The 463,621-nt window shown below is 39.1% G+C and overlaps 4 protein-coding genes across 7 annotated transcripts; all 4 read right to left on the reverse strand.

The window, feature by feature from the left end:
* Positions 1–75,156: 75,156 nt before the first annotated feature.
* gnmt (glycine N-methyltransferase) lies at positions 75,157–122,024 on the reverse strand. 4 transcript variants are annotated; one of them, XR_013782403.1, is made up of 7 exons: positions 121,651–122,024; positions 111,696–111,823; positions 111,491–111,604; positions 111,279–111,421; positions 102,161–102,285; positions 83,784–83,933; positions 75,157–76,522 (listed from the first exon to the last, which is right to left on the reverse strand). XR_013782403.1 is itself a non-coding variant. In XM_079386071.1 (6 exons), exons 1-6 carry the CDS (start codon positions 121,854–121,856, stop codon positions 83,906–83,908), a joined length of 744 nt encoding a protein of 247 aa, XP_079242197.1. In that variant the 5' UTR covers positions 121,857–122,024; the 3' UTR covers positions 83,776–83,905. The 4 variants fall into 4 exon arrangements, 3 of the variants coding, with proteins under 3 accessions (XP_079242197.1, XP_079242195.1, XP_079242196.1); XM_079386071.1 differs by lacking the exon at positions 75,157–76,522 and having other exon boundaries at positions 83,776–83,933; XM_079386069.1 differs by lacking the exons at positions 75,157–76,522; positions 83,784–83,933 and adding an exon at positions 88,228–89,916.
* Positions 122,025–157,799: 35,775 nt separating this feature from the next.
* Positions 157,800–226,248, reverse strand: kcnk5a (potassium channel, subfamily K, member 5a). The gene is made up of 5 exons (XM_079385608.1): positions 225,743–226,248; positions 164,782–164,893; positions 163,233–163,399; positions 162,890–163,058; positions 157,800–159,007 (listed from the first exon to the last, which is right to left on the reverse strand). The coding sequence occupies exons 1-5, from the start codon at positions 225,926–225,928 to the stop codon at positions 158,085–158,087; spliced, it is 1,557 nt and encodes a 518-aa protein (XP_079241734.1). The 5' UTR covers positions 225,929–226,248; the 3' UTR covers positions 157,800–158,084.
* A 15,555-nt stretch (positions 226,249–241,803) lies between these two features.
* On the reverse strand, positions 241,804–245,761 carry LOC306850155 (potassium channel subfamily K member 17-like). Its single transcript, XM_079385618.1, has 5 exons — positions 245,453–245,761; positions 244,726–244,840; positions 244,456–244,622; positions 244,131–244,299; positions 241,804–243,268 (listed from the first exon to the last, which is right to left on the reverse strand). The coding sequence occupies exons 1-5, from the start codon at positions 245,684–245,686 to the stop codon at positions 243,054–243,056; spliced, it is 900 nt and encodes a 299-aa protein (XP_079241744.1). The 5' UTR covers positions 245,687–245,761; the 3' UTR covers positions 241,804–243,053.
* A 3,777-nt stretch (positions 245,762–249,538) lies between these two features.
* Positions 249,539–406,442, reverse strand: kif6 (kinesin family member 6). The gene is made up of 21 exons (XM_079385612.1): positions 406,275–406,442; positions 405,737–405,846; positions 398,303–398,377; positions 391,985–392,132; positions 391,704–391,813; positions 377,498–377,627; positions 364,961–365,167; positions 361,950–362,093; positions 361,756–361,842; positions 351,064–351,167; positions 347,677–347,782; positions 326,134–326,281; positions 306,582–306,779; positions 300,110–300,212; positions 296,551–296,606; positions 279,155–279,205; positions 271,619–271,700; positions 271,318–271,453; positions 269,038–269,105; positions 262,421–262,536; positions 249,539–250,720 (listed from the first exon to the last, which is right to left on the reverse strand). Exons 1-21 carry the CDS (start codon positions 406,332–406,334, stop codon positions 250,707–250,709), a joined length of 2,253 nt encoding a protein of 750 aa, XP_079241738.1. The 5' UTR covers positions 406,335–406,442; the 3' UTR covers positions 249,539–250,706.
* Between the last annotated feature and the right edge of the window lie 57,179 nt (positions 406,443–463,621).

The following is a 463,621-nucleotide window of genomic DNA, read 5'->3' on the forward strand; positions in this document are numbered from 1 at the left end:
AAGTTAGAGCTTCAATGCACAAAATTAGTAGTTTAGAGCTTCTAAGAACACTAATGCTTGTTTCGTGCAATGAAGCAAATGCAGAGAAAGCAAGGCCACCGATGATGTCAAGCTTCTTTCTCAGTGAGAGAAAGTTGGTTTATGCAATTTTAGGAGTAAAGCTCAGGTACATGAAAAATGTTTCTTTCTCATTAAATGAAATGTTATTTGCAATGCAGAAGACGGATTTGCATGTTTTGGAGCTTATTGCAGAGCAAGTCAAGTTAGAGCTTCAATGCACAAAATTAGTAGTTTAGAGCTTCTGAGAACACTAATGCTGTGTTACGTGCAATGAAGTAAATGAAGAGAATGCACGGCCCCAGATGTTGAAATGCTTCTTTCTCAGTTAGAGAAAGTTGGTTTATGCAATTTTAAGAGTAAAGCTCAAATACATGAAACATATGTCTTTCTCATAAAATTAAATGTTATTTGCAATGCAGAAGACGGATTTTAATGTGTTAGAGCTTTTCTGCAGAGCAAGTCAAGTTAGAGCTTCAATGCACAAAATTAGTAGTTTAGAGCTTCTAAGAACACTAATGCTGTGTTACGTGCAATGAAGTAAATGAAGAGAATGCAAGGCCCCAGATGTTGAAATGCTTCTTTCTCAGTGAGAGAAAGTTGGTTTATGCAATTTTAGGAGTAAAGCTCAAGTACATGAAAAATGTTTCTTTCTCATTAAATGAAATGTTATTTGCAATGCAGAAGACGGATTTTCATGTTTTGGAGCTTATTGCAGAGCAAGTCAAGTTAGAGCTTCAATGCACAAAATTAGTAGTTTAGAGCTTCTAAGAACACTAATGCTGTGTTACGTGCAATGAAGTAAATGAAGAGAATGCAAGGCCTCAGATGCTGAAATGCTTCTTTCTCAGTGAGAGAAAGTTGGTTTATGCAATTTTAAGAGTAAAGCTCAAGTACATGAAAAATGTTTCTTTCTCATTAAATGAAATGTTATTTGCAATGCAGAAGATGGATTTTCATGTTTTGGAGCTTATTGCAGAGCAAGTCAAGTTAGAGCTTCAATGCACAAAATTAGTAGTTTAGAGCTTCTAAGAACACTAATGCTGTGTTACGTGCAATGAAGTAAATGAAGAGAATGCAAGGCCTCAGATGCTGAAATGCTTCTTTCTCAGTGAGAGAAAGTTGGTTTATGCAATTTTAAGAGTAAAGCTCAAGTACATGAAAAATGTTTCTTTCTCATTAAATGAAATGTTATTTGCAATGCAGAAGACGGATTTGCATGTTTTGGAGCTTATTGCAGAGCAAGTCAAGTTAGAGCTTCAATGCACAAAATTAGTAGTTTAGAGCTTCTGAGAACACTAATGCTGTGTTACGTGCAATGAAGTAAATGAAGAGAATGCAAGGCCCCAGATGTTGAAATGCTTCTTTCTCAGTGAGAGAAAGTTGATTGATGCAATTTTAAGAGTAAAGCTCAAGTACATGAAAAATGTTTCTTTCTCATTAAATTAAATATTATTTGCACTGCAGAAGATAGATATTCATGTTTTGGAACTTATTGCAGAGCAAGTCATGTTAGAGCTTCAATGCACAAAATCAGTAGTTTAGAGCTTCTAAGAACACGAATGCTGTGTTTCGTGCAATGAAGCAAATGAAGAGAAGGCAAGGCAACAGACGCTGAAATGCTTCTATCTCAGTGAGAGAAAGTTGGTTTATGCAATTTTAAGTGTAAAGATCAAGTACATGAAACATATGTCTTTCTCATAAAATTAAATGTTACTTGCAATGCAGTAGACAGATATTCATGTGGTAGAGCTTTTCTGCAGAGCAAGTCAAGTTAGAGCTTCAATGCACAAAATCAGTAGTTTAGAGCTTTTAAGAACACTAATGCTATGTTACGTGCAATGAAGTAAATGAAGAGAAAGCAAGGCCCCAGATGATGAAATGCTTCTTTCTCAGTGAGAGAATGTTGGTTTATGCAATTTTAGGAGTAAAGCTCAAGTACATGAAAAATGTTTCTTTCTCATTAAATGAAATGTTATTTGCACTGCAGAAGACAGATTTTCATGTTTTGGAGCTTATTGCAGAGCAAGTCAAGTTAGAGCTTCAATGCACAAAATTAGTAGTTTAGAGCTTCTAAGAACACTAATGCTTGTTTCGTGTAATGAAGCAAATGCAGAGAAAGCAAGGCCACCGATGATGTCAAGCTTCTTTCTCAGTGAGAGAAAGTTGGTTTATGCAATTTTAAGTGTAAAGCTCAAGTACATGAAAAATGTTTCTTTCTCATTAAATTAAATATTATTTGCACTGCAGAAGATAGATATTCATGTGTTAGAGCTTTTCTGCAGAGCAAGTCAAGTTAGAGCTTCAATGCACAAAATCAGTAGTTTAGAGCTTTTAAGACCACTAATGCTATGTTACGTGCAATGAAGTAAATGAAGAGAAAGCAAGGCCCCAGATGATGAAATGCTTCTTTCTCAGTGAGAGAAAGTTGGTTTATGCAATTTTAAGAGTAAAGCTCAAATACATGAAACATATGTCTTTCTCATAAAATTAAATGTTATTTGCAATGCAGAAGACGGATTTTAATGTGTTAGAGCTTTTCTGCAGAGCAAGTCAAGTTAGAGCTTCAATGCACAAAATTAGTAGTTTAGAGCTTCTAAGAACACTAATGCTGTGTTACGTGCAATGAAGTAAATGAAGAGAATGCAAGGCCCCAGATGTTGAAATGCTTCTTTCTCAGTGAGAGAAAGTTGGTTTATGCAATTTTAGGAGTAAAGCTCAAGTACATGAAAAATGTTTCTTTCTCATTAAATTAAATATTATTTGCACTGCAGAAGATAGAAATTCATGTTTTGGAACTTATTGCAGAGCAAGTCATGTTAGAGCTTCAATGCACAAAATCAGTAGTTTAGAGCTTCTAAGAACACGAATGCTGTGTTTCGTGCAATGAAGCAAATGAAGAAAAGGCAAGGCCACAGACGCTGAAATGCTTCTATCTCAGTGAGAGAAAGTTGGTTTATGCAATTTTAAGTGTAAAGATCAAGTACATGAAACATATGTCTTTCTCATAAAATTAAATGTTACTTGCAATGCAGAAGACAGATATTCATGTGTTAGAGCTTTTCTGCAGAGCAAGTCAAGTTAGAGCTTCAATGCACAAAATCAGTAGTTTAGAGCTTTTAAGAACACTAATGCTATGTTACGTGCAATGAAGTAAATGAAGAGAATGCAAGGCCTCAGATGCTGAAATGCTTCTTTCTCAGTGAGAGAAAGTTGGTTTATGCAATTTTAGGAGTAAAGCTCAGGTACATGAAAAATGTTTCTTTCTCATTAAATGAAATGTTATTTGCAATGCAGAAGACGGATTGTCATGTTTTGGAGCTTTTCTGCAGAGCAAGTCAAGTTAGAGCTTCAATGCACAAAATTAGTAGTTTAGAGCTTCTAAGAACACTAATGCTGTGTTACGTGCAATGAAGTAAATGAAGAGAATGCAAGGCCCCAGATGTTGAAATGCTTCTTTCTCAGTGAGAGAAAGTTGGTTTATGCAATTTTAGGAGTAAAGCTCAAGTACATGAAAAATGTTTCTTTCTCATTAAATGAAATGTTATTTGCAATGCAGAAGACGGATTGTCATGTTTTGGAGCTTATTGCAGAGCAAGTCAAGTTAGAGCTTCAATGCACAAAATTAGTAGTTTAGAGCTTCTAAGAACACTAATGCTGTGTTACGTGCAATGAAGTAAATGAAGAGAATGCAAGGCCTCAGATGCTGAAATGCTTCTTTCTCAGTGAGAGAAAGTTGGTTTATGCAATTTTAAGAGTAAAGCTCAAGTACATGAAACATATGTCTTTCTCATAAAATTAAATGTTATTTGCAATGCAGAAGACGGATTTTAATGTGTTAGAGCTTTTCTGCAGAGCAAGTCAAGTTAGAGCTTCAATGCACAAAATTAGTAGTTTAGAGCTTCTAAGAACACTAATGCTGTGTTACGTGCAATGAAGTAAATGAAGAGAATGCAAGGCCCCAGATGTTGAAATGCTTCTTTCTCAGTGAGAGAAAGTTGGTTTATGCAATTTTAGGAGTAAAGCTCAAGTACATGAAAAATGTTTCTTTCTCATTAAATGAAATGTTATTTGCAATGCAGAAGACGGATTTTCATGTTTTGGAGCTTATTGCAGAGCAAGTCAAGTTAGAGCTTCAATGCACAAAATTAGTAGTTTAGAGCTTCTAAGAACACTAATGCTGTGTTACGTGCAATGAAGTAAATGAAGAGAATGCAAGGCCTCAGATGCTGAAATGCTTCTTTCTCAGTGAGAGAAAGTTGGTTTATGCAATTTTAAGAGTAAAGCTCAAGTACATGAAACATATGTCTTTCTCATAAAATTAAATGTTATTTGCAATGCAGAAGACGGATTTTAATGTGTTAGAGCTTTTCTGCAGAGCAAGTCAAGTTAGAGCTTCAATGCACAAAATTAGTAGTTTAGAGCTTCTAAGAACACTAATGCTGTGTTACGTGCAATGAAGTAAATGAAGAGAATGCAAGGCCCCAGATGTTGAAATGCTTCTTTCTCAGTGAGAGAAAGTTGGTTTATGCAATTTTAGGAGTAAAGCTCAAGTACATGAAAAATGTTTCTTTCTCATTAAATGAAATGTTATTTGCAATGCAGAAGACGGATTTTCATGTTTTGGAGCTTATTGCAGAGCAAGTCAAGTTAGAGCTTCAATGCACAAAATTAGTAGTTTAGAGCTTCTAAGAACACTAATGCTGTGTTACGTGCAATGAAGTAAATGAAGAGAATGCAAGGCCTCAGATGCTGAAATGCTTCTTTCTCAGTGAGAGAAAGTTGGTTTATGCAATTTTAAGAGTAAAGCTCAAATACATGAAACATATGTCTTTCTCATAAAATTAAATGTTATTTGCAATGCAGAAGACGGATTTTAATGTGTTAGAGCTTTTCTGCAGAGCAAGTCAAGTTAGAGCTTCAATGCACAAAATTAGTAATTTAGAGCTTCTAAGAACACTAATGCTGTGTTACGTACAATGAAGTAAATGAAGAGAATGCAAGGCCTCAGATGCTGAAATGCTTCTTTCTCAGTGAGAGAAAGTTGGTTTATGCAATTTTAGGAGTAAAGCTCAGGTACATGAAAAATGTTTCTTTCTCATTAAATGAAATGTTATTTGCAATGCAGAAGACGGATTGTCATGTTTTGGAGCTTATTGCAGAGCAAGTCAAGTTAGAGCTTCAATGCACAAAATTAGTAGTTTAGAGCTTCTAAGAACACTAATGCTGTGTTACGTGCAATGAAGTAAATGAAGAGAATGCAAGGCCTCAGATGCTGAAATGCTTCTTTCTCAGTGAGAGAAAGTTGGTTTATGCAATTTTAAGAGTAAAGCTCAAGTACATGAAACATATGTCTTTCTCATAAAATTAAATGTTATTTGCAATGCAGAAGACGGATTTTAATGTGTTAGAGCTTTTCTGCAAAGCAAGTCAAGTTAGAGCTTCAATGCACAAAATTAGTAGTTTAGAGCTTCTAAGAACACTAATGCTGTGTTACGTGCAATGAAGTAAATGAAGAGAATGCAAGGCCCCAGATGTTGAAATGCTTCTTTCTCAGTGAGAGAAAGTTGGTTTATGCAATTTTAGGAGTAAAGCTCAAGTACATGAAAAATGTTTCTTTCTCATTAAATGAAATGTTATTTGCAATGCAGAAGACGGATTTTCATGTTTTGGAGCTTATTGCAGAGCAAGTCAAGTTAGAGCTTCAATGCACAAAATTAGTAGTTTAGAGCTTCTAAGAACACTAATGCTGTGTTACGTGCAATGAAGTAAATGAAGAGAATGCAAGGCCTCAGATGCTGAAATGCTTCTTTCTCAGTGAGAGAAAGTTGGTTTATGCAATTTTAGGAGTAAAGCTCAGGTACATGAAAAATGTTTCTTTCTCATTAAATGAAATGTTATTTGCAATGCAGAAGACGGATTGTCATGTTTTGGAGCTTATTGCAGAGCAAGTCAAGTTAGAGCTTCAATGCACAAAATTAGTAGTTTAGAGCTTCTAAGAACACTAATGCTGTGTTACGTGCAATGAAGTAAATGAAGAGAATGCAAGGCCTCAGATGCTGAAATGCTTCTTTCTCAGTGAGAGAAAGTTGGTTTATGCAATTTTAAGAGTAAAGCTCAAGTACATGAAACATATGTCTTTCTCATAAAATTAAATGTTATTTGCAATGCAGAAGACGGATTTTAATGTGTTAGAGCTTTTCTGCAGAGCAAGTCAAGTTAGAGCTTCAATGCACAAAATTAGTAGTTTAGAGCTTCTAAGAACACTAATGCTGTGTTACGTGCAATGAAGTAAATGAAGAGAATGCAAGGCCCCAGATGTTGAAATGCTTCTTTCTCAGTGAGAGAAAGTTGGTTTATGCAATTTTAGGAGTAAAGCTCAAGTACATGAAAAATGTTTCTTTCTCATTAAATGAAATGTTATTTGCAATGCAGAAGACGGATTTTCATGTTTTGGAGCTTATTGCAGAGCAAGTCAAGTTAGAGCTTCAATGCACAAAATTAGTAGTTTAGAGCTTCTAAGAACACTAATGCTGTGTTACGTGCAATGAAGTAAATGAAGAGAATGCAAGGCCTCAGATGCTGAAATGCTTCTTTCTCAGTGAGAGAAAGTTGGTTTATGCAATTTTAAGAGTAAAGCTCAAATACATGAAACATATGTCTTTCTCATAAAATTAAATGTTATTTGCAATGCAGAAGACGGATTTTAATGTGTTAGAGCTTTTCTGCAGAGCAAGTCAAGTTAGAGCTTCAATGCACAAAATTAGTAGTTTAGAGCTTCTAAGAACACTAATGCTGTGTTACGTGCAATGAAGTAAATGAAGAGAATGCAAGGCCTGAGATGCTGAAATGCTTCTTTCTCAGTGAGAGAAAGTTGGTTTATGCAATTTTAGGAGTAAAGCTCAGGTACATGAAAAATGTTTCTTTCTCATTAAATGAAATGTTATTTGCAATGCAGAAGACGGATTGTCATGTTTTGGAGCTTATTGCAGAGCAAGTCAAGTTAGAGCTTCAATGCACAAAATTAGTAGTTTAGAGCTTCTAAGAACACTAATGCTGTGTTACGTGCAATGAAGTAAATGAAGAGAATGCAAGGCCTCAGATGCTGAAATGCTTCTTTCTCAGTGAGAGAAAGTTGGTTTATGCAATTTTAAGAGTAAAACTCAAGTACATGAAACATATGTCTTTCTCATAAAATTAAATGTTATTTGCAATGCAGAAGACGGATTTTAATGTGTTAGAGCTTTTCTGCAGAGCAAGTCAAGTTAGAGCTTCAATGCACAAAATTAGTAGTTTAGAGCTTCTAAGAACACTAATGCTGTGTTACGTGCAATGAAGTAAATGAAGAGAATGCAAGGCCCCAGATGTTGAAATGCTTCTTTCTCAGTGAGAGAAAGTTGGTTTATGCAATTTTAGGAGTAAAGCTCAAGTACATGAAAAATGTTTCTTTCTCATTAAATGAAATGTTATTTGCAATGCAGAAGACGGATTTTCATGTTTTGGAGCTTATTGCAGAGCAAGTCAAGTTAGAGCTTCAATGCACAAAATTAGTAGTTTAGAGCTTCTAAGAACACTAATGCTGTGTTACGTGCAATGAAGTAAATGAAGAGAATGCAAGGCCTCAGATGCTGAAATGCTTCTTTCTCAGTGAGAGAAAGTTGGTTTATGCAATTTTAAGAGTAAAGCTCAAGTACATGAAAAATGTTTCTTTCTCATTAAATGAAATGTTATTTGCAATGCAGAAGACGGATTTTCATGTTTTGGAGCTTATTGCAGAGCAAGTAATGTTAGAGCTTCAATGCACAAAATTAGTAGTTTAGAGCTTCTGAGAACACTAATGCTGTGTTTCGTGCAATGAAGCAAATGAAGAGAAGGCAAGGCCACAGACGCTGAAATGCTTCTATCTCAGTGAGAGAAAGTTGGTTTATGCAATTTTAAGTGTAAAGATCAAATACATGAAACATATGTCTTTCTCATAAAATTAAATGTTACTTGCAATGCAGAAGACAGATATTCATGTTTTGGAACTTATTGCAGAGCAAGTCATGTTAGAGCTTCAATGCACAAAATCAGTAGTTTAGAGCTTCTAAGAACACGAATGCTGTGTTTCGTGCAATGAAGCAAATGAAGAGAAGGCAAGGCAACAGACGCTGAAATGCTTCTATCTCAGTGAGAGAAAGTTGGTTTATGCAATTTTAAGTGTAAAGATCAAGTACATGAAACATATGTCTTTCTCATAAAATTAAATGTTACTTGCAATGCAGTAGACAGATATTCATGTGGTAGAGCTTTTCTGCAGAGCAAGTCAAGTTAGAGCTTCAATGCACAAAATCAGTAGTTTAGAGCTTTTAAGAACACTAATGCTATGTTACGTGCAATGAAGTAAATGAAGAGAAAGCAAGGCCCCAGATGATGAAATGCTTCTTTCTCAGTGAGAGAATGTTGGTTTATGCAATTTTAGGAGTAAAGCTCAAGTACATGAAAAATGTTTCTTTCTCATTAAATGAAATGTTATTTGCAATGCAGAAGACGGATTTTCATGTTTTGGAGCTTATTGCAGAGCAAGTCAAGTTAGAGCTTCAATGCACAAAATTAGTAGTTTAGAGCTTCTAAGAACACTAATGCTGTGTTACGTGCAATGAAGTAAATGAAGAGAATGCAAGGCCTCAGATGCTGAAATGCTTCTTTCTCAGTGAGAGAAAGTTGGTTTATGCAATTTTAAGAGTAAAGCTCAAGTACATGAAAAATGTTTCTTTCTCATTAAATGAAATGTTATTTGCAATGCAGAAGATGGATTTTCATGTTTTGGAGCTTATTGCAGAGCAAGTCAAGTTAGAGCTTCAATGCACAAAATTAGTAGTTTAGAGCTTCTAAGAACACTAATGCTGTGTTACGTGCAATGAAGTAAATGAAGAGAATGCAAGGCCTCAGATGCTGAAATGCTTCTTTCTCAGTGAGAGAAAGTTGGTTTATGCAATTTTAAGAGTAAAGCTCAAGTACATGAAAAATGTTTCTTTCTCATTAAATGAAATGTTATTTGCAATGCAGAAGACGGATTTGCATGTTTTGGAGCTTATTGCAGAGCAAGTCAAGTTAGAGCTTCAATGCACAAAATTAGTAGTTTAGAGCTTCTGAGAACACTAATGCTGTGTTACGTGCAATGAAGTAAATGAAGAGAATGCAAGGCCCCAGATGTTGAAATGCTTCTTTCTCAGTGAGAGAAAGTTGGTTTATGCAATTTTAGGAGTAAAGCTCAAGTACATGAAAAATGTTTCTTTCTCATTAAATGAAATGTTATTTGCAATGCAGAAGACGGATTTTCATGTTTTGGAGCTTATTGCAGAGCAAGTCAAGTTAGAGCTTCAATGCACAAAATTAGTAGTTTAGAGCTTCTAAGAACACTAATGCTGTGTTACGTGCAATGAAGTAAATGAAGAGAATGCAAGGCCTCAGATGCTGAAATGCTTCTTTCTCAGTGAGAGAAAGTTGGTTTATGCAATTTTAAGTGTAAAGATCAAGTACATGAAACAGATGTCTTTCTCATAAAATTAAATGTTACTTGCAATGCAGAAGACAGATATTCATGTGTTAGAGCTTTTCTGCAGAGCAAGTCAAGTTAGAGCTTCAATGCACAAAATCAGTAGTTTAGAGCTTTTAAGAACACTAATGCTATGTTACGTGCAATGAAGTAAATGAAGAGAATGCAAGGCCTCAGATGCTGAAATGCTTCTTTCTCAGTGAGAGAAAGTTGGTTTATGCAATTTTAGGAGTAAAGCTCAGGTACATGAAAAATGTTTCTTTCTCATTAAATGAAATGTTATTTGCAATGCAGAAGACGGAGTTTCATGTTTTGGAGCTTATTGCAGAGCAAGTCAAGTTAGAGCTTCAATGCACAAAATTAGTAGTTTAGAGCTTCTAAGAACACTAATGCTGTGTTACGTGCAATGAAGTAAATGAAGAGAATGCAAGGCCTCAGATGCTGAAATGCTTCTTTCTCAGTGAGAGAAAGTTGGTTTATGCAATTTTAAGAGTAAAGCTCAAGTACATGAAAAATGTTTCTTTCTCATTAAATGAAATGTTATTTGCAATGCAGAAGACGGATTTTCATGTTTTGGAGCTTATTGCAGAGCAAGTAATGTTAGAGCTTCAATGCACAAAATTAGTAGTTTAGAGCTTCTAAGAACACTAATGCTGTGTTACGTGCAATGAAGTAAATGAAGAGAATGCAAGGCCTCAGATGCTGAAATGCTTCTTTCTCAGTGAGAGAAAGTTGGTTTATGCAATTTTAAGAGTAAAGCTCAAGTACATGAAACATATGTCTTTCTCATAAAATTAAATGTTATTTGCAATGCAGAAGACGGATTTTAATGTGTTAGAGCTTTTCTGCAGAGCAAGTCAAGTTAGAGCTTCAATGCACAAAATTAGTAGTTTAGAGCTTCTAAGAACACTAATGCTGTGTTACGTGCAATGAAGTAAATGAAGAGAATGCAAGGCCCCAGATGTTGAAATGCTTCTTTCTCAGTGAGAGAAAGTTGGTTTATGCAATTTTAGGAGTAAAGCTCAAGTACATGAAAAATGTTTCTTTCTCATTAAATGAAATGTTATTTGCAATGCAGAAGACGGATTTTCATGTTTTGGAGCTTATTGCAGAGCAAGTCAAGTTAGAGCTTCAATGCACAAAATTAGTAGTTTAGAGCTTCTAAGAACACTAATGCTGTGTTACGTGCAATGAAGTAAATGAAGAGAATGCAAGGCCTCAGATGCTGAAATGCTTCTTTCTCAGTGAGAGAAAGTTGGTTTATGCAATTTTAAGAGTAAAGCTCAAATACATGAAACATATGTCTTTCTCATAAAATTAAATGTTATTTGCAATGCAGAAGACGGATTTTAATGTGTTAGAGCTTTTCTGCAGAGCAAGTCAAGTTAGAGCTTCAATGCACAAAATTAGTAATTTAGAGCTTCTAAGAACACTAATGCTGTGTTACGTACAATGAAGTAAATGAAGAGAATGCAAGGCCTCAGATGCTGAAATGCTTCTTTCTCAGTGAGAGAAAGTTGGTTTATGCAATTTTAGGAGTAAAGCTCAGGTACATGAAAAATGTTTCTTTCTCATTAAATGAAATGTTATTTGCAATGCAGAAGACGGATTGTCATGTTTTGGAGCTTATTGCAGAGCAAGTCAAGTTAGAGCTTCAATGCACAAAATTAGTAGTTTAGAGCTTCTAAGAACACTAATGCTGTGTTACGTGCAATGAAGTAAATGAAGAGAATGCAAGGCCTCAGATGCTGAAATGCTTCTTTCTCAGTGAGAGAAAGTTGGTTTATGCAATTTTAAGAGTAAAGCTCAAGTACATGAAACATATGTCTTTCTCATAAAATTAAATGTTATTTGCAATGCAGAAGACGGATTTTAATGTGTTAGAGCTTTTCTGCAAAGCAAGTCAAGTTAGAGCTTCAATGCACAAAATTAGTAGTTTAGAGCTTCTAAGAACACTAATGCTGTGTTACGTGCAATGAAGTAAATGAAGAGAATGCAAGGCCCCAGATGTTGAAATGCTTCTTTCTCAGTGAGAGAAAGTTGGTTTATGCAATTTTAGGAGTAAAGCTCAAGTACATGAAAAATGTTTCTTTCTCATTAAATGAAATGTTATTTGCAATGCAGAAGACGGATTTTCATGTTTTGGAGCTTATTGCAGAGCAAGTCAAGTTAGAGCTTCAATGCACAAAATTAGTAGTTTAGAGCTTCTAAGAACACTAATGCTGTGTTACGTGCAATGAAGTAAATGAAGAGAATGCAAGGCCTCAGATGCTGAAATGCTTCTTTCTCAGTGAGAGAAAGTTGGTTTATGCAATTTTAGGAGTAAAGCTCAGGTACATGAAAAATGTTTCTTTCTCATTAAATGAAATGTTATTTGCAATGCAGAAGACGGATTGTCATGTTTTGGAGCTTATTGCAGAGCAAGTCAAGTTAGAGCTTCAATGCACAAAATTAGTAGTTTAGAGCTTCTAAGAACACTAATGCTGTGTTACGTGCAATGAAGTAAATGAAGAGAATGCAAGGCCTCAGATGCTGAAATGCTTCTTTCTCAGTGAGAGAAAGTTGGTTTATGCAATTTTAAGAGTAAAGCTCAAGTACATGAAACATATGTCTTTCTCATAAAATTAAATGTTATTTGCAATGCAGAAGACGGATTTTAATGTGTTAGAGCTTTTCTGCAGAGCAAGTCAAGTTAGAGCTTCAATGCACAAAATTAGTAGTTTAGAGCTTCTAAGAACACTAATGCTGTGTTACGTGCAATGAAGTAAATGAAGAGAATGCAAGGCCCCAGATGTTGAAATGCTTCTTTCTCAGTGAGAGAAAGTTGGTTTATGCAATTTTAGGAGTAAAGCTCAAGTACATGAAAAATGTTTCTTTCTCATTAAATGAAATGTTATTTGCAATGCAGAAGACGGATTTTCATGTTTTGGAGCTTATTGCAGAGCAAGTCAAGTTAGAGCTTCAATGCACAAAATTAGTAGTTTAGAGCTTCTAAGAACACTAATGCTGTGTTACGTGCAATGAAGTAAATGAAGAGAATGCAAGGCCTCAGATGCTGAAATGCTTCTTTCTCAGTGAGAGAAAGTTGGTTTATGCAATTTTAAGAGTAAAGCTCAAATACATGAAACATATGTCTTTCTCATAAAATTAAATGTTATTTGCAATGCAGAAGACGGATTTTAATGTGTTAGAGCTTTTCTGCAGAGCAAGTCAAGTTAGAGCTTCAATGCACAAAATTAGTAGTTTAGAGCTTCTAAGAACACTAATGCTGTGTTACGTGCAATGAAGTAAATGAAGAGAATGCAAGGCCTGAGATGCTGAAATGCTTCTTTCTCAGTGAGAGAAAGTTGGTTTATGCAATTTTAGGAGTAAAGCTCAGGTACATGAAAAATGTTTCTTTCTCATTAAATGAAATGTTATTTGCAATGCAGAAGACGGATTGTCATGTTTTGGAGCTTATTGCAGAGCAAGTCAAGTTAGAGCTTCAATGCACAAAATTAGTAGTTTAGAGCTTCTAAGAACACTAATGCTGTGTTACGTGCAATGAAGTAAATGAAGAGAATGCAAGGCCTCAGATGCTGAAATGCTTCTTTCTCAGTGAGAGAAAGTTGGTTTATGCAATTTTAAGAGTAAAACTCAAGTACATGAAACATATGTCTTTCTCATAAAATTAAATGTTATTTGCAATGCAGAAGACGGATTTTAATGTGTTAGAGCTTTTCTGCAGAGCAAGTCAAGTTAGAGCTTCAATGCACAAAATTAGTAGTTTAGAGCTTCTAAGAACACTAATGCTCTGTTACGTGCAATGAAGTAAATGAAGAGAATGCAAGGCCCCAGATGTTGAAATGCTTCTTTCTCAGTGAGAGAAAGTTGGTTTATGCAATTTTAGGAGTAAAGCTCAAGTACATGAAAAATGTTTCATTCTCATTAAATGAAATGTTATTTGCAATGCAGAAGACGGATTTTCATGTTTTGGAGCTTATTGCAGAGCAAGTCAAGTTAGAGCTTCAATGCACAAAATTAGTAGTTTAGAGCTTCTAAGAACACTAATGCTGTGTTACGTGCAATGAAGTAAATGAAGAGAATGCAAGGCCTCAGATGCTGAAATGCTTCTTTCTCAGTGAGAGAAAGTTGGTTTATGCAATTTTAAGAGTAAAGCTCAAGTACATGAAAAATGTTTCTTTCTCATTAAATGAAATGTTATTTGCAATGCAGAAGACGGATTTTCATGTTTTGGAGCTTATTGCAGAGCAAGTAATGTTAGAGCTTCAATGCACAAAATTAGTAGTTTAGAGCTTCTGAGAACACTAATGCTGTGTTTCGTGCAATGAAGCAAATGAAGAGAAGGCAAGGCCACAGACGCTGAAATGCTTCTATCTCAGTGAGAGAAAGTTGGTTTATGCAATTTTAAGTGTAAAGATCAAATACATGAAACATATGTCTTTCTCATAAAATTAAATGTTACTTGCAATGCAGAAGACAGATATTCATGTTTTGGAACTTATTGCAGAGCAAGTCATGTTAGAGCTTCAATGCACAAAATCAGTAGTTTAGAGCTTCTAAGAACACGAATGCTGTGTTTCGTGCAATGAAGCAAATGAAGAGAAGGCAAGGCAACAGACGCTGAAATGCTTCTATCTCAGTGAGAGAAAGTTGGTTTATGCAATTTTAAGTGTAAAGATCAAGTACATGAAACATATGTCTTTCTCATAAAATTAAATGTTACTTGCAATGCAGTAGACAGATATTCATGTGGTAGAGCTTTTCTGCAGAGCAAGTCAAGTTAGAGCTTCAATGCACAAAATCAGTAGTTTAGAGCTTTTAAGAACACTAATGCTATGTTACGTGCAATGAAGTAAATGAAGAGAAAGCAAGGCCCCAGATGATGAAATGCTTCTTTCTCAGTGAGAGAATGTTGGTTTATGCAATTTTAGGAGTAAAGCTCAAGTACATGAAAAATGTTTCTTTCTCATTAAATGAAATGTTATTTGCAATGCAGAAGACGGATTTTCATGTTTTGGAGCTTATTGCAGAGCAAGTCAAGTTAGAGCTTCAATGCACAAAATTAGTAGTTTAGAGCTTCTAAGAACACTAATGCTGTGTTACGTGCAATGAAGTAAATGAAGAGAATGCAAGGCCTCAGATGCTGAAATGCTTCTTTCTCAGTGAGAGAAAGTTGGTTTATGCAATTTTAAGAGTAAAGCTCAAGTACATGAAAAATGTTTCTTTCTCATTAAATGAAATGTTATTTGCAATGCAGAAGATGGATTTTCATGTTTTGGAGCTTATTGCAGAGCAAGTCAAGTTAGAGCTTCAATGCACAAAATTAGTAGTTTAGAGCTTCTAAGAACACTAATGCTGTGTTACGTGCAATGAAGTAAATGAAGAGAATGCAAGGCCTCAGATGCTGAAATGCTTCTTTCTCAGTGAGAGAAAGTTGGTTTATGCAATTTTAAGAGTAAAGCTCAAGTACATGAAAAATGTTTCTTTCTCATTAAATGAAATGTTATTTGCAATGCAGAAGACGGATTTGCATGTTTTGGAGCTTATTGCAGAGCAAGTCAAGTTAGAGCTTCAATGCACAAAATTAGTAGTTTAGAGCTTCTGAGAACACTAATGCTGTGTTACGTGCAATGAAGTAAATGAAGAGAATGCAAGGCCCCAGATGTTGAAATGCTTCTTTCTCAGTGAGAGAAAGTTGGTTTATGCAATTTTAGGAGTAAAGCTCAAGTACATGAAAAATGTTTCTTTCTCATTAAATGAAATGTTATTTGCAATGCAGAAGACGGATTTTCATGTTTTGGAGCTTATTGCAGAGCAAGTCAAGTTAGAGCTTCAATGCACAAAATTAGTAGTTTAGAGCTTCTAAGAACACTAATGCTGTGTTACGTGCAATGAAGTAAATGAAGAGAATGCAAGGCCTCAGATGCTGAAATGCTTCTTTCTCAGTGAGAGAAAGTTGGTTTATGCAATTTTAAGTGTAAAGATCAAGTACATGAAACAGATGTCTTTCTCATAAAATTAAATGTTACTTGCAATGCAGAAGACAGATATTCATGTGTTAGAGCTTTTCTGCAGAGCAAGTCAAGTTAGAGCTTCAATGCACAAAATCAGTAGTTTAGAGCTTTTAAGAACACTAATGCTATGTTACGTGCAATGAAGTAAATGAAGAGAATGCAAGGCCTCAGATGCTGAAATGCTTCTTTCTCAGTGAGAGAAAGTTGGTTTATGCAATTTTAGGAGTAAATCTCAGGTACATGAAAAATGTTTCTTTCTCATAAAATTAAATGTTATTTGCAATGCAGAAGACGGATTTTAATGTGTTAGAGCTTTTCTGCAGAGCAAGTCAAGTTAGAGCTTCAATGCACAAAATTAGTAGTTTAGAGCTTCTAAGAACACTAATGCTGTGTTACGTGCAATGAAGTAAATGAAGAGAATGCAAGGCCCCAGATGTTGAAATGCTTCTTTCTCAGTGAGAGAAAGTTGGTTTATGCAATTTTAGGAGTAAAGCTCAAGTACATGAAAAATGTTTCTTTCTCATTAAATGAAATGTTATTTGCAATGCAGAAGACGGATTTTCATGTTTTGGAGCTTATTGCAGAGCAAGTCAAGTTAGAGCTTCAATGCACAAAATTAGTAGTTTAGAGCTTCTAAGAACACTAATGCTGTGTTACGTACAATGAAGTAAATGAAGAGAATGCAAGGCCTCAGATGCTGAAATGCTTCTTTCTCAGTGAGAGAAAGTTGGTTTATGCAATTTTAGGAGTAAAGCTCAGGTACATGAAAAATGTTTCTTTCTCATTAAATGAAATGTTATTTGCAATGCAGAAGACGGATTGTCATGTTTTGGAGCTTATTGCAGAGCAAGTCAAGTTAGAGCTTCAATGCACAAAATTAGTAGTTTAGAGCTTCTAAGAACACTAATGCTGTGTTACGTGCAATGAAGTAAATGAAGAGAATGCAAGGCCTCAGATGCTGAAATGCTTCTTTCTCAGTGAGAGAAAGTTGGTTTATGCAATTTTAGGAGTAAAGCTCAGGTACATGAAAAATGTTTCTTTCTCATTAAATGAAATGTTATTTGCAATGCAGAAGACGGATTGTCATGTTTTGGAGCTTATTGCAGAGCAAGTCAAATTAGAGCTTCAATGCACAAAATTAGTAGTTTAGAGCTTCTAAGAACACTAATGCTGTGTTACGTGCAATGAAGTAAATGAAGAGAATGCAAGGCCTCAGATGCTGAAATGCTTCTTTCTCAGTGAGAGAAAGTTGGTTTATGCAATTTTAAGAGTAAAGCTCAAGTACATGAAACATATGTCTTTCTCATAAAATTAAATGTTATTTGCAATGCAGAAGACGGATTTTAATGTGTTAGAGCTTTTCTGCAGAGCAAGTCAAGTTAGAGCTTCAATGCACAAAATTAGTAGTTTAGAGCTTCTAAGAACACTAATGCTGTGTTACGTGCAATGAAGTAAATGAAGAGAATGCAAGGCCCCAGATGTTGAAATGCTTCTTTCTCAGTGAGAGAAAGTTGGTTTATGCAATTTTAGGAGTAAAGCTCAAGTACATGAAAAATGTTTCTTTCTCATTAAATGAAATGTTATTTGCAATGCAGAAGACGGATTTTCATGTTTTGGAGCTTATTGCAGAGCAAGTCAAGTTAGAGCTTCAATGCACAAAATTAGTAGTTTAGAGCTTCTAAGAACACTAATGCTGTGTTACGTGCAATGAAGTAAATGAAGAGAATTCAAGGCCTCAGATGCTGAAATGCTTCTTTCTCAGTGAGAGAAAGTTGGTTTATGCAATTTTAAGAGTAAAGCTCAAGTACATGAAACATATGTCTTTCTCATAAAATTAAATGTTATTTGCAATGCAGAAGACGGATTTTAATGTGTTAGAGCTTTTCTGCAGAGCAAGTCAAGTTAGAGCTTCAATGCACAAAATTAGTAGTTTAGAGCTTCTAAGAACACTAATGCTGTGTTACGTGCAATGAAGTAAATGAAGAGAATGCAAGGCCCCAGATGTTGAAATGCTTCTTTCTCAGTGAGAGAAAGTTGGTTTATGCAATTTTAGGAGTAAAGCTCAAGTACATGAAAAATGTTTCTTTCTCATTAAATGAAATGTTATTTGCAATGCAGAAGACGGATTTTCATGTTTTGGAGCTTATTGCAGAGCAAGTCAAGTTAGAGCTTCAATGCACAAAATTAGTAGTTTAGAGCTTCTAAGAACACTAATGCTGTGTTACGTGCAATGAAGTAAATGAAGAGAATGCAAGGCCTCAGATGCTGAAATGCTTCTTTCTCAGTGAGAGAAAGTTGGTTTATGCAATTTTAAGAGTAAAGCTCAAGTACATGAAACATATGTCTTTCTCATAAAATTAAATGTTATTTGCAATGCAGAAGACGGATTTTAATGTGTTAGAGCTTTTCTGCAGAGCAAGTCAAGTTAGAGCTTCAATGCACAAAATTAGTAGTTTAGAGCTTCTAAGAACACTAATGCTGTGTTACGTGCAATGAAGTAAATGAAGAGAATGCAAGGCCCCAGATGTTGAAATGCTTCTTTCTCAGTGAGAGAAAGTTGGTTTATGCAATTTTAGGAGTAAAGCTCAAGTACATGAAAAATGTTTCTTTCTCATTAAATGAAATGTTATTTGCAATGCAGAAGACGGAGTTTCATGTTTTGGAGCTTATTGCAGAGCAAGTCAAGTTAGAGCTTCAATGCACAAAATTAGTAGTTTAGAGCTTCTAAGAACACTAATGCTGTGTTACGTGCAATGAAGTAAATGAAGAGAATGCAAGGCCTCAGATGCTGAAATGCTTCTTTCTCAGTGAGAGAAAGTTGGTTTATGCAATTTTAAGAGTAAAGCTCAAGTACATGAAAAATGTTTCTTTCTCATTAAATGAAATGTTATTTGCAATGCAGAAGACGGATTTTCATGTTTTGGAGCTTATTGCAGAGCAAGTAATGTTAGAGCTTCAATGCACAAAATTAGTAGTTTAGAGCTTCTAAGAACACTAATGCTGTGTTACGTGCAATGAAGTAAATGAAGAGAATGCAAGGCCTCAGATGCTGAAATGCTTCTTTCTCAGTGAGAGAAAGTTGGTTTATGCAATTTTAAGAGTAAAGCTCAAGTACATGAAACATATGTCTTTCTCATAAAATTAAATGTTATTTGCAATGCAGAAGACGGATTTTAATGTGTTAGAGCTTTTCTGCAGAGCAAGTCAAGTTAGAGCTTCAATGCACAAAATTAGTAGTTTAGAGCTTCTAAGAACACTAATGCTGTGTTACGTGCAATGAAGTAAATGAAGAGAATGCAAGGCCTCAGATGCTGAAATGCTTCTTTCTCAGTGAGAGAAAGTTGGTTTATGCAATTTTAAGAGTAAAGCTCAAGTACATGAAAAATGTTTCTTTCTCATTAAATGAAATGTTATTTGCAATGCAGAAGACGGATTTTCATGTTTTGGAGCTTATTGCAGAGCAAGTAATGTTAGAGCTTCAATGCACAAAATTAGTAGTTTAGAGCTTCTAAGAACACTAATGCTGTGTTACGTGCAATGAAGTAAATGAAGAGAATGCAAGGCCTCAGATGCTGAAATGCTTCTTTCTCAGTGAGAGAAAGTTGGTTTATGCAATTTTAAGAGTAAAGCTCAAGTACATGAAACATATGTCTTTCTCATAAAATTAAATGTTATTTGCAATGCAGAAGACGGATTTTAATGTGTTAGAGCTTTTCTGCAGAGCAAGTCAAGTTAGAGCTTCAATGCACAAAATTAGTAGTTTAGAGCTTCTAAGAACACTAATGCTGTGTTACGTGCAATGAAGTAAATGAAGAGAATGCAAGGCCCCAGATGTTGAAATGCTTCTTTCTCAGTGAGAGAAAGTTGGTTTATGCAATTTTAGGAGTAAAGCTCAAGTACATGAAAAATGTTTCTTTCTCATTAAATGAAATGTTATTTGCAATGCAGAAGACGGATTTTCATGTTTTGGAGCTTATTGCAGAGCAAGTCAAGTTAGAGCTTCAATGCACAAAATTAGTAGTTTAGAGCTTCTAAGAACACTAATGCTGTGTTACGTGCAATGAAGTAAATGAAGAGAATGCAAGGCCTCAGATGCTGAAATGCTTCTTTCTCAGTGAGAGAAAGTTGGTTTATGCAATTTTAAGAGTAAAGCTCAAATACATGAAACATATGTCTTTCTCATAAAATTAAATGTTATTTGCAATGCAGAAGACGGATTTTAATGTGTTAGAGCTTTTCTGCAGAGCAAGTCAAGTTAGAGCTTCAATGCACAAAATTAGTAATTTAGAGCTTCTAAGAACACTAATGCTGTGTTACGTGCAATGAAGTAAATGAAGAGAATGCAAGGCCCCAGATGTTGAAATGCTTCTTTCTCAGTGAGAGAAAGTTGGTTTATGCAATTTTAGGAGTAAAGCTCAAGTACATGAAAAATGTTTCTTTCTCATTAAATGAAATGTTATTTGCAATGCAGAAGACGGATTTTCATGTTTTGGAGCTTATTGCAGAGCAAGTCAAGTTAGAGCTTCAATGCACAAAATTAGTAGTTTAGAGCTTCTAAGAACACTAATGCTGTGTTACGTGCAATGAAGTAAATGAAGAGAATTGCAAGGCCTCAGATGCTGAAATGCTTCTTTCTCAGTGAGAGAAAGTTGGTTTATGCAATTTTAAGAGTAAAGCTCAAGTACATGAAAAATTTTTCTTTCTCATTAAATGAAATGTTATTTGCAATGCAGAAGACGGATTTTCATGTTTTGGAGCTTATTGCAGAGCAAGTAATGTTAGAGCTTCAATGCACAAAATTAGTAGTTTAGAGCTTCTGAGAACACTAATGCTGTGTTTCGTGCAATGAAGCAAATGAAGAGAAGGCAAGGCCACAGACGCTGAAATGCTTCTATCTCAGTGAGAGAAAGTTGGTTTATGCAATTTTAAGTGTAAAGATCAAATACATGAAACATATGTCTTTCTCATAAAATTAAATGTTACTTGCAATGCAGAAGACAGATATTCATGTGTTAGAGCTTTTCTGCAGAGCAAGTCAAGTTAGAGCTTCAATGCACAAAATCAGTAGTTTAGAGCTTTTAAGAACACTAATGCTATGTTACGTGCAATGAAGTAAATGAAGAGAAAGCAAGGCCCCAGATGATGAAATGCTTCTTTCTCAGTGAGAGAATGTTGGTTTATGCAATTTTAGGAGTAAAGCTCAAGTACATGAAAAATGTTTCTTTCTCATTAAATGAAATGTTATTTGCAATGCAGAAGACGGATTTTCATGTTTTGGAGCTTATTGCAGAGCAAGTCAAGTTAGAGCTTCAATGCACAAAATTAGTAGTTTAGAGCTTCTAAGAACACTAATGCTTGTTTCGTGCAATGAAGCAAATGCAGAGAAAGCAAGGCCACCGATGATGTCAAGCTTCTTTCTCAGTGAGAGAAAGTTGGTTTATGCAATTTTAGGAGTAAAGCTCAGGTACATGAAAAATGTTTCTTTCTCATTAAATGAAATGTTATTTGCAATGCAGAAGACGGATTTGCATGTTTTGGAGCTTATTGCAGAGCAAGTCAAGTTAGAGCTTCAATGCACAAAATTAGTAGTTTAGAGCTTCTGAGAACACTAATGCTGTGTTACGTGCAATGAAGTAAATGAAGAGAATGCACGGCCCCAGATGTTGAAATGCTTCTTTCTCAGTGAGAGAAAGTTGGTTTATGCAATTTTAAGAGTAAAGCTCAAATACATGAAACATATGTCTTTCTCATAAAATTAAATGTTATTTGCAATGCAGAAGACGGATTTTAATGTGTTAGAGCTTTTCTGCAGAGCAAGTCAAGTTAGAGCTTCAATGCACAAAATTAGTAGTTTAGAGCTTCTAAGAACACTAATGCTGTGTTACGTGCAATGAAGTAAATGAAGAGAATGCAAGGCCCCAGATGTTGAAATGCTTCTTTCTCAGTGAGAGAAAGTTGGTTTATGCAATTTTAGGAGTAAAGCTCAAGTACATGAAAAATGTTTCTTTCTCATTAAATGAAATGTTATTTGCAATGCAGAAGACGGATTTTCATGTTTTGGAGCTTATTGCAGAGCAAGTCAAGTTAGAGCTTCAATGCACAAAATTAGTAGTTTAGAGCTTCTAAGAACACTAATGCTGTGTTACGTGCAATGAAGTAAATGAAGAGAATGCAAGGCCTCAGATGCTGAAATGCTTCTTTCTCAGTGAGAGAAAGTTGGTTTATGCAATTTTAAGAGTAAAGCTCAAGTACATGAAAAATGTTTCTTTCTCATTAAATGAAATGTTATTTGCAATGCAGAAGATGGATTTTCATGTTTTGGAGCTTATTGCAGAGCAAGTCAAGTTAGAGCTTCAATGCAAAAAATTAGTAGTTTAGAGCTTCTAAGAACACTAATGCTGTGTTACGTGCAATGAAGTAAATGAAGAGAATGCAAGGCCTCAGATGCTGAAATGCTTCTTTCTCAGTGAGAGAAAGTTGGTTTATGCAATTTTAAGAGTAAAGCTCAAGTACATGAAAAATGTTTCTTTCTCATTAAATGAAATGTTATTTGCAATGCAGAAGACGGATTTGCATGTTTTGGAGCTTATTGCAGAGCAAGTCAAGTTAGAGCTTCAATGCACAAAATTAGTAGTTTAGAGCTTCTGAGAACACTAATGCTGTGTTACGTGCAATGAAGTAAATGAAGAGAATGCAAGGCCCCAGATGTTGAAATGCTTCTTTCTCAGTGAGAGAAAGTTGATTGATGCAATTTTAAGAGTAAAGCTCAAGTACATGAAAAATGTTTCTTTCTCATTAAATTAAATATTATTTGCACTGCAGAAGATAGATATTCATGTTTTGGAACTTATTGCAGAGCAAGTCATGTTAGAGCTTCAATGCACAAAATCAGTAGTTTAGAGCTTCTAAGAACACGAATGCTGTGTTTCGTGCAATGAAGCAAATGAAGAGAAGGCTAGGCAACAGACGCTGAAATGCTTCTATCTCAGTGAGAGAAAGTTGGTTTATGCAATTTTAAGTGTAAAGATCAAGTACATGAAACATATGTCTTTCTCATAAAATTAAATGTTACTTGCAATGCAGAAGACAGATATTCATGTGGTAGAGCTTTTCTGCAGAGCAAGTCAAGTTAGAGTTTCAATGCACAAAATCAGTAGTTTAGAGCTTTTAAGAACACTAATGCTATGTTACGTGCAATGAAGTAAATGAAGAGAAAGCAAGGCCCCAGATGATGAAATGCTTCTTTCTCAGTGAGAGAAAGTTGGTTTATGCAATTTTAGGAGTAAAGCTCAAGTACATGAAAAATGTTTCTTTCTCATTAAATTAAATATTATTTGCACTGCAGAAGATAGATATTCATGTGTTAGAGCTTTTCTGCAGAGCAAGTCAAGTTAGAGCTTCAATGCACAAAATCAGTAGTTTAGAGCTTTTAAGAACACTAATGCTATGTTACGTGCAATGAAGTAAATGAAGAGAAAGCAAGGCCCCAGATGATGAAATGCTTCTTTCTCAGTGAGAGAAAGTTGGTTTATGCAATTTTAAGAGTAAAGCTCAAATACATGAAACATATGTCTTTCTCATAAAATTAAATGTTATTTGCAATGCAGAAGACGGATTTTAATGTGTTAGAGCTTTTCTGCAGAGCAAGTCAAGTTAGAGCTTCAATGCACAAAATTAGTAGTTTAGAGCTTCTAAGAACACTAATGCTTGTTTCGTGCAATGAAGCAAATGCAGAGAAAGCAAGGCCACCGATGATGTCAAGCTTCTTTCTCAGTGAGAGAAAGTTGGTTTATGCAATTTTAAGTGTAAAGCTCAAGTACATGAAAAATGTTTCTTTCTCATTAAATTAAATATTATTTGCACTGCAGAAGATAGATATTCATGTGTTAGAGCTTTTCTGCAGAGCAAGTCAAGTTAGAGCTTCAATGCACAAAATCAGTAGTTTAGAGCTTTTAAGAACACTAATGCTATGTTACGTGCAATGAAGTAAATGAAGAGAAAGCAAGGCCCCAGATGATGAAATGCTTCTTTCTCAGTGAGAGAAAGTTGGTTTATGCAATTTTAAGAGTAAAGCTCAAATACATGAAACATATGTCTTTCTCATAAAATTAAATGTTATTTGCAATGCAGAAGACGGATTTTAATGTGTTAGAGCTTTTCTGCAGAGCAAGTCAAGTTAGAGCTTCAATGCACAAAATTAGTAGTTTAGAGCTTCTAAGAACACTAATGCTGTGTTACGTGCAATGAAGTAAATGAAGAGAATGCAAGGCCCCAGATGTTGAAATGCTTCTTTCTCAGTGAGAGAAAGTTGGTTTATGCAATTTTAGGAGTAAAGCTCAAGTACATGAAAAATGTTTCTTTCTCATTAAATGAAATGTTATTTGCAATGCAGAAGACGGATTTTCATGTTTTGGAGCTTATTGCAGAGCAAGTCAAGTTAGAGCTTCAATGCACAAAATTAGTAGTTTAGAGCTTCTAAGAACACTAATGCTGTGTTACGTGCAATGAAGTAAATGAAGAGAATGCAAGGCCTCAGATGCTGAAATGCTTCTTTCTCAGTGAGAGAAAGTTGGTTTATGCAATTTTAAGAGTAAAGCTCAAATACATGAAACATATGTCTTTCTCATAAAATTAAATGTTATTTGCAATGCAGAAGACGGATTTTAATGTGTTAGAGCTTTTCTGCAGAGCAAGTCAAGTTAGAGCTTCAATGCACAAAATTAGTAGTTTAGAGATTCTGAGAACACTAATGCTGTGTTACGTGCAATGAAGTAAATGAAGAGAATGCAAGGCCCCAGATGTTGAAATGCTTCTTTCTCAGTGAGAGAAAGTTGGTTTATGCAATTTTAGGAGTAAAGCTCAAGTACATGAAAAATGTTTCTTTCTCATTAAATGAAATGTTATTTGCAATGCAGAAGATGGATTTTCATGTTTTGGAGCTTATTGCAGAGCAAGTCAAGTTAGAGCTTCAATGCACAAAATTAGTAGTTTAGAGCTTCTAAGAACACTAATGCTGTGTTACGTGCAATGAAGTAAATGAAGAGAATGCAAGGCCTCAGATGCTGAAATGCTTCTTTCTCAGTGAGAGAAAGTTGGTTTATGCAATTTTAAGAGTAAAGCTCAAGTACATGAAAAATGTTTCTTTCTCATTAAATGAAATGTTATTTGCAATGCAGAAGACGGATTTGCATGTTTTGGAGCTTATTGCAGAGCAAGTCAAGTTAGAGCTTCAATGCACAAAATTAGTAGTTTAGAGCTTCTGAGAACACTAATGCTGTGTTACGTGCAATGAAGTAAATGAAGAGAATGCAAGGCCCCAGATGTTGAAATGCTTCTTTCTCAGTGAGAGAAAGTTGATTGATGCAATTTTAAGAGTAAAGCTCAAGTACATGAAAAATGTTTCTTTCTCATTAAATTAAATATTATTTGCACTGCAGAAGATAGATATTCATGTTTTGGAACTTATTGCAGAGCAAGTCATGTTAGAGCTTCAATGCACAAAATCAGTAGTTTAGAGCTTCTAAGAACACGAATGCTGTGTTTCGTGCAATGAAGCAAATGAAGAGAAGGCAAGGCCACAGACGCTGAAATGCTTCTATCTCAGTGAGAGAAAGTTGGTTTATGCAATTTTAAGTGTAAAGATCAAGTACATGAAACATATGTCTTTCTCATAAAATTAAATGTTACTTGCAATGCAGAAGACAGATATTCATGTGGTAGAGCTTTTCTGCAGAGCAAGTCAAGTTAGAGCTTCAATGCACAAAATCAGTAGTTTAGAGCTTTTAAGAACACTAATGCTATGTTACGTGCAATGAAGTAAATGAAGAGAAAGCAAGGCCCCAGATGATGAAATGCTTCTTTCTCAGTGAGAGAATGTTGGTTTATGCAATTTTAGGAGTAAAGCTCAAGTACATGAAAAATGTTTCTTTCTCATTAAATGAAATGTTATTTGCACTGCAGAAGACAGATTTTCATGTTTTGGAGCTTATTGCAGAGCAAGTCAAGTTAGAGCTTCAATGCACAAAATTAGTAGTTTAGAGCTTCTAAGAACACTAATGCTTGTTTCGTGCAATGAAGCAAATGCAGAGAAAGCAAGGCCACCGATGATGTCAAGCTTCTTTCTCAGTGAGAGAAAGTTGGTTTATGCAATTTTAAGTGTAAAGCTCAAGTACATGAAAAATGTTTCTTTCTCATTAAATTAAATATTATTTGCACTGCAGAAGATAGATATTCATGTGTTAGAGCTTTTCTGCAGAGCAAGTCAAGTTAGAGCTTCAATGCACAAAATCAGTAGTTTAGAGCTTTTAAGAACACTAATGCTATGTTACGTGCAATGAAGTAAATGAAGAGAAAGCAAGGCCCCAGATGATGAAATGCTTCTTTCTCAGTGAGAGAATGTTGGTTTATGCAATTTTAGGAGTAAAGCTCAAGTACATGAAAAATGTTTCTTTCTCATTAAATGAAATGTTATTTGCAATGCAGAAGACGGATTTTCATGTTTTGGAGCTTATTGCAGAGCAAGTCAAGTTAGAGCTTCAATGCACAAAATTAGTAGTTTAGAGCTTCTAAGAACACTAATGCTGTGTTACGTGCAATGAAGTAAATGAAGAGAATTCAAGGCCTCAGATGCTGAAATGCTTCTTTCTCAGTGAGAGAAAGTTGGTTTATGCAATTTTAAGAGTAAAGCTCAAGTACATGAAAAATGTTTCTTTCTCATTAAATGAAATGTTATTTGCAATGCAGAAGACGGATTTTCATGTTTTGGAGCTTATTGCAGAGCAAGTCAAGTTAGAGCTTCAATGCACAAAATTAGTAGTTTAGAGCTTCTGAGAACACTAATGCTGTGTTACGTGCAATGAAGTAAATGAAGAGAATGCAAGGCCCCAGATGTTGAAATGCTTCTTTCTCAGTGAGAGAAAGTTGGTTTATGCAATTTTAAGAGTAAAGCTCAAGTACATGAAAAATGTTTCTTTCTCTTTAAATGAAATGTTATTTGCAATGCAGAAGACGGATTTGCATGTTTTGGAGCTTATTGCAGAGCAAGTCAAGTTAGAGCTTCAATGCACAAAATTAGTAGTTTAGAGCTTCTGAGAACACTAATGCTGTGTTACGTGCAATGAAGTAAATGAAGAGAATGCAAGGCCCCAGATGTTGAAATGCTTCTTTCTCAGTGAGAGAAAGTTGATTGATGCAATTTTAAGAGTAAAGCTCAAGTACATGAAAAATGTTTCTTTCTCATTAAATTAAATATTATTTGCACTGCAGAAGATAGATATTCATGTTTTGGAACTTATTGCAGAGCAAGTCATGTTAGAGCTTCAATGCACAAAATCAGTAGTTTAGAGCTTCTAAGAACACGAATGCTGTGTTTCGTGCAATGAAGCAAATGAAGAGAAGGCAAGGCAACAGACGCTGAAATGCTTCTATCTCAGTGAGAGAAAGTTGGTTTATGCAATTTTAAGTGTAAAGATCAAGTACATGAAACATATGTCTTTCTCATAAAATTAAATGTTACTTGCAATGCAGAAGACAGATATTCATGTGGTAGAGCTTTTCTGCAGAGCAAGTCAAGTTAGAGCTTCAATGCACAAAATCAGTAGTTTAGAGCTTTTAAGAACACTAATGCTATGTTACGTGCAATGAAGTAAATGAAGAGAAAGCAAGGCCCCAGATGATGAAATGCTTCTTTCTCAGTGAGAGAATGTTGGTTTATGCAATTTTAGGAGTAAAGCTCAAGTACATGAAAAATGTTTCTTTCTCATTAAATGAAATGTTATTTGCACTGCAGAAGACAGATTTTCATGTTTTGGAGCTTATTGCAGAGCAAGTCAAGTTAGAGCTTCAATGCACAAAATTAGTAGTTTAGAGCTTCTAAGAACACTAATGCTTGTTTCGTGCAATGAAGCAAATGCAGAGAAAGCAAGGCCACCGATGATGTCAAGCTTCTTTCTCAGTGAGAGAAAGTTGGTTTATGCAATTTTAAGTTTAAAGCTCAAGTACATGAAAAATGTTTCTTTCTCATTAAATTAAATATTATTTGCACTGCAGAAGATAGATATTCATGTGTTAGAGCTTTTCTGCAGAGCAAGTCAAGTTAGAGCTTCAATGCACAAAATCAGTAGTTTAGAGCTTTTAAGAACACTAATGCTATGTTACGTGCAATGAAGTAAATGAAGAGAAAGCAAGGCCCCAGATGATGAAATGCTTCTTTCTCAGTGAGAGAAAGTTGGTTTATGCAATTTTAAGAGTAAAGCTCAAATACATGAAACATATGTCTTTCTCATAAAATTAAATGTTATTTGCAATGCAGAAGACGGATTTTAATGTGTTAGAGCTTTTCTGCAGAGCAAGTCAAGTTAGAGCTTCAATGCACAAAATTAGTAGTTTAGAGCTTCTAAGAACACTAATGCTTGTTTCGTGCAATGAAGCAAATGCAGAGAAAGCAAGGCCACCGATGATGTCAAGCTTCTTTCTCAGTGAGAGAAAGTTGGTTTATGCAATTTTAAGTGTAAAGCTCAAGTACATGAAAAATGTTTCTTTCTCATTAAATTAAATATTATTTGCACTGCAGAAGATAGATATTCATGTGTTAGAGCTTTTCTGCAGAGCAAGTCAAGTTAGAGCTTCAATGCACAAAATCAGTAGTTTAGAGCTTTTAAGAACACTAATGCTATGTTACGTGCAATGAAGTAAATGAAGAGAAAGCAAGGCCCCAGATGATGAAATGCTTCTTTCTCAGTGAGAGAATGTTGGTTTATGCAATTTTAGGAGTAAAGCTCAAGTACATGAAAAATGTTTCTTTCTCATTAAATGAAATGTTATTTGCAATGCAGAAGACGGATTTTCATGTTTTGGAGCTTATTGCAGAGCAAGTCAAGTTAGAGCTTCAATGCACAAAATTAGTAGTTTAGAGCTTCTAAGAACACTAATGCTGTGTTACGTGCAATGAAGTAAATGAAGAGAATTCAAGGCCTCAGATGCTGAAATGCTTCTTTCTCAGTGAGAGAAAGTTGGTTTATGCAATTTTAAGAGTAAAGCTCAAGTACATGAAAAATGTTTCTTTCTCATTAAATGAAATGTTATTTGCAATGCAGAAGACGGATTTTCATGTTTTGGAGCTTATTGCAGAGCAAGTCAAGTTAGAGCTTCAATGCACAAAATTAGTAGTTTAGAGCTTCTGAGAACACTAATGCTGTGTTACGTGCAATGAAGTAAATGAAGAGAATGCAAGGCCCCAGATGTTGAAATGCTTCTTTCTCAGTGAGAGAAAGTTGGTTTATGCAATTTTAAGAGTAAAGCTCAAGTACATGAATAATGTTTCTTTCTCATTAAATTAAATATTATTTGCACTGCAGAAGATAGATATTCATGTTTTGGAACTTATTGCAGAGCAAGTCATGTTAGAGCTTCAATGCACAAAATCAGTAGTTTAGAGCTTCTAAGAACACGAATGCTGTGTTTCGTGCAATGAAGCAAATGAAGAAAAGGCAAGGCCACAGACGCTGAAATGCTTCTATCTCAGTGAGAGAAAGTTGGTTTATGCAATTTTAAGTGTAAAGATCAAGTACATGAAACATATGTCTTTCTCATAAAATTAAATGTTACTTGCAATGCAGAAGACAGATATTCATGTGTTAGAGCTTTTCTGCAGAGCAAGTCAAGTTAGAGCTTCAATGCACAAAATCAGTAGTTTAGAGCTTTTAAGAACACTAATGCTATGTTACGTGCAATGAAGTAAATGAAGAGAATGCAAGGCCTCAGATGCTGAAATGCTTCTTTCTCAGTGAGAGAAAGTTGGTTTATGCAATTTTAGGAGTAAAGCTCAGGTACATGAAAAATGTTTCTTTCTCATTAAATGAAATGTTATTTGCAATGCAGAAGACGGATTGTCATGTTTTGGAGCTTATTGCAGAGCAAGTCAAGTTAGAGCTTCAATGCACAAAATTAGTAGTTTAGAGCTTCTAAGAACACTAATGCTGTGTTACGTGCAATGAAGTAAATGAAGAGAATGCAAGGCCACAGACGCTGAAATGCTTCTTTCTCAGTGAGAGAAAGTTGGTTTATGCAATTTTAAGAGTAAAGCTCAAGTACATGAAACATATGTCTTTCTCATAAAATTAAATGTTATTTGCAATGCAGAAGACGGATTTTAATGTGTTAGAGCTTTTCTGCAGAGCAAGTCAAGTTAGAGCTTCAATGCACAAAATTAGTAGTTTAGAGCTTCTAAGAACACTAATGCTGTGTTACGTGCAATGAAGTAAATGAAGAGAATGCAAGGCCCCAGATGTTGAAATGCTTCTTTCTCAGTGAGAGAAAGTTGGTTTATGCAATTTTAGGAGTAAAGCTCAGGTACATGAAAAATGTTTCTTTCTCATTAAATGAAATGTTATTTGCAATGCAGAAGACGGATTTTAATGTGTTAGAGCTTTTCTGCAGAGCAAGTCAAGTTAGAGCTTCAATGCACAAAATTAGTAGTTTAGAGGTTCTAAGAACACTAATGCTGTGTTACGTGCAATGAAGTAAATGAAGAGAATGCAAGGCCTCAGATGCTGAAATGCTTCTTTCTCAGTGAGAGAAAGTTGGTTTATGCAATTTTAAGAGTAAAACTCAAGTACATGAAACATATGTCTTTCTCATAAAATTAAATGTTATTTGCAATGCAGAAGACGGATTTTAATGTGTTAGAGCTTTTCTGCAGAGCAAGTCAAGTTAGAGCTTCAATGCACAAAATTAGTAGTTTAGAGCTTCTAAGAACACTAATGCTGTGTTACGTGCAATGAAGTAAATGAAGAGAATGCAAGGCCCCAGATGTTGAAATGCTTCTTTCTCAGTGAGAGAAAGTTGGTTTATGCAATTTTAGGAGTAAAGCTCAAGTACATGAAAAATGTTTCTTTCTCATTAAATGAAATGTTATTTGCAATGCAGAAGACGGATTTTCATGTTTTGGAGCTTATTGCAGAGCAAGTCAAGTTAGAGCTTCAATGCACAAAATTAGTAGTTTAGAGCTTCTAAGAACACTAATGCTGTGTTACGTGCAATGAAGTAAATGAAGAGAATGCAAGGCCTCAGATGCTGAAATGCTTCTTTCTCAGTGAGAGAAAGTTGGTTTATGCAATTTTAAGAGTAAAGCTCAAGTACATGAAAAATGTTTCTTTCTCATTAAATGAAATGTTATTTGCAATGCAGAAGACGGATTTTCATGTTTTGGAGCTTATTGCAGAGCAAGTAATGTTAGAGCTTCAATGCACAAAATTAGTAGTTTAGAGCTTCTGAGAACACTAATGCTGTGTTTCGTGCAATGAAGCAAATGAAGAGAAGGCAAGGCCACAGACGCTGAAATGCTTCTATCTCAGTGAGAGAAAGTTGGTTTATGCAATTTTAAGTGTAAAGATCAAATACATGAAACATATGTCTTTCTCATAAAATTAAATGTTACTTGCAATGCAGAAGACAGATATTCATGTGTTAGAGCTTTTCTGCAGAGCAAGTCAAGTTAGAGCTTCAATGCACAAAATCAGTAGTTTAGAGCTTTTAAGAACACTAATGCTATGTTACGTGCAATGAAGTAAATGAAGAGAAAGCAAGGCCCCAGATGATGAAATGCTTCTTTCTCAGTGAGAGAATGTTGGTTTATGCAATTTTAGGAGTAAAGCTCAAGTACATGAAAAATGTTTCTTTCTCATTAAATGAAATGTTATTTGCAATGCAGAAGACGGATTTTCATGTTTTGGAGCTTATTGCAGAGCAAGTCAAGTTAGAGCTTCAATGCACAAAATTAGTAGTTTAGAGCTTCTAAGAACACTAATGCTTGTTTCGTGCAATGAAGCAAATGCAGAGAAAGCAAGGCCACCGATGATGTCAAGCTTCTTTCTCAGTGAGAGAAAGTTGGTTTATGCAATTTTAGGAGTAAAGCTCAGGTACATGAAAAATGTTTCTTTCTCATTAAATGAAATGTTATTTGCAATGCAGAAGACGGATTGTCATGTTTTGGAGCTTATTGCAGAGCAAGTCAAGTTAGAGCTTCAATGCACAAAATTAGTAGTTTAGAGCTTCTAAGAACACTAATGCTGTGTTACGTGCAATGAAGTAAATGAAGAGAATGCAAGGCCACAGACGCTGAAATGCTTCTTTCTCAGTGAGAGAAAGTTGGTTTATGCAATTTTAAGAGTAAAGCTCAAGTACATGAAACATATGTCTTTCTCATAAAATTAAATGTTATTTGCAATGCAGAAGACGGATTTTAATGTGTTAGAGCTTTTCTGCAGAGCAAGTCAAGTTAGAGCTTCAATGCACAAAATTAGTAGTTTAGAGCTTCTAAGAACACTAATGCTGTGTTACGTGCAATGAAGTAAATGAAGAGAATGCAAGGCCCCAGATGTTGAAATGCTTCTTTCTCAGTGAGAGAAAGTTGGTTTATGCAATTTTAGGAGTAAAGCTCAGGTACATGAAAAATGTTTCTTTCTCATTAAATGAAATGTTATTTGCAATGCAGAAGACGGATTTTAATGTGTTAGAGCTTTTCTGCAGAGCAAGTCAAGTTAGAGCTTCAATGCACAAAATTAGTAGTTTAGAGGTTCTAAGAACACTAATGCTGTGTTACGTGCAATGAAGTAAATGAAGAGAATGCAAGGCCTCAGATGCTGAAATGCTTCTTTCTCAGTGAGAGAAAGTTGGTTTATGCAATTTTAAGAGTAAAACTCAAGTACATGAAACATATGTCTTTCTCATAAAATTAAATGTTATTTGCAATGCAGAAGACGGATTTTAATGTGTTAGAGCTTTTCTGCAGAGCAAGTCAAGTTAGAGCTTCAATGCACAAAATTAGTAGTTTAGAGCTTCTAAGAACACTAATGCTGTGTTACGTGCAATGAAGTAAATGAAGAGAATGCAAGGCCCCAGATGTTGAAATGCTTCTTTCTCAGTGAGAGAAAGTTGGTTTATGCAATTTTAGGAGTAAAGCTCAAGTACATGAAAAATGTTTCTTTCTCATTAAATGAAATGTTATTTGCAATGCAGAAGACGGATTTTCATGTTTTGGAGCTTATTGCAGAGCAAGTCAAGTTAGAGCTTCAATGCACAAAATTAGTAGTTTAGAGCTTCTAAGAACACTAATGCTGTGTTACGTGCAATGAAGTAAATGAAGAGAATGCAAGGCCTCAGATGCTGAAATGCTTCTTTCTCAGTGAGAGAAAGTTGGTTTATGCAATTTTAAGAGTAAAGCTCAAGTACATGAAAAATGTTTCTTTCTCATTAAATGAAATGTTATTTGCAATGCAGAAGACGGATTTTCATGTTTTGGAGCTTATTGCAGAGCAAGTAATGTTAGAGCTTCAATGCACAAAATTAGTAGTTTAGAGCTTCTGAGAACACTAATGCTGTGTTTCGTGCAATGAAGCAAATGAAGAGAAGGCAAGGCCACAGACGCTGAAATGCTTCTATCTCAGTGAGAGAAAGTTGGTTTATGCAATTTTAAGTGTAAAGATCAAATACATGAAACATATGTCTTTCTCATAAAATTAAATGTTACTTGCAATGCAGAAGACAGATATTCATGTGTTAGAGCTTTTCTGCAGAGCAAGTCAAGTTAGAGCTTCAATGCACAAAATCAGTAGTTTAGAGCTTTTAAGAACACTAATGCTATGTTACGTGCAATGAAGTAAATGAAGAGAAAGCAAGGCCCCAGATGATGAAATGCTTCTTTCTCAGTGAGAGAATGTTGGTTTATGCAATTTTAGGAGTAAAGCTCAAGTACATGAAAAATGTTTCTTTCTCATTAAATGAAATGTTATTTGCAATGCAGAAGACGGATTTTCATGTTTTGGAGCTTATTGCAGAGCAAGTCAAGTTAGAGCTTCAATGCACAAAATTAGTAGTTTAGAGCTTCTAAGAACACTAATGCTTGTTTCGTGCAATGAAGCAAATGCAGAGAAAGCAAGGCCACCGATGATGTCAAGCTTCTTTCTCAGTGAGAGAAAGTTGGTTTATGCAATTTTAGGAGTAAAGCTCAGGTACATGAAAAATGTTTCTTTCTCATTAAATGAAATGTTATTTGCAATGCAGAAGACGGATTTGCATGTTTTGGAGCTTATTGCAGAGCAAGTCAAGTTAGAGCTTCAATGCACAAAATTAGTAGTTTAGAGCTTCTGAGAACACTAATGCTGTGTTACGTGCAATGAAGTAAATGAAGAGAATGCACGGCCCCAGATGTTGAAATGCTTCTTTCTCAGTGAGAGAAAGTTGGTTTATGCAATTTTAAGAGTAAAGCTCAAATACATGAAACATATGTCTTTCTCATAAAATTAAATGTTATTTGCAATGCAGAAGACGGATTTTAATGTGTTAGAGCTTTTCTGCAGAGCAAGTCAAGTTAGAGCTTCAATGCACAAAATTAGTAGTTTAGAGCTTCTAAGAACACTAATGCTGTGTTACGTGCAATGAAGTAAATGAAGAGAATGCAAGGCCCCAGATGTTGAAATGCTTCTTTCTCAGTGAGAGAAAGTTGGTTTATGCAATTTTAGGAGTAAAGCTCAAGTACATGAAAAATGTTTCTTTCTCATTAAATGAAATGTTATTTGCAATGCAGAAGACGGATTTTCATGTTTTGGAGCTTATTGCAGAGCAAGTCAAGTTAGAGCTTCAATGCACAAAATTAGTAGTTTAGAGCTTCTAAGAACACTAATGCTGTGTTACGTGCAATGAAGTAAATGAAGAGAATGCAAGGCCTCAGATGCTGAAATGCTTCTTTCTCAGTGAGAGAAAGTTGGTTTATGCAATTTTAAGAGTAAAGCTCAAGTACATGAAAAATGTTTCTTTCTCATTAAATGAAATGTTATTTGCAATGCAGAAGACGGATTTGCATGTTTTGGAGCTTATTGCAGAGCAAGTCAAGTTAGAGCTTCAATGCACAAAATTAGTAGTTTAGAGCTTCTGAGAACACTAATGCTGTGTTACGTGCAATGAAGTAAATGAAGAGAATGCAAGGCCCCAGATGTTGAAATGCTTCTTTCTCAGTGAGAGAAAGTTGATTGATGCAATTTTAAGAGTAAAGCTCAAGTACATGAAAAATGTTTCTTTCTCATTAAATTAAATATTATTTGCACTGCAGAAGATAGATATTCATGTTTTGGAACTTATTGCAGAGCAAGTCATGTTAGAGCTTCAATGCACAAAATCAGTAGTTTAGAGCTTCTAAGAACACGAATGCTGTGTTTCGTGCAATGAAGCAAATGAAGAGAAGGCAAGGCAACAGACGCTGAAATGCTTCTATCTCAGTGAGAGAAAGTTGGTTTATGCAATTTTAAGTGTAAAGATCAAGTACATGAAACATATGTCTTTCTCATAAAATTAAATGTTACTTGCAATGCAGAAGACAGATATTCATGTGGTAGAGCTTTTCTGCAGAGCAAGTCAAGTTAGAGCTTCAATGCACAAAATCAGTAGTTTAGAGCTTTTAAGAACACTAATGCTATGTTACGTGCAATGAAGTAAATGAAGAGAAAGCAAGGCCCCAGATGATGAAATGCTTCTTTCTCAGTGAGAGAATGTTGGTTTATGCAATTTTAGGAGTAAAGCTCAAGTACATGAAAAATGTTTCTTTCTCATTAAATGAAATGTTATTTGCACTGAAGAAGACAGATTTTCATGTTTTGGAGCTTATTGCAGAGCAAGTCAAGTTAGAGCTTCAATGCACAAAATTAGTAGTTTAGAGCTTCTAAGAACACTAATGCTTGTTTCGTGCAATGAAGCAAATGCAGAGAAAGCAAGGCCACCGATGATGTCAAGCTTCTTTCTCAGTGAGAGAAAGTTGGTTTATGCAATTTTAAGAGTAAAGCTCAAATACATGAAACATATGTCTTTCTCATAAAATTAAATGTTATTTGCAATGCAGAAGACGGATTTTAATGTGTTAGAGCTTTTCTGCAGAGCAAGTCAAGTTAGAGCTTCAATGCACAAAATTAGTAGTTTAGAGCTTCTAAGAACACTAATGCTTGTTTCGTGCAATGAAGCAAATGCAGAGAAAGCAAGGCCACCGATGATGTCAAGCTTCTTTCTCAGTGAGAGAAAGTTGGTTTATGCAATTTTAAGTGTAAAGCTCAAGTACATGAAAAATGTTTCTTTCTCATTAAATTAAATATTATTTGCACTGCAGAAGATAGATATTCATGTGTTAGAGCTTTTCTGCAGAGCAAGTCAAGTTAGAGCTTCAATGCACAAAATCAGTAGTTTAGAGCTTTTAAGAACACTAATGCTATGTTACGTGCAATGAAGTAAATGAAGAGAAAGCAAGGCCCCAGATGATGAAATGCTTCTTTCTCAGTGAGAGAAAGTTGGTTTATGCAATTTTAAGAGTAAAGCTCAAATACATGAAACATATGTCTTTCTCATAAAATTAAATGTTATTTGCAATGCAGAAGACGGATTTTAATGTGTTAGAGCTTTTCTGCAGAGCAAGTCAAGTTAGAGCTTCAATGCACAAAATTAGTAGTTTAGAGCTTCTAAGAACACTAATGCTGTGTTACGTGCAATGAAGTAAATGAAGAGAATGCAAGGCCCCAGATGTTGAAATGCTTCTTTCTCAGTGAGAGAAAGTTGGTTTATGCAATTTTAGGAGTAAAGCTCAAGTACATGAAAAATGTTTCTTTCTCATTAAATGAAATGTTATTTGCAATGCAGAAGACGGATTTTCATGTTTTGGAGCTTATTGCAGAGCAAGTCAAGTTAGAGCTTCAATGCACAAAATTAGTAGTTTAGAGCTTCTAAGAACACTAATGCTGTGTTACGTGCAATGAAGTAAATGAAGAGAATGCAAGGCCTCAGATGCTGAAATGCTTCTTTCTCAGTGAGAGAAAGTTGGTTTATGCAATTTTAAGAGTAAAGCTCAAATACATGAAACATATGTCTTTCTCATAAAATTAAATGTTATTTGCAATGCAGAAGACGGATTTTAATGTGTTAGAGCTTTTCTGCAGAGCAAGTCAAGTTAGAGCTTCAATGCACAAAATTAGTAGTTTAGAGCTTCTGAGAACACTAATGCTGTGTTACGTGCAATGAAGTAAATGAAGAGAATGCAAGGCCCCAGATGTTGAAATGCTTCTTTCTCAGTGAGAGAAAGTTGGTTTATGCAATTTTAGGAGTAAAGCTCAGGTACATGAAAAATGTTTCTTTCTCATTAAATGAAATGTTATTTGCAATGCAGAAGACGGATTGTCATGTTTTGGAGCTTATTGCAGAGCAAGTCAAGTTAGAGCTTCAATGCACAAAATTAGTAGTTTAGAGCTTCTAAGAACACTAATGCTGTGTTACGTGCAATGAAGTAAATGAAGAGAATGCAAGGCCTCAGATGCTGAAATGCTTCTTTCTCAGTGAGAGAAAGTTGGTTTATGCAATTTTAAGAGTAAAGCTCAAGTACATGAAAAATGTTTCTTTCTCATTAAATGAAATGTTATTTGCAATGCAGAAGATGGATTTTCATGTTTTGGAGCTTATTGCAGAGCAAGTCAAGTTAGAGCTTCAATGCACAAAATTAGTAGTTTAGAGCTTCTAAGAACACTAATGCTGTGTTACGTGCAATGAAGTAAATGAAGAGAATGCAAGGCCTCAGATGCTGAAATGCTTCTTTCTCAGTGAGAGAAAGTTGGTTTATGCAATTTTAAGAGTAAAGCTCAAGTACATGAAAAATGTTTCTTTCTCATTAAATGAAATGTTATTTGCAATGCAGAAGACGGATTTGCATGTTTTGGAGCTTATTGCAGAGCAAGTCAAGTTAGAGCTTCAATGCACAAAATTAGTAGTTTAGAGCTTCTGAGAACACTAATGCTGTGTTACGTGCAATGAAGTAAATGAAGAGAATGCAAGGCCCCAGATGTTGAAATGCTTCTTTCTCAGTGAGAGAAAGTTGGTTTATGCAATTTTAGGAGTAAAGCTCAGGTACATGAAAAATGTTTCTTTCTCATTAAATGAAATGTTATTTGCAATGCAGAAGACGGATTTGCATGTTTTGGAGCTTATTGCAGAGCAAGTCAAGTTAGAGCTTCAATGCACAAAATTAGTAGTTTAGAGCTTCTGAGAACACTAATGCTGTGTTACGTGCAATGAAGTAAATGAAGAGAATGCAAGGCCCCAGATGTTGAAATGCTTCTTTCTCAGTGAGAGAAAGTTGATTGATGCAATTTTAAGAGTAAAGCTCAAGTACATGAAAAATGTTTCTTTCTCATTAAATTAAATATTATTTGCACTGCAGAAGATAGATATTCATGTTTTGGAACTTATTGCAGAGCAAGTCATGTTAGAGCTTCAATGCACAAAATCAGTAGTTTAGAGCTTCTAAGAACACGAATGCTGTGTTTCGTGCAATGAAGCAAATGAAGAGAAGGCAAGGCCACAGACGCTGAAATGCTTCTATCTCAGTGAGAGAAAGTTGGTTTATGCAATTTTAAGTGTAAAGATCAAGTACATGAAACATATGTCTTTCTCATAAAATTAAATGTTACTTGCAATGCAGAAGACAGATATTCATGTGGTAGAGCTTTTCTGCAGAGCAAGTCAAGTTAGAGCTTCAATGCACAAAATCAGTAGTTTAGAGCTTTTAAGAACACTAATGCTATGTTACGTGCAATGAAGTAAATGAAGAGAAAGCAAGGCCCCAGATGATGAAATGCTTCTTTCTCAGTGAGAGAATGTTGGTTTATGCAATTTTAGGAGTAAAGCTCAAGTACATGAAAAATGTTTCTTTCTCATTAAATGAAATGTTATTTGCACTGCAGAAGACAGATTTTCATGTTTTGGAGCTTATTGCAGAGCAAGTCAAGTTAGAGCTTCAATGCACAAAATTAGTAGTTTAGAGCTTCTAAGAACACTAATGCTTGTTTCGTGCAATGAAGCAAATGCAGAGAAAGCAAGGCCACCGATGATGTCAAGCTTCTTTCTCAGTGAGAGAAAGTTGGTTTATGCAATTTTAAGTGTAAAGCTCAAGTACATGAAAAATGTTTCTTTCTCATTAAATTAAATATTATTTGCACTGCAGAAGATAGATATTCATGTGTTAGAGCTTTTCTGCAGAGCAAGTCAAGTTAGAGCTTCAATGCACAAAATCAGTAGTTTAGAGCTTTTAAGAACACTAATGCTATGTTACGTGCAATGAAGTAAATGAAGAGAAAGCAAGGCCCCAGATGATGAAATGCTTCTTTCTCAGTGAGAGAATGTTGGTTTATGCAATTTTAGGAGTAAAGCTCAAGTACATGAAAAATGTTTCTTTCTCATTAAATGAAATGTTATTTGCAATGCAGAAGACGGATTTTCATGTTTTGGAGCTTATTGCAGAGCAAGTCAAGTTAGAGCTTCAATGCACAAAATTAGTAGTTTAGAGCTTCTAAGAACACTAATGCTGTGTTACGTGCAATGAAGTAAATGAAGAGAATTCAAGGCCTCAGATGCTGAAATGCTTCTTTCTCAGTGAGAGAAAGTTGGTTTATGCAATTTTAAGAGTAAAGCTCAAGTACATGAAAAATGTTTCTTTCTCATTAAATGAAATGTTATTTGCAATGCAGAAGACGGATTTTCATGTTTTGGAGCTTATTGCAGAGCAAGTCAAGTTAGAGCTTCAATGCACAAAATTAGTAGTTTAGAGCTTCTGAGAACACTAATGCTGTGTTACGTGCAATGAAGTAAATGAAGAGAATGCAAGGCCCCAGATGTTGAAATGCTTCTTTCTCAGTGAGAGAAAGTTGGTTTATGCAATTTTAAGAGTAAAGCTCAAGTACATGAATAATGTTTCTTTCTCATTAAATTAAATATTATTTGCACTGCAGAAGATAGATATTCATGTTTTGGAACTTATTGCAGAGCAAGTCATGTTAGAGCTTCAATGCACAAAATCAGTAGTTTAGAGCTTCTAAGAACACGAATGCTGTGTTTCGTGCAATGAAGCAAATGAAGAAAAGGCAAGGCCACAGACGCTGAAATGCTTCTATCTCAGTGAGAGAAAGTTGGTTTATGCAATTTTAAGTGTAAAGATCAAGTACATGAAACATATGTCTTTCTCATAAAATTAAATGTTACTTGCAATGCAGAAGACAGATATTCATGTGTTAGAGCTTTTCTGCAGAGCAAGTCAAGTTAGAGCTTCAATGCACAAAATCAGTAGTTTAGAGCTTTTAAGAACACTAATGCTATGTTACGTGCAATGAAGTAAATGAAGAGAATGCAAGGCCTCAGATGCTGAAATGCTTCTTTCTCAGTGAGAGAAAGTTGGTTTATGCAATTTTAGGAGTAAAGCTCAGGTACATGAAAAATGTTTCTTTCTCATTAAATGAAATGTTATTTGCAATGCAGAAGACGGATTGTCATGTTTTGGAGCTTATTGCAGAGCAAGTCAAGTTAGAGCTTCAATGCACAAAATTAGTAGTTTAGAGCTTCTAAGAACACTAATGCTGTGTTACGTGCAATGAAGTAAATGAAGAGAATGCAAGGCCTCAGATGCTGAAATGCTTCTTTCTCAGTGAGAGAAAGTTGGTTTATGCAATTTTAAGTGTAAAGATCAAGTACATGAAACATATGTCTTTCTCATAAAATTAAATGTTACTTGCAATGCAGAAGACAGATATTCATGTGTTAGAGCTTTTCTGCAGAGCAAGTCAAGTTAGAGCTTCAATGCACAAAATCAGTAGTTTAGAGCTTTTAAGAACACTAATGCTATGTTACGTGCAATGAAGTAAATGAAGAGAATGCAAGGCCTCAGATGCTGAAATGCTTCTTTCTCAGTGAGAGAAAGTTGGTTTATGCAATTTTAGGAGTAAAGCTCAGGTACATGAAAAATGTTTCTTTCTCATTAAATGAAATGTTATTTGCAATGCAGAAGACGGATTGTCATGTTTTGGAGCTTATTGCAGAGCAAGTCAAGTTAGAGCTTCAATGCACAAAATTAGTAGTTTAGAGCTTCTAAGAACACTAATGCTGTGTTACGTGCAATGAAGTAAATGAAGAGAATGCAAGGCCTCAGATGCTGAAATGCTTCTTTCTCAGTGAGAGAAAGTTGGTTTATGCAATTTTAAGAGTAAAGCTCAAGTACATGAAACATATGTCTTTCTCATAAAATTAAACGTTATTTGCAATGCAGAAGACGGATTTTAATGTGTTAGAGCTTTTCTGCAGAGCAAGTCAAGTTAGAGCTTCAATGCACAAAATTAGTAGTTTAGAGCTTCTAAGAACACTAATGCTGTGTTACGTGCAATGAAGTAAATGAAGAGAATGCAAGGCCCCAGATGTTGAAATGCTTCTTTCTCAGTGAGAGAAAGTTGGTTTATGCAATTTTAGGAGTAAAGCTCAAGTACATGAAAAATGTTTCTTTCTCATTAAATGAAATGTTATTTGCAATGCAGAAGACGGATTTTCATGTTTTGGAGCTTATTGCAGAGCAAGTCAAGTTAGAGCTTCAATGCACAAAATTAGTAGTTTAGAGCTTCTAAGAACACTAATGCTGTGTTACGTGCAATGAAGTAAATGAAGAGAATGCAAGGCCTCAGATGCTGAAATGCTTCTTTCTCAGTGAGAGAAAGTTGGTTTATGCAATTTTAAGAGTAAAGCTCAAGTACATGAAAAATGTTTCTTTCTCATTAAATGAAATGTTATTTGCAATGCAGAAGACGGATTTTCATGTTTTGGAGCTTATTGCAGAGCAAGTAATGTTAGAGCTTCAATGCACAAAATTAGTAGTTTAGAGCTTCTAAGAACACTAATGCTGTGTTACGTGCAATGAAGTAAATGAAGAGAATGCAAGGCCTCAGATGCTGAAATGCTTCTTTCTCAGTGAGAGAAAGTTGGTTTATGCAATTTTAAGAGTAAAGCTCAAATACATGAAACATATGTCTTTCTCATAAAATTAAATGTTATTTGCAATGCAGAAGACGGATTGTCATGTGTTAGAGCTTTTCTGCAGAGCAAGTCAAGTTAGAGCTTCAATGCACAAAATTAGTAATTTAGAGCTTCTAAGAACACTAATGCTGTGTTACGTACAATGAAGTAAATGAAGAGAATGCAAGGCCTCAGATGCTGAAATGCTTCTTTCTCAGTGAGAGAAAGTTGGTTTATGCAATTTTAGGAGTAAAGCTCAGGTACATGAAAAATGTTTCTTTCTCATTAAATGAAATGTTATTTGCAATGCAGAAGACGGATTGTCATGTTTTGGAGCTTATTGCAGAGCAAGTCAAGTTAGAGCTTCAATGCACAAAATTAGTAGTTTAGAGCTTCTAAGAACACTAATGCTGTGTTACGTGCAATGAAGTAAATGAAGAGAATGCAAGGCCTCAGATGCTGAAATGCTTCTCTCTCAGTGAGAGAAAGTTGGTTTATGCAATTTTAAGAGTAAAGCTCAAGTACATGAAACATATGTCTTTCTCATAAAATTAAATGTTATTTGCAATGCAGAAGATGGATTTTAATGTGTTAGAGCTTTTCTGCAGAGCAAGTCAAGTTAGAGCTTCAATGCACAAAATTAGTAGTTTAGAGCTTCTAAGAACACTAATGCTGTGTTACGTGCAATGAAGTAAATGAAGAGAATGCAAGGCCCCAGATGTTGAAATGCTTCTTTCTCAGTGAGAGAAAGTTGGTTTATGCAATTTTAGGAGTAAAGCTCAAGTACATGAAAAATGTTTCTTTCTCATTAAATGAAATGTTATTTGCAATGCAGAAGACGGATTTTCATGTTTTGGAGCTTATTGCAGAGCAAGTCAAGTTAGAGCTTCAATGCACAAAATTAGTAGTTTAGAGCTTCTAAGAACACTAATGCTGTGTTACGTGCAATGAAGTAAATGAAGAGAATGCAAGGCCTCAGATGCTGAAATGCTTCTTTCTCAGTGAGAGAAAGTTGGTTTATGCAATTTTAAGAGTAAAGCTCAAATACATGAAACATATGTCTTTCTCATAAAATTAAATGTTATTTGCAATGCAGAAGACGGATTTTAATGTGTTAGAGCTTTTCTGCAGAGCAAGTCAAGTTAGAGCTTCAATGCACAAAATTAGTAATTTAGAGCTTCTAAGAACACTAATGCTGTGTTACGTACAATGAAGTAAATGAAGAGAATGCAAGGCCTCAGATGCTGAAATGCTTCTTTCTCAGTGAGAGAAAGTTGGTTTATGCAATTTTAGGAGTAAAGCTCAGGTACATGAAAAATGTTTCTTTCTCATTAAATGAAATGTTATTTGCAATGCAGAAGACGGATTGTCATGTTTTGGAGCTTATTGCAGAGCAAGTCAAGTTAGAGCTTCAATGCACAAAATTAGTAGTTTAGAGCTTCTAAGAACACTAATGCTGTGTTACGTGGAATGAAGTAAATGAAGAGAATGCAAGGCCTCAGATGCTGAAATGCTTCTTTCTCAGTGAGAGAAAGTTGGTTTATGCAATTTTAAGAGTAAAGCTCAAGTACATGAAACATATGTCTTTCTCATAAAATTAAATGTTATTTGCAATGCAGAAGACGGATTTTAATGTGTTAGAGCTTTTCTGCAAAGCAAGTCAAGTTAGAGCTTCAATGCACAAAATTAGTAGTTTAGAGCTTCTAAGAACACTAATGCTGTGTTACGTGCAATGAAGTAAATGAAGAGAATGCAAGGCCCCAGATGTTGAAATGCTTCTTTCTCAGTGAGAGAAAGTTGGTTTATGCAATTTTAGGAGTAAAGCTCAAGTACATGAAAAATGTTTCTTTCTCATTAAATTAAATGTTATTTGCAATGCAGAAGACGGATTTTCATGTTTTGGAGCTTATTGCAGAGCAAGTCAAGTTAGAGCTTCAATGCACAAAATTAGTAGTTTAGAGCTTCTAAGAACACTAATGCTGTGTTACGTGCAATGAAGTAAATGAAGAGAATGCAAGGCCTCAGATGCTGAAATGCTTCTTTCTCAGTGAGAGAAAGTTGGTTTATGCAATTTTAAGAGTAAAGCTCAAATACATGAAACATATGTCTTTCTCATAAAATTAAATGTTATTTGCAATGCAGAAGACGGATTTTAATGTGTTAGAGCTTTTCTGCAGAGCAAGTCAAGTTAGAGCTTCAATGCACAAAATTAGTAATTTAGAGCTTCTAAGAACACTAATGCTGTGTTACGTACAATGAAGTAAATGAAGAGAATGCAAGGCCTCAGATGCTGAAATGCTTCTTTCTCAGTGAGAGAAAGTTGGTTTATGCAATTTTAGGAGTAAAGCTCAGGTACATGAAAAATGTTTCTTTCTCATTAAATGAAATGTTATTTGCAATGCAGAAGACGGATTGTCATGTTTTGGAGCTTATTGCAGAGCAAGTCAAGTTAGAGCTTCAATGCACAAAATTAGTAGTTTAGAGCTTCTAAGAACACTAATGCTGTGTTACGTGCAATGAAGTAAATGAAGAGAATGCAAGGCCTCAGATGCTGAAATGCTTCTTTCTCAGTGAGAGAAAGTTGGTTTATGCAATTTTAAGAGTAAAGCTCAAGTACATGAAACATATGTCTTTCTCATAAAATTAAATGTTATTTGCAATGCAGAAGACGGATTTTAATGTGTTAGAGCTTTTCTGCAGAGCAAGTCAAGTTAGAGCTTCAATGCACAAAATTAGTAGTTTAGAGCTTCTAAGAACACTAATGCTGTGTTACGTGCAATGAAGTAAATGAAGAGAATGCAAGGCCCCAGATGTTGAAATGCTTCTTTCTCAGTGAGAGAAAGTTGGTTTATGCAATTTTAGGAGTAAAGCTCAAGTACATGAAAAATGTTTCTTTCTCATTAAATGAAATGTTATTTGCAATGCAGAAGACGGATTTTCATGTTTTGGAGCTTATTGCAGAGCAAGTCAAGTTAGAGCTTCAATGCACAAAATTAGTAGTTTAGAGCTTCTAAGAACACTAATGCTGTGTTACGTGCAATGAAGTAAATGAAGAGAATGCAAGGCCTCAGATGCTGAAATGCTTCTTTCTCAGTGAGAGAAAGTTGGTTTATGCAATTTTAAGAGTAAAGCTCAAATACATGAAACATATGTCTTTCTCATAAAATTAAATGTTATTTGCAATGCAGAAGACGGATTTTAATGTGTTAGAGCTTTTCTGCAGAGCAAGTCAAGTTAGAGCTTCAATGCACAAAATTAGTAATTTAGAGCTTCTAAGAACACTAATGCTGTGTTACGTACAATGAAGTAAATGAAGAGAATGCAAGGCCTCAGATGCTGAAATGCTTCTTTCTCAGTGAGAGAAAGTTGGTTTATGCAATTTTAGGAGTAAAGCTCAGGTACATGAAAAATGTTTCTTTCTCATTAAATGAAATGTTATTTGCAATGCAGAAGACGGATTGTCATGTTTTGGAGCTTATTGCAGAGCAAGTCAAGTTAGAGCTTCAATGCACAAAATTAGTAGTTTAGAGCTTCTAAGAACACTAATGCTGTGTTACGTGGAATGAAGTAAATGAAGAGAATGCAAGGCCTCAGATGCTGAAATGCTTCTTTCTCAGTGAGAGAAAGTTGGTTTATGCAATTTTAAGAGTAAAGCTCAAGTACATGAAACATATGTCTTTCTCATAAAATTAAATGTTATTTGCAATGCAGAAGACGGATTTTAATGTGTTAGAGCTTTTCTGCAAAGCAAGTCAAGTTAGAGCTTCAATGCACAAAATTAGTAGTTTAGAGCTTCTAAGAACACTAATGCTGTGTTACGTGCAATGAAGTAAATGAAGAGAATGCAAGGCCCCAGATGTTGAAATGCTTCTTTCTCAGTGAGAGAAAGTTGGTTTATGCAATTTTAGGAGTAAAGCTCAAGTACATGAAAAATGTTTCTTTCTCATTAAATGAAATGTTATTTGCAATGCAGAAGACGGATTTTCATGTTTTGGAGCTTATTGCAGAGCAAGTCAAGTTAGAGCTTCAATGCACAAAATTAGTAGTTTAGAGCTTCTAAGAACACTAATGCTGTGTTACGTGCAATGAAGTAAATGAAGAGAATGCAAGGCCTCAGATGCTGAAATGCTTCTTTCTCAGTGAGAGAAAGTTGGTTTATGCAATTTTAAGAGTAAAGCTCAAGTACATGAAAAATGTTTCTTTCTCATTAAATGAAATGTTATTTGCAATGCAGAAGACGGATTTTCATGTTTTGGAGCTTATTGCAGAGCAAGTAATGTTAGAGCTTCAATGCACAAAATTAGTAGTTTAGAGCTTCTAAGAACACTAATGCTGTGTTACGTGCAATGAAGTAAATGAAGAGAATGCAAGGCCTCAGATGCTGAAATGCTTCTTTCTCAGTGAGAGAAAGTTGGTTTATGCAATTTTAAGAGTAAAACTCAAGTACATGAAACATATGTCTTTCTCATAAAATTAAATGTTATTTGCAATGCAGAAGACGGATTTTAATGTGTTAGAGCTTTTCTGCAGAGCAAGTCAAGTTAGAGTTTCAATGCACAAAATTAGTAGTTTAGAGCTTCTAAGAACACTAATGCTGTGTTACGTGCAATGAAGTAAATGAAGAGAATGCAAGGCCCCAGATGTTGAAATGCTTCTTTCTCAGTGAGAGAAAGTTGGTTTATGCAATTTTAGGAGTAAAGCTCAAGTACATGAAAAATGTTTCTTTCTCATTAAATGAAATGTTATTTGCAATGCAGAAGACGGATTTTCATGTTTTGGAGCTTATTGCAGAGCAAGTAATGTTAGAGCTTCAATGCACAAAATTAGTAGTTTAGAGCTTCTGAGAACACTAATGCTGTGTTTCGTGCAATGAAGCAAATGAAGAGAAGGCAAGGCCACAGACGCTGAAATGCTTCTATCTCAGTGAGAGAAAGTTGGTTTATGCAATTTTAAGTGTAAAGATCAAATACATGAAACATATGTCTTTCTCATAAAATTAAATGTTACTTGCAATGCAGAAGACAGATATTCATGTGTTAGAGCTTTTCTGCAGAGCAAGTCAAGTTAGAGCTTCAATGCACAAAATCAGTAGTTTAGAGCTTTTAAGAACACTAATGCTATGTTACGTGCAATGAAGTAAATGAAGAGAAAGCAAGGCCCCAGATGATGAAATGCTTCTTTCTCAGTGAGAGAATGTTGGTTTATGCAATTTTAGGAGTAAAGCTCAAGTACATGAAAAATGTTTCTTTCTCATTAAATGAAATGTTATTTGCAATGCAGAAGACGGATTTTCATGTTTTGGAGCTTATTGCAGAGCAAGTCAAGTTAGAGCTTCAATGCACAAAATTAGTAGTTTAGAGCTTCTAAGAACACTAATGCTTGTTTCGTGCAATGAAGCAAATGCAGAGAAAGCAAGGCCACCGATGATGTCAAGCTTCTTTCTCAGTGAGAGAAAGTTGGTTTATGCAATTTTAGGAGTAAAGCTCAGGTACATGAAAAATGTTTCTTTCTCATTAAATGAAATGTTATTTGCAATGCAGAAGACGGATTTGCATGTTTTGGAGCTTATTGCAGAGCAAGTCAAGTTAGAGCTTCAATGCACAAAATTAGTAGTTTAGAGCTTCTGAGAACACTAATGCTGTGTTACGTGCAATGAAGTAAATGAAGAGAATGCACGGCCCCAGATGTTGAAATGCTTCTTTCTCAGTGAGAGAAAGTTGGTTTATGCAATTTTAAGAGTAAAGCTCAAATACATGAAACATATGTCTTTCTCATAAAATTAAATGTTATTTGCAATGCAGAAGACGGATTTTAATGTGTTAGAGCTTTTCTGCAGAGCAAGTCAAGTTAGAGCTTCAATGCACAAAATTAGTAGTTTAGAGCTTCTAAGAACACTAATGCTGTGTTACGTGCAATGAAGTAAATGAAGAGAATGCAAGGCCCCAGATGTTGAAATGCTTCTTTCTCAGTGAGAGAAAGTTGGTTTATGCAATTTTAGGAGTAAAGCTCAAGTACATGAAAAATGTTTCTTTCTCATTAAATGAAATGTTATTTGCAATGCAGAAGACGGATTTTCATGTTTTGGAGCTTATTGCAGAGCAAGTCAAGTTAGAGCTTCAATGCACAAAATTAGTAGTTTAGAGCTTCTAAGAACACTAATGCTGTGTTACGTGCAATGAAGTAAATGAAGAGAATGCAAGGCCTCAGATGCTGAAATGCTTCTTTCTCAGTGAGAGAAAGTTGGTTTATGCAATTTTAAGAGTAAAGCTCAAGTACATGAAAAATGTTTCTTTCTCATTAAATGAAATGTTATTTGCAATGCAGAAGATGGATTTTCATGTTTTGGAGCTTATTGCAGAGCAAGTCAAGTTAGAGCTTCAATGCACAAAATTAGTAGTTTAGAGCTTCTAAGAACACTAATGCTGTGTTACGTGCAATGAAGTAAATGAAGAGAATGCAAGGCCTCAGATGCTGAAATGCTTCTTTCTCAGTGAGAGAAAGTTGGTTTATGCAATTTTAAGAGTAAAGCTCAAGTACATGAAAAATGTTTCTTTCTCATTAAATGAAATGTTATTTGCAATGCAGAAGACGGATTTGCATGTTTTGGAGCTTATTGCAGAGCAAGTCAAGTTAGAGCTTCAATGCACAAAATTAGTAGTTTAGAGCTTCTGAGAACACTAATGCTGTGTTACGTGCAATGAAGTAAATGAAGAGAATGCAAGGCCCCAGATGTTGAAATGCTTCTTTCTCAGTGAGAGAAAGTTGATTGATGCAATTTTAAGAGTAAAGCTCAAGTACATGAAAAATGTTTCTTTCTCATTAAATTAAATATTATTTGCACTGCAGAAGATAGATATTCATGTTTTGGAACTTATTGCAGAGCAAGTCATGTTAGAGCTTCAATGCACAAAATCAGTAGTTTAGAGCTTCTAAGAACACGAATGCTGTGTTTCGTGCAATGAAGCAAATGAAGAGAAGGCAAGGCAACAGACGCTGAAATGCTTCTATCTCAGTGAGAGAAAGTTGGTTTATGCAATTTTAAGTGTAAAGATCAAGTACATGAAACATATGTCTTTCTCATAAAATTAAATGTTACTTGCAATGCAGAAGACAGATATTCATGTGGTAGAGCTTTTCTGCAGAGCAAGTCAAGTTAGAGCTTCAATGCACAAAATCAGTAGTTTAGAGCTTTTAAGAACACTAATGCTATGTTACGTGCAATGAAGTAAATGAAGAGAAAGCAAGGCCCCAGATGATGAAATGCTTCTTTCTCAGTGAGAGAATGTTGGTTTATGCAATTTTAGGAGTAAAGCTCAAGTACATGAAAAATGTTTCTTTCTCATTAAATGAAATGTTATTTGCACTGCAGAAGACAGATTTTCATGTTTTGGAGCTTATTGCAGAGCAAGTCAAGTTAGAGCTTCAATGCACAAAATTAGTAGTTTAGAGCTTCTAAGAACACTAATGCTTGTTTCGTGCAATGAAGCAAATGCAGAGAAAGCAAGGCCACCGATGATGTCAAGCTTCTTTCTCAGTGAGAGAAAGTTGGTTTATGCAATTTTAAGTGTAAAGCTCAAGTACATGAAAAATGTTTCTTTCTCATTAAATTAAATATTATTTGCACTGCAGAAGATAGATATTCATGTGTTAGAGCTTTTCTGCAGAGCAAGTCAAGTTAGAGCTTCAATGCACAAAATCAGTAGTTTAGAGCTTTTAAGAACACTAATGCTATGTTACGTGCAATGAAGTAAATGAAGAGAAAGCAAGGCCCCAGATGATGAAATGCTTCTTTCTCAGTGAGAGAAAGTTGGTTTATGCAATTTTAAGAGTAAAGCTCAAATACATGAAACATATGTCTTTCTCATAAAATTAAATGTTATTTGCAATGCAGAAGACGGATTTTAATGTGTTAGAGCTTTTCTGCAGAGCAAGTCAAGTTAGAGCTTCAATGCACAAAATTAGTAGTTTAGAGCTTCTAAGAACACTAATGCTGTGTTACGTGCAATGAAGTAAATGAAGAGAATGCAAGGCCCCAGATGTTGAAATGCTTCTTTCTCAGTGAGAGAAAGTTGGTTTATGCAATTTTAGGAGTAAAGCTCAAGTACATGAAAAATGTTTCTTTCTCATTAAATGAAATGTTATTTGCAATGCAGAAGACGGATTTTCATGTTTTGGAGCTTATTGCAGAGCAAGTCAAGTTAGAGCTTCAATGCACAAAATTAGTAGTTTAGAGCTTCTAAGAACACTAATGCTGTGTTACGTGCAATGAAGTAAATGAAGAGAATGCAAGGCCTCAGATGCTGAAATGCTTCTTTCTCAGTGAGAGAAAGTTGGTTTATGCAATTTTAAGAGTAAAGCTCAAATACATGAAACATATGTCTTTCTCATAAAATTAAATGTTATTTGCAATGCAGAAGACGGATTTTAATGTGTTAGAGCTTTTCTGCAGAGCAAGTCAAGTTAGAGCTTCAATGCACAAAATTAGTAGTTTAGAGCTTCTAAGAACACTAATGCTGTGTTACGTGCAATGAAGTAAATGAAGAGAATGCAAGGCCTCAGATGCTGAAATGCTTCTTTCTCAGTGAGAGAAAGTTGGTTTATGCAATTTTAGGAGTAAAGCTCAGGTACATGAAAAATGTTTCTTTCTCATTAAATGAAATGTTATTTGCAATGCAGAAGACGGATTGTCATGTTTTGGAGCTTATTGCAGAGCAAGTCAAGTTAGAGCTTCAATGCACAAAATTAGTAGTTTAGAGCTTCTAAGAACACTAATGCTGTGTTACGTGCAATGAAGTAAATGAAGAGAATGCAAGGCCTCAGATGCTGAAATGCTTCTTTCTCAGTGAGAGAAAGTTGGTTTATGCAATTTTAAGAGTAAAGCTCAAGTACATGAAAAATGTTTCTTTCTCATTAAATGAAATGTTATTTGCAATGCAGAAGATGGATTTTCATGTTTTGGAGCTTATTGCAGAGCAAGTCAAGTTAGAGCTTCAATGCACAAAATTAGTAGTTTAGAGCTTCTAAGAACACTAATGCTGTGTTACGTGCAATGAAGTAAATGAAGAGAATGCAAGGCCTCAGATGCTGAAATGCTTCTTTCTCAGTGAGAGAAAGTTGGTTTATGCAATTTTAAGAGTAAAGCTCAAGTACATGAAAAATGTTTCTTTCTCATTAAATGAAATGTTATTTGCAATGCAGAAGACGGATTTGCATGTTTTGGAGCTTATTGCAGAGCAAGTCAAGTTAGAGCTTCAATGCACAAAATTAGTAGTTTAGAGCTTCTGAGAACACTAATGCTGTGTTACGTGCAATGAAGTAAATGAAGAGAATGCAAGGCCCCAGATGTTGAAATGCTTCTTTCTCAGTGAGAGAAAGTTGGTTTATGCAATTTTAGGAGTAAAGCTCAGGTACATGAAAAATGTTTCTTTCTCATTAAATGAAATGTTATTTGCAATGCAGAAGACGGATTTGCATGTTTTGGAGCTTATTGCAGAGCAAGTCAAGTTAGAGCTTCAATGCACAAAATTAGTAGTTTAGAGCTTCTGAGAACACTAATGCTGTGTTACGTGCAATGAAGTAAATGAAGAGAATGCAAGGCCCCAGATGTTGAAATGCTTCTTTCTCAGTGAGAGAAAGTTGATTGATGCAATTTTAAGAGTAAAGCTCAAGTACATGAAAAATGTTTCTTTCTCATTAAATTAAATATTATTTGCACTGCAGAAGATAGATATTCATGTTTTGGAACTTATTGCAGAGCAAGTCATGTTAGAGCTTCAATGCACAAAATCAGTAGTTTAGAGCTTCTAAGAACACGAATGCTGTGTTTCGTGCAATGAAGCAAATGAAGAGAAGGCAAGGCCACAGACGCTGAAATGCTTCTATCTCAGTGAGAGAAAGTTGGTTTATGCAATTTTAAGTGTAAAGATCAAGTACATGAAACATATGTCTTTCTCATAAAATTAAATGTTACTTGCAATGCAGAAGACAGATATTCATGTGGTAGAGCTTTTCTGCAGAGCAAGTCAAGTTAGAGCTTCAATGCACAAAATCAGTAGTTTAGAGCTTTTAAGAACACTAATGCTATGTTACGTGCAATGAAGTAAATGAAGAGAAAGCAAGGCCCCAGATGATGAAATGCTTCTTTCTCAGTGAGAGAATGTTGATTTATGCAATTTTAGGAGTAAAGCTCAAGTACATGAAAAATGTTTCTTTCTCATTAAATGAAATGTTATTTGCACTGCAGAAGACAGATTTTCATGTTTTGGAGCTTATTGCAGAGCAAGTCAAGTTAGAGCTTCAATGCACAAAATTAGTAGTTTAGAGCTTCTAAGAACACTAATGCTTGTTTCGTGCAATGAAGCAAATGCAGAGAAAGCAAGGCCACCGATGATGTCAAGCTTCTTTCTCAGTGAGAGAAAGTTGGTTTATGCAATTTTAAGTGTAAAGCTCAAGTACATGAAAAATGTTTCTTTCTCATTAAATTAAATATTATTTGCACTGCAGAAGATAGATATTCATGTGTTAGAGCTTTTCTGCAGAGCAAGTCAAGTTAGAGCTTCAATGCACAAAATCAGTAGTTTAGAGCTTTTAAGAACACTAATGCTATGTTACGTGCAATGAAGTAAATGAAGAGAAAGCAAGGCCCCAGATGATGAAATGCTTCTTTCTCAGTGAGAGAATGTTGGTTTATGCAATTTTAGGAGTAAAGCTCAAGTACATGAAAAATGTTTCTTTCTCATTAAATGAAATGTTATTTGCAATGCAGAAGACGGATTTTCATGTTTTGGAGCTTATTGCAGAGCAAGTCAAGTTAGAGCTTCAATGCACAAAATTAGTAGTTTAGAGCTTCTAAGAACACTAATGCTGTGTTACGTGCAATGAAGTAAATGAAGAGAATTCAAGGCCTCAGATGCTGAAATGCTTCTTTCTCAGTGAGAGAAAGTTGGTTTATGCAATTTTAAGAGTAAAGCTCAAGTACATGAAAAATGTTTCTTTCTCATTAAATGAAATGTTATTTGCAATGCAGAAGACGGATTTTCATGTTTTGGAGCTTATTGCAGAGCAAGTCAAGTTAGAGCTTCAATGCACAAAATTAGTAGTTTAGAGCTTCTGAGAACACTAATGCTGTGTTACGTGCAATGAAGTAAATGAAGAGAATGCAAGGCCCCAGATGTTGAAATGCTTCTTTCTCAGTGAGAGAAAGTTGGTTTATGCAATTTTAAGAGTAAAGCTCAAGTACATGAATAATGTTTCTTTCTCATTAAATTAAATATTATTTGCACTGCAGAAGATAGATATTCATGTTTTGGAACTTATTGCAGAGCAAGTCATGTTAGAGCTTCAATGCACAAAATCAGTAGTTTAGAGCTTCTAAGAACACGAATGCTGTGTTTCGTGCAATGAAGCAAATGAAGAAAAGGCAAGGCCACAGACGCTGAAATGCTTCTTTCTCAGTGAGAGAAAGTTGGTTTATGCAATTTTAGGAGTAAAGCTCAAGTACATGAAAAATGTTTCTTTCTCATTAAATTAAATGTTATTTGCAATGCAGAAGACGGATTTTCATGTTTTGGAGCTTATTGCAGAGCAAGTCAAGTTAGAGCTTCAATGCACAAAATTAGTAGTTTAGAGCTTCTAAGAACACTAATGCTGTGTTACGTGCAATGAAGTAAATGAAGAGAATGCAAGGCCTCAGATGCTGAAATGCTTCTTTCTCAGTGAGAGAAAGTTGGTTTATGCAATTTTAAGTGTAAAGATCAAGTACATGAAACATATGTCTTTCTCATAAAATTAAATGTTATTTGCAATGCAGAAGACGGATTTTAATGTGTTAGAGCTTTTCTGCAGAGCAAGTCAAGTTAGAGCTTCAATGCACAAAATTAGTAGTTTAGAGCTTCTAAGAACACTAATGCTGTGTTACGTGCAATGAAGTAAATGAAGAGAATGCAAGGCCCCAGATGTTGAAATGCTTCTTTCTCAGTGAGAGAAAGTTGGTTTATGCAATTTTAGGAGTAAAGCTCAAGTACATGAAAAATGTTTCTTTCTCATTAAATGAAATGTTATTTGCAATGCAGAAGACGGATTTTCATGTTTTGGAGCTTATTGCAGAGCAAGTCAAGTTAGAGCTTCAATGCACAAAATTAGTAGTTTAGAGCTTCTAAGAACACTAATGCTGTGTTACGTGCAATGAAGTAAATGAAGAGAATGCAAGGCCTCAGATGCTGAAATGCTTCTTTCTCAGTGAGAGAAAGTTGGTTTATGCAATTTTAAGAGTAAAGCTCAAATACATGAAACATATGTCTTTCTCATAAAATTAAATGTTATTTGCAATGCAGAAGACGGATTTTAATGTGTTAGAGCTTTTCTGCAGAGCAAGTCAAGTTAGAGCTTCAATGCACAAAATTAGTAGTTTAGAGCTTCTAAGAACACTAATGCTGTGTTACGTGCAATGAAGTAAATGAAGAGAATGCAAGGCCTCAGATGCTGAAATGCTTCTTTCTCAGTGAGAGAAAGTTGGTTTATGCAATTTTAGGAGTAAAGCTCAGGTACATGAAAAATGTTTCTTTCTCATTAAATGAAATGTTATTTGCAATGCAGAAGACGGATTGTCATGTTTTGGAGCTTATTGCAGAGCAAGTCAAGTTAGAGCTTCAATGCACAAAATTAGTAGTTTAGAGCTTCTAAGAACACTAATGCTGTGTTACGTGCAATGAAGTAAATGAAGAGAATGCAAGGCCTCAGATGCTGAAATGCTTCTTTCTCAGTGAGAGAAAGTTGGTTTATGCAATTTTAAGAGTAAAGCTCAAGTACATGAAAAATGTTTCTTTCTCATTAAATGAAATGTTATTTGCAATGCAGAAGATGGATTTTCATGTTTTGGAGCTTATTGCAGAGCAAGTCAAGTTAGAGCTTCAATGCACAAAATTAGTAGTTTAGAGCTTCTAAGAACACTAATGCTGTGTTACGTGCAATGAAGTAAATGAAGAGAATGCAAGGCCTCAGATGCTGAAATGCTTCTTTCTCAGTGAGAGAAAGTTGGTTTATGCAATTTTAAGAGTAAAGCTCAAGTACATGAAAAATGTTTCTTTCTCATTAAATGAAATGTTATTTGCAATGCAGAAGACGGATTTGCATGTTTTGGAGCTTATTGCAGAGCAAGTCAAGTTAGAGCTTCAATGCACAAAATTAGTAGTTTAGAGCTTCTGAGAACACTAATGCTGTGTTACGTGCAATGAAGTAAATGAAGAGAATGCAAGGCCCCAGATGTTGAAATGCTTCTTTCTCAGTGAGAGAAAGTTGGTTTATGCAATTTTAGGAGTAAAGCTCAGGTACATGAAAAATGTTTCTTTCTCATTAAATGAAATGTTATTTGCAATGCAGAAGACGGATTTGCATGTTTTGGAGCTTATTGCAGAGCAAGTCAAGTTAGAGCTTCAATGCACAAAATTAGTAGTTTAGAGCTTCTGAGAACACTAATGCTGTGTTACGTGCAATGAAGTAAATGAAGAGAATGCAAGGCCCCAGATGTTGAAATGCTTCTTTCTCAGTGAGAGAAAGTTGATTGATGCAATTTTAAGAGTAAAGCTCAAGTACATGAAAAATGTTTCTTTCTCATTAAATTAAATATTATTTGCACTGCAGAAGATAGATATTCATGTTTTGGAACTTATTGCAGAGCAAGTCATGTTAGAGCTTCAATGCACAAAATCAGTAGTTTAGAGCTTCTAAGAACACGAATGCTGTGTTTCGTGCAATGAAGCAAATGAAGAGAAGGCAAGGCCACAGACGCTGAAATGCTTCTATCTCAGTGAGAGAAAGTTGGTTTATGCAATTTTAAGTGTAAAGATCAAGTACATGAAACATATGTCTTTCTCATAAAATTAAATGTTACTTGCAATGCAGAAGACAGATATTCATGTGGTAGAGCTTTTCTGCAGAGCAAGTCAAGTTAGAGCTTCAATGCACAAAATCAGTAGTTTAGAGCTTTTAAGAACACTAATGCTATGTTACGTGCAATGAAGTAAATGAAGAGAAAGCAAGGCCCCAGATGATGAAATGCTTCTTTCTCAGTGAGAGAATGTTGGTTTAAGCAATTTTAGGAGTAAAGCTCAAGTACATGAAAAATGTTTCTTTCTCATTAAATGAAATGTTATTTGCACTGCAGAAGACAGATTTTCATGTTTTGGAGCTTATTGCAGAGCAAGTCAAGTTAGAGCTTCAATGCACAAAATTAGTAGTTTAGAGCTTCTAAGAACACTAATGCTTGTTTCGTGCAATGAAGCAAATGCAGAGAAAGCAAGGCCACCGATGATGTCAAGCTTCTTTCTCAGTGAGAGAAAGTTGGTTTATGCAATTTTAAGTGTAAAGCTCAAGTACATGAAAAATGTTTCTTTCTCATTAAATTAAATATTATTTGCACTGCAGAAGATAGATATTCATGTGTTAGAGCTTTTCTGCAGAGCAAGTCAAGTTAGAGCTTCAATGCACAAAATCAGTAGTTTAGAGCTTCTAAGAACACTAATGCTGTGTTACGTGCAATGAAGTAAATGAAGAGAATGCAAGGCCCCAGATGTTGAAATGCTTCTTTCTCAGTGAGAGAAAGTTGGTTTATGCAATTTTAGGAGTAAAGCTCAAGTACATGAAAAATGTTTCTTTCTCATTAAATGAAATGTTATTTGCAATGCAGAAGACGGATTTTCATGTTTTGGAGCTTATTGCAGAGCAAGTCAAGTTAGAGCTTCAATGCACAAAATTAGTAGTTTAGAGCTTCTAAGAACACTAATGCTGTGTTACGTGCAATGAAGTAAATGAAGAGAATGCAAGGCCTCAGATGCTGAAATGCTTCTTTCTCAGTGAGAGAAAGTTGGTTTATGCAATTTTAAGAGTAAAGCTCAAATACATGAAACATATGTCTTTCTCATAAAATTAAATGTTATTTGCAATGCAGAAGACGGATTTTAATGTGTTAGAGCTTTTCTGCAGAGCAAGTCAAGTTAGAGCTTCAATGCACAAAATTAGTAATTTAGAGCTTCTAAGAACACTAATGCTGTGTTACGTACAATGAAGTAAATGAAGAGAATGCAAGGCCTCAGATGCTGAAATGCTTCTTTCTCAGTGAGAGAAAGTTGGTTTATGCAATTTTAGGAGTAAAGCTCAGGTACATGAAAAATGTTTCTTTCTCATTAAATGAAATGTTATTTGCAATGCAGAAGACGGATTGTCATGTTTTGGAGCTTATTGCAGAGCAAGTCAAGTTAGAGCTTCAATGCACAAAATTAGTAGTTTAGAGCTTCTAAGAACACTAATGCTGTGTTACGTGCAATGAAGTAAATGAAGAGAATGCAAGGCCCCAGATGTTGAAATGCTTCTTTCTCAGTGAGAGAAAGTTGGTTTATGCAATTTTAGGAGTAAAGCTCAAGTACATGAAAAATGTTTCTTTCTCATTAAATGAAATGTTATTTGCAATGCAGAAGACGGATTTTCATGTTTTGGAGCTTATTGCAGAGCAAGTCAAGTTAGAGCTTCAATGCACAAAATTAGTAGTTTAGAGCTTCTAAGAACACTAATGCTGTTTTACGTGCAATGAAGTAAATGAAGAGAATGCAAGGCCTCAGATGCTGAAATGCTTCTTTCTCAGTGAGAGAAAGTTGGTTTATGCAATTTTAGGAGTAAAGCTCAGGTACATGAAAAATGTTTCTTTCTCATTAAATGAAATGTTATTTGCAATGCAGAAGACGGATTGTCATGTTTTGGAGCTTATTGCAGAGCAAGTCAAGTTAGAGCTTCAATGCACAAAATTAGTAGTTTAGAGCTTCTAAGAACACTAATGCTGTGTTACGTGCAATGAAGTAAATGAAGAGAATGCAAGGCCTCAGATGCTAAAATGCTTCTTTCTCAGTGAGAGAAAGTTGGTTTATGCAATTTTAAGAGTAAAGCTCAAGTACATGAAACATATGTCTTTCTCATAAAATTAAATGTTATTTGCAATGCAGAAGACGGATTTTAATGTGTTAGAGCTTTTCTGCAGAGCAAGTCAAGTTAGAGCTTCAATGCACAAAATTAGTAGTTTAGAGCTTCTAAGAACACTAATGCTGTGTTACGTGCAATGAAGTAAATGAAGAGAATGCAAGGCCCCAGATGTTGAAATGCTTCTTTCTCAGTGAGAGAAAGTTGGTTTATGCAATTTTAGGAGTAAAGCTCAAGTACATGAAAAATGTTTCTTTCTCATTAAATGAAATGTTATTTGCAATGCAGAAGACGGATTTTCATGTTTTGGAGCTTATTGCAGAGCAAGTCAAGTTAGAGCTTCAATGCACAAAATTAGTAGTTTAGAGCTTCTAAGAACACTAATGCTGTGTTACGTGCAATGAAGTAAATGAAGAGAATGCAAGGCCTCAGATGCTGAAATGCTTCTTTCTCAGTGAGAGAAAGTTGGTTTATGCAATTTTAAGAGTAAAGCTCAAATACATGAAACATATGTCTTTCTCATAAAATTAAATGTTATTTGCAATGCAGAAGACGGATTTTAATGTGTTAGAGCTTTTCTGCAGAGCAAGTCAAGTTAGAGCTTCAATGCACAAAATTAGTAGTTTAGAGCTTCTAAGAACACTAATGCTGTGTTACGTGCAATGAAGTAAATGAAGAGAATGCAAGGCCTGAGATGCTGAAATGCTTCTTTCTCAGTGAGAGAAAGTTGGTTTATGCAATTTTAGGAGTAAAGCTCAGGTACATGAAAAATGTTTCTTTCTCATTAAATGAAATGTTATTTGCAATGCAGAAGACGGATTGTCATGTTTTGGAGCTTATTGCAGAGCAAGTCAAGTTAGAGCTTCAATGCACAAAATTAGTAGTTTAGAGCTTCTAAGAACACTAATGCTGTGTTACGTGCAATGAAGTAAATGAAGAGAATGCAAGGCCTCAGATGCTGAAATGCTTCTTTCTCAGTGAGAGAAAGTTGGTTTATGCAATTTTAAGAGTAAAACTCAAGTACATGAAACATATGTCTTTCTCATAAAATTAAATGTTATTTGCAATGCAGAAGACGGATTTTAATGTGTTAGAGCTTTTCTGCAGAGCAAGTCAAGTTAGAGCTTCAATGCACAAAATTAGTAGTTTAGAGCTTCTAAGAACACTAATGCTGTGTTACGTGCAATGAAGTAAATGAAGAGAATGCAAGGCCCCAGATGTTGAAATGCTTCTTTCTCAGTGAGAGAAAGTTGGTTTATGCAATTTTAGGAGTAAAGCTCAGGTACATGAAAAATGTTTCTTTCTCATTAAATGAAATGTTATTTGCAATGCAGAAGACGGATTTTCATGTTTTGGAGCTTATTGCAGAGCAAGTCAAGTTAGAGCTTCAATGCACAAAATTAGTAGTTTAGAGCTTCTAAGAACACTAATGCTGTGTTACGTGCAATGAAGTAAATGAAGAGAATGCAAGGCCTCAGATGCTGAAATGCTTCTTTCTCAGTGAGAGAAAGTTGGTTTATGCAATTTTAAGAGTAAAGCTCAAGTACATGAAAAATGTTTCTTTCTCATTAAATGAAATGTTATTTGCAATGCAGAAGACGGATTTTCATGTTTTGGAGCTTATTGCAGAGCAAGTCAAGTTAGAGCTTCAATGCACAAAATTAGTAGTTTAGAGCTTCTAAGAACACTAATGCTTGTTTCGTGCAATGAAGCAAATGCAGAGAAATCAAGGCCACCGATGATGTCAAGCTTCTTTCTCAGTGAGAGAAAGTTGGTTTATGCAATTTTAAGTGTAAAGCTCAAGTACATGAAAAATGTTTCTTTCTCATTAAATTAAATATTATTTGCACTGCAGAAGATAGATATTCATGTGTTAGAGCTTTTCTGCAGAGCAAGTCAAGTTAGAGCTTCAATGCACAAAATCAGTAGTTTAGAGCTTCTAAGAACACGAATGCTGTGTTTCGTGCAATGAAGCAAATGAAGAGAAGGCAAGGCCACAGACGCTGAAATGCTTCTATCTCAGTGAGAGAAAGTTGGTTTATGCAATTTTAAGTGTAAAGATCAAGTACATGAAACATATGTCTTTCTCATAAAATTAAATGTTACTTGCAATGCAGAAGACAGATATTCATGTGTTAGAGCTTTTCTGCAGAGCAAGTCAAGTTAGAGCTTCAATGCACAAAATCAGTAGTTTAGAGCTTCTAAGAACACGAATGCTGTGTTTCGTGCAATGAAGCAAATGAAGAGAAGGCAAGGCCACAGACGCTGAAATGCTTTTATCTCAGTGAGAGAAAGTTGGTTTATGCAATTTTAAGTGTAAAGATCAAGTACATGAAACATATGTCTTTCTCATAAAATTAAATGTTACTTGCAATGCAGAAGACAGATATTCATGTGTTAGAGCTTTTCTGCAGAGCAAGTCAAGTTAGAGCTTCAATGCACAAAATCAGTAGTTTAGAGCTTTTAAGAACACTAATGCTATGTTACGTGCAATGAAGTAAATGAAGAGAAAGCAAGGCCCCAGATGATGAAATGCTTCTTTCTCAGTGAGAGAATGTTGGTTTATGCAATTTTAGGAGTAAAGCTCAAGTACATGAAAAATGTTTCTTTCTCATTAAATGAAATGTTATTTGCAATGCAGAAGACGGATTTTCATGTTTTGGAGCTTATTGCAGAGCAAGTCAAGTTAGAGCTTCAATGCACAAAATTAGTAGTTTAGAGCTTCTAAGAACACTAATGCTGTGTTACGTGCAATGAAGTAAATGAAGAGAATGCAAGGCCTCAGATGCTGAAATGCTTCTTTCTCAGTGAGAGAAAGTTGGTTTATGCAATTTTAAGAGTAAAGCTCAAGTACATGAAAAATGTTTCTTTCTCATTAAATGAAATGTTATTTGCAATGCAGAAGACGGATTTGCATGTTTTGGAGCTTATTGCAGAGCAAGTCAAGTTAGAGCTTCAATGCACAAAATTAGTAGTTTAGAGCTTCTGAGAACACTAATGCTGTGTTACGTGCAATGAAGTAAATGAAGAGAATGCAAGGCCCCAGATGTTGAAATGCTTCTTTCTCAGTGAGAGAAAGTTGGTTTATGCAATTTTAAGAGTAAAGCTCAAGTACATGAAAAATGTTTCTTTCTCATTAAATGAAATGTTATTTGCAATGCAGAAGACGGATTTTCATGTTTTGGAGCTTATTGCAGAGCAAGTCAAGTTAGAGCTTCAATGCACAAAATTAGTAGTTTAGAGCTTCTAAGAACACTAATGCTTGTTTCGTGCAATGAAGCAAATGCAGAGAAAGCAAGGCCACCGATGATGTCAAGCTTCTTTCTCAGTGAGAGAAAGTTGGTTTATGCAATTTTAAGTGTAAAGCTCAAGTACATGAAAAATGTTTCTTTCTCATTAAATTAAATATTATTTGCACTGCAGAAGATAGATATTCATGTTTTGAAACTTATTGCAGAGCAAGTCATGTTAGAGCTTCAATGCACAAAATCAGTAGTTTAGAGCTTCTAAGAACACGAATGCTGTGTTTCGTGCAATGAAGCAAATGAAGAGAAGGCAAGGCCACAGACGCTGAAATGCTTCTATCTCAGTGAGAGAAAGTTGGTTTATGCAATTTTAAGTGTAAAGATCAAGTACATGAAACATATGTCTTTCTCATAAAATTAAATGTTACTTGCAATGCAGAAGACAGATATTCATGTGTTAGAGCTTTTCTGCAGAGCAAGTCAAGTTAGAGCTTCAATGCACAAAATCAGTAGTTTAGAGCTTTTAAGAACACTAATGCTATGTTACGTGCAATGAAGTAAATGAAGAGAAAGCAAGGCCCCAGATGATGAAATGCTTCTTTCTCAGTGAGAGAATGTTGGTTTATGCAATTTTAGGAGTAAAGCTCAAGTACATGAAAAATGTTTCTTTCTCATTAAATGAAATGTTATTTGCAATGCAGAAGACGGATTTTCATGTTTTGGAGCTTATTGCAGAGCAAGTCAAGTTAGAGCTTCAATGCACAAAATTAGTAGTTTAGAGCTTCTAAGAACACTAATGCTGTGTTACGTGCAATGAAGTAAATGAAGAGAATGCAAGGCCTCAGATGCTGAAATGCTTCTTTCTCAGTGAGAGAAAGTTGGTTTATGCAATTTTAAGAGTAAAGCTCAAGTACATGAAAAATGTTTCTTTCTCATTAAATGAAATGTTATTTGCAATGCAGAAGACGGATTTTCATGTTTTGGAGCTTATTGCAGAGCAAGTCAAGTTAGAGCTTCAATGCACAAAATCAGTAGTTTAGAGCTTCGAAGAACACGAATGCTGTGTTTCGTGCAATGAAGCAAATGAAGAGAAGGCAAGAACACAGACGCTGAAATGCTTCTATCTCAGTGAGAGAAAGTTGGTTTATGCAATTTTAAGTGTAAAGATCAAGTACATGAAACATATGTCTTTCTCATAAAATTAAATGTTACTTGCAATGCAGAAGACAGATATTCATGTGTTAGAGCTTTTCTGCAGAGCAAGTCAAGTTAGAGCTTCAATGCACAAAATCAGTAGTTTAGAGCTTTTAAGAACACTAATGCTATGTTACGTGCAATGAAGTAAATGAAGAGAAAGCAAGGCCCCAGATGATGAAATGCTTCTTTCTCAGTGAGAGAATGTTGGTTTATGCAATTTTAGGAGTAAAGCTCAAGTACATGAAAAATGTTTCTTTCTCATTAAATGAAATGTTATTTGCAATGCAGAAGACGGATTTTCATGTTTTGGAGCTTATTGCAGAGCAAGTCAAGTTAGAGCTTCAATGCACAAAATTAGTAGTTTAGAGCTTCTAAGAACACTAATGCTGTGTTACGTGCAATGAAGTAAATGAAGAGAATGCAAGGCCTCAGATGCTGAAATGCTTCTTTCTCAGTGAGAGAAAGTTGGTTTATGCAATTTTAAGAGTAAAGCTCAAGTACATGAAACATATGTCTTTCTCATAAAATTAAATGTTATTTGCAATGCAGAAGACGGATTTTAATGTGTTAGAGCTTTTCTGCAGAGCAAGTCAAGTTAGAGCTTCAATGCACAAAATTAGTAGTTTAGAGCTTCTAAGAACACTAGTGCTGTGTTACGTGCAATGAAGTAAATGAAGAGAATGCAAGGCCCCAGATGTTGAAATGCTTCTTTCTCAGTGAGAGAAAGTTGGTTTATGCAATTTTAGGAGTAAAGCTCAGGTACATGAAAAATGTTTCTTTCTCATTAAATGAAATGTTATTTGCAATGCAGAAGACGGATTTTCATGTTTTGGAGCTTATTGCAGAGCAAGTCAAGTTAGAGCTTCAATGCACAAAATTAGTAGTTTAGAGCTTCTAAGAACACTAATGCTGTGTTACGTGCAATGAAGTAAATGAAGAGAATGCAAGGCCTCAGATGCTGAAATGCTTCTTTCTCAGTGAGAGAAAGTTGGTTTATGCAATTTTAAGAGTAAAGCTCAAGTACATGAAAAATGTTTCTTTCTCATTAAATGAAATGTTATTTGCAATGCAGAAGACGGATTTTCATGTTTTGGAGCTTATTGCAGAGCAAGTCAAGTTAGAGCTTCAATGCACAAAATTAGTAGTTTAGAGCTTCTAAGAACACTAATGCTTGTTTCGTGCAATGAAGCAAATGCAGAGAAAGCAAGGCCACCGATGATGTCAAGCTTCTTTCTCAGTGAGAGAAAGTTGGTTTATGCAATTTTAAGTGTAAAGCTCAAGTACATGAAAAATGTTTCTTTCTCATTAAATTAAATATTATTTGCACTGCAGAAGATAGATATTCATGTGTTAGAGCTTTTCTGCAGAGCAAGTCAAGTTAGAGCTTCAATGCACAAAATCAGTAGTTTAGAGCTTTTAAGAACACTAATGCTATGTTACGTGCAATGAAGTAAATGAAGAGAAAGCAAGGCCCCAGATGATGAAATGCTTCTTTCTCAGTGAGAGAATGTTGGTTTATGCAATTTTAGGAGTAAAGCTCAAGTACATGAAAAATGTTTCTTTCTCATTAAATGAAATGTTATTTGCAATGCAGAAGACGGATTTTCATGTTTTGGAGCTTATTTCAGAGCAAGTCAAGTTAGAGCTTCAATGCACAAAATTAGTAGTTTAGAGCTTCTAAGAACACTAATGCTGTGTTACGTGCAATGAAGTAAATGAAGAGAATGCAAGGCCTCAGATGCTGAAATGCTTCTTTCTCAGTGAGAGAAAGTTGGTTTATGCAATTTTAAGAGTAAAGCTCAAGTACATGAAAAATGTTTCTTTCTCATTAAATGAAATGTTATTTGCAATGCAGAAGACGGATTTTCATGTTTTGGAGCTTATTGCAGAGCAAGTCAAGTTAGAGCTTCAATGCACAAAATTTGTAGTTTAGAGCTTCTAAGAACACTAATGCTGTGTTACGTGCAATGAAGTAAATGAAGAGAATGCAAGGCCCTAGATGTTGAAATGCTTCTTTCTCAGTGAGAGAAAGTTGGTTTATGCAATTTTAGGAGTAAAGCTCAGGTACATGAAAAATGTTTCTTTCTCATTAAATGAAATGTTATTTGCAATGCAGAAGACGGATTTGCATGTTTTGGAGCTTATTGCAGAGCAAGTCAAGTTAGAGCTTCAATGCACAAAATTAGTAGTTTAGAGCTTCTGAGAACACTAATGCTGTGTTACGTGCAATGAAGTAAATGAAGAGAATGCAAGGCCCCAGATGTTGAAATGCTTCTTTCTCAGTGAGAGAAAGTTGGTTCATGCAATTTTAAGAGTAAAGCTCAAGTACATGAAAAATGTTTCTTTCTCATTAAATTAAATGTTATTTGCACTGCAGAAGACAGATATTCATGTTTTGAAACTTATTGCAGAGCAAGTCATGTTAGAGCTTCAATGCACAAAATCAGTAGTTTAGAGCTTCTAAGAACACGAATGCTGTGTTTCGTGCAATGAAGCAAATGAAGAGAAAGCAAGGCCACAGACGCTGAAAAGCTTCTTTCTCAGTGAGAGAATGTTGGTTTATGCAATTTTTGGAGTAAAGGTCAAGTACATGAAAAATGTTTCTTTCTAATGAAATGAAATGTTATTTGCACTGCAGAAGACAGATATTCATGTTTTGGAACTTATTGCAGAGCAAGTAATGTTAGAGCTTCAATGCACAAAATCAGTAGTTTAAAGCTTCTAAGAACACTAATGCTGTGTTTCGTGCAATGAAGCAAATGAAGAGAAAGCAAGGCCACAGACGCTGAAATGCTTCTATCTCAGTGAGAGAAAGTTGGTTTATGCAATTTTAAGTGTAAAGATCAAGTACATGAAACAAATGTCTTTCTCATGAAATTAAATGTTACTTGCAATGCAGAAGACAGATATTCATGTGTTAGAGCTTTTCTGCAGAGCAAGTCAAGTTAGAGCTTCAATGCACAAAATTAGTAGTTTAGAGCTTCTAAGAACACTAATGCTGTGTTACGTGCAATGAAGTAAATGAAGAGAATGCAAGGCCTCAGATGCTGAAATGCTTCTTTCTCAGTGAGAGAAAGTTGGTTTATGCAATTTTAAGAGTAAAGCTCAAGTACATGAAAAAGTTTTCGTTCTCATGAAATATAATATTATTTGCAATGCAGAAGACACATTTTCATGGTTTGGAGCTTTTTGCAGAGCAAGTCATGTTAGAGCTTCAATGCAGAAAATCACTATTTAGAGCATCTAAGAACACTAATGCTGTGTTTTAGTGCAACTAAGCAAATGAAGAGAAAGCAAGGCCACAGATGATAAAAAGCTTCTTTCTCAGTGAGAAAAAGTTGGTTTATGCAATTTTAAGTGTAAAGATCAAGTACATGGAACATATGTCTTTCTCATGAAATTAAATGTTATTTGCAATGCAAAAGACAGATTTTAATGTGTTAGAGCTTTTCTGCAGAGCAAGTCAAGTTAGAGCTTCAATGCACAAAATCAGTAGTTTAGAGCTTCTAAGAACACTAATGCTGTGTTTCGTGCAATGAAGCAAATGCAGAGAAAGCAAGGCCACCGATGATGTCAAGCTTCTTTCTCAGTGAGAGAAAGTTGGTTTATGCAATTTTAAGTGTAAAGGTCAAGTACATGAAAAATGTTTCTTTCTAATGAAATGAAATGTTATTTGCACTGCAGAAGACAGATATTCATGTTTTGTAACTTATTGCAGAGCAAGTAATGTTAGAGCTTCAATGCACAAAATCAGTAGTTTAGAGCTTTTAAGAACACTAATGCTGTGTTTCGTGCAATGAAGCAAATGAAGAGAAAGCAAGGCCACAGACGCTGAAATGCTTCTATCTCAGTGAGAGAAAGTTGGTTTATGCAATATTAAGTGTAAAGCTCAAGTATATGAAAAATATTTCTTTCTCATTAAATGAAATGTTATTTGCAATGCAGAAGAAGGATTTGCATGTTTTGGAGCTTATTGCAGAGCAAGTCAAGTTAGAGCTTCAATGCACAAAATTAGTAGTTTAGAGCTTCTAAGAACACTAATGCTTGTTTCGTGCAATGAAGCAAATGCAGAGAAAGCAAGGCCACCGATGATGTCAAGCTTCTTTCTCAGTGAGAGAAAGTTGGTTTATGCAATTTTAAGTGTAAAGCTCAAGTACATGAAAAATGTTTCTTTCTCATTAAATTAAATATTATTTGCACTGCAGAAGATAGATATTCATGTGTTAGAGCTTTTCTGCAGAGCAAGTCAAGTTAGAGCTTCAATGCACAAAATCAGTAGTTTAGAGCTTTTAAGAACACTAATGCTGTGTTACGTGCAATGAAGTAAATGAAGAGAATGCAAGGCCCCAGATGTTGAAATGCTTCTTTCTCAGTGAGAGAAAGTTGGTTTATGCAATTTTAAGAGTAAAGCTCAAGTACATGAAAAATGTTTCCTTCTCATTAAATTAAATATTATTTGCACTGCAGAAGATAGATATTCATGTTTTGGAGCTTATTGCAGAGCAAGTCATGTTAGAGCTTCAATGCACAAAAATCAGTAGTTTAGAGCTTCTAAGAACACGAATGCTGTGTTTCGGGCAATGAAGCAAATGAAGAGAAGGCAAGGCCACAGACGCTGAAATGCTTCTATCTCAGTGAGAGAAAGTTGGTTTATGCAATTTTAAGTGTAAAGATCAAGTACATGAAACATATGTCTTTCTCATAAAATTAAATGTTACTTGCAATGCAGAAGACAGATATTCATGTGTTAGAGCTTTTCTGCAGAGCAAGTCAAGTTAGAGCTTCAATGCACAAAATCAGTAGTTTAGAGCTTTTAAGAACACTAATGCTATGTTACGTGCAATGAAGTAAATGAAGAGAAAGCAAGGCCCCAGATGATGAAATGCTTCTTTCTCAGTGAGAGAATGTTGGTTTATGCAATTTTAGGAGTAAAGCTCAAGTACATGAAAAATGTTTCTTTCTCATTAAATGAAATGTTATTTGCAATGCAGAAGACGGATTTTCATGTTTTGGAGCTTATTGCAGAGCAAGTCAAGTTAGAGCTTCAATGCACAAAATTAGTAGTTTAGAGCTTCTAAGAACACTAATGCTGTGTTACGTGCAATGAAGTAAATGAAGAGAATGCAAGGCCTCAGATGCTGAAATGCTTCTTTCTCAGTGAGAGAAAGTTGGTTTATGCAATTTTAAGAGTAAAGCTCAAGTACATGAAAAATGTTTCTTTCTCATTAAATGAAATGTTATTTGCAATGCAGAAGACGGATTTGCATGTTTTGGAGCTTATTGCAGAGCAAGTCAAGTTAGAGCTTCAATGCACAAAATTAGTAGTTTAGAGCTTCTGAGAACACTAATGCTGTGTTACGTGCAATGAAGTAAATGAAGAGAATGCAAGGCCCCAGATGTTGAAATGCTTCTTTCTCAGTGAGAGAAAGTTGGTTTATGCAATTTTAGGAGTAAAGCTCAGGTACATGAAAAATGTTTCTTTCTCATTAAATGAAATGTTATTTGCAATGCAGCAGACGGATTTGCATGTTTTGGAGCTTATTGCAGAGCAAGTCAAGTTAGAGCTTCAATGCACAAAATTAGTAGTTTAGAGCTTCTGAGAACACTAATGCTGTGTTACGTGCAATGAAGTAAATGAAGAGAATGCAAGGCCCCAGATGTTGAAATGCTTCTTTCTCAGTGAGAGAAAGTTGGTTTATGCAATTTTAAGAGTAAAGCTCAAGTACATGAAAAATGTTTCTTTCTCATTAAATTAAATATTATTTGCACTGCAGAAGATAGATATTCATGTTTTGGAACTTATTGCAGAGCAAGTCATGTTAGAGCTTCAATGCACAAAATCAGTAGTTTAGAGCTTCTAAGAACACGAATGCTTTGTTTCGTGCAATGAAGCAAATGAAGAGAAGGCAAGGCCACAGACGCTGAAATGCTTCTATCTCAGTGAGAGAAAGTTGGTTTATGCAATTTTAAGTGTAAAGATCAAGTACATGAAACATATGTCTTTCTCATAAAATTAAATGTTACTTGCAATGCAGAAGACAGATATTCATGTGTTAGAGCTTTTCTGCAGAGCAAGTCAAGTTAGAGCTTCAATGCACAAAATCAGTAGTTTAGAGCTTTTAAGAACACTAATGCTATGTTACGTGCAATGAAGTAAATGAAGAGAAAGCAAGGCCCCAGATGATGAAATGCTTCTTTCTCAGTGAGAGAATGTTGGTTTATGCAATTTTAGGAGTAAAGCTCAAGTACATGAAAAATGTTTCTTTCTCATTAAATGAAATGTTATTTGCAATGCAGAAGACGGTTTTTTATGTTTTGGAGCTTATTGCAGAGCAAGTCAAGTTAGAGCTTCAATGCACAAAATTAGTAGTTTAGAGCTTCTAAGAACACTAATGCTGTGTTACGTGCAATGAAGTAAATGAAGAGAATGCAAGGCCTCAGATGATGAAATGCTTCTTTCTCAGTGAGAGAAAGTTGGTTTATGCAATTTTAAGAGTAAAGCTCAAGTACATGAAAAATGTTTCTTTCTCATTAAATGAAATGTTATTTGCAATGCAGAAGACGGATTTTCATGTTTTGGAGCTTATTGCAGAGCAAGTCAAGTTAGAGCTTCAATGCACAAAATTAGTAGTTTAGAGCTTCTAAGAACACTAATGCTTGTTTCGTGCAATGAAGCAAATGCAGAGAAAGCAAGGCCACCGATGATGTCAAGCTTCTATCTCAGTGAGAGAAAGTTGGTTTATGCAATTTTAAGTGTAAAGATCAAGTACATGAAACATATGTCTTTCTCATAAAATTAAATGTTACTTGCAATGCAGAAGACAGATATTCATGTGTTAGAGCTTTTCTGCAGAGCAAGTCAAGTTAGAGCTTCAATGCACAAAATCAGTAGTTTAGAGCTTTTAAGAACACTAATGCTATGTTACGTGCAATGAAGTAAATGAAGAGAAAGCAAGGCCCCAGATGATCAAATGCTTCTTTCTCAGTGAGAGAATGTTGGTTTATGCAATTTTAGGAGTAAAGCTCAAGTACATGAAAAATGTTTCTTTCTCATTAAATGAAATGTTATTTGCAATGCAGAAGACGGATTTTCATGTTTTGGAGCTTATTGCAGAGCAAGTCAAGTTAGAGCTTCAATGCACAAAATTAGTAGTTTAGAGCTTCTAAGAACACTAATGCTGTGTTACGTGCAATGAAGTAAATGAAGAGAATGCAAGGCCTCAGATGCTGAAATGCTTCTTTCTCAGTGAGAGAAAGTTGGTTTATGCAATTTTAAGAGTAAAGCTCAAGTACATGAAAAATGTTTCTTTCTCATTAAATGAAATGTTATTTGCAATGCAGAAGACGGATTTTCATGTTTTGGAGCTTATTGCAGAGCAAGTCAAGTTAGAGCTTCAATGCACAAAATTAGTAGTTTAGAGCTTCTAAGAAAACTAATGCTTGTTTCGTGCAATGAAGCAAATGCAGAGAAAGCAAGGCCACCGATGATGTCAAGCTTCTTTCTCAGTGAGAGAAAGTTGGTTTATGCAATTTTAGGAGTAAAGCTCAGGTACATGAAAAATGTTTCTTTCTCATTAAATGAAATGTTATTTGCAATGCAGAAGACGGATTTGCATGTTTTGGAGCTTATTGCAGAGCAAGTCAAGTTAGAGCTTCAATGCACAAAATTAGTAGTTTAGAGCTTCTAAGAACACTAATGCTGTGTTACGTGCAATGAAGTAAATGAAGAGAATGCAAGGCCCCAGATGTTGAAATGCTTCTTTCTCAGTGAGAGAAAGTTGGTTTATGCAATTTTAAGAGCAAAGCTCAAGTACATGAAAAATGTTTCTTTCTCATTAAATTAAATATTATTTGCACTGCAGAAGATAGATATTCATGTTTTGGAACTTATTGCAGAGCAAGTCATGTTAGAGCTTCAATGCACAAAATCAGTAGTTTAGAGCTTCTAAGAACACGAATGCTGTGTTTCGTGCAATGAAGCAAATGAAGAGAAGGCAAGGCCACAGACCCTGAAATGCTTCTTTCTCAGTGAGAGAAAGTTGGTTTATGCAATTTTAAGTGTAAAGATCAAGTACATGAAACAAATGTCTTTCTCATGAAATTAAATGTTACTTGCAATGCAGAAGACAGATATTCATGTGTTAGAGCTTTTCTGCAGAGCAAGTCAAGTTAGAGCTTCAATGCACAAAATCAGTAGTTTAAGAGCTTTTAAGAACACTAATGCTAAGTTACGTGCAATGAAGTAAATGAAGAGAAAGCAAGGCCCCAGATGCTGAAATGCTTCTTTCTCAGTGAGAGAAAGTTGGTTTATGCAATTTTAGGAGTAAAGCTCAAGTACATGAAAAATGTTTCTTTCTCATTAAATGAAATGTTATTTGCAATGCAGAAGACGGATTTTCATGTTTTGGAGCTTATTGCAGAGCAAGTCAAGTTAGAGCTTCAATGCACAAAATTAGTAGTTTAGAGCTTCTAAGAACACTAATGGTGTGTTACGTGCAATGAAGTAAATGAAGAGAATGCAAGGCCCCAGATGTTGAAATGCTTCTTTCTCAGTGAGAGAAAGTTGGTTTATGCAATTTTAGGAGTAAAGCTCAGGTACATGAAAAATGTTTCTTTCTCATTAAATGAAATGTTATTTGCAATGCAGAAGACGGATTTGCATGTTTTGGAGCTTATTGCAGAGCAAGTCAAGTTAGAGCTTCAATGCACAAAATTAGTAGTTTAGAGCTTCTGAGAACACTAATGCTGTGTTACGTGCAATGAAGTAAATGAAGAGAATGCAAGGCCCCAGATGTTGAAATGCTTCTTTCTCAGTGAGAGAAAGTTGGTTTATGCAATTTTAAGAGTAAAGCTCAAGTACATGAAAAATGTTTCTTTCTCATTAAATTAAATGTTATTTGCACTGCAGAAGACAGATATTCATGTTTTGGAACTTATTGCAGAGCAAGTCATGTTAGAGCTTCAATGCACAAAATCAGTAGTTTAGAGCTTCTAAGAACACGAATGCTGTGTTTCGTGCAATGAAGCAAATGAAGAGAAAGCAAGGCCACAGACGCTGAAAAGCTTCTTTCTCAGTGAGAAATAGTTGGTTTATGCAATTTTATGTGTAAAGATCAAGTACATGGAACATATGTCTTTCTCATGAAATTAAATGTTATTTGCAATGCAGAAGACAGATATTCATGTGTTAGAGCTTTTCTGCAGAGCAAGTCAAGTTAGAGCTTCAATGCACAAAATCAGTAGTTTAGAGCTTCTAAGAACACTAATGCTGTGTTTCGTGCAATGAAGCAAATGCAGAGAAAGCAAGGCCACCGATGATGTCAAGCTTCTTTCTCAGTGAGAGAAAGTTGGTTTATGCAATTTTAAGTGTAAAGATCAAGTACATGAAACATATCTCTTTCTCACAAAATTAAATGTTACTTGCAATGCAGAAGACAGATATTCATGTGTTAGAGCTTTTCTGCAGAGCAAGTCAAGTTAGAGCTTCAATGCACAAAATCAGTAGTTTAGAGCTTTTAAGAACACTAATGCTATGTTACGTGCAATGAAGTAAATGAAGAGAAAGCAAGGCCCCAGATGATGAAATGCTTCTTTCTCAGTGAGAGAAAGTTGTTTATGCAATTTTAGGAGTAAAGCTCAAGTACATGAAAAATGTTTCTTTCTCATTAAATGAAATGTTATTTGCAATGCAGAAGACGGATTTTCATGTTTTGGAGCTTATTGCAGAGCAAGTCAAGTTAGAGCTTCAATGCACAAAATTAGTAGTTTAGAGCTTCTAAGAACACTAATGCTGTGTTACCTGCAATGAAGTAAATGAAGAGAATGCAAGGCCTCAGATGCTGAAATGCTTCTTTCTCAGTGAGAGAAAGTTGGTTTATGCAATTTTAAGAGTAAAGCTCAAGTACATGAAAAATGTTTCTTTCTCATGAAATATAATATTATTTGCAATGCAGAAGACACATTTTCATGGTTTGGAGCTTTTTGCAGAGCAAGTCATGTTAGAGCTTCAATGCAGAAAATCACTATTTAGAGCATCTAAGAACACTAATGCTGTGTTTTAGTGCAACTAAGCAAATGAAGAGAAAGCAAGGCCACAGACGCTGAAATGCTTCTTTCTCAGTGAGAGAAAGTTGGTTTATGCAATTTTAAGTGTAAAGATCAAGTACATGGAACATATGTCTTTCTCATGAAATTAAATGTTATTTGCAATGCAAAAGACAGATTTTAATGTGTTAGAGCTTTTCTGCAGAGCAAGTCAAGTTAGAGCTTCAATGCACAAAATCAGTAGTTTAGAGCTTCTAAGAACACTAATGCTGTGTTTCGTGCAATGAAGCAAATGCAGAGAAAGCAAGGCCACCGATGATGTCAAGCTTCTTTCTCAGTGAGAGAAAGTTGGTTTATGCAATTTTAAGTGTAAAGGTCAAGTACATGAAAAATGTTTCTTTCTAATGAAATGAAATGTTATTTGCACTGCAGAAGACAGATATTCATGTTTTGGAACTTATTGCAGAGCAAGTAATGTTAGAGCTTCAATGTACAAAATCAGTAGTTTAGAGCTTCTAAGAACACTAATGCTGTGTTTCGTGCAATGAAGCAAATGAAGAGAAAGCAAGGCCACAGACGCTGAAATGCTTCTATCTCAGTGAGAGAAAGTTGGTTTATGCAATTTTAAGTGTAAAGATCAAGTACATGAAACATATCTCTTTCTCATAAAATTAAATGTTACTTGCAATGCAGAAGACAGATATTCATGTGTTAGAGCTTTTCTGCAGAGCAAGTCAAGTAAGAGCTTCAATGCACAAAATCAGTAGTTTAGAGCTTTTAAGAACACTAATGCTATGTTACGTGCAATGAAGTAAATGAAGAGAAAGCAAGGCCCCAGATGATGAAATGCTTCTTTCTCAGTGAGAGAAAGTTGGTTCACGCAATTTTAGGAGTAAAGCTCAAGTACATGAAAAATGTTTCTTTCTCATTAAATGAAATGTTATTTGCAATGCAGAAGACGGATTTTCATGTTTTGGAGCTTATTGCAGAGCAAATCAAGTTAGAAGCTCTAAACTACTAATTTTGTGCACTGAAGCTCTAAGAACACTAATGCTGTGTTACGTGCAATGAAGTAAATGAAGAGAATGCAAGGCCCCAGATGTTGAAATGCTTCTTTCTCAGTGAGAGAAAGTTGGTTTATGCAATTTTAGGAGTAAAGCTCAGGTACATGAAAAATGTTTCTTTCTCTTTAAATGAAATGTTATTTGCAATGCAGAAGACGGATTTGCATGTTTTGGAGCTTATTGCAGAGCAAGTCAAGTTAGAGCTTCAATGCACAAAATTAGAAGTTTAGAGCTTCTGAGAACACTAATGCTGTGTTACGTGCAATGAAGTAAATGAAGAGAATGCAAGGCCCCAGATGTTGAAATGCTTCTTTCTCAGTGAGAGAAAGTTGGTTTATGCAATTTTAAGAGTAAAGCTCAAGTACATTAAAAATGTTTCTTTCTCATTAAATGAAATGTTATTTGCAATGCAGAAGACGGATTTTCATGTTTTGGAGCTTATTGCAGAGCAAGTCATTTTACAGCTTCAATGCACAAAATCAGTAGTTTAGAGCTTCTAAGAACACCAATGCTGTGTTTAATGCACCTAAGCAAATGAAGAGAAATCAAGGCCACAGATGCTGAAAAGCTTCTTTCTCAGTGAGAGAAAGTTGGTTTATGCAATATTAAGTGTAAAGCTCAAGTACATGAAAAATGTTTCTTTCCCATAAAATGAAATGTTATTTGCAATGCAGAAGACAGATATTCATGTGTTAGAGCTTTTCTGCAGAGCAAGTCAAGTTAGAGCTTCAATGCAGAAAATCACTATTTTAGAGCATCTAAGAACACCAATGCTGTGTTTAATGCACCTAAGCAAACGAAGAGAAATCAGGCAGCAGATGCTGAAAAGCTTCTTTCTCAGTGAGAGAAAGTTGGTTTATGCAGTTTTAAGAGTAAAGCTTAAGTACATGAAAGGAGTTTCTTTCTTATGAAATGTAATGTTATTTGCAATGCAAAAGACAGATTTTAATATGTTAGAGCTTTTCTGCAGAGCAAGTCAAGTTAGAGCTTCAATGCAGAAAATCACTATTTTAGAGCATCTAAGAACACCAATGCTGTGTTTAATGCACCTAAGCAAACGAAGAGAAATCAGGCAGCAGATGCTGAAAAGCTTCTTTCTCAGTGAGAGAAAGTTGGTTTATGCAGTTTTAAGAGTAAAGCTTAAGTACATGAAAGGAGTTTCTTTCTTATGAAATGTAATGTTATTTGCAATGCAAAAGACAGATTTTAATATGTTAGAGCTTTTCTGCAGAGCAAGTCAAGTTAGGGCTTCAATGCACAAAATCAATAGTTTAGAGCTTCTAAGAACACTAATGCTGTGTTTTAGAGCAACTAAGCAAATGAAGAGAAAGCAAGGCCACAGATGATAAAAAGCTTCTTTCTCAGTGAGAAAAAGTTGGTTTATGCAATTTTAAGTGTAAAGATCAAGTACATGAAACATATGTCTTTCTCATGAAATTAAATGTTATTTGCAATGCAAAAGACAGATTTTAATGTGTTAGAGCTTTTCTGCAGAGCAAGTCAAGTTAGAGCTTCAATGCACAAAATCAGTAGTTTAGAGCTTCTAAGAACACTAATGCTGTGTTTCGTGCAATGAAGCAAATGCAGAGAAAGCAAGGCCACAGATGATGACTTCAGAAGACTTGGAATGCAACATGACTTGTAATGCTTTTATAGTGCTGCATGTCAAAAAGTAACGCTAAAAGGATACCCCTGAGCATCGAAAAATTACGCTAAAGGGGTACCTTGAGTGTAAAAAAGCGATGCCAAGGAGTCCTAACCAAGCATCAAAAACCAAAGAGTTGGTTTTTCAGTATTTTTGATCAAATAAATGCAGGCTTCGTGAGTAGTAAAGAGACTGTCAAAAAAAATAAAAAAATCTTAATTGCTCCAAACTTGTGACCAGTACTGTACAACACTTTACTGGTGAATACAGCAAAAAGACAAGTAGCATGAAGACAAAATATATTCAAGAGAAATAAAGATGGGTTATGTTAAAGCCATTAATCAGGTCACAACTGATGAAGCACCTAAATGCATGTATGGATAAATGCCTTGAGCACCAAAGAATCAAATCCAGTTTCCTGCTCAGCATCAGAGATGTCATGGTTTTCTTCTTCTTGCCTGCTGGTCCATATCCCTAACAATTTGCAATTGTTTTCAACAGCACCCTACAGTAAAACTGACAAACAAAAGACATGTGACCAATTCAAATCAAATCACTTTATTGTCACAATAAAATGAACACAAGTGTACAGGTGGTGAAATTATTTTGTGCAAACTCTGCAACATGACAGTATACAGTGTATATACATATACAGTATACATCCAAATGGATAGAGACTTGGACTTGTAACACGAAGGTCGTGGGTTCGAGTCTCAGGTCTGGCAGGGATTGTAGATGGGGGAGTGAATAACCAACACTCCCTCCACCATCAATACCATGACTGAGGTGAGACCCTTGAGCAAGGCACCAAACCCCCAACTGCTCCCTGGGTGCCGCAGCATTGGCTGCCCACTGCTCCGGGTGTATGTTCACTACTGCGTGGATGGGTTAAATGCATACCATACTTGGCCACACACCACTTCCCTTCTAAATATACGGATCTCTACCTGAATTGAGTATTGACCTATATACACAGAGCATAAAATGAAAACAATAATAAACACAATCACACAATCAATAGTGAGCCAGAGTCATATGTGTTAATGATAATGTGCACTGCATGAAGTTGATGGGGTAGGGTAAGCTGTGTGTGGTGTTACCGGTATGAGTTCAGCAGTTAAATGGCCTGTGGAAATAAGAACCCTGCTGGTGTGGGTTATGACACTGCGATAATGTCTGACTCATAGTAAGACATAGGGTGGCTTGAGTCCCTGATGAACCTTCCATGCTTTTCTCCAACACCACCTGGAGTAGATGTCTTGGAGGGAGGGAAGCTCACCTCCAACAATGTTCTGTGCAGTGTGTACCAATCTGTGCAGTGTTTTGCAGAACATCACCAGCGGGTGGTGATGTTCCTATACCAGAAAGCGGTGCAGCCAATCGGTATGCTCTCCACAGTGCATGCATAAAACGATTTGAGGGTTTTGGAGCTCAAACTGAACTTCCTCCACTGTCTGAGTAAGAAGAGACGTTGATGAGCCTTCTTCAGCACAGCACATCAACGTGGATGGGCCATGTGAGGTCCCCGGTGATGTGAACACAGAGGAACATGAAGCTGCTCAACTGATGCAGTGTAGCTTATTCTCAACCAGGGGATGAATTCATAACATAAGAAAAAAATTATTTAGTGTATGGTAAATAAACAAATAATATATATTATTATTTATAACTGTTGTTCTGGATTACCATAACATCTGAGTTGTCAAAGTACAGCTGTTTGGGAATGCAGTCTTTGCAGAGGATAACTGATGGTTTCAGGCTGTAGTGCTGCACTTGGTGGTCACAGAATACTCCACCATCTCTGGTATTAGGTCCATGCAAACTGACCAAGTGCATGAAGACTGACCTGAGCATTGAATGTTTTCAGTACCAGCTACCACTTCTACCCCTTGGTGTAACGTTTCCTGTACAAGTAGAAAATGAAAACATAAGCAGTCATAACAAATCAGTAATGTGTTGAAAAGTCTTCAGTACATATAAAATGTGCCTATTTCTTCATCACCTGGCTTCATCCAAACAATCAGACAAAACAATTCAACGATAACTCCAGAAAAATAGTTTTGGTAAATACAGGTTCCGGTGTCAGTACTCCCCATATTCAGTAATTTCCTGCCCATATTCAAAAGATGATTTGCTGGCACAGCTAATTTGCTGATTCTAGGAGTTATAAAAAGATTTATGTGAAAAATTATAACTGCTGACTTGAATATTCTTTTGAGAGATACACATCAAATGTTGTACTACATATATTGTTTGAATACAGACATAATAATGGAAATGTGCACTTTTTCAGCTTTCTGTCATTTCAGTTTGGGCACAAGATGGTCATGTTCATTCCTCATTCATTCCCAACATGACTGGTATGAGTACACTTGTTAAATATAATTTTAATTTGCTGACTTGGTTATATGAATTATGACACTTTTCTGTGGGAATGTAAGACAAAGTTTAAGAAAAGTCTCCGGGTTACGCACGTAACCATGGTTCCATGGAAAAAGACGCTGCATCGAAACGCTTTCGGAATACCTTCAGTGTGACCACACTCTGAATCATATGCCAATGGATGGGCGAGACATCACGGGCGGGGTGACGTAGTGACCAGGAAGCTTAAAAGCACGTGCGGTGGTGGAACCGGCCTCAACTCCTAGGAATGAAGCAAGCGCTCACAGGGATGCCGGAAGAAAGGTTTCTTAAGACCCCATTGACTCTGATATACAAAACCCAAAAGAAAAAGTTGGCCCCAGAAGGCACCCAGCATGACCACAGCACAAGACCCTTCTACAAAAAGACTCCCAGTCAGGATAAGACATAGAAAATTTAAAGTAGATGAAAACATGTGCTCAAAGAGAAGCAAGAGTCTGCATTAGCAAATTTAGGATTTTGCTGATTAAAAGGAAATCTTGAATGGAAGTGTAAGCCCCACATGTCAACAGACTATGCATGGCCCTTTTGAAACCTATTGGTTTCAAACCTAATTGGTTGCCAAGACAACGACTTGTCACAGGAAACACCAACTCCAGATAGCGAATACATCATGACACCAGACTGTAAGCAAACCACCTGAGCCAGTTAAGCTAACACAACCTAGTGGCCCTTCAGTTTAATCTAAGCAAACTAATAACTTCAGCAGTTAGCAGTTAGCATCATTCCCTTGAAGCCTTTAACTACAGCGTGTGGGTATGCAGTGTAAAGTGATCTAACCCATTTTCATTTAACCCCATTTCTGGTTCCTGATTTCCCACTTTTTCTTTCCTTACCTTTAAGTCTTCTCAGCTAATTTCACCATTAAATATCTTAGATGTATCCCCTCCTGAGTGTTGTTCAACTAGCTTTGTATTTACATAATTCAATCTAATTACATGTAAACCGTTCAGTTAGAGAATAATTTTTATAGATATTGGGAACTGTTCAATAGCACATTGACTAAACTTTATGGAAGGACACACCCATGGTGTGGTCTTGAACACGCAGCAGCTGTGACCAACTATGGAGTGATGATCAAAGCAAACCTAACGGTTAATCAAGAGTGCTATTGAGTATTCCCTTTTTCGGTCACTCCACTGTTTTAATCACTTAAGTTTTTATCCTAAAATAATAGCAGTCAGCTATTCACTTGTCTATTCTTTATGTATTTGATTTATTTACATTCACCCCTCTTGTTCTAGTGTGGTTTTGTTTCCCCGTATAGCTGGAAGGAACCAGAGACACTTTTTATTGGTGATTCTGTTTATTCTCAATAAGTGCACTAAGTTCTACGACCCTGCTACACGAGTAATCGCCATGATTACTAGGGCATAACTATAGTCATGAGCACTGGTAACAAGCATAATCTGAATAGGAAAGCTCTTCTCCTTCCTTTTCCTCTTTTTCTTCACTTCTTAAGAGATCTAGCCTGTTGCGAGCCATCAGCCCTAAAAAAAAATTAAAGTATATTGCAGTACATTGAAGTATAACTGCAGTACAAAGTAGTATAATCGCAGTACAATGAAGTACAACTGGACATTTACAGTATAATGAAGTAAATAATTCATTCAAGTTCAACAGCAGTAAAACTGAAGTACAATGAAGTGCAAACGTAGATTTGCCATATAATAAAGTACAGATACAATATAACTGCAGTTCAGTGATACGCTGAAATGCATGTGAAGATTTCAGATGCAAAAACAAATCATAATTATATTATAAAATCTTAAAATCTAATCTAATAAAACATCAACATCTCAATCCAACTAGTGACCACCCTTGTATAGATGCATTTAATTATGCTATGGCTCATCATTTATAATAATGGAATGAACAAAACTGTACTGAATACTGTGTATTTTGTTTGTTTGTTCCTAGGAGAGAATCAACCCCTAATTGACATGAGGAAAAAAATGATTGAAAAGTGTTCAGCATACAGTGTACCCTTCTTTGCAACAGAGGAAGCTTTAGGAAAGAGGAGAAGAGAGAAAGTGAAAAGGCACTCAACAGATGTTGGTGAGACTTTATTTCTGGAAATGCATTAAAGGTCACTCACATTCTGCCACAAATGTAAACCTGATTTTAGATAGTATTTAAATGAGATTAATAACTCCAGCTACTTGTAGGCCTCCTGTAATATTTCACACTAAACTGTGATGCAGCCTGAATCATAATCACACCATGTTCATTTGTTGACCAGAGGAGAACTGATCCCTAAACTAAACATAATTTCTCCCAAGGGTTTTTTCTCCATTCTGTCACCTGATGGAGTTTGGGTTCCTTGCCAATGTCAACTTTTGGCGTGCTTATTGGGGACACATAATATTCAGCAATATTATTGATCTGACTCCACTGACACTACTGGATGATGACTGAACTGAGCTAGATGATGACACCACTGTTTTCTGCACAACTGCATTGGAAGTAATATATTGAAATTAACACTGATTTCAACAGAACAATGACACTTTTTACTGTTTAGAGCTGCTTCACAGCAGAAGTGAATTCTGTTTGCATGTTTGACAATATAAAGCAATATATGTTATCAATATAAAGCAGCTTTGAAACAATCTGTATTGTATAAAGCACTATATAAACAATGGTGAATGACTTAAATTGGTTCAGATCTTCAAAAAAGTGCATGAAACGAGAAAACAAAATGATAACTGTATTTGCCTTTGTTTTATGTTAATTTTCTTAGGAATATCTGACAATATTTAGTGCTGGATATACTCAACAATAGAATAAATCAGTACACCAGCATTTATGTTCAGTAGTGTGATATTAATGTGTGGAAATTGATATTTTGTTTTAGTGTGTGATTGCTATTTTCAGGAAAATGCACTGGTAACAACTAAAAAAAGAACAAAAGAACAAAAATATAATTCAACAGAAGATAATGGCTGTGGTGAAACAAGCACTCAAATAATGGTGAGTAGTAATCTACTTTATTTTATCTTTTATAAAGTATTATCTTTATAGTTTAGAATGCATAATAACTGATATTGAATTTCAGGAACTAAGACCTGTGGGAGTACTGGGGAAATCAAGTGTACCAAGTCCTCTGTCTCCTCAGCCATGGAAGAGATCTTCAGACATGAAGAGATTGAGGAGTTAAATGAAATCAAAGAGCTAAAAGAAGATTTACAATATTAGTGCCATTTCAGTATGGAAACAGAGAGAGAGCTGAGGGAGTGGAAAGGTAATGAATTTCTAGTTATATCAGCAATTATTATAATGCTTAACATCAGCTCTCAACAGTTTTTTTTCCTGGATTTTGATTCTCTCTGATTGACTTGAAGGTGTGCATTAAAACAATGAATGCAGATAATTACAATCAGTTCAATCACCATTTTAATTCAATGCGCTGCTTTTAATGTAGCTGACACATACAGTCAGAACACCAGATCTAATGGCCTGTAACCAAACAAACTAATGAAAATTAACTTCCAGTCTAACCCTAAGTTTACGCTTCCAGTCAAACTGTACTTCACAAACATTAAAGGGATAGGTCTCCCAAAAATGAAAATTCTGTCATTAATTACTCATCCTTGTCATTCCAAACCTGTAATACCTTTGCTCATCTTCAAAACACAAATTAAGATATTTTTGATGAAATCCGAGAACTTTCTGACCACTCTATAGGCAGCAACGCAACTTACTCATTTAAGTTCAAGAACAGTAGGAAAGACATTGTGAAAGTAATCCATGTGACTCCAGTGGTTTAACCTCAGTTTTATCTTCAGTCGCATGAACAAAACACTCATGCGTTGTGATGCTCTCATTAATGCACATAATAAATCAATATTTTTGTAAATAAGTGGTAAATTAGGTTGTTGTTTTTTTGGACGCAAACACTCGCATCGCTTCATCGAATTGAGTTAAAACAACTGGAGTCACATGAATTACTTTAACAATGTCTTTCCTACCATTCTGGAAGTTGAATGTGTAAGTTGCATTTCTGTCTATGCAGGGTCAGAAAGCTCTCTGATTTCTTTAAAAATATCCTTGTTTGTGTTCGAAAAAGGAATGAAGGTGTGGTGTGAAACCACACAAGGGTGACTAATTAATGACAGAATTTAAAATTTTTGGGTTAGCTGTCTCTTTAAGGGCAGCTTTAACTTAACTTTTTAACCTAGCTTTAACAGGTGTGTATTACACAATTTTAATTGACTTCAAAGGAGGAGGCAACCCGTTTCATGTCGGGTGGTTCTTTGCCTCCACCTCATGCATTAAAATCATGTAATGGACACCTAGCCATGGATTAGCCCTTATGTGTGGAGAGGATTATAGGTTACACACAGTATTAAATGAAGAGGGCACAATAACTGTGGGAAACATATATTCTATATACTGTATTCTAATAGTATATTTATATATATGTAAATTATATATATATATTTTTTTCAATTATTATTTCATTTCAATTTAATGTTAGAATTTTGAACAAAAAAACAAAATGATAAAGAGGGCAAATAATTGTGGAGGGCTTGTGGAGGTACAGTATTTAAGGTACATGATGAGGTACATGATTGTGTCTATGCTTTTTTCCAGAAATGCATGTTATTGTACAAGGGGTAGTTGCATGGACTATCAGTGGAGGGACAGAAAGCTCTGAGATTTCATTATAAAGATCTTCATTTGTGTTCTGAAGATGAACAAAAGGCTTGCGGGTTTGGAACGATGAGGGTGAGTGATGACAGAATTTTAATTTCTGGGTGAACCAACCTTTTAACTTCTTTTTAGCTGGAGTGTTCAAAGACATTGTTAATGCTGACCAATATGCCAGAAGAAATGAACTGGGAGTAGTATGAATACTTTTCACAAACACTTGGTGACATCACAATTCAATATTTAATATGCCTGTAGTGAAAAGTGTAACTGAAACTTTAGAATTGCTGATAGTTTTTGTTTGTTTCTGATAGTTTTTGTTTGTTTTTTCCAGACATCCAGAATAGTATTTCCACATCTGAGATAAAAGGCAGTCATAAGAACCAAGCAGAATGATGAGGATAAACTCTTCAAAAAATAAAACCTGGCTGAATAACGAGGGAAGAAATGTGCATGATTGCATGACGTGTAAATAAACAAATACATTTAGTGTAACTCTCAGCCTGTTATTTTAAGTTAAAAGAAAAGTAAAATAATTTATTGTTGCATTGCTGTTTGAGACATTCACTGTTGTTTTGTACCTTAATTCATTATATTGTAGATGTGTGCAAATAAAATTTGTTATTCTGAATATTCTGGTTGCATTTCAGTGTTATTGTACAGCATTTTATTAGTATTGCACTTCGGTAGTATTGAATTGTATTTCAGTTGTATTATATATTGAGAACTACTGCAGTTTTATTGCAGTATAATTGTAGTACTACTTCAGCTGTATTGCAGTAATACTGCGGTTCTATTGTAGTTGTTTGTTTGTAATACTAGAGCTCTGCTGCAGTTGTATTTCAATAGTACTTCAGTTGTATTGGAGTAAAACGGCAATAATGCAGTTTTTTCGTGTCAAAAAAAATGCATTTTTCTACATGTAACAAAAGCTGCAGTATTTTTTGTAAGAAATAATTTGACAATAAGATCCATCTTGTCATTTATTAAACCTCAGTGTACACCCATCAAGAAATATTCTCAGTCAGAACCACACAAATCTTAGCAGCGTTTATGTAGCGTTTGGACCAATCAGACACATTTATTCATTGTATTTAATGAATAATCCAGCAAACCCAAACAAACAATCTGTGAGGGTCTATGGACCCTTCCCCCGAAAGAGCACCCTAAAGTGCTCAGTTACCAGGGAAACCATCTGATAAGACTATTTTATTGCTCAAATGTATGTGAGATGCAAAGTGCAGTAAGAACAGACCCTTCTGAAACCCATGCAATGCCTATAAAAACCTCCTTTTACTCATAGACAAACCTTTCTACGAATAAACATGCATCCCAGGACATTGTGTGTACGATTTGTGTGTACGTCTTGTATAGTCTCTTTTGCATTGTATTTTGTTGTATGCCTGCTTTATGAGTGAAGTACTAGTTAATGTAACCCCAAATTAATGCTTTTGCCTTATATATATATATATATATATATATATATAGATAGATAGATATATATATATAAATGATAAGGCAAAAGCAATCACATTCAGTTTATAAAATATGAGTGTAGTGTACTGTACTACTGTATAATAAAATATGAATGGAATGCACATGAAGCATAAAGGTCTGATTATACATTTCATAAATTTCACATGACAAGACAAGTGTAAACATCACAAGCTCCTTGAAACTTCCCAAACTCTCCCCTATCATAATGCAATTTAGTGGTCATAAAACAAGTAACGGAGTAGAGGAGAGTAGAGGAAAGCAAAAGCACTTGTCAATTTGAAGGAAAATGTGTACTACATTACTGTATAAGAAAATAAGATGTGAAACAACATTTGTTTTCATGAGAACATGCATAGTCCAGGTCATAACATGACATAAAAGAGCATTCTAAAAAGTAGTAAAGGCTCAAAAGCACCTAAAGTTCCTAAAAAAAAATCTTTATGCAAAAAGCTTGCTGTGGAGCCCATAGACATGTCACGAACATTGGTGGGAGCAGCTGTTCTTTGCAAGTTTTTGCAGAACCTCAAAGGTGTATTTCATGAGCTTGGGGTAGTGGATGTTCACCTCATACAGACCAATCAGGAATACAAATACCTTGGGGACATCGGAGACATCATTGATGACAAGATGTCCAAATGAGAGTGTTGATTATTCCTTAGGTAGCACATGATATTGCTGCTCCTCAGTTACAACCAGAATCCTCACGTCAATTTCTTTCACAACATCCTCAATTTCACTGGATGGCTGGGAAAACACAGAATATTAAATTACTTATTAACTTTATAACAACTGAACACATATATGTGCATACACTACTAAAGTTGTGTGTTTTGTTAAAAGGACAGCTACCAAAAAATGAAGATTGTCACTCACCCTCAAGTTAACATAAATTTCTGTTATGGTGAACACAAAGGAAGATATTTTGAAAAATGTTTGTAACCAAATATGAGTCAAAAGTCAGTGGTTACATACATTCTGTTTGGTTACATACATTCAAAATCAATTCCTTTGTTAAACCGTTAAAATTAGAAATGCACTAATCTACCGGCCAGGGACTGGAACTAGCCGATTTTCCTTATGATCATGACGCTCACATCCGCATGTAAACAAGTTGTTTCCCGTGAGAATGATTCTGATTTTAATTGCATTCAGTGTAAAATAAATTCAAGACTTTATAAAGACCTTTTAAATCCCAATGAAAGAAAATTCAAGGAATAAATTGAAGGGAAAATAATACATCAAATTAAGTCTAAATATTCTTAAAGGGTCCACCAAAAAAAAAAAAGAAAAAAAAAAGGAAAATTGTCATTAACTTAACCTCAAGTTGTTCTAAACCTGAATGAGTTGCTTTCTGTGACAAGTCCCAGATTAAAGTCTGTTTCACACTGGATGTGCAAGCAGTGCTGAGGCAAAAAGGTACCACGTCCAAAAGGTAAAGGGGGAGGTGTTGCTACAATTTTCTAATATTATTACAATATTCTCAGTATTTCTCAGAGGGCAGGCTTTAAGTATAACTCGTTTGAAGTTATGGTGCTGCGTATAACATTATCTAGAGAAAAACATGTTATTGATAAATCCTCTATGTTTGTACTGGCTACTGTATACAGGCCACCAGGGCACCATACAGACTTTATTAAAGAATTTGCTGATTTTCTATCTGAGTTAGTACTGGCTACAGATAAAGTCTTAATTGTTGGCGATTTTAATATCCATGTTGATAATGAAAAAGATGCATTAGGATCAGCATTTATAGACATTCTCAACTCTATTGGGGTTAGACAACACGTTTCAGGACCTACTCATTGTCGAAAACATACTCTAAATTTAATACTGTCACATGGAATTAATGTTAGTGGTGTTGAAATTCTGCAGCAAAGCGATGATATCTCAGATCATTATCTAGTCTTGTGTAAACTCCATATAGCTAAAACTGTAAATTCTACTCCTTGTTACAAGTATGGTAGAACCATCACTAAAGACTACCACAAAAGACTGCTTTGTAAGTAATCTTGCCGATTTATCTCAATTCCTCAGCATATCCAACAGCACAGAAAAACTTGATGTAACAGAAACTATGGACTCTCTCTTTTCTAGCACTTTAGATACAGTTGATCCTTTACGCTTAAGGAAGATCAAAGAAAACAGTCTGACTCCATGGTATGATGAGCACACTTGCACCCTGAAGAGAGCAGCCCGGAAAATGGAGCGCAGATGGAGGAAAACAAAACTAGAGGTGTTTCGTACAGCTTAACGGGAAAGTACCCCATCCTACAGAAAAGCATTAAAAACGGCTAGATCTGATTACTTTTCATCTCTTCTAGAAGAAAACAAACATAGCCTCCCGAACATTCAATACAGTCACTAAATTAACGAAAAATAAAGTATGAACAGGTGTTGGCATTTCCCAAGAGCACAGCAGTAATGATTTTATGAACTACTTTACTTCCAAGATCGATACTATCAGAGATAAAATTTTAACCATGCAGCCGTCAGCTATAGTATCGCATCAGATGCACTATAGATCCCCTGAGGAACAATTCCACTCATTCTCTACTATAGGAGAGGAAGAATTGTATAAACTTGTTAAATCATCTAAACCAACAACATGTATGTTAGACCCTATTTCATCTAACCTACAAAAAGAGCTACTTCCAGAAGTCATAGATCCTCTTTTGGCTATTATTAATTCATCATTGTCATTAGGATATGTCCCCAAAACCTTTAAATTGGCTGTTATTAAGCCTCTCATTGAAAAACCACAACTTGACCCCAAGGATCTAGTTAATTACAGACCGATCTCAAAACTCCCTTTTCTGTCAAAGATACTAGAAAAGGTAGTATTCTCACAATTATATTCCTTCTTAGAGAAAAATGGTATCTGTGAGGAATTCCAGTCAGGATTTAGACCGTATCATAGTACTGAGACTGTTCTCATTAGAGTTACAAATGACCTGCTTCTATCATCTGATTGTGGTTGTATCTCTTTATTAGTTCTACTGGATCTTAGCACTGCGTTCGACACTAACGACCACAACATTCTTTTAAATAGACTAGAACACTTTGTTGGCATTAGTGGAAGTGCCTTAATCCAAATCGTACTTAGCGGACCGTCATCACTTCATAGCAGTGAATGAAGAGGTATCATATCGATCACAAGTGCAGTATGGAGTACCTCAAGACTCAGTACTAGGGCCGTTACTTTTCACGCTTTACATGTTACCATTGGGAGATATTATCAGGAGACATAGTGTTAGCTTTCACTGTTATACTGATGATACTCAGCTCTATATTTCTTCACGGCCTGGTGAAACACACCAAATTGAGAAACTAATGGAATGCATAGTCGATATAAAAAACTGGATGACTAGTAACTTCTTACTATTAAATTCTGAAAAAACAGAGGTGTTAATTATCGGACCTAAAAACACCACATGTAATAACCTAGAACCTAGAACACTATCCAACACTTAACGGCTGCTCTGTCAATTCTTCATCAGTTAGGAACCTAGGTGTGCTGTTTGATAGCAATCTTTCATTTGAAAGCCACATTTCTAGCATCTGTAAAACTGCGTTTTTCCACCTCAAAAACATATCTAAATTGTGACCTATGCTCTCAACGTCAAATTCAGAAATGCTAATTCATGCATTTATGACCTCAAGCATAGACTATTGTAATGCTTTACTGGATGGTTGTTCTGCACACGTGATCAACAAACTACAGTTGGTCCAAAATGCAGCAGCTAGAGTCCTTACTAGAACCAGGAAGTATGACCATATTAGCCCGGTTCTGTCAACACTGCACTGGCTTCCTTCAAACATTGTATAGATTTAAAAAATCTTGAAAATTACTTATAAAGCCCTGAATGGCTTAGCTCCTCAGTACTTGAGCGAGCTCTTATCACATTATAGTCCTCCACGTCCGCTGCGTTCTCAAAACTCTGGCTGTTTGATAATACCTAGAATATCAAAATCGACTTCGGGCGGCAGATCCTTTTCTTATTTAGCACCCAAACTCTGGAACAATCTACCTAACACTGTTCGGGAGGCAGACACACTCTGTCAGTTTAAATCTTGATTAAAGACACATTCTTTTAACCTGTTAACCATTTTGGGCCTCACAGGTGAAAATAACCTACCTAAATTAAAACGGTAACAGTTCCTGACAAAGTGTGCTACACAAACAAATTAGGTATCTTTGGAAAGAAGACACTCTAGGCTTTACTATCCATAATCCAGAGTTGATAATGCTCAAAAAGATAAAAAGTTATAGACACTGACGTGCCTTGAAAAATATTTTTCCACACTGAATGCTTTTTATTTAGGTGCGATAGTGTGTCAATGCTTTCTCCGGTTTACATTTGCAGCAACAATACACCTTGGCGGTATAATACACCTTATGTCGATATAAAGTGGTTGCTTACTGTTAGAACTAATCGTGGTATTGATATATTTGTAGGACTGTCAACTCTATAGATCAGTGGTAAGGGAGAACAACGAAAATGCAGCGCGTTGCATTCTTTTGACCTCATTTGCTTGCCTGTATATAGTTTGTATAATCATCAGTAAAGTGTATTCTGAAATCTGAGATCTTATATGACTGTATTAGTTCACTGAGGCGTGTCACGCGTTGTTGGGGAATCCTGGAGTGTGATGTATGAGGGGAACCCCAGTATTACAGCACAGAAAGCCATGATACAAAGTAAAGGAAACTAAGCAACCGAAAGCAATATATGTCTTCCTCAGATGTAATGTTAGTTCTGTACTTCAGCGTTGGGTAAAAGCGCATTATAATCTCCTTTGTGGTAGAGAAAGTTGCTTACATGTAGGCTACGGGAAACGGCGAAGATGTTCAATTAAACATATACACAATCAGCGTTTCCACATTTATACTGGCCCCGATAATCAAAACTTATACTTAATTGAAATATTCACAGCTTAAATAAACAAATGTGTTAAATTTCAGGACCTGGAAATACAAGGCAATAAAATGCAAGCACTGTTAATTGCAATGCATCTTTTTTTTTTTTTTTTTCAGATTTGTGGAATTCAGCATGCTTTACGTTTCAAAAACTATTGTCATTATTCTGCTTCCATATGGATATGACAAGAGGACACAAAAGGGGGAGGTTATATATGGATTTTTGGAGGGCTTTTATTTTGGAATTCAACAGTCTTTAGATTGTGTGAGTGTCAAATGACTTTGATATGTGTCAACACAATGAAGGAAAATAAAATAAAGCCTTACAACCACCAATGAGCAAACCAAAAGAAACACCGGAAAAACTCCATGAGATGTTTTAAGATAATACACAATTTGAAAGGTAAAAAAAAAAGGTCCAGTAATCTTTAATATTTGCATACATATCGATCATTACACTATGTATCAGCTAGTGCATATTTAAAGCACCCTTAAAAAAAAAGCAAAGAATCAGCACTTCATTTTCAACAATTATTTTTGAAAGACATACAGCAGTGATATGTATTTGTCTGAACATTCAGTTATACACATGTATGACTACTTCATACTGTGTATTCAAGGTTCATTTTGTATGAGTAAGTGAAGTTTAATCTACATCTAATCACACTTTTACTTACACTGTTTGTAAAATCTTTTTTTTTTTTTCTGTTTGCACCATAAGCCAACAGTCTGTGCATAATTGCTAAGGATTTTTCATCAATTCTTTCTTCAGGTTACAAAGTTAACAAGAAGTTGGAAACAACTGTCTTTATAAGTGATACATTTAATTATTAACTCAATGCGATTTTTTTTAAACATTCACACTGCAAGTTTCTTGAACAGTATGAATTGCTGCTTCAGCTTTCAAACAGAGTAACTGGCTATAATGATACTGCTTGTTTTTGAAAGTAATATTACAGCACAATTAGTGCTGTTAGTCTGAATAGCATGGATGTACCTACAGACTTGTGTCACAACCATTTTTATATTACTTATTTATCTGTTTATATTGCATAGCATATTCAACAATGCTTTAACATTCAGGGGTGATAAAGGGGTTATGGTAACACTTTATTTTAATAATACAGAGTAATTAGTTAAGTAGTAGCCGTTGTACTTACATGAAATAAAATGTACTTACCATGTAACTAAGTTATGGAACAGCCTGTACTTATAGTTTGTAATTATGTAGCTGTAATAGGCAGCTATTGTTACACATATGTAACAGACCGAGTTACCGGGGTTATTTATGCATTTATTTTTTTATTTTGACAGACAAAGACATCCGTCTCGTGCATGTATACCAAAAAAAAAACAACAACAACAACAAACAATTAAGCAGCACAGTGGAACACAAAAACACATTCTGTGTGATATGCTTTTAGCAGTGTTCTGTAAAGTAAAATTTCATGCCTAAGAATATGTAATATGAAAGAGTAAATAAAAAGAGAAAAAACATCCCCCCAACAAAACAAAAGAACTAAAATCATGTCATGCAAGCCCTAGTACTTTTTTTTTTTTTTTGTTGCACATACCAATTTTCACAACCAATTTTCCATGTGAACATAAAAAAAATAAATGACAGAACACATGTGGCTTTAAGTAGTCTTTTTAACAACATGAATGAAATAACAGGGCACCTCTCCTTGCCCTGGGGTGTATTGCTTGAAGTCTCCATATACATTGTGCTTGCATTTTCCAAAAAATGATGCTCTTAAAATCTCCTTAAAACTCTCCAAACGATGGGGGTAGTATGACAGGCGGAATTTACTACAAGACAAAAAAGAAAACTTCTTAAGAACATCATACATGTAACATCAACAACAGTTCAACAAAAACCTCAAGTAGGTATAGAAAACCGTTCAGCAACTAGTTTTAGTGTCTAACATCTAAAAAGCCATGATTCGGAGTACTGGGTGGGATAACATATAAATTGCAATTCCAAAGTAATTTATATTTATCTTAATTGCAAACTACAAATTATTTCACATGTACTAGGGATGCACAAATTATTTGGCCTCTTAGCACACAAAATCTGATCAGTCATTGGACAAATTGTCCATAAATTTAAGGCTTATCTTTTTATTATTATGTATAAACAAAGCATAACAATCACTGGATTGGGTATTATTGCAGATTGTGAATACTGTATTTTAGACAATTATGGACTAATTATGTTTTAAAAGAGATAATAGTGAATATACAGATAATAATGAATTATAAAGTGCCCATTTAGCAAGTGTCACTGTGGTTATTGTTCTGGCGCAGTACAGTTAGAGATGGAGAGGAAAAATATACTGCAAATGGATGTAAAAACAGACATGGTCTTTTAATGGAGAGACAGAATTTTTTCAGATTTCATTAAAACATCTTTGTTTTGAAGGGGAATTAAAGTGGCTTATGGGTTTGGGAACAACATGAGGGTCAGTAAATGACCTAACCCTTTTATAAAACAGTTCACCTAAAAATTAAATGTTATAATTTACTCCCCTCAATAGCACTCAAAATCTGTATGAATTTCTTTCTTCCATGAAACACCAGAGAATGTAGCAGCACATGAATAACATTCAAACCTTACTGGTGCATGTGTTATGATGGCAACTGATCACCATATTTCTACTGCACTCTTTATATGTGAGGTGACCAGTGATTTGTGAATAACCACTTACATTTTGTTTCCGTTTATCATACAAAGTGATCGTATCATTTATATATAAAAAAAAAACAACAACAAAAAACACTGGTGTTGTATTGATTACTTTTATGCTATCCTTATGTCCCTATTGATTTAATGTATGGACAAAACAGATGAAACATTGTTCAGATATTTTGTTTGTGTTACGCAAAAAGGAAATCAAACTAATTTGAAAAATCAAAAGTATCTGTTGTGGCCACCAGCTGCTTTAAGTCCTACAGTGCCTCTCATCCTCATGAACTGCACCAGATTTGTTAGCTCTTGCTGTGAGATGTTATCCCATATATTTATGGGGGGATGGTGGAGACACACACACACACAGCGACATGTGATTAGCCACTGTAAGGATGATCAGCTGTCCTTCCTGTATTCCTGTAGCAGTGTCTTACATAATGAGAGAGGCAAAAAAAAAAAAAATTACACACACACACACACACACACACACATATATACACATACATATACACACTATTGCCAAAAGTATTGGGTCACCCCCTTCTAATGAACATGTTTGACTACTTTAGTAATTTTTATGAGTACAAATCTTAATGTTTAAGCATATAATGATATGAGGAATTGTGTGCTTCTAATTTTATAGCAACAGTTTGGACAGGACCCTTTTCTATTCTATTCTAGAATATCATTATATGCTTTAACATTAAGATTTGTACTCATAGAAATGACTAAAGTAGTCAAACATGTTCATTAGAAGGGGGTGACCCAATACTTTTGGCAATATAGTGTGTGTATATATATATATATATATATATATATACACACACACACACACACATACATATAAGATATATAATATTTATATATAAAAAGATATATAATATTGATATAAAATATATAAATATATATATAAAGAAGAATTATACACACACATTTATTAGTGCTGTCAAATGATTAAAAAAAATGTTTGTTTATATAATGTGTGTGTGCTGTGTATATTTATTATGCATATACAAATACAAACACATGCATGTATATATTTAAGAAAAATATAACAGAAGTTATAGACACTGACATGCCTTGAAAAATGTTTTTCCACATTGAATGTTTTTTTTTTTTATTTCATATACAAATACATGAAATAAGTCCTGGAGCAATCCAGAAAAGTAATGAAAGCCACGTGTCTCATGAGTTTATTTTTCAAATTTGAAGACGATACCGTGAAAAATTTGATTCCTGCAATATTTTTTTCTGAAAATATTTATAGTCCCCCCAGCCCCCCTGTTTGAGGAAAAATAACCACCAAATGTATTGCAGAATTATATAAACTATTTTAGTCATTATACATATTCCTGCATAGTTTTTCAATTATAGAATAATAGACAGAATTTTAGACATCATATAAGTGATTTATTTGAGCACTAAAAAAAATACAAAAATTATTGAGTAATAAAAAAAAAAAAAAAAAAAAAAAAAAAAAAAAAAAAATGCTTTGTATATAGTATGCATACTGAAGTATATATTCTGATTGCCAGACATAAACTGATATTGGCAGACATGGTCATACAGTCAGTAATCACATACAGATGATAATCAAACAGATGGGCCATATAATCAATAATAGCTGATCATTGAATCACAATGATAGCAGTCATAGAGTCGGTAATAAACACGCTGATGTCCGTCCATACATATGATAATCATGCAGATACGGCCACATTCCCCACACACACACACATAAAAAATGTTGAAGAAAACAAAAAAAAAAGTTTTTTTTTAATGGATAAAGCAGATTGCTGAGTTACGCCCCGCTCAGATGACAGCTGCGTCACAGCGTGCGTCACTCAGGAGAGAGCGCCAAATTCAAATAAACTATATTCCGCTTTTCTGAGACTTTTTTTTTTTTTCCGTGGACGGTCTCATTCTGTTTGTAAAACTGTATGCTACAGCACCATGTTGTTTTTTAACCACCAAGCACCACGCTGTTTTTGAGCGTAATTTATTACATAACAATAACTCTCCCGAAGAAATGAAATGTAAACAAAGGAATATTCGTCCTTATTACAACGTTATTGTTTCGCTGGACTAAAAGTGCTCGCTGGGATGTTGTTCTGTGGACCCTTACCTGTCTAACTAAACTGGGATTTCAGCAGTGGATGCGTTTGTGACTCGTTATTACAATGAATCTGGTACGTACTGCTTTTTTATTCTGCATGTTTTGAAGTGTACGGCTTACACAAATTTAGCAAATACATTCCTTATTAGCTTTCCATCGGAAAACAACGATCTGTTGTCGATGCTTGAGGCTTAGACCTTCAGAATGATATATAGTTTGTCAAGATTAATGATATTCTTTCACATTAAATTTATTCATAAACATTAAACTAGTGGGGAAAAAACGCTTCAGTGCGCTGTCGCTCTGGCAAACGTTAACAGGTTAAAGCATTGTTGAGAGAACAAGAACTTTTATTGTACTATTGAATAAAATATTAGTTAATTATCAAAGAGAAAAAAAAATTGATGGTATCACAGCATTTACAAAAGTCCATATTATGGCTGTGATGCACAGATACTGTGATGTACTTCTCACATTGCTGATTTCACCATTAACTCTTCACCTGAACAGTTTATGTTTTTGTATATCATTGTAATACTTGATCATCAAAACATAGGGGTAGACATCCCCTTTTCTGTGTTATGTTTGGTTCAGGAGATATGACAAAATATATAATTTGGTTATGGCAAAAAGTAAAATGGTCGCCATGGCAACCACAAAGTGTTTTTGCCATAGATCCATTTCTGAAAATGTTCAAGGCCCTAACCTGTACCAAGTTTCATGTTTATGAAAAAGTGAACATATCACCTCAAATTTTGCACACATCACCTGGACTACTAGACATTTTATTATTTATCAGTTAAGGCGAGACACTACAGGTGAATAGGGTAAAATTTTTAACTAGCAGATATCACCATGAAACTTTCCCAGTTGATTACCTACATTAAGATGAGAAAAAAAAATGTATTACAAAGTTTCTGTAATTTTATGTTTAAATATGCAAATTAGGCATTATCTAATTAAATATGCGCTAATTTGCATATCTTTTAAAAAACGAAATCTCAGAATTGGATAAAGCCAGGTTCAAAATTATTTTTTCATTGGGTTCACATATTAGATGGGAAAAAAATTACAGAGGGATTTATGGATATCTACTTTTGTTATCCTGTAAATCAGAATATACTGTCAATAGCCTTAAATTTATTTTCGCCATGTTTTTTGGAATAAAATAATATATTTACAAATCCCTCTGTAATTGTCTTCATAATATAACTAGGTACAAGACTGGAAAGTTTGGTGTATATAGGTGCTACTAAAGTGGAGATTTCGGACTTGGAGTATGAGAGAAAAGTCATTTTGAGAAAACGGGCTTTAAAGATTTATATTATAAAAATGTGTGGATTTTTACATGAAAACATTGCTAACAAGCAAAACAACTGGCCAAGTAATTGTTTATAACAATGTAGACCATGAACAATGACAACTGAATAAAACAACATTGCCAAATAAGACCTTCAACTAACCACAGAGAACCACAAATACAGACACAAACTTATCATCAGAACTGCAACTCTAGTCATCTATGTCCATCGGAACACAAAGTTCACCCATGAGGGTTGAAAGCCTAGCTCTCCATGCCTGCACCATATGTAGGCCCCTCACCCCTCTCTTGCTGATGCCTTTTCAGCTTTTTAGCTGTGCTCAGAGTCTTTCTGCAACGTTTTACACTCTCAGACTGGATGGATTCGGCTTTTGTGATCCTCAGCATGTCGGTTTCCCTGATGGTGGTGACGGTAACGACAGTGCTTTCCAGCCAAAGCTTATCCATAATGGCAAGCATGGCAGAGGCCCCCTCATTAAAAGTTGAAATGGCCATACTTGCAGCTGCCTCAACTCTACTCTTACCTACAAACACTGTTTTTGGACAGCGGGCCCAAATGACGGAGTTGAGGCACTCATTCGCATTTTGAGTGCCACCATGCTGCATGCGCTGAGACCTCCCGAGACAAAAAGTTTCCTGCATGAGTTTCTCCATTTTCCTCCGCTCTCCTATACCAACACCAGGACAGGTTGCACCTGGTGTGCAAGGGGACTTCGTCACAGGACATGCTATGGAGGAGAGCAGCCCAGATCTCATTTTTCATTTTCTCTATGGAACCCTGGTTATTTAAAATTGCCCCCCTGTAATAATTTTGTAATGTTTTACATTTTTTGGCCGTTAATTTTCCCAGACCCTTCCCCCCCAATTTGCGTTCAACACTTAATTTTCGTAGTGCTGTGCCCATACGCTTATAGGCATGGTTGATGCATTCAAATTTTACTACCTCATGCCCAGGGTATGGGTTGAGGGATACCACCTCCCTGAATGCAGCACTGTCCCCATCTGACAGCATCTGAATGTATCTCAGCTGGTGGCGACTCACAGACCTGGCCCACATCCTCTTCGCTGCCTCCTGCTCCATAGCCTTGCTTGAGCCCCTAAAATTTTGTGCACAGTCATGCATTTCTCTCCAGCTGTCAATTTCCTTATCTGTAATCTTTCCCTCATGTCTGGCAGCTTCTTTAAGGGCACAAGCATGGCAATAGGAGGATAGAACCCAGGGCCGGCGCTAGCCATTTGGGTGCCCTAAGTACAAACGCTTGGCGGTGCCCCCCCCACCACCACCAAAGAAATAACTACCATTCAGAATTTCTTAGTTAGGTTCTCTTTACTTCCAAAATAACTGCTGCAAATAAATAATTGGAACAGAACAATGTAAACACAGAAAGTTAAAAGTGCAAAAAAAGTTTAAAGTGCAAATAACAGTATAAGTGTATGAATTTTATGAAGTATGAATTTTAAAGTGCACATTTTAAACTGCAAATAACCATACATAACTGCACAGTAGAATTTACTCAACAGAGGGACTACATCTCTATAAAGAGACCATTCTGCTATTCTATAGAACTATATTAAACATTTTCACTACCATCAGTTGTCAGAGGCCCTACAGGAGGCACACGCCTACATTTCCTAGCTGCAAAATCAGCTATCAGGTCATCATATGACAGTTTCTGAGCCACGTCCCCATTGATGCTGATGACAGCCAGACCACTTAAACGTTCCTGCCCCATTGATGAACGCAGGTACGTTTTGATGAGTTTGAGCTTTGAAAAAAAAAAATTTGTATAATTATTTTGTATATATAATTTTGTATAATTATTTTGTATATATAATTTCTATATACAAAATAATTATACACAGTACACGCACATATATCATGTAGACACAAACTTTTATTTTGGATGCGATTAATCGAGATTAATCTTTTCCCAGCCCTAATAATTTGACAACTCTGTGAATATGAAAATATACAAACACTGAGATTGTGGGTTTTTTTTTTCTAATTTCAGTTTCACCAACAGATGTCGCCCTTGGCCGAACCTCTTGAAAATGACCGCATAGAACAACAACGAAAAAACTTTATCTAAGCGGTCTAATTTGGCAAAATCACATCACGTTCAGTTGCAGGGTTTTTCTAAAGTTCACCTTACCAAGAGGCAGATAGGCATTATATTGAAGCGAAGAAATTACAATAGGGAACGTTCTGCACTAATAGCTATATGCACACACATCTGTAACGTATAGCCTACCTAGGGGGAAAATTAGCTTTATTTGTCATTCAAATATGACGATGAGGACCCCAACGATTGGCCTTCCTTTCCTTCTCAAACAAACTGCATCTTTAACAGCCCAAGTTTCAAAATTTCCCGGGGGAGAAACCCCCGGACCCCGTTAAAATAAAAGACTCAACATGCAGGGCTAAAGCCCCGGATCTTTTGCACTACTAGCGACGCGGACGCGCCGACGCCCCTGGACATGCATACTACACGCACAAAACTAACATTTTTATTTAAAACATTGTCTTACCTGCAAGCGACGCGCGAGCATCATCCCGCTGTCTCTTCTTTTTTCCGCCCCCGACTCTTGGTGCCTTTTCGAGGCCATGTCTGAGGTCGGTGTCGGCCAAATTTGAAATTGATTGAAGCATAATTGAACAGACCACTGGGAGGTGGGGAAGGGGGGGCACCAGAGGGAGACTGGCACAGAGATTCACCTTTTTCTCGACTAATTTGGTCTAGGCCTATATTACTTTTGTATTGCTTTTGTATATTAACATGCTAGAAATATTTTGTTTGTTATTTATACTAGTAGCCTATATTGTGATGATATTTTCACGACCCAGATTTTTTGGTGCCCCCCCCAAGCACTTGGTGCCCTACGCGCAGTGCGTGATGTGCGTGTGCGGAGCGCCGGCCCTGATAGAACCTCAAAGTCGATCACCAGTCCCGTAAAAATATTGATGCACACCCCGATCCCATAGTGTGATGTGAACCCTCTTTTCTGCCAAGTACCATCAAAAGACACACTGATATTTATCACCGCATCTGCATCCTCTCTCAGCAAATCTGCCACATCTGCATCAATATCTGCATAGGCCTGCCTGACCTGCTCCCTGGTCCTGTGAAGTGACTCAAGACCTCTCTCAATTTCTGCCGCTAAAATGAAATGTGTATTGTATCAATAACTGTTAATTTGTTTTGTTTTTATAGATACAGCACACATAAATCTGTACTGTAAAAGTAAAACTGACCACCGCAACACAACATAATGAATGAGATGGCACTTTATTCTATTCTTATAAATCTTATAAATAAATAAATACTTCATCCATACAAAACAAATATTGTTACAGTAATGTTATAATATGTTACAAGGTGGTAACAGCCACACGTATTGGGCTATTTCTGACATTAGAAATTCTAAACCTCCCATCGACAGCTTACGTTCAGATGCGCTTCCCGAGGCGGGCATTTCACTGGGTAATCCATCACTAATTTTCATTTTCCCCCTTGCAAGTGACAACTGCTGTACTCTTTTCGATGATTGACGCGAAGTCATTTTCATTCATTCACACAAAAGATCCCGCGGAAAGCTAAACCAAACAAGGAAGCGTCAAAGCATACCATGTGACGATTCTGAACGAATCACGTTGTCAGAAATTGTCTTCAGCCAATGAGATTGCGCATTTAGAGTTAAATCCCCTCTTTTACTTTCACGATTGGTTGCTGATAAAAAGGAAATGACCATATTTGGATCCGACAGCATTGTACAGAAGAGAGAGAGCTTTCCAGCAGTGTACGTGATGACTGGGTACAGGCAGAGATCGCGGAGCAGCATGTTGATTTAGAACGCCAACTTTTGTTGAACTTATGAGAAATCTACAGACGCAAACAGACAAAGTGCAGTAAAATAAAGACCTAAATGTGTATTTAAGTCTAAAAGAAGACATGTTATTGAAGACAAATATAACCAATAAAAAAAAAAACGATGTTTTTGCCTGCCGTGTCTCGCCTTAATTTAAAAATTGCATTATGTGCAATTTACATGTTTGCATACATTTTTTTTTTAAAAGTTGTGTTGATCATTATTTAAAAAAAAAAAAAAGTAATTAATTTTAAGTTGGGGTTAAGTTGTTAGGCCTAATTATAACCTTATAATATAAAAGGGCTCCCTATAGTTAAGCATAAATTGAGGTAGATTTTTATCACTAAGGAAATTTAAACTATAGTTGAATGTATTTAAAGAAATTTAGTTATAATATATATTATAATAGTTTATAAAAAAAAAAAAAAAAAAAAAAAAAAAAGTTTAGTCCCCCCTCCCGGCTGTACTGAAATCATACCGAACCGTTAAATAAATAAAATAAATATATATATATATATAGGTGCTGTCAAATGATTAGTCGCGATTAATCGCATCTAGAATAAATGTTTTGTTTACATAATGTGTTTGTATACTGTGTATATTTATGTATAAATAAATACAAACACATGCATGTATATATTCAAGAAAAATGTTATGTTTATATATTAAATATATATTATAAAATAAGGATGTGAAAATATAAATGCATAAATGTAAATATTTTCAAAATATATACTGTGTGTGCGCGCGCGCATTTATATATACATAAATATACACAGTACATAAACAAAAACTTTTATTTTGAAAGCGATTAATCACGGTTTGACAACACACATACATATACACACATATACATATATATATATATATGCGAGATAGATAGATAGATGATAGATAGATAGATCTGCATTTGTAGATTTGAATTATGAATTAATGGTATTGCGTTATATTGTGATACTTTGTATTGAAGTACTTCATCTGGTATAGTATTGTAAAATATACAGTGGGTACGGAACGTATTCAGACCCCCTTAAATTTTTCACTCTTTGTTATATTGCAGCCATTTGCTAAAATCATTTAAGTTCATTTTTTTCCCTCATTAATGTACACACAGCACCCCATATTGACAGATAAACACAGAATTGTTGACATTTTTGCAGATTTATTAAAAAAGAAAAACTGAAATATCACATGGTCCTAAGTATTCAGACCCTTTGCTGTGACACTCATATATTTAACTCAGGTGCTGTCCATTTCTTCTGATCATCCTTGAGATGGTTCTACACCTTCATTTGAGTCCAGCTGTGTTTGATTATACTTACTGGACTTGATTAGGAAAGCCACACACCTGTCTATATAAGACCTTACAGCTCACAGTGCATGTCAGAGCAAATGAGAATCATGAGGTCAAAGGAACTGCCTGAAGAGCTCAGAGACAGAATTGTGGCAAGGCACAGATCTGGCCAAGGTTACAAAAAAAAAATTCTGCTGCACTTAAAGTTCCTAAGAGCACAGTGGCCTCCATAATCCTTAAATGGATGACGTTTGGGACGACCAGAACCCTTCTTAGAGCTGGCCGTCAGGCCAAACTGAGCTATCAGGGGAGAAGAGCCTTGGTGAGAGAGGTAAAGAAGAACCCAAAGATCACTGTGGCTGAGCTCCAGAGATGCAGTCGGGAGATGGGAGAAAGTTGTAGAAAGTCAACCATCACTGCAGCCCTCCACCAATCGGGGCTTTATGGCAGAGTGGCCCGACGGAAGCCTCTCCTCAGTGCAAGACACATGAAAGCCCGCATGGAGTTTGCTAAAAAACACCTGAAGATTCTCTGGTCTGATGAGACCAAGATAGAACTTTTTGGCCTTAATTCTAAGCGATATGTGTGGAGAAAACCAGGCACTGCTCATCACCTGTCCAATACAGTCCCAACAGTGAAGCATGGTGGTGGCCAGAGGTGGGTAGTAACGAGTTACATTTACTTGAGTACATTTTTTGGGTAACTAATACTTTTAGAGTATATTTTAAAATGGGTACTTTTACTCAAGTATATTTTTAGAGAAAAAAAAACTGTACTTTTACTTCGTTACTGTGGGCGACTCTCCTCTCGTTACTGTATCTTAATGCAATACAAGTTAAAAATGCTTTGGTTTATTCCAAACGCGCCGTCTACTTTTCTCTGGGCAATGAACGATGCCCATTCGCAAATGATTCATTCTTTTGAGTCGATTCTGTTTAAAGGCTTTATCAAACCAGTTGGCAAACCAGTGAATCGGTTCGCGAATCAGTTTGAATGATTCGTTCAGTTCCCTGACGCACGCGCTGAGTCTCTGATGCGGTTCTCACTCAGATAACAGAGAGTTAAGATCATCAAGAGTGCTGAAGACGTGGCTTTGGATCTACAGTCAGTTGAAAGCAAATCTGCAAAAGGCTTGTTTGCTAGAGCTATATAAAGATCTTTTATTAGATGAACACCGCGTGTGCTGTGTACTGTTCCACAGGTATAGGCCACGATACCACTATGACATTACCAGTTTGTTGTACATGTACCTTACATTAAATACAATGTATAATTTATACATTAAATAAGCTGTCACGGAGTATGAAATGAACACCCGCGGAACCCGTGTTAGCTCTGCGCCGCGGCGCGCGGCCTGTTCTAGACAATTAATATTCAGATTTTTACAATATTTACGCTTGCAAAAATATAGGCTACATTTGTTTACATTTTGCAGAACAGAAGATCCGTCAATATGCATTTGTTTCGTTATGTTCAGAGCAGTCATGTGAGGTGTTTTCAGAGGTTTCAGTGTCAGAGGTTATAGGATAATACATAATTCATTTACTTTAAAATATAACTTAATTCAGTGATGCAAATCAGAATTTTCATCAGCTGTTACTCCAGTTTTCGGAGTCATATGATCCTTCAGAAATCATTATAATATATCGATTTATTACCAGTGTTGGAAAAAGTTTTGCTGCTTAATATTTTTTGGAACCGGTGACATTTTGTTCAGTATTCTTTGATGAATAGAAAGCTAAAAAGAGCAGCACTGATAATAAATCAACATGATTTCTGAAGGATTATGTGACTCTGAAGACTGGGGTAAAGGCTGATGAAAATTCTGATTTGCATCACTGAAATAAATTACATAAAAAAAAAAAAAAAAAAAAAAAAAAAAATATATATATATATATTTTTTTTTTTTGAACGGCTGTGTGTGTGTGTGTGTGTGTGTGTGTGTGTGTGTGTGTGTATACACATAACATAAATGTAATCTATATATCTAAATAAAAATAGACTATATTCAGTACCTATATGATCCAAAGTAACTAGTAACTAACTACTTAAGTAGTTTTTTTATCCGATACAAGATAAAGTTTTTTATTCCAACAAGACAATGACCCTAAGCACACAGCTAAAATAACGAAGGAGTGGCTTCACAACAACTCCGTGACTGTTCTTGAAAGGCCCAGCCAGAGCCCTGACTTAAACCCAATTGAGCATTTCTGGAGAGACCTAAAAATGGCTGTCCACCAACGTTTACCATCCAACCTGACAGAACTGGAGAGGATCTGCAAGGAGAAATGGCAGAGGATCCCCAAATCCAGGTGTGAAAAGCTTGTTGCATCTTTCCCAAAAAGACTCATGGCTGTATTAGATCAAAAGGGTGCTTCTACTAAATACTGAGCAAAGGGTCTGAATACTTAGGACCATGGGATATTTCAGTTTTTCTTTTTTAATAAATTTGCAAAAATGTCAACAATTCTGTGTTTTTCTGTCAATATGGGGTGCTGTGTGTACATTAATGAGGAAAAAAAATTAACAAATGATTTTAGCAAATGGCTGCAATATAACAGAGTGAAAAATTGAAGGGGGTCTGAATACTTTCCGTACCCACTGTATTTATGGTATTGTGATAACTAACATACAGTACCGTGAAAAACTGTTTGCCCCCGGCTGATTGTTTTTTGTAATTACATCCATGTTCCAGAGTACTCTATAATTACATACAGATCACAACCACTCAGAAACTGACCCCCCTAGAAGCTTAGGTCACAGTACCTTGTATCAGGTGGAATCTCAACATCCACTGGTTGAGGCAGTTCCAGAGTGTAGTCCAGTGTGATCATGTGAGGCTTGTTATTAACCCACAGCACTGAGGTGGAGATGTCCTGTTTTAGGTCACTCTGAAAAACAAGCCCTGATTTTTTTCACATTTCATCAGAATTATTGGACTTTTACATAAGCACAAATCAAGTAAACTAAACGGCCTTTTAGTTAACAGCCTTAAAAACAAACATAATTATTTCCTCACACAGAACAGGCAGCTAGTAAACATTCACAGAATTGTTTGTGAGTTGATTTCAGTTTTCAACACTGTTTCTCAGAATCCACATTTTACTGCACCTTTAAGTAGGTAATGCTGACAAAATATCAGAATCGGTCTCTTTTTCACATTTTTGCAGCTAACCCTGATGTAAAATCCTCAATACAAAGAATCAAGTGGATGCAGGACTTCAGACAAAAGCCAAGCATAATTATAGTCTATAAGCTATTCTTAAAATACAATAGAGTGAATTGTGGTCCCACACAGTTGGATTCTTAAAGTCCCCTTGAAAACAAAACCGAAGTGTTTTTAGTATGACCTAGAGTGCTCCAAAACATTAACAAAATTCACATTTAGAAGATATAAATATTCAAAATGTTTGCCAATATGGATGACTGATGTGTTATGTTATATACAGTGCCCTCCAAAACTTTTGGAACAGTAAAGACAAAATTGCTCTGTTGGCTGTGGAGTCAAGACATTCACAAATATGATTAAAAGATGAATACGAGACAAAACTACAGAATGTCACATTTTATTATTGGGTGATTCAACACATAGATGTTTTACCAGCTAAGACGTTCAGCACTTTTAGAGTTTTATTCCCCTATCTGATGTGAGCATAAGTATTGGAACAGTTGCCTTACAGGTCTTTCTAAGTGATCAGCTGTGTCCTGTTGCATTAATTCTTCAGATATTAAAAGCAGGGAGTGTCGTATCAGTTATATCCATTACTTCTGTATTCTGAATCTTGCATTCGATGATGACACACACAAACCAGGAGGAAGATGAGGGAGCTGACTTTGAGAGAAAGCAAGCAATTTGGTGCTAAAAGAAAAGAGGAAATCAATTAGAGCTATAGCAAAAATAAAGGGCATGGAGAAATCAAGAGTTTGGAAACCACCAGCGACACCAGCAACCAACAACTACCTGATCGGCTGAGAAAACAACAGTAGTTGATGACAGACAAATCTTAAAAGCTGTGAAAATGAATCCTAAAAGATGTGTCAGTAAAATCACCAACAATTTCCAGAAAGCTGGGGTGATGCTCTGCCAATCTACTGTCCTCGGGAGACTGACACAGAATTACAGATGCTACACAGCAAGATGCAAACCTCTGACCAGCACCAAAAATAGAAAGGCAAGATTAGAGTTTGTAAAAAAGCACAAAGGTGAGCCAGAAGAGTTTTGGAACTGTGTTTATGGACCGATGAGACAAAGATGAACCTTTATCTAAGTGATGGGAAAGCAAAAATGTGGAGAAAAAAGGGGAACTGCAAATGATCCCAAGCATACAGACTCTGTAAAGCATGGTGGAGGTGGTGTCATGGCATGGGCATGCATGGCTGCCTCTGGAACAGCCCCTCTCAACTTTACTGATGACTTAATGCATGATGATAGTAGCAGAATGAATTTGGAAGGGTAAAAAAAAAAAAAAAAAAACCAACATCTTGTCTACCAATATTCAAGAAAATGCCACCAGATTCACTGGGAAGTGCTTCATATTGCATCAGGACAATGACCCAAAACACCCTGCCAGTTCAGTCAAGGAATTTATAAGGGCAACGAAATGGAAAGTCTTGTTTGCCCAAATCAATCTCCAGATTTAAATCCGACTGAACATGATTTTCACCAGCTGAAGAGGAGAGTAAAGGCAGAAACTCCCCAAAACAAACAACAATTGGAATTGGCTGCATTAAAGGCTGGGAAAAGTATTTCAAAGAATGAGACCAAGAGTCTGGTGATGTCTATGGGTCACAGACTCACTGTTGTGATTGTGCGCAAGGGATCTGCAACTAAATAATAGCTTTTAATCTTTTATATCTGCCTTATGTTCAACTGTCCCAACACCTATGCTCACATCAATGAGTGGGATGAACTCTAAAAGTGCTGTTCTTTTTATTTGGTAAAACATGTATGTGTTGAAATGCCTAATAATAAAATGTGACATTCTGTAGTTGTCTCATATTCATCTTAATCAGATTTGCAAATGTCTTGACTCCACAGCCATCAGAGCAATTTTGTCTTTACTGTTCCAATACTTATGGAGGGCACTTTATGGCAAATGACACATATTGCAGTATATAGAGGACAGGGAGCGATTCAGACAGTTTAAATATGCTTTCTTGTAGTGTGTATGAAGTCACGCAAACCTCCACAGCACGCAGTGTGCTCTGGTCCAGAGACACAATATCGCAGAATGGATCATATGCACGAGTCAGTACAGATAACAAAATGTATCCAACCCATTTGAATTCTACACAAAATGCTGTATTTTAAAGCGCAATGAAGGCACAATCAAACATTGCAAATGCTTAGAAATCCTCTGCATTATAAACAGCAACGATCAGGAAAAGAGATGCCATGCACCAGCATTTTCAAACTGTATTACTTAAAATTATCACAGGTTTTTTTTTCCTAGTAGTAATAGGCCCTGTTTGCACCTTGTATTAAGATTCGTTTTGGCCAATTGGATCACAAGTAGACAAAGGAGACTGTACACACCTGGTGTTTTAATCAGTCTCTTTTGTCCACTTCCAACAACTTTCCTGATTTCACTGAAGGGAGGGTCTATGGGCGGCTGTATTTACATTTACATTTACATTTATTCATTTAGCTGACGCTTTTTTCCAAAGCGACTTACAATTGCTATATATGTCAGAGGTCGCACGCCTCTGGAGCAACTAGGGGTTAAGTGTCTTGCTCAGGGACACATTGGTGTCTCACAGTGGATTCGAACCCGGGTCTCTCACACCAAAGGCATGTGTCTTATCCACTGCGCCATCACCACCCCTATGTATGTATTGGCTTTTTCTGATCATTCAATCTAATATTGTGAAATAAAATGTTTGATTTATGTGATATATTTACATTTGAACGTGAAAAGAGCCAACGGACTACTTTTCTGCTCTGACAGATGCAAAACTACACCAAACGCTGTGGGTTTGTGTTAGAATCAGGACTGGTAAGAAAACATTGTGCTTTTTATTTTTTTTACATTTTTCACCTACAAACCAAATTTCAGTTTCAAATTCAGTAGGCAGAGTTTAAATCCTGTCTGGCTGGCAGGCTTCATGTCCCATGATTTTTAAGAATTAGGTGAGTAGGCAAGAGAGGAGGCAGCCTTTAGTAGCTGTTCGAATGCATTCTACCACATGAGTATCTACACTACAAAAGCAATCCAGTCGAACGAGTTTTCGACTTATTTCTGGAAATGGTCAAAAGTGAACAAGCTCAAAAACTTTCAGACTCCCTTTACACCTGTCTTTAGCATTGTCTACTTGTGATAAGATTAACAAAAACGCACATACCAGGTTTAAACAGGGCCTAAAGGGGTAATCTATTATTCTATTACACTTAAAGGGGGGTGTAGAACTTTGTCGAAACAAGAACACACACACACCAATTAACAGGATAGCACATTCAGGAGAAAGTTGCTCTTTTCACTATCTGTGGCCGTAAAATTAATTAACGACCAGCACCACGCCCAAGCATCTTGCTCTGCTCTCCTTAACGTCTCACGAGATCCTTAAAACAAAGGACATATGTGTGGAAAAATCTGGAATGTATTTAAAACAGGACTTCACGGTTGATTCTTATCAAGTCAAGTCAAGTCAAGTCACCTTTATTTATATAGCGCTTTTAACAATGTAAATTGTGTCAAAGCAACTATCAAAATCAAAATCCTCTGGCCAACAAACCAGCAGTTCAATTTAACTGCAGCAGAGTCAGATTGTAAGGTCTCAACTAGTTCCAGTGGTCATTTGGTAATTCTGTATGTTGTCTGAGCGTTGGCATCCTCTTAGGTCCTCTGAGGGGTTGGCATTATCTTTTCTCAGGTGTTCGGTCATCTCAGATCATTTAGGGGTTGGATCCAGACTGAAGCTTCTGTCATTCCTAATTACCACGGGATGTTATCACTTAAGCATAATTCAACCAGAAACAGGACGAAGACCTTGGCATCTGGAAAGGCTCCAGCACAGACCCCTCCTCATATCTCCTGACTATTAACGCATAAATTCAATGATTGTATCAACCAGGAGAGACATTTTTATGATGAGACTGGGCATGTATCTGTGAGACTTCAACGCCCAGTCTCATCATAAAAACGTCTCTCCTGGTTGATACAATCATTCACATTCCCATTCAGATTCCCTAAAAGCTAAATTAAAATAAGGGCTAATCCTTTACAGGGGTCTAATGCTATCAAGATGCTATCAAGATCAAGAGCCCGCCCATCACTGCACAAGTCTTGCTCGAGAAGAATGTCTCAAAAGAAGTGCGGTTTTGGTTGTGAGGGAAAGATAACCTTGTTCAGCTTCGCAAAGAACCCAGTGTTACATGAAACAGTGTAGTTTGTTGTTAGATTTAGTTTGTTTTTCCAGGGCAGCAATGGAGTTTTGCAAGTGTGTGTTTGTTCCTTTCATTTCGGGTGACAAATGTTTTATAAATAAGGCCCATCTCAATGCTGGATTTGCACATAGTTTGATACCGAAAGATGGAGCGGTCCTTACAACACGCTTTCAGGTCAGCTGTTTTCAGAGAGAATCGTAAAGCTGTATCTTTCTTTAATAAGTATGATAAAACTAAACACTCTTTGGAGATATGAAGGATGCAATACTACTCTATAGGTACGAAGATTAACATGACATTGGGTAAAACTGTGTTATGTCCCCTATGGGGCTGTGACATAAACAAAACACTATTGGCTATTTTAAAAAAAGGGGAGGACCCACACCATATGTCTCGCCATAACTTCCTGTTTTATTGAAAATAAGGTCAGCACACCTCAGTGGGCCTTTAACTACTTTATAGTAGGGCTGCACGATTAATCAAAAAATAAATAAATAAATCACGATCTCGATTCATACATAAATGCGATCTCATTTCTAATTGATGGCGATTCACTTCCGTGTATTTCCCTGTATTAAGATCATGCTGCATTTACGCGTCAATGGTCACTCACACAATAACAAAGCATTATTAATTCACCAATCAATCATAAATCTCGATCACTTCTCTGCTCATTGGCCACGTTCCGCTGTCACTCACGTGACGTGTATCAAGGCGGCAGACCTAAACAAAGTCAGTTTACTTGGTGGATTTGTAGCGGTAAGAGGGAAAAAAAAAATAACCCTAGTGTGGAAAATCCTGGTGGCGACGGTTAGAGTGAGGATGTAACAACATTGGTACAGAAAAAAGGAGCACATTCCACCGTGTGGAACTTTTTCGGGTTTAAACCTGAAGAAGATGCGCAAAGAGTCATAATTTGTAAGCAGTGCTTTGCCATCGTCGCAGTACCGCAAGGTAATACCACTAATCGCTACAATCACCTCAAACGTAACCACAAAATGCAGTATAGCCCCTTTCACACAGAGATTCCGGAAAATACACAGGTAATGTGTTCCGGCAATTGTTCCCGGATCGTTAGATTTTGGTTCATTCACAATGCCAGTGATTTTCCGGAATCTGTGCGTGCGTTCACACACAACCCGTAAAGATCCCGTAAAGACACGTGACATTTCATGTGACGTGTATAATGCGCCGCGCACCATTTCACTAAACTGCCGAATTAATAAAAAATAAAAAAATAAACTGGCGAACGATTTCAGCTTCAGCACGGATAGTGAGGAGCTCTGATCGCTGCTTCATTCCAGTTTACACATTTTTCGTTGTGTGAACTTTGATCTGCCTTCAAAACACCCGTTAAAAGAGTCACATGATAATAGCCTTTACGGCATTGATCCGGCATCGTTCACACAGCGCTCGTTCCGGGACTGAACCCGGCAATGTTACTAGGTCCCCAACCCGGGATTGATCCCGGAATCAATCCCGGGACGTGGTTGCATTCACACAGAAGGCACTCCGGCAATTTTCCGGCAATTCTCCGGGACCAACGTGCAGTGTGAAAGGGGCTTATGAGTTAGCCATAAAAGACAAGGGAGCCACACCTCAAAATACCAGCCACCAGACCACGGAAACTTCCATAACTCAGACGTTGTACAGAGCATCGCCATACCCTCCAAGTTCCCAGCGGCACAAAGAGATAACTAACGGCATCGCTTATCATTTAGCTAAAGACGGCTCCGATTAACACCGTTGAAAATGAGGGATTTAAGGCAATGATAAAGACTTTAGACAAGCGCTACTCTTTGCCCTCTCGCAACTATTTTTCATCTGTTGCACTGCCAGGTCTATACACCCAGTGTCGAATGACAGTCGAGGAAGAACTGCAAAATATGCAGAACTTCGCGGCAACAGCAGACCTATGGTCAAGCCGAACCATGGAGCCGTATTTAAGCTTGACAGTGCATTTCATAACAAGTGATTTCAACATAAAAAGCCGCTGTCTACAGAAGGCGTTCTTCCCTGCTGATCACACTGACGAGGAACTGGCACATGGACTAAAGGAGAGTCTCAACTCCTGGAGTTTGGAGGAGGAAAAAAAATGGTGTGCATCACCACAGACAGTGGAGCAAACATTGTAAAAGCAGCCTCCCTGAACAACTGGACAAGGCTTCAATGTTTTGGCCATAGGCTACATCTGGCTATAGGTGAGCTGTGTATTAAACACCCAGTAACATTTGCATATTTTCATTTAAATAAAAAAAAAAAAAAAAAAAAAAAGACATTTCTAATTTTTTTTTTTTAACTTATGACAGAAAACAGAATAAAAAAAAGAACACAACACATAAGGTACCATTTAGGACTGCACAATTAATCTAATGCAGTGGTTCTCAAAACTGTCCTGGAGTATCCCCAGTCCTGCACATTTTGTATGTCTCCCTCAACTATCACATCTGACAACTCATCAGCTCATTAGTGGAGACCTGAAGTGCGTGTGTCAGATATAGGGAGACATACAAAATGTGCAGTGCTAGGGGTACTTCATGGAGAGGTTTGAAAACCACTGGTCTAATGCGATTGTCATGCGCATTTTCTCAGTAAAGCAGATTCTGTAATCAGCAGTAAATCTCCATCACCTGCTTTCAGATGGAGCAGCATTTACTGACAAGATGCGCATGACAATTGCAGCATTTGCCTAATCTTGATTGCATTTCGATTTATCGTGCAGTCCTAATATATACATACATTAACCAAGGCTTAAATGAACATTGAGCATTGTATGTTTCTACATTTTAATCTGTGCCTTTTTAACTAATTACTTATTTAAAATTTAGATTTTTTTTTTTTTTAAAGTATAAGCACACACAATTAAGTTTATCCTGCTTTATGTTTGTCCCATTATATTGAATTTTAATAGCTATTTTAACATTTAATGCAAGAAAATGTATGGAATGTTAAATTAATTTACTGCAGAGTTGATTATGCATATTTTTATTTGTAGAGAATGCAATGAAAGATTCACGGATTGACCGTGCTGTGGGTCTTTGCAGAAAGCTTGTGGCCTACTTCAGCCATAGTTGGAAGCGGAGGAGAGAGCTTGCTATGGCCCTAAAGGAGCTCAACCTGCCTGAACACCAGCTTAAAACGGAGTGCCCAACAAGATGGGGATCCCGACAAGCTATGGTCCAGAGGATCCTTGAACAGCAAACTGCTATTGGACATGTTCTCTCCGCTGACCGGAAGGCTACACACCTGACACCAACCTGGCAGGATATCGAAGTCCTTGAAGTGATCAACAAGACGCTCACCCCACTGGCAGACTTTACAGACGCTCTGTCAGGAAAGCAGTATGTTACTATCTCCTCAGTCAAGCCGGTCGGTCCTCCACCTTTTTGAGACAATGACGGCAGTGCAGGAAGATGATACAGATCTCGCACGATCAATTAAGTCAAAAATCCTGCATTACCTTAAAGAAAAGTATAATGATCCACACACTCAGGAGCTGCTCGACATATTGGATCCATGGATTACACTGGACTATGTCAGCGAGGACAACAAAGTCAGTGTCAAGGACAAACTGAAGAATGAGATGACTAGCATTGGTATGGTAAGTATATCTTTACATGATTCACGATATTTATTGTCTCACAGAGTAAGAAATTTACATTAGGCTACATTGTTTACAGCTGCAAATAATTGAAATTGGATTTAGCTAACCCACCATAGTTTTTAACTGCCGAGATGTTACTTTTGTTAGCAAGTGTAGAATATCAAGATTAAGTGATCTTTTCTCTTTTCCAGCAAAGTCCCCCCAGTGCCCAGCCTTCGCTGCCCCCCGTAGAAAAGAAGAGAAAGACCTTATAGGCAGTTTTTTAAGGCAGCAAAGGGCAATGTGGCAGCAGCACCATCTGATGCTTCTTCTCAAGAGAATTTTGTTGACATGGAGCTAGGCTCATATCTGCTCACAAGAAACATTGACAGCGAAGATGACCCCATAGTCTGGTGGAAGGAACACAAGCGACAATATCCAAAACTGTCTGTGCTGGCAAGGAAATACCTCTGTATCACTGCTACAAGTTCCCCATCAGAAAGGGTTTTTAGCACGGGGGGAACATTGTAACATGCCTGCGTTCCTCCCTGAAACCTCAAAATGTTGATAGGTTAGTGTTCTTGGCCAAGAACCTTTAAGGTTCTGTGCAAATTGGAGCAAGAAGCACAGGTTCTATTTAGTTATTTTTATTTATTATTGTTAATGTTCTCTTATGTTCAACAACTTAAAGCTTTAAAATTATTCACTTTAAGGGGTCTAAAATAAATAAGAGACATTTTTTATTACTCCAGCACTTTATTATACTGAATGTCTGTTTTTTTTGTTAGTTTTTTTTGTACTTGTGTGCAATAAATTTTGGTTGAAAAAAAAATTTGAATCGTGTAAGAGAATCGTGATCTCAATTCCCATGGACAGAAATCGTGATTCACATTTTAGCAAGAATCATGCAGGCCTACCTTATAGTAAATATTCTTTCCTTGGGGTGCTTGGCCAGTCTCAAGGATGTAATCATAGTTACGATGGTCAATGATTAGGATCCCTCCAGGTTTCACCATGCTGGCTATGTTTTGTAAGGCAAGCTTCTGATCACTCTGGTCCCCTGTGAGATGAGAAAGTGGTTAAATAGATCAATCCTTAAAAATTTTTTTTTTTACTTTGGTATTCTTACCTTTGAAGTCTGGTAAATGAGCAAATGAATTGCCTAGACAGATTACTGCATCAAACCCATCTCCAGGTTTTTTAACATCTTCTGGTAATGTTAGCCAGTTGGCCTCCTCAATTACTGAAATAAAAAGTCCAGAAGATGAAGAAACATTTAACTGATTCTCACAAAACAGTAAAGTCACTCACTCAAAACAGGGATCTCCACTTACCCCAGTTATCAAAGGCAGGCTCTTTTCTCCTCTCCCATCTCTCTTTAAGAGCATATTTGAGCATTTTGTCACTGGCATCCACACTAACCACCTTAAATCCCTCTTCTACCAACATGATGGAATCCACCCTTTAAAAAAAATAAAATAAATAAATAATAATATTGTTAGGGTACTCGGACTCGAGTCAGTCTCGAATACAATTTTTAAAAGGACTAGGATGCATTTTTACTCGGACTTGACTCGGACTCAAGCCTTTCGGACCCAGAAAATAGGTCCAAGTCCAGGGACAGTTGATGGACATGTCACTGACTGGGCTGGGCGACAAGCTTAAACCAGCTACGACCAGCCAACCAGCTTAAGCTGGTTTTAGCCGTTTTTTTTTCAGTATTTGCATGTGATTTTAAGTCTTGTCCAGTATTTGAAAGCCGACGGGTTTCTGTGCTCACACACCGAAAGCGCGGACACAGAACGTGCCTCTCAGTCAGTGTGCGAATGCAGAGTTCTTTCGCTTAAGTTCTCTTAAGTTGTTATTGCTACACACACAAAAAGTTATGTCAAAATGCCCATCTTGGAGACTATTCATGTAAATGTAATCAGTTTTGTCTTGAACAGTTGGGAGAAATATGGCTGTGTCAAAATATTTGATCTATGGGTCAGATCTTAAAGCAACAGTGCCTGTTTCACACTGCAAGCAGTGCAGTGGCAGCGCAGAAGCTGTGCGTATGCAGAGCAGGAGCAGCGCGAGCCCATTGTGCCAAAGAACTTATACTAACAAGAAGTGAAAGCCAATAGGATGTTCCATCACAACTAGGGGTTGACCGATTATCGGCACCGATATTAAGCATTTTTATGATTATCAGTATCGGTCATTTTCAAAAACCGATTTGCCAATAAAATAATTTAGTTTTGAAATGCGCTATTTGGCTCTGATGCAGCCTGTCGAAACTCACCACTCTGTGGCCATGAGCAATCGCCCATCTGATTTGTTGTGAGTCACGAGTCTGACCAATGAATGTGGAAGGCTAAAGGCAGAGAGTTTTGCACTCTCACACCAAAAGAGCTTGCTAACTGGAGCTGCTTCAGAGATCACGCATCAGTTGTATCTCAAAGGCAGCAGCAGACGTTGCTGAAGTTGCAACAGATCACAATCCACTACACTAAAGTTGCAAAACACCTCAATATTATCTATTTATGGTTTCCGCGATGGGGAAAACATGGACAGAATCGCGGAATCCAGTCATATAAATGGAATTTAAGGTCATTGCACACAGAGTCTGAAATTGTGTGTGTGTTTTTCTGGGTTTTTTTCGTATTCCTCATCCTTTCCTATCAAAATGCATGCTACGGATGTGAAACGCAGAAAATCGAACCTAATCCGAATTTTTTTTATGACGGATGAAAGTTTCGGAGGCAGTGTGTAAATGTGATTGACACAACGTGAGGTCATATTTATTTTCTAACGTGCAAAAATTTGACGAACATTTTGGACGCAGTGTACCTTTACTGTATAACGCGGAATGTCACGGAATTTGATAAAGTTTGGATGATTTAATCAAAAGTAGGTCAGTACACTTAAGTCGACTCGTGCTATGGACTAGTATCTGTACATATTAAGCTGCAAAAAGACAATTTAAATATGAATCATGCATGTTCTGCATGTTTCTGTATATGTGAATGGTAGGGGTGGGTGTATCGATCCCAATATCGATAGTATTGCTACCAATGTTGGTATTGGCATCGGATCGATACTAGCCTGATAAGGTTAATTATAAATAATAAATCGATACTATACTTTAGGTTAATTTTTTATCCTATACACTTAATAACATTGCTTAATACATACAACAAAGTGTAGACATGTCTGTGGGTGTACATGCCGCTCTTTTCACATCTCGTATGAAAACATTTATGCTCCTCCCCTGCTATGCTGTGTTTGGTTGTCATGCCATCACGTGACTCAGCGGATACTTTTGGCTACTGTGAGAGATGGAACGGAACTCCGAGCTACAAAAGAAATGAAAAGGGGAGGAAGGAAATCCTTCACATAGTGCATATTATATCTGTATACCGAATTTGTCCTTTTTATACAGTATCACTGTAAGGTGTGTACTGAGTTTAAAATGATTTCTTAATGCATTAAGACACTTTCAATTTTCATTATAACGGTTTTCTATGGGAGTAAAATGCTTAACATGTTGTTTAGCATGTTTGCATATATATTCTGGGCTCAGCTGCTTGCAACATATTATATTTTATTAACAAGCTGTATACCGAATTTAGTCTTTATTTATTTAATTGGTCTATCACTGTCTTCCTCCATTAATTGCACCATATTAAACATACTAAAATCCTTTCAATAATAAAGAGTTTAATAGTTCTTTTTCATATCAATGTCTTCATTCAAAAGCCACTTACAGTCAGGTCCATAAATATTGGGACATCGACACAATTCTAACATTTTTGGCGCTATACACCACCACAATGGATTTCAAATGAAACTAACAAGATGTGCTTTAACTGCAGACTGTCAGCTTTAATTTGAGGGTATTTACATCCAAATCAGGTGAACGGTGTAGGAATTACAACAGTTTGCATATGTGCCAACCACTTGTTAAAATTAAGGTCATTGCACACTTGTCTCAAAATAAAGCTGACAGTCTGCAGTTAAAGCACATCTTGTTCGTTTCATTTGAAATCCATTGTGTGGTGGTTTTCCATTTAACATTTTCCAAAAATGTTAGAATTGTGTTGATGTCCCAATATTTATGGACCTGAGTGTATGTTAAACTTTTCTTTATAACGGTTTTCTATGGGAGGGAAATGCATAATGTGAAAACTTTGAGCGTTGCTTTCATATTCTGGGCACATCTGCTTACTTGTATATCTAGTTTGAAACATTAATAAGGTGTATACTAAGGTTTGTCTTTTAATATTACGTTCTTAATTTATTAAGCCATGTTAATTATTTTTATAACTCTTTTCTATGGGAGGAAAATACTGTTTATTGCTTTCATGTTCTGGGCTCTTCTGCCTGCAAAGTCCTTTTAGAAAGGCAAATAATATCCACGTAGCTTTAAGGTGAATATAATAGTAGTCATATCAACATTAGTATTGTTATTTTTTTTTAAATTGTTGTTGGTCATTTAAATTTATGTTTTTTTTTTTTTTTTTAATGACGAGTATCGGTATCGGCGATACTGGCCCTGTATTTACTCTGTATCGGATCGATACCAAAATTTGCAGTATCGCACACCCCTAGTGAATGGCACAGATGCGCGGTTTTGTTTACTACACACATACTGAAGTGTGCGATGCTCACAGTGTTTTCAGCATCTGCTGGCTCACTAAATGAGGACATATATACATGAACAACATCCCCAGTACTGCTTTGACAGTTACTTAATGAGCATTTGACCATTTCATTTGAGTAAAACTATAGCCATATCATATATATATATGTATATGATATGGCTATAGTATATATATAGTACGGTAACTTAAAGGTCCTCATGGCAACCCGTCAAAATAAAAGTTAGGTTTAGCTACTATTACTACAACAATTATTACAACTTCTGTTTAAAAGAATAATCACGCAATACGCCATTTCTTCCATTTAATTTTAATAGTAACCCTTTGTTCGCCAAAAAATAGTTTAATTCTCATTTGATTAAAAGAAAAAATTAAACCAATGTGTTATGCCTTCATTTGCACTGCACTGTAAATTAAAACTAATGGAAATTACTGTCATATAGGCCAAGATTAGGATGACAAAAATTTAGACATTTCAATAAGCTATTGAACGAAGTGTGCCTATAATAGGCTATTAGTGTTATAGTTTCATTAAAATAGTTGCAGTCTTCTTAACAACTTCTACAATGGAGCTATGAAGACAATTAAATTGTTTACACTTATATACATTGTGCTTTTTTAAGTTAATCCATTGATGTGCATTACATGAATTGAATAGTCACCTCTTGTAGGTTATGATTTAGTATGTATAGTATGCATTTAGAAATGTAAGTATTTTATCAAATACTTACATTTCCCCAAGCTGTTTAGCTGTAGTACAGTATTCAGAGGCTTAATCATGAAGCATACAGTGACCCCACTTTTAACTCTCTCTTTATATTACACTTATTGTAGATGGATGCACGGAGGAAGACAAGAGTAAGAAGTGCAACCAACACCAGGGAAGGCAGTTTTTGTCAGAGCCCTTGTTATTGTTAATTTTAACATCAATTTTCATTTTTACATCAGACATATATAGCGGTTCAAAATATTGGTTATAGGTCTACTTGGTCTGTAATAATCGGTACTGGGTCTGAAAAACCCATATCGGTCGACCCCTAATTGCAACAGTAGCGTCCAGCAGCAGCCCTACGCTTCTGCCATTTTGGAGTGACAGCGACTCTGCAGTCCACCAGCTTCTTGCTGTCGCTATGGCAAATATCATCTGCTTTGTTAAAAAAAAAAACGGTACATACAACCTGAATGATGACAACAATAACGTACAATCACTAGACACACACACACAGCCACTTTCTCCAGAATTATTTAATTATAACAGACACAGCAATGCATCATGTTCTAGATCAGTGGTTCTCAAACCTGTCCTGGGGACCCCCATGGACGCACATCAGCGTGTGATTACTGACTATATGGCCATGTGTGCTCAAATAAATCACTTATGATGTCTAAAATTCTGTCTATTATTTTATCATTGAAAAACTATGCAGGAATATGTATAATGACTAAAATAGTTTGTATAATTCTGCAATACATTTGGTGGTTATTTTTCCTCAAACGGGGGGGGGTGGGAGGACTATAAATAGTTTCAGAAAAAATATAGCAGGAATCAAATTTTTCATGGTATCTTCTTCAAATTTGAAATATAAACTCATGAGACACGTGGCTTTCAATCCATTACTTTTCTGGATTGCTCCAGGGCTCATTTCATGTATTTTTATATGAGATAAAAAAAACATTCAGTGTGGAAAAATATTTTTCAAGGCACGTCAGTGTCTATAACTTTTTATCTTTTTGAGCATTATCAACTCTGGATGATGGATAGTAAAGCCTAGAGTGTCTTCTTTCCAAAGATACCTAATTTGTTTGTGTAGCACACTTTGTCAGGAACTGTTACCATTTTAATTTAGGTAGGTTATTTTCACCTGTGAGGCCCAAAATGGGGGGGGCGAAGGTTAACCAGAAATTAAAATGCGGTTTCTTCTTTAAATGTTCAAACACTGATGAATAGAATAAGCAGACTCAAACTAATTTTGATCATTAAAAATTCATATTTCATTCAAAATCGTAAAAATTATATAAAAGCTTGTTTTTTATTGGGATAAAGGTGAATTTTCTGCTCTTAAGCTCCCATTCTCCAAGATACCTACTCCTTTACGCCCACCCTTGAATTTATACATTTACTTTAACGATGAATAAAGTCAAGTCCCGCCCTTTCATTTTTCACATTCTAAAACTGTTTCGCACTGAAATACGTCACAATACATAAATCAATTCAGTCATAACTTGACTGACATAACATGTTCAGTCATAACATGACTAAGTTTGCTAAGCAAAACAGGAACGCTAATTAATAATCAATATCGCAAGATGCAATAGAGGTTTGCTTTTGTTACATTTAAATGGACATTGTGTTTTTCTAGTTGTAAAAGTTAAAACAATGTTAAGATTATAATAAATAAAAGTGTTTCATTGGACTCTGACTCGACTTGGTCTCAGCAGTTTGGGACTCGGACTTGAGTCTGACTCAGCCCATTTTTGATTCAGACTCGATTAGTTAACCGTCTATGGTACAGTGATGCCTCCAGGCAACAGATTTTATTTTAGGGTTTTTTTAATAAAATGAGACACCCATTTAATTGATAAATGCTATCTGAGGATAGTAGAACTCGAACACTAATCAATAGGTGTGTTCGACTTGAAGAGGCGCTGCGAAGAATGATCAGTGTATGACTTCAAAGTACCGCGAGAGCGGTTTGAAAGCAAAAGGATCCATCTGCTCTATTATCGCTCTCGCGGTACTTTGAAGTCATACACTGATCATTCTGCGTAGCGCCTCTTCAAGTCGAACACACCTAATGAAACTGCAAAAAAGTGGTCACATGACCGACAGGGGTCCATTTTGCTTCCAATTTCAGGACATGTGCACGTCACATGACTCCCTATATTTTCTCCAATGAAAAGTGTATTTATCAATTTTCATCCATATAATTGCATACAAAAAAAATCTGAGTCACCTTCATTAGAAAGTAAAGAAGTATTTTCAAAAACTTTACATTATAGATCATCAAATGTATTTTTGGAAATTACAAAATACTTCATGTTGCCTCAAGGCAACATTGTACCGTAATGGAATCACATGAGGTCATGCAGGACTGCTAGGTTATAATACAAGTATATTATATTTGTATGGAAAAGAGTTAGAATTATCTGTATTTGCATTTTTGCAAAATTTTGTAATGCATTTGTAAAAATAGTAATTCAGAGCCTATATCTGCACATATTATGATTTTTCTGTTGAGAGGAATTACTTTCTCAGCTTTCACAAGCAGTAGGTGTCATTAGTGAGGAAGGAGATTTTACAGTACATGCATGTGCTTGTGTGTATACGTGCATACTTGTAAGGATAAGGTGCATATTAGGATAAGGTTATGCAGATTTTTTTTTAATTGTTTTTTTTAAATCTTGAAACAACTGTGATTGTAATGTTTTGATATGATAACTGATATGATGGTTTGGTTATACTTGTGATCCACGATGGTACAATGTTGCCTGAGAGCAACAGCTGGATATGAAATAGCATTTTATTAAATATGAAATATGCAATACATTAAAAACTAGATAAAACTAACTGTTTAAGTATTTGGTTAAATAAAATTATGTATATTTAATAATATTTATTTTTATGCATGAAAATGTCAAATGTTTAAATTTGTCAATTGTGGTACAATGTTGCCTTGAGGCAACAAACTTTTAAAAAATAAATAAATTAATACATGAAAATGTTTATTGATATTGTTGTAGTGTCCAATTTGAAGCAGTAAAAACATCACAAATAATTTTTTACTCATTGATATATTGCATAAGACTCAGACTCGACTTGGACTCTACTTAGGTGGACTAGAACCCAATACTAAATAATATAATTTATGTACATAGAGTAGACAACAGTTTCACTATATTTGCAGCAATTTCTGGTAAATGTTACGCATAATGTGTATTGATTACAACGCTGCCTATGCTTTACAGTCGGATACCTTAAGTGTAACTTTTCTATAATTTGAATACATGTTTTGTATTTTATTTCAATATTTATTTAATATTTTGAGGACATTTTTGGTATGAAATAATATTTGTGCAATAATTAGCCAATAATCTAAAATAATATTTTTTCCCAATATGTCTATTATTTATACTACAATTAGCATAGCATTTAAGATTAAAATAGAGAAAAAAGTTTTTAAATTCCAATGCAAAGAGGAAAATTAGAGAAAAAAATAATACTCATATGAAATGCCATGGTTTAGCCACTAGATGCCTAGTTGCTCAAACGAGTATTGCCTTTTTTTAGGTTTTGGATATTAATATATATCTAGAATTTATATCATCAAACTCAAACACTAGATTTGTATAAGTTTAGATTTTTTTTTTTTTTTATTACTCACATCCTAATGTTATTTCATGATATTCACATAAGCATACACAACAAGTGAATATTAATGAATGCAAGCCGACAAGTTTAAAATAGTGCTTGAGATAGATAGACAGACAGACAGACACTACTATACCACTACTGGCCAGATTAAGAAGTCAAAAATGCATTGAGAAACACTAAAATGAATGGGATTCAATGCTGGAACTACTGGTTGTTTGGAAATATTGGCTGCTCCATGACACGTTCCTTCCACATTTCTCGATTCCTATGGAAGCCTATAAGATTGTCTTTGTTTTTCTACAGCTCTGTTATCGACAATCAAAAACAATTTTAACAGCATTAGAAGAACTATAACACTAAAACAGGGATTCTTAAACTTTTTGGGGCCAGGGACCCCTTACAAGGGATAAAATTTCCCTCATAATTACACACTCTTAACACAATATGAACTCCTGCATGCAATTGGAACGTCCATTTTAATTTTTCTGGATTTGGTTTTTTTTTTTTTTTTTTTCTGGACTCTGTTTTTAAAGTAAACAAAAAGCATGTCTAATTAAAGGTATAAAACTTATACAACTTAATTTTTTAAAAATTATATTAAACTTTTTTAGGCTGTTTTACAAGTTTTTATATTTTCATTTAAAATGTAAATGAAAATATACTATACTTTATTACCTTTGCATTAAATTACAAACAAATAGGTTACAAATAGTAACTGCTACTGTGAGGGATTTTGCAGCTGTGGGAGTGACTGTAAATTTGTTAAACCTCTCTCTATTTTTATCTCTTTCTGAAAACTGTGAGCACACACACACACATTGAATGTAGTCTCCTGTTTACCTCGATAGAAGTTTATCCAACTACTATGACTTCTGCGTCTGAGAAACATGGAAATGTCCATTATAAATATGAATATGGATAAAAGCGTCAGCTAAATGAATATAATAATAATAATAATAACAATTATTATTAGAGAAGTACATTCTGTACTATAGTAATATATCTCACATATTAAACCAAACTTTTATTTTGACAGGTTGGCATGAAGACCTTTGAGTTTCTTTGTGATATACGATTGTTTTATCAAATGAAATGGTGAAATGCTGGTGAAGTGACTCTCAGAGCAGCTCTGAAGATGAAGTTCATGCCCTTATATAGTGAATATTTAATCAATTTTAAGGAAACTCAATATCCTTGGCAGTTTTACTAAATTTTAAATATAGTTACATGCAAAAAAATGCATTTACATTTTAACATTTAGCAAAACTTGTCAATGATACAAATGCACAAAATAGTGATTCAATTTGAAACATGCATTTAAGCAGAGTGATGCATATACACATCGCGTCTTGTATTATTTTTTTTTAAAGAATGTTGCAGAATTTATCATAATTTATCCAAACATTTTTTCTTCTTTTTTCTAAATGTTCCCTTGTATCTCCCACGCAACATCTGAACATTTCTTTGAAGTGTATACTGGTGTGAAGGATGGGAAATAAGGTTGTCCAATGGCCAGCCAAGTCTCAATCCCTCCCCTTCAGCAACTTCTCACTCCACAACTGACTGCAAACTTGCTTTCAGATGTGCCTCCATTTAGTTTGCAAAACAACTTTCTTTGATTCAATCAATTCCAAACAGAGAAGATGTTTCAATACATTGCATTAGGGAAGAAAAGTTGGTTACAATTTCCATTTCATGCAGACTTTAAGCACATAATTTGCAATTGAAATTGATAAGAGGATAAATATCTACTACAGACGTCGCTGCGTGGAGACTACAAATGCCCAGTCCGGAGTTCATCTAAATGGAAAACAGGTCTTGCAGGTTACGCGAAGCTAACAGTTGTCCATAAAGGCACTCCCCAAACACAGCTACTACACAGCACTGGCCAGCAGCAGATATTATTAGACAAGTTAGTGTCCATGTTTCATTGGCAGGGAGCAGATGTTCAAGTGGTATGTTGTACAAAAATCTGAACTGAACAAAAAAAATAAAACTTTTACCAAGCATAATTTCACACAGGTTTTTGGCAGTTAGACACAAATGTCTGTGTCTTGTGTTAGAATATTTAAACAAAGCCTTTGTGTAATTCAGCCAAAATGCCTTCATCTTCAATGCCCAACCACATGACCCAGATTTCTGAGAGGTGGAGTTGGGTAAACCACAAAGCAATCCGTCTGGACTAAACTCCATAAGGCTAAATACTTTTTTTCAGCCATTTTTATTATTATTTTAGAAGCTGTTATTAAAATTATTATTTAAGTTAGGTCATACCCTGTGCCGCAGGCTACATCCAACACCTTCTGTACCCCATGATTTCTGAGCAGGGACAGCAACCAGCTCTTGTACTCCTCTGTCCTGCTCCGAGTGTCTCCGATGTACAGCTGCCACACTTTCGCTGCTTTACCGTCGGCATACTGATCAGGAAGACCGACTACACCTACACCGAGAGAGCGCGTACGGTAAACACTGTCCACCATACTGAATTATCACACCACGTGACCTGTTCGTCTTCCGGATCTGAATTAATCTCCTGTCTTGTTTTGTTTGAGTTTCTTTTTCATGTTCATGTTGTTCACACTTATATATCGCGTCTATGTTGAAACAGAAACTTTTGACCAATCTGACGCGCGAATACACTCACGCCTACATTTCCATTGGCCAAGACTTGTAATGACGTGTCCAGGCTGGAAGAGACACATCCGACCTATGTTTCGTCAGATTTTTTAAAAGTATAGAGAATCATGGGCATTACCTAAAAGATTTTATACTTTGCTTCTGAAGTTAAAGTAAAGTAAAACCTGATGCTGAGGTACAGGGATGGCTAGATTTTGCTTGCAATTTGTAGTGCGTTATTGATTCCAAATTACATGACAGAAATTGTAGTTAGTAACGTACACCTAACTTGTTTATCATATTGATTTAAATAGGATAATCTTATACCATACTGATATAAAATGTAAAGAAAAAGAAATCGTGTTATATTTGTTGTTATATACATAATGAAGGGCATTAAACATGACATTAGGTCAAGGTTTCCTTAACTGGGGTTCATATATGAACTGGTTTGTAGGTTAAATGAAAAGCTAATAGTTAATTAAATTATAAATTTTTAAAATAAAAATAAATAATTTTAAATAATAAAGTAAACTTAAATATTTAATTTGTTTATCTGCATGTCATGCAATCACTAACCAACATCAAAGAACCATGAACATGCAAATGTGTTACTTAATTATATTAATTTATTACCTTAAAATCTCGTAAAGTAAATATATTTGGTCAAAGAGATTTTCCTGAAGAAAAAAAGGGAATCCCTGCATTACACAAAAATAAGAAATAGCGTGAATTTGTCTTGTCTTGTCCATGGAGACTCGTCTGAGGCAGGTGGCTGGGAATGGCCTCCTCGGCCACAATCAGAGGAGCCGCCTGCTCCAGACGAGTCTCCATGGACAAGCCTTCTTGTCGCGGAAGTGGAAGCGGTTGCTGAGGGACCCTGTGAGGGCCCCTGTCTCGTCATGCCCAGAAGAAGCCTCAGCTTCCAAGCTAGCCCAGGACCTTCTGGCCATAAGGACCACCTGCCATGGCCTCCTGAGCCCCTTGCTCTGCCATGGCCTTCGGAGCTTGTTTGGAGTATTGTTTTGAGTATTGTCTCCGTGTTCCTCGTTGATCCTTGCTGTGTGTACCGTGACAGTAGGCCATTTTTAAAAGGAACATAAAAAAAAAAAAAAAAAAAGAGGAATTAGGGAGAATCAATAAATTATGAATAATTGATTTCTACTGTGTGAATAATATGTATTCAATGACAAAAAAAGTAACTGTAGTCAGATTACTAGTAATTACATAATTTAATCTAATTAAGTGTTTAATATCTGGAATCTGATTATGTAATCCAGTATAATAGATTCTATTTGTCAAAAGAAAAAAAGTCTCATTAGCTGCTCCCCGGCATTATTATATAAAAAAATAATAATAAATATCCACATATCTCGAACACTATAAAGCACTTATACACATACATCAGGTGTGTAATATAGAAGCTAGAATTAAACTGCTGGTTTCGTCTGGCCAGAGGAGAACGGCACACTATTTCGACACACTATTTCCCTGTTTAATAGTAAAGCTGCTTTGACTATATAAATAAAAAGGGCTATATAAATAACGGTCACTTGACTTAATATTTGCACTCACTGATTCTCAGTCACTCCACATTATTAAATTATTAACTTAATTTCGCTGTTAATGTTTTTTGTTCATGTCTTTTTTTTTTAATTATCAGTTTGTCTTATTTAATACACTGGAAAGTAAATATTGATATATTTATGTAACATTTGATATTTTTATGCAATTGTCAAATTCCAGTAATGAAAATGTATTTATTTTCCTAAAGCCTTAAATGCAGCATAGACAAAGTCTATTTGTCTATTTTGGCATTGACTTGCATTCTTGAACAGATAATCTCTTTCCACCCCCTCACCTCTCTTGTACTCAGTGACCAGTGTGAACACTGATTCAATAGAAAATAGTTGTCAAGACAAGTCACCTTTATTTATGTAGCACTTTATACAATAAAGATGGTTTAAACGAAACTTTACAGTTATAGACAAGAAAATAGTGATTCAGTGATGCAAACAAAATTAAATTCAGCTGTAAATCAGCTCTAAAAAGATTATAGTAAACAATTATTATTTAATTGAAATCAGTTCATTGTTGATTCCGTACCGTCCAACAACTTCATGAAGTCCATCAATTATGGAATGAGTAGATAAAGTAGCTCTGGAGAAAACAGTGATATCATCTTCCAGCTTTTCACTGGATGTTGGATGTAAATTAGGCTACCTGGCCAGTGGCCACACTATCCAGTGTAATACCCCATTAAGCACAACAACACTGGATGAAAGATAACAGTTATGAAAACCGAATAAAAAACTTTCTCAACAGTGGTTTTGTCCTGTCTGGTTTATGTCAACTTTTCATGTAATCAGCCAATCCAGATTAAGTGAATGTAGGTAAGCAGAAAAGTGTTTTATCTTTTGACATTAAATCTACAGAATTAAAGTTGCTTAGACAAACCAAGTAATTTATATAAAAAATTAGCAAGTGCTATGCTTTTCAAACTCCTCTTACAATCTAATACATATATTTAACAATTAGGGGCCCTTGTTAAGTATACAGTATACATTTACAATGTCAAACATTTTGTTATTCCTATAGAGAAACAATAAAAACGTTGTATGATACATGACTTGATATAACATGGTATGAACAGTTTAGAAGACATTGGACAATACATTTTCTTTGTCCTCAACATTGAACCATTGTCATAATGGACATGAGCTTGTTAGTTTTGTGTAAATAAATGACCACCTTAGGCATGGAGAAACAGTATAAACATCCTAGAACCTTTGACCTTTTGCACTAAGACAATGAGGTTAAAGAGCAGCTCAAGTTAAATATTTGTGTTCATCTAGAAAGTGAGGACTGATAAATGTTACCTGTACAACTGCACTACGTGTCAACAGAAAAACTATATATAAAATATAACTATAACTATAACTATATATATATATATTATTTTGCTGTTATTCTGTATAAATAGTAATATATATAGTTTTCTAGAGGTCTTTTTTGAGATTCTTTTTATCTTTTTAATCTCCTTCAGGATTTGCCAGAGGAAAAAAAAAAATCTTTAACATCTCAAATATTTCTCCTAGATGGAAATTAGGTTTCTTTAACATAAAATGGAAACTTTTGCTTGAGTTTCCTGCTTCTCACACTTTCCTGAGACATAAACTCTAACACTCTAATGGTCTCCTTTAAGTTTAAGACATCTTATCATCATCACACATTATGCTCTGATTAGAGACTCTGGATCTCTCTCATGTATCTCCTTTAAAGCCTTAGAAAATATCTCAACAGCATCTCACACTGTGCTCAGATTTTTCTCCTTGGCTAGACTCTGGATCTCTACATTTGTCTTCTCAAAAGTTTAAAAGAGATATCATTAACAGCTCATGCTGTGCTCAGATCTTTCTCCTAAAGTCTCCCGTGGTCTCACATTTGTCTCCTCCAAAGTTTTAAGTTCTCAATAACATTACACACTTGGTTGGCTCAAAATGTTCTCCGAAAAAAATAGTCTGGATTTCACACATTTATGTCTAGAAGAGATCTTAACAACATCACACACTGTGACTTTTCTCCTTAAACTAAAGACTCACATTTGTCTCCTCTAAATTTCAGAAGTGATCTCAACAACTTTACACAGTGTGCACCAAGTATTTGACTTTCAAGTATTTGACTTGAAAAGATGTTAAGATCTCTTCTAAACCTGCAAAGGAGACAAATGTGAGACCACTGGTAAGCTAGTGTTAAATTTGTTAAAAGGAAAATATTGATCTTATACTAGACGCCATGCACTTATATGATCCCTTTCTAGCGTGTTTGGAAAATGTGCTGCATATACAATGCTGGGCACTGAAGATAAATCTAAACTAGTAACACTTAATATTCTGAAATGTATAATGCTAAATGATAGTTTCACATAGTATTTATAATATTAGTCAAATTTTAAAATGTAATGTTTCTCATAAAATAAAATTGAAGACATCTGAAGACAAAGCTGATAATTAAATGAGACATATAAGAGAATCAGTCCTTAGCATCCTGAGGTTAGCATAACCTCTCTCAGTAGCTTTGTGATCAGCACAGTGACATCAAGGCATAACCCCATAGGAAAGAAAAATCAAAAGTGAGATCTCTCTAACATCTCAAATATTTCTCCTAGACAGAAATGAGGTTACTTTTAGATCGAATGGAGATTTTTGCTTGAGTACTCTAAAAAAAAAACTCTAACACTCTCACAATGGTCTCCTTTAAAGCTTTAGAAGAGATCTCAACACCACACACTGTGCTCAGATTTTTCTCCTTAGCTACAGACACTAGATCTCTCACATTTGTCTCTTTTAAAGCTTTAGAACAGGGGTCGGCAACCTACGGCATGCGTGCCAACAGTGACATGCAGAGGGATAATGGCTGGCACGCGAGCAATAGAGAAAACTGTATACTCAGGGCCGCTGCTGGCCAAATGGGTGGCCTAAGCAGGATTGTATTGTTGTGCCCCCTCCCTCAAATATTATGGAAGTAAAAAAAAAAACTACTATAGGGATCAAAATAGAACTTTAATAAAATATAAAAGTAATAATTTAATTAATAATTTAATAAATTGTAATTAAATTGCATTATTTAAAAATTACAATTGTATCTCTAGACAGTTACCTATGGCTATTATTTTATTAATACAGTTGTCTGATTGATTTTATGGCCTCAAGCATTCAGAAATCACGCAAAAAAAAAAATTAAGCAGTTTTACTACAATAAAACTTACTAGTTTTACTACATGGTTAATTTTTGTAAGGGTTGTGATGTCCACTTGTTTTTTTTAAGCGATTATAGAGGCTGTGTCGTCTATAGCAAAAAGGTGGCCAAAAATGAAAGATTAAGTGGATATTTGAATTAAATATTTGGTCAATAGCCTATTAAACAAAGATATGATCTTATGAGTTTAGATATGAAGATATGAGTTTAGGAGCCTGATAGCCTGGGGGAAGAAGCTCCTCCCAAGTCTCTCAGTTTTTGCCATCAGGCTACGGAAGCGCTTACCAGATGGAAGCAAAGTGAATAGATGGTTACCAGGGTGATTTGAGTCCTTGATGATTTTGACAGTTCTATTTTTGCAGCGTTTGAGGTAGATGTCCTGCAGAGAGGGGAGAGCAGACCCTGAGATGCGCTCAGCTAAGCGCACAACTCTCTGTAGTGCTTTGCAGTCCTGATTGGAGCTGTTTCCATACCACACTGAGTCAATACACTTTCTATGGTCCCTGAATAGAAAGTTTTCAGAATTGCTGGTGAGACCCTGAATTTCCTCAGCTGTCGCAGATGGTACAGTATTTGCCTGACTTTCTTAACCTGTGTTTGGATGTGTGTAGTCCAAGTCAGGTTCTCGGAGATGTTTACACCGAGGTACTTGAAGCTACTCACCCTCTCCACAGGGGTCCCTCTGATCATAAGAGGAGTGTAGGGCCGCTGCTGACTCTTCCTAAAGTCCATGATCAGCTCTTTAGTTTTGCTCACATTCAGAGAGAGACAGTTGTCCTGGCACCATGATGTGAGTCTCTCTACCTCATCCAAGTTTGCGGTCTCATCATTGTTGGATATGAGGCCCAGAACCACAGTATCATCAGCGAATTTGATGATAGATGTGGAGCTGTGAGAGGACACACAGTCATGCGTGTAGAGAGAGTAGAGCAGGGGACTCAGGACACAGCCCTGTGGGGCTCCTATGTTCAGAGTGATGGAGTTTGAGGTAAACTGGCCAACTTTCACCACTTGAGGTCTGCTGGTGAGGAAGTCTTGAATCCAGTCACAGAGTGAGGAGTTTAGGCCGAGGTCTGTGAGTTTAGAAGCCAGCTTGATGGGGACTATAGTGTTGAAAGCTGAGCTATAGTCAATGAATAGCAGCCTTATATAATTCCCATTGTTGCTGACCATGTGTGTGAGGGAAGAGTGGAGGACGTGAGAGATGGCATCGTCAGTAGATCTATTTGGGCGATAGGCAAACTGAAGAGGGTCAAAAGTATCAGGGATGGAGGAGCAAATGTGGCTCTTTACAAGTCTTTCAAAAACCTTCATGACTATAGATGTGAGGGCAACTGGGCGATAGTCATTCAGGCAAGAGGGTTTTATTGTTCTTTGGCACAGGGATAATGACAGATTTTTTTAAATGAGGTGGGAACCATGGAGGTAGCAAGGGATTCATTAAAGATAGAAGTGAACAAACCAGCGAGTTGATCAGCGCAGGACCTCAGAACACGGCCGGTTATCCCATCTGGTCCGGCTGCTTTCCTGACGTTCACTTTCTTTAGCGCCCTCCGAACCTCATCCTCCGACACGTTGATTACAGGATTATCGCTGCTCTGCCTGCTGCTTCCTGACGCGCTGGTCGGCAGAGTCGTGCCGTTGCAATCGAAGCGGCCGTAGAAGATGTTTAACTCGTCGGCCAGCAACGGGTCTGCTCTCAACTCTGCGGAGGATTTGTTTCCGAAGGCACAGATGGCCCTCAGTCCCTGCCACATCCGTCGAGAATCATTGAGCTGGAAATGAGACTCAATTCTCTCTCTGTATCGGTGTTTGGCGGCTCTTACTGCGCGTCGGAGAGCACAGCACGATGCTTTGTACTCGCTCATATTCCCGGTCAGAAGAGCCTCATTGTAAGCGGCAGTGCATGTGTTAACCGCAGCACAGATTTTTCTGTCCACCCACGGTTTCTGATTGGAGAATGTCCTTATAGTTGTTGTTTCTGTAGCTTGCTCGGTTAGCGTGTTTACAAAGCTTAATGCTACATCCGTGAACTCGCTGACGTCAGAAGAACTCTCTCGGAACATGTCCCAGTCGACGTCATCAAGAGCCGACTGTAGCATAGCCTCCGAGTGGGAGGACCAGTGTCACTACTGTGTCAGTGTACATCCAACAAAAATGGATGTTCAGCTTCAGAAACTGAACACAACTTACACAACCATTATGTGTCCAGAGTTATTAAAGAGGTATACATATATACATATATACATATATATATACATATACATATATATACAGTGGGTACGGAAAGTATTCAGACCCCCTTAAATTTTTCACTCTTTGTTATATTGCAGCCATTTGCTAAAATCATTTGTTCATTTTTTTTCCTCATTAATGTACACACAGCACCCCATATTAACAGAAAAACACAGAATTGTTGACATTTTTGCAGATTTATTAAAAAAGAAAACCTGAAATATCACATGGTCCTAAGTATTCAGACTCTTTGCTGTGACACTCATATATTTAACTCAGGTGCTGTCCATTTCTTCGGATCATCCTTGAGATGGTTCTACACCTTCATTTGAGTCCAGTTGTGTTTGATTATACTGACTGGACTTGATTAGGAAAGCCACACACCTGTCTATATAAGACCTTACAGCTCACAGTGCATGGTCAGAGCAAATGAGTTCATGAGGTCAAAAGGAACTGCCTGAAGAGCTCAGAGACAGAATTGTGGCAAGGCACAGATCTGGCCAAGGTTACAAAAAAAATTCTGCTGCACTTAAGATTCCTAAGAGCACAGTGGCATCCATAATCCTTAAATGGAAGACGTTTGGGACGACCAGAACCCTTCCTAGAGCTTGCCGTCAGGCCAAACTGAGCTATCGGGGGAGAAGAGCTTTGGTGAGAGAGGTAAAGAAGAACCCAAAGATCACTGTGGCTGACCTCCAGAGATGTAGTCGGGTGATGGGAGAAAGTTGTAGAAAGTCAACCATCACTGCAGCCCTCCACCAGTCGGGGCTTTATGGCAGAGTGGCCCGACGGAAGCCTCTCCTCAGTGCAAGACAAAAAAACACCTGAAGGACCACAAGATGGTGAGAAATAAGATTCTCTGGTCTGATGAGACCAAGATAGAACTTTTTGGCCTTAATTCTAAGCGGTATGTGTGGAGAAAACCAGGCACTGCTCATCACCTGTCCAATACAGTCCCAACAGTGAAGCATGGTGGTGGCAGCATCATGCTGTGGGGGTGTTTTTCAGCTGCAGGGACAGGACGACTGGTTGCAATCGAAGGAAAGATGAATGCGGCCAAGTACAGGGATATCCTGGACGAAAACCTTCTCCAGAGTGCTCAGGACCTCAGACTGGGCCGAAGGTTTATCTTCCAACAAGACAATGACCCTAAGCACACAGCTAAAATAACGAAGGAGTGGCTTCACAACAACTCCGTGACTGTTCTTGAATGGCCCAGCCAGAGCCCTGACTTAAACCCAATTGAGCATCTCCGGAGAGACCTAAAAATGGCTGTCCACCAACGTTTACCATCCAACCTGACAGAACTGGAGAGGATCTGCAAGGAGGAATGGCAGAGTATCCCCAAATCCAGGTGTGAAAAACTTGTTGCATCTTTCCCAAAAAGACTCATGGCTGTATTAGATCAAAAGGGTGCTTCTACTAAATACTGAGAAAAGGGTCTGAATACTTAGGACCATGTGATATTTCAGTTTTTCTTTTTTAATAAATCTGCAAAAATGTCAACAATTCTGTGTTTTTCTGTCAATATGGGGTGCTTTGTGTACATTAATGAGGAAAAAAAATGAACTTAAAGGATTTTAGCAAATGGCTGCAATATAACAAAGAGTGAAAAATTTAAGGGGGTCTGAATACTTTCCGTACCCACTGTATGTATGTATGTATGTATATATATGTATATATGTATATATATGTATATACAGGTCCTTCTCAAAAAATTAGCATATTGTGATAAAGTTCATTATTTTCTGTAATGTACTGATAAACATTAGACTTTCATATATTTTAGATTCATTACAACACAACTGAAGTAGTTCAAGCCTTTTATTGTTTTAATATTGATGATTTTGGCATACAGCTCATGAAAACCCAAAATTCCTATCTCAAAAAATTAGCATATCATGAAAAGGTTCTCTAAACAAGCTATTAACCTAATCATCTGAATCAACTAATTAACTCTAAACACCTGCAAAAGATTCCTGAGGCTTTTAAAAACTCCCAGCCTGGTTCATTACTCAAAACCGCAATCATGGGTAAGACTGCCGACCTGACTGCTGTCCAGAAGGCCATCATTGACACCCTCATGCAAGAGGGTAAGACACAGAAAGAAATTTCTGAACGAATAGGCTGTTCCCAGAGTGCTGTATCAAGGCACCTCAGTGGGAAGTCTGTGGGAAGGAAAAAGTGTGGCAGAAAACGCAGCACAACGAGAAGAGGTGACCGGACCCTGAGGAAGATTGTGGAGAAGGACCGATTCCAGACCTTGGGGGACCTGCGGAAGCAGTGGACTGAGTCTGGAGTAGAAACATCCAGAGTCACCGTGTACAGGCGTGTGCAGGAAATGGGCTACAGGTGCCGCATTCCCCAGGTCAAGCCACTTTTGAACCAGAAACAGCGGCAGAAGCGCCTGACCTGGGCTACAGAGAAGCAGCACTGGACTGTTGCTCAGTGGTCCAAAGTACTTTTTTCGGATGAAAGCAAATTTTGCATGTCATTCGGAAATCAAGGTGCCAGAGTCTGGAGGAAGACTGGGGAGAGGGAAATGCCAAAATGCCTGAAGTCCAGTGTCAAGTACCCACAGTCAGTGATGGTCTGGGGTGCCATGTCAGCTGCTGGTGTTGGTCCACTGTGTTTTATCAAGGGCAGGGTCAATGCAGCTAGCTATCAGGAGATTTTGGAGCACTTCATGCTTCCATCTGCTGAAAAGCTTTATGGAGATGAAGACCTGCTCACAGTGCCAAAACCACTGGTAAATGGTTTACTGACCATGGTATTACTGTGCTCAATTGGCCTGCCAACTCTCCTGACCTGAACCCCATAGAGAATCTGTGGGATATTGTGAAGAGAAAGTTGAGAGACGCAAGACCCAACACTCTGGATGAGCTTAAGGCCGCTATCGAAGCATCCTGGGCCTCCATAACACCTCAGCAGTGCCACAGGCTGATTGCCTCCATGCCACGCCGCATTGAAGCAGTCATTTCTGCAAAAGGATTCCCGACCAAGTATTGAGTGCATAACTGAACATAATTATTTGAAGGTTGACTTTTTTTGTATTAAAAACACTTTTCTTTTATTGGTCGGATGAAATATGCTAATTTTTTGAGATAGGAATTTTGGGTTTTCATGAGCTGTATGCCAAAATCATCAATATTAAAACAATAAAAGGCTTGAACTACTTCAGTTGTGTTGTAATGAATCTAAAATATATGAAAGTCTAATGTTTATCAGTACATTACAGAAAATAATGAACTTTATCACAATATGCTAATTTTTTGAGAAGGACCTGTATATGTATATATATATGTATATGTATATATATATATATGTATATATATATATATGTGTATATATATATGTATGTATGTATATATATATATATATATGTATGTATATATATATATATATATATATATATGTATGTATATATATATATATATATATATATATGTATATATATATATATATATGTATATATATATATATATATATATGTATATGTATATGTATATGTATATATATGTATATGTATATGTATATGTATATATATGTATATGTATATATATATGTATATATGTATATATGTATATATATATATATATATGTATATATATGTATATATGTATATATGTATATATGTATATATGTATATATGTATATATGTATATATGTATATATATATATATATATATATATATGTATATACGTATATATATATACTCTGGGAAGTCGTGGCCTAATGGTTAGAGAGTCGGACTCGTAATCGAAAGGTTGCGAGTTCGAGCCCCCGGCCGGCAGGAATTGTAGGTGGGGGGAGGGAATGTCCAGCGCTCTCTCCACCCTCAATACCACGACTGAGGTGCCCTTGAGCAAGGGACCGAGCCCCCAACTGCTCCCCGGGCGCTGCAGCATGGGTGTGTGTTCACGGTGTGTGTGTGTGTGTGTGTGTGTCTGCATTTGTTCACTACTCACTGCTGTGTGTGTGCACTTGGATGGGTTAAACGCAGAGCACCAATTTCGAGTATGGGTCACCATACTTGACAACACGTCACATATATATATGTATATATATTAGTTATATATAGTTATTAAATTATATTTAATAGATAATATTAAATTATTATTTTATTGGATGCATTAAACTGATAAAGTCACAGTTTTGACTTTTATATGACTTTTATATTGTCACAAGCACTCAAGTCAAGTCATTATTATTTGTAAAGCGCTTTTAACAAAGCAAATTGTGTCAAAGCAGCATTGCATCAGCTTGATATAAAGCCGGGTGGCTTTATATCAGCTTTACATTATCTAGACGGGGAAATAGTGTGTCGAAATAGAGTCATTCTCCTCTTGTCAAACAAAATAGCAGTTTAAATCTAGGATAAAGCAGAGTCAGATTGTACAAAGGACTCATCTGGTTCCTGTGGTCATGTCCCGATGGCCGTCTAGGAGACAGGGTCTTCACTGGGGATCAGTCTCTGGGGCTCATTTAGTTGTCCTGGTCTCCACTGACGTTCAGGGCTGTAGAGGTAATATCTAGGTGCTGATCCACCATCTGATCTGGATACGGACTGGATCCGGGTGGCTGCAGAGACCGTCTGATCCGGATACAGTCTGGATCTGGGTGGCTACGGTGACCTTGGAATAAGAAAGAAACAGACTAATATTAGCATAGATGCAATTCTTCTAACGATGTAACAAGTACATTAGGTGTTTTGGGAAGTGTTCCCGTTCCGGTTGACCTAATTAATGCAGCCTAACAATCCTTTAACAGATTTGAATTATAGAAATGCTATAGTGTATTATGTGTAAGCCAGGTTAAAGAGATGGGTCTTTAATCTAGATTTAAACTGACAGAGTGTGTCTGCTTCCCAAACAGTGTTAGGTAGATTTTTCCAGAGTTTGGGCACTAAATAGGAAAACGATCTCCCGCCCGCAGTTGATTTTGATATTCTAGGTATTATCAAATGGCCAGAGTTTTGAGATTGCAGCAGACGTGAAGGACTATAGTGTGATAAGAGCTCACTGAAATACTGAGGTGCCAAACCATTCAGTGCCTTATAGGTAATTAGCAAGATCTTAAAATGTATACAGTGTTTAATAGGGAGCCAGTGCAGTGTTGACAGAACCGGGCTAATATAGTCATACTTCCTGGTTCTAGTAAGAACTCTAGCTGCTGCATATTGAACCAGCTGGAGTTTGTTTATTAAACGTGCAGAGCAACCACCCAATAAAGCATTACAATAATCTAACCTTGAGGCCATGAATGCATGAATTAATATTTCTGCATTTGACATTGAGAGCATAGGATTTAGTTATTTTTTAAGATGGAAAAATGCCATTTTACAAATGCTAGAAACATGTTTTTTGAAGGAAAGATTGCTATCAAAAAGTACGCCTAGGTTCCTAGCTGATGACGAAGAATTTACAGAGCAGCCATCAAGTATTAGATAGTGATCTAGGTTATTACATGCAAAAGTTTTTGGTCCGATAATTAACCCCTCTGTTTTTTCAGAATTTATCAGTAAGAAATTGCTAGTGATCCAGTTTTTGATATCAACTATACATTCCGTTAGTTTTGCAAATTGGTAAGTTTCATCGGGTTCCAAATAGATATAGGGCTGAGTATCATCAGCATAACAGTGAAAGCTAACACTGTATTTCCTAATGATATCTCCCAAGGCTAACATGTAAAGCGTGAAAAGTAAGGGGCCAAGTACTGAGCCTTGAGGTACTCCATACTGCACTTGTGATTGGTATGATACCTCTTCATTTACTGCCATGAACTGATGGCGCTTCAGATAAGTACGATTTGAACCATGCCAGTGCATTTCCTCTAATGCCAACATTATTTTCTAGTCTATTTAAAAGAATGCTGTGGTCGATAATGTCAAACGTGGCGCTAAGATCCAGTAGCACTAATAGAGAGATATAACATGATCAGATGATAAAAGCAGGTCGTTTGTAACTCCAATGGGTGCAGTCTCAGTTCTATGATATGGTCTAAAACCTGACAGGAAATCCTCACATAAATAATTTTTCTCTAAGAAGGAACATAGTTGTGATGATACTACCTTTTCTAATATCTTTGACAGAAAAGGGAGATTCGAGATTGGTTCGTAATTAATTAATTCTTTGGGGTCCAGTAGTGTTTTTTTTATGAGAGGCTTAATAACAGGCTTAATGCATTTATTATACATTGACATATTGTTTGTGTACAAGGGCATGCATGGTTTGGCATCTTCTTGCTTTTTTATGACAATACTTTAAAAAGATTAATTAATTCTCTGAATGAAAATTCAACTCTGGTACTCTGTCATGTATATGTTGCTGTTCGGTTCCCGTTTTTCCTTATTTGGTTATGTTCCTGTGTTGCTTGATTAGTTCATTCTGTGCACCTGTGCCTTGTTAATTAGTAAGTCCCTTGTTTTGTTTAGTATTTATAGCTCTGCCTTTCCCTTTTATGTCTCTGTTGTATTTAGTGGTTGTTTTCTCCTGTTCACCTGTTTGTTTGGACATTCTGTCTCCTTCATGCTCCTTCGTACTTCTCACCAGAGGTGTCAAGTAACGAAGTACAAATACTTCGTTACCTTACTTAAGTAGAAATTTTGGGTATCTATACTTTACTGGAGTAATTCTTTTTCAGCCGACTTTTTACTTCTACTCCTTACATTTTCACGCAATTATCTGTACTTTCTACTCCTTACATTTTAAAAATAGCCTCGTTACTCCTATTTCATTTCGGCTCGTTTTCATTCTTGTCATCGTCATGGGCGTTGCTAGGTCATTTTTAGGGGGGCTTTAGCACCCCTAAATTTCTGCTCAGCCCCCCTAAAAATCTTGCGATTCTTCCCCTTTAAATTTCAAATGGCAGCAGACTTCGGCTCCTCCCCATCTTTCTGCGCGTTCTTCAATCCACAGACTGCGGTGGCGCAGAGGAGAGGGCAAGGTGTGTGTTTATCGATAGATTGTTATAATATCTGCATCTGTGCAGTTCTTTGTCTTAAATACAGTTTACAAAAAGTCATGGGAGAGCAATCGCTTTCCAATCTTCTGTAAAGTTTTCGCTGCATTCACCACTCATCACACCACAGCTGTTTCCTTCAGCGAAAGCCCTTAACACATTATACGCATACTTTATAAAACGATCACGTTATTGCTATTTTCATTTGAAAATTTAGCTTTCAATATAGAACTTAATATTACAGTGCATGTGGCATTAACTACCATACAGTTATGCATAGAAGTGATTAAAGACAGTGACAGACAGCACTCAGTCAGTGCACTCATTTTAATTGCATATCAGAGTGATTGACAGAGTTTAAAACATTGTGTGTCCTTCTCACAGACTGCTTCAATTTTGCTGTATTTTTTTTTTTACTTTTAAAAGTTAATCACAGCACCCACATAGTTTAATCCATTGTCCAGCCTTATAGCTGTGTTGTTTATATTGCTAATATGGATAGTCAGTGTAAGTTTAAAGTGATATGATGTTTTATGTTTACGATTTTCTGTTTGTACTTGAGCATAGAAAAAGATTTGTACTAGTAATGCAAACAGTAAAATTTTTGTTTTGTACAGTAAACAGGTGTTTGTGTGTGTGTGTGAGATCAGGTAGACTTGTATTTGGCTTGTACTCGGATGTTATACCCATCTATGCAATACAGTGGAATACTGCAATAAGTTTAGTATACCATCCTACCTAATACATTTTTTTGTAAATATTTATTTTTTATTATTATACCATCATTGGGGGCTGAGCCCCCCTAAAATGAAAATCCAAGCATCGCCCTTGCTCATCGCTCAAAAAAAAAATAAAATAAATAAAATAAAAACCTATCCAGATAAATCGCGCCATCCGGATAGAGTGAATTGTGGTTGGATGAGAATATAAACCTATACCATTCCGACACCCTATTGGTTTGTACGCGATCCATCGCACCTGCACATGACACAAATCACGTCACACTCAAAAAAGATTATTTCTTAAAAGTTATTATTTCTCCACTACTGGCTCATTTATTAAACGGGTGCTTTCTCTTCGTCCGTTGCCCTCACAGATTCCTGCAGCTAAGCTTGGATGTACATTTACATTCCAATAAAGGTTATTGATGACATGCCTCTGAAGTTTGACTTTTTGCACCCTTACAATACTTACAGGCAACTAGTCATCATATCTTCCGCTCCATGAAACACGTTAATGCGCAGTAGTACACATATGGTTTTTTAATGTATTTGCATTGTACTAAAATGCGTTCATTTTCAGTGGGCACATATCCGGCTGAAACAGGTAGCCTAGTGCATCCCACATTTTTCAACATTAACATTTTAATATAACATTATAGTCATTATGGCCTTTAGGAGGAGGTGGGGTAGTGCACAATAGGCCCCTGTGGCGCGGCCTAAGCTTTTGTCCTTAATGGCATTTTTTTTTCCTTCCATTACTTTTACTTTTATACTTTAAGTAGTTTTGAAACCAGTACTTTTACACTTTTACTTGAGTAAAAAACTTGAGTTGATACTTCAACTTCTACAGAAGTCTTTTTAAACCCTAGTATCTATACTTCTACTTGAGTAATGAATGTGAATACTTTTGACACCACTTCTTCTCACCCAAACAACCCGTGTCAGAAGACAGGACCTCACAATTATGGGCTCAAAACAAATGAAATGGGCTGAGGACTTTCTGATTAACATCCAGCAAGGGTGGACGACCTTCGGAGTAGAGGTCTTCACTGTACAAACATTCATACCCGCACTCGAAGAGACCTGTAAAAATGTGCTGCACAGAACCGACCCGGACCTGTATTTTATTTGAAAGTGGGACCCGAATCCGTGCAGACCTGAGAAATGCCTTTAATGTACTACCCGGACCCGCCACGGACCCGACCATTACTCGAAAGTTGGACCCGAACCCGGCTGGTAAGACACACACCCGACACCCGATTGCACAGCAAACTGCTATTAAGTCAATAAACAATTTGCGAAAAAATCCCTTAACCGTTAGCCTTCTCCCTGACTGCGATGGCTACAATCCTCCTTGCCAGTAAATTTCCATCCATATTAGGTTGTTCCTCTCTCTTGTCGTCGGAGAGAGCCTTCTTAATCCACTCATTATTCCAGCTTTAAAAGTCTACTTGCAGTCGGTGACGGATGACTCATGCAATGCAACTTCACAGTTTTTTAGTTTTTTTTTCATCTCGAGTCAACTTCGACTGTTGAGTTTAGCGAGGCTGTGGAGGAGCTTCGCACATGTTTGGACATGACTGACTGGGATGTGTTCAAAGCTACCACAGATAGTCTGGATGAGTATACGGACACCGTGACGTCATACATTCAATTCTGTGAGGACAGCATTATTCCATCTCGCACCAGGGTGACTTTTAATAACGATAAACCCTGGTTCACACCCAGACTGAGGCAGCTAAGGAAGGAGAAAGAAATAGCGCACAGAAGTAAAGACCCTCACTCGTACAGACAGAGTAAGTACACATTTAGCAAGGAAGTGGAGAAGGCTAAGTTGAAGTACAATACACGTCTGAAGGAACAATTTTGGTCCAATGACTCTGTCTCTGTCTGGAGAGGTTTGAGGGAGATCACAAACTACAGGCCCAAAGCCCCCCCTGCTGTGGACGACCGACAATTAGCAGAAAGGCTCAACACCTTTTATGCAAGGTTTGAGGTCTCACACCACTCCCCCACCCCACTGTTTACAATGGACATTGCAGCTAAGCTCACCCCGGACCCCTCCTCCTCCCCCACTGCCCTCACACTCTCCATGCAGGATGTGACTAAAACTTTTAAAATGCAAAACCCTCGAAAAGCCCCAGGCCCGGACGGTGTCTCTCCTTCCACCCTGGGACACTGTGCTAACGAACTGGCTCCTGTCTTCACAGACATCTTTAACACCTCCCTGGAGTTATGCCACGTCCCAGCCTGTTTCAAGCTGTCTACTATCGTTCCCGTACCCAAGAAGCCCAGGATTACTGGACTAAATGACTACAGGCCTGTGGCGCTCACGTCTGTAGTCATGAAGTCATTTGAGCGCCTGGTTTTGCCCCACCTCAAGTCTTTCACCTTCCCCTTCCTGGACCCTCTGCAGTTTGCATACAGAGCTAATCGGTCTGTAGACGACGCCATCAACCTGGCCCTCCACTTCATCCTTCAGCATCTGGACTCTCCAGGAACCTATGCCAGGATCCTGTTTGTGGACTTCAGCTCTGCATTCAATACCATCCTTCCGGTTCTGCTCCAGGACAAGCTCGCTCAGCTCAACGTGCCTGATTCCACCTGTAGGTGGATCACTGACTTCCTAACGGACCGGAGGCAGTGCGTGCGGCTGGGGAAGAATGTCTCGGACATTCAAACTATCAGCACAGGTTCTCCACAGGGCTGTGTACTTTCTCCTCTGCTCTTCTCCTTGTACACCAACTGCTGCACCTCCAGCCATGACTCCGTGAAGTTGGTTAAGTTTGCGGATGACACCACTCTTATCGGGCTCATCTCGGATGGTGATGAGTCTGCCTACAGGAGAGAGGTGGAGCGGCTGGTGTCCTGGTGTAACAGCAACAACCTGGAGCTTAATGCCCAAAAAACAGTGGAGATGATTGTGGACTTCAGGAAAGTCACAGCCCCCATGCCTCCCCTTGCCCTGACAGATACCCCCATCACCACTGTGTTCTCTTTCTGCTTCCTGGGCACCCACATCACCCACGACCTCAAGTGGGAGCTGACCATCAACTCCCTTATCAAGAAGGCCCAGCAGAGGATGTACTTCCTGCGGCAGCTGAGGAAAGCCAAGCTGCCAGTCCAGATGATGGTGCAGTTCTATACGGCCATCATTGAGTCCATCCTCACCTCTTCCATCACCGTGTGGTATGCTGGGGCCACTGCCAGGGACAAACAGAGACAGCAGCGCATTGTGCGCTCTGCTGAGAAGGTAATCGGCTGCAGCCTTCCATCTCTCAAGGACCTGTACGTCTCCAGGACTCGGGGGCGAGCAGGCCGGATAGCAGCTGACTCCTCTCACCCTGGACATGGACTATTTGAGCCACTTCCCTCTGGCAGAAGGTTACGGTCCATTCGGACCAGAACCTCTCGCCATAAGAACAGTTTTTTCCCCTCTGCCGTTGGTCTCATGAACACTTTATAACAATTGTATTGAGCTGGACACTACATGACATCTGTACTGAGCTGGACATTTTATAACATTTGCATCAGTTGGTCACTTTTATAACATTAGTCACTTTAAATAAGTCATTTTTTAAATTTTTTCATATGCTTTTTAAAATAGGAAAATTTTTACTTCGTAAATTATTATTATTATTATTATTATTATTCAGTGTTTTTATGTTGCACTCTGTCACCGAAGCAAGTTCCTAGTTTGTAAATTGTGTTTGCAGACAATGGCAATAAAGTTTCTGATTCTGATTCTGATTCTGTGATGATATTAATGATTAAACTGGCTTCAGAGTTTTATGGAAAAGCCTCATCAGCACTAGTTAACTGGGGAAAAAGTTATGCTTTATGGTGTGGTAGTATTTTTAAAGGTCCAAATCTTCCTGGTGTGTTACAGTGGGGAAGTGCAGGTTTTAAATATTTAGGAGTGTTTTTAGGGACAGAAAATGTGTGCTAAGTTGTCTCGATGGAATTGGTTGCTACCAGTTGTCCTATAGGGGGAGGGTTCTGATATGTAACAATTTGGTTGCTTCTTCACTTTGGCATAGAATGACTATATTTGAGCCTCCTGAGGATCTAGTGTGAAGAATACAACAGTGACTAGTGGATTTTTTTCTGGTCGGGACAGCACTGGTTGAAGGCGGCGGTGCTGTATCTACCTAGACAAGAAGGAGGCCAGGGGTTGATTGATATCAGAGCGAGACTCAGGACTTTCAGAATGCAGACGGCACAAAGACTGCTCTATGGAGTGGATGTGAGCTGGGCTGAAGTAGCCTGTGCCCTCCTAAGAAGAGCTGGAAACATGGGTCTTGACCATCATTTGTTCTTGATGGACATTAACAGATTTAATTTAAGTGGTCTGAGTCTCTTCTACAGATCAATTCTAAAGTCATGGACACTTTTTACTTTTTCACGGAGTGCAGATAGCACACAGAAATTATGGCTAAAGGAGGAACCACTTTTTTCGATTCTGCATTGGTCTCAGATGTTTTTAAATCAGACAATTTCAGAAAAGCCATGTGGGCTGCAAATATGAGAAAGATCGGACACTTAAAAGACAAAAAAAGCCCTGAAATTTTTTTTTTTTAGCCCTGAAAATTTAGCTTCAAAACGGGAATAAAATCAGTAAGGATGGCACAAAACATGTTGCCTCGGATTTTAGAGTCTCTGCCTCAGGACTATAGAATGGCAATGGAGACCTGACGAAGAGGCAGTTTTTCTTAGCACAGACTGGCACATGGCAAGAAAAAGAGGGCTGCTTATTGTCTCTCAAGATACCTCAGTTGGCCTTCTTTGGCGATGCTGATAAGAAAGCCATTTACATTATGTGTATGAAAGTATGTCATCTTAACATACTGGAGAGTGTCAACGAGTCAAAATGGCTGGAGGTTCTGGGCCAGGTGCCTCCCCTAAATGCTGGAGGTCCCTGTATAAACCACCCATTGAGAAAAGGTCTGGAGACCTTCAGTAGGCGCATTTCCATTACCCTTGAAATTACGCAAATTGAAATTGCGAATTGAAAATACGCCTAATGGAAACGTGTCAATTTCGCAAAAACGTCCATATATCGCAAAAACGTTTTTACGCTCGCATGAGGTGGTTTTTCAGGCAATGATTAAAAGGAATAATTCGCAAAACTGCAATGGAAACGTTGTTTTCGCAATTACAGGTCACATGGGGTAAGTAAAATGTCATATGATCAGTCTTCTATGTACTATAACCTCCAAGAAACATTTAATACGTGGCTGCTCGCAAGTATAAGGGACTTTGCCTGCCATTCATGCTTAGACAATTTACACTGCACACGTCTGCGGTGCAGTGTGGCTCTGATACGGCCACCGGAGTTGATCTCAGCCACTCTAGTCTATGCTTGTGTTTATATGAGCGGCGTCGCACACGTTTCTGAAGCAGCTCTCCGCACTGCTTTTGTAAAGATACATGCACATGCCTCCTTCGATTAAATATAGCCAAAATCTGTCAAAATCCCATCAAATTCCATTGCCATGTCTTATCGCGAGAGGAAAAAATAAAGTTTTTATCGCATAACATCTGTTAATGGAAACGCGGTCATTTCGCAATACTTTTTTATTGACATTTATAAAATATCGCCAAAGTTTTGCGCAAATCAGTAATGGAAACGCGCCTAGTGGAGAATAGTGCATGGGATTATAGCTACATACAGACACAGAGCACACCTTGATCCAGAGGTAGGGGTAGGTTATTATTTTTGTAGAGAGCAGGAAACTGTTTTTCATTTGTTTTTAAAGTGTGAAAGGCTTCAACCTGTATTCTGTATCTTAGAAGAATGGGTTCATACTTTAGGGCACTGGTCTCAAACTCCATTCCTGGAGGGCCACAGCTCTCCACAGTTTAGCTCCAACCCTAATCAAACACACTTGATCCAGCTAATCAAGCTATTCAAGATCACTAGAAACTTCCAAGCAGGTGTGATTTGGAGCTGGTTGGAGCTAAACTGTGCAGAGCTGCAGCCCTCCAGGAATAGAGTTTGAGACCAATGCTTTAGGGGAAGTTTTTACTCCAGCACTTTTCATCTATGGACCAACAGATAGTAAAAGTAGAAGGGAAGTACATGTTCTGATTTAACTTTCTTTTTGGTCAGGCAAAATCGGCGATATGGCTATTAAGAAAACATCTCTTGAATGATGCTGGGTCAACTGATGTTGTCTCTGTTGTAAAAGGGTTATTAAAATCTCATAAAAATTGAGTTTACATATAAACTACTCAATGATATGGAGATGTTTAAAAGTAAATGTATTTTTGTAAACCACTGTATTTGTGATGTTGAGTGTTTGCCGTTTTATATTTGTGTATTTTATTTTATTTTTTCCCCTCCCTTTATGTATACATGTAAAAATGTAAGTAGGCCCATATGTATATTTGAATTGTTGTTGTTATTATTGATTGGAAACAAAAAAATGTCTCTCACGTATTTATTGAATGATTAACCCCTTAACTGTCATTCACAGTTTTGAACATAGACATTATAGAGCACTATCCAAACTTAAATTTTTATAATTCATGAACGAAAACATTTTGTAACATGATTTTTATGTACCATTTCCATGGTAATGCAATGTCTGATTTTAAAATAGGTTTAAAAGGATGAGGATGGGTTTCAAAGGACTGTCCGTACTGTGGACAAACAAATAATTTTATTGTACTATTAATGCTACAGTTAATTCCTGAAGATGAATATATAATTGATAACCCGTTATGATTAATTATGTTCATCTCACTTTGAGCTAATTTACAACAATCAGCTGTGACTTGACTTGACTCAGGAAGCTTAGCTGTGACTTGACTCCGGGAAGGCAGCCATTTTTGTGAACAGTCTCTGCATTTGCAGCCATTTGTGGAGAGACTATGGCAGCCATCGAGTGCCAGATCAATATTATCTCTGGCGAAAAAATATGATCAAACATACCTCTTCCAGTGAGGTTTGAGTGAGCCAGTTCAATAAATAAATCCTCAATTGACCGCTCTCCTTGATGGAGATGTATTAACTGTGCTGCTGGGTTCATGGCTGGCATGGATCACTGAATAAAGTTTCTGGATCCAGGTGTGGCTGGTGATTCTGTAACAAAGGCGTTGTGACAATGAAGTGGGGATCCAATAGCAGACTTTATTAAAAAGAGAGCCTTTTTCTAGTCAGGACAGGCAGAGTCAGATACCAACAAACAATAACATCCAAGGCACAGACAAAAGAGTAACCCAACAAAACAGGTAATGGTCAGGGCAGGCAACAGTCAATCAAAACAAGCTAACAGTCTGTAAGGCTCCACGCATCCGGCCCAAAGAAGGTTTCCGGTGGTGGATGAAGGTTTCCTGCGTGCTCGGTCTTTCCAAATGTGCAAAGTTCTTCAATTTTAATTAAACTTTAATCTGACTCCATTTTATCATTTAATCTGACTCCATTTCTTTATGACCTCGTATTTAGCTTGAAATACAAATTGATTGCTTGTCCATTTCTAATTTATTATTCTGATATTTGATTATTCTAGTTAACTCTTAACTTTATATTTACTCGTTCATTCGGTTGCTCATGTCTTTAACAAGGATGCAACGTAATCTACTAGAGTCAATAATTACAGAGTAAAACAGAATAAGGTCAAATGTAACAATTTATTATCAGCACACCTGATAATATATGTACATATGTATGTATTATGTATATTGACATATGACATATGTATTATGTCAATTCCACAGCAATTCAAAGAGATCAAATCATATCAATACAAAACATCGAATTCTCAAAGATAAATCTATGAGTAAAGAATGCATACCTGACTTTATAGTAATACATAGTGTGAGCATTGAGACATACCACACTACGGGCGTCTGGTTACAGAATCCCGACCCTTTTGCCACATTTCTTTAAGTACTTCAGACCAGAATAAACATCCCCCAAACTCGAGACAGGAACTAACAATTTGAATTTGCTTTGATCAAGCCAAGTTGGCACCTTTTGGGACAGAAGGTAATTTGCATGAAAACCACTGGGAATTGACCCACCCTCTATAGTATGCAAAATATCTCTGAACTCTTAGGATTTGTATTACCTTTTAGTTTACTTCTTATAAGAATGAGACCATTGTAACAGTCGCCCTGACACAATTCAAATGATACCAAACATGACTGTAAATAACATTTGCATTAATGTAGAATATTACATTCTTCTATTGACCATTCTGAGTGAAGGGAAGGATGGGGGAAGGAGGGGGATGAAAAGGAACTGATGCATATGTGAGAGAGGCATTTTCTTGTATTCTCTCTCAGTGGGATGTGGAGACAGATGTCTGTATGTTAATGCACTGTGTGTGTGTGTTGTCCATCTCAGGAGTTCAAAGTGTCTGAGGTTCTGTAATCCTTACAGATTCCTCTCTCTGACCACGTGGGTCAATTCCAGATTATTCCCAAAGAGGTCACTTGTCAGACACTTGTTGTGGTCCTTGTGATGTAGTATTTGCAGCTGTGGATGCCTTTAGAAAGGCCTTTGTGTATACCAGTCTCAGCAGGTGCATGTAGCTTGAACTCAGCAGGTAGATGAACGGGTTCAGGGTTTCACCTGTCTGGTTGAGAACAACACGTGTGCATCCTTTCATTTCTTGAGTCGTTCCATCATGGAGAAACCTCTGTCTCTAGTGACACTTTCCCTAGGACTTCCTTGCCTCTTTTGTTGAATCTCGTCACCTTCAATTGTGCAGATGTCTGGGCAGACTCCAATAGGTGAAGGTTTCTCGCTGGTTACATACTGCTTTGTGTGAGACACTTAACAGCATCTTAATGGCTCAATGATTGAACAATGATGAACTCGATGTAGAAAGCTGTGAGATTTGGCACAAGAACATATAACAAAGCAAAAAACATAACATCATGTCAACAAGTGCGAATGGTACATTGGGTCTCTGGTATCTTTTGAGGTCTCATATCATAAGGTGATCTCATTTTAAAACAGCTAATTCCTCACTACCGCTCTGATGGATTTTTAATGGTAGTGGAATTACAGAATGCTTGGTCTGAGTGGCTTATATGAAAAGTAGCAAAAAGTCAGTGTACCTTACATGTTTATAAAAATGGTATGCATCATTAAAACATATGACAATAATAATAAATATTCAATCCCAATTACAAAGGTGTAGACATACATATAATTCTCCAATGCAAAGTCACCTAAGATTTCAAGGTAGTGATCTAAAGTGTGCTTAGGTATGAGAATGGAGATCCTGGATCCTTTGTAATTGTGTGTGTGTGTGTGTGGGTGTGTGTGTGTATATGTGTGTGTATGTGTATGTGTATGTGTGTGTTATACAAGCTACGTCACATTCGATGGCATAGTCAAGTTGTAAATTTTGTAGTTAATGAACAGAAGTGCCAACACTTCATATTTAATCATTTTGATAATATTTCTGTTATTAGTGATGTGTTGGGAAACCAGCGGGCCCTCTGGTTTGTCAAAACATCCCAATAACAATCAGAAAGTTTAAATCTTTTGAATTTTCATGGCAGATTTGACTCTGCATTCAGAATTATACATCATCGATTTGTGACAGTAGCCATACAGATGTATTATGTTTTCCATGGGTTGGCAGATGGTTGTAAATCATAACTATTATGTGTGTCTTTCTGAGACTGCCATCATGGGATTAACTAAGTCCTATGTGTGAGAATCTATGTGTTTCTGTCAGTGTGAAGATGGACAATAGATCTTTAGTGGGGTACCACATTTGGAATCTAAGCCATCATTGTTTTCTGTGGTGTGCAGTGTTCAGACTGGACAGTCTAGATGAGGTGATGATGCGATGGTGGAGATTTGTGTTCTGTGCTCATGTCTGGGAGATGGGTGAAGTCTAATCTATAACAATCTGTGTTGCAAAAATTTAGTTCCGGTGCTAATCCGGAAAGGCCATGTAGATATTTGTGTGGTAGTGTGCTATTGTGAGATGTGACTGGCCTCTTGAAGTGTTATTGCACCCATCTCCTGCAATTTCAGGTTATTTCTAACAATTCCGCCGTCCTGGCTTGATGCAGCTGGCATCAGGTGCCTTCCTGGTATCTCACTTTCAAGGAATTGCAGTGGTCAACCTGAAACAGAATCAAATACTGAGAGAACCACAGTTAATTTAACAATTCCGCCGTCCTGGCTTGATGCAGCTGGCATCAGGTGCCTTCCTGGTATCTCACTTTCAAGGAATTGCAGTGGTCAACCTGAAACAGAACCAAATACTGAGAGAACCACAGTTAATTTAACAATTCCGCCGGCCTGGCTTGATGCAGCTGGCATCAGGTGCCTTCCTGGTATCTCACTTTCAAGGAATTGCAGTGGTCAACCTGAAACAGAACCAAATACTGAGAGAACCACAGTTAATTTTGAGTATTTTTCACCTCCCTTTTAGCATTTTTCTAGAAAATTTAGAAGATTGGGTGGTGTTATGTGGCTATATTTAACTGTGGAATATTAATCTTAATCAGTCCTTCTGATCAGATTAAAATTTTGGTTGGTGCTACCCAGCGACGAGTGAATTGGTTTGCATTTGCTTGTGCCACACTTATTAAAATGAAAACCCAACTCCTCCCTCTTGGCACAATAGAATTCACGTGTTAATTCATTTAAATATGGAAAGGCAGGTCAGAGCTGATGCAATGCACAATCACTGTTTTTATGTTTCAAAGGCAAACGGCTAATTGTTGTGACTATTTGTTTCATTTAGTCTTGCTGATCATTTTCATTAAGACAATTGTGAAATCACTCTGTGGCCACATGGCAATTCTATGCTCCTGTATCTGGTTTAACTGCAGCTATATGGAAAATAGCACAGTGTATCACCCAAGAGACAAACAAATTCAACATAAACACACACATGTAACTTAGATTGCAATGCAATTCCAGTATTACAGTTATTCTAATTTCACACAAGAGACACGGTCTAGCATGTATGTAGCATCTACAACCTTAAACCTAAGTGTTTCGTACACTTACAGTGAAGCAGTCATGTGTTTCATAAAGAATAAACTCAACTAGCCTATGTGCACATGTAGTAGCACAAACAACTATAATGTGTGTAACATGCGCACATTGTGTTTAGCACAATTACAAATTTGAAAATTCAAACAAGATCATTGAAACTGGGATGTTTACATATTAAAGTCATCACTATTAAGCTGCTAGCCCACTAGCAAGTGAAGTCAACATCTGGAGGCCTTGCATCAGCAATGCAGTTACCTCACAAAGAGTTTTACATGAGGATGACTTGTTACATGTAAACAATTGGTCTTTACATTTAGAAAGTGAACCTGCTGTCTTCACCATACGGCTGTCTGCTGTGTTCGAATATTTGATTATTCTGTCAAACTCTGATTATATTTTACCCGCTTAGATCAGGAAACTATATCGCTTCGAGTTCCTCACCAGGTCTCCGGCACAATTTCGTCAGTTCCGATGACCCAAAACAGAGGTATTTGGCTAAATATCTGAGAATACTTAGCCCACTTGGATGGCCCTCAGGAACTTAATTCAATCGTTTACTTTAGTATAGTTTTCTTTTTGACCACCATTTAAAGACATTAGTCGATCAACTTTACCTTTATCAAAATGGCTTTGTTTTGGCCAAGCTCGTGGCTTGTTCCACGTAAACTTATCTAAAGTAACATTAAATTAGAACAGAGGTCATCGACGCATTCAGATCTAGGCTGATCAAAACAGCATCTGCTGATTCTAGACAGAAACTTACTCATCTCCTCATCCAAGCACACTTGAATCCAGGTATCGGGTATTAGTCGTCACTAATCTCTGACGCAAACTTGTGGAAATATACGAATCCGACAATCTACTTGGGAAAGACAAATCTCAGAGCCGATCAGAATACAATCAGACGTCTACAATTTATTGATCAGGTAATGAATCAATAATTATAAATTGTTACCTGTAAACAAAACTACACACAGCGTTTGTGTGGGAAGTCAACCTACAGACTTTCAGTGTATGTTTCAAACGGCTCATTGCTTCCCTGTTTAATTCCCTCTCAGGTCTAGCAGCGCCAGTTTTAATCTTTCATATATAGCCTCGTCATGGTTTTAAGCACAGCGACTTTAACTGATTTATTTGGCAAATCATTCGATTTTGTTCGACTGGGCTTCGCAGGTTTGGCGCTTCAGGTCACAGGCTCACAAGAGCTCGGCTACGAGTTTCTCTCTGTGGCCTGCATCTTAACGCGGCATCATCATCACTCTCATTTTCAACCTATAGCTCAAAGGTTTCTTCCAGTGCTGCCTGTTTAACTGCAGCCACTGGAAAACCTGATTTATCGCAGCAATGTTCGAGAGCTGATATGTAATTACTGCCGGTTTGAAGTTTTCTTTGAATTTGATCAATTGTTGTCGCCATTTCTTCGCGCTGTCTAGCCCACCTCAGTTGTTCGTAGGTAAACGCTTCGACTTGTGCTCTAAGCTTTTGCAATTCATCCGAACGCGCTTTCTCGATTTCTTTGATACTCGCTATTGTGCGCTCATTTTCGGCTAATGTTTCCTTTACCACTTAAATGAAGAAAGATATTTTTTTATATGCGCAGAAAAGCCATGTTTTCCAGCTAATTCTTTTGCCCACCGGATTTTTCGGCTCCGGTTCTAAACAGGGTATTCCGACCCGTTCTAAAAATGTGTCTATATGTGAGATGCAAAAAGCTTTCCCTCAACACAAAAGTAAAATGAAGGAACTTACCGCAGCAGTTGCAGACAGGGAAGAAGAAGCTCAAATCTCATATCCTCAGTCAGTGAGAATCAAAGCGAAATTCGCGCTGGAAAGACGTCCTCGTCTGTTGCGAGATCACGGAGGCTGGTCACCACTTTGTAAGGCTCCACGCATCCGGCCCAAAGAAGGTTTCCGGTGGTGGATGAAGGTTTCCTGCGTGCTCGGTCTTTCCAAATGTGCAAAGTTCTTCAATTTTAATTAAACTTTAATCTGACTCCATTTTATCATTTAATCTGACTCCATTTCTTTATGACCTCGTATTTAGCTTGAAATACAAATTGATTGCTTGTCCATTTCTAATTTATTATTCTGATATTTGATTATTCTAGTTAACTCTTAACTTTATATTTACTCGTTCATTCGGTTGCTCATGTCTTTAACAAGGATGCAACGTAATCTACTAGAGTCAATAATTACAGAGTAAAACAGAATAAGGTCAAATGTAACAATTTATTATCAGTCAGGTAAATACTGTATGTATTATGTCAATTCCACAGCAATTCAAAGAGATCAAATCATATCAATACAAAACATCGAATTCTCAAAGATAAATCTATGAGTAAAGAATGCATACCTGACTTTATAGTAATACATAGTGTGAGCATTGAGACATACCACACTACGGGCGTCTGGTTACAGAATCGCCCCGACCCTTTTGCCACATTTCTTTAAGTACTTCAGACCAGAATAAACATCCCCCAAACTCGAGACAGGAACTAACAATTTGAATTTGCTTTGATCAAGCCAAGTTGGCACCTTTTGGGACAGAAGGTAATTTGCATGAAAACCACTGGGAATTGACCCACCCTCTATAGTATGCAAAATATCTCTGAACTCTTAGGATTTGTATTACCTTTTAGTTTACTTCTTATAAGAATGAGACCATTGTAACAGTCGCCCTGAGACAATTCAAATGATACCAAACATGACTGTAAATAACATTTGCATTAATGTAGAATATTACATTCTTCTATTGACCATTCTGAGTGAAGGGAAGGATGGGGGAAGGAGGGGGATGAAAAGGAACTGATGCATATGTGAGAGAGGCATTTTCTTGTATTCTCTCTCAGTGGGATGTGGAGACAGATGTCTGTATGTTAATGCACTGTGTGTGTGTGTTGTCCATCTCAGGAGTTCAAAGTGTCTGAGGTTCTGTAATCCTTACAAGTCCAAGGATCAAAACAATACTTAGGAACATGGAAACATGGAAAAGCGAAACATTCAATCACCAGCAAAGACAGAGGCTGCATCCGAAACCGCATACTCAACGAGTAGGTACTTTTTTTCAAAAGAGTACGTACTTTACAGCCAAATCTCGTTGAGTATCCACCATGTTTACGTTATCATGTGATCTATGACGTTATAACAAGCGCAAAAACAAAAGATATGAGCGACAGGTTTAATTCATCGATCTGTAAATATTTTGATGCTGATGAAATGTGCTCATTTTTGGTCTTGTTGAAGAAACAGCTGCCCTTATGATTGTAGTATAACCAACAAATTTAGGGTTGATTTAAGTTTTTATATTTTTAACAACTAATATAACCCTACAGTTTAATCCTTAAAGATATTATTTTTTATTACGAAAAACCAAAATCGTTCATCCACATGCAAAACTGGCTTAAATCTTTTTTCTTGTTGAATGTCCCTCTGGTTTCATCCCTGAGGCTTATAAATAACAAAAACAAATGCAATTTTAATGCATTATGATTATATTAATTTTATGACTATTCAAAGATATTTATTATTTTTGTCCCTGTGTATATAATCTCATACTATGATGTACGCAAACCCATTCTAGTTGTTTTCTTTCTCTTTTGTGTCATTATGATTGTTCATTGTTAAAGCTACTACAATCTTTCCCTGAGCTTGTATATTCTGCAGTAATAATAATAAAAATTCAAATAAGAGTGACAGGCGCACAAACATCTCAAAGCATCAATAAATCCACAACCCTACCTAGTATGTTTTCCTCCATATTTGTAATTTCTGCACAAAGGAGGTGTCCATCAGCTGCTCAAAGATCTTACGTTGGGAGAGGATTGTTGATTTTACTCCAAAAATGTAAGTATTACTACTTAGAAATTAAGATTCCTTCAGAATGCATTGGTTGCCCAACACTTATGAATAATAATGATAAATGCTGACCAATAATTAATTATTTTTTAGTAAAACAAGCTAAATGTGATTTTCTTTTTCATATGCCATAGCTATGCATGACTAGACAAATGCAGCCAAGGTGAATACATCTCAATTTTCAGTCAAGTAATGAATTAATGCATATGTTAATGAAACAATTATATTTTATTTATTGACAACATGAATAAATGAGTAAAATGTAAATAAAAGCAACCATGACAATAAATAAAACAGTCAACACATGAAAAAGCTTTATTCAAACATAATTGTTCTAAAAATCATGTACTTACAGGCAGTGAACCCACATCCTACTGCATCTCAACACAGCTCAGCCAGTTCTGCAGCTTTATTCTGATGAAGACCACCGTGTCCACCTTCACCTGTCTCTGCTGTCCATCACTGCTGCAGTCAGACTGAATCTGATCATGGATGAGAAAGGGACATCGAGGCTATCGTTGCCTGAGTGCACAGAAAGGATGAGGAAGACCATGATGACACCCCTGTACCACACACAATCTTGAAGCAAGAGCAGGAGAACGCATGTGGGAAAATCTAGCTGCCAAATGCATAATTGTAAATTTACAAAACATGTAAAAAAAGAAAAAAAAAAAAAAAAAAAAAAAAAGTAAATGCTTTTTTTGGGCACAAACGCTCAAAGCTGCTCGTTTCTTAAAGTTTATTTCTTCAAGGAAAGTTTATTTCTTCTATAATATAAATGCTTACATATATTTCATACAATTTCTATTTGGGGCTTTAAAGGGTTAGTTCACCCAAACATATACATTCAGTCGTTATTTACACACATCCACACTGTTCAATCGTTGTGTGTGCGTGTTTGTCCTGCTGGTTTCTGTTCATACAATATCAGTCAATGGAGCCTAACTTTCAGATTCTTCGTGAAATTATTTGACTATGCTTTTGAAGCTTCTGAAACTCGTGCTCCATTGACTGATGTTGAATGAACCGAAACCAGCAGGACAAACTTGAATAAAATCACATCCTCAATTTCTTTTGGTCTTTCTCTAGATGCTCTCGCTGGTTCTGGGGTCACTGAGGATGAAGAGACCACAGCAGCATCCGGTCCAGATGAGGCAGTAAGGGCAGGTGGAGTGATGGAGCGTCTCCATTCATGGCACTGGATCATTTCCAGGATGTTGCTGTGGACTTCTCCATCCTCACTGCACACACCAGTCTGCAGACATTTCAGATCATACAAAGATGCACAAACATAATACACAAGCAGTCATTTTAACAGCACAAGGTCATTTGATTTCTGTATTATAAAAGTAAAAAATCATTTTGTTACTTCTATTTTTGTTTTCCTGTTTTCCCCACAAACACCGCTGTCACCTGCTCCAGCACAAAAGCTCTGCATCAAATGCACAGAAATCAAGAATCAGAAAAGCGCTGTAACAGCTTCGTTTTAAATTACAATAATTAAAATAAACGAAACCTTAAGATTTAAAATATTTTTTTTATTCATTTCAGTAACTGAAAGGTTTTCAGCTCACTGTGAGCCTTTGAATATCCTTTAGAATATTTTCCTGTCTCTTATTAAATAGACATTTAATTGTCTTTAAGATGTATAAGGTTTATGAAAATGCACTTTGGAGACGCGAGTGTTTACTGGAGCTGTTCACTATACAAATATACTGTAACGTTACTGTCTAGCACCTACACCTTCAGCAAGTCATCAATTTACTATACAGTAGCTCAAGAAATGCGATTTTAACACATGTAACCCTGTTTTTGATCGATAATACTCACATTTGTAAACACCTGTATCGCTGATCTCCGTCACGTGATGATTACGAGAGGTCGCGTGAGGCTTCTGAGATAGAAAAGTGTGCATCGGATGAACACTCAAGAATCTGGGCTGAAGCAGTAGGACATCCGGGAACTTCTCGACTACTCTTCTATGAATACTGAGGTTTCGGACATACTTATTCGTTCACCTACTGCTTTTCCCCTACTATATAGTAGAGAAGTAGGCATATTTGGACGCTCTTTAAGTAGACGCAGATCCGAATCTCGCGAGCATTAGTACGTCACCCAGGTAATTCCTGGCTGCCTACTCTTTTATGAATCCAATGGATTCGGACATACTTATTAGCTCGCCTACTGCATTTCCCCTACTACATAGTAGAGAAGTAGGAGGTTTCGGATGCAGCCAGAGAGTGTGTGCTACTTTTAAAGTCCTTCTAATGTGAGACAGCTGTGAATTGATGATAAGATCTGATGAGAGACAGGTGATGCAATTGATGAGTCTGTGCAAAGGATTATGGGAAATGGAGTCCTGGGTAAAGTGGCAAGAGTCTGGAGTGGAGTGCCCTCTAGCGAAGCTCACGGGAACTCCAGCCAAAGATTGTGACCTTTTCACGCCGAGGACAAGTGAGGGACTCATATGCAACTATTACAGAATGTTCAAATGCTCACTGATGCTCCAGAAATTCCAGTAAATTTAACTTGTTTTGTCTTCTTGGAAACATGTAACTATCTTCAGTAACCTCTGAAGGGCGATACTCAATGGAAAAAAATTTGATATTTAGGCTAAATAAGAAAAATGTACACATCTCCATTCTGTTCAAATGTTTTCACCCTCTGAAGTTAGAGGGTGAAAGTTTTTCCTTCTGGAGCATCAGTGAGCATTTGAACCTTCTGTAATAGTTGCATATGAGTCCCTCAGCGTGAAAAGATGGATCTCAAAATCATACAATCATTGTTGGAAAGGGTTCAAATACACAAAAATGCTGGAGAACCAAATAATTTGTGGGAACTGAAGGATTTTTCTGAAGAACAGCAGGCAGTTCAACTGGTCAGTTGTAAAACACTACTGGACATTTATGCTCTAGAAAAAAGTTACTATTTACCAAAGATCTTGCATGACAGTGCAGTTTTACACCTTTAGTTGTACTTTTATGTTTCCTTGAGGTAAAATGTATCATTCCATGTAAAATAAGTCTTTTTATAACCCTGTTTGTGAACCTTTATAACTTATTTATAGGAGTGTCTTTAGAGGAGTGTCTTTATCAAGAATGTCTGTTTTACAATTTAGCAGAAAAGTTTTATGACCTCATATTACAATGCTGGCATGTTTCTGATGGAATGTGATACAATGCAATTATTTCCAGCTTTTAAAGTTGCAAGTTGTGTTACTCAAAATAATGAACTCATAGTTTGTAGTGATAAAATAATAGTATGTTTGAAATGGTAGGCTAAAGAGGGTGGAGTCTCACTAGGACTGGATCATTTTAAGCAACACTGGCCTTTGGGCTCAAAGAAGTGCATTTATAGTAAGGTCACAAGGAGTTCATGTTATTCAGTTGGGCACATGCGAACAATATGCTAGTAGCCCCACACTGTATTGCTGGGATGCAAGCTCTAAACTTTTTTTCAGCATAGGAGTAATGAGATAAAAATTCAGGACACCGTCAGCCCAGCACTTTTTCTGCATTGACAGGCAGTGATTAAATCCTTAGGGACATGTGTTTGTTTGTGTGATACAGCATCTATTTTCATATCCTGTCCTTATGACCAAAATCAAGTCTGAATGAGTGCCCTTTGTGTTTTAGAAATAGAATTCACACAGAGAACGATTGCGAGTATGTAATGACGTGGAACGAACAAAGGTTTATAACTTCACAATGTCATAAAAAAGATATGAGACTATGAAAATATATATAAATACATAAAAGAGACTATGGCTCATCATGCAAGATAGACATGTTTTTAGTGCCATTACTGCTTAAATGATATACTGAAATGTGACCAAATTTAACTTTATATGAGACTTTAATACTTTAAAGTTAATATAGTGCAGTTTTACAAAACAAACAGATTTATATAATTTGCATAGCTTATTTTGTCAAAATGGTAGTTTTGTATTTAAGTTTAAATTATACTGTCTATTATTTTCACAATTGCTTCAGAAGAAATTTAACTTTGAACAAGGCCAAGTATCTTTCTGAAACCACTGTTCAAAGAGGAGAGAGAAAAAGACAGTGCGGTTTTGCTCTGTTCCAGTTAACATTTTCAATTTGAAAAACAGTTAGGATTCCTAACAGAAAATAATTAAAATACATATGTAATACTTGGTCAAGAGTAAACTGGAGAATGATTGAACAAAAGACAACACTAAAGCCAATTAGAAGAAAGGTAAATTGGTGGAAATGTATTCATGTGACAAACCAATTAATATTAAAAGACATTCAGTAGCAAATTAGAATGCATTTGTAAGTTAAATCAGTTTTCATAAAAAAAAAAAAAAAAAAGAAATCCAAAAAGATGAATAAAAGAGGGCACTTTTATAAAATACAATTACATCTGCAACAGGAAACTGACTCAGGACGCAACTCTCTACACCATAGGTCCTCACTATTTTTTTCATGGGAGCCGCACTAATAGGGCAAAGTCAATCGGAGAGCCACTTTTACGGCAAAGTATCAAAAGTTACATCCAGTCATAAATAGCATGTCTTTTTATCAATCTGTCATCCCTGATATGCAATGGAACACAATACAAAAGGTGCTATCATTCTTTAACATTTACCAGTCAAATTTGTAACTAGTACAAGATGATTTAAAAAAAAAAAAAAAAAAGCAGGATTACCTTAATGCTGGGAAGACCTTATTTATTTTTTCGATACTAGCCCATCATGTATCTATTATCTAACCATCCAAGTGCACATTAGCGTTAAGAGCTGGCAAAAAACTGGCAAATGCGCAGTGAGTCAGACATAGGACAGAGCAAGTGTAAATATCTCTAGTCTATATTTCCATCATGTAATGCCACTGTTTTAGGTATTATTTTAAATATAAATGATTTGTAATAGAGCACTGTCTGGACGTGTTTACACCAGACCAGACAGTTGTCGTGCCGCGCCCCGGTGCGCTAAAAGTCTGTCAACACTTGACGCGAAAAAGCAACCATTGCAAATCATTTGAACGTAGTGCCAGTACAGTTCGTCATAAATAGAACGAGGCATTAGTGTAGACAACATCAATGGGTTCCAGAGTATGTGAGCGAAGTGGAGCGCCAACAATTTTCTCTCCGTGCTCCGAGCATTTAATAATCACTCCGCTCCAGCTCCCTACCATGACAAGCTAAAATCAGCATTAAAAGGTATACCTGCTGCTTTTTGCAGTGCCAATTTTGTTTCTGATGAAAAGAACTATAATTTCCCGTTCACGTCATCATAGCCTTCACATTCTTTTTTATTTGAGTCATCTCTATCAAGCTAGCTAAATATGTTTAACGTTAATTCTTGCTAAATATGCAGTTATATTATAGGTAGTTGGCATGAATTGTGTACTCGTGCTGGAGCGGTAGTGGAGAGCTCTTGGAACGAATGAAAACCACGCGCTCCGACTTTTAAAAAATCCGTTCCTCTCTCAATTCAAAATTACACCTCTCCGCTCTCACTCCACTCCGCTCATGTACTCTGATGGACTCTGATGGGTTCTATTGTCTTTTGTTGGATCGCGCAGCTCGCGTCCGGTTTAGACATGGTGTGAGTATTTTAATGGGTTATGTTATAGCCCTGCTTGTTTTTAATGTTTTTGTGAAATATCTGTATTGACTGCATGATCATATCATCATATTATTTACTGCCATGCGAGCCACAAAGTAAAGCTTGGCATTCAGTAGCATGACGCAAGACCATGTGAGAAAGAAAACTGCTAAAGCTCAGTGAAGGGAACCACAACTTGGATTTTCATTCCTCCCCCCTTGGGGTATTATAATGGTCTTAATTATAATTATATTTTTTTATGTTGGTTTTATGTCAACATGAAACCAGCATAAAGTCAACACACGAGACACCAAAACAGTCATTACTATGTTAGTAAAACTAACACTGTAATAATTTCCTGTTATCTTGGGCCAATTCAACTTCCATTTTCTTGACTTGACAGGGACACAGAAAAGCCCATAGAGTTTATCATCCCATTGACAGATCAGAAAATCATAAATATTGAGATTATATTTGGATAGGAGTTAACAACACATTTTAGGGACATTAAAACTATGCCTGCATCAAAAAAAAAAAAAAAAAAAAAAAAAAAAAGATTAAAAAGTCAAATCATGACATAACATTTAAAATAAAAGTTAAAATCTAACATGTCAACCTGGTTGCCCAATAAAATACATTGGGCTAAAATGGAAGACAATAAGAATATGTTTAGCATACAATAAGGATTAAGCTTTGACAAGCTGACAGTTTTTTTTTTTTTTTAATTAAAATAGAAAAAAATAATAATAAAAAAATCCACCAATATGGTGGAAAAAACATGCTGTGAACATGCATTGTTAATGATCCAGTTCATTGTGAATCTTAAACCCCACAGTTTAGACATCTGTTGTATCACTTGCAAAAAAAAAAAAAAATTATGTTAAATCACATTTGAAAGAAGAGAATGGGAAATGGGCTGTGTAAAAACCTTATATTTCTATAGTTTTCACTGTCATTTTGGGTTCTTCATGAAATAAAAACTTTACTGAGGTTTAGGAAAGGAAACAATCAAATGTCAGTGTTGTCCTCTTTGGAATACTCCTCCACAAGCTGTTCATAGGAGTGGCCATGGTCCGACCCATCTGTGTTGAATATGGAGGTCTCTGATTCTGAGCCCTGTTCCTCTTTGAAATCGGTCTCACCAGCAGTTGAGAAATTAGGCATGAAGTCATTATCATCATTCTCCAGGTCGTTTAGCAAATTCTCTTCATCAATAAAGGTAATGTTGGCATTGGGAAACATGAGGGTCTGGTAACTTTTGGAGTCCCATGTGATCCGGCCATCACTGCATCCTCCATGTTCCTGACCTTTGTGTTTCTCTCCTGCCTCCTTGTCCAACTGATTCTCATACATTCTTATACAGTCTAGGTCAGTGTCTGTCTCTCCTTCCCCATGCATTTCATTCATGACAAGACATTCCTCTTGGCTAAGAAGGTAACTCTTGGATTTTGAGAGAGCTACAGTAACTCTATCACTGAAGCTATAGCGGCGCTTCTGTCGGGGTGAGCGATCTAGACTGAGAATGGAATTTCCATTAATGGAATGACCATCACTGCAGCTCTTGGAGCGGTTTGGTGCTTTATTTTTGCTTCCAGTGATAAGGCCGGCACATTGATCTTCTCCTTCCTTGTCAACACCTATCTGCTTGATTAAGTCATTGTAATCTTCTTTTTTTTTGGACAGGAAGCTAAAGATGTTGACATCATTGGGAGTTGGTGGCAGACGTAGGGTCTTCTGACTTGCCTTGATGCGCTGTAACTCATCTAGAGAAAGTTTGCGTCTTTTACGGCGTCTCTTTAGAGCTTTGTGAGCCTCCACAACCATGCGCACCTTCCAATTGAAAAACAAAGACAGCCATGCCAGACCAAGATATATCCACATCTCTACAAAGTACCGATACAGAGTAGGGTAGTCAGCATTGGGGTCAACACCTAAACAAAACAGAAAGTGAAAATAGTTAGCAAATTATATCAAAATCTGTCAAAAATGTACAATTTACATATTTATGATTAACTCTAATACGCCTATATGCATTTTTCATAAATTCTCAAACTATGCTTCACTGAAACAACTGTTACACTTGGACACTGAATTTCCCCAAAAGACCATTGTTGAATTTATTATGGCTGTTTGTGCATATCTTAAAAAGAACTAGAGAAGTAAAGCTTGACAGGACAAACTTTGATGGTGGCTTGACAAATCTTTTTGAAAAAAAGTTTAAAGTTTGACGGTTATATAAATGCAGTAAGAAAATCAGGCAGCTAGCTAGGTAGGCATTGATTATAATTTAACATTGTTGCTAACATGTTTAGCACATTATGTTAATGACCTAACATAGTCCTGTAACATCAAATCCCTTGTGAAGAAGGCCCGAGAAGAAGGCCTGTTTAACCTCAGGCGCTAAAAGGATTTTTAAACTGCTCACTAAGGTGCTCAGGAGCTTTTAAACCTGCACCACTAAGAGCATCCTGATGAGAAACATTATAGCCTGGTTTGGAACAGCACAAAGCAAGACAGACAAACTCTGCAGAGACTGATGCAATCAGCGGAGCTAGGGCTGGGAGGTATATTGAGTTTGGACAAATATATATTGTCTTTACTATTCCAATACTTATGGAGGGCACTGTATATTTATTATTAATTTATTTTTTACAAACTGGACCATGGGCAGGAAGATAATGAAGGACCCTAGCCATCCCTATATATACACGTGTGTGCGCGTGTGTGTGTGTGCGCATGTATGTATGTATTTATGCATGTATGTATGCATGCATGCATGTATATATACACACATATACATATATAGACACATACATGCATACATATACATCTATCTATCTTATAAATTCTTTGAACTGGCAGGGTGTTTTGGGTCATTGTCCTGATGCAATATGAAGCACTTTCCAATGAATCTGGTGGCATTTTCTTGAATATTGGTAGGCAAGATGGTTTTGTACCCTTCCAAATTCATTCTGCTACTGTCATCATACATTAAGTCATCAGTAAAGTTGAGAGGGCCTCATCTAGAGGCAGCCGTGCATGCCCATGCCATGACACCACTTACAGATGAGGCTGTATGCTTGGGATCATTTGCAGTTCAGAAGAATCAGAATCAGAAAGAGCTTTATTGCCAAGTGTGTTTGCACACACAAGGAATTTGTCTTGGTGTTATGAGCTTCCAGTACAGAAAGTACAAACATAGGGCAGACAACATATAATTAAGGTGATAAAGAACATTAATGAAGAGAATATACAATAATTAAGAATAACAATAGTAATAAAAATATACAGAAAAGAGACATGACCATAGACAGAACTGTGAATGTGCATGTGTCCTATGTACAGATGAAGGTTTGATGAGTTATTTACAGATGTACAGTACCGGGGTGTGTTATGTGTTGTTCAGGTGGGATACGGCCTGGGGGAAAAAAACTGTTCTTGTGTCTGGCTGTTCTGGTGCTCAGTGATCTGTAGCGCCGGCCAGAGGGCAACAGTACAAAGAGAGAGTGAGCTGGGTGTGAGGGGTCCAGAGTGACTTTCTTAGCCCTTTTCCTCACTCTGGAGGTGTAAAGTTCTTGGAGGCTGGGCAGAGGGGCACCGATAATTCTCTCAGCAGTCCTAACTGTCCGTTGTAGTCTTCTGATGTCTGTTTTGGTAGCTGAACCAAACCAAACAGTTATAGAAGAACATAGGACAGACTCGATGATTGCAGAGTAGAACTGTTTCAGCAGCTCCTGAGGCAGGTTGAACTTCCTTAGCTGGCGGAGGAAATACAGCCTCTGCTGGGCCTTTTTCGCAATAGAGTCAATGTGATTGTCCCACTTCAGGTCCTGGGAGATGGTGGTGCCTAGGAATCTGAATGACTCTACTGAAGTCACAGTGCTGTTCATGATGGTGAGTGGGGGGAGAGCAGGGGGGTTTCTCCTGAAGTCCACTATCATCTCCACAGTTTTGAGCGTGTTCAGCTCCAGGTTGTTAAGACTGCACCAGACAGCCAGCTGCTCAACTTCCTGTCTGTAAGCAGACTCGTCACCGTCCTTGATGAGGCCTATGACTGTAGTGTCGTCCGCAAACTTCAGGAGCTTGACAGAGGGGTCCTTTGATGTGCAGTCATTCGTGTAGAGGGAGAAGAGCAGTGGGGAGAGAACGCAACCCTGAGGGGCGCCAGTGCTGATGGTGAGAGTCCTGGATGTGAGTTTGCCCAGCCTCACTAGCTGCTGCCTGTCTGTCAGGAAGCTGGTGATCCACTGACAGATGGAGGAGGGCACAGAGAGCTGTCTCAGTTTGTCTGAGAGAAGCTCAGGTATGATGGTATTGAAGGCCGAGCTGAAGTCCACAAATAAGATCCTTGCATAATTCCCAGGTTTGTCGAGGTATTGCAGGATGTAATGCAGGATGTTCCTTTTTTTCTCCACATTCGTGCTTTCCCATCTCTTAGATAAAGGTTCATCTTTGTCTCATTGGTCCATAAACACAGTTCCAAAACTCTTCTGGCTCACCTTTGTGCTTTTTTGCAAACTCTAATCTTGCCTTTCTATTTTTGGTGCTGGTCAGAGGTTTGCATCTGTCTGTGTAGCATCTGTAATTCTGTGTCTCCTGAGGACAGTAGATTGTCAGAGAATCACCCCAGCTTTCTGGAAGTTATTGGTGATTTTACAGACACGTCTTTTAGGATTCATTTTCACAGCTTTTATGATTTGTCTCAAATACTGTTATTTTCTCAGCCAATCAGGTCGTTGTTGGTTGCTGGTGGTTTCCAAATTCTTGATTTCTCCATGCCCTTTGTTTTTGCTATAGCTATAATTGACTTCCTCTTTTCTTTTAGCATACAAATTGCCTTCTTTCCTCTCAAAGTCAGCTCCTTCATCTTCATCCTGGTTTGTGTGTCATCATTGAATGCAAGATTCAGAATACAGAAGTAATGGATATAACTGATACGACATTCCCTGCTTTTAATATCTGAAGAATTAATGCAACAGGACACAGCTGATCACTTAGAAAGACCTGAGAGGCAACTGTTCCAATACTTATGCTCACATCAGATACAGGGATGAAACTCTGAAAGTGCTGAACTTCTTAGCTGGTAAAACATCTGTGTGTTGAATCTTCCAATGATAAAATGTGACATTCTGTAGTTGTGTCTCATATTCATCTTTTAATCATATTTGTAAATGTCTCTACTCCACAGCCAACAGAGCAATTTTGTCTTTACTGTTCCAATACTTTTGGAGGGCACTGTAATTAATATACATACATATACACACGGACTGTTTTCTCTGTTGTGGTCAGGGAACATTTATGCTTCGATTTGATTTGAAAGAATGTTGTTACTAGAGGGAGGGGAAATTATTTTGCTTAAGGGAAATAACAAAAAACGTCACAAATAAATATTTTATTAAATAAACGAGTGTAATATACCATAAAAAAAAAGTCAATTTTGATTTCATGGTGACTTAAACATTGTAGCCCATTGCTTGCATGTTTTAACATGTTGCTACTATGATTCACACATTTACACATTAAATGTAATATTGATACATATGTTGCATGTTGTTAATAATAATAATAATAATATAAATTGTTTTAAGTAAAATGTATCATGTAATTATTATTATTATTATTGTATTAGATAATAGATGTTTCGCAAAATAAAATAAATAAGCATGTGAGATAACAATAGTGATGCCTTGCCCGCCACAATAAGCTTAAATAGTAGATGAGTATTTTGGCTTTGTCAAGTGAAAATAAGCGACTACAAACATTTTCTCAGGGGATCTATCATAACAAGCAGTTTTAACATCTCAGTCACCCACCTGCTACAAGATCACCAAATCCAATAGTTGTCAAAGTGACAAAAGAAAAATACAAGCCCTCAATATAGGTCCAGCCCTCTTGAGACATGAATACAAATGGAGGAATCACTAAATGCACTAACACACCCCATAACAGAAAGACAGCTGTGCAGGTGAACTGTGTTTTCCGCTTTAAGAAGAAACACACACACACACACACACACACACACACACACACACACACACACACACAATTAACAACCTTATAACAGAAAAATTGAAAAATGCAGATAGAAATTTCATAGCTGTTATTGTAGTGATATTCAGATTTCAAATATAATGGTTGTTTGTTAATATTCCTCACCAATGTTACCCCTTTCTTAGTAAGATATTGACCAAGGTGTTTAGCTCTTCCACCAAAAAACTTTCCAAGTTCACTGATCCATGTGAAACACAGCGGCACTCCAAAAAGACCATAAAAGATACAGAAAGCCCTCCCTGAAGGTGTTTTGGGAGCAATATTTCCATAACCTGCAGATATAAACCATTTTTGGTAAAACAATTTCTCTCATTACAGTCTGAACACAACATGTTCTATCTTGAGACATGGCATCCATATATTTGTTAAACCGAATTTAAGAATATATAGAGGAAAACAATGCTTAAAAGTCTCCCAATTCTGTGGGGAAAAAAATGACTGTAGCACAATTATTCACCTGGGGCTACATGATTAAATCAAAATTCAATTGCAGTTACGATTAGGCAAAAGCTGTGATTGTCATTCGTGTCTTTCAGTGAAGCACAGTTCTGTGATCAGCAGTAAAAGGCCAGAGGGCGCTCTAGTGCGGAAACTCCAAATATGTCCCACGGAAGAAAGGTAATGCATGTCATTCCAAGAAACAGAAGATCGAACTGTTTTCCTTGATTCATAGTGAATAATAAACACAGGACTATGACAATATATGGTTTATCTGAGTTCTTATTATAATTTTTATTATAATAAAGCACATTTATAATGCAATGCCAAGGGAGTTTGGAATAATAACATGTTAATAAATGTGATATTTTGTGGGACAAGAGGTTCATATAAATGCTTCTCATGTTTGTGGAAAGATGTTTGACGCATGTTGCTTTTTCAAATGCACGTTATAAATGAATCAAACTTGCCGGGTAAAGGCTCGATAGTATACAGATGCGAGAAGCATTTACTACACAGAGCCGTGGTTAATTGACAAGCTACACAAACTGCTTTCATAAATCGCAGAACGATTTCATTGATTTCATAATCACACGATTAAATTGGTCTGCGATTATGAAAGCGGTTTTGCATAGCTTGTCAGTGAACTACAACTTCATTGTTAGGTTCCGGTCGGAGCGGGATCCCTTCTAGCCACAACCAGAAATCGTCTTACTATTGGGAGATGAGAGGGTCTGTATTACTTACTATTGGAGAAAGTGTAACGGTCAACTTGGATCATGTGTGCCTGAATAACCAATCACATTACAACCTTGATGTCACTGAATTTCAGTCAGAGTTGTGCGACACTCAATTGCCATTTTCGAATACCATAAGAATGAATGAGAAGTGCAGTAAACTGAATCCCACCTTTCACACATAGTCAGTGACTTCTCCTATAAAGCATTTTTTCAGTGTAAACAATACTTTTGGATTGAACTATTTTTTTAAATGTAAAACATGTTGAAGATTAGTTGATAGGCTGTAGATTCATTAAATGATAAGCTGCTTCACTGAAAGATATGCATGACAAAAATCGCATTCAATTAATCGTGTAGCCCTTTATTCACAATTTACTTATTTTTTAGTTAAGTAAATCAATGTTTCCTTTGATTATTTCTCCAAGTGAAACAGATTCGCTTGATTTTCATTCTGCATAAATAGACTAGATCCATACCTATAGTTGTAATAACTGTGGCTGCAAAGATGACAGCATTGGGCCAATTCCAGTTGTTGAAGGTTTTGTCTCCTGTGATGGTGATGCCTTGTCCTGCAGCATCAGACACCACCTATTTCAAAATAAAAAAAAAGCTAAATTGTCAGAAAAGCCACACATTTGATTTAAAATGTAGAAATCAAGAGTTTTCTTCAGAAGCATTCTAGATTTGTTATGTGCCCGAGACCAGGGGCCTGTACCATGAAGCTGGTTTAGCTGGCTAGCCAGGTAAGTTTCAGTTTAGTTTGAGCCAACACTGGGTTTTAGGTACCATGAAAGTGGTTTGGCTTTTAGCAGTGTTCATGGCCATAGTAACTTACGCTCCACAGCTAACCTTCAGGTTATGTTCTGGTTTAGAGATCTCAAACCGAAAGCAACGTGACACATCTCTGACACAAAGCCACTCCTCCAGTTTCTCTTACTCCAAATTAAAGGATGCTACATAGTAAACTATTTTTAAAGATAAAGTCATCTTAACTTTAGAGATGATTTTTTAAATAATTTTATTTTAATTATTATACCCTTAAACCATTACACAAGCCAGCTTAGTTTAATAGTAACTATTAAGCTATTTTTTTTAAAATATAAACATAATATGAAACAAATAAGTTTTAGAATCAATAGCTGTAAACATGACTATACGAGTTTAGATTTGTGTGTTTTTCTACCTATAAATATTATAAACTCTATAAACCAACTTTACAACTTTTACTTGCACTTATATGGTAAGATGTTTTCTTTAAGTTTTTCTCTTCCATGGATAGATCGTTTCATCTTGCTGTGTAAATGCGTTTAAATTCTTCAATCGCGCACTGACTCTCTCACAAAAATTGAAAATCACAGTTTCAAGGTATGTGATTGGCTGCTCATTATTGATGTCACACATTCATGTGCATGCACTCCATTAACTCAGGATCAAGCCAGAGTTGACAAAGCTGATGATTAGCTGCATGGTACCAACAAAGCTGGATTGGACTGGTTTGGTTTTGTCAACTCAAAACTAATCCTATAACCCTGAGTTTGTTCAGCCACCATCATGGTACAGGCCCCATAACTTCTATCCTCTCATGCCAGTGATGTTATCAACTGCTCCTTGAGTATGCTTAGCCTGTCATAGTCAGTCATCTCTAGGACATCATAATCAGTCATTTCTGGGACATCCCTCACTTAGAAGGATTTTGGCAATGGATCTGAAGGGAATGCGCTGTGCAAGTGTTTTGACAGAAATTATGAAAGAGAAACGGATTGCATTTTTTCAGCTTGTTGAACAGATTTTGACATGCTGTGTAATGGCTGAAGCAGGAGCAAGTGCCTAACGTGTGACAGTTTTCATGGTAACCAGATTCATTGTGAATGGAATTCTGCAAAACTGCAGTGAAATTCTTACGCAATACAGTAGCTTCCCCTCCCTGCAAATGATACTATGAAAAATTAGTGATCTGACCTCAGCAAGAAAGGGGCTTTTGAGATGGAAGATGGAAGGTTTGCTTAAGATAAAGTGTTAATGACAACTAAGTTAGAAAATATAGATTCAGAGACCTTTATTATTTCATTTGCAGGAAAACGAAGACCGTGTTTCCTCAAGTGTACACAGGCTGACTAGTCTGTTTTTGGGAAGTGGAACTTAGAATATCACATCACTACACATTGTGAAATAGCACTTACAAACCTGTTAGTAAAGTATTTTTATTTAATGCTGATTTTTTTAGACCTCAAATATGGTGACTCTCAGAAAGCAGACAGTCTAGACTAGAAGGCAGAACATCTGCCCTTTGTTTGTCTGCGACATACTATATCCTTCAGCATACCTTCCTGATGCTTATTCATGTTTATAGCTAGTAGTAATAAATTAGAATGAGCCTTTTTTCCTGCAATGTGAACTAATATTAAAGAGGTAGAGATAATGAGGTGGCAACAATATTTAATGCTACATTAAGGCCAAATTATCAAATGTCAAATTGACATTTGTGATAAGTATGCACCAATCTAAATAAATTAAGTAAGTAAATAAGCAAGTAAGGAAGGCCACCTAGCTGCAATGCAACAACTACTTCAATTGTATACAGGGGAAAACAATCTGTATTCAAAAAAAATCATACAGCTAAAAATGTCAACTTGCAACTTGGTGCACAGCATTTCTGAGTTCACCTAACTCAATTTCCTCAATTCACCCAACTCAATTTACATTTCTCATAACTTACACTTGAGTTTTAGTAGTTTAAAACACTTAAATTAATAACCTGACATGTTTCCTTGATGTGCCTCAAAGTATGTTCTGAAGATGTGGGTTTACTGAAATAGTTTTGTTTAGTTATTTATTAAAGCTATAACTAAGTTTGAAGTTTTTAATAGAACTTTGGTTTACACTATACTGACGAAGTCGTGGCTTAATGGTTAGAGAGTCAGACTCGTAATCCAAAAAGTTGCGAGTTCGAGTCTCAGGTCCGGCAGGGATTGTAGGTGGGGGGAGTGAATGTACAGCGCTCTCTCCACCCTCAATACTACGACTGAGGTGCCCTTGAGCAAGGCACCGAACCCCCAACTGCTCCCCGGGCGCCGCAGCATAAATGGCTGCCCACTGCTCCGGGTGTGTATTCACGGTGTGTGTGTGTGTTCACTGCTGTGTGTGTGCACTTTGGATGGGTTAAATGCAGAGCACAAATTCCAAGTATGGGTCACTTAATAAATAAGTGCTAATAAACATGCTAGTAATATGCATGCTAATAAACTAGTTACAGTTTATCTCTGTTAATTTGATACTTCTCTAAAGTAATATATAATTGCTCTCAAAACAATTAACAGCTAAACACAAACTTATCTTAACCAAACAGTTAAACATTTCTGCAAAACGAAGCACTGCAATTTTTTCTAGTAATGCATTTATTAAAAGTACATGTTAACATCAAATCTATAGGCGTGTTCTCTGTTGATAAAACATTCAGCTGTAGATGCACAAATACACTAATGAAAATACATGTGTATTGCAAAGTTCTTCAACAGGAAGTTTTTTTCTATATATATTGTGTATATCTAAAAATAAATACATCTGGAAGAGAATTTCATCTGCGATGCATCTTATCTAGACTACATTCTTGCTAGTTGCTACACTATCCGTCAAAAGTTTTTGAAAAGCAAGATTTTTAATGTTTGTTTTTTTGTTTAAGAATTCTCTTCTGCTCACCAAGCCTGCATTTATTTGATCTAAAATACAGCAAAAGCAGTAATATTGTGAAATATTTTTACTATTTAAAATAACTGCTTTCTATAAGAATAATTTATTCCTGTGATTTCAAAGCTGAATTTAGCATCATTACTCCTCCAGAAATCATTCTAATATTCTAATTTGATGCTCAAAAAGCATTTATTATTATTATTAAAACAGCTCAGTAGTTTTTTTCAGGTTTCTTTGATGAATAAAAAGTTCAAAAGGACAACATTTATATGAAATAGAAATATTTTGTAGCATTATAAATGTCTTCACTTTTGATCAAATTTTACGCCCCCCCCCCCTCAGGGAACACGCTCGTCTGCGTGTTCCTGGTTCCTCCCTCGTGTGTGCACCGTGACACCCCCCCCCCCCACCACAAAAAAAGCTTTTGAATGGTATATATAGTGTATAATGTTACACAAGTTTTTATTTCAGATAAATGTTGATCATTAGATCTTTTTATTCAAAGAATCCAGAAAAATGCATTCAACAGTTTTAAATAATAATAGTTTCTTGAACAGCAAATCAGCATATTAGAATGATTTCTGAAGGATCACGTGACAGTGAACTCTGGAGTAATGATTACATTTACATTTATTCATTTAGCTGACGCTTTTATCCAAAGCGACTTACAATTGCTATATATGTCAGAGGTCGCACACCTCTGGAGCAACTAGGCGGTTAAGTGTCTTGCTCAGGGACACATTGGTGTCTCACAGTGGATTCGAACCCGGGTCTCTCACACCAAAGGCATGTGTCTTATCCACTGCGCCATCACCACCCCAAGTATGTAATGATGCTGAAAATTGAGCTATGATCACAGGAATACATGACATTCAAATAGAAATCAGTTATTTTAAATAGTAAAAATGTTTTACAATACTGCTTTTGCTGTATTTTAGATCCAAAAATGCAGGTTTGGTGAGCAGAAGAGTATTCTTAAAAACAAAACAAAAAAAACATCAGTCAAAAGTTTTTGAACGGTAAGATTTAGTGCATGTTAGCATAGAGGGAAAAAAAATTGTGAGTTTGGAAAACTCTCATCTCTACCTCTCCACAGGCCTCTTCCTTTGTGGCTGGTGATGATGTTCTGGACCACCATGTCAGCAATGCTCTTGTTCAATTCAAGATAAATGTCTACTAAACTCTGTAAACTTGACTGTCTACCTCAGGGCTGTCCAAACTCAGTCCTGGAGGGCCGGTGTCCAGCAGAGTTTAGCTCCAACCCTAATTAAACACCTGAAGCAGCTAAACAAGCTGCATGGCATGTTAGAAACTTCCACGCAGGTGTGTGGGGGCAAGTTGGAGCTAAACTCTGCAGGACACCGGCCCTCCAGGACAGAGTTTGGACAGCCCTGGTCTACCTGAATGTTCTCAAACTTCAGTTATGAAAAATGTTTGCACATTTACATGTAAAGAACAGAAATTGTCGAGGAGGACTACAAATCTATGAACAATCACAGCACAATATTTACAGTGGGGGAAAAAAAATATTTGATCCCCTGCTGATTTTGCACATTTGCCCACTGACAAAGGAACGATCAGTCTGTAATTTTAATGGTAGGTTTATTTTAACAGTGAGAGAATAACAAAAAAAATCCAGAAAACCACATTTAAAAAAAAGTTATAAATTGATTTGCATTTTAATGAGTCAAATAAGTATTTGACCGCTTCACAAAACATGACTTAGTACTTGGTGGCAAAACCAAGTACAAGTAGTTTCTTGTAGTTGGCCACCAGGTTTGCACACATCTCAGGAGGGATTTTGTCCCACTCCTCTTTGCAGATCCTCTCCAAGTCATTAAGGTTTTGAGGCTGACATTTGGCAACTCGAACCTTCAGCTTCCGCCACAGATTTTCTATGGGATTAAAGTCTGGAGACTGGCTAGGCCACTCCAGGACCTTAATGTGCTTCTTTTTAAGCCACTCCTTTGTTGCCTTGGCCGTGTGTTTTGGGTCAATGTCATGCTGGAACACCCATCCACGACCCTTTGATGCGGTACAGTTGTCCTGTCCCCTTAGCAGAAAAACACCCCAAAGCATAATGTTTCCACCTCCATGTTTGACGGTGGGGATGGTGTTCTTGGGGTCATAGGCAGTATTCCTCCTCCTCCAAACATGGCGAGTTGAGTTGATGCCAAAGAGCTGGATTTTGGTCTCATCTGACCACAACACTTTCACCCAGTTCTCCTCTGAATCATTGGAAAACTTTAGACGGGCCTGTACATGTGCTTCCTTGAGCAGGGGGACCTTGCAGGCGCTGCAGGATTTCAGTCCTTCACGGCGTAGTGTGTTACCAATTGTTTTCTTGGTGACTATGGTCCCAGCTGCCTTGAGATCAAGGCATTGAGGACAGGTTGTATTTTATACAGGTAACAAAATAAGATTAGGAGCACTCCCCTTAAGAAAGTGCTCCTAATCTCAGCTCCTTACCGTATAAAAGAAACCTGGGAACCATAAATCTTGCTGAGTTATAGGGTTTCAAATATTTGACTCAAAACGCAAAATCAATTTATAACTTTGAAATGCGTTTTTTGTTGTTGTTGTTATTCTGTCTCTCACTCAAATAAACCTACCATTAAAATTATAGACTGATCATTTCTTTGTCAGTGGGCAAACGTATAAAATCAGCAGGGGATAAAATACCCCCCCCCCCGATGTATAAATATAGCAGTTAGGGATGGAACGATTACGAGTTTGGCAATAAGCCACTATAAAATTCTAAAACTCTATATTATTACAATACCTTTCTCCCCAGCCTGGCACAAACGGCTCGATTAGTTCTGGGTTTGATGAAGGCCTGCCTTCCGAAAAACTAAATGTGTTGTGATTGGTTAGCTGTCCCAGTGCGTTGTGATTGGCGAACAGCTAAGACAGTGTTTCAGTACTGCCCCGCCCCTTGCCAAAGCAGGATGGCGTCAATATTGCCATATCAATTCAGACCCCGAGAATATTGAACAAGAGGATCGAGCAGAACCTTTGCACGCACGAATATTGCAAGACATATTAAAGTGGTAACATTGTTTTTTTGGCTAAATCACGTTTTAGATAGGATGTCAACAGCTTAAAAACCACCGCAATTCGAATTTCCATAGGCAGGATTTTTGTTGTTATTCCGTCTCACTGTTCAAATAAACCTACCATTCAAAGTATAGACTGATCATTTCTGTCAGTGGGCAAACGTATAAAATCAGCAGGGGATCAAATAATTTTTCCCCACTGTATGTTCTCGGCAATGACCAAAGGAATATTTTGAGACCAGCTCCATTACAAAAGGTTAATGCAATCAAAAGTTATTAACATTTGTGAAAATTTCAATAATGGTTAATGAATGATTTATTACTCTTGGCCAATAGGTGGCGCAGTTACCAAGTTGATGTGGCATGGTCAGTGTGAGGTGACATTCACTGCAAAGTTTGTCGTCAATATATCATAGATTTGCAGAGTAAATTCTTTGTTGCGTTAATATACAGTGGGTACGGAAAGTATTCAGACCCCCTTCAATTTTTCACTGTTTGTTATATTGCAGCCATGTGCTAAAATCATTTAAGTTCATTTTTTTCCTCAATGTACACACAGCACCCCATATTGACAGAAAAACACAATTGTTGACATTTTTGCAAATTTATTAAAAAAGAAAAACTGAAATATCACATGGTCCTAAGTATTCAGACCCTTTGCTCAGTATTTAGTAGAAGCACCCTTTTGATCTAATACAGCCATGAGTCTTTTTGGGAAAGATGCAACAAGTTTTTCACACCTGGATTTGGGGATCCTCTGCCATTTCTCCTTGCAGATCCTCTCCAGTTCTGTCAGGTTGGATGGTAAACGTTGGTGGACAGCCATTTTTAGGTCTCTCCAGAGATGCTCAATTGGGTCAGGGCTCTGGCTGGGCCATTCAAGAACAGTCACGGAGTTGTTGTGAAGCCACTCCTTCGTTATTTTAGCTGTGTGCTTAGGGTCATTGTCTTGTTGGAAGATAAACCTTTGGCCTAGTCTGAGGTCCTGAGCACTCTGGAGAAGGTTTTCGTCCAGGATATCCCTGTACTTGGCCGCATTCATCTTTCCTTCGATTGCAACCAGTAGTCCTGTCCCTGCAGCTGAAAAACACCCCCACAGCATGATGCTGCCACCACCATGCTTCACTGTTGGGACTGTATTGGACAGGTGATGAGCAGTGCCTGGTTTTCGCCACACATACTGCTTAGAATTAAGGCCAACAAGTTCTATCTTGGTCTCATCAGACCAGAGAATCTGATTTCTCACCATCTTGGAGTCCTTCAGGTGTTTTTTTGTGTCTTGCACTGAGGAGAGGCTTCCGTCGGGCCACTCTGCCATAAAGCCCCGACTGGTGGAGGGCTGTGATGGTTGACTTTCTACAACTTTCTCCCATCTCCCGACTGCATCTCTGGAGCTCAGCCACAGTGATCTTTGGGTTCTTCCTTACCTCTCTCACCAAGGCTCTTCTCCCCCGATAGCTCAGTTTGGCCGGACGGCCAGCTCTAAGAAGGGTTCTGGTCGTCCCAAACGTCATCCATTTAAGGATTATGGAGGCCACTGTGCTCTTAGGAACCTTAAGTGCAGCATAATTTTTTTTGTAACCTTGGCCAGATCTGTGCCTTGCCACAATTCTGTCTCTGAGCTCTTCAGGCAGTTCCTTTGACCTCATGATTCTCATTTGCTCTGACATGCACTGTGAGCTGTAAGGTCTTATATAGACAGGTGTGTGGCTTTCCTAATCAAGTCCAGTCAGTATAACCAAACAGCTGGACTCAAATGAAGGTGTAGAACCATCTCAAGGATGATCAGAAGAAATGGACAGCACCTGAGTTAAATATATGAGTGTCACAGCAGAGGGTCTGAATACTTAGGACCATGTGATATTTCAGTTTTTCTTTAATAAATATACAAAAATGTCAACAATTCTGTGTTTTTCTGTCAATATGGGGTGCTGTGTGTACATTAATGAGGGAAAAAAAAATTAACAAATGGCTGCAATATAACAAAGAGTGAAATTTAAGGGGGTCTGACTACTTTCCGTACCCACTGTGTGCGCATATGCATATATATATAAAAATGAATTCTATATATTATATATCGGCCACGAAATGACTTATGACTTCTCGATATCGGTTCAAATCTTTCATATCGTGCATCCCTTTTATTTATATAAAAAAGGGATGCACGATATGAAAGATTTTAACCGATATCGCTGCTCGACGGTGTTTAGTGTCCCGCAGCAGCAGCGAGCCGTCAGCACAGATGGAGTTCTGCTTCAAATACACCTATAAAGAAAAAGCCCCAGCAAAAGTAATTACATTTACATTTAGTCATTTGGCAGACGCTTTTATCCAGAGCGACTTACAATTGGGGAATACAAAAAGCGATTAATCTTGAAGAGGCAATCAGACAGAGGAAGTGCTCGTAACACCAAGTCTCAGTCATTGTTCAAATAAGTACAAGCTAGTAAGCGGAGAGAATGATAGAGGGAAAGGTTTTTTTTTTTTTTGAGTTTAGGATGAAGTCAAGTACTGCCGAAAGAGATGAGTTTTCAGTTGTTGCTTGAAGATTGCCAGGGATCCAGCGTTCCGGATAGGGGTGGGAAGATTATTCCACCAGCCAGGAATGGTGAACGAGAATGTTCTGGAGAGTGATTTTGAGCCTCTCTGTGATGGTACCACAAGGCGTCGCTCACTAGCAGATCTCAAACTTCTGGAGGGGATGTAGGTTCGTAATAGTGAGTGGAAGTAGGAGGGTGCTGAGCCTGTGGTAGTTCTGTACGCAAGCATCAGTGTCTTGAACTGGATGCGAGCTGCCACTGGTAGCCAGTGCAAGGAGATGAAGAGAGGTGTAACATGCGCTCTTTTGGGCTCGTTGAAGATCAGTCGTGCCGCTGCATTCTGAATCATTTGTAGAGGTTTGATTGTGTTTGATGGCAGACCAGCCAGAAGAGCATTGCAGTAGTCCAGTCTAGAAACAACAAGGGCCTGGACAAGAAGTTGCGCAGCATGCTCTGTCAGAAAGGGCCTGATCTTTCTGATGTTGTGTAGTGCAAACCTGCAGGATCGAGCAGTCTTTGCAATGTGCTCTTTGAAGGTCAGCTGGTCATCAAAGATTACACCAAGATTTCTGACCGAAGTTGATGGGGTAATCATTGATGAGCCTAACTGAATCGTGAAGTCATGCCGTAGAGTCGGAGTGGCACGGAAGACCAGAAGTTCCGTCTTTGCCAGGTTGAGCTGTAGGTGATGTTCTTTCATCCACGCCGAGATGTCCGCCAGGCAGCCTGAGATCCGTGCAGCTACCGTTGGGTCATCTGGTTGAAAAGAGAGATAGAGCTGCGTGTCATCGGCATAGCAGTGATAGGAGAAGCCATGTGCATGTATGATGGGACCCAGCGATGTAGTGTATGTGGAGAAGAAGAGGGGTCCAAGAACCGATCCCTGAGGAACTCCAGTGACCAGTTGATGTGGTTTGGATACCTCCCCTCCCCAGGCCACCCTGAAGGATCTACCGGTGAGATAGGAATTTAATTCCTATCTAGGAATTAAATCTAGGAATTAATTACCATGAATGTGTCCACGGGAAATAGTAAGGATTCGCCATCTCCTCGTTAGCCGCGCCTTCAGAGAGTGAATCTTCACGGATAACGATTGTATTAAATAGTTTGTTTTAGTTTATATTTATTTCATTAAGTAGCAATATAAAGCTTTCTTTAGATATATTTATCATGTCTGTAAGGCATGTGTATTTCGGTTCATTTTTGTGAACGAACTACAGTCGCGCATCACAGATCAGATTTCATTTATCACCTGAGGAGAGAGTCGAGCTGACTGACAAAAGTGAGGTGAAAAAGACAAGACGATGGCAGAAGAGTTTCAAAATGAAATGCAAAAGCGCCCGTTTTAAAAATATTTGTGGATTTTGAAAAGCTTGTTGACCTGCCATTTATCTAAGGTGATATTGGAAGGTCTATTTATTTATTTATTTTTTAAACATTTGTTTCTCATTTAGCCTATTTGGTTCCACAGTATTTGCTGATTTTTATTTTATTTAAACTGATATTTTTCCCATTATTTTTACATCAAGGTGTATGCAGTTCATGCCTCCATCTCACTAATAAACGTTCTACGTTTTATAATTATTTGTTCCTCAGTCTTTACTGATTTTCAGTTTTGTATAGGCCTACCATGCATATTTAAAATTCGTAAGTTATGTTATTTTATATTAGGCATATGGCATGGTGCATTTTTATTCGTTTTGTTAATAAAAGTTAGCTACATGTTGTATGTTGTATGTTGTAATTGATGCCGAATTGCCGTTAATTTAAAAGTGAAAATAAAATACGCACGGTGCTTTTACAAGCTATTTAAGCAAAGGAAAGTGAGAAAACTCAAGCGAACTAAAAACAAACAACTGCTTGATGCCAAATTGCCACTAATTTGAAAGTGAAAATAAAACGCGAACAGAGCTTACAAGCTATTTAAAACCGAAGGAAAACGAGGAAAAGAGAGAAGACTCAAACGACGTCCACCCCCCATCCACCGAGGTGATACCGGTAAGGTGTTGACACACATCGATTAACCAGTGTGAAAATTTCCTCACTGTCACAACCCTACTTGATGCCTTTTTTCCTCCTTAAGGAATCCTTGCTGAACACACGCTGGAAATAGCAATAGCATTGTCCTCCTCTGCCACCGAGAAAAACTTCCAGACCGGCAAAGACTTGTTCGCAAATGATGTAATGAGCACAACACATGCTGAGAGTCACTGCAGTTTAAAGCTGCAATCACTTGCACTCGGAAAGATGAATAAATAAATCAGACTGATTGATTGATTTACCAGCAAGCATACTTTATCGGATCTATTTATCAGATTTAATTTATTTATCGGAGCAATAAAAATGACACCATTTTCTCTCAAATTGGTCGATAATTTATCGGTCCGATAAATATAGTGCATCCCTAAAAAAAAAAAATTTTTTTTCATTCATTCATTCATTCATTCATTCATTCATTTATATATATATATTTATTTATATATATATATATATATATATATATATGCGCAAGTTCTCCCACTTAAAAAGATGAGATAGGCCTGTAATTTTCATCATAGGTACACTTCAACTATGAGAGACAGAATGGGGGGAAAGAATCCAGGAAATTACATTGTAGGATTTTTTTATGAATTAATTGGTAAATTCCTCTGTAAAATAAGTATTTGGTCACCTACAAAGAAGCAAGATTTCTGACTCTCACAGACCTGTAACTTTAAGAGGCGCCTCTGTCCTCCACTCGTTACCTGTATTAATGGCACCTGTTTGAACTCGTTATCAGTATAAAAGACACCTGTCCACAACCTCAAACAGTCACACTCCAAACTTCACTATGGCCAAGACCAAAGAGCTGTCGAAGGACACCAGAAATAAAATTGTAGACCTGCACCAGGCTGGGAAGACTGAATCTGTAATAGGCAAGTAGCTTGGTGTGAAGAAATCAACTGTGGGAGCAATTATTAGAAAATGGAAGACATGCAAGACCACTGATAATCTCCCTCAATCTGGGGCTCCACGCAAGATCTCACCCCGTGGGGTCAAAATGATCACAAGAACGGTGAGCAAAAATCCCAGAACCACGCGGGGGGACCTAGTGAATGACCTGCAGAGAGCTGGGACCAAAGTAACAAAGGCTACCATCAGTAACACACTACGCCGCCAGGGACTCAAATCCTGCAGTGCCAGACGTGTCCCCCTGCTTAAGCCAGTACATGTCCGGGCCCGTCTGAAGTTTGCTAGAGAGCATTTGGATGATCCAGAAGAGGATTGGGAGAATGTCATATGGTCGGATGAAACCAAAATAGAACTTTGGTAAAAACTCAACTCGTCGTGTTTGGAGGAGAAAGAATGCTGAGTTGCATCCAAAGACACCATACCTACTGTGAAGCATGGGGGTGGAAACATCATGCTTTGTGGCTGTTTTTCTGCAAAGAGACCAGGACGACTGATCCGTGTAAAGGAAAGAATGAATGGGGCCATGTATCGTGAGATTGAGTGAAAACCTCCTTCCATCAGCAAGGGCACTGAAGATGAAACGTGGCTGGGTCTTTCAGCATGGCAATGATCCCAAACACACCGCCCGGGCAACGAAGGAGTGACTTCGTAAGAAGCATTTCAAGGTCCTGGAGTGGCCTAGCCAGTATCCAGATCTCAACCCCATAGAAAATCTTTGGAGGGAGTTGAAAGTCCGTGTTGCCCAGCGACAGCCCCAAAACGTCACTGCTCTAGAGGAGATCTGCATGGAGCAATGGGCCAAAATACCAGCAACAGTGTGTGAAAACCTTGTGAAGACTTACAGAAAACATTTGACCTCTGTCATTGCCAACAAAGGGTATATAACAAAGTATTGAGATGAACTTTTGTTATTGACCAAATACTTATTTTCCACCATAATTTGCAATAAATTCTTTAAAAATCATACAATGTGATTTCCTGGATTCTTTCCCCCATTCTGTCTCTCATAGTTTAAGTGTACCTATGATGAAAATTACAGGCCTCTCTCATATTTTTAAGTGGGAGAACTTGCACAATTGGTGGCTGACTAAATACTTTTTTGCCCAACTGTATGCATGCATGTATATATATTCTCCAAGGTTAGTCTGAATCAGGGGCGTAGCCATCATTTCAAAAGTGGGGGGGACGGAATGTCTAGTGTTATACCTGTTTTTTTGTTGTTGCTTTTTTCAGTTAACCCTTGTCTAATTGACAGGTTTTATTTTTAATCATACCTTTTTGCTTAATATGCTTTATGATTATTATATATGATTATAAAACAGAATGAAAGAAAGAAAAAAGAAAAAGAAAGAAAGAAATACAACAGCTTGTCAATGGGACAGTACCATTAAAAGGACATCTTTGTACCTTATTTACCCCAAAAAGTTTCATAGTTGTACATTACGGTACATATTGGTACTCTATATGTGCACCTTTTTGAGTATAAGTTACAAAGATGTTCTTATAAGGGTACTATTGTTTACATATTTCAAATTGTATTTTGTGTGTGTTGTATGTAGAGTACATGGCACACAGCAATGGATACTTGCACATTCACATACTCCTTTATTCTGTTCTGTTCTATTATACATTAGTCTGATTAATCTATGTTAAAAGAAATATCTTATCATAGACAATGCTATAAATAATCTTTACCTCTGAAGCCTCACTGAAACTTTCTGCCTCATTCACTCTCAGCTGTGAATTCACGTCTGCCTCTGTCTATAGCAAATAAAGTAGTGATTGAAACATGTACATGTCACGAGTCCGGGTCCTGCACTCCTCCCTGGCGCCACAGGAGGCCGCCATCTCCCGTTCTCTCGGACTCATCTCCCATATCACTTACACCTGCCACATAACACACACCTGCCGCATCATCATGACACTCAGGACACCCACAGCTGTTTCCCATTTGTCTCTGACTATTTAGTATCCCCTCTCCCACTACTCTGCCTGGGTTCATTATTTGTCTTGCCATGTCGTCTACCATTGTTTTGAAGTGTTTGTTGTGCCGTGTTGGCCTTTATTTATATTAATAAATACCTTACCTGCATTTGGACCCTGTCTACGTCTGTTCACGCCTTTACCCGGGGCGTACCGTGACAGAATGAACCCAGCCGTCATGGGTCCAGCAGGAAGGTTGCTTGGCATCCGCCAGGGAGACCGGAGCATTGAGGATTACGTCAGGGACTTCAGAGGATTGGCTCGGCAGACGGCGTTGGAGAAGACCTGCCTCATGGTCTTCTTTCACGGAGGCCTGGCCGAGCCCTTCAAGACCCTGATGCCCTACTGGGACCCCGAGGAGTCGCTGGAGAGTTACATTAACTTGGCTCTGTGGATGAGCGGCTCGGGCCTCAGGGTAGAGTTAGCGGCGGCGCCCGCGGATGTTGTCCCCGAGGCAGCGGAGCTCACTTCAGGCCTCTTCAAAGCGGCGACGCCCGCTGATGTTGTCCCCGAGGCAGCGGAGCTCACTTCAGGCTTCTTCAAAGCGGCGACGCCCGCTGATGTTGTCCCCGAGGCAGCGGAGCTCACTTCAGGCTTCTTCAAAGCGGCGGCGCCCGCTGATGTTGTCTCCGAGGCAGCGGAGCTCACTTCAGGCTTCTTCAAAGCGGCGGCGCCCGCTGATGTTGTCCCCGAGGCAGCGGAGCTCACTTCAGACCCTCCCGAGAGCGCGGCGTTCGCTCACGAAGCTCCCGAGACAGCTGTGCTCGCTCCCGTTCCTCCCGAGAGCGCGGCGTTCGCTTACGAAGCTCCCGAGACAGCTGTGCTCGCTCACGTTCCTCCCGAGACAGCTGTGCTCGCTCACGTTCCTCCCGAGACAGCTGTGCTCGCTTCCGTACCTCCCGAGAGTGCGGCGTTCGCTCACGAAACTCCCGAGACCGCTGTGATCGCTCCCGTTCCTCCCGAGAGCGTGGCGTTCGCTCACGAAGCTCCCGAGACAGCTGGTCTCGCTCTCAGCGCTCCCGAGGCGGCGGTGCCTGCCTGGTTTGTTCCTCCGGTCCTACCCTGGCCGTTCGCTGGAGTTCCTGTCTGGCTGGAGTCTCCCTGGTCCAACCCTCCGAATCCGCCCCGGTCTCCTGCTCGGCCTCTGTCTCCAGGCCCTCTACCTCTACACGGACCTGGCCCGCCATCCCTCCCCCTGTTTCACCATCCCCCTGTTCCACCTCCCTCCAGACTTTTGCGGTTGATGGAACGTCTGGAAGCCGTTCCTTTAGGGAGGGGTAGTGTCACGAGTCCGGGTCCTGCACTCCTCCCTGGCGCCACAGGAGGCCGCCATCTCCCGTTCTCTCGGACTCATCTCCCATATCACTTACACCTGCCACATAACACACACCTGCCGCATCATCATGACACTCAGGACACCCACAGCTGTTTCCCATTTGTCTCTGACTATTTAGTATCCCCTCTCCCACTACTCTGCCTGGGTTCATTATTTGTCTTGCCATGTCGTCTACCATTGTTTTGAAGTGTTTGTTGTGCCGTGTTGGCCTTTATTTATATTAATAAATACCTTACCTGCATTTGGACCCTGTCTACGTCTGTTCACGCCTTTACCCGGGGCGTACCGTGACAGTACATACAGGGAATAGTGACATACAGAAGAAAATAACACATTAAATACACTGCTGGACAATAACCAATCATTTGTATCCTAAATTATTTTTTAACACTTTAGAATGATAAACACATATTCACTATTAACTATGACTTTTGCCTCAAACTCTTCATTTACTGCTTATTAATAGCTTGTAAGGTAGTCGCTGTAGTTGTTAAGTTTAGGATTATGGGATGCAGAATATGGTCATGAATACAGAATTAATATGTGCTTAAGTGCTAATAACCAATATGCAAGCTAATAATTAACTACTGTAGTTAAAAATGATAGCTGAGAAGTTGTTCATCATACTAATGTTATTTTTTATTTTTCTATAATTGACTAATTATGTGTTTTCTATGATTGGTCCATATATAATCCTACAAACGCTTGTGTATTAATAGATTTTATACAATATAAAAACAGCCAGGTGTTAAAAGACACTCTATCAGTTCTTCTCACCTGTGAAGTTTGTTTTTCTTGTTTGTCGTCCTGATTCTGTCCTAACAAACCTAGGCTGACTGTTTCTTGTTCATTCTTGACAACACATAAAAACGTCAAATGAGTGCAATAATGATAGAGCACCCCTAAATGAAGATCGGTCCTGTATCAGTCAGAGCTTGCATACTTGATTGAAATACATCATGTAGATTTGGCAGAGTGTCACAATGCTGCAAACGCTGTAAAATCTCAGTTCAACATTATCTTTATTCTTATTTGAAGGGTTCTAATAACATACATACATGTTAAAATAAAAGACGTTACAAAAGAGTTATGGAAAAATACACTGAAAATAAATAAGTGCATGTTTGTCCAGGCAGCTTTTCTATTTCTCCATATAATGAACATCAAAACTTGCTAATTATTCAACAAGAGCAATAGGCAGAGTCACTCAACATTGTGCAACACTAATCGGATCCCACATGACAACTTACGCTGCTTGACTTCTTTGTAAAAGAGGAGTGAAGAATTGAACTCATCTCGACCTCTAATGAATGATGGATACAGCGCGGGACCACGGGCGCGAGCCTGGACATGTCGTGACGCCACAAACTGAGTGACAGATTGCCATGGAAACGTAAACGTCATGTATAAATGATCTTGTCTCTTTGAATTTTAAATCATTCTGCATTTATATACATTGCTCCATTAAAACCTCAACATGTCGAGAACACAACTGTCCAATGAAAAAGTGCGGGGGACGAATTTACTTTTTATAAAAAGTGGGGGGGGCACGTCCCCCGCGTAATCTACGCCCCTGGTCTGAATACTGGATTCTGACTGGCTGGCAGGTATGCAGTAAAACCGTTTAATGCACAAGTAGTTCCAAGTCAGTTTAATCAAGTGGAAACTCAGCCATTGTATAAGCACACGTCGCCCGGCATTCTCGGAAAAGTGTTGGTCTACTGTGACTGAAACGGGCTCCCTAGTCTTTTGACGAGTGAAGATGGCACGGTTTTGAGGTTGTATATCTGTTCTAATACTTGGCTTTGGAGTTTAGTTTTAGTGTATGCTCAAATTTGTGTATTATTCATTCATTATTCTCTTTTATCCATTTATTCATGATCATTCATATATTATGCACTGGCTTATGATTATCCTTCTTTAATGTGTTCATTTTTGATCATCACTATTCTTTTATGCATTTACCTATGATCATTATGATTATTGATATCAGCTGTCTATCAACAATAAACCGTTGTATTTGCTTGATTAATATGGTATACGGACCTTTTATTGGCCCCTCCTCTTGCTGATTAGCACCACACTTGTCTCACATCAGTTTTGAAAAAAGAAACCATACTAAAACAATTCAAAGAAATCTCAATTTCCAGGGTAAGGGAAATACCCTTTTTAAAGTACAGTACTAAGAGCATGTAACAAGATCAAAATTGTTAAATTGACTGTTGCAAGCAAGGAATCAGAAACAAATGCTCATATATATTGTGCACAAAGTTTTAACACACACACACACACACACACACACGGTACATGGGAAGGGTAAGTGAGATTGGATGAATGAAACCAGACAGAAACAGGGGGAATGAGGCAGTGTTGACCATCTGAAAGAACCATCAGTCTCTAATTCAAACCACAGTATACGATAGCTTATAAACCTCTGTGTGGTGAAAGGAGCGATACTTGCATTTGACTTGGCTGTGGAACGGGAGTCTTGTGAAGCCTCTGAAGAAAGTCTAGATGGTTCCATTCGATGGTCGAAGTTGCAATTTCTTGAAACTCTGAAGTTGTTCTTGACTCTGTTGTGGTTGAGAGAGTCCTCTCTCCTTTATAAGCACATGGCTGGGTGTAAAATGGGGCCTGCTGGCCCTGTGGGCCGCAGTGAGCGGGGAGGGAGAAATGTCTGATCGAGGGCATTTTCATCATGGTTAATTCCAGGGTTGAGTGAGGACGAACTCCAAAGGTATTAGTCTGACACTTTATGCTCAAGAGCCATGTCCCCAGGCTAGGGAGATCGCACACAGCCCTAGATGTTGGGGCCTGCTGGGCGCGCCTGCACCGGCTCAGGGGAAGGATCCATAGACCCTCACAGATTGTTTGTTGTATGAGAGGGTTTGCTGGATTATTCATTAAACAATGAATAAATGCGTGTCTGATTGGTCCAAACGCTACACCTTGTTCAAGCTCTTGTTCTGTCCAGGCTGGACTATTGCAATGCTCTCTTGGCAGGTCTTCCAGCCAGTTCCATCAAACCTTTACAACTGCTCCAGAATACGGCAGCAAAATTTATTTTTAATGAGCCAAAAAAAGAATGCATGTCACACCTCTGTTTATCAATTTGCACTGCTATCAATAGCTGTTCGCATAAAATTCAAGGCATTGATGTTTGCCTACAAAACCACCACTGGCTCTGCACCCTTTTACCTAAATTCATTACTACAGACATAAGTGCCCTCTAGAAGCTTGCGTTCTGTAAGTGAACACTTTCACAAAATCACTTTTCATGGACTTTTAAATTGTTAAATGTTTCCTCCTGGTGGAATGACCTGCCCAACTCAATCCGAGCAGCTGAATCTTAGGGTGCTCTCACATCTGTAGATCGGTTCATTTGGTCTGGACCAAAGGCAAAAAATTATACATTGTAGCTATTTTTAGTCGTTTTGGTTCCTTTTCACACCACACTGTTTGCTCTGGTCCGAACCAGCTGAAACGAACCAAAATGCAGTCACGTGACAACATCTGCTTCACTTGTTGGCTAGATGAGTTTTCGAACGCATTCACAAAACTGCTTTTCGATTGGTCAGAAAGAGCGTGCGGGAAAATTCCAACGGTGCTCCCGGAAGTAAACAAAGACAGGAGTAAAATGCAACAGACAGCACACTGCTATTAAATTATTATTACAAATTTCTATGAGGCTCCGCACCTCACAACCCCAAGTTTGTCCGCAACCTGCCACGCTAAACTGCAAACTGTCAACAAGCACTTTCCTCATCCCATAATGCACAGCGCAGCTGACTACGGCAGCTGCTTTAGTCCAAAAATGCGCAGTTCTTTTTGCAGTTGGGTCTGTTTGAGGTCGGATCGCGTTCTCACCACAAACTAACCGGCTCCAGGGTTCGTTTTGAAAGCATGCCGAGACCACCTCTTCAAGGAGGTCCTCGGTACACTTGTTTGGTCCGCTTTGGAAAACGAACTTGTGCGATTCAACCGAACTAAATGAGGCAGGTGTGAAAGCACCCTTAGCCATCTTCAAGAATTGGCTAAAAACCATCTCTTCCTTCTTTATTAGACCCTCTAACTCTAGCACTCTCGATTCTAATCCTATTATTAGAAAAAAAACTTGCCTCTTTTAGACTTGCACTCCATTCATTTACTAACTGCTTGTTTTCTTAACAAAAAACTAACACTAGCTTCTCTATTCTTTTTGTATTCCATTCCATTTTTGTTTTTATTTGTTATACAATTAATAAAAGCAAAAAAAGGCCTCTAACACTAGCTTGCTCTATTCTTTTTCTATTCTGTTTCCTTTTTATTATATAATAAAAAAAAAAAACACCTTGCTAAGTGTACTACGTTAAGCTAACTGAGACTTGTTATAGCACTTGCGTATATTGCTCTTTTGTTGATTGATTGCTTCCATTGTCCTCATTTGTAAATCGCTTTTGGATAAAAGAGTCTGCTAAATGACTAAATGTAAAATATGGAATCATCCCGTATTTAAAAGGTAAAATGATGTGTCCCGCATCAAATCAATACGGGACGCAATTAGTAAAATTTGTACATTTTACAATTTAAAAAAAAAAAGAAAGTTGAATCAACAAGTAATTTGTTTGGTCTCGTACTGTATCGCGTATCTTGTCAGTGTGTGCACTTGCTTGGCCATTTTTAGTTGATAAACAGGAAAGTGGGTCCAGCTGAATTGAAATGGTGATTTGTTGGATTGGTATAAAAAAAAGGTTATTATACCGTGGCAGCGGTCGTGGCAGTCGTCGTGTGAAGCCCTCTTAGTTTGAAGACCGAAGAGTGTAAAGACCATCAACTCTATCGTGCGACTCCACCGGGCAAGGGATAGAAGTATCGCTTTTTAATTTTAGTTTTTTCATTTATATGTTTATTATTGAAATGTTATATGCATGTCAATTTTATTTAATTAAAAAATTTTAAATTTAACACTTTAACCTTCAACCCCATTTAGGGCCTCGCAGGTGAAAATAACCTACCTGAATTAAAATGGTAACAGTTTGTGACAAAGTGTGCTTACACAAACAAATTAGGTATCTTTGGAAAGAAGAGACTCTGGGCTTTACTATCTATCATCCAGAGTTGATAATGCTCAAAAAGATAAAAAGTTATAGACACTGACTGTAATATATCTGTTTCTGTTTAGTTTCCTTTCTGCCCATATTTGGTTCTTCCTGTTTTAGTTTCTGACCTAGTTTTGTTAATTAGTTATATTCGTCACCTGTGTTTGATTAATTATCTAGTTTGCTCCTTTGTTTCCTGTTTCTTTATAAGCATTCAGTTTTGTCCCTATCCTTGTCGGTTCTTAAGTTGTAAATGGTCTTACGTGCGTTGATGCTATTAAATTTACCTTTTTGTTATCCTTGTGTGTGGGCGCCGATTACTACAACCACCAACCGTAACAGAAGAACCGACCTCTTACAGAAGACAAGATTACTGCTCAGGAAGCTGGAGCTTGTGCCCGTTATTTGCGGGGGTTCACGCCGCCGTTCGCGGCTCGCCCCTGCCCGTGCTGCGTGGGATGTCGGGCTGCCTGTAGCGGCTTACCCTGGCCACCCGTTTTGGGGAAAACGGGTCGCCATTCGCCGCACACCCTTACCCACGTCTCCAATGAAATTCGTTCCGCCTGAGACGGCGAGGAATGTTCCGCCCGCGGCGAGGAGGATTCCGCCGCAAGGGGCGATGAACGTTGCGCCGTCGGCAACGAAGAGGATCCCGCCGTACACGGCGATGAATGTTCCGCCCACGGCGAGGAGGATTCCGCCGCGAGGGGCGATGAACGTTGCGCCGTCCGCGGAGAAGAGGGATTCCGCCGCCAATAACGGTTTCCCCAAACCACCGAGGGGGGAAAAACAGGTGCCGGTCGGGATTTTAGTGGAGTTTGAGGGCATGTCATTCCCTCCAGTGCCTGCTCCTCGTCAGTGCCATCCAGTACCTGCTCCTCGCAAGCGCCCTCCAGTGCCAGCTCCTCGCCAGTGCCTTCCTGTGCCTGCTCCTCGTCTGAGCCCCCCAATGCCTGCACCTCGCAAGTGCCCACCTGAGTTCCCGCTGGTCCCGTCCAGCCCACCTGAGTTCCCGCTGGTCCCGTCCAGCCCACCTGAGTTCCCGCTGGTCCCGTCCAGCCCACCTGAGTTCCCGCTGGTCCCGTCCAGCCCACCTGAGTTCCCGCTGGTCCCGTCCAGCCCACCTGAGTTCCCGCTGGTCCCGTCCAGCCCACCTGAGTTCCCGCTGGTCCCGTCCAGCCCCGCGCCTCCCGTGCGCCCTCTAATGTCCGCGCTACAAGAGCGCCCCTTTGAATCCGCGCTGCAAGAGCGCCCTCAAGTGTCCGCGCTGCAAGAGCGCCCTCAAGTGTCCGCGCTACAAGAGCGCCCTCCTGCGTCTCCGCTGGTCCCGTCCAGCTCTCCTTCGTCTCCGCTGGTTCTATCCAGCTTCGTGCCTCCCGTGCGCCCTCAAGTGTCTGCGCTGCAAGAGCGCCCTCAAGTGTCGGCGCTGCAAGAACGCCCTCAGGAGTCCGCGCTGCAAGAGCGCCCTCCTGCATCTACGCTGGTCCCGTCCAGCTCTCCTTCGTCTCCGCTGGTTCCGTCCAGCTCCGCGCCTCCCGTGCGCCCCCCAGTGCCCGCTCCTCCAGAGCGCCCCCCAGTGCCCGCTCCTCCAGAGCGCCCCCCAGTGCCCGCTCCTCCAGAGCGCCCTCCAGTGCCCGCTCCTCCAGAGCGCCCTCTAGTGCCCGCTCCTCCAGAGCGCCCTCTAGTGCCCGCTCCTCCAGAGCGCCCTCTAGTGCCCGCTCCTCCAGAGCGCCCTCTAGAGCCCTCTCCTCCAATGTGGCCCCCAGAGGGGAACTTTCCCAAAGAAATTTTGGGGGGGGGCCATATAGTCCCAGTCTGTGTGGCCAGGCCAAACGCCAAGGCCACAAATGACCCAGATCCGCCATGGCCGCCCGAGGACCCAGATCCGCCATGGCCGTCCAAGGACCCAGATCCATCAGGGCCTCCCGAGGACCCAGATCCGCCATGGCCGTCCAAGGACCCAGATCCATCAGGGCCGCCCGAGGACCCCGATCCGCCATGGCCGCCCGAGGACCCAGATCCGCCATGGCCGTCCAAGGACCCAGATCCATCAGGGCCGCCCGAGGACCCCGATCCGCCATGGCCGCCCGAGGACCCCGATCCACCATGGCCGCCCGAGGACCCAGATCCGCCATGGCCGTCCGAGGACCCAGATCCGCCATGGCCTCCCGAATCTCCAGTCCTGCCATGGCCTCCTGTGTCTCCTGATCCGCCATGGCCTCCCAAGGCTCCAGATCCGCCATGGCCTCCCGGGTTTCCAGTCCTGCCATGGCCTCCCAAGGCTCCTGATCCGTCCTGGAGGCTTCCCTATCCTATCCTGGTCCTGCTCCAGCCTCCAGGACACCCGCCCCCCCCTCCCCGATGTTACTGTTACGGTGCGGGACGCACCTTCCGGGAGGGGGAGATACTGTAATATATCTGTTTCTGTTTAGTTTCCTTTCTGCCCATATTTGGTTCTTCCTGTTTTAGTTTCTGACCTAGTTTTGTTAATTAGTTATATTCGTCACCTGTGTTTGATTAATTATCTAGTTTGCTCCTTTGTTTCCTGTTTCTTTATAAGCATTCAGTTTTGTCCCTATCCTTGTCGGTTCTTAAGTTGTAAATGGTCTTACGTGCGTTGATGCTATTAAATTTACCTTTTTGTTATCCTTGTGTGTGGGCGCCGATTACTACAACCACCAACCGTAACACTGACGTGCCTTGAAAAATATTTTTCCACACTGAATGTTTTTTTATTTCATATACAAATACATGAAATAAGTCCTGGAGCAATCCAGAAAAGTAATGGATCGAAAGCCATGTGTCTCATCAGTTCATATTTCAAATTTGAAGAAGATACCATGAAAAATGAGATTCCTGCAATATTTTTTCTGAAACTATTTATAGTCCCCCCACCCCCCTGTTTGAGGAAAAATAACCACCAAATGGATTACAGAATTATACAAGCTATTTTAGTCATTATACATGTTCCTGCATAGTTTTTCAATTATAAAATAATAGACAGATTTATTTGAGCACTAAAAAATACAAAAATAATTATTTGAGTAATAAAAAAGGAAAAAAAATAGAAAAAAATGCTTTGTATATAGTATGTATACTGAAGTATTCTTCGTTATTCGTTATTACAATGATAAATATCACTGCCAGACGTGAAGTGATATTGCCAGACATGGTCATAGAGTCAGTAAACACACGCTGATGTGCTTCCATTCAGATTATAATCAAACAGATGGGCCATATAATCAATAATAGCTGATCAATGAATCACAATGATAGCCGTCATAGAGTCGCTAATAAACACGCTGATGTGCGTCCATACAGATTATAATCATGCAGACACGGCCACATTCCCCACACAATACACACACACACATATAAAAAATGTAGAAGAAAAAAAAAACAGTTTTTTATGGATAAAGCAGATCGCTAAGTTATGCCCCGCTCAGATGACAGCGTGCGTCACAGAAGCGTCACTGCCGGCAGGAGGGAGCGCCAAATTCAAATAATCTATATTCCGCTTTTCTGAGACTTTTTTTTCCGTAGACGGTCTCATTATGTTTGTAAGACCGTATTCTACAAAATCGTTTTGTTTTTTTACCACCAAGACGCTGTTTTTGAGCGTAATTTATTCCATAACGGACGCGAACAATAACTCTCTGAAGAAATGAAACGTAAACAAAGGAATATTCATCCTTATTACAACGTTATTGTTTCGCTGGACTAAAAGTGCTCGCTGGGATGTTTTTCTGTGGACCCTTACCTCTCTAACTAAACTGGGATTTCAGCAGTGGACGCGTTTGTGGCTCGTTATTACAATGATAAAGGTACGTACGGCTTTTTTACTCTGCGTGTTTGGATGTGTACTGCTTACACAAATGTAGCAAATTTGTGCCACTCATTCCTTATAAGCTTTCCATCGAAAAACAGCGATCTGTCGTCGATGCTTGAGGCTTAGACCCTCAGAATGATATAGAGTTTGACAAGATTAACTTTGTCCCGTTTCATTTATTCTATTAGAAAACAATGACACATGCAAACAAAGAGCGTTCAGTGCGAGGTCGCTCTGGTGCAGGCTAACAGGTTTAAAGTTCTCCGGCGTGCGGCTGTGGAAAAAAAAAAAAAAAAAAAGTGCTACATTTAAAAACAAAAACTAAACTTGATATCACGTTCGAGTTCACAAGTTTGCCTACCAATGGTATGAGAGGAACACCGCTTTCACTCTCAAACTAACATTACTAGCCAATCAGAAGTTTTTGCTCTTAGACATGAGACGCGCATAATAGTATCCAGAACCGCAGCTCTGATGAATGGAAAAGAAGCCTGGGTCTCGAGCGCGACACATTGAAAAAGCTCTGAGGTGCAATGGTCAAAGATGTCACTAGCATATAATTTACATTTACAAGTTGCTAAACAGCTCATAGTAAATCACGTCATCTCCATAAAAACTATGATTGTCAGAACGAATTTGAAAAAAGGTCCCGTTTACACGTGATCTCTTAATGGTAACTTACCGGTAATTTTCCAGTAAAGACTGTGTAAAAGGCGCTAAACTCTTCCTCTGTATATGCTGGGAGTTTGGGTTACTTAACGGTCATCTGGAAAAATTGTGCATTCTCTCAGTAGATTTGTAACGCAAATCATTTATAAACCTATGCCAACACAGGATAACATCAGCATATTTCTATATGCGATTTGTTAAACCTAGGTGTACTATTTGATAATCTTTTTTCACAGCCACATTTCTAGCATTTGTAAAACTGCATTTTTTCATCTTAAAAATATATAAATTGAAACATATGCTCTCAGAGTCAAATGCAGAAATGTTAATTCATGCATTTATGTCCTCGAGGTTAGATTATTGTAATGCTTCATTGGCTATATGCAGTAGCTAGAGTCCTTACTAGAACCAGGAAGTATGACCACATTAGCCTGGTTCGGTCAACACTGCACTGGCTCCCTATTAAACATCGTATAGATTTTAAAATCTTGTTAATTACTTATCAAGCCCTGAATGGTTTTGCTCCTCAGTACTTGAACGAGGCCTTATCGCATTATAGTCCTCCGTGTCCACTGCGTTCTCAAAACTCTGGCCATTTGATAATACCTAGAATATCAAAATCAACTGCGGGTGGAAGATCCTTTTCCTATTTAGCACCCAAACTCTGGAATAATCTACCTAAAACTGTTCGGGAGGCTGACACACTCTGTCAGTTTAAATCTAGATTAAAGACCAATCTCTTTAACCTGGCTCACACATAATACGCTTCTAATATTCAAATCCGTTAAAGGATTGTTAGGCTGCATTAATTAGGTCAACCGGAAACCCGGGAACACTTCCCATATTCTTTATTTTTTATTTACCATGCTGTCATACTTACCGTGTTTTATAGGAAATGAACAGAGACATAGCCTAATAAGTGCTGTAACAGACCCAAATCATCACTGCTGCATAGTTGCATTTTTTCAGTTGCCAAATATGTTAATGTAGTGATTATGCCCATTTCTGGCGCTATGGCATTTCTGCGCGGTGTCGGAGAGGTTAACGTGTCTCTAATAAGAGCGGTCACAAACATGATCCCTGCACGAGCTAATGTGTAGCGTCTTATTAACTCACTGTCATGCATTGTGTGCAACACATTTCTTCTCCCTCTTCATGTTGTGTCAATTTTCTCCACTGCTAAAGAAACTCTTAAGCCCCTTAAAAGTTCTTGTCCATACTCCTAACAATTTTGGACCTTAAGACATCTTTTAAGGGTTAAGATGCTTTCTGAATTACTTTTTTCTTTACTAGGCTCTCTTTAATTCTAAGAGGAAACACCCACATTTCTAAGAATTTTCTTAGAATTTTGTTACTAGGAGCAACTCTTAGCACTAAAATTTCTCATGAATACGGGCCTAGGACACCTTGATGAGCCCCGGAGACAGATCCCCAGTGAAGACCCCGCCACCAAGACAGCCATTGGGAAAAGACCACTGGAACCAGTTGAGACCTTACAATCTGACTTTGCTGCAGTTGGAACAAACTGCTGCTTCGTTTGGCCAGAGGAGAACTGGCCCCCCCGACTGAGCCTGGTTTCTCCCAAGGTTTTCTCCATTCGGTCACCGAATTTTTGTTCCTTGCCGCTGTCGCCTCTGGCTTGCTTAGTTGGTAACGTACACAAGATTTGCATTTTAAAAGGCAACCAGTTCGAAGAGAGCATAGTTTGCTTTTTAGGGTTAAAAGAATTTCTTAATATGAAATTCGAATGGCATGACAATTAGATTAGACTGTTCAGAAATTGAAGTCTACATGCTAATACACACTATACTCATTGTCACAATGCTGATGTTGTTAACATTAGTAATTTGAGAAGTATAATAATAATTTGCACGGTTAGATGTGATATGAGCTAACTGATCGTTAGATTTAATTACCATTGGTAGTGTGATTTATTGTAATGCTTTTTTCCTCAGTTGGTCAGAACAAACGTGGCAGACTTGTTACTTATTCAGATGGCAATATACGGTGAAAATTCTTATTTGGGTCATATATTCCAAGACGGAAGCTAGAATCTGTGATTCCCAAGTACAGTATCCACACCGGTGCAGTGACCAACAGACTGACACACATACTCCGCAAAACATTCGATTCATCTGCGCTGGAGCCGTGCCAGAGCACAACCCCACGCACGGAAGATAATTCCACACAGAGCTGTAATTCCAGGTTTTCAAACAGAGATGGCGACAAGAATTTACGGACTGCAGCTTTAAATTGGTTATGTTCAAATTACAGGCATATTGGTGTGTGGTTCAATAAAACCATGCAATTACTTGGTTTTGATACTTTAAGCCAATTATTATTGCCTATTTGTTAGTTTATATGTAAATATAGTCACATTAAAGCCTCGTTTTCACTTAGGTTTATTGTATTACTCTGTCAAAATAATCAGTGGATTACTGGATTACCAGAGTAATCAGTTACAGCCCTTGATTAGTATTTCAAAATACAACTGCATTGTTTTACTTTATGATTAAAAGACATATTCTGTCATTGAAATTTTATTTAAAATATTATTAAAATATTGTGAACCAAGTATCAACTTTGTCTCATCTCATGAGCCAAGTACATTGTCACACCCCTAGTGTCGATAAGCGGTGATATAGCTCATAATTTTCCAAGTGTATGATATAGCTTTCATTCCTCAGGTCAATCATAAGGAATAAGGAAAATGATACCTTTGCCATGGTATCCTTTCAAATGTTAAAGTTGACAGTCTTTGCATTCTTTGCATGTGCTGCACTTTATTTGTACCATTTTGTTGTATTAGTTTATTAATTAGGATTTGAAAGATAATGATGTTGTTTGATAAGTGGGGCCCCTGATTTTAGTCCTCGAAAACCAAAAAGTAGTGCTTGAAAAGTCCTTGAAAGTCCTGGAATTTCAATATCTGTATGAACCCTGTTTAAGTTTCCAGTTCTTGGAGCAACATCCATAAATTACACACATGCACACAAACAAGCATATCAATACACAACTAGTCAAAACATCTACAGCCCAATGTTTCTGTCTCCAAGTTATTTAAAAACCCTTTAAAAATATCTAGTGACACCAGCTCCTTAAACTGTAATTTAATTAGCAAATTATTCCAAGCAAAGGGAGCAACAAATTTAAGACTTTTTTCCCCAGTTCAGTACGTACCACTGGAACAGACAATAAGAAAAATTCCTGGGACCGAAGGCTATAATTGCGAACAGATTTTTTACAGATATAAGTATTAAGATATGAGGGAAGTAAACCCAGGATAGATTTGTAAATAAAAACATGCCAGTGTTTTAACCTACGGATGGACAAAGCAGACCATCCAACCCGGGCATACAATTCACAATGACGAGTAAAGGTCTTAAGATTTGTTATAAACCTCAGTGCACCATGATAAACAGTGTCAATAGTATGTAAATTCTGAGAAGATGCATGCATATATAACATCATTATAGTCCAATACAGAAATAAAAGTGGTAGCAACAAGCTTTTTTGCCTCAAAGGAAAGGCAGGATTTAATTCTGAAATAGAAGCTCAAGGTCACTTTCAATTTTCTCACCAATTGCTGGACATGGGGGCCAAAGGAAAGAGCATCATCAATTAAAAACCCAAGATACTTATACTGAGACACAAATTCAATCTCCAAACCTTGAGAAGTTATAATAGGAGGATTATGAGGAATTGATTTAGATTTAGAAAACAAATTGTGTTTGATCTGCATTTAAAACTAGTTTTAGATTGAATAAGTTTCGCTGAACAATATTAAAAGCAAGCTGTAACTTTGAAAGAGCCAGATTAGGTGTGGACGCTGAACTATAAATTACTGTGTCATCAGCATAATAATGAAATGTGTATTATTAACATTTTGATCAATATTATTAATATATATAGTAAATAGGAGCGGCCCTAGGACCGACCCCTGTGGCACACCTTTAGTTACATTAAATTAACTAGAAATAAAACCATCTGCCTGTATGCACAGTTCTATTAGAGAAATAATTATTAAACCAACCAATAGCATCTTCAGATAATCCGATACTGACAAGACGTTGTATCAACAAAGTATGATCAACAGTATCAAATGCTTTGGACAGATCAATGAATAAAGCTGCACAGTGTTTCTTGTTGTCAACTGATTCAAAATCATTTAGTACTTTTAAGGCTGCTGTAGTAGTACTATGTTGTTTTCTAAAACCAGATTGAAAATCAGACAGGATATATTAACAGAAAGAAAATCCTTTAGTTGATTATTAACAAATGATTCAAGGATTTTGGCAAGGACAGACAACTTTGAAATGGGCCGATAGTTATTTAGCTGTGCAGGATCTCCACCTTTAAACAGGGGAAGAACAAAAGCTGATTTCCATATAGATGGAATTTCATTTAAAACAAGAGAAACATTAAAAATATAAGTCAAAAGGAGGGGCAATAAAATCAGCGGCTAACTTAAAAAAATAAGGTTCCAATTTATCAACAGATCGGGTAAAAAACACTGGGTTTGGTAATTCAAGACAAGAGGTTTGACTACAAGATGCATTTACGTGCTCATTGTTCCTCAGATGAAAATCAAATACATCTGTGTTTGTGGAAACAGTCGGTCTGGTGCAGTCTTAATCTGGAGCATAACACGCTAAAAACTGTGGAGATGATCGTGGACTTCAGAAGAAACCCCCCTACACTCCCCCCACTCACCATCATGAACAGCACTGTGACTGCAGTTTAGTCATTCAGATTTCTGTGCACCACAATTTCTCAGGACCTGAAGTGGGACAATCACATTGAGTCCATTGTGAGAAAGGCCCAGCAGAGGCCGTTCTTCCTTCACCAGCTGAGGAAGTTCAACCTGCCACAGGAACCTGCCACAGAGAAATTCACTCTGCCATCATTGAACCAGTCAATAATGGTCTGGTTCAGCTCAGCTACCAAATCTGACCTCAGAAGACTACGGAGGGTAGTCCGAACTGCTGAGCGAATCATTGATACAACCCTCCCCACTCTCAAAGAACTGTACTTATCCATAGTGAGCAAAAGGGCTGGCAAAATCACTCTGGACCCCTCACATCCAGCACACTCCCACAGGAACAGTTTCGTCCCTCAGGCAATCCATCTCATGAACACTTGACATTAAACGCGGAACACATAACACTATTATACATTTATTCACCACATACTTATTTTTCTTCATTTTAAATCTGCACATATAACTGTACATATAATTTTCTATATTATATATTGTGTTTTTGCTTTTTGTACATTGCCTATTTGTATATTTTTCTTTTATCATCTCTGTCATGTCGCTATCTTTCTATTGCACTGTGGAGCTGTCACTAACAAATTCCTTGTATGTGTAAACATACCTGGCCAATAAAGCTCATTCTGATTCTCATTCTAAAAGGTGTGAATCACAAGGCATAAGCAATGACAAGTACAAAATGACTGAAAGGTATCTTTTGTTTGATGTTTGTAAATCTTCTGTGTATTGTCTATTGTGTCTGTGGCACAGTTGTCCTTAGCTATAAAGCCCAGAGGCAACAATGCTTTTCTACTACCTTCAATAAATACTTTTCTCTTCTTTACAATGAAATTGTTATAGATTTATTGCAACATGTCCAACTCGGGTTGAGATTTTGACATCAAAAAACACCACAGTAAAAAGGAATTTAAGTGCAATCAGTAGGCCTACACAGAATAAACCCCCACAGAATTCCACAGAAAGCTCAGCAGATTTCAGATTTTTACCGCCCTTTATTCACAAAGCTGTACCCGCTGCATATATTTAAATCAATTCAGCAGAATTTTTCCCCACAATCAGCAAAAAACAATGCATAGATTCCATGTGGGCCTATCACAGTTATGCTGTCCTTCCTTTCAAAATGATGTTGTAAGATGTTATGAGTATAAGGCAAGATATGCTATTCTAATGATAATTCATGGCTAGATATCTGCATTAATTATATATATATATATATATATATATATATATAAGGCAAAGAACAAGATGGATCTCATGTCATATACAGTGCCCTCCAAAAGTATTGGAACAGTAAAGACAAAATTGCTCTGTTGGCTGTGGAGTAAAGACATTTACACATGATTAAAAGATGAATGAGACAAAACTACAGAATGTCACATTTTATTATTGGGTGATTCAACACAGATGTTTTACCAGCTAAGAAGTTCAGCACTTTTAGAGTTTCATCCCCCTATCTGATGTGAGCATAAGTATTGGAACAGTTGCCTCACAGGTCTAAGTGATCAGCTGTGTCCTGTTGCATTAATTCTTCAGGTATTTAAAACAGGGAATGTGTTGTATCAGTTATATACATTACTTCTGCATTCTGAATCTTGCATTCGATGAGGACACACACAAACCAGGATGAAGACGAGGGAGCTGACTTTGAAAGAAAAGCAAGCAATTTGGATGCTAAAACAAAAGAGGAAGTCAATTAGAGCTATAGCAAAAACAAAGGGCATGGAGAAATCAAGAGTTTGGAAACCACCAGCAACTACCTGATCGGTTGAGGAAACAACAGTAGTTGATGACAGACAAATCAAAAGCTGTGAAAATGAACCCTAAAAGACATGTCTATAAAAATCACCAACAACTTCCAGAAAGCTGGGGTGACGCTCTGACAATCTACTGTCCTCAGGAGACGTTGACACAGAATTACAGATGCTACACAGCAAGATGCAAACCTCTGACCAGCACCAAAAATAGAAAGGCAAGATTAGAGTTTGCAAAAAAGCACAAAGTTGAGCCAGAAGAGTTTTGGAACTGTGTTTATGGACTGATGAGACAAACCTGAGATGAACCTTTAAGTGATGGGAAAGCAAAAACGTGGAGGAGAAAAAAAAAGGGAACTGCAAATGATCCCAAGCATACAGCCTCATCTGTAAAAGCATAGTGGAGGTGGTGTCGTGACATGGGCATGCATGGCTGCCTCTGGAACAGGCCCTCTCAACTTTACTGATGATTTAATTTATAATGACATTTAGCAGAATGAATTTGGAAGGGTAAAAAAAAAAAAAACAAACAAAAAAACATCTTGTCTACCAATATTCAAGAAAATGCTACCAGATTCATTGGGAAGTGCTTCATATTGCATCAGGACAATGACCCAAAACACCCTGCCAGTTCAGTCAAGGAATTTATAAGGGCAAAGAAATGGAAAGTCTTAGATTGTCCAAGTCAATCTCCAGATTTAAATCCGATTGAACATGAATTTCACCAGCTGGAGAGGAGAGTAAAAGGCATGTATGTGTTGAAACGGCTAATAATAAAATGTGACATTCTGTAGTTGTAGTCTCATATTTATCTTTTAATCATATTTGCAAATGTCTTGACTCCACAGCCAACAGAGCAATTTTGTCTTTACTGTTCCAATACTTATGGAGGGCACTGTATTTAAAAATAAATGATGTACACCAAGCCATAGATTATCCCATTTTATATCATGGTCACTTGCCAGCATGGACAAAATAAAGCGGTCATTTATATTTGCCATGTAATAAAATATACTGCATATAGGCTAAGTGCATATCAGCAAGGAGAGGATGACCTAATGCTGCCTTTAACTTAATTTAGTCAAAACAAAGGAAATCCACAGGAGAATAGAGAATGGGTTTGCAAAACACAGCAAATAATTAAGAAATTGTGAAGCAATGACCAAAAGGTGTGTATACATGCATTTAAAAAATTAAAAATAATTGCTGACTGAATGCAAGAATACTTTCCCTTCAAATGCCCCTTTAAAGGGATAGTTCACCCAAAAATGAAAATTATCATTATTTACTCACACTAAAGTAGTTCCAAACCTGTATGAATTTCTTTTTCTGAACACAAAGGAAGATATTTTGAAGAAAGTTTGTAACCAGTCTGTTTTGGGGGAACATTGACTTCCATAGTAGGAAAAAAACAAATACAAATGGAAGTCAATGGTGCCCCAGAACTGCTCTGTTTCCCACATTCTTCAGAATATCTTCCATTGTGTTCAGCAGAACAAAATACATTCATACAGGTTACACCTTGAGGGTGAGTAAATTCATTTTGGGGTGAACTCATTTTGAGCTTTAATCTTCTCTTTTCAGTTAAAAGAAGTTATATTACTCCGGTATGTCTGTCTCTCTATTACAGTTTATTTTTTCAACTCCTTACATACAAAATCTTTACTTGTCTCAATTTCTGAAACCTGACACTCAAACACCAGAACCACACACCAAATCTGCAAAACAATACACCAATTCTCAGCCTTTACTTCATTTTCAATTTCATAAAACACTTTTTGCAAAACACAACGCACAATTGTAACACAAAAATCTAACAGTGAGTATCTTGATTTCCTTTTTCAAACACAACCAGTCAAAATGCCACACAAATTCAGTGGCTCACACTAACTCCACATGTGCACTCATTGCTTTACTTAACACCAACCAATCATGGCTTTAGGATAGGCCTATCAATCCACAACTACACATGATGCATTTCTTTTGTCATACTGTGTAATATTCACAAGCACAAATGCTTACAATAAAGAAAGTTTGGTTTCAATCTTGCTTTCGTGTTTAAAAAGAATTTTTCAACATCTCTGACAGTTACTTTCATGTACATACGAGCTCATGAAAGAAGAGCTTTGGGTTTTGAATCTCTAAATTTGAATATCGTGAAAAAAATTTTACTTTTCAAAAAGTGAAACTTTCAAATATTCTAGATTCATTACAAGTTTTTTTTTTTTTTGGTTTAATTTTGATGAGTAGAGCTTACAGCTAATGAAAGTCATAAATCCAGTATCTCAAAATATTTACATTTGAGTTTCATTAAATGACCATCCCTACATTATAAATTCCAGGGTGCCGTGACATGTGCTGCTGTTGGTCCATTGCGCTTTATCAAGTCCAAAGTCAATGCAGCCGTCTACCAGGAGATTACCAGAAGACTTTATGCTTCCATATGCTGACAAGCTTTATGGTGATGCTGATTTCCTTTACCAGCAGGACTTTAGCACAGAAAGTCCAAATGCCTCTCAGAGGTACAGTCATTTATGACATTCCAGGAAATCCCTAATATGGACAAAATTTTTTTTCTGTCATCAGGTTGATATCCTTTTTGCATTACTGATTCATTCCTCTGCTGAAAGTTTAAAAAAAAAAATAAAAAAAAAAAAGCTTTTGTAGTAAAGACTGACTTGTTTATGAATTTATGCATCTGGCCTGCGATGTTCTGATAAATAAATAAATACATTATTTACTTATTTATCAGAACAATCACAGGCCAGATTGTTTAAATCAATACATTTTATTTTTCTGAAACATGTTTGTGGATTTAATCCGATTTAAATCAATTTATTAATTTTCTTTTAATTAAAAGGCTCTTCATGAAGTTGGCATGATTGTGCCCTTTGTCAGAGCAATACAAATGGAGCTAATTTAAATCAGTGTTGCTCTAGTTTGTATAGTTTGACAAGAGGAATGTTGCATTACACACCGGGTGGCTTCCTATGACCTTTTCACCTTTTTGTGCCTACAGGCTCTCTAAACATGTAAACACTCCTTGGTGCTCACTATAAAACTCACTGACTAGATTTGAGGTTTCAAAACAACTTGGCACAGATACTGCAGGTCAGGACTTTTAGCCAATTTAGACCCTAACTCAAATTAGAAGACCCCTTTTGGCATCTCATTTGTAAGGCTATTAATAAGAATGATAAAGATTTTGTAGATTATATTAATGTACTTGGAAATAAAACAAATGGCCTTTGTTTGCATAAACAGTGTACTGTAAATCTGTCTCTTTATTTCGTTTAATGTTTTTGGGGGAAATCAGATTGAGAATGTAAATCGACGAGGTGAGCAATTACAGAGAGAAAAAGAAAAGTTTAACCTTAGATACCATCTCCATTTGCCTCAATTCTTCTAGAAAGTTTGCAGGGACTTGACAACCCTATTTCATTTCCCTGATCATCTAAAGGACTGCTCCAATATTTACTCAGTGTGTAGGGTTTGCACAGTATTTGCTCCAGCAGCCACGCAATGTCAGCAACCTCTCCACTGACCAGGTTCACTCAGAGTTCAGGCCTAAATTAATTCACAAAAGTCATGGGCCTGTCCAGCAGGGGATGAGAAGGGTGTCTTCCCAAAAGTGAAGCAGAGTGTTATCTCTCTCCAAAATTAATTATCTGCTATAAATTGAAAATCAAATCTATAATCCTAATATAAATAAAATTCATGAATAAATAAAATTCATTTCAAGTAAATTAATAAAATGCTGCTATAAAAAGGTAACTGATATTGAGATTTAGATATTAGTTAAATTGAAAATTTTCACTAAGTAATTTCCCATAAATAGAAAGGTGAAATCATGACAAAAAAGTAATGTAAGCTACATTGTGGTATGCCCAGTTTGAATTAAATCCATCCCAAAACAGTGCAACAACTTGGCAGTAAATACATGCTGATTAGTTCCATTTATGAAATTCATAAATAACGGCACAAGCATCAATGTTGAAATGACCACGCAAATGAAAATTTGTTTGTTGTCCATAATTTTCGGCATGCTATGGGCTCTGTATACTGGAATAAATGTGTTACAAAAGGCCAGATAACGAATAAGTATGTGTGACCTGCTGAAATACATAAAAGAATTATTAAATGCAAGTTTCAAGTCTTTCAAACTGTGTAAATTGGTTTTCATAATTACTCTTTAATAACCATAAAGTGCAAAGAGGCTTTCATTTGATGCACAGGCTGTAGTCTACACTGATCCCACGTTTTGAAATTAACCCTCACTGTAAATTTGAGGACGTTATAATGTTACTGTTGTTTTATTTCGTTATTTTAACATTGTTACAAAACAAAATAATTAGGGTTTTATTTTTCAGATTTCGTAATTAGTTAGTTTGCAATCTCTCTCTTTGCGCCACCTGGCGGTACTTTCCAACTTTTTTTCCCGACTTTAACATGTGACTGACTTGCAGTTAATGCCATGGACCTGCAGCGGTGGTACAAGCGACGGTAATAGGCATTTTGGTTGTCTACTGTAAACTAAGGCCGTTTGGCTGCTTGTTGAACCGGATCTCCGTCTCCTGCCTATTTATTCTAGTAGTTGCACAACGCTATATTGGTGTCAGAAGTGGGATTAACCACAGCTTTCCAGTCGTTACTCAGAAAACGTTCCAGTAAGATCGCTCCATTTATTAAATGAGAAGGCAGAGCAAAGCAGGGAAGTGCCCCAGTATGGGCGGGATGACAAGGGAGAGCGAACGTTAATCCAGTGCTAAGGAGAGAGTTGGGTGGTAACACTTTAGAATACTGTTTCTTACTTACTGCATAACTAATAAGGAATTATTGAAGAACTAACAGGTAATGATTTATTAACACTTAGCGCACTACTGTTAACTACTAAGGAAGATGTGTTAACTAATCAGTATGTAATACAATTTTATGATTGTGTTAAGTAACAGTTAGCTAAACAATAACTAATGTTTTCTGTCACACCTCCTGAAGAACTACTATTAATTATCTACTAGTTAAGGTTCAATAAAAATAATTATGAAGTAACTACTACTGAACAATTATACGCAAATAGTCACTATAATAATCAGGTTGTGGCCCACAAATCAAGTACTTGAGCAAAAGTACAGATACCCAATAAAATAAATATGCATTTTGTTTGCTGCACACCTAAAAGGACTCATTACTATAATTGTACATAACGAGGGGTGAGAACCAGAAGGACGTAAGTGACATTTTGGGTGAAATGGATATATATATATATATATATATATATATATATATATATATATATATATATATATATATATATATATATATAAAATATTTTTTGTTTTGGCCCTCCTGTAAAGTTAGTGAAGTGTCACTTAAGCCTTTCTGGTTCTCACCCCTTATGTTTTTGCCTGTATGGTAAATAATTTCCTTGTTCTGTAGGAAATCTGCTTCGGAAAGGAACCGCAACTCAACTGTCTTGCCATAACTATCCAACTTACTACAGATACAGTACACTCTGTAAAATGGTGGTTTGTTAATTAATTTATTTTCTGAAACACTGGGATGAAGCTGTTGGGTCATATTTGTTTTTTAGTCTTAGGTAGTTTTTGTATTGTGTTAATGCCTAGTTAACGGCAGTTTCCCTGAGCTCAGCTCCTGTATAAGTAATTAATTCCTTATTAATTACTAAAGGTTTCGCTATATTTTCACTTTAGAATAGGCCTACTCTTGCAGGTTCAAAATAAGTCCTGCATAATTATTTGATAATTATTTATTAATTACTAATGGGCTCCCTATGTTTTCACTTTAGAATACTGTTTCAGGTTCTAAGTAATTCTTGAAGAATTATCTAATAATTATTTATTAATTACTAAAGGTTTCACTATATTTTCACTTTAGAATAGGCCTACTCTTGCAGGTTCCAAATAAGTCCTGCATAATTATTAGATAATTATTTATTAATTACTAATGGGCTCCCTATATTTTCACTTTAGAATACCGTTTCAGGTTCTAAGTAATTCTTGCGGAATTATCTAATAATCCTTTATTAATTACTAATGGGTTACCTGTATTTTCACTCTCGCTAAGTCCTTGCCTTACATACAGAAATTGAATTAATAGTAATATGGTATATGCTGAGGAGGCACACATACAGTACTTTATATAAAATATAAAAACTAAGGCAAGTTATCGCATGGCACTGGAGAGGTGGTGGGGTTCCTATCGGATGCTGATTTCTTACAAAACAAACTCAAAACAATTCACTATACAGGCAAAACCTCTTAAAATTTATTGCATTTATTAATATTGCATTTTCATACTGCTAATAACATTTATATGAAAGGGTCACAACTCAATGTAATTGTGTATGACTGTTCATTAGTAGTTACTTCATAATTATTTTTATTGAACCTTAACTAGTAGATAATTAATAGTAGTTCTTCAGGAGGTGTGACAGAATACATTAGTTATTGTTTAGCTAACTGTTACTTAACACAATCATAAAATTGTATTACATACGGATTAGTTAACACATCTTCCTTAGTAGTTAACAGTAGTGCGCTAAATGTTAATGAATCATTACCTGTTAGTTCTTCAGTAATTCCTTATTAGTTATGCAGTAAGTAAGAAACAGTATTCTAAAGTGTTACCAGTTGGGTTAATACACACATTACTAACCAGTTTCTGGGCTATGTGGGTCATGACAAGATCGAGGGCACTCAAGGCTGATTCAATGTACTTCCTGTGCACGAAGATGTCATCCAAATAGACCAGGCATGAATCCCCTGGAGCACCTGCTCCATCAATCGCTTGAAGGTCACTGGAGCGTTACAACGACCAAAGGGCATAGTTCTAAATTGCCAAAGGCCCATTCCTGTCGTAACTGCGGTCTTGAAGAGTTGTTGGATGCTGGCGGATGGGATGGACATTGCCCGTGTTTATGCAATGCTGTACCAGTTGCTTCTGGCTGACATCACTGGCTGAGGTGGCAAAAATAGCATGATGGCGTTCCAGCACTCTCCACAGTTTCTGCATCTGAGGTCCCTCTAGATCTTGACTACTACTCTCACAGACCGCTTGTGCTGTCTACATGGAGGCTGGGCTCACAATATCCTGACTATGGGCCCCTCCATCACTGACGGGGGGGCGCGGTTGAAAGACCTGCAGCTGAACCCGAAGGCGGTGTCTCCCCAGGCTGTAGCGTATTAAATAATTAAAACCCTAATTATTTTGTATTTGGTCTGAAGCTACATCCGGCGAAGAGCCAGCTGACGCAGAAAGCAGTAACCTTTCTTGGCCATTATGTGAGTGCAGCAGGAATGGTCACTGATGATCAGAAGACTGCAGTTGTCTGCGATTGGCCGGTCCCATGCAGCCTTAAGCAGTTGAGGGATTTCCTGGGACTAGCGTCATATCGGAAATTTGTACCTGGGATCGCCACGGTTGCCGCCCATCTCCATCAGCTAACAAAGAAATCTCAGCGGTTTCAGTGGGGACAAGAACAGCAGCAGGCTTTTGATCACCTGAAGGAGGCTTTGTGTCATGCCCCAGTTTTGGTCACACCAGATCCTAGATTACCGTTCATCCTGGACACAAATGTCAGTAATGTAGGCATGGGCGCCATTCTCTCCCAGGAGGGGGAAAAAGGGGAGAAGGTCATAACCTATTACAGTCGGGCCTTCAACAGAGCAGAGCGTAATTACTGCATAACCAGTCAAGAACTTTTAGCAGTTGTGGAGGCAGTTAGCTATTTCAGGCATCACCTCTGTGGTCTCCCTTTTGTGATTCAAACAGATCACGCGTCACTGCATTGGCTTTTGTCTTTCTGGGAGCCAGAGGGCCAGGTGGCTCAGTGGATAGAACGCCTGCAGGAGTTTCAATTCACCATCCAGCATTGGAAGGGGTAAAGTCATCAGAATGCAGACAGGTTGTCAAGAAGCATCTATAGGGCCACTTGCCCACAGTGTGAGCGCCTATCTGGATACACTGGGCAGGAACCAGCTGACAAGACCCTGGAAATGCAGATGGAGGCCTCTTGTTGTGCAGTGCTGCCTGATTCAAATGTAGTGTGGGCCGTTGAACAGCATCAGGAACCCGAGCTCCAAGTAGTCATTAACTGTTTGGAAACAGGGCAGAGCATGGCGTGGGAAGAGGTTGCAGCTTTCGGACATGTGGTGAGGGGGCTGTGGTCCATGCGAGATGGCCTGGCATTGAATATAGGAGTGTTGCAGAGGGGATTTGTGGAACCTGCAACTGGCGTAATCAAGTGGGAGACCGTAGTGCCCAAGTCCTGTCATCACTTGGTTTTGGAGGCAATGCATGGACAGCCGAGGGTAGGACATTTTGGGGTGAACAAAAATTTGAAAAGGGTGCGGCAAGAGTTCTACTGGAACACTTGTCATATGGATGTAGAGTCCTACTGTCGCCAATGTGATGCCTGCACTGCCAAAAAGGGACCAACGGGCCAGTCTCATGCCCAACTGCAACAACGTCTGGTCGGCTGTCCCATGGATCGTGTGGCTGTGGAGGGACTGTTTCCCCAGACCCCCTAGAGGAAATCAGTTTGTGGTAGCTGCCATGGACTATTTTACAAAATGGCCGGAGGCCTATGCTGTTCCCGATCAGGAGGCCGAAACAGTGGCAGAGGTCTTGCTGGAAGGCATGTTTGCTTGCTTTGGGGTCCCCGCCACAGTGTATAGAGGTCAAGGAAGGAATTGTGTGTCCCAACTGTTCTCTGACTTCAGTCGACAGATGGGCACCCGGAAGACGATGACAACTCCCTTGTGCCAACAGAGTGATGGGTTGGTGGAGTGGTATAGTCGGACGCTGGCCAACCAAATGGCCCTGTGTGTGAGCCGGGATCAAAAGGACTGGGATATGCAGTTGCCACTGGTTCTGCTTGCTACTCTGAGTGCAGCGCAGGAGACAACAGGGTGCACACCAGTGTTTCTCATGCTGGGCAAAGAACTGAGAACCCCATCTTCCTTGCTAATTGGTTTACCCAGCAGATGCACCATCCGGGTTGGAGAGTCCATTTATCATTTAAGGAAGAAGTCTGGAGGTCATACCATGATTTTGCATCAGGACTGGCTGGCCCCGTACCAAGGAGAACAGTGACCCTTCGGTAACAGAAGCAGACATTGTATTGGGGACGGATTAACGCACGGGCCTACCGGGCATGTGCACACAGGGCACTGTTGGGGCAACCCATCCTGCCTATGGAGGAGCTGAACACGCAGCGTCGGGTGGGGGGGGGGGGGTCTGGCAGTGTGGTGCTGAGGCCATTTGCTCCCCATTATAAATGTGTTTCACTTTTATTATCTGCTATGGGGGAGGCATCTGAGGGAATTAGTTGAGGGAAGGGGACAGGTGTGCACGGGGAAAGAGAGCTCATGGTCAGTGCAAACTGGAGGGGGGAAAGAAAAGTTGAAAAATCCCTCAGAGAAAGAGAAAGATTAAAAAGCCTCCGTGTTTTCTTGTTTTTGGGGGAGTTAGGACTCCTCCTGATATCCTTGCTCTAGGTCTCCTGCCTATTTATTCTAGGAAATTACACAATGCTACAATATTATTCGGCTATTTTTTGGCTCAAAGATCTGAGGGAGCATTTTGGCTGGGCCCCCCCTCTGGTCTAGTGCCCTGTGTGCACATGCCCAGTAGGCCCGTGCGTTAATCCGTCCCCAATACAATGTAAAGCGTATGGTATCTTGATATGATCGACCCAAGTTCGAATCCGCCTTCTGCCGTACTCACTCGTCTCTCCTTTTCCATCACATATCAGATCGGAGAGACATTTATTTTCAATAAAAATGAAGAGAATATTGAAAAAATGGAAATAAAGTGCCTCACAAATATTTAATAAAGTGTTTATAGGGTAGGTGGTTAGGGCTTTATTTTCCAAATATAAGGCAGCAACCATTTAGTAATTTTAAGAAATATGGTAATTTACAATCAATACGCATAGGCTACTGTTTTATACGGATTCTTTCAAACAGCTGATTCATTTAGGAAGAAAATGCACGTTCTTTTTAATAAACAAAACACTGCCGTTTTTGCATGGAGATGCGCAGCGCTCCGCTGTGACTTTCTTTGGAACTATTTTTACTGGCGAAATTGAGCAACCTCAGACAGTGTTCTTAAAATTTCACTTAATATTAACAGTTTATTGAACGTGTGTACAATCAATATCACATTTGCAAACCTCCCTTTATAATTATTAAAATGCTGTCACTCATTCTCAGTTCATTGCAAGGTATTATGGCCCACAACAAAAGCCAACATTGCACAGCTAACCATAGACAAACAGATGTTTTTATTATTATAGTGGATGTGTGCGAAGTTGGATCGCTTCCGTAGGCTGCTGAATTAATAAAATAAATCATGAATTAGAACGACGTTACAACTAAACCCACTCACCCCTACTGTGAGAGAGCATGTATGTCTATGAAATAGGCTTATTTGTTCATTTTGTTAAGTTTGTAAAGTGAGAGAGAGAGAGAGAGAGAGAGAGAGAGAGAGAGAGAGAGACACCATGTGCACTTATACACATCTTCAAATGAAGGGGTGAAGTGACAACTACAAATAAAGTTTGTATTGTATTAATCAGACATTGTATTTTGCAAATCAAGCAAGTGGCTATAGCACATTTAAAACAACTGCCGTTGATCAAAGTGCTTTCCAGCATCATTACAGTCACACAAACAGAATTAAACATTAAAATGTAAAACCTGATCCCTCTAATCAATTCTAAATGCTTTATTAAAAAGGTACGATTTCAATCTAGACTTAAAATCATCCACAGACAGGGAAGCAATATATTTTGGGGCAATGCCATGCAACGCTTTAAAAACCATCAACAAAACCTTAAATTCAATTGTAAAGAAACCAAGACTGGGGTAATTCTCTCTCTCTTCTTTGTGCAAGTCAAAAGTCTGGCAGCAGCATTTTGTAATAAGTGAAGACAAGATAATGGACCCTGTAAAATACCTATATATACAGAATTACTGTAATCGATGCATGATACAAAAGGCATGCCTAATAGTCTCCAGGTCGCTAAAAGAATGAATTTATTTAACTTTAGAGTTGATAAAAGGCAGCCTTCACAATACCTAGTAACCTGTCAATCTAAAACTAAAGCTGAATCCATTATAACACCCAAATTCTTGACATGATCTGAAACACTTATCTTCATAGAAGCCAACCTACTTATTTCCTTGGATGCAGAAGAGGGTCCAAAGACAACACACACAATCTTATTAGTCTTAAGATGAAGGAAATTGCTTGCCAACCAGGCTCTTATCTCACCTAAACACTGAGCAAGTCCATTAAGAGATTGAAAGCCATTTGGATCTATTGGAATATATAACTGGGTGTCGTCTGCATATACATGATACATAATGTTATATTTACGTAAAACTGAGCCCAAAGGGACCATACATAATGAAAATAAAATGGTCCCAAGTATAGACCCCTGTGGCACACCACTATGTAACTTAGATGTAGAACACCAATCTTCAAGGCAAACAGAGAAAGATCGCTTTTAAATATGATTTAAACCACTCTAGGGCATTTTCCCTTAACACCATCTTCCAAACGCTGCAATAAAATACCATGATCAACAGCATCAAAATCAGCTGTGAGATCAAGTAAAATAAGGATAACTACCTTTCCAGAATCAACTGCCAATAAAATATCATTAAAAACCTTAAGAAGGGCAGATTCTATGGAGAGACCTAAAACCTGATTGGAACATATCTATGACAGCATTCATATCTAAATATGAAGCAAGCTGAGAGAACAACCTTCTCTAAAATATTCGATAAAAAAGGTCATTTTGATAAAAGGTCGGTAATTACTTACAGTATAATCTAAAAGTGGCTGCACTACTGCATGTTTAAAACAAGCAGGTACATTTCCATTAATTAAACTACTATTAAAAAAGAGATTGAATACTTTCACCTAAAAGATCAAACAAAATTTAACAGCAGAGGAGGAAGAGGATCAGACGGACGTGCAGCCAGCCTAGAATATAATGAGTTTACTTGTTAAATGATTCTCTCTTGTCATTTGTAATTAAATTAAGAAATAATCAAATGAATTAGAACAGCATTTGTTGATTCAATGAGACTGAGGCACTTCATATCAATCTCTCTCTCGGGTGAGTCACTACGCATGCTTAGCACTGTGGCAGGAAATTCGGGAACAACACATGGGTCTAGACGGCTGGAAGTGGAGTTTTGTGAGCGGTTTGAACTGCTGCATCTAATCGTTCTGCATTCTTGATATTGAGGGTAAGTACTTGTAACTGTTTGTAATTAGTACCGTAGGATTATAGATTAAAAATAAGTTAGTTATTAGACACTGTGGCGATATTTCTAAGCAGGCTATAACGGTTGTTATCAGCTAAATTAACGTTGGCCTAGCCCTGTGTGTGTGTATATATATCAGCAAAATATTACTTTGTTTGAAAAGACTCAAGTAAAACCTATGATGCAGTCCACCATATATTTATAAATGTCCTAACAAATTTCAGTTAAAGTTATAATTGAATAGGTATGCAAGATTTTATTCAGGGGATATGGCTTAATTTATAGGATATAATTTTCTTTGGCCCAGTTTTTAAAAAGTCAGTCTTTTGAAATTAGGATAATTGTACTTGTTGTGTGTTTTGTGTTTTCCAGCCTTAGCATACACATTAGGGTTAACTTTTTCACAGCGGAAAGATTCCTTTTTTTCCCATACCAAAAAAATAAAAAATAAAATAAAAAATAAAGCTGTCCCCATGCTCTTCTGGTGTGAACCTCACCTTTATTATAAAGAAATGAGGGTTTAAAACAGTGTAAATAGAAAGGTGGGGTATTAAAAAATTATGTGGGGTATGGGTAATGTTGGGCATCGTTTAAATTTTAAATGATCCAGATTCTTATGAATTCCTAATTTCGATTCCAATAAGGTAATAAATAGAATTAATGTGAATGAAACCCAAGTTATTTTAACTCTTAAATCGCAAAATATTTCATTGTTAGCTGAATATTATGTGTAAGTTCTTTAACCTGTTGATTTTCATTCAATGTATGTGCAGCAGAGAAAACACGCAAGTAAGTGGATTCCATTTACACCAAGTGAAAACAGCAGTATTTTTACCCTATACTTTTATTTTTAACTTTTTGATCATTTCCTTCATTTTTATTGAAAATAAATGCCTTTCTAATGCAATATGAGATTTGAAAAGGGAGGAAAAAAAAAGTTTGGCAAAAGGCTGCCTCAAACTGATGCTGAACAAGCTTCTTTTTTCAGTGCTGCCTAACCCAATCACACATTAGCTGGTGGTGTTACTGTAAATAGCCTTTGACAACAAGGCAGGCTATTTGCACTTAGCGTAAATAGACACTGCGTATAAATAAAAGTGACTTGACTTAATAGAAAGCCATAATTTCAGAAGTGAGGGTGACAAATGAAAAAAATATATAATTTCTATTCTGCATTGTTTCTGTATTTTCCTAATGACAACTTTATGATTGGTTTATACAAACAATCAGAATTGTTTTTATACTCGTATATACGTATGTTTTATTTATTTATTACCTGGAAGTGACTTGAAATGACCTTTTTTTTGGCTACAGCAATAGCAGGATGCCTTTGTCCATATTAGGGATTTCCTGCATGTCACAGGTTATTACTACTAGGCTGTTTTGGACATTATGCACGAGAGCGCCCTCTGGCTTCGAGTATGAATTAAACACTGCATGAGAGTGTTCAGTGCTCTGTGAAGTTTCAAATCGACTCATTTTGGATATGAATAAATATGCGTTACTTTAGCTTTAGTTTCACTTCACTGAACTTTGTGCATGCATTTTAGACACTTACATTGTTCTTGCTCCAGCCATGCAATAACTGCATCCTATCGACCAAGTTTCTACTTATACTCCGGTAATGTCAATGGTATGACATTTCAGGAGCTGTCAAAATTAAGATTTAAAATCGGAGCATAGCTCACATTCACTAAAATACTGAAATGCTAATAATGGTGATTCATAACACCAATGTTGCTGATTGACAGTCAAAGCAAGTCGCAGATTGAACGCCCCCGCCCCCCCAGCTGAACTGGAAGTTTTGATTGGTTTTGAGTCAGACCGGTCTGTTATTGGCTGAAGCACAGGGCAAAGTTTTGAAAAGGAGTTTAAAAAGTGCCCGTTAAACACCAGAGGGCTGTTTCATAAAACTAGTTTACCAAATAAGCCAGGCTTATTTCAGTAATTCTGACTTATTTTCACTTGATTTGGTTTCTGAAAGCAAAATTACCATCGCTCAAGCTCAATCTCTGTGGCAACTTATGCTGGGAAACTAACCTTGGCAGGAGCAGACTAACGGTCAGGCTAAACTGAGCTCCTCTAAAACTGACCAATAAACACGTCAACATTACAACTGACTCTCACAAACAATCAGTTGACTATTATCAGTCCAAAATAAAAGTATACAGAAAATACACCTTAAATAATCAACTAAAAAACAGGCTACAACCAACTATATTTAATGTATTGTGCCCAAAATATAGGCTAATGACCTTTAAGATATGTGAAAACATTTTAACAGTTGCTACTTGTGCATTCAGTTGATCAGAAGTTTCTAGCCATGCAGCCTTTCTCTCTGATTTTATGACAGCTGTAGCTTTTATGGTTATTAGAACATTAAAACATTACAATCTATAATTTCCCGTTAAAATATTAGAGCATTAAAAACAATAAAAAGTTAAAATCACTGAATTAGTGAAGTGAAGTGTGGCCAAGTATGGTGACCCATACTCGGAATTTGTACTCTGCATTTAACCCATCCAAGTGCACACACACAGCAGTGAACACCCACACCGTGAACACACACCCAGAGCAGTGGGCAGCCAGTGCTGTGGCGCCGGGGGAGCAGTTGGGGGTTCGGTGCCTTGCTCAAGGGCACCTTGGTCTTGGTTCTGAAGGTGGAGAGAGCGCTGGTTATTCACTCCCCCCACGACAATTCCTACCGGACCTGAGACTCGAAAGCACGACCTTCGGGTTACAAGTCCGACTCTCTATCCATTAAGGCACAACTGCCCCGAATTAAAAATAAAAAATAAATAAATAGAAATCAGACTACATTTTAACTGATAAGAGGAACACACATTTAACCCATTTGAGCTGGTATGGCTGTATTAGCCAGCTTACATTTGATTTACAGTTACTGTAAAGTTGCAAGTCACCATGCAAAGTTGGTTGAGTGCATAACTGCAATAAAATACGCTAGTTAACAATTACTTGTTTACATAGGATATATAATGTATTTTATATTATTTAGACACTTAGGCTATAGTTTGACAATGTTCTAATTCAACACGCCACGGGAAGTCAATCTAACTCAACATTTTCTTATACTGATATTGTTTATTTCTTACTCCTTAACAGTTCATCAGGCTCTTAATGATTTAATCTATGCCATCATTGGAATATCTGAAGACCAGGTTTTTCCATCACTCATCATTAGAAGCCATTGGCTCTCGATTCTGACTTGTACTTGTTCTTATGAAAAAGTACCATAGTTCTTAACTGTAGCATGTTATAATAAGGCTAGCCTATTAATCATTACCAGGCCAATAATGACTTTATTAATCTATATTGCATTTGATATGAGAAACAACAGCCTTTAGAATCAATAGCTACAACATGCCACAGTTGTAATAAATCTTTAGGGAAAAAATCTATTCCCTTAACAGATTATCTATTATAAATTCTACAAGTTATACAAAATTTAAGTGAAAGTGACATACGGCCAAGTATGGTGACCCATACTCTGCATTTAACCCATCCAAAGTGCACACACAGTAGTGAACACATACACACCTTGCTCAAGAGCATCTCAATCGTGGTATTGAGGGTGGAGAGAGCGCTGTACATTCACTCCCCCCACCTACAATTCCTGCCAGACCTGAGACTAACTCGCAACCTTTGGATTATGAGTCCGACTCTCTAACCATTAGGCCACGACTTCCCCTAAATTTACCACAATAAATAAGCCTACAATAAAACGTGATAAATTATAGTACAGGCGGTCATGAGTGGTTTAAAAATATTTTAATATTATGTTAGTGCTGGTGCAAGATTCCGTTTTCTCTTTTCATTAGTCTTTAGTTTGTGCCTTTTTTTTGTAGTTAATGTTCGACTTTCTCCATAGCATTTTAAAGTGGCAGTTTCTCAATAGAATTCAAATAGATCGCATATAGATAGTCTTCGGTTCACTTAGTTTTGTAGCGGCCACGAGATAGGAACGTCATAGGAACGTGATATGTCGTGGCCATTAGATCGTTTTGTCGAGGTTACGACATCCTTATATTGTGGCCTCGAGATGCTTTGTTGAGGGAATGACATCCATTTCTCGTGGCCACGAGTTTAATGTGTAAACAACGTGTAAATAACGTGACCATAGCAACCCGGGATTATCAGTGATTCATTAATATTTTATGTTGAATTAAGAAACTATTATATTATACAAATTACTACGTAAATTATTATATTGACCATAGCCTACCGGACTGTAGGCAATTGCATGCGATGTAACCGGCATTCAAATTCACAAATAAATAAACATACATTACATAAAGTACATAAAATAAAATAGACCTACAAGAAAACATTTTTATCCATCCCAGTCTTTCTAGCTGTGTGTGTCCATTAACTGATCGTCTTTTTCCGAAATATTTGTATATTATTATTATGCCTATTGTTATATTTTTATATTTGTTTTTTCCCTTAATTTCGATCTCTTTACATAACGTTCTGACCAGTTTTGTAAATAAGCCTACTGTAAATTCTCGACAAAGCTTTGATTATGCTGACTGAAATTTATAGCCTATTGGAAATGCAGTTTAAAAGTTGAATTTAACTTTTCTGTGAATTAATTAATATTATAGCCTACTGCCTGGTGTTTTTTTGAGGAATGAATCATTCACGTAGTTTCATTTGTAAATGAAAACACTCATTTACATCACGCACTGGCATAAATAGCCTACAATCATAAAGGATTGGCATAATTGTCAGGCGTTTGCAGTATTTGCTAAATATATGGTAGCAAGTAGCATAATTATACAGAACGTTAATTAGCTAAAGCCATACACAAATTGAAGGGGAAACTAAATTATATATGAAATGTAAAAATATAGCCCTAACAAGTTAATATAACCTAATAATAATAATAAACAAATATTAAATGAAATGTTTAAATGCTAATAAAATAAATTTATCCATATCTGATTGATATGGTCACGTAGGTTTGTTTACTTGCGCATTAAACTCGTGGCCACGAGAAAAATGTCATTCCCTCAACATAAGTCGTGGCCATAAGAAATGGATGTTGTTCCCTCAACATAGTATCTCGAGGCCACGACATGTTACCTCGACAAAACGATCTCGTGGCCACGACATATTAATTTGTGGGAACGTGATATGTCGTGGCCACGACAAAACTAAGTGAACCGAAGACGTATGGAATTATTTTTGTGTCTTTATTATTCAAACAAAAATTCTGTATTTGAGAGCAAAACTAATTTTTGTAATTAAAAAGTAAAAGTTTGCAAAAAACGTCTGAAGTTTCAAAATTAAAGCAATTGAAAACAAAATAATTTGCAGGGCGTGTAGATCTTTAAAAAATATGTATTTTTCTTTGTGCACTTCAAAAACTTTTCATCACTAATCCACAAATGTTGCTCTCTTTCCTGCCTTTTTTTGCGGGTCTAAAACTTGTTTGCGAGTTGAAAAGTTTTGCTTGCGAGTGAAGCTGTGTGTGAGTGGGCGGTCTCTACGCACCAGGATGAAAGGCCCTTTTCTATTGGCCACTCTTGATTGAAGTTACAGGTTGACCAGGCCCACTACGCTTTCCCGCCACTGACGCCAGTCTGACAGAAGAGCGAGCTTCTAGCAGCAATGGTCAGCAACCGCTCCTTTACTGGGCAAGTTAACTAATTTAACATCTTAAATTCAGTGACTAGTGAACTGAATTATTCTCTCTTCTCATGCTCCCCCTCCTAAATACACTCACACACACACACACACAAAACAGCTAGCTAAGCAAAGACTATAGAAACTTGTAGCTAAGGTACTGTTGTCTAATCAAATCTATTCAGCGGTATCACCAACTACAGACAGGCTTAGCTAACGTTATGCATTTAGGTGGGGGGAGCATGAGAAGAGAGAATAATTCAGTTCACTAGTCACTGAATTTAAGATGTTAAATTAGTTAACCTACCCAGTAAAGGAGCGGTTGCTGGCCATTGCTGCTAGAAGCTTGCTCTTCTGTCAGACTGGCGTCAGTGGCGGGAAAGCGTAGTGGGCGTGGTCAACCCATCACTTCAATCGAGAGTGGCCAATAGAAAAGGGCCTTTCATCCTGGTGCGTAGAGACTGCCCACTGACACACAGCTTCACTCGCAAACAAAAGTTTTAGACCCGCAAAAAAGGCAGGAAAGAGAGCAACATTTGTGGATTAGTGATGAAAAGTTTTTGAAGTGCACAAATAAAAATATTTTTTGAAAGATTTACACGCACTGCAAATTTTGTTTTCAATTGCTTTAATTTTGAACCTTAAGACTTTTACAAACTTTTATTTTTGAGTTACAAAATAATTAGTTTTGCTCTCAAATACAGAATTTTTGTTTGAATAAAGACAAAAATAATTCCATAAAGACGGCCCCTCCCGGGCATCGTAGTAGCTTCGCGATAGGAATGGCTCACACAAATCTTCTCACATGCGCTGATGAACGCGCACAGAGTATAGGGTGATTCACGTGCAGCTTGTGCACAATTAAAAGAACTGTGCTTCAGTCATGTTGTGCTGATAAGCGCTCCGTTCGGTTCGTACGTGAAGTTAGCGCTTATAAAAGCGCTGAAGGCACGATTCAAATAATTAATAAATAGCCTGATTCTAAGTTTCCATTTAAAAAAAAAAAAAAAAAAAAGTGCAAATCAAATTATCCTGACTCATTGAACCTGGATCGAATTAGTGAGATATAATAAATGTAGCGAAGTTGAATACCTTATTTTTATTCAACTCAAGTTAAAGTACCACAATTTAACTGAATGATACAGGTGCATCTCAAAAATTCTCAATATCGTGAAAGTTCCTTTTTTCTTGTATCACTCATTCCACTTTTTTCAAAAAGTGAAACTTTCATACATTCTAGATTTCATGAAGTAAAACATTTCAAAAGTTTGTGTTTTAACTTTGATTAGAGTTTACAGCTCATGAAAGTCAAAAATCCAGTATCTCACAATATTAGAATATTTCCTAAGATCAATCAAAAAAGGATTTGCAAAACAGAAAATTTCAAGTTCTTTAAAGTATGTTAATTTATGTACTCAATACTTGGTCAGGGCTCCTTTAGCACAAATTCTAGCATCAGTGAGGTGTGGCATTGAAGCGATCAGCTTGTGGCTCTGCTGAGGCACTATTGAGCCTTCAGCTCGTCTGTATTTTTGGATCGACTGTTTCTCATCCTTCTCTTGAAAATATCCCATAGATTCCATATGGGGTTCAGGTCAGGCATGTTGGCCGGCCAATCAAGCACAGTAATATCATGGTCAACAAAGCACTTGGAAGTTGTTTTGGCACTGTGGGCAGGTGATAAAGTCCTGCTGGAAAATGAAATCAGCATCTCCATAAAGCTTGTCAGCAGATGGAAGCATAAAATGCTTCAAAATGTCATGGTAGACGGGTGCATTGACTTTGGACTTGATAAAACACAATGGACCAACACCAGCAGATGTCACGGCACCCCAATCGTCACTGACTTCGGAAACTTCACACTGGTCTTCAAGCAGCTTGGATTCTGTGCCTCTCCAGTCTTCGTCCAGACCTTGATTTCCAAATGAAAAGCAAAATTTACTTTTTATCTGAAAAGAGGACTTTTTTCAGCAACAGTCCAGTTATTTTTTCTCCTTAGCCCAGGTAAGATGCTTCTGACGAGGTTTCTGTTTCAGAAGTGACTTGGTAGCCCTTTTCCTGAAGATGTCCGAGCCTGGTGACTCTTGATGCACTGACTCCAGCTTCAGTTCACTCCTTGTGAAGCTCTCCCAAGTGTTTGAATATGGTTTGCTTGACAGCATTCTCAAGCTTGCGGTCATCCCTGTTGCTTGTGCACATTTTCCTACCCAGTTTCTTCCTTCCAGTCAACTTTGCATTTAATATGCTTTGATACAGCACTCCTTGAACAGCCACCCCCTTTCAATAATGACCCTCTGTGACTTACCCTCTTTGTGGAGGGTGTCAATGATAGTCTTCTGGACCATTTCCAAGTCAGCAGTGTTCCCCATTATTGTGGTTTCATAGAACAAGAGATACCCAGAATTGATACTGTATGGATGGTCATTTATTGAAACTCAAATGTAAATATTCTAATATTTTGAGATACTGATTTTGACTTTCATTAGATGTAAGCTCTAATCATCAAAAATAAAAAAGTTTCACTTTACATGTAATAAATCTAATTATGACAGGCATTGCATTTCAACAATCTATGTCTAAACAGAACATTTGTCTGTCTGTAGGATCTTAATCTAGAATATAATTGTTTTTGATGGATTTACTGTCATCTCTTTGTCATACCTTTACGAAGCTGCTACAGCAGTTTGATAGCAGTTTGCTGTTTGAAAGTCACATTCGTATTATTTGTAAAACATGTTTCCATATCAGAAATGGTATGTTTTAGCATAGGCTCTCAATGTCAAATTCCAAAAAGAAAATTCACAGATTTGTGACCTCAGGACTAGATTACTGTACAAAAAGGTACGGTACTGGTACTGTTCCTATGTAGATATTCATATGCAACATTTACAAGTACAAAAACATGTTATACATTTAGGGAGATGTTGAAATATACACTCTAGACACATTCACATCTAAAACAAAAGCAGTTTACAAATTTACAGCTAAAGAACATTAAAACATTTACAAATCTTTCTATCAGTGGTTGCTGATCATATTTGAAATGGCACAAAAGATGCAGACAAGCTCACACCATCAGAAAGTGACGTGAGGCCAAGTATGGTTACCCATACTCGGAATTTGTGCTCTGCATTTAACCCATCCAAAGTGCACACACACAGCAGTGAACACACACAGTGAACACAGTGGGCAGCCATTTATGCGGTGGCGCCCGGGGAGCAGGTGGGGGTTCGGTGCCTTGCTCAAGGGCACCTCAGTCATGGTATTGAAGGTGGAAGAGAGCGTAATGGAAAATAAAACACTCGAAGGCAGTGTTTACATTTACATTTATGCATTTAGCAGACGCTTTTATCCAAAGCGACTTACATTGAATTCAAGTTACAGTTTTTACATTTTATCAGCTCTTGCTTTCCCTGGGAATCAAACCCATGACCTTGGCATTGCTAGCGCCATGCTCTACTATTTGAGCTACAGGAAAGCCATGCTCTACTATTTGAGCTACAGTGTCTCAGTCTTCACTGACTAGTGTAAAATAATACGAAAGTTTGTGTAAATCAAACTACTATCAAAATTCCAACCAATCAGCATTAACAGTAGCTGCTGTTGATTTGGCAGATATGTCCTACTCTATTTCTGTTCTCTTCTGAACTCTTTCTTCACAGGACAGCATGTTCTCATAAAGCCCTCTCTTTAATTGTAAAGTTTGTTTAGATTTAAAATCACATCTATGAGTTATCAAATCTGACACATGGAGGTGTTTCTCATAAAACCGGTTGCTCAGGTTGTGTTATATGAAAGGAGGGTGGGCGACAAGGACAAAACCATTACTTTGTCACAAATATATTTTTGTTTTTCAATTTTATAGCTGCAGTAGATCCTACTGAGGATGGAGAATAAAGTCTTTCAATAAGCACTTGAGTCTTTCATTCTGTTCCTCACTCAGAGAAATATGGATTATGAAGATTGGCCTCAATTACAGAATTTACCAAGAGCTGGGTTAGTTTGGTCTGGAGGAGTGTTGGAATGACGGCCTTCAACACCATCATTCCAACACTCCTCCAGACCAAACTAACCCAGCTCTTGGTCCCTAGCTCTGTCTGTCAATGGATCACCAGCTTTCTGACAGATAAGCAACAGCTAGTGAGACTGGGGAAATTCATGTCAGACAGCCGCATCATCAGCACTGGCACCCCCTCAGGGCTGCGTTCTCTCCCCACTGCTCTTCTCCCTGTACACCAACGACTGCACCTCTAAGGACCCCTCTGTCAAGCTCCTGAAGTTTGCAGACGACACACTCATCAGCTTCATTCAGGACGGTGACGAGTCTGCCTACAGACAGGAGGTTAAAGAGCTGGCTGTCTGGTGCAGTCTAAACAACCTGGAGCTTAATATGCTCAAAACTGTGGAGATGATCGTGGACTTCAGGAGAAACCTCGCTGCACTTCCCCAACCCACAACCATGAACAACGCTGTAACTGCAGTGGAGACATTCAAGTTCCTGGGATCCATCATCTCCCAGGACCTGAATTGGGACACTCACATCGACTGCTGAAACAGAACAGACTCGATGACTGTGGAGTACAACTGTGCACTTCAGTAACTATGGTTTGGTTTAGCTACAAAATCAGGCATCAGAAGACTACAGAGAACGTTTCGGTCTGTTGAACGTGCCCCCCCTGCCCACCCTTCGAGAACTGTTTACATCCAGAGTGAGGAAGAGAGCTCAGAAAATTACTCTGGATCCCTCACATCCAAGTCATCCCCTTTTTGAACTTTTGCCATCTGGCCAGTACTACAGAGCCCCAAATACCAGGACAGCCAGGCACAAGAACAGGGGGAAGTCGTGGCCTAATGGTCAGACTTGTAATCCGAAGGTTGCGGGTTCGAGTCTCCGGCCGGCAGGAATTGTAGGTGGGGGGAGTGAATGTCCAGCGCTCTCTCCACCCTCAATACCACGACTGAGGTGCCCTTGAGCAAGGCACCGAACCCCCAACTGCTCCCCGGGCGCTGCAGCATAAAATGGCTGCCCACTGCTCCGGGTGTATGTTCACAGTGTGTGTGTGTGTGTTCACTGCTGTGTGTGTGCACGTTGGATGGGTTAAATGCAGAGCACGAATTCCGAGTATGGGTCACCATACTTGGCTGAATGTCACTTCACTTCACTCACTTTTCACTTCACTTTCTTCCCCCAGGCAATCCACCTTGTGAACAGTTCAATCCCATTAATATTCTCATCTTATTTTTATTGTCTGTGTGTCGTTGTCCCTGTGAACTGGAAGCTTATGACACTAAAACAAATTCCTTGTATGCGCAAGCATACTTGGCAATAAAAGCTCTTTCTGATTCTGAATTGCATTCACTTCAGAATTCTAGTTTGGTCTTGTTTCAAATTATTTAATACTTTAAAGGTCTGGCACCAGAAGTCACCCAGAATGCCACTGAAAACAATCTCAATGATCATAAATATAATAGAATTAACTGATTAATGCACAAACTAAATATTCATATAAGCTAAATAATTTTAGTATACATTTGTACACCTGTATAGTTACATGTAAATAATGTACGTTTTAGATGCTGTCAATATGTCAGTCTTGTTAATTTTAGCGTCAAATTTAAGTAAATGGACAGTATGTGGGATAGGACCATAATTTATGTAAATAAGCAAAAGCAGCACATTTATGTTGCTCTAAATAACTTTAAACAGGTTATCAAGCCCAGTTTCTTCCCTTTCTGATGAAATACTAGGTCTATGGAACAAATAAATAAAAATACAAAATAAAAGACAACAGGCTAGACCTAACCTACAGTGCGTTTCCCAAAAGCATTGTTAGCCATCTATGGTCGTAAGTTCCATTGAACTCTATTGGTAACAATGGAAGTTGCGATCTAGTTGCTTTTAGGAAATGCACCCCTGTACAGCAATGTGTATTACATCTATAAAATGACTGTAAATGCATTCATGCCAACACCTTCATAAACCTGAAAGTCTTGTAACGCTTGAGTTGACGACCACAGTTTCAAACGGATCTTTCCTCATTAATGGAAAACTTTCAGAGGTGACTTTATCAAATATAACATCTCATTTCTGTAGTGCTGCCTGTTCATTGCATACTTGTCACTTATTGTTTTAAAATTCATCCAAGTTCACTGCCTTACATAGAATCATAAAAGGATGACAAGAATGCTGTTAACCCTAAGGGCAGATGAAAGTTAATTATTTAACAAACTGGTATTTCACAGATGAACAATTTTAGTGTTATACAGTCCTATCATTATGGATAAAACAACGCATTTTATAGAAACTATGAATTTAAAAGCCTAACTCCGTAACAACGAAACAAACAAAAGCACAATGTTCCAACACAACCTTAGCTTTTTCTACAGCAAGGTTGACATTTGATTGAAACTGCACAGATTTCATATTAGTACCCACCCATACAGAAAGGTAATATATATTCACATGTGAAACACTTAACTTGTAACTGTTTTGCTGACAATTTGTTAATGGATGAATTGAAATAAGCCAATTAATTTAGGCTAAAATTTGCACTGTACTGTTAATCCACTTACATGAACTAAAATGGGCTGAAACTATTCCAAACACGTTTTTAATCTTTCATTGTAAACAAATTGTTAAAAATTGTACTGTGATTTCAGGAGCATCAGGAAAAAAAAACCAAAAAAAAAAACCTCGGGACTAATGGGAGCTGCGGACAGAGAGATAGGAAACAATATGCATTTTTCACAATATATTTCACCTATATCATGCATCTTTAAAACCTAAAAACGTAAATTCTAATTTCTTAAGATTTTTTTTTTGTATGTTCTGTACATCATTCTCTCTCTTTTCTGCATTTCACCTCTGCTGTAGTTTATGTAGCATACAATGTCAGGTTTATTAGAAATATTGTTGGCTCTGTGACAGATTGTTTGTTCCTATATTCTTCCATGCTGACGGCCATACAGCAGAGTTCGAGGGGGACTTCTTTTCGAAGAACATCTCCAAGGCACCATCTGATTAGCAAGTAAAACCTCAAACATTCAAAACTTTCAGATATTCAAAAAATACATCAAATAAATATCAAATATCTAATATAGTCCTGTATGTCTTATTAGGCCATCTCCTTTAACACTGCATTGAGGACACTGCAGAGGGGTACAACAATTCAAAGCGAGACACAGATGATAATAAAAAGTGCTTTGAAATGAAAATTAATAATGGTAAGACAGAACAGAGTACTGTGACTGTGCCTCACTTCAAAGTCTAACAGTCTGTAATGGTCATCATCTGCCATGCCAGATGGATGGTGAATGTGGGAATTATAAGTAAGATTTTCTAAACTTTAAATGTAGTAAAGTGTTTGTTCAAGTAGACTTTGTTGCTTGTGGAAACCTCACACCGGTACCTGAACCTCACTGAAAGGTGCTTAAAACTTAAGACTAAAATTTCAGTGTGGCAGAATTTTTTGCGCACTTCTCCACCAAGATCAAAATGAGCATTGTGAATGTAAATGCTTCACATGACATTTATAACAATCATTGTTAATGTTTGAATTGCATTTCAGGCTGTTCGTGAAGACAGATAATCAAGAGCTGTTGTGACCCTGGACAGAATTCAGCTCCAGATCCACCTTCCACACCAACCTTCTCACTCACAAGGATTGCCGTCTACTAGCATATTATGCATTCTCTTCAGAGTTAGGTGGATGCAGATATTACTTTATATTCAGTAGCAGGCTGTGCATTTCACACCAAAGTTAGGCCTTCAGTGGCGTCCTAATCCACCTCTTAATACCATCATAATGATGCCACAACTATAGAAACCATAATTAGTACACGGAAATGCAGTGTAACAGGGCATTGCATCACATACAGGTATCTTATGCAGCGACAATGAATGATATTACTTAAGCTAGAAACCCAATTAACAATTCATCAAGTTTCCACACCTGCGCAACGCATCATCTCTAGCGGAGGCATTAACCTGACAAAATGACAAACATAATCAACCCGATGTTCTTACAGACATTTATTAACTCAAACGTATTTATACCTTACAGAGAACATTGGTATAAAACAAATAAGGCGATTTCATGCGTTTTAAAGTGGACCTAACAATTTAATTAACTCTTAATTCTTTTTGTCTTCACGAGTCTCCCCGCTGGTCTGTCCGCGCGCTGCGGGAGGAAATACTAGTTGGCACAGCCTTACCGGGAAAGCGAGCAAGTAACAATAAAATTATAAAACTTATACAAGACGATGAAGAAAAGCGTATACATGTAGGCTATTTTAACGTACCCCTATGACTCATCTTCACGCCGAGTCTCCCCACCGATCCGCCTCTGCCAGCGGCCGGAGGAAAAAAAAAAAAAGACCGGTTCATACAGCTCGACTCGGAAACGGAGATATTCTTACGGAAACTTAAACATGGCTTTATATCTTGCAAACAACATCGGAATACAAAGCAGAAAGCAATAAGTCAAAAATGAAACTTAACCTACCATACTAGTTTCATCTTCACGAGTAGCCGTTGCAGAGTAAGTTAGGTGTCTGGTTGTTTTTCGCCGCGGTCATTTAGTAGGCTACTTTCGTATTTAGATTTATAGAGGGCGAATATTTTTAGACTGTTTCTCACCGTATATGCTGTGTACAGTGCAGTAATAACACTGAAAACAAAAGTATTTAAAGTGATGCTGTTTGTTTGCTAGCTTTGACTAGTGCGCTCCGAGCATCCAATCAAAGGAGGAGAAAAGCAAGTTCAAGTTGAGCTGTCATTCCGCTACATGTGGGGACATACAGTGGAACGAAATGTCGTGCCTCGCAGGACCACGGTGCTACATAAATACAGACATACAACAATGAAGTAAAAAACACTATAAACCTGTACACAACTAACCTACTGACAGATTTTAACTATAAGTATATTTTATATATATATATATATATATATATATATATATATATATATATATATATATATAATACAAACTAAAAAATAAAAAAAAATACAAACTATACGAATGCTTCACAAATACTCTACATGTGCAAGGCGAAACATTTTGAGTCAAGCAGCTGGTTGGGGAACAGTGCAGGATGATTTGTAGTGCATGAGCATGTAAACATACATATATTGCTGAGTCTTTTGTGGGACGTTATCATAAGCCTGCTAGATGGCCCTGGAGCTGCCAACTCAAAATCTGATTGGTTAAAGCAACGATTTCATTGCCGTTGATGTTAAACTACAGATGCCTGCACTGCTGATTCTGAAGGCCTTAGGCCGATTTATTTGACCCTGCGGCAACAGGATTGCTGAAATATGATTGGTGTATATTAATATTAGAGCTCTTATCCACTGGAAGCAGCGCAACCAAGAGAAAAGCTATGAAGAGAATAGACTTATATAATTTAATACACATTCAAGGAAAAATATATTAAAACCAAGTCAGTGATTCTGATAGCGTTTAGGCCAGCAGAGAAGGCTTTGCTGGCCCTGACGGCCCACCACTGTTGATATTAGATAATGAATACTTGAATATTGCAAGAATAGTGAATGTATCTTATTCAAGTAAATTAAGTAATTTTAATGCATCTTTATATATATTTTTTTTTAAGTCTACAATTCTTTCCCCCCAAAGCGCCTAAAAGCCAGTTCACACCTTCACACTAAAACAGGGTGAAAGCACCGACCAAACAAAAAAGCATTTATATAATAACAAATATATATTAAAGTTTATTAGCAGCAAACACTCAAGATGGGTTTGGCGAACACAGGGACAAAAAGTACCCCATGTGTACAATGAAATATACTGCTGTATTTTTTATGTTGTGGGCCTATATTTCTGCTGGAAGTCCTGGACATCTTGTTTAGACACATAGCATCATGGATTCTATCAAATACCAACAGATGAAAAAAGAAAGAAAAAAAAAAAAATCAATAAGTGACTGACTCTGTTAGAAATCTTATAATAGGCCATGTTTGGATCTTCCAACCGTACAATAATCCAAACACAAACCTCAAAAACACAAAAATGGATCCCCGAGCACAAAACCAAGTTTCTAGGTAGTAAATCTTAATTTTTTCATCTTTCATTGATTCAACTTGACTTATAAACACATGACTACGGCAATCTATGGTTTATCTGAGTTCTTATAATTTTCATTATAATAAAGTATAATAATGCAATGCCTTTATCACCGCTTAGAATACTATGAAATATGTTGCGTGCCTTATTCTGTGTAAGAAGCCACATCATGTCACAGAATGATGCATTTCAAACATGACATTATGAAGTGCATTTGGAGTAAAAACAATGTTATTAAATGTGGTATTTTCATGTGCTTTCAGATGGAGCAGCATTTACTATACAGAGCCGTGGTTCATTGAGAAGCTACGCAAAAATGCCATTATGGCGAATGATTTCATAATCGTACGATTACTTCGTTTGCGATTTTTGTTAGAGAACTACAGCTCTGTGTAGTAAATGTTGCTCCATCTGAAAGCAGGTGATGGAGACTTAATAATCACAGATCCGGCTTTACTGACAAGATGGGAATGACAAGATGGGAATGACAATTGCATTCGATTAATCGTGCAGCCCCATTTCAAATTCTTTAAAACAGTGCAACTTGCATATACCAAGAAGCAATTATATTCAACATCTCAAATACAGCAATTTTTTTTTTTTATTTTTTGGTCTTTGTCCGTTTCTTTAAAAAAATAATAAATGGTTCAAACCCTAGGCTTGTTGCTTCATAAATCATAAAACCACAACCGTGAAAAAAAACACTGGAATACAAAGTTACAGAAATGTGAAAAGCTGGAACTGTGCTGATGTAAGGAACCAGTAAGCCACAACCCTATAACTCATTCATGGTACTTTGTGATAATTATGTGGCTTATTTAATATTCATTGTTGTAAGTTAGACATTCAGAAGGTGCTGCTGCTGTAACAATCTTGTCCTGGGGTTGCAAGTGCTGCAGTGGTTGTTTTTAAGAATCATTTGGCAGACAGCTTCCTCAGCTGACAAAGTTCCCCCTCACACCACAAAGTTGTCTTTACCCCACTCTGTCCCTCACGCTTCATAACAAAAGAGAACAATAGAAGTGAAAATGAATGCGACCACAGTTTGAAAAGGGTCATTTGACTGGGGGCAACGCATACCCAATCCACTCAAATGTCAGTTACATTAGGGGGATGGGACAGGAGAACATGCTTGTTTCTACATGCATTAGTTTCCTGGTTTCAGGCAAATAAATGACCCAAAGAGACGTGTGCCATCCTTACATTCCTGCACATTTTATCCAGTTCTAAAATACTCAAATTCAAGCTGACATAATATTACCATCATATAAGCAATTATCATCAAACATTAACAGGGGTCTGTTCCTTAAACAGTACTGCATGCACATTAATGTGCCAAAAATGTATCAGAGGCCCATGAGTGCTGCCTCAAAGAGTTTAAAAAAGGGTTAGGGTTATTAAATGCAAAAACACTGTGGATAAAATATTTGTAAGAGACATGGATAGCATATCTAAAAATTAAAATATTAAATAAATCTAATTGGTTAACAGAGCAGGTGCAATAAACAGAAGAGCAAAAACCTAACACCAAGAAGAATGTGTACACATTTTAAATTTCCTCCCCATTACAACAATTACTATACTTCAACCTAACGCAATGCACAAGTTTCTCACAGATGGCTACAACTTAAATGCATTAAAACAACAGGAATGCTTTTGGTTTACACTCCAGCTTGAAGACAAGTTGCAACAAGTAATTTCGCACATTTGTTAGAACTAACGTCACTCAAACAGTGGTAATCCTACCTCTAGAATGTGGTCCAGGTCAGCCTTTTCAAGACATGGATATTTTTTCAATATTTTCTCCTTTTCTTCTTTATAATTCTTTACTGCGGCCTCCCAGTTCGGTTCCTCGATGACTTGGAAAATTGCTGCCCCAATTGACAGATAGAAAATGATAGCCGATGTCAGAAGGGGACCTTTGTCCACCATAATGAGCTCAAATGATTTGGAGTGACTCTTTAAAAAAAATTACTCTGACAGTGCCCACATTCTCACTACAAATTAATTTAGCACGAGTTCAAAATTACAGATATCTTAATGAAAATACGACAGAGTTTCTTGATCGGAATAGACAAGACTAACGAAACATAACTTTAAACTGTGTGAAACTGTATATCCAGCAAATGCCTTTTAACAATTTTTTTTTTTTTTTTTTTTTTTTTTTTTTTAAAGTCGCCGGGAGAGTTTGCGGTCCACGTGCGCCACTCGCATTGCCAGCGTAGTGCTCCGATGAAATACTTGACTGATCTGGTAGTTGAACACGCTGTGGAAGAAGAAGGAAGTTGGCCAAGATCCACCCACTCCCCGCTCTCTCACGGTCTCTTTCATAACAACAGTTTTGTTTCAATTCCACATTTTCTTCACACATTTTTTCCCCCACATTTTTCAACGAACTAAACTAGTTACGTTTTTTTCAACGACCTAAACTAACAAGCTAATTTACAAACTAAATGAGACAACTGTATAATTCAGTGATACTCAAATCTGGCTCGTGAGATCCACTTTCCTGCAGAGTTTAGCTCCAACCCTGATCAAACTCACCTACCTGTGATTTTCTAATGATCCTGAGGACATTGATAGCATGCTCATGTGTGTTTGATTAGGGTTAGAGCTCAACTCTGCAGGAAAGTGGATCTCGCGAGCCAGATTTACATATCCCTGGTATATTTATTAAAACCACAAGCATATATGCATGCCTTTTTCCATGAACAGCTTGACATTGCCTTCATCACCTTGCTCTAAAATAAGGATAAAAATGCATTTTTTTTTTTTTAGGAACATTTGTCATGAAGCACATTTTTTATGTGAAAAGCTTAAGTAAGTTTTCTGTGGACTAAAACTGATTTGGAATGAAATAATATTTCTTTCTCACCCATTTCTCTCCATCATCAAATAACAGAAACCAAGTTCTCCTTCTTGGCTCACCCCTAATGTTCTCCTTTTTTGTGAAGTCTGTTTAATATATGAGAGTTAAAAAAATAAATAAAAAATAATTAAACATGTAAAACTGATACAGGATCCAGTAGACACATTATTTAATCATTCCTATATAACTTAAGCTACAGATAACAACTAATTCATGTGCGATTTATATCTCTTGACTCTTTTACACTTTCAAATTAAAGTGGTTTCAATTTAACAGCTTCTCATCTACATTTATGAACAAACTTATGGCAGTTTATAGCTTAAGCATAGTAACTTGAAGATTTTGCATAGCAACAATATAACTGACTCCGATAATGACCAAAGATGAGACCTGAGAAGAAAATAAAAGAAAATCTGTTGCTGTAACAAATTTAAATGACTGCTCTAAGGTTAATACAGTGTCCCTATCATGCCATAGTTTGTGTCTGTTCTCTTCAGGATACGAATTCCCCCAGGTTCCCTGACTCATTATAGGCTTATATCAGATGACCACCATGGTTGACTTTTGAAGAACACAAAAGATTTTCTTCCAGTCTCCCAGAAGTCATAATCAACCTCTGCAAGGTCAGCCAGGGCAGTTATTTAAGATGGGAAGATTCTACCAGAATTTGTAGATTTCAGACTTCTTCTATGCATGGCAATGATGCACTCTTTTATTGTTTTTATCATTTTTTTTTATTTCTTAATTTTAAAAATGCTAATGAAGACTGAGTCAGACAGCTGTGTTTTCTTGTATGATATGTTTACATTTTAAATTTAGTCTTATTTGTTTGAATAATTTTTTTTTATTTTTTAAACTAATTTGGGTAGGCCTACATTAGAACTTTTGGAGGAAAACCAACAACAGCAACAAATAACTGAAATATATAGTTGCTCACCAGTGTTTGCTAACATTCCATGCATGTAATTTTGACATCCTGTAAGTCATATATGCAGATTATGTATTGTGTTACCTTTTGAACTCATTTCATATCTTTCATACTGACAGTTTAAAACTGGCTCTGTGAGCACAAAAAATGTTTGGATCATGGGAGATTTATGATTAGTTTTATATATACTATGAATATATACTTCTTTAAGACAACACGACACGTCACGCATTTGTATGTTTTATATTACATGCACCTATTGGTGTATGTACAGTAGCTGGTCTCTTGTAGTTAGGCTTATGGTCATGCAAGTTACGTTGTTTCATTCTTCAGAAACAAAACCTATTTCAGATTATGTTTACAAAAGGTGTGTGGATGAGTCACCGTTCTTCAAAAATACTTGTTCTTGTCAGAAGGAACTGCTGACTAAACATGTAGAAACTGTAGGTATACAAATTATTAAGACTGTAGACATTTCACATTTTAGTGGTACTTTCATAATATCGTAAGGATTATTTTATGTAAAAATGTAATTTCACATACAGTTACTGAATATAAGTGAAGTATATTATATAGTATATATAGTATATTATACGGAGATAATGACCAACGTGACAGTACTTACAGGACAGTCACAGTACCATTTTGTTAGGCTACATACCAAATATATAAATAAATGAACATGAAACATTTGAGTTTTAATCATTTTATGTGAGAACAGAGAACAAGTTATACACAAAACTATTAAAGAAAATGGTTACTTGGCACAACAGTCAATTACAGAATTTAGCTGTCATCATACCAAAAAACAAACAAACAAAAAATTCACTTCAGAATGCTTGGTTTGACCAATCTGTGAAAAAATTCAGACGAAAAGCTTGAATCTACAGTAAGTGCTCTGTTCAAAGGCTAAACTCAAAGTCTCCATATCTCCAGCCGAGGATGCCAGACCATTCATTGAGCCTGAAAGAGCAGGTCCTTCCTGATCAGAACCTCCCAAGGAGGTTTCTCCAGACACAAGATCTTAGAAACTATCTTAAAACAACCAAAAAAGAGCAACCAGCAGAAGGCGCACTCTGTCCTGATGAACTCTCAATAGAACTTCAGGAAGCAGGCAAATATAAACATTCTTTGTTAATTCAGGGTTTGATCAAGAGTTTATGATAAACTCTTGTTGAGTTTATGGAGCACATGCACAGTGCAACATCTGCATTGCTGCTAATCATATAAAACATACAGGTCCTTCTCAAAAAATTAGCATATTGTGATAAAGTTCATTATTTTCTGTAATGTACTGATAAACATTAGACTTTCATATATTTTAGATTCATTACAACACAACTGAAGTAGTTCAAGCCTTTTATTGTTTTAATATTGATGATTTTGGCATACAGCTCATGAAAACCCAAAATTCCTATCTCAAAAAATTAGCATATCATGAAAAGGTTCTCTAAACGAGCTATTAACTTAATCATCTGAATCAACTAATTAAATCTAAACACCTGCAAAAGATTCCTGAGGCTTTTAAAAACTCCCAGCCTGGTTCATTACTCAAAACCACAATCATGGGTAAGACTGCCGACCTGACTGCTGTCCAGAAGGCCATCATTGACACCCTCAAGCAAGAGGGTAAGACACAGAAAGAAATTTCTGAACGAATAGGCTGTTCCCAGAGTGCTGTATCAAGGCACCTCAGTGGGAAGTCTGTGGGAAGGAAAAAGTGTGGCAGAAAACGCAGCACAACGAGAAGAGGTGACCGGACCCTGAGGAAGATTGTGGAGAAGGACCGATTCCAGACCTTGGGGGACTTGCGGAAGCAGTGGACTGAGTCTGGAGTAGAAACATCCAGAGCCACCGTGTACAGGCGTGTGCAGGAAATGGGCTACAGGTGCCGCATTCCCCAGGTCAAGCCACTTTTGAACCAGAAACAGCGGCAGAATTGCCTGACCTGGGCTACAGAGAAGCAGCACTGGACTGTTGCTCAGTGGTCCAAAGTACTTTTTTCGGATGAAAGCAAATTTTGCATGTCATTCGGAAATCAAAGTGCCAGAGTCTGGAGGAAGACTGGGGAGAGGGAAATGCCAAAATGCCTGAAGTCCAGTGTCAAGTACCCACAGTCAGTGATGCTGGTGTTGGTCCACTGTGTTTTATCAAGGGCAGGGTCAATGCAGCTAGCTATCAGGAGATTTTGGAGCACTTCATGCTTCCATCTGCTGAAAAGCTTTATGGAGATGAAGATTTCATTTTTCAGCACGACCTGGCACCTGCTCACAGTGCCAAAACCACTGGTAAATGGTTTACTGACCATGGTATTACTGTGCTCAATTGGCCTGCCAACTCTCCTGACCTGAACCCCATAGAGAATCTGTGGGATATTGTGAAGAGAAAGTTGAGAGACGCAAGACCCAACACTCTGGATGAGCTTAAGGCCGCTATCGAAGCATCCTGGGCCTCCATAACACCTCAGCAGTGCCACAGGCTGATTGCCTCCATGCCACGCCGCATTGAAGCAGTCATTTCTGCAAAAGGATTCCCGACCAAGTATTGAGTGCATAACTGAACATAATTATTTGAAGGTTGACTTTTTTTTTTGTATTAAAAACACTTTTCTTTTATTGGTCGGATGAAATATGCTAATTTTTTGAGATAGGAATTTTGGGTTTTCATGAGCTGTATGCCAAAATCATCAATATTAAAACAATAAAAGGCTTGAACTACTTCAGTTGTGTTGTAATGAATCTAAAATATATGAAAGTCTAATGTTTATCAGTACATTACAGAAAATAATGAACTTTATCACAATATGCAAATTTTTTGAGAAGGACCTGTATTGAGCCTCAGTTTGATTCACTTCCTGCAATTCAGGAAAAAAGTTGGTACAATTCACTTCTCTACTGAACCGTAAAAGATAAAATGAATTTCGGTCAGCTTTCCTGTAGCTCAAATAGTAGAGCATGGTGCTAGCAACACCAAGGGAAATTCGATTACCAGGGAAAGCAAGAGCTGATAAAAAAAGGAAACACTGTAACTTGAATGCAACTTAAGTCGCTTTTAAGCGTCTGCTAAATGCATAAATGTAAATGTAAATTTAAATGCATTTAAAAGGAAGGAAGAAACACTGCCAGAAAAATCTGAGAAGGCAGCTAAAAGAAAATATCTGATTTTATCAATGCAAGTAAATCAACTGAATTTGTTTCTTCAATAATGTTCAACTAAGAGCTTAAAAGAAAACACAAGCTTAGTCATTTTAAAAGCTTTATATACAGTATATTCTAAAGCTTTTATTTATACATATAAATTAATATATGTTTAAATTAAAAGGGCGGTTCTTTGCCTCCATGTCGTGCATTAAAATCCTTTAATGAGATGAGTGAATTGGAGATAAAAAGGATTACAAAGAGGTACAAGGAGAGTGGCTTTTATTTATTTTTGCATCAGATATGTCACTTACAGCTGATTGGTCCAGTTTTGGTTCGCAATCTCTTACCCAGAAAGCTGTTCCAGGGCAGGTTCGCCATGCAGCTCAAGTCGGCGGCAGTTTGCCCGATTCAACATATTGAATCGGTGTCGGGTATAGACGTTGGGGCCGTCGGCGAGAGAGAGAACTCTGATTGGAAGTTCAGTTTAGCGACCGAGTCAGTGCCCTGAGAATTAAAGCAAAAGTGATGAAAACAAGCATGTAAATGAAAGCGGTACAGACAGAAGGCTGTTTAAATGTTACATGATCTTTCCCAATCCTTCTAATAAACGAATGTTTTCATAACAACATGAGCCACTTAAAATGATTAAAGTTATCAACGTAACTGATATTCAAAATGGTAAGGGAGCGCTGCTTTTTTTACGTTTCGTATATCTGCGTATATGTCGTACATCTATGTTTCGGTTACTCCTTTTGAATGACAAATACTATTGATAGCTGCTGAAATAGACAGTTAATTCCTCTCACGCATGCGCAGAACGCACGTGTTAGTTTGCCGCCACCTGTAGTCTGTGCAGTGTCTTCGAGCGCAGCTTTTTGGTCTGATGCTGCCGACGCGATGAAGATGGTCCTCGCTGCAGAACACAAGATCCAGGGGGTGTGGTTGGATCTAGATCCAACTCCTCCCACCTTACATTTACCTAAACCTACCCGTCTCCACCCCCTGAACCGTAAACCCACCCATCCCCACCCCTAAACCTACCAATCTCCACCCCCTAAATGTAGATCCAACCCCGCCCCCTGGATCTTTGTTCTGCAGTGAGGGGCTACTGACGCGATGCGACAACACCCTCGGCTTTCATCGCCGCTAGTTCTTCAAGTCGGCTTGCTGTGTCCCAGCCTATAGTTTTTCTCCCCTCCTTTAAAAGCAACAGTTTTCCCAGAACATTCTAACTTTAAAATATTAACTTGAAGAGAGAAAGAGAAAAAAGCATTTATATCAAATTAACAAACTGACATTTAAAATACTTCCCCCTTTTGGCCAGTATGATTATCAGCTGATAACTAACTAAATTAACAACATTTCCTTTTAATTACAAAAACTTAAACAAGTCAGAAGGTTAGACGAGAACCTATTAAAATCGCTGAGGTATACAATGCAAACCTGTGCTGCAAGAATGACATGCTTTGGTCTAAAGTTCTTTCTAATCCAGAGTAACCCTGTTACCATTGTTGGAGCCGACATGTCCTCTGTAGTACACATTCTGTCCTGCCAACCTGGCTTGCTCCATCTTCGGCCATGCAGCTGCGCCAGCCTCTGTCAGGTTTTCAGAAGTCTTGCTTGAAGTGAATCCCCAAGTCTTTGCAGAACTTAAGAGATTTTGGACAGTTTCCAGATGGAGTCCCGGTGAAATCGCATGGTGAACTGGATGATATCTGGCTCTTCTTTCCTTCCAATGCGGTGAGCGGTATCCACTACCGATTCCATCGAAGTGTTCCACTGCAGCGCTAATTTGGACAGGATGCTCATGACGATGTCTCGGGTGTTTTTGTCAACATTTTCTTCTCTTGTAGCGTTCCAACTCTGTGACCTTTTCTTTCAGCTCGTTTTCTTTTACTAGACAGGGCATTTCTTTTTCTATGGCTTGTATCTTGACTTTGCACTCTTTAATCCACTTGTTTGGTGATGTTAGCCAGTTTTCTGAGTTTTCGCTCGGCTGGTCACCGAAGCTGTCAATTTTGGAGGTTAGCTTTTCAATAGCTTCAACAAGAGATGCGTTTAAAACTTCTGACGAATCCTGTGTGGTTTTTACCTTCGAAGGTGGCGTTGTACTTTTCGTTGGAGTGACAGGGGAACTTTTTCTCTTCGTCCCACCACTTGTTGTATCTATCTGTGAGTAGTCATGGTCAGCAATTGCTTTGCCTGAGGCAGCGGCTAATCTTGGTTCAGTCTTTCCACTCGGCATGTTCACATTAAAACTATGATTAGACTTTAAATTTCAGCTATAAAATGCTTCAGTCCCTTTTTAAAATGTTCACTTCACTGTGGGTAATCTTGATTAATTAAAACATTGAATTTTCAAGTAAATTTAGGGGCAAATTAATGAGAGCTTAGAAAGTGCTACTTGCCTGGTCCACCATTATGCTGAACTCCTAAAAGTCCTAACTTGCACGACGCTAATAGTGTGATTAAGGTGTTTACATGTCTATACTGCACTTTGATAATGCGACAGGAGTATTCCACGTCTTAATTCAATTTGTGTTTACTTCGAGTATGACTTTAGGTGGATTAAGGTAATCAAAAATCTCTGTTTACATGGTAGATACTTAATCAGAGTATTGTCTTAATCGTGTTAAAATCGGAATATTGTTGTCCATGTAATTGTCTGGTCTTGCAGTTGCTTTGCACGACTTACCCGACTTACCTGACTCGCCTCTCTGTTTACACACCTCCAAGTACTCCAGCGATCTGCTCCTGCTTCTCCAGTGCTCACCATGCGATTTCCTCTGCTCCTGGCAATCCTCCTGAAAGAAAGGAAAGGACACATTACCTCACCCAGTTAAGCTCCCTATCCATTTCAATTACCTGAATACTTACCTGCACGCCTATGTCTTATCTGCACCTGCCTCAGTCTTCAATAAACCTGCTGTTAAATTGACTTACCCTTGTGTCCCGTCATGTTTGCTGACAATAATGTTCTATTTTTGATGATTTATGAGGTTTGACTGAGGGGGGAGTCATCATGCAATGTCAATAATGTTACCATTTTTAAAATGTAAATTTAAACAATTATTTCTTACATTTAATATAATAAATTGAAATCCTTTAAAATCCTTTAAAATGTACAATATGTGCTTTTGTGAACTTGACTATTAGCTAGCAATTAGCTAATTTGTTTGAAATTGTCAAACATGTTACTGTCAACCTGTTACTTTTTAGAGTAACAGGTTTTGACATGTGGGTAACAGGTATGACATTGATTAGATTTGACCCTGTTTTTAAAGATTGTCTGTGTAAAGTGTAAACATTTTAAATCAAATACCTGTATAGTTTGCAGAGTTGTACAGAGTTACAAAGTAATGGTTTTGCAATTTGTCTATATTAGTTCCTCTTCAGGAACTCGAGCTGCGTCTGGAGACGCTTTGGGGGACGCCTTCAGAGTAACCGGCTCTGAATACAAGTGAAATCTGTCCAAAGGATGGGCGAGACGCCACAGGCGAGGTGACGTAATGACCAGCTGGTACAAAAGCATGTGCCGTGAAACCAGCGTGCGGTGAAACCTTTTGTCATTCAGCAACCGCTACTCTGTGTGTGTCTGTCGATCAATGAGGTAAGTCTTATTTAGTGTTGTTTGTTTTATAGTCACTTGAAATAAGCTCCACAATGTCTTTAAGTGCAGGGAACTAGCACTTGGGCAAGAGCAGATCGCATTATAAGCTGTGTGTTCTTCACTGCTGGGGATGCACACAGTCCGTGTGTGGTCTGCTTGAGAGCAGAGCACGCAGATTCAGCTCTTGAGGGAGCTGACTGCCCGCTTTGTGAGCGTTTGTCACTGCGTATGCTTGCTCTCAGAGGGCTCTCTTTGAGGAGGGAGCTTTCACCAGCGTTCCTCGTGGTACCGGCCCCGCTTTTGCTGAAAAGGGCAGGGCAGCGACTGCACTCGTGGGGATCGCAGATGGATCAGGTGGAGGGAATGAAGACGGGCGATCCCCTATCTTCTTCCTTTCCATCAGATCCAGCGCCCGCTCTCTGGGTTCGGAAGCCCGCACCGCGGTTTCTTCCCCCAAGAGAGAGAGGGCTTATTGTGAACGTGCAGCATGCGTTGCCGAGGCGATGCATGCATTACGTCATTCTCGTATGCTGGAGCAGCCCCAACCGATGTTCCAGCTCCTCATTTAGGGGGTGTCACTTCTCGTACTCCCCAGATTGTTGGAGTCAGAGTGGCGCTCCCGGGCCATAGCTTTCTAGCAGAAGGCGGATCTGCGGACTGTCATTCTTGCTGGATAGTCTTCGGCTAAAACATCCTGCCGCCTATGGCCCAGGACTTCTGAGGGCCGGCCCCTCTGGGGAAGAACGGTGTACACCGCGGTACTTGGTGCCCATCTCTCCTCAGTGCCCTCAGGAGATCGGTCTGCCAAACCCTGCCAATCTCCAGCAAGCACACATCTCTGTTTTTTCTGCCCAGAAATGTAGCGGAGCTGAGATGCTCGCCACCCCTTCCGGGGTCTCTAGAGCAGCTAGTTCAGCTTTATCCTGCCGGTGTGCCATTCCAGGATATCAAACTAGTCACTCTGATTACACCAGAGGCCAGTCTCCAGAGACTGGGTCCCTTAGTGGACACCTGGCGGTGTGGGAGCCCCTGCCAAGCGTGTCTCATTGGGTACTGCGTTGCAGGCTCTGGTTCTACCAGTCTAGTATTCCTAGTAGATGACGGGTCTGAGGACAGTCGCTTAGATAGGAGACTTCGGCTGAGGCAGTCCTGGTGCCCATGGCCCAGGACTCATGAGGGCAGGTCCCGCTGGGGAAGAGCGGCATACACCGCTGTATTCGGTGCCCGTCTCTCCTCAGTGCCCTCAGGAGATCGGTCTACCAACCCTGCCACGTTCGGTGTACCAGGGTGCAGCGATCTCCAGCGAGCATATATCCCAGTTTCTTCCGCCCTGAAACGTAGCGGAGCTGGGATGCTCACCACCCCTTTGGGGATCTCTGGAGCAGCTAACTAGCCACTCTGATTACACCACTCTCGAGAGACTGGTTCCCTTAGTAGACTATTTCGCAGCGTGGAAACTACTGCCAAATGTGTCTCAGTGGGTCCTGCGCACTGTAGAGAGAGGCTACAGAATCCAGTTCGGTTCTCATCCACCTCAATTCAACGGGGTGAATTCCACTCTGGTGGGCCCCGAGTAGGCTCTGGTAATGGGACAAGAGGTAGATACTCTCTTAAGGAAGGAGACCATCGAGGTGGTTCCTCCTCACGAAAGAGAATCCGGGTTCTACAGCCGGTACTTCATAGTTCCAAAGACGGATGGAGGGTTGCGTCCCAATTTAGATCTGCGTCAGTGGAACCGCTCAGTCAGCAGATGGTTTGTCACTGGTTTGTCGCGATTAGTCTAAAAGATGCATATTTCCATTCCTGAGGTTTGCTTTCGGGGGCAAAGTTTAGCAGTATCGGGTTCTTCCCTTCAGCCTAGCACTCTCACCCCGCACTTTCACGAAATGTGTGGATGCCGCGTCAGCTCCGCTGCGGCTTCAGGGCGTCCGCATACTCAATTACATCGACGGTTGATTCTCGCTCAATCAGAGCGGATGGTGGCTCAACATCGAGATGTTGCTCTCGCTCACATGAAAGTGTTGGGGTTAAGACTGAATGCCAAGAAGAGTGTTCTTTCTCCATTACAGAGAACCACTTATCTTGGTGAGGGATTCGACCACGATGCAGGCATGTATGTCCCCTGCTCGGATCGAGTCGATCCTCACGAAGGTCAGGACAGTGAAAGAAGGCCAGTCACTCACTGTCAAGCAGTTTCAGAGACTGCTGGGTCTGATGGCAGCTGCGTCCAATGTGATACCTATTGGCCTGCTGTACATGAGACCCCTACAGACCAAGGGATTCTCCCCGAGGTGAAACCCGCTTCGCATGATCATGGTCACGCGGCAGTGTCTATGTGCCTTAGACATGTGGAGACAACCTTGGTTCTTGTCTCAGGTGCTGGGAGCTCGGTGTCGCCATGTAACGCTAGCGACGGACGCGTCCCTCACTGGTTGGGGAGCGGTCATGTGTGGCCACCCTGCCTGTGGAGGGGTCACCATCTCGCTTGGCACATCAACCGGCTGGAGATGCTGGCCGTGTTTCAGGCTCTGAAACACTTTCTCAAGAGATCACCATGTGTTGGTGCGCACCGACAACACAGCGGTGGTCTCTTATATCAATCACCAAGGAGGTCTGCGGTCGCACCCCCTTTACAGGCTGGCGCACCAGATCCTTGTGTGGTCCCAGGGCAAACTTCTCTCATTAAGAGCAGTTTACATCCCTGGGCATCTCAATGTGGGAGCAGACATCCTGTCGAGACAGGGGCCGTGGCCCGGGGAATGGATGCTTCACACCGAGGTGCTGAAGCAGATCTGGAGAGTGTTTGGCCAGGCTCAGGTGGACCTCTTCACCACTCAGGAGACAGCGCAATGTCCCCTCTGGTACTCTCTAGTTCATCCAGCTCCACTGAGATACAGAACGACACACCTGCACAGAAACTACTCACATCTCCAAACGACCAGGTACTCTGTCTCTCTCCAGCCAACGTAAGGAAGACCCTGTCCCGGATTAACCCACGAAAGGCTGTGGGCCCTGACAACATACCTGGACGTGTACTGAGAGACTGTGCTGCACAGCTGACGGATGTCCTAACAGGCAGTCGTCCCCACGTGTCTCAAATCCACCTCCATAATTCCAGTACCAAAGAAGTCACCTGTGTCCTGTCTGAATGACTATCGTCCCATAGCACTGACCCCAATCATGATGAAGTGCTTTGAGAGGTTAGTCATGTATCACATCAAGTCCAGTCTCCCAAACACACTGGACCCATTCCAGTTTGCATACCGTCCAAACTGTTCCACGGACGATGCAATATCCACCACTCTCCACCTAGCTCTTACTCACCTGGAACAGAAAGACTCTTATGTAAGAATGCTGTTCATCGACTTCAGCTCAGCATTCAACACTATAATCCCACAACAGCTCATCCACAAACTAAACTTGCTGGGCCTTAACACCCCCCTCTGTAATTGGATCCTGGACTTTTTAACTGCAAGACCTCAGTCAGTCCGTGTCGGCCGCAACTCCTCCAGCACTATCACACTGAGCACAGGTGCCCCACAAGGCTGTGTGCTCAGCCCGCTGCTCTTCACGCTGCTGACCCACGACTGCGAACGGCGAAATGGTGTGATGCTAACAACCTGTCCCTCAATGTGAGTAAGACAATAGAGGTTGTGATGGACTTTTTTTTTTTTTTTTTTTTTCTCTTGTACTTGCATTGTTGTATGTTTATCTTATGTTTAACCAGTATGTAGCACCGTGGTCCTGCGAGACACGATATTTCGTTCCACTATATGTTCACACATGATCAGTGTGTATAGATCATCAGTAAATGAGTGTGGCATTAAAATGGCAGTCCCAAATTAAACAAAAGAGCTGTTAGTTTTGAATGAAGTGTGTAATGTAGAGAACAGTGTAGATATATGTATATATACAGTGCCTATGATTGCAGCCTTATGTAAAACTGCTTTGAATTACTTTTTTTTCCCACATTAATCAACACTCCATACACCATAATGACAAAGCAAAAACAGAATAGTCAAAAATTATTAATTAATTAAAAATAAAAAAACGTCTTAGGTTACATATGTAACCCCAGTTCCTCGAAGGAACGAGACGCTTTAGGGACCGGCTCTGAATACCAATGAAATCTGTCCAATGGATGGGAGGGACGTCACGGGCAAGGTGACGTAATGACCAGCTGGTATAAAAGCATGTGCGGTGAAACCAGCGTCAACTTCTAGAATGAAGCAAGCACAGGCAGGGATGCCGGAAGTGTGGCCTCGCGACGCAGCATCTCGTTCCTTCAAGGAACTGGGGTTACATATGTAACCTAAGACGTTCCTCTTCAAGAACTCGAGCTGCGTCAGGAGACGCTTTGGGGAACGAGATACCCACGGCACCAGACTTCCAAGTCCCTGCCCTGAGTGTATCCATACGGAGCACAGCTAGGGCGAGAGAACGGAAGAGCCTGGAGTGGCTCGCATGTCTAGGCCGTAAAACCTGACAAAGGTCAGGGGCGTAGACCATCCCGCAGCATTGCAGATGTCCTGGATTGGGAGACCTGCGAGAAAGGCCTTGTAGGCCTCCACACTCCTCGTGGAATGAGCCTTGACTCCCATCGGCGAGGGGAGGTCAGAAGACTCATAGGCCATCTGAATGGCATCCACAATCCACAGACTGAGGGTCTGCTTGGAAGCAGGAAGACCTCTCTTAGGGGGACCGTAGCAGACAAGCAACTGGTCCGCCCTTCTCCACACGGCAGCTCTGTGGACATATGCGTCCAGTGCTACATAGTTATTTTAATACATAGGGGGATGATTACCAGAACAGAAACAGGTGCATGGAACTAATTAGAAACCAAGGAGACCAAATAGAGAAAAACAGAACATAACCCAAACAAATAATGTATTAATTTATTTCTTTAATACAACAACTTTTGCACATACTGTCAAACCTGTGTTCCTGCCGTGTGTTGTGTTGTGTTTTGCTCCCCATGTGCACCCCGTGACCCAGTTTCTCCCTCCATGTCCTTATTTGGTCCTTCCTTTTTCCTGTTCCCATTTAGTTCCATTTGTTTTAGCTGTGTTTGATTAATTATCTAGTTTACTCCCCAGTACTTAAGCCCCGTGTTTCCTTGTTTCCAGTGTCTGGTGTGAAACATCATATTGTGTCTCCTGCGTTCTCCATGTTCCCTGGTTTTGAGTTCCATTAAAGACTGTGTGAATTGTATCTCCTGAGTTTTCCTCTTTCCTGTGCTCCTTGTGAAAGTCATGACACATACGATTTAAGGAGTTTACTTTAAATATTTTTATTATTAGAGGGTCTTCTTTCTGGACCTAGAAGAGAAGAATAGTCAACTAATAATCAGATAACAAGAAGGACAAGGTCAAAACATTACACAGGGAAGCACATGGAACTTAGAAACAAAATTAATAGAAGCCATGTGCTGATACCTAACAAGAGCACATGACCAATGAAACAAGATCATCAGTCATATGCTCACAACAAAAGACTCGCAACATGGGTCCTGACTCCTGGCACTTAACCAAAACCAAGAACGGCTTAGTGTCAGGATCCAGACACCATAGGCACGGCAAACCATGCAAATGCAGTTTTAAATATTCACAAAAAATTAAATAGTACTAGTTTAAATTAAATTAAATTAAATTTGTGACCTCTAGCAATCATGAAATCAGCATTTTTGTGTCAAAGTAATAGTTTTCAGTGGAAAATTCCTCTGCACACTGCCACGAGGACCAGCAGACTGAAAGACAGCTTCATACATCAGGCTGTCAGGAAGCTGAACTCCCTCCCGTCCCGTCCCTGCCCCCCCTCCCCTCTTTTTACCCCATACAACTCTGAACTCTGACACTATGAGACCCCTCCCCCCCCACACCCCCAGGACCAGCCACCCACACCTACTTACAAACTGTGACCAGCACCTCTCACTTGTGCAGCATTGGACTGATCACTACCTCATCCAGCATTGACTGCAAACTACCTCCTCGGATAGTCTCATAAAAAGACTGTTCTCCTGTCAATTTAACAGACTGACAAGCTCTTTTTGCACTACACACATATCTGCACAGTTTTTGTTTTATTTAACTGGTTTGCATTCTATCTATTCTGCCATGTGCCTTATGTCACTTTATCTATCTTTTTTATTTTTCTACAATGTCCTCAGATTGATAAGCTCTTTTTGCACTACAAATATATCTGCACAGTTTTGTTTTTATTTAACTGGTTTGCACTATCTGCCATGCGCCTTATGCCACTTTATCTATTTCTTTATTTTTTTTTCTACAATGTCCTTACTTGTATAGCTATAGAGTTGTATGTACATATGTTTAAACCGTATTATCTGTATTTGAACGTGTTTAATGTTAACTGTTTACACCAAGGGTCTGAGGGTAACGCAATTTCAATTCTCTGTATTTATGTGCTGTACATGTGGAACAATTGACAATAAAGCAGACTTGACTTGACTTGACTTGACTGTGTGACTGTAAATGGAAATCCTAGTCAGTGGGTTTGCATGAATGAAATCTTCCAGCCACAAATCTGACAAAGCTTGAGCTATTGACACAGCAATCAATCTTTGAATCTTAACACCTGCTTTTGACCCATTCCAACTGAAAGCTGGTTTAAAGTTGTCAAATTGTAAATTATAAATTAAAAAAAATAAAATATATATATATATTACAGTGCAGGGAATTCATGATCACATGTATACCTTGAATACAATATAAGTTGCTTTGGATAAAAGTTTCTGCAAAATGCACTAATTTAAATGATAGAACATGTTGTGTTGATATTAAATTTGCAGAAACAGAATCTTGATGAAGTCTAATTCAATAAAATATGAATGAAAATGAAAATTAAATATATTAAAAAAATGTGACTACAACACATGTACAACAACAAATTGGCTAACAGAAAACACTGAATAAGTGGATCAATTGAACTTGAAATGTAATCACCCCCCCCCCCCCCCCCCCCCACACACACAAAAAAATTATAATAAATAAAAATGCATTGTCTTCAGTGAACCGAGTCATCATCTCTGACTGTAAATTCATGAATGCACACTCATTGGTCAGTTGTCAGTTGTACATGTCAGTTATAAAATAATCATTCAATGTCAATGCATTCAATGAATTTAAGCAGAATTATAGAAGGTTAAAGGTGGTACACTTTTCTTGTAACCCACCAGCACATTTTGTCTAGTACATTCAGCCAAAGTAACGTCTATACATATTACAAGAAAATGTTATTCTTAGCATTTTAATCTGTTACCTGCATTATCAAATAAAACAGGTCCTGTCACAACAATTTTGTTTACATTTATTAAACAACCTTTGTAGAAAACCTTTCTTGATGAGGGAGTTCTCCTTTGAGGTTTGGCCACAATCACCAGTGTCAAACTGCATCAGCAGAACTTATTTCATAATTTGAAGAAACAGCGTTCCTTTTATTCAAGACCATTTATTGTATATGACAATGTACAGTGCAATCAAGCCTTATTGGCCCAATTTACCTGGATTCACACTACATACTTGGAACTCCTGGGATCCGTAATATATCCTTGTCTGTTACACAGCAGAAATTCTTTCAGTGTGATGCTCAACACACAACTGCAGTTGCTGTAGACATAGGATCTATGAACAGTACTTGGTTAGAGTGTGTATTGTCAGTTGGCCCTAAATAGAGTCTTGCACGCAGAAGTCATGTTAGCATTTGGGGGTAACCATATCAATAGGTTGCTTGATTAATTTCTTTCAGGAATTGGGATCTATATTATGTGGTATAATTATGTAACGTTATCAATATTTATCAGTTTATTTTAGATTTACATACAAGTATATTAAGTATCAAAACTTAAATGTTTTGTTTGAAAAGTATTTGCCAGCTAATGCGTGCCTATGTTGGGGCAGCAAAAACTGTTGTGGCATTTGTACAGACCTTAACATACCACAAAACAAAAAATAACTATAGAAAATCCCTTTAAAAAGATAGATCTCCCCTTAAAGTCACTGTATAACTCACACACGATCAAAAATACCATCAAAATTATTATGAACTGGTGTTTTAGTTTGATATCACTGGTAATATTAAATATTTTTTAGATCTCTCTGAATCAATTTATTTCAATATATGAAATAATGGTGTTATATAATAAATAAACTCATTCTTTCATGGTTGTGAGTTTAACAGGCCTGGTGGTTTGTGCTGTGACAGCAATTCATTTTAAGTGAACCAAGCGAGATTTTCAAGCCAAACACTGCCAGTCAGACATGTGATGCTCAAATGTCATTATTGTCAAATCAAAACATAATCAAAACATTTAGCTCAGTTTTTAGAAGAAACTATTATTTGAATTGTATCTGTAAATTTGAAGGATACTTTAAACATTGAGTATTTAACTTAATAATTAACCATATATTGTTTAATGATGAGTAGATACAACATTATTAATACACCAGACACCCTCCTGTTTTTCGTATCACTGTTAAATTCTTTTTCATGTTTTATGTTTCTTCCCCTTTCAGTCCTTTTTCTGGCTGTTCTGTGGACTCCTCCACCTGTGTTTGTGCATTCTGCCTTCCTCTCATGTAAGCATTCAGACTCTCCAGTAAATCAATGGAGTGATTGATCAGAAGAGCGAGCCAAGCCAGGCCAAAGAATATCCAGGCTGCCATCAGACAACTGTACCACTCTGGGTAGTTTATTGCTGGGTTGTGATCTGGCAGGAAAAACAGTGATGTAAAGATATTGTTATCAGGGTTGGGATGATATAATTTGAATCAATTTGGATTTGAAAATTAATGTAATGCAATGTCAAGATGATACATTTACTGAATTCCAGTTTATAAAACTGCAACACAGTCACAACAGAGCAATTTGATTGATCCAACATACGTTTTGCATGAAAACATATCATGACTACAACAATTTTGACTCAGTATGCCTATTTACTGTATGCCTATAACAATATGCTTATTTGCATTCTCATTATGCCCTTATATGTAAGTAAATAATAATTATTATTATTTATTTAAAAACTTTTTGTTAACAATCAAATTTTCCTATTAACCTCATAATTTAAATTAATTATATATTTAACTCTGTTTAACTCTGTTTTGAAGATTTTCTGGGTGTTTCATCATATCTAGTAAAAAAAAAGATTATTTGCTATGCCTGCAACATTAATATGAATTTCTTTGAGTTTCTTTCTACCGGCTTAAAAATATTTAAAATTTTAATGACAATTCTGCATCTTATTTGCTACCTCAATTCAGTATTCAAATTCAGGAAAATTTTGAATAATACACAACCCAAGCTGTGATGTCACTTCCTGACTAGAATAATTACATATAAGAATGATTACAAAATGTGAAGAACTTTCAGAGGATTAACAGTGAAACAAAGAAGGCTTTATATAGTAATTAACACACACACACACTAAGCTAAATAGTCCTTATCTAATAACCAGGGTGTGAACACATAAGCATCATAATAAAGGTACATGCTGACAATTAAAAATACTGAAGTATAAAAGTTGAAGTATATATAGTTTGTTCATTTTTGAATGTGTAGCCTCCTACCTGCAACATAATCTCCGAATCCAATAGTGCTGAGTGTTATGAAGCAGTAATAAATTGCTTCAGCGTAACTCCATCCCTCATACTCTTTAAAAAGCAGCATAGGAACCACAAAGTACAGAAATGCTGAGCTCACAAAAGATATACTGTGAACGGATATTCGTACACATTTCTGTGGGAAGGAACAGAATCATGGGTACAGTGTGTTTGCACATAAAGGTCAAGCATATTAATTTCTAGTTTTATTGCTTATCACATTCATTCATTTATTCATTCATTCATTCATCATCTTTATTGCTGACTGTAAAAAAAAAAGTTAAATTCTCACCCCTCTATCAATTTTTTTCTCCAGAAAATTGCAAAAATTCCTTTCAATGGCCAGCATGTATTTTCCAACTCTATTTAAGATCACTACATTCAGGGGAATGCCAAAAAGGGCAAACAACACACAGAAGATTTGACCAGCTGTCGTCAGTGGAATTATATTCCCATAGCCTGTAAAAAGATGAAAACTCTATATAATCTCTACCCATCTGTATAGATGCCACACAGTAAACTGGACTGTCAAATACAGTGTGTTAAGTGTTCCATCCCTCACCAATAGTTGTGACCACTGTTGCTGCAAACACAGATGAGCTGGTAAATTTCCAGAAGCCATCTGCGGTGTCATTGCTGTCTGGACTCAAGCCACTCAGGGAAGCATCTTTTATCATCTTTAAAACAGTAATGGCAAGCAATAAGTACTTATTTGTAATACATGAAATGACAATAAAAACAGTGAGCACATGTTAATGACATTTAGCAGTTGTGTTCTGTTAACAAAATTCTGTTAAAAATGATAATAAAACTGTCACATTGTCAAGTTTTATTATTATTATTATCTACTTAAGCAGAAAACATTATTTTTCACAAATAGGCCGTTTCATTTAAAAAATAGCTAAATAATTGTGTAAGCAATTTCAACAATAGACCAACAAAGAGAATTCTATGTAAACGAGATTTCCAAATTTCCAATAAAGGAAATTCAATTATAAACTGTCAATCATATTTAACAACCACAAACTGGTCTAGGTTTCTTGATTGGTGGTCTTGATTATTTCTTAATTTCTTTTAATGTCAAATACTTTTTTTTAAACCAAAAGTAGTTAATTTGAATGAAAATGGCTTCATAAATTTGCACTGAAACAGTTAAATAGATAGATAGATAGATAAATAAATAAATAAATGTACAAATATGAAGAAAAAAAAATCAAAACATTCCCTCACTGATCCTACTGTTGTTGAGGAATAAATACATTTGTGCAACATCTACTCTACAGTCATACCTGTGCTAGTTCTCGGAGCCCATTCTGACCCACACATGGGTACTTCTCAAGTAGTTTTATTCTTTTCTCTTTCAGAAGATCAATCTGTTGCAACACATACCATCCTTCTAGTTTCCAGAAGATCAGCCCTCCAACAAGGACATAGGCTACATAAAAAATTCCAAGGAACAGGATAGAAGGGAACCGAGCTACGCTGAGAAACTGGCATAACTTTCCCGAAAACAAGGGAAGCATGGTTCCTTTGGTCGCCTGGCTCACCTGTCTGCCGATGCAGCTGCAGGATGGTGCTACTGGGTGTGCATTTACTGTTTATGTGACAGGCAAATCACTCCCTTGTGTAATGAATGCCAGAATGAGATCTTATGACTTGGCATGCAAATGTTGTTTGAAGGAGAGCAGAAGGCACAGTGAGTGAAGAGTTAAAAAGGGGGGTTGAAGTGGTTAGAAGCTACAGTCAGTACTCTCTGCCAATGGTTTCATGTTCTTGTACCAAAATTGATCTTTTCCTTTTAAAGTTTTTATTTGTATTTATTATTTTTACACATAAATCAATTAGTTTAAAGATTACCTAAGCACACAACAAAAAGAGGAAAGCCATCTGTACCTCTTGCCATCGGTTCATCACAGTAATGACCTTGAGTCTCAGGTCTGGCAGGGATTGTAGGTGGGGGGAGTGAATAACCCTCCACGACTGAGATGAGACCCTTGAGCAAGGCACCGAACCCCCAACTGCTCCCGGGGCGCCATTGGCTGCCCACTGCTGCGGGTGTATGTGTACTTGGATGGGTTAAATGCAGAGCACAAATTCAGAGTATGGGTCACCATACTTGGCCACACAACACTTCCCCATTCAATATATGAAACCTCAAAATGTACTATTTTCAAATCTCTGAACCACTGCACTTGAGTTCAGTTATGTAGGTATGAATAAATAAAGAAATAGATATTAGTTTGAGTTATGGTCATTTGAATGTGTATTTGAATATGGTTTAGGTAAAAAAAAAAACCAAAAAAACAACAACATACAAGTTAGAATAAACGTATAAAGATATGTGCACAAAATAGATGTATGTTAGGATAAACATTTGTGATTTGTGTTTTAATATTAGATCACAATCAATCAATAAAATATACCATTAACAATAAAAAAAACTCTCAAAAACCATAATAATAAATAATCCCAATCAATAAATAATAAAATAATGGGATAGTTTTATAGTTATTTTGACTCTCCAAATAATGGAGAGTCAAGAGATGGCTGGCTTCTCACTGTTCATCTCCAATAATATTGCTGCTAATATCAATGCAATTAATATATTACAAGATATTTGAGATGTGTGACTTATTGCTTGTATATACTGAAATATTTTATTTATTATCAATTAACAATATGTTTAATATGAAGCTTGTTAATAAAATTGTTTTATTCATTTGTCTAAAACTAGGAAATGACTGGTCATGATTTTACATTATAATGTCTTAAAATGCTAATGATAATGCTTAAAACTTTAAATGATAATGTCTAAAACATTAGATTAAAGCAACGTTATAAATTACCATGTTATTGTACATAATACATACGGTCTTATAATAATTATACATGTGATCTGCGCTGTACTGATTGCAGGAAGCAAAGAAAGGCCACTTTATGCCTGTTCAGTCTGATGAAAGAAAGTGCTGCTCCCTTATGCAAATTACTGTTCAGAACCTCATTGCTCAAACAAATCTATTCATAGTCATGCAAAATAGTGCATTATAAAACAAAAATGACCAGATCTCAGTCTTAAGATTTTTGAGCAGAGAAATGTCAACTTATAGAATACGTCTTAACATTTATTCACTGCTAAATAAGTTATTATAAAAAAAAAAAAAACCTGGTAAACCTAAAAGCTAGGTAAACCTGGGTATCATCTGCATAGACATCTGTTATAGGCAATTTGATTCTTTCTTATTATTTGACTTAGTGAGAACATATACAGGCTGAACAAGAGTGTGTTAGTCTCTCAACAGTAGCAAAAAGAGTGCGAGAGTTAAGTTACTGTTTATAAGGTTTGAGAAGAAGGTCTGTCTAGCTGTGGCTAGTTCCACATTGAAAGCATGAAGGCTGTCTTTATAGATGCTATAGTGAATTTCAAGTTTCATATTCCGCCACATCTGCTCAGCTTTTCTGCATTGTCTTTCATACTCTGTACTCCTCTTGATTTTCTCCAAGGTGTTTTTTTGTCTTCCAGTCTTCTTACTGACTTTCAGTCATAATTTCTTTTGTAGGATTTCTGCATTATACAGTTGTGGTCAGAATTATTGGAACCCTTGGTAAATATGATCAAAGAAGACTGTGAAAATTAACCTGCTTTGTTAATCCTTTTGATCTTTTATTTAAAAAAATCACAAAAAGCTAACCTTTCATTGGATAATAAGAATTTAAAATGGGGGGAAATATCATTATGAAATAAATGTTTTTCTCTGATACACATTGGTCACAATTAACGGCGCCTTTTTATTCAATACTTTTTGAAACCTCCATTTGTCAGTTTAACAGCTCTAAATCTTCTCCTATAATGCCTGATGAGGTTAGAGAACATCTGACAAGAGATCAGAGACCATTCCTTCATCCAGAATCACTCCAGATCCTTTAGATTCACAGCTCCATGACGGTGCTTCTTCTCTTCAGTTCACCTCACTCATTTTCTACAGGGTTCAGGTCAGAGGACTGGAATGGCCAGCAGAAGCTTGGTTTTGTGCTCAGTGACCCATTTTTGTGTTGTTTTTGAGGTTTGTGTTTGGATTATTGTACGGTTGGAAGATCCAAACATGGCCCATTATAAGATTTCTAATAGAATCAGTCACTTATTGATTTTTTATCTGTTGGTATTTGATAGAATCCATGATGCCATGTGTCTGAACAAGATGTCCAGGACCTCCAGCAGAAATATAGGCCCACAACATCACAAATACAGCAGTATATTTCATTGTACACATGGGGTACTTTTTATCCCTGTGTTCACCAAACCCATCTTGAGTGTTTGCTGCTAAAAAGCTAATTTTTTAGTTTCATCTGCCCATAGAAGCCAGTCTCATTTGAAGTGCCAGTCCTGTCTGATAACTGAATATGCTGGAGTTTGTTTTTGGATGAGCTAGGAGAATTTGTCTTGAAATCCTCCCAAACAACATGTGGTGATGTAGGGGCTGTTTGACAATTTTTTTAAGGTTTTCTGACCCCGAGACTCAACTATTTTCTGCAATTCTCCAGCTGTGATCCTTGAAGAGTCTTTAGCCACTCAAACTCTCCTTCTCACCGTGCATTAGGACGATATAGACACACGTCCTCTTCCAGGCAGTTTCATTACATTTTCTGTTGATTGGAAATTCTTAATTATTGCCCTGATGGTGGAAATGGGGATTTTCACTGTTCTAGCTCTTTTCTTAAAGCCACTTCACTAATTTGTGAAGCTCAATTATCTTTTGCTGCACATCAGAAATATATTCTTTGTTTTTTCTCATTGTGATGGATGATTAAGGGAATTTGGGCTTTGTTTTCCCTCCTATTTATATTTCTGTGAAACAGGAAGCCATGGCTGGATAATTTCATGTTCATAATCACCCTAGAGTGCTCAAAATTGTGAATATGAATGGGAGTATACTTCAGAGATATTTTACTCTTAAGAATTTCTAGGGGTGCCAATAATTGTGTCCAACGTGTGTTTGAGAAAAACATTTATTTCATAATGATATTTCCCCCCATTTTAAATTCTTATTATCCAATGAAAGGTTAGCTTTTTGTGATTTTTTTAAATAAAAGATCAAAATGATTAACAAAGCCAGTTAATTTTCAGTTTTAATTTTCAGTCTTCTTTGATCATATTTACCAAGGGTTCCAATAATTCTGACCACAACTGTATATGTGAATATTAAAATCCCCTGCAATAGCAAAACAGTCAAACTCTGAGGAAATAATTGATAACAGTTCTGTGAACTCTTCAGCAAAGGCCTGTAAATAATGATAAATAGAATGCGTGGAGCACCTTTCAGCACAATACCTAGATATTCAAAAGACACATACTGACCAAAAGACACTTGCAAGTTGTTGATGAAGTTCACTCCTTTTATTGTTTAAATGTAAGCTGCTGGAAGAGGGAGGCAAAGAGTCTTCTTTTTTGTAGCATTATTCCAGTACCGAAAAGGTTTTACTTTTAGTGTTTCTGCCAAAAATGTTTTGTTTGAGCACTGTGCTGATTTGCTGAAGTTGAAATCTTAGAAAAATCTGAGAAAAGTACATAATCAGGGAGCAAAGCGTGGAGCAGTAAGCAAGAGCGTCCGAACAGTAGTGAAGCCAGAAGCAATTGATCATTGATTGAAAAGAGAATCTTTTTACACCTCACAAATCTACAGGCATTTAATGTGAATGATTCAAAGACTTGTGTAGATCAACAGGTAATAAAGGAAAAGGGAAAGGGAAGTGGTGTGTGGCCAATGCTGCGGCACCCGGGGAGCAGTTGGGGGTTCGGTGCCTTATTGAAGGGTCTCACCTCAGTCATGGTATTGAGGGTGGAGAGAGTGTTGGTTATTCACTCCTCCCACCTACAATCCCTGCCGGACCTGAGACTCGAACCCACGCCCTTCAGGTTACAAATCCAACTCTCTATCCATTAGGCCACGACTGCCCCTGATAAAACATGTGTAAACAGCGAAATGGCCAAAACGATTTGACAGACAGTTTTATAAGCGACCATAGAACATAAAACAATAAGAATTATATACACATATATACATACATACATGCATACATACATATACACACACACACACACGACAATGAATTATAGTGTCTGAAAAACATTCAAACAAACAAAGGATATGATTTCACCACTCTGTAAATAAGATTATATTGGGTTTGGCAGGGAGACAGAGCTCTGATCAGGTTAACACTTTACAATAACTTTAATTTTACAATAACCAATTATTTATATGGTTGCTGTGCAACTACATCATCCTTAAATCGATTTCCTCATTCCAGCAAGTTCTCCACTAAAAGGTAACAGATTAATAACCAGCCAGGTTGCAAATTGTGATATGTAATATAAAATGATGCTGTTATATTTGTCAGTGTGCCCAGCTCCTTCTGAACCAGAGACATGAGGGTTTTGACAAATTCAGGATTCATTAAGGAGGCCTTTAGGGATCGACCTGGTCCAGAGTTTTGCAGAAATGTGTGACTTCATTTTTTGTCCTCCTTTGTTCTTAATTATATCTGTTGTTATTTTGTCGCTCCTGAAACAAAGAAACACAAAGAAACATAATTATCCAGTCGGGTTCAAAACATTAAAGTCATCCATATGCCTCAAAGTGTACTGTAGAAAAGGCAAACATAATCAACTTTAAAAGTATGATAAAAACAGAATTTCTCTTGATAAAAAATGACTGTTGATTATTAGTGTCTGTTGTGTTTGACTTATTGAACAACTGTAATTAGTTCAGCAGAAGTTCACTTATTTGCTAGGTTTGTTTATCCGAGAAGCCATATGAAGGCCTTTTAGACATGGTAGGAAGTTATATAATTTAAGAATAATACTGTTTTTGTGTTACAGAATGTAGTTTTAAGAGATTTTTAGGTGAGAATGTACTTGTTTGAACTTCAAATATGTGGTTTGGTAATAAAGATAACGTTTATTTGAAAATTTGTTTAAACGTTTTTGGAGATGTGAGCACCAAGGATGTCAGCACTCAAACAGCGCTCATAAAGCTGACGAGAACACCTCACCTCGGCCAGATGTTCTGAAATTTATGAGATATATTTGGTTTTGGGTAAAATTAATGGACAGTCTTTGGTCTCATTAATCTATTATTTGTTCCAGAGCAAATCGTTTTGGCAAAATCTCACCATGTTTATGTAACTTCAATGCTGTATGTCAGAGCGCTGCCTTTGTACTTTTGACTGAATTGCCTAGCAACTTTTATGATGGTTGTTGTTGTAGTTTATTAAATATTATTATTAAATAAATAATATTTTATATAACTAATAGTAGTATTTAGTATAAGGAAACAGCATGTGTGTGTGTGTGTTCGTGACGGTGATTTTAGTTACATCGCTATGCGGTTAGATGGCGACAAGAGACTGTTTTATGAGTCAGCAGTAAAGACTTTTAAATTGAAAAATACTAAAGCACATTTTTGAACAAGGAAGTTAAAGTGCAGTTTTGAACAAGGAAGTTATTTTTTCTTTCAAAAAGCTTGTACGCAGGCAACAAATGCACCGAGCAGCGCTGTCATCAGGAATCTCCCTTAACTGTTCAAAAGGATAGTACAAGGCTTTCGGTCATTCAAAATCAAACGTAGCATTAGTTCTGGCAGGTCTCGTTAGTCAAGCTCGCAATCAGCTGACTCTAAGATGATCCCCATCTACCTATAGGAACACAACACCTATCTAAGCATCCATAAGGTCGTCAGTATTATCAGCAGTTTTCACATTGCTCAATAGCTAATTACCCTTCTCCATCCCCAACTCCTCCTCTGTCAGTCAAGATCCAGCCTTCCGATTCTTTTAAATCAGACAAATTCAAAAATGTGTACATAAAATGACTGAACATTAACAATCTGCTACTTTTGTTGGTTCTGTTCTGTTTACCCTGGGGGGGTTATCGCTGCTCTCATCCATGCTAGGCTGCATGGATGCGCAGGGAGTTCTTGCCCAGAACAGAACCATACCGCCAATCCTAATTATATGCTACTTGTCAATCATCTTTGACGATAGTGGTCTTGACAGAACTAATATTTTATTGAGAATATGAGATTGACCTGAAGAATGAATGCTGGATCAGATGCAGATAATCACACTCACTGAGTCATCGCTCTCTCATAATACTCTACTATACATAATACACTGCTTTTACTACAGTAATAAAATAAGCTTTTAAAGGTTGACTGTTTTTTTTTCTAGGCTTGACTCTGTTTATGGGGTGCAGTCTAACGTGCTAATGCTTTAAAATGAAAATAAATTAGTCTTCTTTGTTTGTGCTGGATTCTGCCGTAAAAATTTTTGTTTATGCTGTTTCGGTTTTTTAGATATTAAAATAATATTTAGTGATCATTCTGAGGTCACTCAGCACCCCCTCCAAATGCTCCAAATTTACCCCAAATACACTTATTTGTTTGTGCTTAATTTGTTCTGGTAATATTTTTTATTTGTCTTTTTAAAATATTTTCTTTTCCTAGTCAACTACTCACACGTTTATATTAAATTGATAAATATAATAACCTATTAAACCATCCTTTAATATATAGGCATTTTGGCATAGCCTATTCCACACTCAAGCACACGCATAAAGCTTGTCGCAAAGCACCGGCATATTTGTCACACTTGAAAGATTCAGATCAAACAAATTTTAATGTTACACAAAGATAATGCAAGTAAATACAAAATGCAGTTTTGAAATTATGATTTCATTTAAGGAAAAAAGCTGTCCAAACCTACCTGGCCCTACGTGAAAAATTAATTGCCCCCTCCTGTTAAATCATGAAAGAACTGTGATTAACTACATTATTTTAGAAAGCAGAGTTAAATTTCACTAGCCAAACCCAAGCCTGATTACTGCCAGACCTGTTAAATCAAGAAATCACTTAAATAGAACCTGTCTGACAAAGTAAAGTATGCTTAAAGAGCTACACATCATGCTACAATATAAAGAAATTCAAGAACAAATGAGAAACAAAATAGTTGACATGTATCAGTCTGGCAAGGGATATAAAGCCATTTCTAAGGCTTTGGGACTCCAAAAGCCATTATCTACAAATGGTGAAAACTTGTAACAGTGGTGAACCTTCCCAGGAATGGCCGGCCTACCAAAATTACTCCAAGTGCGCAACGACGACTCATCCAGGAGTTCATAAAAGAACCCAGAACAACATCTAAAGAACTGCAGGCCTTACTTGCCTCAATTAAGGTCAGTGTTCATGATTGAACAATAAGAAAGAGACTGGGCAAAAATGGCATCCATAGTTCCAAGGCAAAAGCCACTGCTGACCAAAAAGAATTTCAAATTAACGACGGTTGTTTATGACGACGCAAAAAATTGTGGGTTATCTGTAGCAGCGAAGGATACACCTGATGCATCCTTCGAATTCCTGTGAAAGAAGGACGCATTCAAAGGTCGCATTCGGAGTGTCCTACTTGCTTTTCTGAAATGAGACAGCCTCGATGACGCATGCACCCTTCAAATGAGACCTTCAGAGGACGCATCCTTCTAAATGAGACACAGCTATTGATTTTTTACAACAGCTCAATAAACAAGAAGTTCATTAAGAGACTTACGTTTTACACAGCATATTGCCTGTTTTTGCTCTATTTTGCCAACAAAAATCATTCCAAACACAGCCACAGCACAGTTTTGCGTCTCTGAGCAACATAATGGCGTTTCATTCCTGAATGAATAAACTGTTTTTGATTCGGTTCAATCGTAATGACTCGCTTATTAACAATGCCACCTATTGGCAGTTTTAATTTCACATTTCGACTATTTTTTTTTCCCGATTTTTTCACGTTTTAAATCACTTCAAATATCAGTATTCAATGTTTTATGTTTAATATCTCAAAACATTATTTATGTATTTGTAATTGCAGGTTAAATGCATTCATGTCTTGCATTAAACATTGTGTAAATACATCTAAATCCCACTTCAGATGCAGATTCTGTGTTGATTTTATTTGCTTGGTAAAAGCCCAAATGTCTTATCATTCTAATTCACTAAAGGTAAAAATGCCCATAAAATATAAAACTCACTTTAAACTTATATAAATAATATTCATGTTTAATCGTTTTAGACACATGCTTTTACTGAAGGCTACCAGGATAATTACAACTGAGTTTATTAAATTCATAAACAAACTATAACTTCTCTGTTTCCAGTTTGTAGCTTGGATCATTCATTGCAACATTTAATATGATTCTCATGTTTAAGAATCTGTTATCTTGAAAAATAAGTTATGCTACTACTGCCCACTGACTTGGTTTTAAACCTATATTATTATCCAATTTATTAGATTTAAAACATCTTAAAATGCACACATGTAGATCAGGAAAATCAAAAATGTATAGGGGCAGCATGCCCCTGAACCCCCCTACCAATCTCCGTTTTGGGACCTCGGTATTTATAAAAACCTGCCTACGGCCCTGTTAGAATTACCAATATTTTGTTCCCTTTAACATTCTTCTTTAAACACTATTTCTGTAAAATGGTGCTTTACAATAATCATGGCAGAAATAATTATTAAATCATGATTTACGTTGATTAGCCCCATAAAACCTACTATGTTTTTATTTTGGGGGTCATTTGTTTTGTGACGATACATTCACACATTAATTATATTCATTAAAATAATTAATTTTACCATGGTGAAAATGCTGAGGTAACGGTTGCTGCACGACCAGTTTGAAGGTTCTGTGCGATTGCCACTAGGGGGAGAAATGCGACAGTCGTGTCCGAATGTCGTGTGCAGTGGAAAGGCGGCTTTACCATCCAATCACTGCGCTGTATTATAGCATGAGGTCGTCTTACAGTGGAGAATTCAAATCTCATGAAAGAGCTTTGCGCTGTAGTGAAATAGAAAATAAATGGGACAAATACACAATGCAATTTAGTGATAGTGTTGATTAGATAAATATGTTTTAAGCTTTGATTTAAATTCACTGAGAGGTGACTGTTCTGAGTGCCAGGGGAAGCGAATTCCAAAGTTTGGGTGTCGCGACAAAACAGGATCTGCAGCCAATTGAAAATAGGCGGAACCTAGGCACACAAAGAACTTCTGAACTAGAAGACCGGAGTGAGCGAGAAGGAATATAAGAAGAGAGTAACTCGGAAAGATAGGAAGGAGCAAGACCTTTGAGTGCCTTGAGAGAAGAATTTTGTATTGCACACAAATAGAGGCAACCAGTGAAGATTAACTCTTTCCCCGCCAGCGTTTTTTTTTTAAAGTTGCCAGCCACTGCCAGCATTTTTGATGATTTTTGCCTAATTTTGATGGCCCTCAGAATATTTTCTTCTATGAATATATGAACATATTATATATTTTATTATATATTTATGTGTTCATGTTTTATCACCACTTGAATGCAGATAGGTTTCATCAGAAATACAACATTTTGGACAAAAAACTGAGAAAAATGCATTTTATCAAAGTAGTGCATTTTCAAGCAAAATACATTCAGATGTCATTATTTCATAAATAAAACCTTCAAAAATAAACACTGAAAATAAATAAAATTGTAAATTGGTAAATAAAATTTAGGCACTGTATTTTATCTTCGAGTGGTAAACTGTGTAACAATTCACAGAATGTAAGGGGATGCCACAACTTTTGCAGTAGAACGAGGTTTCACTTCGCAAACCGTTACGTGCACAAACCCTGCACCTTCCCGCCGGGTGTTGCTTTTTGGAAGTGGACGCAATCGGAACAAGTGCATGAGCTGCAAAAAGGTCATTCACCCTATTTCTGGGGTCAGTGTTGTATGGTGCTCTAGGAGTACTTTCAGTTGGAGGGTCAACTCTTTCTTCCCCATCACTTCCTGGCTAGTCCATGATTTTATAACACTCTGGATGAAAGAGAGGAGAGTTTTACAATTACATTATGGGTTTTTTTGCTTTGTAAATGACAAAAGCATTGAACAAACTGATCTGCAACAAACATGTGACAAATTTCTTTCTCCACTTGTGTGACTTCCTGACAAAAGGGTAGTACCCAATGTTTTGATCCAATTTGTCAACTCCATTCATTGCATTATTGTATTCCACAATGCATGCTGGTTTTTGCTTTGCGATTTTTTTCTTTTTTTCTTGGTGGCCTCTCTGCCATACCTCAACTTCTTCCATGTTGTTCTCATGGCATATTGTGACCATTTTCACTGTTTATCTCGCCATGCCAAGACCATCACATTTTCAGTGTGACACATGATTGTTTCCCCAATCCTAAGGATATCATTTCTGGGATCTCGAATGACTGGTGGTTCACCTCTGTTTTCCTAATTGTACCACAGACATGGGTTTTCAAATCAAGTAGGTGCGTACACAGTGGTACAGAGTTGTAAAAATTATCCATAAATAATCTGTAACCATGACCTGCTAGGCGATCAAGAAGAGAGACAACCGTGTCTTTCAGAGCAGAACTTTCTCCACAATAGGGCTTCATGTTAAAACAGTACCCTGTTTCAGAATCGCACAAGATGTAGGATTTTATTTAATATTTGATAGGTTTTTGAGGATTGTACACTCTGAAAGCTAGGTGCCCACGCCACAGAAGCATACCCTCATCAATGCAAATGTTTGTGTTAGGCTGATACATTTCACAGAATTTGGACACGAGGTGATTTAAAACAGGGCGTACTTTGTACAGCCTGTTAGTGTCATTGGCTGGCCTTGCTGTATTATCATTCAAGTGACTAAATCTCCATGTGATTTCAAACCTGTTGCGAGACATGACCTTGCTGAAGTACGGGGTAGCTAACATTTCATCTGTAGACCAGTACATATCAAGTTAAGGCTTATGAATTACACCAGTGGGAAAAAAACAGCCCCAGGAAGACTTTCATTTCTGAAACTGTGACAGGCTTCCATGCATGAATTCTAGCATGCTGTGAAGTACCACCCATATCCTGAATACACTGATCTGCATACAGGTTGGTCTGATCAACAATGTTCTGAATCAGTTCATTAGAAATGAACAGCTGAAAAATATTGAATCAAGAGCAGCAGCATCACTGACAGGCCCAGGATTTTCAGAGAAGGGAAGGTTTTTTTGGCTGACAATTTATTTCATGCCACTCATGAAAAGGTTCAGGATCTTCAGCTGGATGGTTCACAGTGGCTCGTGTCTGGTCACCAGCAGGACCATGGCGATGTCCTTCACGTGTCTGACCTCTGCCTCGTTGCTGTGCTCTAACTGTAAATAGTTATATGAAGAATTGAAGTTGCATTCAATAAACAGAACAGACACACCTATACATACATACATATGTTTATACACACACACACACACACACACTTATAGATCATGCACACACATACATATTTATGCATGCACAGTGCACACATATATGCACACTATATTACACCAAATGTGCACAAAAAAGAGACACTTTTTTTGGCCATTTCCTTATCTGTCTTACCTCTATTGACTCTGGCACATCGGAACGAAGATTGAGACATCCTTGAATCTCTCCATGAAGTGTCCGAAGTATCGCCGTCTGAACTATCAGTGTCCACACATAAACAGGCCGGTGCACTTCATCCAGATCAACGGGTTATCGGTCTATACATGACACTAGAAGTTTCTGTGTCTGTAAAGGCATCTACTTTGTCCCATATTCAAAATTATCAAAGCACGAGTGATCGGAGTCCAAGTCTATCAAAACCGCCAGTGCCTGTTAAGCTGTATACCTCTTCATTTTAATATGATCTACAATTTTACGTGATGCTGATCATCTTTGAATTGCGCACCCGGAAGACCTGGAAGTCCCGTAACTCATTCAGGACATGCGCTATGGCTTTCCTTACCGTAAAATACCTAGAACACGGATTGCCGTAAAAACTTGTCAATGGCGTTGTCTCTTAATTGATGAGATATCTCGTCAATGGCGGGGAAAGAGTTAAATAGAGGAGTAATGTGAGCAGATTTTTTTTTGTGGAAGTTAACAGTCTGGCAGCAGAATTTAGAATGTACTGCAGACAAAATATGGAGTGAGCTGGTAGGCCAGAGAAAAGAGCGTTACAATAGTCAAGGCAAGTGGTAATAAATGCATGCACTAATGTTTCTGCATCTTTTCTACCAAGGAAAGGATTAAGTTGCGCAATTCGACATAGCTGTCACACTTCACCAGGGAGCAAGGAACGAAGGAGCGAGGAGTAATTCAAAACACGGTCTTTAATAGTCCACACGCGTAGGAGACACAGGAACACAAGGAATGACTTTCGAGAACCGACAAACACTAACTGAAAGGACTGGGGCTTATAAACACAGGGTAACTGGGGAAGACGACGAGACACACCTGGAGCAAATTAACACAATCAGACCGGGGAGAAACTGGGTCACCGTGAACACATGAGGAGCAAAAACACAACAAAATAGTCCAGGATCCTGACAGTAGCTGAAAAAAAAGCAGCTTTGGAGAGTTTGCTGATGTAGTCATCCAAGGTCAGTGATGGGTCTAGAATGATACCTAAATTTCTAACAGTAGCCGATGGAAATATAGAAGTAGCGTCAAGGTCAAAGCTAGAAACATCAGTTTTATCTTTTATTTGAGATGGGGGACCAGTTATTAAAATTTGTTTTACTCAAGTTTAAACTAAGAAAATTAGAGTGTAGCCAGTCCTTTAACTCACTGACACATGAAGATAAGGAGGCCATCGAATGGGTAGAATCTGGTTGACAAGCAGTATATATCTGGATGTCATCAGCATAACAGTGGTTAAAACCATGGCGATGAATTATTTGTGAGGCTGAATGTAGAGAATGAATAGTAATGGTTCGAGAACTGAGCCATGAGAGAACTGAGCCCATTGTTTGATACACAGCAAACAATGATATAGACAGAAAATCCAAAGAAGTGTAAACAAAAAGTAAGTATGCCTTTATTCTTTCTGTTTTAAATATATTTTAACATTCATCTATCTGTATAATGAGTGTGTTGTTAGTCTGTTTTATTGGTTGTTTTCTCCACTCTTTCCACCCTCTACACTCTACACCATTTCTCCAGTTTTACACGCCCATTTCTTGAGTCTTTTCAGATCTAAAGCCCTAAACACACTGCACGATTTCCGGCTGTCCCAGACGAAAGATTGGCATCGTGAAACAATCGTGGCCAATCAGAAATCGCCGTGATTGCTTCATGATGCCAGTCTTTCGTCTGGGACAGCCAAAAATCGTGCAGTGTGTTTCGGCCTTAAGGTGTGAAAGACCAGTGCTGAAACAGGGGGGTTTGACCCTTTAACCATAACAACGTAATGAGCAACAGAAAATAAAGGTGCGTTCATGCCATATCGGAATTCCCATAATTACGAGATTCCAACTTGTAAAAAGCGTGAACTTGTGAACTGGGAGTTTTCTGAGAGCTACCACTTGTACCTCGTGACCGCTCTACCACCTGACCACCGCAGCCTCTGTTTAGGTGTTGATAGTGTTGCCATAGAAAAGCATAATTCCGAGTCCGTGGACAGCTCAGAGTAGAGCGTCACGTGTTGTCATCTCAAAATTACGGTAATTATGTTATGGCATGAACGCAGCATAAAGGTTCGTTCACGCCATATCATAGTAACTGTAATTAAGAGATACCAACTTGTAAAAAGCGTTCATGTCCTCGTAGAACTCATAATTACAATTTGTGAACTGGGAGTTTTCTGAGAGCTACGGCTTGTACCACGTAACTGCTGCACCTCACGTGGAATGTGATGGCGGAGCTTTCAAAGAAAGCTATTACTGCTCTAAAAAGGGGGAAATAAATACATATATAGATACTATAAAGTACTATAATATAAAAACATTATGTAAGGGCTCATACTGTTATTATTTTGTTGTTGTTTATTTAGATTAGCAATATTTGCCGCCATTAATAACAACAAGCAAACAAACAGACTGTTTGTAATTCTTTTTTACCTGACACAGTTTCTGTTCTGCAACATTTAGCAGTAGCATACAAATTTAATGTAATGTGTTTTACAGGTGGCAGTAACATTTTTTACGCAGTCGTGGGTTCATTTTGTTGACTGTCGCTATAGAAACGGATAATCCCCAGGCCGAGGATGTGAACAGTACTGAGTTGAACGTCACGTGTTGTCATCTCGAAATTACTAAATGGTGTGAGTGCAGCATAATATACCTACTCATACGTGTACTCATGCCGCATTGAGAGAGGGCCACATCTCTATTTCACTCATTACCTTGGTTCAGCGATAGTAAAGAGTTTATTATGAAAGTCATGTTTAGTGATAGTTTAAAGATAATTAATCATAATTTGTTTAAAATATAAAATTACTACTAGTAATAAATAATTTCCAATCAGTAGCCCATGTACAACGTAGCTAAGAGTAGGAATTTAAAATACTCTAATACTCTAAACTGGAATTTACTATTTGTGTATTCAGTTGGGCTTATAGCAATCATAGTACTCTCATGGAGTGTAGCAGCAGTAAAGCATGTATAGCAAATTCAGATGCAAGGTTAGAAATAATATTAGCAGCAGCGTGCATAGCAAGTCACATGATTATTGTTGTTAATATAGCAGCGGCAGCAGAAAGCGCTTTAGTTTTAGTACATTTTAGTGATAACTCATGGAGGGTAAATTAACTCTTTAAAGTGCAATAGGCATTTTTATTACTTTGCTTATTCAACAGGTTTTACAGCAGGTTTCGTGGAGCAGCAGTATATTATGCTTAGCAAATTCAGATTAAATAATACAACCGCAACAGCTCGCACAGTAAATTCCTACTACAACATTGTGAATATCATTAACAGCAACAGTGTGTACTTCAACTCAGTATTTAAATGTTAGTGAATATTATCAATAGCAGCAGTAGCAGAAGTTTTGTTGTGTTGGCCGTATCACACTGCATACATTGGGGATAGCTTTTCCTATCGTAACGGGCAGGGCCTGAAGTTAACTTTTTTGACCACCAGTCACTGTGGCAGGTGGATTTAAAAATCCACCTGCCACAGTAACTTTTTACCAGCCAGTTTTTTTTTTTGCCTCATAAAGGTGAAAAATAGAAATCACACAAACATTATTCTTTAACTTGTAAGAATACACATTTAAGTGCTCATTATCAGTAATAATAATAAGTAATAATAACTCTTAGACTATATATTTTTTAATCTTTTTATTCATTGATTTGCTGTGTCACAGACATAGTCATATGTCATAGTCACACCAGGATAGAAAAACAGGTATACACACACACACACACACACACACCGTACTAACTCAACAGATATAAGTTAGACCTTGTTGATGGCTGATTTAGTCAGTAGACAGTTCCTGGCAACTGTTAATTACAGCCTTCAGGAACGTTAAGCAGAAATAAATGAATATTACTGGTAAAGTTACCGGGTACCGGACATTTTCTCACTGGTTCCCAACTCCCAACATACACACGCACACACATCTGTGACACACAAACGTAGTCAGAGAAGGGCCTCGTCTTCTTGCCGATCGCGTGATCGTTCCGAAACAGAAGTCGCATCTTCTCAAACTGCGCTGCTTTCATGGACGTCAGTGCCTTGACCGCTGCGGTCTCCTCCGGAAGCGCAGTCTTTGATATTTTGCAACTTATTGTGTGTAGGTGGCTTTTTGATGACCCGTGGTCCTTAATTGCTTCTAATTTTAAGTTTTTAGTCCCGATTACAAAAGGATTTGACTTCGCTTTCTCTGAGCCATACACTCGGCAGTCACTGCAGTACATTTCATCTGTACTGCGGTGATAAATCAGCCACTCACGAACCTTGCCCTTGTCGCCAATTGTCCACTTTGTACTAAAACGTCGTCTTTTACTTTTCTTTGACTCATCCTCATCTTTTTGTTGGTTGTTCGTTTCAGCTGGCCTCTTTACCCCAGTAATGTGCCGCCACATTTTGAGCTAAAATCCAACGAAATGGCAGACTTAAAAAAAAACAAAAAAAAAACAACAGACGCAAAAAACAACAACTAATGAATCACTCAATTCTCATTGGCTACCCGCCAATGTGGCAGGTAGATTGACAGTTTTACCAGCCAATTGCAAAATTCACCCGCATTTGGCTTGTGGTCGGGTGTTAATTTCAGCCCCTGGTAACGGGTCTATTGACTTTGTCATGTTGTGCTGCTCACGTCTGGCGTAGACACCGTGTTAGAGTAAAATAGGAATTTGCCTATTTGCCTGCTTTTGTTGTTTAAATCAAGTCTTTTTCCATTTGTGACAGCCGTGTGTGTGTTAGGGTATGTGTGTAAATAATACCTGTGCTGTTGAGCAGGTTGTGTCTGGCTCTGATGAAGGCCTGTATATCAGCATCAGTCTGTTTATCTCCAGTTAAAGGAATAGAGGTAGATGAGTATTCAGCTGGGGGCAAGGCTCTATAACACAATGAACAAACCAAAACATGATGCTTCAGGTATAGTTAGGATAGGGTACATGATTGCTCCACTATCAGTATTATCAGCCAGGGCACCTTGCTTTTGATGATGGCTGCTGGGGTTAATTAATTTAAAATACTGCAAGTGATGGACTCATGCATGTTTTTTCTCAAAAAGTAAACGCATAAGGCCCTCTAAAAATATAATCAAAAGACCCATGGCCCCCTACTGGTGTTTTGTCTTGCGTGTATAATAAACAAGCAGATGTGTCTATTGACACAAAGTTACACAATTTATTAAAAGTTGGAAGAGTTGCATTACCATTATATGCACTACCATAAACTGTACAAAATATTTCCTAGGGAAAATGATATATTACATTCAAATAAACTGCATATAAAACCAAACACTCTCCACTATTTACAGTTATATTAAATCAAAATATGCAACACTGCATATGTATTATTTATGAATTAAAAATTTGACACAAAGTGTAGCTACAAGTGTATCTACAAGTAATATTAATGCCCCTGAGCTCAATTTCAAGTGTCCCAGAAAAAAAGCTTATCCAAAGAACTAGGGCTGCAGCCTAAAACAATCATGAATTACAATAATTTAAGTTAGTTCACACAAAAATGAAAATTAGCCTGTGTTTTACCCACCCTCACAGAATCCTAGGTTTATATGACTTTCTTCTTTCAGACGTATCCCATCAGAGTTATATTAAACATGATTATATAGGACATAGGTGTTGTGCGCGCACCTCTGAGATATGCAGGAGCAAAGGAAACAAAGTTTCTTTACTTTAGCAAAGGAAAACCAGTTCCTCTTGGCTTATATTGAAATCCTCTGACATTTTTCTTTACAAATCCTCGTTTTGTGCTTCTAATTCGTGACCGGCGTTTTGTTTTGTTCTCTCTCCATGTTCTTCCACGTATGACAGTCAGCGGAAGTGAGAAAAAAGTGTTTATTACATTTGAAATATGGATATTTATCTTACAAAAACGCATGGATTCACTACAGGAAGCCTTTATTCACCCCCTGGAGCTGTGTGAGGCATGTTTTATTACAGATGCGCACACTTTATTTCACGTCTTCTGAACTGTTCAAAACAAGCATCCGCTTACCCCATTGTAAGGTTTGGAGGGGCCAGGACAATTTTTAATACAACTCCGATTGGATTCGTCTGAAAGAAGAAAGTCATATACACCTAGGATGCTTTTGAGGGTGAGTAAAACACAGGCTAATTTTCATTTTTAGGTGAACTAACCCTTTAAGCATGTCATTTTCCAGGCAAGAGGCTAATTAAGGTTAACTAGTTAGCTTGCTGGCTAACATCTATAAGTACAAATTATGTATCCTTTCAGGTATAATTTGGGCATATTTCATAAGAGTTTGGAAATGAAACCATTCTCTAAAATAGTTTATCAATTTTTTGCACAAAATGAGAATAACCTTATAAACAGTAAGGAGATGAAATGTATCATGAATTTGTCACAAAACTGTTGCAAATAAGGATGAGGTGAGGATCTAAGTGCAGCAATTTAGATTTATTTACACAAACTCAAAACTGGAAACAGGAACTGAACAGAACAACTGGGTTAAACGCAAAGTCCGGATTAGACTGTGAGCACTGCAATGGTTGGCATGACAACGTGAAACCAGACCTCATTTGCCCCAATCGAAAGGATATTTACACTGTCTGAATCGTTCCCTATGACCTACATTGTGCACTATGTGCCATTCACTGTTCAGGAAATACTGTGAACAAGTGACCGAACTCAGCCACAGCTTCAGTGCCTATTTATAGTGTAGGGGGCGGGCGCTTTGCGTTGTAGAGAGCATTTGATTGGACAGAAAGTTTGACGAGAAGATGAAGTACGTTGTGACGTCAAAAAAAAGTTGTTTTGGGAGTGACGAATTTGCTAACTTTGAATGTTTATATCTTCCAAATCCGAATTTTGTCACTGTTTTGGAGCACACTGGCTTATAGATAACCTTAAGAATAACATATTGTGCAAGTAAATTTATGTAAACTGGTTGTTGAAAGTTCAAATAATTTGTGTTATGTTCTGTAATTACTGTTAATAAATCTGACAGAAAAAAAATGTTCACCTTTAAGGGTACAACAGCCTGACAGCCTTTTACAAAAATTAACCATGGTTTTATTACAGTAACCACAGTTTACCACAGTATTTGTAGTAAAACTGCAGTAACCACAAATTTACCATGCTAATAATAATAATAATAATAAATTTTAGTACTTATGTAACACAGTGTTTATTTTTCTTGAGATACCCTCAAAGGTACACCTTATCTAACCTTAAAACATGCATACTTGTATGGTACTAATATGCTTCCTTTTAGGGGTATAGGTGCACCTTTGAGATTACTGCCCAGTAATTTTATTTCTGACAGTGTAAGCAAAAAAAGGCCTATGTAAAAAAAAAAAAAAAGAAATCATGACTTTAAGATCTAATATTAAGTGAGTATAATTACTGATTATATTCTTTTAATAATTTAAAAGATCAGTTTAGTTTAGTTTAGTGGTATCGGTATCAATATCGACGATACTGGGCTTGAAAATATCGGTATTGGATCGAATATAAAATAAGAGGTATCGCCCATCCCTACTGTGTGTGTGTGCACTTTAGATGGGTTAAATGCAGAGCACAAATTCCTAGTATGGGTCACCATACTTGGCCATATGTCACGTCACTTAAAGGACAAAGACCCAAAAATCACTGCCAATTCAGTCAAGTTCATCAGGGCAAAGAAATGCAAGGTCTTAAATTTGGCCAATCAGTCTCAAGATTTAAAGTGGAAATGAAGCAGTCAGTCATGTTTACATTATTTAGGGAAAAAAAATTGTATGTAACCATTTTAACGTAAAAAGGTTGTTTTGTTATAGCTTTTGGAGCAAGGGCGCCGCCATCTTGCAGTACCACGGCGTGCGACGTCATGGGGTTGGTTCGCTCTGATGGCTAGTATAGTAATATAAGCATTTCTTTACATTTCGAACACACACTTGTTTTGAAATGGAGGAAGATGACCTTGAAAGCACTGTTGAGTCTATAATAAGTGCAATTGCCTATGCATTTGAGTCGATACGGCGATGAGGCAGAGCAGTATTAGAGGTTGGAGAAGTCGTGAACCTGCTGGTTTGGGGTAAAGTGGTAAAAGGGTAAAGCGGAAACAATACTCGTTTCCGTGGATACTCCTCAAGACTGTCATTCCGATGTGCTTTTGTGTGCATTTGCTGATGAAGGCATGAAAGAAAGCTCCGACTGACTGGAATTTTTACTGGAAGTGCAGTTTAAAGTTTGAATTTAACATATATTTAATTTTATTTTGGCTAATTAATAGACTATAATTATAAATATTATAGTGTTTAGTTGAGGAATGAATCATTCACATAGTTTCATTTGTAAATGAAAATGCTAATTTATCGTCACACATGGGCATAAATACAATTATAATATAATAATATATAACAATAAAATATAAAAATATAGCCCTAACCAGTTAAAAAAAGTTTGAAAATTATTCAGATTTAAATGACAATTACAAAATATAATCATATTTCCATAAGGATTTATTTATATATTAATTTTTTCACTAAATTAAATTTAGCCATCTTTAAAGACCTAGGAGAGGGTGTGGTCATGGTCAAACTTCCAAACATTTAATATCTCTATAAAGCCCTGAATGTGCTCTGTACAGGACATACAGACTTACAACTGTGACATGTGAGGTCTCAGAGAAATTCACTAAAATTGAATGTCCACTAAAGAGGCAAAAACGCCATAGCTGGGAGGATATGGCACTGTATTAAGCAGTATAAAAGAGTGTTTCTGTTGCTCTTGAAAACCTTTCAAATATGTCTGTGCATTTGGCAAATATTGCATTTTATTCACTTCATCTGTGATAGAATATGCAAGCACTGCAAGAGCCTCACTACCGGGAGCAGAAAGTGTCCAACTTGACGTCTCCGCTTTCAATTCTGCCCCCGACTGCAAGCGGATACTCTCCCCAATCGGTCTGCACAGTGCTGCTTCAAGTCAAACACACCTATTCTTTTGGTGTGGCCATGAGATGTGAAGGCGTGGCCTCGAGATGTTGAGGGAATTACATATTTTTCTTGTGGCCATGAATTTAATGCGTAAACACGCATGACCACAGCAACCCGGGATTATTAGAAATAGACATATTAATATTTTATTTTGAATATTTTGTTTCATTTGCATTATAAAAGTATGCAAATGAAATTAAACAGCTAGCATTTATAATTATGGCGTATTAATTACTAGCCGAAATACAATTAAATATTATAGGCTATGTTAAATTCCCTTTAAAGTGAACTTCCAGTAAAATTCCTGTAAATGCACTAGAAATAGAGCCTAAAGCTTTATTGGCATGTTGGGCATTTACAGTAGCCTATTTACAAAACATATTATGTAATATATGTAACGCTAAAGCTGCAGTCCGTAACTTTTGCCTTTTTGTCGCCATCTATGTTTGAAAACCTGGAATTGCAGTTTCTTGCAGAATTTTCTTCCGTGCGTGGGGTTGTGATCTGGTGTTCCGGCATGGCTCCAGCGTGGATGAATCTAATGTTTTGAGGTGAATCTGTAGCTGTCAGTCACTGCACCTGTGTGGATATTTACTGTACTTCGCAATCACAGATTCTAGCCTACGTCTTGGAATATATGACCCAAATAATAATTTTCACCATATATTGCCATCTGAACAAGTAACAAGTCTGCCACGTTTGTTCTGCCCAACTGAGGAAAAAAAGCATTACCATAAATCGCGCTACCAATGGTAATTAAATCTAAAGATCAGTTAGCTCATATCACATTTATTATCGTTGTTATACTTTGTTCTCAAATTATTAATGTGAACATCAGCATTGCGTGATTGTTGAGTATAGTGTGTAGATTTCAATTTCTGTACAGTTTAATCTAATTGTCATGCCATTCAAATTTCATATTAAGAAATTCTTTTAACCCAAAAAGCAAACTATGCTCCCTTCCAAATGGTTTTCTTTAAAATACAAATCTTGTGTAATCCCAGGCTATCTGTAATCAGAAACACATTTAAAACTTGAATATAATTTAATTTCATTCACAAGCGTTTCATAAACACAGTCCTTTCTGGATTAAAATCCGCCAATTATTCCAGCTGCTGTGAGAAAAGGCTATAAACGATATGCTATAATACCTGTTGCAGGATCCTCACATGCGATAGCCTACTAGCCGGGAAAACTTCTTTATGTTTACAGACGTGACGCAATGACACAGTGCCATGCTTGAATCTCCTGTGAAAACCTACCCGTACCAGTCAAATTAGAAAAGATTATTATAAGGTAACGTTGTGAATCGGGCTAAAGGAAGGTGATAGTTTTGAACACTGGTTGGTTATTTACTTTCTCAAATACTGATTTTGGATCATTTTTAACCAAAAAAAGTTACGGACTGCAGCTTTAAGCAAAGACATCAAAATGTATGGAAAATAAAAACCAAATACACAGGCTAACAACAAATATAAAAATATAACCAATAATAATAATGAAATATTATGGAAAAATATGATCAGTTAATGGATTTACAAGACTGTGGGATGGATAAAAATGTTTTCTATAGGTCTACTTTATTTCATGTTTTTACATATTCTTTTAACATTTATTCATGATAAACTTAATTTCAATGCTGTCTATGTGACGTTGCGCATAAATTATGATTTTTTTTTAAATAAAAAAATTTAATAATTTATAAATTTCTGGTAATCCCAGATTGCTATGGTCACGCAGGTTTGTTTAAGCATTAAACTTGTGGCCATGAGAAAAATATGTTGTTTCCTCAACACAAAAAGTCATGGCCATGAGAAAAGGATGTTGTTACATCGACAAAATGATCTTGTGACCACAACATTTTATCACAATCCCAAGAGTTAATATGACGTTCCCACAAATTAATATCTCGTGGCCACAACATATAATCACGACAATACTAAGTGAACCAAACAGGTCCCTTCCCAGTCACCATATTATAGAGATTTTATTCTTGCCTTAATATAGCAGTGACAACAAATATGGTGGTCAGTCATGTTGGAAAACACAGTAGGATAACTTTATGAGGCAAAGTCTGCTATCACCAAATACTTAGTGTGTGCATGTTACAATGCTATTTCTATTTGATTACTTAACTGACTTCTGTCATAAGCAATGATTGTTTGCTGTCAATATTTCTGATAAATATTGATGGTAAAAACTGTACAGCAACACAGTAAAATAAAAAACGTTAAACATTATATATTTTTTTGTTTCTATAACTAATTCTTGTTTTATTTCTCACCTTCAGCAGCTTGGGCCCCATGGAATCATCTACATAATTCACAAGCAAACAACTGTAAACACGTAAAATATTTAACTAACACACACACACACACACACACACACACACACACACACACACAGAGAGACATATAAAACATTGTCACCTGGTTAACATGCGGCTGAGAGGGCTGACGTGACTTTGACTGCTTTCAGTGTTCTCTGCACTGTGACCCTGATGAATAATGATACAGATATATACTTTAGGCCAATGTAACAATTCTAGCTTCTCATAAGTTTTATTTTTTATTTTAATTTTTTATATTTATTTATTTGAAGTAAATCAATATATGGAACAAAACAATGCATTCAATTTATAGTTTTTAATATTATAGCACAACCTAGTGGCAACTAGTTTTTGGCAGACAAACAGTCTTGAATCTTGATTGTTTATATTTGTTGTCAAAAGTAAAGCCTACTAACGCCCAGCTCTAAACTGCTAAATATGGACAATTGTGCATTAACATCATGAAAATTTGTTTTAGAGCAGAAAAATAAGAAAGGAAGACTAGGACAAGCAGCGGTTGTTGGGCCAAGCACAAATGGCTGGCCTGTTGTTAAGCTGAGCAGATTTGTTTGGTCATAGTATCCAGCAGAGTGATCAGTTAAGAAAAGAACTATGAGAAGATGTACTAATATTTATAACTCTGTAACAAAATTGCCATGATATCATCAGCTCGATGTAGCAGTGATACTAGTATTTTGTGACATTAAAGCTTCTCCAAAATAAAGACAGACTTCCTATTTTGCGTCTTCACAATTAAATTTGTCTATGAAACAAAAAAAAAAAAAAAAAATCCAATAAGTGCCTCCTCATTGTCTTGAGGAGCTCATTTTGAACACACTGTGTAGGAAGAGTAAAAAAGGTGAGTATCAAATATACCACAAACTTTCTGAATATTTCTTTCGGATTTTACAGTTCGGTTGTACAGTTTTTTTTTTTTTTTTCAATCGCTAAGACTCATTTCTCAAATAATTTGTTCACTTTTTTGTCGTTAGTTTTTTTAGGTCATTGTTTTATGAGTGACACAAAGTGCTTGTTGAGTGGCAAGCTTTGCTAGTGTTATCGATCAATGACTTGATTTTAGACCAAACTGTTGTATCAGTAGACATATATCTCCACACAGGGGCTGACAGTAAACAGGTCAATATAGTCCCTCAAAAACAGCAGATGCAAAGAGCCATGAGAATCATGTGCTTTACTATTTATGATTGCCTGGTCCTGCTTTGCCGAATGGCTAAACACTAATAGAGTATGCTGTGTGTACCTGTGTATATCTTAACATCTAGTGTCTTAACCTATGTGTATCTGCACATCTGGGCTAACAAAGTCCATAGATTTTAACTAGTGGCTTAGCAAGGTGCACCCGAGTGCCACAGCCTTAGTTTACTTAATGATAATGATAAAGCATAGCTTATGCTAAATGGTGTGAACATCTCTGAGGACCTGACTTGGTCTGCACACATTCAAGCTCAGGCAAATAAAGCCAGGCAAAGACTGTACCATCTGGCACAGCTGAGGAAATTCAGGGTTTCACCAGCAATCCTGAAAACTTTCAATTCAGGGGCCATAAAAAGCGTTTAAATCAGTGTATCTCAGAATGGTATGGGAAAATCTCCAATCAAGACTGAAAATCCCTGCAGACAGTTGTGTGTTTAGCTGAGCGCATCTCAGAGACTGCTTTCCCCTCTCTGCAGGACATCTACCTCAGAAACTGAAAAAGGCTCTAAAATCATCAAGGATTCCTGTCACCCTGGTAACGGTTTATTCATTCTACTGCCTTCTGATAAATGCTTTCATAGTCTGATGGCCAAAACTGAGAGACTTAGGAAGAGCTTCTTCCCTCAGGCCATCAGGCTCCTAAACTCAAACTCAGTCTCTTAACATCAACATGACTTCACTTCCCAACAGTCCACACACAATATCCAATATACTTGACATCCAATATACTTGACACACCTCCTGTTTTGTTGCTGCTATGTAACAAACTGTATTATTGTTCTTACCTTCGCATATTCTTCTTCTTGTACATACATGGTCATCTGAATATTTATTGTGTTTCAGTCTATTACACTGTCCTGTACTTCCTAGAATTATTTCTCTGTTACTATCTTATCTCTTTCTTTTTTATTTGTCATATACTTTATAAACATTTGCACAGTCTGTGGAGCGGACCTGATTTACATATTAATGCTGGTTATATATTCTCTATATAACCGTGTACGTGACAAATAAAACCTTGAATCCTTGAAAACTACAACAACATGTCACGTTTAATAGCAATTGCAATTGAGCAATTGTTAATCATCACATCAGATAAATCTGGACTGTACTGCAAAGTTACTAACTAGCAAATTATCAAGAAGTAACAACAAAAAAAAAAAACCTGTAGCCTAGCACCCTCCTGGGTCCACCAATTCTCAAAGTCCTTTTGAAGTTTCACTTTCAACTTTTCATGCAACAGCTGTAGATGTTCAATCTCTGTCTTCAACCCTTTTAAACATCCAGATTTGAACTTGTAACTATAAAGAAAAAAAAACAAAATTAGTAATGTACTATATACAAGGCATATTCCATAAATTGATAATAAAACTCCATAAAGTATTATCCTGTAAATTGTACATTATAAGATCAAAGAAGGTTAGAGTAGTGAATTACAGATATTTAAATAATAAAATTTGACACACTTTTTCTTTTCCTCCTCCATTTGCTTGAGAATTCTCTCCTCGACATAGTCTGACTCTGATGCTGTTTGGTTTCCTGTTAAGCCTAAACAGAACAGAACAAAGAGGTACAATAAGAAACTGGTGCAATGTAATATGACTTATTCTGAACTGTTATCAACTGTAATTAACAAAAAGCTGGACAAATTTTCCAAAAGTCAAAACAATGAGAAATTTGGAATGGAAAACATGATCCTCCAAAAAAATAAAATAATCCTGTTGTGCTATATATCCACAGTAACTGTATTATAGGTTTTTACAATCACTAGGGCACATTTCTCATATATAGTTACATATATTTAGTTTAGATATTTAGTTTGTCTCAACTTTTCACACTGTTACCACACTTTTAACAACTCTCAATGTAAAGACTATCAGTTTGATGGCGCTGTGCTTATTGGATGAGAACAAAACTTGAACTGAATTTAGATTAATGATGACACTATTGTCCTCTGGGAAGTCGTGTGGGAAGTCGTGGCCTAATGGTTAGAGAGTCGGACTTGTAATCCAAAGGTTGCGGGTTCGAGTCTCCGGCCGGCAGGAATTGTAGGTGGGGGGAGTGAATGTCCAGCGCTCTCTCCACCCTCAATACCACGACTGAGGTGCCCTTGAGCAAGGCACCGAACCCCCAACTGCTCCCCGGGCGCCGCAGCATAAAATGGCTGCCCACTGCTCCGGGTGTATGTTCACGGTGTGTGTGTGTGTGTTCACTGCTGTGTGTGTGCACGTTGGATGGGTTAAATGCAGAGCACGAATTCCGAGTATGGGTCACCATACTTGGCTGAATGTCACTTCACTTCACTTCTGCAGAGCTGCTTTATAGCTCAATTAAAATGTGTTCATAATTGATGAATTCAGCAACATCAACACTGTTTTAAACTCAATTCATTGAAGTGAATTGAAACAACACTGAACTGACTCAAGTCAACATTCAATATCAACATTACTGTTTGCAGTAGAAATGCTTAATGCTGAATTGAGCTTGTATCATAATCGATGAAGCTCACACAGGACTTAAAACTGAATGACTGTAGCTGAATAATAACACTAAACTAACAGAAAACAAATAAACAAGCAAACAAACAAATAATTCTATTTACAGTCATATGACATGTAGCCCAAGACTGGTTGCACACTGTAGTTAAGCAGGGTTGAGCCTGGTCAGTACCTGGATGGGAGACCTCCTGGGAAAACTAGTTTGCTGCTGGAAGAGGTTTTAGTGAGGCCAGCAGTGGGTGCTCACCCTATGGTCTAATGCCCCAGTATAGTGACAGGGACACTATACTGTAAAAAGCACTGCTCTTTGGATGAAACGGTAAACCGAGGTCTTGACTCTCTGTAGTCATTAAAAATCCCATGGCACTTCTCGTAAAGAGTAGGGGTATAACCCTGGTCTCCTGGCCAAACTGCACTGGCCCTTGTCAATCATGGCCTCCCAATAATCCCCATCCACTGAATTGGCCCTATCATTCTCTCTCCTCTCCACCTATAGCTGGTGTGTGGTGAGCATACTGGCGCCATTGTACTGTGGTTGCCGTCGCATCATCCACGTGGAAGCTGCACACTGTGGTGGATGAGGAGAGATCCCCTCACATGACAGTAAAGCGCTTTGGGTGTACAGCAATACACAATAAAGCGCTATATACTGTAAATCCCTCCATTCATTCATTTATTTAGTAATTTTCGTTTTATTTATTTTAATACATCATATATCATATTTGAAACTGCTTTGAAAAAAATCTGCTTTGTATAAAGCATTGCAAAAATAAAGGTGACTTGACATCACATTCAAAATTCACTACAATGACTAAAACACCTTACATACATGTCTCAAATCAAATCATTCTTCCATAGTACTAGCAAAGTTTATCGCTCAAAAATCAATAGGTGTGTCCCAAATCACATTTTGTAGTATATATAGTGTGAGTTGTGCGTTCACACTGAAAATTCCAAAAAGGAGAGCAACAGAGCTGAGGATCACCCCGGAGCCAGAGCCTCAGTCGATGTCAGTCCAGGTGTGCGTACCGGCTGCTAGACATGCGATGGTGGAGCGACGCTGTGCTCAGAGGATGTTAATATATATGCGGATATGCCTTGTCTTCTCTCGCCATCATCTGTCTGTCCCGTCACAACCATGGAGGTCATGTTTGAACTGTCTATCTGTCTTGAACTGTCCGTCTACCTGGAATTATCTGTCTGCCCTGAACTATATACCTGTATTATAACGATCACGAAGGTTGTTCCCCTGTTGCTGGCGCTTACGGTGCTGGAAGTAACCTTATGGTGTATGTGGGCAGCACACACCATTCCTAAGCCCCCTGAGCATCCTGAACTCCCACCTATCCTCCCTGCATTGCCTGTCTGCCTGCCTTCCTGTCAGCCCTTTTGCCGTCTCCTGTCACCATCCCATATCCACTCCTTTGTCCTCCTCCTAAGTCTCCTTCCGACCCTCACTTTATCTCTGTGGCGTGAGTTTGCGCCACAAACCCCCGCGTGAGTTCGCGGGGGTTTGGGGTTGGGCAACTGTCACACCCATGGACTTTTTGTTGTGTTTTCATTCCCCATGTGCTCTGTGACCTAGTTTCCCGTCTTTGTCTGATTGTCATTTGGTTCAGGTGTGTCTAGTTAATTATGTTCATTTGCCAATGTATTTAAGTTGCGTTCAGTTCACTGTTCTCTGAACAAAAAAACAAAAAAAAAGTGTGGTAAAGTGTGGAATGTTGGACACTTCATGCACTCAACACAGCTTTAATTATGTTGTGATGGAGGAGGGGGTATCAGACTCCGATTATAAATGACAAAACCTTATAAAATTCACTACATGGTTAAGTGCATAAATACATAGTATATAAGTGCATAGCGTATAGTCCCAAGTGAAAAAATAGTATACTTAGGTACAATTTATTCATATGTACTTTACTATAACTAAATATATTTGTGGCACACTATAAATTGGTATACTTGAGGTCTGCTAAATTGGAACAACTAATTTTGTACTAAATGCATTTTAGTTGTGCAAAAGCAATGCTGAAGTTAAACTAAAGTTGTATTAATATATTTGTTTGTGCTAAAGTGGAACTATTCCAAGTATACTTAATTACACTTTAAATATCCACTCGTTTATTAAATTTTTGAAATGCAGAATTCATTCAGCATAAACTTCATATGTATGTTGGTGGCATTACAATTCAATTACACTGTAAGAGTGTTGAACATACATTAAAAGCAGACATAAACTGCGGTTACTTTGTAGTCTTTCTATACTGCTACAAATACTAAGTAAGCTGTTTTTTTCTTCATCAATGACAGCACAAATTATATGGACTTGAACACTGCAAATCGCCTTCAAAGCGCTTCCAGCCGGTTCGCTACTGTTCAGACGCTCCTGCTTATTGCTCTGTGCTTTGCTCCCTATTTATGTACTTTTCTCAGATTTCTCTAAGATTTTAACTTCAGCAGATCGGCACAGTGCTCAAACAACAGTTTTTGGAAAAATAAGACTCTTTACCTCCCACTGCCAGCAGCTTACATTCCAGAGATGGGAAAACACAGCTGTCTACATTCAAACAGACGAGAAAAAATGCCTCTCGTGGAATATACTTGCTGCATGAACTGCCACAGACTTCTACAAAGGATTACGGTTCTTGAAACAAAGTTACTTGCTGGACTTCCTAAACAGGCGGAAAACACACAGCAGGCGATCATCACGGACCCCCTCAGCATACAGCCGGTGAGTCTTGTGAATCTCAACAGTTTATGCAAAGTGTAGAGAAACAAGCTGAAACTGATCGACAGACTAATTGATGGCACAAACAGGGAGCGAGACCCAGAGACACTCGAGACATCATATACGGCTATTGACAAGACTTGCAAACACTGGCATTCTACAACCCCCTATACATCTTGAGAACAGATTTGAAGCATTAATGAATGTGGATGAGGAATCCCCAAATGTGACAAAAAATGGATCGAATCAGCCAGCAGCTAACATTGCTACTAACAGGTGCTCAAGGGTCAGGCAGACAGCGGCATTCAGCTCAGAGCGCAGCTGAGCCCAGGACTCTGATAGTGGGTGACTCTATTACCTGAAACATCAGTGGCAGGGCTACAACAACATGCTGCTTTCTTCAAGCAACCATCTCTGATATGAACAGGGAACTTTGGAACATTCTGATGAAGCACAAGACTGTAAATCGAGTCATCATCCATGTGGGGAAGAATGATATTCGGAAAGAGCAGTGAGAACTCCTTAAGAAGGATTTCAGTGAACTCTTTGAAACACTTCAAAGACTTGAAGTTCAGTCATTCATCAGTGGACCACTCCCAGCAAGGGGAACTAACATGTTTTCACGGCTGCTTGGGCTGAATACATGGCTACAAAGAACCTGCAGTACAAAAGGGGTCAACTTCATCGACAACTTCAATATTTTCTGGGCCCATAGACAACTGTTTAAACTGGATGGCCTCCACGCAAACAAACTTGGTGCAAGAGTGCTAAAGGACAATATCTATTTCTCCCTCCTTCATCCTTCAGTGGTGTGGTGTGGGCCAATCCACTCGGCCTCAATGGCACACACACACCTGGACAGAGTATGAGTGACCACAGGACTTCATAACAGCTTCAGAGTCATCATGTGGTTGACACATCCCACAAGGACATTGATAATGCCACGCAGGCAAAACAAGCTTTCCTCATGGAAACTATCCCGGCTGAGCCCTGCCAACAGAGCTCATCACAAACAGATTGTGACATACTACAACAGCTCCAAGACTCAGCACCCAAGGACAACTTTCTGGAAAACAGCCAGGGAAGCCAAGACAACATATCACAGCCACCAGAAACACCAGAGCCTCACCTGATATTATCCCTCTCTCCAGCATCTCCACTTCTAAGCTTCTCACAGAAAATGGAGGAACTGGCATATGCTGGGACCAAACTCCCCCACTCTTTCACTGCAAGCCCCCAGATATCAACTAAAAAAACGGCGGTCCCCACAACCACCAAAGCCTGAGGGCCCAGCTCGCCCTCCTCCTCCTGTGAGAGCTCTCCGACCGCTGCCACAACGCCAGAGGCCAAACCCTCCTCCATCGGCTGTAGGTGAACCAAAAACAACTGATAACAGCTCTGTGATATGTGTCGGGTCCCCGCTATATTAGCAGCAACATTCAAATTTTTTTACAGAACAAGCGGGAACCCAGTGTGCCTGTAGCCTTCTCTTTTTCTGTTTTATCACGTGATAGAAAATCGAAGGCCTTCTCAAGCCGTACGGCTGGCCCATCTAATCTGAGGCCTATTGTGCATCAAACTAAGATTGCTGTAGAGACAAAATGTAATTCCATCAAGTTAGCATTTTTAAACATTCGCTCACTAAAAAATGAATAATTTCTGATCAATGATTTAATAACCACAAACAACCTGGATTTTATGTTTCTAAATGAAACAAGGCTTGAAGACAGCTGCAGTGCAACAGTCCTCAATGAACCAGCCCCTCCTAACTTTAATTTTATAAGTGTCTGCAGGACTGTTAGGAGAGGTGGAGGTGTAGCTGCTCTATTTAAAGATGTTTATCAATGCAAGCAAGTGTCATTTGGTCAGTATTTGTCTTTTGAATACCTAGGTATTGTGCTGAAAGGTGCTCCATGCATTCTGTTTATCATTCTTTAAAGGCCTCCAAAATACTCTCCAGCCTTTGTTGGAGAGTTCACAGAACTGTTATCAATGATTTCCTCTGAGTTTGACTGTTTAATTATTGCAGGGGATTTTAATATTATATTTAATATTTAATAAATATTTAATAAATTGATCGCAACGGCCATTAATCGGCTGTTGGTGAACATGTCAAACCAGCGATCTAGACAACCGATTTTAGCCTAGGATTATAGGAATCTTTTAGGATTTTAGGATTTTCAAAATTTGTCTCAGACGACCAAATCGTGGCCAAAATCGCACAGTGTGAGCCGGGCTTTAGCTGTGCATTTGTTGAATGAGCACTGTGCTATGTCCGAACTGATTGCACTGTATTTTATGTATAATCATTTTTCCATTCCAACTGTTTTAAATTCATTTTAAATACATTTTTGTCATTTCATTTTTATTGTTGTGATTATTATTATTTTTAATGACTATTTAATTTCCTTGAAGGTAAAGCACTTTGAATTACCACGGTGTATGAAATGTGCTATATAAATAAACTTGCCTTGCCTTGCCTTAATCCATATATATATCATCTTTCCCCTAATACATTTGTAAAAAGTATAGTATTTTACAAATGCATTTGTGTAGCACACTAAGTTTGTGCTTGATGAAAGCATGAAATAACTACATTTAGATATTTTCAGTTAGTATAGACATGTCAATCTATTTTTAGTATACTTATCATGAAATAAATATATTTGAAATACAATTAAGTATATTTATTTTTCACTAGGGGTGTGTCTTTTGGGATGCAGTTAAAGACCTAAAAACACTAATACAGTAACAACAGGTAGATTTTTTTTTTACATGTACACCTCTCTACTGTTTAGAATTCACTGCAGTGAGTTACATGGTCCATGTTCACATTACAGTTCTCTTTCAACATAACAAAAAGGCAGTTGCTGCCAGACCCATGACACACAGGCCACGAACACACTGCAGATAAATTTGGGTGTCAGTTAACCTTTTACTCCTTAATCGCATTCTGTACACACATAATTCACTAAAATACGTGAGTGACAACAATATTCGACAACCGCATTAAGTTAGGTAGTGACAACTGCATTTATAAAAATGTTACACAGTGTATTTGGAACTGAACTGAACAACTAGTTGCTAATGACCTATTTGAATGTGCATCATAAATGTGTCTGTCTGTATGTGAGATGCAAGAAAATAACAGTGAAAGAAGTCTTAACCTTAGCACATTTTGACATGGGACTAGTTGCACTGCGGTAGTGTCAGTGTTGCCAGATCTTCATAGAAAAAAAACAACAAACAAGGACAAGCACAAAAAAACACTAAAACACCCAAATGCTTTGTTTTATAACACCAAAACAAGCATACACCTCATATCCGCAACAGTCCACTTTATTAACTTCATAAAGTGCCTATCTTTATGAGCTAAGACCAAACAACATCCCTAAAAGCGCTTGTAAATATGAGGACATGGCAACACTGCAAGACAGCGCTCTCTAAAGCAGCCTCCCGAGCATAAACAACACACAGCACGTCTATCAGAACAAAAACATAAATTCTTCTTCACTCTCACAAAACACCAAAATGTTGCTATGGTTACAAATAAGGTAGTGAATGCTGTTCCATACATGCATGGAACGATAATTTACAGGACTACAGGATAATTTAAATCCATTTGTCACTCCTGAAACTTGCAGTGTGTACGTGGCCACATTAACCTACTGTATCTTTAAATGAGTAGGATTAGAATGTGGTAAGAAAAAGGAATGCAAAAATGAATGGTTAATGGTTAAATGAATGTCTTAAGTATTTTGAAAGTTACTAACCTTGGGCTGCCATTTGCTTTCGTCTAATTTTCAGCTGGGACTTCAGCTCATCTAGAAGCGAGGGTAAAGGTGAGATGTGAAAGGGAAGAAAGGGAGATGCATGAAAATATTTATGTATTGTTGATCCCTTTCATTAAAAATCCTTATACTGTAAAATATGTGATGAACATTCTTTGACAGTTCAAGGGTTACATTCTGTAACAGACTTTAATAAGAGTTATCTTTAATTTCTCTATTTGGTTTGTGTTGCCTTTGAAATATTTTGTATGTTAAACATTGTTTAAGGATCGTATTATGTCCGTTGTATACGGGAACTTTTATTTTGAAACGGAATCTGCTTTTCTCAACAAAGAGAGAGTAAAGAGAAATGGTATGGAGAGCGAATGCTTCATGGCGGTTTAGGATTAGGATTAGGATTCTAACAGAACTCGTGCACGAAAGGACTGTTTATAAATTTATTCCGCACCCCCTGAAAAGGCATAAGTTTTGTGCATTTGTATACTGTTAGTTAAAAGCAAGTGTTTTGTGAAAATCGCCGAACATGTCTAGTAATGTTAATGTACATTTTTATATCGTTTCATTCAGCTCTTACGGTGATTTCTGGAGTAAAAAAGAAACGCTAATAAAACTTCAAGAAACATCAGTAAAGTTTTGGCCATCATTCAGATGGGGTACACTACACATTGGTTGCAGCAGGAATAAAAGAGCTGCAGCAGTCTCAATTTATTCAAACACTCAGTCAAAAAGTCAGTCCAACCCAAACTCAGACCAATGCATGATCTACCATTACACGGCTTGCCAATCCATTGGCATCATGCTTTAGCGCAATTTAAAACAGTTGACTAATGTGCTATGCAATGAACTTTTTAACCATTTGTAATTGAGACAAAGAGGAATGGCTGATTCCCAAATACAGGGAATTGCAGTAAGCAAGGCCCAATCCCATTTCTACCCCTTACTTGTCTCAATTCTCTTTTGGATGGAGTGGTAGGGGTAGGGGCTAGATAGCCCTTCAAATTAAGATTTTTCGGGACCACACTTCAAACAAAGGGGTATGAGAATAACCACATAAATGTAGGCATTTTTGGCATTAATAAAGATAATAAAAATAATAATAAAAAGTAATAAATTTTGATAAAAAGTAATCATTTGTTTGATTACATTACATTCAATGTATTTAAATTCAATCGTGTGTTCATATTTACGGTCATGTTATTCAAAGAAATGTTTAAAAAAAAAATTGCTAAAGTTTGCTAACGTTAAAATAATTACTGACAGCACGATAGTGCTACAACATATTTTCATGTCTGATCATGGCGATAACCACCATAGACATTGAAGGGGGCAAGTCCCTGAAATAATTAGATATCGCTAAACCTTTTTCTCAAATATGGACAATTTGAGAGAGACAGAGATGAAAGTTGCATGCACACGTCTGTCTCTCTTTACAATGAGCGAGTTTCAAAAACAGCAATTTTATCATCTCGTGGCTGGAAAATATAATGTAGCGATTTAGTATTTAAACTACGTTATTAATAAAAGTCACGGGGCAGCGTTGACAAGTTTCTTTTAGGGATGTGTGGGTCTAGTCGACTAAACGGTACAGCTCCTACTAGTTGACACTGAAAACAATAGTCGATTACACGAAAGAAAAAAACCCCCAAAAAACTATGATTTTATCATTCAAATTACCATCATTTTAACGTTACATTTAAAACAAGTTAAAATAAAACTTTTGAAAAAGAATACATATCAAAATATATAAATATTTTTAAAAGCGTATCTGGGCAGAAACTAAATTTTTACCTCAGACCTCTCATGCGTTTTCTTCATGTCAGTTGCGGCGAGCTCAAAATGACAACGCGAAAGACCAGCAAGGTGTGGGATTTTTTTTTATTAGAAGGAGATGGAAAAGTTGTGTAAACTGTCAAACTGTCAAATTGGCTTACAATAACTCTACTGGAGCGATGCGTAATCTTATTCAATACAGGCACGATTGCGTTAGCTTGGAGGCTAGCCAAAGCCAGCAATGTCAATCTTTCATACGTCGCTGCGGTCCGTGATCCCATCTGATCTATTCTTCTAAACGAAGACCCACTTCGGTGGAGCTGTGGGATTTCCAGGATCTTTTCGAAACTGCCTGCTTGCTTGTAGTTATCTCTCTGCGTGCCTGTGACTTCAGTTCCTGCCGAGCGATTATAATTTTTTTTTAAGTGCGGAATCGCCTCTAGTCCCGTCTTTCGCCAGACCACGTTAACATGTTAAATTCACTGAACAAATACGCATGCTCCGAGTAAGTAAAACTAGCATTCTTTTGTTTTTAGACAATATAGCCAACATGAAATACATTTTTAAAAACCATTTTAATGCTATTCCTTGATAAACGCTCCTATTTTTTTTTACTTTTGTTTTAATATGTTGGCTAACTTTATATGAAAATGAAGAATTCTGTCAGTCTATTGATTAATTTTCAATTTCTGCATTGCTCCAGCCGATCTGAATAAATAAGCTATGCACTGGTTTATGTTGAGTGTATGCTCTTTCTTTTTTTCTGTTTAACGACCGCCTAAAATTAAATGATAATAACGCGAGGCAAGCATATGGCATAATCGTGACCTATTTTTAGCAGAATTCATTGAGGGATTTGACAGTGTGATTCAAAGATTTAAGTATTTCAAGTGTAGGCTGTTATATAGACACACGCACATTTTTTTTCTTTTGCCATTTTTTGGGGGTTTCTAGCTTTTAGACTAGTCGACTAGTCGGATACAAAACTTCCGTTTAAACGACAGTCAGCGCACATCCCTAGTTTCTTTGCTCCTGGATGTGTGAGTTGTGCGATCTCTGATATGCCACATCTTGCTTTATGCCAGCCCCGTATGCCACTTGTTTTAGTGTCTCATCAGTGTCTCTCGTACTGTGGTGTCCAGCACATTGTGCATTGTGGGCATACATTAACCTGACCCCCCTTTGTCACTGTGGCACCACAAGCTTTGGCGCAGTGTGGTCATCAGGGACATATCAAAGAATGTTGTTCATCACACGCAGCATGTGTTTGACGTCATGCAGCAGTTTGAGGGCTGGAGCAGCAGCAAGTTGAACCGATGTGATAGGATGGTTGGAGGGTTCAGGGAGGTGGCAAAGAATAAGCTTTATTGATCAGTCAGAGGATTTAGGCAATGCCATCCATGGATAGTTATTAGGTTAGTGCCAGGGCTGCAAGGTGGGTACCATGGAGGTGAAAGTAGGTCTCCTGCTGGTTACGGCTGCCGTGTCATGGGTGGGTCGGTGGCTCTTGGTTGAGACCATAGCTCACCATGCAATGCACTTGTGATGTTGTTGCACGCCTGGGACAGGTGTTGGTGCTTGACTGGCTTCTTGTCCATTGTGGCAAACTTGGCATAATTTGAGTCTGTGTAACTGAGGAGTTATCTGATGAAGTTCTTGTGAGCCAGTGTTATTTAAAAGGTGATCAGGATAGCTGTCACTTGTACTGTGATGACTGGGAGTCCAGCTTTAAGTGTTGCTGTGGGAGAAGTATGCCGCTAACCCACAAAACACCTGCTCTGGGCACACCGTGCCTCAACATTGCATCCTTAAAAGGCCACTGACTATGTGGCTTTGGGTGCGTTGGTCCTCTGTACGGATGCTTTGGCTGTTGAGGGCCATTACAGGTTGGCGGCACGTCTCTGCGATCACTTTCCATGTTCCATTGTAACTGGAGAATCGCTGAATGGTTCGTGAAGTGCAGAGCAGGGCTCTTTTGTCATCTGAGTAGTTAGTGCTCCGGTGGGAGCAGTGTTCTGCTGAAGTGGGCAAGCCCCCTTTATTTCTGGCCATGTTGTTGGTGTAGAATGGGAACAATTTTAACATCTTCACTATACTGTATACCAAACCTAGATAGAAATACACTTCTCCATGCAAAGAGCTATCATCTGGTGGCCTTGAAAAAAGGTTTACCTATTAGCCAGTTAACAAGAATTAAAAGGATTTGTGAAGGTGATGATGAATTTAAGAAAGAGAGAAACATAATGTTGTCAAAATTCAAAGAACGTCAGTATAAGGAGGACTGGCTATTTAAGGCAGTTACGAAAGTAGATCTTAAAAGTCAAGATATGCTTGTGAACTCTAAAAAACTCCTAAGACTACTCCAGACCGTATTTTCTGTACTACATATTCCCCAAAGACAACTAACATAAAGATATTTTATTGAAGTATTGGTACGTTTTGAAAGATGACCCAAAACTTAATGGGACATTTAATAAAGAACCATTAGTTACATACAAAAGGGCTAGTAATATAAGGAATAGAGTTGTAAAAACATGTTCCACTAAAATACTTTCACAAAGTACCCTTACAGGTCAGGTTTTATTGGGTCATTTTAAATGTGGCAATTGTGTTAATTGTGAATTTACAAACATTTTTAAGTTTTTCAATCATCCTGATAATAAAAGTCCAATTTTAATTAAGAGTTTTATAACATGTAAGACAAATAATGCGATTTATATAATCCAATGTCCATGTAATAAAATTTGTTGGGGAAACATCCCGCTCATTAAAGGAAAGGATCACAGAACATAGAAGCGCAATAAATAGAAAGGATCTAAAGAGTCCTATTGCAAGACATCTTTGTGAATGTAACCATAATATGTAATCTTTCTTGTTTCTTGGAATTGAAAATATTAATCAGAATTCAAGAGGTGGTAACATTGATTGCATAAGAAAGAAGTGGATACAAATGGATTTTTTATTTGAAAAGTTTCCAAAAGGTATGAATGAGGATTTTTCCCTTAAAGAGTTTCTATGATGGTGGTTTTATGTGTGTTTCTGCAGTGTATGTTTTCTGACATGTGTTGATCTGATGTGAATTACTTTCTGTCGATAGTTAATTCCTTTTAATTAGTGTGATGACTTGAGTTAAGCTTGTCAGCTGTTGCTAATTTGTAAATGTGCAATCCTATATGGAGATGTGCCTTTTAAATGTTTATATAGAATGTGTGTATAATACCCTGAGGAAGGCTCTTAGGCCAAAACGCGTTGGTACTGTTATAATAAATATCTCCTTATCACAAGTAGTACTGGAATTTTTCCTCACATTCCTGTATTTAGTTGTTCTCATGCACCTTGTGATTGGTAAAGTTGCTCCAGACTCTACCCCATGTTGTTGGTGTAGACCAGGACTAAGGCAGTAGTTGGTGAATCCAGCTGTCAGATGAAACTCCTTGGGATGAGAGTAAATTAGGCATGGTGTAGAGTGCAGATGCCATTTGAGTTTGATGATGTAATGTGGTCTTGAGTGAGTCCACATAGTTGACATTAGCTCTGCATCATTGCCTCTTGTGAAGAGCAGCTTTGGCACTTGCAGTTGTCGGCAGGTGCAGGATGTCTCTTAGAAAAGGGGGTGTGGCTCAGAGTGGGGCCAGGTCCCCTCCATTCCCTTGAAGGTGTGTGGTTGAGGGTTTGGCCACGCTGTCTGTGTGTCAACACTGTCACTGTCCGTTCCCCTTTTGTGTATGCTGGTACTGCAGTCTCATATTTTTACCCGAGTAAACATCTGCTATGGTCTGGCCGGAAGTTCTTGCAATTTACAGGGCTTCCCCAGGGGGTTGCAAGGTCTGCAAGAACCAAGAAGTAGCAGGTTGAGCATTCGTTATTTTACTTCAAGTTAAGATGCAGGTGTCCTTGGCAGTCACCATGGTTGACAACAGGACCTCATAGGGAAACTTGTGCACTTGCTTGCGAAGGCAGGTCTGGTGTGTGCCCAGTGAGTGCTTTGAAGCGTGTGAGGCTTCAGGCCGTGTCCTCATGGCTGGCTGTGAGATTTTCCTGTGACCTCGGTAACCTGATAGTCTGTCTGGGTGACCTGTCTGGCTGAAGTGGCAGGGGTTCTCGCACATCAGCCCGGAGTTTCGGCTGTCTCAATTTCAGCAAAGTGTCAATGTGACCCAGCAGCTATTTATCACTGAGAAGGTGGTATGCATGTATAACTGCATGTTCAGTGCACACCTTCGGGCCTTAAGAGTTCAGTTCTGTTTCTGAGCTTCAGCTTGGGGTCTGCCAAAGAGTTGGAAGTGACAGTTGGATTTTCTCCAGTGTCACCAGAACTCCAAGTCTCGCCTTGTTTTCCAACATGCTGTTTCCTGGTTGCCCCCCTTTTCAATTGGGTTGCTCAGGAGTCCTGGTACCGGGTTTGTGTGGTGACCGGTATGCTGAAAGGTGTTGGATCATCCTGGATGTGCAGCCATCAGCTGAAGCGGCTGGGTGATGCCATTACTTGCCGATGGAATGGCCACTTCCAACTCAGTGGCTGGTTAGCAGAGATCTTGGTGAGTGTTCATCTATTCCTGTTCTCACACTTATAAGGAGTCTGTACTTTCCATTTTGCCTCCTTTGCGGGGCTCCTGAATGAGTTCCTGTAGAATACTCAAGATCTCTACTGTCTCAGATGTAGCCCCACTGTTCAGCTCTGAGAAGGGTTTCTGCTGGTGAGATTTCAGGTTTGTTGCCCAGTGCTCTGTCTGGTGTTTGGGACAGGCACCATCACGGCTATGCTGTTCCTGCTGGTGAGGAACTGTGTTTACTTTCTGATAAAGCATCTATCACAGTGATGTGCCTTTCAAGATGTAAGGCAGTGTTTCCTCTAGGATTTTTTCCAGCTGTGGTGGCAGGCTGTATTTTCACCGGGGGGGGGGGGGGGGGTTGTCACAATGACGCAATGATTTTCCCGTGGACCGGGATATAACAACATATATAACAACATGTGTTTATAGGCAGCTGTCCCTTTAAGACCGAATGCACGGATCCAATATAATGATACACATGCTATTTCTTTCTAACTTGTTTTCCTTCACTGAAGATGAGTGATTGCGTTATCGAGAATGATTGCTGAGACGTCCATTTTCACATAATTCTGTATGTATGCGTCTGTTCAAACACAAGGAAATGCGAATGAAGAATGAACTCGGTGTTCGCGCGCGCTTAAACATCTGTGCGCGGGCGCCATGTCTGTGTGTCTGCAGTGATACTCTGGAAGGGTCCATGCCCCACCCCCCCATGGTTGCTGGCTGGTGAAGTGTGAACAGCGGGCTCTCGCCCCCCCTTCACAGGTTTGGACTCTTGGCTGGGGGGCCTGGGCCTGCTTGTCAGGGGAAATTCTGTGTTGTGTTCTCTCTTTCTGTTCACCTTGTGGTCTGCAAGCCTACAGTTCATTTGTGACATTGAGTTCACCTTGGCTTTGTTGGTTGGCGTTTGAATTTGCCTCGTTGCTCAGCAGAGACTTGGATTTCAGCTCGAGCTGCTTGTAGGTGGCATTCACAGGCGTCTGTGCGGGTTTTGTAGAGGCATCCTGAAACTTTCTACTTCCTCCTGTAGCTCCTTGTCCTCTTTATCTGCTGTCACTTGCTGGTCCAGCTGGTCTGGCGGTTCTGCACATGCTCCCAGTCCTCCGGGCCTCCTTGTGGTTGAAGCATCTTTTGCTCGTCTTTAACTGGATGATGCAGTTGAAAGCAAGAGCTCCGATGATCCTGGTTGGCTCTCTGTGGCTGTAGCCTTGGTTTGATCATGGTCTGTCTGCCAGTTCAGGTTGTCATCCAGCTGTTTCGCTCAGGAGCTGTAGATCAGGAGTGGTCCCGGACCGGAGGGCGTCTGTTGCAGAGCTTAGCCAAACCATTGGCTGATCAGGTGGGTGGCAGGGCTGGATGATCTGGACACAGGTGGAACACAGGTGGAGAGGGAAAAGCACAAAAAGCCAATGCAAGTCCGTACAGATTTAGTGAGCTAAAATATTTGAGCTATGTGTTGCGTGGTTAACTGGTGTGATCAGTTAGTGACGCAAACTAAACGCTTAAATATCGTGGCTGATAAGGCAGGAGTGGATAATTGGTGTGAGTGGGCACCCGAAAACTATGAGTAACACTGTTGATGGATGATAACCTAGGGGGTCATTTACTGACTTAGGCTATTCGGTTCATCAACGTTATTACCAAGTATTCGGTCTCCAGGCACACCAAAACAAACAGAACCAAAATTAAAAAAACAAATCAAAGTACAAACATAGAAAGGAATAGTGGGCAATCAAGGGCTTATTACCACCTCTAGGGACTGTGACAAGGACTGCAGAGCGGGGGCTCTCCGGGGTTGTACTGCCTAAGGAGATGATGATGAGAGAGATAGCTGGACAGACCAAGCACGTTAAAGAGGCTCTCTAGTCCTCTTCAAGGTGCATATTGAGTGAATGGCTATACCTTAGGTGTTGTTGGGCTTGGTGGTGAGCTGAGGTCACCCAGGTGAACTCCAATGGTTGGGCCATCTCCCTTGACTCTCCCGAGCACGCAACTGCAGGGGCTCCTGCTCCATGCAACTCGCACCTGTGGCACCCGGTGGCAACCACTCAAACAGCAATGACTTTTGGCACAATGTTGCATCACTCAAGTGAGGAAGGGTCAACAACTAGCTGGCACAGCCAAATTGGGTTTTGCCTGTGGGTCCCAAGTTACACGGACCCCTCCTGGGCCTCGAGCTCTGGATGAGTTCGCTCCTCTTAAAAGGGTGGACCACCGTGTAACTTCACAGGGTAATTAACCAAAATTGACCTTATGTGTCAGCCAGTATGGTCGATACAACACTTGAGGTACCCCCATTGCTGATGTCATGCTGCGTGTTGCCTCCTGGAGTACAGGGTCAGAGGTAGGGGTGTGCTCAAAATATCGATTCTTAGATACATACAGATATAATAAAAAAAGATACAGTATCGATATTCTAGCCCTTAGTATCGATACTCCGTTTCAAAAAAAGTTTCAAAAAACTCATGGAAAATGTTAAAGCAAGATGTAGCATTTAAGTGATTTCATAGTGAAATATGTTATGGCAGTACATGGTGTCACAAAAAAGAATTATAAGAAGATTTAATAAGAAGTTAAGAATAATAAGAAGAAGATTTTGTGCTTGTGTGAGCTCAGACTGTACCCTTGGAAAGTTAAATGTTGACTTGTGGTAATTTCCAGATTAATACAATTTGTGTACAATTAATCAGAGCACTTAAAGTTGCAAATATTTAAGCAAAATGCACTTTGTTATAATGTACTTTTGTCTTCAATAAATTGAAGAAAAATGCAGAGTTCTGTTTGAGTAAATGTGTTCAGCATTTACTAATTGGCTCTGGCCCATGTATTTTTATTGAATCGTATCGAATCGTGTCACATTGTATCAAATCGTATTGAGACAGCTCTGTATCGAGGTACGTATCGAATCGTGACCTGTGTATCGAGGTATGTATCGTATCGCCAGGTTCTCCAAGGTATACAGCCCTAGTCAGAGGTATCCAAGGCGCACCCCCAGTACATGTCAGGTAGGTCAGGCAGACGAGTCCAGTCACCGAGAATTCCCCATGGATGACTCATCAACTCATTGCCCAAGCACCAGGGGGCATGCTACCTAACAGGGAACACTGAGAGGGGACAACAAAAGATTAAGCATCTAGGATACATGAAGCAGCTTGATGCCAATGAGTAAGGGAATCAGACGTGTGACGGTGGGCCACTAATAGATTTGAAGGCTCATTGTACAGTGGCTAGCATTACCTATGCCTATAGGGGAAGGAGAGGAAAAGGGTAAACAAATTTAATTTAAATTTAGAAATAAAGTTAAAATGTCCTAATTGCTTAGGAAAGTAAATGGAAAATAAATAGATTTAAAATCTAAGTAAATTAAATTTTGATCAATAGGTGTAGCTAGACTTAATGACAGACTGGAGTAGATGAAATAAAGTAAGCCCAAATAAAAAAAATAATAATTGCTGCAAATAATACAGTAAAATAAAATACACAAATAAACCAAAGCATGTGGGGGAGACCAAAGTAATTGATAGCCCAACAGAAGCTGGAACAGAAAGAAACTGTAGAGGGAGGAAGGGAACTGTTACACTTTACACACACTGGGCCTCATTTACGAAACGAACGTACAACCGAAATTTGGGCGTACGGTCGTTTCTACGCAAAACTTGGAATTTATCAATATGAACGTGAGCGGTGGCTACGATGAAATCTCACATCAGGTCTAAGCTCGTGTACGCAAGTTTTTGAGTTAGCCTGAACTTGCGTGCAGCATAGAGAATTTCGGAGAATTGTATAATGACAGCATTTTGTTCATTTAGATTATTTTCCCAAATCGACAAACAAAGCTTTTTTTTTTTTTTTTTCCTTTCAGGGCTTTAGCTTTATGTGCAAATACCAGCATAAATAACAGACCGTGAGGAATCACACATCGTCATATCACGCACCTGCAGTGCTTCTTTGAACAGAGAAAAACATAAATTATAAAATGAATAAATTAATATGGCTAAACAAAATATATTTATCTTAATTAACAGATTAACAAAACAAAACAAAAAAACGACAAGTGCACTTTCGTTTTTGTGACACTCTTCATGCATTTTATTTGTTTTCTATAACTTAATTTTTTTATTTTATTTAACTGATTGGTGATCACGCAGGTGCCCCACATGCACATATAGAAAATTTCAGCATTACTAACTTGACATTTCAGCCATTAATCAAACTAAAATGCAGTCAACCAAACATAAATGTTACATTGCACAATTTACAAGGTCCACTGTAAAATCAGCGTTCAGCGCTGAAACAAACATTTATTGCGCATTTGAAGGGTGATATTTTACGTGGATATGGGAACTCAAGTGAAGTACAAAGCCTTGTTTACATCATAGATAATAGTTTAGCAAACAAATGTTACATGGCAAAAATGGAAACATTTCAATGTCGATTGAGAGAGGCTTGTGAGCCCAGTGCCGTTTAGTTCTGCTTTAATTAATTAAATTTAGCTTGACGTTGTATTCTGTTTATCATGAATGCCACTATAGTTGTCACGGTGTACACACGAGGGAGGAACAAGGAACACGCATACGAGGATGAAACTCAAATAACATACTTTACTGGACATCAGGCAGGGCAAGACACGGACAGGAACACCGGGGAGTAACGAGTAGACCAGACAAAATGGCACTACACAGCCAGGACTATAAATACACAGGTAAATTAACGAATACGGCTAGACACGAATAAACTACTAATGACATGACAAGGACAGGAAACAAACCAAATATGGGCACAAGAGGCAGGAACACATGACACGCACGACAGTTCCCTGACAATAGCCTAATTTGTGTTTTACTTCATAGTTTAATATAAAATTTTATAGCTACTAATTTTTTCATTCTTGTTTTGTAATACCATTAAATTTAAAGGGTTTGTTGTGGATTAAGGAGAACTAAATAAGCTATATAGTGTTTATAATGTTTATAAGCTTTTCATTATATTTACTGGTATTTAATATACATATAAATGAATGTCATTGTTTGCAATTATAAGGTTAACGGGTGTTTTTGGAGTAAGATCAATTTCTCTTTCATTAGATTACTTCCTCTTTTTGGCCGGGTTATGTTTCTCCGTGTCATAAACTCGAGGGGCGAGGCTTCTAAAGCGGGGTGTTTTTAGGGGCGTAATATTCAAATGACGATTGTTTTCAGCCACCATATTTATCAACGTACGATCTTTCGCACGATGGGATTGGCGACATACGAATGTTTCATAAATCACACGTGAGATCTGTCTTAAGTTGATTTGTGCGCACGGATCTGCGCTCGTTTCTACGTTAGATTGATAAATGAGGCCCAATGTCTCTAAGTGTTAGTCAGATGCTCACAGCTAACAGCTGAGGTAAGGGGCTTTAGCTTCTATCCAGATAAAAGGTTTAGTCATTTTATAGGGTCAAATTTATAAACTGCAGTTAACTTAAGTAATTAACAGTGGCTGGTTTCTCAGTGAGAAACTCGAGAACTGTTAAGGCACGGAAAGTGTATAGCCTACACATTCATTCACAAAAAGACACGGTTGGACAGTAGTCTTGGTTTTAATTAACACATAAGAAACACACCATTGTTACTGCGTCTGCTCACAGAACTAGGTTTAAATCGTTGCCCTAAATTCTCCACCAACTGTAGCAAATTAGCTCAAAGTGAGATGAACGTAGTTAATCATAACTGGTTGTTATAAAATATTTTCATCTTCAGGAATTAACTGTAGCATTAATAGTACAATAGAATGATTTGTTCGTCCGCAGTACGGACAGTTTTAATCGTCTATTGACCCTAAGGAAAATTATTTCTCTGGCCACAAAAAATTATTTCTTTACTAATATATTGCTCACAGAGCATGTAACAAAACCAGAACGTTAAAGTGACCTCTTTCTGTGAGCAGCAGACACAGACAACCAAGCGTGAATAAATATGGATGTTTATAAACTACACTAGAGGGGAAAATGCAACATCGAACTAAACACAAACATACACACATTAAGCATAGATGACAATGCAAGGAAGGCATGGAGAGAGAGAGAGAGAGAAAGCACTTGCGCGCAAGAGAGTAGCAATGGCAGGATTTACACATCAGCTAACCATAACCTGCTAAGAACCATCAGAGAATCACATCACCTTAATTAAAAGGGGTCAAAGCCTAGAAGCGCATCTAAATATAAAAATTGAATAATATTTTGTTGGAGTTGAGTAAAGTGTCCTGGTGCATGTATAATGCGTAGATTCTTGATAAATTCCTTTAGGAGTGAAAGCTTCATCATTCCAGCCATTGGTTTATTGGTCCAAAGTGAATCGACAAAGTTACTGGACTTAAAACTGCCCGAAGCTCGGACTCCCCTGGAAGGGGAGTCGTGAGATTTCAAAGGTGAAAAGTGTGTCTCCAGGGCACCGAAAATAAAGAGAAGACCTTGTCTTTTGGGTGTGTGAGAAGTTTTATCTGGTTTCCCTGTAACACCCATTTTGGTTGGTTTGACCAATAACAAGGCGTATAGTTTCAGCGGGAAAGTATTTCTTTGTCCCACTTGACACCTCATTTGCATATTTTATGACTGGTCTGAATCTGTGTAGTTTTCCCCACAGTACAGTAAAAATAGTATGATGCACTTCACGATCACATAGTGTACATCATTGTTTGAGGAATAAAGAGCAGATCATTTTGATACCGAGAAAGAAACACCTAGAAGATATTAAACCAGAGATACATTCATACACATGAATACGAGTGTTTAGAGCTTGCTAATATGAATAACGAGTGGTAACTAGGCTAATATAATAAGGAAACATACAAACAACACATGTATATACCAGATACATTTGTAACTGATTAATTATGGTCTAAATAAAGAAAATGTCTCTATGTGTGTGTGTTATGAGTATTGTAATCATGGAGGTAGTCAACTGGTCAGTCAGGCCATTGGTGCCTGGTACCGAGGGTCATTTAGTTCTCTTTGGAATGTGTTTGAAGTCCAATGGAGAGAACAGAGAGTCGATCTGTTTAGCATCTTTTTGACAGTAGGGGGACAACCATTGGCAATTTAGCATCCATATAAAGATAGAATGTGGGGCCAGGTCTGTGAATTATATGCAAATGTAAAAAGGCTAAAAGGGTCTCTTAAGACATAAAGTCCCAACGACTATCAATGATCATAAGCAGATGTTACAGCAAACAGTAACAGCTCACTACCAGTTACAAAAGACAATGTAACAGTCTGTCACAGGCAATTCTAGTTACACTTTTCACAATTGCTTTCTTAAATTATCCTTAAATTAAATTATTACGTTCTGGCCCGCCATCTAGTGGCAATTTTTTTTTGGCCCGATGCCAAACTTACTTGCAGACCCCTGTCATAGAGGAAGGCTAGCACAGAGGCCACTGTTCAAAAGACTGCTTCATCAATGAATCTCTCGTGAGAAATATAAGTTGAAATATAAAATCTCAAAGTGTCTGTCATGTATTTTATTTGAATAGGTCAAACCATAATGGATATTGTTGACCCCTACATACCCAGGCATGTCAAATTTCCATGATTTATGGGAGGCTTTCCATAAACATAATTCATTTTATACTAAATTTTCAATCCCCTGTCCCTACACAATCCTCATAGAAAACTTTCTTATATTTCTTACATCTTACTAATATATATATATATATATATATATATATATATATATATTATTATTATTTTTTTTTTTTTTCAATATACAGGTGGTGTTTTCTGCTTGACATTTCTGCTTGCCGCACCTCCTCCAGTACACCTTTGGGTCAGCTGCAGGGTCATCAGCTGGTGCCACCGTTCACGGACGTTTAGCCCCCTATCCAGTATGTCTCCCAGTGGGGAGGGGCAGTGGCTTGTGGGAACGTTTCGCCGCCACCCCCTGCAGCTGCCCTCACTGGGGTACCGAGCCCCAATTCCTGCCCCCCCTAAAAAAAATCCAGAAAAATGCATTTCAAAAAAGTTATAAATTGATTTGCATTTTAATGAGTCAAATAAGTATTTAACCCCTTCGCAAAACATGACTTGTGTAGTACTTGGTGGCAAAACCCTTGTTGGCAATCACAGAGGTCAGACTTTTCTTGTAGTTGGCCACCAGGTTTGCACACATCTCAGGAGGGAATTTCTCCCACTCCTCTTCGCAGATCCTCTCCAAGTCATTAAGTGAAGTGAAGTGACATTCAGCCAAGTATGGTGACCCATACTCGGAATTCGTGCTCTGCATTTAACCCATCCAACGTGCACACACACAGCAGTGAACACACACACACCGTGAACACACACCCGGAGCAGTGGGCAGCCATTTTATGCTGCAGCGCCCGGGGAGCAGTTGGGGGTTCGGTGCCTTGCTCAAGGGCACCTCAGTCGTGGTATTGAGGGTGGAGAGAGCGCTGGACATTCACTCCCCCCACCTACAATTCCTGCCGGCCGGAGACTCGAACCTTCGGATTACAAGTCCGACTCTCTAACCATTAGGCCACGACTTCCATTAAGGTTTCGAGACTGATGTTTGGCAACTCAAACCTTCAGCCCCCTCCACAGATTTTCTATGGGATTAAGATCTGGAGACTGCTAGGCCACTCCAGGACCTTAATGTACATCTTCTTGAGCCACTCCTTTGTTGCCTTGGCCGTGTATTTTGGGACATTATCATGCTGGAATACTCATCCACAACCCATTTTCAATGCCCTGGCCGGCTTCAATGCCCTGGCCCTGATGGTACATGGCCCCGTCCCCTTAGCAGAAAAACACCCCAAAGCATAATGTTTCCACCTCCATGTATGACAGTGGGGATGGTGTTTTTGGGGTCATAGGCAGCATTCCTCCTCCTCCAAACACGGCGAGTTGAGTTGATGCCAAAGAGCTGGATTTTGGTCTCATCTGACCATAACACTTTCACCCAGTCCTCCTCTGAATCATTAGCAAACTTCAGACGGACCTGTACATGTGCTTTCTTGAGTAGGGGGACCTTGCGGGCACTGCAGGATTTCAGTCCTTCACGGCGTAGAGTTACCAATTGTTTTCTTGGTGACTATGGTCCCAGCTGCCTTGAGATCATCGACGAGATCCTCCCGTGTAGTTCCAGGCTGATTCCTCACCGTTCTCATGATCATTGAAATTGCACGAGGTGAGATCTTGCATGGAGCCCCAGTCCGAGGGAGATTGACAGTTATTTTGTATTTTTTCCATTTGTGAATAATCGCACCAACTGTTGTCACCTTCTCACAAAGCTGCTTGGCGATGGTCTTGTAGCCCATTCCAGCCTTGTGTAGGTCTACAATCTTGTCCCTGACATCCTTGGACAGCTCTTTGATCTTGGCCTGGTGGAGAGTTTGGAATCTGATTGATTGATTGCTTCTATGGACAGGTTGTGCTACTAATCTCAGCTCCTTACCTGTATAAAAGACACCTGGGAGCCAGAAATCTTGCTGATTGATGGGGATCAAATACTTATTTGACTCATTAAAATGCCAATCAATTTCTAACTTTTTTGAAATGCGTTTTTCTGGATTTAGTCTGTCTCAGTTTGTTCTGTTTCTTCATGTCACCCCCCCCCCCTCCATATATATATAATACTTTTTTACTTTATCACTTACTTTATCACTTCAGCAATAATCTGTCAAGTGTCTTCTTTAAAAACAAAATCTTTTTCAAATCTTTTACTTATCTTCTACTGCATTAACATATTTTATGATAATAAAATCCCCTATGAATACAAAATATAAAAAAAAAAAACCATTACTGAACTAAAATATAGTGCATTAATTTCATTGGAAAAAAAAACTCATTTTTGACTACCATGTGAGGAGCACTAGAGGTTTAAATCTGAACATTTTTTTTTTCTCAATTTTCTGTTTTCCAGAGAACTCCCTCTAAATTGACCTCAAACTGGTCACCTTGAAATCTTTGTGTGGCTTATCACTGCTGAATTTTAAGATGTACTATTTGCCTTTTCAGTTAAAGTCATTAAATGCATGGCTAGATGTACAACCTTCCATGGTTCCAGTGGAAACCAACTGAAGAATCACTTGTTGCCCCTCATAGATTGGAGGTTTTCCTTGTTACAGATATGTTCAGTTAGTTTCTGTTTTGTGGACTTTTAGTTTTCATTAGTTCCAGTGTTTGATCTTCCCATTTGTCTTGTGTTGTCATAGTTACTGATATGATTAGTTCTTTAATTTACTTTGTTTGTATCAGTACTTATGTTCTTCCTTTTCCTGTGTTCTTCATCCGGTCTTGTTTTAAGTTACTGTTGGTTTATGCCTCCTGTCTTTTTTGCCAGTGCGGTTTGGATTAAAAACTTTGTGTTTAGGATTAAATCTGTTCTCTGCCTGACTGTCTACAACACAATGTGACAGTGCTATTTTCAATAATCAAACTTTTAAAAGCTTCTAAATAATTTGGCTCAATTATTGATAACTCGATATTTATGTTATCTCAATATCTTGGTCGGTGGATGCAATATGGCAAACTATTTCAGCTTTCTGCACCAGAACCAAATTCATGACAACTTGATTTTCATTCTCAAAAGTTAACTGATGTAATAGTATAGGATAGGAGAATGTACTAAGATGTAGGACAAATAAGACTGTGGATTCCATTGGGGTTTTCTCTGAATTTTGTCTATCTGGGCCTCTCATGTTTTTAAAGTACATATAATTTTTCTCTTTATTTCTGTTATTTATATCCTATATATTATGTCTTGTGTCGAATTTAGGGCTATCCAAGTTAAAGCCTTAGTTGCAAGATATTTTTGTTAACAGGAAACTATGACACAAAGGGGGAACCAACAGGGGTACACCCCTACTCTTTTCAAAGGACATCCTAGAAGTAAGGACCTCAGTTTAATGTATAAACTTAAGGATAGTGCTTTTTAGTGTCCCCATCACTATACTGGGGCATCAGGACCCACGCAGACCACACTACCAGTAACTACAAGTTGAACTTGAACTTGAAAATGTATATGCTTAATGACAAGAGTCCAAATTTGGCTACTAAAATGTGAAGAGATTACTTACTGACTCTGATCCTGATCTGGTTAACTTGCTCACCAAGTGTTTTGGCTTCAACAAACCTGCAAAATGAAATGGCCAATGTAAAAATACTTGTACATTAATGGTCAAATGGTTTAAATACACCTTGCTGAATCTGAAAAAAAAATTTTTATTAGTTGTAACAAAATAAGAGGGATCTTAAAAATTGCGTACTGATTTTTATTTAATACTGTCCCGATGAAGCTATTTCACACAACAGATGTTTATATAAAGTCTTCAAGACCAAACAAATGGATGACAAAACAGAGCTGTTTTACACCGGGGCTTCATTAATTTGAGCTGATTTTTGTAAGTATTTGTGGATCAGCTGAAACCAAAAAATTGTATTTCAGTTAAACATCGGACAACAGTGGCAGATTTGGCCATGGCGACATTGACAGCCAGCACTGCTTCTTGCAGGGGACAGCACTGGGTGCCTGCTTAACTCCATTCATGAGAGTGGTATATTTGATGTAAATGTGACAATGGAAAGTATAAAACCCTTATTTTACAGATTTGTCCTAGAGTACTACAAAGCACTAAATGTTCTACAGAGAAACACTGTTATTTTACAAATTATTACAATCAAAAACCTTCAATAAAGTGTCAAAGCATGCTCAAGATCAGGGGTGGGCAAACTCGGCCTTTCCAGGCCACTTTCCTTCAGAGTTTCGCTCCAACCCTAATCAAGCACACCTGAACCAGCTAATCATTGTCTTCAAGATTACTAGAAGGCTACAGGCAGGTGAGTTTCATCAGGGTTGGATCAAATCTCTGCAGGAAAGTGCACTCTGCACTGCTCAAGATGGTAAATTACCAGTTTTATTTGGAAGACAAAATATAAAGTCTGTACAAATGTCATATAAAATTAAAATGTTACATTCCAGTTTTTGAAGGAATACAGCACAAATACGTTTAAAACACTGTACTGATGAAGAACATAGAACGGTTTCATCAAAATTTTGAATTAAATATTTTCAATTTAAATTTACATTATCAATGAGTACTTCATAAACAGTTCTTCAGAGCCCCCAGGAGGAATTGAAAAACTAATAATTGCATTTCTATCTTATCAGTTAGGGTTACTCTCATGATGAGGTCATAATTTTACCTTTGAGTTGGGTGGAGAAAGAAACAAATTGTGTTGTTTGCTGATAGCTCTGTATCTTGTATTTCCCACATCAGTTTTATATTGTAATCCACAATATTGTTCTGACTCCTGTGGGCTCAATATACAGTGGTGGCCAAAATTATTAGAATATTAGTATTTTCAACAGGTATAAAATGGTTTTAAGTCAGTCATTTCTATCTTTTGCTGTAGTGTGTCAGTAGGAAATATCAGTTTACATTTCCAAACATTCATTTTGCCATTAATTGTAATACTCCTTTTGCCATTAATTGTAATACTCCTTTTGCCATTAATTGTAATAATCTAGTGAGATTTTTGTTTGCACAAAGGAGTCTGACAACAGCTAGTGCTCCAAACAGAGATCTGATCTCATCATCATCCAGTCTGTCTGGAATGACATGAAGAAAAAGAACAAACTTGAGAGAGACTAAATCCAGAAGAACTGTGGCAACGTCTCCAAGATGCTTCAAGAAACCTACCTGCAAAGCTACCTGAAAAACTATGTGCAAGTGCACCTAGGGCAAAAGCTGCTTTAAATGCAAAGGATGGTCACACCAAATGTTGATTTAATTTAGTTAATAGAAGTTAATTGATAAAGAAAATTTATGTATGACTAGGGTTGCGCGATAATGCCCATTGTCATATCGTCCTATCGTCAGCCTGTAAGATCGCCGATACACGATAGTATCGGGGGGAGGGGCAATTTTTTGATTATTTATGTATTTGTTTGCTTGTTTATAAGATCATTTATTTAGCTACTTATTAGTCTACTTTTTTTTTTAATTTACACTTTTATTTAAATATTAACGTAATTATTAATTATCACGCGGAATGACACATGGGAAATGAGGACAGTCTATCATTCTGACAAGGAGGATGGAGTTGGTGGGAAAGAAAAATGCCACATCGCCTATTTGGCAATATTTCGGGTTTACACCAGATGAAAAAGGTGAGACCGCTGATGTCACGCAGGCAGTTTGCAGACTTTGCTCGAAGGTTGTGCCGGTAAAAGAATCACAAACCACAAACATGTATGTACATTTGCGTGGCCACCACCCTGCTGAGGCTGCTAAACTAGCGCCAAGAGAAGGCGCGATTAGCAAAGATCGAAGTCAGCCATCAATCATCAGAGCTTTTGCAAAAAGCACAAAGTACAAAAGAAACAGTGAAAGGTGGGCTCAGTGCACTGCAGCTGTATCGATTGCACTGTCCTTGGAGCAGACCTGACCTACATTTCACTGCTGGTTATACCCTGTATAATTGTGTATGTGACAAATAAAAATCTTGAATCTTAAATGTCAAAATTAGTACAATAATAATTACATCATGACAATATATTTAAAGAAAAATCCTAATACTGTACATGTTATTGCATTATCATGAGTCATATTTACTGTAAAATGGTTTATTACAGTAGAAGTTTTTTTTTATTTTTTAGATTGATTACAATCAGTTTTAATTTACAACCATAGTTTCACTACACATTTCATGGTTAGACATAGTTAGTGTAGCAAAACCATGCTTAATTTGTGGTTACCATGGTTTAACTAGTAACTGTGGTTTTTGGTTTGAATTTTTTTAAGGGTTGAGTCGTTATCTGCTCGAGCTCCCTCTAAACGTATTATAAAATACGCTGCACACACTGTAATATTTGTGTTGAACTGTTCTGGAACAGTATTGTTAATAAAACTTAACCATTGATTTCTGTGTCCTCTTTTGGAAGCCCAAACAAAGTACTTTCGCTTTCACAACGAAACACAGTGTCTCCAGGACATGGTGGCGGCAGAAACAATACTACAGCGAGAATAAAAGTTACACCCTCTTTCTTTGCATTTACATTTGGGAGGTGTTTTGCAAACCTTCCCACACCATGACGTAGACATGTGAGGGCGTGTTTGAATGAGCCATTTTAGGTGGGCGTGGTCGAGTCTTAACTTTTATAAAGAATATCTCTTTGGTTTTGAGACTTTAGTCTTTGCAATTTCAGGGATCTTATCTATGCACGAACAGCCTGTGACACTCCAAAGAGAAAGGAAAACTTGAAATCGATCATATGACCCGTTTAAAGTGGTTACATTAATTGTGTTTGTTATATATTTTAAAAGTGGGTGGAGGGATTGAATTGCTTTGCACACCGAGGAAGGCTTTGAGACGAAATGAGTCTTTTCCCATCAGTAATGAATGTAAAATAAAAAACAAAAAGAAGACGGTTCTCGTGAGTGCGGATCATGATCTCCTAAACTAAGTAACTTAACAGATTGACGCACCAAAATAAAAAAGATCAAGTGACGAAAAAGCGCGGTGCAAACAACGTTATAGAGACAAAATACATCTACCCATGTGTCCTATATTGTACAACTAAACATCTCAATAAATAATAAGGAGAAGAAGAAGAACACTGTAGCACACACTGACCTTTGTTGCAACACAGCTCTGTTATTTTCAATTGATAAACGGTCTTCATGGTCTCTCAGAAAGACTTCAAATGCCTCCTGCTGACCCACAGATAATTCCAGTACTGAAAGAGAAAAGTGCATAGTAGTTAAGAGACTGCGATCTACTAAGATAAGTCAAACTTGGTATCTAATAAGATTGTGTGAACATACATGCCATTATAATAAAATTGTTACAAACTCTAGGACCAAAACTCACAAAAACTGGGATTAAACTCAGTAATAAGGTTTTGTTTTCGTTTTTGTTTAGCAAATGCATACAGTATGTAATTGCAGTGTTTAGTATGCGGCCTACAATACAATATTCTTTCTGCTAATTACTTGTCAAAGAAACTGTCTGAGGTCTCAATTTTTATATTGTTATTTTCTTTATATTATCCTTTATATTATTCTTTGCTACTTCACTTCACTCTGCTAAAGACATATGTAAGACAATAAAGGTGGTTACAAAAGAGCTTTGTCTACATAATAATAAAAAAAAAAATCACTTTTATCCTGTTAACCTTCGCCCCCCATTTTGGGCCTCACAGGTGAAAATAACCTACCTAAATTAAAACGGTAACAGTTCCTGACAAAGTGTGCTTCACAAACAAATTATGTATCTTTGGAAAGAAGACACTCTAGGCTTTACTATCCATCATCCAGAGTTGATAATGCTCAAAAAGATAAAAGGTTATAGACACTGACGTGCCTTGAAAAATATCACAAACACACTGAATGTTTTTTTATTTCATATACAAAATACATGAAATAAGTCCTGGAGCAATCCAGAAAGTAATGGATTGAAAGCCACGGTTCTCATGAGTTTATATTTCAAATTTAAAGAAGATACCATGACAAATGAGATTCCTGCAATATTTTTTGTGAAACTATCTATAGTCCTCCCCCCCCCCCCCCCCCCCCCCCACCCCCCGTTTGAGGAAAAATAACCACCAAATGTATTGCAGAATTATACTAACTATTTTAGTCATTATACATATTCCTGCATAGTTTTTCAATTATAAAATAATAGACAGAATTTTAGACATCATATAAGTGATTTATTTGAGCACTAAAAAATACAAAAATTATTATTTGAGTAATAAAAAAGGAAAAAAATGCTTTGTACATAGTATGTATGTATATATTCTGATTGCCAGACATGAAGTGATATTGGCAGACATGGTCATATAGTCAGTAATCACACGCTGATGTGCGTCCATACAGATGATAATCATACATATGGGCCATATAATCAATAATAGCTGATCATTGAATCACAATGATAGCCGTCATAGAGTCGGTAATAAACACGCTGATGTGCGTCCATACATATGATAATCATGCAGATACGGCCACATTCCCCACACAATACACACACACACATATAAAAACTGTTGAAGAAAAAAAAAATAAAGTTTTTTTATGGAAAAGCAGATCGCTAAGTTACGCCCCGCTCAGATGACAGCTGCGTCACAGCGTGCATCACTCAGGAGAGAGTGCCAAATTCAAATAAACTATATTCCGCTTTTCTGAGACTTTTTTTTCCGTGGACGGCCTCATTCTGTTTGTAAAACTGTATGCTACAACACCATGTTGTTTTTTTACCACCAAGACGCTGTTTTTGAGCGTAATTTATTCCATAACAGACGCGAACAATAACTCTCCCGAAGAAATGAAATGTAAACAAAGGAATATTCATCCTTATTACAACGTTATTGTTTCGCTGGACTAAAAGTGCTCGCTGGGATGTTGTTCTGTGGACCCTTACCTCTCTAACTAAACTAGGATTTCAGCAGTGGACGCGTTTGTGGCTCGTTATTACAATGATGATGGTACGTACTGCTTTTTTATTCTGCATGTTTTGATGTTTACTGCTTACACAAATGTAGCAAATACATTCCTTATAAGCTTTCCATCGAAAAACAGAGATCTGTCGTCGATGCTTGAGGCTTAGACCTTCAGAATGATATATAGTTTGTCAAGATTAACGTTGTCCCGTTTCATTTATTCTATTAGAAAACAATGACACATGCAAACAAAGAGCGTTCAGTGCGCCGTCGCTCTGGCAAAGGTTAACAGGTTATCATTTACTCACAACTCAAAACCAATCAAATCAAGGGACAAATATAACAATAAGAAGAATAATAATTATTATTATAATAAAATCCTCAAGTCAATACTACACTCAATGTTGGACATGTAGCCTAGAGGACAATGCACATGCATGACATTTGAATGGTCTCAGCTGTACTTTGATGTAGTCAAAAAATGGCATATTTTGCATGTCTCCATAATTAAACACACCTGATCCAGTTCATCAGCTTATTGGTAGTGACTCCAGAACTGAAATGAGTGTGTCAGACAAAAGAGACACTAAAAATTTGCAGTGTCTTGCAGACATGCCGAGTTTGTATCACCCACTTTCTATTTTTCTCTTGTATAGTTTCAGTGACAATTCAATTATGATATTGTAATCAATCACAATTCCACAATTTGTAATGGTGTAACGTGTTAGCACAACGAAGGAGTAGAAATCAAAAAGTCTTTTAATAAAAAACCCACACAGAAAAAAACACAGTAGATCGCTGGAGAAAACTTGCATAACACCTAACATCAACAATAACTGACAAGGAACAGAGGGAAACTGAGGGCTTAAATACGAAAAAGGGAATGAAACTGGTGTATGGCTATTAGTAACTATAGGAACAAACTAGGAAACTAACTTGTGGAGGGCAAGCTAGAACAAAGGAAACAACTAAATATACACGTGACATTACTTCCCCTCCCAAAAGGCGCGTCTTCGCCCCGTGGAGCGGTCCTTCTGAAGAGGGAGGTTGGGGGTTCAGGAGGAGTATTGGGGCAGGCAAAAGGGAGAGGACAAAGCTCATAGAGCCAGTGCAACTGGAAGAAAACAAAACTAGAGGTGTTTTGTATTTCATGAAGGGAAAGTACTTCCTCCTACAGAAAAGCCTTAAAGGGGTCATGAACTGCCTTTGTTTTTTTATTTTATACTGCTCTCTGAGGTCCACTTATGTAATCAAGATTTTCACATAAAAAACAACAACAACATAATTTAGAGTTTATAGGCTATTTTCTATCCCGTTTTTAACCCCATCATCAGAACGCTCCATTTAAATAGGCACGGCGGATTGCAGACTCGGAAGTAAATGCCCACTGCTATGGTTGGATAATAGTTGTGTATGTTTGACAGCCTACATCCTGCATAGATGGACGCTGCAGTAATTTAGGTTAAAAACGTATACATACTCATATCAAAGGATCTGTTTAACAGACAAAGCAATAGTGACCAAATAATAAAAACAGTTATTTACACTACGCAAATGAGTGGACGGGGTTAAACAGGCAGCGATGTAGAAGTAGGCATGAATCTTCCTCTGCAGAGGCAGTGTTTAGCCATATTATTACATCAAAGAGTTGGACATTCCACAAGCTGCTGTTTTAGCAGAGGGGTTTCAATATAAACTGTTTTTAGACTAACAAGAATGTAACTTACAGTATGTTTTTATAGTACATATTGTGCTACAATAATATGCGAGTAAGATGGATGTACATGTTTGCATTTAAAAAAAATAAATAAATATGCGTGGTTAGTAAGTTTTGGGGGAAAATGTAGCTGAAATAATGCCATAAAACCCATACTGAATAGTTCTGAATAAGACTTTTGAGTAATCCGTCTTTTAGGCTATAATATTTACTTCAAAATTATGTGAAAATAATCCTGCTTACTCAGAAGAAAACAATATAACACAGCTATCCTACAGTACCCACCACACAAGAGCAATTTATGTCTGGAGTTGTTCATGTCATGTCTGCCAAGCCAGAGCCTGCTCATGTTATGTCTACTACTCCAGGGCCTGCTCACATCATGTCTGCTACTCCAGGGCCAGCTAATGTCATGTCTGCCAAGCCAGGGCCTGCGCACATCATGACTGCTACTCCAGTCACATCACGTCACGTCACGTCCTGTCAGAGCCTCATCATGTCATGGCGCCACTCCAGAGTCTCAACTCATGATGAGTACCATGCCAGTGCCTACCGTCAAGATGCCTGTCATGCCAGAGCCTTGTAATGCCATGGTCACCTTGCCAGAGTCTCGTCATGCCACGATACCATGCAAGTTTCGCCTAAGGAATTTTTTTTTCATCTAAGGAATTCAATCAAGTTCACCGGCTGTTCTTCAGTCAAGTTCACCGGCCGTTCATCTGTCCAGCCCGCCGGCTGCGGCTAACCCAAGCCCACCCATCAGTCAAGTTCGCCAGCCATTCATCAGTCAAGTTTGACGGCCGCTACAAAGTTAAGCCCGCCGGCCGTGGCTCACTCAAGCCTGCCGGTCGATCATCAAGTCTGTCAGCCGATCATCTGTCCAACCTGCCGGCTGCGGCTAACCTGAGCCCGCCGGCCGCTCCAAAGTCAAGTTTGCGTGCTGCCGCTCGCTCAAATCCAATGGCTGTGGCTCCCTCAAGCCCGCCGGCCATTCCGAAGTCAAGTCTGCCGGGTGTGGCTATCTCATGCCCGCCGGTTGTGGCTACCTCAAGCCCCCCGGCCGTTCTGAAGGGAGGGCTCGTAAACCCTTATAGAACCCTGTTGTTTTCCCCAAGGATTTTTTTTTGCTGTAGTGGCCGGGCCGAGGGACGAGGTCACAGCCACGAAGACCGCCTTTATATTATTATTACAATTGCACCACCCTATGTAGGTGTTCCTGTTGGCTCTGCTGTGCCGTGGGAGCTCCAATCCTACCACTGTCGCCCTGAATTGTATTTTGCCAGTGGCAGTGAATCTGCACATTTTGTCTGAGTGGTTAGGCAATTAAAAGCATGCATAATATGTAGTTAACCTGTTAACGTTCACCAGAGCGGCGTCGCACTGAACGCTCTTTGTTTGCATGTGTCATTGTTTTCTAATAGAATAAATGAAACGGGACAAAGTTAATCTTGACAAACTATATATCATTCTGAGGGTCTAAGCCTCAAGCATCGACGACAGATCGCTGTTTTCCGATGGAAAGCTTATAAGGAATGTATTTGCTACATTTGTGTAAGCAGTAAACATCAAAATATGCAGAATAAAAAAGCAGTACGTACCATCATCATTGTAATAACGAGCCACAAACGCGTCCACTGCTGAAATCCCAGTTTAGTTAGAGAGGTAAGGGTCCACAGAACAACATCCAGCGAGCACTTTTAGTCCGGCGAAACAATAACGTTGTAATAAGGATGAATATTCCTTTGTTTACGTTTCATTTCTTCAGAGAGTTATTGTTCGCGTCCGTTATGGAATAAATTACGCTCAAAAACTGCGTCTTGGTAGTAAAAAAACAACACTGTGTTGTAGCATACAGTTTTACAAACAGAATGAGACCGTCCACGGAAAAAAAAGTCTCAGAAAAGCGGAATATAGATTATTTGAATTTGGCGCTCCCTCCTGCCAGCTCTGACGCAGGCTATGACGCAACTGTTATCTGAGCGGGGCGTAACTTAGCGATCTGCTTTTTACATAAAAAACAGTTTTTTTTTTTCTTCTACATTTTTTATATGTGTGTGTGTGTATTGTGTGGGGAATGTGGCCGTGTCTGCATGATTATAATATGTATGGACGGACATCAGCGTGTTTATTACCGACTCTATGACGGCTATCATTGTGATTCATTATTGATTATTGATTATATGGCCCATCTGTATGATTATCATCTGAATGGAAGCACATCAGCGTGTGATTACTGACTCTATGACCATGTCTGGCAATATCACTTCATGTCTGGCAATCAGAATACTTCAGTATACATACTATATACAAAGCATTTTTTTTCTATTTTTTTTTCCTTTTTTATTACTCAAATAATTATTTTTGTATTTTTTAGTGCTCAAATAAATCTGTCTATTATTTTATAATTGAAAAACTATGCAGGAATATGTATAATGACTAAAATAGTTTGTATAATTCTGAAATCCATTTGGTGGTTATTTTTCCTCAAACGGGGGTGGGGGGACTATAAATAGTTTCAGAAAAAATATTGCAGGAATCTCATTTTTCATGGTATCTTCTTCAAATTGGAAATATGAACTCATGAGACACATGGCTTTCGATCCATTACTTTTCTGGATTGCTCCAGGACTTATTTCATGTATTTGTATATGAAATAAAAAAACATTCAGTGTGGAAAAATATTTTTCAAGGCACGTCAGTGCCTATAACTTTTTATCTTTTTGAGCATTATCAACTCTGGATGATAGATAGTAAAGCCCAGAGTCTCTTCTTTCCAAAGATACCTAATTTGTTTGTGTAAGCACACTTTGTCACAAACTGTTACCATTTTAATTTAGGTAGGTTATTTTCACCTGCGAGGCCCCAAATGGGGGTGAAGGTTAACCGGTTAATACTGGTTAGTGAATGGTATATAATATAGGGCTGAGATCTTATTTGTGATCACTCACCTCTTTTTCTGGTAATCAAATGCTGAACATGTGTGTCATCATTAGAGGGGTCATATTTTGCATTCTCTTCCACTTGTATAGTTGTGGGTGACCAGGATGAATTGTAGGTTGAAGGGTTTTGATTGTGTATCTGGGCCAGTTGTGAACTGACATCTTGAACTTTCTTCTTTTCTTTCTTAAGCATGTTCACTAATATACCTGAGAAATTTAAATTAAGGATAACGATCATTTTATGACAATGATAATTGTTTCATCTTGGAGACCTGTGTGATACAAGGAAAAACAAATGCAAAACAGTCATTCTTTTCATTGTTATTCTGCTCCAGTGGGCAGTTAACCATTGTGATTGAATCATTAGTGAGTTGAATCTGAGAACCACATTTGTGTTCAAATCATTTGGATGGTTTAAACCTATTTATTGCAAAGGTCTGACTCAAAGGAACTGGGAAACTCATACAGGCTTGGAATGACATAAATAAATATTGACCTTTATCATATTTGTGTGAACTAGTCATATCTCAGCATACAATAAGTACATGTACATATACTGAGATGTCAGTATATCTCAAGGTTCTGCCACACTCCACATTTTGGTTGACAACAGTTCAACTGTGATGCCAATATTTTTTTGCTCTATGCAATAACGCCCTCGAAGCATGGGAGTAGTGCTCACAAGCACGACATAGTGATTACAACACAGTACCCTGATAGCATGTGGATGTGGGCCACTTATGGCAATTATGCGGCACTACTGGCCTTCTTATGGCCCAGACAAAATGGATGTAAGCCTTAAGTGGCCCATATGTAAAACAGTAAAAATGGCCCATATGTATCAAATCACACGTGGGCCTCTGTAGGCAAAGATATGATGTTGACGGCAATGTGCAAAAATGTGCAATTATCGACAAAAGTGGCCTGTATATGATGCCACAAATGTGGCCCAGTTATCCTAAAATGTATCTGGGCCAGTTTTGGCAAAAATATGGCACAGTAAGCACTGGCTAATGTGGCTGTGAGCCTAAAGTGTCCCACATATGATGCCACAAATGTGGCCCAGGTATATTAAAGCGTATCTGGGCCAGTTTGGGCAAAGAGATGGCACAGTGAGCACTGGCTAATGTGGCTGTGAGCCTAAAGTGTCCCACATATGATGCCACAAATGTGGTCCAGGTATATTAAAGCATATCTGGGCCAGTTTTGACAAAGATATGGCACAATGAGCACTGGCTTATGTGGCTGTGAGCCTAAAGTGTCCCACATACGATGACACAAATGTGGCCCAGGTATATTAAAAAATATCTGGGCCAGTTTTGGCGAAAATATGGCACAGTCAGCATTGGCTGCATCTGGCGTAAACACGTGCCAAATCGGTTGTGCGGATCACTCGGCTGTGGCGACCCCTGATAAAGGGAACAAGCCGAAGGAAGAGAGAGAGAAAGTCAGTATTGTCTAATCAGTGTGTAAGTCTAACTTGTCCCACATTTGACATGGCAAATATGCCCCATTTATTATAAAACAGATAAGGGCCACTTCTGGTTTGGATGAAACTATGGACTCTCTCTTTTCTAGCACTTTAGATACAGTTGCTCCTTTACGCTTAAGGAAGATCAAAGAAAACAGTCTGACTCCGTGGTATAATGAGCACACTCGCACCCTAAAGTGAGCAGCCCGGAAAATGGAGCGCAGCTGGAGGAAAACAAAACTAGAGGTATTTCGTATAGCTTGGCAGGAAAGTACCCTATCCCACAGAAAAGCATTAAAAACTGCTAGATCTGATTACTTTTTATCTCTTCTAGAAGAAAACAAACATAACCCCCGGTATTTATTCAATACAGTCTTTAAATTAACGAAAAACATACACTCACGCGTACATACAAAGGAGAGCTAAAGTGGATGAATGGAGCCATTAGAGAAACCAGAGAATGCAGATATGGAAAGAGTAATTTAACCACCTGAGTAAAACCATCAGTGCTGTTTATAACGGGGTCTATAACTTATAGTAAACCTCTGTTTCGTTTAGTTAAATGTACGGTACTTGCATTGCCTTGGTTGTAACGAGTGTCCGGAATGCAGTCTCGGATGAAGGTCTTAATTGTTTCAAGGTTTTGGACTCCCTATTCCAAAGATGTTCTGAGGTAGAAATGTTCTTCCCAGGTAGAAAGTGAAAAAAAAAAAAACGTACCAGGTTACGTATGTAACCCAGGTTCCCTGAAGGGAACGAGAGCTGCGTCCGGAGACGCTATGGGAACACCATCAGCGTAACCGGCGCTCTGAATATTTTATACAACCAGTCTAATGGATGGGCGAGGGGTCAGGGGCGGGGTGACGTCACGACCAGGAAGTATATAAGCACGTGCGGCGGAGCCCGCGTCAGCTTCAAGTCATGAAGCAAGCGCTGGCAGGGATGCCGGAAGTGTGGCCCGAGACGCAGCTCTCGTTCCCTTCAGGGAACCTGGGTTACATACGTAACCTGGTACGTTCCCTTCCAGGAACTTCGAGCTGCGTCCGGAGACGCTATGGGAACGCTATACCAACGCCGCCAGACTGACAAGTCCCTGCCTGGTGTCAGGCTGAAAGGACGGAGGAGCCTGAAGTGGCTCTGATGTCAAGGTTGTAGAACCTGGCGAATGTCAGGGGCGTGGACCACCCAGCAGCGTTGCAGATGTCTTGCATAGAGACACCTGCCCAGAAGGCCTTGGAGGCCGCCACACCTCGGGTCGAGTGCGCTCTGACTCCCAGCGGCGGAGGAAGGTCAGAGGTCTCGTACGCCAGATTGATGGCATCCACTATCCACCTGCTAAGAGTGGGCTTCGAAGCTGGAAGACCCCTCTTAGGCGGACCAAAGCACACGAGCAGTTGGTCCGTCTTTCTCCACGGGGCAGCTCTGTGGATGTATGCGTCCAGTGCTCGCACTGGACACATACAGTTGTGCCTTTCCTGGTCGGGCTCCCTGAAGGGAGGAGGACAGAAGGCCTGGAGTACGACCGGCTGTGGTACGACCGTCAGAACCTTCGGTACGTACCCCGCACGGGGGTAGAGGAAGACTTTCGCCGAACCGGGCACAAAGTCGATATGCGAAGGGGCCGCAGATAGGGCCTGAAGGTCACTCACCTTCCTCAGAGAGGTGATAGCCAGTAGAAAGACGGTCTTGATCGTGAGGAGTCCAGGAAGTCCAGGAAACGACTGCGGCACAGTTGTTTTCTCGGGGGGCCAACTGATGTCAAGCTTGGCCACTGCCCGAGTTACCACCTCTAATAGCTCCTCGTATTGGGGCGAGAGAGGCGGCGCAACCTCTTCAACGCTTGTCACATCAACCTCCTCGAAGGAAGATAGACGAAGCGCTGAGTCCTCATCTCGGGGGGAAGCAACCGCTTCCCCGAGAGATGGGACACCAGATCTGGCGGATACGGGAGGAGATAGAGACATACCCGTCTCACTCCCGCCAGCCAGATCAGCCTGCGAGCCCCACGAGTGTAGCAGCTGCTCTGCCTCGGCAGCAGCGGGGCCAGCACCGCGTGGGAGGTTGTGTGTGTCCCTGCTCGTGATGTAACGAGGGCAGGGACTAACACACAACCTGAAACGCGATCTGGGATCGCCCCTCGCCTTTGCCTTTGCTTTAGGCATCTTCTCCTAGTTTCTGAGACAGACAACACCAAATAAGACTCACAAGACAAAGAATCAGACTGACAACACACAGAGCGCTTGCTGAATGACAGAAAGCTGACGCGGGCTCCGCCGCACATGCTTATATACTTCCTGGTCGTGACGTCACCCCGCCCGTGACGCCTCGCCCATCCATTAGACTGGTTGTATAAAATATTCAGAGCGCCGGTTACGCTGATGGCGTTCCCATAGCGTCTCCGGACGCAGCTCGAAGTTCCTGGAAGGGAACTAAGAAAGAGATCTGCTGAGGTCCGAAGAGCTTTGGTTGAATGGAAAGTCAAGGCCGTAAGGCCTGGCTCAAAACTTAAGGGTCCAGAAGAGTTCTAGCTCACATCCTTCTCATCCTCTTAGGATCTAACAGAACCACAGACTAGGGGCGTCACTGATGTGAGAGCTTTATCTGCTATAGAGGCCACACCTCTGGGGTGTCAAAAAGCCAATGGAGTCCAGAACTTTTGGAGGGAAAGTTTACGACTCTCCATGCAAGGTAATTTGCATATGACCTCGATTGGAAGTTGATATAAGTGTTCTAAGAATCTTTAATAGTTTGTATATGTTGCATAGGTATCAACATATAGTATACACTCTCAATTAGATCATCCGAAGATGAATTGATAGAGGCCAAACATGGTATAAGTGGGGTAATATTAGCTAGTGATCTATCATAAGCATGCATAAAACAGGATACAATACACAAATAACATATACAAGAACAGTAATAATATACACAATGACCTGAAGATACATGTGTTCATTCAAAGATAGGTTTTTCTATTAATTAATTAGAGAAGAGTCCATTTTTATGGCATAATGCCTCTTTCCTAAGGGGATACGAAGTGAGTGTTGCTCTGTTTCTTTGAGCAATACAACTAGTGTTATCAGATCGGTTGTCATGGAACCGTGGGCCTGAAGTCATTGACAGATATAGTGGCACCCAGTATGTGTATTGGGTGAGGGGTCTGTTACTATTTGTTAATCTAAGAACTAATTGATTTGTTAAATCAAATGCAAAATCGTGTGTCTAATTGGTCCAAATGCTACATCACAGTTATGACAAGATGTGCCCCCATGGTTATCATGAATCCTGTCCATGGCCTTTCGTCTGCTCGCCACCAGAGGTCGCCCTCTCATTATATTGACTCCCACACCAGACAGACTGTTACGTGTCACTCCGGACTACATTCTCCATGTTCTATTGTACTGATTATGGACTTACCTGCCGCCAATCACACACACTATATAACACCCACTCAGACCTTTCTCAGTTCGCAGAGTAGTGTTATTATCCCTCAAGCAGGGCACACTATAACTTGAGGACTACATAGTGGAGTATTTAGCTTTGGCAAATTGCTCTGATTTGCCGGACTGTAGAGAATTTTTTGCGAAGGCATTAACCACCACTAAAGTCAAGACTCGTTCACGAGGGACCGCGTTCATCCTTTAGTCAGTTTTTGGATTTTGGCTTGTTGTCTGTCAGTTCCTCATTCACTGTGGGTATTGAGGAGGAATGCGACACCGCGTCTGTGCCTGTAATGGTGGCCGGGGTGTTTAGTCAACCACAAGCTCTGGGACATTCAAGCATGCCGATTGCTTCTCCGGTGATCAAACCCGCCTCTGAAATGGTGGCCGCACCAGTCCACGCTCACATAATGACAGCGACGACTACGCTCCGTCATGTCAAGTCACGTCACAGCTGAGCATCCAGAGTCTAGTCACTTCCTGTCTGTTGCACCAAGGCCGTAACCATGTCTTGAACATTGGGGGGGGGACAATTATATATATATATATAGGCTATACATATATATCACAGTGGTGGGCCGTAAGGGACAGCAAAGCCTTCTCTGCTGGCCTAAACACTATCTGAATCACTGACTTACATTTTAATATATTTTTCCATGAATGTGTATTAAATTAATCCCAATAGTCTATTATCTTAATTTGATCGCTTTTCTCTTGGTTGCACTGCTTCCAGTAGTGTGTATATATATACAGTGCCCTCCAAAAGTATTGGAACAGTAAAGACAAAATTGCTCTGTTGGCTGTGAAGTCTAGACATTTACAAATATGATTAAAAGATGAATATGAGACAAAACTACAGAATGTCACATTTTATTATTGGGTGATTCAACACACAGATGTTTTACCAGCTAAGAAGTTCAGTACTTTTAGAGTTTCATCCCCTATATGATGTGAGCATAAGTATTGGAACAGTTGCCTCACATGTCTTTCTAAGTGATCAGCTGTGTCCTGTTGCATTAATTCTTCAGATATTAAAAGTAGGGAATGTGTTCTATCAGTTATATCCATTACTTCTGTATTCTGAATCTTGCATTCAATGATGACACACCAGGATGAAGATAAGGGAGCTGACTTTGAGAGAAAAGCAAGCAATTTGGATGCTAAAAGAAAAGAGTAAGTCAGTTAGAGCTGTAGCAAAACAAAGGGCATGGAGAAATCAAGAGTTTGGAAACCACCAGCGTGTCCAGCAACCAACAACGACCTGATTGGCTGAGAAAACAACAATAGTTGATGACAGATAAAACATAAAAGCTGTGAAAATGAACATGTCTGTAAAATCACCAACACCTTCCAGAAAGCTGGGTTGATGCTCTGACAAGCTACTGTCCACAGGAGACTTTGACACAGAATTACAGATGCTACACAGCAAGATGCAAACCTCTGACCAGCACCAAAAATAGAAAGGCAAGATTAGAGTTTGCAAAAAAGCACAAAGGTGAGCCAGAACAGTTTTGGAACTGTGTTTATGGACCGATGAGACAAACCTTTATTGATGTGATGGGAAAGCAAAAATGTGGAGAAAAAAAGGGAACTGCAAATGATGCCAGGTAAACAGCCTCATCTGTAAAGCATGGTGGAGGTGGTGTCAAGAGCTAGAGCTAGCGAACTGCGTGAACTAAATTTTTTATACATATACATACACATATATATATATATATTTACTCATAATGGCTGAAAGAAGAGAATAAGTTGATGTGGTCACAGACATCCTTTCAAAACAATTTCAAGGCGGACCTTTCAAGAAAAGCTGGACATCGTGAAGAAAGATCGGCTGATCCCGAAGCTAGCAGGCCTATCCCAGCCGGGGAAAGGGTTTGTCCGGCATTTTCAAATCAGTAACTCCGAGCAGTATCCTTGGCTCACAGCCTCAGAGGAGCACTGCAAATTGTATTGCTGGGAATGCCTGTTATTTGCAGTTGATCGACATGGTGTTTGGAGCCACACTGGGTTTGCAAATTTGAGTTGTCTAACCAAGGCAGCAGTGAGACACCAAAGCACGGAAAGGACACTTACAAGCAACCGTGCATTTGGAAACTTTTGGGAAAACCCTGGTGGATCTACAGCTCAATGAACAAGTGCACAGGGAAACGGAGCTACACAACGAAAAGGTGAAGAAAAATAGGTAAATACTGAAAAGACTAATAGACTGTGTTATGTTTTTGGATAAATAGGAACTTTCATTTAGAGGGCACGATGAAAGCGCTGGAACCACAAATAGAGGCAATTGTTTGGAGTTTTTTTTATTTTATTGCTGAAAACAACACAGACTTACATTACCACCTGTCCACTAACAAATTGTTTTGTGGGATGACAGGCAAAATACAAAACGACTTGATTAATGCTATTGATGAAGTGATGGGAGAAGAGATAAAAGGGGAGGTCAGCAAAGCACCTTTTGTCGCTGTCATGGTAGATGAGACCACAGACATGAGTAATGCAGCGCAGCTCACACTGGTCCTGTGTTATGTGACGGACACAGGTGTCAAGGAGCAGTTTGTCAGATTTGAAGATGTTACTAGTGGCAAGCGAGGAGAAGACATTGCTGCCCTTATTGCCCATTTCTTGGAGAAATATGAATGTCTAGATAAAGTTGTGGCACTGTGTTTCGATGGCGCAGCCGTCATGTCATCTGGACTAAATGGGGCGCAGGCTAAAGTTAAGGAGAGGGCACCTATGGCCTTATTCATACACTACTATGCACATCGGCTGGTTTTAGTACTGACTCAAGGTTAGATTTTTGTAATGCTTTATTGGGTGGTTGTTCTGCATGCTTAATAAAAAAACTACAGATGGTCCAAAATGCAGCAGCTAGAGTTCTTACTAGAACCAGGAAGTATGACCACATTAGCCTGGTTCTGTCAACACTGCACTGGCTCCCTATTAAACATTGTATAGATTTTAAAATCTTGTTAATTACTTATAAAGCCCTGAATGGTTTAGCTCCTCAGTAATTGAGCGAGCTCTTATTGCATTATAATCCTCCACGTCTCAAAACTCTGGTCATTAGATAATACCTAGAATATCAAAAATCAACTGCGGGCGACAGAATATTTTCCTATTTAGCACCAAAACTCTGGAACAATCTACCTAATTGTTCAGGAGGCAGACACACTCTGTGAGTTTAAATCTAGATTAAAGACCCATCTCTTTAACCTGGCTTACACATAACACAGTAATACGCTTCTAATATTCTAATAATATCTGTTTCTTTCTTATTCTAGATCACCGTAGCCACCCGATCCAGTGTGTATCCAGATCAGATGGTCCTGCAGTCACCAGATCTAGTCCGTATCCAGATCAGATGGTGGATCAGCACCTAGAGATGACCTCTACTGCCCTGAATGTCAGCGGAGATCAGGACACCTAGATGAGCCCCAGAGACAGATCCCCAGTGAGGACCTTGTCACCTAGACAGCCATCGGGACAAGACCACTGGAACGAAATGAGTCCTTTACACAATCTGACTTTGCTGCAGTTGGCCCCACGACTGAGCCTGGTTTATCCCAAGGTTTTTTTTTTTTTTCTGTCACCGATGGAGTTTTGGTTCCTTGCCGCTGTCGCCTCTGGCTTGCTTAGTTGGGGACACTAATGTCTAGCGATATCGTAAACTTGATTGCACAGATACTATTTAAACTGAAATGAGCTGGACGATGACATCATTGAATTCAATAATGTAATGCCTTTAACTGAAAATTGAGTGTTTAATCTTGTCATTTTACATTATTGACACACTATTTTCCTATTTTGATATTGGAAAATTGCTTTGACACAATCTGTATTGTTAAAAGCGCTATATAAATAAAGGTGACTTGACCAGAGGTGGGTAGTAACGAGTTACATTTACTTCGTTACACTTACTTGAGTACATTTTTTGGGTAACTAATACTTTTAGAGTATATTTTAAAATGGGTAATTTTACACTTACTCAAGTATATTTTTAGAGAAAAAACGGTACTTTTACTTCGTTACTGTGGGCGACTCTCCTCTCGTTACTGTATCTTAATGCAATGCAAGTTAAAAATGCTTTGGTTTATTCCAAACGCGCCGTCTACTTTTCTCTGGGCAATGAACGATGCCCATTCGCGAATGATTCATTCTTTTGAGTTGATTCTGTTTAAAGGCTTTATCAAACCAGTTGGCAAACCAGTGAATCGGTTCGCGAATCAGTTTGAATGATTCGTTCAGTTCCCTGCCGCACGCGCTGAGTCTCTGAAGCGGTTCTCACTCAGATAACAGAGAGTTTAAGAACATCAAGAGCACTGAAGACGTGGCTTTGGATCCACAGTCAGTTGAAAGCAAATCTGCAAAGGCTTGTTTGCTAGAGCTATATGAAGATCTTTTATTAGATGAACACCGCGTGTGCTGTCTACTGTTCCACAGGTATAGGCCACGATACCACTATGACATTACCAGTTTGTACCTTACATTAAATACAATGTATAATTTATACATTAAATAAGCTGTCACAGAGTATGAAATGAAAACCAGACACAATTAATATTCATATTTTTACAATATTTACGCTTGCAAAAATATAGGCTACATTTGTTTACATTTTGCAGAACAGAAGATCCGTCAATATGCATTTGTTTCGTTATGTTCAGAGCAGTCATGTGAGGCGTTTTCAGAGGTTTCAGTGTCAAAGGTTATAGGATAATACATAATTAATTTACTTTAAAATATAATTTAATTCAGTGATGCAAATCAGAATTTTCATCAGCTGTTACTCCAGTTTTCGGAGTCATATGATCCTTCAGAAATCATTATAATATATCGATTTATTACCAGTGTTGGAAACAGTTTTGCTGCTTAATATTTTTTGGAACCTGTGACATTTTGTTCAGTATTCTTTGATGAATAGAAAGCTAAAAAGAACAGCATTGATAATAAATCAACATGATTTCTGAAGGATTATGTGACTCTGAAGACTGGTAAAGGCTGATGAAAATTCTGATTTGCATCACTGAAATAAATTACATATATATATATATATATATATATATACAGTGAGGTCAATAAGTATTTGATCACCCTGTGATTTTGCAAGTTATCTTACTTAGAAATCATGGAGGGGTCTACAATTTTCAGCATAGGTGCATTTCCACTGTGAGAGACAGAATCTAAAAATAAAAATCCGGAAATCACATTGTATGATTTTTTAACAATTTATTTGTGAATTACTGTGTCAAATAAGTATTTGATCACTTGCTTATCCGCCAGATTTCTGGCCCTCAAAGACCTGTTATTTTGCTTTTAAATAGTCCAGCTACACTCTGCTCATGATTCTAAATTAGTAGCAACTGTTTGAGGTCGCTAGCTGTCATAAAGACACCTGTGCACCCCAACAATCAGCCAAAGTCTAAGAAGCAACATGGGCAAAACCAAAGAGCTGTCAAAAGACACAAGAGACAAAATTTTAGACCTTCACAAAGCTGGAAAGGGCTACGGGGCAATTGCCAAGCAGCTTGGTGAAAAAAGAACAACTGTTGGAGCAATTGTCAGAAAATGGAAGAGGCTAATGATGACTGTCAATGTCCCTCGGACTGGGGCCCCACGGAAGATCTCTCCTCGTGGGGTATCAATGATGCTAAGAATGATGAAGAATCAGCCCAGAACTACACGGGAGGAGCTGGTCAATGCCGTGAAGAGAGCTGGGACCATCGTTTCCAAGGCTACTATAAGTAATACACTAAGACGTCATGGTTTAAAATCTTGCATCGCACGGAAGGTTCCCCTGCTTAAGTCAGCCCATGTCCAGGCCCGTCTGAAGTTTGCCAGGGACCATCTGGATGATCCAGAGGAGTCATGGGAGAAAGTCCTGTGGTCAGATGAGACCAAAGTAGAACTTTTTGATCTTAACTCCATTCGCCGTGTTTGGAGGAAGAAGAATGATGAGTATCATCCCAATAATACCATACCTACAGTGAAGCATGGGGCTGGAAGCATCATGCTCTGGGGGTGTTTTTCTGCACAGGGGACAGGACGACTGCACTGTATTAAGGAGAGGATGAATGGGGCCATGTATTGTGACATATTGGGCAAAAACCTCCTTCCCTCAGTCAGAGCATTAAAGATGGGTCATGGCTGGGTCTTCCAACATGACAATGACCCAAAGCACACAGCCAGGAAAACCAAGGAGTGGCTCCATAAAAAGCATATCAAGGTTCTGGAGTGGCCTAGCCAGTCTCCAGACCTAAATCCAATAGAAAATCTTTGGAGGGAGCTGAAACTCCGTGTTGCTCAGCGACAGCCCCGAAACCTGACAGATCTAGAGAAGATCTGTATGGAGGAGTGGGCCAAAATCCCTCCTGCAGTGTGTGCAAACCTGGTGAAGAACTACAGGAACCGTTTGACCTCTGTAATTGTTAACAAAGGCTTCTGTACCAAATATTAATTTTTTTTGACTCAAGTGATCAAATACTTATTTGACACAGTAATTCACAAATAAATTGTTAAAAAATCATACAATGCGATTTCCGGATTTTTATTTTTAGATTCTGTCTCTCACAGTGGAAATGCACCTATGCTGAAAATTGTAGACCCCTCCATGATTTCTAAGTAAGAGAACTTGCAAAATCACAGGGTGATCAAATACTTATTGGCTTCACTGTATATATATATATATATATATATATTTTTTTTTTTTTTTTTTTGAAGGCAGTGTGTGTGTGTGTGTGTATACACATACACATTACATAAATGTAATCTATATATCTAAATAAAAATAGACTATATTCAGTACATTTACATTTATTCATTTAGCTGACGCTTTTATCCAAAGCGACTTACAATTGCTATATATGTCAGAGGTCGCACGCCTCTGGAGCAACTAGGGGGTTAAGTGTCTTGCTCAGGGACACATTGGGGTCTCACAGTGGATTCGAACCCGGGTCTCTCACACCAAAGGCATGTGTCTTATCCACTGCGCCATCACCACCCCAGTACCTATATGATCCAAAGTAACTAGTAACTAACTACTTGAGTAGTTTTTTTATCCGATACTTTTTTACTCTTACTCAAGTAACTATTCAGACGATTACTTTTACTTTTACTTGAGTAAATATTTCTAGAAGTACTTTTACTTTTACTTGAGTACAGTTTTTGGGTACTCTACCCACCTCTGGACTTGACTTGACTCAAAGGGCATCAAAGCTCAAAGAATGCAAGATCTTTTTTGCTCACCTAAATGGCCTAGCTGCATTTTTCTCCAGATCCCCTAGGCGCATGCAACTACTGGATGATATTTGTCGGTGGCGTCTTCCTCGTGTGGCACCAACGCGGTGGCGATACACATCGAGATTGGTCAGTTACAGTCTTTCAGAACAGAGTTGCCCTAAAGGAGCTGTTTCACCACATCCTGGAACATCAGGAGTATGACGAGGACGCTGTGCGTTGTGCTGATGGATTTAATGCACGTCACGTTTTTGCTTCACACATTTAATGGGATTTTTGAGCATTCAGATTTTGAGCATTCAGTGCTTTTTGCTATACTACAAAACAAAACATTGGATGTACAATTCTGTATGGCAAGGGTGAAGGAGTTTTGTGACAGCACTGAGAGAGAGAGGGGCCGATTTGATGAGATCTATGAAGCCACTGCGCGCATCTCATGCGCTCCGAGGGCACGGAGAGGCCCAGCACAAGGCGACCTTCGTGGATACTACCACCAACTCCACAGAAATGTTCTGGACAACATTCTCTGTCATATATGGAACAGATTTCAAGACCACAAAAAATGAATGTTTTCAAACATACCGGAAAAAATTCCCGCATACAGCGTTCTCCAGCTTTACGCAGAGTCACAGAACACTATTCGATTTGTCACAGCTAAAAACAGAACTGATTGTAATGTATGCCATGACCGATTTTGAAGGCAAAAGTCCCATTGAAATCCTTGATTTCCTTCAGCAGAAAAATCTGTGTGAGAGCATGAGCCAGCTGTACGCATTGACATGTTTGGTGGCGACTATCTCTGTGTTCACTGCTTCTGTCGAACGGACATTCTCAGCCCTAAAGCAAATTAAAACTTATGCCAGAAATATGACTGGACAGTCCCGACTTTCAGCATTAGCATCCATGTCGATAGAAAAGGACTTATTGTTGGAACTGAAAAGCACAGATAACCTGTACAGCAGAGTGATCGAACTCTTCTTGAGGAAAGAAAGGAGGATGGATTTTGTGTACAAATAATCAGTAGGCTAATAATAATATTTGTAAATGTTTGTAAAATGTAAATAACGTGGATAATAGCCTATTACTTTTTTAATACAGTCAACCTTTGAATAACACTTTGCATTATCTTTGAACCATAGACTGTTAACTGAAAGTAATTTGTTATACTTTTGATTCTTCAAAACAGTTCGCCAGCTTTTTCAAGAACATTTATGCCTTTTCTTTTGAAAAAAACAACAATTTGCCTTCATTTCAAATCCCTTTCAAACGCGTTTCTGTATACTATTCGCTGCGTCTCATTTTGTAGTCTGCACACATCAAGAATGTCTTTTTTTTTTTTTTTAAATAAAGTAAAATTTGACATTCCTTGAGGTGTAAAAAACTGTAATTTCTATTTTACGTTGCAATTTAATGGTTGATGTGTTTCTATTGCCGTGACGTCATAATGATGGTATTGCGAGATGGATTAATTCAGGTAGGACACCACCGAAGGCCTAGGTTTGAAATTCACGGCCCGCCACTGATATATCATAAATCTCGCACACAGAAACTTGTCAACACCCCACGACTTTTATTGTAATAAAATAGTTTCCATACTGAATCGCTACATTATATTTTGTTTTTGAAGTAGAACTATATATATAATATTCTGTACCATGTCCATCTATTGAAACCAACAGATTTGTGCATTATAAAGTACAAAAGACATTGTAAAGGTAATTCGTATGAATTGAGCAGTTTAATCCAAGTATTTGGTAGAGATTCGATTGCATGCTTGATGCACGAGAACCAAGATTTATTCTTGCTTATCATACGATGACCGATGTGTGTTGTCAATTTTTATATAGTAATTAAAATCCTAAATTAAATATGTTCATCATATACAGTCAGGTCCATAAATATTGGGACATCGACACAATTCTAAATTTTTTGGCTCTATACACCACCACAATGGATTTCAAATGAAATGAACAAGATGTGCTTTAACTGCAGACTGTCAGCTTTAATTTGAGGGTATTTACATCCAAATCAGGTGAACGGTGTAGGAAATACAACAGTTTGCATATGTGCCTCCCACTTGTTAAGGGACCAAAAGTAATGGGACAATTGGCTTCTTAGCTGTTCCATGGCCAGGTGTGTGTTATTCCCTCATTATCCCAATTGCAATCAGCCGATAAAAGGTCCAGAGTTCATTTCAAGTGTGTTATTTGCATTTGGAATCTGTTGCTGTCGAGATGAGATCCAAAGAGCTGTCACTATTAGTGAAGCAAGCCATCATTAGGCTGAAAAAACAAAACAAACCCATCAGAGAGATAGCAAAAACATTAGGCGTGGCCAAAACAACTGTTTGGAACATTCTTAAAAAGAAGGAACGCACCGTTGAGCTCAGCAACACCAAAAGACCTGGAAGACCACGGAAAACAACTGTGGTGGATGACCGAAGAATTCTTTCCCTGGTGAAGAAAACACCCTTCACAACAGTTGGCCAGATCAAGAACACTCTCCAGGAGGAAAGTGTATGTGTGTCAAAGTCAACAATCAAGAGAAGACTTCACCAGAGTGAATAAAGAGGGTTCACCACAAGATGTAAACCATTGGTGAGCCTCAAAAACAGGAAGGCCAGATTAGAGTTTGCCAAACGATATCTAAAAAAGCCTTCACAGTTCTGGAACAACATCCTATGGACAGATGAGACCAAGATCAACTTGTACCAGAGTGATGGGAAGAGAAGAGTATGGAGAAGGAAAGGAACTGCTCATGATCCTAAGCATACCACCTCATCAGTGAAGCATGGTGGTGGTAGTGTCATGGCGTGGGCATGTATGGCTGCCAGTGGAACCGGTTCTCTTGTATTTATTGATGATGTGACTGCTGACAAAAGCAGCAGGATGAATTCTGAAGTGTTTCGGGCAATATTATCTGCTCATATTCAGCCAAATGCTTCAGAACTCACTGGACGGCGCTTCACAGTGCAGATGGACAATGACCCAAAGCATACTGCAAAAGCAACCAAAGAGTTTTTGAAGGGAAAGAAGTGGACTGTTATGCAATGGCCAAGTCAATCACCTGACCTGAATCCGATTGAGCATGCATTTCACTTGCTGAAGACAAAACTGAAGGGAAAATGCCCCAAGAACAAGCAGGAACTGAAGACGGTTGTAGTAGAGGCCTGGCAAAGCATCACCAGGGATGAAACCCAGCGTCTGGTGATGTCTATGCGTTCCAGACTTCAGGCTGTAATTGACTGCAAAGGATTTGCAACCAAGTATTAAAAGGTGAAAGTTTGATTTATGATTATTATTCTGTCCCATTACTTTTGGTCCCTTAACAAGTGGGAGGCACATATGCAAACTGTTGTAATTCCTACACTGTTCACCTGATTTGGATGTAAATACCCTCAAATTAAAGCTGACAGTCTGCAGTTAAAGCACATCTTATTCGTTTCATTTGAAATCCATTGTGGTGGTGTATAGAGCCAAAAATTTTAGAATTGTGTCGATGTCCCAATATTTATGGACCTGACTGTAAATCAATCATGTTTCTTCAAGAAAACTGGGATTTAACCACTCCATTACTTTGAATTACATTTACAATGTTTTTATGAACAAATGTAAAGGTTTTGGTTGTGTGGACCTTCAATGGAAACAAATCTCTCAGTTTTCAATAAAAGGGTGGTTGATTGTGATTTCACTTTTTTACCTTTAGTTAGTGTGTATTGTTGCTGTTTGAGCATAAACAATATCTGCAAAGTTACGACGCTAAAGGTTCAATGCATATGGTAGTTTAATGCCTACAGTTACGGCTGTTAGGGACTACAAAAAGCTTTTCCTGGGTTGGTGACATCACAAACCCTGAAATTTACATAAACCCGCCCCCAGGAACATACAACAAAGGGGGCGAGGCGATTTTGTGCTGCTTTAGAGAAGAGGAAGAGTTGTTGCCATGCTGTCAAAACTAGGGGTGCACGAAAAAATCTATTCATATAAGAATCACGATTCTGTCTTTTAATGATTCTACTGGATTCACAAGTTTCAAAATCAATGTTCTAAGGCAGCATTAAACATGGACGTGCACGTGGTTACCGTGTTAGTGAGCAATATTTGCTGGCAAACACTTCGTACTGTTACAAACTGAACGATTTCTTTACAAAAATGCTACAATGCAATCATGTATTCTGCTGTATTAAAGGTTTAATCAGGATAAATCTCTATGTTAAAAGCTAATGTAACCCCCCTGGGTCCTTACTGCCACACCTTGTACTTGTTCCGAGTGGGTCTCAAACCCAGGTCTCCAGCATGGGAGGCAGGCACATTAACAAGGAGGCTAAAGACTGCAGCCACTAGCATCAGTCGCTAGTGCGCCTCTTGAGATCAGGGGAGTGAGTTTTACCTGCACAGACCCTACCCGCTGGCCTCCGTTACACTCACCCCCCTAAATCTCACTCCCATCCAGGTCACGGCACCAATGTAACCCCCCTGAGTCCTTATAGTGACAGTGACAGTGAAGTGACAGTGAAGTGACATACGGCCAAGTATGGTGACCCATACTCAGAATTCGTGCTCTGCATTTATCCCATCCAAAGTGCACACACACAGCAGTGAACACACACACACCGTGAACACACACCCGGAGCAGTGGGCAGCCATTTATGCTGCGGCGCCCGGGGAGCAATTGGGGGTTCGGTGCCTTGCTCAAGGGCACCTCAGTCGTGGTATTGAGGGTGGAGAGAGCGCTGGACATTCACTCCCCCACCTACAATCCCTGCCGGCCCGAGACTCGAACCCGCAACCTTTGGATTACGAGTCCGAATCTCTAACCATTAGGCCACGACTTTACCGGCACACGGTCTCCGGCATCGGCGGTAGGCGCACTATCAAGGAGGCTAAAGACTGCAGCCATTAGCGTCAGTCACTAGTGCGCCTCTTGAGACCAGGGGAGTGAGGTTTACCTGCATAGCACCTACCCTCTGGCCTCCGTTACACTAACATAAGCAGTAGCATATACAAATAACAGCGTATCTAAAAGTATGAGACAACAACAAACAAAAAACATACCATTCTGAAACATCTTGTAAGAGTCATGCTTGCACAGGTTCTTTGCGATCCTCTTCACTAGTATTCTCTGGGTCTCATTCGGGCTCAAACTGATAAGTAATATTGACGATGCCATTATTTACAATAAAACACTGGAGCACATGCCACTGAGGTGAGGGGCGTGACGTTTCTGGGCGTGCACTAGGCAGTTTAGTGAAACACAACACACTGGGCCAGCTAACCAATCTGAAACCACTGCATATTTCTGAGAGAGGGGCTTCATAAAACCAGGAAATCATCAGAGTGTTCATAGGAGAAGGGACAGAGAGGTGTAGAACAATGGTAAATTATGTGAAATACATAAATATATATATACAATGGGTATGGAAAGTATTCAGACCCCCTTAAATTTTTCACTCTTTGTTATATTGCAGCCATTTGCTAAAATCATTTAAGTTCATTTTTTTCCTCATTAATGTACACACAGCATCCCATATTGACAGAAAAACACAGAATTGTTGACATTTTTGAATATTTATTAAAAAAGAAAAACTGAAATATCACATGGTCCTAAGTATTCAGACCTTTTGCTGTGACACTCATATATTTAACTCAGATGCTGTCCATTTCTTCGAATCATCCTTGAGATGGTTCTACACCTTCATTTGAGTCCAGTTGTGTTTGACTATACTGACTGGACTTGATTAGGAAAGCCACACACCTGTCTATATAAGACCTTACAGCTCACAGTGCATGTCAGAGCAAATGAGAATCATGAGGTCAAAGGAGCTGCCTGAAGAGCTCAGAGACAGAATTGTGGCAAGGCACAGATCTGGCCATGGTTACAAAAAAAATTCTGCTGTACTTAAGGTTCCTAAGAGCACAGTGGCATCCATAATCCTTAAATGGATGAAGTTTGGGACGACCAGAACCCTTCTTAGAGTCCGGCCAAACTGAGCTATCGGGGGAGAAGAGCCTTGGTGAGAGAGGTAAAGAAGAACCCAAAGATCACTGTGGCTGACCTCCAGAGATGCAGTCGGGAGATGGGAGAAAGTTGTAGAAAGTCAACCATCAATCACTGCAGCCCTCCACCAGTCGGGGCTTTATGGCAGAGTGGCCCGACGGAAGCCTCTCCTCAGTGCAAGACACAAAAAAACACCTGAAGGACCACAAGATGGTGAGAAATAAGATTCTCTGGTCTGATGAGACCAAGATAGAACTTTTTGGCCTTAATTCTAATATGTGTGGAGAAAACCAGGCACTGCTCATCACCTGTCCAATACAGTCCCAACAGTGAAGCATGGTGGTGGCAGCATCATGCTGTTGGGGTGTTTTTCAGCTGCAGGGACAGGACGACTGGTTGCAATCGAAGGAAAGATGAATGCGGCCAAGTACAGGGATATCCTGGACGAAAATCTTCTCCAGAGTGCTCAGGACCTCAGACTGGGCCGAAGGTTTACCTTCCAACAAGACAATGACCCTAAGCACACAGCTAAAATAACGAAGGGGTGGCTTCACAACAACTCTGTGACTGTTCTTGAATGGCCCAGCCAGAGCCCTGACTTAAACCCAATTGAGCATCTCCGGAGAGACCTAAAAATGGCTGTCCACCAACGTTTACCATCCAACCTGACAGAACTGGAGAGGATCTGCAAGGAGGAATGGCAGAGGATCCCCAAATCCAGGTGTGAAAAACTTGTTGCATCTTTCCCAAAAAGACTCATGGCTGTATTAGATCAAAAGGGTGCTTCTACTAAATACTGAGCAAAGTGTCTGAATACTTAGGACCATGTGATATTTCAGTTTTTCTTTTTTAATAAATCTCCAAAAATGTCAACCATTCAAAAAACATGTTTTTCTGTCAATATGGGGTGCTGTGTGTACATTAATGAGGGAAAAAAAAAGAACTTAAATGATTTTAGCAAATGGCTGCAATATAACAAAGAGTGAAAAATTTAAGGGGGTCTGTATACTTTCCGTACCCACTGTATATATATATATATATATATATATATATATATATATATATATATATAGAGAGAGATTTTTTTTTTTAAAACTAAGTTTTTAACACATGTTAGAATGCACCCCATAAACACAATAAAAAAACAATTGACCACCCCTTTATAAATATTTTCATTACTGTTGAGAAGATACACTGGTTAAGAACACTCATTTTCCCCCAAAATGTGAAACTTAAACAAATACTTAATCACAATTATGGCTAAGTATTATTACAACGAGGAGGAACATATTTAAAACTATATAAAACATCAGGTTGTTTGACTGGGAAAAAGGTTTTAGTGGTTATGTTTATTTGAACCAACTAATTGCCATTCATTTGAATAATATTTTTAATTATTCATAATTTGAGTAAAGGATACTGATTTCATTATCACGGTGGGTCAACTTATCCTGCAGCTTTTGGACTTCAGCGTATGATTTTTTTTGCTCTTCATCAGACATGCCCATTAAAGGAGTACTGTCATTACTCACCCCATTTTGAGCACAGGATCCCTCTCGTACCCTCACCTGAAAAGAAAGGAAATCTGTTTGCTTGTATGATATGAAATACATTCAAATGTTGGAAAAATTACTTCCACGTAGCTAGAATGTAGTCATGTTTTATTTGAGACAAGAAGATTGTAAGCATTTTTTAAAGAAAAAAAGTATTGTTTAGGGCACAAAACATGACATTGGCATTCCACAATGTTTCTGTTGAAGAAAAAAAAAAAACTATTTTTTTACATTAACTGAATAAGTCTAACATAAATCGTAAATAAAAATTGCCATACCCTAGAAGACCCTTTTAATAAGAAAAAGTATCAGCTGTTGTCAATTTTATCAAGAAATAAACTATAAATGTGGTATTTGACAGCTGTTGTGCCTCATTTCAAGTGGCACATGAAGTCCTCTCTTGTAATGTGAACAGATCGACTTCCTCACGGCTGACCTTCCAAATTAACTTCGCCTTGGGATGGAGTCTCCATTCCCCGGGCCACAGACACGGCCTCGACAAAATATCTGCTTCCACATTGAGGTGACTTAAAATGCTTTAAGAGAAAGCAGTTTGCACTGGGACCACAGGATGATCTGGTGCACCAGTCTGCATAAGGGGCATGACTTCAGACCCCCAAGTAATTTATGTACAAGACTACATAATGTGTGTCTGTGCGGACAAGGATGTAGTAGCTTCTGAGTTCTGGGAGGAAGTACCTCAAGAGTTAGAAATACAGCCATCATTTCCAGGCAGTTTATGTGCCAACAAATATGATGCTCTCTCTTCACAGACCTTAAAGGGGTCATATGATGCGATTTCATGTTTTCCTTTGTCTTTGGAGTATTACAAGTTGTGTGTGCATCTATAAGGTCTGTAAAGTTGCAAAGATTAAAGTCTCAAACCCAAAGAGATATTCTTTATAAAAGTTAAGACTCTTTTACGGCTCACGCCTCCACATGTCTACGTCACGGTGTGGGAAGATTTGCATAACACCGCCCAAACGTATACGCAATGAAAGAAGGCGTAACTTTTATTTGGCCTGTAGTATTGTTGTTGCCGCCGCCATGTTGTGGAGATGCTGTGTGTTTCGTTGTGAAAGCGAAAGCACTTTGTTTGGCCTTCCAAATGAGTACACAACTAGAAAATCAGTGGTTACGTTATATTTACAACACTGTACAGAACAGTACACCGCAAATATTTGAGTGTGTGCAGTGCATTTTATGGAGGGCTGTTTCCTGAACCCAGGAAAGAGTAGCCTACTTAAGATTAACTTAAAATAATCCAGAACATGGCATGAAGATTGATTTTTAATGAACCGAAAAGAATGCACATCACACCTCTGATTATCAATTTGCACTGGCTACCAATAGCTGCTCACATAAAATTCAAGGCATTGATGTTTGCCAACAAAACCACCACTGGCTCTGCACCCCTTTACCTAAATTCATTACTTTAGACTTATGTGCCCTCTAGAAGCTTGCATTCTGCAAGTGAACATCACTTTATTGTGCCATCCAAAAGAGGCACAAAATCACTTTCACAGACTTATAAATTGAATGTTCCCTCCTGGTGGAATGACCTGCCCAACTCAATACGAGCAGCTGAATCCTTAGCCATCTTCAAGAATAGACTAAAAACACATTTCTTCCATCTTTATTTGACCCTCTAACTCTAGCACTCTCTATTCTAATTCTATTGTTTAGAAGAAGAAAAAAAACAAAAACTTGCACTCTATTTATTTACTAACTGCTTGTTTTCTTAAAACAAACAAACAAACAAAAAACTAACACTAGCTTCTCTATTCTTTTTGTATTCTATTTATTTTCTTTGTATTTATTTGTATTTGTATTTATAACATAGACTTTATAGACAATTGGACGAGTTTCTGGGGCAGACCTGACCTTTTGAAAAGAGATGGTGTTCATCCCTCCTGGGGTGGTGCCACTCTTCTCTCTAGAAATATGGCACATAGTCTTAGAGTTTGTACTTGACTAACTGGGGCCCAGGTCAGGAAGCAGACATACTGGCTAAACCGACTGTGTCTGTTCCCCGAACGAGAAAATACAGAAAACGTCCAAACCAAATTAAGAGTAACAATTTAATTGATGTTCAACAAATAAAAAATGTTTACAATACAGAGAAACAATTGATAAAGCTTGGCTTACTGAATATCAGGTCCCTTTCTACAAAAGCACTTTTTGTAAATTATTTGATCAATGATAATAATCTAGATTTGCTCTGTTTGACAGAAACATGGCTAAAACCAGATGAATACATTACTTTAAATGAGTCCACCCCCCAAGATTACTGCTATAAAAATGAGCCACGTCCAAAAGGTAAAGGGGGAGGTGTTGCTACAATTTATAGCAATGTTCTCAGTATTTCTCGGAGGGCAGGCTTTAAGTATAACTCATTTGAAGTTATGGTGCTGCGTATAACATTATCTAGAGAAACACGTGTTAGTGATAAATCCCCTGTGATGTTTGTACTGGGTACTGTATACAGGTCACCAGGCACTTTACGAAGTGCATGGATGCGGCTCTTTCCCCGCTGAAAGAGATGGGAATCTGCATTCTAATTACCTCAACGACTGGCTCATTTTAGACCAGTCGAAGGACGAGCTACTATCTCACAGATCCTTCCGCCTCAGCCACTTAGAATGCCTGGGACTCAGGGTCAATTTTGCCAAGAGCTCTCTGTCCCCCAGCCAACGAACTTCGCTCCTGGGAGCAGTTTTCGACTCAGTACACATGAGGGCTGTAGTTGCGCCAGATCATGTGCTGGCTATACAACAGCTTGTGGCTTCCTTCAGAATTGAAGCTTCTTACCCTCTCAAAACGTTTCAAAAGATGCTAGGCCTCATGGCCTCAGCATCACCAGTACTACAGTTGGGCCTGCTCCAAGTGAGACCCCTTCAGTGCTGGTTGAAACCTCTAAATCCGCCCTATGCGTGGCGCCTGCGTGACAGCCCTGGCCCCCTGGAAGGACCTACAGTGGTTCGAGCTGGGTGTGACTATGGGATTGGCTTTACAGAAGGAAGGTTGTCTCGATAGACGCATCCAACACAGGTTAGGAAGCTCTGTGCGAGGGCAGACCGGCCTTCGGCTCCTGGACGAACGCGGAAGGCCAGCTACACATCAACTGCCTCAAAATGATGGCAGCATGTCGAGCTCTTCAGACCTTCTTGCCAGTCCTGAGGGGACACCACGTACTAGTCCGCTCAGACAACGTGACGGTGGTGTCGCATATAAATCGCCAAGATAGGCTCAGCTCAAAATGCCTTTTCAAGACAGTAAATCGCCTCTTGGAATGGGTACATCTCAACCTGTGTTCATTGATGGCAGCACGCGTGCATGCTATCTCGGAGCAATGTCCCCTCAGAGGAGTGGATGCTCCACCCACAAACGGTTCAGAAACTCTGGGAGATCTTTGGCAAGGCAGAGGTCGACCTCTTCACCTCAAAAGACAACTCTCACTGCCGAACTTATTTTTCGAAGAGCAAGGATGCGTTGGCCCATGAATGGCCCAACCTCCTATTATATGCTTTCCGCCTGATCGCTCTGATCCCCAAGGTAATCAGGCGAGTCAGGGAACACAGACATAGAGTGCTACTAGTGGCTCCGCTCTGGAGAAACCATCACTTCATCTCGGAGCTGTCTCAGCTGCTTATAGCAGCCCTGTGGCCCGTTCCCCTGAGGCGGGATCTCCTCTCTCAAGCGAACAAAATGATTTGGCACGCCCAGCCCGAGCTGTGGGCTCTACACGTGTGGGCTCTCGAAGGGAGTCGGTAGATCCCCCGAGAATGTCCTAAATACGATCTCACAGGCTAGCGCTTCGCCCACGAGACGCCTCTACGCCCTTAAGTGGTCAGTCTTTTCCGCCAGGTGTGCAACCTGTGGCGAGGACCCTGTATCATGTGACATATCGGTGATATTTTCCTACTTGCAAGAGCTGTTGGATAAGAGCCGCTCCCCGTCCACACTCAAGGTGTATGTGGCAGTTATAGCAGCTTCTCACACTCCTATAGCTGGACAGTCGGTGGGCCAGAACAATCTAGTTGTTCGTATCCTGAGAGGATCCAGGAGGCTACATCCGCCCCGGCCCCTCACGGTCCCTACATGGGATCTGCCCACGGTCCTGAGAGCCCTTAACCCCCAGGTGTCGAAGCCCGCAATAAAATAAACAGGGTGCGTTCTCTGCCGGCTCTGTCTCTGTCACCTATCTTCACAGACATGTAAATAAAACAACTTGAATCTCCGCGAATACTCGCCTCAAATACATGAGAAATATATGTATAGAAAGCTTGAAATGTCTACTTTTAAATTAACTAACACATCCAAAACAAATATCCAATGTTAAAGTAATCCGTATGAAACCAACACGATGTCCAGTTTTCCCGTCTCAACTCATTATATCTAATGCGGTCACGCCCATGCGCCGATTGCGCCTTTCACATTCAAACATCCACGTGAGGCGCGCGCGAATGTAAACGCCCACAAGTGCCTTTGCGGTCCGGTCTGTGTGATATGAACGATATCGTGGACAATAAAAATCACTACCGCCGCTACCTATATGCAGAGTACGCAGTTTGCGTATGGAGCGGGGAGTTGTTAAAAAATTTTTAGAAAACACAATATATATATATATATTGTGGTTATAAACACATACCTAAGCCAACAACAGCCTTAAAATTCATTATATAAAAACAATGAGGCAACCCTGCTAAAAAAAAAAACAAAAAACAATAGAACCATCACAGAAAATTCTAATACCATCACAAATAAATCACAAATGCCATTACAAGACATCAACTTTTAACCATTAAAACCATTAAAAAATGCTTTTCTGTAGTGTGTTTTGGGACATATTCCATTAGGATTTATTGGTTTTTACAAGCCACCAATAGAAGGTGACCAATTATCAGTAGAGACTAACAGGAACCATTACAGTTTCCATTAATACCAATACAAGTCCCATCATAACCAGTAAAACCATTACTAATTTTGTGATGGTGTCTATTGTCTTTTCCAACATTACATGTTATAAATGCCTGCAAAGGGAGCCAAAGGCCTGATAATTGCTACTCCTACACTTACAGGACGATCAAATTCTTGTTTAATAGCCTATTGACCAAACATTTAATTCAAATATCCACTTAATCTTTATTTTCTGGCCACCTTTTTGCTATAGATGGCACAGCCTCTATAATTTCTTCAACAAAAAAACATGTGGACATCACAACCCTTACAAAAATTAACCATGGTTTTCGTAGTAAAACTATTTAACCCCCCCCCCCCCATCCCCCGATTTCTGAATGCTTGAGAGCATAAAATCAAACAGACAACTGTATTACTGCCATATGTAACTGTCTAGAGCTACAATTGTAATTTGTAAATAATAGAATTTACTTTTATATTTCATTAAAGTTCTATTTTGACCCCTATGGTAGGTGTTTTTTTGTTTTTTTACTTCCATAATATTTGAGGGAGGGGGCACAATAATAAAATCCTGCTTAGGGCACCCTGCGAACTGCCGACGCCCAAAAAGAAGAGTAAGGAGGAAACACAGGAATTGAGGTGGAGTTTGACGCAGACTAAAGAGGGGTCAAAGATTTACTGAGTTGCCTGGAATACTTTTAGGCAATGTGCACTCGCTTCGACATAAACTGCAAGAATTACAAGCCAATGTGAGTTTAATGCACAAATACAGAAACACGCATATGATGGCATTCACTGAAACTTGGTTGAATGACTCAGTTGATGATAACACCTTACGGATTGAGGGATTTGGAACACTTATCCGGCTGGACAGCAACAAAGATACAACAAAGAAAACACGGAGGAGGTGTTGTGTGTGTGTTTATATCAAGGAAAGCTGTTATAATACAGCAATAGTATAACACAAGATTTGTCATTCAGATATTAAAATTATTGCAGTTTCTGTACGTCATTTTTATCTTCCTCGTGAGTTCAATCAGCTGTTTTTTTTGTTGTAGTATATATACATCCACGTGCCAAAACTGACAAGGCATTTGAAACTGTCAAAAACGCCCTGGATAAACTGGATAATATATCCCCAGATGCAAAATCCCCTAAATTTATTTTAGGTGATTTTAATCATTGTATCATGGATAAATATTTATAGGGCTGCTATCAATATGTTACATGTGCTACCCATGGTAATAAAGTTTTGGATAGATGTTACGGCCCGGTTCCGGGAGCTTATACACTGAACAAAATTCTAAACGCAACACTTTTGTTTTTGTCCCCATTTTTCATTAGCTGAACTCAAAGATCTAAGACTTTTTCTATGTACACAAAAGGCCTATTTCTCTCAAATGTTGTTCACAAATCTGTCTAAATCTGTGTTAGTGAGCACTTCTCCTTTGCCGAGATAATCCATCCACCTCACAGGTGTGGCATATCAAGATGCTGATTAGACAGCATGATTATTGCACAGTTGTGCTTTAGGCTGGCCACAATAAAAGGCCACTCTAAAATGTGCAGTTTTATCACACAGCACAATGCCACAGATGTCGCAAGTTTTGAGGGAGCATGCAATTGGCATGCTGACTGCAGGAATGTCTACCAGAGCTGTTGCCCGTGAATTGAATGTTCGTTTCTCTACAATAAGCCATCTCCAAAGGCGTTTCAGAGAATTTGGCAGTACATCCAACCGGCCTCACAACCGCAGACCACGTGTAACCACACTAGCCCAGGACCTCCACATCCAGTATCTTCACCTCCAAGAGACCAGCCACCTCGTCTGAGACCAGCCACCCGGACAGCTGCTCCAACAATCGGTTTGCATAACCAAAGAATTTCTGCACAAACTATCAGAAACCATCTCAGGGAAGCTCATCTGCATGCTCGTCGTCCTCATCGTGGTCTCTATCTGACTGTAGTTCGTCGTCGTAACCGACTTATGTGGGCAAATGCTCACATTCGATGGCGTCTGGCACTTTGGAGAGGTGTTCTCTTCACGGATGAATCCCAGTTTTCACTGTACAGGGCAGATGGCAGACAGCGTGTATGGTTTCGTGTGGGTGAGCGGTTTGCTGATGTCATCGTTGTGGATCGAGTGGCCCATGGTGGCGGTGGGGTTATGGTATGGGCAGGCATATGTTATGGACAACGAAACAGGTGCATTTTATTTATGGCATTTTGAATGCACAGAGATACCGTGACGAGATCCTGAGGCCCATTGTTGTGCCATTCATCCACGACCATCACCTCATGTGGCAGCATGATAATTGCAAGGATCTGTACACAATTCCTGGAAGCTGAAAACATCCCAGTTCTTGCATGGCCAGCATACTCACTTGACATGCCACCCATTGAGCATGTTTGGGATGCTCTGGATCGGCGTATATGACAGCGTGTTCCAGTTCCTGCCAATATCCAGCAACTTCGCACAGCCATTGAAGAGGAGTGGACCGATATTCCACAGGCTACAATCAACAACCTGATCAACTCTATGCGAAGGAGATGTGTTGCACTGCGTGAGGCAAATGGTGGTCACACCAGATACTGACTGGTTTTCATCATTCTTTGTTCAAGAATGGACACCACCTAATATTGAAGTTTTAAAGGGTTGTTTCGATTGCAAAGATTGGAATATGTTTTTGAACACATGTTCTGATCTCAATGAACAGGTGCTTACCATTTCTAATTATATTACTTTGTGTTGATTCTGTCATACCTACTAAAAAGATCACGTTGTATCCCAATAATAAACCTTGGGTTATGAAGGATTTAAAAAGTATACTGAATATGAAGAAGAGTATTTGGTTTCACTTTATTTTGATGGTCCATTTAATACATTCTGTTGACTATAAGTAACATTGCACCTACATTTCTACTAACTCATTAGAGTGTTAGTAGTGTGTTAGTAGACTAGTAGGGTTAGGGTTAGAATAAGCTGACATGTACTTGCAAGGTTACTTACAGTCAGTAGAGTGTCTGTTGGGACACCATCACAATAAAGAGTTAGCATGGTGCAGTGGATAAGACACATGCCTTTGGTGTGAGAGACCTGGGTTCGAATCCAATGTGTCCCTGAGCAAGACACGGAAGTCGTGGCCTAATGGTTAGAGAGTCGGACTCGTAATCGAAAGGTTGCGGGTTCGAGTCCCCGGCCGGCAGGGATTGTAGGTGGGGGGAGTGAATGTACAGCGCTCTCTCCACCCTCAATACCACGACTGAGGTGCCCTTGAGCAAGGCACCGAACCCCCAATTGCTCCCCGGGCGCCGCAGCATGGCTGCCCACTGCTCCGGGTGTGTGTTCACGGTGTGTGTGTGTGTGTGTGTGTGTGTGTGCATTTGTTCACTACTCACTGCTGTGTGTGTGCACTTGGATGGGTTAAACGCAGAGCACCAATTTCGAGTATGGGTCACCATACTTGACAATACGTCACGACTTTTTTTACGACTTTACACTTAACCCCTAGTTGCTCCAGAGGCGTGCGACCTCTGACATATATAGCAATTGTAAGTCGCTTTGGATAAAAGCGTCAGCTAAATGAATAAATGTAAATGTAATGAAGAAGACTGTCTACTAATACTCTAATTAGAGTTTGTTGACATGTAGTTGCAACATTACTTAGTGTCAAAATAATGTTCAAAAGGGGCCATCAAACTAAAGTGTTACCGAGTATTTCTCTCGGGAACTAATGAGGAGAAAAACATGAACAGGGACGTTAAAAGGGCAATTAAAAATAGCTAAAAGCAATTATAAAAAGTGTTCGTGGGAATATTAGTAAGGTAATATTAAAGGCACCTGGAAAGGAATTATGAGTAGTGGAACAATCAAAGTCATGCAAATACGAACATTCGTTCATTCGACTCGAAGCATCGCTGCGCACCGATCATTGTATGACAAATTACTGCGAGAGCAATTTGAAAGCATAAGGAGCCTTTTGCTCTGCTCTCCATACTGCCGTGCAAAGGTAAAAGACCGTAACTGCGATTTTTGTCTAAAATGAGTTATTGATATTTTTGGGACATTCAAGACATCCTTTATCATGTACATAAGTATCTTGAGTCAATTTTGTTGTTTTTCTGAGAAAATAATGGGTCGTCTCAACCATAACTTCAAAAAAACCCAGAGAAACCAAGGCAGAACACCGTATAACACCAGTTACCGCTCTTTCACTTTGTTTGGAACGCTCAAATTGAGTTACGGCGTTCTGCCTTTGTTTAACTGCACGTCAAAATGAAGGTACGGTGCTGGCTTGGAGTTATACGGTGTTCTGGCTTTTTTTTACTGTCCATTAAAGTCTTCCAAATTTTAATTATGGTGTAGACCAACAAATTAAATCGCGATCTACCAAACAGCTCCACATAACAAAGCACTGTAAAGACTAGAAACCTTGGCAGCAATACATAATCGTGAATATTTTTTTTTTCCTTTTTGTAATGCAGATTATTCACCAGGCTGTCACTTCTAGTTGGATGCGTGTGTACTTGAATGCCATAGCATCTAGCATGATCAATCATAAAATCAGTAGCCTAACAGTTTGTAATTAAATCCATATCCTACCTTTTCTTGTAACCCGATAAAATCAATCCATGTAGATGAACGTCGTCGGAGATGTTTAATCCACACGCATTTCTGAGCATGCCTGCTTGCTGGTGTTTACATAAATCCACAAGTCGTTCTTTTAGGTTAGGCTATTTCATTCAAGTCAATATAAACAATTATGCTATGTCTAGCATTCTTTTCCGTTACTGAGCATAGCAAATAAATGGGTTCCAAAATGGTATCCACTCACGTTTTACTTTTAGTCTCCTTGTTACGGTCAAAAAAAAAAAAAAAAATTAATACAGTCACATTACTATATGCAATAGCCTATATGAGATAGCCCAGGGTCACTAGATTTGATACAGGTGTCACTATAACAATTTTGTAAGTGCTGATCAGCAACCAAATATTGATAATGTGGAAGTTACTGTCTTTTACCTTGGTGCGACTTCTCACTTTTTGCAGACAATGCAAAGGCAGAGTACATTAATTTCAAAATAGGGGTAAAAATAGGGACACGTTTGAGCTCACAATTTTTTAATGTAGATAATTTTCATTACTAAAACATCTAATTGCCAAATTTCCAGTGTCCTACCTATAATCAATTTGGCTGGAAAATAAAAAAAGTTTTAAGTTATTTTTCTCAGTTTCAGTTAAGGTCTTTTGCCTTTGTAGAGCAGTATAGCTCTCATGAAAAGATCAATCTGCACAGTGCAAACAGCCAAAACCTGGATATTTTAGGCAAAATAGAAATCCTGGCATAAAAATGGACCGTATAGTCACCCTAGTATGTGGTCAGGAGAGTATGCAATGCATGACCCCTTTTTTCTTGTCTGAAATAGTCAAATAGCTTATTTCTGCGATGCAAAATAAAGTGGATACTGTTGACGTGTCTCCAGTAACAGGGTTGGGAAACACTGGTCTACAGAGATGGCAAGCAACATTTAAATCAAACAATCGCACAATAACCAATCACTAGTACACACACTCTTCATGGCATCTGCCCGGCCTTTGTTCAGACAGACATGTTGATCTGCAGCATACTGTAGATCAGGGGTCTCCAAGCCTGGTCCTGGAGAGCTACATGTCCAGCAGAGTTTAGCTCCAACCCTATTCAAACACACCAGAACCATCTAACCAAGGCCTTCAGGGTTAAGCCGGGCGCACACTGTGCGATTTTTAATAATGCTTTTACGATTGTTGCTTGTAAGACTGTACGAACATGATGATCATGTCACACTGTGGGATCTCAGCTGTCATTAACGTCAGACTGTACGACAGTCAAGACACGTTAAAAATGGGTGTGCACAAGAAAATTTGTCCGGAGTTTTAAATTATCAACACGTACACATTCAGTGAATATGAGCTACATTACACACGGGGCTGAAATGTTGGCTATCATGAACAGTATATATGAATGGTGGCAATAGCGGCGTATTTAAGAAGAAAAGTGTAAGCGTCGTCCTCCTTCCTTCCCAAACCCACTCTTATTTTTCCCCTTCTTTTTCCTCTTTTACCACTCCTTAAGTACAATTACCTGCAATAACATTATATCATTCAGAACCGTTTGCCACTGAACCTGCTTTAACGACAACAGTGGGGCTTTGACAGCCTTAGTCAAACGGGTTGGCGCGTATGGTCGGGTTGTTAGTTAGTACGCTATACGGAACCGTTTGCCACTGAACCTGCTTTAACGACGACAGTGGGGCTTCGACTGCCTTATTCAAACGGCTTTTCTATAACGTGTGAATATATCCACTATAGCGTTCTATAACAAATCCAATCAGAGCGCCTGTTTATCACTAGTTTTATTCTGATAATCGAGTCTGCTATTAGCTTATAGCCCGTTAGCAATGGCAGCGTGGCTGCCGCTAATCTCGCTTACATTGCAAATCCTCTATTCACACACATTACTATCGTTTCACTGTTACTTGCTTAAATGGCGGACTTGTGTCTACCTTTGAGTGCAGGTGAGGACAAGTTCGAGCTGCATTCGGTGCAGCTGGAGCTGGAAGCCGTGGAGAAGCAGATCCGCGACCTGGTGGTGAAGCAGGCCCAGCTGAGACAGCGGAAAGCCGCGCTGGAAACATCCCGGGCTGACGCTCACAAATCCGGGGTAGGTATACAGCATGCTGCTAACACTCCCATCACCTCTACCCCGTGTGTTTCTCTGCACAGAGCCTGTTGCACCCAGGACTCGATCTTCCCAGATGTCCTTCACTCCGGCGCCGGGACACCACGGACCCTGGGTGCTGCAGCAGCAGAGGACGCGAGCCAGGCCTCGGGTGACGACTTCTCCCCCCCCCCGTCTTCGAGATCTCCACAAGGAACCAATTCGCCCCCCTCCGCGAGACAGAACGCGACGTTGTGATTGTCGGAGACTCCATTGTCCGGCACGTCCGTGCTACGCTAGCTGAAGGTAAAGTACACGCTTCTAACATCCCCACCACCTCTACTCCGTGTGTTTCTCTGCACAGACCCTGTGCACCCAGAACGCGATCTTCCCAGATGTCCTTCATCTCCACCCGGAACCGCTTCGCCCCCCTCCGCAAGACGGAACGCGATGCTGTGGTCGTGGGAAGCTCCATCGTCCGGCACATCCGTGCTACGTCAGCTGAAGGTAAAGTGCACACTCACTGTTTCCCCGGTGCACGTGTTCTCAATGTTTCTGCGCAGATACCCGCGATCCTGAAGGGCAACGAGAACATCGGTGCTGTCGTGCTGCACGCGGGGGCCAACGACATCAAGCTGCGGCAGACGGAGACACTGAAAAGGGACTACAGGAGCCTGATCGAGACGGTACGCAGCACATCGCCCGCGGCGACGATCATCGTGTCAGGACCGCTTCCCACGTATCGACAAGGAAACGAAAGGCTCAGTAGACTGTTGGCTTTAAACGAATGGTTATCGTCATGGTGTAAAGAACAGAAACTGCTCTTTGTTAATAATTGGAATCTTTTCTGGGAGCGTCCTAGGCTTTTCCGTGCTGATGGCCTGCACCCCAGCAGAGTCGGAGCGGAACTCCTGTCGGACAACATCTCCAGGACGCTACGCTCCATCTGACTAGTAAGCCAATTCTCAAATAACTGCTATGATGACTTTTGTTCTACCAACTTAAAAGATAGAAGTACTTGCGTTGTCCAATCTATACAGGCTGTGTCTGTTCCCCGAATAGCGAGGTCAAAATATAAATTTAATGCAGGATCTAGAAAAAATCTGACCGTGATTAAACCAGAAAAACGCAAAATAAATTAACAAAAACAATTTTTAAAACTTGGGCTCCTAAATATTAGATCACTCGCACCCAAAGCAGTTATTGTAAATGAAATGATCACAGATAATCATTTTGATGTACTCTGCCTGACTGAAACCTGGCTTAAACCAAATGAATATTTTGGTCTAAATGAGTCTACTCCACCAAGCTACTGTTATAAACATGAGCCCCGTCAGACTGGTCGTGGCGGCGGTGTGGCAACAATATATAGTGATATTCTCAATGTTACTCAGAAAACAGGATACAGGAGGTTTAACTCATTCGAACTACTTCTGCTTAATGTTACACTGTTAGATATGCAAAATAAATCTCTCTTATCTTTTGCTCTGGCTACTGTGTATAGACCGCCAGGGCCATATACAGATTTCCTAAAAGAATTTGCAGATTTCCTCTCAGATCTGCTAGTTAATGTCGATAAACTGCTAATTGTCGGCGATTTTAACATTCACGTTGATAATACAAATGATGCGTTAGGACTTGCGTTTACTGACCTAATAAACTCTTTTGGAGTCAAGCAAAACGTCACCGGGCCCACTCATCGTTTTAATCATACGCTAGATTTAATTATATCGCATGGACTTGATCTTACCGATATAGATATCGTACCTCAAAGTGACGATGTTACTGATCATTTCCTTGTATCGTGCATGCTGCCTATTACTGATATTAGTTATATGGCTCCGTGTTATCGTCCGGGCAGAACTATTGTTCCAGCCCCCAAAGACAGATTCACAAATAACCTGCCAAATTTATCTCAACTGCTCTGTGTACCCATAAATACACATGAACTAGACAAAATGACTAGCAACATGGGCACTATCTTCTCTAATACATTAGAAGCTGTTGCCCCCCTCAAATTGAAAAAGGTTAGAGAAAAATGTACTGCGCCATGGTACAACAGTTATACCCGTTCTCTCAAGAAAGAAACTCGTATTCTTGAGCGCAAATGGAGAAAAACTAAATTAGAAGTTTTTAGAATTGTGTGGAAAAACAGTATGTCCAGCTATAGACAGGCTCTAAAAGCTGCCAGGGTAGAGCATATCCGCAAACTCATAGATAATAACCAAAACAATCCAAGGTTCTTATTTAGCACAGTGGCTAGACTAACTAATAAACAGACACCACCGATCTAAATATTCCCCCACAGTTTAATAGTAATGATTTTATGAATTTCTTTACTGATAAAATAGATAACATCAGAAATACAATATCAAATGTAGATTCTACTGCGTCTAGTATTTCAGCTTCACTCATCGCACCCAAAGAAAAACGGCAGTGCTTTATAACTATAGGATAGGAAGAGCTAAATAAACTTATCAGTGCATCTAAACCAACAACGTGTTTATTAGATCCTGTACCTACTAAATTACTGAAAGAGTTGTTACCCGTAGCAGAAAAAACGCTTCTCAATATTATTAACTCATCGTTATATTTAGGTCACGTCCCAAAACCATTCAAGGTGGCGGTTATTAAGCCTCTTATTAAGAAACCACAACTAGATTCAAATGAACTGGCAAATTACAGACCCATTTCAAATTTTCCGTTTATGTCAAAAATTTTAGAAAAAGTTGTGTCTACTCAATTATGCTCCTTTTTGCAAAAAAATGATCTCTATGAAGAATTTCAATCAGGTTTCAGACCCAATCATAGTACAGAAACTGCACTTGTTAAAATTACAAACGACTTACTACTTGCTTCAGATCAAGGCTGCACCTCATTGCTAGTATTACTTGATCTTAGTGCTGCGTTTGACACTATAGACCATAATATACTCATAGATCGATTACAAAACTATATTGGTATTCAAGGACAGGCTTTAAGATGGTTTAGATCCTACCTGTCCGATCGCTACCACTTTGTTCATTTAAATGGGGAGTCATCTCAATTATCACCAGTAAAGTATGACGTACCACAAGGATCTGTCCTAGGTCCTCTGCTATTTTCAATTTACATGTTGCCCCTTGGAAATATTATTAGAAAACACGGGATAAGTTTTCATTGCTATGCTGATGATACTCAATTATATATCTCAACAAGACCAGATGAAACATCTCAACTATCTAAGCTAATAGATTGTGTAAAAAGTGTAAAAGATTGGATGACCAATAATTTCCTCCTACTAAATTCAGATAAGATAGAGATATTACTTATTGGACCAAAAAACAGTACACAGAATCTCGTGGATTATAATTTGCAACTAGACGGATGCACTGTTACGTCCTCTAAAGTCAAAAATCTGGGTGTTATTTTAGACAGCAACTTGTCCTTTGAAAATCATATTTTCCATGTTACAAAAACAGCATTCTTCCATCTTAGAAACATTGCCAAGCTTCGAAACATGCTACCTGTTTCTGATGCAGAAAAGCTAGTTCATGCATTCATGACCTCTAGACTGGACTATTGTAATGCACTGCTAGGTGGTTGTCCTGCATCTTCAATAAACAAGCTACAGATAGTCCAAAATGCAGCGGCTAGAGTTCTTACCAGATCAAGAAAATATGATCATATTACTCCAATTTTACAGTCTCTGCATTGGCTACCTATTAAGTTCCGTATCATTTACAAATTATTATTACTTGCCTATAAGGCCCTAAATGGTTTAGCACCTGCGTACCTAACTTGTCTTCTACCACGCTATAATCCAACCCGCTCTCTAAGGTCGCAAAACTCTGGACTTTTGGTAGTACCTAGGATAGTAAAGTCCACTAAAGTAGGTAGAGCCTTTTCACATTTGGCTCCCAAACTCTGGAATAGCCTTCCTGATAACATTCGGGGTTCAGATACACTCTCTCTGTTTAAATCTAGATTAAAGACACATCTCTTTAGCCAAGCATTCACATAATGCATCTTATAATCTTGTACTGCAGTTATATCTGATCAGACGTACATTATTATTATTCTTTAGCTTGGGTTGAACAATTTATTTTTGCTTAGATGGAACAGCAGCTACGCTAATCATGTCTCTGCTTGTCTCTCCGTTTCTGCCATCCCGTGGTAGCTAGGAATTACAGAACTTCAGTCTGGATCCAACCATTACATGATCTGAGATGACCGAACACCTGAGATGGAGGATCAGCGCCGGGAGATGACGTATGTGTCCCTGATCATAGGCAGAGGCCAGACACCTGGATGAACGCCAGAGACAGATCCCCATTGAGGACCCTGCCACTTAGACAGCCATCGGAAAAGACCACTGGAACCAGCTGAGCCCATTCAATCTGACTTGCTGCAGTTTGGAACTGAACTGCTGGTTTGTTTGGCCAGAGGCGAATTGGCCCCCCGACTGAGCCTGGTTTCTCCCAAGGTTTTTTCTCCATTCTGTCACCGATTAATTTTTGGTTCCTTGCCGCTGTCGCCTCTGGCTTGCTTAGCTGGGGACGCTTCATTTCCAGCGATATCGTCGACCTGATTGCAAAGACACTATTTAAACTTATTGACACATTATTTTCCTTTTTTGATATTGTGCAGTGCTTTGTCACAATTTGCATTGTAAAAAGCGCTATATAAATAAAGGTGACTTGACTTGACTTGACCTCACTTCCTTTCAAATTACATCATGGGTTTTGACTTTCTAGCTCCGCCACACAATGTCTGGAGCCTCAGTATTCAGCACACTAGATCTAAGAAATGGATACTGGCAAGTTATGATGAATGACTGCAACATCCAAAAGACTCAAGAGGAACTCCCGAATCCAATTGCAATATTAATGAATGAATGAATGATGCATTTATATAGCGCCTTATTGTGTATTGCTGTACACCCAAAGCGCTTTACAATCATGTGGGGGGTCTCTCCTCAACCACCACCAGTGTGCAGCATCCACTTGGATGATGCGACGGCAGCCACAGCACAACGGGCGCCAGTGCGCTCACCACACACCAGCTACAGGTGGAGAGGAGAGAGTGATAGAGCCAATCAAGTGGATGGGGATTATTAGGAGGCCATGATAGACAAGGGCCAGTAGAGGGAATTTGGCCAGGACACCGGGGTTACACCCCTACTCTTTACGAGAAGTGCCATGGGATTTTTAATGACCACAGAGAGTCAGGACCTCGGTTTAAGGTCTCATCCGAAAGACAGTGCTTTTTTTGACAGTATAGTGTCCCCGTCACTATACCGGGGCGTTAGGACCCACACAGACCACAGGCTGAGCACCCCCTGCTGACCTCACTAACACCTCTTCCAACAGCAACCTAGTTTTCACCGGAGGTCTCCCATCCAGGTACTGACCAGGCTCAACCCTGCTTAGCTTCAGTGGGCAACCGGTCTTGGGCTGCAGGTTGATATGGCTGTGGCCATGCACAGGAAGTGAGTAAGGATTTACCCGTGGATTGGGAAGATCTCAGAAGGATAACCAAGTTCTGCAAGATCTGTGGGACAAGGTGCAACATCCCCCACAAGACCCAGATCATATCTACTATGTTGTGCAGAATCTGTTTCTGCTCCGATGCATTCCTGACCCTTTGAAAGGTAGTAGTTTGCAAGTGGTTATTCCCACAAATTTTCTCCAGAAATTCCTTGAATCTGCCCATGATAACCCCTTGAGCAGACATTTGGGGCATAAGAAGACCTTACGACGGTTACTCAATGCAGTATACTGGCCAGAAAAATGACGAGATGTCTAGAATTATTGCAGGCAATGTCAGATTTGCCAACAGTATAAACCCCATATAGCCAAGCTCTCTGGACATCAACAGTTCACACCCATCAAGGAACCTGGATATATGCTGGGTCTGGATCTCATGGGCCCTTTAAATTGAATGAGTATCTGTTGGTGGTTGTGGATTATTGCATTAAGTGGGTGGAAGTGTTCCCGTAACTAATGGTTTATTTTAATCTTTATTTGACCCTCTAACTCCAGCACTCTCTATTCTAATTCTATTTTATCTATCTGTCGTCTATTTAAAAAAAAAACAAAAAAAAAAAAAACATACATTTGACCCGCTATCAATTGCATATTTATTCTGTAACTGCTAGCTTTTTTTTGAAAAACTAACACTAGCTTTCTTTTTTCTATTCTATCTACTTGTTTCTTATACAAAAAAAAAAACAACAACAAAAAACACTAGGTTTCTTTTTTTTCTATTTTTCTTCTACTTGTTTTCTTTAAAAAAAAAAGAACCTTTCTACGTGTACTGCATTAGGCTAACCAAGACTTGTCATAGCACTTGCATGTTGTTGCACTTTTGTTGGTTTTGATAGCTTCTAATGTCCTCATTTATAAGTCGCTTTGGATAAAAGTGTCTGCTAAATGACTAAATGTAAATGTAATGGTGGACTGATATTGTTTTTTTGACAGCCGATGCCGATATCTTGGAAAGCAGGGTGGCCGATGGCCGATATAAAGCTGATATAATTTTATTTATTTTAATTAATATTCAAGAAATTTTAAATCATTTGAAAATGGATTTAGAAAAGTAAATGTGGAGAGTTGCTGAAATCGCGTTTGGTCTCATACTGTATCGCGTATCTTGTCAGTGTGTGCACATGCTTGGCCATTTTTAGTGATTAATAGGAAAGTGGGTTCAAGCGCCAGCAGAAGGCAATGTAATGAAATAGTCTTTAAGAGAAGCAGTCTATCAGCGGAAGTTAAAATCAGCTCGTAAGTGTATTTACTTGTCTCAGTGTTTAGCGCAGTTGCCGTTGCTAGGAAACGCTTATTTTGTTTACTATGTTGAGAGTTTCTGAAATCGCGTTTGGTCACATAATGTGTCACGCATCTTGTCAGTGTGTGCACTTGCTTGGCCATTTTTAGTGATTAATAGGAAAGTGGGTTCAGCTGAATTCTAGTAGTGATTTGTTAGATAGGTATAAAAAAGGTTATTATACCACGGCAGCGGTCGCGGCAGCCCTCGTGTGAAGCCCTCTTAGTGTGAAGACCAAAGAGTGTAAAGACCATCAACTCTACCAAGCGACTCCACCGGGCTAGGACACCGGCAAAGGATAGAAGTATCACTTTTTATTGTTATTTTATTTATTTATTTTTTTTCCTTTATATGTTTACTATTGAAATGTTGTTGTATGCATTTGTCAATTTTATTTAATTTCTGTATTTTCTTAAATGGGTGCGTATAGACTATTTACAGAGTGTTAACTTTTAGTTTTAGTTACTTTTTCTTATTTGTAATTCGCTTTGGATAAAAGCGTCTGCTAAATGACTAAAAAGTAAAAGTAAAGTAAATGTGTAAAATAAACATAATTATACTTTAGAAGACAAAGTATTTTTCACAAATAAATAAATATTTAACAAAAATATAATCAAAAAGGAAGTAAACATTGTAACCAACAGGGCACTCAGTATTCTGGGATGTTTGTGTGCATTGGGAATCATATTTTTTAAAATAAAGACAAGGTAACACTCATTTTACATACAGCACACAGTGAAAATGACATGAATATGACAGTGGGCAAAAGTATAAAGCACATCATAATTTGAAATCACGAGTTTAAAGTTTGTAGATCATGTGTCTCCAGTGAAGCTGAACTCTCCTCCTGTCCGCTTTAATTTCACACAAATCGACCGTCACGCAGAGAACATGCGATCATGCAGGATTCAAATTCACACTTTATAAGATCTCACAGCTGGATTCGACTAGTCTGCAAGGTTTTTGAAATTAAATTGTTCATTAGTCATTCAAAGATTTGTTTAAATTATATAAATGTGCATTTGCTGAATGATGAAGGCAAACAAGAAAGTATTATAATGGTTGTCTTTCTATTACTAATAATATTAAAGCAATCGTTATACACTTTTTTGTATACCTTTTAATTCCTTTGTTTAACAGTTCTATCTGATTGTTAGACAGACTTCTATCTGTATTAGACAGCACTGTTAACGACGACAGCGAACAAGAGGGAGAATGTGTGTTCTGTGTGCTCAGGCGCTGCTGTTCTCAGCGCCGTCATAATAAAAGTCCTGCCTCGAACACTACCCGTAACATTCATCGAAGACTCATGTGATTGCAGACATCCTTATGAAGGAAATATTTACTCGCTGGGGAACACCGACTTATCTGGTATCGGATCGAGGACCTCAATTTACATCCCCAATGCTAACTTCCCAATGCCACATGCAAGCAGTGGGGAGTGATTCAAAAACTGCATAGCACCCTCAAACCAATCTGACGGAGAGAGTGAATCGCACACTTAAAACTATGATCGCCTCTTATTTCAAAGATAACCATCGTCATTGGGACAGGTGGGTCCATGAGTTCCTCTTTGCAATTAATTATGCATATTTGTTCAGAGGGTTTTCTTTGGGCATTATTGATCAAGTATATGGACACCTCAACTGGACTATGGTTTGATACTTGTACATCTGTGATCATCTCTTTCATGGACTATACTTTGTTGTTTGGAACATTTCATGTTAAACTTCTACTATAGATTTGCTGAACTGTTGAACCAATGCAAGAAACTTACCTTTTTCTTGAACTGTTTTGGATTCATAAGAAATGGACTTCACTGTCGCTTGAATTTGTTGGACTGAAATCTTAATGATCTTTGTCTATCTGCATTTCACTTGTTTGTGTGTTATTGACTCTCAGTTCAAATACACTTAGCTCTTGGATGTATGAATCCCCTTCATTCTTTATATGACCATACGAGAGCTGTTACAAAGTCACAGTGCAAGTCTGTGCGACAAATCTTCTGACACTGCCAAAACTGCCAAAGACTACAAATTTTATCCTAGGATTATAGGAATATTTTAGCATTTTCAAAATTTGTCTCAGATGACCAAATCATGGCCAAAATTGCACAGTGTGAGCTGAACTTTACTTGCAAACAACCGACAGGTATGCTGAAGCGGGGTCGGAACTGTAGCTTTCCAGGATTAGGGTTAGAGAACCGTGCTCTAAATTATGCCAATGTTACTAGGTTCTTGTTTGGTAACAAGTTTTTGGTATAGCAGTTAAAAGTCACCCAAAACCCAAACCCTAACCTTAAAACAACATGTGTGGGTAAGTCACCCTGATTAGATTTTCAGCACACCTCGCGAGCTTGCACTAAAGCAGGGGTGGGGAACGTTGATCCTGGAGGGCCGGTGTCCCTGCAGAGTTTAGCTCCAACCCTAATCAAACACACCTGAACCAGCTAATCAAGGTCTTCAGGATGCAGTTAGGTATTTTTTTCCAGGGTTGGAGCTAAACTCTGCAGGAGAGTGGGCCTCCAGGATCAACGTTCCCCACCCCTGCACTAAAGGCTCTCCAGTCATTTCCTGCATCAAAGACACGTGAATTCAGTCTGAAAAGAGTCACAGAAGTCGATCCAAAGAACACATTATAGTCTTCTTACAACAGCTTACATTAGCATACATTCAAATAACTCGATAATATCAGATCAGTTCATGGCCAAAGAGATCTCTTGTTCAAATATCTCTGACAATCAATATCTATGCTTTTTTGTGGAGCATAATAATTCTCAGGGCTCTGTTTTTTAAAATTTCCAGATTGGTCTGGTACCTGTAGTTATGTTGGAATTACCAAACAGAACAGAAGACGATGAAGACTAATGCAGAGGAAAGGCTAGGAAGAAAAAATTAGAAGATTTGAGAGAGAATGCATGACATTGATGAGCATACCTCAAGACAGAACAGAACACAACAATTGATAATCAAAATGAAGCCACACCTTTAGCAGAGAGAAACAAAAGTGGATTTTTCTCATATCAGGCCCAAGGTTTAATGTTACTTCACTGTCAGGGTCATCCAGATACACATTTATCTGCTCTTCCAACCTGCAAAACAGGAATAATAGTCATGTTTTCCACTGTAAAACAACTGCATCAAATCATAAATGAAAAGATGGTGACGCGTTTAGACGCAGCGACCTGGAGCTCTCCCCTTAGCAGCTTTAGTAATAATAGCGTCAAAACTTATACACGAAAAGCAATCTTGCGTCTAAGGGACTGTTGTTTGGGACGTGTACCAAGTGATTCTGCTTCCATTCCGCTAGAGATTATACGCTCAGCGGCACGCACGAAGATCAACACCAGACCCACTGAGAGGAGATGCAGGCGAAGATGTGAGAAGAAGCAGAAGCGGGATGAGAGAGCCGTATCCGAGCGAGGCAATGATTAGCCCCACATAAATCTGCTGTTCCCAGCATCTTCCTCGCTAACACCCGCTCCCTTGTTAACAAGATGGATGACGTGAGATTGCGGGTTACCAACAACCACCTGGATAGCTGCATTACGATGTTTACGGAGACTTGGCTGCATGAAAACATCCCCGACCTAGCTGCCGAGCTAGCAGGCCGCTCCCTCTACCGTGCAGACCACACAGCCAACTCCGGTAAGGCAAGAGGAGGAGGGGTGTGTGTCTACATTCATAACAGTTGGTGCACTGACACGGCTGTTATTGAGAGACATTGCTGTCTGGATTTGGAATTTTTAACACTTAAATGCAGACTGTTTTACCTGCCCAGGGAATTTTCAATTGTCTTCATTACTGCCGTTTACGTTCACCCCAGAACTAATGTTAAGCTAGCCATGGCAAAGCTACATGACTCTATCTGCAAGCAGCAAAACAAACACCCAGAGAGTTTTTTGTTGTGGCAGGTGATTTTAATCACTCATGTCTAAAGGCTGTTCTGAAGATTCAAGATTTTTATTCGTCACATACACAATTATACAGAGTATAATTGTGTATGTGTATGTAAAAGAATGAAATAAAATAAAAGACAAAAAAATATACATATAAATGTGCAGGTCAGTATGTTGTTGATATAAATAGTAATATAACAGGAATGTGCAAAAGAATGTGCAAAAAAGTTGTACAGGGTATTTAAATAGCAGCAATATGAGGTAGAAAAAATTATGAATAGCTTATAGATATATTGATATTTAAATGGGGTCAAGTGATGTTATGACACAGAGTTAGAGTTTAGCAGCCTGATGACCTGGGGAAAGAATCTCCTCCTAAGTCTCTCAGTTTTTGCCATCAGGCCACGGAAGCGCTTACCAGATGGAAGCACAGTGAATAGTCGGTTACCAGGGTGATTTGAGTCCTTGATGATTTTGACAGCTCTATTTTTGCAGCGTTTGAGGTAGATGTCCTGCAGAGAGGGGAGAGCAGACCCTGAGATGCGCTCAGCTAAGCGCACAACTCTCTTTAGAGCTTTGCAGTTCTGATTGGAGCTGTTTCCATACCACACTGAGATGCACTGAGTCAATACACTTTCTATGGTCCCTGAATAGAAAGTTTTCAGGATTGCTGGTGAGACCCTGAATTTCCTCAGCTGTCGCAGATGGTACAGTCTTTGCCTGGCTTTCTTAACCTGTGTTTGGATGTGTGTAGTCCAAGTCAGGTTCTCGGAGATGTTCACACCGAGGTACTTGAAGCTACTAACCCTCTCCACAGGGGTCGCCCTGATCATAAGAGGAGTGTAGGGCCGCTGCTGTCTCTTCCTAAAGTCCATGATTAGCTCTTTAGTTTTGCTCATGTTCAGAGAGAGACAGTTGTCCTGGCACCATGATGTGAGTCTCTCTACCTCATCCAAGTATCCGGACTCATCATTGTTGGAGATGAGGCCCAGAACCACAGTATCATCAGGGAATTTGATAATAGATGTGGAGCTGTGAGAGGACACGCAGTCATGCGTGTAGAGAGAGTAGAGCAGGGGACTCAGGACACAGCCCTGTGGGGCTCCTTAACAAGGAAATTAACAAGGCTTTAATTAACACATGCAAATGATCAAATTTCGCTACGACGCTGCAGTGGTCTCATTGGGCAAGAGACAAATCCGTCTACTGTCCCGAACGTCTTTCGCCCCGGGCCATCAGGCAGTCCTTATTGTCCAGCCCTGTAATAATTCTTATCGATCGATCGATCGATCTATCATCTATCTATCTATCTATCTATCTATCTATCTATCTATCTATCTATCTATCTATCTATCTATCTTTATAGCAACACTCTAGCAACTAGCCAAACCAACCTAGCAACCACCCTCACCCATTCAGGGTAGCCTAGCAACCACATGGCAAAACCTTAGCAACCACCCCAAGTACCCTAGCAACCACATTGCAACACCCTAGCAACCCCCTGGGCACCTAGCAACCGCATAGCAACACCCTAGCAACCACTCTGGGTAGCCTAGCAACCACATGGCAACAGCTTAGCAACCACCCCGAGTACCCTAGCAACTGCATAGCAACACCCTAGCAACCCCGCTGGGCACCTAGCAACCGCCTAGCAACACCTTACCAACCACCCAGAACACCCTAGAAAACACATAACAACACCCTAGCAACCACCCCGAGCACCCTAGCAACCACGTAGCAACACCCTAGCAAACGACCCAGGTACCTTAGCAACTGCATAGAAACACCTTAGCAACTACCCAGAGAACCCTAGCAACCGCATAACAACACCTTAGCAACCAGCCCAGTTAGCCTAGCAACCGTTATAGCAACCACTCCAAGTACCCTTGCAACCATCTAGAATACCCTAGCAACCACTCTGAGGTCATATCTCTGACAGACTGTATTGCCTTCAAAATATTAAAACTTTAAGCTTTTAAAACTACTTTAAACTTCAAACTATTTCAGATTGAAAACCATCAAACTTACAATTTTTTTAAACTTAAACTTTAAGTTTATCTAGTTATTATTAAAATAATAAATTGCATTTAGATTTTACCTGCCGTTACATCCCGTAAAAAAAACCAAATGACACCATGATGTGATATAGCTGTCAAGAATCCCTGCTCGTTTTGGCTCTCTGTTACAATTTACTGCCATTGGCTGGTAATGTAATCATGTAACTATATTTTGATTATTTGTACTTTTTTTTTTTTTAAGCTATATTTTTTTAGCTTTATTTTTCAGTCTGATTATTTAATCCAGCATTTAGTCTGATACTAGCCAATACTGTTTCAAAGAATACAACTAATAAGAGAATATTAATATTGAAAGAAATGTTAAATTAGCAAACACGATTCATTATTAGTCATTTCCCTCTACTGTATGTTTAAAAAAGAATGAGTGAGGGATTGTGAGGAATTGCAGGTACATACTGTTGGATCTCTTCTTGGGTTAGCTTGTCACTCCTTTGCCCTCCAGTAACCAGAGCCAGCTCTTCCTTCAAAGACTGAATTTCCTTCTTCAAATGGACAATCAGCTGCAAGACATAAAACATAACAATTTTAGCAGCGTAAGAGAGAGAGAGAGAGAGAGAGAGAGAGTCTCACATTGTTTTTAAAATGATGCAGAATATATTCTGCCTGGAAACACAAGTGACAGAAAAGTGAAAGTGACGTGACATATGGCCAAGTATGGTGACCCATACTCGGAATTCGTGCTCTGCATTTAACCCATCCAAAGTGTACACACACACAGAGCAGTGGGCAGCCATTTATGCTGCAACGCCCGGGGAGCAGCTGGGGGTTCGGTGCCTTGCTCAAGGGCACCTCAGTCGTGGTATTGAAGGTAGAGAGAGCGCTCTACATTCACTCCCCCCACCTACAATCCCCGCCGGCCTGAGACTCGAACCCGCAACCTTTGGATTACGAGTCCAACTCTCTAACCATTAGGCCACGACTTCCCAATTATATACTATAAATGTACCAAATTTGTCATCACACAAAAAAATTGATTAATTTGTCAAATAATAATAAGAAGCTTTACTAATATTATAAATAAATATAAATGTATATGCAAAAGCTATTGGTGTGTCTAATTTTATGATGATGGAATTTGGAACACAGCTCACACTGTGTAGAACATGGTAATTGCCATACGATCTTTAAAAAATTGTGTATTTATGCCAAACTGGAGACAGCAGCAACATGTACTAGTAGCTCTACTGAAATCAACGGCAAGTACAGTCTCCCATTAATGGGATGTAGCCAAAAAGCTGTAAAATGGACAACTGAAGGAGTGTATAAATGTCACAAACATTCACTATGTTTGCACAGAGACTGTCAGCAGGGTCAGAAGTATCTTAATATGCAATCACCTTGTGAAACTGACACATTAGGGTAATTCTAAATACATAGACATTAATATGGCATTAGTCCTTAAAATTATGTTGGCAATTTTAAAACCATGGGGGTGGTTTGCGACCTCTGTCCTCCTTTTTCCCCAGTAATGATGCCCCTGTGTGTTAATATTAATGCCAATGGAAGTTTGGAACTCTTTGATGCATTGATGACTCTCACACCATGCGCCTCAGAAGTCTGTGACTCTACTCTGTGACTTTACATGGTCTTCCGCTTGCAATTGCTGCTGTTCCTAAAGGTTTCTACTTTCCAATGTTACCACTTACAGCTGACCATGGAATATCTAGCAGGGATTAAATTTATTATTGGCATCCTATCACAGTGCCACACTTGAATACACTGAGCTCTTTAAAACGACCTTTTTTTCACAAATGTTTTTAAATGCGGGCTACATGGCTAGGTGCTTTATTTTAAAGTAATTGAAGTGACATACTGCCAAGCATGGTGACCCATACTCGGAATTTGTGTTCTGCATTTAACCCATCCAACGTGCACACACACAGCAGTGAACACACACACACACAGTGAACACACACCCGGAGCAGTGGGCAGCCATTTATGCTTTGGCCCAGCCACACAGGCAGTGACTATAAGGTGTTCTGGAGGAGCGTGCTCTGGTGGGCGCTCTGGAAGCGCAGACTCTTGGGGGCGCTCTAAAAGCGCGGACTCTTGGTGGTGCTCGGGAAGTGCGGACTCTTGGTGGCGCATGGGAAGTGTGGACTCTTGGTGGCGCATGGGAAGTGCGGACTCTTGGGGAGCTCGGGAAGTGGGGACTCTTGGGGGCGCTCGGGAAGCGCGGACTCCTGGGGGCGCTCTGGAGACACGGAGCTGGGCGTGACCAGTGGAGACGTAAGAGGGCTGGACGGGACCAGCATAGGAGACGAAGGAGGGCTGGACGGGACCAGCGGAGACGTAGGAGGGCTGGACAGGACCAGCGAAGACATAGGAGGGCTCTTGCGAGGAGCGGGCTCTAGGGAGAGGACAGGAGCTGAGAACTCTTAGAAGAGCTGAGAATCACAAACCCCGATAAAACAGATGCGAGCTTCGGATCTTCCAATGTTTCTCTATGGCGCTGAAACCTAAAGATGTCTGAGTTCCACTCCCCGTGCAACTGATACTCGACTGCCATTGGCTAGTCTGCATTCGACGGGCGGGGCTTACCGATAGGTCAATTGGAAATCCCAAACACTATTCACATAACGCTTTGGAAAAATTTGCTCATAGAATACATCTCCCTAGAATATGTTTCACCTCCTTACAACCATACTTCGGAACCACAGCACTCCAGATCAGGTCTCATTCAACGCTTACAAATCTTACACACTCATCCTAATTATTTATTTATTCACATATTATTATACATATTTATACAAAGTTTTAGTAATATTATGAGTGTTTTCATTATTATTATTAATTGTCATTATTACTTTTATTATTATTATCATTATTAGTATCATAAAAACATTGAGCAGTAATAAGATGTTTGTTGATGGGATTATGTTTTGTATAAGGACTAAATCAAATCTGCAACCAACATATACCACACGTTTTTAATGCACCACATGTTGATTTTAATGCACTACACCCTTATTTTAATGCACCACCTCAGCTTATGCATACATACATATACATATAGTAATCTTACCGTGAATGGGAAGGAAAAAAAAACATGAACACTGACAAGGAAGCTAGGAGAGGTGTGGTATGTGTTGGGTATATGCCATTATCACATTATTATTATTAATATTGTTATTGCATCATCATCATTATTATTATTGTTATTATTACCTTTATTATTACTGATATCACGGTTGCCGTCATCACAAAATATTATTGTTATTATCACCATCTTTAGAATTATTATTATTATGCATGCTAATACTACTTAAATACTACTACTATTATTCAGATTGTCATTGCTGTTTATTTTCATTGCAGTTATTTGCAATAATGTTCTATTGGAATGTTCTGTTCTATTGCTGTTTTTGTGTTTTGTGTTTACCGTATGTTGTACGTTTTGCAATCTTACTTAAAAAAAGAAAAAAAAGAAACCCATGTGCAGAAGAAAAGGTAAACCAGGAGGCTCAGATAACTCAAAAACAGACAGTCTTTACTTGGTCTCAATCTTCAAATACAAACAAAAGAGCAATCATTGCTTTGCTAAACAAAAACAAAGTAAGCCAAATGGCAATAGAGAAACAACACTTAGCTCTTCTAGAACTCAGGTAATCCATACAGGGTAGGCTCAAGATTGAACACAGCTCAATGAAACCAAATTAAACGGACAAAATACAGGTGGTACAAATTAACTTGATGGGCAGTCCTAACAAATGGGTTCACAGCAGGTGGTGCCACCTAGTGGCTGGGACAGTCCTCACAGTAAAGGGCAGGGGGTGCCCACCAATGGCTGGGAGATTCATTGCAAGAGGGAGCAGACATCACTCCCTGGTGCCTGGGAGAGTCATTGCAGGTGGAGTCTTACAGGAGCCCCTCTCTTAGGAATGTCTCCTGACGGTCCACTAGCTATGGTTGGAATCCAGGCGGTGGAATTCTCTGATAAGGCCAGTCCACTAGGTATTGGACACTTCCATGGACTCGATGTGAATCCAGCAGTCAACAGACAGTATACGTTGACTGCCCACCAACAATCTGGTGTGATGGGAGGGGGGGGGGGGGTATATTTCTCTGCTGTGGACAGAGGACAGCAGACAAAAGTCTTCAAATGTGAAATGTGAAAAGTGAGGTGGATGTGCTTAGACCTGGATAGGAGTAGTCGGTACTGTTTCTGCTGCTATTATGATGCTCTTACTAAGGCTGCATGTGCTCTCCGCCAAGCCTGATGACACCTCTGGACTAACTGGGTTGCGGCTGGTACTTGAACTTCCAGTTCCTGCTCAGCAAACAAAGGTACCAAAAGGTACAAAGAGAACCCAAATTGACATTCAAATGGAGACATGCCCAAGGGTGAATTGTTTAGTGTGTTATGAGAAAACTCAGCCCAAGTCAGATGGGAGCTCCAGGTGTTTTAATTATTGGAGACAAGGCACCTGAGGGTCTTCTCAATATCCTGGTTGACCCGTTCTATTTGACCATTAGACTGAGGATGGAACCCAGAAGATAAACTGATATATGCTCCAATTAGATGCCCAAAAGCCTTCCAAAACCGAAAAGTAAATTGCGACCCCCCCCCCCCCGCCCCCATCAGAGACCATGTCTGTGATTTAGTCCAAGGAAATGTGAGACCATGGACATTTCGAGATGGGTAAAGGATGAAGTAAACCTTGAGCGTGGGCCTTAGGTTCTTTATTTTGGGCACATGTAAAGCAGCCTGACAAGAATTCTCAGATATCCACCTGCATACTGGGCCACCAAAATTGTGTCTTGATAGGCTTCAAAGTTCTTATACCTCCAGGGTGTCCCGAAAAAAGAGATGCATGTCACCACGGCAAAACATCAGATTATGCAACTTTAGGAACAAAAAGGTGACCTGGAGGGCCATTACCTGGGTCCATTGCAGGAGAAGTCTTACACAGCAGATTGAACAGATGGTCATTCATTCCACTCCAAAAACAGGACTTTAAAGGGGTGGTTTTATTCTACACTGTTCTTCCATTCTTCTAAAACATTCTTTTGTTGAATTCCTGGTTCTATGAAGCCCCTCCCTCAGAAATACACAATGGACTCAGATTGGTTAGCTGGCCCAGTGTATAGTGATTTGTTAATCACCTAGTGCACGTTGTCCAGAAACGTCACACCCCTTAATATTACGGTTAGTTGCATGTGCTCCTGTGTATTGTAAACAATGGTGTCAATATTGCCTTATCAATTTGAGCCCAAATCAGATCTAAAGCTTCATACATGCACAAAATATCCACGCTTTTCATATAATCGCTCTAATGATAAATGATACTATGGTCCTCAAAGGGATTATTTGATTACAGACTGCGGATCTACAGTGATTGCTACTGACTGCATGGCACTGTTCCTTTTTAGAGTGTAGAACGAGCCAAATATCCGTCGTCATAACTACCGTATTGACCCGAATATAAGACGACCCTGATTATAAGACGACCCCCCTTTGTCAAGATGTACCTTTTGGAAAAGGCTTTTTGAAAAACAAATCTTGTGTTTTATTAAGATTTTTTTTTTTTTCTTAAATTATTTTCATATTGCAATTTTTTTCCCTATTTTATTTTTTATTAATGTATGGTAAATACTGGTAAAATGTACCAACAATCACATTTAAAATATACACTTTTTGATATATCATATATAACAGGTAGCCCATTTGAATAACAAAACAATTAGGCTATCCATCTCATAGTAGCCTAGCACAATTTCATTATCAGTAGAAGTGAAATCTTATTGTAATCTTATTAAATCTGGGTAGGCTACCCTCTTAAATTTTAAAATCATTTAGAGAAGAAGTGTGTTCCCATCAGGCTAGCATGACAGTCACGACTCATGCCACTGTAAGCTTTTCTTTTTCTTTTGTTTTCACTCGCGATCTTCTAACTTCTAACTAATTATTACAACACACATTACATTACATATTTCTTGGCGCACTCGTTTTATGTGTATTTGGCGCCACCTATTGTTGTGGGTGTATTATTGACATGTCAAAGTCTAGACCCTGAATATAAGACAACCGCATTTTTTCAGATGTAGTTCCAAGAAAAAAAACATAGTCTTATATGCGGGTCAATACGGTACAAGCCCATTACGAAGACTAACCATGGCTTTACTACAGTGTCAAAATCAAACACAGAAGCATGTTGGTTAATGCTACATAAAAGCTCTAATCAAAAAATAGTTTACACTGATCACATAAACGCCAACAAACATCAACACTCAAAGTTCATTGGTGGGATTAAAAATTACTTTGTAGGCAGTTGACGGATAAGTATGAATTAGCATTTAGCTGATAACTGGCTAACAGAGCCAAACAGCATTGACTTTTGTTAACGTCCTTGATGCAACATAAAATTAAACAGAAATTATTCATGGAAAACACATCAACAAAGAATAAACTTGCTTACAGGTTGTGACCCATAAACAACAGCTTCTGTTTTTTAAAGTGGGAATTGCTCCATTTTTCAGGACAAGATTTTGGGTAAGTCCGGTGGTCTAACAAATAATTCTACCTATCACATCATGCTACCAACATTGCATTTTTAATATTGTAAGATTAGGTTTAGGATCGGGGTAGGTGTAGTTGTTAATAAAGCCTCAAACCACATTAATTTTAACATTAGGGGCAGTCGTGGCCTAATGGATAGAGTCGGACTTGTAGCCCATAGGTTGCGGGGTTTGAGTCTCAGGTCCGGCAGGGATTGTAGGTGGGCGGAGTGAATGTCCAGTGTTCTCTCCACCCTCGATACCATGACTGAGGTGAGACCCTTGAGCAAGGCACCGAACCCACAACTGCTCCCCGGGTGCCGCAGCATAAATGGCTGCCCACTCCAGATGTGTTCACGATGTGTGTGTGTGTGTGTGTGTGTGTGTGTGTTTGTTCACTACTCACTGCTGTGTGTGTGCACTTGGATGGGTTAAATGCAGAGCACAAATTCTGAGTATGGGTCACCATACTTGGCCACACGTCACATCCTTTCCTTTTCCTTTCCTTTCCTTTCCCTTTCCTTTAATATCATGCTGGAAGCACAATCTTATAGTTGTCATTTTTTCACTCTCCAAAGTGAAAGCGTCTGCAAGTGTGGAGTGTGAATGGTAAATCCTGCTGGTTTCATTTTGGTTGAGCCTGGCCTTCTGTCAGAGTATGCCCAGATACAGTGATGAGAGAGGCAGAACTGGTGAATACAATTTCTCAAACTGACAGCAGGATACCAACAAATGCAGGTGAATAGAAACTAAGGTGGATGAATATGGAAACAATGGACTTAATGACAGAGTTCATATCTTTGTAGTTTGACGATGCGCACAAACTGGGGGAGCAGACGAGATTAGGAACTCAGAGAGGAGTACCAGGAGTTTACTTGGAGTTGATTTGTGGGTGAGAAGGTGTTGATTGTTCGTGGAATATCAAGATAAGTATCAAATAACAGCCCATATCTCTAGCTTTAGAGGAATTTGGGAAGCACAAAATGCTGTGCCTGTTCAGAAACCTACAATCTGATGCACTCTTAAAACTTTGTTGGATAATATACCCATTCTTTTGGCACAGCTGTTTGTTATTCCAAGCAGCAATAACACAAAAATGTGCCAGGTTAATCTGCATTAACTGACAATTCTGCATGAATAAAAAGAATATGAATATGTGTTACTATAAATTTACAGTGAAACATAACAGCACTAGCTGCTTTATATGAAGTTCCAATCGTAGGCTCGGGAGGACCCTTCTCAGCGTCAATTCTTCTGGCATACTCATGTCCCATGAACAGCATCCCAACCTGACGAACTCCTGCACTTCTCCTTCAACGAACAATGCTCTGCAAAGACCCCCTTAACCTGGTTCCTCTTTCAGCTCATAACAAGGGAAATAGAGCTTGTTAACGATCTCCTGCAGATTTGCCCTGCCGCCTCCATTGAATGCACTCTCCTGCCCAGGGAATGCAGACCGTAAACTGATCAAGGCACGCTCACCGCCCCAAACAACCGAAATTTCAGGGGCCTCATTTATAACCATTGCATATGCACAAAACCTGCCCTGAAAGAGGCGTACGCCACTTCCTACGCAAAAGGTGGGATTTATAAAAACAAACTTGATAAGTACTGAATAGATAAGCACTGAAATTACATAAAAGTCATTATGCAGAAGTTAAACCAAGATTATATGAATGTAGACATATTTGTAGTGGATGCGCTTGATCACATTTCCTGTGGCATGCTGTTTTAATGACAGCGAGGAGTGCTATAGGTGCACAATAATTCATCTTTAAACTAAACTGCAGATCTCATGTTATAAGAAAATATTTTTAGCGAGAACAATGATCAATGATGCAACACTGCTGGATTCAGTGGTCGAACAGTCTATTCTCCAGTTTGAATAGGACCAATGATCATAACTTAGGCTACTGTTCAACCGCAGCTGCACTGAGGTGTTGATGTCTTGTGAAGGCATCTCTACAACATTATAAAAAATACCACTGTATTTGAAGAATACAACTTGTAGAAAACGGTAAGATTTGCACATTTCATTTTTAAAATGTCAGTGACGTGTCAAATCAGACAATTGTATTTACGCTGCAATATATATATATATATATATACATATATATATATATATATATACAGTGGTGTGAAAAAGTGTTGGCCAACAGTAAAATATGGTGGTGGTAGTTTGATGGTCTGGGGCTGTTTTGCTGCTTCAGGACCTGGAAGACTCGCTGTGATAAATGGAACCATGAATTCAGCTGTCTACCAAAAAATCATGAAGGACAATGTCCGGCCATCTCTTCGTGACCTCAAGCTGAAGCGTACTTGGGTTCTGCAGCAGGACAATGATCCAAAACACACCAGCAAATCCACCTCTGAATGGCTGAAGAAAAACAAAATGAAGACTTTGGAGTGGCCTAGTCAAAGTCCTGACCTGAATCCTATTGAGATGCTGTGGCATGACCTTAAAAAGGCGGTTCATGCTCGAAAACCCTCCAATGTGGCTGAATTACAACAATTCTGCCAAGATGAGTGGGCCAAAATTCCTCCACAGCGCTGTAACAGATTCGTTGCAAGTTATCGCAAACGCTTGATTGCAGTTGTTGCTGCTAAGGGTGGCCCAAGCAGTTATTAGGTTTAGGGAGCAAGCACTTTTTCACACAGGGCCATGTGGGTTTAGATTTTGTTTTCCCTTCATAATAAAAAACTTGTTTACTTAAAACATGTTGTGTTTACTTGTGTTATCTTTGACTAATATTTAAATTTGTTTGATGATCTGAAACAAAGTGTGACAAACATGCAAAAAAATAAGAAATCAGGAAGGGGGCCAACACTTTTTCACACCACTGTATATATATATTACTGTAATTAATTGATTAAGAATGAGATCAACTCTATTCTAAAATATTTATCTGAGAACTAGTTTAAACAGTTTTGTTTTTATGGATATGTTTATATATTTATTCTAAAACATAAGGATACTGGACAATTTTTAGCAATAAAAAATAATGTGTATGTAACAAATGGCATTTTTAGTCTCATATTTCCTTAATGTCTTTTATCTTTGATGGGAAAAACATGCTGTCACGTGGATGGTAATATGCATGGAAATGATATGCAGATGAGGTTATGCATAGTAAAACTAGGCATTGTAAGCTCCATATATGGTGCCCTCCCTCCTCTTGCAGCTGCCATACTAACTATCATTTCTCACTGCCGCAGCAGTGATTTCCTCCACCGGTCTTAGAGCAGATTTTATACTAAACCGCATTCCCCTCTGCAACAGCAATGACATCTCCCTCTTGCAGAAGATGCCATAATAACTTACATTTCTCACTGCTGCAGCAGTGATTTTGCACAGCACTCCTGCAGCGCCCTGACTCAACTCATATATTTTCTTCTATTTTTTGTAAGAGCAGCGATTTCTCCTCCAATTAAAATTTTACTTTGCATCACTACTGCAGCAATGATTTCTCACTCCTCTCTAACTGGGACTCTTGTTTGCTAGCTCCCATCCGCCTTATATTACTCCAACGCCATAGTGAAATGTATTCTGCACATTCTTGGGGGTGAGGGATTGAATCCATTAAAGTTTTCTCTACTTGCATCACCAAAGCTACTTGCAGTTGTTTGCCCAGCTTGCTGTCCCTTGTAAACACTTTTTGGGGGATTTTAACTCTGAGCTCAAGCAGAGCCTCGGGTTTGAGCCTCCATTGAGGACAGCAAGCCAAGTTGTTTTACCATTAACCATCAGGACTGTATGGGCAGGCGAACTCGTGAACTGAAGTTCCAAACGTAGGTTCGGCAGGAGCCTAATCATTCAGTCCTGTCAATCATCATTACAAGCCTATATAAGCAGCGCTCATTGCTCCTTCTCAGCGTCAATTCTTCCAGCATCCCTCCTCCTATTTATGTTATTCTCCCTCCAGGTAGTACCACAATGGGGGGGATTTGAACTCGGAGCTCAAGCCGAGTCTCGGGTTCGAGCCTCCACTGAGGACAGCAAGCCAAGTTTGTTTACCATTAACCATCAGGACTGGATGGGCAGGTGAACTTGTGAAGCAAAATTTGGTGAAGAGCCTAAGAGTACTTAAAAAAAACAAATTCTAAGAAAATTCTACATTACTGAAAAATGTTGTAGAAGGAAATGATGATGTGCATTCTGTAGGGCTTATCTTAAGGATCCAGGGGAAAATATTTCTAGCCCTTAGGGTTCCAGAGTTATGATCCAAAAGCTAAATTGCCTTATTACAGTGCTACCTAGTGATGGATGTGCGTCTATGTGCCTGAGCATCCTGCCAAGTTTCCAGGTTTCTATGATTTTTGATCTCTGAAGGTGGTCACAGACAAAAGAAGGTCCTTTGCATACTGCCAATAGTACATTGATGCATAAAGTACAGCTCACACAGAAGTTACTTTCTGACACAGTAAATCGTGGGGAAATCTTTTGCATTTATGCAAAATTCCAAATTGCGTGGAACCAGCTGCCTACCGTTTTTTTTTGTTTGTTTGTTTTGTTTGTTTGTTTTTTTGTAACCATATATTTAACAGGATATTTTTTTAAGAAATAATGTCAGATGATGATGTCAAAATTACCAGAGCAGGATCCAGTTCTTCATTGAGCAAAGCATCATTCTTAATTAAAGCCACTCTCTGAGCAAAACGACAGGTGGATATAGACTCCTGAAAAAAAAGAGAGAGAGTGATGTGCAAGAGTGCTGTGAATATTTCAAGCAATTACATTGTCTTTCATGCACAAAAAAATATAAAATTGAGGTTAAGAGATGTACCCCAATGTTCCTCCTATCAACAGACACAGTAGCAATCATGGTGGTCATACAGTTACCGCCCAAACTGTCTCTAAGCACAGAGGTCATCATGGAATTGCGGTAAGGGATGTGGGATCTATTCTTCTCCGACAGGGCTATAATGACCTAAACCAGACAGCAAATGGAGCCCACCAAATTGTGGCTTTAGCAATTTGATTCAAACTCCTTTTAAAATTGAAAAGGGTCAGATAAATATAAACAAAAGTATATATTCAAAATGATTTACATTAAAATAATTTTTCAGTATATTTAAATCATAATTTTGAGTGCACTATGGAGATTTGGGTAAAAATTAACAAAATTTCATTCTTGAGCAAGTACATGAAAAAACTGTTCAAATCTGCATTCTCGATTTACCCCAATTCTCTATAAGCTTAGAATAATGCTTTATATTTTGAACAGCTGGATCAGACTTGGCAGGAAATTTAATGTTTACACTGTTTGACCTTGTATGTTTACATTATATTCATGAACAGAGAAAAGTCTTGCTACAATGGTGGTAATATGCTACACACGTGGTCAGAATTGTTGGTACCCTTGGTAAATATGATCAAAGAAGGCTGTGGAAATAAATCTGCATTGTTAATCCTTTTGATCTATTTTTTTTTTTTTTAAATCACAAAAATCTAACCTTTCATTGGAGAATAAGAATTTAAAATGGGGGAAATATTATGAAATAAATGTTTTTCTCTAATACAAATTGGACACAATTAACGGTACCCTTTTATTCAATACTTTTTGAAACCTCCATTTGCCAACATAGTATAGAAGTTTTCTCCTATAATGACTGATGAGGTTAGAGAACACCTGACAAGAGATCAGAGACCATTCCTTCATCCAGAATCACTCCAGATCCTTCAGATTCCCAGCTCCATGACAGTGCTTCTCCTCTTCAGTTCACCCCACTCATTTTCTATAGGATTCAGGTCAGGGAACTGAAATGGCCATAACAGAAGCTTGGGTTTGTGCTCAGTGACCCATTTTTGTGTTGCTTTTAAGGTTTGTTTCTGGATTATTGTCCAGTTGGAAGAGCCAAACATGGCCTATTATAAGATTTCTAACAGAGTCAGTCACTTTTTTGTTTTTTTATCTGTTGGTATTTGATAGAATCAGTGACTGCGTTTACATGCGCACGAATAATGTGATTATTTCCAATAATCAGAGTAAGGACTTAATCGCATTATGATGTTTACATGTCAAGAGCAAAGCTCTCCACTCCCGTTTACATGCAATTTCCATTATTCTTATTATTCGCTAAGAATTGTGGTAAATTTTTTTTACTGCCATTATTCAAATACCCCACTGCACAGCACAAATGATGGACTCAGAAAGAGCAGGTGTGTTACTGGCTGCTGTTTTAATTTATTTACATCTAATGCAAAACACTTTTGTATGGTTGCTCTCCGCGCTTTTTCGGCACCATAGAAATGTGATGGCAATTCGTTTGCTTATGCTGCCATCGCGTTCTACTCGCTGTTTCTGTATGAGGGTATGGAACAGAGACTGGTGGCAACGCGTTTTGTTTTCCCCTAATGTGATGCTTTCTTCCCCTCCATTGATTTTAATTTGCATATTATTACAGGTGCGAGTCACATCATTCATGTATGTCACAAGCGCATGCGCACTTTGGTCAGAGCGGATATACTGCGATTAAGGTGTTTACATGCCTGTATATTTCGATTAAAATCGGCGTACACCACCTATGTTAATATGATTACGCTTGCTGCGATTATGAGCTTAATCGCATTATTTAAATCAAAGTATTGCGTTTACATGAGGTAAAGTTTAATCGCAATATTGCCAATATCTCATAATTGCGTTAAGAGGGTGCATGTAAACGCACTCATTGATGCCATGTGTCCAGGACCTCCGGCAGAAATATAGGCCCACAACATTAAAAATACAGCAGTATATTTCATTGTACACATGGGGTACTTTTTATCCCTGTGTTCACCAAACCCATCTTGACTATTGACCATAGAAGCCAGTGCCATTTGAAGTTCCAGTCGTGTCTGACAACTGAATATGCTGGAGATTGTTTTTTGTTGAAAGCATTTTCTTTTCTTGATTTTTTTTTCTTGAAGCCCTCCCAAACAACATGTGGTGATGTAGGTGCTGTTTGATCATTTTTAAAAGGTTTTCTGACCCCGAAACTCAACCTTTTTCTGCAATTCTCCAGCTGTGATCCTTGGAGAGTTTTTGGCCACTCAAACTCTCCTCCTCACTGTTCATTAGGACGATATAGACACATCCTCTTCCAGGCAGATTCATAACATTTTCTGTTGATTGGAACTTCTTAATTATTGCCCTGATTGTGGACATGGGAATTTTCACTGCTCTAGCTCTTTTCTTAAAGCCACTTTCTAATTTGTGAAGATCAATTCTCTTTTGCTGCACATCAGAAATATATTCTTTCGTTTTTCTCATTGTGATTATTTTGGAATTTGGCCTTTGTTTTGTTTTACCTTCTATTTATATTTCTGTGAAACAGGAAGCCATGGCTGTATAATTTCATGTTCATAATCGCGCTGGTGTGCTCAAAATTGTGAATATGAATGGGAATATATATTCAGATTTTTTTGTAATCATAAGAATTTCTAGGGGTACCAGTAATTATTATTTTAAAATAAAAGATCAAAAGGATTAACAGTGCACATTTAATTTCACAGCCTTCTTTGATCATATTTACCAAGCGTACCAACAATTCTGACCACGTGTCTACTTACTTGCTCACAGTCAGTTTACATTTTTTCAGATATGTGCTGATCTGTACTGATATGGTAGTCAAAAGCAGCTATGGGTAAACCTCACACCATCACATTTATCATTATAAAGGAGCCGAAAGCACAACATAAAACATTTCTGACATTTCTTGCAATTCAATATTTCAATCATATGGCTTGAGAGGGCAAAATTCCATAGTGCACCATATAAATAAATAAAAACATCTGTAACAAAGAATGTTTTCTGACCTGCTCCAAGTAGTGCAGAGAGAGGTTAATATATTTTGCTTCTGTTAGGATCTGACCACCCACACCTGTCTTTCCCACTCTTTCAGACCCAGCCAGATCCACCAGGTGCAGCTTCGAGTGCCGTACCATGGCTGAGCCCAGCTCTTTGCTGCACAGGTGAATGGTAAAGATGCAGTGAGACCTTGTAGAAGCCTGGTTCATGGGAGTCTACATAAAGATGAAAACATCAAAAAGAGATGACTTATGAGTCAAATGAATTCATTACAGCAAATACCAATTTCAAGAGTTCACACTTACATATAATAGGATTTAGCAAATAGTAAACATATTTGGCATGCTCTCTTGAAGGAAGAGAGCATGCCAAATATCCCCCCCCCCCCCCCATCCCTAGTATGGGGCAAGAATAGTTTAAGAGTGAGATGTTGGGGTGGAGGATGGATGCCGGAAAACTGTTGTGGGACAGAGGTGAGTCGGCTGTGTATACAGTGGGGGAAAAAAATATTTGATCCCCTGCTGATTTTGTAAGTTTGCCCACTGACATAGAAATGATCAGTCTATAATTTTAATGGTAGGTTTATTTGAACAGTGAGAGACTGTTATACATTGATTTGCATTTTAATGAGTCAAATAAGTATCTGATCCCCTATCAATCAGCAAGATTTCTGGCTCCCTTTAAGAGAGTGCTCCTAATCTCAGCTCCTTACCTGTATAAAGATGCCTGTCCACAGAAGCAATCAATCAATCAGATTCCAAACTCTCCACCATGGCCAAGACCAAAGTGCTGTCCAAGCATGTCAGGGACAAGATTGTTGACCTCCACAAGGCTGGAATGGGCTACTAGATCATCGCCAAGCAGCTTGGTGAGAAGGTGACAACAGTTGGTGCGATTATTCGCAAAAGGAAGAAACACAAAACAACTGCCAATCTCCCTCGGTCTGGGGCTCCATGCAAGATCTCACCTCATGGAGTTTCAATGATCATGAGAACAGTGAGGAATCAGCCCAGAACTACACGGGAGGATCTTGTCAATGATCTCAAGGCATCTGGGACCATAGTCGCCAAGAAAACAATTGGTAACACTACGCCGTGAAGGACTGAAATCCTGCAGCGCCTGCAAGGTCCCCTTGAAAGCACATGTACAGGCCTGTCTGAAGTTTGCCAATGATTCAGAGGAGAACTGGGTGAAAGTGTTGTGGTCAGATGAGCCCAAAATCCAGCTCTTTGGCATCAACTCAACTCGCCGTGCTTGGAGGAGGAGGAATGCTGCCTATGACCCCAAGAACGCCATCCCCATGTCAGACATGTTTTTCTGCTAAGGGGACAGGACAACTGCACCACATCAAAGGGACAATGGACAGGACCATGTACCGTCAGGGCCAGGGCATTGAAAATGGGTTGTGGATGGGTATTCCAGCATGACAATGACCCAAAATACACGGCCAAGGCAACAAAAGAGTGGATCAAGAAGAAGCGCATTAAGGTCCTGGAGTGGCCTAGCCAGTCTCCAGACCTTAATCCCATAGAAAATCTGTGGAGGGAGCTTAAAGTTCAAGTTGCCAAACGTCAGCCTCGAAACCTTAATGACTTGGAGAGGATCTGCAAAGAGAAATGGGAAACATCACCAGAAACATTTGACCTCTGTGATTGCCAACAAGGGTTTTGCCACCAAGTACTAAGTCATGTTTTGCGAAGGGGTCAAGTATGTATTTGACTCATTAAAATGCAAATCAATTTATAACTTTTTTTAAATGCGTTTTACTGGATTTTTTGTTGTTATTCTGTCTCTCACTGTTAAAATAAACCTACCATTACTGATAATTTCTTTGTCAGTGGACAAACATACAAAATCAGCAGGGGAGCAAATAATTTTTTCCCCCACTGTATATATACACATATCATGTTAATTAAGTTGATCAATTACACAAGCTCCACCTGTGCTGAATTGGTTGATTATCTGTTAATTATAAATAGTATTTATTTTTCAAAGATAAAAGTATTATACTGTGATGGAGAGACTGTAACGTAGAGGCGTGACAACGGGAGTAGTGGACCAAATGCAGCCTTTATTCAAAAAACGTGGTCAGAACAGGCAGGGTCAAAACAACAGCAAAAACAGTAACATCCAAGGCACAGGCAAACGAGTAAACCACAAAACAGGTGAAGGTCAGGGCAGGCAGCAAACAATCACAAAACATAAAAACAGTTCAAGATAAAAAAACAAACAAAAAAACAAACAAAAAAAAACACAAAAGGCAAGGCAACGCAACATAACAGGCTAACAACCATCAGTGATGTGAGAATGTGTGTGTGCCATTCTTATAATGTGAGACTGATTAGGTGATGAAAGACAGGTGACTGCAATAGATGAGTCCATACAAAGGATTATGGGAAATAGAGTCCTGGGTGAATGGTAAAAGTCAGGGATGGAGTGCCCTCTGGTGGAGCTCATGGGCACTCCTGTGGGTGATAGTGACAGTGAAACATGGGCCATATCCCAAATGGCACCTTAAACCCTCGCAGTCTTCCTCTGAGACCGCACTTTCATGACATAATGGCGCTTTGACTGTTGGGTAGAAGTCTGCTGCGAAGTTTGCTCCAGTGCGGGCTTGGCAGAAGTGCGGATTGAGGGCGCATAGCACCCTTCTGAATGTAAAAATGATGAATGGGAAATCCGATGGTCTTGTGGACTTAAAGGACACGAGCATGCGGCGGCCATTGTAAGTCCATAAGACCGCAAGTGCACACGAAGCGTTCCGTTTGGGACAGGGCCATGGAATAACTCATTAGGATACACTTATTAATGAGATAAAATGAGTAAATGAGATTATTAATGAGTAAAAGATATGTATGTGAGCTGAAGACCTGAGTCTCTTACACTAAGAGCTAGTAAAATATGTTACACATTATCATCCTGCTGTCAAGCTCCTAGGCTCTCCAAAAAGCTCCTCTCATGCTTTAGATCAGTGCCCTACACTCTGACTGACTGCCATCCTCAAGGCTCCTTCCAAGACGTGTTCACTCTCCCCAGACTTTGAATCATCCACACATGCATTCAGTCAGCTCGCTCACCAAGGATGCTACTAATACTCTCTCTCTCTCTCTCTCTCTCTCTCTCTCTCTCTCTCTCTCTCTCTCTCTCTCTCTCTCTCTCACACACACACACACACACACAGTCTGTCTAGTCTCACGCATGTAAGTGAAACAGGTCAATTTAGATCAAAGGGAATTATTTATGTTTTACAGGGAATTTAGACAGAATCACTGTTTTACGACTGATCACTGAGTCGGCCAGCGATTCATTGAAGGAGCCGTATAACATCAACTCTGCAATGGACATTAATATCCAAAATATAGTGAAAACACTATTTATTAGCATGGCAACAAGATCGCCAGTTTACCTTGTAAGCACAAAACATAAGATACTTCTATTTTCAATATAAATAAGACTTTATTGGATAAATATAAGACATCTAAACTAGTCTAACACATAAGTAAGTGAGTATAAGCAAGTATTATTTGGTCAGTATTTGTCTTTTGAATACCTAGGTATTGTGCTGAAAGGTGCTCCACACATTCTGTTTATCATTATTTACAGGCCTCCAAAATACTCTCCAGCCTTTGTTGAAAAATTCACAGAACTGTTATCAATGATTTCCATCATTGTTCTATCATTGCTGATTGATATCAATGATATGGCACGAGCAAGACACAAGAGTAATCCTAGGGCAAGCGTGGGTCTTTGATCGGCGAACAGTATCCAACATGGCAAGGCAGAGAGATAATCCAGGTACACGAGCAGTAGTTCAAGAGAGGTGCAAACAGAGTCCAAACGGCAAGGCAAATGGTTAATCCAGGAAACACAGGCAAGAATCAAAACACTTGAAAACACACAAGGCAAGGCTATGACAACTAAGTGGGCTCCGCAGAGTAGCTGTCGTTAGGAGAGTGATATACGCTATACAATACTCTGCAACTAGATCAGGAACTGAATGTGTTTTATATGGTGTGTGTAATAGTTCTCAGGTGAGCGTGTGATTAGTGCAATAAACTGTGTGTGTGACGTCAGTGCAATAGATGATGGGAATTGTAATCCATGGGTGACGTGCAACAGTAGTGTAGTGCAAGAGTCAATTCGATGAAAGGGCGACCTCTGGTGGCTATCGGGTGGAAGGCCACAGACCGAATTTGTGACATCAGTAGAGGTCTAAACATTTCATCCATTGTTATTAAGGATGTAGCACTATCTGATCACTTCTGTATTTTCTTCGATATCTTGATCTCTGCTACCACTGAATCTAGATCTGTCTCTGTCAGAAAGAGATGCATTAACGAGAACACAAACGCGCTATTTATGAAGGCTATATCTTTAACACCAAGCATTTCTGCAGACTTTGTTGATATTCTCCTGGATTCATTTATCTCAAAAGTTAAGAATTTTATTGATGATATTGCTCCGGTAAAGGTCAGCAAGAAATCTGGCAGACAAAAATCATCTCGGAGAAAATCAACAGCAGTTCAGAGTATGAAAAGACAATAAGAAAAGCTGAGCGGATGTGGCGGAAGACGAAACTCGAAATTCACTATAGCATCTATAAAGACAGCCTTCATGCTTTCAATGTGGAACTAGCCACAGCTAGCTAGACCTTCTTCTCAAACCTTATAAACAGTAACTTAAACAACACTCGCACTCTTTTTGCTACTGTGGAGAGACTGACAAACCCCCCATGTCAGTTTCGCAGTGAATGCTCTCCGACAGCAAATGCAATGAATTTGCTTCCTTATTATCTGAGAAGATCAATAATATCAGAAAGGCGATTGGCACATCTTCTAGTTATCCAATTTCAGAAAGAAGTGACTATGTCTGTTTTGGAAGCAATTGATAGCAAAATTTTGGAAGAAATAGAACAGCATCTTAAATCGTCAACCTGCTATCTTGACACACTTGTGATCTTTTTTGAAAAGTGTGCTTAACCCCTTATCTGTCAAAGATCGGCGACAGCCCTAGATTAATGATGTTTCACTTTAACAGCACGTTAAAACATAACACTCTTACTTGATCTGGACAAACTGTGCATCAGTAGAAAGATTAAAGACTCTAGCTAGCTTCGATATTTGACCACTGTTTTGATAAAACATTGTTGCAGTAACAGTAATCAGTAATTTATTAATTTATGTCAGGAGTGCAAAATAATAAATCCATATTATGTCAAATTTGGAATAGAAATTCACCACGCATTCATATTCAGTCACGTCTGCAGCGGTTTATTTGTGTTCACATAGATTCCCTGAACAGCGTCAATAAGGGTTTATAGTCCAAAGATGCATATACACGGAGAAATATAGATATTTACTTAATATTTCTTCAGACAGAATCACAATTTGTATTAATTTTCCACTGATTTAGGCGATTTCATTAGCATTAACACTTCCCAGCACTGTATCTGTGTGTTAATCTTCCGTGGTCATAGTATGACTCAGACAAAGCCGATTTTTTGCTGAAATTGTCAATCTTATTATGCATCACATCCCGCCCCTTCATCCTGTGATGCGTTTCCTGTGCTTTTCCTTGTACATATCTGACCATAACAAAACGCAGATAAACACTTTTACACACAAAGAACATAGATAATAAACACACGATTGTGATAGGATATGGTGTGTATGTGATTTTCTTGAGATTTGAGGTATTTTCATAACAATAAAGAATTTGTACATATGAAATACTAATTTGTGCAGCAATATAAAAGGCTATAAATAGCATATTTTAACAGTAAATGGTCAAATTCACATGTGATCGCAAAAGGAAGTTATTACAAACACTCGATGGTGGTTTAAAGTGAGTTTTGACTAAAAGTATACTAATAATCTCATAAATTGTTTTATGTAGCTTGATTCTAATGCTCTAATGCAGCGGCAGAACAGGTGCAGTTCTTCTTCATAATGTATTTTGTCATAATAATTCACGTAAGGTCGTAAGAAAATGTTTTATTGTATTTTTTTAGAAAAACCTTTGATAATAGTTGGGTAAATGTATACTGGGATTGAAGCGATGTGGCTTGGTAAACCTTGTAATACCAGAATAAAGGCTAATAATGGCGGAATAAAACACAATAATACTGATAAAGGAATAATGAGGATTATGTCTCATACCTGGTGGGGGTATGAAAGGCTCGTCTAGTTAGCAATAACAATAGAATCATGAATGGGGCAGTTTGCTGAGCCAAACATGAGGAGTCTTACAGGGGTCATAAATAAATTTTATTAGCCTTTTATTAGCCTTCTCTAAAAACACAAATGACATGGTCTTAGAAAATGTTTCATAAAATTCACAGTTTTAGAGATTATGTCCTGAAATTTCAAATGAAACATTAGTAGACTTGTGGCTTTAGCTTCATTGTGTTTAAAAAATCATATCCCCACAGCAACATATTTTTTATGCATTTAAAAATATTTTTAATATTTTTATTTTTGTTTTCATGTTTGAGCTTATATATCTTCATTATCATAACAGTCTGAGTAATTCTGATTCTTGAACAGTAAACTTTGAAGTGCCAGCTTTGTGAACATATGTTGATTATGTATCTAGTCAGAAAGACTCATGAGCAGCTACAGTTGTTAAGCCTCTTCTGAAAAAGCGCAATCTTGATAACACCATGTTGAGCAACTATAAACCAATATCAAATCTTCCTTTCATAGGTAAGCTTATTGAAAAGTTTTTAATCAGCTGAACAACTACTTAAACTCAAATGGATACCTGGACAATTTTCAGTCTGGTTTCCGAGCACATCACAGCAGAGACAGCACTCATTAAGATAATAAATTATATTCACTTTAATTCTGATTCTGGCAAAATATCAGTGCTGGTACTACTAGATCTTAGTGCTGCGTTTGACACTGTCGATCATAACATACTTCTAGAGAGACTGGAAAACTGCCTATCACAGCTATGCTGATGATACCCAGATTTACCTAGCCTTATCTCCAAATGACTATAGATAGCCCCATTGACTCCCTCTGCCAATGCATTGATGAAATTAACAGTTGGATGTGCCAGAACAAGGAGTTAAACAAGGAGTAAACTGAAGTCATTGCATTTGAAAACAAAGATGAAGTTTTCAAGGTGAATGCATACCTTGACTCTAGGGGTCAAACAACTAAAAATCAAGTCAAAAATCTTGGGGTGATTCTGGAGATAGACCTTAATTTTAGTAGTCATGTCAAAGCAGTAACTAAATCAGCATACTATCATCTCAAAAACATTGCAAGAATTAGATGTTTTGTTTCCAGTCAAGACTTGGAGAAACTTGTTCATGCCTTTATCACCAGCAGGATGGATTATTGTCTCTTCACCAGCCTTCCAAAGAAGACCATAAGACAGCTGCAGCTCATCCAGAATGCTGCTGCCAGGATTCTGACTAGAACCAGAAAATCTGAGAATATCACACACAGAATATCACTTACACTGGCTTCCAGTTACACTGAGGATTGCTTTTAAAGTACTTTCACTAGTTTATAAAACACTCAATGGCCTAGGACCTTTCCTAAAATTCCTAATTCCTAAATACATTGCAGATATGCTCACTGAATATAAACCCAACAGACCACTCAGATCATTAGGATCGAGTCAGTTAGAAATACCAAGGGTTCACACAATACAAGGGGAGTCCGCTTTTAGCTATTATGCCACCCGCAGTTGGAACCAGCTTCCAGAGGAGATCAGATGTGCTAAAACATTAGCCACATTTAAATCCAGACTCAAAACTCATCTCTTTAGCTGTGCATTTGTTGAATGAGCACTGTGCTATGTCCGAACTGATTGCACTGTATTTTATGTATAATCATTTTCTATTCTTAACTGTTTTAAATCCATTTTTATATAATTTTAAAAGTTTAAACAGAAGGTTAAAGTAAGTGCTGTGATGGTAAAGAGAATGTGGGCAAAGAAAGACAAGTGTGTTGTTTAATCAGTTGAAAGTAAGACCTCAGAGTTCTATTTGTTTGGTTTATGATGTTCAAAGTAAGTAGGAGGTGACGTAGTGAAATAGTTAGGTGTTTTGGAAGGTTTTTTCACTTAGTGCGGAAGAGTTTGAACAAAGCTTGAGAAGCTTGTTTTTAAATTCCTTGTTTTTATTGTTGTGATTATTATTCTTTTATTTAGTTCCTTGTTATTATTGCAGTGATTATTATTATTATTATTTTTAATGACTACTTCACTTCTTTTTCATTTAAAGCACTTTGAATTACCACTGTGTATGAAATGTGATATATAAATAAACTTACCTTGCCTTGCCATGCCTATGTGCTACTCTCCAAAATGGCACTAATACGGTGATGCGGAGGAGACAAATTATTGAATAAAGTTATTTTGGTTTTCTTTGGCATAAAAAGTATTCTCGTAGCTTCGATAAATTACGGTTGAACCACTGATGAACCACTGTAAGTTTCTGAGCCTTTACCGTGTAAGGATCCTTGCTGTCTATGTGAGGGCCAGAGCGCTCTCAGAATCAATGTTCCCTCTAAACTGTGCGCGTGCGGCTGCGCAGGCCAGACGAAGTGGCCGCGCAATAGATTTTTCAGACCGTGCACATTTTTCAGACCGCACAAAAAAAATTTTTTTCAGGGGTTAAACATCTGAGCATCAAAGGCGATGCAGGCTAGGTAATAAACATTTAAAATGGTTACAGTTGGTGAATTTGATCATGGGCTGAATGACTTGACCAGTCTGGCGAAGAAGTTTGAAGCGCTTCTGGAGGAAGCAGACGATGCGGTCCCGGGTTTTGTAATCTAGTTTGTTGCACTAGTTTGTTGCACAGTTATTAAATTGTTTATATAGGCTACCTTTAGGAAAAATTACACCATGTCAATTTAATAGGCCTATAATTATTGTTAAGCACCGCATTAGCATTTTTCTTTCAATGAAGTTCCACTTAAATGTTGTACCTGCTGAGAAATGACTAAACATCTTGGATACTTTTATTTTTTATATATATCATTATCAGTCATAACCAGTGAACCAGTCATAACCTCTCTAAACCTTATTGAAACCTTATCAACCAAAGATCCTTTAAGTTCAACTAAATTGACTGGTAAAACACCATCATTAAAATGTTCCCAAAGTCCAACCATTATAAAGGATATTGAATAAATATCAACCTTGTAGACATATTGATGCATTTGCTGTCATCTCTTTGAATCCCCTATGGCTAACGCAGGCTCGTGGTCATTTTCGTCAGGCCGTGTGGTTGCGAATTGCTCAAAGTACTGAAATGTGCGCTCAGAAAAAAAAAAATTTGCTCAGTGCTGAAAAAAAATTAGAGGGAACGTTGCTCAGAATGCATCAGAAATATCTTAACTTGGGTTCCGAAGATGAACGGAGGTCTTACAGGTTTGGAATGACATGAGGGTGAGTAATTAATGACAGAATTTTCATTTTTGGGTGAACTATCCCTTTAACCCTCTGGGGTCAACAAACACAACAGCGCTTTTTGTGGCATTTTTTCATGATAACGCCAAAATTAACTCAAATTGCTCTGTCATTTGTGATCGTACAGATAAGAGCAATACATCATTCAAATCTGTAAAGCGTCTAATTTATTTGTGTACACTCACAATATCAACAAAACATTGTGCTTTTATAAAATGAAAAAAATATTCAGGGTGCGCTTTCAGCCATCTTGGTCTACACGAATATCTGTTTGAAAGGCGTCACAAAAATTAACCAAAACTCAGCAAATACTTGACACACAGACATGAGAAATATGTCTATAGAAAGTGTATATTTTTAAATGCAGTAAGTCTGATTGAAAACAAATATTCTCTGATAAAATAATCTGTATGAAATGTGAGGTCCACTCTTTCCCATCTGAGCTGAATATCTGTAATGTGATCATGCCCATGAGTGGCTCGCGCCCTTTACTATATGATAATTAGCCACGTGAGAAACGCAAACATGTAAACACCCTCATCACCTCCGTACACAAAGCGTGATTGCTAATGTAATAATTTCTCCTGATATGACCATGCAAACTGATTTTTTTTTTCCTTTTTGGTGACCAGATACTTTGAAAATTTCACTTCAACTGTTTTTCTCTGAGAGTGATGTACCAACATCAGGGGCCGGTTGCACCAGCTGGACTAAAAAGGTTGGGTGTAAGCTCTACGTTGGACTTAGTTACGTCCAGCTTTCCGATGATTATTTACACCTGTTGCACCATTTAAAACTACGACTAGGTGCAGCTAAGCTTTAGCGTAGACTGTGCACGTCCGCGCGGACACGACGCCGTTCGCGTTACTATGGTTACAACTTGAATTTGCCGGCTCCAATTAATAAATAAAAAATGGCTGCTGAACCGAAAATAAGAAAATTAAATTACTCAGATTGTGAAACAAGAAAATTTTTTGAACTCTTCAGTAAGTATATGCATATTTTAGTATGCAAACAAACAGCTGGATTTCAGTAACAAATATTCAGTAACAAATAAGAAAAAACAAGACATCTGGCAAAAGATAACAGCGGCAGTAAATGAAGCTGAGGGTGGATTAGGAAATCGGATGGAGGACCCCCTCCTAAAATCTCACCCTACAGCACTATTATAATGGATGTTTGGAGACGACTCGCCAGTTTTTATCAGTCTAAAAGGCTGTGACACTAGTGCAAGCAACATAGATGTAGCGGAAGAAAAGCAAGTTGAAGCAGAAGAGGACAAATGATTAATCAGACAGCAGTTATGAAGGTAGCGTTATCACTTAAAATAGTAGACTAATAAATAGTTATAGGCTATAGACTGACTGACTACGGAGTAACCTACACAAATTTCTGAAGCAAATTATATTTCAATAATGGATTCAACTTTTGCAGATAATCCCAATCCGCGTTTAGCACCGTGGACAGCTCCCAAAAAACACGACATCATTACCAGCTCGAAGGACAAGGGAACCGGATCTTAAGGCTGTGTTACTGGAGAAAGAAATTATGAGAGTGGAGATGGACACAGAGAAGTTAAAAAGAAGCTTGAGCTAGAGAAACTTGCCTTAGAAATCCAGCTGTTAGAGCGAAGGGCCAGCTACACAATCGAGAATGACAGTGTGTTTTTGAACATGAAGTGAAGTGACATACTGCCAAGTATGGTGACCCATACTCGGAATTCGTGCTCTGCATTTAACCCATCCAACGTGCACACACACAGACCGTGAACAGCCATTTTATGCTGCGGCGCCCGGGGAGCAGTTGGGGGTTCGGTGCCTTGCTCAAGGGCACCTCAGTCGTGGTATTATTGAGGGTGGAGAGAGTGCTGGACATTCACTCCCCCCACCTACAATCCCTGCCGGCCCGAGACTCGAACCCGCAACCTTTGGATTACGAGTCCAACTCTCTAACCATTAGGCCACAACTGCTCCGGGTGTGTGTTCATGGTGTGTGTGTGTGTGTGTGTTCACTGCTGTGTGTGTGCACTTTGGATGGGTTAAAAGCAGAGCACAAATTCCGAGTATGGGTCACCATACTTGGCCAAATGTCCCGTCACTTTCACTTTTTCATAAAAATTACTGACTGATGGCTCATTAGGGGATGGCCCTTTGTCTCTCAGGTGTGAATCACTAAATATTCATGGCCATTTTCACACCCTCGCATACTGCCTTTCTAACACAAAACATGTCTTACAAAACTTAAATCAGTATATTGTTTTCTGTGAATGAGTGAATGGGATAATTTTCACATCATTTTGTAGCAAAAACTCAGTCTACCATATCCTGTTCTCAAAAGTCTTGTGAACAAAATCTTCAGTATGTGATTCGTGGCCTTATTTCAGTGACTTAAAAATTTTAATTTTTCACTAACTACGCATAAACATTGTTTTCTCAATAACACAAATATGTACATTCATGTTGCTTACATATGATTGTAGCCCAGTTTGTGCCATTGAATTTTAGGCATTAAATCAAATAAATATAAAGCCGGAATATCTTCCTTTGTGTTCAGCAGAACAAAGACATTCATACAGGTTTGGAACTACTTGAGGGTGAGTAAATGATAGAATTTTCATTTTTGGGTGAACTTTCCCTTTAATATATTTTTAAGATACTGAAAAAAACACAAATGTAATGGGTTGTCAAAACTTCTCCAGGGCCTCAAAACCACCTCAGACCCCAGAGGATTAAAGTGCAGAAATAAATAGGCATTTTGTTGTTTACTTGTTGTTAAATTAGATTTCAATTCATGTTTCTCTTGTACGAATATACTTTTAATTTTTGTTCCATAATTGCTGTTATTACCCTATATAGTACAAGCAATTTTAAGAATGGATGGAAACAAATTGCTGTTATAGGTTTAAAGTAATCTAATAAGTAAAATGTATTAAATGTACAGACATTTTAGGAAACCTTTTAGGAGATTAAAAACAAAAAGGTGAAAAACTATTTTCTTAAAAAATGTCTAACAAAAATATCTGTCAATCCTAAACACTGACTATTTAAACAAGGTCAGAGTAGTACGCCAATAGAGAGCTGAATCATCCTTTACATACAGACTGATGTACTTACCTCTGCAATCATGCGATTAGTGTCTCCTAAAAAGAGCAAATCCAAAGCTTCCTCTTCATTTGCCGATTGTTGCAATGACAGGTTCTTGAGGTGAATGTTCTGGTCTGGATCTTCCCTGATTGTCACCTTCCTAAGTCAATGACAAAATGTTAAGAATGTTAGCAAACAAAATACAGGGCATCAGGACTACTATTCAATGCAATGCATTTAAGGTTATGTTTTTTCCAACATAATTGCTATAAGTGGACAGGAAAACTCTTTTTCTGTTATCGCTGCACTTATGTTAACATTATTGAGCATACTGTCCATACCTTTTGGTATAATAATGGTTTTAAGCTCTATAAACAACATCTGTGACATGCTGTCGACAGAGCTTAAATACTTGAATTGAATTCTGAACATTAATTACAGCATAAAGTCAGAATAGAATCAGAGTGGAGTTTAATATTACAGTAAACTAGGATATATCTAAAATTATTATTTAAATGTCTCAGTTACAACAAAAACTAAGGGTGCTTTCACACCTGGCCCTTTGTTTCAGAACCTGGCACGTTTCCCCCCTTAGCTCGGTTAGTTTGGGCATATTTGAACAGGGCAATCGCGCTCGGATCCGCTCCAAAACAATCGGTCCGAGATCGCCTGAACGAGGTGGTCTCGGCTCGATTGAAAACGAACTCCGGAGCGGTTCGGTTGTAGTGAGCAAGCAATCCGGAACGAACCAGGCTATATCACAATGTATGATGGGTAATTATGAAAGTTCCGTGAAAAGTATTCAATTTGTTGTTTTGCTAATACCTCAAAATGAACCTGTGAATGTCTGTGGGTGAGCACGTCTTCGGCATTCAAAATCAGAGTGCACTTTTTCATTTTCTGATGCAGTCTTATTGCTCTTATTCATAGTAGGTGCATTTAAAAAAAATTCCTGATAAATCCTGGACTCCTGCTCAAAATTGTAAATTTTTATAATGACAGCTACAAAAACAACAACAACAACAAAAAACAATAAGCCGGTGAAGCTGTTGTCGTTCCATCCTGAGGGATGACAGCCGTGACAGTTGTGGAATCCCAGAAAATAAACCTTGTAACCGTGACCAATGACAGAACAGTTTACTCGCGCGTGACTTGTATTAACAAATTTGGTCCGTTTAGAAACGTTGGCATGTGAAAGCGAATCGCACCAATAATAAAAAGCAACATTGTAATCATTTTAATCTCTGTTTCGGAACAAAGCAATCAATCTACAGCTGTGAAAGCACCTTAAGATATCTGACGTGACAAGACTTATATCAGGCCAAGCGATAAACTACAAGAAAAACAACATAAAGAAATCATTCCTAATGAAAAAAATATGCTAGCACTCATGGGATTAAAGGGTTCATGGTTCGTTAACCTGTTAACCTTCGCCCCCCATTTTGGGCCTCACAGGTGAAAATAACCTACCTAAATTAAAACGGTAACAGTTCCGGACAAAGTGTGCTACACAAACAAATTAGGTATCTTTGAAAGAAGACACTCTAGGCTTTACTATCCATCATCCAGAGTTGATAATGCTCAAAAAGATAAAAAAGTTATAGACACTGACGTGCCTTTAAAAATATTTTTCCACACTGAATGTTTTTTTTATTTCAAATACAAATACATGAAATAAGTCCTGGAGCAATCCAGAAAAGTAATGGATTGAAAGCCACATGTCTCATGAGTTTATATTTCAAATTTGAAGAAGATACCATGAAAAATGAGATTCCTGCAATATTTTTTCTGAAACTATTTATAGTCCTCCCACCCCCCTGTTTGAGGAAAAATAACCACCAAATGGATTGTAGAATTATACAAACTATTTTAGTCATTATACATATTCCTGCATAGGTTTTAAATTATAAAATAATAGACAGAATTTTAGACATCATATAAGTGATTTATTTGAGCACTAAAAAATACAATTTGAGTAATAAATTAGAAAAGAAAAAACAGAAAAAAATGCTTTGTATATAGTATGTATGTATATATTCTGATTGCCAGACATAAACTGATATTGGCAGACGTGGTCATATAGTCAGTAATCACACGCGGATATGCGTCCATACAGATGATAATCATACAGATGGGCCATATAATCAATAATAGCTGATCATTGAATCACAATGATAGCCGTCATAGAGTCGGTAATAGACACGCTGATGTGCGTCCATACATATTAGTGTTGTCACGATACTGGAATTTCTAACTTCGATACGATACCTTGAAAAATATCGATACTCGATATCATTTTCGATACCACGGAGAAAAAAACTGCCACAATATTAAGGGGGTAATTTTTTTTAATTTAAAGATAAATGTAACAAGTCGAGAACATGCGGTATATTTTACATGAACAAAAAAATGTCTTGAGGTACTGCATTTGTTGATTTATTTATTAATCTTTTATTAATCTTAGTTAAATGTTAATTGAAACTAACGTTTACTAATACATGTACTAATTAAAATCCAAAGTTCTATTTGTTGATATTCTCATTTGCTTCATAACCAAAATATTTCCAGATATAGGGCCCTATGAAATCCGTTTTATTTTTCCCCAAATTCCGTTAAATTTCTTTCTACATTAAATTTTTTCCATTTGAATTTTTCTGGATTCCATTTTTTTCCGTTTGAATTTTTCTGGACTGTCTTTTTTTTTTTTTTATGGTCAAATTAAATGCTATTAATCTAAAAGCATGTCTAATTCATTAAAATCATGAAAATTATACAATTTAACATTTAATTTATTAAAAGTGTAACAAAAATGACACGTTTAGGGCCGTATTTATTTTTTTCTCACCTTATGTTTTATTGTTACCAAATTCTGTGTTTTAGCATGTCTATTAGGCTATTTGAATGCATACAAACATTAAATTTTTTTATTTATTCTTACAGTAGCCTTATGAAATGTGTTTTCCCCCTCAGAAATTCTGTGTTGTGTATTTAAATTTTACTGGATATCAGATGAAGGCATAAAACTATTTTAATTCATTTATATTTGAATTAATGAAAATTAAACATTTACATTTTTGGCAAATGAAGGGGATTTACTATTAAAATTTAAATATTTTGTGATTATTTCTTTAAAAAAAATTAACAGTAGTAGTAAGTAGTAGTATTATGTACATTCTACTAAATAATATTAATATAGCCTATTTCTGGCACACGGCCTTTAATAGGCTAAGTTAAAACGAACTTTTATTTTGACGGGTTGCCGTGAATACTTCTAAAGTTCTGTGTGTGTATGATATGACGCTAGTTTTACTCAAATTAAATGGTAAAATGCTCGTAAAGTGCCTTTCAGATCAGTTCTGGAGATATTGTTGATGTATTTATGTCCTCATTGGGACGGCAGATGCTGAAATCACCGCGAGCGCCACATTAGTAAACACAACCGCAAGTGCAGCACATTCACACAGAGACGCGCAGAACATGCAGGATTCATATTTAAATCCACATTTGCAGCTTAATATTTACAAATACTAGTCCATATCGCGATTTGATTTAAGTGTAATGACCTACGTTTGATTAATTCATCCAAACTTTGACAAATTCCGTGACATTCCGCGTTAAACTGTAAATTCCGTGTTTATGACTGGATTCCGTGCGCGTTCTCTGCATCGCGGAGATCATAGATCCCTACAGATAGCGCTCCTGCTGTGTTCTTTAACAACCAGAGCAGTCATCTTTCTATTCACTTCACTTTTGCTATTTAACCAGAGCGAAGGAGACGAGTGCGGTCACATGTGGTGCTTGTCCACGCGCCTTTGGAGAGAAGTGAAAGCGACAGCTCGGCTAGTATCGGTGTATCGATACTTCGGGAAATTAATATTGGTACCGTTCAGATATTTCAGTATCGATATTTATCGAAATATCGATATTTTTGACAACACTAATACATATGATAATCATGCAGATACGGCCACATTCCCCACACAATACACACATATAAAAAATGTTAAAGAAAAAAAAAATTATTTTTTTATGGATAAAGCAGATCGCTAAATTACGCCCTGCTCAGATGACAGCTGCGTCACAGCGTGCGGCACTCAGGAGAGAGCGCCAAATTCAAATAAACTATATTCCGCTTTTCTGAGACTTTTTTTTCTGTGGACGGTCTCATTCTGTTTGTAAAACTGTATGCTACAACACCGTGTTGTTTTTTTACCACCAAGACGCTGTTTTGAGCGTAATTTATTCCATAACGGACGCAAACAATTACTCTCACGAAGAAATGAAATGTAAACAAAGGAATATTCATCCTTATTACAACGTTATTGTTTCGTTGGACTAAAAGTGCTCGCTGGGATGTTGTTCTGTGGACCCTTACCTCTCTAACTAAACTGGGATTTCAGCAGTGGATGTGGCTCCTTATTACAATGATGATGGTACGTACTGCTTTTTTATTCTGCATGTTTTGATGTGTACTGCTTACACAAATGTAGCAAATACATTCCTTATAAGCTTTCCATCGAAAAACAGCGATCTGTCGTCGATGCTTGAGGCTTATGGTGCGTTCACACCGGACGCGACTTGCGCGAATAAATCGCGCTATTCGCGCATAGTTGGACGCGTGAACATTTTGGGTTTACTCGCTTCATTCGCGCGTGAAATTCGCGTCATGGCCGGGGCTTCTGCCAGGGGGCACAATGACTGCCACAGAGAGCATATGTATAGAATTTGGCAAATAAAATCAGCCCTTTATGTGCTGATGTCTCTGTAGTGGATAAACATAAGATATAATTTGTTTTGGGTAAATCTGGGGGGTGGTGATGGCGCAGTGGATAAGACACATGCCTTTGGTGTGAGAGACCCGGGTTCGAATCCACTGTGAGACACCAATGTGTCCCTGAGCAAGACACTTAACCCCTAGTTGCTCCAGAGGCGTGCGACCTCTGACATATATAGCAATTGTAAGTCGCTTTGGATAAAAGCGTCAGCTAAATGTAAATCTAACAGGTAATCTTTGGTCTATAGTACAGCTCCGGATACGGCTACGATGATTTAGTCCTCTATTGTTGTTTTCATTTATGCCTATGCTTCCGCGTGTCAAACGTTCGAAACGCTCAATTCGCGCCTCGTCATTCGCGCGAATCGCGTCATTCGCGCTGCCTCATTCGCGCGAATCACGCCGCAGGATGTCTATTCGCGTCTTTGCATTGACTTAACATGTAAATCACTCGCGCTTAACGCTTCATTCGCGTCTGGTGTGAATGCACCATAAGACCTTCAGAATTATATATAGTTTGTCAAGATTAACTTTGTCCCGTTTCATTTATTCTATTAGAAAACAATGACACATGCAAACAAAGAGTGTTCAGTGCGCCGTCGCTCTGGCAAAGGTTAACAGGTTAAACAGTTGAGTTTTACCGTTTTTTTATTAATTCAGCTGATGTCTGGGTCTGCTGGTAGCACTTTTAGCTTAGCTTAGCATAGATCATTGAATGGGATTATACCATTAGCATTTGGTCATCAAAAATGACCAAAGAGTTTCGATAATATTCCTATTTAAAGCTTGACTCGTCTGTAGTTACATCGTGTACTAAGACCGACGGAAAATGAAAAGTTGCGATTTTCAAGGCTGATATGGCTAGGAACTATACTCTCATTCCGGCGTAATAATCAAGGAACTTTGCTGCTAACTTTTAATTTTCCGTCGGTCTTAGTACACAGTGTAACTACAGAAGAGTCAAGCTTTAAATAGGAAAATTATCGAAACACTTTGGTCATTTTGAATGACCAAATGCTAATGGTCTAATCTGATTCAATGCTAAAAGTGCTACCGCCAGACCCAGAGATCGGCTGAATGGATTCAGAAACGGTAAAACTAAACTATTTAACTCTCTTTAACTATTTCCAAAAAAAGTGGAGTGTTCCTTTAAAGGGATAGTGCACCCCAAAATGAAAATTCTGTCATCATTTAGGCTACTCACCCTCAAATAGCTCCAAACCTTTATGAATTTCTTTGTTCTGCCGAACACAAAGGAAGATCTTTTGAAAAAAGTTTGTAACCAGGCTGTTTTGGGGCACCATTTACTTCCATAGTAGGAAAAAAAAATACTATGGAAGTCAATGGTGAACTGCTCTGTTTCCCACATTCTTCAGAATATCTTCCTTTGTGTTCAGCAGAACAAAGACATTCATACAGGTTAGGAACTACTTGAGGGTGAGTAAATGATGACAGAATTTTCATTTTTGGGTGAACTATCCCTTTAATAAACAAACTCCAAATGGTCCAAAATTCATGTATATATTAAGGATGTCAGTTTAACGCGTTAACTTAATTAATTGGTTATGAAAAAAATAACGCGATTAAAATATTTTAACTGTGCCCCTAGACCTGTGCGTCATCTTTCATTTCATACAGTGGACTGTTGACAAATATGATGCAGGGCAACAACTCTAAAATGCAGTTATGCCCTAAAATTCAAGTTATTGGGGCAAAAAATGCCTTTGTAGGAGTTTTTGTCTCATATTTATATCGTATGATAAGCGATATCACACGAGCAACGAGAGCAATATCACATGAGTGCTGTTTTTGTCACGAAGAACACAAGTGCAAACGTGGTTTTATACAACAGTTCAGTAAATAAGAAGTTAATATTGTGCTATATTTTAAACAAAATTTTATGTTTTTGTTCAATTTTGCCAACGAAAATATTACAAAGTTATGTTCACTCATTAATTTCTTGTGGAAGTTCATGCAAGCAAAATCTGTGCAAGTTTAGCGCAAATACTGAACTCGTGAGACATCATGACATTATCGAGTATATTGCAAAAAACCAAACAAAACAGACCTACAGAGTGCACTCGACTACGTGATGACCCGATCAGCATATTTGTGTTTGTGCTGAGGGAACTTTAAAGGTATCTAACCTACTTATGTGTTTTTGCAGCGTTGAGTAATGCAACGCTGCAAAAACACATAAGAAGTGTAGACAGTGCATGAATCTCTTATTTACACAGTGTAAGGAGCTTCGTTGATTATAATGCAGTTTTGTGAGATCGCGATTAACTAAGATGAGTGACAGCTTTTTATGATTATTAAGGGAGTTTGCAAATGTGATATTGATTTAATACAACAGTTCATTAAACAAGAAGTTAATATTAAATGGCTTATATTGTCTGACCACAACACTATTGCCTTATTTTGCTCTATTTCATCAACGAAAATAGTTTCAAACAAAGTCCCAGCCAAGCCGCAGCGCATCTCCATTCAAACACAGCGGTGTTTCGTTTATGAATGAACTGCGTTTTAAAACGAATCTAGTGAGTCAATGATTCAATTACCCATTCATAAAGACAGTCTACTTCATTCCTGAATGAATCATCCGTTCGAACGAATCAATTAAATGAATGATTCAGTGATCAAATCAGTCACATACTGCCACCTACTGGTGGTTTTAATTTAATTTTAAAGTATCTTTTCTGTCATTTAAATCATTTACCCCCGGTTTCACAGACAAGGTTTAAGATTAGTCCCAGACTAAAATGTAATTCTGAGTTGTTTCAACTGAAATAAACTTGCACTGATTTATCTTAAAACATCAGTGCCTTTGTTTTGTCTCAAGATGCACACCAGTAATGTTTTTTTCTAAGGCATGTTAATAAAAAGTACTTAAATGTCCTAATTGAACTATGGCCTAATCCTGGTTTAGTCTAAACCCTGTCTGTGAAACCGGGCCTTAATATTTCTACATTCAAAATTGTATATTTAAAACATTAACCTCAACATGAATTTATTAATTTAATTGCACTTATGCAACCTCTGAGCCTCATTAAACATCTGAAAATACACCTACAAGACACTTGTGTTCTTCTGTGCCACCTCTGTAGTACAACTTTATTTCTTAAATACTGATTTCAATTGATTGGTATCTTATTCTACTTCTTATTCGACTTGTTTTTATTCTGTTGTTTTAATTAGAAATGATAAAAAGCTTATTAATATTTTTTTTTTATTTGACAAAAGATAACATACTTTTAATAAAGTTAGAAAAATGCCATTACAAAGGTAAAAACTAAATTCCCTGTAAATCACTTTAAGGAGTCAAATATCACCTAGTAATGGGAAAGTTAATTTTTGATCAGAATTTTTGATTTTTGATTTGACGCGCTCCTAAAAAGAAAAGTAAGCGCACTTTTTACTATGGCAGGGCCTGTCATCTTGTCTTTTTGGCTTGTTGTTTCTGATTGCACTTTAACCCCAAGGGGGAAATCCAGATTAAATCCCAGAAGGGAAAATCAAAACAAAATGAAGTTAAAACTTGTTTTGAACACTTTCTTTGTCATCTGCAGATTGATTTTAAGTAGGGGGGAAAAAAATCGATTTAAATCGTAAATCGGATTTTTTGTAAAAAAAAATCTGGGATTTATTTCTTAGGCCATATCACCCAGCCCTAAACTATATCATACACTTGGACAATTATGAGCTGAAAAACAGGGTTTAATATGACTATATTTATATATAAACTAATGTGAGGCAATAATAAAGTATCAAAACCAAGTAATTACATAGTTTTATTGTTAATTACATGGTTTCGCTGTTAAAATACATGTAATATGCCGATATTATAAAAAAAAAAATACCTGCAGAGGGTGTGATGTTTCATGTGATTCAAAAACGTTTAAACCCATTTAATTTTCATGTCTGGCCACATGCAAAGTCAAACTTTTATTTTGGAATCGCGATGTACAATCAATCGCATAATTAGAAATATTTAAGGTTTATAAATGATTTACGGCACAGGTTTATTAACGTTTTACGTTACAAATCTAGTGAGATAATGTACAGTTTTCCCAGATGAACGTAAACTCAACCGCATATGCATAGGTAGAGTTCATGAAATTATTTTTTGCTTATTTTCCACTCTTGCCTATTTAAGGGTTAATAAAATTGAAACTTTCAGTGCACAATTTTCCACACCACAATCTGTCAAGCACATCTCACCAGTAAACACTTGCTTGTTACACTTCTTCACATCCTTCTCTTCACTCTCTGAGGCAGAAGTCTCCAAACTCATCTCTTCTAATCATCCTACTACTTGTCCACTTGACATTATTCCATCTCATCTCCTTCAGGCTATTTCTCCTGCAGTTGTACCTGAACTCACTCACATCATTAACACATCCCTTCACACTGGTGTTTTTCCCTCAGCATTTAGACAGGCTCATATAACCCCACTACTTAAGAAACCCAGCCTAAACCCATATCTTTTAGAGAATTACAGAATTACTTATTCCTTTCACTGCAAAAACACTTGAACGAGCCAAGTCTTGTTCATCCAAGTCTCTGCCTTTCTCACACAAAACAACCTCCTGGACAGCAACCATCCTGGTTTCAGAAGTGGACATTCAACTGAGACTGCCTTGCTCTCAGTTGTTGAAGCCCTAAGACTGGCAAGAGCGGATTGCAAATCTTCAACACTTATCTTGCTGGATCTGTCCGCTGCTTTTCACATGGTTAACCACCAGATCCTCCTGTCAACCATATTGGCAAAGGGCATCTCAGGAATCGCACTCCAGTGGTTTGAGTCTTACCTCTCAGATAGATCCTTAAAGATATCTTGGAGAGGTGAGATGTCCAAGTCGCAACATCTAACTACTGGGGTGCCTCAGGGCTCAGTTCTTGGACCACTTCTCTTCTCTGTCTACATGGCATCACTAGGTTCTGTCATTCAAAAACATGGCTTTTCATATCACTGATATGCTGATGACACTCAACTCTACCTCTCATTCCATCCTGATGATCCAACAATAGCTGCTCGCATCACAGTTTGTCTAACGGAGTTTTCTTGCTGGATGAAGGACCATCACCTTCAGCTCAACCTTGCCAAGACGGAACTGCTTGCGGTTCCATCAAACCCTTCGTTTCATCACAATTTCACCATCCAGTTAGGCACATCAACCATAAATCCTTCAAATACAGCCAGAAACCTTGGCTGATTGATGATCAGCTGACTTTCTATGACCACATTGTTAAAACTACCCAGTTATGCAGATTTGCTTTATTCAAAATCAAGAAGATCAGGCCCTTTCTTTTGGAACATGCTTCACAACTCCTTGTTCAAGCTCTTGTTCTGTCCAGGCTGGACTATTGCAATACTCTCTTGGCAGGTCTTCCAGCCAGTTCTATCAAACCTTTACAATTAATCCAGAATGCAGTCATTTTTAATAAGCCGAAAAGAATGCACGTCACACCTGTTTATCAATTTACAAATATTTTCAAATATACAATATACAAATATACAATATATAATATGCTGCTCGCATAAAATTCAAGGAATTAATGTTTGCCTACAAAACCACTTTGCACCCTTTTACCGAAATGCATTACTTCAGACTTGTGTGACCTCTAGAAGCTTGCGTTCTGCGAGTGAACGGTGCATTATTGTGCCATCCCAAAGAGGCAAAAAATCACTTACAAGAACTTTTAATTCTAAAAGTTCATATCATTTGCATATCATTCACATCACTTGCATATCATTGCTCTTTTGTTGATTTTGATTGCTTCCATTGTCCTCATTTGTAAGTCGCTTGTTTGATGGTAAAGAGTGGAGAGTGTTTTAACTCTCAAATCGTGAATTACACCTGTTGAGGGAGATTACATGAAGGCTATATCACTGCAACTCCGAAATCAGAGCACAGTTAAATTATTTAATCAAATTCTATTTATATCTACGATCCTGTCTTTTATCTTTTAAACGGTCCAGATTGGTATATCCTTTAAAGATGCTGGACTTGTTAGTTTTGACTGTGCAAAATTCTATATTATGCTCAACATGAACTTCACAAAAGACTTAGTTCTGTGTGAAATTATAGAGCGAGATGAAAGTAAGAGCATTATTGTTGTTGTTAAATTTTTTTTATTGTCGTTTTATCAAGGCAAGGCAAGTTTATTTATATAGCACATTTCATACACAGTGGTAATTCAAAGTGCTTTACATAAAAGAAAGTGAAATAGACATTTAAAATCAATAAAAACATGGAAATAAAAATAATAAAAACAAAGAATTTTAAAATGATATAGAAAATGATTTAAAATAAATTTAAAGAAAATGATTATACATAAAATGTATTGCAGTCAGTTCGGACATATAGCACAGTGCTCATTCAACAAATGCACAGTTAAACAGATGAGTTTTGAGTCTTGATTTAAATGTGGCTAATGTTTTAGCACATCTGATCTCTTCTGGAAGCTGGTTCCAACTGCGGGCCGCATAATAGCTAAAAGCAGACTCCCCTTGTTTTGTGTGAACCCTTGGTATTTCTAACTGACTCGATCCTAATGATCTGAGTGGTCTGTTTGGTTTATATTCAGTGAGCATATCAGCAATATATTTAGGTCCTAGGCCATTGAGTGACTTATAAACGAGTAAAAGTACTTTAAAATCAATCCTAAATGTAACTGGAAGCCAGTGTAAGGACCTGAGGACTGGTGTGATATGCTCAGATTTTCTGGTTCTAGTCAGAATCCTGGCAGCAGCGTTCTGGATGAGCTGCAGTTGTCTAATGGTCTTCTTGGGAAGGCCGGTGAGGAGACCATTACAGTAATCCACCCTGCTGGTGATAAAGGCATGAACAAGTTTCTCCAAGTCTTGACTGGAAACAAAACATCTAATTCTTGCAATATTTTTGAGATGATAGTATGCTGATTTAGTTATTGCTTTGACATGACTACTGAAACTAAGGTCTGTCTCCAGAATCACCCCAAGATTTCTGACTTGATTTTTAGTTGTTTGACCCCTAGAGTCAAGGTATGCATTCACCTTGAGAACTTCATCTTTATTTCCAAATGCAATGACTTCAGTTTTCTCCTTGTTTAACTGAAGAAAGTTCTGGCACATCCAACTGTTAATTTCATCAATGCATTGGCAGAGGGAGTCAATGGGGCTGTAGTCATTTGGAGATAAGGCTAGGTAAATCTGGGTATCATCAGCATAGCTGTGATAGGCAATTTGGTTCTTCCTCATTATCTGACTTAGTGGGAGCATATACAGATTAAACAAGAGCGGTGCAAGAATTGAGCCTTGTGGGACTCCACATGTCATGGCCGTCCACTTAGACTTATGCTCTCCTATACTCACATAATAACCTCTCCCTTCTAAGTATGATCTGAACCATTTGAGTGCCATCCCAGAAAGCCCGACCCAGTTTTCCAGTCTCTCTAAAAGTATGTTATGATCTACAGTGTCAAACGCAGCACTAAGATCTAGTAGTACCAGCACTGATATTTTGCCAGAATCAGAATTGACGCGAATATCATTTATTATCTTAACGAGTGCTGTCTCTGTGCTGTGATGTGCTCGGAAACCAGATTGAAAATTGTCCAGGTATCCATTTGACTTTAAGTAGTTGTTCAGCTGATTAGAAACTACCTTTTCAATTATCTTACCTATGAAAGGAAGATTTGATATGGGTCTATAGTTGCTCAACATGGTGTTATCAAGATTGCGCTTTTTCAGAAGGGGCTTAACAACTGCAGTTTTAAGGGAGTTTGGAAAAGTCCCAGAGAGAAGTGAGGCGTTCACCACTTCTAAGAGATCAGCTTCTAAACAGTTAAGCACATTTTTGAAAAAGGATGTGGGAAGTGTGTCAAGATAGCAGGTTGAAGATTTAAGGTGCTGTACTATTTCTTCCAAAATTTTGTTATCAATTTCTTTAAAAACACACATAGTCACTTCTTTTTGAAATTGCGGTCGAATCTGTGTGACCTCTGCATAACTTGAGGATGTGCCAATCTCCTTTCTGATATTATTGATCTTCTCAGAAAAGAAGGAAGCAAACTCATTGCATTTGCTGTCGGAGAGCATTTCACTGGGAATCTGACTTGGGGGGTTTGTCAGTCTCTCAACAGTCGCAAAAAGAGTGCGGGTGTTGTTTAAGTTACTGTTTATAAGGTTTGAAAAGAAAGTCTCATACAGAATGACACAGTTTTGACTGTCATGGTGTGTGCATGAACGAGTCTGAAATACCTAGAATTACGTGCTTATTTTGATCACTTATATTGGGCACTTTTTTGCATTTAAATTCTGAATGTTGACATTGAAAATGATGCATGTGTTTTTCAAGGGCATCGGTTAATTTCTTGATTGCCGTTTTAACAGTGTCTGCTTGCATATTTTAATCATATTTGGTAATTCTCTTTAATGTATTTGCCCTAATTTGATCCATGGGAAATTTATCTAGCATTATATTTATATTATTATGTCGTCATTATTTAGTTATAAGGAGTTAAAAATGGCTTATCAACCTTGATTTACATTCTATCACATTATTTTGACAGTTAAAGTTTTGGGCGGTTTTTGGGCAGGTTTTTGTGAGCTTTTGGGCTGGAAATCGTCCATCCAATCTGGCAACACTGCACACACCCACCTGTTTAGGTTCACTCTTAAGCCATAACCGACTGTATTTACTTGAGATACTCTACACAATATACATTTGGACTGCTGTGTGTGTATTTGAGCACTGAGCACTGAGAACTGATCACGCGCTGTATGAGAACTGACGAAGTGGAGCGTGCGCAAGAGAGAACACTTCTATCAGCGCTATTCCGCCTATTCCGCCTTCACTAACTTTAAGTTAATCGACAACGAATTGTGACTCCCGGGAAAAATGGGACGTCTGGTCACGCTATCCTTAACCCTTCGGGTGCTGAGGCCATTGTTTCAGATCGCTAGTTTGCATTTTGGTAGCCTATCCGTCCACTGCGGCTGCCATACTGAGACTAGATATAACGCCCCTCATCCAATTGTAATCCAATGACAGGGACGCACATTTTGAAAGACAAGACAGTTAACTTGCCTATAATATGTATTTTGAATGTCCGGTAGTCCTCAAATAACATGTACCGTCTCGTCTTGTTAACGAAGACGCGGCAGAAATTTTGTCATAGTTTTTATCATCAGATATTAGTTTTAGCTCGTCTTAGTCACAGAAAAAAGGTTTGTTAACACAATATTTTTCGTCGTCTTCGTTGACGAAATTAACACTGCGGTCTAAGAATGTCAGTCTATCGGTCAATCCAAATCAAGACGCAACCCATAGCAACACGTTATGACAGTGACATCTCAGAGAGTCTGACAGCAGAAAAATTTAAACGATAAATGAATGAGTGATCATTAGAATAGTGCACATCAAATACACTAAGCACAGAAGCTCACAGATTATGATTATCAAAACAGAGACTTACTGTAAGTCCTCCATACGCGATGTCTCATGTTGGGGATTCAGTAGATCATAGCCAGTCTCATTGTAGATTTCCAGGTATGATATGTAGGTTGTATAGATCATGCTGCTGTTCTGCAAAAAGATATACAACTAATTGAATAAGGTTTACCAGGGAAGATCAAAACAGTCCAAGTTCACCAGCTAAATATTGATTCTAGCCAAGACTACTTCCTCATCAACATTTTTTTTTCCTTTTGCTAAATGCATCCCTTCAGGCAAAATATTATGAAAATGTCTACTGACCTTGCTGAAATGCTGATAAAGGTAAGTAAGAGTTCTGGGGATGATCCCTCGGTCATTGTAGTGCTCTGCGCCTCCAGTTATTGTAAAAGTCTTTCCACTTCCAGTCTGGCCATAGGCAAAGATGGTCCCATTATAACCTGCCAGCACACTATTAAATGGTGCAAGGTTAACAATATCCAACGGCCATTTGTGCCATGTGTGTCACTATGATTTAGTACTGTTATATAAAGTCACATTACTTGAAAGATAATTATTTAATAGATGCAACTGCGTAATAAAATGCTTGGGTTTTATAGAATTTTTTAAATTAATTATAATTTTGCAATTAAAAGATTCTTTTTTTTTTGTACAATAACTTTTTATTGTTTTCACAAATAGAAGAAAACTAAACAAAAAACCCACAAAAAAACAAAAAACAAACCTGAACACCCCCCACAACAACATACGAGAGATATATGCTTTACATACAATGTTAAATCAAATAAACACAGAATGCATCTTCCAGCATTCAATGACAGCATGTTAGTATTTCCGATTTAAATATATTTTTACAAACCTTTTTACAAACTTGTGATATATTCTGAGGGAGACTGCAAAAGAATGGGGACCATCAATTTTCAAATTCAGCCTTGTTTCCCATGGCCCCAAGACGTTCTAACGGAAGAATTCTGAAAGTCTCATTGTACCATTGGTCCACTGTTTGGGTTTTATCTTTAATCCAGACAACGAATATACAGTCAGGTCCATAAATATTGGGACATCGACACAATTCTAACATTTTTGGCTCTATACACCACCACAATGGATTTCAAATGAAACGAACAAGATGTGCTTTAACTGCAGACTGTAAGCTTTAATTTGAGGGTATTTACATCCAAATCAGGTGAACGGTGTAGGAATTACAACAGTTTGCATATGTGCCTCCCACTTGTTAAGGGACCAAAAGTAATGGGACAATTGGCTTCTCAGCTGTTCCATGGCCAGGTGTGTGCTATTCTCTCATTATCCCAATTACAATGAGCAGATAAAAGGTCCAGAGTTCATGTCAAGTGTGCTATTTGCATTTGGAATGTTGCTGTCAACTGTCAAAATGAGATCCAAAGAGCTGTCACTATCAGTGAAGCAAGCCATCATTAGGCTGAAAAAACAAAACAAACCCATCAGAGAGATAGCAAAAAGTATGTCATCTGCAAATAATTAAATGGTATGAGTAGTGCTACCAATTTGAATTTCCTTAATTTCTTGATACTGCCGAAGGTTCAAGGGCCAGTGCGAATAGCAACGGCGATAAAGGGCAACCCTGTCTGGTGCCTTGCTTCAGATCAAATGGAGGAGAGCGTAAACCATTTGTGAGGACTGCTGCTTGTGTTACTCTATATATTATTTTCATCCATCTCACAAAGTTATCCCCTAAACCCACATGTCGCAGAACTTCAAACAAATACTTCCACTCCAAGCGGTCGAAAGCTTTTTCAACATCCATAGAAATGACCATTGCCTTACATTGAGTTGTAAAACAGTACTGTCCGATGCCCATAAGACGTCTAATATTCGTAAGTGAGTATCTATCACGAATAAACCGAGCTTGATCTGGTGAAATGAGTTTTGGAAAATATACCTCTAATCTTTTGGCAAATATTTTAGATAGAATTTTAGCATCAACATTGATTAGAGATACCGGGCGATAAGAGGAACATTCCATTTAGGGTCTATCTTTTTTTTTTAATTAATGAAATGTTTGCTTGGTACTATGAGGATGGGAGACATCCTGATTCAAAGGAGTGTATAAACATATTATGAAGCTGGTCAATAATCATGTCCCTGCATTCCTTGTAAAATTCTGGAATTGAAGCCATCAGGCTCTGGCGACTTACCACTTTTAAGTGACCTAATGGGATCTATAACATCCTGCTTAGAAATGCATTTACACAGTGTGTTCCTATCTTCCTCCGATAAAGATGGTGGTGGAATGTTCTCCAGAAATTTACTCATTTCAATAACGGGGTTTGTGACATCAGATGAATACAACTGTTGATAGTAGTCCCTCATTGTTTTGTTAATAGATTTAGTGGTCATCTGTAAAATATTATTTGAGTCTTTGAGAGCTGCAATAATATTAGTACTTGATCTTGGTTTTACAAGCCTCGCTAAAAGACGCCCTGGTTTATTTCCTGAATCGTAGAGTCTTTGTCTTGCATAAAATGCGGCAGTTTTTGCTTTCTGAGTTAACAACTGATCCAACGCCGACCTAGTGGCTATCCACCTTTTTCTTCAACAAGGAAGTAAGCCTACGGTTGAGACTTCCGGTTCATTAGCCGTTATAGGTAAATAGCAGGAGAATAACAATGTGCAGTAAACAGTAAAACTGTTTGCACTACAAACCAATGTGTTAATAATTAAGGTTATACATTAAAACAATATGATAAGACACACCAATTTTCAATATCAAGCAGAAAAACAAACTGTTTTGTACAGCTAAAAATAGCTGGACGCAGATGAGACCGGAAGCTAGACCCATAGAATTTACAAATGACCGTTCCCGTTTTTACGGCAAGAAAAAGGTTGATAAGCTCTCTGTGCAGCTTATTACTGGGTGAATTTTTTAAATTTCCTATCAAGCTCCTCTAATTTTGACTGTAAATTCAACTGTGTCTGCAGGGCTGCACGTTTCTTAGCTGAAGCATAGGAGATTATTGATTAGAGCTGTAATCGGGCCTTAAAAGTTAGGCTCGACAGGGCCCGAGCCCGACAAGTACATTTTGATTGACAGCTTGTTTAAAAGCCCAAACCCGTTTACAGCCCGAAATTATTCAAATGTGCGCACACACACAGCTCTTTTGCTCAAGAATGAGTCATTTATACATGTTTTAACATAATTTATTCATGACTAACGTAGGCTATAGGCCACTTGGAAGTTGGAACAAAGAAATAAAATAAGTCCTCTGTAACATTTCAGCACTCTAAATAGGCCTAGGCATATACTTAGCCTATAAATAGGCCAAAGCTCCAATAAAAATTTGTCTTTCTTAGCAAATTAAATTAAGATAAATTCTAAATTAAGATGGGTGTTTGGCAATAACGAAATTAAGATAAAGGTAAATCTCCTTCGCCACTTCTCTCCACAATCCGCCCTCAACGCAATGGTGAATAGCAGCTGAAATTTTATAAAAGAATAATGCCAACATTAGCCTATATAACATAAGTACTTTAACAGAATGTTGCATTTTTTGCATTTCACATAACCCACTGGCTCATTATTCTCATTATGCACATGGTCAAAACTTTTTCACACTTCAGACTTTGCTTAGGTTGCTGGTGCAACCAAAACGTAATCGCCAGAGGCAAGCCTCCATTTCACCTCCTCAGCATCCATTTTCGCATCTTTCTTGCGCTATTCGAAACGCATCACATGACCACTCATTCACCGTGCAAGCCTGAGCCCGTGTAAAATTATATAAATTAAGCCTGAGCCCGTCGGGTCCCGTCGGGTTCGGGCAAAGATCTTCAGCTCTATTATAGATACCCTGAGGAAAGTCTTCCCCGTGTCCCAAAGGAGGGATGCACTCACATTATCAGTGCTGTTCGTTTCCAAAAAAAAAAGGCCCATTGGCTCTTCAAATATTGCAAAAATTCTTGCCTACATAAAAGAGAAGTATTCAATCGCCAAGATTTAAATGTTGGGCATCTATATGGTGGTGCTATACTCAGCGTTACAGGAGCATGGTCTGACATATTTATTGTCCCTATGTGGCATGCATTAATTCTGTCTAGGACCAGTCTAGATGTTAAAATATAATAAATTCTGGAAAATGTCTGATGAGGTGGAGAAAAAAATGTGTAATCTTTTCTCAGTTGGCTGTTTTACTCTCCAGGCGTCAAATAGACTAAGGTCATTACAAAACCCCTGAAGCGCTTGTCCTTTTTTAGAATAAACATTTTTTATGTGGTTTTTGATCCAACTCAGGATTCAAAACACAATTAAAGTCACCGCACAAGATAAGAAAGGGTTTAGCGGGCTTTGACACCTCATCGACCAGTCCTGAAAAAAAATCTCTCAAAATTATTTGGAACATAAATTGAGCTGAATACCACATATTCACCGTAAAGAGTCCCTGTAACCAAAACAAACCTGCCTACTGAATCAGATATAACTTCCTCCTATATAAATGGTAAATGTTTATGGATAAGTACTGCTACGCCTCTCTTCTTAGATGTAAAAGAAGAATAATAAACTTCACCCACCCAGTCCCGGACCAATTTTTTATGTTAAATATCCGATAAGTGTGTTTCTTGGAGTAACGCTATATGCACCCTCTCCTTCTTTAAAGCTGTTAGAACCTTCTTCCTTTTAATAACATTATTCAACCCCTTCACATTCCAACTCTGAATCTTTAACTCACTCATAAAAAGTAGAGAATCGACTGCCTGCATCCGGATATGGACTATTCTCATACTATAAAAAAATACCAGTTTAACAAAAAAGAAATAAGAAAATCCCCACCAAACTCCCGCCCCCACCACAAAAACATTATTTTCAGAAACATAGTAATTCTTGACAATCTTAACGCATTGGTAACAAAAAAAGGGGAAATGATTAACCTAAAACAGTTAACTTCCCTGCAATACACACATAGTTAGCATTCAAAGTTTGATCCTAAAAGCGTGGTACCTGAGAGATCAAATGTCCCACAAAGACGACCGTTATTTAACTCTCCACTTATTCATTGCTGACAGAGTTCAGATAGTCTTGAGCCTGTTGTGGGGAGGAAAAATTCACTGTCCCACTCTCGAAGTAGACTCTCAGGGTGGCCGGTAACAACATGCTAAACTTCATTCCCCGTTGTAAGAGAGCGCTGCAAACGTGATTGAATCCTCAACACTTCTGACGAACCATTTGTAAGAGATCCTGTTGAATGCTCACTCGGTAACCCTCAAGCATAAGCTGCTTCTTGGTTTTAGCCGCAGATAGAACCCGGACCTTGTGTGCAGCTTGATAATCACCGCTCGGGGCTGTTGTTGCTGTGAAGCGGAGGCCACTTTGCTTCCCAATCTGTGAGCCCTGTCTATCGTCATCCGATCATCGTGACACTCCAACGGCTGGTGGCCTTCCATACCTTCCGGTAAATTGGTGATAATATTGTCTCGTCTACTCCGGTTTTCCAAATCATCAAGCTTCTCCATTATCTCAACTTTCGTTATGTACGCGGCCAGTTTAGAATCCATCAAGTTGACCTTGTCCTCCGTGTCAGACGCGGGTTTCTAACTCTCCAAGCCGGGCAGTATTGTCATGAACTTTTGAAGCGATAGTATCAAGATTCTCGGCAAACTTGTTGAATTTAGTCTCCATCGCGGGTGTGATGTTTACCGTGATGCTGTGAATTATTCGCTCTGTGTCCAGGCTGTCCAGGCCACTATCGCTATCTTGATCTGAAACTGTGGCCTGCTTTTATTTGTATTTCCTTCTGTTTACGAGTTTCTCTGCCATCTTTTTAAACGGTTTTGAATTGTTGTAACTTCTTGATCACACTGGATCGTCAAATTTTACAGAATATAATGCAAATTCAGTTTCCTTCACTTAATTATGGTGGTGGTATGCGGTAGAGCAAAACGTTTGTTCCTCTCAGCTTGACGATTTCACATGACCCCAAAAGATTGTAGTGTTTCCCACAGACTTGGACTCTATTTGTGGCGGCATATATGCAAATTAATTATCTGCCGACAGGAGGCGCTTTTAGAGCGTGGAGAAATAGCGGTTTCCCCGGTAACGCTATACACAAAGCAGTGCTCTGCTCACAAATGCTGCTTTATCAGACATTACATACAAGATGAAATGAAAAGGACATCCAAAATTTTCTGAAGACAGTCGGTTTCCTTCAGAAATACAATGATATAAAAACACCCGCACCGTGTTTCAATTTTGAAATGTGCAGTGCTCATGTTTATTCAACGAAGTCAAAGCTTTTGGAAAAAAATCTATTTGTGGCGGTCAGTTTTGATATTGTGGCAGGCCGCCACAAACCTCCAGGAACATGGTTGAGAAGAACTAGTTATTGTACTGAACCACAGCATTAACTATTGGCATGTTTCATGACTTTGTGAACCAGAATACTTTCCCTTAATACTTAAATAATTAATAATACCATATACTAATACTATATACTGTACTAATAATATTAATACTAAGTACTACGTCATTTTTGAATAGTACACATATCTATTGTTTCCTCAGTTTATTTAAACATGTATTTCTGAATTGTATGCTTGCACAGGCATGCCTTTCAAGCAGAACTTTTCAGAGAAGAGAAAATTTCAACTCACTTATCAGCAACAGGCTTTGCAATGGCCTGAAAGATTTCCTCTTGATTGGCTGTTTGGTCAAAAACCCTCTGAAACCTGTGGTGAAGAAATATTTTAGTGCAAATAGGTTGTTTAAAGACTTATAAAAACAAATTTTGTATTTACTTAAACTTTGGTCATATATCTGTATGCTGAATTAAGCCTAAATCTGCTCTTTAATCCATTTAAAATTGCACTATGTAATATTGACAGCTAGCGGTTGAAATAGGTTCTGCAGTCCAAATTCAAAATATTGGAGAGAGAAGTTTCTCCCACTCTTTTCTACCAAAATCCCTTTAAGGCAAGTCATGTCACTTGGTGGCCATCTTTGAAACGATTCTCAGGCATGCAAGTGCTTATGGCCGGACTTACCATTGGGCTTGACTGGGCTGCAGCCTTTACCCGTTTATTTGATTTGTTCATTTATATGCCAGTCTATTTATTAGCCGCATTTCCACTGCACACGCAAGGGCCAGCCGAGGCTAACAGCTTCCAACTATGACCTTCAAGGCCATAATCAAACAGCATAAACTGGTATTTATGATTATTTCACATAGGTCTGTGCTGATTAGTTTATCACATGGCTACTTTGAATAGCTCCATTAAGCCTTTAGCCTAAAAGAGTGCACATATAGAAATATGTAGAAATGGATAGAATATAGAAATGTTCACACCTCATTTCATTACAGATGATTCTATAATCAAGCGTAGTGTTAGTTCTGGCAGGTCACGTTAGTCAAGCTTGCATCAGTGATCCCCATCTGCCTATAGGAATACGACACCTATCTAAGCATCCATATATAAGGTCGTCAGTATTATCAGCAGTTTTCGCATTGCTCAATAGCTAATTAAATGGCGAAATCGGCAGGCAAAACATCATCATCACAAGGAATCAGGAATTTAGCAAGTGGAATTTGTTTCCCCAATGGACTCACCTCCGATTCATTCAATTTTGTAAGGCTCGCGACTCTTCAGCTCCGCCCACGGCTCACCAGGAGCTCGGCTGTTTTCGGAGAGAATCGTAAGCTGTATCTTTCTGTTATAAACCTGATAAACTGAAGACTCTTCGGAGATGTGAATGATGCAATACTACACTATAGGCTCTCAAGATTAACATGAGATTGGCTGAAACTGTCCTCTTTAACCTAGTCAAGTCGCCTTTATTTTTTAGTAAGCTACGTACAGCACAGATTTAAGCAGCAGAAAATAACGACCATGGTGCAAACGGAATAATTTCTGCTGTGGCGCAGCTCCAAGAGTAATGGTAAACGGTTGTTGTTCAGTTGAAGTCGTCTGCTCTGAAACCTTGGCTGCTGACATGCTGCTTTTCAGCCAATGACTTCGCAGGCAGCGTTTGTTCATGAAGGTCATGAAATTGATATCGGACATGCTTTTGAGGCAGCTTAACGGTTCAATGATATAGAACGAGCTTGTTGATAACTAAGCAGTTATTTAATTTCTTAATACTGATTACTCACTAGGAATGACTTCAGACATCATCTTTATTTTGCTCAACCACACAGGATTGTGGGTATCAAGGCAGTGAAAGATACATCTATTCTGCTTTTAATTATCGACCAAATGAAGGTATCTCAGGAGGCAGGAAGTAAGGCTAACATTGGATTCGACATGTCTTGATGCCTTCCTTCCTCAAAATGTGTCTTTCAAAGGCAGCACTTTCCAGTTTCAGATGCAGCCTTCATTTCAGCGTTGATTCTTCTCTGGTATCAGACACGCTTGTTCTGTCTAGTCATATTGGAACATGCTTGTTCTTAAGCTCTTTGTTGTATTGGGAACATGCTTGTTCTTAGTTATAACTGTATTGTCTGGAACACGCTTGTCCCAGAACTATCTTGTTGTTATTGGAACATGCTTGTTCTAAAAGCTGTAGTCGTATTGACAACATGCTTGCTCTTAAGCTGCCTGGTCGTTATTGGGAAGATGCTTGTTAAGGAGCAATTCGGTCGTTATTTGGAACATGCTTGCTCTTAAAGCTGTAGTTGAATTGGAAACATGTTTTTCTTAGCCTATCTGGTGTTATTGAGAACATATCGCTTAAACTTTTAAGGTATTGGCAACATTCATTAGGCCATCTGTTGAAGACAACATGCTTGTTGCTACAGGTTATGTGGGTTTTGCAAAAATATTTGTTTTGGTCATTGGTTAAGGGCAACATTCTTGTTGTTAAAGGCTTTGAGATTTTGCTATCAGTTTGTGTTGGGGGATATCAGCATATGGTTTTGTTTTGGGGGGTTATCGCTGCTCTCCCTGCTCTCATCCATGCCAGGTTGCATGGATGCGCTGGGAGTTCTTGCCCAGAACAGAACCATACCGCCAATCCAAACTATATGCTAATTGTCAATCATCTTTGACGATAGTGATTCTGACAGAAATCAAACATAGCATTAGTTCTGGCAGGTCACGTTAGTCAAGCTCGCATCAGCTGACATCAGCTGATCCCCATCTGCCTATAGGAATATGACACCTATCTAAGCTTCCATATATGGTTGTCAGTATTATCAGCAGTTTTCGCATTGCTCAATAGCTAATTACCCTCCACTAGGGCTGCTTGATTTTGGCAAAAATCATAATCACGATTATTTTGGTCAATATTGTAATTACGATTATTTAACACGATTAATACTCCAAAAGTATTGGGACAGTGAGGCCAATTCCTTTATTTTTGCTGTAGACTGAAAACATTTGGGTTTGAAATCAAAAAATGAATATCAGACAAGAGATTTACATGCCGGCTTTTATTTCCAGGTATTTACATCTGGATCTGACACACAACTTAAGCCCGATTCGGACGGTAATTGTTTCTCATATGGACGTCTGTAAAGATTTATTTACATATCACCTCAGTGATAAAACTCATGGATTCGGATGGCAATTTATTCACAATGGAGGAGTGAGTTCTGTGATCCTACGAACCCGGGAACGCGCTGCTCACGTGGCCAGTCACATTGATTGTGTGCTGTAAATAAAATGAATTTTATTTACAAATTTACTCTTATTATTGTGTAAAATGTATTTTAAACAACTTAAGTAAAATGTATTCTTATTATTCCAAGCATATTTTATAATGTATAATCCTATTTATTATTTGATTATTTAAATCACCTGTTTAAAAATAGGAAAATACGTGCTAGTTGTATATAATTATAAGCGATCCGTTTATAATACACATTTTAAATTTGGATTGCATACCTGCTGCTACCATAATAAAGACCCATTTCGAATGTTTACGTGCTTTTCTTCTCTTTCTGCTCTCACTTGCTGTGGTTGAGCAGTTATGAAGTATTGTTCGTTTATACTTTCCAGCATTTCAGAAATAAATATGTATGCAAATTACACCGAAGTACAACAGTTACCGTATGGTGTCCGGGAGTGTTCAAAAAGGGTTTAAATGCTGAATTTTGAATCGATTTCTTCTCGTAAACTCAGAGATGTGCATTCAGCAATTAATTTACCACACGACCTTGGTGTTTGTCAAAAAACAGTAGTTAATTCGGCTGGGGATTTTTACAGGGGTGGTGAGAGAAAAACACTGGCGTCCTGGATTCGGACGGCAATTAAATCACCAACTACCCCCTGTAAATGGTGAAAATCACTTATGTCCCCCTATAAGAAATGGGTTGTTTTTTGTGTTACACTCAACGGATGAACATTTAGAGACTGAAATGCTAGGGACAAGGCTGCAACTGGTGCAAAACAACATCACAATCTCCTGGGAAAGCACGAGAGAGAGGTTATATTGACCTTCAAGACAAGGTTGGAAACTGTTGTCGTTTGATCATCCAGGTGCCGAATTCTGGCACAACACACATATTGCGAAACCTCAGAGATGTTGCTGAGTAAGGATTTCATCTTTTGGTAACTAAAACGGGTGCACCCAACTGGGTGGGGGAGCGAGTCTGGCCAGCTTGCTTTCTCTCTCACTTGGAGGGTTGTTCTTAACCTGCACCTAATTTTGAAGTATAAAACATGGGGTTTCTTTCAGAAACAGTGGAAGCTCAGCCGTGGGATAAGTTCCACGTCGCCCGGCATTTCTCGGACAGGTGTGACTGAAACGGGCTCCCCAGTCTTTTGAAGAGTGAAGATGATGGCACAGTTCTGAGGCTGTATATTGGTTATAATACTTTGCTTGGAGTTTTAGTGTATGCTCAAGTTAGTGTATTATTCATTCACGAATATTATCTTTTATTCATTTACTCATGATCATTCATATATTATGCACTGGCTTATGATTATCCTTCTTTAATGTGTTTATTTTTGATTATCACTATTCTTTTATGCATTCACCTATGATCATTATCATTATTATCGATATCAGCTGTGTGTATCAACAATAAACAGTTGTAATTGCTTGATTAGTATGATGTATGGACCTTTTATTGACACCTTCTCTCGCCGAATTAGTTTTGAAAACCAAAACAGAAACCATACTAAAACACCCCCTGAGAAACAATTACCGTCCGAATCAGACTTTAGAAGATATCACCTTTTGTTTGAACCCACCCATTTTTCATGTGAGCAAAAGTATTGGAACATGTGACTGACAGGTGTATTTTGTTGCCCAGGTGTGTCCTATCACAATGATTATTCAAACAATAATTAGCACTGAATGGCTACGCTCAGTTTCAGATTTGGGTTTTGCCTGTTCAAAGGATCTCTCTTTTCAGTAAATCTCTTGTCTGATATTCATCTTTTGATGTCAAACCCAAATGTTTTCAGTCTACAGCAAAAATAAAGGAATTGGCCTCACTGTCCCAATACTTTTGGAGGGGAGTGTGTGTATATATATATATATATATATATATATATATATATATATATATATATAAAATACTAATACATCTCTGGCTTTTTTTTTTTGTCAATTATAATGACATATAATGACAATTTAATGTCATTATATGTCATTATATGTCAATTATAATGACAATTTAATATTACATCTAAACTTTGACTACAGGCTGGACATGTTGATTATTAATTGTACTATGAACCTCAAAGTATATTTTTGTGTATTTTGTGTTGCTCCATAATCATGTTCTAGTTGAGGGCATTTGTAGTGTATAGGGCCCAAACATAACCTCAAGCCCAGCCCTGCAGTGACTCGATGACTTTACTGGTTAGGGATTGGTTCTTTTACTCAGAAGGCAGAGCTTTGTTCGATAGTGCGGCCATACGGAGCTTTGCATTTTTCCCCATTCAAAACTAGATGAGTGACACGTCTTGGGGTATTCTATAGTCTTTGCTCCTACTCAGACGCGACACTCACACGCTTTTGCCAGATTTAAGACACGCGACCAGCCTTGCACTGTAAGCTGATGAGTTGATTTACTGTGTTTTAATGTTCCTCTGCTCATAGATCATTGTGCAGTATGTAATATTGACAGCTAGCAGTTGAAATGGGTACTGCAAAAACGCAGGCATTCCTCCCTGGAACCTGCCCAGAATGCACATTTCAGAGTAGAATTACTGGCCATACCATTATTTTTCATAGAAACAGCTATGTAAACATAACATGTTTCCTTGATATCTACAAACATATGTTATTTTTTGGCTTTAGAAGAGTCAAAAAATTACATACAGTACCTTTAAAACGGTTTCAGTTTTATCCAGCAATTTATTATTACTCTATTTACTGTTACTCCATCTTTAAACAGGAAATGTCCCAAGACATACAGTATGCTAAAAGAGTGAGAATCAACTTTTAATGCCATAATTGTGGGATGAGCAAAGAGAATGTGGGCTGCCTCTTAAAATCCTGTAAACTGTAAACTTCTGTATTGCTGCCACTTATTAGACTTGTAAATTGGAGATTCACCTTACCCAGCTGACAGGCCATGGAGACTATCTGACTACAGTGCAGGCACAACAGCTTTTTACAACTAGAGAAATTTGCTGTCAAGTCGCATGTTTTAAAATCCTGCTGTTATACTGGTGAATTACACAAAATGTATTGATGTTTGTTGTACAAATGCAAATAATGCATAATAGTGCCCTTCGCTAAAACTGGCACCCTTGGTAAATATGAGCAGGTGGCTGTGAAAAAATTCACAAAATTTTAACCCATCGTTGAAGTAAAACAATGGAGTGGGGGGAAAATCTCATTATGGAATAAATGTTTTTCTCTAGTTCACGTTGGCCACAATCATTGGCACCCAATTACTGTGATGTCCTTTTCCCAAAATAACAGCTCTGAGTTTTCTCATATAATGCCTGATGAGTTTGGAGAACACCAGACAAGAGATCAGAGACTAATTCCTTTATTCAGAATCTCAAGATCCTTCAGATTCCCTGCTCATTGTTAGTGCTTCTTCTCTTCACTTCAACCCACTAATTTTCTACAGGGTTCAGGTCAGGGAACTGGGACAGTCATGACAGAAGTTTAATTTTGTGCTCAGTGACACATTTTTGTGTTGTTTTTGGTGTTTATTTGGATCATTGTCCTGATAGAAGTTCCAACCACGACCCATTATAAGATTTCAGAGGCAGTCAGGTGTATCTGTTGGTATGCGATAGAATCCACGATGCCATGTATCTGAAGAATAAGTCCAGGACCTCCAGCAGAAAAAATATGCCCACAACATTAAAGTCAGCATGAAATGGAAGTTGCGATTGTCTTTTCTTCTCTACTGTGACGTATATCCGAGTGAAACAGCATCTGAAATGAGAGGGGGGCGGGACTTGATTTCGGGCGTTACTAACAAAATGGAGGCAGATCTGAAATGCCAGTTTGCAGTTAGTGGTGGGGGATTTCTCACCACTGGAATCACTGCCGACACCCAAGCATGAATAAATGTTTTATTTATTAGGGATGACAACGACGATCAACAGCACAAAACATGCCTAAACAGCGCAGAGAGAGAGAGAGAGTGAGAGAGAGACTGCCTGAATGACTGAGCGCGTCCTCCATCAGGTTCAGTCATATTCATGAAACAAATTAGTTTGCGATAAGAGTAATGTTGTCGTAATATCCTAATATATTTTCAGTGTTTAAGGGTAACGTACTCCCTCATGACTTGCGTCAATGCTATAAAGTGAAGCATCAGCTTCAGCTTTTCCCCCTGTCGTTTATCCCAGCGTTTACCCTTTACATCACTAGCTCTGCCCTTGCGCCATTACTCGTGACCGGAAGAGTAGTGGAGTTGTTTTGAGGGGGAGGGGAGGTTAACATTTTTGATTAAAGATTAGAAGGGCACATGAATTTTTTTTAAAAAATGAAGTGCACAGATAAATTATTTATAATAAACACTACAGTATTCCATCAAAAAATAAGAATTGTCAATTTTGATTTCATACCGACTTTAAAGATTCAGCAGTATATTTAACCGTGGGCATGGTGTACATTTTATCCCTGTTTGCACCAAACCCATTTCTCTCCTTAATTTTACTCCACATCACCTGAATTTGTAGTTTTCCCTCTTATTGTTGATAACACCATCTGCCAAGTCTCTGGGAACCACAAACTCCAAACTACCGCCCTGCTGCTCCTCACAGTGCACAGAGTAGTCCTGCAAGAGGATGTGTTAAGCATGAGCACACATAATAGTGCTGTTGCTGTTGAAAGGTATAAAGTTATCACCTTCTTTTATGATTATTATTTTTTTAATGCAAGTCTCACTATCACTATGACAAAAGTATGATCATATTAGCCTAAAAAATGACAGGTATGCTAAAATGATGTAAACAAATATAAACAATGCTAATAATCAGAGATCTTGTGTTTGTAGAGATATATAGGTTATAAAGTTATGTTCTTAAGTACCGTAGTATCCGTGTTATTTAAAACAGATTCTTTTTTATAAAACATTAGACTTTAAACACTGCAACCCCTAACAGAAAACACATGCATTTAATAGCTCTTTAGACAAGGAAATGTAAAATGTATTCGTTACTGTGTATTCGAAGTAAATAAAGTACATAAACGCAGAACACTCACCGCTGTGGGTTTCTTCGTCGGTTTCACACGGGCAAAGATTTGAATCGTTTGCTTTACCATTGTTTTATATGATATATGTGATGCTTTTTATCGTCTTTTCCATACAAAGCACCCGATTAGCTTCACACGTTTAGTTCACTCTTCTCTTTTTTACTTCTTTGTGTACAGAGGTTGCTAAGCGACAAGTGACGTTAAACAAGCTCTGCAAAACCGCAAAGCCACACGTCACAGCAGTTTCAGGCCAGCAGCGCCAGGCCAGCCAACGCGTCCTAATATGGCAAGCCGTTTTAGCATTTAAAAGTTTGGTTTGACTATCCATAAAATATTGTAATGATTATGATTCGATTGACGGTGCGTGACATCATTGCTACGGACAAACACGGAAGGAATGACGTTTTCGAGGACACCTGTGGACAATGAGTAATAATTGGATATCTTTAAAATGGGGGTTGGTTGTTTGACCAGAGGACTGTGAAAGAGACTGATAAACTGTGTTTTCTAAGCCTGCTAGGTTCACAAAAGGGATCCGTGGCGTTCGTGGTTGGCTAGCACCACCGGCGTGAAGAAAACCGGGGTCCCACTTATTGGCCTGGAGGTAGATAGTGGGGAGGAACTTTAGATAGATAGGGACGAGAGTGTAGGTGGACCTGGCGGCTGGTCTTATAACCTTAGTTTCCCCTTCACACTCAGCGCATTTGGGGTATATACGACCCCAAAATTTAAAGAATGATTGTAAAAAAAATGTACATTTTTAATAATACATATAATATATTATTTTTTTTGTTTACTTCTCATCTGTACAGTAATGCTGTGTTTTTGGATATACAAAGTACTTTTGTACCTATTTACCACACAATTCCTCAACTATACCATTAGCTTGCATGTAAAATATTATTTTTTTATGAAAAAAATACTTAAACAATGATCTAAATTAAATATAAGTTGTTTCTGGATATTGATCTATGTGTTAGCTGTACAATTCTGCCATCTGTTGGTCAAAGACAAACCTTTAGTAATTAAAATTTAAGAAAGAAATTGTATTGTCCATAGATACCCAGAAGAGGGCAATAGAGATCCATTCATTTTACTGGATGTAGCCAACTGCTCATATTATAACTTTGGTGATAGATTTTGCGAATTTATACATGTATAAACATTATTAAAGACATTAAAAATAAATATTCTTTCAAATAGTAGAATTTTGGTCGTTTTTGAAGCGATTTGAAATGTCTGTTTTTACAAAATACCACAGAAATTGCCACATAAGAAACACCTAAAGGACAAGACTTAGAATCAGATTGTAGTTGAATATTATTTATTTTAATGAACCAAATGTGAAAAAATTTAGAAGATATTAATTTAATAATATAAAAAAACAGCAGCAATATGCAGAAATGAACAGGAGTGAAGAATGAACACTGAATAACGATACAATTTTTTGATAATCAAATTCTGAACACTGAACATAAAACCAATTATAACAAGCTACAAAAAAAAAATATTACATAATACACATTGTAAAAAAAACACAGTCCAGAATGTTGTGAATGAACAAGTATCATGAACAAAAATCAGTCCACACACATCTGGCAAAGGTATACGGCGTGTGCAGCACAGATGGCTCTTTTGCAGTTTGCGCACTGCTTATCTGTTTTTGAGTCCTTGGCCCGTGGACAAACCTGACATCTTTTTCTTTTGGATGATGGAGGTTCAGTGGAGGGGCCTGGAGCGTCAGAAGAATCTTGTTTTCTCTTCAGGATTGCTACAGAGGCTGGTGCATGAGGCAGGCTTTTTCGTCCCTTCATGTGAGGGGACACCAGAGCTTTCCCCAGCTCTTCTAGAAAGAGCCTCCTTTTGAAATTCTTACCTCTCTCCCATGATGGATTTACCTCCCTCCAAATGACAAATGCATTTATGGCAGATACATCCAGGATGGTAGAAAAGACCACCATTGGCCAGCGATTTGTTTTCCGCTTACAACTGTAGCTTGCAACCATCTGCAATATTGCAAACACACACAAACACACACATTAGTATATCTGATGGCAAAAGAAATGCCACTCTGTCACCAATAGGCTTCCATGTCAGTCCAGTCCACATCCCTCCAGTCATCACCAAACACACGTTTCCCTTCCAGATTGGTCATTTCCACCAAGATATTTTGGATTGTAGATGGAAAAAATAACAAAAACGCTGACTTTATGTCATCTACACGAGAAATTGCAAACCTTGTTGGTCCAGGTGTCAGCTTTATGACTCGTGAAGATGAAGCTCTCCCTGGTCCCTGTGGAGGTGGAGAAGCAGTCCAGGATATTTTTCCATCTTTAGATGCAAAAGTTTGGTCTGCATCTGCCTCCTCATATTCCTCATCCGACTCCTCTTCCAAACCTGTATTTTCTTCAGGAGGATTGCAGTCCTCTGGCTCAGAGTCATCGCCCTCAGTGTCTTCCAGGCATGATTCAGTTTCACTTGAATCAAGCAGGCAATCTAAAGTCTCCAGGAGAGTGTAACGCTTTGCCATACTGACACAGAATGAACTGTGTGACACCAAAGACCCTCTTTTATACCTTTGGTGTGGGAACTATTTCTTTGTTTTCAAAATAAAGTTGCAGCTCTTAGATCTCAGAGTAAACTTTCTCAAAGTTGAACAGGTCAGTTGCCTTTCATCTCTCCCTTGCTCTCTCTGTCTGTCTGTGTGTGTGTGTGTGTGTGTGTGTGTGTGTGTGTGTGTGCGTGCGCGCATGTGTGTGTGCATTAGGTCTCACCCCTTTTATTTTTGTTCTGCATTTGTGGCTGATTTTATTTGGCTGTGGCAGTCATACCTGTCTGTGTGTGTGTGTGTGTGTGTGTGTGTGTTGAGTGAGCATGTCTTTTCAACATTGCATTTTTGCTCTAGTACCAGGCCTTCATTTCTGTGTGGAAATTTTCAGATTTATGCTGGAATTATTGATTTTATTTGTCAATTTCTAAAAAAAATGCTTTCAATTGGAGTCACACCTGTGTGTGTGTTTGTGTGCGTGAGCATGTGTGTGTGCAAGTGATCATGTTCGTTCCACATTACATTTGTGCTCTAGTACCAGGACTTCATTGTGGTATGAAAATTTTCAGGTTTATTCTGGATTTATAGATTTTTTTTGACAAATGAAAAATAAAAAACATTTTTTTTTTTTTTTTCCCATTCATTTCAATGTGGGGTCATATTGACCCCAAAGGTCATGAGTGTGACTTTTTATTTTACATACCTTTAGAACAACCAAATCAAGCCCAGTTTTTTTGTGTGTGTATGGATAGATAATTTAGAAAAAGTCACAAGATTTTATTCCACTGAGATAAAGGGAACCATTATTTTTAACTAAAGAAAAGTCGATTGGGGTCATATTGACCCCAGAGCATAACTGAAGGTAGAGACCTTCCTATCATTGGCGCGGTGGGGAAGGCTGAGTCTTCACAGTGACGGCAGGGTGTCGTTGGACGTGGACAGGGAAGTCCGAAATCATTTTAATCCTTCTATATGATTTATGTGTGTTGTTCTTATTGTGTTCAGCCATTAGTGATTACTGTCCTCTTGAATTGAATGTCGATTGCCTGTGCTGGTTATTACACTTAAGGCATGTGATTGATGTTTGGAGTTTCTAATTAAGTGTGCTTTGCATGAGATGTCACCATATTTATAGTGTGCTGTGAATCTGGAATGAGTATTTGATTCCCTTTTAAATGCGTGTTCACGGTTTAATGAACTAATATGACCAGTATATGTAATCAGGATATTTAAGTGAGACAATGCCATATGGCTGCTATTGTTGTTAATAAAGTGTAATTCTTTATAATTCTTGTTTTGGAGTGTGTTTCGTGTGCTCCTCCCGGACCAGACCGGGTCAGAATTAAAGGTGGTGGCAGCATAGGTCATAATCCGCAATAAAGCTCGCCAGCGGCCCCTAGTGGTGGCTGAATTCATTACAATATATTTCAGGTTGTTACAATTGTATTTCGTCTAGAGCCCCTCCCCTGCCTAATGGCTAACAGTAGTCTGCTTTTGTTGTCAAGGAGGGAAAAGCCACTGGATGAATTACATCAAGGGTTATTAAATAATATCTGGATGCATTCATATGGTAAAAGGTCTCCTGCATGCATGTGAATTAAAATCATGCCACAAAACGGACAAACTGGAGTGTAATGTTCAATAAAGAGAACTGCAAACTGCTAGGCTGAATTTATTATATATTTGAAAAAGTGCACATGTGAAGAACAATTGAAGTGTACACCAAAAACATGAAAATTAATAAGAAAAATAAATTAGTGATGGACAAGAATAATGCTTCAGAATCAAGACAGACCGAGTCAAAAATGGTGAAGGTTGATTTTAAAAAGATTAATGTTACAAGGTAATAAAAGTTTTAACTGGCATTAAAATGTACTGATGATTGTGTGTAAATTGAGTGTTCTCTGCATACATGATTCAATATCAATTCATGTGCATATACTGTAAAAATAAGGGGATAACATTTTTTTGTTGAATTCCTTTTTTAGCACCATTTTAAACTTGGTTTAAATTCAGTATTTGCTTGCATTCATTGGGCCTCATTCATTAAACACGAGCAGAACTAATTTTTGTGTAAATCGTTCGTAAAGCTGTTCTAACGTAAACTTTCAAATTCATAAAAATGTACAGTCAGGTCCATAAATATTGGGACATCGACACAATTCTAACATTTTTGGCTCTATACACCACCACAATGGATTTCAAATGAAACGAACAAGATGTGCTTTAACTGCAGACTGTCAGCTTTAATTTGAGGGTATTTACATCCAAATCAGGTGAACGGTGTAGGAATTACAACAGTTTGCATATGTGCCTCCCACTTGTTAAGGGACCAAAAGTAATGGGACAGAATAATAATCATAAATCAAACTTTCACTTTTTAATACTTGGTTGCAAATCCTTTGCAGTCAATTACAGCCTGAAGTCTGGAACGCATAGACATCACCAGACGCTGGGTTTCATCCCTGGTGATGCTCTGCCAGGCCTCTACTGCAACCGTCTTCAATTCCTGCTTGTTCTTGGGGCATTTTCCCTTCAGTTTTGTCTTCAGCAAGTGAAATGCATGCTCAATCAGATTCAGGTCAGGTGATTGACTTGGCCATTGCATAACAGTCCACTTCATTCCCTTCAAAAACTCTTTGGTTGCTTTTGCAGTATGCTTTGGGTCATTGTCCATCTGCACTGTGAAGCGCCGTCCAGTGAGTTCTGAAGCATTTGGCTGAATATGAGCAGATAATATTGCCCGAAACACTTCAGAATTCATCCTGCTGCTTTTGTCAGCAGTCACATCATCAATAAATACAAGAGAACCAGTTCCACTGGCAGCCATACATGCCCACGCCATGACACTACCACCACCATGCATCACTAATGAGGTGGTATGCTTAGGATCATGAGCAGTTCCTTTCCTTCTCCATACTCTTCTCTTCCCATCACTCTGGTACAAGTTGATCTTGGTCTCATCTGTCCATAGGATGTTGTTCCAGAACTGTGAAGGCTTTTTTAGATGTCATTTGGCAAACTCTAATCTGGCTTTCCTGTTTTTGTTGAGGCTCACCAATGGTTTACATCTTGTGGTGAACCCTCTGTATTCACTCTGGTGAAGTCTTCTCTTGATTGTTGACTTTGACACACATACACCTACCTCCTGGAGAGTGTTCTTGATCTGGTCAACTGTTGTGAAGGGTGTTTTCTTCACCAGGGAAAGAATTCTTCGGTCATCCACCACAGGTGTTTTCCGTGGTCTTCCGGGTCTTTTGGTGTTGCTGAGCTCACCGGTGCGTTCCTTCTTTTTAAGAATGTTCCAAACAGTTGTTTTGGCCACGCCTAATGTTTTTGCTATCTCTCTGATGGGTTTGTTTTGTTTTTTCAGCCTAATGATGGCTTGCTTCACTAATAGTGACAGCTCTTTGGATCTCATCTTGACAGTTGACAGCAACAGATTCCAAATGCAAATAGCACACTTGAAATGAACTCTGGACCTTTTGTCTGCTCATTGTAATTGGGATAATAAGGGAATAACACACATAATAATGATTACACATAATAAATTTCAACATAATAATTTCAAGTTAATTTTCCCTCTTTTTGAATTTATTTATTTTTTTATTTTTTATTTTTTTTGCAGCTGAGTTGATAACTGTAAAGCGCAGCGCTCGTCACTGTCACTATTTACCCAGCCGTAAATAGAGGACAGGTGGGACAAATAGCAACCAACCATCTTATTTGTACAACGACTACCTACAACAACGGAGAAGTCAATATGCTTACTGCTTTTTTATATTTAGTAAAATTCTTAAAAATGAGATACTAGTAATACGTTGCCGCCATGGATATTCCAAATCATAGCAGCTAAAGCGTCTCAGCTGGAAAAACCAAAACGCCACCAGAACATTCTCAAGCACCACCAGCTGGTCGTTTTAAGAAGAGCACGGGCACGCTATTTACGAATGATTGGAATTCATTAACATAGACATGTTTAACTATCATATCGGACGTTTACGAAGCGTTTGTGAATCTGGAGCAGAGTTTTCAGGAAGGTCTTGTTTTACGCGCAAGTTACTCAGAATTTACTCATATATTTACGCAAGTTTCATGAATGCAACCCATTGTGTGTAATTATGCGAGTATTATTAAAAAAGGATGTAGGCCTAAGTTATTAACTTTTTTAATTTCTCATTTAAAAATCTAGTGTTTAATCATGTCTAAATATTTTTTCAAATGAAGAACTTAAAAAATTAAGCAAGTATGACCTGCAATATTCTAGATATATTTAGTAAAGAGCCATACAGGTACCTAGTGCATAAACCATGGCATTTCAAATGAAAATGATTTTTTTTCTGACCACAAAATGACTAATTTGCCTCTTTGCATTGGTATTTAAAATCATTTTTTCTATTTTAGCCTTAAATACTACACTAACTGTAATATGAGTAATAGAAATATTAGAAAAAAAAATAAGTCATTAATGGACCATATTTATTCCACAAATAGTATTTAGTACCAAAAGACCTCCTCAAAATATTAAATAAATATTAGGCCTATTGAATTAAAATATAAAACACTTATTTAACTGAAAAATAGTTAAGCTGTATGGTCACATTATAAGTAAGCAATACCTGAGGGTTAAGAAAACTATATTAAAGTTTCCTCTTCATCACTCTCCAGAATAAAATGATACTGTAAATGTCATCGGCGTAATAATCAATGCATAATATGCTGTAATGTTTACCAAAAATTTCTGCAAATAGCTGTATAATGAAGCTATCGTCTATCCTACTTAAACCCATTCAAATGTATTGTCAATGCTGGTTTGTTTGGAGAGCTCTATGAATCACGTGACCGCATGGCGGTGACGCCGGCGAGATCAAAGCTTGTCACAACTGTTTTTCAATAGCTCTGGCTTTAAATGAAGTGCTACATTTTATGATTTATGCCATATTAAGTGCGCTAAACCAGTATTTATTGTTAGAATTTAGTATTAAAATGTACCAAATCTGAAAGCTGAGACTTTGTTTCATACCGCAAGCAGGGTTGCCAATTTGGCGTGAGATTTACATGGGCAGAGTGAGAGCGTGAGACAGCCTAAAAGCGTGTGTCTCACGCCAAATGCGTCAGGAGTTGGAAACCCTGGTATAAGGCAGTTTAAAATGAACCAAAGATGCAGGAACGTTTTTATATAATTCTCAGACAAAATGGCGAAAGACAACAGAGGTAGGATTGGTTATTAAAAGAAGGTGGGGCTTAACAAAGGGGTATTTGCATGCACATTTTAGATACACTGTAAACCCTAATGCTCAAAGTAATTAATTATATTGAGTTCTGTTAACCTAAATCCTTACAATTAGTTCAAATTAATAGACCTTGATAAGTATTCAGAACATTCTGGTATTTATGAGTTGGTGAAAATTAAACTATTTAAGTTAGCTGAATGATTTTATTTTAATTTATACAAACAGTCTCTTTAAAGTTGCATCATCTTAAAATCTTTCAGCGTAGTGATTTTGCGTCTGACGTCATCCACATACACTGTAAAAAAATACTGTGCCTGCTGTACTCAATACAATTAAGGCAACTATTTGAATCAGAGTATTTCGAACTTATTTTATTCTTTGTCCAAAAAAGAATAAGAATAAGTTTGTTCAATTAGATTTTATGTTTCCAACTTGCACTATGGCAACTCATTGGCAACTCATAATTGCATACGTTTTTTGTATTTTTTGTATTTTGAAAATTTCCGCCTAATTCACAACACGCGCGTATGCACATGAGCTTGTTCTTAAACTCGTTCTTCTGTTACCCTGCGTCCCAATGTTAATACTATCCATCCTAAATAGTATGTGAGATTACAATAAGTGTGTCCCAAAGCATTTACTTATTGTTATCCGTGTTATTTTTCATCTGCAACAGCAAATGTGAACTTTTATAAACATGCTAAAACAATCTGACAGATTTTCTCTGGCCTATATAACAGCATTCCACCAGCTGCATCCAAGCACATCCAAGTGGATTTGAGTAACCCGATTGTGTGTTCTATCACTGAACGCTCACGGGCATGTTTCAGGTTGTAGCGCACTTCCTGAGGAGTCGTTGGGTTGGCTAGAGGTGTCATGAGCCATATTTTGAGACCATAACCCCTGTCACCTACAACAAGCATCATGATAATGAACCTTTATTTAAATGAACTAAAAAATATTCTGGGCACACTTCTACTCACCAAGAAGCCATCCCTCTTTGCCACCCCCAGCTTGCAAGCGCTGTCCTAACGCTGTCAACGGTTTTTTTTAAATAAAGGAATTGTGTGTTCCTCCGGCATTTAGTATGTTACAGCTGGCATCACAGACTATTTGAACGTTGATGGAGTGGTAATTTTTTCTGTTCACATAGTTTATTGCATTTGCGGGTGGTGCTTTGATATGCACATGGGTACAGTCTATTGCACCGATGGTATTAGGTATGCCACTGATCTCACAGAACCCCCTCTTAACTACCATCTGGTGTGCCAGGTCATAAGGAAATCTATTTATATAATTGGACCTCTAGTTATACTTTATTATCGATTTTAACTTTTCACCCACCCTGTAAATAACATATCTAATTATATGTAGGGTTCTTTATACATGCTTATAAAGTTTACATTATTATTGCGTATGTGTGGTATAAGTTGTTCTTTAATTTTTTCGTACATTTAGAATAAATTTTAGTACGAACGTTTTTGATGAATCATGATTTATTCATGAAAACGTCTGTACGCACATTTCATGCAAAAATTTGTACGTACGCATGTTTAGTCAATGAGACCCATTGTTTTTTTGGGGAGGTTTTTTCTTCAATTTACAAATTCAAATATAGTTTTTAAAGTTCATCAAACATAAACCTTTTTGTTTTTAAAAGTAATATAGATAGATTCTCGGTAACACTGCAATAAGGAATGAAACTATTAAATGTTTCACGATGAAATTTCGATGGTTAGTTTTACTGTTTTACATTTTAATTATCATTACAACCGAATTTGATTATTGCTGTAATGTATGGTGTAATTCACACTTGAAGCCAGAGGGGGCAGACTCATAACTCATAGAAGTTATCACAGTATGAAAATAATGTATTTTTTTGCCTCATTAATAAGAAGCCTCATCAGATTACATAAATTGTTTCAAACACTCAAATGAGTTTTAGTAAAAACAGTATTAATCTCGTAAACTGTCTTGTGTTGATGACTATACATGACTATACACCCTTATGCAAATAGGAGCAATTATATTTTATGAATACTTCAGGAAAGATAATCGACTTGAGACCATAAGAATGTTTATTTATTTTTTATATTTTTGTTTTTAAAGGAAGATATTTGATACAAATTTTAGAGATTAAATGAAGTTTGACCAAATAAATGTGGGATCAAACAGTGTGAGCAGAATATTTTCAATAAACAATGGGCAATAAATAAAATACATTAGTATCATGATTAAAGACATCTAAAAGTCTCCTATTGGGGAGAAGTGTGAATGTGCACATGGAGACAAAGCAGTTTGGGCAGCACAAGACAATAAACTGCATGGATGCTTAGATAAAATGTCAAAACAATTATCCAAGTCAGCAAATATCTAATCCATCCATGCTTCTGAAAAAGTGATATGCCCGGACATGTTCTTTTTAGACCCTAAGAGTTGCAGCACATTTTCCACTCGTGGAGGCAAATGAAGAAACATAATAGTTTTCACTGCTTAAATGCACCCAACTACCTAAACACTGTAACTTTATTGTAATTATTAAAAAATACATATAAGCTTCATGCCTGACACTTTTGTAACCGATTAAAAACTAGTATTTAAGCTAAACATACAATGAAGGCTCGTTGCATGAAACTGTAACCACAACCATCGTCAACTTAAATGAACAAAAGACAGTAATCAGCAATACGCGTTCACACAGATAACTTTATTTAAATGTTTCACTGATATAAAATGATCCGGAGTTGTTAGAAACTGATATCACTGCAAGAACATATTTTGATTAAAGATTAGCGGGTCAAAAAAGTATTGTTCATAATAAGATCCATGATCCATAACATTAATTTCACAATGGTTATACTTTAACTTCTATACCAAAGATAATGTTAAGATGCTAAGTACAGTTAAAGACTTTTAGTGACAATTCCATATTAAAATATTTCGAATAAATAAAAAATGTGATGAACACAATACATTCAACACTATATACATCAACAATATTTTTTATGCGTTTCAAAATATACTTATACCTTTAAACATATGACACAATTTGAATAAAAGAGTCTTAGAGGCAAGGGAAAATTTAATCCAATTGCTGTTTATTAAACAATTAAACATACAGCAAGGAACATAGAGGTGGTAACATGGAAACAGAAGCAAGGACTCAATAAATTACAATATTATTGCGCAATAGAGTATTTGCCACAGAGGTTTGCTATAACACATGGTTCTAGTCAAAAAAATATATTGATGCGCGTCATCAGGATTAAACACTTACTGATCATTCAGCAATGCTTAAAATAAATTAAATTCAAGTTAAACAGCTTGTATATTGTCAATAAAATGGTGTATAACACAGGTACGTCACTGCTCAAAATATAGACTCGTTTTGCAGCATTTGAAGGGGTTATCCTCTTGAATGTGGTCCAAGGTTGATACAGCCGGGGTGGAAGTGGGAGATAAGCGCTCACTTCTCTAGAAATGCCCAAACGGCGTGTGTCTCAGATAGCCTCTGTCAACCAAAATCCAGCTCCTGGCCTTCCCGAGTGGCTTAGTTTCTAAGCCCGGCGGACCGCGTTTTAACTAACAGGAGAAGGGGTGAAGGCGGGTCTCTGGCGCCTCAAAACCAGTTGCTTCGGGCAGATGGGGCTCGTTAACCTTGATTGGTATCCCATCTAGGAGAAGGTAAACTCCGATCCTAAACCACCGCTGTCTTGCGGCTATACCCACCCATGGGAAGGCTAGGGGAGTAAACCCTGATTTCTAATCCGGAGATGGAGTCCCAAAGGCGGTCCAACGCGTTCTTCAACGTCCTTCCGGCAACTCCTGCGACGCCGCTGGTGCCAAGCTGTATCGGCATGTGCCTTTCCCTTGGATCCACCAGCTGCGCGGAGAGGGGGAGTCTGCTGCATGGGCAACAGCTGTTTCTCCATACTACCCTGCTCAGGCTTCGTAGTTTCCACTGGAGAGGACACTCCAGCGTCGCCACAAGGTGGCGGCACAACACAGGAAGTGGCAGTTACCGGTGATAAGCTCATCTGATTGGCGTAGGAATCGAGTGCCAGGGGTCACTTCCAACAGTGGGAGAGGTCATTGCATCTCACTGGACAGCTACCGCCCACCACAAGCTGGGCAGCCTGCAGCCAGTAAGGTTCTGTCCTGCCACGTCCTGCCTGCTTCACTGGGTGCGTGGAGCTTAGAGAACCTTCTCAACAAGCAGGCGTAATTCCGCACACACAGAATGAAAAAGAAGACCCCAGATCTTCGTTTTGCAAGCTGGAACGTCAGGACCATGTGCCCTGGACTCACCCCTGATCTTCAACTGGTCGACGACGCACGAAAGACTGCTGTCATCGACAAAAACTGAACGTTAACATTGCCTGTCTGCAGGAGACTCGACTGGCTGACAGCGGCACTATCAGGGAAGCCAACTACACCTTCTATTGGCAAGGGAAGTCGTCGGCCGAACCAAGGCAGCTTGGTGTTGGCTTCGCTGTGAAAAACACGCTTGTCGCCTTCGTTGAGCCTCCATCTTCAGGCACTGAGAGGATACTCGCCCTTCACTTGCCAACTTCTTCTGGCCCAGCCAACATCATCAGCGTGTACGCTCCAACCCTCTGCTCCACCTCAGAGGAGAAAGACCAGTTCTACGAGACACTGGATGAAGTAATATCCAGGATACCCAGCAATGAAGGATTGTACCTGCTCGGAGACTTCAATGCTAGAGTGGGAGCTGACCATGAGGCCTGGCCTACCTGCCTCGGCTCTTACAGAAGGGGCAAGATCAATGAAAATGGTCAGCGCCTGTTGGAGATGTGCTGCTTCCACGGCCTCTGCGTGACCAACACCTTCTTCAAGTGGGGACACCCACGCATTAACACATGCTGCGCAAACAATACAGAGAAAACTCAGCAGTTCATCAGCAACTTGCAAGCGACTCCCACCGAGACAGCACCAAGCGATGACTCCATTGACTCCAAATGGTCGCACCTCCGTGATGCTGTGTACAACTCAGCCATCGCCGCCTATGGGAGGAAGGAGTGAAAGAACGCCGGAAAGAACTGGTATGAGGCATCCTGGGAGGAGATGGAGCCTGTGATTGAGATGAAGAGAAAAGCCCTCCTGGCTTACAAGGCTGCTCCGAGCTCGAGCACTCTTGACGCCCTCAGGACTGCCAGAAAGAACGCCCAGCAGACCACCCGCCACTGCGCAAACACCTACTGGCTGAATCTCTGCAGCAGTATACAGACAGCTGCAGATACCGGGAATGCAAGGGGGATGTACGAGGGCATCAAGAAGGCGACAGGCCCTACAGCCACAAAGGCCGCACCCCTCAAGTCCAAGGCAGGCGAAGTCATCATAGACCAGGGAGAACAACTGAAGCATTGGGTGGAGCACTACCTCGAGCTATACGCAACCCAAAATAGCGTCACAACTACCGCTCTGGACACCATTCCAGACCTGTCAGTCATGGAGGAGCTAGATTCACCACCCACTATGGAAGAGCTCAGAAAAGCCATTGATTGTCTCGCTTGCGGGAAGGCTCCCGGGAGTGACGGCATCCCCCCAGAAGTCCTGAAGAGTGGGAAGCCTGTACTGCTGCAGCACTTACACGAGCTCCTCTGCCTTTGCTGGGAACAGGGCCACATCCCCCAGGACATGCGTGATGCCAACATCGTCACTTTGTACAAAAACAAAGGAGACCGCAGCGACTGTAATAACTACAGGGGCATCTCCCTCCTGAGCATCGTTGGAAAGGCATTTGCTCGCGTTGCCCTAGCGCGTCTGCAGACCCTTTCCTCACGCGTCTACCCAGAGTCCCAGTGTGGCTTCAGTGCCGGCCGGTCCACAGTAAACATGATCTTCTCACTACGCCAGCTGCAGGAGAAGGGTCGCGAGCAGCAAATGCCCCTCTACACAGCCTTCATCGACCTGACGAAGGCTTTTGACCTGGTCAGCAGGAGCGGGCTCTTCAGATTACTGCAGAAGATTGGCTGCCCTCTAAGACTATTAGCCATCGTTACCTCTTTCCACGAGAACATGCACAGCACTGTCTGCTTCAATGGCGTGACCTCTGAGGCCTTCCCAGTCAGCAGCGGCGTGAAACAGGGCTGCGTTCTTGCTCCTACACTATTCGGAATCTTCTTCTCAATGCTCCTCCATTACGCCTTCAAGTACTGCAGCGAGGGAGTCTCCCTCCACACTAGGGCTGACGGCAAGCTGTTCAACATTGCCCGCCTCCGCGCCAAGACTAAAGTCCCAGGGGTCCTCATCCGAAAGATGCTCTTTGCAGATGTCGCACACTCTTTGCAGATGTTTGCCTTGACGTCGCACACGGAGGACGGCCTGCAGCAGCTAGTAAACCGCTTCTCCCACGCTCCCAGGGAGTTTGGACTGACCATCAGTCTCAAGAAAACCAACGTCATGGCCCTAGATGCAGACTCCCCTCCAGAAATAGTGATTGATGGGCAAAATCTGGAAGTAGTGGAGAACGTTGCCTATCTTGGGTCCACAATCTCCAGCGCGCTCTCCATTGATGCAGAGGTAAACTCCAGGATCGCCAAGGCTGCAGCAGTCATGGCTAAGCTGAATCAGCGAGTCTGGAACAACCCAAACCTCACCAAGAAGACCAAGCTGCAGGTATACAGAGCACACTTCTCTACAGTAGCAAGGCCTGGACCACGTACGCCAGACACGAGAGAAAACTCAACAACTCTTACCTGAGGTGCCTGCGACGCATCCTGCATATCCAGTGGCAGGATAAAGTGCCCAACACAGAGGTCCTTAAACGCGCCGGCATGTACAGCATGCCAGCCATTCTCAGTGAAAGGCGCCTTAGATGGCTCAGCCACGTCAGAAGGATGGATCCAGGCCGTATTCCAAAGGATCTGCTGTACGGCGAACTAGCAAAAGGCTCACGACGCACAGGGCGCCCCTGCCTCCGCTACAGAGATGTGTGCAAAAAGGATATGAAGATGTCTGACATCAGTGTCAGCACTTGGGAGAGCTGCGCAGACGACCGCATGTCCTGGCACCTCCTTGTCAGGCTGGGCGTGCAGAAAGCTGAGGAGGCCAGAAACGCAAACCTCGCCCAGAAGAGAACCAGGAGGAAGGATAGAGAGAAACACCCCCAGCAGGCTTCAACATTCGCTTGCAGCACTTGCGGTAAAGACTGCCATTCCAGAGTTGGTCTCTTCAGCCACTCTAGGAAATGCAGATAGGACAAAAGTTTCTGGAAACTACACCATCGTCTCACGTAGACGGAAGGATGCCGACGACGATCCTCTTGAATAGACCAGTCACTATTGTCAGGATCACGGACCTGTTTTTGTTGTGTTTTGCTCCCCATGTGTTCTGTGACCCAGTTTTTCCCTCATGTTAATTGTTAATTTGATCCCAGGTGTGTCTCCTTAGGTCCCTTGTTATCCTGTCTTTAAAAGCCCCAGTCCGTTCAGTTAGTGTTTGTCGGTCCTTGATTTGTCTTCCCTGCCTGTGATCTGTGATCTTCTGGATATTAAAGGACGGTGTGAGCGCGGAGTGGAGCTCCGCCCCCTGCACCGCGGCTAAGGGTGAGCTGAGGATAGATCTGGGACTGCTGGACAGAGCGGGGGCATCCGATCCTCCAGTGCCCGCTCCTCGAAAATGCCCGCCCTCCCACCCTCTCCTGCCTCCTCCACCGCTGTCGTCTGTCAGCCCCCCCCCGCTCGCCCTCAGCCCCCTATCGGTACGGTGCGAGCCCCGTGGGTCTGCCATCCTCCAGAGTCACCGGGGCTGGAGTATCCCTTACCTCCGCCTCTAGCCTCCGAGGCCCGGACTCCGCCTCGGCCCGTAGACCCAGTGGCTCCACCTCGGCTCCTAGCTCCCTCGCCTCCACCGTCACCCCTCGATCCACCAGCTCCACCGGGCTCCCTCGTCCCTCCGGCTCCGCCTTGGTCGGGCGTAGACCCCCCATCGCCTCAGGACTCCTCTCCTCTGGCTGCGCCTCGTCGCTCCATCCCACCGGCTCCGTTGGGCTCCTTCCTCCCTTCAGCTCCACCTGGGTCCTCAGACGCTCCGGCTCCGCCACGGATCTCTGGGTCTCCGCCTCCGCCTCGGTCGCCAGAGCCCTCGGCTCCACCCTGTCCCCCCGGATCCTCGGCATCCCCCTTGCTCGTTGGCTCTCCGTCTCCACCTCGGGTTCCTCCACCACCTGCTCTGCCGCCGTTGGTCAGCCCCCTGGAGTCGGCAGTCATCGCTCCTCCATGGCTCCTCCCTCCGTCGGCTCCACCGTGGGCCATCTTCATGGATGTGGCCTGGGTCCAGCTGTGCGCCTCCTGCTCCGGGTCCCTCCTGTCTCTTCCCTGGCTCCTCCCTCCTTCGTCACCGCCTTGGTCTCTGTCTGCCGGGCCCCTCCTGGATGTCCGTCCTCCTCCTGAGCTGCCTCCCTAGTTCCCACCCACCGTTGGATGTTTCAACGGTGCGAGGACGCACCTTCCGGGAGGGGGGGGGGCGACATGTCAGGATCATGGACCTGTTTTTGTTGTGTTTTGCTCCCCATGTGTTCTGTGACCCAGTTTTTCCCTCATGTTAATTGTTAATTTGATCCCAGGTGTGTCTCCTTAGTTCCCTCATTATCCTGTCTTTAAAAACCCCAGTCCGTTCAATTAGTGTTTGTCGGTCCTTGAATTGTCTTCCCTGCCTGTGATCTGTGATCTTCTGGATATTAAAGACTCTCGCTTAGTGAATTCCTCGTCTCCTGGCTTCCGTGTTCCATGCTTCCCGAGAGTTGTGACAACTATCATACTCGGAGTCAGACTCGTCGCTGATTTGAGACAAAAAGTTTGTTTCAGCGTCCTTGCCGTGTTTAGTTACCAATATAGGGTAATTTCCCACTGGAAAAAGTACTAGATTTTCCACCAAAATTAAATTCTCTCCAAATTTGATTGTAGAAGTATGCCCAGTCTATGGCAGTCAAAAGCAGATAGTTCCATCCGGATGTATATTCTTTGTAAGATTCCAAAACGTAGAGTTTTACAATCTGCAACTCTTTGTCAAACGCGAATCTTTCCACACGATCATAAGACACTGGGAAATCTTGTTTCACAAAATCACATCTTTACTGAAAACCTTTTGTTAGAACCTTCCCTTGATTTTTACTTGGTGCTAAAGTCAGCTCCTCTCTCATTTCAAGAGAACTTATTGGCGGTGTTACACACATCATTCTTCTAGATGTTTCAGGACTGTTTGGACAGCCATTGTAACAGGAGAATGCAGAATGTCTTCATGCGGATAACTATGTGCCACCTAAACCTTATTTAAATATCTAAATGTGAATATAGGTAGGACTCCATAGGTGTGAAACAAACGAGGATGTGATACCTTCAATAGTCATAAAAAATCAGATGCTTTGACACATTCAGTGAGATTGTTATCTCTTAAATTACCTAAATTTTTCTTGAAAGCAATGCATTAAATTATCTTGTTGGTAAATCAAAGTATGCTGTTACACAATATACTGCACAGTATTTTTGTTTACACCTTCAGTTCATGAGGTCCTCATGAGAATTTTTAATTTAATAATGTACAAATCAGCCGAGAACTCGCATTCACATCTCTTGTAAAATGTTAATGTGCTAATTGTATTATTATTTTAAAAGGAGTTTTAAATGATTCCGAGTGTTACATAGATATTTCAAGATAAAATATTTTCAAAGATCCTTGTGCCACAGACTTTATTCACACAAATTCCCTTTTTTTTATTTTTTATACTTTATTAAATTAAGCAAATTCAAATACTGACATATATGAACACAGAGAAGTCAAGAACGCAAAGAGCTCACTAACGTTACAGCAGTACTGTTTGCAAAATTCAAAAGCAGCATGGCTTTTCCTGACAAAGAACATGGGAAACAGACACTCACACACACAACTTTTACAATCACACACGACAATACAATACGATGAAACTGTGGTTCAGAACAGCACAAACAAATCATAGATAAAAATACAACAATTTTCATAGTGCTACAATTAAGGCTCATCCTACTACAGTGAAAAACGTCTCAGGTTACGTATGTAACCATGGTTCCCTGAAGGGAACGAGACGCTGCGTCGAAACGCATATGGGAACGCCTTCAGCGTGACCAGGCTCTGAATATGATGTGTAATCAGTCAAACAAGGGCGAGGCGTCACGGGCGGGGTGACGTCACGACCAGGAAGCATATAAGCACGTGCGGCGGAGCCGGCTTCAGCTTCAAGTCATGAAGCAAGCGCTGGCAGGGATGCCGGAAGTGAACCATGGTTACATACTGTGGCGGGCTGAAGAATCACACAACCGAGCAACGTGAGGTGAAGTCCCCGGAGGGTGTATTTATTCAAAGATAAACAATAAAAGGTGCAAGTAAGTGCCGTTCGTGCGTGGTTTCCTCTTCCCCTCTGGTGCTCGTGTCCCTCAATCCTCAGCGTGGCGTGCAAAGTGTCCTGGTGCTGGTGGCGGGCTGAGCAGTTAGTCAGGGCTTTCTGGAAGTAAGAGAGAGAACACACGTTAGCGGTCCGTCTTGCAGGAGGCATTGCTCACCAGCTTCTCCTCTCCAGCGGCTTTTGTAGCGCTCTCTTAAGCCGCTGCAGCTGGACCTGATCAGCCCGCCGTGACGAGGTGCAGGTGATTCTCCTCCGTTGCCAGGGCGACGCTGATAGGCTCCCGGGACAGGTGTCACACTCCCCCCCCCTAAGAGTCGCCCTGGTCCCTCGGGCTAAGGGGGAGGATGGGGCTGGAGGAGAAGTGAAGTGACATTCAGCCAAGTATGGTGACCCATACTCGGAATTCGTGCTCTGCATTTATCCCATCCAAAGTGCACACACACAGCAGTGAACACACACACACCGTGAACACACACCCGGAGCAGTGGGCAGCCATTTATGCTGCGGCGCCCGGGGAGCAGTTGGGGGTTCGGTGCCTTGCTCAAGGGCACCTCAGTCGTGGTATTGAGGGTGGAGAGAGCGCTGGACATTCACTCCCCCCACCTACAATTCCTGCCGGCCGGAGACTCGAACCCGCAACCTTCGGATTACAAGTCCGACTCTCTAACCATTAGGCCACGACTTTCCCGACAGAGAAGTCTCCTTGACAGACCTGAGAAAGCTGTCCCCCAGCGGGAGAGTCCATCGGCATTGGCGTGGGCGGCGTGGGCGGCGCCGGCTCGATGTCGCACGTCAAAGCGGAAGTCCTGGAGTGCCAGGAACCACCGAGTCACCCTTGCGTTCGTGTCCTTGGCCCGGGCCATCCATTGTAGGGGAGCGTGGTCGGTGACCAGAGTGAAGGTCCGTCCTAGAAGGTAATATTTTAGCTCCAGGACTGCCCACTTGACTGCCAGCGCCTCCCTCTCAACCGCTGCGTAGCGTTGTTCGGCGGGGGACAGCTTCCGGCTGATGTAGATCACCGGGTGTTCCTCACCGTCCTGAACCTGCGAGAGGACGGCTCCCAACCCGGTGTCAGAGGCGTCCGTCTGTAACAAGAAAGGGCGGTTAAAGTCAGGGGCACGGAGTACTGGTTCCGACGTGATGGCAGCCTTGATCCTCTGGAACGCCTCATCTTCGGCTTTTCCCCAGCTCACTATCTCCGGCCACCCTTTCTTGGTCAGGTCTGTCAACGGGGTGGCTAAGGAGGAGAAGTTAGGAATAAAACACCGGTAGTACCCCGCCAACCCCAAAAAGGCCCGTACCTGCTTTTTTGTGGAGGGTCGGGAGGCGTTGCGGACGGCGGCCACCTTGTCTTCTTGCGGGCGAACGAGTCCCCGGCCGACTATGTAACCCAGGTATCTGGTTTCAGGTAGGGCCAGGTGACATTTCTTGGGGTTGGCGGTGAGCCCAGCCCGACGTAGTTCCCCAAGCACCCTCCGGAGCCGCTCCAGGTGGTCTTCCCAGGTCTCTGAGTGGATGACCACGTCGTCGATGTAGGCGGCTGCATATTCCTGATGGGGCCTTAGCAGGATATCCATCATACGTTGGAACGTGGCAGGTGCCCCGTGCAGCCCGAAGGGGAGAACCCGGTATTGCCAGTGGCCACTTGGGGTGGAGAAGGCGGTCTTGGGTTTGGCCTGGTCGGTCAGGGGGACCTGCCAATAGCCCTTGGTGAGGTCAAGCGTGGAGATATACCGGGCTCTCCCCAGCCGATCCAGGAGCTCATCGACGCGTGGCATCGGGTAGCTGTCAAACTCAGAGACCTCGTTCAGGCGGCGGAAGTCGTTGCAAAACCGGAGGGTGCCATCTGGTTTGGGGACCATAACGATGGGACTACTCCAGGGGCTGCGGGAGGGCTCAATTACTCCTAACTTCAGCATCTCCCGAACTTCCTCCTCGACAGCCTGTCTCCGGGCCTCCGGGAGACGGTAGGGCCTTTGCCTGACGACGGTTCCGGTGGGAGTATGGATGTCGTGGGTGAGGACGCGAGTTCGCCCGGGGAGAGGAGAGAACACATCCGAGAATTGACCGACCAGATGTTGAAGCTCCGTCTTCTGGGCGGCCGACAGGTGGGGACTCATATCGACAACCACGGGAGTTGAAGTGGCAAGGGCCGACAGCTGGGGGCCTGTTCCAACCCATCGTTTCAGCAGGTTGATGTGGTAGATCTGTGTCTCTTTCCTTCGCCCCGGCTGGCGGACCCTATAGGTGACTGGGCCGATCTTCTCCGTCACAATATACGGCCCTTGCCACTTGGCCAGGAACTTGCAGGCTGACGATGGTACCAGGGCCAGGACGTAGTCTCCTACTTGGAACTCCCGTGGCTGGGCCGCCCGATCGTAGTACCGACGTTGAGCTTCTTGGGCTTTGGCCAGTTGTTCCCGGACTAGGGGCATGACGCGCTCGATCCGCTCCCTCATCTCTTGCACGTGCTCGATCGTGGACCGATGGGCGGTGGGTTGCTGTTCCCAGGCCTCTCGGGCGACATCGAGCAAGCCCCTGGGCTGCCGCCCGAACAGTAATTCAAATGGGGTGAATCCGGTAGAGGCCTGGGGAACTTCCCGAATGCCAAAGAGCACATAGGGTATCATCTGATCCCAGTCCCTCCGGTCCTCCGCCGCCACCCGGCGGAGCATCTGCTTTAGCGTTTGATTGAACCTCTCCACCAGCCCATCGGTCTGTGGATGGTAGATTGAGGTGCGGATCTGTTGTACCTGGAGGAGGCGACAGAGGTCCTTCATCATCCGGGACATGAATGGGGTGCCCTGGTCGGTCAATATCTCCTTTGGTATGCCCACCCGGCTGCACAGCAGGAATAGCTCTTTAGCGATGGCCTTGGTGGTGGCTTTCCGCAGGGGTATGGCCTCAGGGTACCGGGTGGCATAGTCGACGACGACTAGGATGTGTTCATGTCCCCGGGCTGACTTAGGCAAAGGCCCCACCAGGTCCATCCCGATTCGCTCAAAGGGGACCCCAATGATAGGTAATGGAATGAGCGGAGAGGGGGGTGGACGTCGAGGGGAGGTGCGTTGGCACTCCGGGCAGGCTTGACAGAACCTCTTCACATCACCATCTAGTCCTGGCCAGTGGAAACGGTCCCGGATTCGTTGGCTGGTATTTGCCGCCCCCAGGTGGCCAGCCATGGGATGGGAGTGGGCGAGCTCCAGGATCGTCTCCACTTTTCCTCGTGGGACCACCAACAGTTTTACTCCTTCCCCTCTCCGCTGAGCGACACAGTAAAGCAGGCCGTCTTGCACTATGAAGTGGGGGGTCGGATGAGGGGGTGGCTGCGTCTCCTCGCCCTCGATCACCCTCACTTGAGCCCAGCAGTGTTTAAGGCGCTCGTCCTCCTGTTGCTCTCTGGCGAAGTCTCCCCCCCCTTTCACCTGCTGGAAGATGTCAAAGAACAAGTTAGTGGATTGGGGGGTAGACTCACCATCGCGCGCGCTGTCCGTTGTCAGGAGGACGGCTGGCTGGTGACGTTTTCGGCTGGGCTCTGACCGTTGGCGGTTCCCGGCGCGGCTACCCGACCGTGCGGGGGAGGGAAACATACGCTCCAGGCCGGGCCAGTCACGCCCCAGGAGCACCGGTACCGGCAGGTCCTTCACGACTCCCACCTCGAGGTTCCAGGTCCCCTGTCTTGCGGTGACCGTAATCCGCCGGGTTGGGATGTGGTGTGTGTCGCCGTGCACACATTGGATGGCCACCCTGGCCTTAGAATGGGGTGATGGGGCGACCACTACCGGCGAGACCAGGCTAATGGAGCTCCCCGTGTCCACCACGGCCTGATAGGGGCGTCCATTGATTCGGACACGGGCATGTCGTGCGTCTTGTGGGGGCTCCTGGTGCATCGCACAGCCGGTCAGCCAGGTCCGCTTAGGGGAATGGGCCAGTTCGGTCGGCATGGGCTCATCCTGGGCGTCGGGAACCGCTGGCCTGCTTGCTGGTCGCTGGGGCCCCTCTGGCGTGCGCCGCTCCTGGAACACCCTCTGGGGAAAGGGCGGCGCTCTCTCCCCAGCCTCCTGACGCATGGTGGCTTCTGCCAACTCCACTGCCTCGACAGCTTCTCCCACGGTGCGCGGGTTCCGCATCCCAGCTGCTTGCCGAAGGGGGCGTGGTAAGGCTCGCAGATACCGGTCCACGACGACGCGTTCGGCCACGTGCGAGGCGCTGGGACTTCCCGCTAGGAGCCAGTGCTGAGCCAGTCGGGATAGTTCGGCGGCTTGGGCGCGGGCTGGCACCTTCCCATCATATTGCCAGCTGTGAAATAATTGGGCCGCCGCAACTGGGGACAGCCCGACCCGGGCCAGGATCTCTCGCTTCAGCCCCTCATAGTCGTTCACTGATTCGGCTGGTAGGGAGAAATATGCTTGTTGGGGCTCTCCCATCAACATTGGCGCCAGGACTCGCGCCCAATCTTCCCGCGGCCATCCCTCACGCTCCGCGATGATCTCAAACATTTTCATATATTTCTCCGCGTCGTCGTGGATGGTCATCTTTGGCAGCAGCTGGGTCGCTTGCGCACGTGGATCAATGGGCGGAACCCGCGGACTGGCAGCAGCCCGAAGGGCGGCCACCTCCCTCTCGGTCTCGCCTTGCCGAGCAGCCATGTGCTCCACGATTTGCTGCTGCCGGATGCTGACTTCGGTCAGGTGCTTCAGGAGTTCTTCCATGGCTGGGAAGGAGTCGCCGCCTGTGTCCAAACAAGAAACAGGGAAAAAAAGTCAACAAATGGCGTGCGTGAGCGGTGGTGATTCTTCAGCTTTATGCCCGCATTCTCCACCAGTGTGGCGGGCTGAAGAATCACACAACCGAGCAACGTGAGGTGAAGTCCCCGGAGGGTGTATTTATTCAAAGATAAACAATAAAAGGTGCAAGTAAGTGCCGTTCGTGCGTGGTTTCCTCTTCCCCTCTGGTGCTCGTGTCCCTCAATCCTCAGCGTGGCGTGCAAAGTGTCCTGGTGCTGGTGGCGGGCTGAGCAGTTAGTCAGGACTTTCTGGAAGTAAGAGAGAGAACACACGTTAGCGGTCCGTCTTGCAGGAGGCATTGCTCACCAGCTTCTCCTCTCCAGCGGCTTTTGTAGCGCTCTCTTAAGCCGCTGCAGCTGGACCTGATCAGCCCGCCGTGACTAGGGATGGGTATCGTTAAGGTTTTAACGGTATTACTACTCTTATCGATACTGCTTATCGATCCGGTACTTTAACGGTATTCTTATCGGTACTTTTTGTTTTACTTTGTTTCTTTGTTCATATTCTTACAGTATCTTATCTTATGTACATAAAACACTAAAAATGCCTGCACTTCATCAATTTGTAAATGCACCAGTGTGCAGGTATTTTTAGTGTTTTATATACATAAGATAAGATACTGTAAGAATATGAACAAAGAAACAAAGTAAAACAAACTGACAAATACAATAAAACAAACACACAAACGAAATGAAATAAACAGTGCTTTCATTTTTCCATGAAGGTCTACTAATATTAATGTTCAGGTAAGTAATAGTTACAAAAGTAATCAAATGTAAATGATCACTGCATGGTTTTCACTGTATGTACTGATAGATGTATGTTTATTAAAGCTATAACGTTGTTCAGAGAGCTGTGGGTGATTTTCTCTTTGCATTTTGTTCTTTGATTAACATTGATGGCTCAAGCTCCAGTCTGACCCTTTAAGACAATGTCACGCATCGGATTTTCTCCCAACTGTTCTCGTCCACTTAAAACAAAAGTGAAGACTCTCATAACCGGCCATTTTGACACATTGTGTGTGTATTTTTTGTGTGTTATTTCGACACGCCCGAAGCTCAAAGTGTACTTGTCCGTTTTGGAGCACGCCGCCGCGCAGGCACACGCGCGCACACACATTTCAGCCTGGGGAACAGCAGATTGTACTTTCAACGTTTTACTATCAAATATGTCCTGCAATGTAGCAACAGTAAAGACGGCATTTTATAACAATCACTGATTGAGCTGATTCAGATGTTAAGTTTTGGTTCGGAGGAACGAATCCGCGCCGCTATGAAGGGAAGGGAGTTGTGAGAAAAATTGCGGCTATAATCCTTGGAAGCCAAAATCGAAAAAAAAAAAAAAAAAAAAAATTACTTAGCTTAATATAACAGCCACAGGCCTAAAGTGTTAGCAGATGTTTGAATAGTTGGTTCTCTCTTCTATCATAATTAAACAGGACTTTCATGTTGCGTGTGCTGAAGCTCATCCGCGTGAGCGCGATCTGGCTTCTGAATTGCGCATAGCAAAAATGCATCATAGACAAATGTTTGAATATTATTGCACATAAAAACAGCTGGCGACATTATATATATATATATATATATATATATATATGAGAGAGAGAATGAATGTGTGTTTTCTTCATTTCTCCAATACCGACAGAAGTACCGATAACGTCAGAGCTTATCGATACTCCGGTCTTTCATAATTTAGCCCCGAGACCGATTTAATACCGAGTTTCGGTACCCATCCCTAGCCGTGACGAGGTGCAGGTGATTCTCCTCCGTTGCCAGGGCGACGCTGATAGGCTCCCGGGACAGGTGTCACAATACGTAACCTGAGACGTTCCCTTCCAGGAACTTCGAGCTGCGTCGAAACGCATATGGGAACGAGATACCAACGCCGCCAGACTGACAAGTCCCTGCCTGGTGTCAGGACGAAAGGACAGAGGAGCCGGGAGTGGCTCGGATGTCGAGATCATAGAACCTAACGAAAGTCAGGGGCGTGGACCACCCAGCTGCATTGCAGATGTCCTGCATGGAACACCTGCCCAGAAGGCCTTGGAGGCCGCCACACCTCGGGTTGAGTGCGCTCTGACTCCCACCGGCGGGGGAAGCTCAGAGGCCTCGTATGCCAAAGCCATGGCACCCACAATCCACCTACTAAGAGGAGGGCTTCGTAGCAGGCGGACCATAGCACACAGGCAGCTGGTCCGACTTTCTCCACAGGGAGGACCTGTGGATGTATGCGTCTAGTGCTCGCACTGGACACATACGGTTGTGCTTCTCCTGGTCTGGCTCCCCGAAGGGAGGAGGACAGAAGGCCTGTAGTACGACCGGCTGTGGAACGACCGATGGGACCTTCGGAACATACCCCACGCGGGGGTAGAGGAATACTTTCGCCGAACCGGGCGCAAAGTGAAATAGAGGCCGTAGTCAGGGCCTGAAGGTCACTCACCCTCCTCAGAGAGGTGATAGCCAATAAGAAAACGGTCTTGATAGTGAGGAGTCTCTCAGTTATCTCCTGAATGGGCTCGAAAGGTGCATTGCACAGAGCCTCCAGAACCACAGCCAGATCCCACGTAGGGACGAGATCGTACCGGAGGCCTCAGCGCACCGCGGAGGAAATGTGTAACCAGGGGGTGTCTACCCACTGACTGGCCACCGGTAAGGGCGTGGTATGACGAAATAGCTGCCACGTAGACCTTAACAGTGTAATGGGTTACCCCTGCGGAGAAACGGGCCTGCAGGAACTCCAGTACTGCACCAACGGGGCAGTTGACTGGGTCAAGCTGGCGGTCCCCGCACCAAGAAGTGAAGAGCCTCCACTTCAAGGCGTACAGTTTCCTCGTAGAGGGAGCTCTGGATTGGAGGATGGTCTCGACAACCTCGGTTGACAGACCGGAAGCTATGAGCTGTGCCCCCTCAGGGGTCACACCAACAGCTTCCATCACTCCGGGCGAGGGTGCACCTCGGTGCCCCTGGCCTGTGAGAGGAGGTCCCTCCTGACGGGCACTTCCCACGGAGGCCAGAACGGTGCTACTAACAGTAGACTGACCTCGTCCCGGCGCACTCTCGCCAGAACTCCAGGGAGCAGAGCGATCGGGGGGAAGGCGTACAGACGGAGCCTCGGCCACGTCTGTACCATAGCGTCCAGTCCCAGAGGAGCTGGAGGGGTCAGCGAGAACCAGAGAGGACATTGTGCTGACTCTTGAGTCGCAAAGAGGTCCACCTGGGCCTGGCCGAAAATACCCCAAATCTGCTTCACCACCTCGGGGTGAAGCCTCCATTCCCCGGGCCTCAGCCCCTGCCTCGACAGGATGTCTGCTCCCACATTGAGATGCCCAGGTATGTGCATAGCTCTCAGAGATAAGAGCTTGCCCTGGGACCACACAAGGATCTGGTGTGCCAGCTTGTACAAGGGGCGCGACCGCAGACCTCCTTGGTGGTTGATGTAAGAGACCACTGCCGTGCTGTCGGTGCGCACCAGCACGTGGTGATCTCTCAAGTCTGGGAGGAAGTGCTTGAGTGCACGGAACACCGCTAACATTTCTAGCCGATTGATATGCCACGTCAGGTGGCAACCTCTCCACAGACCGCGGGCAGGGTGGCCACTCATGACCGCACCCCAACCGGTGAGGGAAGCGTCCGTCGCTAGCGAGACGCGACGACAAGGAGCTCCCAACACCGGGCCCTGGGACAAGAACCAAGGATTCCTCCACATGTCGAAGGCACGGACACAACGGCGTGACACTTTGACAGCGCGGAGTGAGTTTCCCCTCAGGGAGACCCCCTTGGTCTTGAGCCACCACTGTAGGGGTCTCATGTACAGCAGGCCAGAAGGTATCACGCTGGACGCAGCTGCCATGAGCCCCAGCAGTCTCTGAAACTGCTTGACAGTGAGTGACTGGCCTTCTCGCACTCTCCTGACTGTAGTAAGGATCGACTCGATCCGAGCAGGGGACAATCGTACCTGCATCGTGGTCGAATCCCACACCACGCCTAGATAAGTGATTCTCAGAACCGGAGAAAGCACACTTTTCTTGGCGTTCAGTCTCACTCCTACTTCTTTCATGTGGGCGAGAACGACATCTCGATGCCGAACCGCCAACCGCTCTGATTGAGCGAGGATCAACCAATCGTCGATATAATTGAGTATGCGGATGCCCTGAAGCCGTAACGGGGCCAGTGCCGCATCCACACACTTGGTGAAAGTGCGGGGTGAAAGTGCTAGGCCGAAGGGAAGAACCCGATATTGGTACGATTTGCCCCCAAAGGCGAACCTCAGGAACTTCCTGTGAGAAGGAAGGATGGAAACATGGAAATATGCGTCTTTGAGATCTATCGTGGCAAACCAGTCCTCGGACCTGATTTGAGTCACGACCTGCTTGATAGTAAGCATCCTGAACTTCAGCTTTCTGACTGAGCGGTTCAGTAGACGCAGATCCAGTATGGGCCTCAGCCCTCCATCCTTCTTCGGAACAATGAAGTACCGGCTGTAGAAACCGGACTGGGTCTCGTGAGGAGGAACCAACTCGATGGCTTCCTTCCTCAGCAGAGTACCAACTTCCTGTTCCAAAACCAGAGCCTGCCCGGGGCGGACCGCAGTCATAACAACCCCGCAGAATGGCGGGGGTGGCCCGCCGAACTGAATACGATAGCCTCTCGCTACGGTCTGCAGGACCCAAGGAGACACATTCGGCAGCCGCTGCCAGGCTGTCAAATGCTCTACTAAGGGAATCAGTCTCTCGAGACTGACCTCTGGTGCAGCCAGACCACTGTCTCGAAGCGGCGCACCGGAAGGAGGCACGTGGCCTGGCTGCTGGGGCGAGTTTCTCGGCTCCGCGCTGCCGGGCGGACAAACCTGAGAAATATACTCGCTGGGACCGGCTGTGCCCTGGAACAGAGGCAGGGTCAGCAGACAAGTCCCTGGAGGGCACCGAGGGGAGACGGTCACCGTGTGCCGCGGTGTAAGCCGCTCCACCCCAGTAGGAGTCGTCCTCCGTAGTCCTGGGGCTCACCCGTCAGGACCTCTGAACGAACCAGACCCTGCAAGGCAGGACCCAACGAGACACATTCGGCAGCTCGCTGCCCAATGATCCTCTAAGGGAATCAGTCTCTCGAGACTGACCTCTGGGTTCAGAGAAACGGCCAGACCGCTGTCTCGATGCGGCGCACCGGAATGAGACGCGTAATCTGGCGGCTGAGGCGAGTTTCTTGGCTCCGCGCTGCCGGGCGGACAAACCTGAGAAATATACTCGCTGGGACCGGCTGTGCCCTGGAACAGCGGCAGGGTCAGCAGACAAGTCCCTGGAGGGCACGAGGTGAAGTGGTCACCGAGTGCCGCGGTGCAAGCCACTCCACCCCAGTAGGGGTCGCCCTCCGCGGTCCTGGGGCTCGCCCGTCAGGACCTTTTGCGCGAGGAGCTGGTATGCAGAGGAGGCTGCGCCCGCCCAGCAGCCACCTGAGTTTAGAGAGCGCGCATACCCTCTGCCCACCAAAGATGTTGTAAGCAGAGCAGGAGCCTTCAAAGGCGATGCCGTAGAGGGAGACAGATAGCTCGCAAGCGTCTGTTCAACCCGCGGCATCGCCGCATACCCGTGCTCATTCAGTTCCCGCGGGAACGAATGGCCGGGACGAAAAGATTTCACCCGCGATCTCGACACCTCGGTGAGGAGATCGGGGAAAACGGAAGGCTCCTGTGTAGAAGTAGCTCTCTGGGGCGAGAGAGGCGGCGAAACCTCGTCAACGCTCGTCACATCAACCTCCTCGGAGGACGCAGCGTCAAGCCCTCGTCTCGGGGGAAGAGACCGCTTCCGAACCGAGAGACGGGGCGCCAGATCAGGCGCGGGAGGAGATAGGGAATGCCCGTCTGACTCTCGCCAGCCAGATCAGCCTTTTTCTCTTTTTTTTTCTCTCTGCAAGCCCCGCGAGCGCAGCCGCCGCTCTGCCTTTTTTTTCTCTCTGATTTAAAGGCAGAAGTGGGACCGGCTTTATTCATTTTATGCTTGTGCAAACACTGCAGCTTACAAAGCTCATAGTTATATCATATTGGGGTGACAGAGGCGGCGAAACCTCGTGAACGCTCGTCACATCAACCTCCTCAGAGGAAGAGAGACCCAGCATTGAGCCCTCGTCTCGGGGGAAGAGATAGCTTCCACACCGAGAGACGGGGCGCCAGATCTGGCGGATACGGGAGGAGATAAGGACATGCCCGTCTCACACTCGCCAGCCAGATCAGCCTGCGAGCCCCACGAGTGCACCGCCGCTCTGCCTCGGCAGCAGCGGGACCGGCACCGCGTGGGGAGCTCGCGAAGGCTCCCTTCTCGAAGAGAGCCCTCCGGGTGCGGAGACCGATTCTGCGTGCTCCGCACCCAGGCAGACCACGCAAAAATCGTGTGTGTCCTCGCTCGTGATATAGCGAGGGCAAGGATGCACACACGACTCAAAACGTGGTCTGAAAGCTTCACCCCTGAGCTTGCCCTTGGCTTTGGCATGATACTGAATGCTTTCCACTTAAAACTAGGACAAACAACAGTAAATAAGACTGACACACACAGAGCGCTTCGCTGAATGACAAAAAGCTGAAGCCGGCTCCGCCGCACGTGCTTATATGCTTCCTGGTCGTGACGTCACCCCGCCCGTGACGCCTCGCCCTTGTTTGACTGATTACACATCATATTCAGAGCCTGGTCACGCTGAAGGCGTTCCCATATGCGTTTCGACGCAGCTCGAAGTTCCTGGAAGGGAACTTTACGTGTCTTCACAATGGAGTAATGAGGGGTTAAACATGTGGAACAGTAACAAACAATATTCAACATAAACTAGAATCCAAAACTCTAATGCAACTGTGAGCTTGTTTCACATTCTGTAGATTATCTCAGTAATGAAATCTCAGTTCACTTACATTTTCTGGCTAACAGCTGAAATGTGGACTTATGCTAAACCTATTTTTCAGTCTTTTAGGTTTGGTAAAATATATGTTATAAAATTAAAAAAGATAAACTGTATCAAATGTTCTTAAAAATACAAACATCAGGTATGACAACTTTGTAAACACTTAACAACTAATATTTAAGCTAAATACATGTTTAGATATTTAGAAAAAAAAATAAAGATATACTACAATATTTCAGGCGACTGTACTGTTGAAGACAGTAACTTCATGCCGCATTGTTTTAATAAAAGTAGATCAATTATGAAGACATTCATATATCAAGACAGCAAGCAGTTGCAGTTATGTATGTTTCCCGGATCAAACCTTTTGGTCAGATGAATACCTAAAACATATGTCTGTGTGTTGGTTCAGACCATCTAAAATGGTCGAAAACATGCCCCTTTCAATGAATTAACTACATGTCATCTGTGATTTATTTACTGGAGTGATGTTTAGAGACACAGACAAAGGAAATAGTGTCTGTGGCATCCTTGACTTTTAATGTCTAACTTTAAGTGTAATCGATGGGTTTGTATTTAGTGTTACAGTCATAACAGAAAATGGCAAGACTCATTTTCAAGTTGAGGTAAGGGCTTTTATGTGTCTTTGTGACACAGGTAGACAGGTCAGAAAAGACATCCGAAAAGGATATCACACTTTTAGTTGAAAACGCTCTCATCTAGAAGGACTATCCTTTTATTTTTATGCTGTAGTTGTTCATAAATTCCTATGAACATGCACTGCATGTCTGACCACAATCAGAAAGAACTAATCACCTGACAACTATGCAAAAACAAAATGCAAACAGACTCATTGATTATCTCTAGTGGATTAATATTATTTACAAACCACAAATTCACAATAGAGCAGAAAAGATGATTTCTGTCTTATGTCTTCATTATAGCTAAAATTCTTTTGCCAAATTCCGTACACACTTTTGCATTACATAATTCAATGATTTTGATATGTTTTGCACAAAGATAATTCCTATGTAAGGATTATGTTTGATTTTTTTCTGTAACCTTTACAAAAGTGTGGAACATCATAGTTCTCAAATGTGTTTGCATTACATCTAACAAATATGACAGAAGTGGAGAAATACTGTCCTAACCCTCCATCTAACATACACGCATTGTAGATGCTTACGTACACCAGAGATGTGGCTTTGTTTGAGTCAAAGAAGATGGCTATAGTAACTGATAACATTCTTTAATGTCATTGTGTTGAAAAAGATTCTGTGGACAAACACCTCAGGGAAAATCATTTGAAATGGAGGTTTTTCAAAATAATAAAAAGTTCAGTCAAATGTTTAATAATTTTCTTAAATGAAGAAATGTGTATTATGGAATGTTAAGAGGTAAGTGCTCATCATGCTCTTTTCCTCATGCGAGAATTAGCATGAACTTACGGAGGAGTCTTAAAACAAATGCAGCCAAACAAACAAAATGTGAATTGTGTCATCTGCTATCTGAACAAAATGACTAAACTAGTGGAGTGATAAAAATAGAATTTACAAATCCACATTTAAAAACTTTCACAATTGTTTACGAAACGAATTGTCTATGCATTATAAACATTTATTTTCTTCCTATACTCGCTTTCTTAATGATTTGGTCTCTTGAATGTACAAAAGGTTATAGATTAAATTTATCTATACTCTTTCAAGAGCGTGGAAACTTTCACATGTGCAAACTTAAAAGAATGTGCAGCTTTCAGTGCAATAGTTTGAGTTGTTTAGGTTGTAATTGTTTTAAGGGTAAAACAGCAAGACTTAATTTTCATGTTGATGCTTCATGTGATCGCACTTCGTGAAGTTGCACTAAAAATATATCTCAAAGAGAAAGACTGTTACTAAATTTCTTAATTTTCATTTATTCCTATTATGATGACAGCTCACAAAGAGGAGTCTTCATCTAAAAACATACACAGTCCAACAAAAAACTGTGAACGGCCATCCGAAAATGTGAAATATGAAAAAATCTGTTGGCATGCAAAAATACTCACAAATGTTTTAGCACAGCTATTTACACATAGTATGAGAACTGTATACTGTCACTTGCCATATAATTCATTACCAGTTTATTAAGGTCTAAAGGAAATGAAATAATTTGAAACATAGATCTGTCAAATGAGAAATGTTCACTCTGAATCAGAATTAGCTTTATTGGCCAAGTATGTTTACACATACAAGGAATTTGTTGTAGTGACAGAAGCTCCACAGTGCAACAGAAAGACAGCAACAGGACAGGACACAGATAATAAAAGAATAATATCCAAATATCCAAATAGGCAATGTACAAAGCAGCAAAAACACAATATAACATATAGACAACAATGTATGTACAGGTCAAGTATGTGCAAATTAGAAATGAGAACTAAAAATAAAATAAGCAAGTGTGGTGAATGGATAATGTATTATAGTTGTGTGTTCCACGTTTATTGTTGAGTGTTCATGAGATGGATTGCCTGAGGGAAGAAACTGTTTCTGTGTCTGGTCGTTCTGGTGCTCAGAGCTCTGTAGCGTCGACCAGACGGTAACCGTTCAAAGAGGGAGTGTGCTGGATGTGAGGGGTCCAGAGTGATTTTACCAGCCCTTTTGCTCACTCTGGATAAGTACAGCTCTTGGAGAGTGGGGAGGGTTGTGCCAATGATTCGCTCAGCAGTCCGGACTACTCTCCGTAGTCTTCTGAGGTCAGATTTGGTAGCTGAGCTGAACCAGACAGTTATTGAAGTGCAGAGGATGGATTCAATGATGGCGGAGTAGAATTGTTTCAGCAGCTCCTGTGGCAGATTGAACTTCCTCAGCTGGCGAAGAAAATACAACCTCTACTGGGCCTTTCTGACAATGGAGTCTCTGTGAATGTCCCACTTCAGATCCTGGGAGATGGTGGTGCCCAGGAATCTGAATGACTCCACTGCAGTCACAGTGCTGTTCATGATGGTGAGAGGGGGGAGAACAGGGTGGTTTCTCCTGAAGTCCACTATCATCTCCACAGTTTTGAGCATGTTAAGCTTCAGGTTGTTAAGACGGCACCAGACAGCCATCTCCTTAACATCCTGTCTGTAAGCAGACTCGTCACCATCCTGGATAAGGCCGATCAGTGTGGTGTCATCTGCAAACTTCAGGAGCTTGACAGAGGGTTCTTTAGATGTGCAGTCGTTGGTGTAGAGGGAGAAGTGCAGTGGGGAGAGTATGCAGCTCTGAGGAGCTCCAGTGCTGATGGTACGAGTGCTGGATGTGAATTTACCAAGCTTTACTAACTGCTGTCTGTCTGCCTGGAAGCTGTTGATCCACTGGCAGACGGCGGTGGGGACGGAGAGCTGGGTTAGTTTATTCTGAAGGGTTTCCGTGCTGATGGTGTTAAAAGCGGAGCTGAAGTCCACAAACAGGATCCTCACATAAGTCCCTAGTCTGTCCAGATGCTTCCCATGTTGACTGCATCATCCACAGACCTGTTTGCTCTGTAGGCAAACTGCAGGGGGTCCAGTATGGGCCACAGGTCTGTAGTCATTAAGTCCAGTAATTTTGGGTTTCTTTGGGACAGGGATGATGGTGGAGCGTTTGAAGCATGAGGGGACTTCACACAGCTCCAGTGATCTGTTGAAGATCTGTGTGACGATGGGGGCCAGCTGGATAGCACAGATTTTTAGGCAGGCTGGTGACACACCGTCTGAGCCTGGTGCATTCCGTCTTTTGTTCTTCCTGAAGACCTGGCACACATCTTCTTCGCTGATTTGAATTGTAGGTGTGGGGGAGAGGAGGGTTGCTGGAGGTGTTAATGGTTGTGTGGAGAGGTGTTCAGGGCGGGTGTGGGGTGATTTTTCAAAACGACAATAAAACGCGTTCAAGTCATCTGCCAGGTGTTGATTCTCCAGAGTGGTGGGGGATGGTGTCTTGTAACTGGTGATATCCTTCATTCCTTTCCACACTGAAGCAGAATCACTGGAAGATAATTTTTTCCTTAGCTTGTCAGAATAATTCCTCTTTGTCACTCTGATCTCCTTTTCCAGTGTGTATTTGGTCTGTTTATACAAGACTTTATCCCCCTTTCTGTAAGCATCTTCTTTGGCCTGATGGAGCTGTCTGAGTTTTGCAGTGAACCATGGTTTGTCATTGTTGTAGGTTAACACTAGAAGTCCCAGAGAGCAGCCATTTGGCTTTTCTACCTATAAAACCCGCAGGACAGCCGATGGGCTGGAAGGCTTTAGGCTAATATCCTTAATTGGCTGTGAACAGTTGCTTTTGTTATGTAAACAATGTGGGGCCCTGCTGAGCCACTTCAAGGAAACTGGTGTTTCACTTTGCCATCTTAGGGAGAAATCAACACACATGTTTTTTTTCCTTTGTTGCTGAGATTTATTGATAAAAACAGTACAAAATAAAATAAAAAAGAAACCAACCATTTGTACACATATTTACAAATAATATTAAAAAGTGAGTGAGTACACGCCGCACTTTGTGGTGTTGTAAAGGGTGACAGTGTTTGGCTTCCTTTTGGTGGTATTATCAGTCTGAATCACGCTGTGCATGCTGCTAAGAATGTAGACGGTCTTCTTCCGTTTGGGCGCATACACCGTCAGCGTAGCAGCAGTGGTTGAAAACACCTAATAAATAAGATAAATTATTATTTTCATAGCACTTTTACACACAATGACACACTTGGCAGTGTTGATTCTAAAAATTAGAAACACATAAACATAGAACCACAAAAGACCTGCAACATACCTGAGTGGTGAATTCATTGCGATCTGTGTGTCTAGCGGATTGAGGGATTTCCCGGCGAATCTTGTTGACTGTGCCGAGGATGGTGGTTTTCCGGCTAAGGAGTTTATGCGCAAGTGACAGTGATGTGAGACATGGTCAATCAAGTTCTCTGCTTTTAGCAGCCCTCCCTGCCCCCTTATCTTGAATTGTGTAATATAACACACACACGCGTATATGTAGCTATATATGTACGTGTATGTGTATATATTCCCATTCATATTTATATTTTTTAGCACACCAGGGTGACTAAGAGTATGAAATTGTCCAGCCATGACTTCCTGTTCCACAGGATTATTAATATGAGGAACACAAAGGCCAAATTCCCTTAATCATCCATCACAAGGAGTAAAACCTAAGAATATAATTCTGATGTGCAGAATAAGAAATGAGTTAAAGCATTGAAAAATTCTTTCCAATCAACTAAAGATGTTAAAAATCTGCCTGGAAGAGGACACAGCTGTAAAATTGTAAAGATTAGTTGAGTCTTTGGGTCAGAAACCTAAAAAAAATATTTAAACATCCCCTACATCACCTACATGTTCGGGAGGGTTTCAAGGAAAATTCTCCTCACTCATCCAAAAACAAACTCCAACAAATTCAGTTGTCAGACACGATTGGAACTTCAAATGGCACTGGCTTCTATGGTCAGAAGAAACTGAAAAAAGAGCTTTTTGGCAGCAAACCCACCAGATGAGTTTAGTACAAACACGGATTAAAATATTACCACGGTTAAATATACAGGTGCATCTCAATAAATTAGAATGTTGTGAAAAAGTTAATTTTTTCTTGTAAGTTATTTCAAAAAGTTAAACTTTCATATGTTTTAGATTCATTGCATGTAAAGTAAAACATTTCAAAAGTTTTTTTTTTTTTTTTTTTTGATTATAGCTTACAGCTGATGAAAGTCAAAAATCAGTATCTCAAAATATTAGAATATTTACATTTGAGTTTCAAATAATGACCATCCCTACAGTATACATTCTGCGTATCTCTTCGCTGAAACAACAATAATGGAGAAGACTGCTGACTTGGCAATGCCAATGTGAGACATGGTCAATCAAGTTCTCTGCTTTTAGCAGCCCTCCCTCCCCCACACATACAAACAAGCCACCAGCAACCATTCACACACACACACCCAACCCCCCTGCAGATTGCTCAGGTAATGACCACATTTACACATGAATTGATGCTAATGATAGCCAAAAGACTAGCCAGTTAGCATCCACTTAGCAAAAAGAGGGTTACAAATTTCTGGGACTTATAGTGTTAAATGAGTCCTGGAAGGAATGCACATATCCTCACAGAAACTGATATAAGATGTTACAGTCTCTGTGAGCTCGTCCAGATCGATGGCAGCGGCTTCAAAAACAGTCCAATCAGTGAGAGAGAAACAGGCTTGTAAGTGCCGCTCTGTTTCATTAGTCCATCTTTTAACAGTTATTAATACAGGCTTTGCAGACTTAAGTTTCTGCCTGTAGGACGGAATAAGATGAACCAAACAGTGATCAGAGAGTCCTAAAGCTGCTTGTGGAACCGAGTGATATGCATCCTTTATTGTTGCGTAACAGTGATCCAGTATATTACTGTCTCTGGTGGGACATGTAACATGCTGTCTGTATTTTGGCAGTTCGCAGGAGAGATTTGCTTTATTAAAGTCCCTGAGAATGATTAAAACAGAGTCCGGGTGTTGTTGCTCACTCTCTGGGATCAGATCAGCGAGTTTCTGTAAAGCTGTGCTCACGTGCGCTTGCGGTGGAATGTAAACACTCACGAGAATGAACGAGCAGAATTCCCGTGGCGAATAGAACAGCTTGCAGTTAATGAAGAGTGTTTCTAGATCTAAACAGCACATCTTCTTTAACACTGTTACATCTGTACACCACCTTTCATTTATGTAAAAGCACGTCCCGCCGCCGCGCAATTTCCCTGTTGATTCCGTGTCGCAATCTGCTCTGATCAGCGTGAAATTAGGCAGATGAATTGCACTGTCTGGTATGTCACCATTTAGCCAGGCTTCCGTGAAACACAGGGCAGCAGAGTTAGAAAAATCCTTATTTGTCCGGAAGAGCAGAAGGAGTTCGTCCGTTTTGTTGGGTAGAGAGCGGAGATTCGCCAGATGGATGCTAGGCAACGCCGTTCGAAATCCGCGCTGTCAAAATCCGGTAAATCCGGTAAAAGATTTTGTGGTGTGTTCTGCTGAATGTTCAGCAGGTCATCCCTGGTAAAACTGATCGTATTTGAAAAACAAAAAACAGGAAAAACAAACAAAAACAGTACAAACACTGGAGAGCAACGCACAATAGCTGCCATCAGCGGCGCCATCTTGTCATCTATATTTTTTTTAAGTATAGATAGACAGCGTGCCTTGCTTTAGTGACACGCAATGTGTTTAACCTTTTAAACATGTTTAAAACTTGTGGTTGTAATTATTTTACTGAGAAGTATCGAAGATACTCTCGCCCCTCCTTCTCAGTTAGGCCCAAACATTAGATGGGTGGATGGTAGTGGTTTGAATAAATTGCTTCGCTCTTTGTCTTCAGTTTTTAACAATAACAATAGCTTGTACTGACTCTACAGTGCTGTGTTAGGATGCACGCATACAAATGTTTTAGAAAGACCAAAACTTAAAACCTTTTCAGAAGGATATAAACAGTGTGATGGGTAATGGTCTTCGTGAATGCTTTGATTTTTTGTCTTAACCATTAAGATTTAGCCCTTAGATCAGGTAGACACGTGTTTGGAGGTCTTCAACCTAAAACAAAGTACATCCCCAAACATGACACCTTTATTCTACCATCACTGGAAGGTAGACACCCATTAACATAAGAGACATTCACATACAGCCTATAGATCAGACCATGGTGAGGTGTCGACATAAACACTGTTGTACAGACCCAGAAAGTCAGGAAGGAGACAGATGAAGAAAGGATGATTTTAGACTAGTTAGGACATTTATGTGAAAAGTTTAGATAATGACTAATTTCTCAATACATGTTTGATACTACTAGTCAGGGTAACACATTACAATCCAAATACACAACAACACACCCCACAGATAGGAGGGCTAAGCATGCAAGTCTGGGAACATCTTAATTCACAGATAGGCATCTGGACTGCAAGGATCTCGCTTTAACTCATGTAAGTTCTCTTCGAACTTTGTTTTATTTCTTAAACTCTTTTGTTTCTTCATTTGTCTCCACGAGTGGAAAATGTGCTACAACTCTTAGGGTCTAAAAAGAACATTTCCGGGCATATCACTTTTTCAGAAGCATGGATGGATTAGATAGTTGCTAACTTGGATTCACATACAGTTTGCCATTTTGATCTATTGAGGCAGCCATTGACGATAATAGGGACAAATGTTTGGAAAAGTCTTTCATCACAAAACAAAAGAACGCAATGGCTCTCAGCTCATTCATTCTTGTTCTTATTCAAATGTGTGAAACAACTAGAGTGTTTGATGGACCAACACATCCGAGATCATTGTGACACTTCATAACACATGGTAAAACAAAATGGCCGAATCACATCCTGTGTGTATATGGCCACTGCCATAAACAGGGTGTAATAAACATCAAGAAACAGGAACAGGAGGTCAGAGGTGTCAATCAATTTTGACAGCTGGTCCCTCATATTTTCTTATTATGTTTTTTCCCAGAAATGCATGTTATTGTGCAAGGGGTAGTTGCATGGACTATCAATGGAGGAACAGAAAGCTCTGAGATTTCATTATAAAGATCTGTTTGGAACGACATGAGGGTGAGTAATTGATGACAGAATTTTCATTTTTGGGTGAACCAACCTTTTAACTTCTTTTACCTGGAGTGTTCAAAGACATTGTTAATGCTGATCAATTTGTCATAAGAAATTAACTGGGAGTAGTATGTATACTTTTCACAAACACTTGGTGACATCACAATTCAAGATTTATTTTAAGCATACTAAATATGCCTGTAGTGAAAAGTGTAACTGAAACTTGAGAATTTCTGATAGTTTTTGTTTGTTTTTCCAGACTACATCCAAAATAGTGTTTCCACATCTGAGATAAAGGCAGTCATAAGAACCAAGCAGAGCGATGAGGATAATATTACATGTTTGAATCACTTATTAAAATATATATTATGTACATTTAAAACATGTATAACTACTTTATCTCTGATATTAGACCCACCACAGGGCCCACTAGAACATGGGAACAAGTAAAATACAAAAACATTCTACAAAATGATAATCTTTAGTACTTTACTGCTGTTCTTAGTGTCTTTCAAAAAGAGACTGTGAAATAATGTTTGTCTGGTTATAACAGCCACTAAGAAAAAGGCTGAGCAAAACAAAAAACAAAAAAAGGTGGTGATCCTGCACCTCCATGTTACACTGCAGCTGAAGAGCTTTTACCTGTTTCACCTTTACCTGTTCCCATGCAAGTGGTGGCTGAAGCATGTGCAGTAAGTGGACTTGTTTCTTTTTTTTTTCTTCTTTTTTTTACATCAGTAGGGAAGACAACACCTCACTTTGAAATGCCATTTGTTTCCATTGCACAGGGCAGTGAAGAAACCCTCTCAGATGACTGTCCCTTGGAGGAAGAACCTGTAAGTGCATCAATAACAGCTGACCTAAATTTGTATATACTCCGGTACTTTCTATTCTGAATGCAGTATGAGTTTCAGGAATCCATGCCTGCAGAGAGGCCTACAGAGAGAAGGGAGACAGAGGTGGGCAGTGTTTTTCTTTTTCCTTTGTGTGTGTGTGTGTGAGGCATGTATTGAGAGTTCGATGTGTTCTGCACAAATGGAACAGGGTGACATTCATTCCCTCTATAAAAGTCTACAACACAAGATTGAGTGCTATGATAAAAAAAAAAAAACTGAGGTGACAGAACTTCAAGCTTTAATCACTGGAGTTGCTTCAAAAGGAACTTCAGAGTAAGTTCTAATACTTTCAAACAGAACACTATTGTTGACCTTGCATAACAATATCTCTTTATTTTTTGTCTTTTTTGCAGCCAAAAGATGAGTGATGGCTTTTTTCCCCCCCCAAAGAAAACCAAATAAAACTCATGGAAACCATATTTTTTCTTGTGCTGTGTTTTTTCCCTCCTTTCTGATGGTGGTAATATTGTGAAATACATCACATGCAATAATGTCATATTCTCTGTCAGGTGCAACCCTCAGACTCTTCAGACACTGAAATCTTTCCTTTAGTTGCCCAAAGGTCATTTCAATGCATGCCCTTATCCTGGCTAGAGCTGCATTGTAACAGGTTTGGGTCAGGGAATGGAGTCATGAAGTAATGTCTGCAGGCATAGCCAGTGTCTCCGACCAGTATCCCGTCGTAATCACCTGTACAATGGTAAAATGCAGTTCTGTTAGGCCCAGAATAAGTGTATGTAATAAAGCGAGCCAGACATCTACAGGTCCTTTTCAAAAAATTTGCATATTGTGATAAAGTTCATTATTTTCTGTAATGTACTGATAAACATTAGACTTTCATATATTTTAGATTCATTACAACACAACTGAAGTAGTTCAAGCCTTTTATTGTTTTAATATTGATGATTTTGGCATACAGCTCATGAAAACCCAAAATTCCTATCTCAAAAAATTAGCATATTTCATCCGACCAATAAAAGAAAAGTGTTTTTAATACAAAAAAAGTCAACCTTCAAATAATTATGTTCAGTTATGCACTCAATACTTGGTCGGGAATCCTTTTGCAGAAATGACTGCTTCAATGCGGCGTGGCATGGAGGCAATCAGCCTGTGGCACTGCTGAGGTGTTATGGAGGCCCAGGATGCTTCGATAGCGGCCTTAAGCTCATCCAGAGTGTTGGGTCTTGCGTCTCTCAACTTTCTCTTCACAATATCCCACAGATTCTCTATGGGGTTCAGGTCAGGAGAGTTGGCAGGCCAATTGAGCACAGTAATACCATGGTCAGTAAACCATTTACCACTGGTTTTGGCACTGTGAGCAGGTGCCAGGTCGTGCTGAAAAATGAAATGTTCATCTCCATAAAGCTTTTCAGCAGATGGAAGCATGAAGTGCTCCAAAATCTCCTGATAGCTAGCTGCATTGACCCTGCCCTTGATAAAACACAGTGGACCAACACCAGCATCATTGACTGTGGGTACTTGACACTGGACTTCAGGCATTTTGGCATTTCCCTCTCCCCAGTCTTCCTCCAGACTCTGGCACCTTGATTTCTGAATGACATGCAAAATTTGCTTTCATCCGAAAAAAGTACTTCGGACCACTGAGCAACAGTCCAGTGCTGCTTCTCTGTAGCCCAGGTCAGGCGCTTCTGCCGCTGTTTCTGGTTCAAAAGTGGCTTGACCTGGGGAATGCGGCACCTGTAGCCCATTTCCTGCACACGCCTGTACACGGTGACTCTGGATGTTTCTACTCCAGACTCAGTCCACTGCTTCCGCAGGTCCCCCAAGGTCTGGAATCGGTCCTTCTCCACAATCTTCCTCAGGGTCCGGTCACCTCTTCTCGTTGTGCTGCGTTTTCTGCCACACTTTTTCCTTCCCACAGACTTCCCACTGAGGTGCCTTGATACAGCACTCTGGGAACAGCCTATTCGTTCAGAAATTTCTTTCTGTGTCTTACCCTCTTGCTTGAGGGTGTCAATGATGGCCTTCTGGACAGCAGTCAGGTCAGCAGTCTTACCCATGATTGCGGTTTTGAGTAATGAACCAGGCTGGGAGTTTTTAAAAGCCTCAGGAATCTTTTGCAGGTGTTTAGAGTTAATTAGTTGATTCAGATGATTAGGTTAATAGCTCGTTTAGAGAACCTTTTCATGATATGCTAATTTTTTGAGATAGGAATTTTGGGTTTTCATGAGCTGTATGCCAAAATCATCAATATTAAAACAATAAAAGGCTTGAACTACTTCAGTTGTGTTGTAATGAATCTAAAATATATGAAAGTCTAATGTTTATCAGTACATTACAGAAAATAATGAACTTTATCACAATATGCTAATTTTTTTAAAAGGACCTGTATATTTTCCTTACCACGTTCAAATAATGTGCACAAACATGACTCTAAAAATTCTGGAGTCATGCACGGATCCTGGCCATTTGGCTTCCACATTGGTAATATGGTACATAGAGTCACTGTAACAACACGGCCAGGCTCTCCCGCCAGTCAGCTCCCTCGATCAACCTCACCTGATTACTAATCACACGCACCTGCACCTCGTCACCACCCGCATCAAGAACACTATAAAACCACTCACCACCTTCACGCCAGTGTCCGATCTCGTTTATACAACGTGGACTCTACTCCCGCATCCCACGAATCGATAAGTACTCTCTATATACATTTTCCTCTTAGACTTACCTCCTGTTCTCCGTCTCGTTGTCTCCCCTGTCTCCAGACCTGTCTCGTCTGTTACCGGCATCCTCGGATTCCGGTCCTCATCCTCTGTCCCGAGCCTCGAACCTGTAAAGCCAGAAGACAAAGTCACAACGAATATCGGACACAACCGCACTGCCCACTTGGAAGCCACTCACCTATTACCACGATCTCCTGCACCCGCACCTAGAAATAAAGATCACAGTGTTATTACTTACCCTTGTTGTCTGGCTGCGTTCTTAACAGTCACACACCATCTAAGAGATTTTATTATTTTACTACACTTGAATACATTCCTTTTTATATTATATATTACTAATCTAAAATGTTCAGAATCCTCAGTAACTCACCTGCACATTTATACTTTGAACCCCCTTTCAGTTCTGTATCTGTATCTCCCCACTTTATCTCTGGTGAGTCCATAGGGCCTTTCATAGTACCCAAACTAATTGTGGAACTACTCACTTTTTGGCGTGTTCGCACCGCAGGAACTAGGAATGGTTTTAGTTCCAGGAACTCCGTTTGGAGGAACTAAATTAGCTCCTACTTCAGAGTAGGGTCTAAAACAGTTCCATAGGAACAATCATGACGTAAGTGTATGCTGATTGGCCAAACGCACATGAAACACGGCTACCCAGCATTTTTAAAAAGCCATGTAAACATATTTACTCCACAAACATGGAAAACAGCAATAACGCCATTTACCTGTTGTCTGCAGTGTTGTGTTCAGCTTCGATGATATGTAACACTGCAAGTTGTCAAAGAATTTAGTCTCTTAGCCCAACTTTTTGCTCTTGTAATTGCGTATATTGTGCACAACAAAAATTAATGTCACGCAAAAAGATCGCTGTCGGCCGCTTCAGAGTTCCTGCTGCCGGTGTGAACGCAACCAGGAAAACGGGCCGAGGGAGAAATTGGTTCTCTAGGAACTACCATGCTGGCTAGTTCCAGAACTTAGTTCCTAGAACTACGTGGTGCGAAAGCCCCTTATGACAACAGCAGTCCTCTTTAAGGTGACATGATGTGGATGCCCAAACTTCTCATTCAATGCTGCCATTGTGTCTGAGTATGGACTAGGCCAGGGGTTGACAAACTCTTTGACTCAAGGGCCACCAAGTGACATCAAGTGAGGGGCAGCATAATGTGTATGACAACTAAATATAAGTAATAAAACAACCACACATTTTTCATTAATTATAAAGATTTATTATAAACGCCCAGCCTAAATATTTAAAGCAAAACTGAAACAGCGTGGTTGCTGGAAAATGCGCAATACAAACTCACTTGCCTTTCTCATTCGTCACCAATCCAAATCTTCGCGCTTTGTGCTTGACCTTGATTGCTTTATATAAGTTGCCTTGTAATATAATATATTTCATATTTTTAAAACAAGTAACTATTTACAATTGTGGCAGTTTTGCACACAATGTATTTTTTTACTTTTTATTTTGTATTTCCGAGAAATCGCCGATATGTGGGCCTCATATAGGTTATACCCAGGCAGCATGGGTTCCATGTGGGCATGGGCTAAAAATGGGCAATTTATGTGCATCCCATATGTGTTTCACAATGCGAGTCCCGTATAGGTTTGAGCATATTGGACCTTCATGGGATTTATTAGTGCAAAATTATTTCACACTTTAAATACATCCTTATAACTTAAATTTTTGGTTAATAGTCACTTTTTAACAAAGAATACATTTTATGGAGCTGATCAATATAACTGCTTTTTAAATGAAAATGCATTCTTTTCTATTGATGTTTCATTTTGTTTGAATTATCAGTATTAAAATGTTAGCCTGATCATGCATTTATAAAGATGTATTTGTTTTCTTTTATTGTACACATAGGATGGCCATATGTGCCGCTCATACGGGACACATCCTGGCCAGGATTTTAATATTGCCTAAAACATCCAAAGTAGTTTGATCAATATTGTAAATAATCGAATAATCGAGGCGCTGCGTGTGAGAAGGTGTAGCATCTGCTTATGATCCTTGATGGTCATTGGGACTTCATGTCTTAAGAGACCCTTTTAGCCTTTTGACATTTGCATATAATTCACAGCCTGGCCCCACATTCTACATTTATATGGGTGCTAAATTGCCAGTGGTTGTCCCCCCACTGTCAAAAAGATGCTGGACAGACTACTGTCTGTTCTCTCCATCGGACTTCAAACACATTTCAGAGAACTAAATGACCCTCGATACCAGACACCAACGGCTCAGTAACTTTGGCGATTTAACTTTGGACCAATCAACTCCAGGACACTTTACTCAGCACCAACAAAACCAATATGCAAGTAACAGCTTGTTAACTATTTAGATGCGTTTCTAGGCTTCGACCCCTTTTGATTAAGGTGATGTAATTCTTTGATGGTTCTAACAGGTTGTGTTTAGCTGATGTGCAAATCCTGCCATTATGCACTCTCTTGCGCGCAAGCGCTCTCTCTCTCTCTCTCTCTCTCCATGCCTTCCTTCTTTTGGCATCTGTGTTTAATGTGTGTATGTTTGTGTTTAGTTCAATGTTACATGTTCCCCTGTAGTGTAGTTTAATAAACATCCATATGTATTCACACTTGGTTGTCTGTGTCTGCAGCTCACAGAAACAAGGTCACTTTAACGTTCCGGTTTCATTACATGCTCTATGAGCGATGTATTATTGAGGAAAATTATTTTTTGTGACCAGAGTCAATAAACGATTAAAACTGTCCGTACTGCGGACAAACAAATCATTTTATTGTACTATTAATGCTATAGTTAATTCCTGAAGATGAATATATAATTGATAACAACCCATTATGATTAATTATGTTCATCTCACTTTGAGCTAATTTGTAACAAAAGTGAGATCTACAGAGAACGATCAAAGCGATGGAAATATGTGCACGTGTTTGTTCGTTTACTTGAAGTGTCAAAAAAGATTAAAAAAAAGACACCAAGATAGGCGCGAGAGCAAGTCGAAAGCATAAGTAGCCGTCTGCTCTGCTCTCTCATGAATGTCACACAATGATCGACCTGCACAGTGCAAATGGCCAAAACCTGGATATATTAGGCAATATTGAAATACTGGCAAGGACGCATCCTGTAAAAATGGCCCGTATGGTCACCATATGTACACATTTTAGCAGGGACGATCACAAATTCCAATTTTTTGAAGAGACAGTCGCTTTATATGAACATATATAATTTATGCTTTTGTGCTCATAATAAACACTGATCAGCAGATAATGATCACAACATTCAGTTTTAATAAATGGAAGCTCAAGCCTGCTTGCTTGACACATGATAACCAATGAAGTTTGTTCTCATGCATCAAGCAAGTATTTTTGAACTTCTTTATATATTCGCTGATCAATGTGTATATGTGAATAAAAGCTGAATCTAAATCTGTTAATGTGAACATGCCTCTTCAGAAGACTTGGATTAAACCCCTCGATTAATATGGATTGAATTTGGCAATCTATTTAGGAATGTTTTGAAGCATCAGAATTTTGGGAAAGTAGTGAGATGGGAGTGAGACCATAAGTGTGTTCGACCAAAGTCCCTTTCTTGGTTCGACTTGAAGCAGCACTGCTCAGACCGATCATCGTATGACATCAAAGCACCGCGAGAGCTACAGAGAGCAGATGGCTCTGCATGCTTTTGAACTGTACTATGTACTATGATGACAGTTCAACTTGAACACGGTACTATGATGTCATACAACAATCGGTCTGTGTGGTTCAAATCTTCTTCTCACGAGCTGACCCTCTGAGCCGGGCCATTTTGACATCACACTTAAGCTTACATCCGCATGTAAACATGCTGTGGGCGTGGAAATTCTTAATTGTGAGTGAAGCAGACACAAAGTTCGCAATTTGTAATACAATATTGATAGTCATTTACTGTCATCTACTGGTGGTTTGGTTTCATATTTAAAAGTATTGCATTTTTCCCTACATTTTTTACTTGTATGTTCAAAAATATTTAAAATGATAAAATAATCATAAATAATCATACAATTATTTATGTATTTGAAATTTTGTTGTGTAAATGCAAAATGGCACCACAGCTTCAAACAGTCTGTGTAAATACATCTAATGCCACTTTAGATGCAGCTTCTGTTTCCTCTGCAGTTAAAAGATGGAGTTTGTTGATAGTATGCACTCTCTAATGTGAACATTAAAATTTGCAAAAATAAATTACTCCACTGCTCACAAAGAGACTATGAACACCGATTACAACAGAGTTACACTGTCCAAAAACATTTTTTGGTATAAATGTGCTTTTTTAATTGAAGCAGATGTTGTCTTTTCCCTTTATTTTGTTGTCAGAGTGCACCAGAACGCTTCATTTACATGCTGGGGGGAGGATGTCGCGTCCAGTGTCTACTGATGCGGCACGGCACGACACGACAACTGTTGCATCCAGTGTAGACAAGGTGTTAGCATAAGCAAAGGGGTAATAACTTGTTGATATGAGTGCAATAATTCCAAAAGTGCAATAAATGCCCAAAAGATCAAATAAAATCTCTGTCCGTTTTGCCGCCCTGACTGTGCTGCTGCCCTAGGCAGCTGCTCAGTTCTCTTATATGCACGCGCCCGGCCCTGGCTCCGCCCCTTTCCAACTAATTGGGACACAACAAACTTGTTTTTTAGCCCATGTGCAAACTGCTTTGCTGTGTTCTTTTTTTCAATCAGGGGTGTACTCACTTTTGTGGCCAGCGGTTTAGACATTAATAGCTGTGTGTTGAGTTATTTTGAGGGGACAGCAAATTTACACTGTTATACAAGCTGTACACTAACTACTTTACATTGTAGCAAAGTGTCATTTCTTCAGTGTTGTCACATGAAAAGATATAATAAAATATTTACAAAAATGTGAGGGGTGTACTCACTTCTGTGAGATACTGTAGATAGATAGATAGATAGATAGATAGATAGATAGATAGATAGATAGATAGATAGATAGATAGATAGATAGATAGATAGATTCATTCATTTTTATTGAAAAAAGTTTTATAAAACTGCTGAAAACCATAACATAACCATAACAACTTGGGGATTCTTGATAACATTTTGATGTCTGCTTATGGAAACACAGCCAAAGTAATCTGTGACATGTGCACTGCTCACTTTGCCAAAGATTTTAGTTGCATACCATTACCTTTTATAGAAATGTTGTTGTTTTTTTCCCCAAAGGATTTCAGAATTTTGCTGTGTTATGGAAATGACATCAGGGCCTCCCATGAAGGTGTCCTAGACTCAATGTTGTTCAACCAGTGTAATGTAATGAAAAACACCTGTAGAAATAACTCTCTGGCTGTCTTTTCTTTATTTAGATATTTGGTGCAGAATCCTCTCTTGAGCACAACACTATCACCAAACTTTTTTTGAGAACACTTTACAATAACAGTACATGAATTATCATGTACCAATACCTAATATGTTAATATGAAGTTCATATGAACTAAGAATGAGTTAAGGCATGTAGCCTACTAATTAAGACCTAACCTTAACTACGTCACGAGTCATATGAATTTGTGCATGAATAATGACCATCTTTACGTTAAAGGGCACCTATTATGCAAAATTTACTTTTACATATTGTTTGAACATAAATGAGTGTTGGCATTGTGTGTACACAACCACCCTATAAAGAGAAACATTTACCTGCTCTCCATACATCATAAGCAGTGTCTCTGAACAAGCCACCCACGGCTGTTGACAGACACTGCCATATTAGCAGAGACCCCACCCTGTTTACTGTATATTACTATGCTGTCACTTAATACACAGATCTTATAAACATGCATTCCCTATCGAAAGGTCACTGATGCTTTTGGGAAACTCCTGTTTACTCTGTTACTGAAGCCTGATTTGTTCACATTTGTGTAGCTGCACAAACTAATGGCACTTTAACCTGCCAGAAGGGTAGGAGCCAATGGCTATGTAAGTTGGGTCAGAGCACCATTTCATCAGAATTTTCTCCTTCAATGACGAGATCATATTGCTAACTCCGCAATCAAGAAGCCAAAAATAAAAGAAGCTTAGTCTCCTAAAAATTAAAGAGTTTTTATTCAGCAAGGATTTGTTAAATTGATAGAGACAGTGATATTAAAGATTGATATTGTGAGAATAAATGCTGTTCTTTTTAACCTTTTACTTATCAATGAACCCCAAAAAGTATCAGAGGTTCCAAAAAAAAAAAACGAAAAAAAAGCAGCACAGCTGTTTTCAGCATTGATTATAAATCAGCATATTAAAATAATTTCTGAAGGATCATGCACTGAAGACTGGAGTAATAATGCTGACAATTCAGCTTTGCATCACAGAAATAAATTATATTTTAACATATATTAAAACAGAAAAACATTTTTAAATTGAAATAATATTTAATATATAGTCATATATATTATCAAATAGATGCATGCTTGAGGAGCATAAGACACTTTCATAATGCTGCATAATTATCAAAAATGGTAATAAATGTTACATTACTGTGCTCTAAGAGAAGCATACGAGGCCGGAGGTATCCAATACACAGTCTTTAATTATAACCCACAAAGCAAATATCAGGAATATTGGAGCAGGGTAGCACAACACATTGACAACTAAGTATGACGGTGAATGGACCAAGACTCAGGGAGAACTCAGGACTTATAAACAAGAACCAAACAAAAGGGATCTAATAAGAAGATTAACACAGGTGGAGACTAATGAACTAATCAGGGAACAATGGAAAACTGGGTCAAGGCTGGTAGAACAGATACACAGGGAAATCAAAACAGAGACAGAACATAAACGTGGCATATCACCCCCCTCCCGGAAGGCGCGTCCTGCGCCGTAACAGTTCCACCAGGGAGTGGAGCGGCTGGCGGTCTTGAGAGTGGAGGGGCCACTGGTTCTGACAATGGAGTGGCCGGCAGGCTTGACAGTGGAGCGGCCGGCAGGCTTGAGAGTGGAGTGGCTGCTGATTCTGAGCTGAGGACTGGAATGATTCTGGGAGCTGGAAATGGAAGAAGGGAGGCGTATTTCAACACTGACCAGACAGCGCTGTTAGAAATCCACATACGGGCTCGAGGAAACATAATATTTTCTTGACATGGTAAGAACTCTAGCCGCTGCATTTTGGACTATCTGTGGCTTGTTTCTTGAAGATGCAGGACAACCAGCTAGCAGTGCATTACAATAGTCCTGTCTAGATGTCATGAATGCATGTACTAGCTTTTCTGCATCAGAAACATGTAGCATGTTTCGAAGCTTGGCAATGTTTCTAAGATGGAAGAATGCTATTTTTGTAACATGGGAAATATGATTTTCAAAGGACAAGTAGCTGTCTAATATAACACCCAGATTTTTGACTTTAGAGGACGTAACAGTGCATCCGTCTAGTTACAAATTGTAATCCAAGAGATTCTGTGTACTCTTTTTTGGTCCAATAAGTAATATCTCTGTCTTATCTGAATTTAATATGACAAGAACATAAACAAGGCCGCAAGGCCTGGCACAAAAACGTAAGGGTCCAGAGGAGTTCTAGCTCACATCCCCCTAGGATCTAACAGAACCGCAGACTGGAGAGGCGTCCCTGATGTGAGAGCTTTATCTGCTCTAGAGGTCACACCTCTGGGGTGTCAAAGAACCAATGGAGTCCTGAACTTTTGGAGGGAAGGTTTTATGACTCTTTGTCTTTGAGCATGGTAATTTGAATAGGTAATGGCCTGGGGTTAATGCACAAACTACTAAAGATTCTTAGGACACTAATATGTTGCATAGGTATCAACATGTAATATTCACTCTCAAATAGATCATCCGAAGACGAATTGATAGAGACCAAACATGGTACAGTTAAAGTGATATTAACTAGTGATCTATCATAAGCATGCATAAAACAGTATACAATACACAAAAACATATACAAGAACAGTAATAATATACACACTGACCTGAAGGATATGTTTGTTAATTCAAATAAATATTTTTCTATTAATTAAATAGAGAAGAGTCCATTTTTATGGGAATTATGTGTATTTCCTAAAGAAAAAGGTAGTGAGAGTTGCTCTGCCCACATTCCTTTGAGCAATAAAACTAGTGTTATCAGATAGGTTGCCATGGAACCGGGGGCCTGGAGTCACTCACAGACATATTGGCACCCAGTATGTGTATTGGGTAAGGGGTCTGTGACTATTTGTTAATTTAATGACTAATTGATTTGTTAAACCAAATGCAAAATCGTGTATCTGATTGGTCCAAATGCTACACAGATGACCAAGAACATCCTAATGTTGGAGGGTTACCACATGTCAGTTAAAAATATATATAGTTTTAATTGACATGAAAGAGAGACATTAAAAAGGGCTTTGTTCAAAATAAAATATAAAGTTACAATGTAAAAACCTGGAAGGCTGTATCAAATATAATTTTTACAATTTTTACAAAATAAATGACAGTAACATGATTGGCATCATAGTCACAGGACTGACCAGAGTAACAGGGATGACAGGACACACATTGGTATTGTAATTAGATAATTGGATCTGTTTGTCTGCATCCCCTCACAAAACTTCAAATATACTGATCTGGTTCAATTATTAGGCAAGGAATACGATCAGATCTTGGTCTTTATGTGATCATCTGAAACCAGACCAAGATCTTGACTTTTTTGAACATGGCAAGACTGGGGTGTGGGTCTGCAATCACCTTGCTGCTCTTGTTTGTAATTTAATTTACATGGATGCATTATTGACAATGAGTTATGGAAAAAAAAAGTTTTATAGACACTTATCATCAACAGTAATAGTAACAATAGCAATAATACTAACTAAAATGTAATCATGCTCATATGCCACTGAATGATATAGGCATTTGCTTAAAATTACACCTAGGGTGACCTCTTAAAAATATTTGCATTTTACACAGACAATCTTTAAAAACAGGGTGGCACCTAATCCATGTCATCCCTGTTACCCAAATGTCAATACCTGTTACCCTGAAAAGTAACAGGTTTGATGTTTTCAAACTCATTTGCTAATTTCTAGCTAATAGTCAAGTTCACAAAAGCACTTGTTGTACACTTTGAAATGATTTTACTTGTAGATATTGATTATATCAAATGTAATAAATAATTGTTTAAATTTACATTATAAAAATGGTAACAGTATTGACACTGCAAGATGCCCCCCCCCCCCCCCCCCCCAAAAAAAAAAATAGTTTATTATATATAAATTAATTTTTATATAATTTTCCCTTCATTTTGCAAATTAAAAGTCCTGCTAAAAAAATAAAAATCATAGTGAGGGACAGGCCAAAAACCTTACCCTTATAAGAATAAATGCTATTTAAATTATTTTAAATAATATTTAATTGACTTTTTTGAAAGAATACATAGTATCATTATGTTTTTTTAAATTGCAAATTTATCCATTGTTATACAAAAACTATGTCTGTTTCTTAGCAAATCCTGCAAACAGACCTGCGGTGGCCCTTTACAGGCCCACTTAGGGCTAGCATAAGAGCCCCCAGTGGGCTACCAGCGCAGGGCCCCTGAGAACTTGCTCATTGGCAAAATGTTGGCCCCTTAGTGCAGCCCTCACTTAGCCCCCAGGAAGCCCTCACTAGACCCACGCACTACAATAGGGGTGCCCAACCCTGGTCCTGGAGATCTAGCTTCCTGCAGAGTTCAGTTCCAACCGTGATCAAACACACCTGTCTGTAATTGACCTATCGGTAAGCCCCTCCCCTAGAACGCAGACTAGCTAATAGCAGTCGCATATCAGTAACACGGGGAGCGAAACTCTGACAACTTTAGGTTTCAGCGCCATAGAGAAACATTGGAAGATGCGAAGCTCGCATCGGTTTTATGGGGTTTATGCTTCAAAAATGGAAAAACGATGTACCTAGGGTACTTGTAACACCGATTCCAGGTATCCCGAGAGGATGGGCAATATAATTTATTTTATTACATTTCCTGAATCCAAACAAAACAGAGCAAAATGTCCCTAAGTATTCAACCCCAATACAAATGAAGACAAAAATGTTCATTTTCTGGTTGTCATACACTCATTAAGTTACAATTTTCATCTGCTCAAGCAGAACATTAATGTTATCTTGTGCTTTAGCAAGGTATCTCTGGCTAAAAGTAGCTAACTTTAAAGTTAGTGCTAACGTACGAACCTAAATAGCGGACTGTTCTTGCATCTTGTATAGTGTAGGTCAAAAACACATAAACGAAGGTCTACATTGTCTCTTCATATTAAACTGGTTAAATGTACATTAATTTAATCGTACCCTGCGATACATAAACAAAATTCAGGTTAATACAGCTACATACTGCCAAAAATGTAAATACACAAGAGTACAAAAAAAAGCAAACAAAGCAATGTAAAGGCCATACATACAAGTAACATCTCTACAAAAAACATAAACTCCTTACTTTAGACTGGGCTTGAAGTTACACATTTCCCAACCAGGACACAGCATATGTTCACCCTATCCCTGGCCTATATGAAACAATAGGTTCTGGAAAGGTCTCTTTCAGTTTGAGCCACTCCAGTTCAATTGAGTGTCTAAAGAATGGCCAGTCAATGTTAGTATTCTCCTAGTTGCATTACAGGGCTGCCTACACCAAACCTGCAATGCCCCAAAGGTACAAAAGTTGCTCTGGGCCCGAACGACCTGGCCCATCCTGGGCCATCATTGGATTGATGTGGACAGTCCCATAGTGTGGGCTGCTCACAGAGAGCCTGTGGTGAGTCTAAAGCTATGGGCTTCGCCTGGGCAAGCCCGCACTGGGCATGTTTACGTTTGGCCCTAGTCCACTGTGCCCGCAAAAAGCCAGCATGGGCCCCACAGGGGCATGTTTGCAGGGAAAGGCACATATAACATGCACAGTGATATGGAGTAAAAGAGCATTCACTTATCTTAGATGTTGATTTCAGATGTTTCTGAAGAATGCTGCAAATGCTACAGCGAGCACTAGCCAAGTATTTGAATGTTGAGCTGTGCCATGTGATGATGTCATTATTTCACGTTGAATTTGACCTATCGGACTGTACCATCTAGAGTTTCATGCCAGAACTTTGGATTTGTGATCTGAGAAATGTACCAAAGTGACTGAGAAATACTGACGTATGGAAGGAACTAATGCCTAGATGTTTTGGGGGTAAGACTATTCAACAGAAAACACCTCGGTTACGTATGTAACCCTCGTTCCCTGAAGATATTACATCAATATTAATTGACATTAGGGGTCTCGCTTGAGAGCCCCATTCACCTCTGAGCATTACAAGAAAAGGCCAATGACAATTGGCGAGTGGAATTTGCATGCCAAGCCACTCCTAGTACATACGGGTATATATATGTGATGGCAGTGTGCATCCACTCATTCAGATTTATGCTGAGGTGCCGAGAAGCATCCCGACATTCAGCACAGTTCAAGGTTGTGGCATGAAGGATGTAACATCTCTGTTCCCTCCTTCAGGGAACAAGGGTTACATACTTAACCGAGACGTTCCCTTTCAGTCAGTCACATTTAACGTTAAGTCCTCATTATCTGACGTTAGGGGTCCACATGGAAAATGCCACAACCCGAACTGTGTTACGTAAAATTGAAGTTGCAAGTCCTGGCAAGCAAGCATGTCAGAACAGATGCATCTCAATCCGTATCCTTCCCAATGCCCTGTTTCAGTGGCCCTACCAGGGATAAGTGGCCCTACCAGGGATAAGTGGCCCTACCATGGAGCTGAAAGACAAGTTCTGCATTCTTAAAGATTCTGCTTCCAGCAACTGTTGGGGGGCAGATGTACATTGAATATATGTAATGTAATGAGAACAGAGCCTACTTGTCTGTAAGAAGGCATGACAGAAGTGGACAGTCTAGGGGAGACACGGTAATAATTGGGCACACCGTGGAGGATAGGATATCTGAGATATCAAGTGCCAAGTCCAGTCAAGGGGTGACTTAATGGTATAGCCCCAAACCGAGTGCAGCTACAAGACTTTGCTGCCAAGCCTGAGACTGCAAGGCACCGGAGGAAGCCAGGTTTCAACAACAGGGAACTCACTGGCTAAATAAGCGCACGTATCCTCACCCAAGGAATGGCCAAACACACGGGAGAAAACTGGCTCCACCTGAAGATTATAAAATCTCACAAAAGTGTTTGGTGTTGCCCAGCCCACAGCCCACTGCATATGTCTGCTAGAGAGGTGCTGTGCACTAGCACCCAGGAGGAGACAACACTCTGAGTGGAATTAGCTCTCACTCCCAGGGGGCATGGCTCACCTAGTACTTGATACACTAAGATGATGGCGTCCACCAACCAATGTGCCAACCTCTGTTTGGAGACAGCCATCCCCTTCTGCTGACAAAAAGCTGGTCAGAGCATCTCAGGCTCTGGGTATGTTCTACGTAAATGTGCAAAGTGAGGAAGGGGCACAGAAATACAAGGGCTGGGTCTGCCTCCTCCAAGGGCAGTGCTTGCAAGCTCACCACCTGGTCCTGAAAGGGAGTGGTGGGAACCTTGGGCACATAACTGGGCTGGGGTTCAAGGTAACGTGAGAATCAACAGGACCAAACTCCAGGCACGATTCCTTGATCGAGAATGCCTGCAGGTCCCCTACCCTCTTGATTGAGGTGAGCGTGACCAGAAGTCTTGAGAGACAAGAACTTTAGCTCTAGCGGAACTTGAGCCAAGCGGCTCAAAGGGGGCTCTCCGCAGTCCTGTTTATTTATACAGTTTATACGGTTATACGGTTTATTTATACAGCTGTATATAGAGTAAATAATGCACAAATCTGTAGATAAATCTTCTGTTCCAGATTTATACACATTGTTATTATTTTTTGTTAAGTCTTACTGTTTAAATGTTTTCTGTATTCATGTCAGATATGTATGTATGTATGTATGCATGTAAAGCACCAAAATCACCTGAAAAAAACACAATAAATTCCTTGTGTGCCAGTGCATCCGGCGCCAAGGGGAGCCTCAGTCAGGGAATAACGCAGCCAGCAATGGGAGGACTCCCGGGAAATGAACAGGTCTACCTGGGCTTCCCCCGAATCAACTCCAAATCAGCTGAACCACCTGGGGGGGAGTCTCAATTTTTATGGGAGAGTGAGCTGACATGAGAGCACATTGTCTGCACCATTGAGCTCTCCCAGAACATGAAGGGCACGCAGCGATTTGAGTTGCATCTGACTCCAGAGGAGGAGATGGTGGGTGAGTTGTGACACGTGATGAGAGTGAACTCCCCCTTAATGGTTGATGTATGCTACCATCGCTGTGTTGTCCATATGAACAAATACATGCTTGCCCTGTAGCAATGGACAAAACTGGTGAAGGGCAAGCAGTACTCCCAGCAACTCAAGGCAGTTGATATGCCACTGCAGTCGAGGTCCGGCCCAGGATCCTGATGCTGATTGCCCATTGCATACAGCACCCCAGCCTGTTATAGAGGCAACACACCTCAACACCTATTCTGAGGGCACTCCTATCCGTAGAAATACAGGGTCTGACCAAGGGCTGAAGAAGCGGCGATAAACCGGGGTAACGCCAACCCGTAGAGAGCCACTGTGCCATGCCCATCTCTGGATCTGGCCGTGCAGTCTGTGATGAAGCGGTCTCATATGTAACAGTCCCAGTGGCGTCACCTTCGCTGCAGCTGCCACAGGAGCCTCTGAAATTGTTTTAGAGGAACCGCTGTTCTGCTCCTGAAGGAATTCAGGCAGTTTAGCACTGACTGAGCACTCTTGTTTGTGAGACATGCTGTCATGTTGACCGAATCCAGCTCCATACCATGAAAAGAGATGTTCTGCATAGGGGAGAGTTCTCTTCTGGACTGCAGAGAACTGTTGGGCGAAGTCCTCGACAGTGTTGCCGAAGAGACAGAGGTGGCCTGGCCCGCAGTGCTGTAAGCCTTGGCAGCCAGGGCCTTACAGGCCTTACAGGCCTTGGACGGGAGGCACGGACAGTTCACCAGACAAGAGCACCACAACCGCATGCTCCACCTGGGGAACGTCACCGTACCCCCTGGCCACCCCACCATCGAGGGAAGAGCTCAAACATGACCGGGCAGTGTATGGGACTTTCCACGTTTAGGTGAGCTCTTCATGGACCTCTGGGAATAAAGACACTGGGGCAGAGCATGGCTGAGAGTCACGTCCGAAGCTTGACTGTAATTCTCAGGTCTCCCTTGTCTCTAACCAACGCAATGCCGGGGTCTTTACGATCCGTGAAATCAGACTGGGTAGAGCCCGAGGGAAGACTCAAAATGAATAACCTCAGTGTAGCCATGGACATAGGCTCGCAATGCAGGCATGAACCATCCACAAACGCCGTCTTATGGCCCAGAAATGTAAGACAGCGATCGGGCCAAAGCAAAAATCGGAATGAGTGGATACACACTGCCATCTTATATATCCATATGTACGGGGAGTGGATTGGCATGCAAATTCCACTAGTCAGTTGTCATTGGCCTTTTCTTGTAATGCTCATAGGTGATTGGGGCTCCCAAGTCGAATGTGACTGACTGAAAGGGAACCAGTATAATATCTTTTAATCAACATGATATAAGCAACTATTAACGCAGGAAACAGCAGACAATTGTACATAATCAATTACATGAATGTACCAAAGCATTGTAAATTTGTTCAAAAGAATGACAAATTAATTTTATGATGTGCACAATTGACTAGGTAATGTGGAGGTTGAACAAGTAGAGAATCTCAGTTCTTATCTGAGAAATGTACCAAAGTACCTGAAAAAAAAAGTAATTAACACACTGGGATAAGTTTTCATGCATTCATTTATATGACTTATGTCATAGGGTTAGTTACCCATTTTTCTTTTCATAAAATTTGCTTTTAATCAGTCTGTACTGATTACATGCTGTCAGCCCTGTGTTGAAAGTATTAAAGATGAAAGGTATAAAAACTTGATAAACCCTGGCTTATTCCTACTTCTGTGATTTTGGAGGCCACTTGACTATTTAACCCAGCATTCCATTTGCTATTCTAACCTCAGCAAATTCAGATTTAGCTGCCAGGGCCAGACTTGGACAGCTAGCACAGCCCCTGGCACTGGAGAGCAGTGGGTGGCTTTGGAGAGTGGGTCTGCCTCTGGAGCACAGAGCATGCCGTTAACCACCCTAAATGCAAAGTATAAATAGAGAGCTTTGGCTAGCAGCCCCACAGCCAAATCTTTCTCTGTCTCGGGATTAGGAAGAAAAAGACAGATATATTAAAAGAAAGGAGATAAAAAAAAACAGTAGGCTCGTGCAAAGAAGAGTAGCTAATCAGTGTAATACTTTGTTACACAATGATGTTGACAATGCCAAAGCTAAATTTTGTGTCCAGAACCATTATATACATTAG

The sequence above is a fragment of the Barbus barbus genome, assembly GCF_936440315.1.
Source record: "Barbus barbus genome assembly, chromosome: 30".
Classification (NCBI taxonomy): Eukaryota; Metazoa; Chordata; class Actinopteri; order Cypriniformes; family Cyprinidae; genus Barbus; species Barbus barbus.

Coding starts and splice junctions, on each gene's coding strand:
- gnmt (XM_079386069.1), bottom strand. CDS start 121,856: ATGGTGGACAGTGTTTACCGTACGCGCTCTCTCGGTGTAGGTGTAGTC. Junction 111,605..111,695: donor GCCTGCCTTTGATAACTGGG/GTAAGTGGAGAT, acceptor TTTTTATTTCAG/TAATTGAGGAGGCCAACTGG. Junction 111,422..111,490: donor TCATTTACCAGACTTCAAAG/GTAAGAATACCA, acceptor CTCATCTCACAG/GGGACCAGAGTGATCAGAAG.
- kcnk5a (XM_079385608.1), bottom strand. CDS start 225,928: ATGGTGGACAAAGGTCCCCTTCTGACATCGGCTATCATTTTCTATCTG. Junction 164,894..225,742: donor ACCTGGACCACATTCTAGAG/GTAGGATTACCA, acceptor ATTTTGAAATAG/GTGGTGTCTGATGCTGCAGG. Junction 163,059..163,232: donor CTAAGAAAGGGGTAACATTG/GTGAGGAATATT, acceptor TTCTTCTTAAAG/CGGAAAACACAGTTCACCTG.
- LOC306850155 (XM_079385618.1), bottom strand. CDS start 245,686: ATGCTTCCCTTGTTTTCGGGAAAGTTATGCCAGTTTCTCAGCGTAGCT. Junction 244,841..245,452: donor GGCTCCGAGAACTAGCACAG/GTATGACTGTAG, acceptor ACTGTTTTAAAG/ATGATAAAAGATGCTTCCCT. Junction 243,269..244,130: donor ATTCGGAGATTATGTTGCAG/GTAGGAGGCTAC, acceptor TTTTCCTGCCAG/ATCACAACCCAGCAATAAAC.
- kif6 (XM_079385612.1), bottom strand. CDS start 406,334: ATGGTAAAGCAAACGATTCAAATCTTTGCCCGTGTGAAACCGACGAAG. Junction 279,206..296,550: donor CCAGATCAGGATCAGAGTCA/GTAAGTAATCTC, acceptor CCTCGCTTCTAG/ATGAGCTGAAGTCCCAGCTG. Junction 262,537..269,037: donor CTCAGCCGCATGTTAACCAG/GTGACAATGTTT, acceptor ATTGTGTTATAG/AGCCTTGCCCCCAGCTGAAT.